Source organism: Malaya genurostris, chromosome 1 (assembly GCF_030247185.1).
Source record: "Malaya genurostris strain Urasoe2022 chromosome 1, Malgen_1.1, whole genome shotgun sequence".
NCBI lineage: Eukaryota > Metazoa > Arthropoda > Insecta > Diptera > Culicidae > Malaya > Malaya genurostris.
Window position 1 is genome coordinate 13,933,181 of NC_080570.1, and position 576,716 is coordinate 14,509,896.

Consider the following 576,716-nt stretch of genomic DNA (forward strand, 5'->3'; position numbering starts at 1 on the left):
AAATTTGTTTATTTGTTCTATAGAGTTTCGAAAGAACTTTTTCCGAAATCATTCACACTTATTCTGAACTGCATCGTATTGATTTTTCGATCGAATCTTGACTCTAGGTTATTAAAAATACAAATGAACGACGACTTGGATGAAAAATTTCACACTTCTTAAATTTCTTTCGTATGGATGGAAAGACCGACTCGAATCACAACTGATTTTAAAATACGTCGATAGCATCGTCGCATGCACTTTTCTCCTAACCGTTGTAACTGTTGATTGTTCAAAAGTTATGTCAGAAAAAAAGTTGTGGGGAATCAATTAAAACACTCTAATAAAATATACACTAAAAGAAGCTGACATTTTCAAGAATAGGAAAATTAACCAAAAAATTTGTCTAAAATAAACGATTTACGGGGGACGGATAGTAGCGTGAATTGGTAAGTCGATTCCTTCCATTTTGGGTCAGAAAATTGTTCCGTTCTAAAGAGATGAAAACCGGGCCTACGTTCAAAAGTCGGTTTTCACAGTGATTACATAGCTAGTCCATATGACAAAGGCAAGACGATTTCAAGACTCTAAAAAAACGTAGTTTCACGTTAAAAGCATTTTTACACGTCGATCCAAAAGTGCTCTGTCTGATAAGGAAAGCAATATTACTTTTCCCAAATTTCGGTTTTGTTCGTCAAGGCATTCTCTCCCTGATAGACCAATACAATTGTTTAATTTGCCTATCAACATTTCTACCCCACTTTTGTGTCACGATATCTCGTTAGCCTTAGAAAATGCTGCAGTCTCAGTGATAAACTTATTATTCGATGCAAAGCTCTTTTCAGCAAGCTTTTTTTTTAATTTGACGATAGAAATTAGTCGCTGGGGGCTACATCTGGCGAATAGGGTGGATGCAAATGACAATTTTTTTTAATTATAAAATATAGGTAACGATATGTTGAAAACGTGGCTCCCAATTTGTAAACATATTCATGCTCAAGTGCTCATGAAAAATAGGATATTTTTACGATGTCGATTTTCCATAACGATAGAATTAACATTCGGATTCGGATTCCGGAAGAACGAACTCATTTGGACGACCAAAGCGTAGTTTCGTATCGGTGTTTGCCCGACCACGTGCAAAATTGAGCGAAAGAGTCAAAAAGCAATTATGAAACTATTTCTTCACTGGCATAAAGACTGTCCCAGAAAGTATGGACGCAACCAAAAACCGCTGCCATTCCGCAATGGTTCAGAATCCGTCAGTTTTTATGGCTCCGTCTTGTTGTTTACACTCTTCTCTAACCACTTGTGCAGTTGTTTATTCGTTTTCATTAGTTTGTTTCGAAATGCGTGGACTTTCAGCAGAACAACGTCGAAAAATTGTATGCAGATGGTGCACAAAACGCGGACTGTCGCTGAGAAAGATAGCAAAAATGGAAGGAGTAAGTGAAAAATCTGTGCGAAATGCAATCAGGAAGTTCGGTGAGAATAACACCTTTGAGGATAAACCGAAAACAGGTCGAAAAAAGGTCCTGCTAACCCTCAGTTGGATAAACGTATACTGAAGGCGTTCGAGCAAAAGAAGGAGGTTTCAGTTCGGGATGTGGCCAAAAAATTGGGCACTTCGAAGTCAAATGTTCTTCGCGCTAAAGAACGTTTGAATCTTCGAACCTATAAGAAGCAGAAACAACCAAAACGTAGTCCGAAACAAGAAGCATCGATCAGGCCGAGGGTTCGAAAGCTACGATTCTTGCTGGAAATTTGAACTGCATAATCATGGACGACGAAACCTACGTGGAACTCGATTACAAATCCTTGCCGGGACCACAATATTATACGGTGCGAGAAGGGCAAGTGTTAAACCAGTCCGAGACATCGATTGAAGTCGAAAAATTTGGTAAGAAAGCTATGGTCTGGCAAGCAACTTGTACCTGCGGTCAGATTTCGAAACCCTTCATCACCACTGCATCAATGAACAGCGAAATATATATCAAGGAATGTTTACAAAAACGACTTCTACCCATGATTCGAAGCCACAAGGATCCTATTGTCTTCTGGCCAGATCTTGCTTCTTGCCACTACTCGAAATCAACGGTAGAATGGTATACTACCAAAAATGTCACTTTCGTCCCAAAAGACATGAATTCACCAAATTGCCCATAACTTCGAAAAATTGAGGAATTTTGGGCATTATCGAAGGCACATCTTGGGAAACATGTCTCGGCAGCTGGAACCATTCAACAGTTCGGAAAAGATTGGAAAAAAGTGTCAAAATTTGTCGCCAAGAAGTCTGTACGGAATTTAATGAGGAACGTTCGCAAGAAGGTGCGCCAGCTAGTCTACAATGGCTAAGTAGCAAATGTTGAGAGTAATATTCTGTTGTTGTAGTCTAATATTATCAGTATATTGAATAAAATTTGAATATCTAACACTTGTGAATTATTTACAGCGAAATCAAAGTGCGTCCATACTTTCTGAGACAGTCTTTAGTTTTTTTTTTTAATAAAAACAGATTTTTTTCTCAGTTATTTGTAATTGTCTGACAGCACAGGTAACACCCGGATGAACCGAATGTCAAGCAATTTCGACAGATGACATCTGAAGATTGTCTCTATTGAACGCTAGAGGGATTCCAATTAGTAACGCCATCTGTCTGTCAGACCGGAGACTTTTTGATCAACGTGTTAAAGTTTCGTTTTCGACAATGACTGGACACAACATCGTTTTCTTTTCAATGTCACTACGAATCTGTTTGCTTAATTAAGTTTTGTTATATTTAGGGATTCTGTTTTTAGGAAGAATTCATTTGAAGAATTTGTCGCGGCAGATTACCGTTCACTGGACATTTAGTGCGGATGCAATTGGAAATAATTGCCAAGGTTCGTAGCTCACTTACTGGATGTGGATGCAATCATAGAAAATACCGCGCGTTCGGCAGGAGTAGCAGAGAAAGTAATTACATCTTTCAAGTGAACTGGTGAGTGATAAAAACTTATGATGGACTCCCGACAGCAACGAGCCAACCAAGAGTGGGATAAAATGCTATGAAAAATAGGTTAAGAAACGCAGAATGACTTGACTTGACTTTACTCAGCCCCGTTCGGCCATAACATCTTTTGAAACAAACATTACACCTCCCACCAGTAAATCGCTTCCAAAGCCACCTTCCATTCATTACAGCATTTAATTTTCCTTACGCTTTATAGTTTTTCTTTCTGGTGGCTGGGTGGTTGAAAGGATAACCACATCCGCCGCCCCAGAAACAACCAACTTTGGTAGTTATCGTCTTTATAGGTCGTGCCTGTCCACTTACCCCTCTCTCATCCGACTGCCTGTCCCCTCTTTCCGTCCACAGAAACGGACGGGGATCATCTACGTAGGATTGAAAACGAAGAAAAAAGACCGACCGACCGACAGACAGACACAAACCGACCGACTAAAAATCATCCGCCCTCCCCGAAAAGGTAACAGTCATCGACAGCCCTTGGCCACGTTCACAACCGGTTTTCGACAGGTGAGTGGGGAAAGTAAAAAAAAAACGGAACACACACTCACTCACGAAGAAAACAAAACCGCCTGACGGTTTTATGGGAAAACTTTTTTACACGGTGCAAATTCCGAACGGGTGACGGGTGGTGTGAAAGAATTTTCCGGAAGGAGATTTTCTTACCATAATTAAAACTTCCCGTACCCGTTTTCGGTGGTCTCGGAGTCCTCGGTGCGTAATTGGTGCGATTGGTCCCGTGAGTGTACTTCGCGACGAGTGTCGGAGTTGCCACTTTCAAGTTTGTGTCGGATGCCGAAAGTAGCCTGCCTGCTTAGTTGTGATGAAGGAGGCATTAAGCTGAGTTTTGTTTTGTGCTTCGCCAAAGCACGGGCTGCTGTGGTTTTTGTGAAAATAAATAAACAACGACAAACCTCAACTATTTGGTTGTGCGCGCTTGTCTTAAACGATAGACTTTCGGTGTTCGGTTGTGCGATTTTCGCAACAAGGACTGTCTTTCGTTTGGCCGTAAATTCAATCTAGCTTTTGTTTCATTTTCAGATCATTGCGGTTTTCGGTTTCGGAAGATAGACGACGTCGGCGGCAAGAATTGAGCGCATAAAACACACCAAACATTCAGCACTAATTAGTCCCAACGGAGAAGCCCAAAGCAGGAAGCCAGGAGAGCCGGAGCTTATGCTCGACTAAAGTACGTGATTGTGGTAACGGTTTTTGTGTAGGACCTTCGGCTGCCCTTGGCTGTCCCGCTCTAGAACCGTTCAAAACCGGTGCAGACTCGGTCCATAGTTCGCAAAACAGCTGTAGCTGAATGCCAAAAATCTACGACAAGTGAATTAAAACAGCTTCCCCTTTTCGGTCTGTAATTTAACACGATTTTCCTGTACCGATAGTTCTCGCACCTCCTCGGTCCAACGAGAACGAGTGCATCCAGTGCAACTCGACACGTTCCGGGGGGCCCGAAGCGGGTACGTGTTGCAACACCAACACCTTCTCCGTCCCGTCCCAATGCCCCATAGGTGGTAGGTGCCAAACAGCGTGACACCTCGGTATTTGAAGTAGATACTCCGGAACAATTGAGCAGACTAAGCCCACCGAACCACCGAACTGACCGACGAGCAGCAGCAGTCAGACTCAGCCGGGTTCGAAAATTGTAATTCCGGAAATGATCCTAGCCGGTGATTTAGTATTCCGACTGCATTCCGTGGTTCTGTTTCAATGCTTCTGCACGGCCATGGTCGCAGTCGCAGTTTTGGCAGCGGCGAAAACTTCATCATCAACAACAACAACAACAGTCGATTCCGTTGCCGTTGGTGGCAGTGGAATTATCGCCGGTTCCGGATCCCTCAACGGGAACTGCAGTGATAACATCATTCCGATGGTATCCGCCGGTGGTTCGCGAACCCGGGCCATCTACGATGACAAACTCCGTCCGGTTGCGATGCAAAAGTATCACCGTCTTTCGGGAGGTAAGCTTGATCGGTTTTTTTTGTTAATGTGCTGTCAAATTGCGCGAGTGCATTCGGATGTCGGTGGGGGACTAATGTGATGAAACAATTTGACAGTTTCGAAAAGTGCGGAAATCGGGTTTTGGTTTTCCTTCCGCGATGTTGTGCGGTGCGGCGGTTCAACATAATCTGGTCAAATTCAGGATGAAACGATTGCAGAATGGACATTTTGTAGCGATTTCTGAATTAAATTTCCGAGGTTTGGAAGAGGTAGAGAACATCGGTTGCCACTGAGCAATTCCAGGAATGAGTAGACGAAAAAGTGACAAAATCAGAATCGATCTTCTCCGATTTGGATAAAACTTTGCACATGGTTTACGTATGGCAAACCATAAGTTTGGAATCGATTGAGAGGCCAATCCGACTCACGACTGATTTTTAAAAAGAACGTATAAATTGCCCTTTTCAAATCGTTGGAACTCGGAAACCGTTAATTGTACAAAAATGGCGTTCAGAAAGAAGTTGTAGGAAATCGATTGGGCATTCTAAAAAAAATACACTGAGAAAAATTTTTGATTTTTTTTCTCAATAATTACAAAATAATCAGAAAAAGTTAAATAAAAAAGCATGGTTTCAATTTTTTTTTTGATAATTTTTATTTTGAAGTGGTTATTAAATTAGAATCCTGGCCTAGGTATAGAATAGAGTTGCAGAAACTTGCTCCAGAAATCAGTTTAAAAAATCAGATCCCGTCCAGAATGCTAAGTTTCAGAATTCAGTTCCCGATCCAGAATTTAGGGTTAGAATCCAACTCCTAAAATCACCTTCAGAATCCAGCTACAGAATTAAGAATCTATAGATATAGAAACGTAAGTTTACACGATTTTTTCTAAGTGTATAAACCTAAATTCAGTTTCAGAATCTAGTGCCAAAATCTTGTTCTCAAATTAGTTTTCAGAACGCTGTTTTGAAGCCCAGAAAAAAAGCCAGAATATTCAGGTCCAGAATCCAGTTCCCGAATCCTTAGTTCAAGTTTGAAGTTCCCAGAGTCCGGGTCCAGAAGGTCGCTCTAAAATTTGGATCCAGTTTTAAATTCCGAAAAACGTTTCCAAAATGTTGGCTCAGAATCCAGCTTCAGAACTCGGTACTGGAATCCTGGTCCAGAATTCAAGTTTAAAATGTAGTTTCCAAAATCAGCTTCAGAATCTAGGTGCGGAATTCAGTAGCAGAATCCTGGTCCAAAAGTCAGTCCTAATATTTAGTTCCAAAATATAGCACCAGAATTCTTCAATTCGATTCCAAAATTCAACCTAAAGTTATGTTTTAGATCGCGACTGAAATTGTTCGTAAGTGATTTTCACACAAAAAAAATCATCGATCAGCAAACTCGCTGAAGAAAAGTTCACCACTGATTTTTTTTTTGCAAACGCGATTCTCACTGAAACTGATTTCACATGGCAAAAAATCAGTTGTTTATTTCTAAAATCGTGATTTCTAGTTTCGAAATCCTGTTCTGGAAACTTATTTCCAGTATTCAATTCTAGAATTCTGGTTAAGTATTTGATTCCAGAAATCAGTTCTAGAATCCAGACTCGAAATTCAAGTTTAAAACTCACCTTCAGAATAAAGGAACAGAATTGACCTGCAGTTTCTGTTCCGAAATTCGATTCCAGAACTCAGTGCCAGAGCCCAGAATAAAGAATTCCGTTCTTAAATTCAAGTTTGTAATCCAGTTCCTAAAATCAGTTCACGAAACGAGTCAATTCTAGAATCTACAAATCAATTCTAGAATCAAGACCCAAGTTTAGATTTTTTTTCAGAATCTAGAAACAGATTCGAGTTGCCTAATTCAGTCGAAGAATCCTGGTCCACAGAACTCAGCTGTAGAACTCAGGTCCGAAATACTGAACCTTAGTTCTGTCCGTAAATTCGATTCCAGAATTCAGTGCAGAACAGTGGTGTCACGTACAACGAAATTGCAAAACGGGTGAAAGTGCACCACACCAGTGTCAAAAATATTATCGAGAAGTTCGGTAAGACCCTTTGCATGAAGGATTTGCCCCGATCCGGTAGAAAAACGGGTCCCAGCCAGCCCGGTCGGGACTTGAAAGTGGTTGAGTACATCAGGAAAAACCCATCGGCGTCGACGCGGGATTTGGCCAAGCAGTTCAATACGAGCATCGGGATGATTCAACGGATCAAAGTTCGGAACTCCCTGAAAACGTACAAGAAACAGAAGGTGCCGAAAAAGTCCTTGGTACAGCAAGTTCAGGCCAAAACAAGAGCGCGAAAACTGTATAACCGGATTCTACAGAATAAAGACGGATGCATCCTGATCGACGACGAAACCTACGCCAAGGAAGACTCTCGAGCGCTGCCCGGACCACAATATTATACAAAATCGGTGTACCAGGACCTGGACGACGCTGACACCACGGTGGCGATGGCAGAAGGTGTGGGTCTGGCAAGCAATTTGTACCTGTGGTTTGCGGTCGTCGATTTTCTTCACGAAGGGCACAATTAACGCCAAGGTGTATGAGGAAGAATGTTTGAAGAAGAGAATGCTGCCACTGTACAGAAAGCATAAGGCTCCTCCACTCTTCTGGCCGGATTTGGCTTCAGCCCACTACGCCAACTGCGTTCTACAGTGGCTGTCAAAAAATAATGTACAATTCGTGGAAAAGGACATCAACCCACCGAACTGCCCGGATCTTCGGCCAATTAAAAGGTATTGGGCAATTGTCAAGCGGCACTTTCGGAAGGTAGGTACAGTGTCCCAAAACATGCAGGAGTTCAAAAAAAAAACTGGACAGCTGCCACCAGGAAAGTCACAAAAGTAACTGTGCAGAATTCAATGAAGAATGTCAAGTCCAAAGTGCGAGCGTTTCACAGACACTAGAATTTTCTTCAATATAATCAGTGAAATTCACAAAAATGTAATTTTTCTACAATACATCGAAAACTGATGTCAAAATATGTTTTTTTTCGCTTTTTTATTCAATAATCAATAATGCTAACTACTTTTCGAAACACTCCTTATTTTGAAAATTTTTTTCTGTAATCTTGGTCCTGAGTTTGATTTTCGATTTCAGTTCTAGAATCCAGGTTCAAAATTCAACCTCACGGATTCAAAAATCTTCTATTCGAGAATCATATCAGATATGTTCAATGAGCGAACTTTTTTCTTAAATATCATCGAGAAGAAAGTTCGCTAGTGAGTTTTTCACAACTGATTTTCTGCCATGTCGGATCAGTTTCAGTGAGAGTAGCGTTTACAAAAAAAATCAGTAGTGAACTTTTCTTCAGTGAGTTTTCTGAACGATTTTGTGTGAAAATCACTTGCGAAAACGATTTTTCGTAATTTTGATTACTTCCCAACACTGGTTTGAAAAAATCAATTCTGGAATCCAGTTCCAGAGTCCAGCTCTCCAGAACACGGTGCTAGTATTCACGTTTGAAATTCAGTTCTATAATTCCGCTCTGGAATTCTGGGTCAGAATTCAGTTGCAAAAACTGTTTCCAGAAGTCAAATGCATTATTGACTTTAAAATTGAATTTTGCAATATTCCAAAATTGGCCGGCCACACCAATCAAACAAATTTTGTTTGGTACCGTAAAATCCTACCCGCAACCACGGAAGAGACAGAAGAAACAACCAAATAACTTAATTCCTAACAAAACAGTTCGAATTAAGCTTCACCACAAAACCACTGCGCTTCGATCTGCAGCCTCCGACCGAGAAGCGGTGACGGTCGATTGATGACGGACGACCGACCGGTCCTGCGGTCACTGAGAAGCCCTGTCCGGTGCAGACAATTTCGCCGACGGCAGTAGGATGAATGACGGTCAGTTTAATTTATTGTAAGCCCCAACCGGATGGACAACAAACAACAAACCCTTGTTGGTTAACTTCCGGTGGATTCACATACGTGTTCCGTCTCGCACCGGGGTTGTATGCACCGACCGACCGACCGACCGGGACTGGATCAGGGCTAATCCCGGATTGACTAGTTTGAAATCGGTTTGCTGTTGGTGTTCCTGCGGCCGCGCTACCCCCGGCGAAGGAAGTTTTAATACAGGAAATTAGTATGTTTTGGGAAGGATTTCCTGGGCCAGTGGGAATTTCCAATTACATACCGAGCGCACATTTTGACGTGATGGATTGAGGGGTTCGGCTTCCTTCCCGTTTGCTCATTGATTGTAGCACATTACTTTTTTTTGTTGGTCTCACAAATTCACTGACGTCTAGGCTTCGACAGGGATTTAATTTCCGCCTGCACGGGGGGGGATCACGGATTGATTGATGTGAATGGTCAATTCCGGCTGCACGATCGATGCAATCATTTCGACCTCGACCCTCGGAGGCGTTCGTCTTCTTTCTCCGGGCATAACTGGCTTGACATAATTCACTTTTGTCTTGTCCATTTCATTTGAGTTTTTTCTTCTGTTTTTCGACTCGCTCTCTCTCTCTCTCTCCGACTGTCGAAAGAGAGAGAAGCTCCCGTGATCCAATCACTGTCCGGACACCGTAGTCGACTACGATGCGGAACAACCGGTCAGTGATTGAACGACTGACGGACAGCATTTTGTGACCAGCAGATTTTTTTTACTGCCTTTGATATTGTCCTTTTTTTCTTCCGATTTTCTTTTGTTTTTTTTTTGTTCCTCAGAACTCGGACAGAGCTGCTCGAACACGGAGGATTGTCGCCCGGATGCATACGAGTGTGGTGACATAAAGCAGATTTGCGAATGTGCCCCAGGATACCGACCGGATGATGGCGGACGAAGCTGCGTCGGAGGTGAGTGTGCGAAAAGGAGGCATGTTCAAAAACTGGTGAACGAGCGAATCCAAGAAATCCAAACCCGGTTGCTTAGTTAATAATTTATGACGAATCCTGATACCTTGTTATGCAATGTCAAACTCAATGAGGAAAGAAAGCTCGATACACACAGTGCACACGTCGTTCGATTATGTCATTCTGCCCGATTTCGATTCGATGGAGTAGAATCCTTCTATTTTTTTTTTCTTTGCTATCCTGCTGAAATGCCACTAAATGATTACGACACTGTGTCTCTCTCTCTCTCGCTCTCTCCACACGCATGAACACGTGCAATAAATTGTGTATTCCGTTGGAAATTTAATATTCATCTGACGTCGTCATACCGTTTCCAGTACATTAGTTTATCACTTTTGTTGTGCAGCATTTATTGTCAAATGTTCTTCGAGTGTGTCCTCTATTCTCGTCTTGATGTTCGACACTATCGACAAATAGGGATGGCCAAAAAAAGCGAACACTCCCCAAATTAGTAATTTGTTACATTGCTAGTAATTAATTTTTTCTTGCCTTTCGTTCTATTGAAATTATGTGCCTTCCCAAATAAAGCAGCTTTTTGGTCATTTTTGATTTTTGGTTGCATTTTCGAATCGTTTTTTTTTTTTGCATCGTACTATCAAACACTTTTTTTCTAGCAGTTGATGTGAGCATTTTTTTCGGAATGGTTTTTCAATCAGTTAACTTCGAGCAGATTTCTCGTGTAGTTTTTCTAGTCCTTTTTCGAGCAGCAGCAATTTTGGAACGTTTTTTATTTTTCTAGAAGATTTTTTCGAGCAGTTTTCTCCATCAGTTTATTCTGAAGTTTTTTTTATTCAATCAGTACTTTCCGGAGAGGGGTTTTCAACCAGTTAATTTCGAGTGATTTATTAAGACAATGTTTCTCTTTTTTCGAACCGTTTTTCAGCATTTTTTTCTAGCCGATTTTTATCGAGCAGTTTTTCCAGCACCGCTTTTTGGTCATATTTCATTTTTGGTTCCAGTTTTGAACCGGATCTCTGCATCGCACTAACAAGCACCATTTTTTTTCTTTATTTTTTTTTTAATAACTATTTATTGGAATATGAGTTAAAATTAATTTATTAAGATTTAAATTGGGTGTTCAGCCACAAGTGGTGACTTTTCAGCCCTATTATATATATATGATTTGGTTATTATAATGAGGACATTATTTGCTTCCGCAATTCTGAGATTTTTGTGTAGGGAAAATTCTAAACCAACTTGTATTGTATAATGGGGAAAAAGAAACTTATATACTAACTTACTAACTAATACAAAGAGCGAATCGATTCAATTGAAGATTGCATCGATTTTTGTCGGAATTTGCTTATAATATTATGTGACATTACATCTAATGGTTCTATATTTGTGAGTCTGTGTAACTCATTTGTACTAAACCAGGGAGGACGCTTCAAAATCATTTTCAGAATTTTATTCTGAATCCTTTGAAGCGTTTTCTTCCTGGTGGAACAACAACTTGACCAAATTGGTACTGCATAAAGAATGGCTGGTCTGAAAATTTGTTTATAAATTAACAATTTGTTTTTTAGACCGAGCTTAGAATTTCTGTTTATAAGAGGATATAAACATTTAATATATTTATTACACTTTGCCTGGATTCCTTCAATGTGATCCTTGAAAGTGAGTTTTTCTATCAAGCACCTTTTTCTTAACAATTCATAAGAAATCTCACCTTTTCCCGAGCAGGGCTTTAGCAGGATTTTCCCATAAGTTTATTTCTAACGATTTTTTCCAGTCAATTTCTGGTTCGATCAATCAATTTTTACTTTTGAACAGTTTTCCTCGTTGAGTTCAGCTCTTTTCTTTGAATCAGTTTTTTTATGAGCAGATTTTTGAATCAGTTATTTTTGAGAAGTTTTTTCTGAAATTTTTCCTATCAGTAAACTGCGAGTGATTTTTCGAGCAGTTTTTCAGCATTTCCGTTCTAGCAGATTTATTTCAAGCAGTTTTTTCGCGTAGTTTTTCCAGTTCTGTTTTTGAGCATGAAGCGATACATTAACAAATATTTTTGTTTTTCGAGCAGCTTTTTAGTAGTGTTATGAGCAAACTTAGTTTCAAGCAGTTTTTTCAATCAGCTTCGTTATTTTCGAGAAGTTTTTCTACTGCAGTTTTTCGTTTTTTGTTTCGAACAACTTATTTAAAACATTTCTGTTTTTCGAGCAGCTGTTTAGCAGTTTTTTGAGCTGATTTTTTCAAGCAGTTTTTCTGACAGTTTTCTTCTAAGCAGTTTTTTTTCAATCAGTAGTTTTCGGAGCAGTTTTGTCCATCTGTTCAAGCGATTTAGTTTCGTGATAGTTTATTTAAATCAAGTATTTTTCAAGCAGATTTTTTTCAGTTTTTTTATTTCAATTTGTATTGAGTTTTTATTTTCATTAAGTTGTTTTCGAGAAAAATTCTCAATAAGTTAATTTTAAGCGGTTTCTTTCGAGAATTTTTTTCTCAATCAGTTATTTTGTCGAGCAGCTCTTTAGATATATTTTTTCTAGCAGATTTTTCCAGTCCTATTTCAAGCAGCTTGTTAGAACTGTTTTTTTTTTTGTATTTATATACCCGCTACTCAAAGGTTTGTTACAATTTTTCCGAATAGTTTTTTGTCGAGCAGTTTCAAGAGTTATTTTTGGAGCAGTTTATTTTTGAGTAGTTTTTCTAATCAGTTTTATTTTGTTCGGTTTCTAAGTGTGAATTATTGAAGCTGGGAATTTGTTTTTTCGAGCAGAATTTTTGAGGAAATTTTCCAATTTTTTCTTTTGTGAAGTTTTCCAAATTGGAAATATTGAAGCAAGACAAAAAATTTTACAGCAGATTTTTTTTGGAACAGTTTCATCGTGTATTTTTTTTTTCAGCAATATTTTCACGAATTCTTTCTGGGCATTTTTTCAAGTAGCCCATTTTTTGATCAGTTTTTCCGGATAGTTTATTCAGTTTTATAATCAGTTTTAAAATGTCTAAATTGGAAATTGTAAAGTTTTTTTTTTAATTTTTCGAGTAGTTTTCCAGCAGTATTCTTAAGTGTTTTTTCGAGCAGTTTGTTTCGAGCGTTGCAACTGAAATTGCTTAAAACAAACTTTTAACATTGTGGAGGGTTCAGTTTTTCCGGAGCTGTGTTCGCATGAGATTTTTTGGAATGTGTTTTTCATTCAGTTTTATAAACTGGAAATATTGAAATTTAACATTCCGTTAAGAGTTAAGTTTTGAGTTTAGAGCTTCTCCAGCCAACCGATCTTCAACTTTAGATTGGATGTCGGCTGTTTAAAAACCAAATAAAAACATTGGAACCATTGATTAATTGTTGAGGGTTGCGTCCAAAACCAGAAATGCAACATGATCACCTCTACGGCAGCGAGCGAGCCCACATTCGACGGATGACGGCATTCAATTTTCCTGTTCCCGATGAAAGGTGCGGACTCGTTGTGCTTTTACTTTGTAACGAACGTATTTAAATAGTATTATTTGTTTGTACGCTCCCAGAATAATAGAGGAAGTTGCTACCTGTCATGACTATTTTATTTCTCCGATGAATCGATTCGATTACCATTCAGCAGCGTTTGGTTGGGTGTTCGGTTTTGTTCCGATGACAAGAGGATTCCCTGTCATAGTCGGTGATTTCTTCGCCGGGACCACGCTTCTTCCGCTGCGTGTTTTCATTGCATAATATTACGATAGCTCTCGTAAAACGTCGATTGTCGCCAATGGAGTGCAGTTTTTTTTCTTCTTCTGTCAAACAATTTCCACCGAGTTGCCAAGCGCACATGCAACTTTTCACAGCTTTCCTGACACAACTGCGAGAACGCAGCGTACTGAAGTTCAAACGATCCAAGCATGCGAGGAGTTTTATCTATTCGCATTACTTTCCACGTGGAAAAAAAATCATAAACTGTTTACTCTTGGCAGCCCTTTCGGGTGGAAAAATGAAACCGTTATTTGTGCAAGTAGCGAGTGAAACATCCTATAGTTGAGAAGAGGACAGGAGAAAAAAAACACAATGAGGCAACTTCATAAAAGTTTTATTTTTGCTGTAAAGCGTAAGCTTCTTTTACTTTCTCAGACGCCAACGTAAAACTGTTCCGGAAAATTTTTCTATTGTCAATGACACCCTCTCGAAGTAATGCACTGATGCAGTTATTTAGGAATCTTAAAACTTCAGACTGTCAACTCGGGCTTTCAGCGATGATGGTAAACTATTTTTCCCCCCACGATGGAAGTTGATGGCATTCGGATATGCAAATAGCAGAAGACTTTTTTTCACTAAACCCAACTTAATCTTTTTTTTTAATTCTGTTTTCTTTTCATCTGGTGTCCACACACACACACACACTGACGGAAAAAAAGCCATCGGAAAACGCTGTCAGTACGACGCCCACTGCATCACCAACGCTTACTGCAAAGGACAAATGATCTGTACGTGCAAGCGCGAATACGAGTATCTCTCCGAGGATAAGTGGTCATGTCAAGGTAATTTGTCAAACTCCGAAAGAGAGAGTAGTTTCCTTCCCCCCTTCCCGTCCACCAAACAAATGCAGACGATCGCACCGGGAACCGGGATGGAAATTGTGAAATTTGCGGGAAGGTTTCCTGCACAAGGGAATCCACACTGGCGTAATCCTGATCTCGAAATCAGTTCGTTTGTATTCCTGAAATTGGATTCTTTATCTGTGAGCTGGATGAAGAGAAAAATTTTCCGGAAGAAAAAAACTGCACACACATTTTCCTGTCAGTTAAAATGATCTGTAAAAGAAATGGGTAACGTAAATGCATCACGCTTGAAAGTGGGATTTTGATTGGTACCCAGAAGAAGTTCGTACGTAATCTCTCTACGAGAAAGCAGTGTAATCGAACGAACATGAAATGGATATGAGAATTCTTGATTCGGTTCTTGATAGCAATGAGTGAAGAACCTTACGCCGTTCATGTACCACCAGACGATATAGGGTTCGCAGTGACTGCTTTGAGACAAGCAGCGTATGTTGCATCAAATTGGGAAGATTAGTCATTTTTAATGTTTGAAATCATCTTACAATTATCGTTCTTGAATCTCGAAAGCAATGTAGAACAATTTACAAACAGAACAACTACAAAACGCAAAGAATGCGACAACTTCGAAAAGTAGTAAACCCAAATTACAGCAAAGTGATTCTTGAGAGCTTTTTTATCTGGAATGAGCATCCCATTCAAAAACTGCTTCGATAAAATTATTACCAACTATTTGCAGATAATGTTTTGCACAGCCTCCTCCGATACTTTCTTTGCTACTTGAAGCACACGCTTACTTTTGACTAGCCACAGTTATTAAACTTTTTACTCAAAATTGGGAGGAACCCAACTGGCAGTGGTCGGGTTCGGGTGTCGATTTTTTCCTTTTTTCAACGGGTACGGATAGGTTCGAAATTATTCACGTCTTTTCTGTGAGAGGCCGGGACTTTTCCTTCGGAAGACATTAAAGATCTGATACACAATTGTATTTTACTCTTAAACTATAGCCTGATACGACTAACTCTCGAACATTTTTGAATTTCTGTCTCTCTTCACTCCGGAAAAGATTGTTTCAAACTCAAAATGGCACATGTCACGATTAGGAAAATTTGACCTTGATATAGTTTACAATTCTGTACATTTTTGGACTCACTGTTTAGTCACAAATAAGCGTGTACACTATTCGCTGACAACTGTCTCGCGTCTTCTGGAGATTTCGCATCACGATTAACTAATATTTGTTTATTAGGTGGAAGTAAGGTGTTTTAGGAAGGGCTCATGATCTCCTTCTGGGAGTTGTTCGTAGCGTGCCACATCATTTTTTCCCTAATGGCAACACGCCAAATCCGACCAAAACAAAACGAAACAAATGTGTCCCGGCTACAACATAAATGTCGCTCTTCAAGCAACTGGCTCAGATGGCCTGACGGACGAGATCCTGCTATTCTGATTGTCTCCGGTCAAGATTCCTGGTCCAAACACAGAGTTCAGGTTTAAAAAACCATTCTTTCAGGTCCAGAAACCAGGTCAATTATCCAGATCCAGATCCACAATTCAGAATATAGATCTAGAATCTAGGTTCAGAATGTAGTTCCAGTTCCACAACTCCGCTCAAAGTATAATGTTTAGATCCAGGTATAGAATTCAGGTTCAGAGCTTCGGTTCAGAACTCAAGTTCAGAATCGAAGTCTTGTTCCAGAATTCTGCTCTATAAATCAGATCCAGAATTCAAGTATATAGTCCAGGTTCAGGTCCAAAATTAATGTGCAGAATCCCAATCCATTATCCAGATCTTAAATCCGGGCCTAGAATTCTGACCAGAATCCAAGTCCAGAATTTCGGCATTCAAATCCGGAATCCAAGCCTAGAAAACAGGCTCAGAATCCCAAGTCAAGAATATTGGGCCAGTGATCAGGACTAAGATTCTGGTACATAAATTAGATTCAGATCATCCAGTATTTAAATCTAGAATCGAGGTAATGTTCCAGAGTTTTTTTGGTTACCCTCAAAATTCAGGTCCAGAAGCTAAATCTTGGAAACGTGCGATTTCTTGGGTGGATTACTTCCATAATTCAGGTCCAGAATCCAGATTTTAAAACCAAAACTAAAATCCAAATCCAGAATCCAAGTCTAGAATCTAAGTCTAGAATTCTATTCCAGAATCCAGGTTCTGAATCCGAGTTTAGAAAATTTAGGTTTTTTTGTTTGTCTCTAGAATTCCGATCCAGAAATCAGGAAATTAAGTCTAGACCCAGAATTTAGGTGTAGAATCCAGGTGCAGAAATCGGAGCCAGGTTTCTAGTCCAAAATTGATATGTAGAATCCCGGCACAGAATCAGAATCTCGTGGTCTAGAATTCAGGCCCAGAATCCAAATCCCGAATCTTGGGCCAGTATTCAGCTATAGAATCGTTGTACAGAAAACAGGTCCAGAATCCCATGTGAGGAGCTCTAGCCCCTAATCCATGTCCAGAATATTGGATCAGCAATCAGATCCATAATTCTGGTATATAAATCAGATTCAGATCCAGTATTTAAGTATTGAATCCAGGTGAAGGCTCTGAATTTTTTTTGGTTACTCCCGAAATTCAGGTCCAGAAGCTAAATCTAGAAAACAGGTTCATAATTCAGGTTCAGAACCTCGGGTCAAAATCCAAAACTAGAATTCAGGTCAAAAATCCAAATCCAGAATCCAAGTCTAGAATCCAGGTCCAGTTTAAGACCTTTTTGTTTGTTTACAGAATTCAGGTCCAGAAACCAGGAAATAAGGTCTAGGCGACGACACGACCTGCCACTCGCTTTTAAAACTGTATCGTAAATCGAGTTACCCCTCAGTAACTGGTAATGTCAAAATGGAATCGCTTGAAAAAATGTTGGAACTGGCAACACAAGTTGGTAAATTATTGATTTTGAAAAACAGTTACCAGTAGCCTTGGTAACGACAAAAGAAATGTAAACAAAAACAAGAGATTCTCACTTAAAACGAAACCACTGAGTGTAGTTGGCCCGCTGGCAGGTATTAAATTTATTCTTTCAGAGATCTGCCATAGCTGCATAATCTGCCATAGCGATTGTGTCGTATGCCGCTTTGAAGTCAATGGCGCGTTGTATTCTCGACACTTTTGGAGTACTTGTCTCATAACGAATATGTAATTCGTAGTGGCGTACCGTACCGGCAACGGAAAGTATTCACTACTAAAAATTTGATTTTGGTTGTTTAAGGCAATAAAAAACTTCTCGTGTTCTTCTTCTTATATTTATTTAACTAAGCAAAAAAACTAAAACTAGTCCACCAAGCCGATTGAATGTAGATTTTTTGATAACTCGCTCCAGGCGACTTGTAACTTCACTAGTAATAGTGAATCAATCATAATTTCTTGGTGTGAGGGCAGTTTTGAACGCCGTTAATAAGGTGTCGACTTGTACTATAAGGAATTGTATAAATGTTTCCCCAGCTTCATACGATGCCAACTCTTCCTCAGCGAGGTTGTGATTGTGATTGACAAATTGGTCAACCCACGGATGCAAACGAGGTTTTAAAAAATTTTACACGTGCCTGTTCAACGTCACTAGTTTGTAATCGCCCTTGCTGGATTGAACTTTGAAGTGCCGACTGGGCTAGATCTATGTAACCGGTATGGTAACCAGATTTCAGAGGTGATTTCAAAGCATTTATGAAGTCTAGTTCCAAACAACTAGCAGGGTTATTAACAACAGCACACACTCCGTCAAGCGATTGCGTTCCACGTTCCACGTCGAATGCACTTCCGAATAATGAAAAATACATCATCCAACATGCTGGAGCATTGCTGCCCGTTTCAATGCTGTACAAAATTATCGCTTTCAGGACGCTTTCTTCCATGAAATAACTCTCTAAAAGTAAATATGTCCCAAGAATATCCTGCATTTGCGTACTCAATCGGGACTTTTCAATCAACTCATTTAAAATTTTTAGCTTCGCTTCCTAAGTATTTGGTTCCAGAGAACTTTTTTCGAGATCGAACTAAAAACACAAAGCGATTAGAAATTCATTTATACGAATTAGAATATCATTTACACTCACCAAGCATCGGCGTTTGACAAACTTTATATACAATTCAGCCCTCGAATGAATTATTGTTATTTTTTGCAGTTTTTTGTAAGATTTTTAATAACCATGAAATGTGGAATTATTCCACAACTGTTTCAAACTGTTTGTTTATTTATTCTGGTGCTCCTTGGTAACTAGTTCATAGCAACTTAAACAGTGTTGCTCGAATAGTTAGTTTTTGTCATTTTCAAGGGGTCGCTATATTTACGGTAACTGGTGGTAAATCGCTCACGAACACTTTTTATTCCGATTTTTCTTCGGAGTGTCTGGTCGTGTCGTCGGTCTAGGCATAGAATTCAGGCAAATAATCCAGATGCAGAAATCAGATCCAGGTCCCAAAGTCCAGTTCAAAATTGATGTGTAGAATCCCGGTCCGGTATCCAGATCTTGACTCATGGTCTAGAATTCTGACCCAGAATCTTGGACCTTTATTTAACTCTAGAATCGTTGTACAGAAATCCGGTTCAGGTTCAAAATACGAGTTCATAATCCAGGTCCAGAGTCCCGGTTTAGAATTCCTGTGCAGAATCCCGGTACAGAATCCACTTCTATAATCCAGATCAAGAATCCAGGTCTTGTAATTAGGTTCAGAATCCAGTTTCAAATCTTTTTTTGCTTGTCTACAGAATTCAGGGCCAGAAACCAGAAAATTATGTCTAGGCATAGAGCTCAGACATAGAATCCAGGTGCAGCAATCTGATCCAGATCCCAAACTTTGGTTCAAAATTCATGTGTAGAATCCCGGTGCAGAAACAAGATCTTGGCTCGTGGTTCAGAATTTTGGCCCAGAATCAAAATCCCGAATTTTGGGACAGTATTCAGCTCTAGAATCGTTGAACAGAAATCCGGTTCAGGTTCAAAATGCGGTTTCATAACTCAGGTCCAGAATCCCGGCTCAAAATCCAAAACTAGAATCCAGGCCAAGAATCCAAATCCAGAATCCAAGTCTAGAATCCTATTCCAGAATCCAGGTTCTGAATCCGAGCCCAGAATCCAGGTCGTGTTTCAGATTTATTTTTTTGTCCACAAAATTCAGGTCCAAAATCCGGGAAATTATGTCTCGGCCTAGAGTTCAGGCATAGAATCCAGGTGCAGAAATCAGATCCAGGTCCCAAATTGATGTGTAGAATCCCGCTACAGAATCTAGATCTTGGCTCGTGGTCCACAATTTTGGCCGAGAATCTAATTGGGCCAATAAATACGGGTTCATAACTCAGAATTCCGATACAGAATCCAGATCCAGGATCCAGGTCTAGAAACTATGTTCAGAATCCAATTCCAGAATCCAAGTGCAGTACTCAGAATCCAGAATCCAAAATCAGAATTTTGCTCCAGATCTGAAATGCAGGTCTAGAAATGAGGTCCAGATCCTGAATTCATGTCTATAATTCCGCCTACGTAACCACATCTAGAATCCAAGTCTAGGTTCAGTTTTCAGGTCCAGAATACTGGTCTTGAAATTAGGTCCAGATCTCAGGTCCAGGCCCAGTTCAGAATCTATGTCCAAAATACTAGAATCTACCCAGGTAAACAGTAAGCACTAAAAATGGCAGTAAAATAGCCTTTTATGAGCACCAAAAAGTCTAAATATAAATAAGCCATAAATAAGCATTATCTATGAAGAGACTTATATTTTGCCAATGTCGGCCCTAGTTCAGTCTCCAGAGCGATTGAAATGCCAATCAACGATTATTTGCTATCATAATGCGGCATTAGTATATGCTTATTGCTTACCTGAGTATGTCCAAAAATCCACGAATTGTAGATTTCTAGGATTCTGGCTCTTGGGTCGCCATTTCCCAGCCCATTTGTACTTCCGCTGCACGCGCATCTTCTTCGATTGCACACATCCAACGAGTGCGAAGTCTGCCCCGTAGTCGATGACATCTTCCAGGTTCTCTACGGAGCATCACGTAGGCCATTCTCTCTTCTAGCATTTTTGCTACATGTCCAGCACTGTAGTCGGCCGTCTTTTATAAGTCTTTACAGATGCTAAATATAGGTCTAAAATCTAGGTCCGATGGTTCAGAATCACGGTCCAGATATTACATTCCTTTTGCGGAATTTTACCATTCTGTGTCAGCTTCGCAGTCGACCGTTAGGGTACAGACCGTCATTGCATACCTTGTGGTGCAATACTACTGACATTAAGAATCATTCTCATTCGGAGTTGGAATCTTGGACAACTGGCTTGCAAGGCCAGCGCCCTACGCATTGAACCGCAATCGAACGAAATCGGTACTGTTTCTCAACCAGGCACGCTTTACTGGAACTCACGCTTCAGAAAGTTGGTGCAACATCCATTTTTTGCATAAATATCTGTTTATTAATCTTATTTTTGTGTATTACATCAACATTTTACAGTACAAGTGTTTTGACCCTTTGGCCTTTCATCTTTGTTGTTCATACGATTCGTTATTAATAATAGGTGTTTTAGTTACTCTTGTTTTACATACTAATGTTGAATCATAATATTTATTTTAATTATTGATAAAATATCTACTTACTTATAACTATCCCTAACCTAATACGTACAAATTTTGAATTATTTATATTTCAGAGATTGAGCACCTCTCTTCAAATTTCGTGCAGTATTGCTCGAATTTTTGTTCTAGTATATCCAGGGAGGCCATCTCATGTACTTCACTAGTCCTTGTCCAAGGGGGTAGATTTAGAATCATCTTTAAGATCTTACTTTGAATGCGCTGAAGCCTAAGTTTGTGTGTTCGTGCCCAGCCCCGCTAAACAGGGACTGCGTATTCAATTGCGGGGTAGATGATTTGTTTATAGACAGCCATCTGATTCTTCAGGCACAGTTTAGATGTTCTACAAATCAGCGGATACAGAGACCTGATGAGTATGCTGCATTTTTGAACGATTGGTGCAACATCCAAGAGCATCGCGATTTTAATGCACATGAATTTTTACTCGAACATCCGCACAAGATCAGACAAGATTCGCAATCGTTTTCAGTTTCCTGGTTTTATATTCAATATCCTAGATTTGCAATTTGATTCATTGCTCCAACAATGCCAAATGTAGTCCTCGCTGTGAACCCCAGCTTCCAAACCAGCAAATTTCCGTCGGGGTGATCCGTCCGTCAGACCTCACACCCGCGTTAGTCGTTAGTTCGCAACACAGTTTCCCGAAATTACAAACTGACTCAATCCGTCCGGGTTTTCGTATCCTAAGTAGCGTTCCCATTTTTCGTGCACGAGCAGAGCAGCACTAATTTATCCTTTTTGTTGATTACAGCGTCAGCAGCAGAATCGTTACTGCGAATCCGCCGGTCAGCATCGCCGCCGCCGCCGCCGCCGCCATCGTCGTTGTTGTCGTCTTCATCCGTGCCACCGTCGCCATCGTACCATTCAATGTCCGGAAAATCGACTCCGACGAGTTGGTGGCTGCCATCGTTGTCCCAGTCCTGGACCCTGTTGGCAGCGCTGCTGGGCTCGGGAGGCGGAGCAATCATTATTCCACTTGTTCTCGTTAGCAGCTGGCAGTTGAAGATAAATTTATTTACAGTTTGATTGGATTAAAAATAAGCAACGGCAGTCAGAAGTAGGACCAGCACCAGCAGCACTCACTGCCAGTAGGAATTGGTGCCCGAATCCCTTCCGGAAATGTTCCGTTTCGTAGTTTCCTTCCCCTTTTTCTCGTAGCTACTCCGTTTCGGTTGGCTACCGTCATTTAAGGGCGCTGAAAAAAGAACTCTTCTTTGTACTGCCACGCTGATGTCGGTCCTGCTGCTGCTGCTGGTGATGCTGCAGCAATCATACATTACGAATCGACGAAAGCCGTTTTTCCTGCTCGAAGATGCCGAAAATGTCGGATCCCGTTTGGCACTGGTGGATTACGAAGTAGTGACAAATTAGCTGATTAATAAAAACTCACACATAAATCCCAAGCGGATCGCGAATTATGAGAACCCTTTATCACAAATCCCGTCTGCTGCTCGCGAAACCATTTTCCAATCGGGGAAATTTCCCACCGTGCAATCTCCGAATGCAACGCAAGCTGATGCAGGGAGGAAGGAAACAATGTCCGGGCCTGGTCTGGCAGAGAAAAATTTAACAAACAGCGAGGATCGTGCGGATGAGGCAACGACGCGGCCCATTGCAGCAGACTTTCGCCAGCCAGGAGTTCTGCCTGCATCCCGGGCATCAGCTGCCGAAGGAAAATCGAAATAAGATTAGTTTGCACGTTCCGTCAGACGATCTTTCTTCAGATTGGAAGTTGCTTGGTATGTTTTTTTTTCACTTCGTTTTTCTCTACCCCGGAGAAACGGAGGGGGGGGGGGGAGAAACAGGGACAAAATCAAACAGAAATCATTTCCTTCCCGGTTTTACCACGTTTGCTACACAGCAGCCACCACCACCACGGCTAGGAGGGAGGCTTTCTCTGCGGCATAAATTTTATTCCCCTTCGAGCCGCCACCCACCTGAAACTGCGAAACTATTTGCTCAATAAAATCAATGTTGAATTTACGTGTTTCTTGAGAAATTCATTAGGTGCAAAAAAAACAGCCGTTTGTTACAAATCGATCATCGGCGCACACCGACAACTGCAAACTGCAATGGGGAAAGTGGTAACTAAAATAAATAAATCCTGGGTGTCGTTTCGAGAATAATGTGGAACTATGCGGGTACTACTGCAGTGTTGCCAATAATTTGGTGATTTTTCAAATATGGGCAAATCGTTCAAAGAAGGGTTTTTTTCTCTTTCTTGCTTTGTATTCCATTGATTGCTTTCGGTTTTCAGTAGGGAAATTTGAAGTGAAAAGGAATTTCTACAAAAATTTTTAAATGGAGAATTGTACGTCCCTATGAATGTTCTATCTTAATTTGAACATTGTATTTTTTTATTTAATCGGTCTTATTCCATACATAACCCCGTATATGTTGCTCTCGTGTGTTCCGATTTATAATTGTTCCGTTACAATTAAGCAAGTGACGCATTAAAAGTATGCAAAATTTACACAATTGATCAACTAGCAAGTTCGATTAACCCTCAGGGTACGGACTATAAAAAAGTTACGTTCAGTACGGACAGGGTTAGCCTAACCCGACGACTTTGATTGGGTGTATATCGAGCTGTACTTTGACAATTTGAATAATTTTTTTTTATTTTATGTGAAATTGTCTCAAAAATATAATAGAGTTGTCAGATTAATCATTTAACTGATTGAAAAAAAATTATAATGAAAAATGTGAACGGGTCTTGAATTTTTTTTGTAAAAAACGTTTTTTTTTTTAAAATGCTGTAACTTTTTGAAAAAAAAAAATATTAACATTGTATAACTCGCATTTGAAAGGTAAAAAGTAGTTCTTACAAATGTCCATAACGGTTTTTTGATTTATTCCAAAAACTTTTTTTTTTGAAAAATGAAAATACGCGTTTTTTCGAGTTAGCGAAAAAACGTTGTTTCGTTGATTTATGATGATAAAGGTTAAAATTAATTACTTTGAGCGTAAAAAAATTGTTTCTCAGATATTGTTGAGTAGTATCATATAAATAAATACCAAACATAATTGTTAAAGGCGAATATTTATTATTAAAAAGTTACACAAGTCATGTTACATAATATTGCCGCACTCGCTGTCCTCCTCGTTTTCCTTGTACAACTCTTCCAAAGCAGCAACGCTTCGAGTGATTCGACGCGTTGCCATGTTTTTAATGCGTGTTCTTTAACAAAAAATTACAAGAAACAAAATTTAATGAGTTATAATTCACTACGAGCAGCAAAGATTTCGATATAAGACGTACGTTCAAGTGATTGAGATCTACTACAATACTTCGCTTACACCATGTACAACGCGTTATTTTGAGGTTAGAATCTACAAAATTAAGTAAAGAGTACGTATTCTTACTTACCTTTTTATTCCTCAGCGGCAAACGGACAAAAATTAAAACTTAATTTTTTTGAAAATTTAGGATTTTGTAACGTTTGATACGGACTGGGTGTACCACACCCGAGCACAATGTTTATATGTGTCTAGCTCGGACACAAAGCGGAGACTGACTCTGCCGCTTGGGCCTCTAATAGTGTGTACCTATAAGTTTTTTCCCCCCTGGTCCGGACCCCCCTCGCCGACTTCTCTTCGTATGGCGCTTCTTTCAAATTTCGCTCGGGTTATGGTAACCCAGTCCGTACCCTGAGGGTTAACGATATTCGAATGTGTGGAAAAAGCATGTCAGTTTTATTCGTACTCACGTCGTCCAGTTATGACTCTGACATTACCTTCAACCGATGCAAAAGCGAAGCTGTTGGAAGCACGCGAATCTATAAATAGAAGCGAAATTATAGCTAACGTTTCAGTCCTACGCGTAGCATGCTACAGGGTCCAGCACTCGAAGTGTAACCAATTAAAAAGGCCATAAATTCAGTTTGGGAAATTACTTTTACTTAATTCAAAGTACAAAATGTGTAAAAATAATACAAAATTCAGAATCAATTCACTTTTGCTCGATATGACCACCTTTTGCCTTGACTTGATGACTTGAGAGAGCGAAGGAGTTGCTTCGTTTGGCCGAATGTGACTTGCAGGTATTTTGGCCCACTCGCGGACAATAACTTTTTTGAGCGCCTCGAGACTGGTGTATCTTTTAGTTCGGACTTTGCTCTCCAAAATGGCCCAAAGAGAATAATCCATTGGATTCGCATCTGGTGAATTCGAGAGCCATTGTGTGGACGTGATGAAGTTCGGAACGTTGTTTTTCAGCCATTCTTGGTTCACTCGAGCTTTGTGAGACGGTGCCGAGTCCTGCTGAAACGTCCATGGTCTGCCACCGAAATGTTTGTCTACCCACGGCTTCAAAGCAACCTCCAGAATACTTTCCCGATAATATGTCGCATTTACCTTGATGCCAGGCTTGATGAAAACGATTGGAGAGCGCCCATCTGCGGTTATAGCGGCCCAAACCATTATCTGTTGCGGGTGCTGCCTCCTGGTGGCCAATCGGTGACTCAAATTCTCGTATGAACGGTCGGTCAAGTAAACCCTATCGTTTTGAGAGTTTAAGAATTGCTCAATTGGAAAAATTTTCTCGTCAGAAAATACAATGTTCGGAAATTGACCGCTTTCGGCCAAACGAAGCAACTCCTTCGCTCTCTCAAGTCATCAAGTCAAGGCAAAAGGTGGTCATATCGAGCAAATGTGAATTGATTCTGAATTTTGTATTATTTTTACTCATTTTGTACTTTGAATTAAGTAAAAGTAATTTTCCAAACTGAATTTATGGCCTTTTTAATTGGTTACACTTCGAGTGCCGGACCCTGTAGAGGTAGGTTGTTGCTAGGCAGCAAGACAAAAAGTGCCATAAAACGATTTGAAGCTCTAATTGGTATGCTCTGATCTTGTGTCATGCAAGCTCGGATGCAATTCCATGTTATGTCGTTTCGCCTGAGAAATTGACGACTATAGTTTTGAGTGCTTAAGATTATTTTTAATTTATATAAGATGAACTCGATTGATAATGAGAAATAGTTCATCGCTTCAACCGAAATCGCAGAATGGTAGAGAACCTTAACGCTATAAAAATAACTGCTTGCATACAAAGCTTGAACACAATCTTGCTGAAGAGAAGCTCAAATATCAACATCGTATCGCAAGTATGTACAAAGATATAATTGTATACATTTGGGATATTGCTGTAATTTCGTGGGCTATAAAACATACAATGTTCGGTGTTGGTTCCTAATCAAGATCAATCTAAGCAGGCTCTCGTGCAATTGCGGATTCAAAAGTGTGACGATTGATTGAACTGTTTAATTGTAGATCATTAGAAATTTTGGTTGTCCTGACCCCATCGTTTTTGTCATTATCAAAAATAGCCCTGCTCGAAAGCATGGTGACAACTCGATTGTGATTTTCCGACACAGGAAAAAATCTTGCGAAAAAATTTTAATTTCAGACGTTTAGTAAAATGATTTCTTTTTATCCTGCCAGTCTAAGAAGGTACTCCAATAAAAAGTTCATTCAGAAGTTCTTCTCACGTTCGCTGTATTGCAATTAGTATACCACTTGATATCATTTTATTTTCCGTGCAAAATAAACCCAACTAACTTTCCATCCGCCAAACTTTGAAATAAGCCGAAAATAACTGCTCGACTGTCAAATTTTAACTAAAAGTTAAAATAACTCGCGATATGGTCCACGGCTTCAGTCATCTGTAGAAGGATTTATATAATCTAACTACCAGTAGATTCGAAATTTTTCAACTTGAACGAATATTGCAACAACATTGAAGTGTTTCAATAGTACACTATTGAAAAATCTGTCTAATTTGACTCATGTCAGCCCCTACTATCCACTTTTTCCCGTCATTTTCTGAGCAACGCTTGTCGAAGTGAGACATACGGGAGAGCAACATCGGAGACGTCACGCTTTTGGAAAGAAGCGAGTGCCGAACAGCAGAATTATACCGAAGGCACATAGCAAAATCACACCAAAAGTCTGCCAGTGGAAGTGGTCAATCGTCATGGGAACGCTGCTCGGATAAGTTGTCCGGAATTTGAGTCGGAATTCATTGTGAGTTCCAAATGCATCTACTGATTCCGCTCGGAATGGATTGTTTCATGTGCTTTGGAAGCCAATTTTAAATCAAAATAAATTTCTAGTCAAGTTTTGGGCGAGTTAGCCGAGTCTAAATGCAGATCCTGTTGGTCGTGACAGTTCAAGGCACTTTCAGTCCCACAGATAAACATTAAGAGTTAATTGAATTTTCTCCATTTCCTACCAAAAGCATCAGATTCATAAAAAACGGAAGTTACGAGGGGTAACGCTCTAACGCAATGTGAAAATGAATACTTTGCAAATCTTTTGTACCATTGATCAACGAATCAATTTTTTCTTCATTGGAAGATTACAATCGATTGTGAACGCTATACCTACGTCAACCATATCAGCATCTTCATCCACGGACAACAGATCAGTTTGTCAGCTCGGCACCCTCCAACACGAACGCCTTCATAAATAACTACAAACATTACTTCGAAATATTCAATTGTGTGTCAGAATGTTTGATGGAATTTATTCGTATTTTAGAGCTGACCACAAAGTACTTTTTTGGTGTAAAATAATCAGTCAAATTGATTCGAGAAATTTAGAAGGAACGCGCAAAACGCTATCATTTTCATTTTACCTCAAGTTCCCTTTTTATATTCGTATTCAAGCTTAACTATATAACATAAAACCGAAGTACTTGCAGAAGAGTGTATAGGGTGCATCTGATGTAAAAAAAAGTCTAACAGGCCGATTGCATGTACATAGAAAGAAACTATGAATTTTACAGGTGACTTAATTCTACAAACGATACAATTCATAACTACTTAGCTTGTTCAATTACGCAAAATTTCATTCGCACAGAATTTTGCAGACTTCGAGAGTAATTTGCACTCGGGTACCAAGTGCCGTTGTTTGGATTTACACTAGATAGATGTGTGCTTCTGTGGCTCAGTCGGTTATCTGGCGTGCTTTGTGATCTAATGTTTCTCGGTTCAAGTCGCGCTGTTTCTATCGATTTTATTTATGTGTTTTATTCCATTCGATTCAAGCCATGTCAAATCTCACAATTTCACATGTTCTTGAATATAAATTTACGTGAAATATGACGCTCTATTTATGTACATCTTACAAGTTGTAAAATCCCAAGAATTGTTTGAATTGTGTAGTTTTAATGACAGAAGCCAACTCGTTGTACCGTTTTATCCTATTTATTTTCTAGTTATAATATTCAGTTGAAATATGATCTACAATTCAAAAGCAGATCCAATACGATCTATCAATATTGGTGAATATTACGAACAAATCATTTGTGATTCAATTAAATACACAATGGGAATGACAGTACTAGCCTGTTTAACCCGTTTTACCCCAGTTTATATCAAAAGTCGTATTTGTGGTTAAACATTCTTTCGCGTATCGAAAACAGGCTGATTGCGGTTGATGAAAATTGATCGATAATACAAAGAAAGACCTAAAAATAAGATAACAAATAGATTCGATGGTCGCAAGAATCATGTTGTGCCGTTTTACCCCAATTTATCCTGAGTCTTAAGATTTCACTCCACATTCGGAAAAGAGGGTAATGTACGATTCAGACGATCCGGCTTCTTCCGTCACCGTCACCGGAACGTCAGCCTCCGTTAAAATTAGTCAAATGAGTTTTCCCTTTGCGCATTCACACGATCCAGCAGAGATCCAAAACGTCAACGTCTGTCAACGGCAAGCTCCGTCAACGGCAAACTCCGTCAACATTTCTCCGAAAGAATATTTGACGGACTGTGATTATCGCACACATGCACGATTCATATGATTACGGTATTGAGGTGACGTTTGTTATGTATTCGGTGTCAAGATCCCACTCTTAAACGATATATAGGGGAGGGTGGGGTTAGTCGAACCACGAGGATACATGAACCATTGGATATTTCTTCATTGACTATAAACTTTTCTACGATCATAAGGTGTACTGGTAACCCGATCGGTAACCTAACCTCACACATATTTGTGCACGCGTCTGACGTTACTGTTATTAATTATAAAAGTTATTCTCTGCATGAAACTGCACGAATCGCGACCTCGCGTTATTTTGGAAAATGCTTATTGTGATCCACCTGTGGTACATAACTGCATAACATTAATTGTTATCGTGAGTACATAACAATTCATTCATTTTCACAAAAAAGTTTGAAAAGATAAAAAATTTCTTGCCGTCTTGAAAACACTTCCAATCTGTTAATGATTTGTGGGAATACATGAACCACTTTTTGTGGGGTTACATGAACCACTTTCGTCAATGCTGCTGGAGGTTTTCTACCACCTGCGATGGTATTTCCACGGGTCAACTTCATGTTGTAAAACAATATGCCGAATACGCTCGGCTTTGCAAATAAAACAGCATGCATGAATGCAGAATTGTTTTTAGAAGTGTTGAAGCATTTCATTAAATTTTCGAACGCGTCGAAAATAAATATGAAATTATTAAATTCCTATAACCACGAAGGCCACCTGTACATTGGGTTTTTTTTGGATTTAGCAAAGAAAAAAAAGCATTACTATTTTAACTTTACCACCACACACTTCTCATAAGATGCAGCCATTAGGCAGAACTTGCTACAGTTCATTTAAAACAGCTTACGACCATTCTCTGGATGCAGATCTTTGCAGCAACCGTTGACAATTTACGAGGTTGCAGAATGCGTGAATGTTGCACATGACACTGCAATTACTCCAACGAATATAAAATCTGGAATTCACAAGACAGGAATTTTTACTTTTCATCCACAAACATTTTCTGTGTCAGACTTTCTAGGAAGTAAATTTACCAACAGAAGCTTGAGCACCGAAAACAATAGAATGCTAATAAAAGCGTGAATTTCTACAAGGACAATTACCAGAAAACATACGAGGGTTCCCAAAGGCTAGACCACGAAAGTGCAAAACTTGAGGAAAAAGTATTATCGCTACTGTTTCGCAAACATATGTAGACAAAGTTCTTTCATACGTTATACTAAATAAATCTGATATTTATTTTTTATTTTTTTAAAAATGAGACAAAAAAATGTTAAAAAATATAATAATTTTTTTTTCATATAGTTCTATATATTTTTATTCTTTCCTTGAAGGTGGTTCAATTATCCCCATGGGGTGGTTCAAGTATCCCCATGCATGGGGATACTTGAACCATCTGACATAAGATTGTAAAAAGCTGCTATTTATGTCAAAAAGCGAATTTACATTTATTGATTACATTGAATATCGAAACGCAAGGTTTGTTTTGATTAATCGTAGGTGAAACATATTTTAACCCCAATTAGTTTAAAAGATATATCAATTAACAAAAAAAGTGGTTCAAGTAGCCCCACTCTCCCCTACCACATATAAGTAATTAAACTTATCAGTAGATTTGCAAAGTATGTTACGTTGTTGAGTGGAACTGATTGTTTTGTTTTTTCCTCTTTCTAGTTAATTTTGAAAGTTATTTATTCGATTAAAAGGTAGGAAAACAACAGATCGATTGGCTTCAAAAGCTCCCAGATTTTGTATTAGTGGAATAAAATTGTGCGAAACTAAGTTCTTCAATTTCTGCGTGTAAGAAAATGACATGACGGACATGGATAGGAAACTGGATCGTGTGAATCAGATTGACGGTGACGGACGTTGACGTTCCGGTGACGGTGACGGAAGAAGCCGGACCGTCTGAATCGTACTTAACACAAACAAATATTTAGGTAAAGCGGGATGAACGGGCTAGTACTGTCATTCTCATTATGTGTATTTGGATCATTGAAGTTTTCCACGTAATATGAATCAATATTGATAGGTCATAATGAATCTGCTTCGAGATTGTAAATCTGAATTTAACATAAAATTATATTTGAGCAAAAATTGTGGTAAAACATAGAACTGCCTTGTTTAACCAGAATTGGTCCAAACACCAATCAGTAGAACTTTTTGTTCTGTAAATTCATAGAAGAAGATGATTTAGGGCTACAAATAAAGCTTATTTGCGATCATTTTTATTAAAACCAATCCATTTATCGAACTTATGAACATGGCAAGAGTAACTTCCGATTAGTCGAAATAATGTCAGTAAAGTCAGAAAAGAAGAGCAATTGAAGCAAAACGGTCATGTTAGTGAATTTTGCGGATCTTCTAACCGACGACACGACCAGGCACTTCGAAGAAAAATCGCAATAAAAAGTGTTCATGCGCGATCACTATCAGTTACCGAAGTATTGAAAGACCCCTAGGTAATAATGAAAATATATTTTACAAGCATCACTGCTGTGGTTGCTACGAAATAGTCACCATGCACAGCATAATAAACAAACAGGTAATACTTTAAAAGATGTATTATAAGTAAAACAGTTTATTTCAAGTTAGGCTAATTATATTGATTGCAGGAATAAACCAGTTTTCATGGCGCTAACAATATGGCGATGTAATGGTGATCTAGCAAAATGGAACATATCCGTATATATATATATATATATATATATATATATATATATATATATATATATATATATATATATATATATATATATATATATATATATATATATATATATATATATATATATATATATATATATATATATATATATATATATATTACCACTGAATTTTTCGTTTGCTATCTACGTATCTATCAAAAATATTTGAATGACAACAGGAATGATAATGTCGTTTCGGGATTTTGGTTTTTTCCTTAACGTGCAGAACCGCGATTTTGCATTTCATTCTAATAATCAAAATACCCTGTCAAGTCGTTCCCACTGATTGTCTCGTCTTCCACTGGCGTTTAAAAAGAGTTTCAGGCCCTAATAACCGTTCTCACTTCCACTTTCACTTAACACTTATATCACTTCACTTGATTTTCCCTGTTACTGAACTGTTACGCACACTGAAGTAGTCACTGTAGTGAAAAAAATCATTTTTCCAAAAAAATTATGTGATGTTCGTAATAACCACAAGCTCATAAAAGTAATTACTTTTTCTTCTGAAGCGACTTTCGTGATAAATACCTACATTCACTTCACTTGATTTTCACCGTGAAGTGATACCTATAATAAGGGTTTTCACCGTGTAGTGATACTGGTAATAAGGGCCTCATTATATGAATTCGATATAAGGGAAGAATTAAAAAGGGACACTCCGTTCCCGCATTTTAGCGTAGGCCACTCGACCTACGGTTGAGTAGTTACGTACATATATCATTAAATGCAATTCATATCAACGAAGCGCAGATCACAGTTGATTGAAATTATAATCGCAGCATATTTCACCGGTAACTAAACATTTATTTTGTGTAGGACTTTTATATAATTGAAATATTGGTGAAAAAGTCATATAAAATTTGTGAATGCTGATTAGTACATTTGAAAGTATATAAATAATTGCAATCACGATCGAAATGATTCTAACAAGTAGCAACATCATCAAAATTGCAGCATAACACCAACATTCGCGGTCATACTGTTCATCTGAGTACTACAATGCAATTGGTTGAAGATCATTCTGGTCTCACGGTGAGATTTTCTTCACCCTCTGAGCATCACGCCGTAGATAAACGCAAAAGGGTTAGTTTCGGGTCTTTATGCACTTTGAAAAGAGGCTACAAGAATACGTATTAATAGTGAACAGAATATATAAATAAATACAAAATTAGCAAGCCATAAAAACTCTCAATTCCGATTTAGATCCGCAGTCGACGATGAGAACTTCTGAGATGCTCTAGATTGGGCATATGCAATAATGAAACCGAGAACGATTACCTTGAAAAGATAAACAATGGTAACTAGGGTTACTGTAACTGTTATTTTGAAAACAACAATTTCTCTGACCGCGTTCCCAATTTTAAACATTTTTCATTAGATATCATTTTGACATTACCAGTTACTGAGGGATAGCTCGATTTGCGATACAGTTTTAAAAGCGAGTGGCAGGTCGTGTCGTCGTTCTAACTATTACCAATCGATTCTACAGTAATTTTTGCATTAGAAATACTAACGCTGAAAGTATTTGGTTAGGTTTCTATGAAATTATTGAGTAAAGTCGCGTTTTTGTTCGTTTTTTCCCTCACTGTGCAATGGCTAATTCCTTAATACATCTACTACCACTGCTGCTAGTGGTTGTAATATGATTTGACTTTCTTTTATTATGCTATAACGGTTGATCTGAGTTGATTCACGATAGTTACTCAGCTCAGGAGTGAAAAGCCATGTTCCAAAATTCACTGTAAAGACACAAAAAAGTCTAACTTTTTCACTTGAAGACATGGGTTTTTGGCTGCCTACGAAAATGTTTTAACTAAACTTAAATCCAATAACTTTGCCAAAGACATACACTCTATCTCATTAATTTGAATTTAACGTGTAATGTGGTCTTATTGTTAAATTATACAACAGATATTATAACACAATTATCCTAAAATCTGATCAATGTTGAAATTCATTCCAACATTATTGCTATTCATTCTTATGATTTTCGAAACTCATTTTGTCTGAGTGTAAGTTCTGCACACGAAATGTACCCTTCTGGCACTTTGCATCTCTGAACTCTCGGTTGATTTTTCAAAAGGCCGTAAGAGCAAGTGACAGTTTCTCTTTGTTTGTGTCTATTAATTGCCAAGCGGTTGACGCGTTTTCCACTCAACTCTGTATAAAATGATACCTGAAACCCCTTAACTTTCAAACAGAATTCTAAAATACAAGAAATCCTTTATAATCACGTCACAATAATCGAAAGAGAAAGTAAACAAAGAGAAGTCAGAGAGTCACTTTGAAAAATCAACCGAAAACTGAGATCCATTTCCGGTGAAAGATAATGGTTTGACAATTGAAAAAAAACGTTGGCGCACAAATGAACTTCCTTCAGTTGCAGAAGGTGAACTTATCACGGGAACTAATTGACGTCAAATGGCATCATTTTCTTTTCACTGGAAACACGTGTCCCATGCGGTCAAAACCCGTTGGTCGACCATAGAAAAAGTGTTGACGGCGACGCAGTAAACAAAAACTCACGTGGCGCCCGATGCCAAACGCAACGAATCACAGAAGGCTTTGTTGGGTGAAGTCGCGTCGCGTCGTTGGCCGTTGCTATAGAATTACGTTTCCAAGGAATGCGGTTGCTATTGGAGTTAGTTGACTGTTTTTGTTATTTTCTGTTCGTGATTTGGTGTGATCGCTCCGTAAAACGTGTTTGTATTATAGCAGGTGAAATCAGTGAAAGGACAAAAAACAAATCCCAACTAACGGGCAGTACGAGCTTTCCGGCATGGACTATCGGTTCCGCTGGGTCCGGGACCATCTGTGCCGGTGTCTCGGCGTGGATGAACCGCGCTACATCGAATCGGTGCTGAACGAGTTCTACGACGAGCTGATGGCATTCTTCGACGATGAAACTTCCGATCGCCGGGAGGACCACAAGCGCATTTTCTTTGCCTATCGGACGTTCTACGACAAGCTGGTGGAGGAGGAGGTGGTGGCCTTGGAACCAGGTAGGAATCCGGTTTGGGTTGATAGTTTGATCTGAATGTTTGAAATTCGTCTCTTTTCATTTCCGGTCTACGATTTATCAGTGACTCCAGCGTTTTTCTCGGAACCGGAGCAAGTGCAGAAGGAGAAGAAAGGAAAGAAAACTAAAAGTATGTACCTTTCACTATTCACATGCTTGTTTTTATATGAGTTTTCATACAATAATAGAGAAATCAAAACAGAGGTTGGGAAAGAGATTTGTGATTGAAATAGATTTCAGGATTTGAAAAAATAGATTCTGAAAACTACGAGTTCCAGTATGTCGGTACGATTCACTTCCTTCGCATGTCTAAAATTTATTCAGAATTCTCAATTCATGCCACTTGAACATTAAAGTTTCTGACTTCCATTCTTCCATGCCTTTGAAAATTATAAGTTTTAATTAATTGGAATCTAATAATTTTAGAATAACGGTGCTTTGTAAATTTGCAATTATGGGATTAAAAATTATTGAATTTTAGAACTTTGTTACTTTAGAACTTAACAAAACACTCAGTATTTCCTTATTTTGAACTTTTGAAGATTTGTTAGTTTAAAACATTCAGAACGTTGTATCATCACTTTGTAGCTACGAAATATTAGAGCTTAAGATGGTTGGAATTTATATTTTTCGGATCATTAAAACTTCGGAAATCCGAAGCGTTGGATCATTGAAAAAACAGAACAAAAGGAATTTCAACACTTGATCTTTGTAAGTTCGAAAATTTATAATTTAGTTACTTTGTAATCGTGGAAACTTGAAGTTCTGGAATATTGAAACTTAGTGAGTTTGAAAATCTTCCAGGCCTGGAAGCTATGATATTTTGGTGCGTTGGAGTTTAGAGAGGCTAGAATATTGATAATTTTAATGTATAAAATGGTACTTACGAATTTAAGGATTGAAACTGAACTCTCAAAAGTTTGAAACTTTCGAACGCTTGAACGCCTTGAAAGTTGGAAACGATCTATCTATGTAACTATCTTAATTTCTTATTTTATAACATTCTAGCTCTCTAATTTTCTTATTTTTTAATTTCCTACCTTTCTAACTGTTAAATCTTTTTAACTTTCTATCTTTCTATCTTTCTGTATTTCTGTCTTTCTATCTTTCTATCTTTCTACCTTTCTATCTTTCTATCTTTCTATCTTTCTATCTCTCTATCTTTCTATCTTTCTATCTTTCTATTTTTCTATCTTTCTATCTTTCTATCTTTCTATCTTTCTATCTTTCTATCTTTCTATCTTTCTATCTTTCTATCTTTCTATCTTTCTATCTTTCTATCTTTCTATCTTTCTATCTTTCTATCTTTCTATCTTTCTATCTTTCTATCTTTCTATCCTTCTATCTTTCTATCTTTCTATCTTTCTATCTTTCTATCTTTCTATCTTTCTATTTTTTTTTCTATCTTTCTATCTTTCTATCTTTCTATCTTTCTATCTTCCTATCTTTCTATCTTTCTATCTTTCTATCTTTCTATCTTTCTATCTTTCTATCTTTCTATCTTTCTATCCTTCTATCTTTCTATCTTTCTATCTTTCTATCTTTCTATCTTTCTATCTTTCTATCTTTCTATCTTTCTTTCTATCTTTCTATCTTTCTATCTTTCTATCTTTCTATCTTTCTATCTTTCTATCTTTCTATCTTTCTATCTTTCTATCTTTCTATCTTTCTATCTTTCTATCTTTCTATCTTTCTATCTTTCTATCTTTCTATCTTTCTTTCTATCTTTCTTTCTATCTTTCTATCTTTCTATCTTTCTATCTTTCTATCTTTCTATCTTTCTATCTTTCTATCTTTCTATCTTTCTATCTTTCTATCTTTCTATCTTTCTATCTTTCTATCTTTCTATCTTTCTATCTTTCTATCTTTCTATCTTTCTATCTTTCTTTCTATCTTTCTATCTTTCTATCTTTCTATCTTTCTATCTTTCTATCTTTCTATCTTTCTATCTTTCTATCTTTCTATCTTTCTATCTTTCTATCTTTCTATCTTTCTATCTTTCTATCTTTCTATCTTTCTATCTTTCTATCTTTCTATCTTTCTATCTTTCTATCTTTCTATCTTTCTATCTTTCTATCTTTCTTTCTATCTTTCTATCTTTCTATCTTTCTATCTTTCTATCTTTCTATCTTTCTATCTTTCTATCTTTCTATCTTTCTATCTTTCTATCTTTCTATCTTTCTATCTTTCTATCTTTCTATCTTTCTATCTTTCTATCTTTCTATCTTTCTATCTTTCTATCTTTCTATCTTTCTATCTTTCTATCTTTCTATCTTTCTATCTTTCTATCTTTCTATCTTTCTATCTTTCTATCTTTCTATCTTTCTATCTTTCTATCTTTCTATCTTTCTATCTTTCTATCTTTCTATCTTTCTATCTTTCTATCTTTCTATCTTTCTATCTTTCTATCTTTCTATCTTTCTATCTTTCTATCTTTCTATCTTTCTATCTTTCTATCTTTCTATCTTTCTATCTTTCTATCTTTCTATCTTTCTATCTTTCTATCTTTCTATCTTTCTATCTTTCTATCTTTCTATCTTTCTATCTTTCTATCTTTCTATCTTTCTATCTTTCTATCTTTCTATCTTTCTATCTTTCTATCTTTCTATCTTTCTATCTTTCTATCTTTCTATCTTTCTATCTTTCTATCTTTCTATCTTTCTATCTTTCTATCTTTCTATCTTTCTATCTTTCTATCTTTCTATCTTTCTATCTTTCTATCTTTCTATCTTTCTATCTTTCTATCTTTCTATCTTTCTATCTTTCTATCTTTCTATCTTTCTATCTTTCTATCTTTCTATCTTTCTATCTTTCTATCTTTCTATCTTTCTATCTTTCTATCTTTCTATCTTTCTATCTTTCTATCTTTCTATCTTTCTATCTTTCTATCTTTCTATCTTTCTATCTTTCTATCTTTCTATCTTTCTATCTTTCTATCTAATTTTCTTACTTTTTTACTTTCTTCTAATTTTCTAACATTCTACTTTTCCACCTTTCTAACTTTCTAATTTTCAAACTTTCTAACGTACTAAGTTTCTAACTTTCTAATTTGTGACTGACTTTCAAGCTAACTTTGTAACTTTTTAACTTTGTAATTTTTAAAATTTTTAGCCTAGCTTTCTGGTTTTCTAACTTTTTAACATTCTAACTTCTTAATTTTCTGACCTTTTGACTTTCTAGCTGATTTTTTTAACTTTCAAGCTTCCTAACTTGTTAACTTTCTTACTTTTTAACTTTCTAACTTCCGTTATTTTCTATTTTTCTAATGTTCAAACTTTCTTACTAAGTTTTTAGTTTTCTAACTTTCTGATTTGTGACTTCAATTTTAAAGTTAACTTTACATCTTTTAAATCTTCTAGCTTTCCAACTTTCTAACATTCTAACTTTCCACCTTTCTAACCTTCTTTTTTTTAGCTTTCTAACTTCAAAACTCTCTAGATCTGTGATTTTTAAACTTTCAAGCTTTCGAACTTTTCAATTTTCTAACTTTCTAATTTTTTTACTTTCGCACTTTGCGACTTTTCAACTTTCAAGCTTTCCAACGCTCTTACTTTTCAACTTTTCAACCTTATAACTCTGCTACTCTCTAAATTTTTGATTTCTGACTCCGTGATATTTTAACTTTCAAGTTTTCTAACTTATCAACTCTCCAATTTTCTAACTTTCTCATTGAGACTTTTAACTTTCAAGCTTTCCAACTTTCTTATCTTTTAAATGTTTTATCTTTTAACTTTCTAACCTGTCTTAAATTATAGCTTTCTAACTTTTCAATTTTTCAACTTTTCAAATGTAACTTTTTAACTTTCTTATATGAAAATTGTTAATTTTTAAAATTTTCAACTATCATACTTTTAAACTTTCATGCTTTCTAACTTTCTAATTTCTTGACTTCCTAACTTTCATTTTAACTTTCTTACTTTATTATTTACCAATTCTCTAATTTCGTACTTTATTCTCCAACTTTCTAATTTTGTCTTTCTTACTTTTTTTATTTTCCGAGTTTCTATTTTTCTAGTCCTATAATTAAGTAGTATTCTAACTTTAGGCATTTAAGAAATGTAGACATTTGGGACTTAAGGGTTCAAGGATTTTGGGACTCTAGCATTTTAGGACTTCAGAATTTTAGGATTTTAGGAACTTAAGTGTTCTAAGATTTTAGCATTTTAGGAGTTTTAAAATTTTGATGTTTTGGAATATTATAATTTTGAAATCTTGGAATTTTGGAATTTTGGAATTTGGTATTCGCGACTAAATCTGGTATTTTGAGGTATTGCGATTTCAAGAATTTAGGATTTTAGGATTCTAAGATTCAAGGATTTTAGGATCTTAGGATCTTAGGATTTAAGAAATTGAGGAATTTAGAAAGTAAGGAATTTCGCTAATGTCTCCTGACGAAACCGATTATAAAAATCACCGAAGCACTGACCTTTTCCTAGTTTGCGGATTAACACGAAAACCAAACCGATGAAGAGCGCTTCTCGAATCTTGAAGCTCGAATTATCGAACGTGTGAATTAACCTCAACTTTTCCCCATTTTTTGTGTCCGCACTAAAGTGTCAAGACCCTGCCCTCCCCAACCGTACGGGTAACATGATGTCACACCTTTCCCCCTCTTCCATGTTTCTAATCTTTTCTGCAGTGATATGTCCTAGCAGAAAGTATTTTATTTTAGTGGTTACAGCTCACCGAAAATAATAATAGAATTAAAAAAAAACCACGTGGAACCACATCTGCAAGAATGTGCTCGCTGCACATTCTGCCACTGAGTACCGTTTGCCGGATGCAGCAGGAAACGGATCCACTGGATGCCGCTGGAGATATCCTTGAGGCAACACGTTCTGGTAAGTTAATTTGATTTATTTACAGCTTTTTTCTGCCCCGGGTCGCTATCACTCCGGTCTGGCCCAACCCGGCGTTTCCTCTAGTGTCTGCTAAATCCTAACCGGGACTGGAACTGGAGCTTGATGTGACAGTACCATGACGTGAGTATGTGAGTGTGTTTGTGTGTGCCTGGACGAGTGCACACGGTGCGCGAAAGTAGTGCACGAAACGCACGAGGAAGTGAGTACACTTTTTTTTGTTGTCATATTTCAAAGGTTCTCTCGTTACCGCCATCATCAGCAGCAACAGCAGCAGCGTCATCAGCGTCATTCCTTTGTCGAGAGAACCCGGGCATGGGTTCAGCATGCAATAACCGAAAATCGGGATCAGGTTGTTGAAGATGTCGGTTGGGTTGAGGGGGGAAGGATGGGGTAAAGCAGAAAGCAGTGTGTGAATGAGCTATAATACTACAAGAAAACCAGAAATGCGACACTGAAAACAATGACGTACCAGTGGTTTTTGGGAATTCTTTCCGTGTTTTGCTGCACTTCACCGTGTGAGTGACTATGTGTGTGTTTGTGTGAGAGAGTGGGATATACGAAAATGGCTTTTCTGTTCAAGTGGTTTGAAATTTGAAATTTAAATTTTTGCACAAATTGCCGCAGAACCATGATGATGAAGTTCCGTTCTTCTGTTGTTTGAGCTCTCGAGAAAGGAATGAGCAGCAGAATGTTAGCTTGCTAGTTGAGTGAATATACTGTTTAACAGGGATCTCTTTTGTAATTTGGTTTGTTAGGTCTTGCCGAGGACACTGATGATGCGGGTGAGTTTTTGAGTTTTCGGTGCACCGTCCCGGAACCGTCTATCTTTGCACGATTGATTCCCTTTAGGTTGTGGATTTTCACAATTTCGGAATTTTTTATCTACTGCTAATACTAATACTGAGTTTGTATTTATGTTCACAGGAAAGAAGAAATTGAAACCGAAGAAGATTAAGAAAACAGGTTAGTTGGACGTTATTACAATTCGGATGCAATTTTCAAAAGGTCGTATCAGTATTGGAGAGCAAGAGTTTCGTTTCTCTTCTGTTTTTTATCGGATTTCCGTCTTTCGATCAGCACTGAAAATGAAAATACCATAATCTTTCCGTAACAATGAAAAGAGAGAGTTCTCACTTTGCTGATACGGTCGTTAAAAAAACAATTGAAGGTAAACATTGCGAAATTTTGTCTTGCCATGTGACACTAGTCTGGTTCCGCAGGGGGTTCAACGATGAAGTAGGCCAAATCACATATTCAGCGTTTGACCCGGATATACAATCAGAATTACGAATTTCAACTTATTAATGCTTACAATGTCATTTTAATTCTGACATTGAAAAAGCTTGCCTGTAGTCGACGGAATGTTTATTTCGGCAGAACTTCAGGGGTAAACAGTAAAATTGAAAGCAAGGGTTTTGCCTATTTTTGCTTACTAAAATGCTTAACCGAAAGCTATTGTATGTCGAATTTCGCGTCAACTCGAATAGATTTTAGTAGCACCCTCGCGGATTCTAGTGAAACTTTCTTGACATTTAGACTTTGCTAGAAAAAAAAAACGCTTTTCCAAATTTAATGTAGACTGTCTCTTGCAAAGGGCCAAACATTTTTAGCCTCAAAATCGTTGTTAAAATAAATGATATTTTTCTGATTGCATACAAAATCGTCATGTTCATGAAAAACATTACCAAATATCAGTTTGTTTATTTCGGACTTCATTCCTTTCAAATTTAATGTTGACCGCAAAGCAGGTTTCAATTTTCAATTTTCTTCTTTTTATATTCATTTCTGATTTGTATATTCTTTCCCCAGCTATTTCCTGTAAGGAGTTTCTTTACTCGCTAATAAATCTCTTCTTCTTCTTTTCTGGTTGGCGTCACCTCACTTGAGATGACGCCGAATTGATAGCACAGCAACTAAGGCTATATTGTCAATTAATTTCCGTTTATAGTCCAATGGACTTTCTTTTCACTGGACTACAAGCGAACATCTCGCTGTGTGGCTGCGTCGAATCGCCAAAGTACGGCTGAAAATCCTTGCTTTCTTGTGAAATACTCGAGATTTCTCCGGACTAACAGGATGCAACGTGCTCACCCATTGAGAGTTTCACCGGAAGTCGCAAATAAATCTCGTCCAGTCAGTTCAAAATGTAAATACAAAAAAGAGCATTGGCTCGTTTATTAGAATTTCTCGGTTGATTTTTCATTAGGGCGTATAAGCAAGTGACAGTTTCTCTTTGTTTACTTTCTCTTCTATTAATTACCAAGCGGTTTCCACGTTTTTCACTCAACTCTTTGCATTAAATGATACCCGAAACTTTAGACTTTCTAACAGAGTAGTAAAATCAAAGCAAATCTTTTTCATCACATCACAAATATCGAAAGAGAGAGTGATTAAAGAGAAACTGTCACTTGCTTATACACCCCCTTAATTCGAGATCCAATAATTTCGAAAAAGAGCTGATTCTTCACTTTGCTTTAGAAACCTTATAAAGAATGATCCACTTGGCAGGAATCTGTTCTTATAGTGTTTTTCAGTAGGCTTTCGTGAAGTTTACAATTTTAATGCAATATTTATGATGTAACACTGAAGACAGCTACAAGTATTTAAGTAGTAGTATAAAAAAGAATGTAAGTTTGTATGTTCTTAACGCCATAACTCCGTAACTACTGAACGGATTGCTATTAAAACATCATTTAGGGGTTAGCCAAATTTTGTGCTAGGGCACATAACCGATATTATTAGTTTTACGTTTCGTCTTTGACTCATCAGTGCAGAGCAGTTCAAATTGAACTGCTTAGTGCTAAACTCGGCAGTTCAATTTGAACCGCTAGGCAGACGTAAAGTTTCTGCTACTTACAGAACACTTTTTGTTTTGCAACGGAGTGCAATGTCTTTTCTGACGTGCCGAACGAAAACGTGTTTTCGACTATTTCTGGCCAATGCAGGTTAGGTCATTTAGTCGAAAAACAAAAAGTGCTCTGTAAGTAGCAGAAACTTTACGTCTGCTTAGCGGTTCAAATTGAACTGTCGAGTTTAGCACTAAGCAGTTCAATTTGAACTGCTCTGCACTGATGAGTCAAAGACGAAACGTAAAACTAATATTAAAACATGGCACATATACTTCTTGCTCTTCAGAGATGGTCATACGGGTATTTTTTATGGGGGTGGGAACGTATCAAGTGTTTTAATAGGAGGGATCATGGAAAAATTAATCTAATTTTAAGAGAATCGATACTTTTTGAAAACCGTAGATACTTTTTGTACAACTTAGATATGATTATAAGTGTTGGATGGATGTAGTAAGTGCCTCTAAAAAGACGGTGTAATGTTTAAAACGGGATAGCTCCAAAAATACTGAACGAATTTCCACCAAACTTGGCACAAGTTGTTCTTGGTTCTGGAACGGGTGAGTCGATACTTTTTGAAGACCATAAATACTTTTAGAAAAACTGAAATATGGTCTAAAGGGTATTTGTGGATATAACGAGTGCTTCTAAAAAAGGAAGTTAAATGTGAAGTTGATGGATTTTTTCTCCAAAATACGATATTCTTGAAAAATACGTGTTTATTGAAAAATTTATCTTATTTGTCGTCGAACAAGGGGAAATATTTAGACTAGAAGGAAGAAGTTTTGAAAATCAATTTTCGTCCCATTGTTTTGTAAAACAAGAGAGAGGCAAGAATTTCAAAGTCGTGCTAGATAGTATTGCTATAGTTGATTCGAATGCAACAGAATTTTTTTTAATATCAGGTGTACAACTTTGCTTCCGCCGTTTTTTTCCAAAACTAAAAGCTTTATTGCGAGAAAGTGCTTACAGATGTATTATTCAAAGTATTGTCCGTCGCTAGCGACAACTTTCTCCCATCTTTTCGGCAATTTTCGGGTCCATGCTCGGAAAAAGGAGCCCTCTTTTGACGCTATCCATGAAGCAATCCATTGTTCCAACTCTTCGAAGGATTGAAAATGTTGATCTGCCAGGCCGTGTGACATCGACATCTGGGGAATACGGCGGGTGGGGCGAGACTTCCCATTTCAGCGTTTCCAGGTACTTTTTGACCACTTTTGCGACGTGAGGCCGAGCGTTGTCGTGTTGGAGGATGACTTTACCATGTCGCTCTTGATATTGTGGCCGCTTTTCTTTTAGCGCGCGACTAAGGCGCATCAGTTGCGTTCGGTAGCGATCTCCTGTGATGGTTTCACCCGGTTTTAAGAGCTCGTAGTAAATCACACCGAGCTGATCCCACCAAAATACAAATCAACACCTTAGCGCCGTGAATATACGGTTTTGCCTTCGACGAAGTAGCATGCCCGAGCTTACCCCATGATTTTCTGCGTTTAGGATTATCGTATCATACCCACTTTTCATCACCGGTTACGATTCGATGTAAAAACCCCTTACGATTTTGTCTTTGAAGCAGTTGCTCACATACAAATAGACGGCGCTCGATGTCCCTCGGTTTCAACTCGTACGGCACCCAGTTTCCTTCTTTCTGAATCATGTCCAGAGCCTTGAGACGTTTTGAAATGGCATGCTGACTCACTCCCAACGATTCGGAAAGCTCTTCTTGGGTTTGGCACGAATCTTCATCAAGCAATGCTTCTAGTTGTTCATCTATGAAGGTTTTTTTCTCTTCCACCACTATGTTTGTCTTCGACACCGAAATCACCATTTTTAAAACGTTGAAACCACTCCCGACACGTTATTTTACTCAGAGCAGCATCACCGTAAGTTTCTGAAAGCATTCGATGCGCTTCAGTTGCATTTTTTTTCAATTTTTTACAGAAAAGTAAAACTTCCCGCAAATGGCGAGAATTGGGCACATAAACAGACATTTTCGAGCGTGAATAATATGAAAACAAGAACAACTGTCACTGAAACGGCGATGACAATTCGTTAGGCACTGTACACACTCACTTTAAAGGCATTATCATCTATGTATTTTGACCAGCCTCAGCCGGTACAGCCACCTATCGGACAACGACGGAAGCAAAGTTGTGCACCTGATAAATTCAAAAAATCTGGTTATGTTCCGCCGGGGAATTCAAAGAACTAAGGGAATATTAATCTTGATCTGCCTTTGAACGCGAGTGTATGTAAGTTTCATAATATAACTACGAATCGCCACCAAGTTTGGCACATGTTCCAAAGGTGGAAATCGATACTTTTTGAAGAGCACAGACACTTTCTACACTATTCAGAGAGTGCACTGAAAAAAAGGAAGTTCAATACGAAAATTTATTCGACGAGAAACGATGCTTCTTCACAAATACAGATAATACTTTTAAATCAAAGAAGATTATAAGGTTATTTTAAGGGAGAGGGAGTGTAGCAAGTGCCCCAAACATGGGAAGTGTAAGGTAAAATTGATCGACTTTTACGGAAAACATAACAACAACAACAAAAAACTGACCCGATATGACAAGAATACCGTGAAAATAGTGATTATTGTGAGATCTGAGCCACTGGCCGTAAGCAATCTGGACATGTACGGAGTATTGTTCAAACGGGTTGCAGTCTAAATTGTGCTTCATTACAATCTGGGTATTTCACTGGGCAGGACAATTTCGAGAACATTTTTGCAGCCTTACCCTCCCGAAACATTTCTGAGAAACGCAGCGTAATTCAGTTAGTTAATATTAAAAATGTTACTTTGATAACAGAGAAAAATAAACATTGCTAGAGATCTAAAATATATAGTTTTATTTACTAAAGATCTAAAATATACATTTTTATTTACTCAAATCGCTGCGTAGAAATATTTCCAAGCAGTAGGTTTAATGAAACCAAAAATCTGTTCCTAATCGGTTGAGCTGTAGACGTTGTACGGTTTTATTGTTCCGAATTTTTTAATTTGCTCCCATATATGGAAAACAAAGGCGTCCAGAAATAAATGCTTCATTGAACTTGCCATATTTTGTTTTGCGTGTGAATAGTTAAATCAACACGGATGAAGTTTGAACTTCCAAGGTTCACAAAAGCAACAACAACGGTTCATGTTAGCAATGTATGCCCTATATTTACGTATAGAGCGGAAATAAGGCTATCGAATAGAACCAACATTTCCAGCGGAATTTCTCTGGAAAATGGCAACAGTGGCCCAGTCCAATAACAAAGGAAGGAAGCAAAAAAAAACCATCAACTTATTAATGAACAAAATGTAATCACATCAAACAAGTACCGACACACACACACACAGAACACGGAGCAGTACTCCGACCGACCAGCAATTAGCACCCTTCTCTTAGTTCGCGGTGCACTTGCCCTGACCCTGATGACGGGTTTCGAGTGGCTTCGGTCTCGATGTTCCCTCGATCCTTCTTCCTCGGGGCCCGCGCTCTGCAATTGTTGAAATGACCTCGTGCGGACCAGCGGAAGGAACAGTTGTTGCATACCCTTGGCGCAGGCATTATTTCCATTGTTTTGCTTCAATTTCCTTTCATTTTGCCACCACCGACGGTGCGGCCCCAAACTGACGGTGCGCAATATTGCTTTCTGTTTTCATCCCCCTTTCTCTCTAATTAGATGCTGACCAGGACCGTGGCCCGGAAACGGCACTGGGAGCGGGGTTTTCCGGCGATAATGAGCTTGTTGAAGTAACTGTAAGTAGCAGTCTTTCGAAAGCAGAGGTTGCGTTCGCGGAAATTCGCGTTCGGGTAGAAAAAAAAACAACCCCACTTCTTCGAAGCACCCGGAAAAGCCAGATGTTTAAAATGTACCATTTTGCTATTTTGGCTTATTCGAGTTTAACTGCTTTTATGTGTTGTATGTAATTTGCTGTTTTTTTTTTCGTTTTTTCTTTTGCTCTGCTCACCTTTAAAAAAAACAGAAAATCGTTTCGACATCGGTTAAAACACCAATCGTGCACGTCTGTTTCGGTTTCATACCGGAGGATAAGATTGACCCAACCATTCGCTACGTTTACATGATTAGACGGTACAGTGCACCTGTTGGTAAGTGGAAATTGAGGAAAATTAAACATCGATTTGCGTTATTTTCGAATTTTCCCATTGTTTTACAGCCACTTTCTACACGTTCGAAGATTGCTGTGCCGAGGTACCGAAATACGTTCTGATGGGCTGTATGAAGGGATCGTTGATGAACAGCGCCAAGGATATGCTGGAACGACTGTTCAAACCCGCCGTGGAGTACCAGTTCCGGGAGCCGAATGTCGAGCGGCCAAAACCGGAAAAGGTAGAAACTGAAATAGATCCGAATCGTACCACCAGTCGGGCCAGCATCGCCTTGATTGATTACTCGAAACCGTCGGACTTTCGTATGAAAGCGATCCAAGCACAACGGACAGCTGGACACCGGATCACGGCAGACGATTCCAAAGTCGAACTGAGCAGTGGTCAGTCGTTGAGTGAAACTCCCAGCAGTGAGTCCAACTTAACGCAGACCAAGGTCTCGGAAGCCACGGTTGAAAGTGAGCCTCCGATTAAGGAAACTCCTTCGGAGAAGTGGACAAATCTTCTGCAGGCGGCGGACACCAAAATCAAAGCGGACCAGGAGAACCAGCGAAATACTGCCGTCAAGCACGGTCCGATGAAGGAAAATCTCAATCAAAATCTGGATCGATTCATCGAAGTGCTCGATTGGACGATCGGTCACGTTCGGTACGACTTCGGGATGCCAACGCAGTACAATGCACCGGGCCAGGAGAATATTACGATCGATGAGGACAAGTTCAAGGTAAAAATCGATATCAACAAAACGGCGGTCGAGGATTTGACTGGCCTCCAGCAGGAAGAAATTGTCGAAGGTTGGTCGATCTACATCCGCAAGGTCCTCCGCGAATCGATGGAACGGGTTGGTAGATAATGTGGCTACGGAATGAGGATTTTATTAATTTTATTGCTCTTTGGATAGGAACCGGAAGAGAATACCCCGATGGCGGAATACAATTTATGGCTGGCACGAGAACTGGAGTACAACTCTATCGTGGAGCAGTTGAAGTCGCCATTTGTCATACAGGTTTTTGGTAAGTAATTCTTGATCAAACTTCTCGATCGCGTTTTTTTTTCTTCTTTGATTTAGCTAGCAGTTTTAATTCGAACGACTTCCGGCTCAGGAGATACAGGGTGATTAGTGTAAAAATGTACGATTTCTCAAAAATGATTGCACAGATTTGAAATTTCAAATCAAATAAAATGATTAATAATCCTTTAGGTGAATTTAACTGATTTGGGTTACACCGATTTCCGAGTTCTGATTTCGAAAATATCGAAAATAGTTTTCTCAAAAAAGGCCATACAAATTTTATCCGACTCCGACTTCCGATTCTGCGATTACAGGATGAATAGAATATGACGATTGTAAGATATCTTCATAATTGGGTTCAAAACTGTTTCAATGAATTCATCTTATCAAATCATGACAATATGAACCGTTTTAGGTTCTACTAGTTCCTGAATACTGGTTCTGGAAGTACCGTAAAAAATGTCCAAAAACTGTACGACATGAGACTTTAATCATGAAACATTGAATCGATTGTCACACGTTTACAATCGAAGGAATAATTTTACGGTATCATACAATTTTACTTTTCGATCCAACTTGCAGTTCCGAAATTGCAAACTGCAATTTAAAACGACGGTCATAAAAATAATTTCATGAAACCTACAAACACGGAAGAATCTTCATGGAAAACCACTTGCGGATTGATAAAAAAGACATGACATGAAAGTCATTGAAATAAAAAAATGAACACTGATTGCGACCACCGCGCGACTTGAACCGAGAATCGTTGGATCACAAAATACGTCTGTTAATCGACTGAGCCACAGAAGCACACAACTGCTTGGTTGGTAAAAGGTGCATATGAATGCATACAGTCGCACCTGCTATCGGAATGCAACACACCTAGGAAAAATCGTCTAAATTAACGTCTTCTGAGACCGACATATATGATCGTCAATAATGACTCATTTTTACACAATTTAGCTGAAGCTTACATCGATATAGACGCAAAATTTTGTTTTATTGTTAAAAGATGTAATATTGTGTTATCACCAAAGAAATTACTGCATGCTTGAATTTACGTCAAGCGAAAATTCAATTTTTTTCTGATGGCGTTCTTCATTGAAAAACACTGGTGGCGTGGATTGCTCTGGTTTTGCACTTTCGAGCAGGAATCCATCATTTTGACGGTGGTTCATTGCCATTTCTGCTCGAATGTGCCAAACCAGAGCAATTCACGCCACCAGTGTTTTTCAATGAAGAACGCCATCAGAAAAAAAAATTGAATTTTCGCTTGACGTAAATTCAAGCATGCAGTAATTTCTTTGGTGATAACACAATATTACATCTATTAACAATAAAACTAAATTTTGCGTCTATATCGATGTAAGCTTCAGCTAAATTAACTGTAAAGTTAATGATATGGTTTATCTTTACATGCTTTGAATGCTCCATAAAGATGTAAATTTTTTTAAATGTGTAGATACCGGAAAACGATGTCTGAAATCCGGGATTGCGACTTCCGGTTTATTTAAATTCTTGGAAGCCATCACAATACGGAGATATTGGGAACGAGTTGGATGAGTAGATGTAGGAAAATTATGTTTGAAGTCGTTCCGACATCCAAAATGGCGGCTGGCGGTTGAATTGCTATTCCTCAAAAACCGAAATCGGTTGGTTTAGTTGCCTACTGATAATGACTATCAATTTGTGTAGTTTTGAGACCAGTTTAGAAATTGTTTACGTGTTTTGTTTCGCCGGTTTAAGTGACGGTGTACAATATGTAACACACTTTACCCTATAACTCCGGAACCGGAAATCGGATCCGAATGGAATTCAGGAATTCCGTATGGGACCGTGAGACCTTTCATTTGTTTGTCAAAATCGATTCAGACATCTCCGAGAAAACCTAGTGAGATTATTTGACACACACACACTCACACACACACACACACACACACACACAGACTCTATCTGAGTTCGATGAACTGAGTCGAATGGTATATAACACTTGGCACAATTTTCACTAGTCGGTTTTTCAAGTGATTGCATAACCTTTCTATCTGAAAAAGGCAAAAAGTTTCAAATTATCGAAATATTTTAAGCTAGACCAAGGGTTGAGGGCGAATTTTCAAAGCTCGTTATATTTTTCAAATTTGAAACATTAAACAGTGCCTTGAATAAAGCGAAATTCTAGATATAAGGAACTGGAGCAGATGGCTATTTCATCTTGGAATTCAAAAGCACCTCAAATATCGTTTTTCGACATCTACTCATGAAATCCGTTCCGAAAATACCTATATTGTAAGGGTTTTGAAGGAATATTAATAAACCAGAAGTCGTCATCTTGGATTGCCAAAATACTTCAAACACCGTTTTCCTGAATCTATTTTTTAAACTCGTTCCTAAAATATCCATATTGTAGTAATTTCCATGGAATATATCGTTATCATTGTATGCGAAAACCTATTTCGTAGCGATTTATTAATTTTAGTTGGTTTGACGTAAACGGCCAGGATGTAGACCATGTTCGATGTACGTTCTACCATGTCTGACTGCGTTTTAGAGTATCTATAACAAGGTTCAGAGTGGCGAAATGGTAGCGCGTATGCACGGAATGCATAAGAACGCGGATTCACATTGCCGTTTCAACCTTCCAAGCGAACGGACGTGATTTGGATTTACTGCGAAAGCATTGAAAACCAGTTGTGTGTGTGTGATAAAGTGGTCGGACGATATTGTGTGATAGACAATAGTGCTTTTTCCTCGGAGAGGTTTTTTTTTCGCATTATATAATAGAACAGTGCCTTATTGCGAGCGGTCGATCGAAACGGTACCGTTAGCCGATTATTGTTTCGCCGATCAAGGCCAAGTGTGAGGATTATAAACAAGCGGCCATTGTGTGAGGATTATAAATAAGTGTGCCTTTTCCTCTCGGAGGTTTTTTGCACACCATCAAAGCGGCGATACGCCGATCGACGAAGTCCAGCTTGGTGTCCCCCGTTGGATCTTAGTTAAGTACCTTTACGTCGTTTATTTTTATTTCTTTATTTGACCATTATATTTCCCCCCGAATCATTTGTTTTTGCGCGGAAGTAGTTCCGCTATGCCTATTTTAAATCCTGCCCCCCCCCCCCCCGCTCCCGATGTTCAAATGGAGACCTCCCTTGTCAGTAAAAAGTCCCGCATAAAGAGCTATCCTGATGGGCTCGCACTACCGGCCGGGCCTTACGCGGTCTATTTCCGGACCAAATCAAAGGAAAAAAAACTGAATATTTTAAAAATATCGCGGGACCTGAATTCGCGATATAATACCATAAAAAGTATAGATAGAATACGGCCAGACAAGCTCAGGGTCCTGTTTACCAGCTCAAAACAGGCTAATGAGCTTGTTCAAAAGGATCCTTTTACGCTGGAGTACCGCGTCTACGTGCCAGCTCGTGAAGTCGAAATCGACGGTGTGGTCACCGATTCGAGTTTGACTTGCGAGGATATTCTTAAGTACGGGGCGGGTTGTTTTAAAGACCCCTCACTTAAGAATGTCAAGATACTGGATTGCAAGCGATTGCATTCAGTATCGATCGCCGGGGATGGAACAAAGTCCTATCCCCAATCAGACTCTTATCGTGTGACCTTCGCCGGTTCTGCTTTGCCCAACTACATCCTCTTGGACCGGGTTCGTTTGCCTGTTCGCCTATTCGTACCCCGAGTAATGAACTGTACTAATTGCAAACAACTGGGGCATACAGCTACCCATTGCAGCAATAAGCCACGTTGTGCTAACTGTGGGGAAGCTCATGCGGACGGCTCTTGCGGTAAGGATGCTGAAAAGTGTCTCTACTGTAAGGAGGGTCCGCATGACCTCTCTGACTGTCCCGCTTACAAACTGCGAGGAGATCGGATGAAGCGTTCCCTGAAGGAACACTCCAAGCGTTCCTTTGCCGAGATGGTTAAGAGTGCCACCCCTCCTAAACAGACAACGAATCCATATGCCTGCTTGTCAACTGACGAGAGCGATTCTGACGACCCTTTGGAAGGTCCATCTTCAGCGGTCCCTCATAGCTGTAGGAAAAGAATGAATAAATATTCTCATAAGCTACCTAGTAAGGGTTCGAAGGTGTCTTCCGAAGGGCTTCGAAAAGTTACAGCTAACGGGAATCGGGAAAAATCACCGAAGCAAAAAGCTCCTGGTCTCGGAAAACTCAATTCCGAGATGGAATTCCCACCGCTTCCAGGGACTAAAAAATCCCCAAGCGTCCCTGAAAATCCACCAGAAAACCAACAAGGTGCTGGACTTATAAAGTTCTCTGATGTTGTGGACTGGATTTTTACAACTTTCAATATTTCAGACCCTCTTAGAAGCATTTTAATTGCTTTCATGCCAACAGTAAAAACATATTTGAAGCAATTGACTGCAAATTGGCCCCTTCTTTCAGCGATTGTATCTTTCGATGGCTAAATCATCCACCGAGGTCACGGATCTAATCACTGTTTTACAGTGGAATTGCAGAAGTATTATCCCAAAAATAGATTCATTTAAATTTCTAGTAAACAATCTGAAATGTGACGCATTTGCATTGTGCGAAACTTGGCTAACTTCTGAAATACCCTTAAACTTTCACGATTTTAACATTATTCGTCTGGATCGAGATAATCCCTATGGAGGAGTACTTTTGGGGATCAAAAAGTGCTATTCTTTCTATCGCATTAACCTCCCCTCGATACCAGGTATTGAAGTTGTCGCATGTCATGTTACAATCAAAGGTAAGGACCTTTGCATTGCTTCCATCTACATTCCCCCAAGAGCCTCGGTTGGGCATCGGTGGCTCAGTGATATCGTAGAGCTCCTTCCTGCACCGACGTTGGTTTTAGGAGACTTTAACTCACACGGTACGGGATGGGGCTGTCTTCACGATGATAACAGATCAACTATGATCCATGATATCTGCGACAACTTCAATATGACAATCTTGAATACGGGAGAAATGACACGGATTCCTGCACCACCAGCAAGACCAAGTGCGCTGGATTTGTCCCTTTGCTCGACATCGCTACGGTTGGATTGCACGTGGGAGGTAATTCCTGATCCCCACGGTAGCGATCATCTACCGATCGTAATATCAAAACCGATCGTAATATCGGCTCAAAACCATCGAAGACAATCAATGTTTCGTATGACCTCACACGAAATATTGATTGGAATAGCTATGCGACCTCGATATCTGAGAAACTTGAAAGAACTCAACAACTTCCTCCGGAGGAAGAGTACACGTTTTTGGCTGGCTTGATTCTCGACACCGCGACTCAAGCTCAGACGAAACGTGTACCCGGCGCGAAAACTAACATCCGTCCTCCCAACCCGTGGTGGGACAAAGAGTGCACAAATTTAAACGCGGAGAGAGCCTCCGCGTACAAAATATTCAGAAAAAATGGAACACCTGATAATTACCGGAATTACGCGGCGTTAGACATTAAAATTAAAAACTTGATTAGAGCTAAGAAACGCGGTTACTGGCGTCGGTTTATAGACGGCTTAACGAAAGAAACATCTATGAATACTCTTTGGAACACAGCCCGACGAATGCGCAATCATAACACCACGAATGAAAGCGAGGAATAATCCAACCGCTGGATATTCGATTTCGCTAAAAAAGTATGCCCAGACTCTGTTCCGGAACAGAAGATCACCCGCGCCGCGACACCAAATACAAACGAAACACCGTTTTCGATGGTAGAGCTCTCACTTGCACTCTTGTCATGTAACAATAAAGCCCCGGGATTAGACAGAATAAAATCCAACTTGTTGAAAAATCTGCCAGACCCCGCCAAAAGGCGCATGTTGAGTTTATTCAATAAGTTCCTTGAGGACAACATTGTTCCACATGACTGGAGACAAGTGAAAGTGATCGCCATTCAAAAACCAGGAAAATCAGCCTCCGATCACAATTCGTATCGGCCGATTGCTATGCTTTCCTGTATCCGGAAATTGTTCGAAAAAATGAATCTCTTCCGTCTAGACAATTGGGTCGAAACTAATGGCTTACTTTCAGATACACAATTTGGTTTCCGCAGGGGTAAAGGAACGAACGATTGTCTTGCGTTGCTCTCAACAGAAATTCAAATGGCATTCGCTCGTAAAGAACAAATGGCGTCAGTTTTCCTAGACATTAAGGGGGCTTTTGACTCAGTTTCTATAAATATCCTATCTGAGAAGCTGCATCAGCATGGTCTTTCGCCAGTTTTGAACAACTTTTTACATAATCTATTGTCTGAGAAACACATGTATTTCGCGCATGGTGATTTGTCGACAATACGATTCAGTTACATGGGTCTTCCTCAGGGCTCATGCTTAAGCCCCCTTCTATACAATTTTTACGTAAACGACATCGATAAATGTATCAACACATCTTGCACGCTAAGACAACTTGCCAACGACAGCGTTGTGTCTATTATAGGACCCAAAGCTGGCGATCTGCAAGGGCCGTTACAAGATACTCTTGTCAACTTATCCACATGGGCTCTTCAAATGGGTATCGAATTCTCTACGGAGAAAACTGAGCTGGTTGTATTTTCGAGAAAGCGAGAACCAGCACAATTACAGCTTCAACTAGGGGGTGAAACCATAGCTCAGGTCTTCACATTTAAATATCTCGGGGTCTGGTTCGACTCCAAAGGCACCTGGGGATGTCACATTAGGTATCTGAAAAGAAAATGCCAACAAAGAATCAACTTTCTTCGTACAATAACCGGGTCGTGGTGGGGTGCCCATCCAGGAGACCTGATCAGGCTGTACCAAACAACGATATTGTCCGTGATGGAATACGGATGCTTTTGCTTCCGATCCGCGGCGAACACTCATTTCATCATGCTGGAAAGAATTCAGTATCGTTGTTTGCGTATTGCCTTGGGTTGCATGCAATCGACTCATACGATGAGCCTCGAAGTGCTGGCGGGTGTTCTCCCATTGAAAAACCGGTTCTGGGATCTCTCATATCGTTTGCTCATTCGATGCGACATTTTGAATCCTCTGGTGATTGAAAATTTCGAAAGGTTAGTTGAGCTTAATTCTCAAACCCGTTTTATGTCCTTGTATTTTGATTACATGGCTCAGAATATTAATCCTTCTTTGTTTGTTTCCAACCGTGCTCATTTCTTGGATACTTCTGATTCTACTGTGTTTTTCGACACATCCATGAGAGAAGAAATTCGTGGAATTCCGGCTCACGTGCGCCCTCAAGTGGCCCCAAATATTTTTTATAATAAATTTAGAACAGTCAACTGCGGAAAGGTGTTTTACACTGACGGATCAAACATCAACGAGTCCACAGGCTTCGGCATCTTCAATCAAAACATCACCGCTTCTTACAAACTCAGTGATCCGGCTTCAGTTTACGTCGCAGAATTAGCTGCCATTCAGTACACCCTCGAGATCATTGAAACCTTGCCCAAAGACCATTACTTCATTGTCACGGACAGTCTAAGCTCAATAGAAGCTCTCCGGGCAATGAAGCCAGGAAAGTATCCCCCATATTTCCTGGGGAAAATACGGGAACATTTGAGTACTTTATCTGAACGGTCTTATTTAATATCGTTAGTCTGGGTCCCTTCGCATTGTTCCATTCCGGGCAATGAAAAGGCAGACTCATTGGCTAAAGTGGGCGCATTAGAAGGTGATATTTATGAAAGACCAATCTGCTTCAATGAATTTTTCAGTATCTCTCGTCAGAAAACTCTCGAAAGTTGGCAAACTTCATGGACGAATGACGAACTGGGACGATGGCTACACTCCATTATCCCTAAGGTATCGACGAAACCTTGGTTCAAGGGGATGAACGTGAGTCGTGATTTCATTCGCGTTATGTCACGACTCATGTCAAATCACTATACATTCAACGCACATCTCCGGCGTATCGGGATCGTGGAGAGCGGGCTCTGCACCTGTGGCGACGGTTATCAGCACATCGAGCATGTCGTGTGGTCGTGCGTAGAGTATCGCGACGCCAGATCGGAGCTATTGGAATCCCTCAGGGCCCGAGGTAGACCGACTGAGGTTCCGGTTCGGGATGTGTTGGCGAGTCGGGATAGTTCATATATGCTTCTCATATACCAGTTTCTCAAACACATTAATATACAAGTGTAATCTGTTACATCTGGCTTAGAAAGTTCCTCCTATTTATCGACGTTGTTTCAACTGTGGCTAAGAATTATTTCTCAACTGCAGGTTCGACACTAATTTCCGCCGATTATCCCGATTCCTCATCTGTCCACCATCTTCATCGGAACTAACAAGATCTTTTTGCTGTCACTAACCTTCGCTTCCCCCCTCCCCGTCTCTTCACCATCTCGATGTCAACTAATTAGATCTCTGTCGTTTTAGTCATTTCATTCCCATATCCCCTTTGTACTCCGTTTTCCGCAATATTTACTTCGCTATATTTTTTTTTCATTTTCTTCTGTAACAACACCATCATCGCCCACGGAAACTTATCAACAGCATGCGGGCCACCCGCCGGGTATTCGTAACCTGGGGGTGTTTCCCGCGGACCCACACGGACCGAAGAATGCGGCCAACATGAATATTCACCAACGCCATATGGAAGACTCTCATGAAATATTCAATTCACCGGCCGATCACCACATGAAGGCTGGATCTGCCAAAGTCAACCACTGCGACCCAAATATGACATTACTTAATGATACAACCCTAGTTTTAAGTTAGTCGTAAATTTTAAATTAGTAAAAGCCCTAGTAAAAGCGTACCTTTTTCCAATAAATCATTTTTTTCTGTTAGTTTTTCATTCATTTGGCTTATCCAATATATGTTTCCACTTAGTCATTGCAAAACCATTTCGTAGGTTCGTAAAAAAATGTTTACGTTATTTGAGATTTGGTTCGTTAAAAGAATTCCGTAAAAAAGTTAACGTAAAAAAAGTTTTCGTAGACGGAGCTTTGAGTATATTATGTATGTATTTTGTACTACACAATGCTCCCACTTGTGCCCGGGTAACTTATTCGATAGATCATTTCCACGGCAAGGAGAAAGTGGTGGGTTCAAGTCCTGCTTCTGCAAATTTTTTTTTTTTCGCTAAATGCATCGCAGTTTTATTCATTTGTATATCTTCTCTCTCGGTCTGGTTATCGTTGGTAGTGACGAACAGTTTCTCAAGTTACATTGACCTAAAATTGACTTATCAGATTAATAGTTTTGATCTATTGTCTAAAATTAATTGTAGTTTTGCGTAGACACAGTTTAATGTGTATTGTTTACACTCACTGAATTGATTTCATGAGGTGCGCTAAAGTTTTCAAAATACCGACAAATGAACAGGACACGAATTTCACGAAAACTGGTATCATTGAAAAACGGGTTGAAGAACGTGTGACTTTTGATCGGAGCCGAAAATCCGTTTAAGGTTCAGAGGTCCCCAAACCGTGACAAGAATGAGAATACGGTTGCAAAAAGCCACTGGTTGCCGGAAGTTGTATGACCAGAAGTTTACGAAACCACACTGCTGCGTAACGGATGAGGAGACATATACGAAGACAGATTTCTACCAGATTCCAGGAAACCTGATCCCGGACACAGAAAATGAGTTCACCAAGAGGGTCTTAATTTAACAAGCGATTTGTACATCTTTCGTTATCGCAAGCACCATAAATGGGCAGGTGTATTTGGAAGAGTATCTCCAAAAGTGGCATCTCTCGCTCTCTCCTGAAGGTTCACGATGGTCTAACGATTTTCTGGTCGTCTTTGGCATCATGCCACTACACGAAGAAGGGGTGCTAGAGTAATGATGTCGATTTCGTGTCGAATGATCTGAACCTCCAAAACACTGGAACTGCGCACAACAGGCAAAAAGTGTATCATTGTGAAGGAGCACCTTCTGAAAGAAAAAGAATAACTTAACTAGTGATGTATGAGAAAAAATGATAAAAGCATAACTTAATATATAAAGAACTGTCGATTCTAAGGTGTACGGAACCTTGGGTTCGAGTGTTCTGATATACAGGCCAAAATAATCAAGTGAATTATGCCAAAACTAACTTTATTTATTTATTTTTACTTTCCGGATATTTGGTGATAACCGGATAAAAACTCAAATTTTTTACAGCGTTGAAAAATGTTACATGCACTACTATTTAGCGTACATCTTAATAACACCGTTGTTTTAGACTATCAACTCTAATCTTATAAATTTACCATGTAAAAGGTGCATTCCTTATTAGCCCTCCAGTACAGAGCTAATTTTAATGTATTAATAAATTTTTCATCATGCATTTTTCGCAAACTGTTCAACCAATAGTTCTTTTTTATCTGATCACACACACATACACATCCTCATCTTTCACAAACTCGCGATGGAACAGAGTACCTCTTACAAGCATTAAAATTAATCCTTCGATTAGATTCAATTCCGTCATACATAATTTCACTGTCTTAACCTCAAACTGCATTCCTAAAAACGATTTTCAAAGGAACTTATGAAACATTCCTGCTTGGTGAGTTGTCAAATAGCGGTGCTCTGTGAATAGTGGTGAGCTGCAGCAGTGGAACGCCTAATCCAAAATTACTACAAATTGTCTGTGTGAATCGCGAGAAACTTTCCCCTTTGTCTCCTCCTTCTACGTTACCCTCTGAGCCGAACGCATTCCAATCAACCTTTCACTTACCCCACATATTATCATCCTATTTTCACTTGCAGATGCCCTCAAGGACAACGAGTGTGCTGTGCTGCAATCTTGGCCGGCACTATTGAAAGACCTGAAGGAAGCCCTGTCCCTAGCTCGGAACAACGTGGAACATTTGGCAATGCTGCAGAAGTACCTTCTGGTAGGTTGTAGCCGATCATCATCGTAAATTCGTAGATTCTTGCGATTCCGGTGATTTGAGGGGAAACGGAAAGGCAAACGATGCTCTATCGGAACCGAGGAGAGTAGCAAAATGACACTGATTGCCTGTGCAGAATTCAATGGAACCGGCTTCAATCTAACTTTGAAAGTTTTCTCCTGGTCGTTTGATTTGGACTATCGTCAGCAATAGTTTCAATTGAAGTGGGTTCAAGGATGTGAATTGTGAACGAATAGTGTTTGTGGAATTTAGATCCAGATTCCGTTTCGGATAGTGTCATGACGATAGAATTAGGAATTAGGTTATATTTTAAATTTCAAAATGCGGAAACTCATTGAATTCGGTTCATGTTTTAAATTGGATAACGCTACTTCTGTTATCAACCCGCCACATAAATTAGTCAGCATTAGGAGCAATCAATGCAGCAGTTATCGTTCATCGTCGAAGTCGGATATTCCGGCAAAAACTTTCCACCTTTTCGCCTCCAGTTAATTCCAGCTTCCTGACATCCCTGGACTGGATTCATTGTATCGAAACCAACCTCCGGATAATACGATGAACTTTAAAGTTCTAATTAAATCTCCTATAAATTAACATTTCATGTCCGTAACTTTTGCCTGAAACCTGAAACGTTCATTAGTCGTTCATGCTCGACTCGGCCCACTTTCACTGTGCCTCCCCCCTCCACCCCGGAGCTGTGTTAGGAAAATGTTCGAAAATTACTTTTTATATATCATTATCGTCGCCATCAACATCAGCACCATCGACTAACCGACATCGCTAACATCGCCCTTCTTTTCCCTTTGAAACTCCTCCTTCGACAGAAAATCAAAACCGAGGAAGACTTCAACTTCATCCTGTCCATTATACCGAACGTTACGATCATACTGCGGCACATTTGGACCACGTCGGACTACTACAGCCAGGACCAGAACATGCTGATCCTGCTCGGCCAGATATCCTACGTGTTTGCGGAGAAAGTTAAAATACTAATTAATGTTGATACCATTTTCAAGTAAGTCACACTTAATTTGGCCCCAGTCGCCGTCGCCCGGTTTCGGTTTCGGAACTCGGCAGCTGCTCCTGCTATGGGCGACATATTTGTATGTGTTAGTCTGTGTGTGTGTGTGTGTGTGTATCTGCTCTAATGCGATGGGTTACTAGCTTCGGTCAGTCACTGTTGGAATAGATTGTCCACCATCGGACGGTTGCTGCACTCCAATCGTTGCACTGCAGATAGATAATGAGCACTCCGAAGTTTCTCTTGTTTGCGTTGATATTGTACTTTCCAAATATTTACTATTCAAAATGGATGCTCAGCCCGTGTCTGCCAACGACCGGTAACGACATTCCAGTAGACAAGCTAAATTTATCGTAGAATATGTGGAATTTTCCGGTGATTGCTGCCGTTTATTGGATGGACCGTTGCGGTACATTGCACTTAAGGTTCCTCGGAGTTTTTGAGACTGTGGCCCCGGGTGAATTGTAAATCATGGCTTGCTCTGAAGGTATATGACAAGTTTTCGAATGTGTATGTATTGGTTTAGTTGGAATTTCCAATGAACTGAATAGCATGATATTTTTTTAGGAACACAGCAAATTTTGAAAATTCGACTATTCTTTGAAGTTAATGAACTATGAAAATAAGATTTTTTTAAAGTTCAATTTAACTGCTTGAAAGTGTTTCCTTTCATTATTTCCGCGTCACTACATCGTTATATCGAAAAAGGCAGACCCAACGCAAACAAACAGTATTTATGACTGATTTTTTTCACTGTGCCAATTTAATTAGAAAATAATGTTTATTTTAAAAATGTTGTTTTTGATACCGCAAGTTTACCGGATTGTGTTAGATGCACTTGACTGTTTGCTTAGTTTTACGTTTCGTCCTCGACCCATCAGTGCATTGGCAGTTAATGGTGAGCTTCTAACGCTGTTTGATGGTTCAAAATAAACCGATCATATTTAATTTAAGATTATTTTTAAGCATGGAAAGCAAATAAACCATGTTGTTTTTCTTATTAAATCAATCTAACTATTTTTTTCTTCTTTTGCTTACATATTGCATTCCTACACCTCACCCCCGTGAAGACACTCGGCCAGCACCGTATTTCGCTGTGCCACCAACTGTGCGGAAATGCTGCGGGCGTGGAAAAAATCCTACATGGACACCCGGGCCCTGATCGAACAGTCCGGTATCGGATCGCGCTGGGAGTTCGATCGGAACGTTCTGTTCCGGGATGTGGATCACATGACTCGGCTCAGTCAGGACACGGCCAACATCGCGAAGGTAAGTCGAAATGCCGGCGTAACCGTGCTTAATTCACTCGTCGGGGAAATAACTTTTCGATTTTTCTTTTCGTCCCCAGGTTTTCATCGAGTTCGAGAACATGTTCGACCACCATCTGAAGATGGCGATCAGCGATCCGGAGGAGGTGGATAATATTCTGACAAAGGTAAGGTATTTTATCATTTTTATTATCGGATTCGAAAGGGAAAATAAAGGTTGATTGGAAATTCCACCGCCGGCTTCGGCGTTTGATGTGTCTTCAAATATCCATCGGTGGTTTATTTTCGGTAAAATAGACTTAAGTGACTGTCATTCCATGGATCCAGAGTTGACAGGCAGTCGTCGGATATGGCGGGCAACAGAAAATAACTTTGGCTCCAGAAGACTGCTGACTGTTCTGTGGAATGTTTCCGATAGCGAAATTAACATATCATTTCGATTCCGTTCCAAACAGAAAAAAAAACTTGCCGGTACGGAATTTGACTGTCGAAAATCGGTTTGAAAATTATGCCGGAATGTTTGAATGATTGTTTATTCGACAGGCACCTTTTGTTCCTCGAGTTTTTTCTTTTTGTGTCGAAGAACTCTCTCTTTAATGAGCGGTTCGATTAAAATGATCGATTGATGGAATTTTGTTTTTTTGTTTGACTTTTTTTTCATTTCGATCGATTTCCAATCATTTCGCCTTAACGATTCGATTATTACCTCCAAAACGATTCAATTTTCCCGGCCCCCAAAACAGGGAAAATATTTGTGCCTGGTTGCTGGTGAGGGTACCTCCTCATCGACGGACAGACCCAAATTCCTAATGCATAATCAATCAGCATTGATAAATGTTTCATTTCTCGGTTTCGTTTTTTCTTTCTCTCTCTCTCCCTCTTTTGGCTCCATCCAATTCGAAACGTTGGCCAGGTTTATCGCCTCATCAATCACATCATTTCGGTGGACTACGACATGTTCGCACCGAGTAACCTGGCCAATTGGGAAGCCACCCTGGAGTACTTCTACAAGGGCGTCGAACAGGTGGAACACGAAGCCCGGCTCGCGTTGGACCACTGCATCGGAGCACTCAGGTAAGGACCGACCCTCCCCGGCCCCTACCCCGCGTGATGATCTTACGTGATGTGACACAATCAGCTTACCGAATGAGAGCATAAATCAAACCCCCCCCCCCCCTACGTTTTCAATAGTGTGATATATTGAGGAACTGTTTTCACGCTTGCCTTGCTATGTTTTTTATTTTCATTTTCTATTTTCTATTTTTTTTTCTTCTTTCTTGCAACAGGTCGGCCGACTTAGGTCTTCAGTTGATCAAGAATCTGCACCGGATGGAAACGCGGCAAACTTTGGCAAACCATTTGTCATCCAAGTACGAAAATATTATGAAACAATTCCTGGCGGAAGTGGGAATGGTCGAGCACGAGTTTCTGGTACGTAAATTCAACCTCCACTCCGTGACGCTGACGTGGGACAGGTTGCGCAGTCGGCGAACGGTGATCAAATTTATCGTTATCCCTGATGTTGAACGCGTGTTCTCAGGAGATACAGTTGTTTTCTTGGTGTTGTTGTATTTTTTCGTTTTCTTCTGTGGACCCCGAATGAAGTAGGGTGAGGTTTGATTCGATACAGTGGGACGTGGTCGGATTTGTGTGGAAAAATCTTTCATTCAGAATTCAGGAAAGATTGAATGCACCGAGCTCCAGTTTCTATGTCATTTTGCTAATATTTGTTAACTAGAATTCGTTAGTAGAAGTTACCTCTTGAATAGATGTCTATATTTGCATCTCCAGGGTAGCTTAAAGGCAGAACAGTTCCACGGGCAGAAGAAAGTTTACGGGTTCCTAGCTCTGGTATCTTCACTGATTGAGCCCATCACAGCTAACCTCAGAATTTATTCCACGATTCGTTCCGAATCCAACCACTGTGCGATGGATTATTTTTTTGGTTTATGCAGTCCAATTTCGGGGTCGGTAGTCATTTTTGTGGTATGCTTCTTCAGGTGGAACACATATATTCAAGTACTTTTGACTGGATAGCTTCCTGTTTTGTCAAAATTGTTACAAAAGCTATGCTTTTCAGAAGATGCGTCGGTTGGTCGGTTGTAGTGCGTGCCAACTGAAATAGAATGATTTAAATTTTGTTATACATAATACTGACTGAATTCGGTAAACTTTTCACAACTATACCATAAGTCAGAGGATTAAAACGTAGCTAGTTTTGTGGATGGAAAGTAATGCCATCTTCACCCAATTTCATCTCTAATGAAAGTATCGAGTCTGTTGTTTTGCATTCCAAGATAACTAAAACGCCGTTTCGTTTCGTCGGAAAGTCGTTTCGTCAACTGCCATTCCACTGAAAAGGTCATTTCGCCGAAAAGGCCATTCCGGTAAATAGTACAATTGTTCTAAAATAATATCGATATTGATTTCTAAAGAAGGAAAACGAAAGATCGTAGATCCAAAGATCCACATATTGTTTTTTTTTAGAAAGAACTCTAAATGAGAAAACGAATCCAAATTTAGAGTAAACCGGACAAACGAGGTAGCTTCAGGTTTGTCTGCAAGAGACCGCTTCTTCCAGCACTTAGCACAGTACAGACTTAGTACGACTCCAGAGTGGTTAAATTCTCACCTCTGTGGCATTCTGCTCCAAAACAACAGTCCACACGAAATCACCAATCTGATTGACCTTCAGATACTGATACGCAAAAAAAACGTTCCATTTTCACGGTCGACTAAACGATAATTTCGAGCTTGTATTTTTGAAAATAATGCGGTTTTTCTCGACGAAATTAGAAATTTACAATTCTAATATATTACGAGCTTTACGAATGTTCCGATTAACTATTTTGAATTTCCAGGAAAAAATCTACAAGGGACTGTCCTATAGGACTGTTCGAAATGTTGACGTAGGACTACAAAGGCAGCAGCCTTTTATGTTCTATTCAAACTCATTTATATCTAGACGAATCATTTTTTTTTGTGTTCTATACTGAAGTGCGAGGTCAAAATACGAAAAATAAAACCATACAAACTGTGTTTCGGTTTTTAGCATCAACAGCTCAATCGGCTTTTTTTTTTTATTACATTACACCTACTGCTTGGGAATATTTATTGTGTTGTGGAGGCACTTTGCATACATGCAAACACGCACATTGAAGAATTACTATGAAAACTGTGAACTTATGTATACGAAACTGTCGTCTCTGTTTGGGGAAACAATGAAAATTTAACATTGTTCGTTATTAATTAAAATTTCGATCTTATATACAATATAGAATTTTTTCTAGCAAAGCAAAGTCTTGGCATTACATTCCAGAATCATTGCATGGATAGTACTATGGATCCTACTGACGCTAAGAATCCTTCCAGGTCGGGGCTCGAACATACGAATTTTATCTACTCGAGTCGATTTGTGGAAATATTTCCAAGCAGTAGGTGCAATGATCTCGAAAAACTCGGTTGAGTTGCAAAGGCTGGAAACCTAACCACGGTTTGTACGGTTTTATTTTTCGTATTTTAAACTCGCACACGGACGTAGTCCTACGTTGAAAAAGATCTACGAATTTCGAATTCAATTCCAATGTTTAGAAAGAAAATAGAGGGTTTGAAACATAATATTTTCATAAAACTTCTGATTTTATTATCCTTTTTAAAACAAGCATTAGATATATTGTTCCTCTGTTAACCCGGATAGCTTATAAACCAGCAATTGTTTCGATCCATGGATTGACTTTGACCGGACGTATCATTTTTTACTTGAAAATTCTTAACGGATTATTGAAACATAAGGGAGAGTGTTCGGTTACCGGTACCCTTTTCTTTTTAGTTCAAAACTTCTAACTTAGTGCACATTATGCGGACATTTCAACATCAATGGGAAGCTGAAGTCCCTGGCTAACAACTGATTAAGAAACTAAGTTGATTCATTTGATTAAAAAAAAATTGTTATAAATTTAGTTAGGCGATAAATTTTGGCCATTTTAAAAAAGGTGTTACTGGTTACCGGCATCCCAAGAAATTTCGCTAAAAATGGAAAAATATAAGTATAGACTGCAGCTATTCAAAGAAAAAACAGAATTTATTCTTTTTGGAAGCGTTTTTGAACAAAAGTCTTCATTGTCTGATTGTGACTTCGCCTTGGCTCTCTTGGTCGAATATTTGGATGGTGACGCCTTTGGTATTAATTTGGCCGGTCTTCAACGTTTTTTCTTAGCTGGAGCATCTGCTGTATGAGCAGCTAGATGTTTGTCTTGACAGCAGCCTGCATATTACTGACAATTTTTCACGATTTGTCGAAAAAAATGGGGTGGCGGTAACCGAACATTTTGGGGTAACCGAAATTGGTAGACATTTTAAAAATTACAAAAAAAAATCTTTGGTAGCATCCGGTATTAAATCACGAAATAGATCTATTTCACCTCATAAATATTCAATCCACTCACCTTTTCGATTGATGCTCTTCAATTCATGATACTCTAAAAAAAGTCAGAAAAAAACTTTTGTGTTGATATTCACGTAATTAAAAGTTATTTTGAACGCAGGAAGCAGTAAGTACAAGTGACTGTTTGCTTCGCAATTCGGTACAAAAAGAACGTGCTGCTATTACACACACACATGACATTTGTCGAATTGACGCTATCTGCTTTCTGTCAAAGGTTACGGTGTGGTGCCGGCAACCGAACACCTTCCCCTACCTAAATATTCATATTTGTATTTCTATTCTACTTCTTATCACTTATTCAAACTAGATTTACTTTAAATTTCCCGGATCATCTCGGATTCATCACAGTTTTGAACGCTAGCTTAGCTTACCACGTACACCAAAATCTGGAACTTTTTAAACCAACGTTCACGCTTAGTGAAAATAGATTGTAAGATCTACACGAGCAATCAGCAACTTATGAATAAAATATACCAATACTGTTCATAGTGCCCTCGCCTGCTTGTCTATTTTGATCTGATCCAGAAACGTTCACAGTCATCTAAAAACGTCAGTGAATCGCGCGTGAAATACTTTGATATTCTCATAGATCTTACGGTCTGAACTGCGGGTAGTTTTTGGATGGCGTAGTTCATTCACAATAGGCCTATGAATTGCATGTTGTATCACGACTATGGGCCGAGGACAAAAAGTTAATTAACGCAGTTCCTTGTACTGGCAGATATTAAAGCCTGATCTGCAGGTAGTTTTCAGATATCCCATAGTATCTACAATAAACCTCTTCATTGTAAGTGGAATCACGAGTATAGACCGTTATTGCCGTTGTACTGGTTGATCTTAAGGCCTGAACTCCAGGTGGTTTTTGGATGACTTAGCATGTTCACAATTAGTAAATGATTTGCATTTGCATTTGCATGATAGTTCACTTGGTTACACTGGTAGATCTTAAGGCCTATACTCCAAGTGATTTTTGGATGAACAAACACCATCTCATAACTCATCACCATGATGCAATTGATTGAATGTGGCACCACGAGTATGGACCACAAACAAGAAACTCACTAATGTCATCGATTTAGTTGGTAGACCTCAAGGCCCATATTCCAAGGAGGTTTTGGATGAATAAGAACTTCCACAGACATTGCCACAGTATGACAATTTGCTGAATATAGTACTATGGAAACATGCCGCACTCAAAAGTTATGCAAAAGTCACCAGTCATGCGTTCATATACAGATTTGTTTTTTTTTCCAGAGAATTATTGAATGCCCCCGATCTTAATTAGATTGTAGAAACTAAACAATTCCGTAATGCACATTTCATCAAATTCAGTTCACTGAAGCATGTTAGATTGTTTTGTAGACGTATGAATAAAAGTTTCCTTCATCATGTAAAAACTTTTTTATATAGAAACTCTTGTTATTTAAAAAAAACGCGTAAAAAAGTCGCGTAAAATGATGCTTTAGTGTAACAGCATTACTTGTTACAGCAGAGCATGTGTTAATTTTTTATGTTGTTCGAAATCAAATTTATCAATGAAATAAGTAGAACATTTTTCTGAGCTACTTAATGAATAAAGACGGTCCCAGAAAGTATGGACGCATGTGGCCTTCGTTAATGCCCAAAATTCTTCAATTGGTCGAAGTTGTGGGCAATTTCGGAACGAAAGTGACATTTTTGGTAGTATACAATTTCGTTGATTTCGAGTAGTGGCAAGAAGCAAGATCTGGCCAGAAGACAACAGGATCCTTGTGGCTTCGAATCATAAGTAGAAGTCATTTTTGTAAACATTCCTTGATGTATATTTCGCTGTTCATTGAAGCAGTGGTGATGAAGGGTTTCGAAATCTTACCGCAGTTACAAATTACTTGCCAGACCATAGCTTTCTTACCAAATTTTTCGACTTCCATTGATGTCTCGGACTGGTTTAACACTTGCCCTTCTCGCACCGTATAATATTGTGGTCCCGGCAAGGATTTGTAATCAAGTTTCACGTAGGTTTCGTCGTCCATGATTATGCAGTTCAAATTTCCAGCAAGAATCGTATTGTACAGCTTTCGAACCCTCGGCCTGCGGCCTACTACGTTTTGATTGTTTCTGCTTCTTATAGGTTCGAAGATTCAAACGTTCTTTAGCACGAAGAACATTTGACTTCGAAGTGTCCACTTTTTTGGCCACATCCCGAACTGAAACCTCCTTCTTTTGCTTTAGCAGGACCTTTTTTTCGACAGGTTTTCGGTTTATCCTCAAAGGTTATCCTCACCGAACTTCCTGATTGCATTTCGCACGGTTTTTTCACTTACTCCTTCCATTTTTGCTATCTTTCTCAGTGACAGTCCGCGTTCTTTGCACCATTTGTACGCCATTTTTCGATGTTGTTCTGCTGAAAGTCCACGCATTTCGAAACAAACTAATGAAAACGAATAAACAACTGCACAAGTGGTTAGAGAAGAGTGTACACAACAGGACGCAGCCATAAAAATTGACAGATTCTGAACCATTGCGCAATGGCAGCGGTTTTTGGTTGCGTACATACTTTCTGGGAGAGTCTTTATGTAAAATTCAATTACAAAATCAAACTAAATTCAAAATCGATTCATAAATATTTGGTAATTATCAAATCAAAACGATTTTTTTTTGTCCGAATCGTTTCCTAGTTTGTTTTTTAGAATTAGTAAAATTTTGATACCCTACAAAAAAATCCCAGAATTGCGGAAGCAAATAATGTCCTCATGGTAATAACCAAATCATATATATATAATAGGGCTGAAAAGTCACCACTTGTGGCTGAACACCCAATTTAAATCTTAATAATTTAATATTCACTTATATTCCAATAAATAGTTATTTAAATAAAAAAAAAAGGAAAATTTTATCGTAACCACCTGATTGCGTTGAGAAGCGATACAAAGCAAAACTTCCGCAATTATATCAATTACAATTATTGACGGCAAGAGCACAATCCGCAATTCCGGTAAATCCTCTTTACGAAATGACACTGCTAAAATATCCGGGAAAATCTTCTTCTTCTTCTTTTTGCCCCTCCCGGCCAAAACCGTGTGCGGTGCAACTGCTTTTGCAGCTTTGCTTCGAGCAGAGTCTCACCGAATGGCGGTAACTTTTTCCGGGTGCAGTATTTTGTATTATTAATTTTTCCGGATCCGTCCAAACTTTCATTTCCACTTCCGTAATCTGCTTACCTGCATTTTAAAGTCTGGCCTTAGTTCGTTTCCTGTTTAATTTTATTTTACTCATTTTTTTTTATTTGTTGTTGGTACTCTTTTTGTCGCTGTTTGACTACAAAACAGAAAAACAAGTCCAGCCCGCCGCTGCAACGGAACCAGCCCGGCTACGTGGGGGCGGTGTTTTGGGAGCGCTCGCTGCTTTCCTTTATCCGGCAGTCCATGACGGCTTTTCGAGAGGTTTGAGTTGACAATTTATTAGCAAACATTCCAGTGACTGAGTTGTTTCTCTGGTTATAATCATCCATCCACACAGTTTGAAAGTTCGCCCATCACCGGTGGGACAGTTGCTGGGACGGATGCTGGGGATGCCGGTGGCGGTGGTGGAGGTGACGGGATGGCTATCGTTCGTGTTGACACTGCAAAACGGCCCGGTGCCGGTGGGGATGGACCGGAAGGGGACAGCCTGCTGAAACGGTCAGCCTTCAGTCAGTACATCGCGCTGGTAAAGAACATCAGGGACTACGAGAAGGAAAACTTTCAGCAATTTACGGCTTACGGAACGCGAATCGTAAATACCGTCCTGAAACGCAACATTCTCAAGTTGGAGTTTTGCGAGCCGATCTACGGTAAGTTTACCAACCCTCCCCTCGGTGGGGCAGGAGTTTTGTTGTTCGGATGTAATTTTCACTCTTGCATAATTACTCCGAACTTTGAATGGAGTGCTATCTCATGTTCTGGGATTTTTTTTTTGTGTCCTTAGAACTCGAACAACTGAAGCGAACCGCTCGCGCAAAGCGAGAAACCCGGGAACAAGCGGCCCGGAAACCGTCGGCTTTGATGGCTATCTCGGAGAAGGGAAAATATTCGAACATCGCAACCGCCGTCCGGTGGATCGTCAATCGACCGGAATCGCAAAACCCGGAACTGACCCTGGCCCAGATGTTGGTGCGAGCATCGCGGAACACACCGTCACCGGGAACGGTGTCTGGTTCCGACACCGTCGGAACGGCGCAAACATCGGCCCGGGAATTCAAGATTAAACAAGCTCAACGTAAGTTGGATGAAGTTACAGAGCTCGTTATTTTTGAAACCTCTGAGCTGTTGGTGGTGCGGCCATTACCGTATCACTGACAACCCTTTGAACTATTAATGTTTGTTTGTTCGTATTTCATCCTTATTTCCTAACCAAACACACACAGTCATGGTGGCAGCAGTTACTCAGAAGAAGCTTCCAACCTGGCGAGAAGTGATCGGAGATTCGGTGCTAATCGAATACAAGCTGCAGTTTGCCGTGAATTTCTCCTACGGTAAGCTCCTGTTCGGAAAACCTACATTGGTAAAAGAGTGGGTTAAACAAAGCAGCAAACGATAATCAGAATCTCGGTTCGGTTCGGTTTCAAATGTTGACCAACTTCTTGCTGAATCCGAGTTCCAATGTGCGGCACACGAAGGTTGATTGAGCGGACCGCCGGACCGCCATGACGGTGCTGAAGACAAAAAAAAAATCGTGGGTAACAGCAGAAATCGACATCCTATTTGAAAAACACTGACTTGGCAACTTTCGCCCCCCTTTGGTTGTTCTTTGCAGTCTGCCAGGACCCAACCTCAACGACGACGACGACGGAGCCAACTGGAGCGCACATCCTTCGTTCGTTCGTTCATCCTTCAAGAGACTGATTATCATTTCCAATAACCCACTCGAAATGTGTTTTTTTTCCTCTTTCTCTAGCTCTTTGTTCTTACTCTCTTCTATTTCATGATGTTCTTTCCGACCAACGAAACCAGACATATTCGATGCCATCAGCGAAGGTCAGCAGTTCGAGTACATGGGATTCACTCTCAGTCCTGCCATTAGGACTGCCATTATGAGAAAGGTAAGCAATCCATTTTCGACAGCGTTTTGCACCTGCCGGTCGGTGGTAAATCCTGTCTGTCTGTCTGTCTGTCCTAGAAGTTTGATATCTCCGAACTATTTTGCGGTTTAAACTGGTTACACAAGAGGACCAGGAGCACCAGACGAGGTTTGAACGAAACCATTTTCGACAGAAATGCGCCTCATTTGCACTGAAACATTACTGAGCTAGTAGGATTAAATTATGTTTTCCGAAGGTTCTGTGTTCTGTCTCGTGATGGCATTCGAGTGCTTTCTCTGTTCGAGTGACTCGAGAGATAAAAGCACCGTCGGTTCGCGATTGCAGGAGCTTCAGTTTTTTTTTACAGTATGGAAATTAGATTGGATGCCGGGGACGGTTCCAGCAGAGAAGGGTTCCCTCGTGTGCAGCCAGAATTATAAAACATCTGAAACGCGATAACATAATGTAGCCAATATTAATATCGATAACTGGCGTTCCCTTTGTCCCGGTAGCTTTTGCTGATTCATAATTTTATGAGCTGCTATGGCGAAGAATGTAGATTTCCAGGCCCATTTCGCTATACAGAGACTGAGGGTTCTTGCCGAGAATAAGTACTTTGGAAGAAATGTGCTTGGTTTAGCCACTCAAAAGTTCTAACCTTGTTCGACAGTACTCAGATAACCCATAAGTACGGAGTAATGCCGCATTGATACTAGATGCAATCGTCATAATTTTGAACGATAATAACCCAGTCACTTGTTGATGGATTGATATAATTTAACAACCAATCGATTCGGGAACATTTAACTTAAACATGTATGGCATCGTCGTATCAGTATTTCAATAGCATACGTTTGAAAAATTGGTTTGAATCGACCTATGTTTTCACGTGCCAATCACAACATGCCGTCGTGATGTCATCCGTTCGATTTCGTTCGCACGTCCGACGGTTTCGATCGTTGCTTTACACTTCTAATTTCATTCAGTAGCAAATCTGCTTCGATCGTTATAAGGAGGCTTCGCGTCGAAAATAGCGCATCGTTCTAGGCAGTATAAACTTTCACACAAAATTGGATCTATAAATATATGCCATTTTACAATTTGAACTTTATTCGGCAGCCAGCCGCCAACGAAGCAAGTAGCTTGAAGGGTTGAGTGGAGGACGAGACTGAAAGATACATTTATTCGCTCAGCTGGATACTCGCTGTTGTGGAAAAAATAATGCTTCCATTGCAAAACTTGTAAACTTAGTTTGAAAATACTTCCTAGCGTATTTTCTCTGCGGATTTTCTCCGAACCGAAGAACTATTCGCGTGTGGTGCGAACGATTGTTCAACATCAACTGACTATTAAATTTTGAGTCGAATTATTCATTCTGTATCTAAATACGGCCACGTCATTTTCTGTCATTGCAGTTGGATTTGTGTATAATATTTGTCATATTCACTCAAACGAGAATAGCACATTAAATGATTTTCTAATCGACTTGAGTGGAAACACTGAAACATATCTTGCTAAAACATTCTAATTTTAAACTTTTAGTAAAAATTGCTTCTGTGTAATTTCTTTTTATACTTTCACTCAAAGAAAATACCCCAATAAAAAGTTTAAATATTTTTTAAATGAAGTAAGTTTATCTCGAAGTTATTCTTACTTTCGCTGAATTCCAATTATTACACTACTTGCTATTACTTCATATTCAGAGCAAAATAGACCCATTTAACTTTCCATCCGTCAAACTTCGAGATGGGCCGCAGTTTTAGATAAATTTACCACTCGATAAAAAATAACTGCCCGACTGTCAAATTTTAACTAAAAGTTCAAATAATTCGCAGGATGGTCCATACTCTTAGAATGTAGGAAGAAAATAAATTACAATCGTAAAAATGCTAGTAAAAAGTTTTCTAAATTGGTCTCGAAAGTATTCCCGGTTTTCGAATAACGACGGCAGATAATAGTCATACACTCAAAAAAAAATCACACTTATTTTTACACTTTGTCCGGTATTCCTAATCTTAGGTTCAAATGAATGATCTTATGCTCCTACCGAAAATTAAGCATATTTTTCGGATCATGTTAGTTAGTTGATGGCCATACGAACTAACTTCGATTGCCCTAAAAACTTCAAATATCTTCAGACAGGGTTGCAAAAGTCTGTATATCCGAAAAAAAGTTAGCAAGTATGTCTTTATTTCTCTATAAAGATTGATACACTAAACTGACTTGGCGAACAAGAAAAAAAAGGTCGCGGCAATTTCAAAAGTCTGTAAATTTTGACGAAAGTCTGCGAAAAGCTAGATTTTAAAAAGTCTGCACAATAAAAAATGTCTGCAGCACTTTATACGAAATCTGTAGATTTACAGACAAATCTGCAGATCTGGCATCTCTGCTAGCAGGCCAATTCGGCCAATTGATTTTTCGTACCTAATTTAAAGCGCTTGTATCTCGGTGATTTGTTTAACTTGATTCAAAAACATTACTTCAATACCCAAGTAGCAATTAGAACTTGTCAAAATTGACATGTTTCACAATTGCTACAGTACGGTTATTTTTGTTGGATATGTTACACAAGTGATTGATTGAAGTGTTTTTGTTACAAATGTGAAAATCATTCACATTACTGCTTGTGAAACCAACTCAAAAACCTGAAAGGATTATGTTTCAGATCGGTTTTGTTAACTGACTGTACAATATGTTCATTTAAACAGTTTCATTCCCAGTTTTCTCTCAACAAACATTACTGCTGTGAAACATGTCAAACAAGAAACTTGTTGCACATCATACAAGCAAAGTGCGCTTTTCCAATCACACAATCCTTGCGGGAAGAGTTAAGAGATCCAATACAAGAACAACGTTTGCTACTTGGGTATCGTATGCTTGAAAATGGATCGGTTTGTCGTTTCCTTACTGGAGTCGACATTTATGTTACAAGAGAAACGGTGGCTTGCAAATGGATTCAGTTCAAAGTGTAGATATTTTTTTCTTATTAAACGTGGTTTAACACAATGAACAATCTTTCAGCATAAGCCCTTAGCAAGTATTATTGAACTATACAATAATCATGAAACCTAATGAAATGTCATATGAAATACAATATTGGCATTAAAAATGGTAGTCATCTGGTCCGTGTCCAATGCGGCGCTGCCAAATATGCATTCGTTTGTGTAGGTGCTGGAGTTGAACGAAGCGTCGCACAAACAATAACAAGCAAAAGCGACACATAGAAACCAGGAATATTTTCAGCGATTGAGCGCAGTGGGCTTACCACTAGTTAGTTGGCTTATTAAACAGACTCTGTTGATTTGTAAAGGTTTTTTGAATGTTGCACACTTTGAATATCTCTTTATTCAATCTTTATTGTTATTAATTACTATTGCAACTATGAGTATTTATAATTCAGTAATATGGTAACAATGTATATGCCTGATTTTAGCAGCAAGCATAGATTCTTCTTCTACCAGTCACGTACCCAGAGGGACCATGGCCTCTCCCGAAATCAAAAATAGAAACAAGAACAAAATTTTGATGCGAAGCGAAAAGTGTCAAAACTAAATAGAATTTATCTTAAAACCAGGGCAAAATAAACGACAAAAATAATAAAATTGTATTGGATGACCGGAAAGAGCTTGCCATAGTTGGGCAAGATTCTACAGAAGAGAAATATATGCTATCGCTGGATTCCGCACATATTTATTTTTAACTAAAAATACGAACGCAAGCGCACTTCGAGTACATGTTTGGCTGGTTCCATTATTAAACGCCAGAGAACAAAATGATTACCCCACAATGAACTGAAGTCGTACTTCGAAGCGGTACGAGTGCCTGAAATGGGAAAGGCTCAATGGGTCGGAAAGATCATGATGGCGGTTTTCGGGGATTGTCATAGTATATTTTTGGAGTGTACCTCAATAGAAGTATTAGCGTGCATTAAAAAATCGATTAAAGACCGAAATCGCTATGAAAGGGACTTACATGAATCCCGTGAGCATCGTTACCATGGTTAAAATCTTTGGCTTACTCGAACTGTTATCTGTTCCCAAACCTAAAGTCATCCCTGAGAAATCGATGTGAGTTTCATTTTGAAATTTTTAACCGCTACTTTCGGAACCTGAAACGGAAACAAGTATAGCCAAAATAAGTTTGTATGACCTACAAATTTAGAAAATGTTTTCGGTTCTCCACGAATATTTCGACCCACTTCTCGAAATCTATCACATCATCACAAGTCTTGTGGATTGGTTAGCCCTAGAAATGAACGTTTAGAAGGTCTTAGACATGTGCGTTAAGTTAAACGTTAAGAAATGTAATACAATAACCTCCTCTGGGTCGCAGTCACAAATTTGATTTAAATACTAAATGATGACTTTCGTTGTCGTTGAATGACGTTTAGCGTCATTAATTATTTACTTAGTTAATACTTAGTTGGAATAAATTTAAATTAAGTGTTTTTGGTTTTTCGAAAACCGGTTTAGTTTTTGAATAATTGATCAAAAAACACGACGCACGCATTCCACTACATTTCACCTTGAAGTGTAGACTCAGAATTACTTTCACTTTCAGCTATTATGGTACTCTTAGCAATTTATCTCTCTAACTATTTGCAGAGAATAATAAGTAATACTATCATATTTTAATCTGCAATGAAGAAACTATCGAAAAATGCAGGAATAATTCGTAATACTTGGAAGAGAAAGTAAACAGCGAGAAACTGTCATTTGCACTCAGAATATAATCGAATGTTCATCGAGAAATAATACGTAATCATCAGAGCAACGCAATCATTCCAGCGCCGCTTCAATACCACTCTTTCGTAGAACGATTTATGTTTTGCCTCGAAATAGGCCTCAGTTTCAGCGATAACTTGATTCGTACGAAATTTCTCGGCGGCGAGCATTTTTTTCAGGTCTGCGAACAGTCAGTAGTTGCTGGGAGCCAAATCTGGCGAATATAATGGATGTGGGAGCAACGGTGCATTGCCTTAATGTAGCAACTTTTTATTCTTTGCCATATGCGGTCGTTTCTTTGTAATTGCAACATTCAAACGCTCCAATAACGCTATATAATATTTACTGTTAAGGTCTGAGGACAGAGGGTCGCGTGTTGAGTTTTAAATCGACCACGTGGCTCGCTCAATTCCCTTTGCGCATCGTATTTCTCTTGTACTCTCTCGTATATGAGCAAACTGTACCGAGTTGCCAGCATACATTTTATTATTTTAATGAGAAGTTTTATCGCATTAATCTATCGTATGGGTTGGACATTACATGATTCCAATGAACAATGAAAACATATTCAACTTTCACAAATATTGAATGTGTTTGGCAGCCTTGTCGAGCCAATTCTATTTCTCTCTCCTTTTTCAGAATGCTATCAGAAAACCAAAGTAAAAAAAAATGGCGAATGCATTGAAACTGACTTTGTTTCACAGAAAAATACAAGACTTTATTTTTATCGCGATAACATATATGTTTTTTTTATACTACTCGCATCTAAACTAAATTATCTAGACTTTGTCACTGTAGATTTATGATACAAGCCTTCAAAGTCGAGATATTCGATGAACAAGTAGAGGTATGTATTTCCGAGCGTTTCAATTTTCAGCAGTTCTTCAGTCAGAAAAAAATACAACACGACCGCAAAACTCAATGAATCATTCGGAAAATTTCACAGAATATTCTCAACTCAATTTCGAAGACATTGTCAGGCGGGTTTTTCTATATTCTGCACCATTTACAAGAAAATTTTATTTGAAACAGGAAAAGAGCAAAAAACCTACCACTTTACGGTACTGTCCCAGCATACCGAGGCCATAACCTTTCCAGTCGATTGTTGTGCTTTCGGGTGCTTTGGACAAGGTTCACCAGTTGCTCTCCACTCAGATGACGATCGTTTTGATTCCGGAGTGAAGTGATGAGTCCATGTTTCATCCATTGTCACATATCGACGCAAAAATTCCGGTTTGTTGCATTTACACATGGCCAAATACTGCTGTTGCATTTTTAATGTTTAATTGACACATTTTAAAACGAAAAATTGATACTATCTACTGTCCTTTTTTGATACATTTCATGGCTGCTCGAATTTCCAGGTGACCACAGGTTTAGCATTACACTAGCCCCCATTTTATATTGGGTAGGCTTTCTGTATGCTTTAAATAAGAAACATAACATTCATGTTTTGGGTATTAGACGCGTCTTACAAGACGTAAGTTTCATATTGAAAAAGCGGCATCTCTCCCATAGTTTTTGAGCAGCGGCTCTACCGATTTATAGGTATAGCCGTCATTTAGTTCCAAATGACGATTTTTTTTTTGTTTCGATTATAGAGGTTTTAACCTTAAGGTCATTCGCCTCTTCGGGCCAGAAAAATTTTCTGACCCTATGTGCGGGGATGGGAATTGAACCCAAGTAGGCTGCGTGAACGGGCATCGACTTACCCATCACACTATACCCGTCCCTAAATGACTGGATGGATGGAAAAATACTTGTGATTGAAAAAATATCTTCGTCATCGTTCTATCTGTCACGAGAATAAGTTATTCCATTATTTTGAGGTGGATTTCGAATGAAATACCATTTTTTACGTGAAGCGAAATAAATACTTCGATCACTGCAACGGAACTAACAATATACTATCGATAATAAAAGTTTACAGATTAAATATATTTCGCTTCTTTTACTTACCCTTTTGGTGTCGCCCTGCGAGGTATATTCACACCGACGCTCACAACTGTAGAGCACTTCTATAATTACTATAACTTGAAAATGCGGCGACTCTTCCAGAACGGCTTTAGAATCCTAGGTAGTATTTCACAATTATTTGCCTATTTTTCAAATTTAAATTTGTTGATAAGAGAGTTTCAAAATTGCATTTTTAATATCATTATGATCGGTCGTATCTTGTACAAAATTCAGCTAAATTTTTTTTTAGCGATCTGACCAGTTCAGTAATTGATTGAACTTATTCGGAACTGCAACTGATTACTGATGACTAATCCATCAGTTATCGAATTATACGGTAATTGATTGAAGCTAAATCCAGAGTAATAATCGATTGAATCGATCAAAGGAGAACTAATCGAGCTTTTCCTTTCGTGTCTATGAGTTCCTCTCTCACACCCGGTTTCTTTTCATGACGTCACTAATACTACTAATACCAATTGGCCATTGGTTCCATACGGCGTCCAAACTAGCAGCTAGCAAAGCATAAACCGACCTCTTGGGAAGTGATCTGTCGTTTTTATTACTCCTTCGACGGACGTCTGTTTCATCCTGTGTGACAGCAGTTTAGTTGGTGAATGTCGTCTTACTCCAACCCAATGACAGTTTGTTATCTAGCCAGTGGCAGGTTGAAACCGACCACGACGGATACTGCTGACAATTAGGTTCTTTCGTTCACCGGTCGGAGTAAAAATATTACCAGGAATGCCAAGAACAGAAGAAGGGAGAGCAACAAAAAAAAAAAAAGAAAAACTGTCGAGTCAGCTTGTGCTTGTTCTCCCTGTCAACTAACACGGACAAATATTGGAAAATGTATGCTAATTTATGGTATCCTTTCGAAGTGTGTCAGCATGCAAATCAATTTAAATTTCTGGTCTCGTAGAAACCACAATTTCAAAGGATTCATGCTAGTCTTGGTTGATAAAATTTTCGTTCCATTGCTGTGTTCCAGTGAAATCGCTCACGACGTATAAAATTCAATGAAAACAAGTCCTTTCTAGTCCTTCACTTCGTTCCACATAAAAGCAATTTCGTTAAAACCCCAGTCCCTGCCATCTATAGTATAGAATTACTGTCGAGGTTAATTGAAAGACTCAATCGTGACTGTTTGTAAAAGAAAATAGAAAACACCGAACCTTCTCCGAATCAACAAAACGACGAACCCTTTGATCGGAAGCCCTCAGCATCCCCCGCAACCAATTCAATCCAATCCACCGAAGGAAAACCACCAAACAATATCCACTTTTCGTTCCGATATAACTAGCAGCGACATCATATATCATCCTTTTTCTTCCGCTCTGTCTACTTCCAGAAGCAACTATTTACGGATGTGGAGCACGTTACCAAAATGGTGAACGATTACAACGATATGGTCCTCCGGCTGGCAACCCCAGAGGTGAGTAGTTCCGAAGTAGTTGGCCGGCATGGCCAAGAATTTAATTAAACTGTTCGTTTTTCTAACATTTGCACATGCTGTTTGCTTTCCTTGCGAGTGAGCGAGTCCTTCGGAGATATTCGCCAACCGGTCCCGACAGTCCCGGAAAAGTGTGCTGGCCACTGCTAGTCAAACACCGATTTCTTTTTTACACTCCTTCGCAGACACACACACTCTCACTCACTCGCATACGCCACAGCTGCCGAGCAGATAGAACCAGAAAAAAAATCCGAGCCCTCCAACAGTTTTCCTCACGTTAGATTTGTCAGTTATGTAGTTTCCTTTGATATTTATTCGCACGCAAACACGCCACGGCACATTGTAGAACCGGAATCCATTGTGATGACGCAGCATGAATATTCGCCTAATTCCGTGTGGGATGCGATCAAGGTGGTCGGATTATTTTTTCAGCTTTCCCTTTGAGGTTAGATTTGAACAAAGACTCGTTAATTCTGTTGAGATCGGTGCTGGATAATTCAAGTGTCGATTGCCTTTCAAGAGTTGAGGAAAACATTCAAATTTACGAGTTTTTAGTTCTAAAACCGACTGTTTAGTTTTAACATCAGGCCAATAATTTTCAGAGTAACGCAGACATTCGGTTTTTCAAATTATTTGTCTTTCGAGTTAGGAAAACTTCTGTTTGGAAAACGAATGTGAAAGAATATGAAGATTACAGGTGACGCAAATTCACATACGACACAATTTATAAAAAACGTAAACTGTTTTATGACTGAATTTTATGATAATGACTTAAATCTATGTCAAACAAATGCCAGAAAAAATACTCAAAGTGACACTTATACAATCAATTTACTAAATGATGAAAACGTAATCAAAATGACTCAAAAGACAAAAATTGTTTGAAATATTAAAAATTTGCAACATTTGCAAAATTTACAGAATTACAAACTTTTTTTTTTAAATTTTACAAATTTTTAAAATTTTTTTTTACAGAAATGATGAAATTGAGACAAAAATGAGTTAATAATGAGATAAAAATGACAAAGTCAAGAATGAGACAAACAGACAAAAAATAATCAAAAAATGAGACGAAAAAAGGAGACAAAATATGAGACAAAGATGGGACAAACATGAGACAAAACTGTAACAAAAATGAAACGAAAGTGCGACAAAAATAGGACGAAATTATGAAAAAAATTTGACAAAAATATAACAAAAATATGACAAAAATATGACAAAAATATGGCAAAAATATAACAAAAATATGGTTAAAAATTTACAAAAATATGACAAAAATATGACTAGAATATGACTAAAATATGACTAAAATATGACTAAAATTTGACTAAAATATGACTAAAATATGGCTAAAAAATGACTAAAATATTACAAAAAAATACTAAAACATGACAAAAATATAACAAAAATATGACAAAAATATGACCAAAATATGACTAAAGTATGACAAAAATATAACAAAAATTTAGACTAAAATATAACTAAAACATGACTAAAAGATTACTAAAATATGACTAAAGTATGACTAAAATATGACTAAAATATCATTAAAATATGACTAAAATATGACTAAAATATGACTAAAATATGACTAAAATATGACTAAAATATGACTAAAATATGACTAAAATATGACAAAAATATGACAAAAATATGACAAAAATATGACAAAAATATGTCTAAAATATGACAAAGATTTGACTAAAATATGACTAAAATATGACAAAAATATGACTAAAACATGACTAAAATATGACTAAAATATGACTAAAACATGACTAAAATATGACTAAAATATGACTAAAATATGACTAAAATATGACTAAAATATGACTAAAATATGACTAAAATATGACTAAAATATGACTAAAATATGACTAAAATATGACTAAAATAGGACTAAAATATGAATAAAATAGGACTAAAATATGAATAAAATATGACTAAAACATGACTTAAACATGACTAAAATATGACTAAAATATGACTAAAATATGACTAAAATATGACTAAAATATGACTAAAATATGACTAAAATATGACTAAAATATGACTAAAATATGACTAAAATATGACTAAAATATGACTAAAATATGACTAAAATATGACTAAAATATGACTAAAATATGACTAAAATATGACTAAAATATGACAAAAATATGACTAAAATATGACAAAAATATGACTAAAATATGACTAAAATATGACTAAACTATGACTAAAATATGACTAAACTATGACTAAAATATGACAAAAATATGACTAAAATATGACTAAAATATGACTAAAATATGACTAAAATATGACTAAAATATGACTAAAATATGACTAAAATATGACTAAAATATGACTAAAATATGACTAAAATATGACTAAAATATGACTAAAATATGACTAAAATATGACTAAAATATGACTAAAATATGACTAAAATGTGACTAAAATGTCACTAAAATATGACTAAAATATGACTAAAATATGACTAGAATATGACTAAAATATGACTAAAATATGACTAAAATGTGACTAAAATGTCACTAAAATATGACTAAAATATGACTAAAATATGACTAGAATATGACTAAAATATGGGTGAAATATGACTAAAATATGACTAAAATATAACTAAAATATGACTAAAATATGTCAAAAATTTGACAAATATATGACAAATACACTGAAGTCTTTTTTTATGCGAATTTACGTACCGCATAAAAAAAAACCGCATAAAAAAAACCGCATAACTCTGAAAATTCGCATAAAAAAACCGCATAACTCTGAAAATTCGCATAAAAAAAACCGCATAACTCTGAAACTTCGCATAAAAAAAGACCGCAGAAGGGCAAACCGCATAACTCTGAAAATTCGCATAAAAAAATCCGCATAACTCTGAAACTTCGCATAAAAAAAACCGCATAACTCTGAAAATTCGCATAAAAAAGTCGCGTAAAAAACCGCATAAAAAAAGGCCGCATAAAAAAAGACCTCAGTGTATATGAAAAAAATATGACAAAAATATGATAAAAATATGATAAAAATATGATAAAAATATGATAAAAATATGATAAAAATATGATAAAAATATGATAAAAATATGATAAAAATATGATAAAAATATGATAAAAATATGATAAAAATATTATAAAAATATGATAAAAATATGATAAAAATATGATAAAAATATGATAAAAATATGATAAAAATATGATAAAAATTTGATAAAAATATGATAAAACTTGATAAAAATATGATAAAAATACGATAAAAATATGATAAAAATATGATAAAAATATGATAAAAATATGATAAAAATATGATAACAATATGATAAAAATTTGATAAAAATATGATAAAAATATGATAAAAATATGATAAAAATATGACAAAAATATGAAAAAAAATATGAAAAAAATCTGAAAAAAATATGACAAAAATATGACCAAAATATGACCAAATTTGACCAAAATATGACCAAAATATGTCAAAAATATGATAAAAATATTATAAAAATATGACAAAAATATGATAAAAATATGACAAAAATATGATAAAAATATGATAAAAATATGATAAAAATATGATAAAAATATGATAAAAATATGATAAAAATATGATAAAAATATGATAAAAATATGATAAAAATATGATAAAAATATGATAAAAATATGATAAAAATATGATAAAAATATGATGAAAATATGATAAAAATATGATAAAAATATGATAAAAATATGATAAAAATATGATAAAAATATGATAAAAATTTGATAAAAATATGATAAAAATATGATAAAAATATGATAAAAATATGACAAAAATATGAAAAAAATATGAAAAAAATTTGAAAAAAATATGACAAAAATATGACCAAAATTTGACCAAAATATGTCAAAAATATGACAAAATTGTGACAAAAATATTACAAAAATATGACCAAAATAATGAATATGTAAAACTATCAAAATGACAAAAATTTCAAAAATAGCGATAGACATGAATAACTCAAAAGAACTATAGAAAATGACAAAAAACGACAGAAAATGACAAAAATGTGAAATGTCGAATGTGACAAAAAATGTTAAAAATTACAAAAAACTTCGGATAGTAATAGAAAATGACAAAAAACATATATGACAGAAAATGACAAACTACAACTTGAACAAAAAGGAACGAAAATACTACAAAATATTACAAAAGTAGTTTAAGATTACTCTATTACCAAACTGAAAAAAATGACAAAAATGAATTTACATTAAAAATGTGACAAAAATATTCAAGTTGACAGAAAATAATGTAAAAATAGAACAAAAAATGACACAAAAAAAAGCATAGAGGGGATTCAAATGACAGCTAAGGTCCAGATATGATAAAATAATAACTAATAAATAACTGTACAAAAATAACATAAAAATGACTCAAAATTGATTTAAGTTGTTAAAAATTCACAAAAATGACTCAGAAGTCACTCAGAAATCATAAAAAATCTTTTTAAAAATCAAAAATTTCTTTAGATTGCCATAACAGGATCGAACCTAACACTGTAAGTACCAAATTATAAAAATGACAAAGGCAGGATCAAAATTGCAAAAGATGTAAAAACACACAAAAATGACTTAAAAATAAAACAAAAATAAAAAAATGACAATAAATTGACACAAATAGCAAAAAAATAAAACAATTAACAGATGACACAAGAATGTTAAAATGAAAATTACACAAAAATTTCCAAAATTACCTGGAAGACAAAAAATAGAATGCACTTTATGGCAAAACAGTCATGGTAGATGAGAAAAGACTAAAGAAACGGAAGAGAGAAAAATGACTGAATAGTTCAAATATGTATACGAAAATAAACTACTAGTATTATTCATTTAACAGATAAAAGTTATAAAAAATATAAAATTTTGTCAGAATGCAATGCTACAATTGGTAATCTGGAAAATTTATAATGTATATTTACGTTTGCATGTTTCTCAGAATTCTGTTATCACCAGAACCTAGTTGAACATTGTTCCAAATGCGTAAATTACATTCAATTATGCTTCAAAAGGTTTGCGATAATTTAAAAAAAACAGGTTAAGCAAGCAATTTGTCTCTGCAGCATGAGTTAGCGCTTATTCATTACGTCAGAATTTGGAAATTGCTTCAAAACGAAAAGTTCACTATTGTTAGTGACTCAAGTGATATGACAGACATAACATTGGTTGTTTTTCACCAGTGAAAAACCTGCAAGCCGAAATTCATAATCAATATAATATTCCACAATTAAATTCCATCGCCGGCGGGACAAACTCACTCGCGCACACACACACATCCACTCGTACTTTGCCACAGTCTATTTTCCAGCAGTGACGCTTTTCACATTAATTTATCTCGAGAGGTAGATTTCCATAATGAACCCGCCTGCAGAATTTTCTCTTTTCCATAAATAATTAACCCCACACTAAAAAGACGCAAGCTGTGACCGGACTAACAGACTCGTGGTGCTGAAAAGATTCGTCTTCAAACTCATTTACTGGTTTTATGTTTAGTAATGAGTTCGAGTTCTGCTGTCAGAAGCGTAAGAATAGTCCGAATTTGGGGCAGAGATTCATTTCGAACGGGTTTCTTGTTTGGTTTTTTTTTCTTTCTCCTCGCAGTATTTCGCTTCGATAATGCAAATGTAACGGATTTCCATTCACTTAGTAGAATCAATTTTCCTGCGGCATTCGTTGCAGCCAACTTATCCGTCAGCCGTCGGCGCAAGTGTAATCGATCCCGGGTTGGCCGCCCCAAACGGTTGCAGGTCGTACCCATCGCAGGATAATTCAACCCACAGTCAGTCAGCCGCTGGTATTAATTTATCTTCGCAATCATAAATATTCATAGAAAATGATAAGTAACGAAGCAAATGATGACTGTCGTCGAGGTCCTTCTTACTGGAACTGGATAGAAGAAGAAGAAAAAAAAAAGAGTGTGCGACAATGGAGTCATCGTTCTGGCCTGTGTCTCGTGAAAATAAAAAAAAATCCTCCGGACCGAGATTATCATATTCCTTCGTATCCCGGTATCTTCGGTTGACGGCTTCAACCCGTGGGGAGGAGGATGGGACAAAGGGTGAGTTGAGCGGATCACACAACGAATCCGGAGCTCCTCATGCCATTGTGGTGGATCAGATTGAAAATGATACTGTGATTTGTGATGAACACGGCTAGGGTGGTGGTTTCCATTTCGTTTCGTAATGACTGGTGGACGGCATCGGAATTGCAGATACAGAAACCACCCTAAAACCTATCGACCCCAGGACTGCATCTTAAGTAGCACTAGAAAATGCCTGGCCTATTTCGTTTTCTAATTCATTGAAATGGAAATTTCTTCATTTCTTGGTTTCGAATGTAATTTAGTGATGATTGGTGATTTCCCACGACTGTTTCCGGTTGTGATCGGTTGAAGCCTTTGTAAAACCACATGCGTAAATTGCTTGCCAAATCGTGCATTTTTTCCCACCGGTAGTATATTTCGAAAGCTCCTAAATTGTAACTCTTCACTTTTTCTCATGTTTGATCATTTTTGCATTAGAATCCATCGCTTACAAAAATTTTGAAATCATAACAGAAAAATCCATCAGCATACCTGCATAATCGCATAATCTTGTCCCTATCGTTAGATCCACCGCGCCGCTAACCATATCTTTTTTCTCGTTCCGGTAAATCCCACCATCGGTTTGGCAGATCCATTTCCTGCGCGGCCACTTGTACGAAGTCGAAACAATCATTCAAGCCGGATTAGGCAGATTCACCTGGCAGTCGTTCAACATCCAGGCGTACTGCGAACGATGCCAACAGGTAAGTGTGCTGCATCTCTCTCTCTCTTTTTTACGGGGCCGTTTCACGTAATCCTGCGGGGACAATGTAGAACCATAAACGAAAAATGGACTATGAATTATGTTTCGGTTTAGGTTTTTTTGAGTGTGTGTGTTTTTTTTTTGTGTTTGGAAGGTTAATAAATTGTAGAGATTATGGCAAGCACTATGGAACGTTGCACGTTGTGAATTGTTTATGAATGGTACAGTACAAAACATGGACATGACTTATTATGAAGAAGAAAAAATATCACACTCAGTCTAGTCGAAGGTAGAACGAGAACGGAAGAGGTAAGAGAGTTCTGGAGTTCCCAAACAAGTCAAAATTCTTACTTCTTGCCTGGCAAAAGAAAACAGACACCGAAAATAGTTTAAGATTTGGGAGCAAGCTATTTGGACCACAAATTCGATAGAGCATACACTGGGGTCTTTTTTACACGGTTTTTTTTCATGTGGATTCTTTTTACACGGTTTTTTTCGCGGATTTACGGAGTTATGCAGTTTTTTTAAGCGGATTACCCAAGTTACGCTGTTTTCTTGTTTTGTCTAATAAATGTATGAAACTTCGAGATCTGATGTTATCCAGAATTTTTTGTTTTAGTCTACTCTTTGATACTTACAAAATTTTTGATTCAAAATAAATAAAATTTTCAAATTACACCTGATCTCGACGTTTCATGCATTTCTAAGACATTCGGAATAAACAAATTTTTCGATTTGAAAGTCTTCAAATTCCAAAAGTCGATTTTCGTAAAAAAAATGTTCTTCATGTAACGCCAATTCAAAGTGATTTCGGTCTTCAATCGATGATTTGAGGTAGTCCTCCAAAATTTACATGCCGATCTCTAAGAAACTGCATCGTGATCTTTCCGTCCCATTGAGACACCCTTCGAGGCACTCGTGCTGTCTATTGTCGGGTAATCATTCTGTTCTCTGGCGTATAATAATGTATTCAGCCAAACACGTACTCGAAATGCGCTTGCGTTCGTTTTTCTAGTCCTAAATAAGTATGAGCAGGATCCAGCCGCAGAATATCTTTCTCATCCGCAGAATCTTGCTTAACTAAGGCATGCTCACGAACTTTCTCTTTCCGGTCGTGCAGTACAATTTTATGTACACTGAAGTTTTTTTTTACGACTTTGCGAGTTTACGTACCGCATAAAAAAAACCGCAAAACTCTGAAAATTCGCATAGAAAAACCGCATAACTCTGAAGCTTCGCATGAAAAAAGTCGCATAAAAAAACGCATAAAAAAGACCGCACAAAAAAAGACCTTAGCACTGAAGTCTTTTTTTATGCGAATTTACGTACCGCATGAAAAAAACCGCATCGCTCCGAAAATTCGCATAACTCTTAAAATTTGCATTAAAAAAAAACCGCATAATTCTGAAACTTCGCATAAAAAAGTCGCTTTAAAACCGCATAAAAAAGACCTTAGTGTATTATTATTATTGTCATTTGTTTTACGCCGGTTTTATTCTCCATCCTATGCGGTTTTGACTGTGTTCAGCTTTGTAGGACCTACCACTGCGGGCTTTATCGGCAGTGGAGTTTTGATCATCACGCTACTCTCAAAACCTCTATCACACGGTGTAGTCTACAGGATTAAAAGCTTCATAATATTTCTCAAACTGATTTCGGGGGAGATCAGGTAACGCTTCGTTACACCAAAAACTTATACAAAGTAACACATGTCTTCGAAACGAAACAAACTCACAAATAGTAATGCTTCGTAACGCATGTAACTTAGAAAACGCTTGTAGCTTACAAACGAGTAACGCATGTAACGCTTCATAACGTCTATAAGGCACAAAAAAGTAACGCATGTAAAGCTTCGTAACGTCTTAACTTATAAAAAGCAGCACATGTAACGCTTGTAACTTACAAACGAGTAACGCTTCGTAACACCTATAACTTACAGAAAAAGTAACACATGTAATGCTTTGTAAGGCCTATAACTTACATAAAAGTAACGCTTCGTAACGCCTATAACTTATTATAAAGTAACGCATGTAACGCTTCGTAACATCTATAACTTACTAAGAAGTAACACTTTTAACACTTCGTAACACCTATAATTTACTAAACAGTAACGCATGCAACGCTTTCTGACCCCTGTTTTACTAAAAAGTAACACATGTAACGCTTCGTAACGCCTATAACTTACAAAAAAGTAACACATGTAACGCTTCGTAACGCCTATAACTTACAAAAAAGTAACACATGTAACGTTTCGTAGCGCCTATTACTTACAAAAAAATAACACATGTAATGCTTCGTAACACGCATAACTTGCAAAAAGGTGTACAACTTTGCTTCCGCCGTTTTTTTTCCAAGATTAAAAGCTTTATTGCGAAAAAGTGCTCTCAGATGTATTATTCAAAGTGTTGTCCGTAGCTAGCGACAACTTTCTCCCATCTTTCCGACAATTTTCGAACCCCGGCTCGAAAAAAGGAGTCCTCTTTAGACGCTATCCATGAAGCAATCCAACTCTTCGAAGAATTGAAAATGTTGATCTGCCAGGCCGTTTGCCATCGAACGGAATAGGTGGAAGTCAGTAGGGGCGACATCTGGGGAATACGGCGGGTGGGGCAAGACTTCCCATTTCAGCGTTTCCAGGTACTTTTTGACCACTTTTGCGACGTGAGGCCGCGCATTGTCGTGTTGGAGGATGATTTTGTCATGTCGCTCTTGATATTGTGGCCGCTTTTCTTTTAGCTCGCGACTAAGGCGCATCAGTTGCGTTCGGTAGCGATCTTCTGTGATGGTTTCACCCGGTTTTAAGAGCTCGCAGTAAAGCACACCGAGCTGATCCCACCAAATACAAATCATAACCTTGGCGCCGTGAATATTCGGTTTTGCCTTCGACGAAGTAGCATGCCCGGGCTTTCCCCATGAATTACTGCGTTTAGGATTATCGTATCGAACCCAATTTTTATCACCGGTTACGATTCGATGTAAAAACTCCTTACGATTTTGTCTTTGAAGCAGTTTCTCACATACAAATAGACGGCGCTCGATGTCCCTCGGTTTCAACTCGTACGGCACCCAATTTCCTTCTTTCTGAATCATGCCCAGGGCCTAGAGACGTTCTGAAATGGCTTTCTAACTCACCTCCAACGATTCGGAAAGCTCTTCTTGGGTTTGGAACGAATCTTCATCAAGCAATGCTTCTAGTTGTTCATCTTTGAAGGTTTTTTTCTCTTCCACCACTATGTTTGTCTTCGACATCGAAAACCCCCTTTTTTAAAACGTAGAAACCACTCACGACACGTTCTTTTATTCAGAGCAGCATCACCATAAGTTTCTGAGAGCATTCGATGCGCTTCAGCTACATTTTTTTCTAATTGTAACAGAAAAGTAAAACTTTCCGCAAATGTCGAGAATTGGGCACATAAACAGACATTTTCGAGCGTGAATAATACGAAAACAAGAACAACTGTCACTGAAACGGCGATGATAATTCGTTAGGCACTGTACACACTCACTTTAAAGGCATTATCATCTATGTATTTTGACCAGCCTCAGCCGGTACAGCCACCTATCGGAAAACGGCGGAAGCAAAGTTGTACATCTGATACTAGAAAGTAACGCATGTAACGCTTCGTAACGCCTATAACTTACAGAAAAAGTAACGCATGTAACGCTCCGTAACGCCTATAACTTATTAAAAAGTAACGCATGTAACGCTTCGTAACGCCTGTAACTTACAGAAAAAGTAATGCTTTCAACACTTCGTAACATCTATAACCTCCTTAATAATAACGCATCGTAACTCGTTTCCCGCCAGAGTCTAACCCTTATATCGGTTTTTAACCTTCATAATTTCCACAAAATTACTCATATGATTTGTAACCCTCAATTTAAGAAAATTATCGTATGCAACGCTTTCTATCTTTTTTAACTTAACGTAGCGCTTCCCATCTCATGATAATTTCGAGTTAAACGCTTCGTCAAATAAAACATTTTTCCATATTGGGGACGGGTAAAGCGTGGTGGGTAAGTCGATACAACTTTCATGCAACCCACCTGGGTTCGATTCCCAACACCGCACATACACGGGTAAAAATCCTTTGATTAGGAAATTATGAATATCATGAAAGTGTCTTCTCATGAGATCATACCTATTATTAATGATATTTTGAGCAAAATGATTTGAATCATGAAAATTTTTACGATATTTGCTTCTAAAATCATCAGCAATAGGCATGTTCTCATGAGAAGTAATATTTCATGATTTTCATAATTTCTTAATCATGGACCGGCAATGGATTTATATCCGTGTAGGGCCAGAAAGTTTCTTTAGCCCGAAGAGGCGAATAACCTTAAGGTTGCCCCTCGGGCCTTCCCTCTGGGTACGTGACTGCCAACAAGAAATACTCGAAATCAACTGGAGGAAGCCCTTTTTTAGTAAATCACGGGAAAAATATTTGTAGAGCCAGTCCAAAGCAACGAAAGCTTTAATTTTTAATCTTATATATTTTTTTTCCTTTTCTAATGATGTGAATATTAACTAAGTAACACTTTCTTTCTTTCACCGCCGAAAACACAACAACCCTCAACCGAAAAGTTTATGAAAAGTTTATCCTCGCTGGTATCCCAAATTGGCCACATCAGCAGTGACATCAAATCACGCATCGACCGGCTGGAATCGTTTGCGATGTTCGAGTTTGACGTGGTTCCGGGTAAGGCAAGAGACAAACGTTCGGCTGGAACGGAAATCGTATTGAAAACATCCAGCCGTGGGTCCAAGGAACATCATCATCACCACCACCATCCCCATCATCATCATCATCATCATCGTCATCAGCATCAGCATCATTCGCACACGCGTGAGCAGAGCCCCGCGGACGACGATGGCGGCGATGAGCCGGAGGATGACAACGGCGGACGGACCACCGCCGGTGGCAAGCCGAGAAAACCGAAACGGGTCTCGATCTGGGAGATGCCCCGGGACGACGGGGTGAAACCTTGCCGGGACTACTTCCAGGCCCTGGAAATGGAGCGGAACGCGAAAACCGGCCGGCTGGTGAAACTTTACGACTCGATCGGACCGATACTGATTAAATTGGAAAGTTTGGTTCTCAGCACGTACACCGGCGAGTGCCGGGAAATGCAGTACTATTACACCTACTGGGAGAAGCAGATATTTACTTGTTTCACCAGGTAGGTTCACCATTGTTACCGGTTCCGAGTTTTTTTCGGTCTGTTGATTGTGGAACAGCTGCAGCGGAAAGTAAATGGTTCTCCCTCTCTATCTATCGTTCGGGTTGCAGGTTTACAACGAAAAACTTGGAGAAATTTGCACAGGACCTACAACGGGACCGACCTCTCTTCGAGATAGATGCCACGCTTGTGGTGCCGGAAATTTTGATGAAACCGACGGCTGCCGAAGTTTACGACATAGCCATCAACTCCGTGACGGACTTTCTGCAGAGGTAACTAACTCAACACAAATTGCTGGATCCTGGAGAACTCATTGAAACCAACTGTTTTCCACCGTTTCCCAGACTGAAAAGCTTCCGCCGCTGGATGGCCGAAACTTGCCTGCCCGTGCCCAGCAACGAAAAGTACACTTTCACCTTTTTCGAAGACATTGTTCAGGTAAATTCCGAGAAGAACTCATTGCTCCCGGGTGTTGGGATACTGGTTTGTGTGCTAAACTTTCCACCGGTCAAAGGATGAAACGAAAAAAAAGAGAGAGTTCAACAAGACCAAGATGCATCATTCCTTTGGATTTGGAGGGGAGGGGGGCATCTTGAAAGTTTTCAGCCATCAGTCATCTTTGCACCATCACAACTCAGCTATGCTCAGCTTCAGGTCAAGCGCTGGTTCGCTAGATGTCCATACACTGTGCAACGTGCAACGATTAACTTATAACTGAATAGATGCAACCCGCAGAACACACTGCAGTTCTGTAGAATTTATTGATATTTTATTTGACTTTGATAAATTTGTTTACCCGTCTCCGTCTCTTCGCCACATTACAGATTCCGAAAGTTTGCGAACTTGTTATGAACTTGCAACAAACTATCCAGAATTTAGTGGCCGATGTTCTGGCGTATTTAAAATGGTAATATTTCATTTTTCCCTGGTTTTCCTGCTGGCCATGTTCACTCCTGTTAGCCGTCCTTGTAAAACACGTCCCGTCATTTCCTGGGCAAGTTTTTTCTTTCTTTCTCTCGTTCGTTCTTTCATTCCTAGCACGAAGTTTGCAGTTGCAGTTTGCCGGAAATATGACGATGCTTTACGATTTATGGCAGCAATCAGGAGTGGAATCGCCTAGGGAATATCCAAATCCGGTTTGAATCAGGTCGTCTCAAATCACTTTGTGCTCCTCTCTCTCTTCTCCATTCCACAGCTGGCAGAAGTACAAGAACCTCTGGATGTACGAGAAGATGAGCGTTTGCGAGAAGTTCCTGTCGCAGAACCTGCCGCTGGTCCGGCTGGACGAGAAGTTCATCTTCTACACCCAGATCGTGAATGACCTGGAGCGGCACCGGCCCTACCACGACCTCAAATCGATACGGATTAATTTGCAACCGTTAATTAAGAGCATTATCGATCACGCCGTCGAGTGGCGAAACACCCTGGGAAATATTCTTGCCAACCGGACCCGCCGGCAGATGGTCGAACTGAATGACCACATGCAGGTGAGTTTTTTTTTTCTTATTTTTTTTTTTGATTTGGCACCGTCTCACACATGCATCTTGGGGATGGGCGGAAAATCCTGATGATGCATGAAATTCCCAGTGCTAGTTTCTCGGTGCATTTCACTCGCTCGTCGAAAGCTTCATTTATGGCCACAAGCTCTTTCGAATTAAGACGATTTGGGAGTACTGCTTGGAAGGGGGGCAAAACCACCGACCGACCGACCGACCGATGTGTACAGACTAGTTGCTTACCCAAGTGCCTCAGGTGTGCGCTCGTTAGTGGAAGGAGTTGATTCGATAGTCGCTCTTCGGATTTGGCTGACGACAAAACGCACGGTCGAACGAGGGGAACGGGGCCCGGGAAGAAGATTCCGTTCGATTCCATAGGTGGGTACACGTGCACAAAATCTTCAACGATTTACACCCAGAACTGAATGTTCTCTCGGCTAGGAAGCAAATCAACTGTCAATAAGCTACTAAAAAAATGGTCTCCTTCGTAACCAACTTATCAAGTTCAAGTTGGTGAAAGTTATCAAATTCACAGCTGGCAGCTGAGATCCTGGGTGTACAAAACCTCAAGTAAATTCAAATTTCATCTCAACTCACTGCTTACTCCCATTCTCTGCCAAGTTCATCAAAATTAATTCCGACCGAGTCGGCATGCACCATGCAGACTCCAGCCGAACTACATCCGACGGCATCCGGACGATGGATGCATCGATGATTGTCTGATGTTTTACCTTCCTCAACCCTTAAATCGAATCCAATCGTTTCCCGGCAACTGCTTCAAAATTGCGTTAGTTAAGATTACGAATGTTATCCGCACCGGCATTCCACCGGAATGCAGGATGGATCGGCTACAACACGTACTCGCATCCGAATCGGAATCGGCAGGTTCCAAGACTTTGGGTTGTATCGTAAATTAGGACTTATCGAATCGAACCCATTTGGGATTGCGATTATCAATCAAGGTATGGAAAAATGGTCCGGAAGCATTCCCAGCTAGCAATAATTCCAGGTAATCTGTGGGAAAGATTTTCCGAAAATGTTTTTTACAGTAACTTCAATTCCATTTCGTTTCGTTCGGATTGGAAACCACTGCCCTACGTCCTATGTCATTCAAGTTAAGCTAATTCGAACAGAAAAACCTACTATATTTGACTCTCCAGCCGTTATATGTTTTCAACTGAATGTTGATTTGTTTTGAGAAACCTACATTATACTTAATTTCTAAGGGGAAAAAAGCCCACTTTTTCACCCCCAAATTTAGGCAAAGTGCATATACTCATTTTCAAATTTGTTTTACGTTTCGTCTTTGACTCATCAGTGCGTCCAACATAAACTGCTACGTACTGATGAGTCAAAGACAAAACGTAAAACAAATTTAACATTTTACATACTTGATTATGTCAATGGACTGAGCAATATAGCTACGGTTGTTCGGTGGAATTACGCATTATTTTGCATGAGTGGTCGTTTTTGATTCGTTACTTGGTTAGTACGGGGCACTGTTTTCTAGGCCACCCAGGATTTCGTTTCGGGAGGGGTTCAAAGATATAATGCTACTGAAGATTGCTTGTGTACCTAATTCTCGGTGTGCCTTTTAACTGACACTTTAATCTTTTCCACTGAAACTGTTATTGTATTACATTTCTTCACGTTTACTGTCTAGTTATTTCTGTAACACATGTCTGAGGGATTCTATGATTATATATCTGTTTTTGATTTCGTGAGGGGCCATGGTCCCTTGGGCCCCCCCTCTGGGTACGTGACTGCTGTTTTCTAATACGCTTTAGAAGAGTGATAAGTTTTAAATTGTTAGTAAAGAGTGTACCGTTTAAAATCTGCACACACAAAAATCATTCTCCAAAATAGTTTTGCATTCGATTATCACAAATTTTTCAGGGAGTAAAAAACCATAGAAAATAGTTTTGGCATTTCTCTTTAATTTTGTTTTTTTTTTCTTTTTACTCGAATGTACCTTGACCTCCACCCCAGTCATAAGGTTCTGCACGAGCTCAGAATCGTTAGTTTTTTGCATATTAACCCATGCTCTCTTCATTTTTTCTACACTCAGGCTTCAATAATTTTTATTGTTGGACCAATATCGTTTGGGAGGGTTCAGGAATCTTCCGGCACTAAATCGATATCATTCGTCTAGTATCACTATAACACGTTCTTCGCGTAGTGTCATGATGCAAAATCTGACCAGAACATCATCGAACCATCGCACAGTAAACCGAAACTGAAAAACCTATTTTAATCCACCTAGTGATGTAATGATGCCTTTCTCATATTGCTTATATTTTCAAAAATATCACTAGAAGATACTGTTAAGAATTTTTTTTTCGAGCTTGAATTGTGAACAGTTGTGTGAAGTGAATAAGAATATTTCTTCATCATCGCATCATCGCACTGAATGACGGTTTGAAATTTTAAACACACACGGGTAAAAATCTATTGCCATGATTAAAAATCTATTACCATGATTAAAAATCATGAAATCATGAATCATGCTATCCTGAATAATAAGTCATGATTTCATGAGTAAAATTATTGATATCATGAACAATAACACATCTTTCATGAATATTTTCATGATATCAATCATTTTGTTAATGAAATTTCATGAGAAGGCATGGTTCTTGATTTCATGATTAAAAAATCATGGTAAAAGCAAAGCCTTGGTATTCCAGGTCGGGGCTCGAACATACGACTACTGGTTTGTTAGATCAGTGCCCTATGCATTGAACCGCCAACTCGCGAATAAAAAATTATTACCGGTACCATGATTTTTTCGAAAAAATCATGGTACCGGTAATAAATTTTAATCCGTGCACTTCACCCAATAGTTCCAGAACCGGAAATTCAGCATCAACCTATGAGACCCCTATCGATGACGATCGATCAAATTATCTCTGAGAAAATTGAGTGAGTTTCGTTTTTGAGTTTTTGACCACTATTTCCGGTTCTTCCGGAATCGGAAAATGGGAACCGGTATAGCCGTCATGGGTTCGTTTAGTAAGTAGCCTACAATTTCAGTCAGTTTTGAGTCAAATCTAGAATAATGTTATTCTTTTTCACTTTTTTGCATCGTCACTCTAAATCACGGTGTGCAATTTTAACCATGCTTAACCCTATAATTCCGGAACAAGAAGGCTCTGGATGAAATGCTACTTCTATACGAAAAGTAGTTATCATTTTCAAATTTAGCCATTTCGTTTAGCATTAATTTCTTATCATTTTTATATACAGATATTCAATACAGAATTTTCATCACGCGATACAGATTTACCGATTATTCTCCTGAAAAAGATAGATTTAAATAATGCAACGTTGTTTACTTCGTTCGAAAGGCGGTGGTGTTTTCTTCTTCCGTGCCAGCATGCAGCGATTTTGAATCATCATTTTGAATGACGGTTTGAAAGCTTTGACACTCATCGTCTTGTAATTGCGGAACCGGAAATCGGATCTGGATGAAATTGCACCGTATCTTTAAAGACAATGAGAGCTTTAATTTGAATCATGAATTGTGAAAATCGGTTTAGCCGTTGCTGAGAAATCGAAGTGAGTTCCGTTTTTTGAGCTTTTCTTCACTATTATCGATGCTCTCGGAAGCGGAAGCCGGGGACTAGTAGTCCCAAAGTAGGTTTATATATCCACTAACCAACAAGATCTGCTCACTAGAAGAATTTATCAGTAAGTTTTATAAAAATTTGCATCAACTGGAAGTCGAATCTGGATCAACTTTTCGGGACTTTTTTAAAGACCTTTTATTTGCATCTTAGATCTTTTGTTTGAATCTAAGTGTGTGAAAATCGGTTAACCCATCTTTGAGAGAAGTGAGTGGCAATGTTTTCCATTTTTCTTGGTGCTCTCACTCTACACCCAAACCTCCATTTACGTAACTTATTTATGTATATATGTATTAATATACGTACGCATGTGTGCAAATATTTGTATTTCTAAATATATATAAATATTTGTGAAGTAATAGCGATCATTTATAGGTATAAATATATACACAAATACGCAAACCAGTGAGTGTGTAAGCATACATACATACATATATAAGGTTCGTAAATGGAGGTTTGGGTGTATAATGCCGGAAACGGAAGTCAGATCGGGATAAAATTCAATAGCAATTCTATGAGACCATAATATCTTTCATTTGAATGGGACTTTGTGAAAATTGAGTGATATTATTTGTCACATACACAGACATTTCGTGATCTCAACGAACGGAATCGAATGGTATATGACATTCGGTCCTCGGTTCAAAAGTCGATTTTCACAGTGATATGTATAGCCTTTCTATATGAGAAACGCAAAAAGGCGATCAAAAGTCTGTGCTGACTTTCACTGATTTTTAAGAGCTTAGGTGTCTTCTAACAAGTTTCACTAGATTATACAACGATTCTTTTGAAATAATCACGTTATTTTTTGTTTAGCTGATACCAATTTCGAGTAAAAATATTTCATTTCTTTACTAAATGATTTTTTTTTTTCTTTAGATACGCATATTTTGAGTAACATATTTTTGCTGAACATATTTATGTGAAAAATGTATTTTTTAGATATACTCGCTTTACTTGAAACACAATTTTTCTGATCACCTTTGACAGATAACTTATGCAGAGTGTTTGATACTATTGAAATAAGTAACTTTTCTGAATACAACGCGTCGATATGACATCATTATCAGAACATAAAAAAAAATTATGCAAAAAATAAGCGTTTTTCCAATCGTTGTTTTTTTCTCAACATTATTAACGCATTCTAAGCACTATATTATTCAGCGGGGAATGGAATCAGGTCCCCTTTGTTACCTCTGGGAACCGCAAACAGCGTGGACAACATTGTTCAAAGTCTGCACACCTAGTAGTTTGAGTGCATGTTAAATGTAGCTCTCTCTTAGATTGCGTGGTAGTATGCTTGGTACCATCTCTTATACCGTTTTCCTTTTTGGAACCTAGACGCGGGCTACTCTGACTCCGAGTAAAACGAACACATGGTACGCGCCCTAAACAACAACTCATGAAAAAAAGAAAAAAATAACAAACTCGGCTGGATGCGTGGTACGACCCGAGAAAAATTTCAGAGCGAAACTTCGCTATTGGAGTCCGATCTAGAGCGACCTCAGGTTGCTAAAACAAACATATCAAACGTTGTTTGGGCGACTCTGGGTCAGCTTTCGGGCTGCTCTGATCAATAAACGAAAACGGTATTAGTTGCAAAAAATACAAAAAATACATCGACAAAGATAGAAACGATCAGAGCAGAATAGAAAAGTTAGTGTTAGTGAACCAATATTTTCGATATCTTTTCTAGAAAATTCATGTAATAATCGCATGTACCTCTTCTGACATAAATTACTATACAGGAAAATAGGGCCAAGACTGAAGTGAAAATTCTCCAATGTTTAATTAACGAAGACATTGAAAACACAGAAACAGTTGGTAGGATGACAAAATATCGACACGATTCAGACGCACGACTCAATGATTGCCTGTTTACGGAGTGAAGAACATTTCCTGCTCAAGTGACAAATTCTCTGGCGAACTTGCAATAGAAGATAGATAGTATCTGTCGTTGCAAATTGTAAAGGAATCCGTCGCTGGAGGGTTTCATACTACTTTGTTACTAGTGTTCATTTGGGCCTAATAGCCAAGTTCGTCCGGTATGGAAAGTGTCGATCCTTGTAACCCTCACTCTCGACCAGAGTATCCCATAAAGAGAAAAAAGTAAGCAAGCGTTGAATTCTCATAGAAAAATTTCAGAATTTTGCCGTTTAAATTATATGAAGGAATAGATATTTGCTTGTCGAAGTAAGTTCAATGTTTGTATCATACATCATACATGTTGGCTATAAATGCATTAATGTCGTTTTCGCTTGATGCCAAATCTAACCCAGTTCCCACCCTAACTGCTGTCAAACCGATTGTTTGAAGCTAGTCAGTTACGAACCTGGTTTTTATATCAGTTTCGTGAAAAGTGTTTGTACCCTGGGTCAGTTTCAGTTTTCTCTAGCGAAAACGATATAAGTTTGGGATTCTGTTTTTAGATCAGCACGACGAAATCGTATTAATAAAAATTGGGTACAAGTAAACATCAATAACAGAGATGCTAGGTCTGCAGATTCGTATACAAATCTTGACATTTCTTGTTGCGGACTTTTGAAAATCGAATTTTTCGTAGACTTTCGTAAAAATTCACAGACTTTTGAAGTGACATGACATTTTTTCGAAGATATTCAAAATGTTTTCTTGGCATCTCAAGAATCAAATTAGGTATAAACTAATATTTTTGTGGTAGCTGAACTTTTTAGGAATCTGGTATGAATGGTTAAAGTTTTTGGTATTCAGTTTTGGTATTCTAGCTCTTAATTCAACCTGACCAATACCAAATAAAACTATTCTGATATTCTGGAAAGAATGACATAATATTTTATTCTTTAGAAATTTTTTTCTGATCGGGAAGCGAAACCTAGCGTCTTATAGACTCGGGATAGGTCATCAATAAAGAGTGAAATTTTTCAAGTGCAAAGTCAAGTTGCTATTGTCAAATACTTCCTCTTATACACGCAATCACTCTTCGTCTTTGACTCATCCGTGCAAAGCAGTTCAAAATAAACTTCTATTACCACTTAGCTGTTCAATGTGAACAAAGTTTGTTTGGTTCGTTCACGTTTCGTCCTGCACTCATTAGTGCATAGCAGATCGAATTTAAATATTGCAATCAAGAAACGATAAGCTGTTCAGCATTGCCTTCTTTCGACTTAGTTGTTTGAGTTTGTTAACGATTTGATTGTTTTGGAAATTATCGTGGTAAACATTTACGCTACCATTACCAATTTAAATTTCTGGACATTCAATCTGAATGCCTCCTACTCCATTGGCTATGTTAATCTTTTGACAGCTTCCGCATGGTCCCCCATCTCCCATTTCCGTGATACGTTGATTAAAATCTTCAGCGAATAAATTCACATTGCATAACATCCGCCGACTTGGATGGAGCGCTCGGTTCGTGCTTGTCTTAAATATTCAAAAGCCGTCCTGGTGCCCCCCTCGGGAATGTCACCGGTCGTTTAAAGATTATAGTTTAGCCGCTCAGCAGGTGTACGGTACGTTGTTCTGCCGCGTTGTTCTCGTCGGTCGGACGCCGGGATACAGCTCTTAGAGCACATGGCATCGGATTTGACCGAACGGGAGCAGAGGATATTTGGAAGACGAAAAAGAAATTGCAACGCAACCGAATAAACATCACCTTGTCAAGGACCAACAACGTAACTTTCTACGTACAAAGGGCCCCTCCGACCAAAAATTATGATCACAAAGAGGCTTTTTATCAGCCTCCACAATTTGGTTGGGTTGGCTTTTCTTCTCGAGCGAAAGTCTCAAGTAGAAGGACGCACAAGTGATTATTTATACATGACATGGCTTATGTTTTACCATTTTTACTTCTACATTAAGGCTGAGGGGTTGATGCAGACGGGGGGAAAGGGGGGGGGTGCGAGCGAAGACAGGACCAGGAGTTAGGATCCGTTCTCAGGCTGCTACGGGATTTGTTTATGAAGCTTTTTAGATCACTCATGTTATGTTTGAGGATAATTTTTATAACAACGATTGCTAATTTCAAACCAGCAGCACAGAGCACAGACATTGTCGTAGATGTAAATTGGGCTTTCATGTGGTTTGGTTTTTCCCAGGACTGGGACGGGATGGGGTGGAACCGTTGCCTTCTGAATAAGTTAAAATTGTACGCTAAATGGTAATTTTACTTACCGCTCTAATTGCAGAACCTCCGGGTGGAACTGGATCGGAACGTCAAGGAGCTGTCACATTTCAAGAGCGTCATGCAGACCATTAATACCATCCAGACAACCACGCTGACGGTGGAGCTGAGGATCCACGAGATGCAGGAAACGTACAACATTTTGCAGGATCACCGCATCAAGGTAGGTAGAATGTCAGAAATGTTTCTGTGATGTGGTGTTTCCTTTGCTTGAATTTGAAGCACAACGAATCATTTTGCAGGATCTAATATTTTATTTAAAAGCATTTGGTGATGTTAATTAACAAACATTGGGGTTAATATTCTGGATAAATAATCCTAATTCTTTCGAAAATGTTGACAGTAAATTTACCAATGATTCATATTTAAATTTAATTGTGTCAACCATTCACCAATCCCAAACCTAAACTAACTGACTAACGCTAAGGAGCGAACTTTTCCCCGCTATCCTTTCATCCCCGAAACCCCCGACTCGCCAGCAACAACTGTCACCGTTTTCTTCCTTCTATACGGAACTCATTATTTCCATTACGCCGGTTTACGACTATCCGCTAAATTCCGAACGGAACAGCAACAGCCACGCCATCGTCTTTAACCTGCGGAAGATGAGACATCGATTCCGGCACGAAAAACAGCAAACTTTCACCATGATCATCACTGTCATCATCGTCATCATCACCATCATCTTGCTCTAAGTCATCGTCATCATCGGTTGAAGTTGATGAAAACTTTATCGGAATCATTTACATATTGATGAACGCGAGACACGCTTCGCTTCCTGGCAAGGCCCTGCCGCCAGATGATTGAAGTGGAACCATCCTTCGCAACCGAGAACCGGGGGGACGCTTCCTGATTAAACTCCCACACGGCGCACGGAGTTAGATCCCGAACCATTACGGGGTGCTTTTCAAAATAAAACCGAAACAAAATCAGCAACATTGAGTATTTCATAACCAGGCCTCCTCCGCCGTCCCTTCCTCGGTTTTCCAATGTTTCGGATGTAACGAACGAAACTCGCGCTCGCAATTCTACATAAAATTGAAAATTACCGATGCTGATTATGGGGTAATTTTCCACAAGGGTTCGACTATCATAGCTTTGATTGAAAACGATGGGGGGAAATCGAATCGGGTTCTATTGTGCGGGGTTAGCCGTCGGGGCGGGGAAGAGGCACTCGAGGAGTGCCATCAAAACGAAGTGGTGCTTCCTCAAGAAATCGGATCCCAATTCCAAGGATCTTCTGTCGGACTTAAATTATACGGTTGCGAATGTTTTTTGCTTGACTTTAGTTCAGACGCACATCTTGCATCTCGCAAGATTTTGTTATTGTTTTTGTTTGTTTGCTAATGACTTTCATTTTAAATTGTAATGGGTCAAGTTTAAATGAAAAAAAAAACAAAAATGTTGCACAATTCCATGTTCTGTGCTTCATTAAAAAAGAAGTTGGCATCACTGGGAGTACAATGCAGTGCCTAAGTGTTGCTCTCAAAAAAAGTCTAATTCCAATGTGTATCAAACAACTTATAGTGAAATGAACAGTCATTTTGAGTAATAGTGCAGCTGTGACAAGTGTGTGTTGATTAGTGAAAATTGTTATTTTTGCTGATTCGCGAAACTAAAAAATTTTCCACGGAAACTGTGAATTTACCATCCAAAATTAACTATGTTAACCGATCAAAACGTCATCTGCATGTCATTATCCGTGTTATCAGATTTAAGTTATCAGGTTTTTATGAAAGGTGTGAAAAGCTGAAAATCAAAAATTGGTATGCAGCAAACCAATTGGCTCATTGTCGCAAAGCTGATTTACCGGTAGCGATACCTGCTAATGAAAAATGGAACAAAGATAAGGAGGATTCTTTCGGAAATTTTCATATCGGCAGTAGTGATTTGCAAAATTTTTATCGTTTATTCAATAGTACAAATAGATATCAGCAATAAAAGTACACTCGGAGTAGAAGAAAATCGATTTCAAAGTGATTACTACTACTTTTTTTAGTGTAGACTACAATTGAACATGGAAAATCTTCAGAAATGTGTGAAATTGGGTAAGGTTAGGTTTTTTCGGATCAACATTTTTTTAAACAGAATCCAGTGTAATGTTAATTTCTCGAGTACTAGAATGTATAGCGATCGAATACTATTTGTTTTGGATACTTTATTTGTTATTCCCAGGCATTTGAAAAATGTTATCAAACCAAGTTTAGTGCTCTATTCTGAATAAACGGTAGATTTCGCACAATGAACTAAAATCAACATTACCACCACAGAGTAAAAACTTTTTCTTCAACTTCTACTATGATTTTTCAAATGAATTTGCCCGATTTGACAGCTCTTCCTGAAAGTATCATCTCTAAAAAAGCAGCGCCTCTACATTTCAGTTTTGCGACAATATACCAATCCGCGAGTGTTTATTTTTTTTTTGTTTTCATTAGTGATGTGTTATCTTGCGTTGTTTACAGCAATGCGAATAGAACAAGCAGGATACTGGTGAGATCGTTCCTTAGAGTTATTTCACATTTATCTTATTTACAATGTTTTATATTTCTCCTTACTAAAATCGATTATTCGGGGAATGTTTTATCAATGGATCTATTTTTTCTTCGGGTTAAACGCATAAGTTTAAGACGCACGCGTGAAATTTATAACCGTGCAGATATTTTATTGCGATCTTGCTTAACTAGGACGAATCCATTCGGTATTTTATTATTTTTATTAGGGTGTAGATATCGGAATTATTTCGTATCGCGTAAGCAGAGCTGCAAATTGTCAGTCATGTCAAATGACCTTGACAGACTGACTAAAATCATCGTCTACTGTAATCGGTACGGTCAAAGTGACTGTCAAATGAGATACTCGATTGCTCTTTGCAAAAAGTCATCGGACTTCGGAGTTTATTGGTGTAAATGAATTTAATTCAATGTTTATGCTGCTTGATTAATATTTAGTCACATCGTAATCAAGCAGTGACAGGAGAAACGAAAATAATCGCATCGGCAATCAATGAGCGTCCTGGTGAGTATAACATCAAGAGAATTTAAGTTATGACAGATCGACTCTCAGACACTCAATATATGATGATTGGTAGAGCCTGGTTGGCAGCAATCTAGTGACATAAACTTTCCAATCTTCGTCGTGCAAAGTTGCTCGTTGATAGTGACATTTAGCAGCTCTCCGCGTAAGGCGTCGTTGTTCGACTGATAATGATCAAGTGATATCTTGCTAGTATCACTGCTAACTATTGAAAAAAAAAACAGAACACAATGAATTAAATGTATGAATATTGATAGAGATATCAAACTTCCCGACAGTCAGCTGTCCGGAGTTTTACGAGTTTCGGAAGAAATTGTGTATTTGAGTAGGAAGCACATGTTATTACAAAACACGATAAAATTGCCACGTATTCTCGGTAGCCAGCTACCCAGAACAATAAACACATGATAATATTATTCGAAAATTTACTAACTTGCAATCCTTCCTTCCCAAGTCAAACATTCGATTCGACATTCAAACTGAAAACTGAAATTAAATATTTCAACTTTTTTTTTTGTGTTCTTAGGCTTTTCCTGTCAATTTTTGGAATAGCTTAGTTCTTAGTTCTTTGTTTTTAGTTCTTAGTTCTTAGTTCTTAGTTCTTAGTTCTTAGTTCTTAGTTCTTAGTTCTTAGTTCTTAGTTCTTAGTTCTTAGTTCTTAGTTCTTAGTTCTTAGTTCTTAGTTCTTAGTTCTTAATTCTTAGTTCTTAGTTCTTAGTTCTTAGTTCTTAGTTCTTAGTTCTTAGTTCTTAGTTCTTAGTTCTTAGTTCTTAGTTCTTAGTTCTTAGTTCTTAGTTCTTAGTTCTTAGTTCTTAGTTCTTAGTTCTTAGTTCTTAGTTCTTAGTTCTTAGTTCTTAGTTCTTAGTTCTTAGTTCTTAGTTCTTAGTTCTTAGTTCTTAGTTCTTAGTTCTTAGTTCTTAGTTCTTAGTTCTTAGTTCTTAGTTCTTAGTTCTTAGTTCTTAGTTCTTAGTTCTTAGTTCTTAGTTCTTAGTTCTTAGTTCTTAGTTCTTAGTTCTTAGTTCTTAGTTCTTAGTTCTTAGTTCTTAGTTCTTAGTTCTTAGTTCTTAGTTCTTAGTTCTTAGTTCTTAGTTCTTAGTTTTTAGTTCTTAGTTCTTAGTTCTTAGTTCTTAGTTCTTAGTTCTTAGTTCTTAGTTCTTAGTTCTTAGTTCTTAGTTCTTAGTTCTTAGTTCTTAGTTCTTAGTTCTTAGTTCTTAGTTCTTAGTTCTTAGTTCTTAGTTCTTAGTTCTTAGTTCTTAGTTCTTAGTTCTTAGTTCTTAGTTCTTAGTTCTTAGTTCTTAGTTCTTAGTTCTTAGTTCTTAGTTCTTAGTTCTTAGTTCTTAGTTCTTAGTTCTTAGTTCTTAGTTCTTAGTTCTTAGTTCTTAGTTCTTAGTTCTTAGTTCTTAGTTCTTAGTTCTTAGTTCTTAGTTCTTAGTTCTTAGTTCTTAGTTCTTAGTTCTTAGTTCTTAGTTCTTAGTTCTTAGTTCTTAGTTCTTAGTTCTTAGTTCTTAGTTCTTAGTTCTTAGTTCTTAGTTCTTAGTTCTTAGTTCTTAGTTCTTAGTTCTTAGTTCTTAGTTCTTAGTTCTTAGTTCTTAGTTCTTAGTTCTTAGTTCTTAGTTCTTAGTTCTTAGTTCTTAGTTCTTAGTTCTTAGTTCTTAGTTCTTAGTTCTTAGTTCTTAGTTCTTAGTTCTTAGTTCTTAGTTCTTAGTTCTTAGTTCTTAGTTCTTAGTTCTTAGTTCTTAGTTCTTAGTTCTTAGTTCTTAGTTCTTAGTTCTTAGTTCTTAGTTCTTAGTTCTTAGTTCTTAGTTCTTAGTTCTTAGTTCTTAGTTCTTAGTTCTTAGTTCTTAGTTCTTAGTTCTTAGTTCTTAGTTCTTAGTTCTTAGTTCTTAGTTCTTAGTTCTTAGTTCTTAGTTCTTAGTTCTTGATTCTTAGTTCTTAGAACTTAGTTTTTAGTTCTTAGTTCTTAGTTCTTAGTTCTTAATTCTTTTTCCCTTTCTTAGTTCATAGTTTTAAAGCTTCATGAATTTGATAAATTCCCAAACATGTTTCAATATGTTAAGACGTACAAAGACATTAAATATGAACCCTATTTGAAAATAATAATTTAGAAAGCGTAGAAAATTAGGTTTCCATTTCAACGCAGAATGGAAATGGTATTGAATAACAATTGAATTTCGCTTTAATCAACACTGATTAATGCTAATCTAATCGTTAATTCCCGTCGGAGTAAGTTTCCAAACATCACGGAAAACGGTAATTAATTCCACCTTGCAGCAGTTTGCAAGGCTCAATTAGCGAATGAAATTAGCTTTCAATCACTTCCATCATCATCAGGAAATCGTGCTTTGAGCACTTCGTCGTCAGGAATCCTGTATGACTGAGGTCGTGTCAGTGCACAGTTTCATCAACGCTTATTTCCTTTTGCACTTTTTACTCCCCCCTTCCTCCATCCCAAATGGTCGACAATGATTTTCGACACTCGAAAATTGCGCATACAAAAAAATCATACGCCATCCTTTTTCCCGATTCTGGCAACGCTCAATTTCCGCTGGCAGCTCACATCAGTATTCCTGTGCAAAGTTATATTTGTGTACGTGTGTGTGTGTGGGTGCTTACTCCCCTTTTGATCCCACACCCGTCTCACTTGGAAACTTTGAAGAACTCTTCGTTGTAGCAACTTTTTTCCCTTTCTTTCCACTCCGGACCCCGAAAACCACCACTAGAAGGAAGGACTACGAGACGGGAGTGCTCCACCAAATTGAATCGAACCAAACCAAACCGAAAATCGAAAAGTGTTTGAAGATGATCCATTTCCTTCGAATTTGTGGTAAATTGTGTGCCTTGATTCGGGTCACCCCGCCGAGACTGCCTGCCTTGTCTGTGTCTGTCTGTTTGTCGGAGAAGGAATGTTGTGACTCTATTACACAATACACAATGAAAGTATAAGCTTATGGTGGCGTTCCTTCGTTTCGGTATTTTTGAATCATTCTTAAATCAGTGATCGAAAAAGATACGGTAAATGGAGGAGCTTGAGAAAGCATGGCCCGACGTTTCGACGTTTCGATGACTGACCGATCTTTTTCAGGAGAGATTATGTTAAATAAAAAGTTGAAGTACACTCAAACATCAATTTCCAAACTAAAGAGGAGAGAGGCCATCGTAAAAAATTGTTTTCATATCGTTATTTAGACTCAGCTTCAATTTGTCAAAAAATTACATCATTTGTGATTTAGTTCATATAATAAGTTGACGTTATTTAGAATTGGTTTCGTTATCTGCGTTACCGCGAAAAAATTTGTGGAATTTTTCCTTCTGTTTCGAAAGACTGCGCAGTCGATTCATAGAGTCATTCGTCAAGCTCAAATTTTAATGGCTAACACTTCCGGTTTCAGAGTATGATGGTATAAATGACGTAATCGACAAACCGCAATTTTCTTCATCATCTCAATTTTCGTGAAGTATTTTTGCTAATGCTAACGCTTCTGGAAATTACCGGTTACCATACAAATGATGTATGCGTTTTGTAAATTGTGAATCAAATCAATCTGGAAATTATTGGATGTACCTAAAATTGTTTTAAAAATTAGTTTAAGACGAATTTTGCGTCAAATCGTATTCGGAGTTAGCAACACCGTGTTAAGGCGATGTAAACTCTCTCACAAAAATCCACTTTGTGGACTTTGGTGTTCCATAATTGATTTTGGCCTATAGTCGAAAAATGACAAAGCCTACGAAAATATGTTGTACTACACGGTTAAAATAAAGTACCCATTTGAGTGGATTATTCGACACATTTCCGACAAAACGGGGAAAACGCATTTAATGGTTAAATAACCTTTTTTCAAAAAATGGCCTATGAGAATATGTGTCAAAAAATGGGTGGTTCACACTGGAAGCTCAATTCACACTCAAAGTCAGGGTTTGTTTTCAATTCCATTCGATTTTAGTATAAATAACATAAGAAATCGAACTACGTCCATACGGAAAAGCATCTATAGAAATCCGTGAGAGATATTCCAAGATTCAAAAAGTACTTGGAATATTGTCCTTAGAGACTACAATGTGCCACAGCAAGAACTACAACGGCTATTATCTAATTTTTGTTTGCTGTTTATATCTTTAGAGTTCCACTTTCCTTGTCTATTTATAGCTGTTTCAGGTATGTTCTCAGTCATCCAAGAGCTTCAGTGAAAACAGGTCATAAGTCACTCTCAGCTTCGCTTGCAAACTATGAGAACGAAATCCATGTCCAGTCAATGACATAAGCGGGGCAGTAGTTTCAAAATTGTGTTTTTTCTTTCATTTGCTCTTTCAGTCATTTGCAGTTTTCCGTGAAAACCCCATAGTATTCAGTGTCGATATTCAACCGAAGCTGTGTGAATCGAAAATGACAGAAAAAGGTTTCACAATAACTTTTACCTGTAGGTGCTTGAATTTGTAGTATTTTTGGTTTCCAAAGAGGTTCTGGGATGTAATTACTTCGATTTGTCATATTTTAGTCACTATCGATGAGAGAATGAGAATTGAAATTCTGCTGATGCTACCTGAAGACGTTAGTTTGGTTTCGTCTTGTCATAGAGGAAAGAGTGACGTTGGCAATTATTCTCTTTCATTTTTTCGATGAGAAACGAAAATGCTTCGTCTCTCTTCGTTTGTTCTGGTGTCGGTCATTTACGAATGAGACAGTAAAAGATCAAGACGGTCACCTCCAATTTATCAATATTCGTTGAAAACCCATGAGTATTTTCGGAACGGATTTTTTAACGAACATTAGATTCTAACAAAGAAAACAATTTTTAAGATCATTTCAAAATTTTTTATTTAGATTACCACATTTGTCATTGATATTCTAAAAAATTTTCAGCTTGTTACCGGCACATTGGTAAAAGTTACGCTGTATTGAGTACATCTGCGATTGTGCGTGTCCTCGATTTTGTACAATTTTCGAGATGGAGTTGAATTTGCAACAACGAGTTTTCATTGTATTTAACGTTAAAAACGGTTTCAATGGTGCAACGACATTACAAATGTTAGAAGAGTGTTTTGGCAACGATACTAAGAAGCAAACAGTCGTTTATCAGTGGCACGAACTTTTCGGAAGTGGTCGTAAGTCTATGAATGATGATGAGAGAAGCGGTAGGCCATCGACATCGAAAATCGACGAAAACATCAACAAAATCAAAACAATGGACGACCGTAGACCGCAAGTTGACTAATAAAGAGATGGCAGAGGAGTTGGACATTGCTTTTGGGTCCGTTCAAGACATTTTGGTTTTGGGCCTCAGACGTGTCGCTGCAAAGCTGGTGCCGAAAGACCTGAATTGCATGCAAGAAAAGGATCGCGTGGACATCGCAATAGCCATAATTTTCAAGGTCTAATCTGACCCAATATTCATCAAACGGATTATTACTGGGACCGAGACGTGGATTTACGAGTATGATATGCAATCCAGACATCAAGCTAGTGAATGGCATACACCGAATGAGCCGCGACCGAAAAAACACGTCGTTTTTAGACGAAAAAGAAAGCGAAGCTCACAGTTTTCATTGATCATAAGGGTGTTGTGTATTATGAATTCCTTCCACACGGACAGACCGTCAACAAGGAGTATTATTTGGGCGTTATGAGACGTTTGCGTGAAGAAATTCGCCGAAAAAGACCAGCTTTGTGGGGAAAATCACTCGTGGATCTTGCACCACGATAACGCACTGTCACACAATGCCATCATTATCCGTGAATATTTGGCTAAAAACGAAACGAATTCAGCAACCACCGAATTCACCTGATTTGGCTCCCTGTGACTTTTTCCTATTCGGTCGAATTCAAGAAACTCAAGGCTCCGTGGAACGCGTTTCAGCACCCGAGATAAGATTATGGAAAAATATAAAAAAATGTTTCGAGGATAGGATCCAGTCGATGGGGAGTACTTTGAAGGGTACAATATCGATTTTGATGAATAATCTTTTAATTTTCTGAATAAATTCTGGAAACTGCTTGATCGAAATAGCGTTTAAAAATCCTAGATTTGCAGTGAATATTTTTCATTAAAATGGATGTATGAAGCAATTTAAATATGGCATTTTTAACGTCATCGTAATCGGCCTTGTCCCTTACACAACCCCTTCTTGTGTTTACCGTCTTCTACCGGTAGAATTCTGCAAATAAAGCACTGAAAGTTTGCAAAATTCACGCAATCAATCAACTTGTACGCTTGTGTTGGTGATTATCGAAAATTTGACAGAAGCTGCTATATTGCTATCTATATTGTATACAACATTTTCAATCCGGTAGAAGATGCTACAAGAACTCGAGTCTCTCAATGCATGAACCGCGAGAGAATTTTTCTACATTTCTTCGCTCCACTTCATACTCTGAATATTTCACGGCCCTTAAAAAATTTACAATCTGATAATGATCGTTGCTGTGTGGAATTTCCCAAGAGAAAATCGCAAGTTGACAATTATCACAGAAAATCGAATCGATGATTCAACTTGATGATTCTCTTACTAGGTTGCAATATTTCAATACCCTTGTGTGGAGCATTCACAGACATTTTCATAGACACAACTTATACAAAGGTTATATGCACATAGTTAGAATAAGCGGCAATAGTAAAATGATTCTATCGCAATTATCAACTGCCTGTATAGAATCGAATCGCGAAACGAGAATAAGCGACCGTTTGTTGCTTCAGAGATGATCCCCACAGCAGCGTGCTACCCTTTGATTCTCAGAAATGTCATCGAAAGAAATTCGCTCTCGCACTGGTGTCGATTCTATGTTAAATGAGCCATGCCAGGTGTTTGTTGTTGCGATGATATCCATCTCTCTTTGATGGCACTGATTCAATCGTGTGAAGAGTTGCTGGTGATCGTTCTTTGATACGATAAAAGCCATTCTTGCTTGTACGTACGCACATCGATATTCGAAAGTGTGGAAAAAGCATTGGTTGTGTCTCTGACATTACTCACCCACGTGTTTATTACATATTGTACCTCGGATCTGGATAAAATTTCTTAATAGGCTTTGGGACTATTGAGCCATTTTTTTGAATCTAGATATATCGAAATTGTTTCAGCCATCTCTGAGAAAATCGAGTGCACATTTGCGTAACACAGTTCGACAAAATCTTATGATTTTATGAATTCTACGAAATTTAAATTTGACTGAAAAATAATTATAGCGGCTGCGGCGGTTTGAACCGAGATTCGCGTTGAATCACAAAGTATGCCCGTTAACCGATTGAGCCACAGAAGCCGCTTGGTTTGTAAATGGTGCATAAAAAAAAATCAAACAGTCGCACTTGCTAGCCGAATTTGAAAATTACATTTGGAACAAGTAATATTCATTCTAATCCAACATTAAGTCATTTTCTGTCATTTAACAAATTATGTCTTCATCAATTGTATCGTATGGGGGATTGTTAGATTTATAATTTTCTGTGCACATTTGCTGATCTTGACGAACTGATTCGGTATTTCACACTAATTGCATTGAAAATCTGTTTTCACATAACCGAGAAAACAATAAATGAAGGGTTGGGCGCGCTGAATAGTGCAATCAGTTTGATGAGAAGTTCAACAATTTGGTATGTCATACTAATTCTCAAATGGATAAGAGAGTCGCACCCTGACAAAGTGTATTCACAGTGACCGAAACGAACGACGTCGAAAAAAAATATTTAACTTCAACTAATAAACTCCGCTGAGATGAAAACTGCAGTCCGAAAATTTCAACGTGACCAACGTCAGAAAAAAAAAACAGAAAACAAAGTTCTAACCTTTTTTTCTCTGATCTTCTTCTCTCTCCTTTGCGCTTTCCACACACAGCTCCCCTTCGGTGACATGCTGATGGCATACCAGCTGGAGAAACGTTGGCGAAAATTATTCAATTCAGCGTTATACCGAGCAAATATGCTGCAATCAACGAAGACAAAGTTTGCCGAGATGACACAGAATGAGATCAGTATATTCTGCTTTGAAGTGAGTATTTTGAGCGTATAGTTTGAGCACATATTCGCGTCACTCCGCACCTGCTTCCTTGCCTGGTCCGTGGGGTGGCGTACGGTGGGGGGGACATTTGGTTTGTCGGAGTGTCTAGTAGCTCTTGGAGCCCGAGTTGAAGAACTGCTCGGAATCAAAGCATTCGGAAAGTAGTTTCCCTAGCAACCGGTCAGTGGGGCGCTTTTGAGCAGCTAATGTGGCGGCCGCTTTGATCCTTCGCCGTGTTTGAAATGCTAAGCGGTGTGTACTCAATATTTGCGCGAATTTTGTCTGTTTTCCAGCTGAACCAATTTGTCCAACGGTACAAAACCGAAGGTCCCGGAACAGTTGGACTGGATCTGGATCGAGGTGCCTTGCTGATGGATCAGTACGCGAAGGAGTTTGAAGCCATGGACAAACAACGTGTCGAACTCGGTAAGTGAATGGGGGACGGAAATTTTCCATCAAGATGTGAAAATGAAGAAAAAAAACCGCTTGAATCGAACGCTTATCTAAACAGAAGCCGTAAAAAGTTCTGCTTTTAACAATTCCGAAACAATTAGCTTTTTTTTCGCTCCGGGTGGGTGTCTCGTTCCTTCTTGCTTGCCGCCTTGGTTAAAAGCGCACCAACAAGAGCTGCACTAAATGCATCAATTTTCCTCGTTTAATTTTTTATTTCGTTCATCGTTCATTCTTTTTCCTTTTTCTTCCCTTTCTCGCCCACACAGAGAACGCGGAAAAACTGTTCGACATCCCATTAACGGATTACAATGAGTTTTTGCACTGCAAACACGAGTACGAAGAAATGCAAGTGGTGAGTTTATGTTCCAGCTGAAAACTTCTCTAGTATTCTTCTGCCGGTTTTTTTTTCTTCTTTTGTGTGTGGGGAGCTTGCAGAGGATCCCATCGGTAAGCTGCTTGCAAACTCTCGGCTCGGCACAGGAATATTTGATGGCAAAAAGTGCCGAGATTTTGCCGTTTTCCTTACTGGCTTAGCTTAGTCGCTCTGAGGATGGCAAACAAATTAGACACACAAACAAGTCGGTTGTCGAAAAATTTGCTTCTAATTTCCATTGTTCTATTGGTTTTTAAACTACCAGAGAACGGAGTGTCCTGTTTTTTTTATCAATGTTCATTAAATTTTGGGTAATCATTTGTCAACCGTTTTTATATTAAGCTAAACTATTGGCACAATGACGCTAAAATGAAATGTAGAGGCGCTGCATGTTCAGAAATGATACACTGGAAATCATTTTTACCTATTTTTTGAGGAGAAATCATTCATTGTCGAGCTCTTATTTAAGCGACCCAAAGTTAGGTCGTTATCTACTCAAACTTTGACTTGATCGGACGCAAATGGGTAGCGTGCTTTGTTATGGAATAACACTTTGACTAAATTTACATCTACCTCAATTTTGAGGTCATCACTCATTACTTAAAATTGGGGAGATGCATTTTAGCTGATTTTGGGTAGGTTTTGACCCAAATTTAGGTAGCGGCTGGTAAGAGTGTACTTTCAACAAGAGCTGTCAAATCGGTAGGAAAATCACTTTTTTAACGATTTCTTATAAAAAACGGGCAAATTCATTTGAAAAATCTTTACTTTACTTTTACTTTTTACTCTAAAGGTGGTAATATTGATCTTAATTTATTGTGCGAAAACTAATGTTTATTTGGAATGGACCCGCGAATTATACTTGGTTCAAAACCATTTTTCAATTGCCGGAAATAACAAATAAATTATCCAAAATAAATGGTACTCGATCACTAAACATACTAGTACTCGAGAATTTTAATTTCACACATTTTGAAGATTCTACATGTTTAATCATAGTTTACACTAAAACAAGTTCTAGTAATCACTTTGTAATCGATTTTCTTCTACTTCGAGTATACTTTTATTACCGATATGTATTTGTACTATTGAATAAACTACCGATATGAATATTTTCGGAAGAACTCTTCTTTTCTTGGTTCCATTTTTCATTGGCAGGTGTCGCTACCGGTGATTCAGTTTCGCGGCAGTGTGCCAATTGAGAGTACAAATTCATTCGGTCCGCTATTTTTGGGGGTCGAAAATGCTTTTGTTTCAAAATAAAAAGAATTTAATGATTAACTAAAGGGTCGTCCATTGCTACTTTTTCCCACCTACATTACATTTTTTTAGTGACTAATACTATTGGCCAATCTACGCGTGAGTGTAGTTGTGTGGTTAACACTAGTGTGAGTGTGTCCAGGATGCCCAGTGAATTTTTTCAAGCCGCATCGTTCCAATCATTAAAGTAATATACGAAGCGGAATATCATACAGTGCCTAGATAACACCTGAGATTAGCATAAAACTGTTTTCAAATCTCTAACACTCAATGGGGCTGAGTTCAACTTGGTTAGAAGTTCAAAACTTATGAAATTCTAAGCGCATTCTCCTCAGTGCAAGCTTTTTATCACTGTGTAAAACTGTACATAATGCGAATGTGTGTGGAACAGAGACATCAAATTGCTCAATATTCAATGTTCACACTATTAGTTAAAACGAGTTTTTACTCTGATTTCATGTTTTAAGCGATATAAAACGTTTAACTTGTGCGTTACTTCATATTCAGACGCGTCACATCAAAACATGTTTTCCTTAAATAATATGATATAATTGTCAGTAAAGCACAACCACAAACGAATTTCCAGACATGACAGTCACGATCTTTTTTTGGCGCACATCTACGGTCCTCCGTGAAACTGGCACCAATGTTGATAAATTGGTTGCACTGCTGAGTTCCCATCATACGTTCATAATGCAAATGTCAAACCGTGAGAACCCTTTCGATTCGGTAGCTCATTTGTACATACTGAGATTTCATGGCACACTTTGGTTGAAATGATAACAATGCAATTAATCTCGCGCTCCACCAAGCGGTGAGTGCGGTCATTTCAGAAGGTACCGGGAACGAACCATATTTTTCAAAAATATTTGTAAGCACATACATGTCTTTATTATTTATCTTTGGCACAACCCTGCTAGCATTTTCCGTCACTTTTTGACTATGTCAATTGACAAGCTGTTCAACAGCACTTTTCCATCAAAGTAGCCATGTAATCATAATAAAACAAAACTGGAAACTGCTACAACCATTTTTGTTTTTGTTTTTTTGGTTTTTCAAGATGTCTTTTTTGGTCATTTGCTGCTCAAAAATATTTATTTCTCTCAAATGGAAACGTTTTGAAGCAATAAACCATCGAAACGTGGGCAATAAGCGTGAAACGTTAACATCATCCATAGCTAGAAAAAGTACCTGGCTTATTTTTGATTATAAGCATTTTGGCAGTTTGTTTCTAAACAAACTCAATAACAAATAATATGACATGCGTATTACTATCGTTAAAACATGTTATTTTCTGTAAATCTAGCGTGGAGTGAATGTTGCACCTAAAATGCTCATGTGAAAGCGGTACCCAAATCGTGGTGGCACCTCGTGTCGATCGTGGTGACATCTGCACGTGTTCGCCGCGCTGATTGAGCAAATTTTACACACAGTTCATATGTGAGCCTGTATATCTGTTATCTGTGGAGTAGGGCAAAGAGGCTGCTATAATAATCCTAGTTTTAATTCAAATCATGAATTAAAACTAAACGCTTTTTCTACGTCTATCTTTTCGCGAGAAATGGCGATGTGGGTTCGGTGCAAAATCCATACATGACACACTGTTTGATATCTCGGCAAAAGTTTTTGCCGATTACGGTATATTTGTTATTTATTGACAAATTCAACTTTCGGCAGAAGATGCGTGTTACCGAGATATCAGAAGAATATTTCAACGAATCTCGGTATAAAGCAATTGAATTACTGAACAATCGATGAAAGTTCGAGTTGTAGATCGGCATGCCCCTTCTGTGAGTTTCTCATTTATTTGTCTTCTGCAGTATATGTTTCCACTCAGTCTTTGCAAAACTGAACTTAGTTATGGCGACTTTACGTCAAACCAACTAAAAATCAATAAATCGGTAAAGAATTCTTGTTCAGAACAGAATTTGCTTACTCATGCAAACCAATGCGCATCTCTCACGCATCGTTGATTTTCCTGTAATTAGATGCCGAGTCAGTTACTCATATACTACCAGGGGTCCCCAAACTATTTTGGGTCGTGGACCCCTTTACTAAAATTAACTTAGTCCTCAGACCCCCATCAACAAATTTATTTGAAAATTCAATTTCTTGCTTTTTAATATTGATGTAAAATACTTACCAATTTCTGCGGATGGTCAAATAAACATAACTTTTTTTGTGTAAAGATTTCAAATCACAACTTATATCAAACAATAGGAGATCGATTTCTAGACCTCGTCGACCCCCATAGTCAGTTTTCATTTACGTCGATTCCCTCAAAAAGGATATTGACTCCAAGGGGTCTATATCGACCACTTTGGGAACCCCTGCTCTAAACAATGTGTGAATAATAGGTATTAATTCACAATTATTTTGTGATTTCTATACGCGGGAAAGTTAAAAAGCAACTATTTTCTAATGCAGATTTTTTCTCAAAATAAAATTTTTGCCGGGTGAGAGATGCATCCGAAGGGGCAGTCCTATGCTCTGTTTGATTAGTGGATCAACTTTAAAATTTAAATTGAATTTGATAATTTTCGAACGTTTTCAGTAAGCGCAGAGGGGCTCAATATGGAAGAATGTAACATGATATAGGATATTATGGACATTTCGTTGATCACAATTTTTCATATTCAGCTACCCTACGTTAACTAGGAATGTCCAAAATTATCCAATTCAATCAGCTATTGATTCAATTATCAACATAGCAGCGATTCGATAGCAGTCAAAAAAAGACGGGTGGGTAATGTGAGAGCCATAACTGGATGACATGAATACGAGTAAAACTGACGTGATTTTTCCACACAATTGATATTGAGAATTTTGCAAACTTTTGATACTTCACTTGCATAATTCTAGCAGTACAATAAGGCAGAATACACGATAGCGAAAAACTACAAGACCGATTACGATGACATCAAAAACGCAATGTTTAAAATCATCCATAAACTCATTTATATGAGAAATATCCACAACAACTCGCATTTGGCCATCTAGGATTTCGAAGTTAGGAATTGTTTTTTCAAAAACTTACTGGTCAAATTCGTCTTGAAACTACAAATTATACAGCGATTTGAAAGAATATCCCAAAATTGAAAGCCGCCATCTTGGATTTAAAGAATTCTAAAACTATTAATTATTGATATCCGTTTGCCAAACAAAATAGTGAAATAGAGGTTTTAACACATAACTAAAACGAAATGACACATCGATTATTATATATCGTTTATTTAGACCCGGCTTTAACTTAATTATGGTCGTTTGCCGGGTGCAATCAAACAAATCAATAAAATATTTCACCACAGTTCTCCTTAACCACGAACCTAATCTATTATCTAAATACTCTTTTCTTGGGGACCTGCGAATACCGGTTGAAACTAAATTGTACTAAGTGGTACGTATTAGTCCAAGCCTTTGGTTTATTCGAAACAACTTCTATCTTTTTTTCATGAGAGAAAATTGAATTTCAATATTCTGTTCTATTATAAAATTATGCTAGGTGAAGTATTGTTATAATGCCAATGATTTTGGTCTGTAACAAAGAATGAGCAACTTTGCTAGAGGTGAGAAAATCGATTATAAGAACATTTTTGTTACAAATTGAATGACTAAATTGACCGTCGTTGGTGCTTGTTTTATTAGCATAGAAAACGTGTCGTAAGTCTTCTGTGCTCAGTCACTGGATATATTCCGTATTTCGATGTGTTGTTTTTGCACAATACACTTTGCGCGATGATTCATTTAATTCATGCGGTTGAAAAATTTTTTTTCTTCATTTTGTCACTAAATTTTACCATAATGCTCGTTCATACCAATCAATTCCCGATTGTATGAAGGAAAAATTATGTTGCTGCTTTTTTTCAGTCACTGATTTTTCTTAGGAATCTCTTGAACTAACTTTTCCACTTCTGATAATGAAATGAACTTTTTCTGATCATGTTTTTTCCAATACAAATGATGAGTTGGGGGTTTGTTTGTAGGCGACATTAATTTGAAACTGAAGATGTTATTGATTGATTTCATAGTAAGGGAAATTGACAGCCGAAGAGCATTTAGATTACATATTAAGAGCTGAAAGAATTTTCTGTGCTTATAAAAGGCTTGTTATCTGGGAAGTCTTCAAGTGCAGTCATTCTTGACGATTGTTGAAAGTTGTGAATTCATCGATAATGTAAAAGTTTGCCATTGAACAAATTATGAAAAATTGAGTTTGGTCTGTGAAAGTTTGGGATCTCATAGAATGTGGAGTAGATTTCGTAGACCGTAATCAACTTTCCACAGTTAAAAATATACCAACAAAATACTGTTTAAATGCTTCACATCATAAACACTTACTACAGGCAATTTATCGACTCTTACTCCATCCAATATAGAACATTTAATGTGTATTTTTATAATCATTTCATTTAATTTTCCTTATCTACCTCCCCCTTCACCCCTTCCGGATGAATGGCTAGGTGTACAAGCTATACCTCCAGCAGAAGATCGCCCGCGAGAAGTGGTCCAAAACGCTGTGGGCAAATCTGAACCCGCAGGCCTTACTGGACGGAATCGATGGATTTATGAAAGATTTCCGCAAGCTGCCACGTTCGGTAAGTTATCACTTCAAATAGATTTTCCTTCCCCGTTGCTCACACGTTGCTCCGTTGGGTTTCGTTTGTGAATCCGCCGCAGGTTCGGCAGACTCCGGTCGGTCAGGCACTGGACACCAAGATGAAACAGTTCAAATCGTCGGTTCCGCTGATGCTGAGCCTGAAGGATGAAGCCCTGCGGGAACGCCACTGGCAGCTGCTAATGGACAAAACCGGGCAGCACTTCGATATGGCGCCCGATCGGTTCACGCTGGAAAATATGTTCGCCATGGAACTGCACAAATACCAGGTACCGTGTTTTGCAAAGGGGGTTTGCTTTATTTTCATCCGCCAGGGGAAAGTGATTAATACGGGCGATGGTAGTAAATATAGGGCTCCGACTGTAGCTTCCTTCACCCCCAACCCAACCCCGAAGCTACCGAGCGAACAGTGGCGTCACTTAGTCAGCCGCAAGGAAAATGTCGTTATCGTGTTCGTAAATTTTTATGGACAGCATAATTTCTGGACTTATTCCAAGAAAATCTATTAAATGTGTTCCGGATTTTAATGCGAGTTTGCCACCGCGCGCTGGACGTTGACAAAATTTGCCGTTTGCTGGTTAGGGCGTCTTTAGTTCCGTTCAGCTCAAACTCAACATCCCAACTCTTCGCACAACCCTTGCTCATTTCACATAAATCCCTCATTTTCGCCAGCGGCGTCGATTTCACAAAACGATCCTCAGCCGACAATTCGCCATTGCACCACTCGCGCTTTGAATTTCGGTTTAACGTTTAATAACAACTTTAGCGCCAAAGCAAAAATCAAGAGAAAAAAACGACTCCCGATGATTTATGCCGTTTTCATGTTCGGCTTCATTTTTATTATAACTTGTCTTGGCGCACTGAAATGTACTCTTCTCTGTTTACCATCCCCCCTCGCTGCAGGATATCGCCGAAGAAATCATAAATAATGCCATTAAGGAACTGTCGATCGAACGAGGCGTCCAGGAGGTAGCGGAGATCTGGCGGCAAACGACATTCATCATAGTGCCGTACGCGAGCCGGGCTGAAACGGAAACCGATGATAGGTAAGAAGCTGGGCTAGGATGGGCTGGGATGCGGGGTGCGGTTTATTAGTGATAACCGAGAAAACGAATTAAAACTGAACGATTTGGGCCTGGGGAGGTGGCTGTCATTGGAGTGTTTGATTGCTGGACAGACAGTAGAATATTGACTGCGGAAGATAGGCTCAATTATCAATTGTTCCGAATGATTCAAAACAAGATCTCAAATTGTTTTGATTTGAATGCAAGTGGATTGTGATTTTTTTATTCCATTAAAGTAATCATTAGAGCCTAGTGGATTACAAACGTAGAGTATCTATGCTTTAATAATTTTTAGACATAAGAAAAATTGTGACGCTTTAAAACTTCAACTTTAATTTTTTTCAGAAGTTTTCTGTTACCGCAACGTTTTCCACGAAACTTAACCTTTTCTATGAAATTCGGTCAAACTAAAACGGAAAATGTTCACGGTAACCGTTTATATGTTTATATAGACGAAACTTCAATTCGTTAGTACCCGGCAGTTCAACTTGAATTGCTTTTGTAACTGAGCAGTTCATCTTGAATTACTAAGCAGACGAAGAAATAAACTCGCTGTAAGTGCCGCTATGCTGCCTTGTAAAACACTTTTTGCTACTACACCGAAGTGTAATGTCTAAACTGACCTCAGAATCAAATAAGTTTTTATATTATCTCTAAAACACTTTTATTTTATACATTTCACTTAATTTTGTTTGGCAAAAATTGCACCTGCTCGTCAGATTAATTCCAAAAACATCTCAAACACTTACTTTGCTAGGTTTTCAAAAACGAGCATTCGCCGTCTCCGAGAAAATTGAGCCGATATAAAAAAGTGTGGTTAGTCACTATTCTATCTCCGGAAAATGCAAGCAGGGGCTGCCGTTTGACTTTCGACCATGACCAATGAACTAACAGTAACTTGTCTCTGTCGGAGAAAATTTAGCGGGGACAAAATGGCGGTGCGTTTTTGTGTCCCTCTGCGGTAGCGCTGCCAACTATACCGATTTATCAGTATTTTTACCGATTTTTGGACTCAATACAGGAATACAGATATGCTCTCTTAAAATACCGATAATGGAATTTTCATACAGATAAATACCGATTTTTAGTTTTTGTGTTTGCTCGCAAAATCAGTATCCCATCCCGTCGTGCTGATTCGAATGGTACCTGACGCTATGGGTCTTCGAAGTTCCGTTCGAAATTAGATTTACTAGCAATTCTATAGAGAAAGGCCGCTCGCTTGCCTAGTTTATATCTTAAGGCTTTTTCCATAAATACGTTCACTTTTTTAAGGCAATTTACAAAAGTTTTTCTTCGCCGTAGCATCACTTTTACATAGAATTCTTATCCTAATATAGTTCTAATATAGTCACAACGGTCATAAGGCTGTTTTTTAACCCAAAAATACTTGTTTGGTAGAAGAGCGAATAATTTCAATGAACCGGAATTCCTTTTGTTCTATATGACTAGAACAGCTTATTTCGACGCTTACTCTGTATACTCATATTGCAGGGTTTTTGTAAATTTTCAATTATATTTATTTTGTAAGATTATTGGAAAATTTTAATTTCATCAAATTACCAGAACCAGTACTTTTCGATGCTTCTTTGTGGTAAGTTTTTGTATTTTCATGAAATGCACTCGTGGCATCACTTTGATAAGCAAAGATTCATCACAGTCCAAACATTGATTGTAGACCTTGTCAGGTTTACGACAAGTTTTATACTTTCACTTTGTTTTCAAATTGCACTTCTACATTAGTAAAATTTAAAGTTTTCGCTTGAAAAAACTGAAACTGAGCCAGGGTAGTTTCATCAAACAAACATTTTTCAAAAAACTATGTTGGATTCGTACTTAGCAACGGGGGTGTGAGCAAACCTGACATTAGAATCAGGTTAGAAACTGACTCGAATTTCAGTTCAATATCATTGAAACTAGGCTCGAAACTGGTGCGACCGAGTGGGAAGGGCGAAGGGGAGGAATCATTCCTGAGACTTTCCAGGGGACCCAGAAATTCGAAAATTCTAAATTATTTTTTCATTCTTCATAACAAAAAATATCAAAAATCGAAACGAACCCGGCTTGCGAATTATTTTGTTAAAATAATGTGTTTAAAAATCTCTTCAGTCGATGATATTCCCATGCTCACAACGTTTAGGGGCCCGTAATATTGCAGTCCCCCCCGGATCCGAATTTTCTCTCAGCGACCCTACATAGAAATATTTATTTTAAAAAGTTAAAAAGTTAGTTTAAATTACTTTAATGAACCGGAAGTCGCCATCTTGGGTATTCATTAAAAAAAACAAGGCAAACCAGAACGCTAATTCGTCAATAGTTACCGCATTTCCTGAATTACACAAGTTTTTGATCGCTATTTTATTGTATAGGAAGTTGCCATCCTGGACTTTTTTTTTGTTTCGATTATAGAGGTTTTAACCTTAAGGTCATTCGCCTCTTCGGACCAGAAAAATTTTCTGACCCTATGTGCAGGCTTGGGAATCGAACCCAGGTGGTCGGACTTTTTGAATCGCTGCAAACATCAATTCTCGACATCTGATTTTTTAAATCCACTCCAAAAATTCTTACTGTTCAAGGTTTTCGAAAATGATCGATAAGCCGAAAGTGACCCTGTTGTATTTTTTCGGATTTAACGACGCTTACTCGTCATTTTCAACGCTTAATCGTCAAACTTATAGTGTATTGTTTTGGTAACATTCCAAAACTGTAGTGTCTTGAAACACACCGGAATTAAACATGCAAATGACTTAACCCCAATCTTGTTCTAGAATTGACCTTCCAGCGTCAGTTCGACATGCAGATGGCGCTGTGGTTCAAACGATGATGTTTTCGAATGGAGCTGTCATAATACATAGGAATGATTATTCTCCAGTGAATTTTTTTTATTTGTATTTGAAATTCGAATAATGAAAGAACATTCGGTTGTGATTGGGAGAAAACATTGATTTATATTAATTAGAATTTCAACCAATTCTTATATTATTCCGCTTGAGAATAAATCTAAGTTTTCTTACTTTCGGATTGATGAATGTTGACTTTACTTGTTGGCACTGCTCAAAAGTAATTTACATAACCTGACTTAGCATCAATATCTAAATATATTTTTTGTATCAAAGAAATTAAAGGTTTACTTTTTATGCAAAAGTTTAACGAATGCATATGTTTTACTAATTCCGTTGGTTTGTTTAAGGGAATATTACCAAGTTAGTAACTATTTCCGCACTTAATACTCAATTCCTATGTTGCTCTATGTGATAATTTGCAAACATCATCATTTTCTTGGTCCATAAAGCCAATACTGACTTTTTCAAATTTTTGAACAATTTTAATAAACCAGAAGAAGCCATCTTGGAATTTTCATAGACAACAACAACAACAACAATAGCTTTCGATAAATTTCGGTAATTTTTTGGGAAAAAACGCTCATAAGCAGGAATCGAAATTGCGTATACACGAATTGCAAAATAACACAGGTTCGAGTCCTGTCTCTAAGTGTATCTTTTTCCAAAAAATCATCTTTTCTGCAAGTTTATCATTCATATGGCTTCTTCAATATATGTTTCCACTCAGTCATAGAAAATTCAACAAGAAAAAACAATGCATGAGAGAGAAAACAAAAAGCAGTCGCCTGTCTTTGACTGAATATACTGCTACTTGATCATAGAACTATCGAGTATCCCATTTGACAGTCACTTTCACAGTACAGATTGCAGTTGATGATGATTTTAGTCAGTCTGTCACAGTTATTCGACGTGACGGACAAATAATGTTGGACCATTACACGTATGTTCTGTCACAAAAAACCTTTCAGAAAAAATATTCAGGAGGTTTTCTGGCTACAGAGTACCCGAATTGTGTAAATGTGCTCATATTTTCTTTTTCTTCAAGTTTCGTCTTAAGCGCTTCTATGCATGTGAAGTTTAAATTGTACTTCAATTATCCCCTAGTAGTTCAACTTAAAATGGTAAGCATATGCATAGTTTATACTACATTTGTAACAAGGGACTTAACAGTATTTTGTTTTTAATTTTGACAAACCGGAAGCTGCCATCTTAGACTAGTATTTTTAACGTTTACTTCGTATTCGTCAATTCCGTCCCTGAAATTAACATCTAAATTGTGAGCAGAGTTACCAGAGCAGAGCAGAGTAAACCCGGAACAAGGGGCATGCAACGTCCCTAATTTTTTCTAATGATAGCTGTCATCTGTTGGTTAACAAGTTTTCAGAATTACCCACGGCATCAATCAAGTCAATGATATTTTCGCCCTGTAAACTCGCAGTAATCGGTAAAAAGACAAGCAGTAACTATAAGCCAACGGTACTACCAGCATCTCGAAATCTAAACATAAAATACCCTTTGATTCGAGTATTCAAAATTTGGAATTGTTGAATATCAACTATAAATTCCGACCACCGAATAGAGTCCAATTATCATTTCGATTAGGTCCGATTTGTGTTGTATGCTTTCAAGTGTTCATCCAATAATCCGAATATTCGAATTCGAAATTAAAACCCCAATTCACACCACAGTTCCGAACCTAGAAGCATTTGTTTTAAACGCCAACTACTCCAATTGTGCGCTTGTTGTTCTAGCACAAATAACAGAAACCATTCAAATGAAGTTTTCACAAATTGGTCATCTGTTGTTTCATTAAACGAAAAAAAAGGAAAACAAACTTTTCCCATCCCACCAGCAGCTTGCTCCCAGTGGTGAGCGAGTAATTAATAATCGAGTGCAAAATAAATAAAATTGAAAATGATGATTAAAAAAAATGATCACAAAAAAGCATTAATTTATCGCATTGGAAACAACGGCCAATGGATGCAACAACAAAAAACAAAAAAATAAGTTTCCACTCTCCGTAGTACAGTGCCAATGCAGTGCGATGATAATTGAGCTGATCACAGAGCAATAGACTGCGTCGATTGGTCTTTTATTAAGGGACATTTTTCAAAATTTTATACGTTTCGATTACCCTCAGCAAGCTTCCTTAGGTACTCAAACTTTAACTGTTGTTATCGATTTTCACGATTTTCATCGAATCATCTGTTTGCCTGTGTGACCGATAATCCTCAATACGAACTGCTGATTGGATGTAGTCCGATTAATATTACGTGTAGTATTGAGTTGATAGTTGACAAAAAAAGTCCTTCTCCCAGGGCTCAGCGACGAAAGAGTAGTTAGATTTACCGTGGCGACAAATTTTGTATCGAACTTCAATTACGTAGGGTTTTAGTCGTCTGCCAAATGAATTGCAGTGCTGCCAGGATGATAAATTTGGTGGATAGAAACATTACTCTTCTGTCGTAATCAGAATTAATTTAGCTAACCAAACAACCCCGCCTTCTATGCATTTATTTTTATTATCACTCGTTCTATTTGTCCTACTTTCAGGTTCGTCCTTGGCGGCGTGGACGAGATAATGCAAACGCTGGAGGAAAACTCGATGAATCTCCAATCGATGGCGGCATCACAGTAATTACAATTGATTGCACTTTTCCATGGTTCCCATGGCCGGAGAAGGGCAGAGAGCAGCATGCAGACAAATGAACGGCTGCTGCCGTGCGATGGAAGCGTCCAATATTGAAAGTTTCAATTTGCGTAACCATAAAATATTCACCGGACGTAGACGCCGGACTACTGGAATCATTTGTCCACTGTCTGCCCTGCCCAGGGACCAGGCCAAAACCGGATGCTGACGTTCGGCTGGCATGGACTATTTTTGCTTCTCATGAACGGAATCCTGTTCATATATTTTTTTTCGTTCTGTTTTTTTTTCTCGACAAGCACATAATTGATTTCGGAAAGGGTCCTAACAAACCGACCAAACGGGATAACAAGCAATTCGTCACCACACTCGCGGGCTTCATCCGGCCATTGGCCTGGTTTCCCCCCTCCCTTCCGAGTTCGATTCATATCTCTATATCTTGTTGTACCTGTTTTTATCTTTTGAATTACCGCCCCTCCATCAACCCACAGATTTATTGGCCCATTTCTGCCAACGGTGCAGCGGTGGGAGAAGGACTTGACGTTGATCTCCGAAATCATCGATGAGTGGCTGAGCGTCCAGCGGAAGTGGCTCTACCTGGAGGGAATATTTATAGGCGGCGATATAAGTGCTCAATTACCGGAGGAGGCGGAAAAATTTAACAAGATCGATCAGGAGTTTCAAGAGGTAAATAAGAACGGGTGCTTTTTTGTTTGGGGTGGTGGGGATCAACAACACCGGGGTCATTTTGGCAAATATGCCGTTCGACGAGGAGGGTGCGTCTTCCTCTTCACGTTCGAGAGCTTGAATCAAGTGTGGCGCTTGTTGTCTTTATTCTTGCTTTTGTTATTATTACCAAACTCAGTGATGAGTAAATATTTTCTCGCCATCCCCCGCCATCGGTTTCCAGATTATGGCTAGCAGTGCCGCAAATCCGCTTGTGGTGGATGTTTGCTTAGTGCCCCGGCGGCTCGATGATTTCCTGCGACTGGGACAGGAGCTGGACGGGTGTCAAAAGTCATTGAACGATTATCTGGAGCACAAGAGGATGCTGTTCCCGCGGTGAGTACCGGTTAATAGGATTTTGGTTTGGTTCGGTGATTGTTTGGATGTTGTGTGCATTATCAGAGCAACCGTGTGCTGAAAATGGGAAAGCTTGAATCCTGTAGTAGAAGTTTTGCTAACCTTTTCAGATAATCGGGATCAGTTCGGAAATATTAGTTGTTTTTGTTAAAAACCCAACGCAAAGACTGACTGGAAACGGTTGATCAGTCCGGAAAGAAAAACGTTCAGCCAATTGAACTACTTTAGATGTGTCGATATACAACTTTAAAAAGACCTTTTTTCTTGTTGGTGAAAGTATGTATAAAATTTTTGGTTTCTTGAGTTGCATATTTTAGGCACTCTTTGTGACCAGATTTGACAGCTTTGCCCGGGTTGGCGGTTCAATGCATACGGCGCTGGTCTTACAATCCAGTTGTCATATGTTCGAGCCCCGACCTGGAAGGATTCATAGTGTGTCAGTAAGATCGCGGCGTAGTAGGGGAAAGTATTATAAAGCGCCCCTGTTGACCAAAACGCCCCCCTTCCTTTTTCAAGTTTTCAAAACTTTTCTAAACAAAAGTTTCATCACTAACACTATCTTTACGTAAGATCTTTCTGCTATGCAAGTTTGGCAGTTGTTGTTTGCTGGAAAATATGAAAAAACTGAAAATATCATTTAGGGGTTTGGTACCTCATGTGTACCGTTTTTTGCTAAAGTGGACATGACTAGTTTTTATTTTTTTTTTTTCGTTTCGCATTCAGCTCATTAGGTAGTTTTTCGATGTAAAGTTTTGCTTCGACTAAACAAGCACTTTAACCGTATAAAGCGTCTAATGGTCGGTTGCTACTTAGTAATTAACTTTTAGCAGTGCTAATGTCTCTATTTACAGTATACAAATCTAGAGGAACAATTTCATTTCTTTGATATACGAATTTTATACGAGTTAAATATTGTTTTAAAGATTTATAACGGTTTTTAAAACAAAATGTAGCATTGGGAGGATAAAAAATGTTGGTTTCCTGTTGTAATCAGTTGATTATGCAATTGATTTCTGATGCAAAGAATATCTTCTTTATCTGCTTTTCTTCTATATCGACATTTCAAGGGGCATATTGCATCATTGTTGTGAGGCATTCCACTGATTTTTTGCGGTACATATTATACGGTTGCTGGGGCATTATGCCTACGGCAAGCGAAAAAACTGAGAATGTGGTCGTTTTGGAAAATGTGTTTGTATCCATCAATTCTCATCACTTCTACTGGAATCATTGAAAATTATGTTTCTCAGGCGTATTGCAAAGAAATACCTACATTCTGGATGAAAATATATCAGTACATTTAGAAAAATCTCAATGTTTTCTTAAGCGCGGCATATTATAACACTTTCCCCTAATGCCAAGACATAGCTTTTTGACAGCTTTCTATCATATCAAAAAACAAATGCAGATGATTTTTTGAATTCGTATTTTTGCAGGGAAACGAATGACCGCAAAACTACCTTCTTTGTCCACTGGAAACATTGATCTCAAACTCCAAAATGGGACACATTCACTTGTCTCAGATATGATTGAACCGATTGTCATATAATTAAACTCAAACAATAAGGAGTGTATCGAAAATATTCTATCCACAAATTTTTCTTTCAGATTATGATAAAAAACGATATTTTAATTAAACTAAAAATTGATACTTTATTGTACGAGATTAATCTTGAGCATAATGAAAACCGGATGAAATTTAAATTATTCCTTCATGAATTTTCGAACTTTCGATCGAACACTCTTGTTCCAGACAAGTGTTGCATCGCATTTTTTGGACGCTTGAGCCCTCATTTTTTGGACTCCTGCATGTTCCCAGCTGCCTTACCAGTCTTCTTGAAGACCCTCTTCACCATTGCCCAGTAGCGTTCCATTGATATTTTTCTCAACGAAATTGATATACTTTTCCGCAAGCCAATTGAGAGTGGTTTTGGCATAGTGAGCCGACGCTAAATCCACCCAAAACAATGGAGGTGTACTATGCTACTTATATAAAGGCAGCAATCTCTTCTGGAGACACTCAGATCGATAGATTTCTGCCTTTATAGTTCCGGTAATGTAAAAAATGCTTGACTTCAAACCACAGGAACATATTGCTTGCCATACCAGTACCTTTCGATCGAATTTCTCCACTTGAATCGACCTGTCCGCATCGCTCACATCCTCCCCAACGACGACAGTAAAGTATTGTGGACCTGGAAGGGTTTCTGAGTCCTCTTTTACATAAGTCTCATCGTCCAGCAAAACGCATGCATCCGGACACTGCAAAAGACGCGAATACAATTTCCAGGCCCTTGTAGCTGCTCGCTTCTTCTGTTCTACACTTTGTTTCGAGATTTTCTGCTTCTTGTAGGTCTTCAGGTGATTTCGCCTCTTGATACGCTGGATCATTCCGACACTCATTCCTGCTTTTTTGGCCAAATCACGTATTGACATTAATTTGTTTTTCATGATCAGAGAAACCACTTTCTGGTCCAGTTTCGGGTTGAATGAACCGGGTTTTCTGTCTCTTCCTGGCAACTCAGCCAAAGAATAGTGTTCCCCAAAATTATTAATGATGGTTTTAACACTGGCATGATGAATTCCAAACCGCTTCGCCAATGTTCGCATAATAATACCCTTCTCACTTAGCCATGTTTCCAGAACCTTAATTTTCACTTCCTTTTCAATACGCTACATTTTGAAAACGCGCAGAATTTCAACCGCACAAACAAGCAAACAAACGAAAGCTGACAGCCAATCGCACAGCATGCTGTGATGTGAGCATAAAAAACCATCACAAATACATGCGTACAACACAAATGTATGTGGATAGCTTATTTTCGATACTTTCCTTAGGTTTTCTAGTCCCGTAGGTTCTTTCCAGATCAGAAATAAAAGGTGGTTTGAAATACGGTTTCAAGTTTACAGAACAATGATGTAAAAAACTTTTTTTAATCCACCTAGTGGTGTAATGATGCCTGTCACATATGAATTATTTTCGCCTATATATTAAAGCAAAAAAAACTCATAAAAATGCTACAATTTAAAAAGGGTAGAAAAGAGTTTCGAGGATTGGGATCAGGTTCATTTCGCCGAAAGGGTCATTTCGCCGAATGACATTTCGCCGAATGACATTTCACCGAATGACATTCCGTCGAATGGGCCACTTCGCCGAATGTCATTTCGCCGAAAACCACTTCGCCGAAGAGGTCATTTCTCCGATTCCTGCAATTGTCCTAATATTATAATTGGAATTGATTTGAAATAAACATAAATGAATGATAATACGTTAACGCCCGTTTTGTTGACCTACAATTATACTTCTTGAATAAAGATTGATTCTTGTACTCTGGAATAAGGATTGATTCATGAACCTCAGGACGGAGTTCTTTAGGAAACTTGTTGACTATTAGTCACTAAGCATCAAAGCAATTGCATAGGTGTATCTTCCAAGCAAATGTATGTGGTATTTCCCGTTTACTAAGTGAAAAAATATCTAATGCGGCTTCGTCACATCGATCTGATTCGTGTGCTGTCCGACCTCGCTCCCGCTCGTTCGGACCTAACTAAAGCAAAGAAATCTAACTTTGAGTAGAATGGGCAAACGAGGCGGTTGCAGGTTTGTATGCAAGAGGCCGCCGCTTCCGACGGCTTTCGGCGAAATGACCTATTTGGTGAAACGACATTCGGCGAAACGACTTTCGGCGAAATGACCCGCTCCTCATTTTCGCCTATATATTACAGCAAAAACTCATAAAAATACGACAATTTAATGAAGGGTAGAAAAGAGTTTCGAAGATTTCTGTTGCATAATACTACTACATTAATATACTACATTTCAACTTAAGTTAGTAAAAATCTGTTCAATCATATGTAAGTAAATGAAGTGAGCTACATTTTATCACATTTTATGACTTTTGTCGGTACTTCTGGAACCGATAACTAGATATCGGCATAGTGACAATCGGTTCTTTCAACCATAAACTAATATGACCTACAAAATTTCTTACGATTCTCTATGACTATGGTCTGCGAAGTAGAAAAATTTCATAGCCAACTTAAAGAATTGGTAACTTATGAAAAAATATGTTCTTGAAACTGACATTTTTACACTGAGCACCCTATCTTCAAAACCAGGGGTTGGATCCGAATGAAAATTGGGATATTCTTATGGCATCTTGAGCCTTTTTAAGTTGAATCTATGACGTTGAAAATAGATTCAGCCACTTGCGAGAAAAGTGAGTAGCATTATTTTCACATTTTTGGTGAACCACGCATCACCATGTAATTGCGGAACAGGAAGTCAGATCCAAACAAAATTCAAGAACTTTTTGTATGGCACCGAAAGACCGTTAATTTGAATCTGAGTTTGTGAAAATCGGTTCATTCACAGTGATTGCATAACTTTTCTATATAAGAAAGGCAAAAACGTTTAATTTCTTCTGAACTTGATTTAAAACTGTTTCAAACTGAAACTGGTTATACTAGTCAGGTTTTGTAAAGGCGAACCATTACCAGGGCTTGCGAACTGAAGCAACGAACATTAACCAAACGAGTCTCACCCTCTCTGTTATTAACACACATTCGTATGTCGTGGAAAATTCACAGCGCAACCCTAGCTAGGAAAGCTGCTACGTTCGTTCATTAGTTCATGAACATGTGCGCCAACTGATAACTATGCTTCATGAGGTTAACTTTTAGTTCCAATGAATATCAGTTTAAAGAACATTGCTTCTAGTGTTTTTAGATTATATACACAGTGCAAACTTACAAAAAACATTGATTGCTTGAAAATGCTTCAAGCATTTTTGAAGAATTTCAATGTGTTGTTTGATTCGTATAGTTAAAAATTAGGTTGAAATAGTTATTTTGAGTGATATTGCAGTGCTACTTATTGAACAATATTGATCCGCGAAACTAAAGATGCTCAAGCGGCGGAAACTGAGAATTTACCGTCCGAAAACTCAACGATGTTAACCTGTTAACCGATCGAAGCTTTGTCGGTGTTGTCGGATTTCTATGGAATATGTGAAAGTCGATCATGTCATTCAGACTGAAGGTCTAGGGTTGGTCTGCAGCGGACCCATTTGCGAGTGTTTTTATTTTATTCTTTCAGTGGTCTTGTTTCATCTCGCGTTGCTGACAGCAGAGTGAGAAGGAGAACAGGGATACTGGTGAGATCGTTCCTTGGAGATATTTTATATTTTTCTTACTTATATTTCTCATGAGATTTGTTAGTAGGTAGGGAAAGAATTCCGGATATGTTTTGGTAAACAATATGAAATCAGGTTTTGTTGAAATCATATTGTTTACCAAAACATATCCGGATCTCTTTCCCTTCCTACTAACAAATCTCCTATCCCGTGATGCTCGTGGAGATACTGTGGTTGGTACCCGCGGTCTCTAGAAACAACGAGTATCGGACTAACATTCCTTCCTTTCCCTCAGTAGCACAGCCTTCGGTCGTAGCCAGCGTCGTTATTGATCATTTAATAAAAAGTTATGTGTGAGTGGGTATGTACAGTGAAAATGATTTGCTTCTCCAAAGCTTCATTTTCTTTGTTCATTGTACACTTCCACTTAAAGTATTTTTGAAGTGGAATTGGAATGCAAACATTATGTCCAAAATTGATTTCTGTATATCTACACTGAAAAAAAAACACCGTAAGCATTACCTGTATGACCTTGCTTCGCGTATTGTAGCACGCCGTGAAGCAAGGGAACAGCTGGTCATTCAGTAATGTCAAACAAAGTTTTTTTATTGCTTCGTTCGTTTGAGGATTCCCAACACAAGGCCTGATGTTGACACAGATGGCATCCCACAGTGACAATGGATCAGAAAAACTCTCTGACACTATGTGCGGAGTTGGGAATCGAACCCAGGTGGGTTGTGTGAAAGACATCGACGCTATACCCGGCCCCACACACTGAATTGTAATTGCTCCATGAGCAGTATATATTAGATTCTAAGTTCAAATGACAGATTTTCCTTGTTAACTTTCTCTTTGGATTGTAACGGTACTCGTAGCAATTCTTCTATCTAACTATTTTGCAGGGAATAATAACTAAAACTATCACTTTTTAATCTTTACTGAAGAAATTATCGGAAAGTACAGGAATATTGATTAATTACCACTTTTAATCTCCCATCTTCGAAAGTATTTATGAAAAACGGTTGTAGTTTGTCTCGTCTCCAACAGAAGACCATCGAAATACATTCGTAGTGGAAGGCCTTTTAACAATTAATACAGTTTGATTTCAATGATTGTACAAAAATCCTTCACTTCTTAGTTGAACTTCAAAAGCAGATTCACTCTTGGAAAGAAATAATTATACTCTTAAAGTTCAGAGAAGATTATCTCCTAATTAACGTCACTGTTTATCTGATGCTAAAAGGCACATGATGATCGAAAAGAAAGGTTGGAAAATTGCAAGAAAAACGTCGGTGATTGGATTCCGCCTTCCCATCTCAGCACTTCAGCAGCACCGAACTGTCCCCCCTCCATTGTAAATATCGATAGGGAAAAATCCTACCTCGCGGAGTGCTTGTTCATGTGTTCGAGACAAACCTATTAATTACCGTTAACTCATTTAGGTTCTACTTCATCTCGACGGAGGAGCTGCTATCCATCCTCGGCAGCAGTGAGCACACGTGCGTCCAGGAGCACATCATCAAGGTAAGCGCCCCGAAATTCAATCAACTTGACGAACAAATACAAAGTTACTAAAGTTCGAAACGTCGGTAGGAGGCGGCAAAGTAAGCCGAAGCTTTCATGCCATCCATGGGATAATCCGCTTTTTCGGCTGAAAAGCAATTAATATTCCGACGCGGGCCTAGCTAGCTGGTGGCACAGCCTGATAGGCCATCAGCCGAACTTTGGGTCTCTAATGAAATTTACACACATTAAAAGGGTCGCGTTTCGCGTTCCCACCCACTGTCATCGGAAAATTCGGTGGATTGCGTACGCCTTCGTTCCCTGCTCCTTCTGTAGGGTTTTTATCGATTCTCGAGATATTGGCTTTTCTCCCCCCTTAGTCCATTCATTGCCGTATTTCCTTTACAGATGTTCGATAACATAAAATCTTTACGATTCGCTAAAGATCATTCCGACAGGACGATTGTCACCGCCATGATATCCGCCGAAGGGGAAGTTATGGATTTTCAGAAGCCTGGTAAGTGTATTTGCCCTTTTGAGACAACGGACTGGACGGCGTGACATCGAAGTGTGACCGGCGAGGGGAAAAAGAAAGTTCCATTACATTTTATGGGGTCACGTTTCGGCGACGGCGGCCGTCAGTTCAAAATTGAGTGCTAACTTTACGTTTCAATTGTCCCGATAACGAGCCATTTGAAAGTCGGTAGACCAACCTGCCACTTTTTTTTCTTTACGCGTGAAACATTTAACACGTGACACCTTTTCTGCCTCTAGTTCTCGTGCAAAACCGTGTCGAGAGCTGGATGACGGATGTTTTAGCCGAAATGCGATCGACGAATCGATTCATCTCGAAGAAAGCCATCTACGACTACGGAAAGGAACGGGAACGGCCCAGGTTGGTTCTGTTTAGGGGTTTAATATTTAATTTAAAATTGATCTTATTCCTGCTCCACAGACCTGACTGGATCATGCTGTATCAGGGAATGGTTTGCCTGGCTGCCAACCAGGTCTGGTGGACGGCCGAAGTGGAGGAGGTGTTCGCCAAGGTGAAGAAAGGCAACAAACGAGCGATGAAGGAATTCCTGGAGGTTCAAAATCGACAGCTAGATGATCTGGTTGTGAAAGGTTTGTTCTGGTGGTTTTGATGGAACTGCAAGCTAAAAATGATTTTCTTTAAATCAAATCTCAGTCAGAGCCGATTTATCACCGAATGATAGACTAAAGTTCAAAACAATTGCTACCATCGATGTCCATGCTCGGGATATCATCGAGGGATTTGTTCGCGATAGTATTTTGGATGCCCAGGAGTTCGGCTGGGAAAGCCAATTGAGGTACGTTTGGTTTTTGACACTGCACTATAAACGGCCTCAGTTACATTTTAACATGCTATCAAAAAAGACACTACCTCTAAAGCCACAAAACATGGTTCAACAAAACGGCATCAACAAGTATCAGATTATGACAAGGACAAAAACCGGAATCCTCAGACATTGGAAGCACTCAATAGCCGACAATTAAATCCGATAAACGTTGCCTTCTTAAACAGACAAGAACTGGATCGTAGAATCATGCAAAGTCCTCGTCTGAGCCTTTCATCACCAATTCTAGCAATTACCAAAGCCCCCATTCTCTTCGTTCGGTCCGACGAAGAATTCCAGAATAATTGATTCCCGGTGCGAAACGAACCACTTCTCAACAACCTACCTTGATAAGCTCAATACAGACCTAGGCACTCCACCTAGGATGGATGAACCAAGCAGAGAACTGCAGACAAAAAAATTCAAAACCAACAACACACATCCACAGTCTCGAGTCCGACAACGGCAATCCGGTAGTTAAAATTGCCTCTTGCTACTCCAGATGCTGGATTCGTTTCATTATTCAACAGTTTTCATTAGTTTCCATCACACAACACAACAGTTCCGGAACCTCCATTCCGTTTCCGTCTTTTTTTTTGCTGCTGCTGTTGTTGTTGCGCTTACGTAGAACAACGTAGGTAACAACGAAAAACTTTCCCAACAACCGACAATATTGCCATCATCATCCTTCCTACCTACGGTGGCAGTAGATTCTCGAGAGACGTTCTCGACTGACTTTCAATTGGGCCAGTAGTAGTAGCAGTAGTAGGACAATGGAACCAACGGTAACGTCAAACCGGTAACCAGAGGTGGAAGCATTATACAGAGATTCAATTTGCAAAATCAAAATCAGTTCCCTAAATAAAATGACCGAATGTGATGCTACACATACACACACATTCCGACCATCCCATCCTTCATCACACTTTCGTCGTCATTCTCGGAGGAGTGCTAAAACCAGGATGTAGGATTGTGTTGTAATATTTTAGAGTAGCACTTTCCACTGGCATTAAAAAAAACTCGGGTCTGCCAGCACTGTGGGTCTGGCTACTCGGAGTTTCGGGGTAATTAAAAGTAATAGCAAACCGTTGGACACAAAAAAACATTTCGGCACTTGAAGCTTCAAGAGTTTGACGTTGCGCCTGAATTTATGGAACAATCGCATGGTTTTCATTTTTGTTTTCTTCACTACTCGAACACTGATGCAGGTTATAAGTAGTAATCGAAATACGTACTTGTATACATTTTTTTGTGGCTATACGGATACAAATCCATTGCCTGTAGTATGATTAGGAAATTGTGAAAATCATGAGACATGTTTTCTCTAGAAATCATGTCATTTACTGATGATTTCATGAGCAAAATGATTCATATCATGATCATGTTTTTAATGCGAACTCTCCAAGTTATGCAGCCTTTTTTATGTGAATTTTCAAAGTTATGCTGTTTTCTTGTTTCGTCTTAGAAATGCACGAAACATCGATATCTATTGTTACCTCAAAAAAGCTCTTTGGTCCTTTCGCCAAAAAAAAAACTTTTTTTAGGGGGAAATTTCTGATCTCGAAGTTCAAGCATTTCTAGAACATTTGACATCAAAAACAAATTTCGATTTCGGAAATCTCAAAAGTCCCAACGTCAATATTGAAAAACAAAGGTTTTTTTTTCGATGGAAATACCAGATCTCGATGTTTCATGAATTTTCAAAACATCTGACAACAAACAATTTTTTTTTCTATAGTTTTGCAACTTTTTCGAAGTTATGCGATTTTTTATACTTCATGTATTCTCCGCATGAAACAAACTTGAGTGTATTAAACACGCAAATTAAAACAAAGAAATAGTCCAAAGTAATTCCTGGAAAAAGGTAGGAATTCATCAGATTTTACATACAGGCTTTAGTACAGAAAAAGATTTGTTTTGCATGCATGGAAAAATGAATTCAACTCAAGACTGATGATTAAAATGATCGAAAGTACTTTTGCGTGCACTATCTTCGAATAGTTGTAACTCAAAACCCGTTAATAGTGTAATTAGGAAGGGAGCATGGGGGTTGTTGGTGTCCTAAAAATACTGTTAAAATATTGAAACGCTGTTTTTTAAAAAAAATAAAAATTCATTTCAAAAGCATGTCTAAATATTTTGAGAACAGCTACGACTCAGAGAAGGCTCACTATGGACAAATTTACTACTCTTAATCTATAACATCACATTCTGGTGTTCGATTGGCTGTTTTCCATCAACAACTCGAACTTTAGCATATGCTGGTAAATTGATTTAGCTATAACTTTTACGTTTTCTAAAGGCACCATTCGAATAAATGTCATATCAACTATTTTTTCAAAGAAGGGCAAATAGTACAAAAGTAAACAAATCGAATTTCTCTCTCTTACGAATAAATGCTTAAAAACTCTAAAATTTTGCTTAAAAATTCGGATTATGCTAAAATCTTAATTTAACCAGTGTTGGTGATTGCCGAAAAATTGACAGAAGCTTATATTGCTATCTATATTGTATACAACATTTTCAATCCGGTAGAATATGCTACAAGAACTCGAGTCTCTCAATGCATGAACCGCGAGAGAATTTTTCTACATTTCTTCGCTCCACTTCATACTCTGAGTATTTCACGGCCCTTAAAAAATTTACAATCTGATAATGATCGTTTCACAAGGTTGCCAACATTGTCTGAATTGTGTTACTTGTTAGCTTGTTTATTTGGGTTTTGATTGTAACTAGACAATTGAGGTTTCTATGCCCGGTGAAAAAAACCGATGACACCAGTGAAAAATTGGTGGCCAATATATTTCGGAATGAAAACAAATCAATAAACAAGAGCGTGATATCAGCCGAGTATCACGGGAATGACCACATTGATTGTAAACAATTCTAATGGAGACACACAACGACAACGTCGACCAATGACTTCACTTGTCTCCACAGAAAATAATCGAGTTGCGTCAAATCACACCAACGCGGAGACCAATTCAACGGTTCATTTCTCGGAATAATGTTGTCGTTGAAATATCCTTTCAATAAGTCGATTGTTTCGTCTGTAGTATGACAAGTGGCACCACCCTGTTGAAAGCACATTTCGTTCACATCTATATATTGAAGATTTGGCAACCAAAATTTATTGATCATTCTGTTCTGTACCGATCTCTATTCACGGTAGCGTGTCGTCCTTTCTCATTTTCAAAGAAATTAGAACCGATGATTCCACCAGCTCAAAGACCGCACCAAACAGTACATTTATTGGGATGCATTGGTAATTCTTGAACAGCGTGTGGTGATTTTGCTTGTTAACGTATTCATTCAACTAAAAATGCTCCTCATCACTGAAGAAAATTTTGCGCTATAACAGTTCTAATTGAACTCTGATTTTGAAGATAAATTTCCACGGTTTGGAGGCGTTGTTCTGGAGTTAACATATTCATGATCATTTGCCAAACAATACTGAGTAGAGACATCACTTTACACTGTCAAAACAACTTTCACAAAATACAGTAATCCCTATTGAAAAAGCACCAGCTATTTGGTTGAAAAAAATATTAAATTAATCTTGACGTCGACCACGGTTGATTATTCGTCTGAATTTAATATTTAATACTGACATTTCCTGACAAGAAAACAGAACTATGTCATTTGCATTTGTGAATAAAACTGTTAGTGTATCTAGTAGTTCATCTTTCACCACTAAACGAAAAGCTAACCACTATTCAAAATGCATTGCTCATCTCAAATGATTGTTCCTCATAAATTGACCTAAACATTCAACCCGACAAACCCACCGTGCTGGCCCTTGGCAAAGCCGATCGGAAGAGATTAAATCATGAACCTGTAGTTTGATTCCATTTGCAATTGGGTCTTGTGTCTTATTTCATTTTTTTCCAATCGATGGAAACTGGTTGCTGGATGGGGCTGGGCGGAGGGAATCCGGGAAACAAGTGAATCATCAAATAACAGATGAGGTCCAGATGAGGAATGACCAACTCGGGCAGTTACTGTCGTACGTAGGTACGTACATATGGTACGTGTAGAACAGACAGAATGACACTGGCAAGTCGTAGTTTTTTTTTTGTTTTTTTGCTCCTGTTCCGGATAGGTGTTGAAAATCGACTACCGACCTCGGCATTCGGAGCCAGTTTCGAATTTCAAATGACTCTTCTGGAATCAATTGTAACTTATTTGAATTACAGATTCTACTGGCTCCGGGATATGGACAACCTGTTCGTGGTCCAGTGCACAGGTAAGTCACTTGGGGGCGTCGTTATAATTGTTGAAATCAAATGCCGGCCCAAGCCCAAGCCGTATCTGCTCGGATTTTGAGCATGTCCATTTGAAATCTGCACTAATAACATTCTCTTTTCGCCCTTCCTCCGATTGACGCTGCCGCCGGTTGGAATCTGGAATCCTTCGTCGGTGTTGAACACATCGTCCTGGACGGTTCAATGGATCTAAATGGAACTGATCCTCATATCGGGATTTGTGTGCGCTCAAACCACGGCCGGTCGGTCGGGGTCGGAATCAACTTTGGCAATAGGAAAATTCGATTATGGCTACGAGTACATGGGACTGAATGGACGTCTTGTAATTACGCCACTAACGGATCGGATCTATTTAACAATCACGCAAGCATTGACGATGAAACTGGGCGCTGCACCAGCCGGTAAGTAAACCGACCGACCGACCTGGCAATGCAACGGGTTTGTGTAGCGATGGTTTGGTGGTAATCGTATCAACGGTAGTCAGTTGTTTGCCGGTACTTAACTGGTACAGTAGGATAATTTTTGACCTTCCGAAGGGAGATATGTGATGATACCGCCCGAACCACGGGAATACAAACATGTCAGCTGTTGCCCGGCAGTTTTGCTGTACACAACGGGGCAAAATGGAGATAAATATCGATAAAATTCGGATTTTTTAGAATTAACATCATTCAATTAATTATCAAACAGGGCCCAATTCGGAACCAACTTTCTCTGAAAGAAATTGGGCGCTGGATTTCGTGAACCACCGCCATCGCTACCAGAAAACCCTCCCAAACATTTTTGCCAACACCGTATTGGTTGGATTGAACCGGACCGTTATTGACAATATTTACTTGTTTATTTCCGTGATTTTCCGGCGAACGAAATCGAATCCGACCACCGACAGGACCCGCCGGCACCGGTAAAACCGAAACCACCAAGGATTTGGCAAAAGCGATGGCCCTGCTGTGCGTCGTGACCAACTGCGGCGAAGGCATGGATTTTCGAGCCGTCGGAACGGTGTTGTCAGGTATGTAGGCCTTCGGTTTTCTCGTACACAGGGTTTTACAGCGAAACAAAAAACATCGAACTTGTTTATGTTTTTCGGGATTTCGGTACATTCGCTAACATCGTAATCCTACTGTCAGCAATTGTTCCGGTGTTTACTTTCCATCCGTTTTCAATAGGCTCCGGGAACTCCGTCGTCGGGTTTTCTCACGCCTTCTCACTTACTCTGAAATAATACCTGGTGGCAGGAAAGTCACTTAGCTTTTGAGATTTTCCGGAAGCTGTATTCGATACAATTCCATGGAAACGGTTTGAGGAATTCGCAAATATTAGAATAAAGTCGCTATACTACCTTGTTTTGAGACTCGTTGCACTTATTATTATGGTGTTTCCAGAATAAATAGTTACTTCAAACATTTCTCAACGCAAACAACAACTACCATTGTATCGGTTGTTATGTAGGATTTCATTTCAGCATGTTGTTATTTAGGATTTGTGAGCATTCCGATGTAACAAATTGCTCGCGGAGAGAATTGGCATCACGTTGTAGAGATGGGCAAAACAGTTCATTTCAAAGAACCGTTTAGAACTTGATAGTTCTACCGGAAGTACTATTTCTTCGGAACCGTTCATTCATTCTTGAGAAATTTTGAATGTTTCTCCAAAAACCGTACGAAAACAAATAATTATATTTCGTTGGTGAAAAACTCTTTAATGAAAATGCAGTAACTTTTTTGCATGTATTTGAACTAGTAATCGTTCCCATTTTATTTTTATACAGCTTACTAGTTGATACACCCGGCGTTGCTCGGAAATGTTTTGTGAAGACAAGGCCGAAAAAAATTCTAGAAATTGTACTCCGCATTGAAACTCTGATTGCAATGAAACGCGACTTAGACAACAACCCGAATGAACCAAGCTCCGTTCATGTTCAGATTGCGAATGATCAGTGTCCCATCTCAGATCTCACAATAATCATGGTATTTTAATGGTATTCTCGACAAACTGAGTCAGGTTTAACGAAAAGGCTGTTTAACATCATAACTACATTCGTACTATAGAATGACTTTTTTATATCATTTATTTTACCCCGGCTTTGACCATTTTGGTCGTTCACCGAGAAGGAAGACCTATAGAATAACGATTCAGTTAATACAAATGATGTTGTAATCTTATTTCCATCACCTTGAGTTTTCTCAATTTATATAAAAAATGCACATGGATTGTATGATTTCGTCAATTCAGATTGTGAACCTCACTTAAGAAGTGTATCGAATAGTAGTTAGCAACATTGATTATTGAATAAAAAAGCGAAAAAAACATATTTTGACATGAGTTTTCGATATATTGTTGAAAAATTACAGTTTTATGCATTTCACTGATTAAATTGAAGAAAATCCTAGTTTCTGTGAAACGCTCGCACTTTGGACTTGACATTCTTCATTAAATTCTGCACAGTTACTTTTGTGACTTTCCTGGTGGCAGCTGTCCAGTTTTTTTTAACTCCTGCATGTTTTGGGACGGAAGGTACTTCCTTCCGAAAGTGCCGCTTGACAGTTGTCCAATACCTTTCAATTGGCCGAAGATCCGGGCAGTTCGGTGGGTTGATGTCCTTTTCCACGAATTGTACATTATTTTTTGACTACCACTGTAGAACGGAGTTGGCGTAGTGGGCTGAAGCCAAATCCGGCCAGAAGAGAGGAGGAATCTTATGCTTTCTGTACAGTGGCAGCATTCTCTTCTTCAAACATTCTTCCTCGTACACCTTGGCGTTAATTGTGCCCTTCGTGAAAAAAATCGACGACCGCAAACCACAGGTACAAATTGCTTGCCAGACCAACACCTTCTGCCCAAACTTTTCCATCGCCACCGTGGTGCCAGCGTCGTCCAGGTCCTGGTACACCGATTTCGTATAATGTTGCGGTCCGGGCAGCGCTCGAGAGTCTTCCTTGGCGTAGGTTTCGTCGTCGATCAGGATGCATCCGTCTTTAATCTGTAGAATCCGTTCATACAGTTTTCGCGCTCTCTTTTTAGCCTGAACTTGCTGCACCAGAGACTTTTTCGGCACCTTCTGTTTCTTGTACGTTTTTAGGGAGTTCCAAACTTTGATCCGTTGAATCATCCCGATGCTGGTGTTGAACTGCTTGGCCAAATTCCGCGTCGACACCGATGGGTTTTTCCTGATGTACTCAACCACTTTTAAGTCCCGGTCCTCCGGATCGGGTCAAATCCTTCATAAAAAGGGTCTTACCGAACTTCTCGATAATATTTTTGACACTGGTGTGGTGCACTTTCACCCGTTTTGCAATTTCGTTGTACGTGACACCACTTTCTGAGCACCAAGTGTGCAGAATTTTCTTTCGTGTTTCCGGATCAATTCGACTCATCATTGAAACGATAAACCGTACCGAAACCAATCGATTGCGCAGCTGTTATTGACGTGTAAACAAACATATCACCGCAAACACGCTGCCAAAAACTAAGTCATTTCAGAGTAATAACTGTTTGAATGTTGCTAACTACTTATCGATACACTCCTTAGTTGCTAGAAATATGCTGTACTCGTAAAGAAGGACCAATTTTTCGTTAAACCCGATCAATTTTTCCTTACACTTTCCCACTTGCACTTGCTACACCCCCTCATCCTCGAAATAACCTTTCAATCTATTTCGATTTAACTTCCTTTTTGTCAGTGAACTTACTACAGATCTCCTCCATGATTACCCTGAGTAGTGTAGAAAGTATCTGTGCTTTTCAAAAAATATCACTCCCAATTTTCAAAACCACACGTTTTATAGAAATTTGTGCAGTAGTTCTGGAGCTATGCCGTTACAAAAATTACACTCCCTTTTTTAGAGATACTTACTACACCCTTCCCCCCACCGAATATCCTTAAAATCATATTTAAGTTATGCAAAAAGTATTTATGGTCTTCAAAAAGTACCGATTCTCGTCAAATTAGATAATATTTTTAATGACCCCCTTTGTTGAGGACACTTGCTACGCTCCCTTCCCCCATAAAAATATTTTCATAACCATATCTAAAGAGTAGGAAGTACATGTGTCAAGTTTGATAGCAATCCGTTTAGTAGTTTCGGAGATATGCCATTTCAAACATTACACCCCCTTCTTAAAGACACTTGCTACATCCAACCCTCATATAATCATATCTAAGGTATGCGAAATGTTTCTAAGGTCTTCCAAAAATATCGATTTTCGTCAAGTTGCGTGAATTTTTTCATGACCCCTCCTTGTTAATGACACTTGCTACGCTCCCTCTCCAATAAAAATACGCTTATGACCATCTCTGAAGAGCTAGAAATACATGTGCCAAGTTCGATAGCAATTTATTCAGTACTTATGCATGGTATGCAAAATGTTTCTATGGTCTTCAAAACATCGATTCTCGTCAAATTATATGATTTTTTTCATAACCAACCGCCCCCCCCCCCTTTTTTATGACACTTGCTACGCTTCCTCCCCTATAAAAATACTCCAAGAAGTATCTGTGCCAAGTTTGATAGCAATCCGTTCAGTAATTCCGGAGTTATACCATTACAAACATTACACCCCCCCCCCCCCTTTTTAAAGGCACTTGCCACATCCATCCCCCATATAATCATATATAATATATGCAAAATGTTTCTATGGTCTTCAAAACGTATCGTATCTTGTCAAGTTATATGAATTTGTCCTTAACCATCCCCCCCCCCCTCCTTGTTTATGACAATTGCTACGCTCCCTCCCCTATAGAAATGTGACCATGTTTAACTAGGACGTATGTTGATATAGTTTAGACTGTGAGGAGGATCCATTTGGTGTTTCATTATTGTGGTTAGAAGGTAGATATCGACACAACTCCCTATTGCGTTAGGCGTTGTTATTCGGCGTATTACGGCTGTCTGTTAAAAAAAAACAAAGGCAAATGAATAAATACATGAATTGGTGTTTTGCGAGTTTCGAAAGGTAGTCGTTTCATATATCGTAACTTAGTAGGATGCATATATTAATACAAAACACGATAAAATTTCAACGTATTCTCGGTAGCCGGCTACCCAGAGCAATAAAAACATGATAATATATTTCGAAAATTTATTAATAAACAACCCTTGTTGTATGTAGAAATGCAGAGAATTCCCCGGTTTCTAGTAGCAACATGCATTGAACTAAGAATCCTTGCTTCCCAAGCAGAATTGTTTTCGGACGTGGCCGGCGTCATCTGCGTGCGACGATTAATGCAGTTAACACAATTCGAAACTACGTGCTGTTCCCAATGCTGATCAATAACGAATCAGTGCTCAATTGGTTCTGATCAATGACAGATTAGCAAAACACGCGCGATCTCTACTGCCCATACTCGCATATCAATCCCATATCGATTTTCGCTAATATTGAGTTAGCTTGAGGAATGAAATCTATCCTCAATATACTCTCAGAAATTGCTATAAAAGTTGAGGGTTTGTTCAGTAAAATGTGAAAAAATATCAACTCTTGTCTGTCCATATGCAAAGTACCCGCATATCAGTCCCATTCGGTGCAAATTTCAATAATTTCGTTTGTTGTAATATTGGAATAGCAAAGGTGTATTACCGATATTTCAAGTAATAAATCCATGATTTAGCATTAGCGAGCACAATAAATCAAAAAATTCGACATGCCGATTTTCCATATGGGACTGATATGCAAATATGGGAAGTCTAATGCTAACGCAAATCCGTTGTTACAAATTGCTTGCCAAAGCATCGCATTTTTTACTTTTTGGTATGTCAAAACTGACTCATCGCCATCGTCAACACTATGATCAGCACGGATTAGTCTCCCGCAAGAGTATTAATATCACAGGTCTACGTAGTTTTCACCATCCATAAACTAAACCCGACACGAATTTTCCAAAGAAGTTCAACGCGTCGGTTTTTCGGATTATTGTGCATTTCAGTTTTTGTTTTATTTCATTCGAGGAAGTGAATTTTCAACAATTCCGTTTCTCGTAAGCATTAAACCCCTTTTTAAGTACAAGCAGTTAACAAAAGAAAATGATATAAGTCGTTTATCCAAAATATATTACTTCAAAAGCTAGTGTTACATAAGATTTTAATGGTTTTGATTATTAAAGTATGGCTCATCGTTGACGGAAGAGAGCGAACGATTTTTTTCGGAGCCTGACGAAATAAGTTAAATTTTTTTTATTATTTTTTTTTTTCTATTATTTATGAAAAACTTCACGCATGTTATGAGAATCGAAGGTCGAAATCACAGTGAAACGTTCTCACATGAAGCGAAAAAAATGTACACACAAATACGCCGGTACATCATGATTGAACTCAACGGTTTAGGGCTCCAATTGTTTTCTAATCCATCTTATTCGCCCGATTTGGCACCGCCGGACTATTATTTTGCCCAAACCTCAAAAGATGACTCATCAATAAAAAAAATCAACTCGCCCGAAGAGATAATCGTCGCCGCGGGGGAGTGTTTTTTCCATCAATATGTTCATTTCTTAAGGCAATTTACATAAGTTTTCCTTCGCCCTAGCATCTCTTTTACATAGAATTCTTATTCTGATATATAGTATAAATATAGTCACAACGATTTGAGTTTAATAAAACGTATTCCTCTTATTTTTCAAATGTTACATTATTTGAACCAAACGTTTAACTGCTATAAATTATAAAATAAGCTGAAATTTTTATACATTTTGTTGTTGATTTCATAACCTATTTTGAGTTTGTTTTTATCAGCACATCATTTTTATTAAAATTTTGCTATTGGATGAACTAATGTAGGAGTCAGAACTAAGACTCAAAAGGGTCAATTATTAAATTGAAACTTCAATTGTCTTTATGAAATGATAAAGAAGTTTCATGTGAGAAAGGTCACGACAAGCAAGAATGTCGCGAACTGAGACATTGGATAGTCTACCTTGGGTACGACAAAAAATTATTAGTTGAGATCTGACATCACGATACTCCACGCATGTCCAAACGACATGATCAATAACCTTCGCCACAAGTACAATGGTTAGTCTCGGAAAGTCCAATTCGAAGGAGATGTGCATCTAACGTGTAGTGATTGGACATGAGTCTGGACATCACACGAATGACATCCAGTTCCCTGAACCATGCCTTAGTCGATATTTTAGGAATAATTGAGTGCATCTTCCGACCCAGATCATCTTTATCCCAAGAAGCTTGCCAGCTGGCAAGTGTTCTTTGGCGAAACGCGCTATAGAATTCGTTGAAAGCAATCGGACTCTCATAAATTTCACTCTCAATAGCACCACGTTTGGCTAACCTATCGGCTCTTTCATTGCCTGGAATGGAGCAATGAGCCGGGAATGGGGGAGTGTTTTTCAGACCTTTTGTAATATTACCTCAGACGAGGTGAAATAGAGTTTAAAATAAATTAAAAATAAATTAGAAGCATTTTTTCCATTCCTAAATATGGTCAGTTTTTGTTGCAACTGGTTAGAAATAAATTGTCGCAACAAAACGTATTGCTTGAGTTTCGAATTCGAAGTCTGATGTTTCTAATAATAATCTTAAATATTTTCAGTTATATTTTAATGATTTCCTGGTAGGAGAATATTTTTGGAGAGATTTGTGTCCATAAGTTATATCAATAATATCTTATAAAAGTGCATATTGTACTAAATTCAATCATTTTTCAGTGTTTTCGATTACGTTAAAAATATTATCTTTACATATCGAAAAAAATTTTCTTGCGGGGCTGAATCTGTCATAAAAAGTGGAACTAAACCAAATACATTATTCTAGAGTTAAAGTTCTTAACGAACTTTTGAAACAAACCTAAATATTGAGATTTATCCATTGTCATTTATTAAAGCTAGATTCATCATAAATCTATTCAAAACGTTCATTGTATGTAGCGGAACAAGCCAATAGCCAATCAATAAAGACTCAAAAGTCAATTTCCGCAACAATTATTTGGTGCAGCAGATCGTCAAGCTTCTAGTTTCTTTATAGTTCAGTTTAGCTCCGCGGTTTATGATTTTGCTTTTGAATTTTGGGTTGGTCACTTCATCGCGACTTAGTACGAAAATTAATGTCGCATTTTTCCAATTCACAAATTGGGAATTGTAGCTGAAAGTTGGAAACTATAAAACCGTATAGATAATTTGGGTAAGTTGTAATGAATGTTTAGTCCCGGTCTACGCAAATTTTCAACCCCGAATCCGACTCGTACCGGTTTAAAAATAAAAACATTTATTTTCAGTCGGGTATCTGCTTTAAATACCCATTTTCCGATCTTCTTTATCCAGTACTTCTGAGACACAGCTTAACAACAACAAAACAATTTCATCAACGAAACTATCATTTACATTAAATCTATCACAAAATGCACCTGTTCCAGTTAACAACGAACCTAATGCCTGGAAAAATAACGGCAATAAGACAGAAAAATCCCGCAAGATTCCGCCATTAACAGCGAAGTCGAACCAATGGACGAAGTCATGCATAGTGAACCATTGCCCCCAACTATTTCTCTGAATAACAATGAGGGCACCTTCCTCCAAGGAAAGGAATCGAAACGTAATCCAGCAACAAAAGTTAAGGCCATCGTTCAAGTACCATGCGCGCGGGTGATTATAGAAAATTTTCGATGGAAATTTTGGAAAATTTGACAAAACCAAAAACATACAGACCTTTGAAATACTTTTATCTATCTACAGGGTGAAAATGTCTTATCAAAAATAGCTCAGAAAAATGAGTGTTTTTGTGATCTTTCACAATTATCTGGACAAATAATGCGATGACATATTTTTTTTTTCAAATAAACCTTATGATGGATACACAGATTACATTCGGACACATTTTTGGAAAACTTTTTCACGCATTTCATAAAATTTTCTCTGTACTCAAATTGCACTCTACTCTGAAAAGTCCTCTCAGTCTCAGCATGCTTTAAGTTGGTTCGCGAAACTTTTTTGATGTAGGAATAAAAAAGTGGATGGGAAATGTCAGGCACTTTTTTCAATGAAAATAATTATCAGGGTAAGGTAGAAGAACAAGACACGTTCAAAACTAGCTTATTACAATTAACACTTTCAATCGTATTTTTGTCAGTCTGGTTACTCGTTCGCCGTTTCAATCAGTTTTCAATGGCAGCGGTATATTTCAAATATTTCTCAGGTCTTTCCGATTTTCCTAACAATTTTTACTAATTCTTCAAATCCTTTCGATGTCTGCTTAAGTTTATTTCAATTTTCTAAAATTAGGATATTTAGTGAACAAATTTATTCTTCCATTTCTCAGAAAATTCGTTGTTTTTTGCCTTGATTTAATTGAACACTGATTTGAAAATAAATTTTACGATTTGGAAGCGTTGTTCGGGAGTTAACCTATTCATGACGATTTGCCAAACAATACTGAGTAGAGACATCACTTTACACTGTCAAAACAACTTTCACAAAATACAGTAATCCCTATTGAAAAAACTAACCTCCTAAAAAAACAATTATTATATGATAGATATGAGAAAGGCATCTTACACATACACCACTAGGTGGATTAGTCCCCGGTGAATGACCGATAGGTTAAAACCGAGCTCAAATAAACAACTAACTTACTAACTAGGTGGTTTAGAACAGGTTTTTCATGACACATTATATTGCACTGTGACATTCTGGCATCGTTGGTTGTTTGTTCGATGAAACATTCCATGCAAGATCCTATTGTTTTGCATTGCGTTGAGAAAAAAAACAACCCACATTATCGAAATGACGGAATGAGCAATGAATTCTTACTCGACTGCATGATTTTTTAGTGCTCGATCGGTTCAGTGCTAGAATTTTCGCCTGAGTTGGCTGCTCGATCAACCTGATTGACAGTGACATTATAAATGTCATTAAATATTCGCTCATTTTATGAATGTGTTAGTGTGAAATTTAAGCGACTTAGGCCATTTCACTACACTCCAGCTAGAGGAATGGATGATGCTGACTAAGGTAGGCCGTTTTGTTAATTTCCAGCGAATTTCAATAGTTTATGTTAGGATTCTAAGAAGAAATGGTTATTTACTAGTTCTGTATATCCGAAAAACATGAAGATTTAAATTTGTATATTGAGTTATATAATGTTTTCGTTTAAAAATAAACTGAAAATCAGCACGAAAACGTGCAACATCAGGAAAGAAGAAGAAGAAGACGAATTGACAATTCAGTCCGCATCTTCTCTCTCAATTCCGAATGATTTCCGAATCAACCGGTTGTAGGCGAACCGGTTCATTCGGAATCGCTTGTTGCACTGGAGTTGGAATTGATTCGGAATCCATTATGATTTCCACATGAAATTCCGAATGAAAATTTCTCGCTGATTCGGAATTGATTCGGAATCCATTCGGATCTGATAATGTGGGAAACTGTTTTATATAGCACAGAGTTTACAGTAAGTTAAGAACCTAACCTAACGGACACAACAACCACATCCAAACAAAAGTGCGAAGCAAACCGGGATTAATCGTACGTTTAAATTCCATATATTTCACGCCGGATTTCGATAGAATTTATATTTGATTAAATCAATACAATAGAGAACACTGCGGCGTCCATCCGAGGCCGACCTTTCGGCACTGGCCGTTTCCAGTGCAGCAGCCAAACGGCGGCGGGGCCATGGCTTTCGGGAGAATAATGGAATCGGTCTGCCACTGGTTCCGACTAACTGCATCCCAGTAGAATTGATGTGATTCGGGGGCTCTTCTGTAGGCCAGAAATTGAAATTGTGTCCGGACAGAGACCGCGCCACAGCAAGCAGCCCAACTTAATTTGTACAAACAATGAATATCTCTCCGGCAAATGGTAAATGTTGATCATAAGTATCGACATGGCTTTCGATCTGCTGCTACTGCTGCTGCTGCAGAATGTTCCGACACCGGGATGGAACGGTACTAAGTTGACCATCACCAGTAGACGTCACCGTCGTTGTCATCGTCGTCGTGGCCGGATCGGGTGAGCCCGGGGGACAAGAGAGGTAGGACATAAATTGAATTACCATTACAAAGCGCTTTATTGGCAGAGCAATTTGTATTTCATGAAACGAACAAATCCGATTAACGTTTGAGGTTTTACGGACAAGCAAGGTTCTGCTGGTTACTGGCTACTGTGTTCGAAGGACCTGGAAATTGATGATTTTGATGAACATGTTTGTCGTTCGTACTTCAAATTTAGCAATCCCTAGCGTCAGAATTGCGAGTCTCTGCTCGGAAGCGAACTGATGCAGATTTGTCGACCAAGTCGGAGTGACTGTCAAAAGGAAAACATTGAATCATTTCCTTTCCACGTTTCTCAATCATAACCGGTATTTTCTGATTCAACAACCCGGACGTCAGGATTCAGACAGAAAAGCTTCTACAATGTGTTTACACATGACCAAATAAGTAAGAGTTTTTTTTCGTTTTTCGTTGTCTCCAACTTTCCAGGACTGTCTCAGTGTGGCGCCTGGGGCTGCTTCGACGAGTTTAATCGGATTGACATTTCGGTGCTGAGTGTAATATCGACCCAGTTACAAACGATCCGCACGGCACTGGTTGCCAATCAGAAAACTTTTATGGTAAAGTTTTGTTGGACGAATTTACGCAGGGAAAATAAAATTAATTCTGATTCATTGATTCACAGTTCGAAGGCTACGAAATCAACCTGGACCCGAAGGTGGGAATATTCATTACAATGAACCCCGGGTATGCCGGTCGCACTGAGTTGCCCGAATCGGTGAAAGCTCTCTTCCGACCGGTCACCTGCATAATGCCTGACTTGGAACTGATCTGTTTGATTTCACTGTTCTCCGATGGGTTCATGCGGGCCAAAACACTGGCCAAAAAGATGACAGTGCTGTACAAACTCGCCCGGGAGCAGCTGTCCAAGCAGTATCACTACGACTGGGGCCTTCGGTCGTTGAATGCGGTCCTTCGGATGGCCGGAGTTAACAAGCGCAAATCCCCGGACATCTCGGAAACTGCAACTCTGATGCGAACACTCTTCGATATGAACTTTCCCAAGTTTGTATTCGATGACGTGCCACTGTTCATGGGACTGATGAAGGTACGTATGTATTTCTGACTAAACTTCCCTACCGGTCGGTAAAGTTGTTTATTTTCCGTTTACTTTCACAGGATCTATTTCCGGGAGTTGATTATCCTCGGGTCGGGTACCCCGAGTTCACCGAAGAGGTGAGAAACGTTCTCGAAACGGATGGCTATATTATTCTACAGAATCAGGTAAGTCAGCCGACCCTCGTCACAAATAAAATTAGCATCCCATTTTGATTGCCACGGAGAACCAAAAAAAATCGAAATCCAACACACCTGACTTCCTTCGGACGCGGATTCACATTCATTCATTCGTCCGTTCACTCGTTCGCAGGTGGACAAAGTTATACAATTATACGAAACAATGATGACACGTCACTCAACCATGATTGTCGGCCCAACAAGTGGTGGCAAAACGGTTGTAATAAATACGCTGATAAAGGCGCAAACCAATATGGGCCTGCCGACCAAGTGCACCGTGCTGAACCCGAAGGTACGTAACTACACAATTAAGGGAAAAAGCCAGGACGAGTTCAGGATGGGTGCAGGATGCAATCAAGCGTCGATACTCCCCATCTGTGTGAACGTGTGCATGCATGTGTATGTGTGCGTGTCTGTTGGTTATATCAGTGAACCTCTGTTCGGGTTCTGGCGAAAGGAAGGGTGGCAATTTGGTGCAAAATGTCAATATTCAGACTTGACGCTTCGCGCCGTTTGCATGATGCAAAATTTATGAGTTGCATCTGCTTGCATCCTATTCATAGCGAGTGGGGGGTTCGTGGTACGATTGGAAGGAATGAGCTGACGAAGGGGAAAGGGCGATGACGGCAATGGGAACAACAGACAGCTCGGTACTATAATCGTCATCAGCAACAACTGGTGCGCGCTGATGGCAATCTCTCATCGAATCGAACCGAAACGTCACCCGTCCGTCCGTCCGACCGTACGTGCGTCGTTCTCGGCTGGAAATCTTTGTTCGGCTCAGACAAATTTGTCAGCGCTGTCCCGGTTGGATCCTGCTGCTGCCTGCCGGCTTGCTGTTGTTGTTTTTGTCGTTGGTGTAGCTTCTGCATTACCATTATTTGTCGTGCTGTGCGCGTCGTACTCTCCCGGAACACGTACGAGTTGCATCGTTTGGTGTTACCGTTTCTGGTCCCAGCAATACGGGCGGCCGTGATGGCAGATTCAAAATACCTCAAGAATTTTAAAATTTACAGATTAGTCGATTTTGTGTACCACAGAGACTATGATATGCATTTGAAAACAGAAAATTGAGACGTGATTTCAAGTTTAATGAAGTCATTCTTTTGACGCTTAGTTTAATACTATTATACAGGACATTATTTCCCGGAAAATAGAGCATAAGTTCAGGCATTTCATTGTCACCAACCCTGTTCATAAACAAGCTTGAAATAATTAGGTTTTGCACGAACATGCCACTAAGGTTTTTCACCGTCACTGCTAACCTCAATAAAATGAACACATTTTGACAGTTCAGCAGTACTGTTTGTAAACATAGATTTTTTTGTTTGTCTGTTGGCAAATTAGATGAGACTATTTACAGTCCATATCGCCTAAATAGAGTTTTAAAACAATTGTTCACGATTGGATACGGTTTGTTATTGAGATTTATTAAATGAAAGTCACTAGTTGCAAAATGTAAAGATGATTGTTTGAGATGTGTTCTTCGATTTTTGTTTAAGCTTGTTTGTAAACAGTACCGCTAAACTGTCAAGGATGAATTCTTGTTCATTTGTGACGTCACGATAGTATATCTAATTCAAATTACAATAAACACATAAACAAACCACTGATATCTAGTCATTCAGGGGTTTGGTACCTCATGTGTACCGTTTTGTGCTAAAGTGCACATGACTAAATTTGATTTTTACGTTTCGCATTTCTGCTCATCAGTGCGTCAGCAGTTTATGTTGAACTGCTAACGCCACCTAACGGTTCAACATAAATCGCTGAGCAGACGTAAAGTATTTGCTATTTACAAATCACTTGAATTGCACTGAAGTGCCATGTCTATCCTGACGTGCCGAAAGAGCGAAACAAATTGACGGCATACTGGCCGCCAACAGATTGTAGTATCTGTCAAAAATTGTGATATCTGTCAAAATTTATTTATTAGGTTCATTTTTGTGAGGTTATGTCATGTTCGTGCAACTCCTAATAGTCTTCGGTTTGCTGGTATTCACCTTAGTCTTCAAATATCCCCACTGAAAAAAAAGGTGGGTGGGTAATATCACAGACATAACTGGAGGCCGTGAATACGAATAAAACTGACATGCTTCTTCACACTTCCGAATACGAATGCTAATTCTACGTAGAATGTGTGAAACTTACAACTTTTATTGCTTCGCTTCCAGAATTGTAACGGTGCATCTATAATATAGAATGACTTATTGACGACAAACATACTCTATCGTCAGGCCCGTACCCATGATTTCGATTCGGGCAGTCATCGGAATGGAACTCGCACCGATTTCTCAGATATTGCTTGGCCTGTTTTTCGAACTTATATATTCAAATGAAAGATGTTATTATCCCGTATGATATAGAGAATCAACTTTTAGGTCCAAAGTACAGGGTGATCGTATCGATGCAATAAAAACAAAAACTCTTCTCCACTCCAACCTATTTCAATTTCAAAATCTTGTTAGTTGTTTTTTATACTAACTTGGCTTTACCGGTTTTCGGTTTTCAGTTCTGAAAGTAGTGGTCAAAACATTCATTTCTGTCATGCAATTTCTGTCACACATGTCTAAGACCTTCTAAATGAACATTTATAGAGCACAACAGTCCACAAGACTTGTGATGATAGATTTTGAGAGGTGGTCCGAGATAGCTCCTTTACTCTGATTAGTGGAGAACGCGAAACATCCTCTAAATTTGTAGGTTATATTAGTTGATGACTATACAAACATCAATGCACGCTAATACTTGCATTTCTTAATGATTTGTTTTACTCTTGTTGAGACGTAGAGCCGTCATGAACTAGTTTTAAATTTGATCCGTATCTAACGGGGAAACCATTGGAAATAAGACATGCGAATGTATCTATGACTCGAACTCGTAGCTCCTAAGCGAGGAAATGATTTTGCCAAATAAACTACCCTGCATATGAAAACACATAAAAAGACAGCCTAATTCAATTACATTTCTGTTTTGCAGTGGTCCTGCAAAAGAGTTCTATGACAATCCCAGAAAACCGACATAATGATCTTTCCGACCCATTGAGCCTCCTTTGAGGCACTCGTGCCGCTCGGAAGAACTCGTGACTAACTTCAGTCCATTGCCGTGTGATATGATAATGGATCCAACCAAACATGTATTCGAAGTGCGCTTGCGTTCGTAATTTTTGTCCTAAATAAGTACAATGTGCGGGATCCAGCGTCAGGAGATCTTTCTTATCTGTAGAATCTTGTTCAATTATGGCATACTAGCGCACCTTCTCTTTCCGGTCATCCGGTACAGTTTTATGAATTTTTATTGTCAATTATTTGACCCCGTTATCGATCTCCATTCTATGTAGTTGTGACACTGTCAGTGGCAGTCTCGGCCATCACGAATCTCTTCAAACCACCAAACTTTTTACTATTACTGTTTCTGATTTCGGGAGGGGCCAGGGTCCCCTCTGCGTACGTCTACCATACAAGAAAATAATATGAAACAAATAGTTATTTTTTGTAGCTTTAGATGGTAAAGATAAACGTCGCATAATTCTTTGGGAATTTTTGAATGGTTCTAAAAAGAACCGATTTGAGGAAGTTATCGAATGTTTAAAATTGTTAAGTCCTTTTCGTCATCATTTGATTTAATTTTCGAATTCTGGAACTATATTCAATAACTAAATTCGAAATCTGTGACAGGTTCGGAATTCAGTTGCAAAATTCAGGTTCGGAATCCAGCTCAAGAAATCAGGTCATATATTTTTTCATAGAGTTATAGAACTAACAGTTTGGCTGAAAAGTTCGTATCGTTTAATAGAATCACACATTTTTTTGCCAAAATTCGTTTTTATTATTCAACATAATTGCCATCAGAGGCGATACAGCGATTATAGCGATCTTCCAACTTTTCGATACCATTTTTGTAGTACGATTTGTCCTTTGCCTCAAAATAGGCCTCAGTTTCAGCGATTACCTCTTCATTGCTTCTAAATTTTTTACCAGCGAGCGTTCTCTTGAGGTCTGAGAACAGGAAAAAGTCACTGGGGGCCAAATCTGGAGAATACGGTGGATGAGGGAGCAATTCAAAGCCCAATTCGTTCAATTTCAGCATGGTTTCTCGTTGTTGTTTTTGATCGATTGTGAGCTCACGCGGCACCCATTTTGCACAAAGCTTTCTCATATCCAAATATTCGTGAATAATATGTCCAACACATTCCTTTAATATCTTTAGGGTGTCAGCTATCTCGATCAACTTCACTTTATGGTCATTGAAAATCATTTTGTGGATTTTTTTCACGTTTTCATCGGTAACAGCCTCTTTTGGACGTCCACTGCGTTCATCGTCTTCGGTGCTCATATGACCAGTACGAAATTTTGCAAACCACTTACGAATTGTTGCTTCGCCCGGTGCAGAGTCTGGATAACACTTATCAAGCCATTTTTTGGTATCGGCGGCACTTTTTTCATCAAAAAGTAGTGTTTCATCAACACACGAAATCAAATCTAACTCCATAATCAATGTTCCGAATTTAGTTCTAGCATGCAGGTTCTGAATTCTGAAAATGAATTCTGAAACTGAATTCAAGAATAAATTTTTGATGAAGAATTCAATTTCGATTAAGGTTCAAATTCTAACATGTTGTCCAAGAAAACTCATATTCAGAATCTAGTTCGAAAATTCATATCCTGAATTTTGTTCATGAATTCTGAAGTGGAAATCCTAAATTAGAATTCTGGAGTCGAATCCCAAACATAAATTAAGGGCCAAGTAAGGGATAATTTAAATCAAAACCACTTTTTTCGCGATTTTTTACGGAAAAACTGTTTAAGAAAATTTATTCCAACTTTTTGTACATTATAAAGCTTCATTTAAAGAATATTTAGTTAAATTCCCGTATTTTGAAAAATAAGGCGGTAACAGAACATTCTCTAAAAACTCATTTAAGAATCACGTTGCGCGGTGAACACGATAACTCGCAACTTTGGGCAAAAAACGCGATCTTACGCTAAATTTTCCGCTAATTTTGAGGTGAAAAATTACCATAATAGAAAAAGGGAAAAAATTCAAAAACATAGGGAGAAGGCATTTTATACCAAGAAAGTATGTTCCAAGTTTAAAAAGAATCGGTTCAGTAGATTTTGCAGGATCGTGCTCACGGACTTCGAAAAATTGGTTTTCCGGAAAACGCATTTGAATTTCTTTTTCCTAAAAAATGAGCAAAAAAATATGTTTGGTATTAGTTTTGTTCCGATTGATTTGAAATTTTGAGCCCCCTTTTTTGTTTTTTGCTCGTCCAAGTCATCTTTCCGGAGATCGAGTTCAGCTTTTTTTTATTGCTCACTAAACCATTGATGGGGGCGGCAAATCTTTTTTTTTTTGCCCCAGGCGCCAAATTTCCAGTTAATCTGGAACTAAATTTTGGAAATAAGAAAGTGTGAAGTTGAATTCAAAACTTGAAATTAAGGTCTGAGGACATTTCACATATCGAAAAACCCAATTTTCTCGAAATTTAATTGAGAATATTTTGCGAAATTTTCAAAATGATTCATTGAGTTTACCGCTTGTGTTGTATTTTTTTCCGACTGAAGAACTGCTGAAAATTGGAACGCTCGGAATTGCATACCTCTACTCGTTCATCGAATATCTTGGCTTTGAAGACTTGTATCAGAAATCTACCGTGATAAAGTCTAGATAATTTAGTTTAGATGCGATTAGTGCATAAAACATATATAAACATAAAGTTTCAATGCATCCGCCATTTTATTCGCTATAGTTTTCTGGTGGTGTCCGGGAAAAGAAGAGGAGAGGAGAGAAATCAAATCCACTCAACAAGGTTCCTAAACACACAGACGCAAAGGGAATTTAGGGAGTCAGGGAGGAAAATTCAAAATCTATACGCGACCCACTGTCCTCAGAACTTGAGTTCAGAATTAAGGTTCTTTAATCAGTTTTATGATTAAGTTCTAGAATTGAATCCAAAATGCATTTCCCTGCTGCTGCTGATTGAAGGCGACTGCCTACCCCGATGTCCGATACGATCCGAATGAACGTACGACCTGAGCGTTTGAGGCATTATAACACACGGAAGGTTACTGATGTTGGTGAAAGAACCTCGCCACAACGTCCATTTCCGGCTAACGCACTAGAAGAAATGAACGATTTTCGATCAAAGTTTCCCATTTATACTCGTTCACTAGAACATCGGGATCGATACGTGATTGACTACCTCTAAAACCGTCGGCTCGAGTACGAGAAAGACAAGCAAGCGTAATGAGTTTTCTTCATTGTTTCCAAAAGATTGTAAAAAATTAGTTTTTGATTTAATCACCAATTCTTGATCATATTTTTAATGGCAGTTTAGTACCACTTGAGATATTTACGATTAAGTTCTGCCCATTCTTGAACAGGGCGAATTTTGTAGAGGCGACCCATTGTAAAGTAAGAAATATTCACGTCAAAAATTCCAGTGGAAGACGCCGAATGTCCCTCATATTTTTTACGATAAATACAATAATATTTTTCACAGTTGAACGATTGCTTTCAATGTACATCGCTACAATTTCAACCCGCTTTTTGCGTAAATTGATTCATGACTAAAATGGCAAAACCTGACGATTTCATAGTCTGACTGATTTGTCAAAATCGGATGAAGTAAATGGAGTTAATCAACAATTTAAAAAAGTCCTGTATAGATGGCGCACCCTGTATTTTCCTCGTCTCTCTGAGATTCACATCATACGTTGGTGACTGGATAATCAAATATTTATACTTTCAGTATTGTTTCCCTTTAACCCTTCAATTGCGGCCACCGAGAACAAAGTATGTGAAATGCTTCATAAAGACTGTACTCGATGAAAATGCAACACTTTTTATTGTGTATAATTTTTATTCCAAGGGTAAAAATTGATTATATTTTTGGTAAAGGTCAAGCCCAATAAGAGTTATTCAAGAGTTAAAGAAAATTGTTTTGAACAATTCCCGAGCGCTCGACAAACACAAATTTCGTTTGTTACACATCGTACATCAGTTCGTAATGGAGATAGGGTCATCAAACTGATTCTATCCATACCGATTTATCAGCTGTTTTAACGTAACACAACCGCATTGGTTTCCATGGTAGATATTTCTCAACTGAGCACTCGTTGGTCGCAAAATGTCGGTGAAAATAGGTGACACTATTTCTTCGTTTACCGTTGCTTCTGGTGTGCCACAAGGTAGTCTTCATTGGACCTCTTCTGTTCCTGCTTTACATGAACGACGAGCGTGAACCTTTCGTACGCAGACGGCTTTAAACTGTTTTTTTTTTTTTCAAATTGATAACCAAAGTTATACTAAATTGTCATTTGCAACTTCTCTTATAGTCATTCGAAAATAATGTTTGATGTTTGAGCTGAAAGTATAAAAATTATAAGGAAGATAATCCACCAAGTCTGGCATCCCGGATTCGCGAAATCGGTTCCCGTGTGTGTTATCTTCGATCGCTCCCACGGTCACCGTCGTCGTCGTCGTCATCGTCAGCGTAGATGAAATTGAACGAGTTCCTGTTTTTCAACGCCAAACCACGTGATACAATTCCCAAACAATTGTGTTTATAGGTAGTTTATGAATACACTCGGAACCAGCAGCAGCCATGACTAGCTGCAACTGCATCGTTAGGTGTTATAAACAAAATCCGAATAAAAACCGTTTTGAATAAATTGTGACTTCCTGGTCTAGGACTAGGACCCAGGTATGTTGGAAACGATAGCAGCCTCATGTTCTCGTGTCCTCGTTATGCGGGGTGATGCGCATACAATTGGTCCTGATCGGATGTTTCGACCGAAAATTGCTTTCCGCTTAGAACGATTCATCAGATTTGCAATCGGCCTGTGCCAGTTTCGAAGTGTGCCCGTGTTGATGGCTCCGAGGACAGGGTTTCCAAACCAATTGTCATATGTATGAAACCCGGACGAAAAAGTGCAAGTATCAATAGGAGCAAATGAATTGTCGAATCGATGTGAAAGGTCATTAGGCTGGTCCATGTTTAGATTGAAATCTGGAATCTAACTTTCTTAGTTGAATTCAAAAATTATTGCACTTAACGCAAAGTTGTGGAAAGTTTTATTTTAAGCAACTTTGCTGAAGATGCCGCTATCCTAGCTCTTCATTTGATCGAGTTTTTTTCTAACTGTTTTTGCAAGCAGTTTTACAAAAAAATCGTCTACCGATGAGTTTTTTTTTCCATAAATACGTTTATTTCTTAAGGCAGTTTACATAAGTTTTTCTTCGCCGTAGCATCACTTTTACATAATATTCTTATCCTAATTTAATTCTAACATAGTCACAACGTTTTGAATTTATTAAAACATATTCTCTTATAGCTTAAATATCATCTTAGGTAACTCGTCATTAATTATGAAATCTACTCGGAAATATTATTTGAACCAAACGATTAACTTCTATAAATTATAAAATAAGCTGTTATTTTCAGACATTTTGTTGATAATTTCATAAACTGTTTCGAGTTTGTTTGTATCATTACATAATTTTTATTCTAATTTAGCTATTGGTTGAACTCATGGACGCAGCTGGGATCAGAACTAAGTCTTAAAAGGGGCCTTTATTAAATTGAAACTCCAATTTTCTTTATGAAATGATAAATAAGTTTCATGTATGAAAGGTCACGACAAGCAAGAATGTCTCGAACTGGGATATTGGATAGTCTACCTTGGGTACGCAAAGAATTTATTAGTTGAGATCTGACATCACGATACTCCACGCATGTCCAAACGACATGATCAATATCCCGATAACCTTCTCCGCAAGCACAATGATTAGTCTCGGAGAGCCCAATTCGAAGGAGATGTGCATCTAACGTGTAGTGATTGGACATGAGTCTGGACATCACACGAATGAAATCCCTACTCACATCCAGTCCCCCGAACCATGCCTTTGTCGATATTTTCGGAATAATTGAGTGCATCCACCGACCCAGATCATCTCTATCCCAAGATGCTTGCCAGCTGGCAAGTGTTCTTTGGCGAGACGAGCTATAGAATTCGTTGAAAGCAATTGGTCTCTCATAAATTTCACCCTCAATAGCACCACGTTTGGCTAAAATATCGGCTCTTTCATTGCCAGGAATGGAGCAATGAGCCGGGACCCAGACTATAGTGATTAGATAATTATTGTTCAATATGTCGTTCAGGCACTGTTTTATTTTGCCCAGGAAAAACGGTTCAGTCTTGCCAGTCATGTTTGAGCGAATGGCTTCAATTGCACTCAGACTATCTGTGAAGAGGAAATAATGGTTTGGAGATAATGTGACGATTACACTCAAACTATAATGAACTGCTGCTAGCTCTGCTATATAAACAGATTCAGGTTCTTGTAGCCTAAATGAGGCCGAAACATTATTGTTGAACATACCAAACCCTGTCGCTTCTTCAATTCGCGATCCGTCCGTATAAAACATTTTCTCAGAGTCAATATGCCTGAACTTACTTGAAAATATTTTTGGGATTTCCGTCGAGCGTAGATGATCCGGGATTCCACGCACTTCACGCTGCATGGATGTATCAAAAAATAAAGTTGAGTCAGGGACACTTAGGATGCTGACACGGATAGGAATATATCTTGAAGGGTTGATTTCCTGTGACATATGGTTAAAATATACTGTCATAAATTTTGTTTGAGATCGAAGCTCGACTAGTCGTTCGAAATTATTAATTACCATGGGATTCAGCACCTCACATCTTATTAGCAGGCGTGATGAAAGCTCCCAAAATCGATCTTTTAATGGAAGAACTCCCGCCAGAACTTCAAGACTCATTGTATGTGTCGAATGCATGCAGCCTAAGGCAATTCGCAAACAACGGTACTGAATTCGCTCAAGTTTGATAATATGAGAGTTTGCAGCGGAACGAAAACAAACGCATCCATATTCCATCACTGAAAGTATCGTTGTTTGATACAATTTTATTAGATCTTGCGGATGAGAACCCCACCAAGATCCTGTTATTGTTCGAAGAAAATTTACTCTTTGTTGGCATTTCGTTATCAGATACCTAATGTGTCCTCCCCACGTGCATTTGGAATCGAACCACACCCCGAGGTATTTAAAAGTTAAAACCTGTTGGATCATTCTTCCCATCATATGGAGCTGAAGCTGCGCGGGATCATGCTTTCTTGAAAAGACGACTAACTCTGTTTTCTCCGCAGAGAATTCGATACCAAGATGAACAGCCCAAACGGACAAGTTATCTAAGGTATCTTGCAATGGTTTATGCAGATCAATAGCTTTGGGCCCAGTAACTGAAACCACGCCATCATCTGCCAATTGTCTTAGTGTACATGGGGTTACTAGACAGCTGTCAATGTCATTCACGTAAAAATTATAGAGGAGCGGACTGAGGCATGAGCCTTGCAGGAGACCCATGTAGCTAATTCTGAATGTTGCCAAATCGCCATGTGAAAAATACATGCACTTCTCTGACAAAAGGTTGTGCAAATAATTATTTATAACCGCTGGAAGTCCATGTTGGTGGAGCTTGTCTGAAAGAACATCAATGGAAACTGAATCAAATGCTCCTTTAATGTCTAAAAATACAGATGCCATTTGTTGCTTTTGAGCGAAGGCAATTTGGATGTCAGACGAAAGTAATGCAAGGCAATCATTCGTCCCTTTATTTCTACGGAAGCCAAACTGAGTATCTGACAACAAACCGTTCGTCTCGACCCAAGTGTCGAGACGTCGTAGAATAATTTTTTCGAACAATTTTCTGATGCAGGACAACATCGCAATGGGTCTATATGAGTTGTGATTGGAAGCTGGTTTCCCCGGCTTTTGAATGGCGATAACTTTCACTTGTCTCCAGTCAGGTGGAACAATATTTTGCTCAAGAAACTTGTTGAACAATTCCAACAAACGTCTTTTTGCGAGGTCGGGCAGATTCTTCACCAAGTTGAATTTAATTCTGTCCAACCCAGGGGCGTTATTGTTACAAGACAAGAGTGCTATAGAAAATTCCATCATTGAAAATGGGTTATTAATAAAACCATTATTTGGAGGAGATTCCCGTATAATGCTTTGCGTAGGAACAGAATCTGGGCAAACTTTCCTAGCAAAGTCAAATATCCATCGGTTCGAGTATTCATCACTCTCATTGCCCACGTTACGATTCCTCATTCGTCTGGCCGTATTCCAAAGAGTGCTCATTGAGGTTTCTCTTGACAAACCTTCGACAAAATGTCTCCAATAGCTACATTTTTTGGCTCGAAGTATGCTCTTGTACTTGGTTTCTAAAACCATAAGTTTTTCAAAATTCCTCCTCCCCGTTTTAGAAACGTCTTGCAAGCATTTTGTTTTGCGAGTTTAGCCTCTGAGCACTCATTGTCCCACCAGGGGTTGGGAGGCCTTCTGTTAGTCGTTGGCCCAGGAAAGCGTTTAGTTTGGGATTGTTCTGCGGCCTCCAGAATCGAACAAACGAGGAAGTCATATTCTTCAAGTGGAGGGAGCTCTTCCATTGAATTCAAAATACTAGAGATTCTACTTTGGTATTTAATCCAGTCGATATTTTTTGTCAAATCATATGGAATACTAGCTGAATTAGCAATACATTTGTTACAGCTAATTGAGATGATGATTGGTAAATGATCGCTACCGTGTAAATCAGGCAATATTTTCCAGGTGCAATCTAGGTCTACCGATGAGTTGTCAAGCTAATTATTGCGCACAATTTTGCACTACTAATTTTTTTCATATAGGCTACCATTAGAAAGTTATGATTGTCTTTTTTCATTGAAAACTAGCCAACCTTCTACTATTAGCAGATGACGGATCGGATAAAAGGGATCTTCTACGGTTTATGAAGTTTATGAGTTTGAAAGGAAATCTGAGCGGGTGTTATTTTTTTTAACTCATTTAAATTAGTGTTTAAATTGCCTTACAAAAAATTGAAAATGTCGAAAACGCTTAAACGCCAAAACGTAGCAACACATTGTCTACAGTAAAATGTTGGTTTTAAAGCCCTACAAGTGTTTCGAAAACAAATAAAAAAACTACAGCAGAAAATAGATTTTTCGCTTTACAATATGAATCATTTTATTACCAAAAAGACTGATTCAATTAAATTTGAATATAATATTAAATGTGATATAATATTATATTAGGAATATAAGATACAGTGTAATACCATTGTTTCGAGCTCGTATGCCATGGCATTGTTTTTTCCATAAATACGTTTATTTCTTAAAACAATTTACATAAATTTTCATAAACTTTTACAATGGCATTGTACTCAGCAGAAATTTTTGTTAGCTTGACAACCATTCAAATAATCGTTTCTACCTATACTTATATTCGCATGCTTAGTGAAGCCCCAGAAGAAAAGTATCCGGAACTCCAATGAGAAATTCAACCCGGTTGTGAAAATTGAAAATGTTTTTAGGGGTTTTCTGTTATCTTCAGATTCGATTTTGACTTTGTCAAACAATAGTATGAAGCCGATGTCGTCATTGACTCATGGGGAGGCATGCGATAGGAACTTGTGAACATTTAATTGACTCACAACTTTAGAAAACAAAGTCAGTAGCGAAATCATTTGTCGGCCAAATTGTCGATGGTTTTTTTAAAATTCCTCATGAAGAAAAGCACTTTAATATTGCCGTAAGGGACACTCCTCAATTCAAATTGTACTGCAATAAGCATTGACTGCAAATCACGTCCTGCTAGTCAACGCGGCCCGTATGTGTTTAGCGCCCGAAGTAAATCATTACTCGACAGCTGAACTGTTTTGTTGATCATACTTAAAATTCAATATTCGTTATTACGAATTGCCACCCCCGCTTGCCAACCTTACGTTCAGGTAATTGGCTCACGTTCGGCATTCGATATCGGTGAGTAAGCCGTTCGAATGTTCCACTGCCCAAGCAAGGCACAGGTCAAGCGAGGTGAATGAGGTATGACGCACTTGGACTAAAAATGATTTTTTTTATTTTTTGGCGAACCGTGAGAACTGTTTTAAATTGAACGGTGGAAAATTGTGCTTTGAGAAACCAATTTTTTAGCATAACGAAAAATTACCATCACTTCATTTTATTAGCAAATTTAAAAACAGAAAAGATATATTTGAACGAAAAATTGTTCTAAAACGATATTCGAATCAGAAGGCTTAAGTATTTCGTTGATACGCGATTTAATTTCGCTACTCTGGACAATGATGTTTTCGGTTCGAGCAAACGAACAGTGAAGAGATTTTGAACATTGCACCTCTCTAAAGTTCTTAGTCATTCTCATTAAGAATCCTGAGCAGCGGGAAGCTTTATCTAGACCTATATGTTACTTGGATGAATGGTAAGATCTTTAACACTAGTCGATTTCCCTATCCAGGATCTATCCAGAAAGTATTCGATTGAGAATAGCACTTCTTGAGTTGCGGATTATGTAGTAGATCTTAACAGCATAAGCAAACGATAAGAGTGGACCTTTCAGAGCAAAATTGACATCATAGAACAGTAACAATACTAACGGTCCGAGATGGCTTCCATGTGGAATTCCGGAAAAATTTGATGGTCAATTTCAATTTTGAAGTGACGATTCCTGCGGTATGACAAAAAATGTACTAACCGAATCTATGCTTGTCTTATTTATCGGACCGTGATGTCGTGATTGAATAAATCGAAAGCGGAAGAAATATCGGTGTGAATTACATCCGACTGTAAACCGTTAGATACTGCATTGATCACAAAAGACAAAAACGACAGCATATTTGTGCAGGTATCGAGTATAGCTATACGAGTTTAGTTCCACGTGGCATTTCTCAGATCCATTTAATTGTAGGCCAATGAGCGAGCATTTTATCTTACGCTTCTCACGTGCTTTCTGTGCTGATTCCTATTCTTTCTGTTCTTGATTCTAAACTTTTTGTCTTTGCTTCTACATTTTTTTTAACTATTCTTGTATTCGTGCACTTGTTCCTGCTCTTTCTGTGTTTGTTTCTGTTTCTTTACTTCCTGTACTTTCAGCACTTATTATTGTATTTTCTGCTCTTGTTCCTGTATTTTCTATAATTGTTCATGTATCTTTTATGCATATTCCTGTGATTTTTATGAGGTTGTTCCTGTATTTTATGTATCTTCTGCACCTGTTCCAATACTTTCTGTACCTGTTTCAGTACTCTCTGAATATGTTCCTGTTCATACTGCCGTTTCTATGTCTGTTCTTTCAGTACTTGTTCCTATACTCTCTGCATTTGTTTCAGTATTTTTTGCTCTTGTTCATAAACCTTTTGTTCCTGTTCCTGTAATCTCTGTATCTGGCCCTGTATCTTCTATACTTGTGCCTGCACTTTTGTGCAGTAGTTCCGGTACTTTCTGGATTTGATCTTGCACTGAACTGGATGGAGTACAATAACAGGTACAGGTACTTTCTGTACTTGTTCATCTATTATCTCTTCTTGCTCGTGTACTTTCTGTCAGCATTTGTTCCTGTGCTCTCTGTCAAAGCTACCAAATGGAAATCTGTGTTTCAATATAAACAACGTTTTCACCATTTGTGACGCATAAAGTACGTAAAAATCCGTGAAAATCTTGGAGAAACATCTAAAAAATCTGTCAGTTTTCAGAAATAATCATGCAAATCTTAAAAATCTTTGATTTTTTTCTTACATGTGAAAAAATCTGTGGTTTGTACACAATCTGTAGTCTGTGTAGCAAAATGTATAGAAAAATCGCGTAGAATACGTACCGCGTAGAAAAGATCGCGTAACTTCGAAAATCCGCGTAGAAAGCCGAGTAAAAAAACCTTTATTAATTCACTTAGTGGTGTAATGATACCTTTTTCATATTACTTATATTTTGAAAAAAACAAAAGTTTAATTACTTATATTTTGAAAAAAACAAAGTTTTTTTTTCAAATTTGAATAAAATCAAAAACTACAAACAAACAAACAAACTACAAACAGTTATGTCAAGTTAATATAGATTTAAATGTGACAACCCTGCACGCTATACAAAATTGAACAAAGCACGCTGTGTGCTAGGCGGGTACGTTTTTTTTCTTTTTCCGTACCAGCACGTAGCGTTTTTGCATCATTTTGTATGACAGTTTGAAAGTTGTGATACTCATTACCCTATAATTTCAGAACCGGAAGTCGGATCTGGATAAAATTGCACAGTATCTTTTAAGACAATGAAAGCTTCAATTTGAATTATAATTTGTGAAAATCGATTTAACCGTTGCTGAGAAATCGAAGTGGGTTCTGGTTTTGGACCTTTTTGTTCATTATTCCCGGTGCATCCGGAAGCGGAAACCGGGCACTAATAGTCCCACAGTAGATTTATACATCCACAAACTAACAAGATCTGCCAACTAGATGAATTTACCAGTAAGTTTTATGAAAATGTGCACCTCGTTTCGCCATTGCTTGTGAAAAAATACTCATGTCGGTTTCTTACTAATCTCACTGTAATTTCGGAAGTCGGATTTGGATCAACTTTTCGAAGACTTTTTGAAAAATTTCAAGACCTTTCATTTGCATTTTAGTTTGTAAAAATAGGTTGAGAGATTTCCAAGAAAATTGAATGCCCATTTTCTCATAGATTTGCATACATTGCCTTGTAATTCCGGAACCGGAAGTCGGAAAAAATAAAATTCAATAGCGATCTATGGGATCATAAGACCTTTCATTTGAATCTGAGTTTGTGATAATCGGTTCAGCCATCTCTGAGAAAATCGAGTGACATTATCTGTCACATACACACATACACATGCAGACATTTGCTCAGTTCGTCGAGCTGAGTCGAATGGTATATGACATTCGGCCCTCAGGGCCTCGATTCAAAAGTCGGTTTTCACAGTGATTGGTATAGCCTTTCTATATGAGAAAGGCAAAAACGCATGGAAAAAACGCGTAAAAAGACCTCAGTTTACTTATATCTTTTTATTTAACCCAAGGTAGTTTTTACAGGAATATCTGTGAATATGGCAACCCTGCTCTATACTTATCCTGTCATAAAATAAGTACAGGTGACGAAAGCGAGACAGAAAAGCACTAAAAGCCAGCCTTTCTAACAAATTCACCTTCGCACAAACGACACCGAAAAAAACACATTTGAGAAATTTGTAACACATTTTGTAAATCGGGTCACGCACTTGCACTTTTACCAATATTTTTCATATATTATAGATTATCATTAGGGCCAAATTGTGTCTGTTGATTAATTGTCAATAGATGAATCTTCAAACTGTCGTTTGTGCTTGAGAAACACAAACAATCGTACACAGCTTTCTTTTTTGCTGCTGATCAGCGGTATTTTTTCATAAATCATTTTGTTTAAGACTTCTTTGTTTGTCTCTTACAATTCAATGCAAAATTTCAACATGCATGTATAAGTCATAAAAAAGTAAAAAATTGTTTTATTGAAACAAAATTTGATTACCTCTATTGTTACTATCGTCGTTTTGTTTTTGCAAATCGCGAGCGTGGATGCCGATTTTACCCCAACCAGCTCTTCTATTCCAATTTGCTCCGCATTTTGAAAAAGGGTGGGAAAATCGGACCACACACCGTCGTCCTCTCTTCGTCAAACTTTGGTCATATCGGTTCGAGTTGAAATGAAATTCGGCATATGGGATAAAATTTTGGGTTTTTTTTCCTTTTCCTATTCCGAAGTGGAGCGAAGGTGCTTCTAAATTCCACTTTTCAGATTGGCGGACGCTTGCTGGCTGGCGCTTATTGATACAAGTCTAGTTTTTTTTCCTTTTCCCCCACCCAATCCAAACCCATCTGATCATGATTGTATCTATTGACAGGCTTGCTCCGTGGTGGAACTGTACGGTTATCTGGATCCGAGCACCCGCGATTGGATTGATGGCCTCTTCTCCAACATATTCCGCGAGATGAATAGACCGACGGAGCGAGATGTGAGTATCATCGGAATGCCATTAGATGGGCTATCCTTTTGTTGGTGTTGTTGTTGTTGTTTGTAGGTTTGATTCCCGAATATCCGATTCCATTGAAGCAACTGCTGGTGAAAGGATTTCATTACTTCTTTCATTTGCATGATTAATTAGGCTCACTGCCCATTTCACTTTGGATCAAACTTTACTTTGAGTTGGGTCGTGAAAAAAGGGTTACTGAATTCATTCCCGTTTTTTTTTATTTTTCAGGAACGTCGTTACGTGTGTTTCGATGGCGACGTAGACGCCCTGTGGATCGAGAACATGAACTCCGTCATGGACGACAACAAATTGCTGACCCTCGCCAACGGTGAACGCATTCGGCTCAACAGTTACTGTGCGCTGTTGTTCGAGGTGGGAGATCTTGCGTACGCTTCGCCAGCTACCGTTTCTCGTGCCGGAATGGTCTACCTAGATCCGAAGAATCTCGGCTATCAGTGCTATTGGGACCGTTGGCTTCGTGGTCGCTACGAACAGGAGAAGGAGATTCTTGGCAAATCATTCGACCGGATTGTAACTTTAGCGATCGATTACATTCTGGAAGGTGTCGATGGCAACAACCAGGAAGATCCGCTGAAGTTGGTGATCCCGCAGACGAACTTGAATATGGTAACTCAGCTGTGTTACTTCTACGAATCGATGTTTCCGAAAACGTCTGCGGCCTGCCCGTACGAAGAAGATGTGGTCGAATGTGGTTTCATACAGTGTTTGTTTGCTTCGCTTGGAGCTGCCCTGCTGGAGGAATCTCGACCGAAGTTCGATGATTTCATCAAGAGAAACCTGGAAATGATCAACTACGAAGATAGCGAAAGCTCGCCGGCTAAGGTTGGTCAGCTACCGTCCCTAAAACCAACTCTGTACGATTACTTTTTCGATTTGGAGAAAAAAGTTTGGGTCGCTTGGGAATGGATCGTCCCGAAGTACGTTCACGATCGTGAAATGGCGTTCAGTGAAATCCTAGTTCCGACCATTGAAACACTTCAAACGGAGTGGATTTTGAAATCGATGAACGATGTAAGTTAACGACGGAGTCTTGCGCTTCTCGATCTTAGTTCATATATCCGTTGATTCGCAGATTCGCCATCCCATTCTGCTGGTCGGTGACACTGGCACTTCAAAAACAGCCGTAATTTCGGACTTCCTACGTCATCTGAATCGGGAAACATTTGTAGGTTTTCAACTAACCTTCGGACTACCTAAAATCTCACCATTTTTTTTTTTGACAGATAATCCTAAACATAAACTTTTCCTCCCGAACATCCTCGCTGGATGTACAGAAAACAATCGAAGCAGCTGTCGACAAACGAACTAAGGATATCTTTGGACCTCCGGTCGGCAAAAAACTGGTGGCATTCATCGATGACATGAACATGCCCCAGGTGGATAGCTACGGGACTCAGCAACCGATCGCACTGCTCAAGTTGCTGTTCGAGCGCGAAGGAATGTACGACCGTAGCAAGGATTTGAACTGGAAGAAGTTCAAGGACATGTGTAAGTTTGGATTCTTCGTATCCATTCAGTTAACTTCGAGGGTCATAACCTCAATTCTTCCAGCATTCATCGCCGCCATGGGCCGTGCCGGTGGAGGCCGCAATGACGTTGATCCTCGCTTCATTTCAATGTTTTCCGTGTGCAACATTGTGTTCCCCAGTGATATCACTCTGTTGCACATCTACAGCTCGATTCTGCGTGGACATCTGGAACTATTCTCCGAAGAACTGCAATCGATTGCCGACATCGTGGTTCAGATGACGTTGAATTTATTCAAAGTGCTAGTGGTTAAGTTGCCTCCAACACCGTCCAAGTTTCACTACATTTTCAATCTGAAAGATCTTTCGCGGATCTACGGCGGTATGCTGCAAATCGATCCCGATTATTTCCAACAAACACGACAGCTGATCCGGGTGTGGCGTAACGAGTTCACCCGTGTAATTTGCGACCGGTTAATCAGCACCCAGGACCAGCAACTGATGGCGGATCAGATTGCGGAAGAAGTTAACGAAAAGTTTCCACCCCAGAAACCGGTTGGTCGGAAAACAATCATGATCGAACGGGTAGAGGATGTGCGGTCCGGTGATTCGAAGGTGTCGATTCCGGAGTCGATTTCCACGGCAGATTTTATACTGCGCGATCCTCTTCTCTACGGTGACTATCGAAATGCCGTGAATCTTGCGGAAACCAGATACTACGAGGATTTACTGGACTACGAAGCTATCTTCTTCCTGTTTCAAGAAATCCTTTTGGAGTACAACGAACAGAAATCCAAGATGAATCTGGTGCTGTTCGAGGATTGCTTAGAACATCTGACTCGGGTTCATCGAGCTTTACGAATGGATCGGTAAGAGCGTTGACGTGATGGCCTTTAAACATATTCACAATTTGACTTCGATCATCCACAGAGGTCACGTGATGTTGGTTGGTGTCGGTGGATCCGGAAAACAGTGTATTGCCAAGTTGGCATCATTCACGGCAGGTATGAAACTCGGTGACCGCTCATCAGCTGACTTCGTCTCGTGAAAAACAAAACTTTATTTTGTAGAATGTGAAGTATTCGAGATTGTCCTCAGCCGAGGCTACAACGAATTATCCTTCCGAGAAGATCTCAAACAACTGTTCGTCAATGTGGGAGTGAAAAACCAGAAAACCTGTTTCATCTTCAGAGCAGCTCAGGTATTGTGTGTGTGTGTGGTTTCGCAACAAGTCTATTTTTCTTCAGTTATTTATTGCCGCTACCCCACATTGGAAGCAGGCAATTTAACACAGAAAAAAAAACAAACCAAAAACCAAGATGCTTCCAAAATCTACTGTTTCCCGCGTTAATCACGATTGTCTTTATTTGTTTTTTTTTGCTCGAATTTTGCGGCCGCGAAAATTTGCACTTCGCCGAAATAGATTGCGGAAGAAGGATTTTTGGAGTTCATAAATAATATTTTAACCACTGGAACGGTGCCAGCACTGTTCACCGACGAGGAGAAGGATACGATAATTGGCCAGTGCCGGAGTGCCGCCCAGGGACAAGGCTTCGCCATTACCAAGTGAGTTCTCCCGATCGTTGTGTTTGGTTGTTTGTGTGTGAAGAATTACGGCTTTTTCCTTGGCAGTATATTGCTTTGGTGGTTGTCCTCCAAAAGAAACTCTTTGTCGTTTCTTTGGTTGAGCGTTTTAATAGAAGGCCTTCGGTAGGTAAAAATCCAAACGATTCTTCGTTTAAAATCTATTGGTTTAAGTTGAAATGCAAAAAAAAATCACGTTTTCTCTTAATTTTTTTTTAACCCTCAACGTAGGATGTTTGGTTCCCAGAACCCTACAAGTTCGATTGTCTAAAAATTGTACTCAAAGTTTGTGTCCGCAAAGCGAAACAAAAAAATATATCAAAAGGCCATTTAAATTGACTAGATGTAACAGAAAGAATGTTGATTTATTTTCGTTTTCAATACTGTCATAATTTCCAGTACTTTCCACTTTCTCCCTCCCTTCTGCCCTAAACAGAGACGGCGTCTGGTCGTACTTCTTGGCTCGAGCGGTGAAAAATTTGCACGTCATTCTGTGCATGTCGCCGGACGGTGATGCCCTCCGGAATCGATGTCGCAATTTCCCGGGCCTGGTCGGCAGTACCACCATCGATTGGGTGTTTCCCTGGCCGGAGCAAGCCCTGTATGCGGTGGCCAAAGTGTTCCTGGCGGATCATGTGAAGGTACGTAGTACCGTACGACGCTTGGTTTGCCATATTTTTCCCCCATTTTTATGTTGGTACTTTTGATGTCATTTCATTCGAGCAGATTCCGGAAATCCACCGGGAGCCCGTTATCGCGCACATCGTCCACGTCCATCAATCACTCAAGCACTACATTCAGCAGTTTTTGGTCAGGTTGCGTCGGAAAAATTTCGTCACACCGAAGCACTATCTGGATTACATTAACACGTATCTGAAACTGATAGGTTGGTATTTTTTTTATGTTGCGGAACTGGGTGTCGTTTTATATTTGAGAATATATTGATAGTATCATTTTTGGGATTGGGAACATGAGGCTGAAACAAAACACCGTTGACATATAGCGTCAAGATCTTTATTGAGAACTGTTACGGCTTTTGTGTCGACTACACAATCGAATTAGACGGCAATCCATGGACAGATAGATTTCTCTGACCGACAAAAGACGTAGATTTATACTGGGCTTTTGGAAAAATACAAAAGTACTAGTTGAATTACTGTTACTAATCGTTACTAGATATCCATGGAAATCAATTTGATGGTTCAAGTGAAGCTACATTGGGTCTGAACTGAGTCTTGGATTTTTTTTTCAGAACAAACAGAACAAAGTGTCGAATAACGTGAATCACTCAGATTTTTAATGTGGAACACATTTTTGTTTTCTATATAGGGGTGCAAATTAGAAATTCAAGAAAAATACACGTAGAAATGTGATCAGGTTTTAAACACTTACAGCTCAGTCTATTTTGTATCAATTATTAATATTATTGCATCATTTGATAGGGAATATTTTTAAGATTCGATTTCAATATATGAAGCCACGTATTTTCAATTATATATGATTGAAATTTTGATTTGTAGCGAGCAGTGTCCTATTTTGTCTGCTAAAATCTCCGGCATACCGGATTTCTCTGCCATAGACGACGGTTTTGAAGGAGTAAGTGATATATCAAAGGGAAAGCATCACTCTGATTGGTCAATCGATGCAAAAGCGAAGCTGTTGAAAGCACGCGAATCTATAAATATAAGCAAAATTATAGCTAACGTTTCAGTCCTACGCGTAGCATGCTAGAGGTAGGTTGTTGCTAGATAGCCAGACGAAAAGTGCCATAAAATGATTTGAAGCTTTAATTGGTATGCTCTGATCTTGAGTCATGCAAGATCGGATGAAATTCCATGCTATGTCGTTTCGCCTGAGAAATTGACAACTACCCCAGGATAAATTTATAGTGCGTAAGATTAATTTCCTATTGTTATAAGATGAACTCGATTGATAATGAGAAAAAGTTTATCGCTTCAACCGAAATCGCAGAATGGTAGTAATGGTAGAGAAACGCTACAGAAATAACTGCTTGCATACAAAACTTGAACACAAGCTTGGCGAAGAGAAGCTTAAATATCGATATCCGTTTCGCAAGCGTGTACAAACATATAATTGCATACATTTGGGCTATTGATGTAATTTCGTCGGCTAAAAACAAATACAAATAACGACAAATAGAGTCTATATTTTGAATTCGCGTGTTCGGTTTTGGTTCCTAATAAAGATCAATTTAAGCAGACTCTCGTGCATTTGCGAATTCAAAAGTATGACGATTGATTGAACTATTTGATTGTAGATCATTAGAAATTTTGGTTGCCTTGTTCCACATCAATGGCTCGAACAACCACACGGGGCTGATCCTTGTAGTTTTTTTTTTAAATTACTTGGCTTGAAATTTAACGAAATAAATAACAAAACCATAGCGACTGCAACTGAAATCGAGAATTACATTTTGCACATTGGCAGATAAATGGTGCATATAAATTCATACAGTCGCACTTTCTAATCCAATGAAAATTACAGTTGAAGCTTGTAAAATTCATTCAAATCCGACGTAAAGTCAACACGAATGGAATTTTCCAAAATAGTTAGGTTTTTTAAATTAGCATCGAATTACGTCCCAAATAAGACGCATTTTTTTGTACGCTTCAATCATGTTAGGAGTTGTTAGAGTTCCTAAAATTAAAATTTTCTATAAACAAACCATTTGACAGTTACACAAAATCACAGTCAGCGAACCAATTTTACCATCAATTTAAAAACACTTTAAACGTCCAACATTTCCGTTGGTCGGGTTTGGATTCCATCTACGGGAAACTTCATAATTATGCTACAAACGCCCTCGGATCCGTGACCCCGAGAACGGAATCCATTGAAAGTGATATGTCATTATTTCACGTCCCAATTTTCCGGCTGATTTTCCCTGCAAGCCGTTCGGTTCGGTTCTGGCTTTCAATGAGATATGTGTGAGTGTGTGTGTGTGTGTGGGCACGTTATACCTTTCTTCATACCAACCGTGACGATGTTTCCACGGCCCGAAAATGATACTACGATAAATATCTGAACGCCCAGTTCCCCAACCAACCCGAACCTCCGAGAAACGACGGGGAGGGGGGGAGCGAAAAATACACGCCGAATTCGAATACCGCTCTGTGGTACATCTTTCATTTCCAATTTGTCACGCTTCACCAGAGGAGAAAGATAATTTCATCATGCAACAGTGCTCCCGATTATCGGACGGAATCGAGAAAATTAATGAAGCCTCACTTCAGATTGATCAGCTGAGCATCATCGTGGAGGAACAGCGGAAGAACGTCGTCGAGGCGGCCCAGCGATGCGAGCAAATGCTGGTCGGAATCGAAACGTGTAGGTTGACCGCAAGGCGAACCGAACGACATGACCCACACACGCGACCGGGACCGGCCGGTACGGAAAATGAGCGCGCAGATGTGTCTCCGGTCCGGTCGGATGCGGGGTCATGCCGTTCGGTCGTTTCCTTCATTTCATTTAGTTTTGCTTTCCCTTTCAGTCGCAGTTTCATTCCTGCGAGCACTGCGAGCTCGATTTTATGAACTTCGATATAAATTGATTGCGTTCTTTTTTTTTTGTTTTCTCAGCCACCGAGAAGGCCAATTCGAAAAAGGCTGAAGCTTCGGAGAAATCCGTTGAGGTGGAACATCAGAAAAAAATTATCACCGTCGAGAAGGCGGAAGCTGAGGAGGCACTGGCCGCTGCCCTTCCGGCTCTGGAGATCGCCCGGTTGGCACTGTCCGATCTGGACAAATCGGACATTACGGAAATTCGTAGCTTTGCTACCCCACCGGAGGCCGTACAGGTCGTGTGCGAGTGCGTAGCCATCATCAAAGGCTTCAAGGAGATCTCCTGGAAGACCGCCAAAGGAATGATGTCCGAGGCAGCTTTCCTCCGTAGTCTTCAGGAGTTGGATTGTGATCAGATCACCCAGAAGCAGGTGGCAAACGTGCGAGCTCACATGAAGGTAGGTGGTCACTTGCAGAATTAGCATCGGCTGAGCAACTAACCAACCGATCTACCCCAAACGCAATTCAGAAATCACAAAAATTGGATGACATGAAAAGCATCTCCAAGGCTGGATATGGTTTACTGAAGTTCGTGCGAGCAGTTCTTGGCTACTGCGATGTTTATCGGGAAGTCAAACCGAAAAAAGAACGTGTGGCATTCCTGGAAGCCGAACTGGATGGCCAGATCAAACTGCTGAATAAGCTAACCCGAGAAATCAACAAACTTGAATTCGAACTCAACGAGCTGAACAACCAGTACGCAACGGCCATCAAAGAGAAGCAGATGCTTCAGGAAATGATGGAACAAGCGGAACGCCGGTTAATCGCAGCCGATAAGCTCATCTCCGGATTGAGCTCCGAACGGGATCGGTGGAGGATCGATCTGAAAAATCTTCAGGATGAAAAGACCAAAGTGGTAGGAACGTGTCTTCTGTCGGCTTCCTTCCTGGCCTACACCGGACCATTTTCATGGGAATTCCGCAATGCAATCGTGTTCGAGGATTGGCTCGTGGACGTTGAAGAACGCGAGATTCCGTATGTGAAACCGTTCCGCATCTATACCAGCTTGAGCAGTGATCTGGAAATGGCGACTTGGGCTTCGGAGGGACTTCCACCTGATGAACTGTCAGTACAGAACGGTATTCTGACTACGAGAGCTTCCCGGTTTCCGCTGTGCATCGATCCACAGCAGCAAGCTTTGATGTGGATTAAGAAACGCGAGACTCCGAACAATCTGAAGATTTTGAACTTCAACGACAAAGACTTCCTGCGGCATTTGGAGATGGCTATCAAATACGGAACGCCAGTTCTGTTTCAGGATGTAGACGACTACATAGATCCGGTGATCGATAATATTCTGGAGAAGAACATCAAAAGTCAGGGCGGTCGCCAGTTTGTGATGCTTGGGGACAAGGAGGTGGACGTGGATTCCAACTTCCGAATGTATCTCACCACCAAGCTATCGAATCCCAACTTTGATCCAGCCGTTTACGCAAAAGCGCTGATTATCAACTACATGGTGACGATGAGTGGACTGGAAGATCAACTGCTTAGTGTGGTAGTTCGTGCCGAACGTCCCGATCTAGAGGAACGTCGCGAAAGTCTGATCGCTGAGACAAGTGCCAACAAAATTCTGCTGAAGAACCTGGAAGACTCGTTGCTCCGAGAACTTGCCACTTCCACCGGGAACATGTTGGACAACGTTGAACTGGTCAACACGTTAGAAAATACAAAGGAAAAAGCCGCCGAAGTATCCCAGAAAATCAAACTCGCCGAAGAAACTTCACTGGATATCGAACTGCTGCGGAACGGTTACCGGTTGGCTGCTCAAAGAGGAGCGATTCTCTACTTCGTTCTGTCGGAGATGTCCGTCGTAAACCCAATGTATCAGTACTCGCTGAACTCCTACCTGGAAGTATTCTCGTACTCCCTGCGAAAAGCCGTCCCGGACAATATTCTTGCCCGACGTTTGGAAAACATCATTCACACGTTAACCCGGAATGTGTACGAGTACGGTTGCATCGGATTCTTCGAACGGCACAAGTTGCTATTCTCCTTCCAGATGACCGTAAAGCTGGAGCAAAGCAAGGGACATCTCGGTCAAACGGAGGTGGATTTCTTCATCAAAGGAAACATCGCACTGGAAAAATCCGAACGAACTTGTCCGGCCCGCTGGATCAGCGAGAAGGGCTGGCAGGATGTCCTGCTGCTAGCCGAACTATTTCCGGACAAGTTTGGCGAGCTGCCGGGACACGTCGAGCGGAACGTTGCCGAGTGGACCAGTGTAAGTGGATTAACTTAAATAGGGCTATTGTATCAATAGTCATCTCATTGGTAGAGTCGTAATAATATTTGACCGATTACTCGATTTTCAATTAATTCAATTTTAAATTTCTGTTTTATCTTAAAAGTATTGTTGATTTTATTGAGCTTACAAAATTTGTCGAATTAACCGATTTTAAAAATTTGCAGAGACTATTTAAACATTTAAAGTTTGTTTAAATTTGCAAAATTTAAAAAAAATTGCGGAAACTGTGAAATATTCAAAGTTTTGCAGAACTTGCTAAAGAATTACTCGTTCATACAACGTTTACCAACTTCCGAACTTCCGGAGAAATCACAGTGTTTTCGGTCGTAAAAACAATCACTAATCTTACAAAACTTTTCAAATTTATGCAATTAACAGAATTACTGGTGTATTTTATGAATTCCACGGAATTTAATAAAATATATTAATTTATTTCAATAATTTAAAGGGACCTACTAAATTTACTCAACAGAATGTTTACTGTTTACTAAAATCATAAAACTTACTGAATTGACAAGTTCACTTAATTAATCTAGTTTACGAAACTCTCATTATTTTAATAATTTATCGAATTTACAAAATACAGAAAATATATTTAAACTAAGAGTTAGTAAATAACAAACAGTATGCTGAACTTACCGGAGTTGCAGAGTTACGAAATTGATGAACTTTCCGAATTTACAGAAAAAAGTATAATTTATAAGATCTACAATCAGTTGATTTCAGTTGATTTACTGAATTTTTTGAAAGCTTACACATTTTAATTTATTTTCCGAATTACGGAATTTATCAAATCCATAAAATAATTATTATTTCCAGAAATTAGGAAATTCGCTAAATTTTTAGGTTTCGAAGAATTTACTGAAATTACATTTTTTTTTTAATTTGAAGCAGTTATAGAATTTATACTTTTCAAATTACCGAACTAAACAAACTGACAGAACTAATCGATTTTCCCAATTTCCATAATTTGCTTGACTTAAAAATTTAACGAATTTATTAAATTTACTGGACACACAGAAAAATCTAAATTCTACAGAATTTTACACATTTGTCGAATTTACAGAACTTTATCATATCACATAATCTAAAGAGTTTCCGAATTAAACGCATTACTGAGTCTATAAAAATTACAGAATTTGGCGAAAATTTGAAATTCTTTCAATATTTATTAACAAGTTTTACAAGAATTTACTAAATTTGCTGATTTTACGGAATTTCAGAAATTATTGTTTAAATTTCCTAAATCTACAGATGTTGTATGTAGCATTTGCTGAATTATCAAAATTTACTAAATTTATCAAATTTACGGAATTTCAAATTTACTAAATTTATCAAATTTACGGAATTTCAAATTCACTAAATTTATCTAATTTACGGAATTTCAATTTTAATAAATTTATCAAATTTACGGAATTTCAAATTTACTAAATTTATCAAATTTACGGAATTTCAAATTTACTAAATTTATCAAATTTACGGAATTTCAAAATTTTTCAAGGTTTTATAAAATTGCCTGAATTTACAAAATTATGGCAAATCGTTGAATTTCCTGCATTCTCAGATTTTAGGTTCGAATTAAATTACGGAGGTTTCAGGTTTAGCAAATTATTTTGTATTACAAAAAAATAATAGAAATCATCGAGCTTACGAAATTCGCCAAATTAACCAATTCTTCGCAGAATTTGCAAAATATTAAAACTACGGAAAATCATAATGTTTACCGATATTTTTAATTTACCAAATTTATGTACTTTGCCAAACTCACAGGCTTCAAAGAACTAATCGCACTTTCAAAATTTCCTGATTTTGACAAATTTTTTGTTTACGGAATTGACGGAATCAACTGATTGTAATAATTTATCCAAATTTTCAGAATTGAAATAATTTGCCTACTTCATATATTGCTTTAAATTAGGAATTTCACCGAACTCACAGAATTTTATAGAACTTTCAGATTAAAAAAAAATCACAATTCGCCAAGTATTTGAAAAAATCGAATTTTTAATTTGTTGAAATGAACTGAATTTATGAAATTTAGAGAATTTATCAATTTTACGGATATTACGGAATTTCACTGAACAGATTATTAAAAAAAAAGCCGAATCAAAGAATTCAAAGATTATAAAATTCGCGATGTTTTCCATTATTAGAAATTAACTGAATTTACCAAAAAATAACTAAATACCTGGCCGAATTTCCAGCATATAATAAAGAATTTACCAATTTTTGTTTTATTAACAAGTAATGAACAATTTTCTAAGATTTCGTTTAAATTAAATCATTTAAAGAAGTTGCCGAGTTTACGAAATTGTTTTTTTATACCGTTTTTGTATACCCGGTTTTAACTTAGTTGCGGTCGTTCACGAAATTTTCGGATGTTCAGGATTTTCCAAGCTTACAAGATTCCAAGGCTTCTCACAATAAATCGGATTTGCGTAGCTTTTACAGGTTTCTCGATCGAACAAAATTCCAGAATGTACACATTTTCCGAATGAATTATTACAGTATAAACTAAACTTACGAAATTAATCGAATTTACAAAATTTGCTGAAGCTGCAAAATTTTCAGCTCCACAATTTCTAAAATACACAACAAAAAAATAACTCTAACCAAACGACTAAAAAAATTCAAGCGAATATAACAATAATTTGCAAAAATTACGGTTTTCACGGATTTTTATTTCTTTCCAAATTACACCACTTTTGTGAGCTCACGAAGTTAATCAGAAATGCAGAATTTATCAAATGCATAAAATTTTCTAAATTTACAAAATTGAAATAGTTCACCGAAAATTAACAGAAATTTTTATAATTTCTTGATTGATTGATTTAAAACTTCTTAATTTTTGAATAAAAATTAACAAATTTTACAAAATTTGAAGAACTTTAAGAGTTTACAGGTAGGTGATACTGAATAAACCGAATTTGAAATTTTTTATCGAATTTGTTAACATTATTACTACCATGTCTTTCTGTTTTTACTCCGGCTTTAACTTTTCTGATCCTTAACCGGGGTGAGATAAATCATAAAATTTTATTAGAAAATTGCTTGCCGAACAATAACTTTTTTTTAATCATATTCTTCCGTTTGAGTAATTTTCGCGTTCTGTCTGCCGGATGTACCGTACAAATTAACTGAAAGTTAATTGCAAAGCTACAGCTTTCGATCACCATCGAAACTAGATAAAATCGAACAGTTAACGAGTCCGCTTTCTTTTTGCTTACAGTGGTACGACGTGGATGAACCGGAAGGAATCGACTACCCGGGCAACTTTGGCGAAAACATGACTGTTTATGATGTGAGCTAGGGCATGTCTTTGGTAAAAAGTACCATTCAACGATTACCATCCGATTATCCTACTTCCAGCACCTGATGTTGATGCGTTGCTTCCGAGTGGATCGCGTTTACCGACTGCTGAACAATTACGTCTCAACGATCATGGGCGAAGAGTTCATCACACCTCCGATGCTCAGTTTCGACTCAATCTTCGAACAATCGTCGGCGGTTACCCCGGTCGTGTTTATCCTGAGTCCGGGATCCGATCCGACAAACGATCTGATGAAGCTGGCCGAACGATGTGGCTTCGGTGGCAGTAAATTTCGGCATATCTCACTCGGACAGGGACAGGAACAGAAAGCTCTGGCCTTATTGAGTGCCGCACTCGAACAGGGCCTCTGGTTGATGCTCCAGAACGGGCACCTCCTGCTGAGTTTCATCAAAACGCTGGAAAAGCTTCTCGACTCCGTAGAGAAACCCCACCCGGACTTTCGCCTGTGGATAACGACCGAGGCCACGGGTTCCTTCCCGATTGGCATACTGCAAAAGTCGTTGAAAGTTGTTACCGAACCACCGAACGGTCTGAAGATGAATCTCCGGGCGACATTCTTCAAACTTCGCCAGCAAACGCTTGACGCTTGTGCCCACCAGGCGTTCAAGCCATTAGCATACGTTTTGGCGTTCTTCCATGCTGTACTGCAGGTAAGAACGGTCCGGCAGCGGAGAATCGGTGTTTTTCTCTTGCACTTTCGTTGATTCACGTCGGGCATGTATAAAATATTACGGTCTCGAACCGGAATCGACGTCATCATCATCATCATCATCATCATCATTAGAAGTGCCATCGTTCCTGTTGTGGCAAATCCAGATGTAAATTTATCTTCTCATCTTTCCGGTCGGATTTGCAGAATCGTACACCTTACCGGCAGGGGGGGGAAGGTTCCTTCAAGTCGGTCTAGAAAGCCGCTCATGAATAATAACGATAATGATTTTTCAAACCAAATCAGGCTGGCGTACGCGTCTGACACTTCTGTGCGGCTGTGAAAGGTTGGAAAAAACAAATATCAGACGGGAGGAGTTTTCCACTTCCACCGTCGGTCGGTCGGTCGGTCGGTCGACTCGGTAGAGTATGAGAAGTTGCATGCTTCAGAAGCATTCCATCAAAGCAGGAATAAAGAAGTGATTCGCTTTCACTCTAACCCCGCACCCAAGCAAAAAAGTTATCTGCAACCGAGATACATGATAATTTTTAAACGGTTTCAGATTTCCCTGCGACTTACTGAAGAACAGTTCCGACAACCGGAGTCGGTTCGACTGACTGACTGACTGACTGACGGATGACGACCCAACGGAACTTGCGTTGCCTGTTAAGTTCTTCCGGGCTTGTTTGTTGTTTTTTCAACCATCTTATCTCGTTATCTTCGCTCTCGTTCTCTCTATCTCTCTTTTTCTTACCCCCACTTCGTCGCAGGAACGAAGAAAGTACGGCAAACTGGGCTGGAACATCAGTTACGATTTTAATGAGTCCGACTTCAGTGTCTGCCTGCAGATTATGGATACGTACCTAACGAAGGCGCTCAGCATCAACGAGACCCGTCTGCCGTGGAATAGTCTGAAGTATCTGATTGGTGAGGTGAGTGGTTTTTATTTTTTGTTTTCATTTCTTACTTGCTTTTATCTGTCTGTCAAATTTGACGCTTTGGTCTGGTTCAACGGCGGTGGCAGTGGATTTGCATATTTACACAATCAGTTGTTTGTTTCATCCAAATTTGTCGGAGATTCGGGACACCGCGAATCCTTTTGCTACCTACCATCTCGAGTTGTTTGCCTACTGATCGGTGGATTAATTGGGAAAAAAACGAACACTCATCATCATTCGGAGGCAGAATGCAGGGTAGAAAACGTTAAAAATTTCTTTGCTATCAGTACAGTACTTGTTTTGCATCTGCATAATGAACTTTATTTATTGTACTTCCAAAAAAACATTGATTTTTGCTACACAAAGCTGAGTTTATTTCTCTACAAATCAATCCAATTATCAATTTTCGTTCAACATACTCTCAAGGATGGCTTTTATCGTATCAAGGAATGCTCACTAGCAACTCTACACACGATTCAATCAGTGCCATCGACGAGAGACGGATATCATCAAAGCAACAAAAATCCGGCATGGTTCATTTAACATAGAATAGACACCAGAGAGTGCGGGAGCGAATTTCTCTCGATGACCTGTCTGAGAATCAAAGGTTAGGACGCTGCTGTGGCGATTCTCTCTGAAGCAACAAACGGTCGCTTATTGTCGTTTCATATGTCTAAATGAACCGGCAGAGTGGGAAAAAGCCTATATGAGTTGAACAAATTTCATGCCATTCTCAGACAGGCGCAAAAACAACTATTTTTTAAACAACAAACACAAAACAAAATGTAATTACAATACGTCTTAAGTCTCATCAAACTCAAAAATTGTTTCAACAGAAGTAAAAGCTCGTGTGCACGCAGTTATAGGTTTGTTACTTCCAAATATAGTCCTGTGAAATCCGTTTTGAAGTAGAGTCGTATATCTCAATGATCTGCTTGGTACTCGAAAGCTATTTTTGCTGCGCAATTCTGGAGATTCAATCTCCCCATTTCATAATTTCGCAATAGTCAATGTTTGTTGAATTTTTCTTCGGTGTATCGATTCTCAATAATTGGCATCTGTCCGGATATGGCGGCAAGTTTACAGGATCTCTCCACGGCAAATGTCGTAATGCCATGCAGACAATAATTCAACGTGGTCCGCAATAAAAATCGCATAAATGTTGAAAACCGTCAAATCAACCGTGGATGATATGCTCAAACGAATTGAGTCGGAAACATTTATCTAAAACATGTATTGCAACGTCGTTTAAATATTTTAATAGTACACCTTTGTTTTCAACTTCTCTGCTGGCAGTTGGGTAGATTTATGTTTTCATCGATGAAATTTACTTTAATATCGCGGTACAACTGGATGACTTCCCAGCTGTAGTGGCAACTGGCCAAATCTAGCCAAAACTTCACGGAACCTTTATGGGCTACAATGAAAGGTAGTATGCGGTTTTTGAGGCATTATTCCTTGTACGGCTTCGAGTCCATCGTCTAATTCGTCACGAACACTTTGGTCTGTGCTCCGCAGCTGCATATCCCTTGCCAAATCATCAGATTTTCTTTGACAAACGGGTCCATAAAAACAAACTTAAACTTCGTAGTAACATCTCCTAGTGTCGTCGTCATGTAGAATTATTGGATTTGAGACCCAGCCCCGTATAGTAAGAAATTTTTAATGCTAAAAAGATTTGATATCCGTTTCCTTTGTTGCAGGTTATGTACGGTGGCCGAGTAATAGACGACTTCGATCGACGGGTCGTGAAAACCTACATGGACGAGTACATGGGTGATTTCCTGTTCGATATCTTCCAGCCATTCCACTTCTACCAGGACGACTCGGTGGACTATAGAATCTTCGAAGCCGAAACTCGGGACGAGTTCATAGGTAGGCCTCGCCGTCCCAAACATGGGGATTGAGTACTTGAAAAATAATTAAAATCTGATCGCAAATTAATTGACAGCCTCAATCGAAACGCTACCACTGACCAACACACCGGAAGTGTTTGGATTACACTCCAACGCCGAGATTGGCTACTACACGATTGCGGTTCGTGAAATGTGGACTTATTTGATCGACCTGCAACCACAAACCAGTAAGTATTAGCTCATGCACTCGATGGGGCCCCACATTAACGGCTTGTTTACCAAATGCTGCGTACAATAATAGACCATTGTGCTAAATGGCTTTACGATAAACAACAGATAAACAGACGGACAACGGTGCGGTGGTGCATTCCCCCTCTCCCTTTTTCTCTCTCTCTTCATTCCGATCACTCACTGCACGTTCACTGCACCGTCATTCCAATGAAGCAGCATCACGTTCAATTATTCTAGAGATAATTAATTTTATTATAACAATTTCACAACAGCTTCGTATCAGTCGAGCAATAATAATTACGAAACTATTTGAACTAAAACTGCACACTTCCTCCCACAACATCCTAGCCAGCAAAACAGTGTAATCTAGCACAAACCTAACTTTCACGGCAAATGTACATATCGCAACTCACCGGGTAAAGTTTCTCCCACCCGCAAAAACCCTTCCACATTGACCGACCACCAGCTGCAATCCGGCACCCGGTTGGTGATTCCAATCAGAACACCCAGTCCAACAGCATTCCCAAGTAGTCAGTAGTACGTACGTTCGGTGCATCCAGACGGGAGAATCGAATTGTACCGACGGGCGTACACACGTGCAACACACACTCCGATCCATATATATATATGTGTCAACTCCGCTCCCGACCCGACGCCGGTGCGCAGTAATTGAAGTTGCTATTATCGTTTGAATTATGCTATTTGCATAAAGCACGTTCGGAACTTTGAAAGCGATACGGAGAATGGAAAAAGAGAGAAAAAAAACCAGCACACGGTTCCTTCAGCTGGACATTCCTCATACCGATGTTTCCGATGTGTATAAATACGATTTTCAATTTTATATTTTTCGTTGTTGTTGCTATTTTCTGCTTTTATGCTTTCCGCCGGATTTGGTTTCTTATTGGTACGGAATTGAATGTAAAATGTACGACGCTTCACACAGGTCCTGCCGGGATGCGAAACGGCGGTGGCAAAGTTGATTACGGTACGTATCTGGTTAGTGGTTACAATGTAAGTAAAGAATAGTTTGATTGCGCACTAAACTGCTTGCTCGGTTTGCTTGGCGATTGACGAGTGCACGTTTGAAGTAGTGATTTCTGTAGAACTAATTTTATGGCTCCAACAACGTTGGATGGTTGGATGGATTTTCGTTTTCTGTTCTATTTCAATTCGATAGGAACAATCATCTCACAAAGTAGCAAGCGTCTCCATTAGGCACGGGTACACGATGGAGACGCCTGAGGAAGGAAATATCCAACCAAACACTTACTGGTCCTCAATCATATTAGTGAAAAACGAAATATTATCGAAGCAATCTTGGATTAAATTGTTTGACAACTGCAACTGAACGACAACTGCGTTATGGCATTTCCGCTTGAAGCTAATGTTGTTTACGAGAATTTCCGAAGCAGTTTTTTGCGCGGATTTCTAAATTTCCGAAGCAGTTTACGCGAATTTCCGAAGTAACACACACGGATTTTCGAATTCCCAAAGCAGTTTTTTTCACGCGGATTTTCGAATTTCCGAAGCAGTTTTTGTCACGCGGATTTCCGAATTTTCGAAGCAGTTTTTTACGCGGATTTCCGAAGTAACACGTTTCTTTTCGCAGATTTCCGAATTTTCGAATTTTCGAAGCAGTTTTTTACACGGATTTTCGAATTCCCAAAGCAGTTTTTATCACGCGGATTTCCGAATTTCCGAAACAGTTTTTTACGCGGATTTTCGAATTTTCGAAGCAGTTTTTTTTACGCGGATTTCCGAATTTTCGAAGCAGTTTTTTACGCGTTTTTCGAATTTCCGAAACAGTTTTTTACGCGGATTTTCGAATTTCCGGAGCAGTTTTTGTCAAGCGGATTTTCGAATTTTCGAAGCAGTTTTTTTCACGTGGATTTCCGAATTTCCGAAGCAGTTTTTTTCACGTGGATTTCCGAAGCAGTTTGTTACGCGGATTTTCGAATTTCCGAAGCAATTTTTTTCACGCGGATTTTCAAATTTTCAAAGCAGTTTTTGTCACGCGGATTTCCGAAACAGTTTTTACGTGGATTTTCGAATTTTCGAAGCAGTTTATTTCACGCGAATTTCCGAAGCAGTTTTCTACGAGGATTTTCGAATTTCCGAAGCAGTTTTTTTCGCGCGGATTTCCAAATTTCCTAAGCAGTTTTTTCCGATTTCCGAATTTTCGAAGCAGTTTTTTACGCGGATTTTCGAATTTCCTAAGCAGTTTTTTTCACGCGGATTTTCGAATTTCCTAAGCAGTTTTTTTCACGCGGATTTCCGAATTTCCGAAACAGTTTTTTACGCGGATTTTCGAATTTCCGAAGGAATTTTTAGTCACGCGGATTGCCGAATTTTCGAAGCAGTTTTTCACGCGGATTTCCGAATTTCCGAAGAAGTTTTTTTTACCCGGATTTCCAAATTTCCGAAGCAGTTTTTTTCGATTTCCGAATTTTCGAAGCAGTTTTTTACGCGTATTTTCGAATTTCCGAAGCAGTTTTTTCACGTAGATTTCCGAATTTTTGAAGCAGTTTCTACGCGTATTTCCGAATTTTCGAAGCAGTTTTTTACGCGTGTTTTCGAATTTCCGAAGAAGTTTTTTTGACGCGGATTTTCGAAGTAGTTTTTTACGCGGATTTCCGAATTTTTGAAGCAGTTTTTTACGCGTATTTTCAAATTTCCGAAGCAGTTTTTTCACGTGGATTTCTGAATTTCCGCAGCACCTTTTTTCACGCGGATTTTCGAAGCAGTTTTTTACGCGGATTTTCGAATTTACGGAGCAGTTTTTTACGCGTATTTTCGAATTTCCGAAGCAGTTTTTTACACGCGGTTCTCCGAATTTTCGAAGCAGTTTTTTCACATCCCTTCTCATTGCTTAGATGATCTACGTTCGGGCCTGGCTGGCGCCGGTACTGATCAATGAATTCTGGGATTACCAGAAGATGTACATTGAAGGATGATTTACCAGTCCCAGGTCGAATCATCTAGGAACTCCCTGTACAATTTCAGCTAATCCCGATCAGTAACGGAGTAGCAACCAGGGGCTCAAGCTCCTTTGGTTGGTTGGATGGTTAAGTCCGAAATAAGTACTATAAAATTTTGGTTATGACTAATAATTTTGTAAAAACTCCAAAGTAATGTATGTTTTAAATAGCATTTAAATATTAAAACAAAACTCACAATGTGATATGTAACAATGTGTTACATATTGTACACCGTCACTTAAACTGGCGGAACAAAAACCGTAGAAAATGTTATAAACTGGACTCTAAACCGTTATTTCCAATCTTAGGGTCAATTGAAAGGTCTTATGGTCCTACCAAAAAATACTGCATATTTTCGTATGCGACAAACATTTAAATCGCAATTTAGAGTGCGTACTAGTAGAGTTTGTATGTCATGTTAGTTGGTGGCCGTACAAACCGACTTTGATTATACCGGTTCTCGGGTTCCGGTGCCGGAAGTGCATATAATAGTGAATCCACTTCGTTTTTTTAAGGATGACCAACGCAATCAAAGCACTGTTTTATTCTGTATGTTATACTAGTTAATGCACAAACAATCTCTTGGTTTCTTTCAAAAATCGGAGAAATTTTTTTTGAATAGAATATCACAATATTATACATGAGAAAGGCATCATTACACCACTGATTAAAAGGAATTATTTTATCAAAAAAAAAAACATTGCCTCTTTCGGTAGTGACTGCAACTGGTGTGTTCGATTTAATGCAGCAATCCAATAGTGCCATTTTTTTTATTTAATAATATTTTTAATAAGGCACACTACCTTAGCTCTAAGATGCCGAGGGCATTTTTATTTTATTTATTATGGATCGAGTGGTACCAGGATAAAACAAATCAAACTGTAGTGGGTGAGAAAAGTTGTACATAGATGCAAACTTTCCTGCCATGAATTAGCTGAATGCTCTGTTGCAATACACTGGTTGTTTTAAGAAGTATAGTTCCGGGCAAGAATGTCGTTGTTTTCTTGTTTTTATATTTTTCTTTTCCACTTTAATGACATGTGATTCTACAAAGATTAGGCAAAGATTATAAGGGCATGTTCAGGAGTGTTCCAATTCTAGGTGCATACTTTATATCAGTTTTAAAATTCGAATATGGTGATTATAACAAGAAAAACTGGCAGCTTCAGCAGCGTTCTACTCGTGTTTCCAAAATACAAAAACATAGAACGGCAGCGTATACCAGTTTTAAATTTGAGAGTAGAATGGTTGGAATGAATAAAACTACAACGGCTTGCTAGAAATACGTTTGTTTCAGTTCCAGTTCTATTATAGACCTCCCATATAAAACTTCCTGCTGTTGAATTTGTTCTAATCTGCTTATTGGGAAATTTATGTGAACAAAACGAAAAATTAAAAAAAAACATTTTTGGTTTCTTCCACATGTCAAGGCTGAATAGAAAAATGGACTAGGCTGAATTGATCGACTGACGGATCAAAATATAGCGATCTGTTTGAATGGAACCCAGGGTTATTATAATGTATATTTGCTTGTACTTCTGAAATTCATCAAGTCCTTCAGAAATTTTGTTTGTGTTCCAAGAATAGTGATGACTTCCGGATCATCTTCAGTACTAATCTTATTTTTTCAAATCACAATTTGTGCCAAAAGTTCTTAACTCGTGTAGAGATGAATCCCCAGTTTTCATTATAATTGATAAGCTTATTGCCGTAAAAAAAACCTTTACCCTGATAGACACTCAAATTTAGCTCGATAAGCTGTTATTTGAAATAAGTGTACTAATTTTCTAATCCTGCCCCCTTCCTTCCATCCGCCAGCAACCGAAACCGGTGGCATCAGTCGGGACGAACTCATCGACAGGGTGGCGGTCGACATCCTGAAAAAGCTCCCGAAGCAGTTCGAGATCTGGCGCGTGAAGAAACAGTACCAGATCAACATTACACCGGTGTGCGTGGTGTTGCTGCAGGAACTGGAACGCTTCAACCGGCTGCTGAACCGAATGGAACGGACGCTGCAGCAGCTCCGCAAGGCACTGGCCGGCGAAATCGGCATGGACGCCGTACTGGACGGAATCGCGCAGTCATTGTTTAACGGGCAGCTACCGGACGACTGGCGGAATCTAGCGCCGGCCACCTGTAAACCGCTGGGCGATTGGATCGAACACCTGCAGGTACGCACCGTCATCAGTCCAGGACAGCATAATCTCGCTCTGTTAACAGGTGCTCTCGGCGAGCCCTAATGTGTGCCCTCTGGTGCTGATTAATTGCCCGGTTCGAACGACTCCGTAGGCAAATTCTAGAACGGCTGGTGAAGTGCGAAGCCACGTGAGAAGTTAGTTAGAATTGCAAAACACCCGCCACCAGTAGTAGTAGTAGTAGTAGGATGGATTGAATAATTGTTTAGATACAATGTACTTGGCATAAGTAACTTAATTGGAAGATAATTCCGTTTGTTTGCTTTTTGTATCAGGATAGAACTTTGTTGCAAGACACTCTGGCATCCGATACCAACCAACCCCCTGTGGTTGAATCGAAAACTACTCCGGTGGCCAGTACAGTGCAGACTTTGCTAATAATCCTGTCGAGGACTATTGATCGATTAACTGTTAAAGAGCTGGAAAAATTTAATGTCTTTTTAGTTACCTGAATTGCAGGTCCGCGAACGACGAATCTCTTGCTTTCAAAACATGAACTACTATTTAAACCTGCTTTTTTTTGTTGTTTCCTTTTTTCTCTCCCTTCATGTCCTCAAAACGGCCTGAATACTGACTTCGTTTCGTACATGGATGGGTTTTGGTTTATGGAATACCACAAACTCGGACACCACGGAATGATGCTGTTTCCCCCAACAACGACGACGATGTCGACGACGACGACGACGACGTCGATGACGCCGGTGAAACCGAGCAGAGGAGGAACCAACAGTATAAATATTGGTCAGTGTCTGGCGAGCCACTGGTGATGTGGTTGTCGGGACTCCACATACCGGAAAGTTATTTAACCGCATTAGTTCAGGTAAATTAAACAAACAGCATATAATTTATCTACAGCGAAGAACACTCCTCGAGTGTTACGATGGGTCTTTGTAGAAAGGTGACCCCACATCACCTGTTGGTGTAATTGTTTGGGATTCGGTGGTTGCCAGCCCACCATCGCCGTTTGAACGTTTCCCGGGTGGATCGAAAACACTACAACTGGCAGCCGGACAAACCATTCGCTAGCGACATCGACCCTGACGACACTGGCGGGCGCCCATTTCACGTGTATGAGTGTGTGTGTGTATGTGTATTTACCGTTTTGTTTGTGCTCTTTATCAGTACATGTGTGCCCTCCGCTTTGCGACCGTAGGCAAATTTACCTTTTTCCCTGAACGAACGATGCGACGATGATGCGATGACCGAACTCGCTAGGCTAGGCTAGGCTCGCTCAACCGCCCACCAACAACAACGGGCCCAGAAGGATTCATGGGAGTGAACCCTTCGTGGCGGATAATTGTTTACACAGTGTCCAATTTGTTTGCGATAGGGATATCGACGCGAGGGAAAAACGGAAACAGCCACACGTGTGTTTGTGCCTGTGTGTCTGGCTGAGTATGTTTGTCATGATGAGATGGTACACAGGAACTGAAATCAAATTGCCATTTTCACTGTATCCTGCGGCTGGTGCAAGTCCATGCCGAGAGAGATTGAGAAAAACCGATCCTCAGCTACCTTTATCCTACTAAGCTGTTGTTTTTGTCTCGATTAATTGAAGCAATTGTCCATCGTTATTCGTCACTTGTATTTGGAAATCGAATTGGCAAATATAGTGTCGTTTGCCGGTGTCGGATTTGTGGTTTCAAACATCAAAGCTACTTTCGAGATTGCGTCTGGATTTTTTGTTTGTTTGTTATATATATATATATTGTCTACCTTGATATTGGATCTATGACGGCTAACGCTAGAAAACGGGAAATGACAAATCACATGTGGGACCTCTCCTCACAACGAATCTAATTAAAACACCCACCCCTTTGGTATCTGTCGGTAGGTCGCCTGCCGCAAAAACAACTGGCCCCTGGATCGATCAACTTTATTCACGGCGGTGACTGAATTTCTGAAGGAAGATGAAATCGAAGAACGACCGGAGGCGGTAAGTCAATTCAAATTCAAATTCCTTTAGAATATGTTTGCTTGGTTGCTTCTCTCCGATTCTGTTGAGTGTTCGAAAGCGTATCTTCAAATGCGCCGGTACAGGTTTGGTCCCCTTACGAGAATCTTGGGCTTCTGCTATCAATTTCATTCGTTTGTAAAGTCTCACAAAGCAGACGGCTTGAAATTGCTCTCTGCGAAAATGTCAAGTTTCGCCTCGGAATGAAGCTCTGAGTCTTAGTTGTTTTAGTACAGTACTAATTCAGTATACAATATATTTATTTGGAGCCGTGAACCTTAACTACTTCACCGTTTTTTTTTACTGACAGGTAGTAACTGTTTATGTACTTCCTATGACAATTTGTTTGCCATATGTAGGTAGCAACTGGAAGAACCAGGAATATTTGTTGCCTTGGTTATGATTAAATTAAGATTTGTAGACAGTCCGTTATTATCGAAAAATGCATGGTCTGCTACCTCTGATCCGAAATGGTATTTTCAAATCCTTTGGAGGCTTCCGTTATTTCTGCGATGTGCTCTTTGAATCGAATTTACAATGTCCTCTTCGTTTGTCCAATGTAATGAGAACACGAGATTTCATATATGTATTTGTAGATTCTAATACAGTTTGTAATTGTTAGTTCTTACTACTCAAAGCCAAATCCAAACCAAACATTGGCCCTTACTCTGCTAGTCTAGTGAGGTGAGATAAGTCGAGTCATCCGATTCTGACAGTCGAGTGAAGTTAAAAAAAGTCACCAGGATGAACATCGATGAACTCTCACCGTATTAGGTTTTGCACGATGACGACACAAATGAACTGCCGATGAATCAAGTTCATTTTTGACAGTTGGCGTGTACTTGTTTTGTTTTGCGACTGCAAGTTAAAAATTGAAAAAATGACGAAAAAGTGCCTGTTAAAAACGTATTCCACAGTGAAAATAACTAAAAAGATTGCCCTGTATGTGTTTCCAGCATCAAGGAGCGATATACGTATGAATCTGTTGAGTGTGAGGCGACTTGCAATTTTGACATTCGAACGATGAACTTTTAAACTGTAAACAAGTACACGTCGACTGTCAAAAAAGTTCATTCTGTTAATTTTTATTGAGGTTATGTCATGTTCGTGCAAAACCTAATTCTTGCAGTCGAATCTAGGTGACAAGAGTCACTACGCAGTGAGTTTCAAAGTCGGTACCGATAAAGCAGGGGTAGGGTCTAAACGATGAAAAAAATCATCATTTTTGTGAATTTTTTCCAGAATTATCGTTCAACAAAATAAATTCAAATGTTTTGCATGATCAAAAGCATCATTCGAACAACATTTTGTAATTTTTTAGTGGAAAAATATTGAGAAATAAATCGGTGAAGAGGCATTTTCGAGAACGCTTCTTAAAAATCATGATTTGCGGTGTCCACTGTATCTCAGAGCAGACTAATCAGAAATGAACAAACGATCGCAGCATAGTTAGAGTAGAAGTTTTTCTAGACCACAACGTTTCTGTTTGATTTTTTTTTAATTTTTGGTGGTTGTTCAAAGTGAAAACTACGATTTTTCACGAAAAATTCCGCCAGTAACAAACAACGAAAAGGAAAACGTTGGGGTCTGGTTTTTTATATGTAGAATGTAATGAATAGAATATTAAAATTTTGGAACTGCAAGACGAATTGAAGATAGAAATTGTATGAAACCTTAAAACTATTCCTTTCAATCTAAACATGTGACAATCGATTAAGCATTTCATGATTATTTATGGTACTTCCAGATACGGTATTCAGAGACCAGCATAATCCAAAATATCGTATGTCCATGAATTAGTATGACGAATAAATTGAAATAGTTTTGAGCTCAACTTTGAAAATGTTTTGGTGTCGTATTCCCCCCTCGGCCAGAGTAGCCCATAAAGGGGAAAAAAAACTTTGAAGATGTTTTGGTGTCGTCAACTTCTATGACGATTTGAATTTTAAAAACTCATAACCCAGTAATTTCAAAATTAGAAGTCGGAATCGAATAAAATTTACCGATTTTGTAGTAATATTCGAAGTCGAAACAAAAAATATTTTATTTTTTTCATAACATTATGAAAAAACTTGGCAACCTTGCCATGCGAAATGAGATAAAAACAAAGCGCAATCAAGTGATTGAAATTCAAATTTACATCTCATAAATCTTTCTTTCCACAAATTTTTCTTTCAAATTATGATGAAAAACAATATTTTATTCAAACTAAAAATTGATCCTTCATTGTACGAGGTTAAACTTGAGAATAATGTTGTATGTTCCCAGCTGCCTTACCAGTCTTCTTGAAGACCCTCTTCACGATTGCCCAGTAACGTTCGATGGGTCGAAGCTGAGGGCAATTTGGTGGATTGATTTTTCTCAACGAAATTTATACCCTTTTCCACAAGCCAATTGAAAGTCGTTTTGGCATAGTGAGCCGACGCTAAATTCGGCCAAAATAGTGGAGGTGTACTATGCTTCTTATATAAAGGCAGCAATATCCTCTGGAGTGTCTCAGATCGATAGATTTCTGCATTCATATTTCCGGTAGTGTAAAAAATGGTAGACTTCAAACCACAAGAACATATTGCTTGCCATATCCTCCCCAACGACGACAGTAAAGTATTGTGGACCTGGTAGTATTTTTGAGTCCTCCTCTACATAAGTCTCATCGTCCATCAAAACGCATTCATCCAAACACTGCAAAAGACGCGAAAACAATTTTCGGGCCCTCGTTGCTGCTCGCTTTTTCTGTTCTACACTTTGTTACGAGATTTTCTGCTTCTTGTAGGTATTCAGGTGATTTCGCCTCTTGATACGGTGGATCAATCCAACACTCGTTCCTGCTTTTTTGGCTAAATCACATATTGACATTGATTTGTTCTTCACGATTAAAGATACCACTTTCTGGTCCAGTTTTGGGTTGGAAGAAACAGGTTTTCTACCTCTTCCTGGTAGTTCATCCAAAGAATAGTGTTCCCCAAACTCATGAATGATGGTTTTTTTAACACTGCTATGATGATTTCCTAACCGCTTCGACAATTTTCGCATAGTAATACCCTTCTCACTTTCTTTTCAATACGTTCACTTTTCACTTTCTTTTCAATACGCGAAATTTTAAAAACGCAAAATTTCAACCGTTCAAACAAGTAAACAAACGAAAGCTGACAGCCAAACGCACAGCATGCTGTGATCTGAGCATAAAAAACCATCACAAATACTTGCGTACAACAAAAATGTATGTGGATAGCTTATTTTCGACACACTCCTTATGTTCGAAGATTTTTATTGCTTTGGGCGTTATTTTAGAAGTTTTCAATTGTTGATTAAACAAGTGAAAAGTGAGCATTACTAATTAAGAAGTCATCCAACATTGAATCATGGTGTAATCATATGACATAGTGATCATGTTTTAAGACGAATTAGTAAATATTTAGAAACATGGCGAACTGTAAAACTTGGGACGAAAATGTTTTCTAAATTGGAAAATAAACTTAATTTTTAATGGAAAAAAAGAATAACTGATTGAAAACCATTTTTTAAATGCAAAAGTGTGACAAAACCTCAATAAACCTATTTAAAAACATTTCACAGTTTGGTTCAGGTACGTTAAAAGATTTGATTCATGTTCAAAGTGATGAGATGGAATAAGAAGCTCAGATGGAATAGGGAGCGCTTTACCCTGTTACCGAAATTATCTGCAAAAAGTTTACTGTCTGTTCGGCATAACCTTTAGTGAATATTCGGAAAAAGCAACGACGTGAAATTTATAAAATACTGTGCCAATTGAAGGTGAAGAATTCCTTTTTGCCTTTCTCTACAGAAAGGTATTAGAATTGCTGGAAAACCGACTTTCGAACGGAGCCTCGGAGACCCATAGTGTTATATACCATTCGACTCAGTTCGACGAGATCGGAAAATGTCTGTGTGTGTGTGTATGTGTGTGTGTATGTGTGTGTGTATGTGTGTGTGTGTGTATGTGTGTGCACTTTTCGAAGATATTTGAACGCGCTCAATTTTCTCAGAGATGGCTGAACCGATTTTAACAAACTTGGGCTCGTTTAAAAGCTACTGTCGGGCCATTGATCAAGTTCGAAGATCAAATGGCTGTGACTTTTGGTTCCGGAGATATGATTGTATAAGTGACGTAACCGACAAAACACGTTGATTTTTACCGCTCTTATATATATAAGGGTGCCAAAATTTTGGGATCACCTCTTTTTTCGTTAAGTTCTAGTGCTCAAATGTTTAAGCACCTCGAAAAAAGCCTTCATGCAAAATTTGACCTAAATCGGACATGCTTAAGGGGTGCTGCCCGGTGGTAAAGGTTTGACAATTTTCGATCTTGAAAAATCACCATAGGGGGGAGTACATGAAATTTCCAAAATCGAACATTTTTTTTGATGCCAAAACTCTTAAAACTGCATGAAACATCGAAATTTAGTGTCATCTAAAAAAAAAATTTTTTTTGAAAAAATCAACTTTCTGGGACTTAGAAAAATTTTCATATTTTTTCTCCCCCCTATGGTGATTTTTCAAGATATATGAAAATTTCACTAAGTGGACTACGAAGGCTTTTTGCCTTTCTCTATAGAAAGGTATTAGAATTGCTAGAAAAACCGACTTTCGAACGGTATTAGAATTGCTGGAAAAACCGACTTTTTTGATGCCAAAACTCTTAAAACTGCATAAAACATCGAAATTTAGTGTCATCTCAAAAAAAAATTTTTTTGAAAAAATCAACTTTCTGGGATTTATAAAAATTTTCATATTTTTTCTAAGTCCCAAAAAGGCGATTTTTTCCAAAAAATTTTTTTTCGAGATGACACTAAATCTCGACGTTTCATGCAATTCTAAGCCTTTTGGCATCAAAAATTTTTTTTCGATTTCGAAAATTTCATGTACTCCCCCCTATGGTGATTTTTCAAGATATATGAAAACATCAGTAAGTGGACTAAGAAGGCTTTTTTTAGATTAGCATCACTGTTCTCATACAAATAGGCAACGCAAATGTCAAGCACTAGTTTGGAAAAATGATGCTGACTGTGTGACATAAACACTGAAGCATGCTTATGTGAACTACTCGAATCAATCTGAATCAATTGGTGTCTAAATTTATTTTATAACATATGAAACATATTTTCATGAGACTGTTATGAAAGAAGAGAAAGGCATTATCACACCACTAGGTGGATTAAGAAGGGTTTTTTTTAGATTGCAATCATTCAATTGGTGATCAAGATTTCATTTTTTTTCGTATAAACATACAAAAAATATACATTACATTACTCATGAGGACGTACAATTGTAAAATATACAATTCGGACTATTGTCATAACCTATAATGATTTCTCGACAGAGAAAGCAGGATCTGGAAGGAAGCTTTCTATATATAATCAACAATAATCTGTAGCTATTATATTTACTGAATACATAGTAGATTCTTACGTCTTTCTTTTGGAACAATTCCATTTTTTCTAATGACCTCCGGTAATTTTCTACGAAATATTTCTTCAGAAAATAACTGGCGTAGTGGCAAGCGAAAATGTAAAACTTAAATGACAGTTGTCTAGCCGAATTTCGGCAAAAGCTAGCACATGTTTCGAAGTTTTGGCAAACGCATTTACTGATTTCGGGATAATTGTTGTTAATCATCGATGAGTTCAAATCTCGGCAAGAAGGTGCACTTTGCCGACAAATCAGTCAATCTACTAAACGAATCTCGGAAAACATTATATCGATTACTGAGCAATCAGCAAAATTGTGTGTTGCCGATTTGTCTCGGTATTTTCCTTCACCGAGCTCGGTAAATGGGTTTAAGTTTGTAGCAACCTAGTTCAGCAATCTATGATACAATTTTCAGTAGTATGAGATGATTACAAAAAAAACTCAAAATACTTCACACCAAACAGTGACTTTTCATTGGTGCATTGGTAGCTCTTGCAATGCTTCTGACTGTTCTTGTCTCCAGATGCGGCAATTTTGCTTTTTGACCAAAAATGAGTTTCGTCGCTGAACACAATTTTTCGATCAAAAAGTGAATCTTCCTCCAACTTTGCCAGCGCCGATTCATAATTAATTTATAGACCAAACTGAACAAGTTTAACAATGACACAAGACACGATTCACGCATATTGTGTCAAAAACAGTGTTGCCAAAAAGATATAAGCAAAAAAAATCACCCTATGTAATTTGATCCGAAAAAATACAAACAAAATCAAGCTACAGAAGAATAGGTCAGTTTTAATTCTGCTAATCAATCTAACAATCATTTGGCGAAAACATTGAAAAAGTTACTCATTGTAAGCAGTTTTAAATTAGCACCTTTCGCAACTAATGTACTTCAACACTACGCCAGCAAATACAATCCAAGTACAAAATCCGGGAGAGCAACCTCGCAACGAACGTCGAATGATACCATTTTTTTTCTTATATCCTCTCGAGGGGTTGAGAACTCTTTATTACTGTTACCGGTCTGGCACCACACCACACCCCACTCAGCGAATGGTTAGGTTACACCTGAAGAAATAAATACGTAATTCATTGAATCCCGTCGCTCCGAGGAGTCGGTTGCTAGTCCGGATATGGAAGGATGTACACAGCCGGGGTATCCATGCTCTTAGTTCAATATCAGCTATCAGCGCGTATCGTCGTAGCTGTAGATGGATATTTACTTCTTGGCCCTTCAGGTGAAAGGCAGAACTGGGAAAGGTGTACTCAATGAGTCTTCATTATCCGCTTGTCCCGAGGGCCAGGAGAGGCAACGTTGCGTTTCGGACGGAACAGGCATTATTTCCTCCATCAGATATCGACTGGTCGTCGTTTGATGCGAGTTCGATAGAAACTTTACCCATTTCAGCCCAGGCAGGAGAGAGAGAGAGAGGGGGGGGGGGGGAGGGGGGAAGCACCCAATCTTGTACCGGAGCGAGAAAGTGAAGAAAAGCTTAAGTTTTCCGAGTGAGTGCTTAGCAAACATCGAAGTGAGCACCACGGCAAAAGGCGACAAAAGTTCCATTTCGAATGCATATGGGAACGACAAATTTCCTTTCTTTTCCCTTCACCTTCAAATTCTCATATCCACGCACACACACACACACGTACACACACAAACAATTTGTCTTATGTTTGTCTTGTCTTCTTCCATCATGAACTCTCTGTGTATAACTGCGGCCTGGGGGCACGGCATGACATGGCATGGCACGATGATCCGGAAACGCTGATAAATGCAGGGATGCTACGTGACTGGGTTGTACCTGGAAGGCGCCCGCTGGGATCCGGCCAATCGTTGTCTGGCACGTTCGACTCCGAAGGTACTGGTGGAACCGTTGCCGGTGCTATCCGTGGTCCCAATCGAAGCGCACCGGCTCAAGCTCCAAGTAAGTTACCACACTCTCTATTTGTTGTAGTTTTACAGGTTGTGCGCCATTGTGCGCCGGAGAGAAGTCTTCCTCCACGGAGTGTACGTGTTGCCAGCGTCCATTCCGATTATTTGATTACGATCTGTGTTCCTGTGTTTGTGTATTTGTTTGCCTCGTACCTTCCGGCTGCTGCCCGGACATGGAGACGACCATTCACGTTTCGCATTGGCCTCACGCGTTGTTTCCGTTGATAAACAGCTCGTTTCGTTCTACTTGAACTGCTAATTTTATTTTGTGTTTTTCCTTCCCAGTAACTGAGGGGCAGTCTATTGCCAGACAAATGACAAATGTTTCCCGCTTCTTGCGTTAGATTAGAAGGGGAATTCTTGAAAAATAACCTTCAACGCATCACACAGTACCGATGTTCTATTAGATTACTACGTCAATATTTATTAGATCAATTTGCATATGGAACCATTCTAACCACTGTTTTTTTTTTTTTTACTCTTCTACTTTCGCAAATGAAGAACACATTCCGGACACCGGTCTACACGACGTCCCAGCGGCGCAACGCAATGGGAATTGGCCTCGTATTCGAAGCGGATCTGTTCACCGAGGAGCACTCCAGCCACTGGGTCTTGCAAGGCGTCTGCCTGGTTATGAACACGGACTAATTGACCCGTTTGTTTACTTTACGATGTTATTTAGAATAATTCTGTGCCGGTTGTTAATTTGAATTAAACTTTTTTGACGTCAATACGTCTTACTTTACTATGGAATGCCTTTTGGAAATTCACCCAATGAAAGAGTGGGTAGAACTTAATCGTGACTATCTCGAGTTGTACTAAAAGTAACAACATAATTATTTCCCCATGCCATCAGAAATATGATCAGCAATTTATGATTAAATTTTCAACAGTGTGGGATAACAATAAATATCTTAAAAGCTAAGTTTTCACAAAGTTTAAGTTCATCGGACATCGATCATTTCTTCTTGTGTGCTAGACGGAACTGGACGTCGTGTTGAGGACCTTCCACCAACAGCATCAAAAAGAGACCTGCGTGGTATAAAATTTGAATTTGAAACTTTGAACCTAGGGTGGAATCATGTAAGGTGATTATCACCAAGTTCTGTCACCACTGCTGAAAGGCTAACATCACTACCAAACGTTGGCATTACGTAAGGTGATAGTCACCACGATTTAATCACCTTCATGTCAAAATGGAGGTGATAGCAATTTAGTGGCCCTTATTACCGTTCTCACTTCCACTTTCACATTCACTTCACTTACATGTCACATCACTTGATTTTCCCTATTACCAGTATCACGCATAGTGAAGTGATCAGTGTAGTGGAAAAAACAAATTTTTTCGACAAAATGTTGGTGGCGTGATGTTCATAATGACATCAAGTTCATCCAAGTAATTACTTTTGTCTCTGAAGCGGCTTCCGTAATAAGGACCAAAATTCACTTCAATGGATTTTCACCGTGAAGTGATACCAATAATAAGGGTCACAATCACTTCACTTGGTTTCCACCGTGTAGTGATACCGGTAATAAGTGGCTTTATAAATTATTGTCCGTTAGGTGAATTTTAAGCCACTGATATAAACATAACCTACCAATATTGGTCGGAGAGGATAATTTTTTTATAAAATTCGTACTGTAAATTTGTCAAAATTAAATATCAAAATGAAAAGTAACTTAGTTTATATAGTTTAAAGAATTCATCGAATGAACGGTAGTATTTATCAATTAAATCAATTCATTTATGTTGTAATTATTAGCTACTAATCATAGTGGATATTCGTAGTACCGGTGGGTAAAATTTCCAAAATGGAACTAGCATTTGAAAGCTCTGTGAAATGTCATAATCGTAAAGTGAATGAAAACTATACAAGAAATTATTTAACGGATCTTTCTCATTCGAGAGGAATGCCATCGCTTGTGAAACATCAAGAAGATCTAACAATTCGTGTCATTTCAAAGCTAGCAAATTTATCCCAAAGAACTGACTGTGACATTTATTTCCATTGAAAAATAAAAATCGGCACTAAATTAAACCAACAAGTGAATAATTTTATTTGTTTGTGCGCAGTTTGCCATACTCGCGAGGTAATTTTTTTCAACGTTACTTTTCGATCCATACAAATCATCATTGATAAACATGACTCGAATTAATGAAAAGGATTGAAAACTATAGGAATAAAAATTTAGATTTTAAAATATTATATGGGTATACGTCACTTTCATATGTTACTCCTGAAAAATTGACGTTTCTTGACAGGTGATAAATTGGCTCAATCACCGGTGATGGTGATTCCAAACATTCTGGTAATCACCTCTTTATCACCAGGGGTGGATGATTCCACCCCTGGATTATTTAATTTTTCACGAGTACCAACCTTCACAAGACACCTGTCAAAATTTCATGATATTCTGATGTTTAGTCCACGAGTACCAGTGATTTGCGAGACCGTAGTATTGCTATTCTCAAAACAATGGATTCGAGACAGTTTCATGTATTTATTTATGATTGAGATTTGTCAAAGAAAACACACTGCAATCTCAGCAATGGTTTGTGAGATGCTACGGGGTACTTTGCTGCATCAAAAACAATGTGGTATGCAGAGGTTAAACGTGCTCGTACTTGACACTGCCGATGCTGAACGCTCCGACCGGCCAAATAAGGTAATTACACCGGAAACTGCGAAAATAGTCCCTCAACCCGTAAACTCAAATTTCGTGAGATAACAGTGTGAGATGGCTCACGGTGGACCAAAAACGACAACTGCTGCCACCATATTCACCGGATATGGCCCCTAACGACTACTATCTATTTGCTGACCTCAGAAAAAAACCCCAAAGAAAGAGATTCTACTCCAACGAGGAAATTATCGCTGACACAAATACACTCATTTCGTCCGTTCTATAAACAGGGAGTGAAACGCTAAAAAAGCGCTAAACTGCGCGTATTGCTCTTAAAGAACACGAAAGAATGTAAGGACTCAATATGCATCACAAGAAAATAATTGGTAAAATTCACCCATTCAACCGATCACCTCGAAACTTTCAAAGAATCAAGTCAAAGATTCAGTTCGCTTTCACATCTCATCCAAGTCAGTCGATAAAACAAAACCGCTTACGTTCGAGACGGAAGAAACCAAGTACAGTATTGTGTAGTGAACAATAGAACGACCTCGAAGTGAGTGAACCAAACTAACAAAAGCTACCGCCGACACGAAAGAATACAATTGTTGTTGACTGTGCAAAATTCGACCTTCGATACGAGAACTTGAAGGTTTGCTTAAGGAGCAAATGCAGCTTGACATTAAACGTGTGCATTTACTTCAATAATGCATTTACTTTACAATAAGACCAATAATGTTGTTTATATCCAGTTTTATAAAGAGTTGGATGCAATTCAATTCGCAAAAGACAAGCACTATATGGAGCACGAGAACATGAAGTACAACATTCCAGTATATATGGAAAATAGTACTATAGAAGTGCGTGTGCCTTCTTCCCTCAAGCGTCATCGATCCTTATATTCGCAAAAATATGTCCCAATACAGAGATATTCTCTCTATCGAAAAAGAAAAGTGGAAGAACTTTTTCCCCCGTATTCTAAATGGTGTACGTTTGTTACGCATGCGCTTGAAGAGGCCTATACCTTCTTATGTGATTTTCGGTCAAGATACAAGAATTCCGTGCAAATCACTTGTTACCTATGACAATCAGATGGTCACATGTCAATATTGCCAAAAAGTTGTTCACTACGGTAAGCCATGTGATAAACTGGACAAGGAGACAACTGCACCAAAGGACAACGGTGCTTCCTTCACACCAACCCCAAGCAACCCCAGTACACCTGTGACAGCCACCAACAACAATGAAGCCACCAACCCTTCAACGAAACTATCCAACGTAACCCCTATAGAACAAAGTACACCAGCTGCAGTTAAAACCAACCAGCAACTGCAAACAATGTACAACAAGGCGCATCTACAGCAACTAGCAACGAAAAGAAGACGGAAATCGATAATAATACCATCGATGCGGCAATGGATGACGAGACGAACCACGAACAAACTGCCCCTCAATCCTCGCAGGAGGGAAATGGAAGCTCCTCTCTCCCTAGAAAAAGAGTAACAACGAGATCCAACTCAAAAAAAAATTATTTAAAAAATCGGCGCAATCGGCCACGTAAAGCTTGTTCGCAAATAGGCCTGAATAAAAAAAATATCTTTTAAATAAAGTCAAAGATTGGAATGCTTCCGGAGTGACTGCTTTATGATGACTCAGTACTTTTCAAATGACCGTCGTTCCGGTGCGTTCGAGCGATTGAAGACCTTCGGTACGAAGTTGACCTCATTAATCTTGTACCACTGCTAAACATCCGTCGAGTAATGGTACGAAGCTAAATCCGATCAGAAAAGTGTACTGCCATTGTGTGACAGTGAAATGATGAGCAGTGGAAAAGCTGTCGGATGTCTGTCATCACGTACGTCTCGTCATCCATAATCAGACAATGCGGTTTTGTCAACGGTAAGTGTGTAGAGCTTCCATGCACATGATTTTACCATCGTATTCTGCCGTTCATTACCTTTTGTACGAGGTAAGCCTTTGCATTTTTTCGTGTTTTGTACAAAAGGTTTATTCAGTTGCTGTTCTTTCGCCACGTCTCTTACAGAACTGTTTGGATCCCTCTCGAAAGCTGGAACTACCTGCTTGTGAACCTTTTCCACTATACGGAGATCAATTTTGACGACTTTTTTCCTTCTGGTCAACAGTTAAATGTTTGTTTTACCGAGAGAGATCCGGATTTTCTAGGTACGTGAGCAAAATTTTTTTTTTAGCCGCTGCTGTTTTTCTAAGTCTATCTTCGTAACTTCTGTTACTTACATTGCACATGGTTGAAACAACCCAACATTTTAATTTAAAAACAAGGATACAGCTATTTGAAAGCAATGCAATTTGATTCCGCGCACCCTTCCCTGAAATCTAACCTATAGTTTGTGCAACATATCTCACGAAACTCCAAACAATTAAACAATTAACAATTAACGGCTAACAATCTAAAAGATCGTGCTCTGACTGATTTGAGAATATGTTGATTAAGAAATTCAAATGTAAGATTTCTTGATATCTTAACACTAACTGAACAGTTGGAGAAAGCGAAGCAACACGAGGTTGACCAGTTGAGAGTCTGCGCACAAATCCGCCCTCCATTCAGGTCCGAATCATCTGTTCCGCAGCATGGTAGCATGGAAAATCGATATCTCGCACAGAAGCTCCTGACATAACGTTGTAAACACAGGGAAATCGGTCGCCCAGCGTAACATATTGTAGTGGAATTTGTGCCATTTCGATTTTTTGTTTTTGATCCGGAACCAACCATGCTGATGGTGGATAGTGGAAACGAAAGTGCCGCCGAACGGCTGGAGTCACTGTTTATGGATAACTTGAAAAGTGATGAGGTAATTGACAGATTGCTATCGCACGGAGAAAATGTCACAATGGTTCCAAATTTCAGCACCACAATCTGCCGGACTCCGATGCCGAGAGTGAAATCTACTCCAAAATGAACGAATTTGACGTAGTCTTTGCCGATCCGAAGCAAACGAATCCGTCGAGTGGGGAAGCCGTCATCAGCAGCCGGAGGGTTCTGACCAGTGACAATAGCACGGAATCGTACACATCTTCGGTGGCAACCAGCAGTGTGTCAACGCAGGATGACGATCCCCGAGCTAGCCAAAAGGTGACCCAGATAAATACGTGCAAAATTCTGCAACGAAAACTGGAACTGAAAGTGGAACGGGCAAAGCGCAACTACAGACAGATGTACGAGGAACAGGTGGGTTCATTCATTGGCTAGTATAATTTATTTGTGCTGACATAAATTCCACCTGTCCACCCCGAAAAAAAAACAGGAATGCAATCCGGAACAGACACCGAAATCATCCTCCATGATACCGATATCTCGCCTGGCGATTCCCGGGGGAGGTTGCATCCAAGATGGCCAACAACCGCCGCTGGTGGACGTCAACAGCGACGAGGACGAACTGGAAGCGGTAACATTTTTTCCACGACCCGATCGAAATGGGTTAGCGAACCGAAGACACAACACACGGCAGGAACTTTCGGATACTTTTAGCATACAGGAGATGACGATTGAATCGGATCAGGAAGATGAGTTACGAGATTACGAGCAGTGCCGGAAGTTATCGAACAGTAAGGGATACAAGAAAATTTTGAACCGCGGAATTAGCGGAGAAGCAGACGACTATCTGGATAATGATGCGGAGGAGGACGAGGAGGATGATGATTCACAGAATTTAGAACTGTTGCCACCGCAGGCCGGCTACGGAGTGAAAGAATGGGTAGAACGTGTGTTTTGTTGTTCTCGAAAGAATGATTTGTTTTCCTGAAATTACGAGTACCGGCTAGTCGCGGAATCCAGCGACAACGGCTGAGAAGGGCAGTGGGTGGGTGGGTGTGTAATCGAACAATGAAATATACAGATTGTTTTTTTTTTTGGTTTTTGCTGGCGATCATCCGACACTGTTGTTTTTACTATTCACTGAAATCGATCCGAATATTTGAACGGTTCTGATGCGTGTTGGGTCTACTGTCACTGCGACTAACTTCATAAACCCATTCCTTCATAGTTTGATCCCAATCGAAGCGGTGCGTTTCTGAGAATTTTGAGCGATTGCCGGTTTGGAGCACGGCTAGTCGTTTCCGGATGAAATTTGGTAGTATTATACAGGGTTGTTGGACCTTTCATTTGAACTCAAGTTTGTGAAAGTTTGATGAGCGGTCTCCGAGAAAATCGAGTGCACTTTTTCTTTGCAAAACGAAGGTAAAAATCATCAGTTCAGTGCAAATCGAGAATAGTTTGATTAGGTATTTTGCTATTTTCGTAATGCGAAATTCGCACCAAACAAGCGCAAATAAAGCAAGCATTTGGCTGTTTCGCTCTCGAGAAAAATGTTTCGAACAGTGTTTAATATCGTAAAGAATTCCACAATCTGGCTCTTCTGAAAGCCGGAAGCTCAAATAATGAGATGTATGAAATGAAATATTGAAATATAAGAGCGATTGTACGACTTGTGACTTGTGTTACGATTCTAGGTCAAGGCTCAAACTTACAAATGACTTGGAATGGCACCCTAGTTTCTGGAATACAAACGTAATCATTCGTAACCAAATAGTCATTTCCAAGACTCCAAAGCCACTAACGGTCCTTTGCAGAACCCTAAAAGTAACGTTACTTAAGCTGCCGTTCTAATTTCTAGAATACAAACGCAATTTTTCGGAACCGAATGGTCCTTTTCAGGACTAAGGAGTGTATCGAAAATAAGCTACCTACAAATTTTTCTTTCAAATTGTGATAAAAAACGATATTTTATTCAAGCTAAAAATTGATCCTTCATTGTACGAGGTTAAACTTGAGAATAATGAAAACCGGATGGAATTTAAGTTATTCCTTCACGAATTTTCGAACTTTTGATCGAACGCTCTTCATCAAGTTCCGGACAAATGTTGATTCGCATTCGATGGGTCGAAGCTGAGGGCTTTTGGTGGTTCAGTATTTTTCTCAACGAAATTTATACCCTTTTCCGCATGCCAATTGAGAGTGGTTTTGGCATAGTGAGCCGACGCTAAATCCGGCCAAAACAGAGGAGGTGTACTATGCTTCTTATATAAAGGCAGCAATCTCTTCTGGAGACACTCCGATCGATAGATTTCTGCATTTCTAGTTCCGGTAGTGTAAAAAATGGTTGATTTCAAACCACAGGAGCATATTGCTTGCCATACCAGTACCTTTCGACCGAATTTCTCCACGTGAATCGACCTGTCCGCATCGCTCACATCCTCCCCATCGACGACAGTAAAGTATTGTGGACCTGTAAGGGTTTTTGAGTCCTCCTTTACATAAGTCTCATCGCCCACTAAAACGCATGCATCCGGACACGGCAAAAGACGCGAATACAATTTCCCGGTCCTTGTTGCTGCTCGCTTCTTCTGTTCTACACTTTGTTTCGACATTTTCTGCTTCTTGTAGGTCTTCAGGAGATTTCGCCTCTTGATACGCTGGATCATTCCAACACTCGTTCCTGCTTTTTTGGCCAAATCACGAATTGACCGTGAAGAACCGGGTTTTCTGCCTCTTCCTGGTAGCTCGTCGAAACAATAGTGTACCCCAAATTTACTAATGATGGTTTTAACACTGGCATTATGAATTCCAAATCGCTTCGCCAATTTTCGCATAGTAATACCCTTCCCACTTATCCATGTGTCCAGAACTTTAATTTTCACTTCCTTTTCAAAACGCGACATTTTTAAAACGCAGAATTTCAACCGCACAAACAAGTAAACAAACGAAAGCTGACAGCCAAACGCACAGCATGCTGTGATCTGAGCATAAAAAATCATCACAAATACATGCGTACAACAGAAATGTACGTGGGTAGCTTATTTACGATACACTCCTGAGAAATTCTTAAACGGTCAAACGATTTCAAATCAGTTAGTCACCCTCATTCTTGTTTACGTCCGTATCGGCAGTACGACGAACGGGTACTTTCGAACGAATACAAATATTCAAATATCAGTAAACTTCTGCTAAACCTTGATGAAATCAGTCCAATTCTTGTGATTAACCATATGCGAAACGCTAGAATGTATGGCAGTTTAACTTCAAACGATACGTGTATTCGAACATCATTCGTACGAACGGAAAATCCCATTCTCGGTTACGGACGAATAGACGAAATGACGTGGTTTCGATTCGTCAGTTTTTTGTTACGAATCAATCGTTCGAAAACATTGAAAAAAGTTTAAGTGATTTCCAACAAATTTATTTTCGAATCTAAAGGTGATTTGTAATCAAATCATAAATTTGTGTTTTGCAGAAAACATTTAGAAAGCATAGCAGTATAGTAAAATGCTGTTTTTTTTTTTCTGGCGAGCCTTCGAATATATGTGCGGTTCCAAGTTGCACAGAAGTCGCGTACGTACACGTTCGAGTGAAAACAAGAATGGCTTGTTCGCATTCGTTCGAAAGCATGTGTTCGTCGTATGGTCGATACGGACGTAAGCAAGCATAATGATACAAAGTCAGTGAAAAAAAACAAGTCAAATAACAAATGATAGCAAAGATTTTTAATTACAACTCAAATCTGTACCAGAACTTATAGTTTAAAGTTGGATGAGCGTTGTCTTTATGCATGTGCGATGTTTAAAATAGTGATTGATTCGAACGTAAACGGGAATACGAATTTGATATACTTTCGACCGTATCGCATACGGCCGTAAACAAGAATGAGGGTGAATATCTATACACATCTCGAATGCAGTCCCACGTCAATCTCGCGGCTATGTCTCTGACATTAACATACCTGAAAAGTTCCCAATTCGCAATATTCTTGCTTATCGTGACCTCCCATATATGGCACGTTATTATATAGATATAGAAATTAAAATCAACTTAAAAATTACACCAAATTGAGAAAGAAACGCCCGGACACGGTGTGTGATATTTCCGAACAGAAACATCCGCCGTTTCGGTTGTAATATCATCTATTCTTATTAGTTTGTTGTTGCTGGTTGTTTTTGTTGTTATTGTTAAACTAATGAACAGTGTGTTGGCTTCGGTTACGACTACTCCTGCTAGACAAGCTAAACTAGTGAAAAATATGCTTCTTTTTTTTCTACTGTTTTTCCTTTTCTTTTCCATGGCTACTTTTGAATATGTACATTTCTAAGTTGTAGTTGGAAGATCCGCCGGTTGAGCGGTTGGCTCAACAGCTAGCAAGCTAGCTAGCCTGTTGTTGTGTGTGTGTGTGTGTTGTAACAAATTACTGACAGGTAAGAGTATTTTAAATTGATTCTCGAAACTAAACGAACACCACCCGCCGCGTTTCCAACGGGGTTTCGGTTCGTTCCATCCTAGAGGTAAAACTGCCCTTCTGCCGAGTATTGAAAGCACGAAAGCATTCTTCTATCGGAAGCAACATTTGTTTTTCCATTTTTTTCATTTTTTGTTAGACTGTACAGGCACTCTTTTCGGGAAGTTGTTTTCTCAGAATGTCGTAAATTTTCCGGAGTTAACATTAACATCGGTTACCAGTAACTAATTTTTCAGGTGTGTGCACGGGGGAGCAGCGCATGCGGCGGTGAGTTGGCGAGTTGGGAATTTACAGCGCGCACCCGCCGCTATGAACACATACACATAGATAAACACAGCAGCAAACGGAAGCAGCAGCTGTAGAGGATTGCAGCAGTGCAGCACATATATATAAATTTTTTTTTTGCTTCTACTTTCGACAATTCCGGAATCACACACTCATCGGCTCCCGCCCACCTACCAAAGTACCAAAGTACAGGTGCCGATTGGATGCAATTCATTTAACGTTCAGTAGCTTTTGTTAAGAGATTTTAATTACACTTAAATGCATTTACTGGAAAGTTTTTTTTTTTGTTCACATCTTTTGTGGCCGTTGCCGCTACTGCTGGAAACAGAGGGCTGTGGAAAAACTGCCAAAAACTTGTTACTGCCTAATGCATTTTGGTTTTAGTGCTTCCATCCGCTTGATGATTGGCTTTACTACATTCTAAAAATATCGAAACCCGTGACCCATCCTTCCTAAAACCGGATTGGTCACTATTTGGAAAATTGACTAATTGTAATTAACTTTGGAAAAATTGCTCGGATCTAAATGCCTTTATCTTTTTCATTCGTTAGCGCGGCTGTTAATGTAAATCGTAGAACTTAAAAGTAGGGATGATCATCAAATAAAAACTAAAACCGTTCACGCATGCACTCCAATCAATCAATCAATCAATCAATCGTTCGTCACCCTGATCATCATCATCATCATCCATCAATCGTTTCGTTTCGTCGCGGTCGTCGTCATTGTCCTCCTCCTCCTCCTCCTCAGTGACGCAACTGACCGGCCAGGGTACATGACTTACAGCAGAACCGGGCGTAGTATTTGTGGTTGCAGAATCGGGCCTGCACGATCAGGGCACACTTGGCCAGGAACGGATTGTCCGTACAGTTCGGCGGGATGTAGACACCTGTGTGCAAGAGAATTCATTGCCGTTAATTGTTTCTGTCATTTTACATAGATTTTACATAGTCTTTGCACATGTCTTCAGTATGACAAAACATATATATTTTTCACCGATGGGAAACCGATCACCTTTTCCATGCCGCTCTAGGTAAAAAACTGTTAATTGTACAAAAATGGTTTCATAGAAGAAATTGTAGGAAATATACACCGAAATAAAAAGTCTAATGGTTTTTCAAAACATGAATCAACTGAAAAAATCAAATTTAAAAAAAAAAACAAACTAACCTAGTGACGTTGATGCAAATTCCGCTAAAGAAGTTTTTTTTTTGACAACTATTTTCGGTATTGGAATAACTGAGCAAATTTGTGTGGCCATCGGCTAACAAGATCATTATTGGATCAAGTAATTTGCAACGCATTCTAAATTGAGGCTTAAAATGTTGAACACTCTTCTCACCTTAAAACAGGAACCGGAAGTCGGATCTGTCTAAAGATTCCAAGTAGCGACCCTAAACCATAAGACTTTCCTTCAAATCGATTTGACTAAACCGGAGAAATTGAAGTGAGTATCGGTTTTATTAGACTGTTTGACTACTGTGTTCGGTAGTTGCAAAACCCGGAAATCGGAGACCGGAGTAGCATAGAACCGATTCATTTTGGTCACCAACTAACTAGTTTTATATGAGAAAGATTATTAGCAGTTTCACACCCCTATTCTGTATTTCGATCGAATCGATTTTTTGTCGAACGAATGTAAAAATTTGCATTCTGTAATTCGTTCGAGTGATGCTTTTGTATGGAAAACTCGAACTCGACGGAGCTACAGAATGCAAACTTTCGTATTCGATCGAAGCAATCCGATTTGAACGAAGTACAGAATCGGGATGTCTGCATCATTTTTTTTTTTTTGGGTGTCTAATAAAATTTGACAGTAGACTTTTGAAACCTTCGTTTGAATTTAAATTTTAAGAAAATTAGTCCCGCGGCTTCGGAGAACGAGAAATTCGTCTGCACTTTTGTCTCGAATACGACTTACTTTAGTATGGGGCGCCTTTTCAAACATTATTTCTTCACAAAAATGGGTAGAACTTAATCGTCAAAATCTCTTGTTGTACTTAACCCAACAGCCTGATTTTTACTCCATACGATCGCAAATGTGATCAGCAATTTATGTTAAAATTTTCAGTAAAATTAGATGAACACAAATAACTCTAAATTGTAGTTTTTTAAAATATTTGGTATCAAACGAGTATTAAAGAGAAAAACTCATAACGCTTGTTTTTCTTTCTCGTGCTCGAACGACGGTAGGTAAAAAACACGTTTAAGCATCAGTAAATTAATTATTTTAGATTTTTTTTGATTTTTTTTATATTGAAATTATTGTACTATTGGTACCCTACGTAGTTCTGCAAGCGAACCATTTTGTACTCTCTTTTGCCCTGTCTTATTATTTTAATGTTTAAATCAGTGTGTCGTGAATTCGTCGTACACCGTTTTCAGTTAAGAAAGGGAATCTGGCATAATTCAAACAATGAGAACGATTTTAGATATTGTGTAGTGTGAAGAGTGTTGGTTTCATTCGTATACACGTTATCCAGTTACGTTTCTGACATTACCTATCCACCTATCTTTTAAATTTAATTTACACATTTGACCGGGGTTTTCCGGAAACGAAAATCGAATCCAGACAAAATTCAATGGCAGATCATGGAACTGTAAGAACTTTCAACAAACTAGATATTATTGAACTTGGACCATTGTGGAACAAATTCAACCAGAAGAGATCCTTTCTGCATGTATTTTAAGCGTTTTTTGTGCTTTTCGTGAAGAAAATATTCGACCTTAAGCCACAGATACAAATTGCTTGCCGTAACCGGAACCATCGTAATCTAAGACTTCAAGCTCATTTTTGTGCAACAGCACAATCAATAAAACAAATAAAATTTTACCAGGGAATGGAGTACATACCAAAAGAACGCACTGAAATTGATTTCAAATGTCATCATGTTAGACGAGGCACATTTCACGTTAAGTTGTCGGTGCGACAGAAAACTCTTAATTAATTGAGGAATAGCCTGTATACGGCCAAAGAGTTACAGTTTGTGCGGATATGGTTATTGGTTCCATTTTTTTTTGCAAGACGAGCCATGTTAAAAGATTTGGTGATGCCCATTGTTCGTGTAAATCGTTAGAATGGCTATTGGTTTCAACAGGACGGTGCAACATGCCATACAGCACGACTAAAAATCGATTTTTTATGACCATCGTTCCACGGACGAGTCATAACGAAAAACGGTGATTATAACTGATATCACCCGATTTGACACCACCAGACTTGTTTTTGTGTGGCTATTAAAAATCCTGATGAACCAAGAACAATAGCTTAATCCACCTAGCAGTGAGATGATACCTTTTTTTTATTAACCAGCATGTATTTTTCGCGTGAATATTCTTCGTTGTGTTTAGTTTTCATGAAATTATTCTAATGACCGTCGTTTTAACTGAATTGTGATTAAAATTTTGGAACTGCATGACGAATCGAAAAGAGAAATTGTTTGAAACCTTACAATTATTTCTTTCAATCCGATGTAGAAGTAAGTTCCTCTTAAAAGTTCTTATCATTATTTATGGTACCTTTAGAAACGGTATTTAGAGACCAACTTAACCAAAAATAATTCGTATGTCCATGAATTAGTATGACGAATAAATTGAAAAATTTTTAAGACCAACTTTGCAGATTTTTTGGTATCGTCATCTTCTATGACGGTTTGATTTTTAAAAACTCATCACCCTGTAATTTCCTAAATTGGAAATCGGAACGAATAAAATTCACCAATTTCGCATGGGACCAAAAGTTTATTTTAATTTGAATTTCTGTTTATCAATTATGTATTATTGTTTTTGTATTTCCCGATACTTTTGGAAACGGAAATCGGTGTAGCCGAAGTCAGTTAAATTCGCCTAATGGAATGTTAGATGTCATTAGATTAGAAATTTTTGGGTACCTTTCGGGATCGAAAACCGAATACCGGTAAAACTGAAATAAGTTTATTTGGTCATCGACTCTAAAAAACCTGTAAAACCTTATATGGGATCATAAGACTGTTCAAATGAGTCTAAGTTTGTAGAAATCAGTTTTTTCTAAAGTTTGAACAAATTCTATACCTATTTTTTATATTTATAAAAAAAAAGATCAAAATAGCTGCATCATATCTTCTTAAACCAAATTAAATTACCTTATGATAAAAAAAGAATTTTATTAAAAAACGCAAAATTCAATTTTTAATAAATTTCTCTATTATCGCCTTCAAAGTACTCTCCTCCTGCGGCAATACATGCATGCCAACACTTGATCCAATTTCCCATACAAGTTTTATAGGCCGCCGAAGGTATGGCCTTTAGTTCACGCAGCGAATTCTCTTTTATGGTCTCTATGGTCTCAAAACGCGTTCCCCGCAATGGCATATCTGGAGAGTACGGTGCTTGGTTGATGATATTGGTAGAGTTTTTGGCCAAAAACTGCGACACAACCAACGCTGTGTGAGCCGGCGCATTATCGTGAAATTCAGCTTTTATGGCACCAGCCGAGAAGCGACGCGTTTCAAACCCAAAACATCAGTTCAAATGTGTTCGGCTGATCCATAAGAGATGCCCAACAACACAGCAATGTCTCTAATCGGTAGAGAACGATTTTGGAACACGATTTGCTTCGCCGATTCAATGTTTTCTCTAGTAACAGATGTTGTTGGGCGGCCAGGGATCTCATCATGATCCAAGCTTGTACGACCACCTTTGAAGCGTTTATACCACTCGTATGCCTGTGTTTTTCCTAGACACGATTCACCAAAGGCCTTTTCTAACATTTTCAACGTTTCGGAACACTTAAATCCATTTGCAACACAAAATTTGATGCACGCACGTTGTTCTAAATTTTCATGCATTATAAAAATCGCCACACGAAAATTTTTCAACTTCTTTGTATAGACGCCAAACAAAAAAAACGATATGCGTCAAAATTTGACAGAATGTGTATAAAAGTGTTGCCAACGTTGAGAGAATAAAAGTTTACCGATTGGACAAGCGCGGGAATTTTAAAATGAAAATTCCGGTTCTTTTTTTATCATAAGGTATAATCGAAATGAAAATGAATAATGTTTTTTTTTCATATATTATGCTCAGAAACAAATGCTTCCACAAATGTATAAAAGTGTTGCCAACGTTGAAAGAATAAAAGTTTACCGATTGGACAAGCGCGGGAATTTTAAAATGAAAATTCCGGTTCTTTTTTTATCATAAGGTATAATCGAAATGAAAATGAATAATGTTTTTTTTTTCATATATTATGCTCAGAAACAAATGCTTCCACTTAGTGTGTAGTAAGCTTGTTAAAGGCTTCAGTCACAACTTTCAAGGCCCATACACAATTAAATTATTATACAGTGCATATGACAACTATAGTATAGAAACCTTTTTTTATCACTCACTAGAAACACATTGAATTGACCCAGAAAAATTTCGAGAAGGAAACTGGAAGACAATTCACCTTCCATCAAACGAAGCACGCTACACGGTTTCTAAGTGAAGAAAACCGATTTATGCGATTTTTTAGGGCTTTTCAATCTTAAAAAAATATCTCAAAAGATTTGCACAATACAAAGCAACAAAGCAAGTCGCTGTGAAGAAGTATTTTCGCATAGGACGCGTTCTAGAAATCATGATGATCCGCCATTTTGTTGCTGTAGAAGCCATTTTGGAGAGGCTAAAGTAATGACAAACGAAAAGAAAACCGTTGGGGTTTGGTTTTTTCCATATGTTTTATACTATGTTCACAACTGCAGAAAATAACATGTTTTAACGATAGTAATATAAAGTTAAAACCGCACTGTTCACACTAAGATTATGTTATACGCATGACATATTACTTGATATTGAGTTTGTTTATAAACAAACTGCAAAAATGCCTACGTCGCAGGTAGGAAAGAAAAATAAGAAATAAGCCAGGTACTTCCCCTAGCTATGAAGGATATTATCGTTTCACGCTTATTGCCAACGTTTCGAATATTTTTGAGCAGCAAATGATCAAAGAAGTCATCTTTTAATTCAAAAACAAAAGTGGTTGTACCAGTCTGCGTTGCCAGGTCGTTTTAACAAAATCTGTATTCGACGCAAAAATCTATCTGAACCATATCGGTATCAGAGTCTCTTCTACATAAGTAGTAGAAAATGTCACCAAGAGATGAGTAAATCAAAAAGGTCCCACGACAATCTATTCTCATGTCAATTCAAGCTAAAAACCAAAATCAGTACTTATCTGCATGATTCGTGAGTTATCGGTATTTCGGGAGTACATATCTATATTGCGGTATAGACGGCAAAAATCTGTATAAATACCGAGAAACCGATACACCTGGCAACGTTGGTACCCGTTTCCAGATCTGTTTTTATTATGATTACATGGCTACTTTGATGGAAAACTGCTGTTGTTGAACAGCTTGTCAATTGACATAGTCGTAAAGTGACGGAAAATGCTAGCAGGGTTGTGCTTTACTGACAATTATATCATGTTATTTCGGGAAAACATGTTTTAAAGTGACGTTTCTGAATATGAAATAACGCAAAAGTAAAACATGTTTTAACTCATAGTGTGAACATAGTATTAGGCTATATTACATATGGAACATCCTTCGGGAAAATCTAGAAAACTGTGTTCTATGGAATTGGGAATTTTCCACTCAATGCTTGCTAGATCTTCGATGATTGTTTGGTGGTGTAACGAGTTGTGCAATACTTGCCCGCCATTTTATTAAAATATGAATACTAGATTAATCATAAAATCGTTTGGAACCAAACGAGCTGCTTTGTGTTTAAATTTTACTGAGCCTACTTGATTCACGTGTTTCTTTGTTTCGAACCACATGTTTAATGACGTATGGGCGCCTAAAGAACACCATACAGGTTTCCATCATTCGAGCAAGCATCACCGATCCAAGAACCATTAGATTAATCCAAACACAATTGAGATACAAAAACCACATACAATCGATAAATTAACTAAATTTGAAGTGAAATGCGAATATAATTTGGTTGGGTAACCCTTCATCTTAACTCCAGTAACTATCTCATTATCGACAGATCCAGGGTTGTTACCAAAAAATTTCAAAATCAAAACGCGCGAAGTTGAAAATCCCCCTCGGCCAGAGTAGCCCATAAAGGGAAAAAAACGCGCGAAGTTGAAAACTGAAACGCACGATTTTCAAGCGAAGCTTTTAAAATTCACTTAAATATAATTTAAAAATCTGCATAAGTTTGTCATATAAAAACATTAAATAAGTCCGCATATAACACGTCACTTCGAGAAACCTCATGAAAATGATTTCATTTTTCTAGACCATCTTTTTCGATGTCCTCAGGTAATTAATACTCTCTGATGTACGGAAAATGTTACAGTAAAAATAAAAATGCTTACAGTTGTGATTTTGAAAGAAGTTAAACAGATTTCAGCGAAGACATTTTTTTTTGCTTCAACATCTTTCTGCTCGGCAAGCATTTTCTTCTTGGTAAGAAGGGAATTAGTTTCAGTCAAACTTGTTCTGCAGCAGGCATAAAACCTCCTCATTTCTGCATCAATAGATTACAATCATCCAAATTATACACTTCCTTAAATCTAATGCTTCTATAGTAACTAAATCTAATGAGACAGTAACATAAGAAACGATTTCTTGATAACATTACGTGCTAAATGAAAGTCGAAATAATGGAAACATTTTTTAAATATGCTGCACATGCTAGCAATGAGCTCGTTATATCCATAACTAGTTCTAACATAGGGAAACCGAAGAAAAAAATAGATTCTAAGATTACGACATCGAATTTCAAATTGTAACAGCTGCAATTGCTCGGAGCAAACGATCTGCGACTGAAACTAACCACTAAACTAGCCTTAGAAACATAGCGACAGACAAATAATAAATCGAGACCAATCAGTTTGCAGCGGTCATGACGACTCGGTAAGTTTAAAGGGTGTTTCCATGGAAGACGTCGGAGAGCTAATCGAACAAATTTGCGTTGGATTTCGTTTCGGTAATAAGGTGACCAGATAACAGCATCATATTCGAGAGCGTAAATACAGAGCTTACAAGCGATGTACATCAGAGCATGTTTAGTAACGCGGAAAATGAGTCCTAATAGCTCAGAGGCTCAGGACATAGTAAGCTCTATGTGTTCTTTAAAATTTAACTTGGATTCCTGAAGAACGCCCAAGTCCCTAACAGACGATGCACGTTCGAGAACAGTTTGTGGAATATTATAGGTGAACTTGAATACAGACATTTTGCTACTAAAAGAGATGACGGAGCATTTAGTGGCATTTAAAACCATTTCGAAATATGAAATATGGAATTCATCGGCAAACGATAGTTTCATATACTTGATCGAAAAATTTAGATCATTGAGATACAATAAAATTATGAACCGTCCAAGGTGACTTCCTTGAAGAACTCCTGAGGTAATAGCAAATGGTAAGGTTGTACAGGCTCCTATTTTCACTATCAGTTCTTTACCAGTTCGATATGATCGAAGCCAATTCAAAAATGATCCCGGTAATCCCAGTGATGATTGATTTTGTCGATCGCAACAGTAAAATCGGTGTATATAAAATGGAAGTGATCGGTCGTACATGTAAAGAACGTATGATGAAGAAAGTCTAGGTTAGTGAATTTGGGGAAGTTGAAGGCTTTGGCATGGATCCATGCTGAGTCTTAGATATGTGGTCAGTGCAACTATGTGTTATAAAATCCAGAACTATAATTTCAAACAGCTTCGATACAGCGCACAAAGCAGCAATTCCACGGTAGTTACTGTACCTTTGTTCACATAGGATTTCTTCCATATTTCATGAAAATGTCTTTGAGTGCGAAAATCTTCTTTCGAATTCCGCATTGGAATGGGAAAACGCAATCACATATATCGAAAAGTTTTGGTAATTCCTGGTAACAGCTCTGAAGAAATTTTCATGTAAAAATACAGTCGCCTTCACGTAAAATCAGTCTTGAGTCAAATTAATCTCTCGATCCGTGCAAAACAATGGTTAATGGTTTGTCATACAGAAGACGTGAGCAAAGTTTGATCCAAATGTTAATTTCCTGGAGCTGCTCAGAAAGGAGAAACTGGTCCACCGACTTACCATCCACCCGAATCATCGTTTCCTCGAAGGCCTCCGAATGTTCGTTCCGTGCGAGACACTTGTAAGCGCCGGCATCGGTCGGCAGAGCCCCGAAAACGTGCAGCGTGTTGTCGTCCTCGATCAGCACTCGATTCGATGGTTCCATAATCCGACCGTCCTTGTACCAGTTGACCGTCGGTCGCGGATAACCTTCGGTGATGCAGCGGATGGTGATGTTGCTGTTCGGAGCAAACTGTTCCCCGTACGGTAGTTCCTGGTGGGCCGTAACCGGTACTGAAGTGCAAGAAATAGAAGATTCGATCAGATTCGAAATCATCTGCCGGGTTAATTTGGTTAGTGACAGCCAGCATCCGAATGAAGCGCGGCACAAAAGTAAAAAAGCAGTGACCCTAACCTAATCGGGGACTTACCTGGTTCTGGAATGTGTTCCGGCGTTGGGGGAGGGGTATAGTAAACGGGTGGAGTAGGGCGGGGATGGTGGGGAAGCACAGGGCGATAGGTCGGAACCGGGGCAGGACGAGAATGAACGATGAACCGGAGGTACTTTTCATCCACCGGATCGCTGATGTGGACGGGACCGTAAGCCTTCAGTGTGACCGTCTTAGAAATACCCTTCCCAGCACCGGAATAAGCCTGACAGACGTACGAACCCAGATCCGACAGTCGCACGCGGGTAAACTGTAGCGAATAGTCGCGGTTGATCAGTTTGATCGGCATCATGAACGTTTCTCTCCACCAGGTTACGATCGGTTTCGGGAAACCGCCGGCCGGACAGCGAATCGACGCCGGTTGGTTCAATTCCACCACCTGGGTATCGTTCATGGGTCCCACAATGTAGGCATCCCGCGGAACAGGATCTGTTTTTTTGTTTGTTTTTATTAAGCACAGCAGCGTGCAGGCAGCGTTTTCAAGCATCAAATCAAAACAGTTAACAGCACCGTGCACCGCAAACCAAGCACAACACCAAGAATTGTGCGTTTTTTTTTTGTTAATAGATTGTGTATGAAAACGGAAAGATATTGGTTAGAGTTAAAAACAACGTTAAAACAGATTTAAAAAAAAAACGAAAAAAACCAATCACCTCGGAATCGACGGATTAGAGGAGGAGACTTACCGTTCACTTGCAGTTTGACTTCACGAAGCGCCGGTTCACCGATTCCATTGTCGGCTATGCAAACGTACGTTCCACTGTCTGTGCGATGCAGTTGAACGATCTGCAGATCTCCGTTCGATGTCAGCACGAACCGTCCTTGGTTGGTGTTCAACTGCAAGCCAAAACAAAATCAGTAACCGAATTCCAATTCCAATGTCAAACCATTAAAACTTACAATCACTTCACCCTTCTTCCACCGAATCGAAGGAGGCGGGAATCCGGTGGCGAAGCACCTGAGCGTCGCAACGCCTCCCTCCTCCGATTTAATGTCCAACTCTTCTTCCGGAACGGACTGCAAAACTGGCGGAGCAGGTTGTCCGGTTTCATAGGGAGGTCGCTGATCGACGGGTGGAGCCGCCGGTGGAACACAAACCGTAGCACATCCCGCCTGGCAGCACTTGTTATCATTTCGGCAATCCGCGTCCGTTCGACAGGCATCCTGACAAACGGTAGCATTGACTAACCGCGGACATTCACCGTCTTTCGTCGTTGGGCGACAGATCGCAACAAACACCGTTCCGTCTTTGTAGTCACTCTGCAGATCGACCGCACATTCCGTTCCCTGTGGACAGCGTTCGTTCTGGCACGGATCTTCGCACGAGCATCGTTCGCAGTCGTTGTGTGGATCGTAGGATCGTGCCACTCCGTACGGACAGTGCAACTGGAGGCACTCTTGGTTGTAGCTATCGCAAGGATCCACTTCGTTGTCCCCTACAAAAAGTGGTGTGTCAATTCAATGCGTAAAAATTTCAAGATGAAACGTGGTTAGTTTCTCGAAAAAGATATTAGTAGCGTGACCCCTCCCGATTCGGATTGATTTCTTCAAGCCAACAGAAAGATAGTAAGAGACAGATAAATGGCAGACACCGTTTCGTTTAACCGTTGCTTATCTAGTGGATGACTTCGACTGAGCGACCGATGGTTGATCCCGGTGAGATTTGTTCATAGGAAAGACATGACGAAGACAACAACCGGTGACGAAGGAATGGAATGAAATGCTTTTCCGTGTGTGTGTGTGTGGACTTACACTCCACCAGATCATCGCAGTAGTCGCGACACTGGCCGTACGACAAAAAGTTGTTGCGGTTGCCAGCGCAACCGCTGTAAATAAACGCAAAACAAGTCTCCCGTTCGAGATCGTAGTACCACCGCTTTCGGTAGTGGGCTTCCTGAGGAGCGATGCACAGGCCAATCTTGGGTGGTAGAGAGCACACATCTAAGGCCAACAAATGTGTATATCAATGTATGTGTGCGGTACGTGTGTTCGGATATTCTGCACTGATCAACACGACAGTTGACAGCAGGAAATTCAACCTTACCTCGCTTATCGATGCAGGTCACTTCGCATTCCTCGCTCGTAGCGAACCGATTTCCGTTGCCCTCGCATCCGCTGTAGTTGAACGGTTGACAGCTCTTCGTTAGCGAATCGTAGAAGAACTTGGGTTCCGATTGATCGCACGGTCCAGCGTCCTTCGCCTCCGAACATACATCTGCGGAAGAGAATCAAACGAAGCGCTAAATTAATCGGGTTGTCTTTCTCATAAATTCTAGGTTTACAATTTTTAGGTTTAATAACGGACGATTTTGTTATATAATCAAGACACTTTAACTCTTGTCAGACATGTAAAAATGTATGATTACGAATGAGATGAGACATCTGGTACTATGAGCGCACTAACACAAATTTCTGTATGGGTTAACTTCATTCCAAAACATGGAAAGAGAAATAAATCATGAAAATTTGAAATGAAAAACAAATTTTAGGGACCATGAGAACGAAAGGCCAACGGGGAGCGTGACATAATTGTACTTTTGGGATTTTGAAATATTTGAAAAACAAAAGAACGGAATAATGGAACTTGAACCATGGAACTGGGGGAAACAGAGGATTTCGGACCTTGTATCGGAAACTTTAAAAAGTTTCTAATCACTTCGGCGAACATCAAAAGGCTTCTAAAGATTTTAGATTTTAGAGTAAACTGTTGTTTTAAGAGAATTGCCCTTATTCTGAATAACGTCGTATCGTTTTTTCGCTCGTATTTCATTTGTATTCTCCATAACGCTAGCAAAATCAAAGGTAGCTATAATTCGATCGAACCACATTCGATCGAAAAACCAATACGACGTTATGCAGAATAAGGGCGAATATCCTGGACACGAACAAACCAATTTTCAATTCTGCACAATTTATTTTGTACTTAAATCAGGAAATTTTGCTCTGTCTGTCAGAGAGGGTTACGAACAATCAAGGAAGAAACACGACTCGGAACAATCGGCGAAGACCTTTGCGACGAACAAAGAACTACGATTGGAAGCTTGACACATGGAACTGCAAATCGCTTGGCTTTCCAGGATACGACCGAATGCTGCATGCATGAGCTTTGTTGGACGGGACAGAAGGTGTGGAAAAGTGAGCATCGAGCTGCGGCACAACCATCGTTCTAGAAACAGGATGTGCATATTGTTGATCAAGGTCCGCTTCTTCAATTACAGCATCATCAACGTGCACTGCTCACATGAAACGAGACCCGATGAAGTGAAGGAAGCATTCTACGCGCAGCTGGAGCGAACCTACGACAGCTGAAGAATGCAGCAAGGGCGAGGAAGCTGCATCATCGCACGAGAGCGAACGAGAAACGATACAGACAGGCGCGGAACAGACAGAACTCGGTTTCCCGGAGAAAAAAGCACCACCAGAAAAATCGTGATCGCGAAGTGATGGAACAGCTGTACTGCGTAAATGATACCCATAAGTTCTATGAGAATGTGAATGTTTTTTATTTCTCGTTTGGTATTGCAGTCCCCTCAGGCCCGAATTTTCTCTCGGCGTCCCTGATTGTATGTTTCGCTCGGGCTACGCCGTCCGAAGGACTACCTGTATTCGGTTGTTGCTTTCCGAGTGCTCAAAGTTTTCAGTGAAAGAGTCGCTCAGTGCATGTGTGATTTTCGTAGGAAATCTATCGAGGAGGAAAACCTTCGAAGACCGCAAAACAATCCGACATTTGTAGAAAAAGTTATCAAAGGAAAACCGACACAAAGTCCGAACAATAGCTCACTCCTTAATACATCTACACTCCAAAAAATTTTGAATTTTACAGGTGACTTAATCCATCATACGATGTAATTCATAAAGACCTAATTTGTCAAATGACGGAAAATTTTATTTCTAATGACTTAATGTTAGATGAGCTTGAATTTTACTGGTTTCGACTGTAACTTGCGTTCTGCTAGCAGGTGCGACTGTATGAATTTAAATGCACCTTTTCCCAGCCCAGCAGATGCATGCTTCTGTGGTTCAGTCGATTAACAGACGTATTTGCGATCCAATGATTCTCGGTTCAAGTCGCGGCGGTGGTTGCTATCAGTATTCTTTTTTTTTTATTTCAATAAATTTCATGTCATGGAGTTTTAGACACAATATCAAATGTTCTTCCACGTAAATTTGCGTGAGCTGCGACGCTCCATTTATGTGCATCTAATAAGATGAAAAATCACAGGATTTTTTAATGTGGAACACATTTTTGTTTTCTATATATGGGTGCAAACTAGAAACTCAAGAAAAATACACGTAGAAATGTGGTCAGGTTTTGAACAATTCCAGCTCAGTCAATTTTGTATCAATTATTAATATTATGTCCCCATTCGATTGGAAATATTTCTACGTATTGATTTGAATGTACATAGCCATGTATTTTTAATTGTATATCATTGAAGTGTTGATGAAAAGCTAGCAGTGTCCTATTTTGTCTGCAAAATATCTCCGGCATACCGGATTTCCCTGCCATAGTCGACGGTTTTGAAGGAGTAAGCGATATATCAAAGGGAAAGCATCGCTCTGATTGGTCAATCGAATCAAAAGCGAAGCTGTTGGAAGCACGCGAATCTGTAAATAGAAGCAAAATTATAGTCAACGTTTCAGTTCTAAGCGTAGTATGCCAGAGGTAGGTTGTTGCTAGACAGCAAGACAAAAAGTGCCATAAAACGATTTGAAGCTTTAACTGGTACCCAGTAAATCCGAACATCGGACGCATCGTGCAAGATAGCTTTTGATTGCGTTTCGAGCTTACATAGTGTATCGGTAGAACAAAAGAGTGAAGATATACCAAAGCAGAGAGCGGATGTCTGATACTCAGGGGATGGGATATGTCAGGGTTGGATTTCCAACCCCGAACATAGGGCCAGAGTCTTTCTGGCTCTAAGAGGCGAATGACCTTAAGGTTAATGCCTCTATGATCGAAGCAAAAGAATGTTTAACACTCTTCCACACCCTATCGGGGAGACGTCGGCTCGAAAATGCCTTGTTTGATATTCCTTCGCTCTGTTTCGCTAGCGATACATAATGTAAACATAAAGCTTTTTTAGGTCGACGCGGTTGATGCAAATGGTGCAGAATTGTCCGATGACAGGCCGATTGAAGCGGTACGATTGGCCCCATATCGTGCTCAATCGGTCCGATAATCGGGCCGATGATCGGACTTATACGGGTCGACAAATTTCACTGGGTATGCTCTGATCTTGTGTCATGCAAGCTCGGATGAAATCCCATGTTATGTCGTTTCGCCTGAGAAAATAACAACTACCCCAGGGTAAATTTTGAGAGCATAAGATTATTTTCTAATTTATATAAGATGAACTCGATCGATGATGAGATAAAGTTTATCGCTTCAACCAAAATCGCAGGAGGATAGTAACCCTCTCAGCAGGCCGTTCAATTTTGTTGGTTTTTGAGCGCTTGTTGAACGATATATTGCACGAAATATTCGTACAATTTGCTGGAACGGTTTGTTGTTGTTTTTTCTCTTGCAAAATAGTGTGAAAATTAGGTGTTACCTTTACATAGAAAGAAAATTTGTTGTTATTCTACGTGAAGTAGAAGTATTGTGCAGGTATGTATTGTTAGTTTAAACAAATAAGTGGAAAAAACTTCAGAAATTCTGCAGTAAAACTAGTCCAACGGGGCTCCAACTCCTCATGTTAAAAATGGCTCAACAATGGACCTCTGTCTGCCGGGTTTGTTGAACGAAAAAAATGGCATTCGGTTCAACGGTCTGTTTCAAAATCGGCAAACGAAGGTCCCGTGTTGGCCTCCCGTTGAACGATTGATTGGACTTTCATTGGACCAATGATCCAACGTATTGGACCAATGAAGGACCACCGTTGAACGTTTTTTTCTAAGTGGGAATGGTAGAGAAACGCTATAAAAATAATTGCTTGCGTACAAAACTTGAACACAAGCTTGGCGAAGAGAAGTTTAAATATCTATATCCGTATCGCAAGCATGTACACACATATAATTGCATACATTCGGGCTATTGATGTAATTTCGTCGGCTACAAAACAAATATAAATCACGACTATTAGGTTGTTCGCAACGCTGAAACATGTCAATCACGACGCTGAGATTTAGTTCTATTTTTCGAGTACAAATTTAAAACTGATTTAAAACTGCTCGACGAAATTGTTTTAAATAATGAATATTTGAAACACGAATAGAACACTTTTAATTTTTTTTGCGTGTGCGTCTGTTACGAAATCTGAGAGACGAGATGTCAAAGCGTCGAATGACATTTCAGAAATTATCAATATAAGCGTTAAATGTTTTGCACTGAATAATACAGTTTCATTTAGAAGCACTCCAGCTCACTATGATCTGTAAAAATATTCGTATCGTTTTCGAAATCATTAATTTAGTTTGTTTGTTTCTGATTTGAAACAGTGAAGTGAATAGACACAACACCAATACATTTTCAGCAATATATAGAACAGATTTTAAATCTTTCCGTTGAGATCGTCAAGCTCGAGTTTTATTTTTGTCAGTTTTAAATTATACAACACTATGTCATTTTAGAACAGATATCCATCACAGCGTTGCGAATAGCCTAGGAGTCTATATTCTGGGTTCGCGTGTTCGGTGTAGGTTCCTAATAAAGACTCTCGTGCATTTGCGGACTCAGAAGTGTGACGATTAATTGAAAATATCGATCATTAGAAATTTTGGTTGCCTTGTTCCACATCAATGGCTCGAACAACCTCAGGGGCTGATCCTTGTAGTTTTTAAGTGTATAGCATCACTGCTGCTAGTGGTGGTAATATTATTTTGCTTTCTTTTATTATGCTATAAAGGTTGATTTGAGTTGTTTGATGTCTTCACAAAAGTTTCTCAGTCTATTGTGAAAATTATTTTTAAATAACAAGCCATGTTCCAAAACTCACTGTAAAGACACAAAAAAGTCTAACTTTTTAATTAGAAGAAATAGGTGTTTGGAGTCTTCTACAATATTGTAGCAAAACTCAAATCCAATAACTTCGGCGATTATACAAACTATCTATCTCTTGTAGTTTAGAAGAAACAGACGATACTATTTTATGCAAACCAAAACATAATTTACCTAAATATTTGTGTCTTTACAGCAATGTTTGGAGCATGGTTTGTCACTGTAAAAAAACACTTCATTCTAACCTGAGTAACTATCGTCAAGACATCAAACAACTCAGACCAACCGTTATAGCATAATAAAAGAAAGCTAAATCATATTACCATCATTACGAGCAGTGGTGCCAGATATATTGAAGAATGAGCCATCGTTCGGACCTTGTTTCGTTTTTCCTTTAATAACTTTTTCTACAAATGTCGGATTGTTTTGGAGTCTTCGAAGGTTTTCTTCCTTGTTAAATTTCCTACAAAAATGACATACGCATTGATTTTTAGAGCTCATAGGTAGATCGGTAGCAAAGACATCATATTAACAAGATATCCAGCTCTCACATTTCCCGAACAAATCATTGGCAACATCCTTTTTTTGCGTGCATGGTGCCCTCAGGCGAGTCCGCATCGAATCTCGTACATAGAAGTAGGGGAGAGAAATGTCAAATTCGTGCACGCCAAAACAGCAGCACTGCGCACTCATACAATTGACATGATATGTTGAATGTGATGCCGTGCGATGGCGTTGCTGAGCTGAAGATTAAGATTGCTTCAAGCTGACAGGGTCTGTCTGTAGGTGTTTTATTGTAAAAAGTGAATTTCTCCATACTAAATACAAAGTTTAAACCTCGGGCACGAAAATATAGTTTCTCCGATCCAGCTAACATTTTGCATGGTGCTTACGGGACCCAAAAGGAACACGAAAAGTTTAGTGAAGCTGAAATCAATATTTTGTCCCACCCTAATGTTCAATCAAAAGACCTAGTTCTTTCGTTCGTTCTTTGTATGTTTCTGCAAAGACTACACAAGAGCTTAGATTTAGCGAACAAAAAAAAACCAAAGGTAGCGACAATTTCAAAAGTCTGTAAATTTTGACTAAAGTCTGCGAAAAACTTGATTTTCAAAAGTCTGCATAGCAAAAAATGTCTGCAGCACTATGTCCGAAATCTGGCATCATTGGTCAAAATACATGATACATATTGTCTTTTTGGTCAAACATTAGCACCGGATAAAAACATTCAAAACAGAAATTATATTAAAAAATTGTGGTTTACGGTGGGAATAAATAGCGAGGAATCGCAGATTTCAGCCCAACTCCGTTTGCTACTCAGCTGCTGTCGAATTTTAATATATCAGCCCTAATTGGAACCAACCTTCTCGGTCAGAGGAAAGATAAACTAGCTCTCCGGTCAAATTTCTTTAGTCCGGCAGGTTCAGAGTTCCATCGAGGAGTTCTTGTAATATCTGTCACAACACTGCCTATGCAGTGTATGATGTTAAACTAACGCGAAATGCAATGAGGCAATTGTTTTTTTGAACCCCAGTCGATATCTGGGAAGTCACTTACCAACACCGCGATATTCGCCGCACTGCCGTTCACACTGTTCTTGCGAACTGAATCGGTTTCCGTTGCCGCCCTCACCGCTGTAGTAGTTCTGTTCGCAGGATGCCCGTTCCTTGTTGTAGATGTAGACAATGGTCGGTTCGTTTCCAGTTCCGTAATCGTACGGTTCGTCACAAACGCTAGGAGCTGCTGCAGCCGGTGGTGGCGGTGGTGCCTGTCGGCACTGTTGTTCGCACTCCCGTTCGGTGTAGAAATTGTTTGCATTACCTTCACATCCACTGAACGTAAACGCGTGACACCGTTGGGTGCGTTGATCGTAATGCCAACGTGTTTCGTTCTCCGAGCAACGCCCATAGGCCGGCAGTAGCTGGCAAGCATTCTCAGCCCGTCCGCAAGCTTTGTCACACTCGTTAAAGCTAGCAAAGTTATTCTCGTTACCACCACAACCGGTATAAGTAAAATCAACGCAAGTTCCAGTAGCTCGATTGTAGAAGTACCGTGCTTCCCACTCGGTACAATCACGGTCTCCCGAATCCATATCCAAGAAGCAGTACCGCGTATCGAACCGCTCCGACGGTCGTTGATGATCCGGAACTGCTGGTTCCACTGGTGCTGCGACCTCCGGCTGTTTAACCCCTCCGTCAACACACCGGCTTTGGCAGGCCTGTTCATCGACGAAGTTATTTCCGTTACCACCGCAACCGCCATAGTAGAACTGTCGGCAACGGGATTCCTTCGTGTCGAAGTACCAGTGGGCCGTGTAGTTCTGACACTCGCCAATCTCCGCCGGCAGGAAGCAGGTGTCTTTCTCTGCAAAAAGTGAACATTCGCCGGATTAGTTCGTGGTTGATAACAGCAGTTTATGTTAGAAAACAGAAACACCAAAACCGAATTAGCGAAAAATTTTGCAAACCTTCACCCAGCTGGAATGTTTTGTCGATGTCCTGAAGATGATCTTTGTCTTGTTTTTGCCACATATTCGATTTGCCAATTTTGGAAGTAATTTGGAAAACACACATTCCATTCCAAGCTGGCCGACAACAGGCACAGAAACTAGGACTACTTACCGACCTTCGGTGGACATCGTTCTTCACACTGATCCAGTGAGTCATGCTGGTTTTCATTGCCACCGCACCCGGTGTAGTAGAAAGGCATGCATTTATTACTGTCACGGTTAAAGTGCCACCGGGCCAGCTTACCATCACATCTGCCAGCGTCCATTGGCAATGTGCAGCTCGCTGGGGTGCGTTCAGATATTGGTTAGAGAGAGAGCGAGAGTTGCGGAAAAAGATTGTGCACACGTGCGAGGAAAGATAGTGTGTATTAAACGCTAAATACCGTTTAACCCTTTAATACCAACCAATAACATAGCAAACAAAAAAACATAGAACCCCAAAAGTACTTACGTTTGTGAACACCCGGTTGTTTGCAGTGATAATTACAAGAACTTTCCGAGGCGTAATTGTTTTTGTTGCCTTTGCATCCACCGAACTGGAAGCGTTCACACGAATCCCGTTCTTTGTCGTAGTGCCAACGTTCGAACGTTCCGTTACAGGGTCCATTTTCAACCGGTTGATCACAGGGTGCTGCAATAAAAAAAATCATGCAGAAATATCACAATTTTCCTGACACTCCCGGCTCTGTACTTACGAAGCGAATCATCCACAACACAGGAGGCCTTGCATTCGTCGATCGTTTCGAAGCGGTTGGCATTGCCAAGGCAACCGCCGTACGTAAACTGCGAACACTGATTCCGATCCGTATCGTAGTACCACATCGGATAGTACCCGGTGCATGGTCCGGTAATTTTCGGTAGCTGACAAACGTCCTTCCCGGCCGGCGCTTCGCACACATCCTTACACTCCTCGGCCGAGTCGAAGCGGTTCTTGTTTCCACCACATCCGCCGTACCAGAACCGTCCGCAACCTCCGTATTCCACGTCGAAGAAGTACTTAACGGTGTAATTGTGACAGGTACCCATATCTTTCTTGAGAACGCAAGCCTTCTGCGGTGATTCCGGCACGATTTCACATCCCTCGAATTTCGTTCCCTGTGCTTCATCCACTCCGTTCGGGCAGCAGCCGTACTTGCTGGTGGCACACGTACAACCCTCAAAGTTCGGTCCCTGGGCCGGTGTTTGACCATCCGAGCAACATTTGAACTCACTGTACGAACAATGGCAGCCATGGTTGTGTGGACCCTTCGATGGGGTAATTCCATCCGGACAACAACCGAACTGGAACGCATGACACGGACAACCTTCGAAATTCGGTCCTTCCGCATCGGTTTCCTTATCCGGACAGCAACCATGCTCGGCATACTGACATCCACAGCCCTTGTTGTCATGACCCCGAGCCGAAGTCGTGTTATCCGGGCAACATCCGTACGGTGAATACTCACAACCACATCCTTCCTGGTTGGGTCCTCGCGCTGGACTGATGTTATCCGGACAACATCCATACGGTGTCTCAAGGCAGCAACCTTCCCGGTTCGGTCCATGCGCTGGAGTTTTTCCATCCGAACAGCATCCGAATAGTTCCTTGGCACAATCCGCACAACCTTCCCCATTGGGACCGGTAGCAGCCGTAACATTATCACCACAACATCCATGGCTAGATCCGGCACAACCTTCAACCTTGGAAGGTTCCTTTTCTTCCGTAACCGCTTCAACCTCCTGATCCTCTCCGGGTTCTTCCACTCCCGGACATCCCTTAAAGTTAGCCCCCTTAGCCTCACTGGTACCATCCGCGCAACAACCAAACTTGCTGATAACACAACCTGCAACCGTGGTCGTTTCCACCGGACAACCCTCGAAGTCATTACCCTCCGAAGGAGTGACCTTATCGGGACAACATCCGAACAACGATTCCGCACAGTCGGACTTGGGGCAACCCTTGTTTCGGGGTCCTTTCGCCGGTGAAACTCCATCCGGACAACATCCGTGTTTGGTTTCTTTGCATGTTTCCGGCACCGGACAACCTTCGTCGAACGGTCCGGCCGCCTTGGTTTTGCCATCCAAACAACAACCGAACTCCGACTTGGCACACTGAGGTGTCTTTGGCCGTGGTTTGCACTTGCGTGGTTTCTGTTCCTTCGAAATAACCGATGTAAGAGTGTACGGAGTACTACTTTCCTCGTCATCATCACCTCCTTCGCGCAACCAAATATCGAAAGTGCTGGATTCCACATCCAACGACGAGCCGGTTGATGAATCCGTGACTTCCGTAGCGCTCTCGGTGGACGATCCATCAGAAGCGGCGTCACTGACGGAAGACACCGTTGAGACTGATTCGGTGCTGGCTGTCTCCTGCGTTGAAACCGTTTCTTCACTAACCGTTGAATCCGTTGGTCCGGTTGATTCGGTCGCATCGGAAGCCACCGACGATGACGGTTCGGTACTACTGTCGGCTGAGCTGCTATCGGTAGATACGGACGAATCTGTGGTTGATTCTTCGGAGATTGTTGAGCTCTCGCTAGAATCGACCGTACTGATCGAATCGCTTGAAGCGTCAGTGGTGGATTCAAGAATTTCACTCTCCGTTGAAATCGCTGTAGTAGAATCCGTAGAGGACTCGGTGGTAGATGATTCTGAAGACGACGACGACGACTCTTCCGAGGTTTCCATCGTCGAAGATGATTCGGTGGTTGAACTCGAATCCGTGGTTTCCGTTGATTGAGAAGGTGAACTTTCGGATGTAGTAGCATCAGAAGTGGACGGGGACGCATCGGACGTAGTCGAATCTGCCGAACTGCTGGCATCCGTTGAAGCTTCCGACGAGACTTCCGACTCGGACGCAGATGACAAATCAACACTCGAGGCTTCCGTGATTGCTGAAGACTCCGATGATGCTTCCGTCTCTTTGAGAGACGACAGAGATTCCAGAGTTGGTGCCACCGAAGATGATAATATATCGGAGGAAACCGAAGAATCGCTTGTTTGTGTGAACACTTCAACATCATCGCCGGAACCTTCTTCTTCGGTTGCCATGGATGCCAGTTCACCGCCTCGTACGTCAATGTCGAATCCAGATCCCTCCAACGTTGATACATCAGTGGACGTGTCTACGTCCGTTGCTCCGGTTTCGAATCCAGTCGCATCACTTAACATCATTTCGTCAGTTTCCAACGAAGATTCGGTCGTTCCTTGAGATGATTCTAAATCAACTCCTTCGGCCAAGGTGCTATCATCTGTTACCATCAGGATTCCGTCCGGTAGCTCGGTTACGGCTTCCTCGTCCTCTTCATCGCACCACTCTTCCTCATCGTAGTCATCTTCCTGTAGTGGTTTACTTGTCGCATCCACCGGGATAATTTCATCATCCGTACAGTCGTGGCTATTGCAAGACTCCGTACTTAACTCGATGGTATCCACCTTGCAGTTCGTCTCCGCCACTACGGTTCCATTAGCAATGCAAAGTACTTTCCGTGACTTAAATCCTCCTCCGCAATCCTTCGAACAACCTGTCCACGGTCCAGTGAACCACTGCCCGGGGCATTCGTCAGGTCCATCGCATTCCCGCTCGGATTTAGGCCTGAGCGCCGCATCGCACTTGTAGTCATCATCCGCTCGTTTCAACGACTGCCCATCGAAGACACCACAAACGACGGTTCTCGTCTGGACGCCCTTCCCGCAAATTGCCGAACACTTGCTCCACTGCGACGAGAACCACTGGTACTCGCACGGTACGGCCTTGCATTCTCGTTTTAGCTCCGGTAGCTCATGGTTCGCACAGAACTTGTCATCGTAAACGACTCCGGCTTTGGAAGCACAGTGCACGGTACGGGTTTCCACGGTTGTTCCACATTCGTCGCACTGTCGAAGGTCACAACAGAATTGTTTGTCAACACAGTGTTGCCGGTTCAATCCACCTATTTGTACTTACCCCGCTCCAGGAAGAAGTGATGTAGTCTACACCTTCGCACGGCTGCAACATACACGACTGTTGCGTTTCCGGTTTTTCATTGGGACACTCTCCATCATCCAGAACGGTAATGCGTCCATTTTCCTTCCGGAAACAGGTAACCTTTCGAGTTTGTTCGCCATCACCGCACAGTTTGTTGCACTGGAATAGAGAATTGCGGTGAAAAATTGCGGTGTACTCGCCCTAGAGCCTAGATGAATTCTTACCGGAGACCACTTTCCGATGTACCACTCGGGACAAATTGTACCCCGGTTACATTCCTGCTCGGTTGCCGGTTTATTACCGACCTGCTCCAAACAGACTGCATCTTCCACGGTTTCCGGAACACTGAAATCAGTCGTGTAATCAGTTAGGATGACGACCCAAAAAAAGGGCGACTTACCCTTCGGCAGAAACCCGTTCACAGTGGACATCCCGTGTCTGTTTGCCTTCGCTGCCACACGGCATAGAACAATTACCCCAGGCAGCCTCGACCCACCGCGGTGGACAGGCTTCCTTACCGCATCGCTGAGAATCCGTAGGTTTAGAGCCGGCATCACACAAACCCTCTTCCACCTGTTTCAACGTGGTCCGACTGTTACAAGTGACATTTCTGTGCTGGACACCGCCACCACAAACGGCACTACAATTGTCGAAGGGGCTGTAGGTCCACGAGTAGCTATCCGGTTCATCAACCGGTGCAGACTTTGACGCCACACTGTATTCGTAACTGACGCCAACGTTTCGGTCTTGCGAAAGGAGCACCAGATAGACGGATTCGCTCGTTGGACCTAGACAAGTTAGCTTGTCTGGAGCGGCGAATCCTTGCGGTCTTCGTTCGTAGTGCCAATCGCTACCGGCAAAATGAAGCGCCCGTGGGAAATCGATCCGATAGTTTCCGTTCAGATGGTAGAATCCGGTTAAATTTCTAATCGCCAGATAGTTATTCGACGGACCTCGCTCACTGATGACGATGTTGGTCGCTCCGCTCGGGATCAACAGCAGGTCATTGTAGCCAACCTGAAGATTGTTGGCGTCCAACAATCCGGTGACGGTCTTACAACCACTTCCATCGCCCTGACACGTTCGACACTTGTCCTCCTTGGCATTCGATCCCAACATCATGTCGCACCCGACGGCCTGACACGTCCCATCGACACAGAGATCGAACGATTCGTCGTTACAGCGAGTTCCGTCGGTAACCTTCGCCTTGTGCCGATAGTAGAACCGTTCACCGATGGGCATACAATTTAGCTCGCACGGATTCGGGGCCTTCGTGTACGGTACCCACTGATACCGGTGTCCCTCGAATGGCACATCGTTGTACTCGGAGCACTGCTGCTTGCGGAAGTCCAGTTCCCCTGCCGGGCAGTCCTGCAGTTTTCGAAAATGAAATCATTAGTCATTTTTTACGACGGAACAATAATGACAGGGAAGACACAATGGCGCCCAGTCGAAGCAGCAGCAACGAAGTCAATCCCGGAAACTGTTTTCATTTCCCCCTGGATCCCGGTTGCATGCAAGTGGCAACAAAACAGAACCATTGATGCAGTGGGCAATACACAACCCGTCAGCAGTATTGGCCAGGAAACGCTAGGTGCCGTTAATGGGATCATTTTTTTTTTGTCCTTTTTTCGTGATTGTGCTGATGTTCGCAGAAAAAACCTCGTGTATGGCAACTACCGTCTCCCAAGCAACCAACGACTGGCACTGGTCGAACCGAACCGAATCGAATCAAAGGTGGCTGCGCCACAATAGAACTGTCAGAACAAGCTCAATATTTTGTTTACCGTACAGTTTTCGAGCGGAACTCAGAAGCTGTTATTCGACTTCCAAAGGACCTCCATTGCAGTGCACCTTTGTTGTGTCGTAAGTGTGCGGGGTGGACAAAAAAAAATCAGAAACTGTCGCCCGTTGTTCTATGACTACTTTCAATATACTTTCCAGTGCATCACAGAGGGGATTCCGGAAAGAGAAGATGTCACAAACCAGCACCACACCAACGAACGAAGGAAGTTTGGACACTGAAGAATGAATCGAAAACCATTGAATATATGTCTTTGACATAATGAAATTTATCGACACAATTATTGCCTCCCCGCCCTCCCACTTCGTGTATGGGCAGAATAAAAATCGCGGACGTAGTCAAGAAAGGGAACCAATACAGTACCGGTAACCGGGGGTACGGCGATTATTTGTTTCCACCGGAAACAGACGATGCGGTCGTCCTTTTATAAAACGGTAGATATTTTCGTCGAACTGTGTGTGTGTGTATGCGAAACTGTATCTATTCTTCTGCTCTGTCTTCGATTTGCTAGTTTTACCTGGCTGTCCTTGTGCCGGGTGAGAGATGTGTTCATCTGTTTTCTCTGTGTAAAGTAATTTATGGCCATTATGTTGTTAGTGTTGGAAATAAATCGAGTCCCGGCACTTTATTGACTGATATTGTTTATCAGTAGGTAAAATGAATATACCAATCATTGAGTTTTATAAAGACTGTACTCGAAATAAATGCATGGTGAATGTGTGCATGGGTTAATTAAGGATTGTGGGTTAAACTAGTTCAGAGTGTAATGGTTACATGTGCACAATTTTGTCACAAATTATCAAGATTTCTTCCCAGTGCTTGGTCGACAATTCGATCGCGTTCTGTGTGGAAAATCGTTTACGGCAAGGGATTCAATCTTGTAGGGTCGAAATCATGTCATTTTCGATAGATTTACACCATCATTAGGCTAGGTTTATTTATAATAAGTTTTTTTTTTGAGAGTCGAATACAGTCGAGGCTTGACTTGCTGCCTCAATTATTGTGCTATCGCTGTTAAAATTTAGAACAGATGTTTATTAAAAAACATAGAAAGAACTTGTTTTAATCCACCTAGTGGTATAATGGTGCCTTTCTATTGGTTTCATATTGGACATTTTAAATAACTGTTTTCGGAACCGGAATCGAGAGACTGTGTCGAGGTTGCAGTAAGTTTTTAGGGTCATTAAATGGCCAGGCCATGTTTTGAAAATATCGTATTTTTGTGTCGTCAACTAGATGAAGGTTAGACCTTTCTTGATCGTTCAATAATCTGTTTTTACTTCAGCACCGTATTCATCAAAAATATCACACATCGGTAAAAAAAAAATTCGTGCCTGTGTCATAATTCTGGTTTTCTTCAAAACGGATGAAAACTCGGACTCATGTGTGCTCGCTGTGCCTGGATGGACTCGCTTGTACTTTCAAAAGTTTCGAGCTTCGTGGTGTTGGCTTTCGACTTCTTTATCGCATGTACGAAATCGAACACCACGCACAGAAGCGTGTGCTTCGTTCGTAGAGGAGGTGTTGTGTTTTCTTCCTCCGTACCGCCCCATAATGAGAAAGTCAAAAATGAAAAATAGTTCGCCATTTCGAGATGCTTCCCTGTTTTTGAATACACTAAATATGTATTATAAATCAACCTTGTCTAATGACTGTGGCACAAATTTCCAATTAACTAGAGCAACGTGCCACTTGAGCCAAGTAGTTCTGATTCCTGGTGGGTAAATTTTAAGACAATTTTGATTGACTTTCGTGTAAAATTTTGAGGAAAGCTTAAGTGAGTTTTTAGTAAACTTTGTTGTAAATTTTGAAAAATTTTTAAAACCAAAAATATACAGACCTTTGAAAAGCTTTTATCTATCTGCAGGGTAAAATTCGAAGGATTTTACGAATCTTATTAAAAATAGCACTGAAAAATGAAAAATTTTTAAAAACCAAAAACATACAGACCTTTGAAAAGCTTTTATCTATCTGCAGGGTAAAATTCGAAGGATTTTCCGAATCTTATTAAAAATAGCACTGAAAAATGAGTGTTTTTTCGATTTTGCACAATTATCTGGAAAAATAATGCAATGATATAATTTTTTTTCTAATAAACCTTATGATGGCTACAAAGATTAGATTCGGACACATTTTTGGAGAACCTTTTCACGTTTTTCATAGAAAAGCAGCGAATTTCAAAAATTTCAACGTAATCGGTTATATGAAATTTGTTGATTTTCCATGAAAAGCGTGAAAAGGCTTTCCAAAAATGTGTCCGAATGTGATCATTGTAGCCAGCATAAGGTTTATTTGAAAAAAAAAAATCATACCAACGAATTATTTTTTCAAATAATAGTGAAAGACCACAAGAAAAAATCATTTTTGCAGAGCTATTTTTGATAAGATTCGGAAAATCCTCCGAATTTTTCAGCCATTTTTACCCTGCAGTTTTGTAACGATTCCGTGGAAAATTTTACCAAAACAAGTGATATGTAAATTTTGAATAAATTCTGTGTGAATTCCGGGTCAGTTTTGTGTGAATGTTGCGTGAATTTTAAATGAATTCAGGGTAAATATTGTTGTTCAAATGTTTTTAATAAGTTTTCTGATTTGAATTTTGTAAAAACTGTCTTGAAATTTTGGGTAAATTTTTTATAGAATTCGGCAAATTCTGCATAAATTATGTGATCAAGTTTTGTAAAAAAATACAAATGTTGAGTTAAGTTTTGTAAAAAACAGTACGTAATTTGAGTAAGTTCTGAAAAAAAATTGTGTAAATTTCGAGCAAGTTTTGGATGAATTTCATATAAAACTGAGTAGATTTTTGGTATATTCTATGTAAACTCTACGTTATTTGCAAATATTTTATGAGTTTTGAGAAAATTTTGTTTGAGTTTGGTGTCAATTTTGGGAAAAATTCAAGTTAATTTTTGGTGAGTTCTGTGGGTAAAATTTTCTATAAATGATGGATTGAATTTTGTGAAGCACCTGCTGCTCTCCCTCGGGTGGTTCCATGAAGGTGACATTTTTTTTTTAGGATTTGGCAACGTGCCATTACGCGAAGCCGGTGATGGAGTGTGATACGAAGCCAACGATATTGTTTTGTTCCGAACGAGACAAATCCGAAAAACTCGCCACAGCATTACCAAATAGAAGAAGAAAAAAGAGCAGACCTTCAAAAACGACAAGGGTTTAATGAAAGAGTCAATGAAAATGTGTAAAAGAGATGGCCCTTGACGGGACTCTCCGAGCAAAAAAAAGTCATTTAGTTAGATTTTAATTCGATAATAAGACAACAAATCTGTCAGAGTGTGAATTTTAAGCTGTTCCAATTATTCAATCGTTTGACTTTGGTTCATAAGAGCGTAGTGGAAAGGAAACCAAGAGCAGGATGTTAAAAATACGGAAGAATAAAAGGTCGGCCTTTTCGCAAAGATGTAACTCAAAGAAAAAGCAGAATTACTTGCTAATTAGGCTCACTTACAATTTTCTGATTTGGCAAGCAATTTGTAGCTGTGAATAAAGCGTTAAATTTTCGGTCCAAATGCGTCTATGAGCTCGAAACTCTACTTGGACCAGCGTGGTTATATCCGTATGTGTTTCAAGATTTAAGAAGATTCAAGAAGATTCAAGAAGATTAGAGAAGACTCAAGAAGATTCAAGAGGATTCAAGCAGATTCAAAAAGATTCAAGAAGATTCAAGAAAACTCACAAAGATTCAAAAAGATTCAAGAAGTTTCAAGAAGATTCAAGAAAATTCGAGAAGATCGAAGCAGATTCAAAAAGATTCAAGAAATGTGACGAAAATTGAAGAAAATTCAAGAAGGTTCAAGAAATATCAAGAAGATTCAAGAAGATTCAAAAAGATTCAAGAAGATTCAAGAAGATTCAAGAAGATTCAAAAAGATTCAAGAAGATTCAAGAAGATTCAAGAAGATTCAAAAAGATTCAAAAAGATTCAAAAAGATTCAAAAAAAATTCAAAAAGATTCAAGAAGATTCAAGAAGATTCAAGAAGATTCAAGAAGATTCAGAAAGATTCAAAAAGATTCAAGAATATTCAAGAAGATTCAAGAAGATTCAAGAAGCTTCAAGAAGATTCAAGAAGATTCAAAAACCGATCATCGAAAGTTTTTGCGCTCAACGTTCGCCGACAGAAATAATTCGATTCTTCGAATAGCCAAGTTCAACTATATACGATATTGTGTCAAAATACAAGGCTTCTGCAGAGTCGAGGGTAGATTTCTCGAACTCCCTTTCGTCAATTTCCAATTTCCGACTATCCAGGACTATGCTTGTAATTTATGATTGGTGATTCTATACTAAGGATGAAGAAATTTTGTATTTATTTATGGTCATATTCTATTATAGTTGTTCATGAAGTCTCGTTATTATTACCGATCTTATGTGTGTCAAGTTGGTGACTACTATTCGATTTCCAGTTTCAAAGGAATGGTATAGTCGATGAGATGAACCTCAGCGACACCAATGGAAGAGAATAATGAGTCTTTGTTTCAATTATAGAGGTTTCAACCTTAAGGTCATTCGCCTCTTCGGACCAGAAAAGCTTTCTGATCCTATGTGCGGGGTTGGGAATCGAACCCAGGTGGAAGAATAATGAGTCGTCGTCCTTCCGTAAAGCAGGTAAAGTATCAACATTTCCTCGTTTCCTTATCTTTCAAAATCAGTTTTATGTGGAAGAGTACCAATTTCCAACACTAATTCCTAAGTAACTCTTATTTATCAATCAGCTGAAAGCAAACGCAACGCTATCATTTCCTCGTCTTTTCCTGTACCGTTGCTGCTTGGATCCTATCCAAATAATCAGAGGAATGTGCCTCTTGAACTAATTCGTTCTAAACGGGTCGATTCGACTGACCTGTGGCATTACGTATCGCCTTCGACCACGTGATTGAGATCCTAACAATGTGGAACTAGATTTCGGCTGGCGCGGTTCGAATTGACAAATAAAAGTAAGCAAATTCATATACATTGTAATCATGAACATAATTAAACTGTTAATTATTGTTTGGATATTTTCGATTACATTTATTCGGTTCAGGTACTGAAAAGAAGAAAATAATATGACCACATTTCTGAAATTAAAATTTAAACCAATAAAGAAGCCGATCTGTTTTCACTCTATTTGAAATAGTAAATAATAGATAGAAATAGATATTTTTTTTTATTCAATAATATAGTATAATTTTTAGGCACACTGCTTAAGCTCTAAGATGCCAAGGGTATTTTTAATCTTAATTAACCACTAACTTAAACTAGAATAATATCATTAGGTAATGGCGTATCGGGGTCGAGGTTTCTTGAAAATCCAGCTTTCAAAATTTGATGATGTTTGGACACACAAAAATATTAGTTGGAAGATACGACATGTGTAAGTTGATAAAAATGATCAATTCTGACCTTAGTTTATCAAATCATCTCAAAACCAACTTTATAATAACAATTTTCCAGATGAATTCCAATTGAATTAAGTCTAAATTAAATTTTCAGTTGTTATCAAGCCAAACATTATATGTAACTGAAATGAAACAAAATTGTTAAATCAATTAACATTTTTAATATTTTTAACTTTCCGCATTAGCAAATCTTTTTTAATATCTCCCATTTTCTATCGCCTTCTAATTTCGATTTACTTTTGTTATATCAAATAAATACCATGCAGCTTTCAATTAATTTTTTTTTAATCTGACTCGTACATAATATGTAAAACGCACAAAATATATCATGATATATAAAATATCGCATTAGAATAAAGATTATCAATACTAATCTATGATGCTATCGATAACTACTTTGAAATAAAAATTAACGCACTCGAAAATTCAAAGTCGATGGCAATAAAGCTTTCGACCATTTCTCATCGAGTTCAGTCGTTTATGAGTTCGATTGTTGTGATTTCATAATGCCAAAAATTCTCGGTCATCTAATACTTCTTCGAATGAAGAGCTCTATGATCGAGTTCGAATCGGGAACCACAATACGAAACATGATCCGTGCGATACAATTTTAGTCGAATCGAGATACATAATGCCACCCAGGTTTTGGTATTGATTTACTGAACAGCTCTCCTAAATAATAGGGTTTCTTCTATAAACCTCAACAATATTAAGGTCCAATATAAGTCGCATCTATTCTTCATTTATCACAGCCAACTAAGTTTCATTTAGTGTGTACAGCATTCATGCTATAAAACAATACGAGCATCACGTAGTCTACGTTTAGGCGATTGTTTATTGGAACTAGTTTTGCTTGAAATCAACTCAAAAAAATGTATGATTCAAATAAAATTCTAGTTTTTTTTTCAATATTTCAATCGAATGAGTTCATTTTCCTCCACGGGCTGCCACTTCAGTAAGAGTCAGCTGAGCTCGTTCGCCACGTGCTGCGTGCCACCTGACGGGGGCAGGAATCGATTCGCCAAGGTAAAACCGGCTCTTGCTGTGCTTCGGTTTGGTTCGGTTCACGCGTCGATTGCAATTCCCCTCATCCTACCCCGGACAGTCGACCGACCGACCGACCGGCACAGGATATTTAACACATACCCGGCGCGACTGCGAACATAATTGCTTTCAATTCCCGAAAAGCACCGCAGCACCCCGGTACGGGATTGTGTGTGATTAGCGAGAACGATAAACATTAATTCCGGCGAATGTGCGAAAGTGCTAAAACTGCTCTCTCTCTCCCTCGTATAAACATCATCATCATCATTTGTTTCTATTCCCGCACTCCGTCAACGGATCTAAGCCGGATAACCTAAACAAACCGATCAGGCCGGCCGGCCAGCCGCCCGTGCGTGTATGTATGTTTATGACCTCAGTTTGCTCATTTTGCTGCTGCTGCTGCTGCGGCTGCGATTGAGTTTAATTCCCCGGTGCGTATCGCGAAATTGTAAATAAATATCAATCCGAGGCCCCGACGAAATACGGCCGTGACCATCTTCTTCAAACCTACCTGAATATTGCAAGAGAAATACTTTCGATTTCCTCCTCGGCACAGTGTCTGACCATCTGGACTGTGTTTGTGTGTTCGTGTGTGTAGGTGGAACCCGGCACCGGAAAACGATCCAATTTGAAGGAGATGAACAAAGAAATTAGAAACTATTTAGTATAAACTTCCAGCCAAAGTAGTTTGTAGATCGTGTTGTGTTACCTCAGATTGAGACACTCGCGCTCCTGGAAGGCCACACCGCCGCCGCACGTTCGCGAACACTCGGACGGGGATCCCCACGGTCCCCACTGGTCATCGGGCGAATCGTCACCGCCCGGAACTATGTAACTCTCTGGTAGATATAGATTACTGCCATACTGTCGTTTGTGTCGGCTGCCAAACTGAAGAAAGTTAATTAATAAACGGCGAATTACCAAGGGGTTATAGGCGTACGGAATGTCATTATTGTATCAAGGAAACAAACCAATTAGTTAGGATAAGGTAAAACAGATGAAGTACAAAGCATCTGGAATGCGCATTCCTTGCTTGTTTACCAAATTCGCTAGGATTTACAGTTGTTTGTAAATTGCCAAAAACTTTCTAATGGAGATTTTAATTGGTTTGTTCCACATTCGGTGTGTGGAAAGGCCGTATCTGTGTTCAACTTACCCGCCTTGAATAGGATAAACTAATTTGGTACGCTACTATAAATACTATAATTTGTAAATATCTGAAAAGAAACGGAAAAGAAAAAAATCTGTTAGGTAGTGATTTTGGCAATTTGCTTTAATGCTTTTAATTTATTCACCCTCCGCCCCACGATGAAAAACACGTGTAAAATTTCCATAAACTTTGCCGTTAACTTCTACTGTTTGGTAGCCAACTTACGTCAATCGAAGTAGGCTGACCAAATGGCCAATATTTTCCCGTCAAATTGTGACTTTCTTTTGGTATGAAGCAGTCAATAAACTACCCGTCAAAATTCACAGAGAAGCAGAGTTCGAAAATGAAATTATTTCTGCCCGCGAAAAGCATCACTGCATTGGAATTGAGCATAAATAACTTTCACTTTCGAACAAGAGTTTGACAGGAGGCTTTTCGAACGCTATGAAAAATAACATGGACATGATTGGCAATAAAATCGGCGGGAACCATAATTTGGTTTGATCGAATCTTCGAATAATTAACGACTAATTCGTTCACACTGAATTCGATTTTTCGGCCGAAAACCAGTTTTTTGGCTTTCGATTTTGCATAAGAATTAGGATCGACGTCTCCCCCTTTGAAAGCGAGATTTGATTCGAAAATGACAGCATAAAAATCACTGTTTCATGATTGATTGAAAATACGATCGATTTTAGAATTTTATTATCAGTTCAAATTAACATTCGTCGGGTAGGTCAAACCAATTAGAGTTCGAGAGTCAGTTTCATTGTTTTATTTATTTTATCAGGAAACATATCGCAGAAGCAGAATTGAATCTCGTTTCTCGACCATGTAGAACCTTCGTTTTTCTATCATCAAATTCATTTTACTCTTACATTCAAATAATACATTTTCGACTGTTTTGTAATATAACATGACACTAACTAATGTTTCAGTAATTTTCAGCGTGTAAACATTATTGGAAGTGTGCCTGATTCTAGTGAACAATTTAACGCTATGATTTTCGAAATGTTCCGTACTGTCCCCACCAGTGGGCGCTACTTCATCTTCAGACTTCTCACGGTTGGGTAGCACTGAGTCATATGAAAGCGTATCCGGACAAAAATGTCGTATCTTCACACGAACGTTATCGGTTCAACCGAACTCCAGGTCGAATCGGTATGGCTGCAATCGATGCGTTTGAGCCGTGCATTACGAGAAGAACGGCCGGAATAACACATGGGCTGAAAAGTCCCGGGCCTAACAAAGAGAACACGGTTTTTTTTCGTTCAAAATTAACTTTATTCATCAACGTAATCTCCATCGAGAGCAACGCAATCACTCTAACATTTCAATACCACTTTTGTAGAACGATTTATCTTTTTTCCTCAAAATAGGTCTCAGTTTCAGCGATAACCTCTGCATTCGTGGCAAAAGTTCCGGCGAGCGCTTTTTTTTCAGGTCTGCAAACAGCCAATAGTCGCTGAGAGCCAAATCTGGCGAATACGGTGGATGTGAGAGCAATTCGAAGTTCAATTTATGTAGTTTTGCCATTGTTTTGATTGACTTTCGACAACGCACCATTGTCTTGATGAAACAAAATTTTTTCTTTATCATATGCGGTCGTTTCTTTGCAGTTTCATACGCTCCAATAACGCTATATAATATTCACTGTTAAGGGTATTTTCACGCACATCCCAAAATACCGCAACCGATTGTTGTGCTTTTGGGCGCGTTGGACGACGTTCCACACAGATGACGATCGTTTTGATTCCGGAGTGAAGTGATGAATCCATGTTTCATCCATTGTCATATATCGACGCCGAAATTCCGATTTGTCACGTCTAAACATGGCCAAACAAAGCTTTCAACACTTTGAACAGAGCTTTCTCACAGTCAAATGCAATATAAAGCCAACACGTTCTTGATTTAATGTTTTCTGGTGTTACCGCCTGATTTGGACGTTCGCTGCGTTCTGCATCATCGGTAATCACGTTTGAAGCGAGCAAACCAACGTTTTATTGTTGTTTCTGATGGACCGGTGTCTCCATAACACTTTTCAAGCCATTGCTGTGCTTGAACGGTATTTTTTCCCATCCAGAAGCAGTGTAAAATTAAAACACGAAATTGTTCTTGAACCATTGTTCGGAAAATAACAAAAAGTAGCGTCACTCTTAGTACAATTACTCACAAACTAATGAGTAGAATATAATAAAATGTTAAAAGCTGTCTTTTAAAGGGGAGTATTCACTGAAAAAAACGGTGTCTGCAATAAAACTAGCGCCATCTATGTGTTAGGTCCGGGACTTTTTGGCCTATGTGTTACCAAACGAAGACATGATAAAGTTATTCTCCTGCATGATAACTCTCGACCTCATGTCGCAAAAGTCGTGAAAAAATAGTTGGAATCGCTTAAAAAAAAAAGATAAAGATAAAGGGGTTGCTTTCAATAACAGGATTTTTGACATATTTGTCATATTTTTGTTCGATTTTTGAACAATGTTTTTTGTGCATTTTGTGTCATTTCTGTGTAATTTTGGTGTCGTTTTAGTCATATTTATGGTATTTCGATGATATTTTATTTACACTTTCATGTCATTTGAGTGTCTTTTCGGATCATTTTGAAAAATAACATTGTCATGTTATATTAGGATATCTTTTCTTTGCATCTTTTTTGTCATTTATGTTATTTTAGTCATTCTTGTGTATTGTTCTACCATCTGTTCACTGCATTTTAGTTTCGTTTTTCTGTAATTTTTGTTTACTTACTGTAATCTTTTACCATTTATCACACATTCTTTTTAGTTTTGTTCTTTCTCTTGCGTAAATTTTGTCATCTTCACTTCTTCTTTCTGCCATTCTTTTTTTTGTTAGCTTCTTTTTCTAAGAATTTTTTTTATATCTTGTTTTTGTATTGGTGTATTCTTGTTGTCTTATTGTCATTTTTCTGTTTTCTTTCGTGTCAAATTGACAACATTATTGTTTCTTCTGTTCTTCAATTTTTGCTACTGTTTTCTGTCATTTTTGTATCGTTTTTATGTTAACTCTGTGTCAGATTTTGTCATTCATGCAAATTTTCTAGTGTTTAAAGTGTATTTTAACTTGTTTATTTTTTTTATAATTTGTATCATTCTCGTGCCATTGTTTTTTGTTTTTGTTTCTTGTTGATGAACTTTTCGGTTACTTTTTCTGTCATTATTATTATTATTTTCTTGTTATTTTTGTTTGTTTTTGATATCATTTTCCTATCACACACACACACACACTATTCGATCATTTTTATGTTTTATTCTTAAATTGCTGTTTCTTGTTTCCATCAGTTTTGTATTGTACTATGTCAATTTGGTGTAATGTTAGTAACGTTCATTGTCATCTTTGTGGCATTTTGTATAAACTGTTATGACATTTGACTTTCATTTTAGCAACATTCTCGTGCCTTATGTTTTACGTTTGATGTCATTTATGTTTTTTATGTCATTCGTTTTTTCGTAATTTTTGTTTTTTTTTTTATCATTCTTGTTTATTTATTTGTTTTTTTTTTTGTTTCTTTTTGATGAACTTTTCGGTTACTTTTTCTGTCATTATTATTATTCTTTTCTTGTTATTTCTGTTTATTTTTGATATCATTTTTCTGTCACACACACACACTATTCGATCATTTTTATGCTTTATTCTTAAATTGTTGTTTCTGGTTTCCATCAGTTTTGTATTTTACTATGACAATTTGGTGTAATGTTTGTGGTGTTTATTTTCATCTTTGTAGCATTTTATATACACTTTTATGACATTTGACTTTTATTTTAGCAACATTCTCGTGCCTTACGTTTTACGTTTGATGTCATTTATGTTTTTTATGTCATTCGTTTTTTCGTAATTTTTGTTTTTTTTTATCATTCTTGTTTATTTATTTTATCATTGTTGTTTCCTTTTTTTGTGCTTATGATCAATTTTGATTTTGTGTTGGTGTATTTTTTGCGTTATTTTTGTTAATTTGTGCGACATTTGCGTGGTATATTTTAATGGCATTGCAGATATGATTTATGACATTTGAGGGTTATTTTAGTAACATTTTCGTGCAATTTCGAAGTCATTTATGTTAATTTGCGTTAATTTTTTATGTCATTGACTTTTTCTGACGTTTTTCGTATTTTTGGTTTTTTTTTTGTCATTCTTGTTTACTCTTGTCATATCTCTGTCTTTTTTAGCATTCATAATTCTTTTTTTTTTGTTCTTTTAAAATTTTTGTGCTGGTATTTTTTTTGTGATATTTCTGTCATACTTGTTACATTTTCGTATTTTGATTTCCATTTTTATTACCTTGTTATGTGTTTTTGAATCAATTTTTCTGTTGTTTTAGGGCCAAATTTAAATCATATTGTTTTCTTTATTCTGCCTATTTGTAAAACTTTCTCTGTTCTGTTTTACTTTTTTTTTGTCATTTTATGTCAATTTTGTGTAATCTTATGCCATTTTCTTGTCACGTTCCAGTGTTCTAGCGCTTAAAATTAATTTTTTCTTGTTTGTTATTTTACAAATGTTATAATTCTCGTGTAATTTTCTTTCTATTTCTTGTTGGTGCACTTTTTGAGAACTTTTCGTGTTAATTTCTGAAGTCTTTGTGAAAGAGTTTTCCATTTTCATCCAGTGAGGTTTGAAAGAAATTGGCTCTGAAACGCAAAGTTTCGTTCATTGTTTTCCAGACGAGAAGAGATTTTTTTAAGAAAGCTTCGCACATAAAAACTCTCCGACTCTCCATTTATTTTACTGAAAGTTTTAATCCCGTTGTTGTCAACCAAAAATTAGTCCTGGTCGGATCTCAAGCATACGATAATTGACTTGTAAGACCGTCACTTTACGCATTGAACCTTCAGTACAATGTTTCGCAATTATCTGATTTTGGTATTCTGTCGTTCATTTAATTCATCATAAACAATCGACAAAAGAGCTGATTTAGATAAAAGAACAAAAAAAAACATTGATTGGTTAAACCACGGAATTATCCCGCATTGATCTAAACGGAAATTTTGCAACAAAATTCGATTGACCGTTTTGCCTCTGGCACTAACTAGTCAAACAGGCCTTTGTTACTAATCGCCCAAACAATAGTTCTGACATAGTTGCTGAAACTGGCCACAATCGCCAAATACAATTAGTTTGGTTTTGAATTGACTGCTGATTTGATACCCTCAGCAAATATCCATCCAGCATGGGTCTGATGCCTGATGCGTTGACCGACCGTGCAAATAAATATCTCGAATCTCGACAATGATATCGATGATCATCGCCTGAACCGACCAGAAGTTGGGGAGGGGGTCGGGGTTGGTAAGGGTTATAAATTTATTAATTAAACAAGCTTGTTTGACCGGCTAATAGGAGGAGGACTCCACCTCCTCGATGATGCCCACGGATCATGGATTTGGGAAAACATCATTTAATGGTTCATTTGCGCTGTATTCATCAGCCCAGTTCCTCCCCTTCTCCAGTGCCATTGCTTTTCGCACATTTTGTTACCGGCGTCGTGTTTAGCCATTGTCAATATTGTGTTTCCTACTACAACAATCAATCGCCTACGATTCGATGATCCGTGTCCGTGGGGTGTTCATTGAAATCCAATTCAACCGTCACCAACTGCTTCACGTTTTTTGCATAGCGATTAGAGTTGAGAGAACTCGACGCGATTCGAAGTTTTGATTCTCTGGGCAGCCGATTGCCGAAAACTGTCAGTATTTATTTTTGAATTTTTGAACTTACAACCACCGCCCAGTGTGTGTCACGGAAGTTAATTTAAAATTAATTTCTGTCCAAAAATAAATTAAAAAATTTTCCACCCTGACAGTTCCGGTCACCGATGGAATTACGACCCAGGTCGACCATAATTCATCACAACCGGACGGGCACGGCAGGTTTCGTTTTCCAATTAGTTAAATGAACAAATTAAGGTACAATTTTCGAGCACATTGGTTTTAATCCGAGCTTGGGCTGTTAATGCATTAATGCAATAATCAGCACGCAGGACCGCCATGCAATATGTCGTAACAGGGATGCAGGATAAAACGCAACAACAACAAAAAAAACCGAAAGATCCCTTCCATAATCGCGTTCTATCAGTTGTTCGGTTCGATCAGCGAAATAAAATCCATTTACACAACCAATTTGCGGGCGAGTAGAAACCGTAGTAGGCCGAGCTGATTATTTACTTCAGCAGCAGTACATTAATCGGTCAGTTGACAGATTTTTTTTTCGCCCATTTCACACGAATCCTACGCGGGTTGTTACGCTTCGAATTTGCATTAAGTATGTCCCCAACCGAGTGCTTAAAGGGGGGACGGGTGACGTAGGGAATGACCGAATTAATGTGACCGGTGTTACTCCGAACGCAGCGGATATGTTTTTTTTTGTGATGGTGGTGGTGTGGGTCTCGGTTCCGCGGAACATGTGAAATTTATGCGTTTTCGGTGTTGATAGCGAGCTTTGCTGATTTGACATGTGATTCAGTTCTCTCTGTCTCTATCTCTAACTGAAAAAATCGTATTTTTTCTAACAACAAAATTGCCGAAACAACCAATGAATTAGATGTTGTTTAGTGCTTATTTCGCTAAAAGTATTTCTTATCATCGGAGAATCTTTATTGTTTATTGTGGAAAAGGGAAAAGCCCACTGGAACTAGTTTAGTAAAAAACATTCTCTCCAACAGGCATAAAACCTCCTCTTTTGTTTCATCAACAGATTACAGTGATCCAAATAACATTAAACTAAAACTTAGAAATTATCCAATGATAAGAGAAAACTAATGCTGAATAAACTATTAGAGTTTATTTGTTTATTTGGAGCAGGGAAAAGCCCGGTGGAGTTAGTTTCTCCAACAGGCATAAAACCTCCTCATCTTTTGCATCAACATATTACAATCATTCAAATGATACATTTATCTTAAACATAGTATTTCTAAACTCACTAAAACTAAAACTAATTAGATAGCTACCCAAGGAACAATTTCATTATAACGTTTCGTGATAGATTAAAGTCGATTGAATTGGAACAGTGGTTGAATATTCGGTACATGCTGGCAAAAGTTTTGTTATACCCATAATTAGTTCTAGCATAGGGGATTCTCAGAAAAGAATAGTTCCTAAGATTACGACGATGGATATCAATTTGTAGAAACTGTAAGAGCTCGGAGCAGTCTATTCTTGTTTGGAGGAGATCTCCCACAAAAGCAGCCTTGCTGACATCGCGACGGACAGATAGCAAATCGAGATCAATCAGTTTGCATCTGGCATGGTAACTTGGAAGATTACTAGAACCTATCGAGACAGCTTTTTTTCGAACATTACGGAAATGATGAAGGTCAAATACTTTGGAGCAATCAATAAGTAGGTTCGTAAGAAACGTGGATGGAAACGGAGAGTGTGGTGATGAATATCTAAGTGTAATAATTGAAGAAAATCTGAACAGTCTTTACGAGCTATTACAAGCTCAGTAACAAAAACTACCTTACAAACGTCACGTCAAGTAGAGAGCAATTCTAGATCAATCAGCTTGCAGCGATCTTCGTAGCTCGGAAGGTTTAATGGGTCTCCACACGGAAGATGACGAAGTGAAAAACGTACGAATTTAAATTACAGAGTGATAAGAATAGAAAATTTCAATTCGTAAAATAAAATTGACTCCAAATGCCTTAGAATTGTCAGAAATGTCGATACATAGTGTCATCTCGATTTTTTTATGTTTGAAAAAACTCGACTCTGGGATTTGAAAAAAAAAGAGATTTGCAAAATTGAAATAATTTTATTGTTGTCGAATGTCTTAGAATTGCATGAGACCGTCTCGAAATAATACAAGACCCGAACATTTCTAGCAATTCTAAAACATTTGGTATAAAACAATTTCTATTTCAGAAATCTCCTAGTCGAATTTTTCCAAAAAAAAGTTCGAGTTTACACTATATTTCGACGTTTCAGAAAATTTTAAGGGATTTGACATTAATTTTTTTTTCGATTTTGGAAATCTAAACTTTTTTTCTAAGTCTCAGAAAATCGATTGAAAAAAACCTGTTTTAATCCACATAGTGGTGCAATGATGCCTTTCTCATACCTATAAGCATGTGAAAATCGATTCTTCATAGTGTATCGAAAAGTAGTTAGCAACATTGATTATTGAAAAAAAAAGCAAAAAAAAACATATTTTGACATCAGCTTTCGATATATTGTAGAAAAATTACATTTTCATGCATTTCACTGATTATATTGAAGAAAATCCTAGTTTCTGTGAAACGCTCGCACTTTGGACTTGACATTCTTCATTAAATTCTGCACAGTAACTTTTGTGACTTTCCTGGTGGCAGCTGTCCAGTTTTTTTTTAACTCCTGCATGTTTTGGGACACTGCACTTTCCTTTCAATTGGCCGAAGATCCGGGCAGTTCGGTGGGTTGATGTCCTTTTCCACGAATTGTACATTATTTTTTGACAGCCACTGTAGAACGCAGTTGGCGTAGTGGGCTGAAGCCAAATCCGGCCAGAAGAGTGGAGGAGCCTTATGCTTTCTGTACAGTGGCAGCATTCTCTTCTTCAAACATTCTTCCTCATACACCTTGGCGTTAATTGTGCCCTTCGTGAAGAAAATCGACGACCGCAAACCACAGGTACAAATTGCTTGCCAGACCAACAGCTTCTGCCCAAACTTTTCCATCGCCACCGTGGTGTCAGCGTCGTCCAGGTCCTGGTACACCGATTTCGTATAATATTGCGGTCCGGGCAGCGCTCGAGAGTCTTCCTTGGCGTAGGTTTCGTCGTCGATCAGGATGCATCCGTCTCTATTCTGTAGTATCCGGTTATACAGTTTTCGCGCTCTTGTTTTGGCTTGAACTTGCTGTACCAGGGACTTTTTCGGTACCTTGTGTTTCTTGTACGAAACTACTGAACGGATTGCCAACAAACTTAGCATAGGTACTTCTTGCACTTCTGAGAAGGACATAAGGGTATTTTAATTGGAGAGGGAGCGTAGGAATTGTCTTTAGCATGGGGGGGTCATGAAAAAACTCATAGAATTTGACGAGAATCGATACTTTTTTTAAGACCATAGAGACATTTTGCATACCTTCGATTTGACTATATGGACACATTCACAGTAAGTGCCCTTAAATAGGGGGGGGGGGGTCTGGTTAATATTTGTAACCGCATAACTCTGAAACTACTGAACGGATTGCTATCAAACTTGCCACGGAATTATGGGGTAAAATGTGCAAAAATTGTGAAAATAAGTGCACTAACTTTTCTCAGAGATGGCTGAACCGATTTTCACAAACTTAGGTTCAAATGAAAGGTCTTGTGGTCCCATACAAAATTCCTGAGTATTATTTGGATCCGACTTCCGGTTCGGGAGTTATGGGGAGCTATTATTGCTGTTGATGTATTGCTATAAGGATATTTAAGGATGGGGGAGGGGGTCGTAGCACTAGCCATGCAATGATTCTGTACGCTATCGACACCTTCCTGCGAAGTCTGTTGAAAGGCCAAATTTCACCAAAGGAATGTAATGCCAGGACTTTGCTCAAGAAGGCCTTTTCCTGCTTCGATAAATGAATAAATTTCGTTGTAAATTGTTTTAATTCTTCCAGTTTTTCAAATATTTGAATAAGAGCCTCCTAAAAGGAATCGTACATTCCACTAGGGGCTCTTGCTTTGTAACAATAGTTTATTACCTTCTCCGCTTGTAAAAACCGATAATTGTATTACCCGCCGCTTGTTAACATCGCGTTGTAGTCTTCAGTTTTGTTGTAAAGTTGTCAGTTTTTTATCCAAGCTGAGGTTTGTATGTGTCTGTTACCAGGGGGCTCCAAACGTGACCTCTTTGGTTCGGGGGAGTGTGGAGGATCATAAAAAAAAAATGTATGTGTGTGTGTTGTCAACAAAGAGTACGAGATCTCAGAGATGACTGAACCGACTTTTTTCGGTCCAACCATCTCCGAAAAACCTTATCAAAGATTACTGTTTTGCAAATAGCATTAACTGTACGACTACCTGGCGATTGTAAATAAATTCAGAAGATCACCTAAATTTTCGCCGCAAAGCGTAGCCATGCCGCATCTAAAATAAAACAAAATTTTCGAGAACATTCATCGACACCTCCGAAGGGCCAGAAAAAGTTTCGTGAAGAACAATTAGCATTCCAGCACACTTTGATTTACACTCACTTTTAAGAATACTGCCTCCGCCGCCGTCCTCCCGAACAGAACTTGAATACTTGAGTACAAAATATATTCTCAGTAGGCGAGCAAAGTCCCATACCTGTTCAATGGAGGAGGAGGAGGAGGGAAAGGTGAGTTTGATGCGGTTCATTTGGCCATACATACGTTGTTTGGCGTTAGCTCGACCTAGCAGAGCTCTCTATCTCTCTTCCAGAACCCCACTATAGCACACAACCCTCCCCCACCCGACACGTTTTTCAAGTAAAGGTAGATCGCCGTCCAGAGACTAGAGTTTTTCAATTATGTCAAGTGCTTTTATTTACGCTACTTTGCCCTAAATAAATTGCTTTCGGTTTTCAGAGTTTTCGGAGAGGTGATCCCACGTTTCAACATCCGGCAGGCAGTCCCGGTGTGAAAACAGGGATCTATTGTTCTTCTTCTTCCCATTCCCATGGCATGCTTTGGTTAGTTTGTTTGTGGACCTGTTTTTGGTACAACACAGGCAACAAACACCCGCACTCATTTAACTTAGTCAACTGTTGGTTGGTTGGTTCGCCTCCAGCCTCCTCCTCCTTCAATGTTCTTTCGAGGGTTTGGGTAACATGTGAAGAGGAAAACACATTTTTAAGAGCTTGGAAAAATGAAATGCAAATAAAATTACTGTCCTGCCCGGAATGGTAGTAACAGCTTTCGTTTGTGGTGCCCCCAGTTTTGTGCTGTCCCACAGCCACATTCGTACGATACAGTCGGGATAACGAGGGGGGACATGATTTGCGAGGATACACAAGTAACTCATGAATGACACTTTGCTGGTTATCGGTGAATTTTGGTTGTTGTTTATAACTTTATGGTACTCGAAAGAAATGTAGTAGCTGTTTTGAATAATTTGCCTTAATTGAAAATTTTTATTGTACACGAAGCCACAAAAGTACTGAGTTGTTAAGATTAATTAAAGAAAACCTCAACCTGGATTGAATGGATATAAAGACTGTATCCGAAGAAGAAAATGCAACAGACAAAACTGATTACCGAACATTCACTTTTGAACAGTGCCGCAAAATTTTCATTTTATTATTGTCTTAGAAATGCATGAAACGTCAAAATCGGGTGTTATCACCAAATCTTGACGTTTGAAAAATTTTCGATTTAGAAAAAAATTAAATTGTACCAGATCTCGACATTTCATGCATTTTTAAGACATTTAGCATACAAAATCGATTTCGAAAATCTCAAAACTTGTCCAAGTCCCAGAGTTTACGTTAGAAATTTTTACGTAAAAAATGTTTACGTCTAAATTTCAGACGTTACTTTTTACCTATTTTTATATATATAAAAAATAGGTATAGAATTCGCTCAAACTTTCGAAAAGGAGGGCCGAATGACATATACCAATCGATTCAGCTCGACGAACTGAGCAAATGTCTGTGTGTGTGTGTGTGTGTGTGTGTGTGTGTGTGTATGTGTGTGTGTCCGTATGTGTGTTGTCAACTAAGAGGTCGAGATCTCAGAGATGGCTGGACCGATTTTCATCAAACTAGTCGCAAATGAAAGGTCTCCCCGTCACCCAAAACGCTATTGAATGGTTTTGAGATCGGATGTTTACTTTTTGAGTTATACAAAGCTTTATGTCAAAATTTTCAGTTTTTTGACAGTATCTGTCACAATTGACCTTGAAAACAGAATATGTTTTCAGACTTAGATTCCGCACGGTAATACCTATCCAACAAGCCATAGATTGTTAAAATCCGTCCATTTTTAACGGAGATATCGAAATTTTTCTGTAAGCGACTTTTCCCCCTATTCCAGCAGTAGGAGTTTTGAGCGCTGTATGACAAAGAAATGCTTGGGAGCAACGGAAAACACGATTTTTTATACTGTTACATACAATTGTTTCTAAGAACCAAAAGGATTGTGTACAGCATTCTTTTTCATGACATTTAGCCTCGGACCGATTTTGGCACGGCTCGTTTTTGGCAACATAATCGTTCGAATATGACATATATAAACCAGATGATGGCAGAATTTTTTTTAATTATTTTGTTTTAAACTACTTACAGCAATAAATGCTGGAACAACATAACATCCATATACCATTCGAATCAGTTCGTCGAGATCAGCAAAGGCGTGTGTGACAAATAACAAAGTCAGATCCAACTTCCGGTTTCGGGGATTGTATAAAAATGTCTATTCCACATAATTTAATCAGGTTTATCGGGTTAGCAGATTTGGATAGTCGATAAAAAAATTAACTTTTTTCAGTTTTAGTGGTATTCAGTTGTCGATCAGAAGGCACCTAAAAATTTAATTCGTGCTATGATATCTCAAAGATGTCTTAACTGATTTTCAAATGTTTTGAAACAAATGTAAAGTGTACAGCTACTCAGGTGAATTTATCTGACTTCGGCCATACCGCTTTTAGAATTCCGGTTCCAGTATAAAATCGTTTCTCAAAGCTCAATCGTTTTCTCAAAAAAAGCCTAATCAAATTTCAGAAACAAAAATTTTAATTAAAACAAACTTATATACAAAAATTAATTATTTTATCCAATTATGACTTCCGGTTCTCGAATTACATGATGATGAATTTTTAAAATTCAAACCGATATAGAAGATGACAATCCCGAAAAGCTTCAAAGTTGAACTCAAAACTGTTGTAATTTATTCGTCATATGGCCATACGAATCGGTTTGGGTTATGCTGGTTCCTGAATACCGGCTCTGGAAGTACCTTAAATTACCGTAAACTCTAGAGTGGAACTTACATATCATGGCATGTTTAATCGATTATCACACTTCTAGATTTAAATTCGATCCGATTTGCAGTTTCGACATTACAGAGTAATGAGTGATTAAAATCTCAAATTGTCGCTTAAAACGAGGGTCATTAAAATAATGTCATGAAAACTTAAACACCGAAGAATATTCATGCAAAAAACACATGCGGATTGATAAAAATAGGTATCATCTCACTGCTAGGTGGATTAAACACGTTTTTTACGTAAAAATTTATGTCAGAACATTTTTGCGTCAATATATATTAAGTCTAATTCTGATAAGGAGAGTAGCGCAGCCGCATGGTGTATTGCCAAAAATTTTTTACGTAAATTTGTTCACGTCAGTAAAATAAAAACTACATCAGAAAGTTGACGTTTGCAATTTTTATATCAGAAATTTTCACGACACACATTGTTACGTCAGCAATTTAACATTGAAATTTCTCTACGTCTGCAATTTTACGTCGTAAATACTTACGTCAGAATTTTACATTTTTTTATATTTTTTTTCTGGGATTACATCATATCTGGACGTTTCATGCATAAACAAAAATTCTTTAGTTTTGCGGTTTTTTCTATGCGGACTTCTGAAGTTACGCGATCTGAAAGTCCCAAAGTCGATTTATGTTAATTTTTTTTTTACATTGCACCAGATCTCGCCGTTTCATGCATTTCTAAGACATTCGGCATCAAAAATTTTTTTTTAGATTTCAGATATCTCAAAATTTGTTCAAGTTCCAGAGTTTACGTTAGAAATTTTCCGGTAAAAGTTGTTTACGTCTAAGTTTCAGACATGAACATTGTTTGCGTAACAAATTATGTCAGCAGTTTTACGTAAAAAATAGTCGTATCATTGAATTGCCAAAAAAAATTATACGTAAATTCAGCAATTTTACATCGTAGAAACTATGTTACAAGGCTTACGTGTGGAATTTTTATGTCAGAAAGCTTCACATCAGACATTGTTACGTCAGGAATTTAACATTGAAAACTTTCTACGTCAGCAATTTTACGTCGTGAATAATTACGTCAAAAGTTTTACGTTGTTTTTTCTATACTTTTTGCTAATATTACACCATATTTGGACGTTTCATGCATTTCTAAGACATTTGGCATAAAACAAATTTCTTCTTTTTGGCGTTTTTTACGCGGATTTCTAAACTTAAAAAGATATCTGTACTTCATACTCAACACATGCACATACGCTCATTGACGCGCTGAATGGACAGAACTAAGTTCTTCATCCGTTGCACATTCCGTCAATTGAAACTCAGTTAAACTGTCGTCAGTTTTTACCCTGAACTAACCAACAGCTCTTTCTTTCAATTGACTGCGAGAGCGCCTATCAAATGAATTTTGTTTGAATTACGTGTAAGTTTTGGGAAAAATTCAACTGACTTCTTGGTGAGTTCGGTTTCGTCTAAACTATGTTGAAATTTTGTAAATTTAGGGCAGAAACTGGTATAAATGTTGCAATCAATTTAGTAAAACAATACAAATGTTGAGTTAAGTTTTTTAAAAATCACTAAGTAATTGTAGTAAATTTTGATTTCAAATTTGTGTAAATTTCGAGCAAATTTTGAGTGAATTTCTAATAACATTTGAAAAAGTTTTTGGAAAATTCTTTGTAAATTCTTGGTAAATTGTGTGCAAATATTAGGTAAATTTTAGAAAAAAATTTTGTTTGACTGTCGTGTAAATTTTTGGTACTCTTTGTATTGTCTAAATTCTGTGAAAACTTTGTAAATTTTTGGGTAAATTTCATCATTTGTAAATTTAGAATAAATTCTGTGTGAATTTTGAGTAAATTCAGTGTACATTCAGTTCAAATGTTGCGTGTACATTCAGTTCAGAAAATTTCGAGCAAATTTTGGGAAAATTCTTTATAGAATTTCAGTAATTTCGTTGGTAAATTGTATGTAAACTCTGCGTAAATTATGTGCAAATATTCTGTGGAGTTTGAGCAAATTTAATGGAAAAGGAATAAAGAAAAATTCAAGTCATTTTTTGGTGAGTTCGGTTTCGTCTAAATTATGTTGAAATTTTTGTAAATTTAAGGAAAAAAATCGTATAAATGTTGCAATAAATTTTGTAAAATAATACAAATGTCGGGTTAAGTTTTGTAAAAATTAGTAAGTAATTTAGTAAATTTTGTTTCCAAACTTGTGTAAATTTCGAGCAAATTTTGGGTGAATTTTTTATAAAATTCGAGAAAATTTTTGGTAAATTCTTTGTAAATTCTGGGTTAATTGTGCTCGAGTATAAGGCAAATTTTAAGAAAATTTTATTTAACTGTCGTATAAATTTTGGGGAAAACTAATGTGAATGTTTGGTAAACTTTGTTTTGTTTAAATTCTATGAAAATTTTGCGCAAATTTTTTTAAATTTTTGGGTAAATTTCGTTCGGTTAAGATTTGTAACGATTCCGTGGAAAATTATTTTTCTTAGTGTAATTTTTATATAAATTCTGTGTGAATTTTGGGTCAATTTTGTGTGCGGGTTGCGTGAATTTTAAGTAAATCCAGGGTAAATTTAGTTCAAATGTTTCGTAATTTTTATTAGGTTCTGATTTAAATTAGTAAGTAGTTTTAGAATATTTTGATTTAAAATTTGTGCAAATTTCGGGTAAATTTCTTATGGAATTTGAGTATTTTTTTGGTAAATTCTATGTAAGCTCTGCGTACATTATGTGCAAATAGTCTGTGAATTTTAGGCAAATTTCGAGAATATAGGAAAAAAATTCAAGATAATTTTTGATGAGTTCTGTTTCTTCTAAATTATGTTGGAATTTCTGTAAATTCAAAAAAAAAATCGTATAAATATTGCATTAAACCGTGTAAAATAATACAAATTTGAATTTCAAATTTGTGTGACTTTTGAGCAAATTCTGGGTGAATTTCTTATAAAATTTGAGAAAGGTTTTGGTAAATTTCGGGGTAAATTCTATGTAAATTTTGCGTAAGGTATGTGCAAAGATTGTGTGAATTTTGAGAAAATTTTGTTTGAATTTGTTTGAATAAAATGGTCCTTTCCAGGGCCTCCAAAGCCACTAACGGTCATTATCAGAACCCCAAAAGTAATGTGAAGAACTTATTTAGAGAACTGTCTAAAATTCCTAGAGAACTAATGTAGTTTTCCGAAACTGAACGGTCCTTTCCAGGACTACAAAATCTGAAACGGTCAAACGATATCAAATCAGTTAACATCTATACACATCTCGAATGCAGTCCTACGTCAATCCCGCGGCTATATCTCTGACATTACCTACTACAAGTTTTTCAGTGTAGGACTCGATAAGGATGATATGGAATTTATGATGCTAAACTGCTAATGCACTGATCAGTCGAAGACGAAACGTAAAAAAAGTGCAACAATCATGTGCCTAATGTCGTTTTCGTTTTTAAATTGCACTACACTGGTGTAGCGAAAGCTGCACTGAAACCGTTCGTTTTTACCAATTGCACTACGCCAGTGCTACACTTTTTCTGCACCGATACCACTGGTGTAGCACTCATCAAAAGTTTGGTGTAGCTCTGTGCAATGGAATCATGTATTGTAGTCAATGGTTACTGTTTATGTTTTCGTCATTTTTGTTCGTTTATTCATGCCTCAGTGTAGCACTGCACCGGTGTAGTGCAATTTAAAAACGAAAACGCCATAAGAAACCGATTCCACGCGAGGTTCCGAACGCCCCAAAACGACTAAAAATCTCAGAATCTTCAGTTCTGGAACTTCAGCGATATATGGAAAATTCAGTGAGATGTAATACACAAACCATTTTGATATTGATCAGAAAATTCTCTCCTAACAGCAATTAAATCTCCGTTTCTTCAAAAGCATTGCAACAATCTGGCAGATGATTTGCAGCCGATAACCGATAATTTGTTTGCACAGACCACATCGACAGCGGGAAAGGTCAAAAATGCAATCGCAGTAGGCCGACGGAAAACATTTAACCGTTGCAGAAAAAATGATGAGTGAAAAAGGTTAATAACAAGGTGGGTACGCGCTGGGTATGATTCATGGTTTCGACACAACAGGAAACAATCGATCGTTCTGGTTTATGCTTGAAAGAGTTGTATTGTGCTTCGCACGATCCACCTAGCAGAAAGATTTCATTGGCGATTAATTCAGTCCAATTTTTGTTTAAACATTTTCCACGTCATGCCTCCGATCAAGCTTCGAGTCCAAGTCTGCAATCGTGCAATGTGTGACCCAATTTCGTCGGGGTTGTAATTCGGAAATTTCACCATATTGGACGCGTGTCAAAATTGAATCGGTGCGGCAGCAGCCCGGTTCAGACTCATAAAAATATGAAACGAGTCAATTATGGTTGTACGTCCCAGGTCCCAGGTTTTCAGCATACTTCTTTCTCTTACCCTTTTCTCATTTTCCCACAGAACCACCACACTGCTGTTGCTGGCTGGTGCTACACCCAAAACAAAATAAAAAAGTCCGTATCGGTTGCGATTCATTGAGCAGAAAATGGCACACCCGTCCCGACCCGAGCACAGACAGAACAGATTGGCTGTGAAGAGATTTGCGAAATCCCAACCCCCGACAGATAAGAAGGAACAACGATTGCGCTGTAATATAATAATTGAAAATTTACCTTTGACCTCGGACTGGAAATAAAATAGTTCATTGTTTTATCTTTTTTATAGAGTTAGGAATAAAAGGTACAGAACTCTTATAAATTATTTATTATTATTGCGTTGGGAGTGTTGTGAAAATTTAAGCAAATTTTGTGTAAATTCTGAATAAATTCTACTGAAGTCTTTTTTTACGTGGTTTTCTTACACAAATTTTCAGTTATTCGGTTTTCATGAAACATCGTGATCTGGTACTATCCCGAAATTTTTTTTAAGTCAACTCTATGACACGTGGAAAATTTCCGATTAAAAAACAAAATATTTTTTTGAGTGTACAGCAGATCACGTCGTTTCATGCATTTCCAAGACATTTGGCATCAAACAAATTTCTTTTGTTTTATGGGTTTCCGAAGTTGAGCGGTTGCAAAATTCACTTTTTCACAAAAAAAAACAGCCGGGTGGTTAGTGTTAGAGACATAACTGGAGGACGTGACTACGAATAAAACTGGCGTGCTTTTTTCACACCGACGAATATTTAATGTGAAAAATCAAGGGAATTTGCATTATTCCTCGAGAATTTCTCAAACTTCGCATTATTTTCCCAGATATCTGAAGAAAATAAAAAAAATGCTCCGATTTAAAAGAAGATGCTGGATGATTCGGCGCTCTCCTGGAGTCATTCATAACAGTAATTAAAAGAGTTATTTATATTTTTTGTCTGCTGTAAAATTCAATACTTCAGAAATCATTCTTCAGAGTTCATCTATACGCCACCAATCAATCGTTTGTTGAAAGTCTGTCTCTATGGTTTAGAGTTTCAAGCTGTTATTGTTATGTAAATATACAAGTCTCAGTACACTTGAATACAAATCTACCGATTTGATGTCAGGAAGAAGTGACATCACTCGTGAAAACATAGGTCGATTCAAACCGATGTACTAATGATGTACACTGAGGCTTTTTTACACGGTTTTTTATGTGGTATTTTTTTTCGTTGATTGTCAAAGTTAAACGATTCTTCTTACGCGGATTGCTGAAGTGGTTTTTTATGCGAATTTTCAAAATTTGCGGTTCCTTGTTTTGTCTTAGAAATGCATGAGACGTCGAGATCTGGTGTTATTCGGATTTTTTTAAAGTCAGCTTTCTGACAAAAAGTTTTTTTTTTTAAGAAATTTTTTTAATATTACACGTTTTATGTATTTCTAACACATTTGGCATAAAAAAAACCCCTTCAATTTTTTTTTCTACGTAGTCTCAAATTTTCAAATGTCGTTTTTCCAAAAAAATGTAGATTCCACCTTATCTCAACGTTTTATGCATTTGGCATGAAAAAATGTTCAATTTCGGAAATCTAAAAAACTTTTACAGTTGATTTAAAAAAAATATTTTTTTTAGAATACAACAGATCTGGACGTTTCATGTATTCTTTATTTTTTTTGATCTCTAAAGTTTCGCGGTTTTTACGTGGATTTCCGAAATTGCGCCGTTTTTTACGTGGATTTCCGAAGTTACGCGATTTTTTTATTACGTGGATTTCCGAAGTTACGTCGTTTTTTATGTGGATTTTCGAAGTTACGCCGTTTTTTTACGTGGATTTCCGAAGTTACGCCGTTTTTGATTACGTGGATTTCCGAAGTTACGCCGTTTTTTACGTGGATTTTCGAAGTTACGCCGTTTTTTTTACGTGGACTTCCGAAGTTACGCCGTTTTTACGTGGATTTATGAAGTTATGCGTTTTTTTTAATACGTGGATTTCCGAAGTTACGCCGTTTTTTTACATGGATTTCCGAAGTTACGCCGTTTTTTACGTGGATTTCCGAAGTTACGCCGTTTTTTACGTGGATTTCCGAAGTTACGCCGTTTTTTACGTGGATTTCCGAAGTTACGCGGTATTTTTTACGTGGATTTCCGAAGTTACGCCTTTTTTTACGTGGATTTCCGAAGTAACGCCGTTTTTACGTGGATTTCCGAAGTTACGCGGTTTTTTATTACAAGGATTTCCGAAATTACGCCGTTTTATTACTTGGATTTCCGAAGTTACGCGGTTTTTTCAACGTGAATTTCCAAAGTTATGCCGTTTTTTTGCGTGAATTTGCGAAGTTACGAATTTTTTTTCGTGGATTTCCGAAGTTACGCCGTTTTTTCTAAGTGGATTTCCGAAGTTACGCGGTTTTTTTACGTGAATTTCTGAAGTTACGCTGTTTTTTATTACGAGGATTTCCGAAATTACACCGTTTCATTACTTGGATTTCCGAAGTTACGCCGTTTTTTTTACGTGGATTTCCGTCTTATTGCGTGGATTTCCGAAGTTAGGAGGTTTTTTTTTCGTGGATTTCCGAAGTTACGCGGTTTTTTACGTGAATTTCCGAAGTTACGCGGTTTTATTTTCGCGGATTTCCGAAGTTACGCCGTTTTTTACGTGGATTTCCGAAGCTACGCGGTTTTTATTGCGTTTTTAAAAACGCATATTTTATAACCATACATGTGTCGGTTTTGCACGGCACACTTTGTGCGATAATTCGTTCAATTCATGCGGCTAGAAGTTTGTGCACCTTATTTTGGTACTGAATTTCACCCTAATGCTCGCTCATACCAAACATTTAAGAAAACCTGTAATAAATTACTGAACAATTTTCGGATGCTATGAAGAAAAAATTATGTTGATTAAGTTTTGCCCATTCTTATACAGAGTGAATTTTGAAAAAGGCATCCATATAGTAGTAAAGTAAGACGTAGTCACACCAGAATCACTGTTCAAATGACATGGGAAGGCCTTTTTTGACCGCTAGAGAGATTAAAACGAGTTTTTTTTTGTTATGTGTGAAACTGATACTAAAGTGAACTGATTTGTGATTCAAAATGACCAATACCTTCGAACGGAAAACTAAAAAAGCTCTCTTACCTCATATTGCTGCTAGATAGGTGCTATCGCCTAACGCAAGGCATCCATAAAACAAAGTCTGCGCCCCTGTCGGCCTGCTGCTGCTGCGATTCCCGCTTGATCGCGTCCACGCGGAAGAGTAGACAGTAGAGAGGGCTGCTACTCGATCGTGTGCAGCATTATTATCTGAAGAAAAAAACAAAAACAGAGAAAATCCGTTAATCAAAAGAGGGGGTTTTGCTGTCGATGCATCCGCGAACGGGGATCAATCGAGAATTAAATTTGCATCAATTAATTACTAAATAAACATTGAATGAGCAGTAGCAGCAGTAAATCATCCGTCGAGATTTGCGCACAAAACTGCCATTTTCCGTGATCCGTCAGCGGATCGGAGTTGCTACGGACAAAACTTCGGTAGATGGCTTTCGAGGTCTCTCCGCGTGCCGTAAGCGGAATTATGGCAGGCGCGTGTTTATTGATTGATAGGAAATTCACAGTTGGAATGTTCAAGATCATCATCGATCCTCATCCTCATCCTCATCGTCGTCGTCGTCATTTCATCAGGCTAGTGGTGACTGTTTATTATTTATGACATTACACAATCCAATCCGCAATCCGCTCCACGGTATTCTGGGTCAGTGAACATCAAACGGATCGGATGCTGGAGCTGCGAAGTTCTCGTGCAGTTCAGCAATCAAATAAAATACAGCGACGCTTTTATCAACGGATGGTTGGTTTTTGATGTTCGAGCGATGATGTTAGATGACAAGTAGAAAACCAAGAAAAATATTGAGCCCGAATTCAATAATTTCGATTTTACCCATACATGATGGATCATTTGGATTGGTGAAATATTTACACTAAGGGAACCGGGCAGGTGGGAACCGTTCATCTCATTAGACTTGAAAGAAACCCGACCCGAAACACCTAGGCAAACACTTTGATTACGGCTTCCGCTTACGGCTGGGAAGGGAAACTGAAGGAGGTGCCACGAATGGGACACGACCGCTGAGCTGATAAATATTTAGATGTGATCCAATTAGGCTCACGCGCGTAACCTCAGCCGATTGACGAGCGCGGTGGGTGTTGTGTTGGATGGTTTCAAATTGGCGGAGTTGATTAATCGGAGGAATTCAGTTTGCCGTTTTTTTTTCTTGGTGACACTCTACCCGAGCGAGCAAATTTGACATGCAAGGTCGGGCACGAGTTTTTTTTTGGCTGTCGTACCGCAAAAAGGTGAGCCAAATCCCCCAAAAAGAAGCAGCAACAGCAGGACTAATGCCGTACGACGTCGTGCCAGTTGATATATGAGTCTTGTTTTGCGATTGATGGAATTGATTTTGACAACAAGTTTTTGTCTGATTCTTTGGCCTTTACTGGGATTTTGCAATTAGATATTTAGTAAAAGGTGGGAACCGGTTTAAAAATAGCAAGCAGCATGGTACATTTGTACTTTCCATTCTAATCCGGAACTAGACCGTCGTTTTGCGAAAATTCAGTGTTGCAATCATAACAAAAGCCAGTGTTAGAGTCAGAACCAGAATCAAAGCCAAAAGATAGTCCAGCATCCGAATTAGAGGAATAGCCAAGAGTCAGAACCAGAGTTCTAACCGAGAGCTAGAGAGCCAGGGCTAAGCCACGTTTCAGAGTTATAGTCAGAGTCAGTGTTGTAAAACTTTATTCACACTGACACTGACGAGCACTCTACTGCAGTAAACTTCACATTCTAACACAGAACCTTCGCTGTCGCACCGAATGAGCATCATCCCGTCCTTCATGAGATAGAGCGGCCTTCAAGTGAGGTTCATGTAAATATTCGAATTGGTTCAAGATAACGTATGAAAGGTAAACCAGTCATGATAACTAAAATATCAATTACAAAATAAACATGAATTAATTGTACCCTCTTTCAGTTTTAATTTTTAATATTTCGAAACACATCTCAATACATTTCAAACAGTCGAAACTATCGATTTTAACTTGCTGGTAATAATTGAAAACTCAAACGAGAACCACCACCCTCCAATTATCATTATGGTCGGAGAGAGTTTTGTGTTATCGAGTTGATGTTTATGCCTATTCATTCGCACTTGCTCACTACCCACAGTGAAGACAAGGTGAACTACTTGGCACTTGAAACTGAGCAAGCAAAACTTCAAGTGACTAGGTACTAGGTTATTCAATTGACAATGAATTCTGGGAGCTTCGGCAACAAAAATAACATGAATGAGAAGGGATATGCTGACAATCAACGGTCATACATTTCATTTCCATAACAGAATATTCGATTGAAATTAACTTTTACCGCACTGGTCATAGCTACTGACAAAACCAGAGTTAAAGTCGGTGTCTGAACCAGAGATAGAAGGAAAGGCAAAGCGACAGCAGTCAAAACCGGAATTAGAGTCAGAATCAGAGCCAAAGCCAGAACAATAATTGAAAAAGTAAAACTTGAAAATTGACAGCTGGTAACTGAGAATTGAAATTTGAGTACACTGTGGTCTCTTTTTACGCCGGGGGAACGTACCGCGTTAAAAAACCGCGTATCTTCAGAAATTCGCGTGAAAAAAAACACAGCACTTCAGATTTTTTTTAAGCCAAATATCTTAGAAAATAAAAAAATAATTATATAATAAAATATAAATAAATAAATAAATAAATAAATAAATAAATAAATAAATAAATAAATAAATAAATAAATAAATAAATAAATAAATAAATAAATAAATAAATAAATAAATAAATAAATAAATAAATAAATAAATAAATAAATAAATAAATAAATAAATAAATAAATAAATAAATAAATAAATAAATAAATAAATAAATAAATAAATAAATAAATAAATAAATAAATAAATAAGTAAATGAATAAACAAATAAATAAATAAATAAATAAATCATTACATAATTACATAAATAACTAAATAAATAAATAAATAAAACATTGAAATCTGGTGCAATTTCGAAAAATAAATTCGATTTAGGGACTTAAAAAAATTGAGATTTTAGAAATTGACAGAAAAATCATAAATGAAAACTTAAAACCAAAAACTGAAAACTGAAAACTGAAAACTGAAAACTGAAAACTGAAAACTGAAAACTGAAAACTGAAAACTGAAAACTGAAAACTGAAAACCGAAAACTGAAAACTGAAAACTGAAAACTGAAAACTGAAAACTGAAAACTGAAAACTGAAAACTGAAAACTGAAAACTGAAAACTGAAAACTGAAAACTGAAAACTGAAAACTGAAAACTGAAAACTGAAAACTGAAAACTGAAAACTGAAAACTGAAAACTGAAAACTGAAAACTGAAAACTGAAAACTGAAAACTGAAAACTGAAAACTGAAAACTGAAAACTGAAAACTGAAAACTGAAAACTGAAAACTGAAAACTGAAAACTGAAAACTGAAAACTGAAAACTGAAAACTGAAAACTGAAAACTGAAAACTGAAAACTGAAAACTGAAAACTGAAAACTGAAAACTGAAAACTGAAAACTGAAAACTGAAAACTGAAAACTGAAAACTGAAAACTGAAAACTGAAAACTGAAAACTGAAAACTGAAAACTGAAAACTGAAAACTGAAAACTGAAAACTGAAAACTGAAAACTGAAAACTGAAAACTGAAAACTGAAAACTGAAAACTGAAAACTGAAAACTGAAAACTGAAAACTGAAAACTGAAAACTGAAAACTGAAAACTGAAAACTGAAAACTGAAAACTGAAAACTGAAAACTGAAAACTGAAAACTGATAACTGATAACTGATAACTGATAACTGATAACTGATAACTGATAACTGATAACTGATAACTGATAACTGATAACTGATAACTGATAACTGAAAACTAAAAAATGATAACAGAAACGTGATCATGAAAAGATATAACTGAAAACTGAGCATTGAAAACTGAAAAGTAGAAAAATAGAATCTGAAAACAAAAAAAAGCTTATAACAGAAAAACTGAAAAATTTAATACCTTAAAAACCAAAATACAGAAAATCAGAAATGCAGAAGAACTGAAAAGCTCCAAATTAAGAATAAAGCATGAAACGTGAAAATGAAAACAGGAAAGTGTAAATTAAAAAGTGAAAAGCGAGAGTAAAAGGTTAAACGGGAATAATAAAGTAGAAAATTAAACGTGGAAAAGTAAAAAATGAGATGTACAAAACTTGAGACTTGAGAAGTGAAACGTAAAAAGTGAGAAAGGGAAGCACTGTATAAATGCGGTGAAGCCACCGCCGATAAGAATGCTACAACCGCAATCTGAAGAGGGTCCACAAATATAAATGAGAAGTGAAAAAAATTAGAACGCATAAACTAAATGTTAAACAAATAGTAAATACTGGAAACTATGAACAAAAAAAAAAGGAAAATGAAGAAATGCACCCATGCGATAAAGATTCAATCGATAAGAAAGTTATATTTTCGACTTGAAAATGGGAACAAGTAAAAATGAGAAGTTATAAAAGAAAACAAAATTAAAAGCGGTTACGTGTCCAAAACACAAACTTTGACTAACCCCTGAATGACATTTTCTGTTGTTTATTACTGAAATTGCTCGTCAAAGAAATGATCAAAGAAACCAATCAGTTTTATTCGTATTCACGTCAATCCGGTTAGGTTTCTGATATTACCCACTCGCCTTTTTTTACAATCAGGCCTAAAATATAGAAAAGAAAGAAAACGACAGGAATCAAATCTCAAAAAGAAAGTTTTATTGGAAACGGTTTAAACAAAGCTTTTTTTTAGTGAATTTATAACTTCATTTTTCATTCTACATATTGAGCCGGGGGGCTGACAAAAGTGTGTTTGATCCAAGACGACAGTAGCTTGCAAATGATTTTCCACCAGTGTTTTACGCAAAACCTCAACGGTTTAAGTTTTAAACGGTTACAACATTGAAAATTCGATTTTCGTTTCGTTTCGGCTCACGGCTCCAGCAGGTATCCGGAAAGTTTTTACTACTAAGCTTATATCTTCCTCAAATAAACAGAGTCCTTTCCGAAATCGAACTCAGTCCCGACAGTTCGGACGACGCAAGTGGTGGGGAATGGAATGGAATGGGTAATCGATGCAAAACGACAAAAACACCATCAGGAAGGGGGTTGCTCATCTCACCTGAGGGTGCCAAACTCCGTCTTCCTGTTCCCTCTCTCTCTCTGTGTCTCCGTGTCCCAAGATACATTTAAAACACATTAGGGAAATTGATAAACAAAATAATATTTTCACGAGATGGCAGATTATCTAGTTTACATTTTTCACTTAAGCTCCCGGCTCGGATGCTGCCAAGGCTGCCGGGGTACGAAACAAACGACACCCGTCCGGACTGATGCGGCACTCGAGGACGACGACGACGACGACGACGCAGGCAATGCAGTTAAGAGAAAAAAACGGAGAAGAAGAAAACCAAGGGGGATGCTAAAGTTGCTAAATCGTCAAGCATACAAGCATCGGCAAAGGATTAGTAGCTTAGCATGATGGGCGGAGGACCCGCGCGGAGCGGGGTAACAGCGATTCTGATTGAATTCTATATCCATTCCGAAGGATTTGGCTGCCGTTCAAGGAGTCTGTCATCCGGAATAAATTAAGGGGCACAAGACCACAACGGCGGAATGTTTCGTCGCCCGGCACGGCACTATCGAAGATTGGATGCAACGACTTTTTTTTGCCTTGGACTGTGCGAGGATTTCCAGTAGTTGGAACAACCGATTTTCCCAATTTATCCGAATACATTGATGCGGTGGTTTCTGTAGAAAGGGAACAAAAAACAACAAAACATGTTGACGCAATTCAACAACTTAATGAAACTGGACTTACACTGGAAAGAACATTTTGTCATCACGATCACGGGTGATTTACTACACAGTGACAGATGTTTGTTCGTTTGTTTGTTTGTACGCAATCCCTTTTGAGTGGGTCGTTGCCATAGAAACCAGCACCAGCACACTGAGGTAAAAAATAATATTTCAGCAGTTCGTTTTCACACGACGTCAATCAGCCAGTCACTAAGCCATCGGCTATAAATCATCAGCTAATTGGTCATGTTTGCTTTCGGACATCGTCCTCCGTGTAACGAAAAAAAAAAACATCGGTTTCGCTGACGGAAACGCAGGTTAGGTCACACATCAAAGGCAAAAAGGGACCGCACCCCGACCGTAAAAAGACCTTCTGCGGACCGATCCATTGGAAGCGCGTTGGGGAAGTCAAGTGAAAATGATGCACTTGAAATTTAATTACTGTTAACGCCTGAATGACGACGACGACGACAGCGACGACAGAACCGAGTGGATTGATGATGGATCGATGACAGTAAATGATTATCGTCCGAGGCGGGTTGTCCGATGCTGATGGTCTGCCTTGTCCCGATGGATGGGTGATGCGAGACATAATGCACCGAACCCCACAACACGCATAGTGCGAAGACGACGACGATGGAGGAAAATCGGCGTCTTGCCTTGAAATTGTAGAATGTTTCGAAAACAGTGCTCTATTTCAGGAGTGCCTTCATATATTCCGTCCGCAGTAGATTCCGCAGCTGGATCGCGGGTTTTGTTTCATTTCGAGCTGCCTGCGTCGAAAATACCGGGAAGCGCACGCATGTTTAGTCTCTCTGTCTCTCTCTCGTATTGCAGATGTACCGTAATTCATCCAAGAATGCGGGACCGGCTTTGCGGTGATCAGTCAGAAGGGTCGAGACTATTTATGGAAACGATTCCCCACCCAACGGACGGATGTTCGATGAAGAAGATTTCGGAAGCATTGATTGACTATAAATTAATGAAAAGCCAGTAGGGGATTCGAAATTTACTTGAGAGTGTTTTCCAAACCATTTCTGTTAAATTTCCTATTAGGTTTAAGATTTATCGAGACACAATAATTCAAGTAATAAACACTTCATTTGGGAAACCCGTTTAAATATGTTTGAATGCAAAAACCGGATAAAAACATTAAGAGCAAAACCCGGAAAAACATCTTTTCTAAAAGAGCCGGACAAAAAAAACTAACAATGCAAAAACAGGACAAAAACTGAACCTGTTTTTTCCAAAACAAACCGGTTTTTGAATTCAAAGCTGTTCTGTCCGGTTCTTGTAAAATTGTCCGGTTCTTTATTCTGGCGTTGCAAAATTCGTGCCCGGATTATTGCTCTCAAAGCTTTTATCCGGTTTTACCTATTTTTATATATATAAAAAATAGGTATAGAATTCGCTCAAACTTTCGAAAATTTTTCCGAGGCCCGGAGGGCCGAATGACATATACCAATCGATTCAGCTCGACGAACTGAGCAAATGTCTGTGTGTGTGTGTGTATGTGTGTGTGTGTCCGTATGTGTGTTGTCAACTAAGAGGTCGAGATCTCAGAAATGGCTGGACCGATTTTCATCAAACTAGTCGCAAATGAAAGGTCTCCCCGTCACCCAAAACGCTATTGAATGGTTTTGAGAACGGATGTTTACTTTTTGAGTTATACAAAGTTTTATGTCAAAATTTCCAGTTTTTTGACAGTATCTGTCACAATTGACCTTGAAAACAGAATATGTTTTCAGACTTAGATTCCGCACGGTAATACCTATCCAACAAGCCATAGATTGTTAAAATCCGTCCATTTTTAACGGAGATATCGAAATTTTTCTGTAAGCGACTTTTCCCCCTATTCCAGCAGTAGGAGTTTTGAGCGCTGTATGACAAAGAAATGCTTGGGAGCAACGGAAAACACGATTTTTTATACTGTTACATACAATTGTTTCTAAGAACCAAAAGGATTGTGTACAGCATTCTTTTTCATGACATTTAGCCTCGGACCGATTTTGGCACGGCTCGTTTTTGGCAACATAATCGTTCGAATATGACATATATAAACCAGATGATGGCAGAATTTTTTTTAATTATTTTGTTTTAAACTACTTACAGCAATAAATGCTGGAACAACATAACATCCATATACCATTCGAATCAGTTCGTCGAGATCAGCAAATGCGTGTGTGACAAATAACTTCAATTAATTTTCTCGGAAAATTTCTTATCTACAAATTCAGATTCATACGAAAAGTCGTATGCTCCCAAACAAAGTTCCTGCATTATGTTTGGTTCCGACCTCTGGTTCCGGAACTACAGGATGATATGTGAAACGAAATCAAAATTGTGTAACTCATTTTTCTTGAAGATGGCTGAACCGATCTAAGATGCAAATGAAATCTAAGAATCATCTAAGATTCAAATGAAAAGTTTCAAAGTTCTATAAAACATCTTGCTTTTCAGTCAGATCCAACTTCCGGTTTCGGGTATGGTATAAACATGTCTATTCCACATAATTTAATCAGGTTTATCGGGTTAGCAGATTTGGATAGTCGATAAAAAAATTAACTTTTTTCAGTTTTAGTGGTATTCAGTTGTCGATCAGAAGGCACCCAAAAATTTAATTCGTGCTATGATCTCTCAAAGATGTCTTAACTGATTTTCAAATGTTTTGAAACAAATGTAAAGTGTACAGCTACTCAGGTGAATTTATCTGACTTCGGCCATACCGCTTTTAGAATTCCGGTTCCAGTATAAAATCGTTTCTCAAAGCTCAATCGTTTTCTCAAAAAAAGCCTAATCAAATTTCAGAAACAAAAATTTTAATTAAAACAAACTTATATACAAAAATTAATTATTTTATCCAATTATGACTTCCGGTTCTCGAATTACATGATGATGAATTTTTAAAATTCAAACCGATATAGAAGATGACAATCCCGAAAAGCTTCAAAGTTGAACTCAAAACTGTTGTAATTTATTCGTCATATGGCCATACGAATCGGTTTGGGTTATGCTGGTTCCTGAATACCGGCTCTGGAAGTACCTTAAATTACCGTAAACTCTAGAGTGGAACTTACATATCATGGCATGTTTAATCGATTATCACACTTCTAGATTCAAATTCGATCCGATTTGCAGTTTCGACATTACAGAGTAATGAGTGATTAAAATCTCAAATTGTCGCTTAAAACGAGGGTCATTAAAATAATGTCATGAAAACTTAAACACCGAAGAATATTCATGCAAAAAACACATGCGGATTGATAAAAATAGGTATCATCTCACTGCTAGGTGGATTAAACACGTTTTTGCGTATAAAAATACTTAAACAGGGTTTTCCAAATTCTTTTACCCTTATCCGATTCTTACCTTCAGCCGTACATAGAACGCTTATACTTTTTAAGTATAAATAGCCAATCTTTTTAGAAACAGTAGAGTTTTATAACGTTGCTATATTCCACTTGACTATTGAAAACCAAATAGATATTTTAGTCGTACGGAATTCTACAATTATCGTACACAAGATAAAACTCAGATCGATATTCATAACTTATTTTCATGATTAAAGACTTACCGAATGACAACTTTTAGTGGGACTCGATGATGCCCAAAACTAGACGAACAAATGAATAAACGGGAAGAAAAATTCAGATATTTAGGAGAAAATGTTTCAGATAGAAAACAAAAGAACAAAAAAGCAGAACACCAGAGCAAAAGGCCAGAACAGAAAAAAACAAAAAAAGAACAACAGAAAAACGGAAAAGAAGAAGAACGGAATGACAGAAAAACAGAGAAACAGAAGAATAGAATAACATAAAATACCAGTCCAGAAAAAAAAGAACAAAGCAACAGAACAAAAGAATAGAAGAATTAAAAAAAACAGGCTATTTATACTTAACGAAAAAAAAGAAACACAAAAGAACGGAAGAATATAACAACAGAAGAGCATAAGAACAGAAATAACAGAAAGAAAAGAAATAACGAATAAAACCGAATTAACAAAAATAACAGAAATAACATTTGCGTACTGCCTCGGTTCAAAAGTCGGTTTTCACAGTGATTGCATAACCTTTCTATATGAGAAAGGCAAAAACAGGAAAACAAAGGGAACAGAAAGAACAGCAAGAAGTAGAAGAATAAAAAGAACAGAAAGAACAGAAAACCAGAAAAATAGAAATAACAAAACTAACAGAAATATCAATAACAGATATCATAAAAATAACAGAAACAACAGGAGAATAAAAGAACAGAAAAACAGAAGAATAGAATAACAGAGATAACTACACGAATAGAAGGAACAGAAAGAACAGAAACAGCAGAAGAACAGAAATAACAGAAAAAGTATAAACAAAAGAAATAACAGAAATAGCATAAATAACAAATACAAAAAATAACATAAATAGCATAAGAAATGGAAACAGCTGGAAGAAATAAATGAACAGGAAAAACCAAAATCTGAGAGAACAGAAAGATCGAAATAAACCGAAAGAGCAAAAGAAATAGAACGATTAGAAACAACATTAAAACAGGAGGAAAAATAACGGAAAAATAGAAAAAAAAATAAACAGAAGAACCGGAAAACGGAAAAATTGAAGAACAGAATAACGGAATAATAAAAGAACAGAAGAACAAAAGAACAGAAGAGCAGAAAAACAAAAGAACATAAAAACTGAAATCAGAAAGAGCTGCAATAAATAGAAAGAACAGAAATAACAGAAAATACAGGAATAACAGAAAATACAGGAATTACAGAAAAAAACAACATAAATAACAGGAACAAAAGAAATAAGAAGTATAACCGAAATAACAAAAATAACATAAATTACAGAAATAATCAAAATAACAGAAATAACAGGAGTAACCAATAACAAAAATAAGCGAAATAACCGAAATAAAAAAACAAGAGAAATAACAAATAACAGAAATAATATAAATAAGAGTATTCACAGAAATAACGAAAATAACAAACATAACAGAAATATCAGAAATAACAGAGGTCGGAAAGAAAAATAAATTACAAATGCAAAAAATAACAGAGAAAACAGAAAAAATAGAAAGAACTGGAAGAATTGAACGAACAGGAAAACCGAAATTACCAAAAACAGAGAGATGAAAATAAACCACTTGAACAGAACGAACAGAAAATACAGAGAGAACAAAGATCAAACAGAAAGAATAGCAAGAAATGAACGAACAGAAAGATCAGAGAACAGAACAAACTGAGAGAACAGAGAGAACTGAAAGAACAGGAAGAACAGAATGAACAGAAAGAACAAAAATAACAGAAATATAAAAAATAACAGAAAGAACAGAAAGTATTGAATGAACAGGAAACCCCGAAAGAACAAAAAACAGAAAGAACAGAAAAATTAAAATAAGCAGAAAGTACAGAAGCAGCAGAACGAACAAAAATAACAGAACGAACAGAAGAAACAGAGAGAACAGCGAGAACAGAGAGAACAGAAAGAACAGAAAAAAACAGAAAAACAAAAAGAACAGGAAAAACAGATAACAGAAATAATAGAAAGAACAGAAAGAAAAAAGAACAGAAAATCTGAAACACTAAAACGCAAAAGATCAGAATGAAAAAAGATTAGAACAACAGAAAACAGAGAGAACCGAATAATAGAAAATCGGAAGAACAGATGTACCCGTTTTTGCCTTTCTCTATAGAAAGGTATTAGAATTGCTGGAAAACCCGACTTTCGAACGGAGCCTCGGAGACCCATAGTGTTATATACCATTCGACTCAGTTCGACGAGATCGGAAAATGTCTGTTTGTGTGCACTTTTCGAAGATATTTTTACCGCTCAATTTTCTCAGAGATGGCTGAACCGATTTTAACAAACTTAGGCTCGCTACTGTCGGGCCATTGATCAAGTTCGAAGATCAAATGGCTGTGACTTTTGGTTCCGGAGATATGATGGTATAAGAGACGTAACCGACAAAACGCGTTGATTTTTTACCGCGCGAGATTCTCGGAGATGGCTGAACCAATTTTAACAAACTTAGGTTCGTTTGAAAGCCACTATCGGACCATTGATCAAGTTCGAAGACCAAATGGCTGTGACTTTTGGTTCCGGAGATATGATTGTATAAGTGACGTAACCGACAAAAAGCGTTGTATTTGAACGCGCTCAATTTTCTCAGAGATGGCTGAACCGATTTTAACAAACTTGGGCTCGTTTGAAAGCTACTGTTGGGCCATTGATCAAGTTCGAAGATCAAATGGTTGTGACTTTTGGTTCCAGATATATGATGGTATAAGTGACGTAACCGACAAAACCCGTTGTTTTTTACCGCTCTAATGTATATAAGGGTGCCAATCTTTTGGGATCACCTCTAATTTCGTAAAGCGCTATTGTTCAAAAGTTTAAGCTCCTCGAAAAACGTCCTCTTGCAAAATTTGAGCTAAATTTGACATGGGTAAGGGGTGCTGGCCAGCGGTTAAAGTTTGAGAATTTTCGATCTTTAAAAAGCACCATTATGGGAGAGTACATCATGAAATTTCCGAACTCGAAATTTTTTTTTGATGCCAAAAATCTTAAAATTGCATAAAACGTCGAGATTTAGTGTTAACACAAAATTTGATATTCAACACCCCCCTGAAAATTACACTAAGTGGACTAAGAAGGGTTTTTTTTAGATCAGCATCTCTGTTCTCATACAAATATGCAACACAAATGTCAAGCACTAGGTTGGAAAAGTGATGCCGACTGTGTGACATAAACACTGAAGCATCCAAGTATCCAAAATTATTTAATAAAAGTATGAAACATATTTTCATGAGACTGTTATGAAAGAAGAGAAAAGCATTATCACACCACTAGGTGGATTAAGACGGGTTTTTTTACTTTTATCTGGGTTAGAGATTGAAGTTGAACTAATGAAACAGAAAGTAATGAAAGTCCAACATTTTACTTTTCGTCAATCGTTAGCAAGGACTGAAATTGTTTTTCGCAAAAGTATACCCGGCTTTAACCTTTTCGGTCGTTCACCCAAAATTGTATTTCTAGGGGAGACCGGGGCTAAGTCGGACACTTTTAGGAAAGTGAAAAAAAAAACAATTCATGTATACATTCGTGTGTAGGTTCAACTTTCTGCTTGGGGACGGGTATAGCGTGATGGGATAGTCGATGCCTTTAACGCAGCCCGCCTGGGTTCGATTCCCAACCCCGCACATAGGGTCAGAAAGTTTTTCTGGTCCGAAGAGGCGAATGACCTAAGATGTTAAAGTCTCTATAATCGAAACAAAAAAAAAAAAAAACTTTCTGCTACAATTCCCAATTTCTGAGATTTTGTACCTAGTCACCATGAAGGGACTAATCCAAAATCTAATATTTAGGTACCACGGGGCTAAACTGGACTGTAAAACTTCGCACAAAAACGCGAAAACTTGTGCACAAAGTCAATCCTTGGATTGAACTAGGATGGCAAATCGAGTAAGGAAACAGATTTAGTTTCCATGGAATTTTCGACAAACCGATGTAACGCCTGCTGTGATGTTCTTTTTTTTCTAACGAACAAAATCGAATTGTCACTTTTGGTGCAGTCCATACAGACTCTCTCGGAAGAAAGTTTTGTTTACAGTTTTCACCTACACGATTCCGATCGGTAATGAAAAGGTAAAAGTCCACCTGACGGCCGTCATCTTGACATCCATGGTCCATCGCTGTAGCTGAAGTCATTTCCATCGGTTGGCCAATATAATAATCACCTCTAGTGCGCCCGGTGAGAAATTTTCAATTTGCATAAGGCACCTTTCGCCAGCCGGGATTCGAGCGTAAATGATCATCACTACAAACACCGTGCGACGACGATGACGACGACGACAATCACGGCGGATCTTTGATAATTATTATTCATAACACTGACAGCTGCGAACAGGGCCCTCAACAAACGACGACACATAACATAACTTACGCGATACAATCATCTTCGGAGGTTGTTGTGGGAGGGATGGGGGGCGGCGGTGAAGACAAACTCGGGTAAATGCTCGAGGATTGACATGTGGGACTAATTTCCTTCATGATTATCCTATCTACACCATTGCAGTCGCGTCATCATCATCATCATCATCAGCATCGCCATCGTCACGGTCTTCGTCTTCGCGTGGCAGTAACAAATCTGCATCTGAGTAGCAACATATTTGAACATATCACCGAATCGTCGAGTGTCTCTACTCCAAGTCGAGCATGTGGGAATGGTTGTTTGTTTGTTGGGTCCTCTGTCCCAGTCGATACGGTTATGATTTAAAATGATCAGGTGTGTAGCTGCAACCTGTCGAGATTTGCTCGAGTCCAAGTAGGCACTGCTCAGTCGCGCAGTAACCGTGTGCTGTCAATTCTAAAATAGAACATAAATGTTACTCGAAGATGATTTGTGATTGGCAATAGCGAAAGGTGAAACGGTTTCTTCCACTCCAGAAATAGAAGATAGTTTCAACCCCGTGTGTGTCCGACGGTTTACCTTCCTGGCGGGGCCGCCGGTGAGCAACTTTTCCTACCTCGTGTGTGTGTATTGACGTTATAATTTAGTCTGTGCAATGTTTGTCTTTCTCGAACCACCGCACGAGTGCTGAACTGAAGACGATACCGGCTCTGTGTTTGTTTGCTTAGAAGCTGGAAAATGCACCGCGAATCTCTGCCAACCGTGACAGATGGTTGGCAAACCTTCCGCGAACAAACACACACACACAGATGTTGGAAGAACGCACACAGGATTTGAGTGATCGAAACAACAATCTCACGGCGGAGGCTTTCGGATAAAGGGGCGGGGGGAGGCGGCGATGCTTATTATAGCGCGTCTCGGAAGTTATGCTTCGGATGCCGGGTGCTTTGCTTATATTTAATCCTTCATCAAACATAGATAAATTTAACAAGCTTGCAAACGTTGAGATACGGAAAGTGGGCATATTAGGCTTACCGAAGGGGGCACAACACTTGAGAACTCTCTCACGCGTTCGTTTACGCTGTTGGTGGTGCTTCTAGTGGTGGTGGTGGAAGTGTGTACAGCAGTGGAAATCACGGCATCAGTCACGTCTTGGTGGTTCAGGTGGCAATTGTGGACACCTGCTTATTTCGGATGACAGTGGATGACTGGGTAGGCTCGGAAATTGAACTCGAGAATGTTCGAACCATGAATTAAATGGTATGATTCCGGACCGTCAGACATTCAATGAATGGGACAGCAATAAATCAAGTTTGAAAAATGTACACAAGGAGGCACTCTAGAACATCTGTTATTTACTCTATTGCTGGTAGGTTATTATATGAACATTAATGAAAATGTGCCAATTTTCTTTCATCTTTCCAACTAATGCAGAACAACCCCGCACAATTGCGTAAGAAATCGGTAAAAGCAAATGCTAGTCGGAATGGGGAGTATGGCGGGTGGGGCCAAATTTTCCTACTGATTTCGAAGTGGTATCTCTAATCATGAAGAACAAACCAATGTCAATACGTAATTTGACCAAAAAAAGCAGGAACGAGTGTCAGAATGATCCAGCGCATAAAGAGGCGAAATCACCTGAAGACCTACAAAAAGGAGAAAATCTCGAAACAAAGTGTAGAACAGAAGAAGCGAGCAGCAACAAGAGCCCGGAAATTGTATTCGCGTCTTTTGCAGTGTCCGGATGCATGCGTTTTGATGGACGATGGGACTTATGTAAAGGAGAACTGAAAAACCCTTCTAGGTCCATAATACTTTACTGTCGTCGTTGGGGAGGATGTGATCGATGCGGACAGGTCGATTCAATTGGAGAAATTCGGTCGAATGCTACTGGTATGGCAAGCAATATGTTCCTGTGGTTTGAAGTCAACCATTTTTTTACACTACCGGAACTATAAATGCAGAAATCTATCGATCTGAGTGTCTCCAGAAGAGATTGCTGCCTTTATATGAGAAGCATAGTACACCTCCACTGTTTTGGCTGGATTTAGCGTCGGCACACTATACCTAAACCACTCCCAATTGGCTTGCGGAAAAGGGTACAAATTTCATTGAGAAAAATATCAATCCACCAAATTGCCCTCAGCTTCGACCCATCGAACGTTACTTGGCAATCGTGAAGAGGGTCTTCAAGAAGACTGGTAAGGCCGCTGGGAACATACAGGAGCTCAATAAAATTTGGGCTCAAGCGTCCAAAACATGTGATACACTTGTCCGGCACTTGATGAAGAGAGTTCGATCAAAAGTTCGAAAATTTGTGAAGGAATAACTTAAATTTCATCCTGTTTTCATTATACTCTAGTTTAACCTCATACAATAAAGGTTCAATTTTTAGTTTGAATTGGGTTTTTTATCATACTTTGAAAGAAAAATTTGTGGATAGCTTATGTTCGATACACTCCTTACTCCATTGTCTGAAAGTTGTTTTGACAGTATAAAGTGACGTCTCTACTCAGTATTGTTTGGCAAATCATCATGAATAGGTTAACTCCAGACCAATGCTTCAAAAGCGTGGAAATTTATTTGTAAAATCAGTGTTCAATTGAAACTGTTTATAGCGCAAAATTTCGAAAAAAAAAACTATTTCGATGCCTCAAACTACAAAATTATAACTATAATACCACTAGGGTGAGCAGTTTTCGGACCGAACTTATTTTCGTACGTTACATGCGTTCTACGAGAATTCAGATCTATTCAGCCAAGCATGAAGTATGATGGAATAGGTTTGATTCTGCGAACACGCACCATTCCTACGCTATTACGGGTTAACAAAAAATCTTCTACACGTCTATTTGAAATCTTCGAATTTCCGGTAATTCTACACCCAAACCTCAATTTACGTATCTTATATATATATGTATGTATGTATGCTTGCACACTCTCCCATCTGCATATATGTGTATATATTTATACATATAAATGGTCGCTTTCACTTCACCAATATTTATATGTATAAAGAAATACAAATATTTGCACACATGCGTACGTATATTAATAAAATACGTAAATGGAGGTTTGGATATATTGCACTGAATTTTATGTAACTTTTTTAATAATGTTGCCATTCTGTAATATCAAGTTGTTAGCTAGTTCATGAAGTTCGGGCTGGGTACGGATAAAGATTTGAAATTTTCGTGAACGGATTGGATTCGGCTCGTGTTCAATTTTTGATCGGGTTCGGTTTCAAAAATTTCATATAAAAATTACCCGAAAAAAATCGCAGTTTCGGGTCGGGTTCGGGTTCAAGAATTCTCCCGCAAATATGCCCCGAAATCTAAAAAAAAATCGAGTTCTGGTACAGATTTTTGTTTTAAATCGGAAACGGATTGGATTGGGTTCGGGTTTCATTTTTGATCGGCTTTAGGACAGATTTGGGTTCAAAAATATAAATCACGTCGGATTCGAATTTTCAACCGGAAAAATGCTTGCTATCCGAGATTGCTATGACATTTTAGGATTTAATTATGCCACAGATTTTAGCTCTGAGTAAACCGTTTTGTGCAAAATTTCTATCGCGTTCCATCTTCGACTCATTCGTGTCTAGTAGTTTAAATTGAACTTCTAGTGCCACTTAGCAGTTTAGATTGAATGCATAATTCGAAGACGAAATAGACGAATTTCCCGTCAAATCGTATTCTCTGTTGGCAGCACTCTCTCAGATTCGAATAAAACTTCATGCCCAAAGACTTGGTCACAAAAAGCCACATACTTTATTTTTACAAAATTGATCGAGACTGTCTTTTGAAACGGGTCAAATCCAATTTCTTCAAATATTTATTATTGAAAAATCAGATATCGACCTCAGCCTTTCAAACTCAAATATTATTAACCAATTCTAAAATCAGAACCACTTTGTACAGCAATGGCTAGACCTATTTTCGCAAAATTTCATCTCGATACAACTTTCGGTTCCAAAATGACAGAGTTGAAAATGTCGAACATCTGAAACCTTCATAATAATATATGCGCTTGTACGGAACAAGAAAACACAACACCGCCTCTACAAACGAAACACGCAGCAAGCGGAAAAGAACTGCAGAAAATGACACCGGCTGATGCGCAGCAGGTTTTTCGGATGCGTCCCAATAGATTTAAGTTTATTTAAAAAGACATGCTTTGTGATGTAACACATGGGCTGAGAAGTCCCAGGTCTAACACATAGATGGCGCTAGTTTTATTGGAGTCACCTATTTTTCAGTTAATACTAACCTTCAATAGGCAGCTGTTAAAACTTCGAGATATTCTTTTCATTAGTTTGCGAGTTATTGTGCTAAGAGTGACGCTACTTTTGTTATTTTCAGAACAATGGACCAAAAACAATTTCGTGTTTTCATTTTACACTGCTTCTTGATGGAAACAAAATACCGTTCAAGCTAAGCATTGGCTTCAAAAAATTGCATGAGCATTTAACTATGAGAAAGTTCTGTTCAAAGTGAGTGCCGCGTTTGTTTACTGTATACCGAATACGAGAACATGTTGATGATTCTGAGCAGTGTTTGGCTATGTTTAAACGTAACAAATCGGAATATTTGCGTCGATATGTGACAATGGATGAAACATGGATTCATCACGGATTCAGAACAATCGCCATTTGAGTGGACAGCAACTGGTGAACCTCATCCAAAGCGCTCGAAAGCACAACAATCAGCTGGAAAGGTTATTTTGGGATATTGAAGGTTGAAATTGCAAAGAAACGTCCGCATATGGCAAAGAAAACAAAAAAAAATTTCATCTAGACAACGCACCGTGTCACAAGTCAATCAAAACGATGGCAAAACTACATGAATTGAACTTTAAATTGCTTCCACATTCATCGTATTCGCCCGATTTGGCTCCCAGCGACTATTGGCTGTTAGCAGACCTGGAAAAAAAATGCTCGCCAGTAAGAAGTTTCGCACAAATGAAGAGTTTATCGCTGAAACTAAGGCCTATTTCGAGTCAAAAGATAAATCGTTCTACAAAAGTGGTATTGAAATGTTAGAGCGGCGCTGTAATGATTGCGTTACTCTTGATGAAGATTATGAAGATAATTTTGAACCAAAAAATCGTGTTCTCTTTGAACTTTTGAATTTCCTATACAAAAATGACACGAGCGCAGGATTTCACTCGTGTAATTCGTTTAATGGCAACAGCACAAGAGATGTAAATCAACCAGCTTGAATTTAAACCAATCCATTGTCTCTTTAATCAATATTCAGAAAGGAATATTTTTGCCTTTTACATATAAAAAAAAGTTATGCAATCATTTGAAGAAACGATTAGTAGAAACTCTGGCATCCTATACCATTCGAAACAGCTAGAAAAAACTTCGGTTCAAAATACCAGTTAAAAAGATAAAATTCCAGATTCGATTGCCGAACATTGCCGCTTCGACCCTAGCGCTCCACACCATGCCGTTCCTCACCACTCGTTGGCCGGGCAAACAAATTATTCATTAAGTTTTATTATTTGTTTTCCTTCATCAATTATACACACTTCGCTGAAAGCAAACACATATCCGAGGAACGCCTCATCCGAGTTTCATTGAGGAGAAAATTTATGCGAACCGAGATTTTGTCAGATTCTTACGTACGTACGTACGTCTCCATGTCACACCCGGCGAAAATTCAATCCTCGTGTCGTTTTTTTTCTGGACTGGAGTTTCAACGAGTTCGAACTTTGATTGGCGGCCATTAGTCAATCACTCGAAATGTCGAATTAATGCTAACTGGTTCCTGATCACTGCCACCAACTGATTGCCCGAACTCGTTTTGTCGAACAAAATTGTGTTCGGTTCCAAAAAAACCACGGGCTTCGGTTCAGTTGAGGTAGGTCCTTCCGTTTCCTTTCACTTTCGTATTTCGATGATGGTGATCGGTGGCCCGGGGCGCGGTGGCACGAATTCCTACACCAAAGCGTAATGAAGCAGACAGGTTTTCTTCGTTCTTTTGATAGGAACATTAAAATTCAACCGACTGAACTTGAGACAGTCAGTTAACCAGGTTTTGACCGCATAGCAACAGAAAATGACTCCATACTGGATCGAGACTCTGATCTGAGAATCGTCAAGCATTTTCGGGATCTGATCCCGAGCTTGGGCTGGAGTACTCTTACACGCCATTTGGAGTCTTAATACTTGATATAAATTGGATCAGGCGACTTTGTCCGGGCACAGTCCGTCATTGCCGCTAGTACTATCATTACCCAACCGGCTCCGTTGGCCACCAAAACCATTCTCAGCCAGCCTGTTTTGTATCATTAATTGTTTAACGGCTCTAACTTTTGCTAGTTCATCATCTGTTAAGACTGATTCGTAATTTATTAAAAAACATAAAAAAATTTAATTGAATAAGTTTCGTTCTGAAATTCAAAACGCATTAGAATTATCAAATGATTTAGTAGATTGGCTAAGTCACTTTCGGCTTGATTATTTTTTTCTGCCACTGTGGCATAAAACTATTTGATTTTCGTACGTTACTCATGTTCCATGAGCGAAGGGTACAGTAAATTTTTTCTAATATATGAGATACATATCAAAAAAAAAAACTACTATTCGATGAAAACCTTGAGTTTGTATCATTCGCTTCAATTCGACTTCAAGCGTTCAACAGAATTCTAATTACCGGAATTTATCCTGAATATCTCAAAGTTACCAGAATAGTCCCCATATTTAGGGTACGAATCCTTCCGATCTCTATAACTATCTTTATCTCAACCCTACGTATCAGTCTAGAGCAAAGTTTAAGGAATACTTCTTATGGTCAGGCTAACTCAATAGAACTGCGTCGACTGGATGCTATCGTCTTCTGCGTTGGTATTAGAATGTGAGGGTGCAAATTGGTTAGCATAGCTCATTTGAAACGCGAGAATTATTAAAAATCCTTCAAATAGGAACCTTAATTTGAATCTAAGTTTGTGAAAATCGGTCACGCTCTATCTGGGGAAAGTGAGTAAGTAACCAGCTTAGGTGTTGGTTTTCGTTTCCGTTATAGCGTGTACGAAATTGAACAATTGAATTGTGCAATGTTTGTAATGGCGAGTTGTTTTTTCTTCTTCCGTGTCAGCTCGTACCGGTGCGTACTGATTTTGTATCGTCATTTTATATGGCGGTTTGAAAGCTTTGAAACTCATCGCCCTGTAAATGCGGAACTGGAAGTCAGATCCGGATGAAATTTCACAGTAATCTTTGAGACAATATGAGCTTTAATTTAAATCCAGATGTGTGAAAATCGGTTCTAGCACCGCCGAGAAATCGAAGTCAGTTCTACTTTTGGAGTTTTTCTTCACTACCTTCGGTGCTCCCGGAACAGGAAATGGGAAGGCTATTAGTGCCGAATCAAGTTTATATGCCCACAAATTAATTGGATCTCAGTTTGTGAAAATCGGTCAAGCCATTTTCGAGAAAATTGAGTGCATATTTCGTTCTTAATTTTCACATATTACCCTATATCTCCGAAACCGGAAGTCGGATCCAAATGAAATTCAATAGCAGACTATGGAACTATAAGACCTTTTATGTGAATATAAATTTGTGAAATTCGGTTCAACCAACCATCCCTGAATAAAAGTGAGTGCATTCGTTTGCCATATTTTTGGTGCATATCATCCTGTATCTCCGGAACCTGGAAGTCGGGTCAGGATGAAAATCAGTAGCAGACTATGGGGTCATAAGACCTTCTCTGGCTTTCTCATATAGAAAGGTTATGCAATCAATGTGAAAACCGACTTTTGAACTGAGAACCGAGTGTCATATACCATTCGACTCAGTTCGTCGAGTACGTCGAGTGTCTGTATGTGTGTAAGTGTGTGTTTGTATGTATGTATGTAACAGTTTTTTGCACTCACTTTCCTCAGGGATGGCTGAACCGATTTTCATGAACTTAGATTTAAATGAAAGGTCTTGTAACCCCACACAAAGTTCTTGAATTTTTTTCGAATCCGACTTCCGGTTCCGGAATTGCAGGGTGATATGCACAAAAACAATGAAAATAAGTGCACTTACTTTTCTCAGAGACGGCTGAGCCGAATCGTACAAACTCAGATTCCAATGAAAGGTACAATTGTCCTATACAAAGTTCTTGAGTTTCATTTTGATCCGAATTCTGGTTCCGGAGCTAATGTGTGATTAGTGAAAAAAAATCTTGTTTCAAATTACTTTCTCGCTTTTCTCAGAGATGGCGTGATCGATTTCAACAAACTTAGATTCAAATGAGAGGTCTCATAGTCTTATACAAAATTTCCGAATTTTATCCGGATCCGACTTCCGGTTCCGGAATTATAGGGTGAAGTGTAGGTAGCCTTCTCACGATTTTCTCATGATAGTGGTTTTTTTTATTTCCTTCCAATGTGTTTTTTTCTCGTTAGATACTGATCAAATTTAAAACTAGCTCAAAACGGCTCTACGTCGTAACAAGACTAAAACAAATCATTGAGTAAGAAAATCGATTCTAAGCAGATTGTGTAAGGCAAGCCTTCTGATACCTTGAACCAAAACATTTTTCTACAGAAATTAGACCAATACGGAATTAGAGGAGTTACCAATAACATAAAAAACATGACTTGTGAATAATGAGAATACAAAAATCCCAAGACGTCAAATCGACCAGAATGTTTCACAAGGCAGCAATGTCGACCCATTGTTATTCTTAGTATGTATCAATGATGTTGATAACCTATCAGATCCTAGATTGCTCGTTTATTAATTTCTTGGTTATTGCACAGGTTCATGGGCCTAGTTCTAAACTAGAAAGAATCCACCTACAGCTGAATCTCTGCCTAAAGACTATTTACAATAGAGTGCCAATATTGTGAAGTCGTCTCTAATTTCGTAAAGCGCTAGTTTTCACCAGCTTAAGCACCTCAAAAAAAGTCTCTATGCACAATTTCATATCGCTTCATAACACATGGATCAATAAGTTCCGAGACTAACAATGGAAACAACATTTTTTTGCAATTTTCTTTTTTATTCATCAACATAATCACCTTTTAGGGTGATACAATGGTTCCAAGGTTTTTCCAATTTTTCAATACCATGTTTATAAAAAAAATTATCTTTCGCTTCAAAATAAGCTTCAGTTTCAGCGATGACGTCCTCATTTGAGCCAAATCTTTTTCCCTGGAGCATTTTTTAAGATCAGCAAAGAGCCAGTAGTCACTGGGGGCCAAATCTGGTGAGTACGGGGGGTGGGGAAGCAGATCACAGCCCAATTCGTTCAATTTCGCCATTGTTCCATCGAAAGCAATCGCGGCACCCACTTGGAAAAAACCTTTTTCATGCTCAATTTTTCATGAAGGATAGTAAATACACTTCCATATGATATCTGTGTCATCTCAGCAATCTCACGGAGCTTCACTTTACGATCTTTCATTATAATTTTTGTCACTTCACTCACATTTTCCGGTGTAACGGCTTCCACAGGTCTACCCGAGCGTTCCGCGTCATTTGTGTCGGTACGACCACGTTTAAACTCGGCGAACCACCGACAAATCGTTGCTTTTGGTGGACAAGAGTCCGGATAACACTTTTCAATCCATTGTTTCGCTTGCACGGTGTTTTTATACATTAAAAAACAATGTTTTATCAAAACACGAAACTCGATTTTTTCCATTTTTTAAACAAACTACAAAAGGACTTTACTCCAGCCTCGATAACTCAGCTGTTTCTGGTCGGATCGACCCGTTTCAAGCAAAGGTTAGTACTCTAGAAAGACGTGGTTATTGGTTTACTATGAGTGCCATCTCTGCCTTAGCCTCGGGACTTATTGATCCATGTGTTAGCTAAATCATTTTTTTCCATCTTCAAAAACCATCAAAGGGGGGAGCGGAAGGAAAAGACTCTGGGACTTGAAAAAATTTGAGATTTCTGAAATAGAATTTTATTTTTGATGTCAAATGTCTTACAATAGCATAAAACATCAAGATATAATGTCATCTCGAAAAAAAATTGGCTTGAAAATAATTACCGGGTCTTGAAAAAAATTCGAGAGGGACTTCAATTTCGGAAATCCCAAAAGTCTCTGTCAAAATTTTTTCAAGTCCCATAGTTGATATTTTTCAAACATTTCTATTTTCGAGATGACACTAGATCTCGACGTTTCAGACGATTCTAAGACGATTTTTCTATTTCAGAAATCTCGATATTTTTTCAGTTCAATTTTAACACCCAACGTTTCGGCGCCATTAGTTTGTGTCTTCTTCAGGGGAGTTGTAGTCAACTGTAGTGATTATTATAACATGTTTGGTAATGTCTAACATTGAAATACAGTTCCCCTGAATAAGACGCATACTGATAGCGGCGAAACATCGGGCGTCAAAACTATAATATTCGTTTCCGTCTATTATTGATTGAAAAGCCGTTAAATAATTAAATATTTAGTAAATAAGTCAGTCAGTACACAGAGCTCATTGGAATTTGATCGAAATTCGTATAAAATAGCATAATCCATCGATATATTATACTCTTCCCGACGAACTCAAACAAATCCCCAATCCGACTGTTATCAAAATGAGAATAATTCACTAGTTAAAAGCAGAGATAGCTAACTGTATTCTGTAATTCCATAACCGTGTTTTGTTTCGTTTCATTTTTTTTTTAAATATACTTTATATTTAGTAGGAACGTATTAACATTTAACCTATTTTCTCATAATTATCATTATTTCAATTCTCAGTTTTATGAATTTTAATACTTTTTATTGATTTATTATTTATTTATTTATTTATTTATTTGGGAGCAGGGAAAAGCCCGATGGAGATGAAATTTAGCAATCTCTCTCTCCAGCAGGCATAAAACCTCCTCATCAGTATTAACAGATTACAATGATCCAACAGATACATTTGGACTTAACACTAACAATTAGAACTAACAATAAAAACTAACAATTAAAACTAACAATGAAAACTTAATCTATAATCCTATAACTAGTTGATGACACCAAGCATTGGATGGCAGTAATAGTGCTCTTTTTTAAAAGGTGAGAGAGAAGAAAAAAGTGGGTAGGCGAATGGAGTACCAGGGTTGGTGGAGGAGGTGGTAAAGAAGCGTGGACTAACGACGATGTTAGAATCGGCATGTAGATCTAATTAGTGACTAAAAGGTGGTGGAAGGAAAATAAAACGACGATGTTAGAATCGGCATGTAGATCTAATTAGTGATCGAAGAAAGCATGGTGATAGACAAAGAAAAAGAGAAAGGGACGACCGGGTTAATTTCTGCGAGCAAATCTAGTTAGTGTCCAATGAAGATGGTGGAGAGACGAAGTGGGGGTTGAACGAAAAAACAATATTGTCGGTTACAAAACAAATACTGACCGTAAGGCTAATCTGACAAGTGATTACGAAACAATCGTTTGTTTGTTTGTTTGGAGCCGGGAAAAGTAACATGAAAACTCTAACTGTGCCTGTCTCTGAGATCGTAAATAGAATTAAAGCTAACTAGAGAGAGTATTCCGGAAACGTTTTTTTGCAGTAGTACGCGACAAGTGGAAATCGAAAACATCTGAACAGCGATTGAAAAGGCGACACATGCTGAGGAAAGGTTCGTTATATGCATAATTTGTTCTAGCACGAGGTAACCTCAGAAATGGCTGGTATCGAAGACTGCGTTGATGGATGTTGAAATTCAATTTTTGTAACAGATCTGGACAATCAATTCGTGATAATATTAAATCAGAAACAAAAACTGCTTTCGAGACATCACGGCGAACGGATAGCAGGTCAAGATCAATTAGCTTACAACGGTCCTGGTAGCTGGGAAGGTTATGAGGGTCGTTCCAAGGAAGACGACGAAGTGCAAAGCGAACGAAGTTGCGTTGGATAGATTCAATACATTTCAATTGCATTATTTAGTTTTTTAATTGCTTCGTCAATGTTCCAATAATCATTATTAAATAAGTCGTCCCATTTCAGTTTGATTTTTTGGCATTGCTGTTGGCGTAATTCTCTATATGAGATCTCAGTTTGTCGCCTTTTCAAAATTTATCCTCTGAGAGAGTGGAAAGTTTTTGATCGTGAATATCTCTTGTTGTATGTAACGTATCAATATAATTTTTGCTAATTGCCATCGGAAATATGATCATCAATTTATGACAACGTTTTCAGTAGTATGACATAATCACAAATAATAAAAAATGAAAGTTCTCTAAAATGTTTGATATAAACAAGTATCAAAGAAGAAAACTCATAGCGCAGTTGACTGAGCGGGACGTAAATCAAGTACATCATTTCGGTTGGTTCAGATCCAGAGCTCAGTTCCAGTATCAAGAATATAGTTCAGTATTGAATCAATTGCGTCATCCTGCTGCTGGTCGTTTGGAGTGAAGCAGAATACAACGAAAAGGTGGACAACGATGGGGAACATTATGCAAAATCAGTCCTTCTAATGGCTTCAACTGTTATCTATAGAGATTGCTATCGTTGCCTTTCGAAGATGAAAACCATCAGTTTAGTGCAAATCTAGAATAATTTGAATAGCTTTGTGCACTTTTGGCAGTGAGAAATTTGCACCAAATGAGTGCGAATAAAGCCAACATTTGACTGCTTCGCGTTCGAGAAAAATGTTCCGAACAGTGTTTAGTATCGTAGAGAACTCCGCAATTTGGCCTTCTGAATGCCAGAAACTAATCCCGTACAGCATTTTTGATAGTTTCGTTCAACGAAACATGAAAATCCGAAATGAATTTGATTATGTTTATGTTTCGTTTAAACTACCCCGGCTTTAACTTCTTTGGTCGTTCATCGGGGAATTATTATACTAGTTTTAATCAAGTGTTAGAATAGTTCGAGATTTTTTTTCTATCGCGTGTTTGAACAATTATTCAAAAACTGGATTAAATTTTAAAAAACACAAAATACTTAAGTTTTCACAATTAAATTTATCACAAATAAGAATTTTTATAATTTTGACGTTTCACTTTGCCGAGCCGTAATTGGTTCTTGAAATGTATAATTGGTTACTTTTCCGCTTCACGAGGATGATTTTAGTACTGAAAAATAAACAAAGAATCTGAAAAGACAAATAAAAATTATAACAATTTAGCCGAAATAACCGGAACTTGAAAAAAAGTTTATGGTGAATTTCATAAACTTTTCACGATTTTCTGTATTGCTTGCGCGCTGCTGTTTCGAACGATGGTGGTGTTGTGAGAAATGCACAGTGGGTTCGGTAGCTTTTTAGTGTGAGCAAAAATTACATATAAAAAATGACACGAATTTACGCATTGAGTAATATAATAAATATTACTTCAGATTGTAGCAAAACTAAAAATTTAACAGGCTACTAAATGAAATGAATATAAACCAAAAAAGAATATTACCAGAAAACCATAGCAGGGTGCATAAGTTTCCTATAATTTCATAGGAAATATTTTTTCCTATGATCTTCAGAAATAAAAAAAGTTGTTGTGCTTATTATATCGTAATTTGATTTATTGCTTTAATTATCAAAATAGTCAAATGAACAGTTATTTATGGTATTCTACGAAACGATTTCGTTGCACATAACACATTTATCAGGTGATCTATTTTCTATACGTCGTTTTGCACTAACTTTTTTAGTGCAATAAAGATTGACAGTTATTTTCTTTTTATTCATTCAGAAACACATTTGTCGCCTTGGGAATAAGTTTTTTAACGTTCAGTGAATGAAATCATCGATTTAATAATAATTGAAGAATCGACAACGATTTTAATAGAAGGGAAAAATATTTCCCTTGAGCGTTAAGGGGATAATTTACAACATACGAATTAAAAACATACACAAATGTATACGTTTATGGAAAATGTATTAATTTGGTAAATTTCCGATGTCCAGTGAATTTCATAACAATTTCCTAATTGGTAATGAAATTCGACCGCGCTCTCTCATGCGATGAATTACTATTTGGTACTGGCAAAGATACCGCAAATACTTGAATATTTGTCAATTATAAATACTCATGGTTCATAGTTCTAGTGTAACAGTAATCAATAACTATAAATATTGAATTAGGTTATAATCAGTCTCTATTTTACAAGCCAAAAAAAAGTACGATAAGTCCACTGCGCTCAATCACTGAAAATAATCCTAGTTTCTATGTGTCGCTTTTATCTGTTATGCTTTGTGCGACAATTCGTTCAACTCAAGTGATTAAAATTTTGCGCTCATTTTTTGGGACTACATTTCTGTATGAACATTTTCATTTCGACCTAAGTAACAATGAGAGATTCTCATTATTTACTTTCTCATTCGATGATTTCTTCAGTGCAATCGAAAGAGAAAGTAGACGAAGAGAATCAGGTACTTAGATCAAAATGCACGTTTTATACAGATGTTCGGGATATTTCAAATGGCGGATTCGAGTCAGGTTGGAGTTAGGAAGCATAGGAACCTTCCCCTCATTTTTTATTCATCTATTGAAAATAGTTTTGATGACAGAACTCGAAAAATTCTAATTTGAAAACGAATTTCAATTATCCTGTCAGTTATTTTACAACTGAACAAATTCTAAATCTGCTTGTTTTATAACAAAAAAAATCACCATTAAAAATTCCAATGTTTTAAATGTGAATGAACAAAATAAATTAAATTTTGAGTTTTACAGTTTCAAACATGACAGATTTAATTGCTATTTTCTTGGTCAATATTTCATCGCCTGAAGCAATCACGCATAAGAAATATGAGAATCAGGCGAAGTTCACCCTTGATTTTTACGCACGTCGTAATTTTTTTTTCTTCACGCGCAACGCTCTTACCAATCAAACAACAAATTTATAACTTACAAAACGATAATGTAATTGCACATTTGGAAACCACCTACCAACCAACCAATCAGCCAACCACCAACAGATCAACCGATTCAAAAACGACATACAGACAGCTAATTCGCGAACGCAAAGCGAAATAAATCCAATGGAAACAAGGCAATCCATTCGTAAACCGGTACCGGGGCAAATATCAACAAAGCAAGCCACGACACCTTCCCGGCGAACGACACCTCCGAGACGAACGAACGAACGAACGGCCTACTAGATTTGTGATGTGTCAAACATCTCACGCTCGCGGGTCTCTTTTTTGGGTGGTGTGACGTGTCTCGCGGCGGTTAAATCACGAGGAAGCAGCGGCGGCGGCGGCGGCGAAATGATGAACGATGATGAACCAAAACAAAACTCGAAAACAAATCAACTACAGCCGAAAATAGGAATGAAAAAGGAACAACAGAAAGAAAAAAAACCGATGAATGAAATTGGCAATCGAAGTATCATCTTCGGAAACGGGCAATCATAATCGCTCTCATGGCGGTAATAATGCAGTCGGTCGGTCGGTCGATGAATAAATCATCGCTTTTTTCTCTTTCTCTTATTTACTACAAATATGCATTTCCAGTGTGTCTGTGAAAATTTTCGATTGAAACTCTGAAAACCTGAGGTTTTTTTTTTTGGTTAGGTTATCTCGGTCTGGAAGGGGATAAGTATATCACAAATTTACGGATGCAACAAAAAAAAAGTTTGCTCCGTTAACTATTGACTATTGGTCAAAGTCTAAACAAACGTGACAAAATCAGTGAAAGTGGAAATGCTTCAAAGTCCAATCGAGCACCGAGATTTCTCAACAATCAGGTCTGATTGGGTTGTGCGGGTCGGCGGGGGTTGAAATCCGAATCTTCTTCACACAGGGAAACACTTCAATTAAAAATGGAGTTATCGTTATGTGTTTTTTTTTACTCTGAAATTCAACTCGAACAGTTGGGCGTTTCATTCATTCATTCGCTCATGTGGAGAATCCAGATAAAGCACCACCAATTATTAATACAAGTCTCAATTACTTCGATACGGTTTGAAGGTTTCAGTAATCAATATTTTAAATATTCTCGCTATTCTCCATTTGGGGATTCAGTTGAACGAATGAAATTCGATCCGAGAAGTTTTATGTTTCATTTAGTGTTAAATTATGATTGTTATTAGTTTGTTAGTATAGAATACTCGCCCTTATTCTGAATAACGTCGTATCGTTTTTTCCCTCGTATTTCATTTGTATTCTCCATAACGCTAGCAAAATCAAAGGTAGCTATGATTCGATCGAACCACATTCGATCGAAAAATCAATACGTCGTTATTCAGAATGAGGGCGACTACTTGAACACCCGATATAATTAATTCGATTGAATCTTGCGATATTTCACAACTTATAACTTGCGCATGCATCACCATTCACGAAAATTACATGCAGCGACATTCAATGGAATAATAACCAAACAAAACAAAAATCGGTGGCGATCGCGACTTGAACCGATGTCATCTTTGGATCACAAAATAGGTCCGTTTAACGATTGAGCCACGGAAGCACATATCTGCATAGCAACAAAAAAAAATGCACTGAAAAGTTAAATCCGCATCAGAATTAATTCATTATAACGCAGGTCGTCAAATGACTAAGAATCCGGTTCCAGAACTCAATCCCAAAATTCAGCCCTAAAATAAATTCTTGAGTTTAGTTTTGGATTTATTATTAAGATTCAGTAACTCAGTTATAACAGTTCGGCTGAAAAGTTCGTATCGTTTAATAGAAACACACATTTTTTTGCCAAAATTCGTTTTTATTATTCAACATAATTGCCATCAGAGGCGATACAGCGATTATAGCGATCTTCCAACTTTTCGATACCATTTTTGTAGTACGATATGTCCTTTGCCTCAAAATAGGCCTCAGTTTCAGCGATTACCTCTTCATTGCTTCTAAATTTTTTACCAGCGAGCATTCTCTTGAGGTCTGAGAACAGGAAAAAGTCACTGGGGCCAAATCTGGAGAATACGGTGGATGCGGGAGCAATTCGAAGCCCAATTCGTTCAATTTCAGCATGGTTTTCATCGACTTGTGACACGGTGCATTGTCTTGATGAAACAAAACTTTGAAGAAGACTTCAAATGAGGCCGTTTTTTGGAATTTCGTCCTTCAAACGCTCTAATAACGCTATATAATAGTCACTGTTGATGGTTTTTCCCTTTTCAAGGTAGTCGATGAAAATTATACCATGCGAATCCCAAAATACAGACGCCATAACCTCACCGGCTGATTGTTGAGTCTTTCCACGCTTTGGGTTCGGTTCATCGCGTGCAGTCCAGTCAGCTGACTGTCGATTGGACTCCGGAATGAAGTGATGGATCCATGTTTCGTCCATTGTTATATATCGACGAAAAAAATCGGTTTTATTTCGATGTAACAGCTCCAAACACTGCTCAGAATCATCAATTCGTTGTTGTTTTTGATCGATTGTGAGCTCACGCGGCACCCATTTTGCACAAAGCTTTCTCATATCCAAATATTCGTGAATAATATGTCCAACACGTTCCTTTGATATCTTTAGGGTGTCAACTATCTCGATCATCTTCACTTTACGGTCATTGAAAACCATTTTGTGGATTTTTTTCACGTTTTCGTCGGTAACAGCCTCTTTTGGACGTCCACTGCGTTCATCGTCTTCGGTGCTCATATGACCAGTACGAAATTTTGCAAACCACTTACGAATTGTTGCTTCGCCCGGTGCAGAGTCTGGATAACACTCATCAAGCCATTTTTTGGTATCGGCGGCACTTTTTTTCATCAAAAAGTAGTGTTTCATCAACACACGAAATTTCTTTTTTTCCATTTTTTTTCACAATAACAAAAGTAGCTTCACTCAAAATGCAATATCTCACAAACTAATAATCAGACAGCTGTCAAATTTATACACGTATCTTTTGAAGGTTGGTGTTAACTGAAAATGGTATGGATTTAATTCTAGTGGCGCCCTCTCATAGAAACGATACGAACTTTTCAGCCGATCTGTTAGAAATGGATTGCTGGACCTAGATTCTGGATTTACATTCTAGATCTTATTCCCAAATCTTGTTCTCGTAAATCATTTTGCAGAATCCAGATCATAAATCCAGAGCTGAATTCAAGAACTGAATTCTGGAACTGAATTTGCGGCCTGGATTCTAAACCTGAATTCGGAAGTTGGCACAAAATGCTAGAGCTGGATTCTGCTCTTGAGTTGTGCACCAGGATTCTTCAGCTGAATTTACTTACAGATTTATGTACCAGGTCCAAAATTCCGTTCCGGAATCCAGTTCCACAATGAAGTTCCAAATCCCAAATTCCGAATTTAGGTTTAGAATCCAGGTCCAGAGCTCGGTTACAGAATTTAATTTCAGAATTCGATTCCAAAATTCGGACCCAGAATTCAGTTTTGGATTTATGGTCTGGATTCTGTAAACTGATTTTTAGGAATAAATTACTGGACCTGGACTCTAGACCTGAATTATGATACTGGATTTTAAAGATGAGCTTAGGAGCTGCATTTGAATTCTTGAACTGGATTCTAGTACTAAATTCCCTTTAGGAATGCTAGAATTCAGTATCGGAATCCAAGTCCCTAATGTCGGTTTAAAACTCAGTCTCGAAAATGAGTTCCACAGTCCAGGTTCACAATTCAGTTGCAGAATTCAGGTTCAGAATTCGGTTCCAGAACTCAACAGCAGAATTTGATTCCAAATTTTAGCTCTGGAATTTGTTCTTGAGCTAAATTTAGGAATCATTATTTTGATTCATTTACTGGACCTGGACTCTGGAGCTAGACTCTAAAACTGAGTTTAGGAATTGCATTATGCACTTGAACTCTGAACCTGACCTTCTGGTACGGAATTCATTTTCAGATTTCAGTTTCAGAACCCAGCTGTAGAATCCATAATTTACGTTTAGAATCCAGTTTCAAAATAGAATTCTAGAGTTCAATTGCAAAGTCCAGGTCCAGAATTCTACTCTAGAATTTAATTCCAAAACTCCCCAGGTAACCAGTAAGCACTTATAATGGCATTAAAATAGCCTTTTATGAGCACCAAAAATGCGTATATCTGCTCTATATCTGCATTCTGAAAGCTCATATGTTGTAAATCAATCAGCTTTCAGAATGCAAACCAGCCATAAATAAGCATTATATATGAATAGCCAAAGTCGGCCTTGAAATGCCAATTGGCGATTATTTGCTGTCATAATGCAGCATTAATGAGTGCTTATTGATTATAGGGGCCAGCTCTAGAATTAGTTCTTAAATTCAATTTTGGGTTCATGATCTAAATTAAGTAACTGAAATTTAGAAATAAATCACTGCACTTAATCCTGGAATTTGGCACCTCATTCTAGTGCTGCAATCCGACAGTGAATTGTAGAATTGCATTCTGCACTTGAATTCTGAACCTGCATTCTGAAACTGAATTCACTTTTAGATATCAATTGCAGAATTCTGTGACAGAATTTAGGTCCAGAGCTAGGTTTCCGAACTCAGTTTCAGAATTCAACTCAACAATTCAGCACCAGAATCCATGTTTTGAATTCTTGATTCTTGGCGCTCACTAAACTTTCGATGAAGAGACCCCCAAGTGGCAGATCCTTCGAAGTAGGTACACGGGCAATGTCAACAGAAGAGCAAAGTTGTCACAAAAAAGTATACTGCGTGATCGTATTTTGGGTGAGATCCAGTCGCTTCGGGTAAAAAAAAACACGAACGCGAGCGCACTTCGGAAGCGTATTTGACCATATTGATGCTGAGACGGGTGAACTTTTGACGTCGACTGATAACTGTTGATTAAACCTCTCAGATTATGTTATACTGAAACTTTCTGGACAAGTAAACTTTAACACACATAAATTGCAAACTTTGTTTTTCCGAAATTGATCTAGATTGCCTTTCAAAAAGTCGTGAAAGAATATAAGGAAACTTTCAAATGGAACAATTTTGCCGCACCCGCCAATATTCTCCAGACATTGCTCCTTCTGATTACTGGTTTTACCGACGATTTACGTCTTTCACAGAAATCGAGAATTGGCATCAAACTTGGATCACCTCAAAAGACGAGATAGTTTTTTTTTTCGGGACGAAATTTACTTGAAATTAACTTCTTTAGATACTAATGAAAGGGTCTCGTGTTCACATAGTCTACTGTTGAACTTTATCCGGATCTGACTCTCGGTGCCAGAGTTACGAGGAGATATATGCAAAAACGTACACTCAATTTTCTCAGAGACGGCTTGATCCAATTTCACAATCTTAGATTCAAATGTACGGGCTTTTGTTTTTATAGCTTGCAATTGAAAGTTGGTTTTATATTTTCAAAAATTGCAAATCGGGCCTCCGTTCTCGGAATTAAAGGGTGACGAGTGACAATAAAGTTCCAAGCGAATTTGGCTAACTTTCTATTCATTGCCAATGAAGACAGATTGGAAAATGGTTCACACAAGATAAAAAAAAACTCACAGTTTGTTGAAAAACACGAAGCAGTGAAACTGTTTTGCCGTTTGAAATCTAAACTTAAACGGCCGATTATTTCGTAAGGAAGCTTATGATCTGGCAAAGTATTTGCAACTGCGGACAAAAAAAAACCTTGGATTTCTAGACAAACAAAACTGTATATGTATTGTTGTATAAGCAGCAAGCACACACAATAGACCTGTAATATGTTGGCCTGATTTAGCAAGCTGTCACTACAACGAAGCAGTACTACGATGATATATCAAGATAACGGAGTGATTTTTTTCGTAAAGGACTTCAACTCAGTTGGGTCCAATTGAGAAATATTGGGCAATTGTCAAACAGAAGTTGAACAAGAGTGAAACGGTGACTCGGAATGCGAAAGAGATGATGAAACAAAATGGCCGCTCAGATAGTTTTTTTTTCTCTGAAAATCGACTTTAAATTTACAAAACCAATTTTGTTTTCAGAGCATTTTTTCATCGAGAATTGCACTAATTTTATAAAAATCACTAATTATTTTGGAAGAATTCACAGAAAGAATAGATGAAACTTACACGACATGTAAACCAATAGTACTATTAAACAGATGTCAGTTGAAACGAAAATCTGATTTAAAACCATGATTGATGTAAAATTACAAATTCATTTACATTTTCATTGAACAAGACTGTATATTTACAAATCGCTTAGTTTTGTAATGTAACTTTCTATTAAATTACCTGCTCCAAATATGTGCATGAAAATAAATGTAAATTCACAAAATATTTTTATCTGTGTTTGTCATTTTTAGACTATAGATTTAAAAAAAAACGAAAAAAAAGTCACCTATCTTCAAAACACAGTCTAGAATAATTTTAAAAGAACACAGTATGCAAAGCGAATTTTAGTAACAAACTACACGTCCACAAAGTGCCATTGAAATTTGAAAGAGTGGTGCCAAATCTCCATACGGTTCAACGCAAAATCGGTTGGTCACGACGCCTTTATTAGTTTTACTTTAGTGCTGTTCAAAACATTTAAAAGAGCAACTAATTATCGTCACTCGTTTCTTGTACGCAACGTGTTTTGAAAAATTTATGAAATAGTTGAAAATGTGTAGGGACAAGTGGAACGTGCCTGGTTGGGAAACAGAACCGGTTTCGTTTGACATGCTGTCAAACATCCGGTATAAACGAATGTTCAGGGGTATTTCTCAGAGTAAAGTTTTGGAAGAATTCGAAAGTGCAAGGATTTTTCATGTGGAACACATCTTTATTTTCTATATAGGGGTGCAAATAAGAAACTCAAGGAAAAATACACGTAGAAATGTGGTCAGGTTTTGAACACTTACATCTCAGTCCATTTTGTATCAATTATTAATATTATTTCATCATTTGATTGGAAATATTTGTAAGTTTCGATTTGAATGTATCAAGCCACGTATTTTCAATTATAAATGATTGAAATTTTGATTAATAGCTAGCAGTGTCTTATTTGGTCTGCAAAAAATCTCCGGCATACCGGATTTCCCTGCCATAGACGACGGTTTTGAAGGAGTGAACGATATATCGAAGGGAAAGCATCGCTCTGATTGGTCAATCGATGCAAAACCGAAGCTGTTGGAAGTACGCGAAACTATAAATAGAAGCGAAATTATAGCTAACGTTTCAGTCCTACGCGTAGCATGCTAGAGGTTGGTTGTTGCTAGACAGCAAGACAAAAAGTGCCATAAAACGATTTGAAGCTTTAATTGGTATGCCATATAATTCCATTGTTATGTCGTTTCGCTTGAGAAATTGACAACTACCCTAGGGTAAATATTGAATACTTAAGATTAATTTCTAATTTATATAAGATGAACTCGATTGATAATGCGAAAAAGTTTATCGCTTCAACCGAAATCGCAGAATGGTAGAGAAACTTAACGCTATAAAAATAACTGCTTGCATACAAAACTTGAACACAAGCTTGGTGAAGAGAAGCCTGAATATCGAAATCGCAAGTATGTACAAAGATATAATTGCATACATTTGGGATATTGGTGTAATTTTGTCGGCTATGAAACAAATACAAATCAAGACAAACGATGTTCGGTGTTGGTTTCTAATCAAGATCAATCTAAGCAGACTCTCATGCAATTGCGGATTCAAAAGTGTGACGATTAATTGAACTGTTTGATTGTAGATCATTAGAAATTTTGGTTGCCTTGTTCCACATCAATGGCTCGAACAACCTCGAATGGCTATGGAACTGATCCTTGTAGTTTTTTCATACGAGTTCTATACAGTTGACAGAAAAGATGGTTGGTCCTGATAACAGGGATTGAGCCCTTCACATCCTTCGTGGGATCGTAGCACCCGCCATGGAATGGTTCTGTGCGCTGTGAATCGACTGCGAAATCTGTCGGAACAGAAGGTCGAAATCCACAGAAGGAATGTAATACCAAAGTTTTGGGGCTTAAAGCTTCATGTCCAAATGCTCTTCCGTATTCGAGGTAATTGCATTACATTCAACGATGCTTATTCTCGAAGAACTTGAACGATTCGTTTCATTAGTATACACGTTATCCTGTTATTTCGTCGACATTACCCACCTGCTTTTTTTTCCTAATCTGTTTCTCGTTGTAAAAACATCGAATTCAATAAAAAATTGTTTGTCAAAACAAAGAAAATATATTTTTAGCACTCAAACAAGACTCGAAAATGTAAATCTCAACGGTCAACGGCTTCGGTACGTTACGTCGTTACCGAAAAATCCGCAAAAACTTCCAACTCTCCTCCTCAACTCTTCCGTGCGTTCAGTGGTAAGCATAGGAACCGACTAGCGGCTGGGCAGCGTACGGAGCCACGACCGGTTGGGCCACGACCGGAGCCGAATAGGCTGCGACGACGGCTGGTTGCGGGGCCACGGCAACTCCGATCGGTTCCCGACGGACGGCAGCATTGAATCCGTTCACTGGATCGGCAGCATAATCAACGGTACGCTTGAAACCATCGGGATCAACGACGGAGTACGATCCTTGCACGACATCACCGCTACGGGATTCCTGTTGGGACTTCTGATCACCGGTTAATCCGTCCGAAACTCCATACGAGAAGGCATACTGTGGATTGGCGTCGTATTCAACGGTTCTCACGACTGGGGCTGCGGCGTACGCCAGCGGAGCAGGAGCGGCGATGTAAGCAGCGTTGGTAGCAGCCACCAAGGCGCAGAGGATCACAAACTGCTTCCGGAAAAGGGGATTCGATTATTACCTCAGACAACAGAAACCAATTCAATCACTCACCTTGAATGCCATAGCTGTTGAGTGTATGGAGAAGTTACTATAACTGTGCTTCTAACGACCTTCCAACAGCCAATTTATAGTGCCTTCGTCGGCATGGCAATCAAAATTTGCGGAATCCATCAGGTTTGCCAAAATCAGGTTCCTCAAAACGAACTCAGAATCCTGTTCAGCGACGATCTAAGCAAACGACCAATCCGAAGTGTCAGTAGTAGGCTGCGTGTTTTGTCTATTCCGAAAACATCCCCTCGGTAACAAAATTGAAACAAACAAAAACCAATGCGCTGCAATTCAACAGACAATGACATTTGCTGGTGTGGCGACCATCGGAAAAAAAGGATCACGCTGTGCGGAGACGTTCAAAACTTGTCCGGTTTCAGGAACTATGTACATCAAGCGCCAGCCACGACCGGCTGGGCACCGCGGCGTGGAATGCGAAGTCGTCGTCAATTTGCAATTTTTTTTGTTGTTGTTTTCATCGTTTTACCGTGAACCACTGACAGCCAGTACGCCATGTTTGTAACACACCTCAACTTATGCGAAACCCGGCCTTTCAAATCCAAATTGATATAATTTTACCCGACGGGGCGCGACGGATCGATCGATTTTTTAGATTCCGAATCCGAATATGAAGCCTCACAAAACGAGAACGAAAAACAGGTTCGTAGAAAGAGAACAAAAAAACACATTCAAACTTGCCAGAAGCCGGAAATGCGTTGTCATCGACGGTTGTAATTGTCAGGGGCGAATTCTGAATGCGTTGGAGACCTTGTCGGTCGGCTGTTGACTCGCAAATATCGATCTATTTTCGTACCGCCCTGTGTAGGTTTTTTTTCTTTCTTTGTTGTTCTGCCTTTTGCTGTGATCAATCACAGTAGGCTTACGGTGTAGGTAGGTTACGCGGGAACGGTGCAAAAAGTGTCAAATTTTGCCAGGTCAACCAGTTATCATTGCATTTTGGGTAAAAGCGAAAGTGTCCCCTGCTGCCTCCCTAAAAGCAAAAGTGTGGGTTCTGCCTTGAAATGGTTTTGCGGTGGTGGAGGAGACTAGAGACAGCAACTTATCGGACGCGAAGATCGTGATTGCAGGATTAAGATTTAACCTTATAGAGGTTTACCAAATTCGATACTGCAAATCCTTACCTCAAGGAAATACCCACAAAAACTGGGAAGGTTTTTTTATGGTACTGTACATGAATGGCCTTGAATCACTTTTTTCTATGAATTTAATTCACGCATGACGGAGATGAGTTGAGCGCTGAAAACATTGCAGTATCTTTTCAGAATTTGTTATCGCGGAAAAATAATTCAGAGTATTCGCAGTAGCCCTAGATGTATGAGAGTAGAACTAAACTTTCACTAGTCAATGGGGAAACAAACTAATTTTTCTTTAAATTCGAGTTTCCCAAAACATTGATCCTTTTCATTCCAGCTGCTTAGTTCTGGTTGAACTGAAAGTTAAATTAATTTAACAGATGTGTCAAACGACAAATTGGGTAATAATCTGTTGAATTTGGGTAAAAAAATTTCACATTGTACTTCCTACCTTTGAATATTTCTTCATTGTGATCGCATTAGCAGTTCAATTTGAATTGCTGAACACCGATGAGTCGAAGAAAAAAACGAAACGAAACAAATTTAATAATGTTGCAAATTGTTGGGTAATAAACACTAATTGTAGTGGTAATGGATTAGAGTGTAACCGACTGAGACAGCGCGAGGTCGATGGAATGAAAATTTTCACAGTGTATAACATGGCAACTGGTTTCGCAAACCATTTATCAAAGTGAACAAATTCGTGGTTGATAGGGGGGTAATTTTTTATTTTTGCTGGTATCTTTTTGGCAACACTGCCTATAATTTAACACTGTCTATAATTTAATTATGAATGGGCGCTGGCAAAGTTGGATCAAGATCCACTTTTTTATCGAAAAATTGCGTTCAGCAACGAAGCTCATTTCTAGTTGAATGGTTTATGTCAACAAGCAAAATTTTCCGCATCTGAAGTGAAAACCTGCCAGAAGCATTGCAAGAGCTACCAATGCATCCCAAAAAAAGTCACTGTTTGGTGTGGATTATGGACCGGTGGCATCATCGGGCCTCACTTCTTCAAAGGCGACGATGGGCGCAAACGTTACTGTGAATGACGAGCGCTACTGTGTGATGATTTGCGTTTGTTTTTACCCGAAATGGAAGATATGTGGTTTCAACAAGACGGTGCCACATCCCACACGGCACGCGAAACAGTGACCAAATTGAGAGCCGGTTTCGGTGGACAGTTTATCTCACGTTTTGGGCCTTTAGACTATTTCTTGTGGGACCAATGTAAGGTTCATGTCTACTAGGATAAACCGGCAACGATTGACGCCCTGGAAGCCAATATTGAAGTATTTGTTTTTGTGAAATACCGGCCGATATATTGAAAAGAGCGTGTCAAAATTGGATCTTGCGCATGGATCATCTAAAGCGGAGCTGCGCCCAACATTGGCATGAAATCGTCTTCAAACATTAAATTATATTATTAATTTGCTCAAATCATAAGTGTTTTTATCAAATTAAATACTATACCTCTTAATAAATCACCCTTTATAAGGTCTGAAAAGTTGTTCAAAGCCTGTAAAAACTGACAAAAATAGAAACGAAAAAATTACCACAGACACAATAACTGTTCCTATCCGGGGAAGTCCGTTCTCTCATTTAAACTAATCTTCAAGTGAAACTCCACGCAGGAAACAGAAGATTTTACTTTTCCAGATAGCAAAACATGTTTCCAATTTTCTTTGCGTATGGAAAAAACACCCTGCCACTGAGTGTCGCTCAAGCTGTCGTCGGACCAAAACCACGAACGCGAGCGCACTCCGGAACCGGGTTTGGTCATACTGGAGCGAAATCAGGTGGACTTTTCAGCTTTATTTTACAAATATAAAATTTATACTTATAAATACGAAAAAAGGTATAAAATCCGCTCAAACTGTGGAAAACTTTTCCGAGGCCAGGAACTTAGCAAATGTCTGTGTGTGCAAAAATAAGAAGCATGTTTCTCCGAAATGGCTGAACCGATTTTGAACAAATTAGTTACAAATGGAAGCAGTCGCGTAAAGGTAAGATAACTAGGCGCTCAAAACTTCATATCTCATGAACATTTAGGGGTTTTTTGGTTTGTACGTAAAGTACATATTTAGTTTAGATTTCTTTGCGTTTCGCTCATCAGTGCTTAAAGCAGTTCAAATTGAACCGCCATCTCCGCCTAACAGTTCAATTTGATCCGCTAAGCAGACGCAAAGTCCACACTATTTATGAGATTCCTATCTCATGCCATCCCCTTATGCCAATGATGACATTTGGTCAATAGAACGGCGTCAACTGGGTACTGTCGGCTTCTGCGTTAGTAGCAGAATGAGAGGATGCGAATTGGTTTCTATGCAATAATTCATTGGAACCGTGAAAATTATTGAAAATTCTTCAAATAGGTCAAGTATTGCGCCTTGACATCCTATTGCTGAAGGGTATTTAGGCCCTTAATTTTACTTTAAACTTGTTTTCATAAAAACCGTCTGAAGTATTCGCTGCAATTTACAAGTTAGCATTTTACATAGCATCCTTATCAAAATTTAACACATGATGACGTAAGAATAACTTTTTGTCTACACATGATGATTCTATTCTTATTATAAATCTTTTATGCAGGAGTGTATAAAAAATATTCAGAAGTATGAAATATCCTACTATGTTCCAAGAGTGTAATTGGTTGGTTCAGAAGACAAAAGGTTTGGGAGGTTTCGATACGGCAATAAATGAAACATTGAATGCAAACTCGAGTATTGGTAACTGAAGAACATATACGAAAAATTAGACAGTCTTTCTGAAATGTTTGAATCAATTCGACGCAAACATTTCGACGGGGCTGGTCGATGGAACGATGGCTTTCGAAATTGATATTTTTACTCTAATCACCCTGAATAAAAATCTGAAAATTCTTGGTATTTGAAAACCTCTTAATTGAAGCTAAGACAGTGAAAATCGGTTAAGTCATCTTCGAAAAAAGTTACTAACATTATTTTCACTTGTATGGGTGTATATCACCCTGTAATTTCGGAACTGGAAGTCGGATCTTTGTATGGGACCAAGGCCGACGGCGGGTCGACGGCCAACTTAGCTGGCACCTTGGCTTCGGTTATGTGGATGTGCCACATAAATAATTTTTTGGAGACAAAACAAAAAATAATAATGTGATCTATTCTTAAACGACTTTCGACGAAGCAACTTTCGGTGAAATGACCTTCATTCGAAACATCTTTCAGCGAAATGACATTCGGTGAAACGATTCTGCGAAATGACCTTTGATGGCATTCGGTGAAACGACTTTCGGCGAAACGCTTTTCGGCGAAACGACTTTTGGCGAAATGACATTCGGCGAAACGACTTTCGGCGAAATGGCATTCGGCGAAACGACTTTCGGCGAAATGGCATTCGGCGAAATGACTTTCGGCGAAATGGCATTCGACTTTCGGCAAAATGACCTTCATTCGAAACGACTTTCGGTGAAATGGCATTCGGCGAAACGACTCTGCGAAATGATTTTTGATGGCATTCGGTGAAACGACTTTCGGCTAAACGCTTTTCGGCCAAACGACTATCGGTGAAATGGCTCGCCCCCATGCGCAACGATTAGTGGCAGAATTTTTTTTCATTTGCAGAGAATCATGATGAATGTGAAGATGCTGCAGATTTCTTCACGAAGAGAAAATATTCTTTAAAAAAATTGTTTGTTAAATGAAGAGATAATTTAGTAAAATAAAGCAACCAGAGTTCCACAACTCCTGCGACTGTCGCTTTTTTACGACATGAAATCGGGATCCCAGAGGATCTATTGCTGGTTAAATTGTTTTCCTTGCCGTCGAATTCCACACGGCATCTAGGCTGGTTCTGTCCGGAGAAAGATAATAGGTTCTATCAATCTCTTGGTGGACCCCTGCCTCCTTAAATATTGTTGAATCATTCTGTGATTAAATATATTTTTGCACTTTGATCTGCGCTTTTGCCCGACATTCATGTTTACCTTCTTTGAATCCTAACAAAAGAAGAAGAAGCAGTTTGTGATGTTTATTAACTGCTCATTGGGCAAGCGATCTGTAAATGTGGCAAATGTTAAAAAACCGCGAGTCCGAACGCCTCCAGAACCATTTTTGTTTCCGCTCACGAGAGACACACGTTGATCGAATGCTTGTTTGATTGTAGTTGGAATCCTGTCAAATAACTGTGTTTTTAATCATTCAGACAGTCTTTTCGTCATACTAGAGAAAAGAAACAGCGCTTTTCGGAAATGACGCTTATTGGGCTCCAAAACATTTGCCCTTCTCCGAGAGAATACGCGACACCGAAAGAAATTCTCAAATGTAATGATGCGTTGTTGACAGATTTTAACTTCTCAATCTACCACATAAAAAATTGATATTCAAGCCCCCAATTTGGTGCCACCTTTTGAAAAATGATGGGCTTCATCTTCTACTATTTCTAGACCAATATCCGAAGATGTTATGACCCTGAATACGACGGAACTTTGTAGCTTGAGAATATATGCAAATACTCAACGAAATCCCGAGCCAAGCACATTTTTAGTTAAGAACAATTCCAGAAATTAACCGATGTTTCATCGAATCGTTGGAATTCGGATATTATTATTTGAATAAAAAGAGCGTCCAAGAATTAAAATTAACAGGAAAACGATCCAAGACTAAAAGGAAAATTTGACCTTTCAAAAATTCGAAAATTTACCCTATCCCAGAAAAAAACTTTCGATGCGTCAAAATCACTTATCGTGATTTTTTTCCAAGAAAAAAGTCGTTCGATTTTAATGTAAACTTATCAACTGTTTCCGCTGAACCTTCGTACGTGAACCCCTCCGGATGATATTTGCGATAAAAATTAGAATTTTCGAAACCATTGAATGGCCCTGAATCCTGGCTAACTTGAACTGATTTGCTCTAAATCTGTCAAAATATCGCAATACGAGAATTTTGACGATTGCGTCCAGGAACAAGTGCCAGTGCAAGAAATACCATAGCGGCCATTCCATGCGCAGCAATGAAAATTGCACCCGAACAAATAAACATTGCATCAGATCGATCGCCGGGCCGGGCAGAACGATTCTGCAAAAGGTCGCCCGTTGGCATCTGATAGTTCGAAATAGTTTCAAGTTCACCAGCCACCAGACCAGGGCTTGCTTGCCGCTTTCATCGTGCACGCGTACACCAACACTAACACCAGCACAGTTCGCGATCAAGTTCGCGATCGGGCGCTTGAACTATTTTAGCACAGAAAACAGATAAACCTTTTGCTTCTGCTGCTCGGCTTTTAGTGCCACGAGACGACGGTGGCCGTTTCTTTTTGCGGTGATCGAAATTGGATTACCGCCGAGCGGCAAATCACTATAAAACGGCTGGGACAGTTTTGTTCCAGCACAGTTCGATCAGTTTCATTGCTTAGTGAACAGCAACTACCTCCCTTCTTCAGTTGTAACCATGGCATTCAAGGTTTGTTTGCGAGGATTGGATCCAGGAAGTGTCGTCTAATGATGAATTTTTTTTGGTTTCATTTGTTCCTTAGTTTGTGACCTTCCTCGCCCTGGTGGCCGTTGCCCGTGCCGGAGTCATCGCCGGTCCAGCGCTGTCCTACGCTGCCGCTCCAGCTTTGCAATATGCCGCTGCTCCCGCTCTGTCCTATGCTGCTCCTGCTCCATTGGCCTACGCAGCTCCAGTCGCCAAGACCCTGGTTGCCGCTCCTCTGACCAAGACCATCGTTGCCGATGAGTACGACGCGAACCCACAGTACTCGTACTCGTACGGAATCTCCGATGCCCTGACCGGTGACCAGAAGAGCCAACAGGAATCCCGCAGCGGAGATGTCGTCCACGGATCGTACTCCGTTGTCGATCCGGACGGTTTCAAGCGCACGGTTGACTACGTTGCTGACCCACATAACGGATTCAATGCCGCCGTCCGTCGTGAACCCCTCGGCGTGAAGACCGTTGCTGCTGCCCCGGTTCTGACCGCCAAGACTGTCATTGCTCAGCCAGCCCTGGCCACCTATGCTGCCCCGTTGGCCACCAAGACCTACGTGGCCCAGCCGGCCGCCTACGCCGCCTACTCCGCTCCATTGGCCACCAAGACCATCCTGTCGCAGCCGGCCTACGCTTCCTATGCTGCACCCGCTCTGTACCACCACTAAGCGAAATGATAACTGTTATCGGCTGAATGTTGACTGTGTTCCTGTATTTATAAGACGAGAAGTGAGATTTGAATAGATGAGAGGTCATCCAAAAAAAACATGGTTTTAATTATTCAATTTATTTGAAATGCAATATCACAAGCTGATGGGCTTTGCTTTCCTTCAGGAAAATTTAGCATGACATTAGAATTTTGCTTCAAAGTGAAATAACCTCAAAGTAAGGAGAAAAGTAGGCTGGGCAAAAAATATCACCACGTGTTTCAGGTTGCCACCTCATTTTCAATGCTCAGAAAACTGTGGAAAAGTAGGCTGTGGAAAGCAGAATTCTTTTGCACTCGTCATTCAAAATTATGCAATAGAAGACCAAAAACATTTTCAAATGAACTCTAAAAAATCCTTGCTTATATTTGATTGCAAGTAACTGATACATAGATGGCGTTCCCAACAAAATTTCCGTATAAATTTTTATGAGCACCCACCTTCAAAAGATAATGACATTTCAAAATTCCATGACATTCTGATGTTTGATCCACGAGTTACAGCGATTCAAGTGGCGCAAGGCTTGATGTTCTCAAAACAATTGGGAAATAATGTGTTGATTTATCATTACTTTTCGACGAAAGTTTGAAAGTGAAAAGTACTACTGGGACTCTGCTTCATCAAAAAACACAATCATTGTCGGAAGTATTCCAAGTTTAAACGTGCTCGTGCTGACACTAAACATGTTGATCGCCGGTCAAACGAGGAAATTACACCAAGAACCAAATTCACCAAATCGTTTTTGAGACCCGTAAATCGAAATTGCACTAAATAGTCGACATCTTGAAGTCTTCATACGGCAGTTTGTACATCATTTCGCATGAAAATTTGTCTATGAGTAAGTTGTTGTAAAAGTAAGTGCCGCATTTGCTCATGGTGAACCGAAAACGGTTCTTGGCGCTATTTAGAGCTGTCTTGCAGAAATAAACTGGATTATTTTGCGTCAATATGTGACAATGGAAAAAAGCTGGATCCATCACTATACTCCGGAGTCAAAGCTAGTAGTCAGCCAAGTGAACTGCAGATCGTCCAAAGCGGCCAGAAACGCAAATGTGAGCCGACAAAGATTTGCCCTCAGTATTTTGGGATGCTCATGGAATTTCGCTCATCAACTACCTTTAAAAAAAGTAAGACTATCAAATAGCGAGCATTACATGGTCAATTGATGTGTTTGCAGAACGCAATCGGTGAGAAACGACTCCGAATGAAAAAGAAAAAAAGTTGTTTGTTACCATGGATTAAATTGAATTGGACTACCGCATCTACCATGCTCACCGAGTGTGATCCCTAGCGACTACTACCTATTTACTGGATTCAAGGAGAGTGATTCCACTCCGACCAGAAAGACATCGCTGAAACGAACGCTTATATCGAGACCAAAGATAAATCAATCTACTAGAAAGGTCTTGAAATGTTAAAGAAGCGCTGGACTGATTGTGGGCCTCTTAAAGGAGATTAAGCCCAAAAATGAATTTTTCCTAATTAGTAAGGGTGTAAGTAAGGATGTAGTCGAAAACCACTGCCATTTCGCAATTATAGAGGGTCTGTCAACTGCTTATGATGTTCTGTTGTTTACATCGTTCTCTCACCACTTGTGTAACCGTTTATTCGTTTCCATTAGTTTGTTTCATAATGAGTTTTAGCTTCAGAGAACGTCTTAATATTGTACCCAAATGGTGCACACAACCCGGACTGTCAATGAGAAAATTAACAAAAATGGAAAGAGTTAGTGAGAAAACCGTGTTTAGCGCGATTAGATTGAAGATAACACCTTTGAGGATAAACCGAAAACGGGTCGAAAAAATAGTTCGGCTAACCTGGGTTTGAATGACAGTATAGTGAGATCAATCGAGTGGAGATATTTAATTAACGTCGTTTCCTTGTTTCATTTTTGTACAAATTGTTATTTGTCTACCTCATTTTCAATTTATTTGATTTGTAATTTAATTTTGTAGCATATGGTAAGCTAGTTAATTATGAATCCCTGAAAAGAAAATCTTTTCCAGTGAGATTCCGCTTTATTTTAGTAATGAATAATTACACATCTGTAGGGATATAATCCTCTCAGCATTTTATTTTATTTTAAACTTTCTCTGAGTAGTATTTCGCCAGATTTTTTATTTTTAGCCAAGATTAGTTGCGTCCACTACCAAGGAGCATCGAAATGAAACTCCTTCGCGTGGTAGATAATTAAACACAAAGAGTATTCAATGCGGGATGGAGTCGAAATAATTGGTACTTCAAAGTCGAATGTTGTTCATACTCGTATTACGCTTGAATCTTCGAATCTAAAAAAACCGAAGCATTAATACACAGTTAGAAATAAGCATCGACCAGGTTCAGAGTTCTAAAGAAATACGATTCGATGCTTGCGAGAGATTCGATCTGCATAATAACGGACGATTCAACCTACTTGAAATTCGATTACAAATCCTTACCGAAGTCTCAATAGGAAGTTTTGAACCAGTCCGAGATATCGATTCAAGTCGAAATAGTTAGTAAAAAAAATTATGACCAGGAAAGCTGTTCGTAGCTGCGGTCAGATTTTGCCATCTTTCCTCACAACTGTTTCGATCTTTCCTCACAACTGCTTCAGTATCAAGAAGGAAGGTCAAGGAATTTCTACAAAACCGATTTCTACCCACGATTCGAACCCAGAAGAATCTTCCTATTCTCTGACTAGATCTTGCGTTTTACCATTACGTGAAATAAATGTTAGAATGGTGTACCACAAAAAATGTTACTTTCGTTTCAAAATACATAAACCCACAAGACATTGCCCGCAAATTCAACCAATTGACAAATTTTGGGCGTTGCTGAAAGAACGTCTTAGAAAACATGTCTCGACAGTCGGAACTATTCGATAGTTTGAAAAGGATTGGGGTCAAAACCGTTTCACCAGGAAATCTGTTCTGAGCCGAAGAGAAGAACGTTTTCAAGAAAAAGTGCCAACTAGCATACAATCGCTAGATAACAAGTACTGGTTGTGCTAGTATAATTTTAGTAATGTATCTAAGAAGAAAGGAATATTCAACAGCTTGGTATTATTTTCACCAAAAACTAGGTGCATCCATACTTTCTGAGACGATATTTGGAATGCGTTATTTTTTCAAGCATTCTTCCTTGTAGATCTTTGATCTGCAAAAATTCATCCTGTACGGAGATTGTTTTTTTTTTGTCTGCAGTAGCAAATCGCCTGCCAAGTCAGAAATTTTCTAACGAACTCACTAGCAAAAACGAATTTATATATAAGATGAATAAACAAATTTTATTTTTAGGACTCTAATTGCAATGACCTTGAAGAACCTTTTCAACTAACCGGTCTTTTTACTCTTGATAAGAATTTTGATCGGTGATACTATTTCACAGCGGCTTCTTAAATCAATCAATCAATGGGTGATTTTTGGATGCCTTTTCATCTATTCAAATTCTACTTCTTGTTCTTATGAATAAATTGTCATTTCCAATATTTAACAGATAACAGATGTCAAATCGTTTAATAAGAAGCATAGGCTGGTTGAGACAGGATAGTTTTAGTAGTCAGCGGAGAGGAAAGGAGGGAACTGGTGGAATAACTGGTCAGAGCGGGTTGCGAGATAATACTCTTGGTGGCCAACGGAGCGGAGTAGGAAGCGATGGCAGGCTGAGACAAAATGGTCCGGGAGGCCAGTGGAGAGACGTAGCTGGTCAGAGCAGGTTGCGCAAGGATGCTTTTGGTGGCCAACGGGGAAGAGTAGGCGGCAATGGCTTGCGGTTGCGACAGAATGGTCCTGGTGGCCAGAGCTGGTTGAGCGATTAGAGTCTTGGCGGCCAGAACCGGACCAGCGGCAACGGCTTTCACGGCAAGTGGCTCACGTCGGACGGCGGCATTGAATCCGTTTTGCGAGTCTGCAACGTAGTCAACGGTGCGTCTGAAACCGTCGGGATCAACCAGGGAGTAGGATCCTTGGACGAGATCTCCGTTGCGGGATTCCTGTTGGCTCTTCTGGTCACCGGTCAGGGCATCAGAGACTCCGTACGAGAAGGAGTACTGCGGATTCGAATCGATGGCGACGATGGTCTTGGTCAGAGGAGCGGCCACCAGGGTCTTGGCAATTGGAGCCGAGTAAGCCAATGAAGCAGGAGCAGCATACGAAAGAGCTGGACCGGAAATAACTCCGGCACGGGCAATTGCTACCAGAGCGAGGAATGTCACAAACTGTGAAATAATAAAATATGATTAGAAATGGAAAACACCAAACATGTTCGAATTACCAACCTTAAATGCCATGATTTCAAAGAGCTAAAAGTTTCTTTACTGTTCACTTTGCAAGGGAACTGATCAAACTGTGCTGGGATGGAATCGTTCCCAGCATTTTATACTAAATTAGTTGCTAGTTATCCAAACTCGAACGTTACTAGAAGAACTGCGATGGCCTTGATTTACTAGTTACTTGGCCAACAAAACCATTTCGAGAATATTAATTTCAAGTTTGAGGAATCTGGAACAGTCCAACTATGATAAAACTTATGAACCCTTTCCCAAACCACCGAACATACAAAAATAAAAACACGATCCTTGTCCTAATGCATGATGCAACCGAGAACTAGGCTGTGCCAACTAACCAAGTCTCCGTAAGTTGGTTGAGGTCAGTTCTGCCACTTTCCATTTCGACTGAACAAGTAAACATCTGGAGCAGTTTCATTACTTGAGTTAAAATTGCATCAGACAATTTTCTGTCGTGTGAAACTGCAAAGTAGATCATGCTTCATTTCTATGCTGTAGATATCGACCAATTCAGAAAAACAAATTTTTATCTCAACTTCGGTCTACTCTAAAAGTTTGCAAATTTCTAATTCCGCTCAACAACAAACCGATTATGTTATTCGTGAAAATATTACATCATGCTTTCGAAACGAAAAAGTTCTGCAAAAATGGGCTCTCTCTCCTTTTGGGACGGAGCAGAGGAGGACCGCGGGTGTCACTTCAAGTTCATCGGCCAAGTTTACTTTCGTTGCATTCACGTGCCGATCGTGTGATGAAAAACCAGCCCGGCGGGTGGCGATTCGGTCAGTGGTCCTGTAAGTAAAGAACGCAAATCGAAACCGGCCGGCAACGCCACTTGGACTGTGATCGATTTTGGATCACAGCCCGATCGCGGGCTTCGTCGGAATTACTATAAAAATGACGGAGTTGATTTTTGCACAGCACAGTTCAGTCGATTTCATTGTTCCGTCAACAGGTTTTCAGTTTGAAAATGGCATTCAAGGTATCTTCGGGATTCGAGATTCTCAGGATTCAGGATTTTAAAAAAATGATTACATTTCTTCCTATTTGCAGTTTGTAACCTTCCTCGCCCTGTTGGCAGTTGCCCGTGCCGGAGTCATCTCTGGACCAGCGTTGTCGTACGCCGCCAGTCCCGCCCTATCGTACTCGTCACCAATTGCCAGAACCGTCGTTTCAGCTCCCATCGCCAAGACCTTGATTGCCGCTCCTCTGGCCAAGACCATCGCCGCCGATGAGTACGACCCGAACCCACAGTACTCCTTCTCATACGGAATCTCCGATGGTTTGACCGGTGATCAGAAGAGCCAACAGGAATCCCGCAACGGAGATATCGTACAAGGATCGTACTCCCTGGTTGATCCCGATGGTCTCCAGCGGACCGTCGATTACACCTCGGATCCACAAAACGGATTCAACGCCGTTGTTCGTCGTGAACCCATTGGAGTAAAGGCTGCTCCGGTTCTGGCCGCTAAGAGCCTAATCGCCCAGCCAGCTTTGACCACTAAAACTCTGATTGCTCAGCCTGCTTTGAGGACCTATTCGGCTCCACTGGCAACGAAGAGCCTACTCTCTCAGCCTACTCTGAGCTACGCTGCACCACTGGCCTCCAGGAGCCTTTTGACCCAGCCAGCTCTCGCTTCGTATGCTGCTCCTGCTTTGTATTGAAAAAAAAAAAACCCGACTGACCCCGTTATCGAATGTTTGTTAACTTAGTTTTGTGAAATAAAAATTTTGAATAGATGAAAAGTCATCCTAAAAACAGTAGGTTTTTTTATTATTGTCTCCTTTTTGGAAATGTCTGGACTTGTACTCAAAGTCGGTTCAACTTGAAATCGGAATTGGACTTGGACTTGAAGTCGCTACAGGACTTCGACTTGGGGTTGGACATGAACTTAGTCTTGAAATTCGACATAGAATCGCAAACGGACTTGGACTATCTATAAATCGAGTGAAATATATACAAAATGGTTTATAAAACTTTAAAAATGGTTTCTAAAATTTATAAAATGAGTTATAAAACTTATAAAACGGCTAAAAAAAATATTAAAATGAGTAATAAAATAAGTAAAAAATATTATAAAAAGAGTTATTAAATTGAAAGAACGGATTTCGCAAATTATAAAATGAGATATAAAATTCATGAAATGGGATTTAAAATTTATTAAATTGGTTGTAAAATATTGAAAATGGGTTGAAAAATTAAAAAATTTAGATAAAAAATTTAAAGAATGAGTTATAAAATTTATGTTTTATAAAAACATAAGATAAGAAAAATAAAACAATGGGAGTGGAAATTTAGAAAATGAGTTAAAAAATTCATAAAATGGGTTGTAAAATTTGTAAAACCAAGTTGAACATTTTTTAACATTGAATAGAAAAATTGTAAAATGAGTTTTAAAACTTATAAAATGTGTTGAATAATTTATAAAGTTTTAAAAATTGAGAAAAATTAGATAATGATATTTAAAATCTATAAAACAGAAAAAATATCTATAAAATGGATCAAAAAATGTATAAAAAGGAGGAGAAAAATAATAAAATTATTAAATGAATAAAAATTTATATAACGAGTTATAAAATTTAAAACATGTGAAATTGTCGAATGGGATATATAATTTTAAAAACAAATTATAGAATTTGAAAATGTGTAAACAAATTTAAAAAATGTTGGACTTAGAAATGTCGTACAATGGGATATAGAATTTATAAAATTGGATATAAAATTTTTAGAATAATAAAATTATAAAATGGATTATACCATTGTTAAGGTTAAAAATAAACTTAGAAAAATAGTTATTACTTGGAACAAAATTTATAAAGTGATTCATAAAATTTAAAAAACGTGAAAGAAATACAATAAAATGTTTATTAGTTAAAAAAGTAAAGCAAATGAGTTATGAAATTTTGGGGAATACAATTCACGAAATGGTATATAGAGTTTATAAAATAGATTATACAACTAAAAACTGAGTAAAATATTTGGATTAAATGGGTCATAAAATTTATAAAATGGGTTGTAAAATTATTGAAATGGGATATGAAATTTATAAAACGGGTTAAAAAGCATACAAAATTAGTTATAAAATAAGTGAATAATATTATGAAATCGGTCATAAAATTTAAAAAATGAATTTTCAAATTTTTAAAACGGGATATAAAATCATTAAAATATGTTATAAAATTTATTGAATAACGTTTTTGAAATTTATGAAATGAGTAAAAAAGTAGAAAATAAAATACTACAAAATGAGTTAAAAAATTTAAAAAAAAATTGGTCGTGGATATTTTAAAATGAGATATAAAATTCATAAAAATGAATATAAAATTTATAAGATAGGTCATAAAATTAAAGATTAGGTTAAAAAATTAAGAAAATTAGCTAGAAAATTTCTTAAAGGGGGTTACAAAATCCATAAAATTGGTCATAAAATTTATAAAATAAATTGTAATTTTTTGAAATGGAATATAAAATTTATGAAATGGTTTTTAAAATTTATAAAATAGGTTGAAAAACTACAACATGGGTTATAAAATGAGTAAAAAATATAAAATTGGTTAAAAACGTGAATTAAAGAATGAGTAGAAAATATTATAAAATAGACTATAAAATTTATAGAATGAGTCGTAAAATTTTTAAAACGGGATATAAAATTCATAAAATGGGTTATAAATTCATTTATGAAATGACTTTTAAAATTTATAAATTGGTGATAAAATTTAAAAATAGATCAAATATTTAGAAAATGAGACCGAAAATTATAAAAAGGGTTATAAAATCTATAAAGTGGGTTATAAAATTTATAAAATGAGTTGTGAAATTTATAAACTAAGATATTAAATTCATAAAATTCGATATAAAACTTATAAGATAGGTTATAAAACTAAAAAATGGATCAAAAATTCAGAAAATGTACTAGAAAATTCATAAAAAGTATTACAAAATTCATAATTTATAAAATGGGGTGTCAAACAAAAAAATGGGTTGAAAAATAAAATAAAATTTAAAACCCTTTTTTTTAATTTTCTAACTCATTTTCTTACTCATTTTCCAAATTTTAAACCTATTTATTCAACTTTTTGACACATTTTTAAAATTATAACAGCTATTTCATACATTTCAAGAAATTTTATATCCCGTTTTGAAAATTTTACAATCCATTTTTTAAATTTTATAATCCATTTTATAAATAATTATTTAATTCGTTTTATAAATTATAAACCCCTTTTTATAAATTTCATATACCACTTCAGAACATTTATAAATTTTTTGACCCTTTTTATGAATTTTCTAACTCATTTTCTCAATGTTTTACCCATTTTTTAATCCCATAACCTATCTTATAAATATTACATTCAATTTTATGAATTTTATATTCCATTTTAAAAATTTTACAACTTCTTTTATAATTTTTTTAACCCATTTCAAGGATATTATAGTTCTTTTTATAAATTTTCTAACTCATTTTTTAAATTTCTTATCTATTTCTTATTTTTATAACTCATTTAATGAATTTTGAAACCCCTTTTAAGAATTTTCTTACTTTATTCACTTATTTTTTGATATTATAATCTAGCTTATTATTTTTATAACCCACTTTAAAAATTTCACATTGAAATTTTTTAATTTTATAAACCATTTTTTAAATTTTCTAACTCATTGTAATCATTTTACTCATCTTATATCCCATTTTATTATTTTTCTTATCCGTTTTATGAATATTATGAGCCATTTTCTTATTTTTCCATTTCTTAGACTTTATAAGTCATTTTCTAAATTTTTTAACCAATTTTCGAAAATTTTAATACCTAGTGTTTAATTTTATTACACATTTTATAAATTTTTTAACACATTGTATACATTTTCTATTCAATTTTAAAAATTTTTCAACTCATCTTCAGAAATTTTTAAATTTTACATTCCATTTTATGAATGTTCATTATTTTATGAATTTTATATTTTATACCGCTAGGTATACGTAATGTGCTATGCACTGCTGAATCAAAGACGAAACGTAAAATCATGATCATTTTATAATATGTTTTACTTATTTTATAACCCATTTTATTATTTTTCTTCCACATCCTGTAGCGACTTCAAGTCCAAGTCCAATTCCGATTTCAAGTTGAACCGACTTTGAGTACAAGTCCAGACATTTCCAAAAAGGAGACAATAATAAAAAAACCTACTGTTTTTAGGATGACTTTTCATCTATTCAAAATTTTTATTTCACAAAACTAAGTTAACAAACATTCGATAACGGGGTCAGTCGGGTTTTTTTTTTCAATACAAAGCAGGAGCAGCATACGAAGCGAGAGCTGGCTGGGTCAAAAGGCTCCTGGAGGCCAGTGGTGCAGCGTAGCTCAGAGTAGGCTGAGAGATAAGGGTCTTCGTTGCCAGTGGAGCCGAATAGGTCCTCAAAGCAGGCTGAGCAATCAGAGTTTTAGTGGTCAAAGCTGGCTGGACGATTAGGCTCTTAGCGGCCAGAACCGGAGCAGCCTTTACTCCAATGGGTTCACGACGAACAACGGCGTTGAATCCGTTTTGTGGATCCGAGGTGTAATCGACGGTCCGCTGGAGACCATCGGGATCAACCAGGGAGTACGATCCTTGTACGATATCTCCGTTGCGGGATTCCTGTTGGCTCTTCTGATCACCGGTCAAACCATCGGAGATTCCGTATGAGAAGGAGTACTGTGGGTTCGGGTCGTACTCATCGGCGGCGATGGTCTTGGCCAGAGGAGCGGCAATCAAGGTCTTGGCGATGGGAGCTGAAACGACGGTTCTGGCAATTGGTGACGAGTACGATAGGGCGGGACTGGCGGCGTACGACAACGCTGGTCCAGAGATGACTCCGGCACGGGCAACTGCCAACAGGGCGAGGAAGGTTACAAACTGCAAATAGGAAGAAATGTAATCATTTTTTTATAATCCTGAATCCTGAATATCTCGAATCCCGAAGATACCTTGAATGCCATTTTCAAACTGAAAACCTGTTGACGGAACAATGAAATCGACTGAACTGTGCTGTGCAAAAATCAACTCCGTCATTTTTATAGTAATTCCGACGAAGCCCGCGATCGGGCTGTGATCCAAAATCGATCACAGTCCAAGTGGCGTTGCCGGCCGGTTTCGATTTGCGTTCTTTACTTACAGGACCACTGACCGAATCGCCACCCGCCGGGCTGGTTTTTCATCACACGATCGGCACGTGAATGCAACGAAAGTAAACTTGGCCGATGAACTTGAAGTGACACCCGCGGTCCTCCTCTGCTCCGTCCCAAAAGGAGAGAGAGCCCATTTTTGCAGAACTTTTTCGTTTCGAAAGCATGATGTAATATTTTCACGAATAACATAATCGGTTTGTTGTTGAGCGGAATTAGAAATTTGCAAACTTTTAGAGTAGACCGAAGTTGAGATAAAAATTGGTTTTTCTGAATTGGTCGATATCTACAGCATAGAAATGAAGCATGATCTACTTTGCAGTTCCATACGACAGAAAATTGTCTGATGCAATTTTAACTCAAGTAACGAAACTGCTCCAGATGTTTACTTGTTCAGTCGAAATGGAAAGTGGCAGAACTGACCTCAACCAACTTACGGAGACTTGGTTAGTTGGCACAGCACAGTTCTCGGTTGCATCATGCATTAGGACAAGGATCGTGTTTTTATTTTTGTATGTTCGGTGGTTTTGTTAAGGGTTCATAAGTTTTATCATAGTTGGACTGTTCCAGATTCCTTAAACTTGAAATTAATATTCTTGAAATGGTTTTGTTGGCCAAGTAACTAGTAAATCAAGGCCATCGCAGTTCTTCTAGAAACGTTCGAGTTTGGATAACTAGCAACTAATTTAGTATAAAATGCTGGGAACGATTCCATCTCAGCACAGTTTGATCAGTTTCCTTGCAAAGTGAACAGTAAAGACACTCTTAGCTCTTAGAAATCATGGCATTTAAAGTTGGTAATCCGGACTTGTTTGGTGTTTTCCATTTCTAATTATATTTTATTATTTCACAGTTTGTGACATTCCTCGCTCTGGTAGCAGTTGCCCATGCCGGCGTTATTTCCGGTCCAGCTTATTCGTATGCTGCTCCTGCTTCATTGGCTTACTCGGCTCCAATTGCCAAGACCCTGGTGGCCGCTCCTTTGACCAAGACCATCGTCGCCATCGATTCGAATCCGCAGTACTCCTTCTCGTACGGAGTCTCTGATGCCCTGACCGGTGACCAGAAGAGCCAACAGGAATCCCGCAACGGAGATCTCGTCCAAGGATCCTACTCCCTGGTTGATCCCGACGGTTTCAGACGCACCGTTGACTACGTTGCGGACTCGCAAAACGGATTCAATGCCGCCGTCCGACGTGAGCCACTTGCTGTGAAAGCCGTTGCCGCTGGTCCGGTTTTGGCCGCCAAGACCCTAGTCGCTCAACCAGCTCTGGCCACCAGGACCATTCTGTCGCAACCGCAAGCCATTGCCGCCTACTCTTCCCCGTTGGCCACCAAAAGCATCCTTGCGCAACCTGCTCTGACCAGCTACGTCTCTCCACTGGCCTCCCGGACCATTTTGTCTCAGCCTGCCATCGCTTCCTACTCCGCTCCGTTGGCCACCAAGAGTATTATCTCGCAACCCGCTCTGACCAGTTATTCCACCAGTTCCCTCCTTTCCTCTCCGCTGACTACTAAAACTATCCTGTCTCAACCAGCCTATGCTTCTTATTAAACGATTTGACATCTGTTATCTGTTAAATATTGGAAATGACAATTTATTTATAAGAACAAGAAGTAGAATTTGAATAGATGAAAAGTCATCCAAAAATCACCCATTGATTGATTGATTTAAGAAGCCGTGAAATAGTATCACCGATCAAAATTCTTATCAAGAGTAAAAAGACCGGTTAGTTGAAAAGGTTCTTCAAGGTCATTGAAATTAGAGTCGTAAAAACAAAATTTGTTTACTCTTCTTAAATAAAAACTCGTTTTTGCTAGTGAGTTCGTTAGAAAATTTCTGACTTGGCAGGCGATTTGCTACTGCAGACAAAAAAAAACAATCTCCGTACAGGATAAATTTTTGCAGATCAAAGATCTACAAGGAAGAATGCTTGAAAAAATAACGCATTCCAAATATCGTCTCAGAAAGTATGGATGCACCTAGTTTTTGGTGAAAATAATACCAAGCTGTTGAATATTCCTTTCTTCTTAGATACATTACTAAAATTATACTAGCACAACCAGTACTTGTTATCTAGCGATTGTATGCTAGTTGGCACTTTTTCTTGAAAACGTTTTTCTCTTCGGCTCAGAACAGATTTCCTGGTGAAACGGTTTTGACCCCAATCCTTTTCAAACTATCGAATAGTTCCGACTGTCGAGACATGTTTTCTAAGACGTTCTTTCAGCAACGCCCAAAATTTGTCAATTGGTTGAATTTGCGGGCAATGTCTTGTGGGTTTATGTATTTTGAAACGAAAGTAACATTTTTTGTGGTACACCATTCTAACATTTATTTCACGTAATGGTAAAACGCAAGATCTAGTCAGAGAATAGGAAGATTCTTCTGGGTTCGAATCGTGGGTAGAAATCGGTTTTGTAGAAATTCCTTGACCTTCCTTCTTGATACTGAAGCAGTTGTGAGGAAAGATCGAAACAGTTGTGAGGAAAGATGGCAAAATCTGACCGCAGCTACAAACAGCTTTCCTGATCATAATTTTTTTTACTAACTATTTCGACTTGAATCGATATCTCGGACTGGTTCAAAACTTCCTATTGTGACTTCGGTAAGGATTTGTAATCGAATTTCAAGTAGGTTGAATCGTCCGTTATTATGCAGATCGAATCTCTCGCAAGCATCGAATCGTATTTCTTTAGAACTCTGAACCTGGTGGATGCTTATTTCTAACTGTGTATTAATGCTTCGGTTTTTTTTTAGATTCGAAGATTCAAGCGTAATACGAGTATGAACAACATTCGACTTTGAAGTACCAATTATTTCGACTCCATCCCGCATTGAATACTCTTTGTGTTTAATTATCTACCACGCGAAGGAGTTTCATTTCGATGCTCCTTGGTAGTGGACGCAACTAATCTTGGCTAAAAATAAAAAATCTGGCGAAATACTACTCAGAGAAAGTTTAAAATAAAATTAAATGCTGAGAGGATTATATCCCTACAGATGTGTAATTATTCATTACTAAAATAAAGCGGAATCTCACTGGAAAAGATTTTCTTTTCAGGGATTCATAATTAACTAGCTTACCATATGCTACAAAATTAAATTACAAATAAATTGAAATGAGGTAGACAAATAACAATTTGTACAAAAATGAAACAAGGAAACGACGTTAATTAAATATCTCCACTCGATTGATCTCACTATACTGTCATTCAAACCCGGGTTAGCCGAACTATTTTTTCGACCCGTTTTCGGTTTATCCTCAAAGGTGTTATCTTCAATCTAATCGCGCTAAACACGGTTTTCTCACTAACTCTTTCCATTTTTGTTAATTTTCTCATTGACAGTCCGGGTTGTGTGCACCATTTGGGTACAATATTAAGACGTTCTCTGAAGCTAAAACTCATTATGAAACAAACTAATGGAAACGAATAAACGGTTACACAAGTGGTGAGAGAACGATGTAAACAACAGAACATCATAAGCAGTTGACAGACCCTCTATAATTGCGAAATGGCAGTGGTTTTCGACTACATCCTTACGTACACCCTTACTAATTAGGAAAAATTCATTTTTGGGCAAAACTCAACTTAATCTCCTTTAAGAGGCCCACAATCAGTCCAGCGCTTCTTTAACATTTCAAGACCTTTCTTGTAGATTGATTTATCTTTGGTCTCGATATAAGCGTTCGTTTCAGCGATGACTTTCTGGTCGGAGTGGAATCACTCTCCTTGAATCCAGTAAATAGGTAGTAGTCGCTAGGGATCACACTCGGTGAGCATGGTGGATGCGGTAGTCCAATTCAGTTTAATCCATGGTAACAAACAACTTTTTTTCTTTTTCATTCGGAGTCGTTTCTCACCGATTGCTTTCTGCAAACACATCAATTGACCATGTAATGCTCGCTATTTGATAGTCTTACTTTTTTAAAGGTAGTTGATGAGTGAAATTCCATGAGCATCCCAAAATACTGAGGGCAAATCTTTGTCGGCTCACATTTGCGTTTCTGGCCGCCTTGGACGATCTGCAGTTCACTTGGCTGACTACTAGCTTTGACTCCGGAGTATAGTGATGGATCCAGCTTTTTTCCATTGTCACATATTGACGCAAAATAATCCAGTTTATTTCTGCAAGACAGCTCTAAATAGCGCCAAGAACCGTTTTCGGTTCACCATGAGCAAATGCGGCACTTACTTTTACAACAACTTACTCATAGACAAGTTTTCATGCGAAATGATGTACAAACTGCCGTATGAAGACTTCAAGATGTCGACTATTTAGTGCAATTTCGATTTACGGGTCTCAAAAACGATTTGGTGAATTTGGTTCTTGGTGTAATTTCCTCGTTTGACCGGCGATCAACATGTTTAGTGTCAGTACGAGCACGTTTAAACTTGGAATACTTCCGACAATGATTGTGTTTTTTTATGGAGCAGAGTCCTAGTACTACTTTTCACTTTTTAACTTTCGTCGAAAGGTAATGATAACTCAACACATTATTTCCCAATTGTTTTGAGAACATCAAGCCTTGCGCCACTTGAATCACTGTAACTCGTGGACCAAACATCAGAAAGTCATGGAATTTTGAAAAGTCATTATCATGATAAATTATACAGAAATTTTGTTGGGGACGCCATCTATGCATCAGTCCTTGTGAGTTACTTGTATTTAGAATTTAGCAGAAACCGAACCTCAATTCAGATACTTCCGATATTAATATTTAACAATCAAATATAAGCAAAGATTTTTTAGACTTCATTTGAAAAGGATTTTGGTCTTCTATTCGACAAGACTAATTCAATTTTGGTCGAATTAAAACATAACTTTGAATGACGAGTTCAAAAGAACGCTGCTTTCCACAGCCTACTTTTCATTACACAGTTTTCTGAGCGTTGAGAATGAAGTGACAACCTAAAACATGTGATGATATTTGGCACAGCCTACTTCTCCCTGGATTCAGAGGCCACTGCTTTATGATATGAATATACCATTGTCATTTGTTTCTGATTGCCAGCCAAACTCGGACAGCTCGATGTCACACGAGGCCAGCCTCCGCACAACCTGTAATTGACAGTGACCCTCAACCATTTCGCGCTCCTTGGAACGGGGCGTGCGCTCGCACGCGCTTTGGATTACAACAGATCAATCATCGAAAATCTCTTCGCTTGCAGCAGGTGTAACACCTGCACCATCGGATCCCGCAAACAAGTTCAGTTCCCTTAAAAGAGCCCTCCGAGAAGGGCATCGGCCGTCAAACAATGCCGTTCTTTCCAAGCAATCAAACCCCAACTCGGTCCGAGACCCTAAATGAACAACGTCAGAGGTCGAATGTGCGTGCTGTTTTTTGTTTGATGTCATAAATAGATCCGACCTCCTCTCCTCTTCTCTCCTTCCGTCAGTCTGTTTCATATCAAACTTCCTCGGCTGGCAACACGCAGTTGGAGGCTTGTTTTCGGTGGCTGAGTTATTATTTTTTTAATTCAGATTCGGATTGAACCCTATCAGGGCAAAACGGGCTGGAAATTTTGTACGGTGAGCTCCGGCGTTTTTAGAAAAAGAACCAGCCAATCAACTATTACTCCTTTGCCCGGCCGCCGCCGCAGAACTTTGACTCGTTGTCTTTTGCTCTTTGAGTCACGTGTAATTCAAGAGCACCCTGCACCCTGCCGAAACCGGAAAAAAAACTTTGTGCGACGACCGCGTCTTTCTGTCGAAAATTTTGAATGAGCTAATCAAGCAGCGCTATAAATTGACCGAATCGCTTCGATTAAAGCACAGTTTGATCGATTGTTTAGTTCTGTGAACAACCCACTTCCAGCGGACAACAAAAATGGCATTCAAGGTGCGTCGGATGTCGGATTTGGCATTTGGATCTGTCGGAAAAGTGTAGTGATTTTGGAAGTTATATTTTTTTTGTGTTTTGCAGTTTTTGACCTTCCTCGCCCTGGTGGCCGTTGCCCGTGCCGGAGTTATCTCAGCTCCACTGTCGTACGCAGCAGCTCCAGCTCAGCTGGCTTACGCGGCACCAGCCCAAGTCGCATACGCTGCTCCGGCTCATGTGGCCTATGCTCACGCTCCAGCTCCGATTTCCTACGCCGCTCCGATTGCCAAGACCATCGTTGCTGCCCCGATCGCGAAAACCATCGTCGCTGCCCCGATCGCCAAAACGATCGTTGCTGCCCCGGCCGAAGAGTACGACCCGAACCCCCAGTACTCGTACTCGTACGGAATCTCCGACGCCCTGACCGGTGACCAGAAGAGCCAACAGGAATCCCGCAACGGTGACATCGTCCAGGGATCGTACTCCGTCGTCGATCCGGACGGTTTCAAGCGCACCGTTGACTACACCTCGGATCCACACAACGGATTCAATGCCGTCGTCAGCCGGGAACCGATTGCCGCCGTCAAGACCATCGCGGCCGCTCCGGTTGCCAAGATTGCCATCGCTCAGCCAGCTGTCTATGCAGCTCCGGCCGTAGCCAAGACCATCCAAGTTCAGCAGCCCGTTGTCTACTCGGCACCGGCCATCGCCCAGCCTGCTCCGATTTCCTATGCCTATCACCATTAGGCACAGGACACTAGTCAACCGTACCTGAGAAGTGGCTTTCCACGAACCTCCACCACCGTAAAACAATGAATTGACATTAAAAAAATTATCCAATAGAAGAGAACGTTTAACACCAAAACAAGGCTATTAAAAAAAAGTACCTTTTTCCGAAATAATATTCCTTCCCGTGAATCGCTGTCATCAAAGTAGGCTTGTCGGCATTAGAGTGACATTCGGGTTTTCATTAAACCCGAATGGATCAAGTTAAAAACGTTACTTTTCGTCTTCAATTCATCTGTGCGTTATTACCTCAACATTACATGCCTAGTGTGTACTATTTGTTCGATTTGAACTGCTATACCCTGATTAATCGAAGACGAAACGTAAAAAACAAAGATGGAAACTTTTGCTCTACTCTACTTTTGCACGCGAAAAAAGAACATTTTCACCTCTGAGGGTTTTTAAGGTTACCTGTGAATGAGAAGAAAGAAAAAAGTATTATTATTTATGCGTTTTAGAACAAACAATTTTATTCAAAGTTTTAAACAAATCACAAATTCTCAACCTGCCTTGGATTCACAATTTTGCACATAGAGCCCGAAAAATTTTATGACTCGACAGTTTCCCGAACCAACTCAAAATTAAATCCTCTATCGGAAGACTAAATTTCCCTTGGAAAAAGTCATCAAAAACGGCCGAAACGTCGGGCAATTTCATAAACAAATCGTTTGCCTATTTCCATTTGACTGAGAAAGCCGCACTTCTTTCCGATAAAACTCCAAATCAGTCAATATATACAAACTTGAGTTAAATCCTCTGTTGAAAAAAAGGAGTCGAATTTGGTTTTTTAACACCCATTTTCTTGCTAGGACTTGTGTGTAGCGTATGAGAGCGGGTCATATCGCCGAAAGCCATTTCGCCGAAAGTCGTTTCGCCGAATGCCATTTCACCGAAAGTCGTTTCACCGAAAGTATACCGAAAGTCGTTTCGCCGAAAGTCCAAACCTGTAACCGCCTCGTTTGCCCGGTCTACTTAAAGCTAGGTTTCTATGCTTTAGTTACGTCCGAACGAGCGGTAGCGAGGTCGGACAGCACATGAATCAAAACGATGTGGCGTAGCCGCATTAGATATTTTTTCATTTTCACTTAATAAACGGAAAATATCACCTACATTTGCCTGGTAGATACACCTACGCAATTGCTTTTATGCTTAGTAGCTAAAGTTGACAAGTTTTCTTGGGAACTACTTTCTGAGGTTCATGAATCAATCTTTATTCAAGAGTACAACAATCAATCATTATTCAAGAACTACAATGGTAGGTCAACAAAACGGACGTTACCGCTATCATTTGTCGTTTGTCCTCAATGTAAATCAATTCTAATTGCGATTTCAAGACGATTTCAGGTTTCGGCGAAATGACCCTTTCGGCGAAATGGCATTCGGCAAAGTGACCCGTTCGGCGAAACGGCATTCGGCGAAATTACCCTTTCGGCGAAATGGCGTTCGACGAAACGGCTTTCGGCGAAACGGCTTTCGGTGAAACGGCTTTCGGTGAAATAACCCTGATCCGTAGCGTATTTGTTCGATAATTTATTTTTCCAGAAAAAATTTAATTTTTCGTCGTTCAATCTAAACGTAGACCATTTAATATTCGACGTTGCGACCCTTTTAAAGGTTTGCTGTTTAAATATCGAAAGAAACCTGTGATTTTCCATTGAATCAGATGTGCGAAAACGCATCCATCATGGATAACGGGAACGGTTATAGCGTGATGGATTTGTCGATGCCTTTGTATCACAAAGAACGGAAAATCATCACAGAATAAACACAAGTCACTCAGTAAGTTTGAAAACAATTTGAATCAGGAAAATAATTACACTTTTTAAAATATTCCGAAACCGGTTCCCAGATGGAATCAGTCATCGATGTTTGGAATATCAACAAAATAATGTTTTTTCCCTGAAAAAGACCTACACTGAAAGGCGAAACGTCGGATAGTAAACAACATGCGTTTTTTTTTCTTCTATTAACTGAGAACACTCAATTTTGTTTCCACCTTCACTGCTTGAAGCTTTTCAATGTTTTTTTAGAGTTTCTCAATAAATAATTATTCTAGTTCTTTGTACAAGATTTGACGTATTTTTATTATCTTTCTAATTTAAAAATTTGTGGTATTTATTGAAATGAAAATCTAAAAAAAATCTTGAATGTTTTTAAGTTCTGTCATTTTGAGAACTTGATTTTAGATATTTCTGAAGTCATCGTTATTCCTATTACTATTCCTATTACTATTGCTATTATTATTACTATTACTATTACTATTACTATTACTATTACTATTACTATTACTATTACTATTACTATTACTATTACTATTACTATTACTATTACTATTACTATTACTATTACTATAACTATTACTATTACTATTACTATTACTATTACTATTACTATTACTATTACTATTACTATTACTATTACTATTACTATTACTATTACTATTACTATTACTATTACTATTACTATTACTATTACTATTACTATTACTATTACTATTACTATTACTATTACTATTACTATTACTATTACTATTACTATTACTATTACTATTACTATTACTATTACTATTACTATTACTATTACTATTACTATTACTATTATTATCACTATTACTATTACTATTACTATTACTATTACTATTACTATTACTATTACTATTATTATCACTATTACTATTACTATTACTATTACTATTACTATTACTATTACTATTACTATTACTATTACTATTACTATTACTATTACTATTACTATTACTATTACTATTACTATTACTATTACTATTACTATTACTATTACTATTACTATTACTATTACTATTACTATTACTATTACTATTACTATTACTATTACTATTACTATTACTATTACTATTACTATTACTATTACTATTACTATTACTATTACTATTACTATTACTATTACTATTACTATTACTATTACTATTACTATTACTATTACTATTACTATTACTATTACTATTATTATCACTATTACTATTACTATTACTATTACTATTACTATTACTATTACTATTACTATTATTATCACTATTACTATTACTATTACTATTACTATTACTATTACTATTACTATTACTATTACTATTACTATTACTATTACTATTACTATTACTATTACTATTACTATTACTATTACTATTACTATTACTATTACTATTACTATTACTATTACTATTACTATAACTATTACTATTACTATTACTATTACTATTACTATTACTATTACTATTACTATTACTATTACTATTACTATTACTATTACTATTACTATTACTATTACTATTACTATTACTATTACTATTACTATTACTATTACTATTACTATTACTATTACTATTACTATTACTATTACTATTACTATTACTATTACTATTACTATTACTATTACTATTACTATTACTATTACTATTACTATTACTATTACTATTACTATTACTATTACTATTACTATTACTATTAGTATTACTATTACTATTACTATTACTATTACTATTACTATTACTATTACTATCACTATTACTATTACTATTACTATTACTATTACTATTACTATTACTATTACTATTACTATTACTATTACTATTACTATTACTATTAATATTACTTTTTTATTTTGGATTGAATATGTTACTCTCAAGTTTCCATTTTTGTTTTTTTTAATTTTCATAGTTATGCGGTTTTTTTGTTTTATATTAGAAATGCACGAAACGTCGAGATCTGGTGTCAAAAAATAAAAAGAATTATGTCAACTGTTCCGAATGTTTTCCCGAGATAACACCAGAACATTTGACATAAAAAAACGTCCCAAAGTCGATATTTCTAAAATAAAAATAAATTCGATGTAATACCAGATCTTGATGTTCCATGAATTTTCAAAACATCTGGAAAAAAAATTTCTTCAGTTTTCCGGTTTTTCTCCTCCGAAAGACAATAAACAAATTTCGTCTCAACTCAAACGAATGTTGACGGGTAAATTTTAGCTATTTTAGCTGCTTAAAAAACCTTTCTATCGAGTCCTGCACTGAAAAAAATAGACTTTATAAATTTAAAATCGATTTACAAATTTTTGATTTCGATAAAATTTCGCCCCAATACAGGTGATTATAGTCGCCACCATTTTGCCCCAAGACAGGTGATTATGGGCAGTTTTGAGGGAAAAAAAGTTCTACTATTTCGATAATCATTTCCTGATCAAACTTAATTTTTTATTGAGTGTCTTTTTATCAAAAACTAAACAAAACTGAAAGTGTTTACCATCCAAGATTCCAATGAAACTCAATTTGTGAGAAAATAACACCGAATGCCCTATTGCCAGTTGTTCGATATTAGCAAAAAGTATCAGTGCAGAATAGGAAAAAGTTTTTATTAGAAAAATTAGAATTTTTCCATAAAAACCTTTCCTCTTGCTACATATGAAAGATTGACAGGAAACGAAAATATCTATGTTGTGATAGAGTTTAGTTCGAAAAACAGAATGACTTTCGTAATATGACTTCGAATTTTTTAGATCAATTTTTTCAGTGTAGGGTTTAATAAATAGTTTTTTTTTTAGTTTTCGCAAAAGTCGTGAAAAAATATTTGGAAACGCTCAAGTGGGACTTTTTGTCGAATCCACCGTATTCTCTCGACCTTGCTCTTTCTGATTACTGGTTGTTCCGACAAATGCAGCACGATTTGACAGGTCATCGGTTCACTTCTTTCGCAGAAATCTACGTTGGGACAAAATTTCGTTCGAAAAAAGAATGGTCGTTTTTCGTAATTTAACTTCAAATTTTTAAGATAAATTTTATTAGTGTAGAGTTCGATCAGCAGTGTTTTTGGTATTTTTGACAAAATTAGACTAAATTAGCGATCATCACTAGCAAACCTAATTTTTATAGTATTAATCACTTTTCGACAATATTTTTTGCAAAAAAATGATGCCCTTTTAAGAAGAGAGTCAAGATCAATTTTTGCAAAACAGAGTGAACAAAGTATCGGAAAAGTTTCATTCAAATTTGAAAGAGAACGTTGTCAACTGCAAGTACGATTTCGTCAATAGAATTGCTGGAGAGACCGACTTTCGAACGAAGCCTCGTAGACTCATAGTTTAATATACCATTCGAGTCAGTTCGACGAGATCAAGTTCGAAGATCAAATGGCAGTGACTTCTGGTTCCGGAGATATGAAGGCATAACCGACAAAACGCGTTGTTTTTTATCGCTCAATTCTGTCAGAGATGACTCAATCAATTGTAACAAGCTTGAGCTCGTTTGAAAGCTACTATTGGGCCATTGATCAAGATCGAAGATCAAATGGCTGTCACTTTAAGAACCGGAGATATAATGGTATAAGTGACATAAGCGTCAAAACGCGTTGGCTTTTTACACTTCATTTTTCTCATAGATGACAGAACCGATTTTAACAAGCCTAGGCTTGTTTCAAAGCTTCCATTTGAATTGTGGATGAAGTTCCAAAAACCAAGGGGTTGTCACTTCTAATTCTAAAGATATAATAACATAAGTGACGTAACCGACTAACCGCATATTGTTCATCGGATAGATTTTCTCGCAAATGACTCAACGAATTTCGATAAACTTATTTGAAAGCCAACAATGTCAATCAAATTTGGAACGGTAATGGCGAATATTTCTGGTTCGAGAGATGTAATGATATATAACACATGGGCTGAAAAGTCTCGGGCCTAACACATAGATGGCGCTAGTTTTATTACAGTCGCCTTTTTCCAGTTAAAACTAACCTTTAAAAGACAGCTGTTAAAATTTCATGACATTCTAATAATTAGTTTGTGAGTTATTGTGCTAGGAGTAACGCTACTTTTGTTACTTTCAGAACAATGGATCAAAAACAATTTCATGTTTTAAAACTCCTAATACCAAGCCTCAAAAAAAGTTGGAACGGTAACTTTGAGCTGTCATAGCTCAGCTGTTTTTCAACAAATCTCAATAAATTTTACACCCTCGAATTTTGTACAGTTCGCAGATTATTTTAAGTATGTCATTATTGACAATCGGTTAGGAAAAATCAATTAAAATGTGATTTTTCCCGTTCTAAGTTTTTTTTTCACGCACAAAATATGCCCTATCTGCATTTATGCGGCACCAGCATTGTGAATAGAATTTTGAGAACTTCAACTTTCTCGCGTCATAACTTTGTTGTTAGTCAACCGATCTTCGAAATTTGTTCACCATTAGAATGGTACTAAATTGGAATGGTACTATTTCTGAAACATAAAATGCACTAAAACATACGTAAAAAGCACTAAAACGTACGTCTACCTAAAGTTATAGAGAAAACTGTAAACAGAAGACCACAAAAAAGATGGGATTTTTTACAATGGTCGTAAATATCTCTGAATTCAAAGCGATGACCTATATGTTTTTATACATTATTCGATTGCTAGTCAACCCAGCTACAATTTATGCTAAGCTGACGTTTTTGCACCATCAAAAACAACCTGAAAATATACAGTGTAAATGTAAATATTGACAAATATTACAAAAATAATTTTTTTAACATATAAATCAAAAATGAAAGCGATGACTTTCACATTTTTTGCTCTAAATTGTTAGAATCATTATCATAAAGATTGTTTTGATGAATAAAATTATATATTCTCTCAAAACAACTAAAAAATTGGTAGAAATACATTCAATTTCTATCAGCGGAACTATATTGCCTAAAAATTTCAAGCCAGAACTAATTGAGAAGAGAATTGATTAATATAATTTATAATTTTTTATATTTTGAAATCAATTTATTTACGATTTACTCAAAAATGGAGGCTTAGATTTTTGTGCTGTACTAAAGAATGAACACATAGATCCAAATAATTTGTATGTACATATAAAACAAACTCAATTGATATCTACTACAATTTTGAATTTGCCCAACATTTCCGTAGAATCTAAAAAAAAAGGTGCAGGATCGGAAATTTTAAAATTTCTGTTATGCCTTCAACGTTTCAGTACACACTCTAACCTCAATTTACGCGCAAAGTCGTGGGTGCGTAAATTAAATTTCGCGTAAATTGAGATTTTATTGTATCAAAATATGTTTTCATACTTCTATCGTTTGCAATCAATAGAAACTAGAATTCTAAGAGACTCATAATTTGAATTTCACCAATAGATTTTTAGTTTTTAGATAAAACGGAAATTCTTAATTTTTGCGATGGCTTTGTACAATAAGAAAGTAGAATTTGAACTCGTGGTGTAATGATGCCTTTCTATTCATCAACTAGTATAACCTACAGAGTAAAGCAGTTCTCAGATCAATAAGACCATTTCTGAGAAAACGAAGTGAGTTCCACTATTGCAGGTACTTTCGAAACAGGAGTCCGGGAACCGGTACAATCGAAGTCGGTTCGAGAAAAGTCTGACTGGGATCTATTTCCGAGTCTATAGTCACGATATCCGGTCGTTAATCGAAAACCGGGAATCAGAAAAGCCGACATCAATTTGTTTGGCCGTCTACTGACAATGACTATCGATTGGACAAGTTTTGAGGTAAGTTTGGAAATTAGTTAACGTGTTTTACTTAGCGCTTTTAGTAACGGTATAAATATTCTAATAATTTTCACCCTGTAATTCCGCAACCGGTTGTCCGGAATTGTTGTCGGCTGAAATTCAGGAATTCAATATGGGACCACGAGACTTTTCATTTGAACTTATATTCGTTTGTGAAAATTTGTCAATCCATAGCTGAGGAAAGTGAGTGAGATCCATTTTGGAATAAATGAACACATTTTCCGGTGCTTTCGGAATCGGAAACCTGGAATCAGCATAGCCAGAACCGATTTATTTTATTTGTCCACTGATAATTACTACCGATTGGAATAGTCACGCGGTTAGTCTAGAATTTAATTTATGTTTTTTTGTTTCGCCACTTCAAGTGACTGTATTAATTTTCAACAGACTTCACCCTATAATTCCGGAACCGGAAGTCGCATTCTGATGGAACGTTGGAGTTTTATATAGGACTATGAGACCTTTCATTTGAACCGAATTTTGGTTAAATCTTCCACGCCATCTCTGAGCAAAGTGATGAAATAATTTGAAATTGTAATATTTATACTAATCACCTTGTAATTCTGTAACCGGAAGTTGAATCGAAATGAAATTCAGGAACTTTGTATGAGACATTTATACCTTTCATTTGAATCTAAGTTTGTCAGAATCTCTGAGAAAAATTACTGCACTTATTTTCATTTTTTTTTGCACATATCATCCTGTAATTCCGGAACTGGAAATCGGATTCGAATAAAATTCAGGAACTTTATACGGGGTTACAAGACCTTAGACTTGAATCTAAGTTTTTGAAAATCGGTTCAGCCATCTCTGAGAAAAGTGAGTACAAAAAAAATGTTACATACATACATACATACACACACATACACACATACAGACATTTTGCGTACTCGAGGAACTGAGTCGAATGGAATATGACACTTGGCCCTCCGGGTCTCGGTTCAAAAGTTGGTTTTCACAGTGATTACATAAGCTTTCCATATGAGAAAGGCAAAAAGTTTTGAAAATTTCTGTATTTATGCCGTTTGTTTTTAGATTCTCCTTAAGAACATTGAGTTTAATTTGTTATAAATAATCGTGAGTATTAATAACAATAATTAAGTGTATAAAAAGTGTATGTCACCGCTTGATTTTTTAGCATTTTGTAAAAAAAAACTAAAATTTGAAATTTTTTAGTGTTCGTCATTTATTTTTAGATGTTTTGAATATAAAAAACTGCCAGTTTAGCCCTATTTGTAACTGGTTTTATTAGCAATCCAATGATGTATAAAAACATATAGATCATCGCTTTGAATTCAGAGATATTTACGACATTGTAAAAAATCCCATTTTTTTGTGGTCTTCTGTTTACAGTTTTCTCTATAACTTTAGGTAGACAACTCTATTTTACGTATGTTTTAGTGCATTTTATGTTTCAGAAATAGTACCATTCCAATTTAGTACCATTCTAATGGTGAACAAATTTCGAAGATCGGTTGACTAACAACAAAGTTATGACGCGAGAAAGTTGAAGCTCTCAATATTCAGTCGCGACGTTGATGCCAAAGGAAACAAAATTAGATAGCAGATAGGGCATTTTTTGTGCCTGAAAAAAACCTGGAACGAGAAAAATCACATTTTCATTGATTTTTCCTAACCGATTCTCAATAATGATATACTTGAATTAATCAACGAACTGTACAAAATTCGAGGGTGTAAAATTTATTGAGATCCGTTGAAAAACAGCTGAGCTATGACAGCTCAAAGTTACCGTTCCAACTTTGTTCCGGGTTTGGTATTTGGAGTGTTAAGGCGGATTTACTGGGGTTTGTGATTTTTATTTGTACAACTAAAGTCCATGGTCTAGTCATCGGGAAGACATACGGTAGGAACTTATGTCCTCATGTTATGGTATTTAATTCTTACTTTAAGTTGTCTTCTCAATTTTAATTTATGATAAATTGTTAACTACTCATGAAATGTTTAGAGTTATGAGTTTTTCTCAAAAAAAAAAAATCCTACTTATCGTAATTTAGTCAATCTGAGAAGCAGTCTTGCTCTCTGCATGTGCTTGTAGGAGGGAGCTTAGTTTGTGACCCGACTCGTTTCAGCACTACCACGACCACGACGAACCCACGAGAAACCATTTCAATAGTTGTAAACACTATTCATAACAATTCAGCAATTTTCTGAAACGTAAACCATCGAATCGAACAATGCGACAATGGCGGAAGGTCGTTCACTTTTCTGCCGGCTCATGCAGTTTGGAACCGCTTTTTTTTTTGGGTTGTCATTCCTATTTTTGTTCCCTTCCTCACATCCCCTTTCCACTGCCGGTTTTGGTGTGTCCTGCTGGCCTACCGCCGACCGATTGCCATCAGTGAGCTTTGACTTGACATCATCAGAGACTGCGGCGCCTCCCACCCCCCCCACCCCCCCCCCGCCGATCAGCAACAGTCTCTTCACCTCTAGTTGTTTTAAAATGGGTAGAGTGAAAACCACCTTTTTGTCGTATATGGCCCAGTTAAGACCGACGGGGTTGTATCAGGTTGACCTTTACTACGGTGTGTGTACGGTTTTATCTCTTTTGTTTTATGCCAACCAACCAACCAACTAACCGGAGGCGATCCGTCGAATCCAGTTCCAGTGCGAGCGGTAGTTCTTCAGTTCTTCGAAGTTCCGCACGGATATTGGCAGGCAGTGTCAAAACCTGAATCGGAAACGATACGACTGCTGCTACCCTGGCGACCACTGAACTTTCATGGCTCACTTGGATCTGAGTGCTCTTGAGGGCTTTATCCTCCCGTATCGGCATATGAATGTGAGTGTCATGAAAACTTGCTTCGCTACTCCGAAATGTCATAAAAACGCGTAGTTTCTTCAGTTCTGAGGAAACTTTATCACCGAGATAAAAAGGGCAAACTTCCAGAGCCGAAGTCGATTATAATAACGACGCGAATGGGCAAATGTCAGACGAGTCAGCAAAATTCTTCGGTATCTTTCGAACAGCACCAAAAGAACTGAAGAATCAACGAATCTCATCTCGTAACCATCAACCGGAATTGGAGTGTTTGTAAATTAAGACACTATTGCGGGCGGCGGCGGCGGCGGCGGCGGCGGCGGTCGTTTCTTAATCGTTAGGGGGTCGTTAGGGTCACATTCCCGCGTGCACGTGTGTGGCTTCAGTTCCGATCCGGCAGCCAGCATAGCGGTGTTGGGTGATGATAAGTAACGTGATCTTGTTGCGTTGTTTGTTCGCGCCCTCGCTCTCTCCTCCGACTGTCCGGCGATCAATTAAAGGGCGGATTATATGTGAGGCACGCGTCTGGCACCGCGAATGCTCAATGCAGATCAATTCCGATTCAGAAAAACAGAAAAACGAAACGGCTTTCAGCTGCCAGCAGGGGAAATTTGATACCAAAATAAATTGTTATTTATGGCAACCGCTTGGTTCCGCTTTGTTTCTTTTTTTTCGAATGATTTTCTGTTATTTTAGTTAGAGTTCCAATTTCGTTTCAGCACTAAATGACCCGACCGATTAGTGTTAAATTCAATCTACTGATTGATGTTCATTCCTGGCTGACAAACCGGAGCTTACAAAAAAACAATAATAATAAAACTCGATCGGTAGTAATTTTAATGTCAAGGCCATTACTCACTTGGCAAAGAAGGCTCTGAGTTTTACTCTCTCAGACACACGCACAACCAATCTTGTGTCAGGTGGGCTTTGAGACGCACGCATCCAAACCCAAACCCGTTCCCGCGTAAGTAAAGCACGCATCGTCGTCTGTGGTCCCAAATGTGAAGGTCAGGGCCGTCAGGGCGGGGCATTTTGCTTTTTTTTTTGAAGATCCGACGGACGAAAGGGTAAACTACTGTTACGGTTCAACAGTTGACCGACTTTTGTGACCCACACGGGTGCTCTGCTGATGCAATCGGCGTACAGTACAGGTACAGTAACTCGACTCGCGGTAACGAGCAGTGGCCGAAGTGGAGCAGGTTTTTTTCTAGGCGCTTACTTGCGCTTACAGATATCTCTCTCTCTTGGCTAAATGTCGCTACTGTTGCTTAAACTGGCCGTTATGGGATGATTTATCTAGTTGTCACGGTTGTCGGCCGTAGTCCTGAGTTTGATGATTTTTTCGAATCAAAAAAGTAAGGTCTGGGCACAACTTTGCATTCTGGAACTTGACTTTCTGTAGGGATCTCAATACGGGCCCTCTTCTTTTAGTTAGCAAACAAAAAGACTTCACTCTATCTTGGATGATTGAACGAGCAAAAAAAGGTCCCAAAATGTTTTCCGGTCCCCTAAAAAAGTCCGGGCCCGGAGGGATTCCTCCCTTCCCCCATTGTTGTTCAGTATTAAAGATTTTTAGTTTTTTAGTTTTATAGTTTTCAGTTTTCTAAGCACTTTATTTTTTTAGTTTCTAAACTTTTTTATTCTTCAGTTATTCAGTTTTATAGTTTCCTAATTGTTAAGTTTTATAGTTTTTAAATTGATTTTCAGTTCATATATTTTCTTATCCTTTTAGTTTTCAGATTTTTTTAGTTTTTTCATTTTTCAGATTTTTAGTTTTCTGGGTTTTTAGTTTTCTAGTGTTTTAAGATTATTTTGTTTGTTAATTTTATTTAGTTTTTTTTAGTAATTTGAAGGGGAAAAAAGCTTGCTTTTACACCCAAATTTATGCTAGGTGCACATAACCATTTTAACTTAAGTTTACGTTTCGTCTTCGACTTATCAGTGCGTCAGCAGATTTTGCGTCAGCAGTATTTTAGTTTTTTGGGTTTTCAGTGTTTTAATTATTCAATTTTTCATTGATTTAGTTTTCTAGTTCTATAGCTTTTTTAGTTCTTTAACCTTTGGTATTTTAGATTTTTAGCTTTTTTAGTATGTTTATTTTCTATTTTTTTCAGTGTTCTAGAGTATTGGTTTCTTAGCTTTTTAAATTTTCAGTTTCAAAGATTTTTAGTTTATTAGTTTTTTTAGATTTTTAGTTGCATAGTTTTTAATTTTCTAAGTACTTTATTTTTTTGGTTTTCAACTTTTTTTTTATTCTTCAGTTATTCAGTTTTATAGTTTATTAATTGTTGAGTTTGATAGTTTTTAAAATAATTTTCAGTTTGTATATATTCTATGTTTTTTAGTTTTCAGATTTTTATTTTTTAGTTTTTTTAATGTTCAGATTTTTAGTTTTCTGGATTTTTAGTTTTCTAGTGTTTTAAGATTGTTTTGTTTGTTAATTTTATTTAGTTTGTTGGTTTTTTGGGTTTTCAGTGTTTTGATTATTCAATTTTTTATTGATTTAGTTTTCTAGTTCTAAAGATTTTTTAGTTTTTTAATTTTTGGTATTTTAGATTTTTAGTTTTTTTAGTATATTTATTTTCTACTTTTTTTTAGTATTTCAAAGTATTGGTTTCTAAGCTTTATAATTTTCCAGTCTTTCAGTAATTTAAATTTCTAAATTCTCAGTTTTCTAGTTTTTCTAATTTTTTTAAATTTATTCTATTAGTTTTACAATTTTTTAAGGTTGTTTTTCTTGTTTTTTTTTGGTTTTCTAGTTCTTTAGTATTTAGTTTTCTGTTTTAATTTTTTAGTATTTAGTTTTCTAATTTATTAGTTTTGATTTTTTATTTTTTTTATTTTCTGGTGTTTCAAGTCTATTTGTTTGATTTTTAAAATGTTCTTTTTTCAGCAATTTAATTTTTCAGTTTTCTTGTTTAAATTTTTTTTTAGTTCATTGGTTTTTTAGATTCTCAACTTTTTTTCAACTACGCTTTTTTTCAGTTTTCTTTTTTTTTATTCAATATTATAATATAATTTTTAGACACACTGCTTAAGCTCTAAGATGCCAAGGGTATTTACTACTCCTAATTACGACTAACTTAAAACTAGAACAGTATCATTATGTAATGTAGTATCGGGGTAGCGGATTCTCGAGTATTCAGCTTTCAGCAGGCGACTATCCATGTTGGCCGCATCCTTCGGCCCGTGTGGGTCCGCGAGAAACGAAGGCCCGGCGGGTGGCCCGCATGCTGGTTTTCGACTGGAGCGGTCTTCCGTGGACGATGATGGTGATGTTGCGGAAGAGAATGAAAAAAAAAGTAAATATTGTGGAAACGGGGTAAAAAGGGGATGTGGGAACAAAATGTCTGAAAACAACAGAGATCTAATTAGTTGCCATCGAGATGGTGACGAGACAGGGAAGGGGGAATTTTCAGTTTTCTTGTTTTTAATTTTTTTTTAGTTCATTGGTTTTTTAGATTCTCAATTTTTTAGGGTTTTGAAGTTTTTAAGTATTTTATTATTTTATTTTTCAAATTTTAGCTTTTAAATTCTCTAGTTAATTGTTTCTATTTTTGTTTATTTTTTCAGTTCATCAATATTCTAATTTTTTGGTTTCCTCGTTTTTTACTATTTCTGTTTTTAAGTTTTTAGTATTAAATTGTTTCAGCTTTTTAGTTTTTTATTTATCAGATTTTTTGTTATTTTTCAGATTTTTAATCTTCTTGTTTTTTAGATCTTTAGTGTTTAATGTTTTACTTTTATAATTTTGAAAGGTTTTTAGTTTTAAGCTCAGTTTTCTTAAGTTTTTCGTCCCAGGTTGGCGGTTCAATGCATAGGGCACTGCGCCTATGTTCGAGCCCTGACCTGGAAGGACTCGTAGTGTCAGTAGGATCGTAGTACTAGCCATGCAATGATTCTGTACGCTAAGAATCGGATGCGAAGTCTGTTGAAACAGAAGGTCAAATTCCTCTACAGGAATGTAATACCAAGGCTTTGCTTTGCTTTTCTTAAGTTTTTGAGTTTCTTCGTGTTTTTTCAGTTTTCATGTTTTTAAGCTTTTTAGGTGTTTAGTTTTTTAGATATACAGTTTTTTAATTTTTCAACATAGTTAAGTTTTATAGGTTTTGATTTTTATTTTCGTTTTTTGTTTCTTACTCTTTTTTGGTTTTTCAGTGTTTTCTTCTTGTTAGTTTTTAAGTTCTTTGGTTTTTAAGTTTTTTAGTTCTCTAGTTTTTTAGTTTTTCAAGATTTAATTTTTTAGTTTCTAAGTTTTTTAATTTTTTTCATTCTAGCTATCTATTTTCTTAAGTTTTGTTTTTTTTTTATGTTTTAGTTTGCAGTTTTCTAGCTCTTCAGTTTTCTGTTATTAAACTTTTCAGTTTTTTTAGTTTTCTAATAATTTACTATTCTCTATGTTTAGTTTTTTAGATTCTTAGTTTCATAGTTTTTAGTTATTCAGTTTTTTATCTGTTTTGATAATTTTTTTTAGTTTTTTTAGTTCTTTTGTTTCAGTTTTCTAGTTTTAGTAAAAACTCTAAAACTAGAAAACTTGAACAAAAGAACTAAAAAAACTAAAAAAAAATGATCAAAACCTTTCACTTTTTAGTTTTCTAATTTTTTTGTAGTTTATTTTTTGGTTTATTTATTTTTTATAGTATTTAAATTTACCAGATATTATTTCTTTTAGATTTTTTGGGTATTAGGTTTTTAAGTTTTTTTTTATTTTTCAGATTTTTAATGTTTAAATTTCTTAGTTTCTAGCCTTCAGCTTTTTAAGCTTTTTAGTTTCTAAGTTTCTTGGTTTTTAGTTTGTTAGATTTTTCTTTTTTTTCTTTCAATTTTTTAGTTTTCTAGTTTCTGAGTTCTTTTTTTTGCAGTAAGTTTTCTTTAAATATTAAAAATTAAATTGAAAATTTTATTCAATGAAAAGTATTTTATTTTATTTTTTATTTTTAATTTAATAGTTTATTAGTTTTTTAGATTCTTAGTTTCATAGTTTGGTAGTTATTTAGTTTTCAAGTTTTTTAGTTTTTTAGTTCTTTTGTATTGGAGTTTTCTAGTGCTTTGGTGCTTTTAAGTGTCATATTTTTAGTTTTTTAGTATTTAGGTTTTTGGTTTATTTAGTTTTTTACAGTATTTAAATTTTGTAGATTTTTTAGTTATTATGTTTTCAGGAATTTTTATTTGTTTATCAGATTTTCAGTTTTCAATATCTTAGTTTTCTAGTTTTTAGGTTTATTGTTAATTTTTTTTTTGTATTCTTGGTTTTAGGATTTTTGTTTTTTTTTCATTTTTTATTTTTTAGCTTTTAATTTTTTTGTTGTCTAGATTTCCGTTTTTTTTAATTTTTTAGTATTTATTTAATTTTTGTTCACTTTTTGAGCCTTTCACTTTTCTAGTTTTTTATTTCTTAGATTTTTAAGTTTATTGATTTAGTCTTGTTTTTTTTTTTTTTATTTTATTTTTTTTAAATTTTTTGTTGTCTAGTTTTTTAGTATAATTTTCTAGTCTAGATTTTTAGTATAATTTTTTAGTTTTCTAGTTTAAATTTTTGTATTTTAAGTTTTTTTTGTTTGCTAGTTCGTTTTGGCTTTTTAATTCTTTAGTTTCTTTAGTTTGAGTTTGTTTAATTTATTAGATTCTTCAGTTTATTGTTTTATCGTTTTTTTAGTATTTCATTCTTGTAGTCTCCATAGATCTTTAGTTTCTAAGTTTTACAATTTTCTAACTTTTTAGTTTCTTTGTTTTCTAGTTTTTTAGGTCTTTAATTTTTCAGTCTTTTAGTTTTGTTTTATGTTTTCAGTTTGCAGTTTTTAAATTTAGTTTTTAGTATTTAGTTTTTAGTATTTAGTTTTTAGTATTTAGAATTTAGGTTCACATTTTTAATTTTTTTATATTTAGTTTAGACCAAAGTTAATAGAGTTCAAATCAAATCAAACGTGTATATTTCGATACCACTGGATTCCAAGTCAAGAGAAGATTTTTACTATGATGCAACAAATAACAGATACCTAATTATAACTATTAATACAGTACACAGCATAAAATATTAAACGAATCAGAAACCAGCCTCGACTGCTCCTGAAAATCCTATCAAGCAACGACGACGACGGTAGCCGCCCCATGAACCCTGAACCTTCGTCATCGTTCTAGCATTCGTTGGTGAAGTAGTAGTCGCCATTTCTGTACACTCCTTTGCATCTGAGAGCTTCCGCACCGCAGATCAAAAGGGGGGAGGAAACCAAGCGCAGAGACAAAAGACAAACCAAAGAAGAAGAAGAAAAAATAGCACAGCAAATCACGCAAAAATAAAATGATCGTTCACCTTTTACTACGCCTAGTACTCATAGGGTGATTCACGTTCGAATGAAGTGCGGCAACTTTCGGAGCAACCCACGGTGATCCTGAGTTAGCCTACCGAAAAAATGCACCGATCTGTCTTCCGTCAGCCACTCAAAAGGCGGTCCGCTCTCTGCACGTGCGTGTGCTGCGCGGACCTTTCAGGCGTTGTGACCTTGCCGGCTTAAGAAGAGTTGCTTGCCGCCGTGTAGCAATTTTTTGGCCCGACCGCTGAAGGGGACTCAGACTCTTGTGACTTGACCTGACGAGAGAGAGCGCTTGTGAAGGTGGTCCCCAGGTCGTTCACGGAGTTGCGGGATGTGTCGGGTGCGGAAGGACCGCGATCAAGCAACCAACCAACCACTATAAATGGGCCGCGGTGGGTTGATTACGGCACAGTTCCATCGATTGGTTAGTGCTGTGAACAACAATTCCTCCCTAGAATCAACAACAAAAATCATGGCTTTCAAGGTGAGATGTGCCCCCGCCGCAAGTGGCCACCGGTTCATTCGTGTGTGTGTGTGTTTGCAATCGGTTAAGTGATGGAATCAGGACGGTGATGCTGATGCAATGTGATTTGCTTTTTGTTGCAGTTCCTGACCTTCTGCGCCTTGGTAGCCGTTGCCCGCGCTGGAGTTATCTCGGCTCCACTGTCCTACGCTGCCCCAGCCCAGGTTGCTTATGCTGCCCCCGCTCACGTAGCGTATGCTGCCCCGGTAGCCAAGACACTGCTTGCCGCTCCAGTTGCCAAAACCATCGTCGCTGCCCCGGCCGAAGAGTACGACCCGAACCCTCAGTACTCGTTCTCGTACGGAATTTCCGACTCACTGACCGGGGACCAAAAGAGCCAGCAGGAATCCCGCAACGGCGATGTCGTCCAGGGTTCGTACTCCGTCGTTGATCCCGATGGTACCAAACGCACCGTCGACTATACCGCCGATCCACACAACGGATTCAACGCCGTCGTGCACCGTGAACCGTTGGCCGTGAAGACCATCGCGACTGCTCCGGTTGCCAAGGTTGTCGCTGCTGCCCCCGTCGCCTATGCCGCTCCGGTGGCCAAAACCATCAGCTATGCCGCACCGGTTGCCAAACTGGCCGCCCATGCTCCCGTAGCTTATGCCGCCGCTCCAGCCTACGCTTACCACTGAAAACCGCACCGCCTAGCAACCAATCAACAAGACTGTCACAGCAGTATGGACGCAGCACGCAACGCAACAACTACAACCCATACCTGAGAATCGTATCGTTTTCTTTTTTTTTGTTTACTTTTAATGCCTGCTTTTTAACCAAGGCGAGTTCAGCCCCGTTCTCGCCGAACTGTAAAAATACTTGAATGCTGAAATTATTTATTACACTTTTTTTCTGTTTGTTTATTTAAAATACAACAATGTATTGTCAATGAAGCTACTTGGATGGATTTTTATTTTGCTCGTTACTCCTCGTTTCGCAGGGCCACTTGGCGATGTGAAGTGTGCTCTTGCGGCATTTTTACCATAAGCCTGCTGGGATGACTTTTGAAGGTGCGAATCAGAATCAGAAGGCCGATAGTTTTGACAGTTTTGAGTCGACCGAATTTTTTTTTTGGACTCATTGAAAATGGTTTTATGTTTGCATCTTGAAGAACGAATCGGATGTCGGGTCGAATATTTTATTCCTAAATCAGCAATATCTGTATCCACCAGCATATGCCGAAAATAGTTTTTTTGAAAGTGTTCTGCAAGTAGCGGAAACTTTGTGACTGCTCAGGGGTTTATGTAGAACGGCTAAGTGGCATAACAGTCCAACTTAAACTGTTTTGCTCTGACGAATCGAAAATTAAACAAACAGTAAAACAATATACATATTGCTTGGCTTCGACCAGTTTTGTAGATTCTCAATTAACAGTAGATTCAAACTTTGTAAAATTAATACTGTTGCTTTCTATCCTTTACTCGCTGCTCTTCGATCCATCCTTTTTACTGAATATTTTTTTCAATTTGTTTTACTCTAGTGAGCGTGACATTTTATTCATGATTATCGTCTTTCTCTTCTCTTCTATTCATTATTTATATTTTACTCGCTCTCATTTACTCTCTATTCTGCATCTTTTATTCTTTATTCATAACTATTCTCTATTCATAAAACTACTTTTTTATTCCTTTATTCGCTTTTCATTTTTTTATTTTGTTCTATTAATATTTTACTCTTTTCTTACGGTTCCTTATCCTATTTCCATGTTTTTTGTTCTTTTTTCTTGATTGTTAACTCATTATTCTTCACACTTTATTTTTCAATCAATGCTTTTATTGTTTCTTCACCTCTTTCATTATTTACTAACAGTTCGGCTGAAAAGTTCGTATCGTTTAATAGAAACAAACATTTTTTTGCCAAAATTCGTTTTTATTATTCAACATAATTGCCATCAGAGGCGATACAGCGATTATAGCGATCTTCCAACTTTTCGATACCATTTTTGTAGTACGATTTGTCCTTTGCCTCAAAATAGGCCTCAGTTTCAGCGATTACCTCTTCATTGCTTCTAAATTTTTTACCAGCGAGCATTCTCTTGAGGTCTGAGAACAGGAAAAAGTCACTGGGGGCCAAATCTGGAGAATACGGTGGATGAGGGAACAATTCGAAGCCCAATTCGTTCAATTTCAGCATGTTTTACATCGACTTGTGACACGGTGCATTGTCTTGATGAAACAAAACTTTTTTCTTCTTCAAATGAGGCCGTTTTTTTTAAATTTCGTCCTTCAAACGCTCTAATAACGCTATATAATAGTCACTGTTGATGGTTTTTCCCTTTTCAAGGTAGTCGATGAAAATTATACCATGCGAAACCCAAAATACAGACGCCATAACCTTACCGGCCGATTGTTGAGTCTTTACACGCTTTGGGTTCGGTTCATCGCGTGCAGTCCACTCAGCTGACTGTCGATTGGACTCCGGAGTGAAGTAATGGAGCCATGTTTCGTCCATTGTTATATATCGACGAAAAAAATCGGTTTTATTTCGATGTAACAGCTCCAAACACTGCTCAGAATCATCAATTCGTTGTTGTTTTTGATCGATTGTGAGCTCACGCGGCACCCATTTTGCACAAAGCTTTCTCATATCCAAATATTCGTGAATAATATGTCCAACACGTTCCTTTGATATCTTTAGGGTGTCAGCTATCTCGATCAACTTCACTTTACGGTCATTGAAAATCATTTTGTGGATTTTCTCACGTTTTCATCGGTAACAGCCTCTTTTGGACGTCCACTGCGTTCATCGTCTTCGGTGCTCATATGACCAGTACGAAATTTTGCAAACCACTAACGAATTGTTGTATCGCCCGGTGCAGAGTCTGGATAACACTCATCAAGCCATTTTTTGGTATCGGCGGCACTTTTTTTCATCAAAAAGTAGTGTTTCATCAACACACGAAATTCCTTTTTTTCTATTTTTTCACGATAACAAAAGTAGCTTCACTCAAAATGCAATATCTCACAAACTAATAATCAGACAGCTGTCAAATTTATACACGTATCTTTTGAAGGTTGGTACGAACTGAAAATGGTATGGATTTATTTCTAGTGGCGCCCGTGTAGTGCACTTACATAGATATGCATAAGTTTTGAATGTTCATCGAAATGGACAAGTCGTAACAGAGTCGACTTGTCCATTTCGATGAACATTTAAATCTATTTTACGCGAAGGATACGCACCAAATAAAAAAACGATAGCATGAAAAATCGCGTTTCTTTTTTTAAATTCGCATAAGAAAAGCCACAAAACTGAGAGACAACTTCGTCTTGAAAAATTATGAGTTTAAAAATTCATCTAGAAAAATGCTTTGCCTTTCTCTATAGAAAGGTTTTAGAATTGCTGGAAAACCGACTTTCGAACGGAATTTTTACCACTCAATTTTCTTAAAGATTACTCAAAAGATATCAACATGGCTCATTTGAAACCTACTATTGGGGACGGGTACAGCGTGATGGATAAGTCCATACCTTTCACGCATCCCACCTGGGTTCGATTCCCAACCCCGCACATAGGATCAGAAAGTTTTTCTGATCCGAAGAGGCGAATGACCTTAAGGTTAAAACCTCTATAATCGAACAAAAAAAACCTACTATTGAGCTATTGATCAAGTTCAAAGAACAAATTGCTGTGACTTTTGGTTCCGGAGATATGATGGTATAATGACGTAACCGACAAAACGCGTTATTTTTTACCACCTTATTTTCTCAGAGATGACTGAGCTGATTGCAATAAACTTAGGTTCGTTTGAAAGCTACTATTGAATTGTGGATCGAGTTTGAAGCTAAAATGGCTATCACGTCTGGTTCGGGAGATATAATGGTATTAGTGACGTAAGCGACCGTTGTTTTTTACCCCTCAATTTTATTTACATAATGACCTCGTAACGTAACATAAAGAACTCATTTTGAAAACTGATTTAGACTGCTGCCCTACTTCCTATACAAACGCAATCTCACGAAACCGAATGGTCCTTTTAAGGACTTTAAAATCATAAACGGTCCTTTTCAGAGCCCTAAAAATGACAAAGAACTAATTCAGAAAGTTCAAAATATCAGCAGTAGGATCTCGATGGCCACATTTTAGTAGAACAAACACTACCACTAGACTGTAATGCTTAGATAAATCTAAACGAAGAGATAGTTTACGGTGAAAGGATCTAGCACGAAATTTCCAATAATATTATAAAGTGTTTATTGCTCTAGGTAGCTGGCTGCCGAGAACAGTATTAAAATTTTAATTTCTTTTGTTTGAAATAAAATAAGAGTTGATATAAGCAATTTAGAGCGGAAACGAAATAATAATGTAAGCAATTATATGAAATTGGTAAGCAAATCCATTAGTAATCAAATAATTAATTATTAAAATTTCTACGGAAGGGTGACTGTCCTCTTGAAGTGGTAGATCATGTTGCTCTCAGCCTACGGCCATTTCATCGTGAATGCATTAGAAGCCGCAAACAAACTAATTTGATGAAGATCCGTGTTGTACTGCTTTTCTTTACCCTATTCTGCTAAACGGCTTTCGGCAAAATGGCTGAAACTAAACTTTGACTTCAATGATTTCACAGCATCAACGCAATGGCTTCGATACTCTAATCAGAACTTTTTTTGTGTGTGGTACAGTTCTGTTAACTGAGTGTATCGTCGCATCGCTTCCATGCACATGCTGTCCGACCTCGCTGCTGCTCGTTCGTTTGACCTAACTAACCCAAGGAAACCTAGCATTGAGTAGACCGAACAAACGATGCAACTATATGTTCGAATGGAAGAGGCCGCAGCTTTCGGTAGTGAATCGGAGCTTAATAGTCTCGATTTTCAATGCAATAACCCGGTCGTATCCGGTGAAATGACTACCGGACACCTCATGTAAAACTGCAGAATTTTTTTATATCGTTTTCATTATCATAAATTATAAAAGAAAAAATATGATATTTTGAAAGTGTTAGGTCGTACGGGCTCCCTGGAGTAATGAATTGTTTCCATTGATTTTATAGACAAAAAACTTTAAACGCGTTTTTCTCGAAAGCAGATTTTGAAAGTCCGTGTCCATCGTCATTCATAAACTACTGCACCAAATTTTTTTTCAAATTTTACACACACTTTCTATATTTAAAAAACCAGACCCCAACGTTTTCCTTTTCGTTGTTTGTTACTTTGGGGAGATTTTACAGCTACAAAATGGCGGATTTTTTGTGAAAAATAGTAGTTTTCACTTTGAACAACCACCAAAAATTAAAAATTAAAAAAAAAATAAAAATAATCGAACAGAAACGTTGTAGTGTAGAAAATCCGATCCCCCCCCCCCTTTAATCTAAACCCTATACATTTACTCTTCAATCGTCAATCTTAAATCTTCACTTTTAGCTCTCAAATATTCACTCTTTATTTTTCAATCTTCGCGCTATTGGTATTGGTTCTGCACTCTTTCTCTGTGACTCTTCAATTCTAGCGCTTTTTCTTTTTTTCACATATTCTGCCAACTTCACTCTTTACTTTATACTTTTCATGTTTTACTCTTTTTTTATTCAACAATACATTTGTTGATGATAACATAATATTACTTAATAATTATTCATTCTTCACTCTTTACTCCTCATTTTACTCTGTATTATTCATTTTTTCATTCTGCACTGTTCGTTCTGTATTCTCTACTCGTCGTCCTTTGCATCATTCTCCGTTTTTCATTTTTCACTCTTCATTTTTCTACTCATTCTTTATCCTCAACTCTTCATTCTTTACTTTTTACTACGTTTCATTTTTCATTCTTTATTCTTTATTCATTATTCTTCATCTTTCACTTTTTATTTTCCTAATAACTAATAACTATTCATTCTATACTCTTTTCTACTCATTATTTACTATTAGTTCTTTGTAAAACTTAAGTTAAGGAAGAAAAGTAAAAAGTTGTTATTCTTAGTCTTCATTGTTAATTGCAAATGAAAGGTCTTGAGATTTTTCAAAAAGTCCTCGAAAAGTTTATCCAGATCCGACTTCCGTTTCCAGTGTTAAGGAGTGTATCGAAAAGTAGTTAGCAACATTGATTATTGAATAAAAAAGCGAAAAAAAAACATATTTTGACATCAGTTTTCGATGTATTGTAGAAAAATTACATTTTTATGCATTTCACTGATTATATTGAAGAAAATCCTAGTTTCTGTGAAACGCTCGCACTTTGGACTTGACATTCTTCATTAAATTCTGCACATTTACTTTTGTGACGCTGCTGGTGACAGCTGTCTAGTTTTTTTGAACTCCTGCATGTTTTGGGACACTGTACCTTCCTTCCGAAAGTGCCTCTTGACAATTGCCCAATACCTTTCAATTGGCCGAAAATCCGGGCAGTTCGGTGGGTTGATGTCCTTTTCCACGAATTGTACATTATTTTTTGACAACCACTGTAGAACGGAGTTGGCGTAGTGAGCTGAAGCCAAATCCGACCAGAAGAGAGGAGGAGCCATATGCTTTCTGTACAGTGGCAGCATTCTCTTCTTCAAACATTCTTCCTCGTACACCTTGGCGTTAATTGTGCCCTTCGTGAAGAAAATCGGCGACCGCAAACCACAGGTACAATTTGCTTGCCAGACCAACACATTCTGCCCAAACTTTTCCATCGCCACCATGGTGTCAGCGTAGTCCAGGTCCTGGTACACCGATTTCGTATAATATTGCGGTCCGGGCAGCGCTCGAGAGTCTTCCTTGGCGTAGGTTTCGTCGTCGATCAGGATGCATCCGTCGTTATTCTGAAGAATAAATTTCGGGACCTTCTGTTTCTTGTACGTTTTCAGGGAGTTCCGAACTTTGATCCGTTGAATCATCCCGATGCTGGTGTTGAACTGCTTGGCCAAATCCCGCGTCGACGTCGATGGGTTTTTCCTGATGTACTCAACCACTTTTAAGTTTTCCTACCGGATCGGGGCAAATCCCTCATGGAAAGGGTCTTACAGAACTTCTCGATAATATTTTTGACACTGGTGTGGTGCACTTTCACCCGTTTTGCAATTTCGTTGTTTGTGACACCACTTTCTGAGCACCAAGTGTGCAGAATTTTCTTTCGTGTTTCCGGATCAATTCGACTCATCATTGAAACGATAAAAAACCAAAACCAATCGATTGCGCAGCTGTTATTGACATGTAAACAAACATGTCACCACAAAACACGCTGCAAAAAATTAAGCCATTTCAGAGTAATAACTGTTTGAATGTTGCTATCTACTTATCGATACACTCCTTACAGTGAGATAAGTAAAAATTTTCAATTTCAAGAGGATTTTTTCACAAGCGATGGCGAAACCAGGTGCAAATTTTTATAAAACTTACTGGTAAATTCATCTAGATAGCAAACCTTGTTAGTTGGTGGATATATAAATCTACTTTGGGACTACTAGTGCCCGGTTTCCGCTTCCGAACGCACCGGTAATAGTGAAGAAAAGCTCCAAACACGGAACTCACTTCGACTTCTCAGCAACGGTTAAACCGATTTTCACAAATCATGATTCAAAATAAAGCTCTCAGTGTCTTAAGAGACACTGTGCAATTTCATCCAGGCTCCGAAATTATAGGGCAATAAGTATCAAAAGTTTCAAATCGTTATACAAAATGACGATGCAAAACCGGTACGCATGGGTACGTGCTGGTATGGAAGAAGAGAACACAACCGCCTAGCACACAGCGTGCTTTGTTCAATTTTGTATAGCGTGCAGAGTTGCCACATTTAAATCTTTCTTAACTTGGCATAACTGTTTACAAATTGAAAACGTGATGGTAGTTTGTACCGAAGAAAGTTTTTGATTTTATTCAAGTTTCAAAAAAAGAAACTTGACGGAATTTTCTAGTGATGTTTTTGAGAATATAAGTAATATGAGAAAGGCATTATTACACTACTAGGTGGATTAAGAAAGGATTTTCAATTTATTCATTTTAGTCACAAAACCACAGTTTTCGGAATAACGAAATTGACGAATAATCGTGGAAAGTTGGAGTTGCAACAAACAAATCTCCATAACGATCCATCCGAAGTTCCAACGCCGAACGCGGGAACAAAGGCAAATGCATTCGGTAGCTGATGGTTAAAAAAACGATAAAATCCGTTTTCCGTTCATATAAGAAATGGAAAAAATAAACAGAAAAGTACAATACGTCGATGTGATTTATAAACATGAAAGATGATACCACCAGGACAAAAACCGGATCTCCTGCGGGGGGGATGATTTGGTTTCCGGGACAATCGAAAGACTCGAAAGAGGGGAACCGAATTTGATTGATGCTGGTTTTTTGACAATCAATAAAATGTGTTTTTTTATGTAGCTAATTTCAAGATATCGTGGCGGCACCGCTCGGGGCGCGAAGCGTCGAAATTTCTAGCACGGGTTGCTTTGATGGATTTCCATTGGCAATAGCTTTTGTTGCCGAATAAAGTGTTGTCGGTTTTGTACGCTTCCGGCAGGAAGGATTTACAGTTTCAGGAAGATTGGTAGTTTTTTGAAGAAAAAAAAAAGTATCTAATCTTTCTCTCCACTCGGATCCACATGCCGTACATGCTGCTCAGCACATTATAATTCTAATTGTCAACAACAACGAAGGAACACGAAGGATCATTACCCCCACTAAATCTTCACCGTCAGAAACGAGAATTCCGGAGAAAAGCTCAGCTCTAATTTGAAACCTGATTGCAAGGAAAATACGCTCCCGATCGCGGAGGTTCTTTGCACTTGATTCGGTTGTTTGGATGACGACTGACTTAGCGATGACTGGCAGCACGGAGACGAACGACGGTGCAACCAGCAGCGATGGTGGTTTTAATTCATCAACCAGTCTGGTCCCGTCCCAAACGGATGTCTTGGATGAGCGGTTCGGGAACCCGCCCGGAACGGTAAAAGTCAGACGGGATGAAGAAAACCGGGTACGAGATGCAGCCATAAGAGGATAATAATAAATAATAAATAATAAGCATTACCCGATGATTACAATGATTGCCGGTGTGAAGTGCAATCTGGCTTCGATGTGGGAGTTCTTCTCTCCACACAACCGACCGCGAACCGACTCTATCCGGTTTTTGTATTCCAAGCACTAGTGTCTAATGTACAACCGGTGACTGACTAACTGGAAAACCGGCGGGGAGGGCGGGGCAAAGGAGCGTTTGTTTAATACCAATTGAACAGCTTTCTGGAAGATGTTGGTTGCATTTAGCGATTTTCCCATCGATTACGGTGATGAGTACGTTCTCGTACGGGATGGCAGGTACTCGTTTGTGAGGCATCCTTAGCGTGATAAATTGAGCGAATTTGCGCTGTTGGTTATTGCGATTTAGCGGATTATCGCTATTGATGGAACTAGCTAAGTTCTAAGGTAACGAACTGAGAGCTGATAGGCTGATTTTCGGCATCAGAAATGCCTTACTCTTCACTATACTGGGTCGGGTGTCAATTAAAAGTTCCAAAAATAGTCGCATAACCCTTTTGCTGTCATAATTTCGAACGCATATAACATCTTCATTTGTTGATTGATTTACATGTTAAAACCACCAATCCATTCGAAAACTCTTGACTTAAATGTGCATTAAAAAAAAGGGCAAATGGTTTTCAAAAGTACACTATTGAAAAGTCAGTTCGGGGAAACCAGAAAACTGCGCGGATATGAAAGGTAAAGGTTGAAATTTTTTCGTCATTCTTTCTGGAGCGGTTCTCACAGACACCGACGGGCAGTCCGGAAACATTTTACGCACTTCAATTTCATGCTGTCTCAATCTTGCGCGGTCCGACAGCAGTAGGACGACAGCACGAGAAATTATACTTCTGGAGTGGTTACTGCAATAGAAAGGCAGTGCGAGAAATTTTAATTCTCAATCATTTCTGCTGGAGCGATTATTGCATCACGAAGGGCAATGCAAAACAACATTGTATGTACTTCAACTTCATTCTTTCTGAAGCTTTTATTACAACAGGACAGGTGCAGGAAAAATTTGGCTCCGAAAAGACGCGCAACGCGAAGTAGAAATCGCTCTGCCAACCAGCAGCGATCTCTTTTTCCGGAGTTCTTCTACGGATGTCGTTTAACGATATGAATGCTATAATTCACAATTATGGCCAAAGGCGAATAACAAATCAAGAAAAACCTAGTGGTGTAATGATGCCTATCTCATATCAATCATACTATCTCATATAATACTGTGGTATTCCTCAAAATAATTTTCTTCGATTCTTGAAAGAATAACCCAAATCAGTTTGTTTGGCCATCTACTGAGAAAAACTATCAAATGGACAAGATTTGAGGTCAATTTAGAATTTTTTTTACGTTTTTTCGCCCTTTCAGTGATGGTATAAAATTCAGGATTGTTACGAAAAATTTCAAAATCAAAACGCGCAAAATCCGTGCGAAGTCGAAAACTAAAACGCGCGATATTCGAGCGAAGCGTTACGCCACTATTTTTATGCAGGTTATACTTTCCGCAGAACTTGAAAATCACTTAAATATAATTTTTAAATCTGCGTAAGTTTGTCATGTGAACACAATAAATAAGTCCGCATACAACACGTCACATCATTCAGTAATAGCCGTTCAACCGAGAAGGTTGTGTATAGAAGCGTACAGTTTAATAACGCTGGTTAGTTTACACGCGTTAAATACGACAACGGTTGAACTACAGGTAGAGACCTGTTGGCAGCAGCCGTTAAAACGTAAAATCGTGCTGCATAAGAGAGCCCTAGTGCTGGGCCAAGCTGGTGAAGGAAACAACAAAGGGCGTTTCCCAAGCTCTTCCCAGGCCACAATATACAGCCACAAGTGCTGAGCAGAAGAGTGCAAAGGCACATTGAAGAAGAAGAGTGCAAAGGCACACAGAAGCAGGAGAGAGCAAAGGCACACCGGTGCGAAGGCACTTCGGTGCAGAAGCATATCGGTGCGGAGCACAAGGAAGAAGGAGACAAGACAACTCGGTCTTTCCACTGCCATACAACACGCAGGTATACACCGGTGACCTGCGCTGGTTGCAGCTGGCGAAGACAAAAGTAAATCGGAAATCGAGTGGTGCTTGATGTCAGGTAGCAGTAGCATCACATCCAACAATCAGCAACCAACAAGAACATCTAGAGCAACGAGGATCTACACGGCAGTGCAACGGAGATAGACAACAATTTCAAGGTAGAAGTTTTTTCTTTTCCTTTTGATTGAGTACTGTGTAGTGTTGGTTTCATTTTTTACTTTAAAGTTTGATTAAAAATTTTAATGTGATGGATGAATCCATGGACGTAAATCCTAGCATGAATCCTATACCCCCACGAACGAAAAAATATCAGGAGAGCTCTTCTGGGCCTTGGATAGTCTTTTTTAGACGTATATCAAAGCCATTAAACATTTACCAAATTTCTAAAGGTTTGACATCACGATACTCTTCAATCAAAGAGATCATAAAAGTAAATAACGATAAAATTCGTGTTGTGGTAAATAATTTGAAACACGCGAATGATATTGTCTCTTCGGAACATTTCATTAAAGAGTATAAAGTTTACATACCCTCCAAAGATGTCGAAATTGACGGTGTTGTTACCGAAGCGAGTCTTTCGGTAGATGATTTACTCAAGCATGGTGTTGGTCGTTTCAAGAACTCTATGCTTGAGGGTGTGAAAATACTGGAGTGCAAACAACTGTACTCAGTAGTTCATGAAGAGGGAAAAAAAGTTTATCGCCCATCAGACTCGTTTCGAGTGACATTTGCCGGATCTGCGTTGCCGTCCCATGTCTATGTCGATAAAATTCGCCTCCCTGTTCGGCTTTTTGTTCCAAATGTAATGAATTGTACGAACTGCAAAAAATTCGGACACACAGCTACTTACTGTAGCAATAAACCAAAATGTATTAAGTGTGAAGGACCTCATAAAGATAATGATTGCAACAAGGAAATTGAAAAATGTATTTATTGTGGGGAAAGTCCTCATGAGGATATTTCAGTATGCACTGCATTTAAAGTGCACAAAGACAAAATTAAGCTTTCTTTAAAAGCACGGTCTAAGCGCACATATGCAGAAATGCTTAAAACGGTCATTGATGTCCCCCCTTTGGAAACCGAAAACGGGTTTTCAAATCTAGAGGAAACAGAGGACTCTGACTCTGACGAAAATAGTGAAGGTAATTCGTTTATCACTACCCAAGGGTCATTTAAGAGAAAGAAGTCTTCTTCCAAATTACCAAAAAAGACACCTAAAGTTTCATCTTCAAAAAAAGATCCCCGTGTTAAACAAAAAAAGTCAAAACCAAAGACTGTGCCTCCTGGTCTGTCAAATTCACAAACCAATCCAGGATCTAGCACAGAAAAAGGTAATAATCCTGTGGGCTCCATTTCACAGCCACCAACAGGATTACTGAAGTTTTCGGAAATTGTTGAATGGATTTTCTCAGCATTCAATATATCTGAACCCTTAAAGACCCTCATAATGGCATTCCTTCCAATAGCTAGAAATTTTTTGAAGCAGTTATCAGCTCAATGGCCAATTGTCTCAGGTTTTGTATCTTTTGATGGATAATTTATCACCCGCCGCAAATGATACAATCACTGTCCTGCAGTGGAATTGTCGAAGCATCATGCCAAAACTTGATTCATTTAAAATTTTATTGCATAGTCAAAAATGTGATGTATTTGCTTTATGCGAAACATGGCTTACTTCAAACATAGCTTTAAATTTCAATGATTTTAACATTATACGTCTCGATAGAGACTCTCCGTATGGTGGAGTGCTTTTGGGAATTAAGAAATGCTGTTCCTTTTATAGATTAAACATCCCTTCAACTTCTAGTATAGAAGTTGTTGCTTGCCAAATAAACATTAAAGGCAAAGATATTTGCATAGCTTCGGTTTATATTCCTCCAAAAGCACAAGTTGGACAGCGACAGCTTAATGAAATGGTTGAAGCCCTTCCTGCTCCACGATTGATTCTGGGGGATTTAAATTCGCACGGAATGATGTGGGGTTCAGTTTACAATGATAGCAGATCATCTTTAATACAAAACATTTGTGACAATTTTAGCATGACGGTATTAAATATGGGTAGCATGACACGGATCCCAAGACCTCCTGCACGCCCAAGTGCATTAGATCTATCTCTTTGCTCAACATCAATTCGACTAGATTGCACCTGGAAAATATTGCCTGATTTACACGGTAGCGATCATTTACCAATCATCATCTCAATTAGCTGTAACAAATGTATTGCTAATTCAGCTAGTATTCCATATGATTTGACAAAAAATATCGACTGGATTAAATACCAAAGTAGAATCTCTAGTATTTTGAATTCAATGGAAGAGCTCCCTCCACTTGAAGAATATGACTTCCTCGTTTGTTCGATTCTGGAGGCCGCAGAACAATCCCAAACTAAACGCTTTCCTGGGCCAACGACTAACAGAAGGCCTCCCAACCACTGGTGGGACAAAGAGTGCTCAGAGGCTAAACTCGCAAAACAAAATGCTTGCAAGACGTTTCTAAAACGGGGAGGAGGAACTCCTCAGAATTTTGAAAAACTTATGGTTTTAGAAACCAAGTACAAGAGCATACTTCGAGCCAAAAAATGTAGCTATTGAAGACATTTTGTCGAAGGTTTGTCAAGAGAAACCTCAATGAGCACTCTTTGGAATACGGCCAGACGAATGAGGAATCGTAACGTGGGCAATGAGAGTGATGAATACTCGAACCGATGGATAGTTGACTTTGCTAGGAAAGTTTGCCCAGATTCTGTTCCTACGCAGAGCATTATACGGGAATCTCCTCCAAATAATGGTTTTATTAATAACCCATTTTCAATGATGGAATTTTCTATAGCACTCTTGTCTTGTAACAATAACGCCCCTGGGTTGGACAGAATTAAATTCAACTTGGTGAAGAATCTGCCCGACCTCGCAAAAAGACGTTTGTTGGAATTGTTCAACAAGTTTCTTGAGCAAAATATTGTTCCACCTGACTGGAGACAAGTGAAAGTTATCGCCATTCAAAAGCCGGGGAAACCAGCTTCCAATCACAACTCATATAGACCCATTGCGATGTTGTCCTGCATCAGAAAATTGTTCGAAAAAATTATTCTACGACGTCTCGACACTTGGGTCGAGACGAACGGTTTGTTGTCAGATACTCAGTTTGGCTTCCGTAGAAATAAAGGGACGAATGATTGCCTTGCATTACTTTCGTCTGACATCCAAATTGCCTTCGCTCAAAAGCAACAAATGGCATCTGTATTTTTAGACATTAAAGGAGCATTTGATTCAGTTTCCATTGATGTTCTTTCAGACAAGCTCCACCAACATGGACTTCCAGCGGTTATAAATAATTATTTGCACAACCTTTTGTCAGAGAAGTGCATGTATTTTTCACATGGCGATTTGGCAACATTCAGAATTAGCTACATGGGTCTCCCGCAAGGCTCATGCCTCAGTCCGCTCCTCTATAATTTTTACGTGAATGACATTGACAGCTGTCTAGTAACCCCATGTACACTAAGACAATTGGCAGATGATGGCGTGGTTTCAGTTACTGGGCCCAAAGCTATTGATCTGCATAAACCATTGCAAGATACCTTAGATAACTTGTCCGTTTGGGCTGTTCATCTTGGTATCGAATTCTCTGCGGAGAAAACAGAGTTAGTCGTCTTTTCAAGAAAGCATGATCCCGCGCAGCTTCAGCTCCATATGATGGGAAGAATGATCCAACAGGTTTTAACTTTTAAATACCTCGGGGTGTGGTTCGATTCCAAATGCACGTGGGGAGGACACATTAGGTATCTGATAACGAAATGCCAACAAAGAGTAAATTTTCTTCGAACAATAACAGGATCTTGGTGGGGTTCTCATCCGCAAGATCTAATAAAATTGTATCAAACAACGATACTTTCAGTGATGGAATATGGATGCGTTTGTTTTCGTTCCGCTGCAAACTCTCATATTATCAAACTTGAGCGAATTCAGTACCGTTGTTTGCGAATTGCCTTAGGCTGCATGCATTCGACACATACAATGAGTCTTGAAGTTCTGGCGGGAGTTCTTCCATTAAAAGATCGATTTTGGGAGCTTTCATCACGCCTGCTAATAAGATGTGAGGTGCTGAATCCCATGGTAATTAATAATTTCGAACGACTAGTCGAGCTTCGATCTCAAACAAAATTTATGACAGTATATTTTAACCATATGTCACAGGAAATCAACCCTTCAAGATATATTCCTATCCGTGTCAGCATCCTAAGTGCCCCTGACTCAACTTTATTTTTCGATACATCCATGCAGCGTGAAGTGCGTGGAATCCCGGATCATCTACGCTCGACGGAAATCCCAAAAATATTTTCAAGTAAGTTCAGGCATATTGACTCTGAGAAAATGTTTTATACGGACGGATCGCGAATTGAAGAAGCGACAGGGTTTGGTATGTTCAACAATAATGTTTCGGCCTCATTTAGGCTTCAAGAACCTGCATCTGTTTATATAGCAGAGCTAGCAGCAGTTCATTATAGTTTGAGTGTAATCGTCACATTATCTCCAAACCATTATTTCCTCTTCACAGATAGTCTGAGTGCAATTGAAGCCATTCGCTCAAACGCTGCTGGCAAAAATGAACCGTTTTTCCTGGGCAAAATAAAACAGTGCCTGAACGACATATTGAACAATAATTATCTAATCACTATAGTCTGGGTCCCGGCTCATTGCTCCATTCCTGGCAATGAAAGAGCCGATATTTTAGCCAAACGTGGTGCTATTGAGGGTGAAATTTATGAGCGACCGATTGCTTTCAACGAATTCTATAGCTCGTCTCGCCAAAGAACACTTGCCAGCTGGCAAGCATCTTGGGATAGAGATGATCTGGGTCGGTGGATGCACTCAATTATTCCGAAAATATCGACAAAGGCATGGTTCGGGGGACTGGATGTGAGTAGGGATTTCATTCGTGTGATGTCCAGACTCATGTCCAATCACTACACGTTAGATGCACATCTCCTTCGAATTGGGCTCTCCGAGACTAATCATTGTGCTTGCGGAGAAGGTTATCGGGATATTGATCATGTCGTTTGGACATGCGTGGAGTATCGTGATGTCAGATCTCAACTAATAAATTCTTTGCGTACCCAAGGTAGACTATCCAATATCCCAGTTCGAGACATTCTTGCTTGTCGTGACCTTTCATACATGAAACTTATTTATCATTTCATAAAGAAAATTGGAGTTTCAATTTAATAAAGGCCCCTTTTAAGACTTAGTTCTGATCCCAGCTGCGTCCATGAGTTCAACCAATAGCTAAATTAGAATAAAAATTATGTAATGATACAAACAAACTCGAAACAGTTTATGAAATTATCAACAAAATGTCTGAAAATAACAGCTTATTTTATAATTTATATAAGTTAATCGTTTGGTTCAAATAATATTTCCGAGTAGATTTCATAATTAATGACGAGTTACCTAAGATGATATTTAAGCTATAAGAGAATATGTTTTAATAAATTCAAAACGTTGTGACTATGTTAGAATTAAATTAGGATAAGAATATTATGTAAAAGTGATGCTACGGCAAAGAAAAACTTATGTAAACTGCCTTAAGAAATAAACGTATTTATGGAAAAAAAAAACAACACGTCACTTTGAAAACCCCTCTCTGATGTACGGAAAAATAAAAATGCTTACAATTGTGATTTTGAAAGAAGTTAAACAGATTTCAGCGAAGAAATTTTTTTGATTCAACATCTTCTTGCTCGGCAAGCATTTCCCTTTTTGGTAAGAAGAATTTTAAGGCAAACCAGGATGAGTATGATCTGATTTACTCTTTTTAATTTCAGTTTCAATTATGATAGCGCCTTCTCTTGTTATCAGATTTTACTCAGAATGTCTTTCTTTTCTGCCAAACTTCTTCTCCAGCAGTCATAAAACCACCTCATATTTGGAATCGATATATTAAAATCATCGAAATGATACATTTCCTTTAATCTATTGCTTCTATAGTAACTAAATCTAATGAGACAGTAACATAAGAAATGATTTCTTGATAACATTACGTAATAAATGAATGTCGAAAGAATTGAGACATTTGTTAAATATGCGGCGTCGAATGTCAAATTGTAACAATTGCAATTGCTCGGAGCAATCGATCCGCGCCTGAAGTAGCTCAGTCACAAGACTAGCCTTACAAATATCGCGACTGACAAATAATAAATCGAGGCCAATCAGTTTGCAGCGGTCATGGTAAGTCGGTAAGTTTGAAGAATATCTCCATAGAAGACCTTGGAGAGCTAATCGGATAAATTGTCGTTGAATCGTTTCAATGCGTTGGATATTCAAGAGATGAGCGAACTACAGCGAAATACCGAGCTTACATGCAATGTACATCAGAAATTTTTTTAGTAACACGAAAAACAAATCCTAATAGCTTGGAGGCTTTGGGGATAGTAAGCTCTATGTGCTCTTTAAAATTAAACTTGGAATCCAGAAAAACACCAAGGTCCTTAACAGACGATGCGCGTTCAAGAACAGTTGGTGGAATATAATAGTCGAACTTGAATACAAACTTTTTGATACCAAAAGAGATAGCGGAGCATTTAAAGGCATTTACAACCATTTTTAAATATAAAATATGAAAGTCATCGGCGAACAATAGTTTCATACATTTGATCGAGAAATTTAGATCGTTGAGATACAATACAATTATAAACGGTCCAAGGTCACTTCCTTGAGGAACTCCAGAGGTAACAGCAAATAGGGTTATACAGCAGCTCCACTTTTAGGTATACGCCCGGGGGCAAGATTTATTTGCATGCCCCTTACTAACTTAATGGTCTTTTTTTGCTCGGCGGGCCCCATCAAGGGACCCTAAGACCGTGGGCACGAAAGAACATATGATGAAGGAAGTGTAGGTTACTAAACTGAAGTTGAAGGCTTTGGCATGGAGCTACGCTGAGTCTCAGATATGTACTCAGAGAAACTGAGAGTGTTATAAAATTATAAAATCTAGAACTATAATTACAAACAGCTTCGATACAGTACACAAAGCATCAATTCCAAGGTAGTTGGATACTATACCCTTGTTTACATAGGATTTCTTCCATATTTCAGGAAAAATTCCAGAGCGTAAAGAACAATTGAAAATGTTGGATAGAGAACCCAACAAACAATTAGAACAATTTTTTATCACCACGGATGGAATCGCAGAACTTCTTCGTTTCTTTTCTTGTCCAACTTCGCTTCGTAAGCCAGTCGTGCAAATTTTGCTTTGAGAATGTGATTTTTATCATACACACAATTTGTGACCATTTTATTGAAGAATAGCATTCCATTTATTACGTTCTTTGATTTATTGAATGTGTTTTCACTGAGACGATATCTTCCATCAGACATCAATACCTTTGAGTGCGAAAATCTTCTCTTGATTTCCGCATTAGAATGGGGAAACGCAATCACATATCTTAAAAAGTTTTTGTAATTCTTGGTAACAGCTCTGTTGAAATAGCAATTTGTACCACTTGAGATCGAAGAGCACAACATCGAAATTTCATACACTGAAGAAAACATTTGCTAAAACCGCCATCTAGTAAATTTTGGTTTTATCAAGGTTTTATCATTCACTGAAACGTTCGCCCATCTTTAATTTTTTAGGGTCTCAAAAAAATCACAAACTTCAAGAATTTGCAAAGAACTTTTTTTTCGAACATATAATCCACAAATGTGGAATGATGTTTTTGGAAATTCGCGCGAAATCCGCGCCATAGCATCAAAACCTTAGCAGAAACCACGCTAAATCCGCGAAAATCGCGAAATCCGCGAAAATCGCGAAATCCGCGAAAACCGCTAAATCCGCGCGCCCGTAACAACCCTGAAAATTTTAACACACTTTACCCTATATTTTCGGATCCGGAAGTCGGATCCGGATGAAATTTATGAATTCCGTATGGGACCACAGAAATTTTTCATTTGAACCAAAGTTTGCTAAAGTCGGTCGCGTCATCTATGCGAAAAATTAGAACACATATTTTTATTTTGTTTGCACATTTTAACCCATAACTCCGGAACCGGAAGTCAAATCCAAATGCAATTCAGGAATTTAGTATGGGACGTAAAGAGCTTTCATTTGAATCTAAGTTTGTCAAAATCGGTTCAGCCTTTTCTGAAAAAATTTAGTGCACTTATTTTTACAAATTTTGCACATTTTGCCCCATAGTTCCGGAACCGGAAGTCGGATCCAAATAATATTTCGGAAATTTTTATGGGACAACAAAACTTTTCATTTGAATCTAAACTTGTGGAAATCGGCTCAGCCATCTCCGAGAAAAGTTAGTGCAAAAAAACGTAACACACACACATACACATACATTTTGCGTACTCGACGAACTGAGTCGAATGGTATATGACACTCGGTCCTTCGGGCCTCGGTTCAAAAGTCGGTTTTCACAGTGATTGCATAACCTTTCTATATGAGAAACGCAAACAAAAGTGATTCGATGTTCTTACAATTGATTCATTCGGTTTCATAAAATCGAATTTTATCGAAGCAAGCGTTGTCACTAATACATTCAACACTTCGTCTTCCTATGGGTGCCATGTCAGTTCGAGTTAATCAAGAAGCACAGAAGACTTTCAATAACGAATAATTTCTCATAATATAAGATGGAGAGAAGGCTATTTCTCCCCACTGGAAGCAGGTGCTTCTATCTTTAACTGTTGGAAGATGCATTGTTTTGCATTTTATTTTATTTTGCTCAGCATATCTAGGTTCCTTTCTTTTCACGAGCACTAATTATTGATGGTTGCATGCTAAGTAAAACATTGTTGATAAATTGATATTTTTCTACACTTATAGGGTTTATTTCTTAGAATTGTGAGCAAAATCTGTATTCGGAATTATTCATCTCGTTAGCCTCGCCTTATTGGATGTGATTGTGTTATGACGCGAATATTTAAAATCGGCCTAACTCCGGTATTTTTTTCAAATCGCAACAAATTGTGCAGTTCGCCCCCTCACGGCAGGCATATATTTACAGTATCTGGCGATTCTTCGTAGCGGAGGAAAATGCCATTAAAATCGTTACATGTCATAGTTATTTATTAGAATCGTCGTTAGAAAAAAAAAGTTTGAAAAATATCGACTCCGGAACTTAAAAAAAATGTTTTTAATGCAAAATGTCTAAGAATTGCAGAAAATGTGTAAATCAGGTATTATCTCAAAAAAATTTCATGCCACTCTAAGACAGTCGGCACCAAAAAAAAAATTCGGTTTCCGGAGATTTCAAAATCAAAGTCCTAGAGTCGATATTTTTCAATTTTTTTTTAGATACCACCAAATCTCATTTAAAGTTTTGCTTACTAAGTTTCAAGTGCCGGGTAGTCTACCTGTTTCATTGTCTTCGCTGTTGGTAGTGAGCAAGTTCGAATGAATAGGCATTGAATGCTGCCCGTTCGGTACGACAGCGAAGCTTGTGTGTAAGGAATGTCAAGTTTGCGGCAGTAGAGTGATCGTCGATGTGTACCACAGGCGGTTTCCATCGAATCGAATGAAATTTTACTGCACTGGACTGTTCTAAAAATTTAAAAGTGAGAAAGTTGCCAATTGGTTGAGCGAACTTTCGCATCACTTCAGCGCCGTTCTTTCCGTTTTCGTTACTAGTAAATACCATTTTACCCATAGAATGAACTGTGAATGTTTTGTTGCACCACGTACATTTCGCTGATTTGGTATCTTTTGACTCCGCTGCACACCAAGAAAATGATCAACATAAAAGTGTATGTTGAAACCAGAGATTCCAAGTCTACAGATTTGTCTGAAAATCTGCAGATTTCTTAGAAGGGGTGCAGACATTTTTTGTTGTTGTAGACTTTCATCCAAACTCGCAGACTTTCGTCCAAATTTACAGACTTTTGAAATGATCACATCGTTTTTTTTTGTTTGCTCGTCAAGACAGCATCGTGTTTCATACTTTATGGAGAAATGCAAGCCCGTGGACATTTTTTTCGTATTTAAAGACTTTTGCAAGCCTGTCTGAAGAATCGAATCTGTACGTGCAGAATCAAGTTTTCACTGCGAGCGCCTTTCTCACATTTGATAACCCCCTTCCAATGATAGAATTTTCTATAGCGCTCTTGTCTTGTAACAATAATGCTCCTGGATTGGACAGAATTTAAAAAATCAACTAGGTGAAGAATCTGCCTGACCTCGTAAAAAAGACGCTTGTTGGAATTGTTCAACAAGTTTCTTGAGCAAAATATTGTTCCACCCGACTGGAGGCAAGTGAAAGTTATCGCCATTCAAAAGCCCGGAGAAACCAGCTTCCAATCACAACTCGTATAGACCCATTGCAACGTTGTATTTTTCGACGTCGCGATACTTGGGTCGAGGCGAACGGTTTGTTGTCAGATATTCAGTTTGGTTTCAATGAAAAAAAGACGGATGATTGCCTTTTTTTGCTTTCGTCTGACATCCAAATTGCCTTCGCTCAAAAACAACAGATGGCAACTGTATTTTTAGACATAAAAGAAGCATTTGATTCATTTTCCAATGATGTTCTTTCAGACAAGCTCCACCAACATGAACTTCCAGCGGTTTTAAATAATTATTTGCACAAACTTTTGTCAGAGAAGTGCATGTATTTTTCGAATGGGGATTTGGAAACATTCAGAACTACCTACATGGGTCTTCTGCAAGGCTCATGTCTCAGTCCGCTCCTCTATAATTTTTACGTGAACGACTTTGACAGCTGTCTAGTAACCCTATACATACCAAGACAATTGGCAGATGATGGTGTGGTTTCAGTTACTGGACCCAAAGCTGTTGATCTGCAAAAGCCATTGCAAGTTACCTTAGATAACTTGTCCTTTTGGACGTCCATCCATCTGGGTATCGAATTCTATGCGGAGAACACAGAACTGGACGTCTCTTCAACTCCATATGAGAAAAATGTTTTTTTTTTATGCCAAATGTCGGAGATCCAAAAAATTTTTTTTCTTCAGTTTGGAGGTTTTTTTACGCGGATTTCCGAAGTTACGCGGATTTTTCCACGCGGATTTCCGAAGTTGCGCGATTTTCTTGTTAACGCGTTTTTTTTACGCGGTACATAACCCCTGCTTAAAAAGAAACCTCAGTGTAAGCTCTTTCAATACTTTTACTGCTATAACTCCTGACATTTCCCCAGGAAAACAAGCTCCTTTTTTAATCGGAGAACAGTAAATAATCGCTTGGGGCTGTTTCTGGAGAATATGGTAAAATTTGAATACCATCCAGAGCACCTTCAGAAGGATTCGTCTGCGAGAAAGATTTCACGCAAGTCTAGGCTCGTTTGGAAGCGACTATTGAATTGCTGGATTGTAGGTTCGAAGATCAAATGACTGTCACTTTTGTTTCTGGAAATATAATGATATAAGTGGCGTAAACGACAATATGCATTATGTTACTTTCCGCTCAATTTTCTCCGCTCTCAGATTACTGAATCGATTCCAACAAGCTCAGGTTCATTTGAATGCTACTATTGTACCGTTGGTTAAGATCGAATAATAGTTTATTATGTAAAAATATAAACGTTTTAGTTTGCGATAGTATTTTTATATCCTAATATGCACAATGCTTTAAATCAGCCCACAGCCGTTCTGCCAAACAACTCGGAAACTTTTTCAATATTAAGTTCCATCCAAGTAGTTGCCAAAACCATTAATCTTGAACTCGCAGTCCAAAGCAAATGAAGCCAATCTAAACTGAACCGAACACAAAAAAAAATCTAATTAAGCAAGCATTTGCTCGCTACCTGCTGTACGCGTCAAAGTCACGGTCACCAAGCGCACCACTAGGCGGCGGCTGGCTGACACTTCGAGAGGGCCTACTTCTGCCGTCCAACAGCGCGCACGCAAATATTGCTTTCGGCTAGCCCCCATTTCGTCATGGTTGCCGATTTCGCAAACTGGCTGACTGGCCGGCCCTGGTCAATGATCTTTGCTTCCTGCCAGCAGCCGCCATCCATCAGACTAGGCTCAGGTCAACAAAATTGACTAGCATGCGGAAGAAACCACCACCACCACCACCATCGAAGTGTCCTTCGATGGTCTAAAGGTGATTAGTTTAGATTTGACTGAGTTTGCAAGTTTGGTAGGCCATGAATCGATTGACCCTCCGACGGTGATTGGTTTTTCAGTCTCCAGAAGAGAAAAAAACACAGCAAGCGTTGCACTCCAATATCGTCAACAACTGTAGTGAGAAAATCTGTCAAACTAACGAATGGCCGAATCCGCCAGCCGCGAAGTTAAAGATAACAATTTAGACACTCCATCAAAATCCGGCGTATGTCGGCCAGCAGACTCCAAACCAGGTTCCAAAGTACCCCGCCCAACCAGGACTCATCTGCTGGAGAGCGAAAAAAAACACGATGCAGATGATAAACAGTCGAGTTAGCACTTGAAGAGCTACAGAAGAAGTATCTTTCCGAACAACCTGGACGTCCAGGTCACCACAGGAACGGTGTCCGAAGGAAGAAAAAAAAAATTGAAACGAAATGAAACACGACGTAATCAGCCAAAACATTTTTATTGCACTTCATGTTTGTAGTTTTTAATTTGTTGTTCGCGGCCGTCATCATATCTGTGTCTGTCCTGCGTCGAGCTGTAAACTTCGAGTCACGGATTTTTCTTCTGCATTTTACTCTCCGACTGATTGACATCAAGTTTTGTTTTTAATTCCAGTGATTTGTGATTTCGTTTAGGATGCCAAAGGGCCAAATTTCGTGAAAAAATCGCGAACAATAAAATAACGATTTTAACCATCCGCCGTCTAATTGACTTCTATCAAACTCAATTTAACTGGTTTCAGGTGGCCAAGTTCCGTCGGTCTGGGTCCGACCATCCACGGGACCACTCTCCAAAGAGTATCCTTCGTCGGCTCCAAATTAGATCAGGAATTTCATTAACAATAACAATAAATACAACGTCGAAAGCCTCCCGCCGATTGTCTGCATCGGGAAGGATGCAACTTTGGCCTTGCCAGGACAACTGGCACTCTCGCACCAGGACTTCCTGGGCCTGGTCACAATGGCCAGCAGCAACAAACACGAACAACTAAACTCGAATAACTTAATTCAATATCTTTTCCGCTCTGTTTTGAAGATGCTGCTCCCATCTGAGTGCCCAGAGTGTATGTGAGGACCAACGTTGACAAACAAGTGTAGTGTGACTACACCGGAAAACGGTAAGCTAAACAACAATGGTTTCAAAGAAACAGTTTCTCGGTGGGATGGCGAACCAATAAAGCAACAATAAATGGTTCTGCCTTGGCTTTTCCGGGTTCCACGAAGAAAGAGACTGCATTCAAAACGTTTGCCTTCGATGGACGGAATAAGGGCGAGAGATCACAGAACAGGAAAGACAGCTGAGAATCTAAAACAAATTAATATTAATTCGGTCCGTTTTATTGTTGAGGTCAAAAATACATTTATTTCAAAATAAAAGGAATTCCAAAATTAATCAAATTATCGTCCATCGCTAGTTATTACTTTTTCCAACCTCTCAAGCAATACTTGAATTCCACCTCGAAAAAATGTTCAAGTTTGAAGCCAATTTTCGATTTCTACCCCAAATCGTGCTGCATCCGTCGGAGCAACCAGTAATCAGAAGGAGCAATGTCCGAGGAACACGGTGGGTGCGGCAAAATGTCCCACTTGAGCGATTCCAAATATTTTTTCACCACTTGCGACATGAGGCCGAGCGTTGTCATGCAGGAGAATAACTTCACCATGTATTTGTTTATATTCCGGATTTTAATCATACAGAAACTGCTTGTCGAGTCACATCCAATGATCCTCTTGCGTTCAACTCGGAACTTCATCGAGTAATGTCTTCAACTGTTTGTCTTCGTTTGTTATTGTTGGGTTATCCAGAGCGAGGCCTGTCATCAACGCTGAAATCTGCATTCTTGAAAAGTCAAAACCATTCCCCATATGATTCATCAGTTGGAGCATTATCATCAAGAACATCCACAAGCATTTGATGCACTTTTCTTCCAATTAAATCAGAAAACTAAAAAACTAGCGTCTGCTTAGCGGTTTAAGTTGAACTGCTAAGCACGAGATGGCAGTTCAATTTGAACTGCTTTAAGCACTGACGAGCCGAAGGCGAAACGCGAAGAAATAGAAACAAAATATGTGCTTTTTGCACAAACCAACAAAACCCCTAAATGTTCTAAAACTTTCCGCAAGTGCTGCTTGGTTAACACAAAATTTCTCATAACTAACACAAAGAAAAACTTGATTTAAAAAAACCATACGAAGCATTATGAACTGAATATCAATGACAGATGTCTAACCTCTTGAAGCCTACCGACATCACCTGTTACTGCTCAACAGTATTCATAACAGCCAGAGCCATCTTTTGAAAACGAACCGTACTAATTTGTAATCCCAATAGAAGACGCTTGGCACAGTTCGTCTTCAGCGCAGCAAATTAGTCGTTTCGTAGCGGTCCGACAGATCAATTCGACCCAAGACTGTCTTTCCAGATGGGATGGATTTTAAAAATTATAAGACGAGCTTATAAAAACACAAAATGGGGTATAAAATGAGTAAAAAATATTCTAAAATGGGTTAAAAATTTTTAGAAACTGAGTTTGTAAAAGTTTTAAAATGAGATAAAAAATCATAAAATTGGATACAAAATTTATAACATAAATTACAAAATTAAAAAATAAGGAAAAAATTTAGAAAATGAGTTGGAAGATTCATAAAAGAATATATAAGATCCATAAATTTGGTCATACAATTTTTTAAAAAAGGTTTGAAAATTTTCGAAAGGTAATATGAAATTCACAAAATGGGTTTGAAATGTATAAAACAGATTAAAAGTAAATACAAAACGAGTTATAAAATGGATTGAAAAAATTAAAAAATTGGTTGAACACTTTTTAAATTGGAAATAAAATTAATTACATGGGTTATAAAATGAGTAAAAATATTATAAAATGGAATGTAAATTTAGCACCTATAACCTTAAAAAAGTAACGCATGTAACGCTTTGTAACGCCTATGATTCACAAAAAAGTAACGCATTGAATGCTTCGTAACACTGGGTTGTGAAATTTTTGAAACGGGATATAAAATTCATAAAATGGGTTATAAAATTTATGAAATGGCTTTTAAGACTTATGAAACTGGTTATAATTTGAGAATATAAATTTCGTAAAATTCGATACAACATTTTTAGGATAATTTATAAAATTAAAAAACGGGTGAACAAATTTAGAAAGTGTGTTACAAAATTCAATTAATTTGAAGGAATTTTTGATATAGGAATTGAAATTTAAAAAATGGGGCTTTGAAAGTTATAAAACAGGTTAAAAACATACAAAATGAGTTTTATAATCCGTAGAAAAATATTATAAAATAAGTTTAAAAATTTGAAAAGTGAGTTGTAAAAATTTTTAAATAAGATGTGAAATACATAAAATTGGATACAAAATTTATAAGATAGGTTATAAAAAATAAAAAATGGTTAAAACAATTTAGAAATGAGTTAGAAAGTTCGTAAAAGACGATATAAAATTGGTCATACAATATTTAAAAATAGGTTGTAGAATTTTCGAAATGAAATATGAAATTTACAAAATCGGTTTGAAACGTGTAAAACGGCTCAAAAATAAATAAAAAATGAGATAAAAAATTTGTAAAAAAATATAAAAACTGTGTTGAACAATCTTTAAATTGGGAATAAAATTATTAACATGGGTTATAAAATGAGCAAAAATAATTTAAAATGGAATGTAAAATTTAACACCTACTACTTACAAAAAAGTAACTCTTGTAACGCTTTGTAACGTCTATAACTCACAAAAAAAGTAACGCACGTAACGCTTCGTAACGCTGGGTTGTAACATTTTTGAAAAAGGATATAAAATTCATAAAATTGGATACATTTTAAAGATAGGTTAATGCATTAAAAAACGGGTGAAAGTTTAGAAAATGGTAGAAAATTTATATAAATTAAAAAGGGTAATAAAATTTATGAAATTAGCTGTATAAAATTTGAAATGGGATATGGTAATTAAAAAGTGAGTTTTTAAATTTATAAAACGGGGTAAAAAATATACAAAATGGGTTATAAAATGCGTAAAAAATACTATAAAATGGATAAAAATATCAAACAAAAATGGGGTTGTAAAAATTTTATATTGGGAATAGAATTAAAGTGAAATGTCAATCAATAATTTAAAAAATTTGCGGATGTACTTTTGGATGTACTTTTTTCAAATATTTGAAACTCAATTCCCGTCAATTGCACAAAAATGGTGTCCGCAGAAATGGTTGTTGGCAGTAAGTTGGACGCATTTAAAAATATTATACAATGGAAAAAAAGAGAGTCAAATATTTTTTTAAAAAGAGAATATTCGAATGAAAAATCTAAAAAATTGTATCTTTCATATGAATGCATGAAAAAAGTCATATAACTTGACAAGGATCGATACGTTTTCAAGACCATAGAAACATTTTACATACCTTAGATATGAGTAAATGGGGCGTGGATGTAGCAAATGCCTTTACAAAGGGGATGTAATGTTTGTAACGACATAACTCCGAAACTACTGAACGGATTGCCCCCAAATTTGGCACATGTACTTCTTGTTCTTCAGAGATGTTCATAAGCGTATTTTCACAGGAAAGGTAACGTAGACAGTGTCATTAACATGAGGGAGTTATGAAAAACTTCACATAACTTGACAAGAGTCGATACGTTTTGAAGACCATGGAAACATTACGCATACGTTAGATATGACTATATGGGAAGGTTGGATGTAGCAAATGCCTTTAAAAAGGGAGTGTAATGTTTATAATGGCATAACTCCGAAACTACCAAACGGATTGCCACCAAACTTGGCACAGATAAAGGGAACGTAGCAAGTGTCCTTAACAGTAGGGTCATGATAAAATTTATTTAATTACTTTTTGTCAAAACTCAAATATGGTCATGAGGAGCGACCATCACTCCGAAACAACTGAATAGATTACCAGATAATTTCGCACAAATAATTCTTGTTGCTCATAGATTGCAATAAGGGTATCTTATGGGAGAAGGAAAAGGAAAAAACAGTTTCGGAAAATCGATTATTACGTTTCCTTGTAGTTTAACATTCCAAAAATATTGTGTCGAAATTATAAATCAATCGGAACCAAACTGTTAAAATACCAAAAATATTTTTTTGCACACTTTTTGAGAAAAAAAATTTTTAACCGATTTTCCGGAAACCAATTTTTTGAAGTCGTGAACACGATCCTGCAAAATCTACTGAACCGATTGTTTTCAAACTTGGAACATTTTTTTTTTTTTGTACAAAATGGCTCCCCTCTACGTATTAAAAATTTTTCCACTTTCATATTATGGTAGTTCTCAAAATTAGCGGAAAATTTAACGTAAGATCGCGTGTTTTGCTTAAATAAATTAAAGAACATTTCTCAAAAGAGGTTTTGGGGAACGCTCTGTAATCGCCTTATTTTTCAATATAATTTACGGAAATTTAACTAAATATTCTTTAAATGTAAAAAAGTTTGAATATAATATAATACTACATAGAATGAAAAGTTCCGGGCCTCTCACAGAAAAGCCGGGAATATTTTTGAACCGTGTATATGTATGTTGAGAACAAGCCTCTAGATGGACCAATAACAAATTTCATGAGAATTTATCCACTAGTGTTTGAATACCGGCTGATCGCGTCAAACGAGTTCTAGCTTTCATCAAGCTATGGAAAAAGACGAGTTGCAGCATTCAGCATAAAAGCAACGTTGAAATTGAATGATTTGCGGTGGTGGATTGGTCCACCATCCCTTTGTATTCTCCAGACCTGGCCCCCAGCGACTGTTATTAATTTCCATTCCTGAAAAGGTTTCTCCAGAGAAAGAAATTTTTGCCGAATGCTGAGGGGTCATTGAAGTAACGGAAGCCTATTTCAAAGGCTTTGGCAAATTTTTTTTTTCAAACGGCATCAAAATGTCGGACGACCGATGGGTCAAGTTTATAACTCTAGATGGAGAATTATAATGAAGAATTAAAAAGTTGTCACGTTGAAGAATCGACTTTTTCCTTGTTAGGACCGGGACTTCTCATTCCATACTGGAAGTCAAATTGTTTGTGTGGATCGGCATAGTTTCATAACAACTCAGTAAATTATCATCAAATCAGAGGGTGTTATAAGAATATTTTTAAAATTTTCTTGGTGAGCTAAGACATTCACTACGGAGATGAACAAAAGGGTGAGGTTTGTAGCGAGTGCCTCTACAAAGGGGTGGTTATTGTAAAGCGTTTATTATTTATCGACAAACGAAGGGGGCCGGAGGATATAGACTAAGAGAAGAGGGTCTTAAAAATCAATTTTAATATTCCATTTTTTTGGGGGTTGGGCAAGAATTTCAAGGTCATGCTGATAGTATTGCTATTAATCAAGTGAATGGAACGTAAAATTTTAAATTGGAATTGTTTATAGAAGAGACACGGTTCTACTTCATCTAAATTTAACATCAGCTGCATTTTATAGCGAACCAAACGAAATGATATCCCCCTATAATATAGTCTACCTTTAGGCGGCAACGTCGTCTTAACCTCATCCGAATGAAGGTTTGGGGTTTGGTCGGCCACATTCATTCATCATTGCTCAAACAGACGCGGTTTTCCGATCTCAACAATAATTTTCACACCCCCGGTCGGCATCAACCTAATCCTAGCAAGCGTTGCGAGAGAGAGAAATGCACGAGCCTTCCGAACTTCCGAAGCAGTCTCGCAACAATCACAGCCTGCTTTGGAAATCGGAAAACCGCAATCTGTTTGGCACTGGTGGGTGGTGGGGCTGACGACGTTCGCCGGCATCAGCCATCAGCTTCTTCAATCATCGAAAGTCCCATAATTTATTCATATCGTGTATCAAATGTCATAAATTTTGCTTCTCTTTGATTTCCACCAGACCGCCCGCCCGCTCCCGACTATCCACAGGAGTGCCCTTGAAGAACACATCGATTGCCAAAGGGATTGTGTGTGTATGTGTGTGTGTGTGGGCCGAGACGTTGACGAGTTTTCAGCATTTGCGGTGACAGAAGGTAAATCGTAAAATTTATATATCTTCATATTTGATCGACATTTGCCGTGGCGTTTCGTCAGAACCCGATACAAATCACGATTTGCGATTTGCAGTTGAAAGAGGCTTTCCCTCGGCTTTCTTAGAGGAGGAAGGGGGGAGTAGTATCGAAAGCCATTCGAGGCTTTCCCGGAAACGTTAAGAATTGAATTTCCGACCCTCTCTCTCTCTCCCCGCTTCCGGTGGGGTTTCCGGCCTGGAATAACAAAAAATCTGCTGCAGGATGTTGGTTTGATGTCGATGCAAGAAAGTGTTACCAATGATTCCTCTTGATGGGAACCGTTCCACCGTGCAACCAGCAGGTACAGCAACAACAGCAACGAGATCTTACGGAGTAAAGTAAACAGTTCCGCAGGCTCGGCGGTTGCAAACGCTGGCTGGATGGATGGATTCATGCATGATGGCGCTCGTTGTGTTGTGAAATGCTCAAGGCAAGCCGTCACAAACAGTGATTGTAGCTCTGGCAAATTGAAACGTTTGCGAATCTCCTCTTCGAACCGGATTGCGTGAAATGGAACTTTGTGGTTCATCTCAAGGAGAAGGGGGATTTGAGGGCGAACAAACGTCTTAGGGCATGGAATATATTTATGTGCGTGTGTGTGTGAGTGCGCGCGGGCGAGTGGCAAAACCATTATTCGTGGGGCATGAAAGCCATCTTAGTCAAAGTGCCAAAAGTGGTGCGGATTCTATGATGGGAAAATATATATACACACATTTTCCGTTTTGCCGGGTGGCCGGAGGAAAATTGAAAATTTCTGCTTCTGCTGAGCATTAAACGTAACAACACTGAAAGGAGCGTCGTGATGGATTGCGGGAGAATTGCTGCCAATGTCAGCTAATCTATGGAGAATTTTCTGATAACACAGGCGAACACACTTCCCTTGTACTTACACTCATACAATTTTTGAGCTCATTGTAGGTTAGGTTAGGTTAGAAAGTCAAATCAAAGGAAGCGTTGGAATATATATCCGGCAAAAAACAAATGGTCTGCTGAGATCAGAGATAATTTTCAGTTGAAAAACTTCTTAGCAGAACTAATCTAGACGTCCAATCGCGAATTATCATCTCCGTTATTTTATTATTCACTCTTTTTTCAATCTGCCTTTCGTTTAATATTTCAAAAATTCAAACACAATTTCAAAACAATGCTTACAAAATTAGAAAGACATAATTTCAGGTTCAGAATTTTGTTTCAACATTCAATTTCAGAATTTGATTCCAGATTACCGGTTCAGAAATTAAAACTATAACTCCGGAATTGAACCTTAATTTTGGAATTGGTTCCTAACTAGATTTTAAAACAGAATTTGATCCTTGATTTATGTTCGAAATTTTAAACCTAAATTCCGATTTAGGATTTAAACTTCAGAATTCTGAAACAAAATTCAGGATATGAATTTTAGATCTGGAATCTGGAACCAAAAGTCCAATCTGAACATTAAACCCGAATTTTGAACTTTCCTTCTGAACCAGAATTTAGTTCCTGAATCCAGCTCCCGAATTTGATTCCTGATTTCAGTATCAGAATTCATAACCTGCATGCTGCAACTGAATTCGGTAGTTGGATTTAAGAACTAAATCCAGTTCCTCTATTCCGGTTCTAAAAATGAATTCAGTCTCATTGTTCTAGAAATAAATTCGTGAACTGAACTCTTGAACCTAAATTCCGAACAAGAGCTTAGGAACTGAGTTCTGAACCAGTTCCATATTTCGAATTTTGTTCTTGAATTTAGTTTCAGCTCCTGAATCTTGTACCAGAATTTTAGTTCTGATGTAGACAAATAAATGATGGCAAAAAGTACTCAACAGTTGTGAACATGACATGAATTCATCCAGTTATGTCTCTGCCATTACCCAACCGTATATTTATTAAGATAATTCCTAACATGAATTTGGGCTCAATTTATATTAAAATTCCTTTAGATTGCTTCGGGTAGTTAACAGAAGTTTGCTTCATCGCTTTCGTCACATATTCGGTAACATTCCTTAAACCTTAATGTAAGGAGAAAAAATGCGTTTGAGCTTGATCATTGGTTGAATCTAATAAAATTGTGCTATTTGTCGGTTGCGTCATTTATACGATTAAATCTACAGAACAGGAAGAGTTAGTCATATGATTATCGAAATTATTCAATAATCTACTAGTATCTGTCAAATGAACCAAAGCTTGTTTAAATCTGTTCAGCTATTTCCAAGAAAATTGAGCGGAAAGGAAAAAATGCATTTAGTTGGTTACGTCACTTATACCAATATCTCCGTAACCAGAAGTGACAGCTACTTGATCTTCGAACTTGGTTCTCAACCCAACAGTAGCTTTCAAAACAGTCTACGTTTGTTGAAATTGGCCTCAACCATCTCCGAGAAAATTGTGCTGAAAGACTTTTTTAAAAAAGGTTCACACACATACTTACCCACACTGACATTTTCCGATCTCGTCGAGCTGAGTTTTATGTAGAATGGTATTTATTTACAAACCTTTACTTTAGGTTCCTCTGAGCAATTTTCTGTTGTTGATTCTGAAGATATCTGATTTTGTTTTCCGCAAGAAATTCTTTTGATCATTTTTAATCATCAAGCAAAGGACTGTATTACAAAAAAGTCCCTATGCAAAATTTAAGCTAAATCGGTTATGGGTAAGGGGTAAAGCCCGGCGCACAGTGGTCCGAAATTGATAAAAAACGGCAAGTATGGCATTTGATTTTCAAAACAATAAACAAAATATTTGAGAAAACTGATGAAATTTCTATGAAAATGGATAGAACAATCAATATACCTTAATGTTTGAAGATGACTTCATGCAAATGTGTGCCGTGGTTCCACTTTAGATGGCCCATGCGCAAGATCCAAATTTGGCACACTCTCTTCAACATATCGGCCGGCATATCTCATAAATAATTGCTTCAATATTGGCTCCCAGTGCGTCCCCACAAATAATAATCCCAAGGCGTTAAATCACACTATCTAAGTGGCCATTAACGGGCCCAAAACGTGGGATAAACTGTTCACCGAAGGCGGCTTTCAATTTGGTCATTGTTTCGCGTGCCGTGTGGGATGTGGTACCGTTTTGTTAAAACCACATGTCAAGCAGGTCCAATTCTTCCATTTTCTTCTACACGGTAGCGATCGACATTCACAGTAACGTTCCGCTTATGATCGCCTTTGAAGAAGTACGGCCCGATGATGCCACCGGTCCATAATCCACACCAAACAGTGACACTTTTGTGATGTATTGGTAGCTGCGGTAATTTTGCTCGCTGACGTATCCATTCAACCAGAAATGAGCTTCGTTGCTGAACAAAATTTTTTGATAAAAAAAATTTATAACCGAGCATAAATAAGTGGAGAACCTGATCAAGGAACTCTGGGGTTACCAGAAGATGTACATTGGGGTGCCAATGTTTTGGAATCATCTCTTATTTCGCTAAGGGGTAGTGCTCAAAAGTTGAGGCATCTCAAGAAAAAATTCTCATGCAAAATTTGAACTAAAACGGATATGGGTAAGGGGTTCCGCAAAGTCGAAAAATTTTAGATCTAGAAAAATATATAGAAACTATTTTTTTATGCCAAAAGTCTCAGAATTGCATAAAACGTTATGATTTAGTGTCATCTCTAGAATATTCGAAAAGCCTTACAATTGTCTCAAACGTCGAGATCTATTTTTATTTAATTTTTTTTTTAAATCGTTCAGGAGAAAAATTTTAAGAATCCGAAATCGAAAAATTTTCCTGAGGCCAAATGTCTTAGAATTGCATGAAACGTCGAGATTTAGTGTCATCTCGATTTTTTTTTTTAAATTCGACTCTGGGACTTGTAAAAATTTTTAGATTGTTTTGTTGATACCAAATGTCTTAGAATTACATCAAAAGTCAAGATTTTGTGTTAAGTCGAAAAAATTTTTTTTTGAATATCCTCGAATCTGGGACACGGAAAAATTTTGAGATCTTTGAAACCGAAATTTTTTTATTCTAAATGTCTTAGAATTGCATGAAACGTGGAGATCTCGAAAAGATTTCATGCAATTCTAAGACATTTGGTATCAGAACTTTTTTTTTCGATCTCGGAAATATCACAATTTTCCTCCCGTTTGATTTTTTTCAAAATAAAAAATTTCGAGAAGACACTAGAACTCGACATTTCAGACAATTATAAGATATTCGGCATCAATTTTTTTGTTCGATTTTGGAAATCTCAAACCCTAACCTCCAAAAAAATCTATGTTATCAAAAAATTTTTTAGAGATGATATTAGGTCTTGACGTTTCATGCAATTCTAAGAATTTGGCATCAAAAAAAAAAATTCAACTTCGTAAATTTCATGTACCAAAAAGGAACCTTTTTAAATTTATCAACGATCTTATCAAAATAATCAGCGTTTTTTTTTGTGCAGCAGAAAGTTTTCTGGCTCGAAGAAACGAAAAGCCTTTAATGTTAAAACCTCTATAATCGAATATGCTTTTTTCATCAAGATAACGCGTCGTGTCACCAGTCGCTCGCTACTATAGCAAAATGGCATGAATTGCTGCCGCACCCACCATACCCACCGGATATGGCCCTCAAAGACTACTATCTGTTTGTAAGAATGGTATTGAAAAGAGACTGTCTAGATAAATAAAGTTAAATTTTGCAAAAATAAATGTGCCCTTCTAAGAAGTCCCGAGACTCATTGATTCACGAGTTACCTTTAAAAGTCTTCTCCACTTGATTCAAAACTGTTTCAATTTCATGGTGTTGTTGTTAGTTGATTTTTATACAAACTTGCCTTTACCGGTTTTCAGTTTGTAAATCGTAATTCGCTCGCGATTGAGAATAATGCCCAGTTTTTTTTTTTTTTTTTTTTTTGAGACAAACAAAACTTTTCCAACTGGAAGTGTTATTATTGAGTATTCGAATAAAACTGATGACTGTGCCCGAGATCAGGTTATTGTATTACCAGTGGCGTCTAGTGACGACATTTACGGGTTGTGCACTGCTTATGTGGTATGAATTTAGTTATAACAGTCCGTTGTAAATGACAAATAACGATTGAGAAATGAATATTCATTTGTTTGTGCATTTCAATACAATGAAATATTGATATACTTCTGGATGGGATTTTTTTATTAAATTCATGCTGTATCAACGACACAATAGAAGCATTTGGTGCTCTGCACATCGAGCAAATCCGTCAATAGCTTCATCAATAAAACCGTTTTGACGTTGCAATTGAGACAGCAATTTGTTTTCAACTGCCATAAGCATAAGCCACTGAAGCCCCTCCTGAAGGTATGCATACAAGTTCTCACAGTGCTAAAATAACAGAGAGAACAACAAATCTTAGAGCTGAGCTGAGTAATTCGTTATTTTCTTGAATCTGTGCAGCAACTCATGTGCATGGGACAAAATCGCTCATAATTTTATATTCGGTGCCATCCGATCTGCTTTCATCGAATAAATTGAGAATCTAAAAAACAATTTCACTGAATTTGACCGGTTGTGCAGTGCACGAGATGCACATAAGGATGAGACGCCACTGTGTATTGCATTTTTTAACGTTTACTGTCATGCCATTTCCGCTACACAGACTTGTGATGATGCGATAGATTTTGAGACGTGGTCCGAGATAGCTACCTTACTCCGATTCGTGGAGAATGAAAATCATCTTCTAAAATTGTAGGCTATACAAACTACCTTTGGCTATACTGGTTTCGGTTTCCAGTTCCGGAAGTACTGGTCTAAAATTTCAATACGAAACTCACATAGATTTCTTAGAGACGGTCTGAAATTTAAGGAAACAGGAAAATAATTTGAGGGAGCCAAATCAGGTGAACAAGGTGGATGGGTAAGTATGGATATGCTCATATGCTTCAGATAAAGCCTCCATCAATGTACGCTAGTACTTGCATTTCTGTGTTTAAGTAGTTCTCCAAATGCATACCATGACAATCTCACACTCGAAAGAACTCGTTCTGACTTCAGTTCATTATTGGGTAATCATTCTGTTCTCTGACGTATAATAATGAATTCATTTAGGGGTTAGCCAAATTTTGTGCTAGGGCACATAACCATTTTTATTATTTTTACGTTTCGTCTTTGACTCATCAGTGCAGAGCAGTTCAAATTGAACTGCTTAGTGCTAAACTCGGCAGTTCAACTTGAGCCGCCAAGCAGACGTAAAGTTTCTGCTACTTACAGAACACTTTTTGTTTAGCACTAAGCAGTTCAATTTGAACTGCTCTGCACTGATGAGTCAAAGACGAAACGTAAAAATAATATAATGAATTCAGTCAAACATAGGTTCGAAGTGCGCTTGGGTTCGTTTTTTTAGTCATCAATAAGTATGTGCGGGATCCAGTGGGAAAGATACTGACCATATTAAAGAAAATATGGTCAAAGAACAATGAAAAAAAACAAAGAAAATTTCGAAATAGTACGATGGTAAAATAGAAAAATTTGAAATTAAAAAAAATAACAGCAAAATAGTTGAATAGATAAATTGAGAAATATAGTAGTTCGAAAATAGAATAATAGAAAAATAGGAAAGCAGGGAAATAAAAAATTAAAAAAAAATTAAAGATGGAAAAACAAATAGGGCAAATAGGAAAATAGGAAAATGGTTTTAACAAAATGCGATAGAAAATCTAAATAAAATAGAGAAATAGAACATTGGTAAAATGAAAAAATCGAAAATACTGTAAAAAAGTTGAATGGACATATTTAAAAATTGAACAGTTCAAAACTAGAAGAATAGATAAGTATGAAAAAGATAAATTAAAAAAATTAGCATTCGAACTTTAGATAGAAAATTGATAAATAGGAAAATAATTCATTAAAAATTGGAACGAAAACAGAAAAATAGGATGCGAGCTATATTGAAGGAAAAAACAAATAGAACTACAGTAAAATAGATAAATTGAAAATAAAAAATAGAACTAGACAAACAGAAAAAATAGTTAGAAGAATAGAAAAAGAGAAAAAGTGCCATAGAAAGTCTGAAAAAATAGCGAAATAGACGAATAGAATCAAGAAAATAGAGTATATATGGAAAATAGTTCAATAGAAAAAAGGAAAAAAAACTGAAAGCAAATAGAATAACTGAAAGAAATAAAAATAGAAAAATGGTAAAACAGCTAAATGGAAGAAAATAATTTGAGGGACGAGCATAGCGTGATAATTTAGCCTCTCCTGCAGCCCACCTGGGTTCGATTCCCAACCCTCCGCACATAGGGTCGGAAAGTTTTTCTGGACCGAAGAGGCGAGTGACCTCAAGGTTCAAATCTCTATAATCGAACCAAAAAAGTAAGTAATGACTACCGGTTTCATGACAGCTATAATCAATTCCTTTTTTGATTAGTAATATCATAGTTTTAGGTCATTTTTAAAAAGCTTCAAGAAATAACAACTTAGCAAGATTTAGGCCTTTTCGTTTGTTTTTTTTATTTGTATTGCGACTCACCAAAAACAAAATAACTAGAGTGAGAATTAAACCTCACGTACTGATCAAAATTCAACCGGAATTTTTTTTTTTAAGATTTTAGTACTTTAGCTTTGGAAATAGGAAAAAGTCACAGAGGGCCAAATCTGGCGAATACGGTGGTTCAGCGATTAGTTTCGTTTCGTGTTTGGCCAAAAATTCAGTCACAATCATGCAAAAAATGCTCTTTCGGTTCGAGCTAGGCATCGACGCGTATCATACCCAAAACATAAATTAAAATTTGCTGATCCATAAGAGATGCCAAGATCCTCTGCTATCTAACGCTAACAGGAAGATTTTCAAGCACAGTTTTCTTCACTGTTTGCTGATGTTATCGTCGTTAACAGATATCTTTCTCATCTGCAAAATCTCACCCAACAATGACATGCTCGCGCCCTTTCTCTTCCCGGTCATCCAGTTAAAATTGTATGTATTTTTATTATTGTCGGTTATTTTGTCCCAGTATTAATTTCCGGTAGAGGGTAGTGGATTTTCGACCATCACGAAACTCTTAAAACTTTAAAAAAAACTATTTCAAGGTGTAACTTAAATACAGTTCCATAATATTTATCGAACTTGTTTTTGTTCTGGTTTCTGATTTCGGGAGAGACCAGGACCCCTCTGGTTCCTTCTCTGGAAAAAAACGGTATAGCTTTTTCTCAGTAAAAAACAGTACAGCTTTCAAAAATCCAAACAGGCATACTAGCTCGGATTAATATATGATTAGTTCTGAAACTTTTTTTTTTTCGACAGTAATATTTTACAGGTTTTCATCGCCATTCCAAATCTCAATCAAACTGTCAAGCAGTCACTTCTGTTGACGGCAAATTACCAGCTTTTTGATGAAGTGCTCCACTGCTTTTTACGGCTTCCATCACGATAAACCGATCGATCGTCATGATCGATCCCTGGACATCCATTCCGACGGTTTCCCGTGGCCGTGGCGTCGCCGTTTCTACACACATTAAACATCACTGCAATAAATCCCGGAATTTGTTTGTACAAAACACATCACACAGACTCGGTGATAAAACATGAGCGAGGTAGACAGAGACAGAGGGAGAGAGAGAGGGAGACGATCATGTCTGGTTAATGGGCACATTGGCTTCCCGGTTGCAGTTCGCAGTGTGTGTTCTTCTCTCTCTTTTTCGATGCGTCCCACCGAGCCGGCAGAATTCCTAACGTCGTCGTCGTTTGACGGAACGAGAAGGGCTTTTGTTGGATCGGTTCTCTTAAAAAGGCTGGAAAGATGTCGGTTCCCGTTGGAATGAGGTACAATAAACAGAACCAGCTGATCGTAAAATCGGAATTATTGACAGGAAAACACGGGGACCCCAGGGCCATATCTTGTCCGATGCAGTTTCTCCGTTTGAGTGATTTAAAAATTTGCGACTTTCTTGCGACTTCAGGCCCTTTTGGGCGCAACTTCTTTGCGTCTCACCATTTAAGATTTTACGAAGATAGCAGGAGGACGTGGTCTATTCATTCCATCATCGCAATTGCTTGAAGAAACTTACACATTTTTTTGCCCTCTTGCACTCTTCAGAGATGATGTGCTAACGATCACGGCAAAGGTTTATTTTATTTTTCCGCCGAAAAAACCATGACCAACATCTAATCACCGAGTGGTGTACGTTTGCTCAATCTTTCCGAATGTTGAGCAACCTACCAACCAACCAAAAAAAAACATCGCAAGCAAACAGCAAGTGCCCAAAAACTCAGGCCGGACAAAAAAAGGGTTTTTATTTACCCTACTTGGGGAACGAACGACGAAAGATTTGTGCGGCCCCCAAGTGGCACCCACCTCTTAGCGCAGTTCGTCTTCCATTGTTTAAGCACAAACATGCCGCGTCGTGATCCGTGTGACAACTTGCTGCCGCAAACCGCGGACGCCGAATTCTTGCATATTTGCGCTCCTTGCGACGATCGACGATGTTAGCATAACAAGGCAAACAGTGTAAAAATCGTGTGGCTGATTGATTTTCCGCCTTTGACGTATGTTTTTTTTCTTCTTTTGTTCCCTGCTGCACTCCCCGACCACCACCGACACAGAGCCAACTGCGATGCTGGTTTCTTCGGGTGGTGCATCCGAACGCGGTTTGCGCGCCTACCGAACCTGTGCGTGTGTGTGTGAGTCGGTGTGTGTTTGGTTATTTGTTTGTTGACACACGATGACAGCTCGCACGGTTTTTATTTTTCTTTCGTATGTTTTATGTACTCGAGTGGCGATTTTGTACTTCATATTCAACAATAGCACTGCTCTGCGTAATCAATAAGCTATGAGGAAATAATTAGCGCCTGTTTAAGAAATCCCAGCAATCATAACAAATCTTTCAGCCAATTCAATCATGTGGCAAACAGGGAGAGCTTCCCGCGTTCGCTATGACGGACTTCTGTGCGGTTTGTGGATTTTGCGCTCCGCAGCAGACTGCTTGGTGCATGTTTTTTTTTCGTTGTTGTTTTGTTTCCAGAATCAACAATGAAGAGTAATGTGATCCGAGAAGGCTCTGAGCTTCCGTGGAAGACCGTTGATGACCGTTTAAATTGAATTTGAGTAATACTATTGTGCGGTTGTTTTATAAGAATTTCAATTTCAGGAATCAGGAATCAGAACTAATTGGCTCAAGTGGCACGTTCCCCTAGTTATTTGGATATTTGTGCCTTGTCGTAGCTTCTCTTCAATAAATACAATAATAATACCTTTTTAAGGTCAATACAGAAAGGATTCGTTCACTCCAGAAGGAACGATGAACCCTTCTGACTATAGCTCCTTAACACATTACACAGTGGGAAAAAAACGATCAAAAACGCGACTTTGCTCAATAATTTTATAAAAACATGAGCAAACATTTTCAAAATTAGAATTTCTCATGTAAATTTTTCTGTAGAATCGATTTATGATAGTTAAAAGATCCACAAAACTCACTATCATGCCCGTTTTGCTCCAATTCCTCTTTTATCTGACTTTACTTTGAAAACTAACTGTGAAACTCAGGAAAAAAAATCAATTCCATCAATCGGAAGGTATTCCTGAAATGCTCATAAGTTAGATAAATGGACTGTTTTTAATAAGATTGACCGCAAACAACTGTATTCTGTTTTACCCCCAGTCATCTTCTTCCGTGAATTTACAGAAAACAAGTTCTACTGATCGGTGTTTTTGGACCAATTTCGGTTAAACAAGACAGTTCTATGTTTCGCATATAACCTCAAATAATAATTTACAGATAGTGTTCATGATCGCATGCTTCGTGCTACATCGTTTTACCCCAATTTTCCGACAAATATAATTTTATGTTGAATTCAGATTTACAATCTCGAAGCAGATCCAATATGACCTACAAATATTGGTTCATATCACGTACAAAACATCTGTAATCCAATCAAACACAATGGGAATGACAGTACTAGCCTGTTTAACCCGTTTTACCCCATTTTATTTCATAACAGATCGGCTGAAAAGTTCGTATCGTTTCTATGAGAGGGCGCCACTAGAATTAAATCCATACCATTTTCAGTTAGTACCAACCTTCAAAAGACACGTGTATAAATTTGACAGCTGTCTGATTATTAGTTTGTGAGATATTGCATTTTGAGTGAAGCTACTTTTGTTGTTGTGAAAAAAATGGAAAAAAAGGAATTTCGTGTGTTGATGAAACACTACTTTTTGATGAAAAAAAGTGCCGCCGATACCAAAAAATGGCTTGATGAGTGTTATCCAGACTCTGCACCGGGCGAAGCAACAATTCGTAAGTGGTTTGCAAAATTTCGTACTGGTCATATGAGCACCGAAGACGATGAACGCAGTGGACGTCCAAAAGAGGCTGTTACCGATGAAAACGTGAAAAAAATCCACAAAATGATTTTCAATGACCGTAAAGTGAAGTTGATCGAGATAGCTGACACCCTAAAGATATCAAAGGAACGTGTTGGACATATTATTCACGAATATTTGGATATGAGAAAGCTTTGTGCAAAATGAGTGCCGCGTGAGCTCACAATCGATCAAAAACAACAACGAATTGATGATTCTGAGCAGTGTTTGGAGCTGTTATATCGAAATAAAACCGATTTTTTTCGTCGATATATAACAATGGACGAAACATGGCTCCATCACTTCACTCCGGAGTCCAATAGACAGTCAGCTGAGTGGACTGCACGCGATGAACCGAACCCAAAGCGTGGAAAGACTCAACAATCGGCCGGTAAGGTTGTGGCGTCTGTATTTTGAGATTCGCATGGTATAATTTTCATCGACTACCTTGAAAAGGGAAAAACCATCAACAGTGACTACTATATAGCGTTATTAGAGCGTATGAAGGACGAAATTTCAAAAAAACGGCCCCATTTGAAGAAGAAAAAAGTATTTTTTCATCAAGACAATGCACCGTGTCACAAGTCGATGTAAACCATGCTGAAATTGAACGAATTGGGCTTCGAATTGCTCCCTCATTCACCGTATTCTCCAGATTTAGCCCCCAGTGACTTTTTCCTGTTCTCAGACCTCAAGAGAATGCTCGCTGGTAAAAAATTTAGAAGCAATGAAGAGGCAATCGCTGAAACTGAGGCCTATTTTGAGGCAAAAGACAAATCGTACTACAAAAATGGTATCGAAAAGTTGGAAGATCGCTATAATCGCTGTATCGCCTCTGATGGCAATTATGTTGAATAATAAAAACGAATTTTGGCAAAAAAGTGTGTGTTTCTATTAAACGATACGAACTTTTCAGCCGAACTGTTAAGTCGTATTACTGGTTAAACTTTCTTTCGCATACCGAAAGCAGGCTGATTTCGGTTGATGAAAATCAATTGATATTACGAAGAAAGACCTGAAAATTGGATTACAAATGAATTCAATGTGGAGCAAAATCTTAAGACTCAGTTAAAGGATAAATTGAGGTAAAACGGTATAACAATTCATTTGTAATCCCATTTTCAGGTCTTTCTTCGTAATATCAATCGATTTTCATCGACCGCAATCAGCCTGCTTTCGGTATGCGAGAGAAAGTTTAACCAGAAATACGACATTTGATTTAAATTAGGGGTAAAACGGGTTAAACAGGCTAGTACTGTCATTCCCATTGTGTTTAATTTGATCACAGATGTATTGCACGTATTATGAACCAATATTGATAGATCGCATTGGATCTGCTTTTGGATTGTAGATCATATTTCAACTGAATATTATAACAAGAATGGGGTAAAATAATTATATTATAATTATAAGGGGGTAAAACGGTGCAACGAGTTTTCTGCTGTCAATAGAACTATATGCAATCGATTTGTTAGACTTTTTTTCATCGGAAACACTCTATTCGCTCTTCTGCAAGTTTTTCGGTTTTATGTTATATAGTTAAGCTTGAATGCAATGCAATATAAAAAGGGAACTTGGGGTAAAATGAACGTGATAGCGTTTCGTGCGGTCCTTCTAAATACATGGAATCGATTTTACTGACCATTTTACACCAAAAATGTGCTTTGTGGTCAGCTGTATCATGCCTCCAAAAAAATCGTCGCGTTTTTGGTTCATTTTTCCCCACTGTGCATTGGGTGAGAAACGGTAGAATATCATTTAATTTTAGCTCCGCATACACTGATTCAACCATATATGGAGAACCAAAAACCCGAATAAGTAGTTGCGTCAATGCGGGGCAGTTACATATCAGATGATATGAAGTTCCGTAATCGCATTCACACAAATCACACGAATAATACTCAGCACGCTGAACAGTACCTATGTGATAATTGAGTTTGTTGCAATGTCCAGTCAGAGTTCTGACCAGAATACTTGCAAATGATGCTTGGAAAAATGCAGTAAACACTTTGACATTCTCAGATTCAGATCTGGTAAAAGAGCCTCCGGAATCTCCAAACCAAAATTTGTGAACTGTTTTCACAGAAGTCGTTTCACGAATGATCAGCGATTTCAATTCGGTTGGTTTGTAATGTTAAGTCAGAAATTTGATAGATCAGTGGCGTCTCGTGACAAAATTGACTAGTTGTGCACTGCTTATATGGTATGATAGCAGATGTAACAGTTCCTGTAAGTGAAAACTAAAAATTGAGGAATGGAGATTAGCTTGTGTTTTCCAAAACAATGAGATAACGATATACTTTCGGATGGGATTTTTTAATAAACAAACAAATCTCAGAGCTGAGTAGTAGCTTATGTGCATGGAAAAGACACTAACACAGCGACAACAGGTACTTGAAATTTTATGTCTGATGTATATGAGATGCGTGTAAAAACACGCAATTTCGGTGCGATCCAACCTGCGTTCATTGAATAAAGAAAGCTTCCAAAAAAATTATTGAATTTGGATGGGGTTGGGGACGCAGTTCATTCCTTCAATTCGACCGGTTGTGCAGTGCACGAGGTGCACACAAGGACGAGACGCCACTGTGATAGATGAAAATTTTTTCAATTAATGGAAAACAGAGTAACTGACAAACAGAAGGACAGATGAACAGAAAAGCAGATAAGATGAAGAACATAGAAACAGAAAAGAAAAACAAAAACACAGAAGCATAGACAAATAGAAGAACAGAAGAAAAGAAATGCAGATTAACAAAAAAACGAATGAACAAAGTTTCAAATACATATGAAAAAATTGCGAAATATTTTAAACTGCAGAACAAGAAAACAGAAGGATTAAAGAACAAAAGAAAAGGAAAAAAAACGGACGACAAAGACACAGAAAAAAAACATCAGAACTGAATAACAGAGAAACCGAATTAAAAAAAAATAGCAAAATAACAGTACAAAGGAAGGAACATCTGAACGGAAGTGAAGAAAAATAAAAGAACAAAAGAACAAAAACAGAAGCACAAATGAACAGACGAATAGAAAAATAAACAAAAAATGAACAGAAGATCAAAAAAAAAAAAGTTTCAAAAATATACGAAAATTTCGAAAGATATTAAACAGAAGAACATTTCCCTGAAAGATTGAAAAAAAAAACAGAAGAACAGAATGATTGAATAACAGAAAAACAAACGAAAAGAAGACCAGAAAACCGGACTGTGAATGAATAACAAAGAAGCAGAATGCTAAAAGAAGAGAAAACAAGAATCATAAAAGAACAGAAGAATAAAAACACAAACGAACAACAGAACTGTAGAACACAAGAACAAAAGGACAAATTAGGAATAAAATATCATGTTCTTTTTAATTCATCTAAACAAAAAAATAAAAGAACAGAAGGACTGAAGAACAAGAAAACAGAAGGTTTGTAGAACAAAAGAAAAGATCAGAAAACCAGACGGCGAATGAATAACAAAGAAACAGAGTGATTAAAGAAGAGAAGAAAAAAACAATAAATGCACAAAAGAACAGAAAAACATATAGGGAGAAAAATTGAAGAATAGAAAATCCAACAGAACTGAAGAATAAAACAGTAAATGAATGATTTATTAATTTTAGTTGTTTGACGTAAACCCACCATAACTAAGCTCAGTTTTTGCAATGACTGAGCGGAAACATATATTGGAGAAGCCAAATGAATGAAAAACAGACAGAAAAGATGATTTTTTTGGAAAAAGATACGCTCAGAGACAGGACTCGAACCTGCGTTCTTATGCATTCCGTGCATACGCGCTACCATTTCGCCACTCTGAATCTTGTTTTAGTCACTCTAAAACTCTTAGTAAATGAATATTATGTAATATTTAATACATCTGAACTGGAAAGCAGAAGAACAGATGGATTAAAAAACAAAAGAAAAGAAGATCGGAATATCAGACGGCGAATGAATAACAGCGAAACAGATTGATATAAGAACAAACAAAAAAGAAAAATGGAAGCACAGAAACATAAACGAACACAATAGCAGAAGAACTGAAGTACAAAAACGCTGAATAACAAAACTGTGATAAAATTTCGTGTAATATTTTATTCATTCAAACAGAAGAACAGGAAACAGAAGAATAACAGAATAGAATAACAGAAGCAAAGAACGCCGAAGGCAAAACATAAAAACTGATGAGCCGAAGTCAAAACGTAAAAAGTGAAAATTAATATTATTTTTACGTTTCGTCTTTGACTCATCAGTGCAGAGCAGGTCAAATTGAACTGCTTAGTGCTAAACTCGGCAGTTCAATTTGAACCGCCAAGCAGACGTAAATTTTCTGCTACTTACAGAACACTTTTGGTTTTGCAACGGAGTGCAATGTCTTTTTTGACGTGCCGAACGAAAACGTGTTTTCGACTATTTCTGGCCGATGCAGGTTTGGTCATTTAGGGGTTAGCCAAATTTTGTGCTAGGGCATATAACCGTTTTTTATTATTTTTATGTTTCGTCTTTGACTTATCACTGCAGAGCAGTTTTAAAACATTTCACAAAAAAAATAGAGTAACAAAACTCAAATTGCGATTATGTTTTAAATTGTGGGAAATAAAATTGAAAACTTTTTAAATTCTAAGTAAAACCAAAATTTATTTTATCAAAAATCATTCATTTCAAAATTCATTATAATATCTACAATAAATGTGTGATATGAAAAGAATAATTCTGTCCAACCCAGGAGCGTTATTGTTACAAGACATGAGTGCTATGGAAAATTCCATCATCGGAAAGGGGCTATCAATCGAACCATTATTGCGTAGGAACAGAATTTGGGCAAACTTTCCTCGCAAAATCAAATATCCATCGGTTCGAGTATTCCTCACTCTCATTTCCTACGTTACGATTCCTCATTCGCCTGGCCGTATTCCAAAGAGTGCTCATTGAGGTTTCTCTTGACAAACATTCGACAAAATGTCTCCAGGAGCTACATTTCTTGACCCAAAGTATGCTCTTGTACTTGGTTTCAAAAGTCAAGAATTTTTCAAAATTGTGAGAATTTCCTTCTCCTCGGTTTAAAAACGTCTTAACTAGCATTTTTTTTTCGCGTGTTTAGCATCTGAGTAATTTTTATTTTTGAAAAATGTGGACTTTGGGACTTGAAAATTTTATGAGATTTCCGAAATAGAAAATAGGTGTTTTTGCTGACGACGGCACCGCAGAACCGCTGCAGTTCCGCATCCCGTTGAACGTTTCGCCATTGTTGACAGATAATTTAGACAACCGTGCAGAAAATAATTATGTTTGTGTTTAAAAACTAGCCGCAGCAAAAAACAATACTCGCCTACTGTTTGAAAGCTAGATTCGGAGAAAAACCAAACGTCAAAGTCTTACCGAATGAGGAATCTGCAGCAGTCCAATACTAATGAATTCTCCCCTCCGTCAAACGTTTTGCACTAGTGGACTTCATTAAAATTTTAACAAATAGAGAAAATAAATGAATAATTTCATTGGAAAACAAAAACCCGTTCTGCATTTCGATGAAAAACGAAAACATTTATGCATTTTCCGGTTTACCATTCCTAGTTCGGCTCTTATCTGGAGAACTGACTTGGGGGGTCAGTCAATTATATCAGAACGAGTCGAAATGAAAAAAAAACACATCCAAAAGTTGAAAACTATTCCCATATTTTATCATATTTAATACTGCTCACTGGGGAAGTAACCTACTTGTCGAACAAGCCAAAAATTGTGAAGTTGATGGCGGTGGTGGCGGTGGCGGTGGTTGGCTGAGGAGAACAAAGCCCAACCAGAACGATTTGAACCCGGCAGCAGATGGCGGTGATGCGACAAAACCGGAATTATCGTAACGCCACCGATCATAGGTGCTACTAAACACACACACGCACACACACTCACACATACAATCGGCGATAGAAGCAACAGGAAACGGGCATCCGGAGGAGTTAGTTCGAGATAAATTATAATCGAACATTAATTTTATAAGGTGTTTGGGTGAATTGAACACGTTATTTTGTGGCCATGCTCTGGAGATAGGAAGCAACAGGTAGAACGCGGAGAACAAGGGGGAGTGGGATCCCGGGGCCGTGAGAAAAAGAGACATGCTTATCATGCCAGTTAGTGCGACACGACGACGACTGCTCATTTATCTCGAGTAAGGATTAAACGGGGAAATTGATAACGATATTCGAAGTGCTGATTCAGGACCGGTTTTCGGATAGTTGATTGATTTTTCTTTTCATTCGTGCAACGATCATTAATCATTTGGAAAAAAAGGTTTCAACATCGATTCGGAACGGAGCTGGTAGAAACTGTAAATTTTTATTAGGAAAGATTAACCGATATTGCAATTTTTAATGATTTTAGTAGATTAAGAATAAAAAGTTACCGGAAAAAAAGGAACAACAAAATTAGTGAAGAAAAAAATGATAATCAATAGCCGAATACAGAAATAAATGATATATGAAGACAAATAATCGGAACAGAAGAATGAAACCATTTAAAACAAAGACGATCATAACAGAATAACTGAGGTACAAAAAAGAAATGAGAAAAATGGAATACAAAAATTGTAAATTTGGAAGACCAAATAATAGAACAACATAAGCATGTATGAACAATGAAACGAAAAAAAAACAAACAAAACAACAAACCAGTAAAAAATGAATGAAATAGAATGATGAAAAAATAAAAACGAGCAATCCGAAGGAAAAACAAATTATTGAATGAAATCGAAAAAAAATGATCTGTAACAAAACATACAAGAAACTCAACCAAAAACAGCACATAAACACATAGAAATAGAAAGGAAAATAATGACAAAACAGAATTTCAATATAAACAAAAAGATTAGGACAAATTTTAAGAAATCATATTATTAAAGAATGAAACCAAAATATACAATAGAACACAACATTACTTGAAAGTTTACAATATAAAAAACTTTATTGTCAATTGGGCTGTGAAAATGCAATTTAATGCAAGAGCGCAGAAAAACGATAAACAATGAAAGACGAAAAGAACGAAAAGGAAAATATGCGAAAAACAAATGTTTGCACCAAGAAATGCAAAAGAAAGTAAAACAATCAGAAAAAAAGAAGAACAAAGGATAATGAAAAAAAATAGAAATAAGATGTGGATCTAACGCTCATTTTGGATTTGCCCACAAAAACCATCAAGACGATGGTCTTTTTCATTCTACATTTCAAGGAGATCGTTGGAAGTCAGCTTATTACAAAAAAGTTAAATTCAAATGTTAAAAAAATTGTGTAAAATATTGCGGCGAAAAAAAAAATTATGATGTGTAGAAAAGTAAACACCAGATTATATATAGTTTTCCAACAAAAGACGAGCAAAAACACTGAGGGAGGAAAAAAAACGGCAGAACCGAAGGTAGGAAAACATTGATAACAGTACAAAAGAAAAAACTTAGTGAAAGAAAGACGATCGTAACAGATGAGCTAAGGAACGAAATGATAAGAAAAATTGAGCATAAAAATATTAAACATGAAAGCCGCAAAAACAGAGCAACATAAGAATGGAATTCCTATAAAATAAAAAAAACAGGAAAAAATGCAATGAAAACAAACAGAAGGCTGCGAAAACCGTTGAACGAAAAATTACTACAGAGGAAATAAATCAAATAGATGTAACGATATCAGAATAATTGAAAAAAAAATTGAAGTGGAGAAGACAAGTCTCCGACGAGAATGATAAAAACCAGAGAAACAGAATATCGAAATTGGCGAAAGAAAGACGATTAACACAAATGAACTGAGGAAAACAATAGTTGCAGAGTAGAACAAGTTGAATATTTGATAGACAAAATAACAGAACATCATAATCACAACGAAACCAAAGAAAAAAAAACAGAAAATAAATTAAACGAAGGATGCGAAAACATTTTAACGGTAGATTACAAATATGTTAAAAAAATCAAAAAATCTTTCAAATGTCACGAATACAATAAAAAAAATTAAGAATAAAAAACATTAGAACGTAGACTACAACGATAAAAACAGAGAAATCGGAAGGAACATAAAGAACATAGGAATAGAAAGTAGACGAACACATTCATGACAAATCAAAAGCAGTATATTGAGAATCAAGGATCTCAACAAAGTAAAGAAACACAATTAACAATGAAAACAAAAGCAACAAAATTACTGACAACAAATACATGTATTGACGAAATAATGAACAAAATAAATTTAAACGATTGAAGAACAGTAGGAAATATTACGACAAATCATTCAATAAAATACAATGAAATTACGTGCAACAGAACATGCAAGAGACAAATATATAACAGAAGATTACATGTATGTTTAGTATAAAAAAAATCATAATCGTCAAACTGAACTGTAAAAAATAATGCAAAAGCACAGCAAAAACCAACAAAATATAGAATATATGAACAGTACAAGTAAACAAAGAAAAACAGATAAATAGAAACAAGAAAAACAGATAAATAGAAACAAGAAAAACTTGGTACATATGAGTAGAAGTAGAAAAAATATGCAAATAAACAATAGCTGAGGAATAAGCAGAGACTCAGAAATTACCGAATCACGAAATGATAAAACCAAGAACTACCAGAAGAGCAGATTCAATGAGAGTATTTACGATCAGAATACGAAATGTAAGGAGTAAGTAGGGAATTAATAAATTTAAAAAATAAGAACAATAATAAATTTATAAAGTAAGAACAGCATGAAAAGAAACTCCAAAATAATAAAAAATATGTAAAGAAACCGCGTTGGCATAACAAAATGTTAAACAAAATACAACGTCTTTAATTGAGGAACGATTTACAATCTGAAAGAAATGAGAAACAAACAGAAAACAATAATAAAGAATATATAAAAAGTACAAATAAACAAGAAACAGATGAATAGAGACAAGAAAAAGATGGAACATGTGAGTAAAAGTAGCAAGAAATACAAAAATATGTGAAGAACACGTGTTTTTCACAAAATGTAAAATATAAAAGAAAATAAAAGATCTTGAATTTTGAAACGATTTCTAATCTGAATGAAATGAGAAACAAACAGGAAACAATAACATAAGGGAATAAATGGACTCTTTCCTATCTTACACTTCAAGGAGACCAAATGCAAACATATAAATATTATTTAAATGTTAAATAAAAGTTGTGGGAAATGCTTAAACGAAAGATAAAACAGAAATGAAAAAGTAATAAAACCGAAGGCAGAAAAACATTGATATCAGGACAGAAGAACAAAACTAGACAAAAAAAGACGATCATAACATAAGAGATAAGAAACAAAATCATAGAAAAATGGAGCACAAAATTGAAAATTTGAAAGACATAAAACAGATCTACATAAAAATGGAAAATAATACAAAAAACAAACGAAGCAACAAACCAGAAAAAAATAAAACGAACACGAATAGAAGAATGTAACGAAATAAAAAAACAGAGAACGATTGAAACGAAGATTAGAATAATAAAAAAAAACAGAGAAACGGAAGAACAAACATGATAAAAGAAAGACAGTACAAGCAGAAGTGTTGTAAGAAAAATGGTAGTAAAGTTGAACACATAAGTTGACAATTTTCAACACAAAATAACAGAATATCATAGTAATGAATAATAATAATAGTGGGAAAGCATAATAAAACTAACAGAAGAATGCGAAAACAGTTCAAATAAATTTCACGGTGTCAAAAGATCAAAATAGTGAAATTAGAGAGAACAAAAAAAAAACAGTAAAACAATGAGAAAAGTTAAATCTGAAGAATATTAGAAGACAAAAACAGAATATCAAAATCCAGCAACTAAACAAAATAAAGAAACAAAATTAACAAGAAAAATTAAAGCCAACACTACTTTATCAAAAGAACAGAACAGTATGGGAAAAGAAAACAGTACAAAAAATTAAAAGACTAAACTAGGATACACGAAAAGAATTAAAAAATCACCCACAACCGAATGCAAACGGAAAACTGATCAACAGAGAGTAGTGTAAAAAAAATCAAACCGGAAGCTTAGATTCCGATCATCAGTAAAAGTAAGATAGAACGCAAACCAGGAACAGAAACAACAGAAAAAAGAATAATGTAAGCATAGAAGGCAAGAAGAAGAAAAAAAGCAGAACACCAACTGATCTGAAGTCAATAAAACTAGGAAAACAGTGTAACGCCAAACAAAGAAAATAATAATCCGGCAAATAGGAGATCTGATTAGTAGAAAATTCGGGAGACAAAAGCTTTAAACTTAGGAAGCAAGAAAATATTTAAAAAATCAGAGAAATGTAGCCAGAAATGACCAACGCAAAAATGATAATACAATGAACAAACAAAATAACTAGTGCTCAAAAAATAATAAAACGAAACCAAAAAGAACCAAAACACGCACAACGATTGATAATCGAAAATACCGGAGTAGTCAAATACAACTATTCGCGATATTTCTGGAAAAGTAAAAACAAATTCTAATAGGAGCTACAAATTCAATCCATTTTGAGCAAAATTTCGACGATTTTTGTGGTACTTCGAGTTGTCAATCCTTCGAAAATCGGCATAGAGAAAAATCTGGTATAATCACAAATTTTTCTTGAATAAAACGATTTTGGGAATCCGAGAGAAAAACGCAAAACTGAGGAATTCTTTTTTATTTGAAAAGCATGAAACGTCGAGATCTGGTCTAATCTAAAAAAAATAATGAAAAAAGTTGACTTTGGGACTTCGAAAAATTTTTAGATTTCCGAAATCAATTTTTGCTTTATTTTTGAAGCCAAATGTACCATCAGCAAACTTGAAATGCATTCAAATGAGTGTCTAAAAAAAAATAGGGTAAAATAAAAAAATGAGGTAAAATTTAAAAAATCAACATTTGGCAAGGAATTAGTAGTTGTTGCGAGCACGCATGTGATTTTTTTATTTCGATTAAAAAAGTTTTTAACCTTAAGGTCATTCGCCTCTTCGGGCCAGAAAAACTTTCTGGCCCTATGTGCGGGGTTGGGAATCGAACCCAGGTGGGCTGCACGCATGTGATCTTAATCACTAAATGGTTGACTAGTTCTCATTTTTTCGGTGTACGTGTACGTATTTCAAACTTTTCGTTGAAATTTAAATAGTGCAATAAAAATAGAAACTTCGATTATTGAAATATCCAACATGAAATTATCATCGATTAACAGGATACCATTGAATTTCATCCGGATCCGACTTATGGCTACGGAATTACTGAGTGATGAGAGTTTGTACACTGAGATATTTTTTCATGCGGGGGTTTCACGCGGCTTTTTTTACGCGGACTTCCGAAGTTACGCGGTTTTTTTTACACGAATTTTCAAAATCATCCGGTTTTCTTGTTTTGTCTTAGAAATGCATGAGACACCGAGATCTGAAGTAATATCAAAAATTATTTTAGGAAAAAAAATCGAAAACTCTAAGTGTCAGCGAGCTGAGTTAAACAGAATTCGTGTAAAAAAAACAGCGTAATTTCGGAAATTCGCGTAAAAAAACGCGTCAAAAAAAATCAATAAATCTGTAGCCGTAAGTCGGATCCGGATGGAATTTGACGGTGTCCTGTGAAGGTGATTTTATTTTGGATATTTCGATAATCGAAGCTTCTGTTATTATTACACTATTTTAATTTCAATAAAAAGTTTGAAATTAGCGTACACAGAAAAAAAATGAGAACTAGAAAAAAAGTTTAATTTTCAAACCCTATTCGGAGTTTGCTACAGCTACTGATTGCTTGCCAAATCTTGTTTTTTTTTGAAAACCATATTTTGAAAGCAATTAGACACTCATTTTGATGCATTTCAAGTTAGCTGATGTTGTTTGCAACAAATTACAATCCACCGGTCCTAACGCGCTCTCAGGACGAACGCGGGGTTTTGCCGAGTTCATAATTGAAAATGTCATGGTATTTCACTTTTTCCCCATTCGTTTCCAGGCAAACTGCAATTAACTACCGTGACAGCTCATAAAGGAACAAAAGCGTCTCCTTCACCACCGCTGCCACCACCACCACATCAAAACTTCCTGACTGACTTCGCATGCCAGGGCATTTGAAAACTTTCACCATTCTGAGATTGCAGCGGCTCCGTGTTCTTAGTTCTTCAACCTTGTGGCAGCAGCAGCAGTAGCAGCAATGGCACTTAGTACCGTCATCATTCTACTAGCTGACTGCTGGCTCGAGACTGTCTGTTGTTGTTTCTGTTGTTGTTATTGTTGTTGTTGGCTGAGGAAAGGGCAATCCTTTCCGTCAGTTGAACCATGCGAGACAGAGACCGAGAGAGAGAACAATGTGATGAGTCGAGTTTCGTTTGAAAACAGCTGAAAGGTGCTGTGCGAAGTGGGGAGGCTTTCCCCCACCCACATACCCCCCCTTTAGAATAGTTCGACAGAAGCAAGAGCACACACTTCACGGTTCACTGAGTGGTTGGTGCGCACACACTGCCGGCCGGAGAGACCCAGGACGAACCTCTTGACTCGAGATGCGATATTGCTACTGCTAATGTGCTTTCGCTAGTTGTTAGCTGAACAATGCATAAAAACGATCGTTGCACCGCGAAACATCTTGAAGCGAGTTTAAATAGCGATGCGATGGTTTGAGGTTTCTGCTGCTGCTAACCATCGGAATCCATCTCGGTGCTAAAAAAAAACAACAAAATTCAAACTGCAAGAACAAAGGACACGCTTTTCGAATGCTGCTGTTGCCCTGCTGTTGCCATGCAATCTTCAATTCCTGGAGTCTGGATGCTGGAGAGCATGGAGAGCTCCGAAACAAAAAAAAACACTGAAAAACATTCTTTTGAGGTTGTTTTCCGCGAAATTACTTTCCCCGGTTGCTGCTGCTCCGTATCGAGTCGCGGGTACCTCGTGGCCAAGGAACAATTGTTCTACTCTCGAATGTTGCACGATCATCATCATCATCATTTTCATAATCTCTTTAATGTTGCCACAGTTGTTGTAAAAGGCAACAAATGTAAGTTCCTCCCCCTCATTTCCCTTTCCCAACCGACGATGGTTCTTCACTCAAATGGGGTTTGCATTTTTGCTGGTAACTTTTTGCAACTCATCACAACCAGACATCGGATAGTCCACCGGACCACCACCGGACGGCCAGGGGTCATTGAAACGGTATGAACTTTTTCTGCGCCATTACAACACATCGTTGATAATATTGTTGATTGTTTGTAGGTAGGTAAAATCACACTCCCGTGGGTGGTCCTCCCAAAGCATTCGTTCGTAATCAACTGAAACCGATCGGGATGAGTGGTCATTCCCAAAAAAAACACCGGCTTTCCTGTCGCAGAATAGGATGCTGTTCCGTTCCATCGCTAATGAGTTTCATTAGTGTGAATTTATTCGGGAATAGTGAAGCGTTTAATTTTACTACGTTCTTCCGGAGTTCTCCGTTCTCTGGTCTTCCCTCGACATTCTCTTATTGCATTTGGTTGACGTTGACGTGTTGTTCTGTTCTGTCTGCCTTCCTCCTTTTAGCGTAACCATTGTTTACGAGGAATTCGGAGTGACGTCAAAAAAGTGAATGACATCTTGACCGCTTAACCGATTTCTATTTCTGCTCTCAATTGAACTTTTAAAAAAATATATGCTGAAAAAAAAATTTCCATGTCTTTTCGATGGTAACACGTGGGCTGAAAAGTCTCGGGCCTAATAAAGAGAACACCATTTTTTCTGGTTCTAAATTAACTTTATTCATCGACGTTATCTCCATCAAGAGCAACGCAATCATTCCAGTGCCGTTCTAATATTTCAATACCACTTTTGTAGAACGATTTAACTTTTGCCTCAAACAAGGCCTCAGTATCAGCGATAACCACTTCGTTCGTGCGAAATTTCTTACCGTCGAGCATATTTTTCAGGTCTGCGAACAGCCAGTAGTCGCTGGGAGCCAAATCTGGTGAATACGGTGGATGTGGGAGCAATTCGAAGTTCAACTCATGTAGTTTGGCCATTGTTTTGATTGACTTGTGATACGGTGCGTTGTCTTATAATATAATATTTGCTGTTAATGGTATTTTCCTTCTCAAGATAGCCAATAAATATTACACCACGCACATCCCAAAATACCGAAGCCAAAACCCTTCCAGCCGATTATTGTGCTTTCGGGTGCTTTGGACGAGGTTCACCAGCTGCTGTCCACTCAGATGACGATCGGTTTGATTCCGGAGTGAAGTGATGAATCCATGTTTCATCCATTGTCAGCTATCGACGCAAAAATATACGGGTTGATACGTTTAAACATGGCCAAACACTGCTCAGAATCATCAACACGTTCTCGTTTTTGATTAACAGTGAGCAAACGCGGCACCCACTTTGAACAGAGCTTTCTTATAGTCAAATGCACATGCAATATGGATGGAGTCTCCATAACACATTTCAAGTGTGAAATTAAAACACGAAATTGGTTTTGCTCTGAAAATAACAAATGTATCGTCACTCTTACCACAATAACTCACAAACTAATAAATAGAATGTTAAAAAATTTCAACAGCTGTCTTTTAAAGGGTACTTCAACTGAAAAAAAACGCGACTGCGATAAAAAATGCGCCATCCATGCATTCGTTCGCGACTAGCATTTTGTTTGTCGTGAATACGACTTACTTTACTATGTTCGTTAACAACGTTAGTATTAAATCTCATGACGCTTGTTTGTCTTTCTCATGCTGGGACAACAATTTTGATGCAGAGAGGGACATTGCAATCTCGCGTTACCAACTAGGTAGGTATAAAATGTAAACGTTGACACGTTTTATTCATTCCAACCTGCGCAATTGACTGTTAATATCAGTACACACCATTTTTGATTACACCGGATCTCTTCTTTCATGCATTTCTAAGACATTTGGCTTCAAAAAAATTGATCTCTCAAAGGTTGATAGTTTCAAAAAAAAATTTCTAATACACCAGATCTGGAAATTTAATATAATGTTAATGTCTGATGCCAAATAATCAACAAAAAATGTCTTTAGTTTTGCGGTTTTTTTACCCAAATTTCCGAATTTACACGGATTTTTTCCCGCGATTTGTTTTACGCGGTGCGTATCACTAGCGTAAAAAAAGACCTCAGAGTACTTTAATTATTAAAGAACTTTTTGATACTTTCATCCACTAAAATTATTGTCATTCGTGTACTTTTACAGGCGAACAATTTTTTCTCTCTTTTGCCCTGTCTTATTAATTTATGCGTTAAAATAAGTGTTTCGTGAATTCGTCGTACTTTAGTATAGGTTACAATTCTGGAAGTAAACAAATTAAACGATTTATTAATTTATGAATTAACTATTTAAGATATTCAGAAGTATGAGTTTTATTCATATTCACGTCATCCAGTTATGTCTCTGACGTTACCCACCCACTGTTTTTTTTATTCTGAAGTGATTGACGAAATTCGCACTAAATCTTACTCGCAACTCTCTTAAATTTAAATTAAACTGTAGACTTTATCACAAAACAGCCATTTAGCTCACACTCACAAATTGCTTGTTTGCTAATGTTACAATAGAATAGAGAAGAAGAAGTACCATCGAACGCACAGCCATTGATATAAAAGAATTAATGATACATTGAAAATCCGGCTACGGAAGCTACAAACCTGCAAAGAGAGAAAGAAAAACAGAAATTAGGTTCATTGAAATTAATTTTCGATACTTCATACTAGAAAGATATTATTATAATAATACTAGGAGGAGGAGTTTGGCGGAACGAATTTATTTTCGTACGTTACCAGCGTTTTATGAAAATTCGAATATGTTATGCCTAACACTTATAAAAAATCATTTATTTTTGCTTTGTAATTCTCTTATATTGAAATACTTCAAGAACATTTTGTCAAATTTTCAAGCCTATCGGTACAAAATCCTCCTAGAATCCATGTCCAAAAGCCAGTTCTATAACTCAGTTCTCAAATCCAGATCCATAATTCGGTTCCAGAATCCAGGTTTAGAACACATTTCTAAGATCCCCGTTCAGAATCCAGGTTTAGAATTCAGTTCCAGAATTAAAGGGACCAGACTCCAAGATAAAAACTCAGTTTCAAATTTCAGGTCCAGAATACATTTCCCGAGTCCAGGTCCAGTACTCAGTTATAGAATCTGAGTTCAAAATTCAGTTCAAGAATTTCATTTCAGAATTCAGATCTAGAATCTGAGTTTAAAATTCAGTTCAAGAATCGTGATCCAGAATGCAGTACTCAGTTGCAGAATTCAGGTTAAAAATTTTGCTCCAGAATCCTGGCCCAGCTTCATGGTTTAGTTCCGAATTTAGCCCCAGGATCCAGCTTCTGAATTAAGTTCCGTAATTCAGGTTCAAAATTTGATTCCAGAATTCAATTTCACAATACAGCTTCAGAACCCCGGTCCAGTTCTCGGTTCCAAAATTCAAGTTCGGAACTCAGTTTCAGAGTTCAGTTCTAGAAACTGGCTTCAGAACTCAGGTCCAAAATTCAGTTGTAAAATTAATTTTATGATGTCATTTCCAGAATCCAGGTTCATAATTCAGTTCCAGAATCCAAATTCAGATTTAAATTCCAGAATTAAAGTTCAGAATACAGTTCCACAATCCAGGTTCAGATTGGAAAGAACCACAGAATCCAGAACAAAAATTCAGTTTCAGATTTCAGATCCAGAATGCTGTTCCAGAATTCAGGTTCTGAATTTAGTTTTATAATCCAGTTCCATAATTAAGCTTCAGAATCTAGTTCCAGAATCCCGGTTCATAATACCAGTTGCATATTTTGCACATTTGCAGCATCCTGGTTCAAAATTGCAGAATTGCTCTGTTCTAGAATTCAGTCCCAGAATCTCGGTTCAGAATACAGTGGAAGAATCAAGGTTATCATTCTCCATGACCACACACCATTTGAACTGTTTCGCTATGTACTATTCGCCGTGTACTTTGTAACTGAAGAGACTATATTCAATACTAATCTGAAAGCATTCTTCTCTGAAATGGCACAAAAACCAAATCAATTGTTGATGGTATTCGCTTGTTTTTTTTTTAAATTTTTTAATTTAATCACACGCAGGCTTAAGAAAAAAAAAGTATTTCAATTTGGAGAAGGTGTCTGAAATTCGATTGAACAGAAGCAATAGTGCGATAGTGCATCCAATTTTCCTCTGACTGCAAACTCGGATTTTTTTATTGTTCTAATTTAAGTTCAGTTTCAAGATTCAGCTCCAGAATCCAGTTTCAAAATACAATTTCAGAACACGGCTCCATAGTTTAGAATTAGAATTCAGCTCCATTATTCAGTTTCGAAATCCCGTTCCACAATTTAGTTTCAGAATCCAGATCTAAAACTCAAGTTGAGAATTCAAGCTCAGAATCCAGTTTCAGAATTCAAATCTAGAATTCAGTTCCAGAATCTGAATTCTAAAAAAAAGATCTCGACTTGGATTGTGGAGCTTAATTCTTGAATTGAATTTTTGACCAAAATTTTGGGCCTAAATTCTGAAACTGAATCCTGCTGCAACTGAATTGTGGAAGAGAGTTCTGGAACAGAATTTCGGTTTTCGGACTGAATTCTGGAACTGAATTTGGGACCAGAATTATGAATCTGGAACATGAATTTGAAACACTCAAATAGGTTTAAGCTGTTTTTGTCCAAGATTTTCAAATTTTTTCTATAATTGCAGTTTGTTGTTTCTTTTGGAAGGGTTCTCTCTCTTTATGAGAGTGGATTCGGTACAACATGGACTCCATTCGCTTCATACCATTCCACTAACATCTTTGACGTAGTGACAGGATGCCAAATCAGGCCAGAATAGGAGGGAGCGCCTTGGCTGCGTGTGAATGGTAATATTCGTTATTTTAGGCATTTTTTACGATATATTTCCGGTAGTTATAAAGCTCTGGCTTGCTCGACCGCAGCTGCATATTGCCTGTAAAACCAAATATTTTTTGGAACAGTAGCCCTTTTTCTTCGTTCCTGATATGCTCCTCTAGACCGGGAAGCTGCCTAAAGTCTGTGCTGGAAGACATCCATCATCATACTGTTTATCATTACGGTTCGGTACAGTTTTCCTTTTGAAGGACTTCACACCTTGCCGGTGCTTGGAAGTATTCGTAAAAGTAGGAGACATTTCTATTTTTCTAGCCACAGGACGTACCGAAAGATCTGCTCTCTACTGCAATATTCCTTTCACCTTTGCGTCCTTCTGGTCGACTTTGAGACTTTGAGATTTCGAAATCGAAATTTTTGTTTATACCAAATATTTTTTTGAAAAAAAATAGAAAATTTTCCAAGTGTTACAGAGTGAGCTTAAAATAAAATCTCGGGATAACACGTCGAGATTTGACGTTTCATGCGTTTCTAAGACAAAATAAATATCGCATTGAAAGATATAATATTTAAATGAACAAATAAACAAATAAACAAATAGAACAAATGAAACAAATGAAGCAAATGAAGCAAATGAAACAAATGAAACAAATGAAACAAATGAAACAAATGAAGCAAATGAAGCAAATGAAGCAAATGAAACAAATGAAACAAATTAAACTTTCAATAAAACAAATGAATCAAATGAAGCAAATGAAACAAATGAAACAAATGAAACAAATGGAACAAATGAAACAAATGAAACAAATGAAACAAATGAAACAAATGAGACAAATAGAACAAATGAAACAAATGAAACAAATGAAATAAATGAAACAAATAAATTTCTAGATTTTGCGAGAATCAAAATTCGAAAAACGTCCCGTTGATGTGAATCAAAATATCTAATCTTACTCAACGGTGTGCCGTCATGAAAGTCGAAATTCTTCAACCTCAATCACCCCCCGCTCTAAAATTATGTTGCACCGAGTGACACACTGACGACGAAACTTTTGCCGCTTCTTTGCGGTTTTTTTTGGTTTGGTTTGTGATCCGTTTCACTTTTCAAAAGAAAACTTTACAATACAAAAAAGAAAAAAAAATAAGCTCAAATCTAAAATCACCCCGCAGACGGTCAGACACATATCCCACATCCAGGAAGAAGACTACGAACCGATAGAGAGCCGGTGGCGATCGTCAGTCAGTCTCTCTTCGGTTCCGTGAGAATCCAGCCGCTTTAAACGGCTCATATATGGTTATAAATGGAGTTATTCATGTTTCAATTCACAAACATTTTCTCTTTTTTTTTCGCAACACATTCTCCTTTCTCCATGCACCCCTCACGTGGACGACGGTGCCGCTCGACTACTCTGCTTCGAGGTAGTTGAGGTTGCGGAACTTCTGGAAACCTGTAAACGAGCTGCTATTAACCAGATCGGTAAACAGAAGAATACCCTGGGCGTCTATTCCACAAGCCGCCCAAGCCTAACCCGACCCATGGAGAGGCAGCCATTTGTAACGAGAAGTTGAGAAATTTTCCCTCATTAATGTTTCACTCGGCATCTGATTTGTTTCAATTAACACCTGTCGATTGCCGAGTAACGCGTGAACAATTTTCCTGTTCGGAGAGAAGATGCATATTCTAGTTTCACAAAGCAATTGACCATGCGGTTGAATGTTAAATGTTTGTTTATATTGTTCATCCAATCCATTCGAAGAACTCGGACTGATTGACTGACTAGCCTCACTGGATTTCGTCGAAAGGCGACCAGCAAAAGCAAGTCAAAGAAAACCGAAAAATTCGCATTGCCATCAAAAGCCAATTTTTCCCAAAATGGCAAATAAATATTAGTTCGACGCGCGGATTTGACGCTAATGCAGCACTCCGGTAGACGACCTCGGCGGTCCGTGACCACACAACAGCGCAGTCACTGAGGATAGCTTTCGAGATTAAAGCTAACAGACAAATAGGATCATCTTCGACGATTCAATCAACCGATGAAAAAAAAAAACCGGCAAAAAGTGTACGGGACTCCGTTCGGCTTCGGCTTCGGTGGAAGTTCAAGTTCACGTGGTTTGTGATTCGATTGCATAATTTTAGGTAAACAACAAAATGCGCGGGGCGAAGCTTCCGAGCAGGCGTATTTGCCCGAGTGATGGTTAAATTGACAGATCTGCAAAAAAAATCGAACCGTCAGACAAAGTTTGAAATTTGAATAAATTAATTATCTGATACCAGTTCCATTCCCTGCAAAGTTTTCACTTGACGGATTGCATCTCTACTGTGCGGAATCGTGCCAAATCGAAGCAATCCATGACCAAACTATTTTTCGATGAAATTTGACGTATGAAAAATAGGATTGCCACCTGTACGGGCCTCAAGACAACGGATAACTAAAAGACCTGCTAAGTGGCACATCAGTTCAACGTAAACTGTTGGGCACTGTAGAGTCAAAGACGAACCGTAGAAGAAAACTGAATTAAAGGAGTTTTGCACACACCGCACCAAAATTTGTACTCGGCAAAACACAAACACGGAAACCGAAGTTTCTTGAAACATTCACCAAAATAAGTACCAAAAATTCGTTAAAATTTATTCATCAAACATTGTAAGCCTATTTGCAGAAAGTTACACCTCGCAATTAAACAGTGGTATTTTGAACATGTGTGATAAGAATTGTCTTGGAAGACTTCGTTAGTTGTTGGATGATAGAAATTATTTTCCTGTACAAATTGCTTGCCAAATATTAAAAAAAAAACCTGTTTTAATCCACCTAATGGAGTAATGATGCCTTTCATTCATACTATCATACATAATACTGTGATGGTTTTCAAAATACCGTCTAGGAGTAGTTTTTGTTTCGTCCCTTTGAGTGACGGTATAAAACTTTTAACAGTCTTTATTCTATAATTTTTTTATTTTTTTATTTCGTAGACTACATATAAATTGTTTACAATGTTCACTTCCATACTACGCATTATTTCTACGACAAAGCTGAGATTTTATTTGATTTTTTGACATAGTAAGATGGTCAAGATGTTCGCAGTACTGATTATAATTGACTGGACTGTATTTTGCACAATTTGTTCCAGTATTTGTATTTCTAAAAATAATTTCCTGGAACGTGTAGTTGACGGCTAGGTATATACAAATTCAATTGCGATAATAATGCGTTGAGAAATGATGTCGCTGATAAAATAAAGCATTGCAAAGTCGCGGCGTTCTTTAGGTGTTTGCATATTGATGAGCATGCAGCGTGCTTCATATGATGGTAGAGGAAATGCTGTCCAGTTTAATTTGCGAAGTGCATATAAAATAAATTGTTCTTTTTGTATCGATTCAATGCGTTCTTCATGATTCCATACTAGGCTGCAATATTCTTAAATGGGTCTGACATGTGTACTAAAGACTGTCCCAGAAAGTATGGACGCAACCAAAAACCGCCGCCATTTCGCAATGGTTCAGAATCTGTCAATTTTTATGACTGCGTCCTGTTGTTTACACTCTTCTCTAACCACTTGTGCAGTTGTTTATTCGTTTTCATTCGAAAGTTGTGTACAAATGGTGCACAGAACGCGAACTGTCACTAAGAAAGATATCAAAAATGGAAGGAGTAAGTGAAAAGTCGTGCGAAATGCAATTAGGAAGTTCGGTGAGGATAACACCTCTAAGGGTAAACCGAAAACGGGTCGAAAAAAAGGTCCTGCTAACCCATATTTGGAGGAGGGTGGTGTGGAACGGGGGGGGAGGGGGGGGGGGTTGCTTTACTAACTTTATATAAGCTTAGCGAAGTATTCCACAAAATAAAAGAGAATTGAGGAACAAATTCAAAAATAACGTAACTTATTTAGAATTTTTGTGCAGTAATGTGACTTGTAATGAAAACTATGATTAATAACTATTTTTAAATTATAAAATTACTGAAATATAATGACTCAATGCGATTTGAGTGCGCGCAAAATATGTATTGATGATGAATCCATTTCCATCGCTACGAGAAGAAGATTTAGGCCAGGATGCAACATGCAAAATGGTAATCCAAGCAAATGCCAATTCATCAAGATTTATAATAGGTAATGTCGTATTTTAAATCAAACCATCAGATCACACTAAATTTATGAGCGACCGATTGCTTTCAACGAATTCTATAGCTCGTCTCGCCAAAGAACACTTGCCAGCTGGCAAGCTTCTTGGGACAGTGATGATCTGGGTCGGTGGATGCACTCAATTATTCCGAAAATATCGACAAAGACATGGTTCAGGGGACTGGATGTGAGTAGGGATTTCATTCGTATGATGTCCAGACTCATGTCCAATCACTACACGTTAGATGCACATCTCCTTCGAATTGGGCTCTCCGAGACTAATCATTGTGCTTGCGGAGAAGGTTATCGGGATATTGATCATGTCGTTTGGACATGCGTGGAGTATCGTGATGTCAGATCTCAACTAATAAATTCTTTGCGTACCCAAGGTAAACTATCCAATATCCCAGTTCGAGACATTCTTGCTTGTCGTGACCTTTCATACATGAAACTTATTTATCATTTCATAAAGAAAATTGGAGTTTCAATTTAATAAAGGCCCCTTTTAAGACTTAGTTCTGATCCCAGCTGCGTCCATGAGTTCAACCAATAGCTAAATTAGAATAAAAATTATGTAATGATACAAACAAACTCGAAACAGTTTATGAAATTATCAACAAAATGTCTGAAAATAACAGCTTATTTTATAATTTATAGAAGTTAATCGTTTGGTTCAAATAATATTTCCGAGTAGATTTCATAATTAATGACGAGTTACCTAAGATGATATTTAAGCTATAAGAGAATATGTTTTAATAAATTCAAAAGGTTGTGACTATGTTAGAATTAAATTAGGATAAGAATATTATGTAAAAGTGATGCTACGGCGAAGAAAAACCTATGTAAACTGCCTTAAGAAATAAACGTATTTATGAAAAAAAAAAAATTAGATCACACTAGCGGAAGAGCTTGAGGAACAGTATCAATTGGATTCATTAAATCTCGCCCTCGTTTTATTTTAGCCTTCGAACAAAACAATCAATAGAAAGTAATTACAGGTTTCATTATGTCAAATGTCTTTGTTAGGCGAACGATAGACGAGAAAATGCATAGATGACTGTAGCGAGTGTGGCTTGTAAATGCATTCGATATTTTTTACTCTCAAAAGTCAATTTCACACATTCATCGAGCTCTGCAAGTCTGTTAAGAGAAAGTTAGATCTAACAGTGGAAAAAAGGAGTCTTTTTATTTTTAAATTAAAAAAATGTAAATTGCTTTTGAAGACACCGTTTGTACGTCAAAAAGAGAAAAATTCTTTCTCTAATACAGATTGCTTCATTTTTGATGCTTTTTTCGTAGACTTCTTGTTCACATGCATATTGTTATTCCGTCTAGCTTTTTCCCTGCACAAGCACTGTGCATCCGTCATGATTTTATGTCATGCCAACATTGTGTGTTCTGTCTAAATAATGTATAAAAACACGTATCTTTTTTTTTGCTATTCCTCTTTTCGCAAATAAATGGAAATACTCGGTCAAAGTTTGAATCGGCTTCCATTCCAATAGGAAATCAGATTTTACATTTCGAGAGCCATTAAGTCTTAACTGATAAGCAGATTGCTCACCGTCTGAAATCGAAAGATCAAATCACTGTGCCAAAACAATGCGCATCTCTCACGCATCGTTTGCGTTTTCGCTAATTAGATTCATAGTTAGTTACCGTCCAAATGCAGGATCTTTTTTCTCCAGAAAAAAATGCTATCGGATGCATCCCTACAAATGTTCAAACCCAACGCGTGACTTCTAAAAACACACAAGGCCTACTGGATGTGGTTAAACTCGTCGTGGTACGAAACCCTACAACCCTGCAGTAGACCTACTTTGTATTAATGAACTTGAAATTTTTATTTTGAAACGTCAGACCAAGGCAGTAACGAAAGCTCGCAGGAAAAAAATCCCAAAAACCCATTAATTCAAGAAAACACTAATTCATGCTGCCAATTTGACATTTCCTACTCATCAACTGCTGTCTCGGAGCGTTCATTGTTCTCTACTGGGTTTGGTAGGGGAAACTATTCCGCCCGGCTAGATTCCACTGATTCCAAACTGCATGAGATCATTGCTTTGCCATACAACCAGACCAGAACCTCGTGTTTTTCGTTCCTCGCATTCCGATCCAAATTAGTTTCCATAAGCATAGCACATAATTCTCGATATAAACACTTTCCCGCCGACTGGTGTTGGGAGTAGAAGGAAAACGAGGCACGAGGAACATCATAGAAGGGAATAACGCAGTGCAAATTTCACATTTCGATCCATTATTTCGGTGCGGACTGTCATTCAGAGAGGGGATAAATGGCGAATTCCTGGTTTTTTCTCTGTTGGTAACTAACATCTTACTTTCGTAGTTGGGTGCTTAGTTTCTAAATTCAATCTGTTCAGATGAGAAATGACATCATTCTTGCTTTATGCTCTCGGAAATGGCTTCACCAATTTCAGATAAATGTTTAAGTTTAGCGAGATGAGTTTCAATAACGCAATTTGTCGGATGGTTATAAAAATCAATGTTTTTTCACATTCCGTTCAGAATTCTTTATGAAATTACTGGAACGAATGGTAAATTATAAATAGATTGTACCAAAATCTCACAATATATCATGTTTCAACAAAGCGATTTTTGGGAAAATACTCAACAAATTAAGATCAACATATTGTAGGGGAGACTGGGGTTAGTCCGGACACGGACAGCTTAGATATCTTATAAACCAACAATTATTTCGATCCATGGATTGACTTTGTAAACACGCCTCCACGTGACAGACCGACATCAGTTTAGTTTGGCGTCGATTGTGTTGTTGAGAACGAGACCGGTCCAATAACAAATTTCATGACAATCTATCCACTAGTGTTTGAATGTTTTCATCAAGCTATGGAAAAAGACGAGTTTCGTGTCCTTATAAAACAGCAGCAGTGAAATTGAACGATTTGCAGTGCGTACAGTACAGTCCACCATCCCCCGTATTTTCCAGATCTGGCCCCCAGCGACTATTATTTATTTCCAAACATTAAAAGATTTCTCCAGGGAAAGACATTTTCGTCGAATGCTGAGGTCATTGCAGAAACGATAGCATATTTTGAAGGCCTTGACAAATCTTTTATTTCAAATGGTTAGATCTAGATGGAGATTATACTGAAGAAAAAAAAAATTTTCATGCAAAATAATCGACTTTTTCTTTGTTAGGCTTTGGAGGACTTCTCATTTCATGTAGTGGACCTGGATTCCGGATCGCAATTTTAGATCTGAACTTTGAACCAGAGTTTTGGAACCAACTTCTGAACCGTAATTCAATTTCTAAATTCAGATTCAAAATTCAGGGTCAGAATTCAGAACCAGCAGGCTGGAATTGAGTTCCAAACTTGGGTTTTGGAGCTAGATTTCGAAACTGAATTCGACTCTTTAATTCAGATACCTGGATTCTGCAAATAAGTTCAGTCCTAGAATTCTAGAATCAAATTCATGAACTGAATTCTTGATTTGGATTCCAAAGCTGAATTTGGCAACCGAATTCGAAACCGATCCCAAGTTCCGAATTTAGTTCATCAAGTTCCAGTTTCTGAATGTGTATGAATGAAAATGCATCGTTAGAATTCTGTAAGCAAAGCTATAAAAGTAGTAAAATGCACATAATCAATCAACTAAAACGATCGGTTACTGATACTCAGAAATGTGAAAAAAGCATGTCAATTTTATTCATATTCACATTCAGCAGTTATGTCTCTAACATTACCCACCCGCTTTTTTTCAATTTTCTGATTTTTGGGTTTTGTCTGATTTCTGGGCATTGTAACGACGGTCTGGTTAGTGCTTTTAAAAGTGTATCTCGTGCTGAATCCCATGATTATTGAGTGTTTTCGATTACGTGGAAAGTGAAATTATGATTGCGTCTAGAAAACAAATTGTCTGTGCGGGACTAAACCGGACAAAACAGCGGGGCTTAATCGAACACATAATTTCTGACTTGAAATTCTTAACGAATTCTTCAAACATACCTAAATATTGATATCAATATTGCTATATTACTTCTTATCGTTTATTTAAACTAGATTTACCAATAAATTCATTTTATGTAGCGACTCTAAAGACTCGGTTTAGTCTCACGCAAGGTTGGAACAATTCGAACACGGTCTCGTTGCTTTTTCGTTCATTAGGTTATCTTAACATTTGGCGTCCTAATGTATTCGTTCGTTCATGTTGTGAAATTTTATAGTCCGGTTTAGCCCTGCGGTTAATGATATATTAGATTCGCATATTTTTCCAAATCAAAAAATGAAAATATTTGCTGAAGGTTGAAACTACACAACTGTAGACCAAAATTGATTAAAAACCTAGGTGTAATGGATGTTCTATTTCAATTTCCAAAATGTGTTCGGCTTAGCCCCGGTCTCCCCTATGGTAAAGAATGATTTTTGTTGCTGGTATCTCTTTGGTAACACTTAGATAGATAGAAAAGTTTAAAACTAAACCTCCCGTCGCCACCTTTAAAACTTTTGGGCATTACCGCTTATCGAAATTGGAGGTGATCCCAAAATATTGGCACCCTTATATATACGAGAGTAGTAAAAAACCACATGTTTTGTCGGTTACGTTACTTATACCCGTATATCTCCGGAGCCAGAAATGACAGCCACCTGATCTTGATCAATCAACCCAAAAGAAGCTTTTAAATGTGCTTAAGTTTATGGAAATCGGTTCCGAGAGAATTGAGTGGTAAAAGAATATCTTTGAAAGGGGCACACACAGACATTTCCCGATCTCGTCGATCTGAGTCGAATGGTATTCAACACTATGGGCCTCCGGATTCTCTAGCAATTCTATTACCTTTCTATAGAGAAAGGCAAAACGGTGGAAACGTCGGCAAAATTTAAACTCGAACGTTTAGAGTGTTATTGAAATTGCCCGACGTTTCGGTCGTTTTAGGTAGCCTTTTTGAAGCGAGACTCAGACTAGTCGCTTTATTTTTCTTTAGTCGATCGCCATAAGCGAAACTTCGTGCGAAATGGCGAAATGGCTAAGAACGAGTAAAATTATCGTAAGCATCAGCTTTGATATTTTAATGTCGAAGTAGATAGAAACATCGAATTTATCGACTGAGTAAAAATTGATGTTTAGATGATTCACCTCTTTTGCAGTTAATTTCTGGAATAGCTCAGTCGGTGATAAACCTATTTCAAGTATGGTGAATTTTAGAAATTTGTTCAGGTTTTTTAATTTCTGCCAATCCATATTTAGGAACAAATTTCCCTAGAAAACGACTACCACGAACGACCGAAACGTGGACAATTTTCTGACACAAATCGATTATCTAGTTTTTTTTTAATCCGACGTTTCGACCGTTTTAAGTAGTCTTTTTGAAGAGAAGTTTAGTCTAGTAGCTTTATTTTTTTTCTCGATCACCAAATGCGAAATGCGTACAAAATTATCGAACGACTCTGCGTTGACATTTCAAAGTCGTAGTCGATAAAAACAATTCCATTGAGCAAAGATTCATGTTTAGATGATTCATCTTTTTTGCTGCTAAATTCTGGCTCAGTTGGTGACAAACCAATTTCAAATATGATGAAGTTCTGCAGTTTTTGTAATTTTTTTTAATTCTTATTTAGGACCACGTTTCCCTCGAAAAAGACTACCAAAACCGACCCAAACGACGACCATTTTTAGACACAAATCGATCGTTTAGTTTTTTTATCCGACGATTTAGTTTTTTTTTTATCCGATGTTTTATCGATTGTCTGTTTTTAAGATTGCCCTACGTTTCGATAATTTTATGTAGTCTTCTTGAAGAGAAGTTCAGTCTAGTTGCCTTTTTTTCTCGAATACCGAAAGCGAAACTTCGTGCGAAACTGCGAAATGATTGACGACAAAATATCGAACTACTCTGCGTTGACATTTGACAAGTAGCAGTTTTTGATAAAAACAAAATGAATTCCATTGAACAAAGATTTCTGACCTATTTCAAATATGATTAATTTTAGCAAGTTCTTCAGTTTTTCCAAATTTTTAAAATCCATATTTAGGACCAAACTTCGTTCGAAAAAGACTACCAAACACGATCGAAACGGCGACACAAATCTATTGTCTAGTTTTTTTAAACCGACGTTTCGACCGTTTTAGGTAGTCTTTTTGAAGGGTAATTAGTGGCTTTATTTTTCTTTTCGCGATCACCAAATGCGAAACTTAGTGCGAAATTGCGAAATGGTTGAAGACGTACAAAATTATCTAACGACTCTGCGTTGACATTTCAAAGTCGCAGTGGATAAAAACGAAATGAATTCCGTTGATAGAAGATTAATGTTTCGATGATTCACCCTTTCTGGTGCTAATTTCTGCCATAGCTCAGTTGGTGATGAACCTATTTCAAATATGATGAATTTTGGTAAGTGTTTCTGTTATTGTAATTTTTGAAAATCCTTATTTAGGACCAAATTTCCCTATAAAAGGACTACCAAAAACGACCGAAACGGTAACAATTTTTAGACACAAATCGATTGTCTAATTTTATTTTAATCCGACGTTTTGACCGTTTTAAGTAGCCTTTTTTATCGATCGTCCCTCGAAAAAGACTACCAAAAACGACCGAAAAGTCGAGAAAAAGTTTTCTGGTACAAATCGATTGTCTAATTTTTTGATTGCACAACGTTTCGGTCATTTTCTGTAGTCTTCTTGAAGAGAAGTTCAGTCTAGCCGCTTTGTTTTTTTCTCTCGATCACCAAATTTTTCGAAATTGCGAAATGATTATAGACGTACAAAATTGATATTTAGATTATTCACTGCTAATTTCTAACATACCTCAATAGGTGACCTATTTCAAATATGATGAATTTTAGCAAGATTTTAGGTTTCTTCGCGTTTCGCCTTCGGCTCATCAGTGCTTAAAGCAGTTCAAATTGAACCGCCATCTCCGCCTAACAGTTCAATTTGAACCGCTAAGCAGACGCAAAGTCCACACTTTTTATGTGACCCTTTAAGGAAATGACACTAGGTGCGAGAGTGTCGTCACTCGTTTTCGTCCGAGACGTCAGATAGGATATGGCACCTAGTGTCATATTCTTTAAGGGTCACATAAGTAGCGTGGACTTTGCGTCTGCTTAGCGGTTCAAAATGAACTGTTAGGCGGAGATGGCGGTTCAATTTGAACTGCTTTAATCACTGATGAGCCGAAGGCGAAACGCGAAGAAATCGAAACTAAATATGTACTTTACGTACAAACCAAAAACCCCTAAATGTTCAAGATTTTAGGACCAAATTTTCGAAAGTCTTTCAGGAAAGGACTATAAAAAAACGGCCGAAACGTGAACCATTTTTTGTCTATTTTTTTTTAATCCGACTTTTCGATCGTTTTAATTAGTCTTTTTGAAGGGGTTGGATTACCCTACGTTTCGGTGGTTTTCTGTAGTCTTTTTGAAGAGAAGTTCAGTCTAGTCGCTTCATTTTTTCTTCTCGATCGTTAAATGCAGAGTCGTAGTTGATGAGAACGAAATAAGTTCCAAAGGTTGATATTTAAATGATTCACCTTTTCTGTTGATAATTTTAGCAAGTTCACTAGTTTTTGTAATTATTGAAAATCTGTATTAAGGACCGAATTTGCCTCCAAAAAGAGTACCAAAAAAGACCGAACCGCCGATCATTTCATGACACAAATTGATTGTCTAGTTTTTTTTTTAACCCGACGTTTCGACCATTTTAGGTAGTCATTTTGAAGGGATGTTTGATTTTAAATTAGTAACAAAAGAAAGAAACGAAGATAATTTAGAGAAGATTCGGGGTATTGTTGAAACTACAGAGGCTGATAAATTGAGATTCTTAGAGTAAAAATGAGTTCCATATGAGAGATCAAATCTCGAAAATTATTTTTAATGAGCCCTGTTGAAAATCCGACAAAAATAACTGTTGTCCAAGAATTACTTCTGCTGAGAAACCTGTTTATGAAACATAAACCTTTTATAGCCCGATCAGTCGATTTTAACTTTGCTGAGAAAACGGCGCCACTCGTCAGCAAGCAACTGAAAAAGCAATAAAAGTTCGTAACCGTTTTCCCACCAACAATCGAAGTGTGAAGTAACTGTTTAAACATTTAATGGCCACTTTCAATCCAAGAACTAAGAACAAGACCTGGAAGTGGTCTAATCTAAAAACTCACGCATTGCTAAACCACTCCTTATTCAACACTTATCATCAAGTGTGCCTTGACTTAGGAAGTTTGTTCTGTCAAAACAAAAAAGCAAGAAGTGTTACCTACCTTAATTTTATGCTGAAATCCATCCACCGATCGATTGCAAAACCGTGTTAAAAAACTGTTCAAATATCCGTTTGCTGCAGGTCGTCTTCCGGTTATCGTCGTCGGAACGCACTGTCTTCCTTCACTTTGCACTGCTCACGAGATGAAAGCCCGGAACTGAACGATCGTAAAATTACCAGTTCGGCTTTGGTCAATTGGAACTCGTCAACACGCACTCGCACTTGCCAATGGCAGTAGTTTGAATTTTTTTTCAATCTTTTCGGTAACTGATTTTCTAACACATCGAAACTACGGATCTTCGTGCGATCTGCTTCCCAAAAAGCATCACAAAGTGTTATCCTGCTTCACTGACTGCTAAAACAAGGTGATCAAAATCAACGATCACAATTTCAATGAAATCTTTGAAGGCACTGCGCGGTTTTTTTTCGTGTTTTCCTACTTCAAAAAACACTTTCCCTTTCAGCGTACAAAAAAAAATCTCACACGATCAGTGATCCTTGCTGGAAATCCGTAATCCTTAATGGCACTTACTCAACTCTGGGTCAACTTTACTCGAGGGGCACTTTTTGTTTGATTTTTTTCCACAAAAAAAATTCTATCCAAAATTTCACCAATCCAAGATCACTACTCTGAGTTCCGTACCGGGTGTTCCGGGTGGTTTCGGGGATTTCGTTTTTTATTTTCGTTCCTCTTCCGGGGGGTTTGGGTTGCTATCCTTTCGGCAGACAGCAAGCGACTGACTGACCATTAACTAAATGGTCCAACTAAATAATGAATGTGTATATTATGTTATTAATACATATCGGCGGCGGCGGCGGCGGTCGGGGCGAAATGGTAGAAAGAAAAAAAAATCTCACAACACACCAAAGCCAGCCAGGCCCGGAGATGAGCGCTATGCGGCGGCTGCGATGATGACGACGACGACGACGACGACGCTGATGATGAGGAGGTCTCTGTATGCACAAGAGAAGAACATCGGCACACGCGGTTAGCCGGCAAACTCCAGGCCAGGCCGTCAGTCGAAGCAAGTTGTGTGTTGTGGAGGCCTCTTCTATTGCCGCCGCCGCCGCCGCCGTCTTCCTGCATTTCACACACTATCACAGCCCGGCTTGCTTTTCCCTGTGCCCAGCAGGGCCCAGCCAACTGAGATTTTTGTATAGTTTTTGACCAAATCAAATGACGACCGGAATGAGAGAGAGAAAGAGAGGGAGAGAGCGAACCCAGTCCTCAGAATGCACGCACGCAAAACCAGATGCGACGCGCGTAGTGACATGCATGTGGTGGCGGCGACGGTGGCGAAAGAGAGATTCACCAGGCGAAAAAAAAAATCCGAAGGCGCAGCCAACTTTGTTGGGCCACTGAAAACCGATGGAAAGAAGGAAAATCGAAGAAATCTGTCGAAAAATGTTATCTACAGTAGAAGGCAGAAGCAGTAGCACCCATGCGAACAGGGATTAACGCTGACGTTGGGACGTTCTGGAAAGGATTATGCATGAGTCAGCCTGTTCTTCGGTCCGATAACAACGGCGAGAGGCGCTTATCGGGCTGCCAAGTTTGACATGAATGTAGGTTTGTTCGTTCGATTATGGATCAAGACGAGAATGTGCAATAATAATGATAATAGCAATAAGCTAAAGCTTTGATTACAAGTAACTGTTTAGTGCTTTCTTTACGTTTGCCTTCAAATCATCAGTGCCTGGCATATCGAATACAAATGATAATGCAACTGAGCAGTGACCGATTCGATTCATATTTTTCAAACGAAAGTATGCATTTTCGAAAGCAGTTTATTCAAATATGCAATTCTTTAAAAACAAAAAAAAAACGAAACAGCTCGCATCATCAGTTTGCCATTTTAAATCTGGCCTTACTTTTGAGAAGGGAATAAATTCCTTGGAAATTTTCAATAATATATATCCCAGAAACGGTGGTTTCGATCGATTTGGTATCAATGCAAATAACTTATCAAAATATTTAGTACTGTTGAATTTTGTTGTTGTTTAGTTTTTATTTTAAAAATAACACTTAAGAATCAAATACCTAAAAAAACGACACTATTAAGTAATTTTACGAGGATGATGAAACCAGCCGACCAAAGCCTGGCCAACATGCTTGTCTAACAATTAGGAAGGACGGAAACGCCAAGCTGTTCGAAAAAGACTACATTGACAACTACATTGCGCGAAGCCTACAACTGATTTAAAAAATTGAACACTGAAATACAAATTGGATTTTAATCCTTCACTCAACTCCGACTTAAAACCTGCATACTTTTAACAGGCTCAGGGACTCGCAACGTGTCACGAAAATGAGAATCTCATAATTTCACAACTGAAAGATACAGTATAAAAACGTCTATAAAACAGAAGGAAGAGATACAGAACGGTGGCAAATAGCAAAATTTTGATAAACATCTTCTTCATTCATTATTTTTACGTTTCGTCTTTGACTCATCAGTGCAGAGCAGTTCAAATTGAACTGCTTAGTGCTAAACTCGGCAGTTCAATTTGAACCGATTAGCAGACGTAAAGTTTCTGCTACTTACAGAACACTTTTTGTTTTGCAACGAAGTGCAATGTCTTTTCTGACGTGCCGAACGAAATTTGGCTAACCCCTAAATGACCATACCTGCATCGGCCAAAAATAGTCGAAAACACGTTTTCGTTCGGCACGTCAGAAAAGACATTGCACTTCGTTGCAAAACAAAAAGTGTTCTGTAAGTAGCAGAAACTTTACGTCTGCTTAGCGGTTCCAATTGAACTGCCGAGTTTAGCACTAAGCAGTTCAATTTGAACTGCTCTGCACTGATGAGTCAAAGACGAAACGTAAAAATAATGAAAACGGTTATGTGCCCTAGCACAAAATTTGGCTAACCCCTAAATGATCTTCTTCATTGGAAATTTAGCGTTCTTTAATAAAATTTGGTTGAAAACTAAAAAAAATAAACAATTTTCATTATTTTGAAAATATGTAACTTTTTTAAATATTATTTCTCCAACTTCAGCTACAGTGAATAAAAAAATTAAAAAAAAACATTTTTCGAGATATTTGAATTTCAAGTGTTATTTTTAAAATAACAGTACAAAATTTTTCAACAGCCCTAAACATTTTTATATAGTCTTCATAATTACTTAAAACATTGCACAAGATACCAAATCGATCGGACCAACCGTTTCTGAGAAATATATTTTGAGCAATTTTCCAGAAATTTTTCTCACTCTCTTCTCAAGAGCAAGGTAAGAGTAATAATGGCAAGTAAAAATGAAAATTATCTCTTTTGATCATAAAGAATGTATATGCAAAGTTTGAGCCAAATCAAAATATAGAAGATAAAATTGACCTTCGATTTTGTATGGAATTGCTCTATAGAAAATTGAATGATAATATAAACTTTAGCGTCTTCTATTTTTTTGCAGTATTTTTTTTTTTGAGCGAAATACAGTTAAAACAATTTTTTAGAGTCCATTTATGGCAATCCGCATACAAGAGCGATTGCGTCATCCAGCTGCTGGTCGTTTGCATTGGAACAACGATGAGAAACATTCTGCAAAATCAGCCCTTCTAAGGGCTCTAAATGTTATTTATGACCAAAGAGCTACACTAAGGTCTCTTTTTACGCGCGGGATACGTACCGCGTAAAAAAACCGCGCAAAAAAACCGCGTGCCTTCGGAAATCCGCGTAGCCTCGGAAATCCGCGTAAAAAAACCTTAAAAATAAAGAAAATTTTTTTTTTCGTTGCCGAATATCTTAGAAAAGTATGAAACGTCCAGATCTGGTGTAATCTCGAAAAACTTTTTTCGTGAAAATCGTCTTTGGGACATAGAAAAATTTTGAGACATCCAAAATCAAAAATTTTTTTTGATGCCGAATGTCTCGGAAATTCATGAAACATCGAGATCTGGTGTGATCTGTACATATTTTTTGTGTCAAAAAGGTAACTTCAAAAAGATTCGGGATAACACCAGATCTCGAAGTTTCATGCATCTAAGACAAAACAAGAAAACCGCGTAACTTGGGAAATTTGCGCAAAAAAAACCGCGTAACCTTGGAAATCCGCATAAAAAAAAACGCGTAACTTCGGAAATCCACGTAAAAAGAAACCACATAAAAACCGCGTAAAAAGAGACTCCAGTGTATTAGAATTACTTATCTGTTGAAGTATGCAAAGCGAAAGTGAAAATAATCAGCTTAGTGAAGGTTTACATTCTGATAGATTTAAATTCAATAGAAAATTGTTGCATTCGTTTTTCATCACTGAAAGAATCTAGTCGATTATGAACGCTATACTCACGCCAACCATATCAGTATCGCATCCACGGACAACAGGTCAGTGTGGAAATAGACGACGAAAATCATCCATCGGAATTCGAATTCAACCTGTCACTCTCCAACACGAACGCCTTCATGAAATGTTATTTCCAGAACCACCATTAGTTTATTATAAAGAACTATACAAATTATTTAAAAATATTTAACTGTGCCAAAATGTTACTTTAGTGTAGGTGCATCGTTTCGAGTTCTAGTAGTGAAGAAGGGGATAGCTTTCACAATTCACACAATCGATCATACAACTGATATTCGGAAATGTGAAAGAAACGTACCACTTTCATTCGTATTCACGTCATCCAGTTATGTCTTTGTCATTACCCACTCGCTTATTTTTCTCCTGTTTCATTAAGAAAAGCTATGCAATTACTATGGAAACAGATCAGTCCGTCACGAAATACCTGAGTAATAAAAATATGCACGCGAATTTCTCTGAGATGACTGAACCGGAAAAATACGTACTTAGCTTTAAAAAAAATAGACCCTATAGTCCCATAGTCTGCAATTGAATTTCTATATGGATCTGATTTACTGTTCCAGAGTAACGTGTTGTACAGAAATATAAAAAAAAAGTCAATTCAATTTCCTCCGAATCTGCAGAACCGATTACCACGATTCTCACTCACTCTGTAATTCCGGAGCCGGAAGTCAGATTCGGACGAAATTCGCGTAATTTTTCGATTTTGAGTTATCATTTTTTGGACGACCTAAAATTCTAGGATTATTCAAGATTATTCAAGAACGGAAAATTTCGCTTGGCTTATTTTTGTTATGTTATGTTGAACAGTCTAAATTTACAGAAAAAAAACGCGCGAAAACCGTTAAAAACTTATACAATTAGCGTTTCCAAACACAAACAAGTTGGAGTAGGTAATGTCTGAGACATAGCCGCGAGATTGACACGATGTGTATAGGTTTTAACTGATTTGATACTGTTTAAGATTTTGTAGCCCTGAAAAGCACCATTCGGTTCCGGATTGCGGTTGTATTCAATTCCTAGAATTGGAGCGACAGTTTACAACAGTTTTATAGACAAGTTCTTTACGTCACTTTTGGGGTCCAGAAAAGGACCTTTAGTGGCTTTAGTGAAAAAAACTATTCAAATGCTGAAAAAGAATTCATTTCCGGCTTTCAGAAGGGCCAAATTGTGGAATTCTCTACGATATAAAACACGATTTGGAACATTTTTCTCGAACGCGATGCAGCCGAATGCTAGCTTTATTTGCACTCGTTTGGTGCGAATTTCGCACCACGAAAATAGCACAAAGTTGATCAAATTTGCACTAAACTGATGAGTTTTACCTACGATTTGCAAAAATAAAACAATCTTAACAGTTATTTTGGTAACATTTAGAGCCATTAGAACGGTTGATTCTTTAAAATGTTTCCAATCGTTGTTCACTTTTCGTTTTCTTTGGTTTCGATTCAAACTACCAGCAGCTACTGGATGACGCAATCGTTCGACTGATCAAATACTAAACCAATTTTGGTAAAGAGATTTCTTTTTACGTGATTTCCTTTGTAGCTTTTTCACAAAAGGGCGGTCCTAACGGCCACAAAAATTTTAACATACAGAATTCTTATGTCGATTATTTCGCTTCGGATTTGCATATTCCATCGAAAGAAACTATCAAAATGTTTTACGGAATTTTTTTCTGATATTCAGGAGGCCCAAATTGTGGAATTCTCTACGATATTAAACACTGTTCGGAACATTTTTCTCGAACGCGAAACAGCCAAATGCTAGCTTTATTTGCGCTCGTTTGGTGCGAATTTCTTGCAACAGGATTTTTTAATTGATTCGGTTGTTTTTTATGTTTCGTGTTTGGTCCTATTTTTTCACTATTTAAACAATGTTTACGTCTTAAACGTGATATTAACAAACAAAAAACTTACACCTTCTTCCATTTGTCTCGTGAAGGAATTAGAGAAAATACTCAAACAGGGAAAAAGTTATTAAGAAATGAAATCTGGAGTAGTTTCGTTACATTTTCGTGTCGTGAAATATTAAAAATGCACCCAGGTGAGCATAGTAAAAAAAACACATAGTCCTACGTCAAAACCAACATTTTTGTATCGAAAATTAAAAGAACATATCCGCAGATAAAAAATCGGTTAATTCGTTAAAAACTTATGATATTTGTTCAAATGAGCATTATGCAAGACTAAAAATTATAATGAACGAAAAACTTCACTTCGCGTTTTTTTCGAGATTTTGAGTAGAAAGGCCTAAATTAAAAAAAACGTTTTTTAATTCACCTAGTGGTGTAATGATGCCTTTCTCATATTACTTATGTTCTGGCCAGATTTTTTTTTCAAACTTGAATAAAATCAAAAACTTTCTTTGGTAAAAACTACCATCACCTTTTCGATTTGTAAACAGCTATGTCAATTTAATATAGATTTAGATGTAGCAACCCTGCACGCTATACAAGATTGAACAAAGCACACTGTGTGCTAGACGGGTGCGTTTTCTTCTTCTTCCGTACCAGCACGTACCGATTTTGCATCATTTTGTAAGTTTGAAAGTTTTCATACTTATTATTATTATTATCGGATCTGGATGAAATTGCATAGTTTTTTCTTAAGACACTGAGTGCTTTATTTTGAATCATGATTTGTGAAAATCGGTTTAACCGTTGCTGAGAAATCGAAGTGATTTCTAGATTTCCTAGAAACTATTTACATTTCTAGACAACATATTCAAAAATGAAAAAAAAATCGGTTCAGTGTATAAATGAAATAGATTACGAAACATTTACAAAAGCTGTTTATTTTGTCGTGAATACGACTTACTTTACTATGGGGTGCCTTTTCAAAATTAGCCATATGGAAGAATGGGCAGAACTTAATCGTGAATATCTCGACTTGTATTAATGGTAGCAACATAATTCTTTCACCATTTCATCAAAAATATGATCAGGAATTTAGGATAATATTTTGAACAGTGCGAGATAACCACAAACAACTTAAAAATTAAGTTTTCTCAAAACTTGAAAATAATGCGGAAAACTCTTTACTTTCGCTTGGATTTTTCGCGCAAGGACGACGATTTTGAGGTAGTCAAGCACATATCTTCTACTGAATGCGTATAAAAGGGAAACCGTGGTCGAAAATCGATCATTTCTTTTCGTGCGTTCGGTGGAAGCAGACGTCGTGGGAGTTGAACCATCAACCAGCAGCGACGGAGAGTGCACCTTTTGCGTGGTTAAAACCTCAAACGCTCAGGTCGCAACTCTCATTCGCTTGCTGGCCATCAAGGCGAGAAGACTGCCATCGCGAGAGTTAAACCATCAACCAGCAGCGACGGAGAGTGCACCTTTTGCGTGGTTAAAACCTCAAACGCTCAGGTAGCAACTCTCATTTGCTTTTCGGTAGTCGTAACGAGAAGTTCAAATTTCAGATATTAGTTCCGCAATATAGGTTTAGTATTCAGAGCCTGCGTGCTGAAACTGTATTCCGGAACTAATTTCAGTTTCGAAATTGCAGTTCTAGAATTCAAACTGGATTCTGAGTCTGTTATTGGATCTAAATTTAGTTCTTGAACTCAGGGTCCAGTTCTTTATTCCAGACTTCTTCTATTCGGTTCTTTTTAGAACCGTAATAATACTCGTAAAGAATTATGCGGAAATTTACTTTACTGTACTCTATACAACTCATTCTGGTAGTCATGGCGGTCTTCAAGTTTCAGAGCTTAGTTCCGGAATATGGGTTTAGAATTCAGAGTCTGCGTGCTGAACTAACTCAACTCGTCACTCTTCATCACGAACGCTTTCATAAAAAGTTCTTTTCAGAGCCACCATTTTTTATTGTAATGAACTATACTGCTTATTTCATAATATTTAATTGCGTTTCAGAATGTTTAATTTAACTAATATGTAATTTAGTCTAGGCGCATCGTTTAAATTTGCACAATTCAAACAATCGATCAACTACCAATTCGAATTCGGAAGCATAAATAAAGCGTGTCATATTCGTATTCACGACATCCAGTTATGTCTTTGACATTACACACCCGTACTTTTTTTAAAAAAAATTTGATTAGTTTAGTTTAAAAAACTCAAAGTCGAAATGAGAATATACTATTTTTAAGTGAAAATTTCAACAAAACCAAGTAAACGATCTGAAAACTCGATTACCGTAGAGCACAAAACACGTGTCCCCACACCGTCACAAGTCCCTGTACGGATTCATTCGCCATCGCCATATGCTCGCAACAACGCAGAACGTCATCAAACGAAAACTAATAATGCTTCGGTTGATCGGTTTCTATGCGCGCTTACTTAGCTTGGTCGATTTTCTTTCCTCAAACAAATTTTCTCGCCCTCCGCAGCTCCGGCTACGAAAAGTCCGCTGCCGCGCCAGGAATGCAAACGTGCGCTCGCTCATGCTCGCAAACACACACACGTGCACTGAAAAACGACGCTGTAAGCGCAGCTTTACAACGAGCGACTATCAGTCTCTCCCGCACTGATCGGTTTTTCGAATGAGTTCGATCTTAGACTCAACCCAGGAGACCTCCGCATGGCATTCCAAAAAAAAAACGGAGAACCAGCTATCAGTGAACCTTTCGCTCGGTGAGAGCGCATCGGGAATCTCCCGGTGTTCGGTCGTTTGCGGCTGTAGTTGGTTCGGGTGGCCGAAGAGCGGTCGCGTTAGATCGGCAGACCTGTGGCCAATCGGCAATCATCGGCGAGACGCGCACATGCCTTACCTTTACTTCTCAGAAGCGGCTTTCTCATTCGATTCGACGATTCGCATGTCGTCGACGGGTGTTCAGCGATGCTACAAGTGTCCAAGAATTTGCATCTCCCCGCACATGATGCTCGAGACGCGCCTCGACGGAAGAATGCTAATTACGGATGCCTGCCGCCGACTACTGTCACAAACCGTCGAAACATCGGTTTTCGGTTGTTTTCAAGTGTTTGGACCCGGGAGCGACAGATTTTCAAGGTTTTCCTTTTTTTTGCCTTTCTCAAGTACCAACTTCTCACTTGCTGTTCGGAGTGGTTCCACAATCATCTGCTGTTGAGGGTCGGCAAATTCCCAGAACATTACTTTGAAATTGACTTTTACTGCCGGCAGTCTCTTAAAATTCTCTACTCCAAATAAACTAAAAACCGAACGCGGTTTCCAGTGGTTCAATATTTCAAGCCTGCAGCAACCTCTTCCACTCCGGGGTCCGCCGCCGCCACCGCCATCGCCTGGAACAGCCAAGACGTGATTTAATGTAAACTGTAGTTTTCGTTTTCATTATGTACTACAAACAAGCACATATCGATAAAAATAATACTCTGCTGTTCGATTCTCAGGCGGCAGCACAAAACCCACCAACAACGCAAACGCGGTCGGAGTTGGTCCAGAAAAAAAACAACATCTGTACGACCAACGAAGGGCCAATACAAGAACATCCAGCGTGAAAGTAAAAGCGCGGCTAGAAGGGTTCCAGCTAGGGTTGAGCTAGCCAGCTCAGCTCCCGAGGACGGTAGGAAAAAAAAAAACTTCGCGTCACTACTCCTTTCACACCTCTCAAGTGCCCGGGCCAGGCGGAAATCTATGCTACCGAGTGCTAAAAACTGCTCCCCGTAGAGTGTTTTTCCTGACCATCGATCGAAATGGGAACAAATCGCATTTGGAGTGGTCGCGGGAAATGGCCAATCTATGCGGGGAGCCCGGACGAAATCCCACGGCGGCCCCACGGTTTTAGTGTTCTACTTTTTCCCGCAAACCACAGAAGCAGATTTTCGAAATCGAATTTACAGAATCGTTGGCCTATTAGTATGTGACCTGGATCAACGAAAAACGAATGGTGCGCCCTCCAGTGGGACGTGCGATTGAAATGGTAGATTTGGAAAATAAAAATTGATTTAGCAAGCGATCTGCAATGGCAATCTGAAATCAGTTTTTATGACGCTTAAGCAACTGAAACAGGCAACTGGAAGAAATTAAACAATTTAATTCTTTTAAATTCAAAAAAAAACAAAAACCTCTTGTAAACGGTATATTGTCGTGAATACGACTTACTTTACTATGGGGCGCCCAGAATTCAATTCAAGAGCTTCAAGTTTCCGAATTCAAGATCTGACTTTTTTCCATCTCCAGGAGTTTCGATCTAAAATTTTACCATAATTCTGGAACTGAAACCGAATTTCAGAACTTGATTCTAAGCCGGGATTTTGGAACCGAACGCTGGGTCTGAGATCAGGATATTGATTCGAGACCAGAACGCTAGTTTTGAAACTAAATTCTGGAAATAAAATAGAAGCTCAGACCAGAAATTCCTGTCCGGAGTTCAGATGTAGAATACAGTTTTAAAATTCTGAACCAGAAATTCTTCAACTCCAAAATCCGAAATCCAGCAGCATAATTCAGATCCAAAATTAATTTTTATTTCATTAATTCAGTTCTAAACGGCATTCCAGAGTTCTAGACCAGAATACAAGAATTTGGTTTCAAAGTTTAGTTCTACCATTCTCTACAGTGGGACTGAATCTGGGAACTAAATTCGGAAGATTTTTGAACAAAACTCCAGATCTTTTGAGCTGAGTTCTGGATCCGAATTCAAAAACGGAATTCTGTAACTGAAATTCAGCTGCGGATTAAAATCCAGGGCTCACGTGCTTGGATTCAGGTTGAGAGAATTCAGAGCCGTACAAGAATCCTAGTCTCGAATTCAGTTCCACAACACAGGCTCAGTGATCAGTTTAACAGGTCTGAATTTAACAATTCAGAATTCAGTTACCGAGTTCAGGTTCAGAATTTAATTCCAGTTCCAGAACTCAGAATCTTTAACGTCAAATCCATTTTATTCGTATTCACGTCATCCAGTTATGTCTCTGACATTACCCACCCGCCTTTTTCGTTTCGATATTCTAAGCGTAGCTTTATAAAAGACTATGGGTTGTGCAATCGACAATACTTTATGTAGTTATTATTCGTTAATAGAGACTGCTACAGGGAAAACTGTATGTGAAAATGTCGTGTTGTCCCTGAGATATGGTTGCTCAAAGTGGAACATGACATCAAACAGAGGTAAACGATGTGCATTGTAGACTCTCAGAAGTTGATTCTGGAATAAACAATATTGTATGATTTTTGTTTGTTTTCGAGTTCTCTATGGAACGCCGTTTTTTAAATTTAATTTTAAAAAAGCTACAACAAAATTTAAAAAAAATCTTTTTGGTCGTGAATACGACTTACTTTACTATGAGGCACCTTTTCAAAATTTACCCTGTACAAGAATAAGTAGAAGTTAATCGCAAATATCTCTTGTTGTATTTTACGCAATTTTTTCTCTATACCATCAGCAATATGGTCAGCAAGTTTTGATAAAAATTTCAGTAGTATGCGATAACCACAAGTAACTCAAAATTGAAGTTTTCTAAAATGTTTGGTATGAACAAGCATTAAGGTGAAATTCAGTGCCAAAATAGGGAGCGCAAAGTTCCAACCGCCTAAATTGAACGAACCATCGCACAAAGTGTATCGCGCAAAACCGACACATAGAAATACGGAATATTTTCAACGGATGAGTGCTGTGGGCTTACGACAAGTTTTGTTCGCTAGTAAAACAGACACTAACTGTGTATGCTTATAAACCATGAGTTTTTTTTTTTTTTGACTAATATGAGTAAGACGCTTTTGTGCATGTTGTTTAGGGCGTTCATTTGAGTCATTTTGATTTCTCGCCTATTGCGTAATTGTTCAAAACCTTTGGCATGATAACAATACTTCACTTAACTGATATTCAAACAAGATCCTTTTCATATGAAATTACAACTGGTTTGTAAAATATTTACCAAAACTATCTAGTTAGTGAACTGCATATTAAATCAATGTATAAGTGTAACGTATAACCGAAACCCAGATGGCTTGGCGGCACAAAGTCGGGAGCCTCTCGCATACAAATTTGTTTGCCCGGTCTACTAAAAGCTAGGTTAGTTTGCTTTAGTTAAGTCCGAACGAGCGGCAGCGAGGTCGGACAGCACCCGAGCACAAGCGAAGTGACGAAGCCGCATTAGACATGTTCCATTTACACTCAGTTAACGGAAAATATTGCTGCTCAGTAGACAATATTAACCATGAGAGAAGTTTTCCTGGATTAAACTCGGGAAAGAATTATTCGATTATTTTAATTTATTTAAAATATTTCAGAAAAACTGTAGTTAAAAAAACGGCCTTAACAAGTATCATCTATCATTTGTTTTTATGTTAAATATATTCCAATTACGATATTAAGAGAATTGAACGTTTCGGCGAAATGACCCTTTCGACAAAATGGCGAAAAGGCCCTTTTAGCGAAATGTCAATCGACGAAATGGCTTTTTAGGTGAAATGGCTTTCGGCGAAACGGCTTTCGGTGAAATGACCCTGAAGCAATGAACAACTCGGCAGATTAACATAAAACTTACATTGTAGCGGTTTCAATGAAAGAATAATAAAACCCATATTTTTTTTTAGTCCAGACTTGATACGAAGGAACAAAAACCTCCTTTTGCAGGAGAAGCTACCCTGAACAAACTAGAACAGGTCATAAAATTCACAGTTTTTGAATCGCATGCAAAACTACATCCGTCCATTTTGAAAATCAGTCTTGAGTCGAATTTGTCTATTCATTCGGAAAAAATTAATGATTTGAACAGAGTTTCATCCAAACCGGAGTATGTGAAGAAGACTGATAAATTGTTATTTTCGTATGTGATCGACGGTTTGAATGGGAATATGTTTCACTACCGAAACCCATGTAAGAAGAAATCGACCACTTCATACGCATCAGTATTACAGGAAAACCATTCCGTACGCCAGGGAAAAAGTTCTTCAACACTTTCCTCACAATGCAAGGAAACACACCGAACTGGTCCAGATATTTTCGAACAAGGCAATCGTTATATTTGTAACACCAATAATAAAAAGTCCTGCTGCAGCGACCAATTACTGGACAGGAACGTGATCAGTGAATTAATTGCCCCCAATTTTTGCTAGCTAGTAAAACAAACGATACTAAAAGTAAGTAGGAGTAGCGAATTATATTTTATCCGCATATATTTCTATCGACTGTATATCGTTAGTGCCGTTGAAGTAGTCGAAATATCTACTTCGCATCGCGTAAAAGATGTCTACAAATCGGTAGAGACGCCACACAAAAACTTTGGGAGGAATCCGCCTTTTCAATATGAAACGCGTGGCATAAAACGCTTCTAAATTTCAAAAATTTAATCGAAGAATGTTTTGTTTCCTAATTACAGCGGGCTCGCCCGATTTAAAATCTAATTATGGGTATAACGAGCCTTTTGCTAGCTGTTCCAGTGCATTCGACTTTCATTTACCTCGAAATTTGTCACAAAATTGTTCCACTGGTTACTATCTAATTAGTTTCAGTTACCTTAGAAATATCAGATTTAATTAAAATGTTGATGCAAAAGATGAGGAGGTTTTATGCCTGTTGGAGAGCAAGTTTGACAGTAACTATCTCCACCGAGCTTTTGCTTGTTCCAAAATAAAAATAAAAATTGGCTGCTTCTTTCATAGAATTGCGCAGTACTGTGGCCTGTTGATGCTTGTACATGATCAGCGATTTGTATAGGAACGTTCACTACCAAAAAAAAAACAAAGATCCGCTTGTTTTGCACCGCTCCCAACCTTCCTTGAGTTTTCTTTGCCTTCGACAATTCAAAAGCAGTTCCAGAAAACAAAAATAATCTTCTATAACGGCTGAATATTAAAAGAAAACAAAAAAATATGCTGTAATACTCGTGACCTGACGTTGTCCTGATGCAACACGACACCCCTCTTCTATTAGGCAATTCTAGACGATTCGGAAAAATCACTAGCTTTAAAAGGTTAAGTTACTTTTGAAATTGTTTCTTTTTCCACTGATCAAACCGGAACCGAAAGTGGAATTCGAATAAAATTCGAGATTTTGAAATTCATTTGATTTTATGAAAAATTGAATTTGTGAATCGAAAATCAGAACCGACAGATAATCCATTAGCGTTCTATGGGACCATAGAAATTTAAACTGTGAAAAAAGAAGTGCATTTTTTTGTCTCGAACATTAGAGATGATTGGGTTTCGGGTATTTGTACTCGAAACCCGACTCGAATCCGAACCCGACGAGGACGGGTACGGGTCGGATTTGGGCTCAGTAATTTGGTCGGGCTACGCGAATTTGAACCCGAATATCCGATTTTTTCTGATTCGGCTTGGGTAAAGATATTAATTTTTCATCAGGTACAACTCGGCTTGGGTAAAGATATTAATTTTTTATCAGGTACAACTCGGGCTCGAATATGGAAGAAAAATTATTGTGGGGTTCGAATTGAAGAATTTGCATACCCGACCATCTCTAACGTACATACATGCACACCAACACACTAATACAAACACAAACTTGACGAACTGATTCGAACAGTGTATGACACTTGACCCTCCAGGCCTCCAGGCAAAAAATTATCAAATCAAATTAGCTTGGAAAAATGCTTTTTTCCGATCAGAATATTACAGCACAAGTTAACTCAAACGACAACGTGTTCTGAGCACGCATACCATTTAAAATACTCGACTATATACGATGCTGAGGTCAGATTTGATGTATTGAAATTCGTGTAGCCATATCTCTGAACTTTTCGAACAAAAAAAGATATTTTATTCAGGCCTATTTGCGTACAAGCTTTACGTGGCCGATTTAGCTGAGTTTTTAGATAAAAATTTTTTTGTATTGGATCTCGTTGTCACCCTTTTTCTAGGGGGAGAGGTGTTTCCATTTCCCTCCTGCGAGGATTGAGGGGCACTTTGTTCGTGACTCGTCTCGTCATCCATTGCCGCATCGGTGCTATTGTTGTCGATTTCCGTCTTCTTTTCGTTGCTAGTTGCTGTAGATGCACCTTGTTGTACATTGGTTGCAATTGCTGGTTGGTTGGAGGGTAAGTTGTTAACTGCAGCTGGTGTACTTTGTTCCCTGTTGTTGGTGACTGTCACAGGTGTACTGGGTTTGCTTGGGTTTGGTGTGAAGGAAGCACCGTTGTCCTTTGGTGTAGTTGTGTCCTTGTCCAGTTTATCACATGACTTACCGTAGTGAACAGCTTTTTGACAATATTGACATGTGGCCATCGGATTGTAATAGGCAACAAGTGATTTTCACGGTATTCTTGTATCCTGACCGAATGTCACATAAGAAGGTATAGGCCTCCTCAAGCGCATGCGTAACAAACGTACGCCATTTAGAATACCGGGGAAAAATTCTTCCACTTTTCTTTTTCGATAGAGAGAATCTCTCCGTATTGGGACATAGTTGCGCGAATATAAGGATCGGGGACGCTTGAGGATAGATCATGCACTCGCACTTCTATAGCATCTTCCATATATACTGGAATGTCGTACTTGATATTTTCATGCTCCACATAGTGCACATTATTATTGTCTTTAGCGAATTGAATTGCATCCACTCACTCACTGGTTCACTCGTTTCGAGGTCGTTCTATTGTTAACTACACAATACTGTACTGGATTCCTTCTGTCCCGAACGTAAGCGGTTTTGGTTTATCGACTGACTTGGTTGAGATGTACGAGCGAACTGAACAACTCTCGTTGTCGGATGTAGAGTTTTTCGATCGTTTCTGACAGTGTACGTGTACCAAACGTATCAAAATCCATTACCGGTACCATGATTAAAAACCATGAGGCATGTCTTCTGATGCAGAGATGCCAAATCTGACAAATCTGCAGATTTCTTATATAGTACTGCAGCCATTGGTTGTTGCAGACTTTTTAAAATCGAGTTTTTCGCAGACTTTCGTCAAAATTCACAGGCTTTTGGAATTGCGGCGACGTTTTTTTTTTGCTCACCCAGTCAGTTTTTTGTATCATACTTTATAGAAAAATTGAAGCCTGCAGACATTTTTTAGGATTTACAGACTTTTGCAACCCTGTCTGAAGATATTTTAAATTTTCAACTGGCATCTCTGTTCTCATAAGCAAAATGATTGATATCGTGAACTTTTTTCATGGAAGATGAGTTGTAAATGATATCAATCATTTTGCTCATGAAATCATGAATAATAAGGCATGATTGACATGTTTCACGATTCACGATCTTAATCCGTGTAGATAAATTGCTGATTTTCATATGTGACCAGCGATTTGCATGGCAATTCAGTGTAGCTCCCCAAGCAAGATTTAGAAGTGTTTTCTGCCGCTCCCCGTTTTTGAAAATTTTTTATTGAAGTGATAAAGAATTTTATTTTGGAGAATTTTACTATAATCTGAGAATGTGAGTATAAAACAATTGTACAAAAAACTGCATAACTTTCAAAAATTGACAAAAAAGCATTTCAAGAAGAACGTGTTAGTTCAAAACTTACTGCAACCCTATCAAGTCAATTAGAATGACGGCTAGCTAGAAACCACCTAACGACGAGTTGTCTTTTTCAAGCACCTCCAATTAAAACCAATATGCGGTTGGTTGGGAATTCATAACGATTTTCGACTGACCACCGCACCAAATGGTATCGGATTATGGTCATTTGCTACCTACATGAGAATATGAGTGCGCTTAAGTCCGTTTTTATGCGGAATAATCGCACAAAAACCATAACCATTAGATGTCCTAAAATAAAATAAACCTCAATATCTCGCGTTAAATAGAAATTTTTTTCTCTTTTTAAATATCAGCTTTGGGATTTCAAAATTGAAATTGTTTTTGATGCCAAATGTTTTAGAAATGCATGAAAGGTCGAGATCTGTTACATTTCGAAAAAACATCGAATTCAGGACCTAGAAAAGCTTTGAGGTTTCGGAAATAGAATTTTTTTAAACGTCAAATGAAACGTCAAGATCAGGTGTTAACTCTAGGAAAAATTCCAGAGATATTAAAAATGTGTTTTGTTTTAGCACTAGTTCGCATCGTTTCGTGCATTTCTAAGACTATTCAGCAAAATCACAAAACTTGAAAAATCCGTTAAAAAAATAACATGAAAATCCTCATAAAAAGACACTTGAGTGTTACCACTAGGTGGGTTAAAATCAGGTTAGCTCATCTCAAATTTATTTGATTGATTCCGTCAATAACATTAGTCTTTGTTTCTGTCGACTTGACAGTCACCGGTTTATGACTGTACCGAAGGAGACACGAAAGCAAACTGATGGAGGATTATGTTAAATATTTCATGAAGAAATTATGTGTTTACCTAGCTCCAATAAGTCTTATTTCAAACATTCTGATACGAAAAACTGAATCATTATAATGGGCTCCTGCTTTTATGAGTTACTCTGGTCGAAGGTAGCAGTTTCCACACATTCCATACCAGATGAGATAGGCTATGTCACCCAAATGAACACCACTAATGGTGATGGAAAGCGAAGCCATCATCGGAATGATATAGAATTTAATTTTAATGATGTTTGATGAATGAGTGGAGCGTTAGTATGGAACTGACAGAATGTCTGACAAAGTATCAAGTATTTTACAACGCCATCTAAGATATAACAACATTTATCATGCATACCAAATACCAGGTGTTCGGTTTTTGAATGATGTGGTCTACATGATTAGCGATTCTACAAAGACGCTCATTTATCCTCTTTATTAAATGATATCTGCGTCTGTGTTAGAGAAAAATTACATTTCATTAGAAATCAATTTAAGGGTTTCTATTTCAAAGATATGGACCAGTTCAATGCGTTAGTTCGAGACTTACCCTAACGGTATCAAGTTAGTTCGAATTGCTGGCATAAGACGGATAGCTTGAAACCACCTAACGACGAATTGTCCATTTAAAGTGCCTCCAATCAATGGTTTAATCACGATTTTCGTCTGAACACCAATTAAATACTACAAAAAATCACCAACAATAAATCTCACTATGGTTTGATTTCGAGGAAATTATTCTATGAACATATTTTATCACATTTCAGTATCTTGAATCGCGCAACACTTAAATTCCAAAAATCTAACTGCGTGTTTTTCCCGCGAGTATAAACATTTCCTTTTGCGCTGACATCAATCGAGAGAATTCAAGGCCTACTGCCATATGCCAAAACGGCATCACATCAATCGCGACGCAGTGTCGGGATGCCATAAAATAAAAGAAAAGAAAAATCCCAGTAGCGGGAAGCACATTTTGATGCACTTCTGATACACATTAGCAAATCAAATCTCTGGTCCCAAAGGCAGATCCGGCCACGGCGGCCCTACCATGCGCATATATGTGGTAATAATAGTTTATTTTCACAACATTGTAGCTTCTAGTTTTATCGCACTTCAATTGCACCATTTCCACTCCACTGCTCGGCTCACACAACAGCCAGTCCCGGAGAGGCAGCTTCCGACCATCGACGGAACGCCGAACAGGCCAACAGTAGGAAAATTACGATCCGGGGATTCGTTCTACAATCGGACTATATTTGATTAATATACTGATGGATGCACACACGCACAGACGTCCGGGAACCGAGAGCATGTAAAGTTTCCATACTCTACTGCTGCTACTCCTGCGTGTCGGTTGGTGTCGAATGTTTAGATAAAAATTTAAAACCTCACGCGCTATGCTGCAATGAACGGTTGCATCGCACTGCAGCAGACCGGTAGAACTTGAAAAATGAGAACTGGATCAAACACGTGGAAAGAATTAATTTTCCGCCACTTTTTACACACTAACCGAATGATGTTGGTTCTTCAAAATTTTCGGAGGTTTTTGCTTGTACTTGCGCATAAAAACGGCGGATTCAAATGTCATCCGAATGAAGTCATCACAGTTGGCTGTTTTCTTTCGTAGAGTTTCCTCCCTTCGTTCCACCGTTTCGTTATCCGTTCTACCAGAGATGTTTGATCTAGTTAGCTGCGACCTTTTCGTTCGCATGAGGTATTGGGGCATGAGAGGCGACAACATGCCGAGGCTCTGTGTGCACTTTCACGAAGTGCGAAATGTCACTGGAAGGCACTGGCTGACACAAATCCGACGCTAGTCATAACCAAAGCATGTTCGGTGTTCGACCCGATTCTGGAGCCAACAGCCATAGTGATAGTCCGAGGATGGAAATTAACGGTTTTAGTTTCAGTGTATGTCTGTGTGAGTGTGCGCGATGTTTGACCAATATAATCTTTATTGTTTCACGGGGAAAACGGTAATCAACGGTTCCTGCTGTTGTTTACCGACGGGATTGATTGATTGGTTGATGATGCTGTGACGAAGTCAATGATGTCATCCTGGCCAAACGGAACTGCAATGGTGTTTATTCCAATTGCGGATTAAATTAGATTGACAGAGATGTGATATCGAGGTTTTACTGCACGAATCCGAAGGCAAAGATAATCTTGTTTCAAGCTAGATTTCATTAATTACATTGCCAGTGTTTTGATCTTGATGAAGCTAGAAATTCTTCTAAATGTGGTCTGAAAAATTGAGTCCTAATCCTTCCTGGGTCACATCCTAAATCGCAAATCGAATCTTGCAAAGTAACAACAAAATAAAAAAAAATCTGATCCTTCAACTCGTTCGGGCATTTTCAAACGGAACTCATAGTTTTAATCGCTGAATATACGAAAATAACAGAGAATTCACAATCTTAAGTCGTACTAGTATAAGAGAAAAACACCTGGTTCAAAAAGTTTCAAAGTCTAGAAACTTAAAGGAAATATACATAAATCATAATGGAAGATGAAACGCACAGCAAATAACTATGAACTGGCAGTGTGACAGAAAATAGTAGAAAACTTGTTCAATCAACCACGTAACGCTTCGTACCACTTATAATTCACAAAATACGTGATATATATAATGCTTCGTAAAAACTAAAATTTGTCAAAAATTAACGAAACGTTTTTAGGGGGGCGGAAAACCAATCCTTTGGATCTTTTTTTTATCGTCCAAATCATCTTTCCTGAGATGGAGTTGAGCTTTTTTTGCTTACACCATCTTTTTTTTCCCCGTGTACACAAAAACAACGCTTCGTAATTCCTATAACTTACTAAAAAGTAACACATGTAACACTTCGTAAAGTTTATAATTTCCTAAAAAGTAACACATGTAACACTTCATAACGCCTTTCACTTATCAAAAAGTAACGCTTGTAGCTAACAAAAAAGTAACACTTCGTATCGCCTATAATTTACTAAAAAACGCATGTAACGCCTCGTAACGCTTGTAACTAACTAAAAAACAACGCATGTAACGTTTCATAACGCCTCTCATTTATTAAAAAGTAACGCATGTAACACTTGTAACTCGCAAAAAATGTAATGCTTCGTAACGCCTGTAACTTAATAAAAAGTAGCGCATGTAACGCTTGGTAACGTCTATAATTTACTAAAAAGTAACACATGTAACGCTTCATAACGCCTTTCACTTATCAAAAAGTAACGCATGTAACGCTTGTAGCTAACAAAAAAGTAACACTTCGTAACGCCTATAATTTACTAAAAAACGCATGCAACGCCTCGTAACGCTTGTAACTAACCAAAAAACAACGCATGTAACGTTTCATAACGCCTCTCATTTATTAAAAAGTAACGCATGTAACACTTGTAACTTGCAAAAAATGTAATGCTTCGTAACGCCTGTAACTTAATAAAAAGTAGCGCATGTAACGCTTGGTAACGTCTATAATTTACTAAAAAGTAACACATGTAACGCTTCATAACGCCTCTCACTTATCAAAAAGTAACGCATGTAACGCTTGTAACTAACAAAAATATAACACTTCGTAACGCCTATAAGTTATTAAAAATTAACGCATGTAACGCCTCGTAACGCTTGTAACTAACAACAAAGCAACGCATGTAATTAAAAAGTAACGCATGTAACACTTGTAACTAGCAAAAAAGTAACGCTTCGTAACGCCTAAAACTTACTAAAAAGTAACGCATGTAACGCTTCGTAACGCCTGTAGCTTAATAAGAAGTAGCGCATGTAACGCTTCGTAACGCTTATAATTAACTAAAAAGTAACGCATTTTACGCTTTGTAACACCAATAACTCATTTAAAAGTAACGTATGTAACGCTTCGCAACTAAAAAACAAAATAGTAACGCATGTAACGCTTCGTAACGTCTATAACTTACAAAAAAAGTAACGTATGTAACGCTTCGTAATGCCTGTAACTTAATAAAAAGTAGCGCATGTAACGCTTGGTAACGTCTATAATGTACTAAAAAGTAACACATGTAACGCTTCATAACGCTTCTCACTTATCAAAAAGTAACGCATGTAACGCTTGTAACTAACATAAAAGTAACACTTCGTAACGCCTATAACTTACTGAAAAGTAACGCATGTAACGCCTCGTAACGCTTGTAACTAGCAAAAAAGTAACGCTTCGTAACGCTTATAACTAACTAAAAAGTAACGCATGTTACGCTTTGTTACACCAATAACTCATTTAAAAGTAACGTATGTAACGCTTCGCAACTCTTGTAACTATCAAAAAAGTAACGCTTCGTAACGCCTAAAAAACAAAATAGTAACGCATGTGACGCTTCGTAACGACTATAACTTCCAAAAAAAGTAACGCATGTAACGTTTCGTAACGTCTCTTACTAAAAAGTAACGCCTGTAACGCTTCGTAACGCCTATAACATACGACAAAGTAACGCTTCGTAACGGCTACGACTTTTCAAAAAGCAACGCATGTAACGTTTCATAACGCCTTTCACTTATTAAAAAGTAATGCATGTAACGCTTGTAACTAGCAAAAAAGTAACACTTCGTAACGCCTATAACTTAATAAAAAGTAGCGAATGTAACGCTTCGTACCGTCTATAACTTACAAAAAAGTAACACATGTAACACTTCGTACCGTCTATAACCAACAAAAAAATAACGCATGTAACCTTTCGTAACGCTTATAACTTACTAGAATGTAACAATTCGTACCGCCTATAACTTACAAAAAAAGTAACGCATGTAACACTTCTTAACGTCTATAATTTACAAAAATGTAATGCACATAACGCCAATAACTTACAAAAAAGTAACGCATGTAACGCTTCGTAATACATATAACTTACTAAAAAATAACGCATGTAACGTCTATAACTTACTAAAAACTAACGCTTATAATTTCCTAAAAAATAACGCATGTAACGCTTCGTGACGCCTATAACTTACCAAGAAGTAACGCACCACTTATAAAAAAGTAACGCTTGTAACTAACTACAAATTACTAAAAAGTAACGCATGTAACGCTTCGTAACGCTTATAACTTAGGAAAAAGTAATGTATGTAACGCTTCGTAACGCCCATAACTTACTAAAATGTAACGCTTCGTGACGCCTATAACTTACTAAATAGTATCGTCTGTAACACTTCCTAGTATGTCACGTGAATAACTGTACTGCATTATATAAAAACATATTTTCTTTTAATGCAAAACCTTTCTAGAGAGCCCAATTGATTTTATACACTGTGATAAAATTTGACACGTTAACATATAAACTATGACTATATGAGAAACTCATTAAAATCGTATGAATTCCATTTAGAATATAAAATACCAGCTGCAAACTGCATCTGACAGAATCGACCATTACCTAATGATACTATCCTAGTTTTTAAGTTAGTCGTTAATTAAAATTAGAAAATGCCCTTGGCCTCTTAGAGCTTCAGCAGTGTACTTTAAAAAAATTGTTTTAATGAAAAAAGGTGTAAAAACTATGAATTTCGAATGGAATTCATGATACATACTTAACTCAGATCTGAGAATAAATCTCACGTCTTACATTCTCTCTGTCACGTTTTTCTCTGTGAGAACTTGTATGGAACCGTATAGCAGAGATACCAGCGGATTATACTGCTTATGGCCGTTGAAAACAAATTGCTGTCTCAGTTCCAACGTCGAAGCGGTTTTATTGATTGATTGTATCGATGGTACGAGATGGTGTTTTAAAAAACTCTCATCCAAAAGTGTATCGTTATTTCAGAGTATTGAAAAACACCAGCGAATTTTGCGACTGGAAAAATTACTTGCTGTCAGATCCAGAATATATGGTGAATGTCACTCAAACTCCCCAGCTAAACATTCGAAGTTTCTGATGAGCCACTACTACACCGATAAAAATATTTTGTGAATTTATATCTATTTTCATGCACATATTTGATTTTTATTTCGGTTCCTCCAAATGTACAATACACTGAGGTCTTTTTTTATGCGGCCTTTTTTTATGCGGTTTTTTTTACGCGACTTTTTTTATGCGAATTTTCAGAGTTATGCGGTTTTTTCTATGCGAAGTTTCAGAGTTATGCGGTTTTTTTTTATGCGAATTTTCAGAGTTATGCGGTTTGCCCTTCTGCGGTCTTTTTTTATGCGAAGTTTCAGAGTTATGCGGTTTTTTTTATGCGAATTTTCAGAGTTATGCGGTTTTTTTTTATGCGAATTTTCAGAGTTATGCGGTTTTTTTTTATGCGGTTTTTTTTTATGCGGTACGTAAATTCGCATAAAAAAAGACTTCAGTGTATTCCTCCAGTAGAATATTTCTGAAAATTCTGAAATTTTTCGTTTCCGCATAATGTGGCCTAGTTTCTCATTGATTCCTGTTGAGAAATGGGTCGATCGAACGTTTGGTCAAGGCTTCGCATAATTCAATTCTATCGATTTTTAAGTTGGATCGTCAAGAATTTTTTTTTAAATTTGATCCGAACGAAGAATTTTAAGTTGGAAATTTTCTTCCAAAACGCTCCAAATTCATTCCGATAAATTCCACTTCCACCGCATGGTTGAACTCCAACTGCAGCACAGTGGCTGCTGAGTCACAAATACAATCTCAAAGCGGAACTGGCCGAACTGATAAGAAGCAAAGAAAAAAACGCTAGCCGAAACCCGCCATCCTCTAGCGAGAAACAATAACTTGAAGAAATGAGTTCAACGCGATAAAAAAAAAAGCAGGAACGCTAGCACCGAACTCGCCGCCTACTACGACGAATGGTGAAATCAAGTTGGGTACATAATCTGAAGGAGGTTGTGTCGTGTCACACACACACACACACACACACATTCACTCGCACAGACCAACCGCCTAAGCCTACTTCGCCGCTAACGTGTGTGGCTATTTCTAAGTCCGTCGCTAAGCACCCACGCAAACCACGGGGCCGGACGCGGACATGTTTCGCATTTCCCGGAGTTTAGGAGATGCGTGCGTGTGTCCTGCACCGTCTCACCCCGCCTCGTCCCATAACAAGCGTTCTCGCAAAAAATGTGTCAAGTGAAACCGGTTGCGTTGATAAGGAATCTCACCGCCGAGCAGCCACATTTGCTTATGTAATGTGTGTGGAAATCGGATGCGCCCCGGAATCAAACATTCAACATTCGACCGGAATCGTGATGGTTGCTTGTTTTTGCTGGGCTCCAACCAGGCAGGGAGAGTAGACCCTTCGGCTGCTGCTGCTACTAATGCGAATCACTCGTCTCGAATCGGCAGATGAATTCTTCTGCGTTTGCGGGTGCGATGCATATTAGAATCATATTTCCAGTCATGTTTTTCTTTCTACCCCCGGCAGCAGCACCAGCGTCCTCCGGTTCGGTTACTGAGAAATTTTCCGTATTTTGTTTTTACAGTCACCTTCCGTCGCCAGTTTTCCGCCTGCTTCGATGGAAGTGGCGTTGTGACCAGTCGAGCTGGATCAGGCGAAGTTCACTTGGAACTGTCCCCGGCCGTCTTATGTTTTGATTCCGCTGCATTGACTTCGACGAATTGTCTCTCAACCGTGGTATTGGCTTTGGCAGGGACGTTCACGGTTTCCATGAAAAAAAAACTACTTCCATAGTAATCAAATGTGATCCGGGGAACTTCTAGTTTCCGTCATCTCATAAGTCAAATGGAACTAAAATTGTAGAAATGATTAATAGTATCAAACCAAATAAAATGCCAAACTACTCTACCGCAATTTTAAGTTCCTCCTTCACCGGACAGCGTGTCGTCTTCGGTCCTCCATGGGCCTGTCTTTGTTTAGCAAAAGAAAACAGTTTTAAAAAAAACAATAACAAGCAAATGAATATTTTATCTGTTGATGGAAGACCGAAAAAAAACTGTGATAGAAGCAAACGACGGGCATGGGAAAAAAAAGTGACACACATGTGCGACTTACTGCCAGTCTTGCCAAAGGACCAAATCTGGTCTGGGTCGGGTTTGAAGCATACAGCAACATAAGTGACATAAGTGCAAGCAAGCATCAGGAGAGCTCCGCACAGCTCACAGCCGCCGCCCCGGTCGGGACATTAATTCTGCTTTATTCAATTTGAGGAATGAATATGCAAAGCGCTTCTAAGTGAAAACCTTCCCGAAAGGATTATTACGGGTGGGGTGTCAGTTTGGAACAATCGACTGATCCGATTGTAGCACGTTGAACCTTTTTTTTAGTAGGCGAAGTAGGCGGCGAGAAGAGCACATGCAAAACGTCATAACTACTGCTGGAACTGACCGGGGTAAAAATTTAATTTCTGCTGCGCAGGATAATTAGGGAACGACTTGAAACATGATATTTTGTTGCTTTTGAAGATGCATCCATCCTCGAGACGTATGTATTTCGGTGTAGTTCTGCTTCTTCTTTTTTTTCTTTTCTTCGCTTCTACCCACGACCCACGCAGCATCAACGGAAATCGTCGAGTCTTCTTTCCTTCGGAAAGCGAGAAAAAATGCCAAAATTCCTAATCGGCATTTGGCCGAAATGCGTGTCTCTCGACCGGAACAGACCCGACAAATTATCTAAACATGCTGTTTTCGAGTAGAAGTAGAAATTGGTGCTGGGCAAGCCGCGTAGTAGCAGGCTGCGATTTATTTTTAGGTCAAACTGCACGCTCTGCGTAATCAGACAGCACAGGAAGTGGGCACTGCTGGGCTGATAAACGAAGAGTAGAAAAACTGGAAGAAAAAAAAACCCTATAAGGAGCCATTCTCTTGCTGCGAGAATGGCAATGCTGACCATGCTGATCGGGTTGGTGAGCGAGTGTTCTGACAGTTATGAACTGCCAACAGACCTCGAAAATTTTGTTGATTTTTAGGAAAAAATCATAAAAAGAATTGGATTATTCGATCGTTCAAAATCGAGAATAATCGAATCACTTAGTTAATCATTCATAATTACTCGATTAATCAAATGTATTATCACTCAATCCTCTCGTTAAACAATTTCATCGATTTGGCAAGCGTGTAGTTTGGATTTTCACGGTACCCGAGCAAAATTTGGGCGCGTGGCACATCTTACGTCGATACCATCTACAACTCCAGAATTTCACCCGCATTTGACCTTCGGTTCCGGAAGCACAGGGTGGAAAGTGTTAAAAATATGTTTACCGTCACTCGAAGCGACGAAACAAAAAAAAACGTAAAAAAAATCTTAATCATAATAACCATAATCCTTGGTTTCCGATTTCGGAAAAATGGAGCAAAACTTTAACATAAAATCTTTCCGGTTTTTCGGAGACGATTGAACTAATTTTCATAAACTTTGAATAAAACTACAAGGATCAGCCCCTGGGGTTGCTCGAGTCATTGATGTGGAACAAGGCAACCAAAATTTCTAATGATCGATATTTTCAATTAATCGTCACACTTTTGAAACCGCAAATGCAAATGCATTTATTAGGAACCAACACCGAACCCAGAATATAGACTCTAAGATATCTGTTCTAAAATGACATACTGTTGTATAATTTAAAACTGTCAAAAATAAAGCTCGAGCTTGACGATCTTAACGGAAACATTTAAAATCTGTTCTATATATTTCTGTAAAAGTATTGGTGTTGTGTCTATTCACTTCACTGTTTCAATTCAGAAACAAACAAACTAAATTAATGATTTCGAAAACGATATGAGTATTTTTTCAGATCATAGTGAGCTGGAGTGCTTCTAAATGAAACTGTATTATTCAGTGCAAAACATTTAAACGCTTATATTGATAATTTTTGAAATGTCATTCGACGCTTTGACATCTCGTCTCTCAGATTTCGTAACAGACGCTCACGCTAAAAATTAAAACAGTGTTCTATTCGTGTTTCAAATATTCCTTAATTTAAAACAATTTCGTCGAGCAGTTTTAAATCTGTTTTAAATTTGTACTCGAAAAATAGAACTAAATCTCAGCGTCGTGATTGACATGTTTCAGTTGTAGACTAAAGTAGATCAGTCCATATGAAGTAAAACAGCGTTGCGAACAACCTAATAGTCGTGATTTGTATTTGTTTTGTAGCCAAAGAAATTACAACAATAGCCCAAATGTATGCAATTATATGTTATTACATGTTATGTTATTTAAGCTTCTCTTCGCCAAGCTTGTGTTCAAGTTTTGTACGCAAGCAGTTATTTTTATAGCGTTTCTCTACCATTACTATCCTTCTGCGATTTTGGTTGAAGCGTTAAACTTTACCTCATCATCAATCGAGTTCATCTTATATAAATTAGAAATTAATCTTATGCACTCAAAATTTACTCTGGGGTAGTTGTCAATTGCTCAGGCTAAACGACATAACATGGAATTTCATCCGATCTTGCATGACACAAGATCAGAGCATACCAGTTAAAGCTTCAAATCGTTTTATGGCACTTTTTGTTTTGCTGTCTAGCAACAACCTACCTCTAGCATACTACGCGTAGGACTGAAACGTTAGCTATAATTTTGCTTCTATTTATAGATTCGCGTGCTTCCAACAGCTTCGCTTTTGATTCGATTGACCAATCAGAGCGATGCTTTCCCTTTGATATATCGCTTACTCCTTCAAAACCGTCGACTATGGCAGGGAAATCCGGTATGCCGGCGATTTTTTGCACACAAAATAGGACACTGCTAGCTATTAATCAACATTTCAATGATATACAATTAAAAATACATGGAAACTGTACAAAAACTATTCCAATTTCTAGGTCTAATCAAATGGGCTTATCTTGACCGGTTCTTGGATTCCTGCTTTGTGGGTACCGGAAGTTTACTTCTCAGTGATTTCGACTTCTCAAAGCTGACTCTTGATAAACTTAGATTAAATTAAAGGTCTAATAGACTAATAAAATACTGTCAGATTCTAACCGGGTTCGACTTCCGACTCCGGTATTGTTGGGCAATGAATATTTAAATATTTCAAGGCTGCATTTGAATTGATGGAACAATATGTAGACGTAGAAAAAAAAGAATTGTTCAAATGCACAGGTCCTGACAATTGATGTCCAAAGAAATGGTTATAGCCAATTTCCGGGACATTCTAAAATGGTATTTACGCCAATTAAATATATTAACGATTATGGGCAAGGTATCCGAAAAAAAAACATTGATTAGCATCGAAGGGATTCGGTCCTTTTTTGGACCATACAATCGATCCTGATGAACTTCTTGTAATTCAATGGTGATGATGCTTTTCTCATATTACTGTGGGATGCTTTCAAACACTTTTGACTTTTGAATAAAAGCAAGCATGTTGATCAAACATCAAGTCAAATTCAGAAAAATTTTGCATTTTATTGCATCCTCTTTCTAAATGGTAACACGAAAATGAAGTTTAATTCCGCAACCGGATGTCGTATTTAAATAAAATTTTATGGCGTTCTATGATCATGATCATAAGATTTTTTGCTTAAACTTAAGATTGTGGAAATCGATTTGGCGGTTTCTGAGAAAATCGAGAGAAAAATGTTGTTCTTCCCGTAAAGATAGTCTCTGGAGGGCCAAGTGTCATATACCATTTCGAATCAGTTCATCTTTTTCCCCATGGAAATTTTTGAGTTTCATTAGAATCTGACTTTCGGTTCCGGAGTTACAGGGTGGTGAGTGCAAAAAAAAAATGCAAATCTTTTGAATATATAGCTTCTGTAGAAAGATAAAGTGTAAAGATAATCTAATTTCTTTTAAAAAAAAAGCAAATAAATTCATTTAGTTCTCAGGACTAGTGAATTGACAAAATTTTGGTTCAAAACTATTTCGATTTCTAGGCTATGCTAGTTTGCGACTGAACAAAATCTTGTGTTTCTATTCAATAAGCAGTTTATTCAATGTAGTAATATGAGAAAGACATCATCACAGCACCTAGTGGATTAAAACACGTCATATTTTTGCGCATTATACTCCGTAACTCCGGAACGGGAAGTTCGATCCGGATAAAATGGGTTATGGAAAAACGAGTCTCAAAACCGATACTCGTTGTTTCCAGTGATCACGGGCACCATTCGATACGGCTGTCAGGAAATATGTCACATCATTCTTTTGTATTTTTTTTCCTTTTATTACACTCGGGTCTCTTTTATTACTCTGGGGATTTTTCATCCGGTTTCTTTTTACGCGGATTTCCGAAGTTACGCGGTACGTATCCCCCGCGTAAAAAGAGTGTATTCATAATATATCGTTTGATTGAACTATAACAGAACAAAAAATTAACGTTTAGCGCGATGACAAACTATTTTGATACCGGCTTTCAAACCAATATTTTCAAATAAGTTTATCAGGGCAGCCGCCTACCAAAAAAAGTCATTGATTACTGTTTTGTAATAGTGTGACACTTAACCTAGCAAAGATCTACTATCGGTTATCAGGAGTGACCAGGAGAATCTTTTATTTGTTCAAAATACCGCAAACGCATTGAAACTTATTCATCTACATTATAAGCATTGTAATTTCTATGACTTTTCACGACAGATGAAGCAGGAAAATAGATAAGAAAGAATTCTCTCGGAAAGTTCAGAATAAATAGTACCACGTCTTTCTTTACTTTATTTGGGTGCATTTTCAAAATTTCATAAATTCATTAATGAGTATTAATAATAATTATTTCCTTCACTAAACGAATGGAAAAGGGTGTAGATTTGTTGTCAATATTACGTTTATTTCGTGTACGTTGTTCCGAACGAGTGCAAATAAAACCAACCTTCATTCGAGAAAAGAAGCTCTGGACTGAAAACATTTATTTATCATGTTTTGTAGTTTCAAGCAGCAATATTTGCTAAATAAAAATTTTCTTTTGACACTATTTCAATAATAAAGTTCGTTGCACGAAACCCAAATTTAGTTATTTTTACATTTTTTTTTTTCAGCGTGTATTTCCAGTGGTTGAGTTCAGTGGGCTTACGACATGTTTAGTTCGCTGATAAAACAGACCCTAACATTTGATGGTTATAAACCATGAGTATATTTAATTGACTAGTATGAGTGAGACATATTTGTGCATATTGCTTAAGATGGTCAATTTAGTCATTCAATTTATATTCAAAATGCTCTTACACACTTATTAATTAATTTAATATGGTAATATTTACCGGAATTTCACCACGTGAACGTTCGGTAATTGACGGTTCCTTTTCGACGTGAATACATCCTACTTTACTATGGGGCGCCTTTTTCTAAATTCGTTCTGTACAAGCATGGGCAGAACTTAATCTCGTGAATATCATCTCTTGTTGTATTTACCGCGGCAACATAATTTTTTCTCCTTACCATCGGAAATATGTTCAACATTTTATGATGAAATTTCCAGTAACAGTTCGGCTGAAAAGTTCGTATCGTTTAATAGAAACACACATTTTTTTTGCCAAAATTCGTTTTTATTATTCAACATAATTGCCATCAGAGGCGATACAGCGATTATAGCGATCTTCCAACTTTTCGATACCATTTTTGTAGTACGATTTGTCCTTTGCCTCAAAATAGGCCTCAGTTTCAGCGATTACCTCTTCATTGCTTCTAAATTTTTTACCAGCGAGCATTCTCTTGAGGTCTGAGAACAGGAAAAAGTCACTGGGGGCCAAAACTGGAGAATACGGTGGATGAGGGAGCAATTCGAAGCCCAAATTCATTCAATTTCAGCATGGTTTTTCGTTGTTGTTTTTGATCGATTGTGAGCTCACGCGGCACCCATTTTGCACAAAGCTTTCTCATATCCAAATATTCGTGAATAATATGTCCAACACGTTCCTTTGATATCTTTAGGGTGTCAGCTATCTCGATCAACTTCACTTTACGGTCATTGAAAATCATTTTGTGGATTTTTTTCACGTTTTCATCGGTAACAGCCTCTTTTGGACGTCCACTGCGTTCATCGTCTTCGGTGCTCATATGACCAGTACGAAATTTTGCAAATCACTTACGAATTGTTGCTTCGCCCGGTGCAGAGTCTGGATAACACTCATCAAGCCATTTTTTGGTATCGGCGGCACTTTTTTTCATCAAAAAGTAGTGTTTTATCAACACACGAAATTCCTTTTTTTTCCATTTTTTTCACAATAACAAAAGTAGCTTCACTCAAAATGCAATATCTCACAAACTAATAATCAGACAGCTGTCAAATTTATACACGTGTCTTTTGAAGGTTGGTACTAACTGAAAATGGTATGGATTTAATTCTAGTGGCGCCCTCTCATAGAAACGATACGAACTTTTCAGCCGATCTGTTATAGACTAGTAAAGTTCGTCATAAAAAAGCCTACTTTGTTTTTTTTCTCCAAAATTGATCCAGACGGTGGCCAAAGGGTGAAAAGAGCCAAACATTTTTTATAATTTCTTTTTTTTCAACAGCTCTGGTCGAAAAATAACAAATCCTACAATCCTCCCTTGATCAGTCAAAATGAAAAAAAAACTGAAAAAAATCCAAAAACGCTACACGGCGAAAATCGATTTTCAAAATTTACAGAATAAATCAAACTTTTGGATTTTGGAGCAATTTGGCCCAAGAGAGGTAATTTTGCAATCCTTCAATCGTACGTATATTGCAAGGAAGAAAGTAGAAAACTCCTCACAAGCTGAGTTCCATAGAATTCTGGCATGATTGTGACATTCAGTTTAGATTAGTTTTCGATTACACTTTTTGCAGGATTTGTCGTTTTGTATAGTCGAAAAACGACAAATCCTACAAAAAAAAATTCAAATAAAAATGGTAAAAAATTTCACATCGAGTCCTACTCTGAAAACCCTTCTTAATCCACCTAGTGGTGTGATAATGCCTTTCTCTTCTTTCATAACAGTCTCATGAAAATATGTTTCATACTTTTATTAAATAATTTTGGATACTAATTTTGACAACAATTGATTCAGATTGATTCGAGTAGTTCACAAAAGCATGCTTCAGTGTTTATGTCACAGAGTCAGCATCATTTTTCCAAACTAGTGCTTGACATTTGCGTTGCCTACTTGTAATCAGTGATGCTAATCTAAAAAAAGCCTTCTTAGTACACTTAGTGGAATTTTCATATATCCTGAAAAATCACCATAGGGGGGAGTACATGAAATTTTCGAAATCGAAAAAAAATTTTTGATGCCAAAAGGCTTAGAATTGCATGAAACGTCGAGATTTAGTGTCATCTCGAAAAAAAATTTTTTTGAAAAAGTAGACTTTTTGGGACTTAGAAAAAATATGAAAATTTTTTTAAGTTCCAGAAAGTTGATTTTAAAAAAAAAAATTTTTTTTGAGATATCACTAAATTTCGATGTTTCATGCAGTTTTAAGAGTTTCGGCATCAAAAAAAATTTTCGATTTTGGAAATTTCATGTACTCCCCCCTATGGTGCTTTTCCAAGATTGAAAATTGTCAAACCTTTACCACCGGGCAGCACCCCTTACGCATGTCCGATTTTGCTCAAATTTAGCATGAAGGCTTTTTTCGAGGTGCTTAAACTTTTAAGCACAAGAGCTTAACAAAAATAGAGGTGATCCCAAAATTTTGGCACCGGTAAAAATCAATGTGTTTTGTCGATTACGTCACATATACCATCATATCTCCGGAACCAAAAGTCACAGCCATTTGATCTTGGAACCTGATCAATAGCCCGATAGTAGCTTTCAAACGAGCCCAAGTTTGTTAAAATCGGTTCAGCCATCTCTGAGAAAATTAGGCGCGTTCAAATACAACGCTTTTTGTCGGTTACGTCACACAGACATTTTTCGATCTCGTCGAACTGAGTCGAATGGTATATAACACTATGGGTCTCCGAGGCTCCGTTCTAAGGTCGGTTTTTCCAGCAATTCTAATACCTTTCTATCGAGAAAGGCAAAAAGGCGGTTGGGTAATGTCAGAGACATAACTGGATGACGGGAATACGACAAAATGGATGGTTTGAAGAATCTGAATTCTGGAACCGAATTTTGGAGCCGAGTGCTAGAACTGAGTTCTGGAACTGGTTTTTGGACATGAATTCGAGAGCTGAGTTCTGAGCATAAATTTTGGAACTGAATATCTGAATTTCGGATCTGGATTCTTAAACTCAATTTTGATTCTAGAACTAAATTCTGAACCAAACCTCGGGAAGTGAATTCTGAAAATGTTTTAGTTACAGAATTCCGGTCCATGATGCAGTTTTCTGATTCGGATCCAGAATTCTACTCAAAAATTTCATTCTAGAATTCAAATCCGGAATTTAGTTCAAAAATCTTCAAAACTTAGTTCCACTTAGTCATATTGAAAAATTACCTGCCGGTTATTAGGGTAACCGGTTCAGGTATCCAAAATTGGGTAACCACGGTCTTCTTGTTTTCCTCTGGTATAAATTAGATTACTTACACTCAACTATAAAAGATTCGCCAGCAACATCGTGATACGATTTAGAAGAAATACCATCAGCGGCTTTACTCGTCTCAACATCCTCTCAACATAGTGATCTAGCATATGATTTGAGGAATCAAAATGTTGAGATGTTCAATGAAGGTATTTCTGGAATTAATGCATCGTCATATAGCAGTTAGACAGCTCAGGTTTGACAACTATCGTCAAGAAAAGTATTCCAAAATCGTTAAACCAGTGAAAAATACTTTATTAACCATATCGATCACACGCGAAAAGTTTCATGAAAATTTGCCATTTTTGGACGATTTGGAGTAGAATTGCTCTGTTTCGAATTTACAAATAAATAAATAATATATTTCTATACATAGCATTTATGTGAAAGTCAGTGTCCACAGTGATTCCATATCTTTCCTATATGATAAACGGCAGAAACACGAAAAGTGGGAAAAGGACGAGTTAGTCCGTGAATAGCTTAAGGCTTGCATTTTTTCATTTATGTAATTTTTCATTTCTAGTCATCCTAAAACTAATTACAGTTACTTAAATAGGCTGCATGAAGAAACTACGAACTTTTGAGTTTACTCCGGCCATCAAGGTCAGTGCAGACTTCTCTGCAACCGATTTAGCTGCTGATTTCGAAGATTTTCGGAATGTTTCTATAGTTGTAGCTTGTTGTTTTGTGTTGAGAGCTCTCTCTCTCTCTCTCTCTCTTCACGACAGCCCAATACCACTTTATAGATCACAACTCTAGGAAGTTAGGTGGATTCGTTTAGTTCGGTACAACATGGACTTCGCTTCTTATCATTCCAAAACATTATTGGCGTAGTGACAAGATGCAAAATCCTACCAGAATAGCGAGGGAGCGTCATGGCTGCGTAGGAATAGTAACAATCGCTTCTTTTGGGAATTCTTCATGGTATATTTCCTTGTTCGCCGTTCCGGTAGTGATGAAGCTTTGGCTTGCTCGACCGCAGCTGCATATTGTCTGCCAAACCAAATATTTTTAGCTTTAGAAGGCTTAAAACGCTCCTCTACGCCGTTCCGTTGCATGACAGTCCAAAAAGACATTCCGAGAAGCTGCTCAAAGTCTTCCAGCACATAAGTTGCATCGTCCATTATGACTACAAAACTAACTTATGATTGAAAATACAAGTATGATTTCCAACGGCTAAGATTTTTTGAGAAGTGGATAGTATTAGAATTCTCATTCAATTCGTTTACTCCAAAACGATAACAATGAATTTAGAGAAAAAAGTTAAATACTCTCTTCCAAAAATTTTACTCTAACGTTAAGTCTGATTTGATCACATGACAAACGAATGGATTTTGATTTTATTTGCACTGTTCCTCTCATTTCGTATTCGTTCTCCGTTCACCTTTTTCACAGGAAAAAAAATCGTAATCACTCATAAATCCCATCAACTTTTGTCCACTGTCAAATCAGTGACACTTTGCAATGTAATCGAAACGACTACATTGAAACTGAAAAGTCAAATCCTGTTAAAAAATATTTCTACGAATTTTTCGCTACAGTTAAGGTTTTTTTTTCCCGGTCATACAATGTCACAAGAAGCATTCTCCATTCATGACCGCACATATTTCGGTTTCGCTTTTACAGAAGAGATGGGCCAAGACAGAGAAGAATAAAAAAAAACCCTTATAATGATAGCACATTTTCATACAATGCCCTCACGCCGCAGCACCGAAATCTTCTTCGCTCTCGCTCGAGGCAACGAACCGAGTGAGCACTGGCTGACTGACTGACTTTGACTGGGAAGCACTGTTGCATCCTTTTTTTCAGGTTGTTGCGTTTAGGTTAAAAGGGGCTCCCTTTTAGCGTTTCAGACCAGAACAACCACCGGAATCACAAATTGCATCACATGACGACGACGAGAGCGATTTAAAATTTCTTATTTTACCCGTCCGCTGCCTCCCGCGAGAATGCCGTCAGGCATTTCTGCAAACAAATTTGCAGTCAAACCGAACCGAGCGAAGCTCGGAGAACAACAGAAAAGAACAGAACAGAACGAAACTGCAACCCGATCAATCATCAAACCGAGTGGAGAGATGCAGCAGCATCACATGCAGGAAGGACTCGAACAATCGAAAGTGTTGAGCCAGTCAGTAGTGTTTGGTCCCACAGTTCGTCCCAGGTTTATTTTGGCTATCGTCCCGAACGGAGTCATTGATTCACGGGCGCAAAACCAAAAACGCCCGGATCGTTAACACAATCAAATCGGCCAGCCCCGACTAGCCGTCGATGGAAAATTTGAATTATTGGGCACAAACCGCCGTCTATGAACGGCGGAAAATCCACTCATTCGCACCGAACAAACGTAGCCAAACGATAACACGCGGAAGAAGGTCCGGCCAATTCGAAGCGACCGTCTAGATTAGTTTTATTTGTCAGCACGTAAATTATGTATATCGGCTTGAGAAGGGATTGCAACAGCAACAGCAACAAATCCACCAGCGGCAAGTTCTATGCCTCTTTCATCCAGGTTGGCTCTGGTTGCGCTCCTTTGAATGGGAAGGATATGTGTTGTCATCAAAATTTCGCTCTATCGACTGTCCGATCAGCAGGCGTTGCTTGGTCAGTTGTAGAATTCTTGTGAAAATCGATGCTAAGTAACAATTCCAATACTAGATGATTGCTTAAATAAACATTTTCAAACGAATACATTCACGAACGTTGTGATATTTTAAATCTCCGATATTTTTTCGTACAAAACTAAAAGTCGACTGAGGAGCGACTTACTGATAGTGCCATATAAAATACACGCGATACGCCTACAGTTATACTTCACACGAGCTACAAGCGAGCTGCATATTCAGAGGCGATTACTTGATATCTTTTAAAATTCAAGAACTTTTATAGCTGTTTGCAATTTTGACAGAACAGCGAGATGGTCTGGTTTCGGGTACTTGTAGTCAAAACCTGACCCGAACCCGACGGGTATTGATTGGGTTATGCTTAAGCCCTGTCCGCATTAGGCCGATCCGACCGATCCGAGCTCTCCGGCGTTTATTTTTTCTCTGCTTCGGCTATGGCTGAGCTGCACATGCAGCTTTGTCCATGGGCATGTGCAGCTCAGCCATAGCCGAAGCAGAGAAGAAGTAAACGCCGGAGAGCTCAGATCGGTCGGATCGGCCTAATGCGGATAGCCGTTTATTGTATTGCAGCTCCACTAGCCTATGTGTTGAATTGTTCGCTATCTTCTGGCGAATTCCCATTTGGAAAAAGTCAATATTATATCCTGTGCACAAGAAAAGAGACAAGCATATCAACTTCGAACTATCGTGGTATTGCGTCATTGAGTGCAGCTTCCAAGTTGTTTGTATTAATCATTTGTTCCTAGGCGCTCAACGAATACAAATTTAGTACGTTATAAGGAGTGTATCGAAAATAAGCTATCCACAAATTTTTCTTTCAAATCATGATAAAAAACGATATTTTATTCAAACTAAAAACTGATTCCTCATTGTACGAGGTTAAACTTGAGCATAATGAAAACAGAATGAAATTTAAGTTATTCCTTCACGAATTTTCGAACTTTTGATCGAACGCTCTTCATCAAGTTCCGGACAAGTGTTGCATCGCATTTTTTGGACGTTTGAGCCCAAATTTTTTTGAACTCCTGCATGTTCCCAGCTGCCTTACCAGTCTTCTTGAAAACCCTCTTCACGATTGCCCAGTAACGTTCGATGGGTCGAAGCTGAGGGCAATTTGGTGGATTGATATTTTTCTCAACGAAATTTATATCCTTTTCCGCAAGCCAATTGAGAGTGGTTTTGGCATAGTGAGCCGACACTAAATCCGGCCAAAACAGTGGAGGTGTACTATGCTTCTTATATGAAGGCAGCAATCTCTTCTGGAGACACTCAGATCGATAGATTTCTGCATTTATAGTTCCGCTAGTGTAAAAAATGGTTGACTTCAAACCATAGGAACATATTGCTTGCCATACCGGTACCTTTCGACCAAATTTCTCCAATTGAATCGACCTGTTCGCATCGCTCACATCCTTCCCAACGACGACAGTAAAGTATTGTGGACCTAGAAGGGTTTTTCAGTCCTCTTTTACATAAGTCTCATCGTCCATAAAAACGCATGCATCCGGACACTGTAAAAGACGCGAATACAATTTCCGGGCCCTTGTTGTTGCTCGTTTCTTCTGTTCTACACTTTGTTTCGAGATTTTCTGCTTCTTGTAAGTCTTCTGGTGATTTCGCCTCTTGATGCGCTGGATCATTCCTACCCTCGTTCCTGCTTTTTTGGCCAAATCACGTATTGACATCGATTTGTTCTTCATGTCTAGAGATACCACTTTCTGGTCCAATTTCGGGTTGAAAGAACCGGGTTTTCTGCCTCTTCCTGGTAGCTCATCCAAAAAATAGTGCTCGCCAAACTTAATGATGATGATTTTAACACTGGCATGATAAATTCCAAACCGCTTCGCCAATTTTCGCATAGTAATACCCTTCTGACTTAGCCATGTGTCCAGAACCTTAATTTTCACTTCCTTTTCAATACGCGACATGTTGAAAACGCAGAGTTTCAACCGCACAAACAAGTAAACAAGCGAAAGCTGACAGCCAAACGCACAGCATACTGTGATCTGAGTATAAAAAAACCATCACTAATACATGCGTACAACACAAATGTATGTGGATTGCTCATTTTCGATACACTATACGATACGCTCAGATCCAGATTTTTCTTCAAAAAAAGATCGATTGCGTCATCCTGCAGTTGATCGTTTGCATTGGAACAAAATACAACGAAAAGTGGAAAACGATGGGGAACATTTTACAAAATCAGCCATTCTAATGGCTCTAAATGTTATCTGAAGAACTATTAAGAATACTTTTTTGCAAAGCGGAGATATCAGCATCAAACGAGCGCAAATCATGCTAGCATTTGACTGCTTCGCGTTTGCGAAAAATGTTCGAAAACTGTTTAATATCGTAAAGAATTCCACAATTTGGTTTTTTTCTGAAAGCCAGAAATGAATTCCGTACAGCATTTTGATAGTTTCTTTCACTCAAAAATTGAAATTATATTTATGTAATGATTTCTTCTAGGTCAGGGCTCGAACTTACAAGTGACTTACAAATCCGTAACTAAATAGTCAGTTCATAGACTCCAACAAAGCCACTAACGGTTTTTTTTTTCAGAACACTAAAAGTAAAGTAAGGATCCTATTTGGAAAACTGTCTTAAACTGCCGCTCCAATTCCTAGAACACAAACGTAATCTTCCAAAACCGAATGGTCCTTTTCATGACTGCAAAATCTTAAACGGTCAAACGGTATCAAATCAGTTAATATTTATACACATCTCGAATACAGTTTTACATCAATTTCGCGGTTATGTCTCTGGCATTACCTACAACAAGTTTTTTCACTCCCGGACGACGCTGCTTCCTGAATTCTTCAACTGAATTTTGGTCCACCTGAACTCTGATTTTAAATTAAGGTTTGGAATTTAGTTTCAGAGTACGGACTCTGAAACTGAATTCTAGTTCTATATTCTGGAACTAGAATTTTGCAACTGGTTTAAGATTTTGGAACTGAATTTGTTTGTTGTATTATTTAACACTTATTTTATCAGTATTATTTCCATCAAGCAGCTTACTCGTCGTCAAGATGACACCGGTGCAACACCATCCCGTTCATCCACATACAAGCAAAACGGACGGGGAGATTCCTTGAGGACAACGCCAACCGAAACAGCAAGTCAGTCCGTCGTCGTGTGCAGAGCAGCTCCGTTTTCTAGGTTAGGTCAACTACACGAACACTAAGACGACAGCTTTAGTCATTTGAAAGTAATTAGTTTGGTTGATGGTTCAAACACAAACTTACGTATTGCTCGGAGAGAGAGAGAGACATGGAGAAATGATATGATTTTCTAACAAGCTCCAATTAAAGTATTAATTAAACAACTTATTGAAATCGTATGCCCTAAATAGTTGCGTTGCTGAATTTAACTCCTGAGGAACACATTTTCGGACGGAATCAAAGCTTTCAATGGGACCAGTTTGCAGTCCTAACGTACTATTCGTTGTCTTCGTTTTACACTGCGAAGGAAAGTTCCGGTATTATTTTCCGTTGTGGGATTTAACATTCTATTTCAATGGCCTTCGAAGACTACCATTCTATTGATAGCAGAGATCCATTCTGGAAAAATTAAACGAAAGAACGTGGAAAAAAGTAACAGTTGAAGTAGCCTGACAAAATGTCATCTGAGTACACGCTTAGAAAAAGTTACTCGAAAGCAAGATCCTACTCATATTTAGACAAAGTGGAACAACCCAAAAATAGAGTAACTCCTTATTGACATAAATTTTACCCCCTGAAGTTAGAAAACCATTCGAACTAACGATCATTCCAGGTCCGAAAATGAGTAATATAGTACTCTGCCTGTGAGTAATTATTTTCTAGCGTGTAGAATGAAATTGAAGCCAGATGATGTACTCTCTGGTGATGAATGATGGACGAATTTCTTGCCAACTCGAACAAATGTTGTATGGCAGTACCTTCTCGGATTCCAATGAAACCAAGTTTAAAACTGAACTTTTATTCGATATACTGATAATATTAGACTACAACAACAGAATATTATTCTCAACATTTGCTACTTAGCCATTGTAAACTAGCTGGCGCACCTTCTTGCGAACGTTCCTCATTAAATTCCGTACAGGCTTCTTGGCGACAAGTTTTGAAACTTGTTTCCAATCTTTTTCGAACTGTTGAATGGTTTCGGCTGCCGAGACATGTTTCCTAAGATGTGCTTTCGTTAATGCCCAAAATTCCTCAATTGGTCGAAGTTGTGGGAAATTTGATGGATTCATGTCTTTTGGGACGAAAGTAACATTTTTTGTAGTATACCGTTCTACCGTTGATTTCGAATAGTGGCAAGAAGCAAGATCTGGCCAGAAGACAACAGGATCCTTGTGGCTTCGAATCATCCGTTTATCCAACTGAGGTTTAGCAGGACTTTTTTTTCGACCCGTCTTCGGTTTATCCTCACCGAACTTCAACTGTTTCAATCCAGCTAACGGTCTTTCACATATTACTCATTTTTTATTAATATCAGAGGATTCTTCTAAGAAAAATTTAATTTGGAACTTGAATAAAATGGGCGGTTCCAGTGGCCACACATATAAAATTTTGATGTTGATTATTTCATTCCGGACCCGACCTTTTTTAAATGCAAACATTACTCAATCGAACACGGTGTGCAGTAGACGGGAAATAGCATCTACACACCGTACACGAACACGGGTTGCCGGATAAACTGACGCGATTGGACAAAGCAGGTGATGGACTATGTTACATAGAGCTTTTCATTTTCTTCGCGTTTCGCCTTCGTCTCACCCGGTGCTTGTGAAACGTGAAGAAAATGAAGTGAAAAAATATCGTTAAGAAACAAAATCAGCCCACTCAGACAAAATTATGCGCATCTCTCACGCATCGATCACCTTGTTAGTTCTCTTTTTTGCCTGGTATATGCAATCACTTGAAAAATCGACTAGTAAAAACTGGCCCCGGAGGACCAAGTGCCTTATGTCAATCGACTCAGTTCGCCGAACTGAACAATGTCTGCGTGAGTGTGTGTGTGTTAAACAATCTCACTAGGTTTTCTTGGAGATGGTAGAACCGATTTTGACCAACGTGGTCCCAAACGGAATTCCTGAATTTCATCTGGATCCGACTTCTGGTTCCGAAATTATAGGGTAAAGCGTGTTAAAAATGTTATTGCGTCACTAGAAGCGGCAAAGCAGCCAAACAAATCGATTTCGGCTATTCTGGTTTCCAGTTTCCAAATCAGGAAGCACCGTAAATGCTGGTCATTCACGTCAAAATGAATTTCACTCACTTTTCTCAAAGATGGCAGAACCGATATTCCCAATTTTACATTCAAATGAAAGGTTTTACCAAAAATTACTGCATATTTTTCGGTTCCAAATGAAACCAAGTTCCAAACTTTTAACCGAATTTACCAGTTAGTTGTGACTTCGAAGCACATTTTATTTCTATTACTGTTGTAATAATTTTCGAATGTGTAGAACCAAGCAGTGTGATATTCTCAAGCCGACTAACCGATTAAATTCGATTCAGTAGCACCAATCATTCCTAACGCGACCGTCGTACCGTTCGGATGCTAATTCGTGGTAGAGCAAGTGTGTATATAGCCGTGCTAATCCGCTTCAAGGTCAATCAATGATTAATCTTTTGTTACTGTGAGCAGTGTACCAGACAAACACGAAACAATAGAAACAATACCGTTAGGCGATCTCAAGTGCTAGTGCAAGTCTGTAGACTTTAAATAGTGATCGAACGTTTGGAGTGGTGCCGTGACCCGGTGCTGTGTGCTTTTTTCCTCCTAGAGGTTTTTTTTGCACACGGGCACAGTTACAATTCAATCAACGCGTGGCCCCAGCGGCCGAGCTTTGCTACGGAGCACACCGATTAACCAAGGCCAGGCATTGGTGGCTATTGTTTAAGATAAGTAATATTCTCTTTTCCTATTTTATCTGTCGTTTAAATTACCTGATAGTACCCCAGATCTCTTACCCGCACGGATACAATTCCGTGTCATGATAAACATTGAGAAACATAATCCTGATCCACCAGATAATGAAATGGATACAACTGCTAATAGCAACAAATCCCGCGTTAAAAATTATCCCGACGGACTTGCACTCCCGGCCGGACCGTATACGGTTTATTTCCGGCCCAAATTAAATGGAAAAAAATTGAACACTCTTCAATTATCGAGAGAACTGACAAAGCGATACTCTACCGTTAAGAGTATCGACAAGGTGCGCCCAGACAAGCTTAGGGTCTCGTTAACCAGTGCAAAACAGGCTAACGAGATCGTTCAATGCGAGCTCTTTACGCGGGAATATCGTGTGTACATCCCCGCTCGTGAAGTCGAGATTGACGGCGTGGTCACCGATGCCAGTTTGACATGCGAAGACGTTCTTAAGTACGGGATGGGTTGCTTTAAAAACCCCTTACTTAAGACCGTAAAGATACTGGATTGCAAGCGATTGCATTCAGTGTCGATCGCGGGGGATGGTACCAAATCATATCCCCAATCAGACTCGTATCGGGTGACCTTCGCTGGCTCGGCTTTACCTAACTACGTCCTCCTGGACCGAGTGCGCCTCCCTGTTCGTCTTTTTGTTCCGCGTTTAATGAACTGCACCAACTGCAAGCAACTGGGACACACAACATCCCATTGCTGCAATAAGCTCCGTTGTGCTAACTGTGGGGGGTCTCATGCGGATGGCTTTTGCGGTAAACGCACTGAAAAGTGTCTTTACTGTAAGGAGGGTCCGCATGACCTAATGGCATGTCCTGCGTACAAAATGCGCAAGGATAACATGAAGCGTTCCCTGAAGGAACACTCCAAGCGTTCCTTTGCTGACATGCTCAAGAGTGCCACACCCCCTAAACAATCAACGAACATCTATACCTGCTTGTCAACTGACGAGAGCGAGTTTGACGACTCATTGGAAGGTACATCTTCGGCGGTCCCTCATAGCTTTAGAAAAAGAGTAAACAAATCCTCTCATAAGCTCCCAAGTAAGGGTTCGAAGATGCCTTCCGATGGGCCTCCAACATTTATATTTAGGAGTAGTGGAGAAAAAGCTCCGAAGCAAAAAGTTCCTGGTTTCGGAAAACTCAATTCTGAGAAGGAATTCCCACCACTTCCCGGGACACCAAAATCCCCAAGTGCCCCTGAAAACCCAACAGAGAATCAGCTGGGTGCTGGGCTCATAAAATTCTCTGATGTTGTGGACTGGATTTTTACCACCTTCAATATCTCTGATCCCCTTAAAAGCCTGTTTATGGCTTTGATACCTACAGTTAAAACATTTTTGAAGCAGTTGACTGCAAAATGGCCCCTTCTTTCAGCGATCGTATCCTTCGATGGCTAATTCATCCACCGAGGTCACGGATTCAATCACTGTTTTACAGTGGAATTGTAGAAGTATTATCCCAAAAATAGATTCTCTCAAAATTCTAGTGAATAATATGAAATGTGACGCATTTGCATTGTGCGAAACTTGGCTAACTTCTGATGTATCCCTGAACTTCCACGATTTTAACATTATTCGCCTGGATCGAGATGATCCCTACGGAGGAGTACTTTTGGGGATTAAAAAGTGCTATTCCTTTTATCGAATTAACCTCCCCTCGATACCAGGTATTGAAGTTGTCGCATGTCATGTCACAATGAAAGGCAAGGACCTTTGCATTGCTTCCATCTACAATCCACCAAGAACCACGGTTGGGTACCGCTGGCTGAGCGATGTCATGCAGCTCCTCCCCGCGCCGACGTTAGTTTTAGGAGACTTTAACTCTCACGGTACGGGATGGGGTTGTCTTCATGATGACAACAGATCAACTGCGATCTATGATCTTTGCGATAACTTCAATATGACTATCTTGAATACCGGAGAAATGACACGGATTCCTGCACCACCAGCAAGACCAAGCGCGCTGGATTTATCCTTATGCTCGACCTCGCTACGGTTGGATTGCACGTGGAAGGTGATCCCCGATCCCCACGGTAGCGATCATCTACCTATCGTAGTTTCAATCGCTTGCGGATCAAGACCATCGGAGACAATCAATGTTTCGTATGACCTCACACGAAATATTGATTGGAAATACTACGCAAATTCGATGTCGGAAAAATTAGTAACAGCACAAGAACTTCCTCCGGAGGAAGAGTACACGTTTATGGCTGGCTTGATTCTCGATACTGCGATTCAAGCTCAGACGAAACATGTACCTGGCGCGGAAACTAACATCCATCCTCCTAACCCGTGGTGGGACAAAGAGTGCTCATCACTTAACGCGGAAAGATCTTCAGCGTTCAAAAAGTTCAGAAAAAATGGAACACCTGATAATTATCGGAATTACGTGGCGTTAGACAAGCAAATAAAGAACCTAGTTAAAGCAAAGAAACTTGGTTATTGGCGACGGTTTGTTGACGGATTATCAAAAGAAACATCGATGAGCACTCTTTGGAACACAGCTCGACGAATGCGAAACCAAAACACCACGAACGAAAGCGACGAATATTCCAACCGTTGGATATTCGATTTCGCTAAAAAAGTATGCCCAGACTCTGCTCCGGAACAGAAGATCTCCCGCCCCGCGACATCAAATACAAACGAAACACCGTTTTCGATGGTAGAGTTCTCACTTGCACTCTTGTCATGTAACAATAGAGCCCCGGGGTTAGACAGAATTAAATTCAACTTGTTGAAAAATCTTCCTGACTCTGCCAAAAGGCGCTTGCTGAATTTATTCAACAAGTTCCTCGAGGGTAATATTGTCCCACACGATTGGAGACAAGTGCGAGTGATTGCCATTCAAAAACCAGGAAAACCAGCCTCCGATCACAATTCGTATCGGCCGATTGCTATGCTTTCCTGCATCCGGAAATTGTTTGAAAAAATGATTCTCTTTCGTCTAGACAATTGGGTCGAAACTAACGGCTTGCTTTCAGATACACAATTTGGTTTCCGCAGGGGCAAAGGAACGAGCGATTGTCTTGCGTTGCTATCAACAGAAATTCAAATGGCATTTGCTCGTAAAGAACAAATGGCGTCAGTTTTCCTAGACATCAAGGGGGCTTTTGACTCAGTTTCCATAAACATCCTATCTGAGAAGTTGCATCAGCATGGTCTTTCACCAATTTTGAATAACTTTTTGTATAATCTATTGTCCGAGAAACACATGTATTTCGAGCATGGTGATTTGTCGGCAATACGATTCAGTTACATGGGTCTTCCTCAGGGCTCATGCTTAAGTCCCCTTTTATACAATTTTTATGTAAACAATATCGATGAATGTATCAACACATCTTGCACGCTAAGACAACTTGCCGACGACAGCGTTGTGTCCATTATAGGATCCAAATCTGCCGATCTCCAAGGACCATTACAAGATACCCTCGACAACTTGTCGACATGGGCTCTTCAAATGGGTATCGAGTTCTCTACGGAGAAAACTGAGCTGGTTGTATTTTCGAGGAAGCGAGAACCAGCACAATTACAGCTTCAACTAAGGGGTGAAACCATAGCTCAGGTCTTCACATTCAAATATCTCGGGGTCTGGTTCGATTCCAAAGGCACCTGGGGATGTCATATTAGGTATCTGAAACAAAAATGCCAGCAGAGAATCAACTTTCTTCGTACAATAACCGGATCGTGGTGGGGTGCCCATCCAGGAGACCTGATCAGATTATACCAAACAACGATATTGTCCGTGATGGAATACGGATGCTTTTGCTTCCGATCCGCGGCGAACACTCATTTCATCAAGCTGGAAAGAATCCAGTATCGTTGCTTGCGTATTTCCTTAGGTTGCATGCAGTCAACTCATACGATGAGTCTCGAAGTGTTGGCGGGCGTCTTTCCGTTAAAAAATCGATTTTGGGATCTCTCATATCGATTTCTAATCCGATGCGATATTTTGAATCCGATGGTGATTGAAAACTTCGAAAGGCTTATCGAGCTTAATTCTCAGACCCGTTTTATGTCCTTGTATTTTGATTACATGGCTCAGAATATTAACCCTTCTTCGTTTGTTCCCAACCGTGCTCATTTCTTGGATACTTCTGATTCTACTGTGTTTTTCGACACATCCATGAAAGAAGAGATTCGTGGAATTTCGGATCACGTACGCCCTCAAGTGGTCCCTAATATTTTTTATAATAAATTTAGAACAGTCAACTGTGAAAAGATGTTTTACACTGACGGATCAAACATCAACGAGTCCACAGGCTTCGGCATCTTCAATCAGAACATCACCGCTTCGTACAAACTCAGTGATCCGGCTTCAGTTTACGTCGCAGAACTAGCTGCTATTCAGTACTCCCTTGAGATCATTGAAACCTTGCAAAAAAGACCATTACTTCATTGTCACGAACAGTCTAAGTTCAATAGAAGCTCTCCGGGCAATGCAGCCAGGAAAGTATCCCCCATATTTCCTGGGGAAAATACGGGAACACTTGGGAACTTTATCTGAACGGTCTTATTTAATATCGTTAGTCTGGGTCCCTTCGCATTGTTCCATTCCGGGCAATGAAAAAGCAGACTCATTGGCTAAAGTGGGCGCATTGGAAGGTGATATTTATGAAAGACCAATCTGCTTCAATGAATTTTTCAGTATCTCTCGTCAGAAAACTCTCGAAAGTTGGCAAACTTCATGGAGCAATGGCGAACTGGGACGATGGCTACACTCCATTATCCCTAGGGTATCGACGAAACCTTGGTTCAGGGGGATGAACGTGAGTCGCGATTTCATTCGTGTTATGTCGCGGCTCATGTCAAATCACTACACCTTCAACGCACATCTCCGGCGTATTGGGCTCGCGGAGACCGGTCTCTGCACCTGTGGCGACGGTTATCAGGACATCGAGCATGTCGTGTGGTCGTGCGTAGAGTATCGTGACGTCAGGTCGCAGCTACTGGAATCCCTTAGGGCCCGAGGTAGACCGCCTGAGGTTCCGGTTCGGGATGTGTTGGCGAGTCGGGATAGTTTATATATGCTTCTCATATACCAGTATCTTAAACACATTAATATACAAGTGTAATCCGTAGTATCCTCTCTCTTGTCGAGGCTAAGAATAATCTTCACCTATAGGTTCGAGACTAACATTCGCCCGATTCTCCCAATCCCTAGTCTGTCCACCATCTCTGTCGAAAATAACAAGATCTTTTTGCTGTCACTAATTTTTTCGTTCCCTTTTCCTCCGTTTCTCCACCATCTCGATGTCAACTAATTAGATCTTTGTCGTATTCAGTCATTCGTTCCCATACTCCCTTTTTCCACTCCGTTTTCCACAAAATTACTTCTCCATGTTTCTTTCAATCTCTTAGGTAACATCACCATCATCGTCCACGGAAAACTGCTCCAATCGATGACCAACATGCGGACCACCCGCCGGGTATCCGTGGCCTGGGGGTGTTTCTCGCGGACCCACGTAGAATCGTCATCTGGAAGACACTCGTATTATATTCAATCCATCGACCATTGCTGATCGCCAACTGCAACTGCAACTGAATCTGCCAGAATCGACCATTGCGACCGGAATACGTCACTACCGTAATGATAATACCCTAGTTTTAAGTTAGTCGTTAATCAAGATTAGAAAATACCCTAGGCATCTTAGAGCTTTAGCAGTGTGCCTTTAAATATATTATTATTGAATAAAAAAAAAGTAGCACCAATGTGTAATCTGTAATTCTCTAACTAACTAACAACACGTCTAGAAACCCGGATCCCAATCCGTCTGGTTTGGTTCCTGGTTGATTTTATAGCACACCAGCGTATCGCCCGCTTTCAGCTCGAGTTGTTGATCGTTCAATCGCAGCCCACACTCGACATCCCGCTTGACGGTTTCGACTTCGTTTTTTAGGTGTCTCATCGAGTCCAGCACCAGATCGCTGACCAGCACGTCTCCATTTCGGACCAGTTTGTATTTGGCGGCTTTTTTCAGCATTCCCTTGACGCACCGACAGCCCAGTACGGTTAGCTTCTTTCGGCCTTCGTTGATTTCGAACAGCTGTAGAACATTTGCTTCGCCTATCATTTCTTCAACATCGACCAGCGGCAACTTGGAGTTGATTTCCTTCTTCAGGTCGTCCACCAATCGGTAGATTATGTTGACCGGTCGAATGATAACATCTTTCGGAGGTTTATCCGGAGAATTAACCGAAAAAGCATAGATAATGGCATTGAAAAGTTTGGCCATCTCCAAATCACCCTGAGTAACATCTCCGACGGCATAATGAATCACATCCAGCCGGCACTGATCGTTTCCATCGTACGTTTCCAGCACATCGAGAATCGCTTCCACCGAGCCGTGCACATCCCCTTTAATGATCACATTGACCCGTGGCGTTGGATCTTCCGGAGCTGATTCCTTTGGACGAGGGCCACGATTCCGTCGTCGGAAGTAACCAGATGCTCGTTGTTGCTCCCGTTGGGCTTTGTATTTTTCCTCATGCTCCTGTTGCTTCAACGTGATGGCATCCTTATCGCTCTCGGCTTTCTCCACCATTGCCTGAGCTTCCCGCCATCGCATAACCGAGTGAGCCACCTTTTCCGATTCTACCTCCAAAATCGTGTCCCCCGCGGAAGGAAGCTCTCGCCAGCCCAAGATTTCCACCGGCATGCCGGGAGTTACTTGCATTATTGGCTGTCCGGCGTGATCGAACAGACCGCGCACTTTGGCCCAAGCTTGACCACTAACCAGAACACTACCCTTGCGAAGCGTCCCGCGGGTCACAATCGCAGTCGATAGTTTGCCCCGGTGACTGTCGAGTTTCGATTCGACAACGACACCCTCCATCGGACCGACGTATTCCCCCTTCAGACTCATCATCGTTGCCTGGGTACTGACGGCTTCGGTCAACTCGTCCAGGTGAGTGCCATGCAGTGCTGATACACCTAAAAAGAAAAAAAAACGATTCATTTCCAATCCGCATTTCGAAACTCATCTCCCTCCAACTCACCCACAGCGATCGTATCTCCACCGAAACCTTCCAAAGCCACACCGTGCTGTGACAGTTCCCGTTTCACCCGATCCGCATTGGAACCGGGTTTATCGACCTTGTTGATGGCCACTATAATCGGAACTGCGGCTTCCTTAGCCAGATTCAGTACCTCTTTGGTTTGTTCCATGACACCATCGTCTGCGGCGACCACAAGCACAATGATGTCGGTCAAATTGGCACCTCGGGCTCGCATCGCACTGAACGCCGCATGACCTGGGGTATCGAGAAACGTTACCTTCTCCCCACTGTCCAGTTCCACCGTGAACGCTCCAATGTGCTGAGTAATGCCACCGGCTTCACTGGCCGCCACCGACGCACCACGCAACGAATCCAGCAGCGTCGTTTTACCATGATCAACATGACCCATCACCGTAACGACCGGGGGTCTCGAGCGAAGGTTTTCCGCTGCCGGTGGAGGCCTCGGAACCACATCCCGATCTTTCGTTTCAACTTCCTTCTCATCACTCGGAGCAGCTACGATCCGCGTTCTCATGCCGCACTTTTTGACAATCTCCTTAATGATCCTGGGATCCGCTATTTGTGCCGTCGCATCGATACTACCGACGTCCTTAACGTACAGCATTGCCTCCTGGATGTGCTCCAGTTCTAACCGGCAAGTTTTAGCCAGATCCGCCACAGTCATGTTCCGCCAAATGTCAACCACCGTCCCCGCATCGTTGCTGCTGTTCGTCGTACTGCGATGCTTTTTCGCAGGAAATTCTATCACCTGTGGAGCTTTCCTTTCTTCGGCCGTCTTCCTACGCTTATATACGAGGGCACTAGTTTGAAAGTCACGCAAGCTGGAGGACTTGCGCCACAATCCGGCAGACTGATGGCGGACGGTTTCATTGGTTAACCTATAAAAAAAATTATCTTGCTTGTTTACTAAAAAAAAACAAAACCCTGAAACGTGTTCCTACCTGTTTAAGGCCAACCTAAACGCAAACATTTGCACTGATTTGATATTTTTAGGAAAATACTGTTGAAAACCTTCATTCACTGGAATTATAAAATTCTTCTTCTTCTTCTTCCTTTCTGGTTGGCGTCAACTCATTTGAGATGACGCCGAATTGATGGCACAGCAACTAATGGCGTTTTCGTTTTTAATTTGCACTACACCGGTGCAGTGCTACACTGAGGCATGAATAAACGAACAAAAATGACGAAAACATAAACAGTAACCATTGACTACAATAAACGATTCCATTGCGCAGGGCTACACCAAACTTTTGATGAGTGCTACACCAGTGGTATCGGTGCAGAAAAAGTGTAGCACTGGTGTAGTGCAATTGGTAAAAACGAACGGTTTCAGTGCAGCTTTCGCTACACCAGTGTAGTGCAATTTAAAAACGAAAACGACATAAGGCTATATTGCCAGTTAATTTTCGTTTATAGTCCAGTGGACTTTCTTTTCACTTGACTACAAGCGAAAATCTCGCTGTGTGGCTGCGTCGAATCGTCAAAGTACGGCTGAAAATCCTTTCTTTCTTGCGAAATACTCGAATTTTCCCCGGACTAACACGATGCAACGTGCTCACCCGTTGAGAGTTTCACCGGAAGTCAAAAAAATTCAAAACAAGGAATCGTACAAGCAAATTGGTGTTATGTGATTTTGTTTTGGTTTCTGAACCGTTTTGACGTTTCTTCCGGCCGGTGTTTGTTCTAGATCAGTGATGCCAGATCGAGCTTTGCATAAAGCGAAATAACGGTACTAATATTATAGCAAAAATTAAATACATCTTTCTGCGTGGTGAGCTAAACCTATTTTACGAAAATAGGAAAATCTGTATATTTCTTATATTCTGCCTGACAAAAAATATATATGTAAAACTAGTTAACTTGAAACAAAGAGTGCTGTTTAATAAGCATTATACAATTTGTAAAAATGGCTACTCTGTTTAAAAATAATGTCGACTGAAGTAGGTGGGAACAGAGCAATGCAGAGCTGCCATTTACACAGACTGAACTACGTTATAGACTCACTTTCAACTTTTGAAGCTGAATTTAGCCCGCATAGCATTTTGGCTACCTGGGCAGCCATGGCCACCAGAAGGCTACCAAAATTGATTCAGTTACGGTTGTCAAATCCAATTTGACAAAACAAAGTCGCCTGTATCCAAGTTAGCCGAGCGTTTTCATCTTCTCACCTTCGCTGAAAATGTCAAAGATTTCAATGTGGAAAAATCCTGGTGGATACGGTTGTATCGTTTGAGTTGTATTCCTGGCAGCGGTGAGGCAGCCGGTCACCAGAATGTCTGCCAGCCATATTTTTCCAGCTGGCAGTGTTTAGTCAGCCATGCGTATGCGGGAGGCAAAGGAAACTTTCAAGATTTTAGGGTGGCAAATAAATTACCGATTTCAATTTCCCGGTTTGCGAGATAAAAATTCCCGTATTTTTGGAAAAGGCTCCAATCGTTTCTATTTAGTTTTTTTTCATATTCCTCTAATTCAAGCTTTCAACAAATATTCCATGTCCAAAAAAAGAATTTTAAAATAGGTCCGCTAATTGAGGATTTAAGTACTTTTATTACTAGTACATATAAGAAAAGCATAAAGCCTTTTTATAGTCATCCAGGGGCTTTGGTTACACGTAACAGATTTCTTCCGAGCGCACATGACGACTTCCACAGATGAATTGTCATATTCTGATTGTGATGGAATCCATAAAACCAATTATTCACAATGTCCTATCAGACAAAACATTTTAAACTCTCTTGTAATTTTATTTAGCAAAATCGTTCGGCTGAAACGACTTGTTTTTCTAAAACACCAATTTTTTTTCTAATGCATCTACAAGCCAATAAACAATAGATACTCTTGTGGCGTGTGTGGACAACACTATGATTTTTTTAAGAGCTCGCTCAAAAGTAACTTTTCGAGTCATTTATAGTTCTGGTTTTACTTCTTGTTGGAAAGACAAAACACGAAAATATTCTAAATCGAGAAGTTTATTTGAGGTCAAACAGTTTATTTGCGTCTTTCAAGCGACGACTTTCCACAGGGGAAATTACGACAAAAACTAAGTTTTGGCGATAAAGATGTGCATGGTTGTGTTTATTACATTAGTAAGTATTTTGTTCTATGATTGTTAGAAAAACTTCCAAGTCCTCTCACCCAGTAATAACTAAATTTGAATTCTGGTTCTAAACACTGGATTAGAATATTGAACTATCGAACAAGGTTTCTGTATCAGAATACTGAATCTGAACCTGGATTCTTGAAAGAGATTCTTTATCCGAATATGGATGCTGATCTTGAAGCAGATTTAGAACTTATATTCGGAACATAGAACTTGATTCTAGACCTTAACCTAGATTCTGAACCTGGATTCTGCGCCAGAATACTGTTTTCTGAACTTCTGACAGAGTTACCGAAACAAAACTTTGAACCTATTTTGCACTTGAACTGTGAGCCTGAACTGGACTCTGGACCTGAGTTCTCTAGGATTCCTCGATTCTAAACTTGAACCTAAATTATTAACAGAGATTCTACACCAGGATTCGAAATCAGGACCCTGGATTTGGATATCCGACAAGGTTGCTGGATTTGAATACTGAATCTGGACATGGTTTTTGAACCAGAAATCTGACAGAGATTCTGAACCTGTGGCAGAAATTTACACTTGGATACTGAACATGGATTTGGATTCTAGCCCTGAACTCGATTTCTTGGTTTGAACTCTCGGTGAAGGTTTCGGGTCTAAATCTGGAGCTGGATTCAGGATCCCAAACAAGATTTTTACTCAAAAAAAAATTGACAGAGATACTGGGAATGCACTAGAATCATGAACCTGGAACTTGATCCTGATTTTGGATTCTGAACCTGAAGCTCGATTCAGAAACATAACTCTGGACTTGGATTCTGGGTCAAAATTTTGAAGTATGATTAAGAACCTAGTTTCTGGACCTGCATTCTGATTCTGTATTATGAAACTGATACAGAATTCTTTATTTGGATTCTGAATCTGGACCTGGATTCTGTACATGGATTCTAAGCCAAGACCTGAATTCCAGACCAAGATTCCGTTCTATAATTGGAATTCAGAACCAGGACCTGTATTGAGTAACTAGACCTAATCTCTGAACATGAATTCGTGATCTGAGTGCAGAATCTGAATTCTGAACCTAAAATCGCGACTTCGATTCTGGACCGGAATTCTTAATCTGGATCTGAATTCTGAAATTGGATTGGATTTCTGAATTCTGAAATTCTGGACTAAAATTATAGACAGAAAATTTTTACCTGAACCTGAATTCTGCATCTGGATTCTGGCATTTAATTTTCAACCTGGACTTGGACTTCTGGGCCAGAGCTCTGACCCCGGATCAGACAGCTTTGAATCAGAAACCTGCTCCTGAACCCTTCACCTGAGTTCTGGACCTAGTTTCAGAGCATGGACTTGGCTTCTTGAGCGAAAGTCGGGATCCAAATTTTAGGCCTGCATTTTGGATCTGGGTTAAAGACCTAAACTCCCGAGAGGAATACATAGATTTTAGTGTGTTTTGGACATAAGTTCTTATCCCAGGCCTAGATTTTTTTAATATCGAAGCCCACTATTTGCGAATCATTGCCCACCTGTTAACACTGTTGAGTTTATTATCCACTGAAAATGAGCTAATGTAGCTGTAGGGACCAGTTTGGGAATCACTGATCTACATCAATATCAACGTTCTTGAGATCTACTATGGATTAGTTGAGGATCTTTAAAAAAGAATTAATTAAAATCCATGCTCAAAATCTTTCTAAGATTCTATAATGGTCCTCAGAAACCAGTTTCAGCTCTCAAAGAAGAAATACTTCCTGCAAACGATCAAAGTCGACAACTTTTCCAATTTTGTAAATCCTATCGATATCGCACAAAAATAAGGGCAACCATTAGCGAGCTTAAAAACATGAAGGCTCCTAAAATTTGTTAATAATTTTATTTAAATTTTTTCCGATGTTACCTTGAGACTTTGCCATCAATTATGCAAGTGAGTTGAATACTAATTCTAAAACCAACAAAATAATCACTTTAATAATTCTGATTAATGACCGAAATTATCAGCATAAACTTTACTGTTAGCTCGGCAAAAATTCTCTAGGATGCAAAACGCAAAAGCAGTTCTCTTCGCTGTTATTGAGCGGAAATTAAAAAGAAAAATCTCAGTTTATTAGGTACAATTTTCAAAATAAACTGATTTGTTGAGCAGAAAACTGCTTTCGCAAAAGAACTAAAAGTGACTGAATTCTATATGTAATAGTTTTAAATAATAGAGTAGAAATTGCATATACGATTACTACTTTAAATACACGCAAGAGTCACTGTACTCACTACTGAAAATTTTGTTATCAACGAAACGCAATTGATTGCTTTGGTACGGTTTTCTCATACAAAACATCCTGTTTTAATCCACCTAGTGGTGTAATGATGCCTTTCTCATATCAATCATACTATCATAAATAATACTGTGATATTCTTCAAAAATATTTTCTTCGATTCTTAAAAGAATAACCGAAATCGGTTTGTTTGTTATGAATTGAAGAAGATTGGGAAAATTAGAGACATAGCTGGGAGATGCGAATAGGAATAAAACTGACATGCCTATTTCACACTTCCTAATATTGAAAATCGTTCGTATTAGTAGATTAGGTGAATTTGGCAACTTTTACTGCTTCGTTTCCAGAACTGTAACGGTACATCTATACTAAAGGATTGACGACAAACATATTCTATCATACAAACAACGTTAGAACAAAAAAAAGTGAGTTTTTAAGAAGTCACCCTACTTTTACTCGGGAAAATTGATGTAACTTGATCAAATGAAAAGCTAGAGAGGTGCTTTTTCAGCAAAGTATCTCAAAATAAATTTTCGTGCAACTTCATTGTACAACGAAATCATTTTTGAGTTCAATTAAGATTGTTAGATTTCAGATTTCAATCTAAATAAAGACCACCCTAGTAAGTTTTTTCATCAAAATGAGCGCCATTTGATTACAAACAACTTTTGTAGAGACTACAAAAAAAACTAATATTTGATAGTGAAAATATTTTTGTCACGTTAATTTCCCGTTTCGGGACACTTTGCATTGATGATAAATCGAGGATCTCTAATAGATTGTACTAACGAAAATTTGTGAAATCTGCATAAATCTACATTTGATTTCTGAAATTTGTATTTGTTACAAAATCTGCAAGCACATAGAAAAATTTGCATATTACGGGAAAAAATGTTAAGATGGCATCTCTGCTCTTGAAGCGAAAGCTTGAGGTAACCATTTCAGCCTGTGCGGTCAGGAATATTACCTAGCTAGAATTACTGTACAAAATAGTTCCATCGTGCGGACTAGCAAAGAAACTACCGAGACCGCACCTAGCGGGAAAACGAAGAAGCTCAAATTTCCAGTAGCGAAGACAAAACTTGATTTGTCCAACGGGGCTAGTGTCCACCCGAAGATGTCACTACAGTGTAATTTTGTTGGATCGACGAGTTTACTACTAATTGTTACCCATTGTGACACCTGAAGATGGTAAATTTCGAAATTTATTCTCAAGAGGACTATTAAGCTAAGGACTAAACCAACTGTTTTGTTTACATAACCTCTATCTACCAAAAGAGAAAATTTTCCGTTTCAGTAGAAAATGCTAAAGCATATATAGCCGCATTAAATCCTCTGTTATCTCCGGGGTGCGGAAAAGTTCAAAAGATAGGTTCGAGAGACTTCGAAAGCCCCGATAAAAAAAACACACATACACACAGAACCAACTGTCTCACATCGAGTTGTCTCACTTCCTCTCGGCCTATTGCAGTTTTTTTTTTAATTTCTACCCGGCATACTGCGATTGGCGTTGATGATGACAATGGCGATGGGACGATGATAATGCATTGCGGTGTGCATTCAGCAATCCCCCCCCCCGCCGTCGTCGTCGTCGTCCGACGCAATGTTGAATTTCATTTTTTTTCTTCGCTTCTTCACTCGTTGTTTGCTTAGTAATATTTTTTCAAAATCAATATACAAACACAGAGCCCTGAAGATGTGTATATGCATTTATGGTGATTATGAAATATTTGCGAAATGCATTTTGCACAAATGTTGACACACTTTCGCCTCTTCGCCACGGTCGTCGTTTGTCGGCAGACAGAGGCCAGTTTGAAAGTACCGACGAATGACGGGACTTGACTGTACAATCGTCGGCCTAAAACTGAGAATACAGGCAAATACGACAATGTATGCAGATAGGAGTGACGGTGAGTCTTTCGCGAAATAACTGCATCTTTATCAATCGATCAATTGAACGTTGAATTTTGGCTTCGGTATGACCCAATATATTTCGATCAGACAGAGTTCAGGACAGTTTGGTAAAATTAGCCACATAACACTCCCGCAGTAACGAAATTGATTCACTTTGTTTGTCACATGTGCATATAGCTTGCCAAATCAAGTATTTCGAAGCGAATTTCGACAGCTTCGTTTGGTTTTGAAGAACACATCTAACTTGTCCTCAGCGGTAAAATATTTCTGTCTCGGTAACTGGCACCAGTCTGCATTGACGTTTCGGCATGGATATTTCTTTTAGCGGAAAGTGTGTAGAAATTCCGTGCACGCGTTTTGAGAACACCCTGTTGAAGTTCGTCCCAGTTTGGGAAGCCCGGAGAGTCGAGTGAATAATTTTGCCACATACAGAAACCGGCAGATGTTTACAAATCTCGACGATCTGAAGCGAAAGCCATCCATAACCTAGGTCACAGTTCAAAACTCAATTGCATAGCCATGCAATAAGAAAGACAAAAATCAAATTAAGTTTCTATTTCATAAGGCAATTCATATAGAATGAGGAAAAACCTTTCTTTCTAGGGAACGTGATTTGCAGGAGTTTGCCCAACCTTCTGTTAGGTTAGTGTTTGGAGCGTTCATGTCCTTGGGTGCCGACTGGATTTTGCCAGATATGAACATTTGTATTGCTTGGGGAAAGACAACCGAGTTTTCCCAGGCAATTTAACTCATCAATTTCCTAAATGATGGTCCCGGGTGCGACGTAAATATTTCTCTTTAAACCACAGCTGCAAATGGTCTGCCAAACGAGATATTTCTTTATAAACTTCGACGGCTCAATACATTAGAAAACCTCGGCTATTTGTCCTCTTCCAACTTTCATGGAAAATTCCTCTTGGGGAAGTCTGACTTGACGACCTCCGGTTTTTTCGAACTCCATTAATTAATTTCTCTTAACTAGCTGCGGACAAACGTGTTCCGAACACTTCCATTTCGTTGTTGACGTTAACGTCCGGCGTGTGAGTAGCTCGAAATTTTATGAAGCGCGAACATTATTTGAATCCTATGGCTTCGATACTATATTTACGACTAAGAAGGGGAGCGGGTCATATCACCGAAAGCCATTTCGCCGAAAGTCGTTTCGCCGAATAGGTCATTTCGCCGAAAGGGGATATATCTCCTGCATGTTATGTCTCCTGTATAACTGATGTGGCGCAGCGTCGGAAGCGGCGGCCTCTTGGATACAAACCTGTAACCGCCTCGTTTGCCCGGTCTACTCAAAGCTAGGTTTCTTTGCTTTAGTTAGGTCTTTGCGAACGAGCGGTAGCGAGGTCGGACAACACATGAACCAAAACGATGTGGCGTAGCCGTATCAAATATTTTTTCATTTTCATTTAATAAACGGAAAATACCACCTACAATTGCCTGGTTGAACACCTATGCAATTGCTTTGATGCTTAGTAGCTAATAGTAAACAAGTTTTCTTGGGAACTACTTTCTGAGGTTCATGAATCAATATTTATTCAAGAGTACAACAATCAATCCTTATTCAATAAGTATAATGGTAGGTCAACAAAACGGGCGTTAACGCTATCATCATTCGTTTGTCTTTAATTTAAATCAATACTAATTACGATTTCAAGACGATTTCAGGATTCGGTGAAATGACCTATTTGGCGAAATGGCTTTCAGCGAAATGGCATTCGGCGAAGTGACCCATTCGGCGAAATAATCCTTTCGGCGAAATGGCTTTCGGCGAAACGGCTTTCGGCGAAACGGCTTTCGACGAAATGGCTTTCGGCGAAATGACCCTGATCCCTAAGAAGAACATGTTGAAATCAAACACTTATTTCAAGCGTTTTTTTTCTATTTCTGTAGAAAAACTGTTTCAGAAGTGGTTGGAACAATTCATCACTCAAATTTTCGGAAACGGAAGTCGGATCCGAATAAAATTCAACAATAATCTCTATATGATCGTACAACCTTTTATTTAGTCTAAAGTACGGTTTAGTTATCTTTGGCCTAATAAGACCTTGAAATCAGAGCAGGTGTAGGTCTGATTTCGGAGATTTCTCACTCGTTTTTGCGTCATTACTTCTTGAACCGATTTTCACAAACTTTCATAGTCTAAGCAAAAAATATGTTTCTAAGAGAATATCGGTAGAGTATTTATACAAGTATAGGCTAGAGTGAAAGGTCTTACAATCTCGTCGATCGCTATTGAACATAGGGCTTGTTCGCGACAGAATTTGGACAGATTAAAATTGGAATGAAACAACTCCAACTCCGGGCAGTTGAGTGAAATCACCTCTTTCGGTACAACATGGATTCCATTCGCTTTATACCATTCCAAACCATTTCTGGCGTAGTGACAAGATGCCAAAGCAGCCCAGAATAGCGAGGGAGCGTTATGGCTGCGTAGGAATGGTAACAATCGTTTCTTTAGTCATTCTTCATGGTTTATTTTCTCGTTTACAGTTTCGATAGTGATGACACAGTTGCATATTGCCTGCCAAATCAAATATTCTTTGGGAAATCTGGCCTCCTTTTTCGTATTCCTGTATGCCGTACCGTTACCTGGAAGTCGTATTATTTATTAAGGAAGTCATTTCAACGATTAAATAGAACCAAAAATTCAACATTTGAACAGAAAATAATAATATTTTTTTGTGATTTTTCGAATTCTGACCCTATGTTTTGTTCATTCTAGCCTGCGCAGTTGACTGAGCAGGAAATAAAGCAGGAAGTGCATCATTGCGGTCATTTCAGATCCAAAGCTCAGTTCTAGTTCCAGTATCAAAAATTCAGTTCAGTATTGAATCAATTTGCTTCAAACAAGAGCAATTGCAGGCTGATAAGTATAAAACTTTCATTTTCAGGAGCATGACATGACACGGAAAAATGAAGCCAAATACATTCAAATAGCCATAGAACTGTTCAATTAGACAGGTATGGTAGCATTATATCCAGATCCGGCTTCCGGTTCCGGATATACGGGGTAGTGTGTAGGGAATTGCAACCTATCATATTGAACGAGAATGCAAAAAACGTAAAAATTCATCTAAAATTATAGGTTATGCTAGTTGCTGTCCAAATGAACCGATTTCAGCTATACCGATTCCCAGTGTCCCGTTCCGAAAGTGCCGGAAATAGAGATCAAAAACTCTGAAACTGAACTCTCTTCGTTTCCTCGGTGACATCTGAGTCTATTTTCCCAAATTTAGACTCAAATAAACGGAATTGGAACAGAACTCTGTAACAGAATTTTGGAACTGGTTTCTGAACCAGAACTTGAATTTTGGATTCGGATCCTAAAACTGAATTCCGAAACCTGATTTTGGAAATGAAATCTGATTCAGAAACTGAATTCTGGAATTGGATTCTGGACCTGAACTCTCTGCACCGGGATTCTACAGTTGAACTCATACCCTGGAATTGGATTCTGCATCAGGATTCCGGACCTGGATTCTGAAACGGAATTCTGCATCTGGATTCTAAAACCGAATTCGAGAGCTGGTAAGGTAGCTGGATTCTGCAACAGTATTCTGTGAATATCGGACCAGGATTTTCGAACTGACTTCGGGAATTGGAGTTAAATTCTACAAATGAATTCTGGAACTAAGTTTAGAGTCTGGGTTCTAAAACTGAATTCGGGAACGGCATTCTGAAAAGAAATTTTGAATCTGGATTCAGAAACTAAATTCTGCAACAGAATTCTTCGACTTGAATCTGAGACTGGAATCAAAGTTCCGTTTCGAGTTGAATTCGCGAACTGATGCGGTAGTTGGATTCTGCAACAGAATTCTGGATCTAGATTCTCAAACTGAATTCGGGAGTTGGAGCTAAATTCTACAAAAGATTTCTTAGACCTAATTCTGCTACAGAGTTAAGGATCTGGGCTCTAAAATTGTATTCAGGAATTGGAACTGAATTCTGCAATAGAATTATGGACCTGGATTCTGTAATTTAATTCTGGCATTGAGTTCAGGATCTGGATTCTAAAAGTGAATTCGGGAGCTGGATTCTGCAGCCGAATTCAGAACCCTAATTCTGGAAATGAATTCCGGACCTGGATTTTGGGCCTGAATTCTGTATCTGGATTCTACATTTGAAATCATGACCTGGAACTGGATTCTACATCAGGATTTAAAGCCTGAATTCTGAAACGGAATTTTGGATCTGGATTCTAAAACTGAACACGAGATCTGATGCGGGAGCTGGATTCTAAACAGAATTCTGTACAAGGATTTAAAAATGTATTTCGGGAACTGGATTCTGCAGTCGAATTCCGATACTTAATTCTGGAAATAAATTCCGGACCTAGAAGTTATGGATCTGGATTCTAGAACTGAATTCGGAAGCAGATGAGGGAGCTGGATTTTGCAACAGAATTATGAACCTAGATTCTGAAATTTATTTCTGGAACTTAATTCCGGACTAGAATTCTAAATTCTGCAACAAAATTTTGAAACCTAATTCTGAAACTGAGTTCAGGACCTGGATTCTGGACCGGAAATTGAATCCGGGAACTGAATTCTAAAACTGAATTCGGGAACTGGATTCTGCAGACGAATTCCGAAAACTGAATTATACAATTGAATTCACGTCCTGGAACTGGTTTCTGTATCAGAATTCGGAGCCTGCTTTCTGAAACGGAAATCTGGATTGTAAAACTGAATTCGAAAACTGAACCGGGAGCTGGATTCTGCAGTCGAATTCCGATACCTAATTCTGGAAATAAATAATGAAGATATGGATCTGGATTCTAGAGCTGAATTCGGAAGCTGATGAGGGAGCTGGATTCTGTAACAGAATTATGAACCTGGATTCTGAAATTTAATTCTGAAACTGAATTCCGGACCTGGATTCTGGACCAGAATTTTAAATTCTGTAACAAAATTTTGAAACTTAATTCTGGAACTGAGTTCAGGACCTGTATTCTGGACCGGAAATTGAATCCGGGAACTGGATCCTGCAGACGAATTCCGAAAACTGAATTATACAATTGAATTCAGGTCCTGGAACTGGATTCTATACAGAATTCTGAGCCTGGATTCTAAACGGAATTATAAATCTTTATTCTAAAACAGAATTCGTAAACTGAACCGGGAGCTGGATTCTGCAATAGGATATTGGACCTGGATTCTCGAACTGAGTTCGGGAATTGGAGCTGAATTTTGCAACATAATGCAAAAAATGGGCTTGGATTCTGAAATTTAATTTTGACTTATTCTGAAACTGAGTTCAGGACCTGGATTCTACACCAGAAATGGAGTTCAGGACCTGGAATTCTACATCAGAATTCAGGGCCTGGATTCTTCAACGGAACTCTGGATCTGGATTCTGCAACAGAATGCTTCAACTTTATTCTGGAACTGGAATCCAAGTTCTGGATCTGGATTCTAAAACTGAACGCGATTCTATAACTAATGCGGGAGCTGGATTCTGCAACAGAATCTTGGAATCTGAAACTGAATTCGGAAATTGGAGCTAGATTGTACAAAAGAATTTTTAGACCTAATTCAGCAACTGAGTTCAGGATCTGGGCTCTAAAACTGAATTCGGCAATTGGAACTAAATTCTGCAAAAGAATTATGGACCTGGATTCTGAAATGTAATTCTGCAACTGAGTTCCGGACCTGGATTCTGGACCAGAAATTGACTACAGGATCTGGAATCTAAACCTAACTCTGGAAATGAATTCCGAACCTAGATTCTGGTACCAGAAACTGAAATCTACAGTTGAATTCAGAATCTGGAACTGGATTCTGCATCAGAATTCTGGGCCTGGATTCTGAAACGGAATTCGGAAATAAAAACTGAATTCTACTGCAGATTTCTTGACCTGGATTCTGCAACAAAATTCTTCAACTTCATTCTGGAACTGAATCAAAGTTCGGAATCAGAACTCTAAAACTGAATTCCAGAGCTGATGCGATAGCTGGATTCTGCAACAGAATTCTGGATGTGGATTCTCAAACGGAGTTCGGGAATTGGATCTAAATTCTACAAAAGAATTCTGAACTTAACTTAATTCAGCAACTGGGGCTGGATTTTGAGAACAACTGAACGCAATTCTAAAACTTATGCGGGAGCTGGATTCTGCAACAGAATTTTGGACCTGGAATCTCAAACTGAATTCGGGAATTGGATTCTGCAGCCGAATTTCGAAACCTAATACTGGAAATGAATTCCGGACCTAGATTCTGGTCCAGAAACTGAATTCTACATCAGAATTCTGGGTCTGGGTTCTAAAACTGAATTCGGGAATTTAAACTGAATTCTACTACAGAACTCTTGATCTGGATTCTACAACAAAATTCTTAAACGTAACTCTGGATCTGGAATCAAAGTTCTGGACCTGGGCTCTAAATTCTGAATTCGGGAATTGAATTCTGAATTCTGCAACAGAATTATGGACCAGGATTCTGAAATTTAATTCTGGAACTATTGCATGTCCGGTCGGTAGCATCTCGATCGCCATCGGAAGACCCCTTGTTCGGGACCCAAACCCTGTTAACGCGGAAAAATAACCCCTGTATCAAGTTTCGTTTGTTTTTAAATTTCTACTCGATTTCTCGAATTACTTTACTTTCCTACTTACCTTGTCATGTCCTGGATGTCGGCGGTGGCGGCGGCTGTTGCAGCTCGTTTCGGTTTCGGCACCACACGGAAAGGAACCACTCATCGTCGCAGCAGCAGCCTATCTCGTCGAAAAAAGCTCTCGGCTTACCCAGAACCTTTTGTCGTGTATGGTTTTTTTTTGGTATCTTCATTTTTCGTGCAGTCGGTCCGGTCCTAAATGGGGACCACCCACAAACCGGGGTGTCAATATTTGCTCAGACCAAATTGAATTACTGCGTGATTATGACAAAAGATCCATTTCTTAAGGGGTGCTGCACACCTCTTCAGCGGGTTCCTTCGGTCCTGGTTCTCTTTTTTTTTTGTTTTGATCTGACTTTCGGTTCGTGTCCTCCGTGGCCTGGGTCATCCCGAGCAAGCTGCTAATGGATTTTGCTGCCGAGGCGAGCGGCGCTTGCTTCTTTCATCTCGTGCTCTTCTGGACCAAACCTCTTCAATGCAGACATCAAAATTTCCAGGGAGAGGGCAAAAATCCTTCGAAGAATAAAAGTTCACTTCTAGACCACGTTTTATTATTTCGTTTCTTTTTATTTTTTGTTTCCAACCCTCTCCGGTTGCGGCCAATTGTTTAAAGCGGACCGCCGCCGACGAGTTACCTGTCCTGGTGCCGAGGCCGGCGATGGCGAAAAAGAGGCAGAAAAATAACAAACCCAAAGGTAAACGGGCATCTCTTTATTGATTTTCCCAACTTATTCAAAAATAAATATTTGTCACCGCAAAAGAGGAAAAAATATATAAATTTCGTGATAATACTGCTGTCATGCTTTGCAGCAGCAGCAGCAGCAGCAGGTCTCGATGCGATGCGATGACGCGAGACGCAACTGCTGCTTCTTCTGCCGCCTGCTTCTCTACTCGACTGACTGGATGATGGCGACGATGGCGGCCGTGACTACAAAGTAGGCGATGATCGTTTTGCCGTTCGCAACAGTAGGAGGCGGCCCTGTGGCGATGAAAAAGTGGTCCAGACGGACGCAGAGGGGGTAAATTGAGCACTGCCGCGGCGTACACACATTTTTCAGTTAGGGAGGCATTTGCCGACCACCACGCAATGTCAACATCAACCAACAACAACGGAAAAAAAATTCGGTAAACACTTTATTATAATAATGGAACAATGAGCTTCTTCGGTTTTAGGAGATTCATTCCCGACCCTTTTTCAACTGCATTTTAAACCTGCAGTCTAGGAATATTGCACAAACCGTTTCAATTATAGTGAATTTGAATGCAGTTGAAGTAATAATGGAAAAGTACCCATTTCATCATTCATTCATCATTCGCAGTCTCCAACATCCAACGTCGTCGCTGACGCCGTCGCCGCCGCAACCGTCGTCGTCGTCGTCATCACCGTGTCGCGCCGCGCCGCGCCGCGTCAGTTCAGCTCAGCTTCAGACACAAGCAAAAGCAAGCCAGGCAGAAATAAAAACGGCCATGTTTGTTTGTTTAGCTCCGCCTTATTCTTTCGCTGTTCGCATCATCATCATCATCATCTTTTTCTTCTTCCTCCCCGGAGTGTGGCCCCGATGAAAGGCAGAGCGCATTTTTGTTGCTGTCTCCTCTGCCTGCCTCTCAGCCAGCCACAGTTTGTGTATGTCATGGATGAAGATTTCTTCTTGGATTATTGTTATTATCATTGCCATCATCGTCGTCGTCGTCGTCATCATAATCATCCTTACATGCAGTAACATTCAATTTCGGTGGGATACAACAACAGCAAAAAATAATGTTTCCGCATTCAACGCATTCAGCTGCAAAATGTGCATCCAAGTAGACCGTGTTGCGGCGGTGAGTAAGGAAAATGTGCGGCGACAAACTTTGACAGAAATAAAACCCTCTGGGTGAACTCATCTGACAGCTGCATGTGTGTTTGTCGGTTTATTTGATTCTAAAACCAGTCGCGAAAAGAAAAATACATTTTTACTGAAACGATTTTCCTAAATATCCTTCATCTATTGCAGTGATGGATGTACGCCTAGGGCGGCAAATTTTTCAAGAGAATCTAATTTTCAAATATTTAACGGCATATTCTGTCGTGTTCTAGTTCTAGATGCATAATTTATGTCAGTTACAAAATTTAAATCTGAATATTATAACAAGAAAAACTGGTAGCTCCAGGAGTGGTTTACTCGTGTTTCAAATATACAACAACAACAAAAAAAAATAGAACGGCATCGTAGACAAGTTTTAAAATTTGACAGAAGAACTGGTCGAATAAATAAAACTAGAACGGCTTGCTGGGGATACGTTTGTTCCAGTTTCTGCTTCTTCCATATAGAACTTCTAGCTGCTGAATTTGCTCTTACAATTCGTTAGTCCCACGACAAAAGGGGCCTAACTGCGAAAGAGAGCCTCTCTTTGTTTACTTTCTCTTTTGATTATTACGGAGCCATTACTGCAATTTCTCGAAAGTTTCCTGAATGAATCGAAAACTTGTGATATTTCCTTGAAGGTTTAGCGAAGAGTAAGCCGTCAAATGTAAAATCAATCCGGTAAATCGTGAAATACAAAGTAAACAAAGAAAAACTGTCATTTGCAGTTAGGCCCTTTCTGTCGTGGGACTACCGAACTCGTTTTAAGGATTGGCTCTGATTTTCATATAAATTAATAAATAATTTTCTAAGAAAAACAATATAATTTATTTTTTAATTGTATTTTTTTTATTTGAAGTGCAATATTGATATGTTCATTGTTAAATAATGTTTTAAAAAAGAACTAATTGAATTGTTAAAGAATTGAAGGCAATTTCGCCGAAAGGGCCATTTCGCCGAAAAGGGTGATTTTCGAATACAGGGGGTGTAGATGTAGGGTCTAAATGATGAAAAACAAAATCATTTTTGCGAATTATTTTCACAACTATCGTTCAACAGAATAAACACAAACGTTTTGCATAATACAAAGCATCATTCGAACAACAATTCACCTTTTTTTCGTGGAAAATTATAGCGAAATAAGCCGGTGAAGAAGTATTTTTGAGGACGCTTCTTAAAAATCATGGTTTGCGGTGTCCACTATATCTCAGCGCAGACTAATCAGAAGTGAACAAATCAAAGCAGCATAGTTAGAGTAAAAGTTTTTCTAGACCACAACGTTCCTGTTTGAATTTTTTCTAATTTTTAAATTTTTGGTGGTTGTTCAAAGTGAAAAAAACCGCCATTTCATGAAAAAACGGCCATCATGTAACTGTTAAACCTCCCCAAAATAACGAACAACGAACAGGAAAACGTTGGGGTCTGGTTTTTTATATGTAGAAAGTGTGTGCAAAATTTGAAAAAAAAATTGACGCAGTAGTTTATGAATGACGATGGACACGGACTTTTAAAACCTGCTTTCGAGAAAAACGCGTTTAAAGTTTTTTCTCTACAAAATCAATGGAAATAATCAATTACTCCAGGAAGCCCGTCGGGTCTAATATTTTCAAAAAATCATATTTTTTCCGTTATATCAGATGTACAACTTTGCTTCCGCCGTTTTATTTTTCCAAAAGTTAAAGCTTTATTGCGAAAAAGTGCTCACAGATGTATTATTCAAAGTATTGTCCATCGCTAGCGACAACTTTCTTCCATCTTTCCGGCAATTTTCGGATCACGGCTCGAAAAAAGGAGTCCTCTTTAGACGCTATCCATGAAGCAATCCATTTTTCCAACTCTTCGAAGGATTGAAAATGTTGATCTGCCAGGCCGTGTGCCATCGAACGGAATAAGTGGAAGTCAGAAGGGGTGACATCTGGGGAATACGGCGGGTGGGGCAAGACTTCCCATTTCAGCGTTTCAAGGTACATTTTGACCACTTTTGCGATGTGAGGCCGAGCATTGTCGTATTGGAGGATGACTTTGTCATACCGCTCTGATATTGTGGCCGCTTTTCTTTTAGCGCATTTGTTGAGCACTGTACACACTCACTTTAAAGGCATTATCATTTATGTATTTTGACCAGCCTCAGCCGGTACAGCCACCTATCGGAAAACGGCGGAAGTAAAGTTGTGCACCTGAGAATTTATTATTTCGAACCTTTCAAGAATGTTTTGTCAAGTTTTGAATTCAATCGAAGTAGAAATCTTGGGCCTGTGCGCCAAGCTCTTGCTTCTTCGTAGAATGAGATAGCCATGGATAAAGGTCCATAACATCCAGAGTTTCGTTCCAATAGGCTTGAAAATTTTACAGAAAATTCTTGAAATGTTTTACTAAAAGAAAATAATAAATGATTTTTCAAAAGTGTTGGACCCTACCCGCCCCTAACCTTTCAGTCGTTGGGAACGATTCACCAAACTGATTATTTTCACTTTCGATTTTCAACAGTAGAGTAATTCTTATAGTTCTTTTGTAAACATTTATAGCTCTTAGAATAGCTGATTTGTAAAATTTTCTCCGTCGTGAATGTGCAAAATGTCGATTTGCTAATAGCAAAGGAGGCACACCTCGTAGTATAAAAACATTGTCGATGCTCTGAAAAAGACCGTTAGAATTCGATGGATGAATTCAGTCCTATATTATAAGCAATTTTTATTTCATATTTGGATTTATATTCGTCCAATTGTATATTTATGTCTATTTAACCTAAATTAATCCATTCTGCATTTAGCCGTAAATCGCTCTAATGATGACATGTTCATAAGCTAAACATACGCCATATTGTTTTTTGTTCTGATATTGTATTTACATGGGAAGTTCTAGTCATTTCACTGAATGGGTCATTTTGTTGAAAGGGACAATCAATCTTAAAAAAAGATTCAAGAAAAAAAATCATGCTGGAAACTCGAGAAAATGAATTTATCCGTTATTTACTCATATTTAAAATTATTTCAAAAGGCGATTGTGGATCAACTAAAGAGGTGTAAACATTATCATAATCCCATTTGTCTTTATTTTGAATCAATTCCAATAACGAAATTAAGGCAATTGAAGAATTCGACGAATTGACCTTTTCGACGAAATGACATTCGGTTAAATTACCCTTTCGGTGAAATGGCTTTCGGCGGAATGTCCTTGACCCCCAATCAATGAGTTATGAAATCTCAGTAGGATGTTGCAATTTATGACTGTTTGATCCGCATAAAGAGAAAATTGCAATAAATTGGACGAATTTATTTCAAAGCCATTTGAAAGTGTTTATACTTAACGAATGCAGTATAAAATAACTGAGAATCATCCAGAACTGGAAACAGAGATCAAGAAATGAGAAATTTTGAATATTAAAAACACAGCAACAACAATAATCAAATATGAGAAATGAAATACATGAGCAAATAGTAAAAAAAAAGTTAAATTGAAAACTCAAAACCATATAATTGACTTTCGGTTTAGAAATACGACACGAAAAATAACAAAATAAGGTCTTTCAATATTACTTTAAATTGACGTGAAGTAATAAGAAATATGACATAAATATTTACAAGCTTAGTATTAGAAAAGAGAAACTAGTGCAATGCAAAATGTAAAAACAGATAAGGAATTTTCACAACAGAAAATAACGAAAAGAAGGACGAAAATGGAATCAAATGACAAAGTAATGAATTTAAAAAAATATGATTGTAAAAGAATCACAAGGTAAAAATAACAGAAAACAAACAAAAATCACGATATGAAAACGATATTATAATGAGAAAACGAAAAAAGGAGCGACTGTAAACTATACAGAAGTGAAATTGAAATGGCAACAATAAAAAATATGACCCAATTAATCGATTTTTTAGAACTAAAAATAATGATAAACATCATATAAAAAAACAACAGGTAAACGAACTAAAAAGCATAGTATTAAGAGGTAACCAGTTTGTGCAAAGAGCACTTGACTTGTTCCATATTTTTCTACGTTTCGTCTTCGACTCATCAGTACATTAGCAGTCTATGCTGCACTGCTAATGCCACCTCGCGGATCAACATAATCTGCTAAGAAGACGTAAAGTTAACAATTTGACAACGATAAATAATAAAAACTCAACGAAAATAAATCAGAATTCAGAGAAAAAAAAACTCCAAAATATAAAGATATTCATTGAATAAAACAGTCAAAGAACGAAATAATGAAAATAAAAGCAAAATGATATTTTGGAGTTTCATGATTTTAGAAAAACTACCTTTTTAATTAGATTTCGAGGCCATTCGAGAGCAGACAATTCAGCATAAAACTTCACAACCATTCAAAGCCAAACCATTCTTCTAAGTTCTTCTGAGAAGCATTAGACCCATTCAAACAAAACGTCACAATTTTCCTTCCCTTCACATTTCAACGGGGTAAGGCCGTTTCGCTGGAAATACCCAAACCATCGTCACATCCCTGCTCCGGTGGCCACCCTGTCGATTCTGTTTATCGCTTGACTTCACCTCGTTCGTTACGTTCCGAGGAATTCTTTTGTTTGAACTAATTTTAATGGCAGTCCGGCGATGATGGCTGTTTACTTTTCACACATCGCATGCAAGTGGGTAATGAAATTTCACGTTTTCAGCCGCTTTCGGTCGAACGACGGTCCACGGCCCGGATCTGTCCGGGAACCGAACGAACGAACGAATAAACGACCAAACCATCCGGTCGTAAAATCGAACTCCTATTAATCGTCACTCGCGACGACGACGAGATGTGAGAAATATGGCAATTGTTCCATCGTCACACTTTTTCATCAAACCTTCGGATTACCGTCGTCGTCGTTTAATTCCTAGACCTAGTTTCACGATGTGCATTTGGTGCCGATTAGTATCAACTTAATGAACCCAATAAAAGGCTGCATATTATCCCTCCACGTCAACCCAAAAACAGATTATGACTATTTAGCAGTTCATTGATTGAGCATAATTTCCTTGGCCTTTGTTCGCACCCCCGTTCGCCACGGTCGCCGGAAAAATCTAGATCAGTTACGGTGAAATACCTTTTTCACCGGCTCGGTTCTCCCTTTTGCGACGCAAAACCCGCACCTAAACCTGCAAAAATATCCCTAATGTTCCGCTGCACATTGTGCCAGGGATAAATCGGTGTCAGCCGACACCCACAACCCTCCTGTCGAGGCGGCAGGCGGAATAAAATCACCCCTCCGCAATTAACACGATCCGATAAAAATGGTATGCGAACATATGATATAAATAAACTACCCACCGTGGATAACAGAAAACACAATAACAACAGCAATAATAATAACAACAACAACAATAACAAGCACAACAATCATCCGTCGACGATCTTTTCTCGGTCCCATTTGGTGGACCAGGCACGCGGTGGTTTCAACCAACTGTCGGTATTATCGTTCGGCTCATTCGGATGAGTGCCTAAATCGTTCTGCTTCTGCATTGAAAAGCTGACAGGATTTACAGTGCGTGCCAGAAGTGTACGGACACCAGGCATGGTTGCCATTTCAGAGCGCAGTGATGAGGGCCGTCTGTTTCAACGGTCTTAGCCGACGGCTCTTTGTGCACTAGAATGTGAAATGTAAGACGCTCAACACTTAAAAATCCAAATCATGTGTAGTAAAATATAGGAAATTTGAAATAATAAATAAGGAATGATAAATTTAAGAGCAAATTATAACAAATGCAATGTTAAAAGTAAAAAAAATATATGAAAGGTGAAGAACAAGAAGTCCAAATAACAATAAACAGTAGAAAAATAAATGAAAAATCAAAAATACTTTTCATAAATTATAAAAAAATAAAGAAGAACAATGAAAAGTAAATATCAGAAAGAAAAAAGTGAAAATCAGAAGGAAATTTGTTGAAAATGAAAAGTAAACAACACGAATGAACGTATGAGTAAAAACATTTCCGTAGAACGCAAAAAAAAACAAAATGAAATAAAGGAAAAAGTAGAATGTACAAATAAACAAAGTGAACAGTAAAAATACAAAATGAAAAGAGAAAAATGAAAAGCAAAGAGAAAAAAGTACAGTAGTAACATGTGAGAAGCTCTAAGTAAGAAATGAAAAATAAAAGGTAAAAAGTATAAGGCAAAAAGAAAAAGCGAAATGTGAACAGCACGAAATCGAATGAAAAAGTATAAAATAAAAATTATTAAGCAAATTGAAAATAAAACTAGAAGTGAAAGGTACCCTGAAACATAATAGGTGCTAGATGAAAAGTAAACAGTAAACGGCAAAACGTAAAACATAAAAAGTAGCGAGGGAAGAGTGAATTGTGAAAAATATAAAACATGAAAACAAAAAAAAAAGTGGAAAGTAAAACGTAGAAATAAAAATTAGTGTCGAGTAAAAATATTAAACCAAATAAGTTAAAAAATAAAAATATAAGTGGAAAGTGAAAAGAAAATGCAAAAAGTAAACAGTAGAAAGAAAAATTAAATAATAGAAAGAAAAGAATACAAATTAAAATCTTATATGTTTAAAGATAATGGTAAAAATTAAAAATGATCAGTAAAAAGTAAAAACTGGAAAGTAAAAAGAAAATATAAGCACCAATTTATATGTAAGAAGTAGAGAATGAAAAGTTAAAATTAAGCAGTAAAATGTGAACAGTTGAAGTAAGAAGTAAAAAAGAGTCGTAAGATATAAAACAGAAAACAAAAGAAAAAACTAAAAGGAAAAAAGTTAAAACGATTGGGAAAAAACTAAATGGAAACAAGTGAGGATGGGTATGTCGATGCCTTTCACGCAGCCCGCCCGGAGTTCGATTCTCAACCCCGCACATAGGGAACACAGAAAAGGCGAATGATCGTTAGCTCCAAGCGTCTATAATCGAAACAAAAACAAGTTAAATGATAAAAGCAATTACGAAATGGTTTTGTTGAAAAGTAACAAGCAAAAAGTAGAGTGAAAAATAAAAGTAAAAATAAAAAGTAGTCAAAAAATTAAGTAAAAAATAAAACGTCGAAAAAAAAGTAAAACTAAAAAGTGAAGAATGATAAAAATTAAAAGAAAAGGGAAAAAAGAGATGAAAAAAGCAAAAAGTAAACAGTAAAAAGAAAAATTTAACAGTGAAAAGTAGAAAGAAGAGTGTAAAAATTAAAGTAAGTAAGTAAGAGTAATAGTAAAATTGAAAACTCATATGCTAAAATATAAAAGTAAAATGAGAAGAGAAAGATAAAAAGCAAAAAGTGACCAATAATTAGTAAAAAGTAAGACCAATAATTAGTAAAAAGTAATAAATAGTAGAAAGAAAAAAACATGAATTAAAGCGTAGTAAGTAGAAAGTGAAAAGTAAAACTCAAGAAGCAAATATTTTTAAGTAAGAAGTAAAAAGAAAAAAGTTGCAAGTAGAAAGTAAAAAGCAAAAAGTAAAAGGAAAAATGTTAATAGATAAAAGCCATAACTAAAAATTTTTATGGAAAAGTAAAATTATAAAATGTAGAACAAAAATAGTGAAAAGCAACAATTGAAAACAAACAGTGAAAAGTAACAAGCAGCAAGTAAAGAGTAAAAAGTTAAAGGAGAAGATAAAAATTAAAGTCAACACTAACAAAATAAATAGTAAACAGTCAAAACGAAAAAAGCAAATAGTACAAAGTACCACGTATTAAGCAAAAAGTGAAAAGTCAAAACGAAAAAGTCAAATTTAAGCAAAGCATGACATTCTTTTTGTGGAATTCGACCTTTCTGTTTCAACAGACTTCGCAGCCGATTAACAGCGTTCTAGTGATCCTAGAAAGTTAAAAGTAAAACAATTGAATAGTAAAAAATGATCCAAGAAAATTAACTTGTACATAACAAAAAGTAAAGTTTAGATAGTAAAAATTAGAGTAGATACTGAAAAATAAGAAGGAAAAATTAAGAAAGTAAGAAGCAAAAAATAAAAATTCACAAGTAAAAAGTAAGAAATTTACGTTTTACAAAAAGTAAATAGTGAAAAGCAAGAGCAAAAAGTAAAAAGTGAATAGTAAAAAATACAGTGAAAATTCAAATATAAAAAGTGAACAGTAACAGGTAAATAATATAAAAACATGAAAAGTATGAAGTGAAAAGTGAAGAGTAGAAAGTAGAATTGTAAGTATGATTGAAAAGTATAGAGAAAGAAGTGAAAATTCTAAAACAAAGGAAAATATGAAGTAAAGCGTAAAATATAAAAAGTTGAGACAAATGCAGTGAATAAAAAGTACGAAGAAAAATTAAAAAATGATGCGTAAAAAGTAAAGCGCAAAGTAAAAGGGTAAGGAGTTCAAAGTAAAAAAAGCAAACGATAAAAATATAAAAGTAAACAGTAAGAACTAAGATTTGCAAAGAAAAATGTTCACTATAAAAAGTAATAAATACAAAGTAAAACATAGAAAGTAAAAAGTAAAGAGTAAAAACAGAAAAGCAAAAAAAAAAAGGTAGAAAAAAAAACGTTTAAAGTATGAAGTAAATAGTGTAGAGTAAAAAGTTAAAAGTAAAACATAAACATAACAAGTAAAATTGGAAGAGTTCAGAGCAAGAAGTAAAAATTGTAAAATAACAAGGAAAATGTGGAAAAGGAAGAATAAATTGTAAAAAGTTTAAAGGTAAATGCAGTAAGTGAGAATTAAACAGTAAAAGAAGTGAAGAGTAAAAAATGAAAAAAAAAGAGTGAAATGAAACAGGTAAAATTAAAACTAAAACGTTAAATGAAAGAAGTGAAAACTATAAAGTACAAAGAAGAAAGTAAAAGGTAAACCGTAAAAAGTGAATAAAAAAAAGTAAAATGTAAGACATGAAAAATAATAAGTAAAAAGTAAAAAATAACAAGTAACACATAGAAAGTAAAACGCAAAAGGTAACAAGTAAAAAATTAAAAATAACTGAAAAGTAAAAAGGTAAGAGTAACAGGTAAAAATGAAAGAAAAATGAAATTTATGAAATAAAAAAATGCAAAAAATAAACGAGAACAGTAAAATTGAAAAAGTATATAGAAAGAAGGAAAAATTGTAAAATAAAAAGGAAAATGTGACAAGTTAAGAGTAAAGGGTAAAATCTTGAAAGATAAATGCAGTAAGTGAAAAGTAAGAAGGAAAATGAAAAAGTAAAGATTTTTACTCTACGCAAAACGGAAAAAATAGAGTAAAAAATTAAAATCAGAAAAGTACCAAGAAAAAAGTAAATAATAAAAAAGTAAATTGTGAAGAATAGTTATAAGTAAAAAGTAGAGTTAAAATAAGAAACAACAAGTAATAAATAAAATGTAATATGTATTACGTGGAAAGTTAAACCTTAAAAATCAAAACTAAAACGGAGAAAGGAAAATGCAAGATGTGAAAAGTTAGTAAAAAGTAAAGAACAAAAAGAAAAAAAAAACAGTGAATAGTAAAAAGTAAGAGTAGAAAAAAACAGTAAAACAGTGAAAAGTAAAATGTAAAAAGTGAACAGTAACAGGTAACAAAAAAGATAAACGTGAGAAGTATGAAGTAAAAAGTAGAAAGTAAAAATAAAAATGTAGAGAGTAAAAATTAAACGTACAACGCAAAATAGAAAAAGTAGAGAGAAAGAAGTAAAATTTGTAAATTAAAAGGAAAAATAGTCCAAAGTTAAAAGATAAATGCAATAAGAGAAACGTTAAAATGAAAATGGTGAAAAGTAAAAAAAGTAAAATGCAAATTGGTAAATAGTGGTAAATTAGAAGTTAAAAGTAGAAAAGTTAAAGGTTAACAGCAAAACGTAAAATAATAAAAAGTGCAGTAATTACAGCAAACAGTAAAGAGTAAATAGTAATTAATAAGAATTGAGAGATAAGATTCAGGAGCTTGAAAATTCAGGAACTCAAAAACTCAACTAAAAGTAGTTACTACAATTCAATTCTAAATTTGGGAAAGTAATAATGGTTCAGTTCGAATTCATTAACCCCAGTATTTCGAATCCTTTCATGAAATAACACGTCCCAACACTTCTGTCGCTGCCTGTAACGATCAAAGATCGTACGGAGCCCCCGCCTGCTTTGATTTAATATATTAATTATTTGCAATAAACGGTTTGCGTTCAACTTTCCATTCTTCCCGGACACTTCCTCACCGACCCTCCCTTCCAGTGCCGCTTTCTAAGTTCGATTCCGTAAGCCGCTGCCTGCCTGCCTGCACAAGAACAAATGAGGGTGATATTAATTTGATTTTATTATATTGCATTTAGTTCCCGACTAGGTGCGAGTGTGTGTGTGTGTGCCCGTGCGTGCGTGCGTATTCTGACGAAGGGTGTGGTGCGCGGGTGGCAGTTCGAATCCCATCGTCCTGACGAAACATCGCAGTAGGCTCCGAATATTGGTAGTGCAGAGGCAGGCAGCGCCCGAACACGATGATTGATCTCAGTAGGCTTTGTGTTTGCCTTTGTTCGCGGAGTTTCATTCCCGACGGAGTGCCGACGAACAACAGGACGAAAGTCTGGGCGAGTGCTTTTTCCCCCTTTGCTCTATCTTTAATTGAATGGGGGTGTGTTTGCTTACCGTTATTATGTTTCACTTTTGGTTGGGTCCGACGCTTGTGTTTGTGTGTGTGTACGTACGCGCGAATATTCATACGTCAAGATACGACCGGATAGGAGATTCTCCCTTCTTCCCCCTTTTTTTTTCTTCTTTTCTACGGGCTAGATTGATCTGAATTATCACGGTCGGTTGAGATGATAGGGGACCGACGTTGGATTGTGTTTTGCGGGGTGCTGGAATAGTGCGACAGCCGTATCGGATAAACAAGTTTTAAATTAGCAGTATGAAGCCAGGCAGCAAATGGGAACACATTGTTGTGGATTTCATGGCTAATCGTGTGATGATAACTAATATCTTAATTCAATCTTGAGTGTTTGAGAGCGAAGGGTCACCGGATAGTTTCGGTTGTAGAACGAACTGGATTTCACATCTGTTTTTGGTAATTGTTGAACATCGCATAGAAGAACAATTAAGGAAAAAGTTCAATAAAAAATAAAAACCAAGAAAACAATTGACTTCACCCTACCAAGCGGATGATCCCGGCGTCTAACTTCAATTGGCATCATATATCATGCTTCGATTATAGCGAACAAAGGACAAAAAACCACTCTCATAGCGAAAAAAAAACCCGAGTACAAAAATCATCGTGTCAAGTGGCTTTCGTGATCGAGACTTCCGACAGCGGAAAGCCCTTGTGGAAATCGCCGCGAACCTTCGGAAAGCCACCTCCACAATCGCAACCACATCAGCAGCGCAGTAATTCCTAGACCATATGGTGACTTTTGAAAGCTGTCAGTTTCGGCGAGAAAATATGTCGATTTTATGCGTCCAAGGCCTGCTGAATTCTCTTGTTGTTGTGGGGCATGGACACCGGTGCGTGGAATTATAAATTATGACTGCCGACGATGCTTCGCGGTTGGCAATGTTGCCAGCCAAAACTTGTTCCATTCCTAAAACAAGACTCCAGTTTACGACTGCATAACAAACGGGCTTTTGACGACGTTCGGTAACAGGATCGGGAGGAAAACTGGAGTGGTTACTTGTGACTGCCTGGTGTTAGGCACATCGTCTATGCGCTATCGTTAAAATTGACTGCATAAATGACTTATGTGACGGTCGGTTAACTCACAAAGGAAGGGCGGCAAAATATGTTGAAAAAATGAAAAAAAAGTGCACCTAACTTTTTTCAGAGATTATTGAAATGAATTCCATAAACATAGATTCAAATGAAAAGTTTTGTAGACTCATCACCTGCTATTGAAATTTATGCGGATTTGACTTCTGGTTCCGGAGTAATAGGGTAAAATGTGACGAAAAAATTGAAATAAGAGCACTCGATTTTTTCATAGACCGCTCAACAGATTTCAAACAACGTAGCTATAAACGGACGTTAGTTTCGTATAGTCCCATAACCAACTTCAGAATTCTGTTCAGATCCAATTTCCGGTTCCGAAGTAATGGTTTGAAATGTACACCGATATTTTTGAAATGTTGCACACGAATTTCTCGTTCTCAAAAAACATGTTTCATAAAATAAATTCAAATTAATGGTCTCTAAGCCTATCATCATGAAACTGCATCCAGATCCGATTTCCGATTCCGGAGTAACGGGGTCAAATGTACCATGAAATTTAAAAACCTCTTTTAATCCACCTAGTGGTGTAATGATGCCTTTCTCATATCAATCATACTAATATATATAATACTGTGGTATTCTTCAAAATAATTTTCTTTGATTCTAGAAAGAATAACCGAAATCCGTTTTTTGGCCGTCTTCTGATAAAAACTATCAATTGGACAAGATTTGAGGTCGATTTAAATTTTTTTTTATGTTTTTTCGCTCTTTTCAATGATGGTATAAAATTTTTAACACACTTTACCCTATATTTCCGGATCCGGATGAAATTTAGGAATTCCGTATGGGATCACAGGACCTTTAATTTGAACCTAAGTTTGTGAAAATCGGTCGCGCCATCTATGAGAAAAGTTAGAACACATATTTTCATTTTTTTTGCACATTTTGCCCCATAATTCCGGATTCGGAAGTCGGATCCAAATAATATTCAGGAATTTGGTATGGGACCACGAGACCTTTCATTTGAATCTAAGTTTGTGAAAATCGGTTCAGCCATCTCCGAGAAAAGTTAGTGCAAAAAAACGGGTCATCCACACACACACACACACACACACACACACACACACACACACACACACACACACACACACACACACACACACACACACACACACACACACACACAGGACAGACAGGACAGACAGGACAGACAGGACGGCAGACAGGACGGCAGACAGGACAGACAGGACAGACAGGACAGACAGGACAGACAGGACAGACAGGACAGACAGGACAGACAGGACAGACAGGACAGACAGGACAGACAGGACAGACAGGACAGACAGGACAGACAGGACAGACAGGACAGACAGGACAGACAGGACAGACAGGACAGACAGGACAGACAGGACAGACAGGACAGACAGGACAGACAGGACAGACAGGACAGACAGGACAGACAGGACAGACAGGACAGACAGGACAGACAGGACAGACAGGACAGACAGGACAGACAGGACAGACAGGACAGACAGGACAGACAGGACAGACAGGACAGACAGGACAGACAGGACAGACAGGACAGACAGGACAGACAGGACAGACAGGACAGACAGGACAGACAGGACAGACAGGACAGACAGGACAGACAGGACAGACAGGACAGACAGGACAGACAGGACAGACAGGACAGACAGGACAGACAGGACAGACAGGACAGACAGGACAGACAGGACAGACAGGACAGACAGGACAGACAGGACAGACAGGACAGACAGGACAGACAGGACAGACAGGACAGACAGGACAGACAGGACAGACAGGACAGACAGGACAGACAGGACAGACAGGACAGACAGGACAGACAGGACAGACAGGACAGACAGGACAGACAGGACAGACAGGACAGACAGGACAGACAGGACAGACAGGACAGACAGGACAGATAGGGCAGACAGGACAGACAGGACAGACAGGACAGACAGGACAGACAGGGCAGACAGGACAGACAGGACAGACAGGACAGACAGGACAGACAGGGCAGACAGGACAGACAGGACAGACAGGACAGACAGGACAGACAGGGCAGACAGGACAGACAGGACAGACAGGACAGACAGGACAGACAGGACAGACAGGACAGACAGGACGGCAGACAGGACAGACAGGACAGACAGGACAGACAGGACAGACAGGACGGCAGACAGGACAGACAGGACAGACAGGACAGACAGGACAGACAGGACGGCAGACAGGACAGACAGGACAGACAGGACAGACAGGACGGCAGACAGGACAGACAGGACAGACAGGACAGACAGGACAGACAGGACAGGCAGGACAGACAGGACAGGCAGGACAGGCAGGACAGACAGGACAGACAGGACAGGCAGGACAGGCAGGACAGGCAGGACAGACAGGACAGACAGGACAGACAGGACAGACAGACAGACAGACAGAGAGAGAGAGAGAGAGACATTTTCCGATCTCGTCGAACTGAGTTGAATGGTATATGGTACTCGGCCCTCGGTCGGTTTTCACAGTGATTGCATAACCTTTCTGTATGAGAAAGGTAAAACACTTCTTAATCCACCTAGTGCTTTTCTCTTTCTTTGAAACAGTCTCATGAAGTTTTTTTTCTCTTTTTTGATAAACAATTTCTGACACTAATTTGGGCTCATTTTTGACACATATTTATTTAGATTGATTCGAGTAGTTCACAAAAGCATGCTTCAGTTTTAATGTCACATACTCGACATTATTTCTCAAACCATGCACTTGATATTTGCGTTGCCTATTTGTATGAGAAGTGTGATGCTAATCTAAAAATTGCTTTTTAGTCCACTTAGTGAAATTTTCATAGATCTTGAAAAATCACCATAGGAGGGGGGGATGGTACATGAAATTTTCGAAATCGAAAAAAAATGTTGATGCCAAAAGTCTTAGAATTGCATGAAACGTTGAATTTTTGAAACTTTTTTTTTTGAAATATCGACTTTCTGGGACTTCCCAGACTTTCCCAGAATAATCCAAGAAAGCCGATATTTAAAACCAAATTTTTCTCGAGATAACACTAAATTTCCACGTTTCATGCAATTTTAAGACTTTTGGCATAAAAAAATGGTGATTTTTAAGTCGAAAATTTTCAAACCTTAACCGCCGGCAGCACCCTTTACACATATCCGATATAGCTCAGATTTTGCATGGGGACTTTTTTTGAGGTGCTTAAACTTTTGAGCACTAGCGCTTTACGAAATTAGAAGTGATCCCAAAATATTGGCACCCTTATATATAAGAGCGATAAAAAGCAACGTTTTTTGTCGGTTACGTCACTTATATTATCATATCTCCGGAACCCGAAGTCGCAGTCATTTGATCTTCGAACTTGATCAATGGCCTAACAATAGCTTTCAAACGAGCTTAAGCTTGTTAAAATCGGTTCTGCCGTCTCCGAGAAACTTGCGCGGTAAAAAAACAACCCGTTTTATCGGTTGCGTCACTTATATCTTCATATCTCCAGAACCAAAAGTCACAGTCATTTGATATTCGAACTTGATCAATGGCCCGACAGTAGCTTTTAAACGAGCCTAAGTTTGTTAAAATCGGTTCAGCCATCTCTGAGAAAATTGAGCGGTAAAAATATCTTTGAAAAGTGCACATTCACAGACATTTTCCAATCTCGTCGACCTGAGTCGAATGATATATAATACTATGGGTCTACGAGGCTCCGTTCGAAAGTCGGTTGTTCCAGCAATTCTAATACCTTTCTATAGAGAAAGGTAATAAAAGCACACGAATGCATTTTCGAATTGTAGTAATTTTGTGATCGATTTAGAAATATTGTACTTTTTTTTTGTTTCGCCCTTTTAAGTGATCGTGTACAATTATTAAACACACTTTACCCTATAATTCCGGAACCGAAAGTCGGATCCGGATGAAATTCATTTGTGAAAATCGTTCAAACCCGTTGCTGAGAAAAGTGAGTGAGATCCATTTGGGAAAATATGATTACTACTTTCGCTGCCTCCGACATCGGAAACCGGGAACCACATTAACCGAAATCGGTTTGTTTGGCCGTCTACTAGAGATGGTCGAGTAAGCAATTTCTTGTACCCGAACCCGACCTGTACCCGAATATAAATTTTCTTCGAAACCCGAACCCGATCCATACCCGTTAAAAAATAAAAATCTTTACTCGTACCCGAACTCGAAAGTCGGGTTCAAATACCCGACATCCGATCAAGTTTTTGTACCCGAACCCGACCCGTACCCGCCTAAAATGAAAAAGTACCCGACCAGAACCCGACAAACAATTTTTTTGGTATCCGAACCCGATCCGTACCCGTCGGATTCGGGATCGGGTTGTGTTTCGGATAAAAATACAGGTAGAATGTTGATGTTGTTTCCTGCACACTACTCCTGAGCCACTTTACCATCAAGGCACGATGCCAAATCAGACCTATTTTTGAATGAATGGTTGTAGCTTTTTTAAGCAGACACTCGTTGGATGTTAACTTGTTGGTTAACCATAGAGGTACAATGAAGATATTGCTCTTTAAATAAACATGAACTTAATGGAGCACTGCTTGCCGATGATATTGCAAAAAGGTTAATAGTTTGTTGCTAATATTTTACGGTATTTAGAGGGTTTGGCTAAAAGCCGTTTTGTGCTTGGGGCACATAACCGATTTCACTATTCTTTACCTTTCGTCTTCGAGTCGTCAGTGCAGAGCAGTTCAAATTGAACTGCTTAGTGCAAAAACGTAGACAGTTCAATTTGAACCGCTAAGCAGACGTAAAGTTGACGCTTTTTTGCGAAACACTCTGTTCTGACGGTCCGAAGGAAACGAATAGGCGACTGAACTGGCCATCCACAGACGAGTCGAAGACGAAACGTAAAGAACAGTGAAATCGGTTATGTTGCTCAAAGCACAACACGGCTTTTAGTCCAACCCCTATATAATCAAAATCTGTGTTTGGCCAGTTCAGTCGCCTATTCGTTTCTTTCGGGACGTTAGAAAAAAAGTGTTTCGCATATAGCGTTAATTTTACGTCTGCTTAGAAGTTCTAATTGAACTGTCTACGTTTTTGCACTAAGCAAAATTTGAACTGCTCTGCACTGAAGAGTCGAAAACGAAACGTGAAGAATAGTAATTACGGTAGTTTTGAATTTACTGCTCAACTTTTTTAAATTTTTTCAAGTACTAAGTTTTAGGTGCTAATAAGTTACTTATTAGTGCTAATAAGTTGCTGGTTGCTCATGAAAACCGGGTGGATATGACTATATTTATTTTCTTGTTATGTTTCCTCTTCGACTCATCAGTGCATTAGCAGTTCATGTTAAACTACTGATACCACTTCGTAGTTCAACATAAATCGATAGGCAGACGTAAAATTAATACTATTTACAAAACGTTGTTGTTTCCACCGAAGTGAAACATCTTTACGGACGTGCACCGAACAAAACGAAGCGACGACGTTCATCGGATAGTGGTCGTTGGCTGTACATTGGGGTGTCAACTTAGATGAAATCTATGGAAGTTTTCTTCAAATACCTCTTTTATTGTACGATACGGACGACCATTTTGTTTCTCCATCTCTTCATCACTACTGTTTTCCGAGTCACCGTTCCACTCTTCTTCAAGTTCTGTTTGACTCAGTTCTCAATTGGACGAAATTGAGGGCAGTTCGGTAAATTGATGAGCTTTTCCCGTTGTCTCGATACCACTGAAGCTCCGTTGCAGTGACGACAGCTTGCCAAATCAAACCAAAACGTTGTAGGTCCATTTTGAGCTTTGATATACGAAAAGATAGACTGCATCAGGCACTCCTGCTTGTACATTTGAGAATTAATCCATAGTATTGTTTTTTCACGCAAACCACGGTTTTTCATTCACAGCCGCAAATACCTTGCCAGTTCTGAAGCTTTTTTTGCGTTTTATTATCGAAAAATAATTTGAATTTGCTAAGTACATAATCTTGACCAATGTCTTTATAAGGGTTTTTCCAGAAAGCTGCGCATCTTCTCGCACGTTTCGTCATCCATTAAAATGCATCCTTCGTATTTCGTAGGAACTTCATTGTACAACTTCCGGGCACGTCTTTTTGCCAATAGACTATATAAAAGGTGTTTTTTGCTGATATCTTTTTGGCAAAACTCTTTTTGATAGATCACACGTGAATCGTGCCTTGTGTTGGTTCAGATTGGTCTATAATTTAATGATTAATCGTCGTTTGGCAAAGTTGGAGGAAGATCCACTTTTTTATCGGAAAATTGTTCTCAGCGAGAAAGTTCACTTCTGGTTGAATTGATACGAAAAAAAAGCAAAATGGCTGCATCTGGAGTGAAAACCAGCCAGAAGCATTGCAAGAGCTACCAATGCATCCCAAAAAAGTCACTGTTTGGTGTGGATTATGGGCCGGTGGTTTCAACAAGACGGTGCCACATCCTACACGGCACGCGAATCAATGAACAAATTGAGAGCCGCCTTCGGTGAACAGTTTAGCAGTTTGCGATTTTACGCCTTTGGACTATTTCTTGTGGGGCCATGTTATGGCTTGTGTCTACAAGGATAAATCAGTAACGATTGACGCACTGGAAGTCAATATAGGATCATTTATTCCTGAAGTACATTAAATTATATTGATCGTTCTATCGATTCCAAAAAAGAAAAAAACAAATCACCCCTTATTTCAGTGTTCTGGACCGAGTATAGCGAAACTTTTCCCACGAACGAATCCTTCTGACGGTACTTTGGCTGGCATTGACTTTCTTGGTGATATCAAAATCCGATAGACTAATTTTAGACTTGCAGGTTCCATCAGGTCTAACTTCTTTGAAACAAAATAATTCCGGAGCATTTTGAGCTTGAAAAAGGAAACATTTTAAAACAAACTGCTGTCAAAATATTCCATATCTCACAAATAGGAGCGCTAAAGTATAAAAAACTTTCTTCAATCCACCTAATGGTGTAATGATGCCTTTCTCTTATTACTTATATTTTCAAAAACATCACTAAAAGATTCAGCCAAGATTTTTTTTTCAAACTTGAATGAAATTAAAAACTTTCTCCGGGTATTATAAACTACCATAACCTTTTCAATTTAAAAACAGTTATGTCAAATTAATATAGATTCAAATGTGGCAACCCTGCACGCTAAACAAAATTGAACAAAGCACGCTGTGTGCTAGGCTGTGGAGTTTTCTTCTTCCGTACCAGCACGTGCCGGTTTTAGTACCATTTTGTATGACAGTTTGGAAGTTTTGACATTCGGAACCGGAAGTCGGATCTGGATGAAATTGCACAGTATCTTTTAAGACACTGAGAGCTTCAATTTGAATCATGAGTTTTGAAAATCGGTTTAACCGTTGCTGAGAAATCTAAGTGAGTTCCGTTTTCGGAGATTTTCTTCACTATTACCGGTGCTTTCGGAAGCGGAAACCGAGGATTTGTAGTCCCAAAGAAGATTTATATATCGACTAAATAATTAAAAAATGAAAACTTTTCACTTATCGCTCTTTAATACTGGAACCGAAAGTCGGATCTGGATCAACTTTTCGGGGACTTTTTAAAGAATTTGAAGACCTTTTATTTGCATCTTAGTTTGTGAAAATCTGTTAAGAAATTTCCGAGAAAATTCAATGCGCTTTTTTTTATAGATTTGCAGATATTACCTTGTAATTCCAGAACCGGAAGTCAGACAAAGATAAAATTTAATACCATGCTATGGAACCATAGGACCTTTCGTTTGAATCTAAGTTTATGAAAGTCGGTTCAACCATCTCTGAGAAAAATTGGGTGATTGCATAGCCGTTCTATATGAGAAAGACAAAAAAAAACGGGTGATCAGATATTAAATGTCTCAAGCTATATTCTAAGTAGCATAAAGTGTTGTTATAAGCAGTGTTGAGATAGTCATGATCAGAAAAAGTTCATGTCATTCAGCACTGGTGAAAAAGCCAGTTCATGGAATTTTCTAAAAAAAACTCATAGACTTCCGAGTTTCGCATTCTTGAAACAAGCATCCATAAAACTCTGTACCTCAAAGTTCACAAGTGATTTTTTGTTTCAGCGAAAACTGGATGACGTATTTTTCCCCCACAGAAATATCGTTAGAAAGATAATCGAAAGGGAGAGGAGTCTCCGATGATGTTTCGATGCTGAATTTCAACTACGCTTCAGTTCGACACCGAAGTGATTCGTGCAAGATTTTATTATTATATTTTAATCAATAAAAAAATCTCCACTGAATAATTTTTGCAACAGAAAAATAATGACTGCGATGTTCTCGATGGACGTAGGAAGGTTAATATTAAAAACAATATTTTTTTCCCACATTCCAAGTAGTGAAGGCTGTTTCAATTCCAGCTGGTTGATTACATTGCTCTCTTTAGATTAAAACCAATTAACATGAATTTGATTTATAGAAGTAACAGGAGCGCAGCATTTTGTATGTCTCGAAAGCACAGCTATAAATAACCGAATAAATTTCGAATACATCACCACTTTTGATCCACTTATTAACAGAGCATCAAATTGCTAGAATCAAAATTTGACTGAAGATTTTTTGTCTGAGAATCACTTCTTAAAAATTTCAGTCAGTTCGATTTTCGAAATTTTAATTTTTTCGCAAAACTGGTCAACAATTTTCGTACATCCACTTTTTCACACAGCACGCTAGACTGCAGTAAACCACATGGTTCAATGGAATTTTACAGTGATTCAAATAACCAGATTCGAAACTGGTTCGATCAGGTTTTGGTGAGAGAAAAAAAACAGAAACACAAAATCTTCCACGGCGGCGTTTGTGCCAATTGTGCTCTGAAGGCCGCACAACAACCAGGGAGGCGGCGGCGGCACAGAAATCGAACATAAAAACTGGGGAGAAAAGCTCGAACGGACGGACGGACGATCGCGGAACTCGTGTACACACGCAATCCGTTCCAGATATAGTGCGCGACTAGCGTTGGATTGTATGGAAGGGAAAAATTTGAACAGGTGCTCTAGTTTATAAACAGTCAATTGAGTAAATATTTGAGTTTTAGCATTTCGAACAACAAAAAAAATCCCTTGTTTTTCCACACGATTTCGTCCGGTCGTTTGGAGGTCCGTTTCGAATGCCGTCGTTCGTTTGTACGTTGCGTTTGGGTGTTTGTGCTTGTGTCGTCGTCAATAGGCGCAGCAGCAGATCTTTATCGATTGCTCTAAATATTTTGAATGCACCTGATCTGGTCGACAAAAAAAAAACAAAAAAGGATCCACCAACCCGACATCATGCTATGCGACAGTGCAATTGTGCCACTGCCACTTGTGTTTTGCGGCCAACGCGACAGCCAAACCAGCCCACAGGCGGAAAAGCCCCGGTTTGAGCCGGAGGACATACCAGAAGATGAGAGGATGAGGAGGAGAAGGAGGCGGAGGCACTAAAGAAGGATTACTGTCATTATTATTTTATTGCCCCTGCAGCAACGCTGCCACGGAACATCCTTTATCTCCGTTTATGTCGAGCCACACAAATCCTTCTGTTCAGCCGTGTTGCGCTCCGATCGGTGGAAAGTCCTGCGGCGCTATCATTCTCACCATCCTCGGTTCGGGTCCATCTGGTTCAAAAGCGAAGAGCGAGGAAGCCTTGGGGTGGAGAGAAGTACAAATGAGAACAAATCGTTTGGCCAGAAGGATCCCGGGATGCCGTCTGACGGTTGGTTTTTCCCTTCGACAGGCTAGGATAATCAACTAGGGATCTAGTCACCCTGGCATTTCGACGGTTGCGATCGCATATGCCGCACTGCAGCAATCAACCAAAGCAAGCAGTAGTAGTAGGCCAGGACGTCGTCACGTCATCAAGTTTTGACGGGACGGGCCAACATCTCAGCGAAAATCCACTGTTCAGTGGCAAGTGTTTTGATGTGACGGGGGAGGACGAACGAACGAGAGAGAAAGAGAGGGTGGATTAATTTAAATTGAATACAATGAGTGGGTAATTGTTGCTGCTGTTAGACTGATGTTTGTTTACGTTGTTTTGTACCGTTTTATCCGGCAAGACGAGGGACGAAACTGCGCCTGCTACGAACGAATATCCTTACGACAGAAGAACCGGGTTGTGTTCCGCGAAGGATTTGTCGTGATTATTTCGAGACAGACTGCTACTTGCTGCGGAGATTGGACATATGTACGCGGTTCGGTGAAAAGCCGAAGCGAAAGAAGGAACCGACGAGGGTTGATTTGTTTTCATATGTTTCAATTGTAGAACTGGTGGTGGTGGGTGAGAGGATTGCTTCCCCTGCCTGACCCGCCAGATGCGGTCTGGACGGACGACAATTTGACAATTCAATTGCGTGTGCCTCGAGCGAGGTGATGACAGATATAGGTAGGTGCGATTGCGAGATACGCGGAACGGTGGTGGCCGGTTTGGCGTGATTTATAATCCGATCAGGAGTCGCTGCCCGGAAGAATGCCGTTCAATAAATCTCCAATAACTGTCACATTCAACGCTAATGAGACCGAATTGTAGCAATGACGCAATATGGCACGATATAAATGCTACGAGAGTTTGCAGAGGGAGTTGTGTGGAATGAATTTTAAAACGAGTAATCGGTACGCTTTTCATCGTCATAGCGTTCGTTTCTTCAAATTTTAAGACCTGAAACTCTAGCAAAGCAATGCGTATTTGATCCGCATAATTACTGACTCTAAAAGAGCCTAATTTTGAGCGAAAATTACTCGTTTTTGACATATCAAAGCATGATTGTCATACCGTTTTTCATATTGCAAAATTTACTACTCTCTAGCAAAGTAATGCGTATTTGCTCTGCATAATTACTGACTCTAAAAGAGCATGATTTTGAACGAAAATTAACCTTTTTTTGGCAAATAAAAGCATGATCGTCAAACCGTTTTTCATATTGGAAAGTTTACTACTCTCTAGCAAAGTAATGCGTATTTGATCCGCATAATTACTGACTCTAAAAGAGCATGATTTTGAACGAAAATTACCCTTTTTTGACATATCAAAGCATGATTGTCATACCGGTTTTCATATTGGAAAATTTACTACTCCAGCAAAGTAATGCGTATTTGATCCGCATAATTACTGACTTTAAAAGAGCATGATTTTGAACGAAAATTATCCATTTTTGACATATCAAAGCATGATTGTCATACTGGTTTTCATATTGGAAAATTTACTACTCCAGCAAAGTAATGCGTATTTGATCCGCATAATTACTGACTTTAAAAGAGCATGATTTTGAACGAAAATTATCCATTTTTGACATATCAAAGCATGATTGTCATACTGGTTTTCATATTGGAAAATTTACTACTCCAGCAAAGTAATGCGTATTTGATCCGCATAATTACTGACTCTAAAAGAGCATAATTTTGATCGAAAATTAACCTTTTTTGACATATCAAAGCATGATTGTCATACCGGTTTTCATATTGGAAAATTTACTACTCCAGCAAAGCAATGCGTGTTCGATCCGCATAATTACTGACTCTAAAAGAGCCTAATTTTGATCGAAAATTAACCTTTTTTGACATATCAAAGCATGATTGTCATACCGGTTTTCATATTGGAAAATTTACTACTCCAGCAAAGTAATGCGTATTTGATCCGCATAATTACTGACTTGAAAAGAGCATGATTTTGAACGAAAATTATCCATTTTTGACATATCAAAGCATGATTGTCATACTGGTTTTCATATTGGAAAATTTACTACTCCAGCAAAGTAATGCGTATTTGATCCGCATAATTACTGACTTTAAAAGAGCATGATTTTGAACGAAAATTATCCATTTTTGACATATCAAAGCATGATTGTCATACTGGTTTTCATATTGGAAAATTTACTACTCCAGCAAAGTAATGCGTATTTGATCCGCATAATTACAGACTCTAAAAGAGCATAATTTTGATCGAAAATTAACCTTTTTTGACATATCAAAGCATGATTGTCATACCGGTTTTCATATTGGAAAATTTACTACTCCAGCAAAGCAATGCGTATTTGATCCGCATAATTACTGACTCTAAAAGAGCATAATTTTGATCGAAAATTAACCTTTTTTGACATATCAAAGCATGATTGTCATACCGTTTTTCATACTGGAAAATTTACTACTCCAGCAAAGCAATGCGTATTTCATCCGCATAATTACTGACTCTAAAATAGCATGATTTTGAACGAAAATAACCTATTTTTGACATATCAAAGCATACCGTTCTTTCATATTGCAAAATTTACTACTCTCTAGCACAGTACGGCGTATTTGCTCTGCATAATTACTGACTTCAAAAACAGCATAATTCTGAACAAAAGTCGACAGGTTTTTTTTACCACAAAATTGCAACCAACAATTTTGAGTCTATTACTATTGTATGCAACTTTCATATTCATGAACATGAACTTAGCGAGCCACCTCTCGCCGGTTATAACTCAAACGGGTGAATAATATGTCGCTAATTAGTTACGGTAGTTTTGAATTTGTTGTGTAATTTCTTTTTTAATTTTTTCCAGTACGTATCTAAGTTAATATGAAGATAACGAGGCACCTCTCCTAAATAAGCATGAAAACAAATCGAAAACCAGTGGATAATTTGTTGCTTAGTAGTTGCTAATTAGTTACGGTAGTTTTGGATTTGCTGTTCAATTTTTTTTCAATTTTTAATTAATGAAGTACTCAAAAAAGTAGAAAATAAATTGAGCAACAAATTCAAAATTACCGTGACTAATTAGCAACTAATAGGCAACAAATTATTCACCTATTTGTGTTATCATCGGCGCGAGGTGCCTCGATAAGTTCATGTTCATTTAATATCCATCCTAGCTGTTAAACTTTTCCCCTTGAATCACTCGTGCTAATAAAACAAACTATGGATTTAACGAACCATGTTCTAGTATGTGTCAATTATTCAACGTCCGTTCAAATGCATTCGATTGTCGATTGTCTCGCAGCACTGTAAAACACTTATTTATAAGTTTTTTTATTAGCCAGCTTTCATTGTGAATTTTGTGTTTGGAAATTGTAGATATTTAGAGTAGACATTATGATAGATTAGTTTACAAGTATTGTGTAAAATATATCATTTGGGGTCGTCAAAAATGAGATAACTAAGTGCTCGCAAGTTCCTATCTCATGTCTCCCGGTGTGTCTATGATAACATTTGGTCAACGCAACGGCGTCGACTGGGTGCTATCGCCTTCTGCGTTAGTAGCAGAATGAGAGGGTGCGAATTGGTTTGTATGTAATAAACCATTTGAAATGCGAAAATTATTTAAAATCCATCAAATAGGTCAAGTATTTCGCCTTGACGTCCTATTACTGAAGTGTATTAATGTGACTTTAAATTACCAACTTGTTTTCATGAAAACCGTTAGCAGCACTCCTAGGAATTCAAAAATTAGCATTTTGCATATCTTCAAATTTGACGCATAAAGCAAAATACGCCTTAAAAGTAAGAATCGGATCGAAAGTATTTCTGTAATGTTTGAATCCATTTGATGCACACATTTCATTTAGGCGGAGCTGGTCGAAGGAACGGTGACCTCGGAACACGATTTGCTCTGTATACGAAATCGGTCATCGGTCATTCGATTGAGTCAACATCTCCCTGAGTCTTGAATGATTATGACCAGAGATGCCAGATATTTTCATAGAGAATCTGTATTGCTTTGTATAAAAAATCTGTATTCACAATTATTTAAATTCTTGCAACTAAATGACGCTAAAAGATGTTGTTTCAATAGATTGTGGTTGTAGAATGGTAGATTCAATCAGTCATTGTCGCGCTCACAATATTCAATATACAACGACTAAATTTCATAGCTTTTTTTATCAGAAACAATTGAATTGTCGATTTTAATTTTTTCAAAATGAGTTTTTTTCAGTGTAGCATTCGATAAGGATTTTTTTTCAGTATTTTTATTGAAAATTTTTACTGATTTTGTGCAACATCACTAATATAACCATTTTTTGGAGGACAAAAAAAAAAGGTCAGAAATGTATTGGGCCTTTTCAAAAGACAGTCTGGATCAGTTTTGTAGAAAAAAAACCAAGTAAGCAAAGCTTTTTGGGACAAAAAATCGAGTTGGCGCGAAATTTGTCATATTTACAGAAAAAAAAATCATAACACAATTACTTGTTTCAGTGTCGGGAGAGGGTAAACCTTTAACCCCCCCCCCCTTGTTATACGCGCCTGCTACCGGCCCACCAGTGTGAAGTGAAAGAAATTAAGTGAAGTGGACGTATCTCAATAGGCTTTCACACGATGACACCGGATGACCGGTAAATCATGTTCATTTTTGACGTTTCATAAATAAAATGGAATATTGTAGAATAGAACAAAATAATATAGACTGAACATATGAGCAAACCACTGATAGCTGCCAAACGATGTTCATTCAGTTTTCGTCGTAGGAATACTGTGGAATGAGATGGAATATTGTGCAATATGAAATTTCCGAACTCGAATTTCGAATTGAACTCGAATTGCATGAAACGTCGAGATTTAGTGAGTTTTTTTAATCGACTTTCTGGAATAAAAATTTTTAGATTTCCAAAATCGAAAGAAAAGTTCTGTGCCTTGTCTGAAACGTCAAGATTTAGTATCATCTCGAAATATTTTTTTTTTTAATTCGACTCTGGGAAAATTTTTTGAGATTTCCGAAATTGTGTTTTTTTTTCATCAAGCCAAATGTATTTGAATTACATGTTTCATGTAATTCTAAGACTTTTACCATGGAAATTACTACAATATGGGTATTTTTGATGAGGATCTAAAGAGTAGATTCCGGAAAATGATGTTTGTGGTATTTTGGAAATTCAAAATGGTGACTTCCAGTTTACTGATATTCTTTGAAAACCATTGCAAAATGGGTATTTTCGGACGGATTTGTTGATTAGTATCGGAAAACGATGTTTGCGGTGGTTCTGAATTTCAAGATAGCGACTTCCGGTTTATCGATATTCAAATTTTTTTCACAATTTGGGTATTTTCGGAACGGATTTGTTGAGTAGTATCGAAAAACGATGTTTGAAGTGGTTCAGAATTCCAAGATGGCGACTTCCGGCTCATTGATATTCGCTAAAATCTTTTACAATTTGGGTATTTTCGAAACGGATTTGATGAGTAGTATCGAAAAACTATGTTTGTAGTGGTTCAGAATTCCAAGATGGCGACTTCCGGTATTGATATTCTTTGAAAACCCTTGCAATATGGGTATTTTCGGAACGGATTTTAAGAGTAGTATCGAAAAACGGTGTTTGAAGTGGTTCAGAACTTCCGGTTTATTGATATTCGTAAAAATCTTTTACAATTTGGGTATTTTCGGAACGGTTTTGATGAGTAGTATCGAAAAACGATGTTTGCGGTGGTTCTGAATTTCAAGATGGCGACTTCCGGTTTATTGATATTCGTAAAAATCTTTTACAATTTGGGTATTTTCGGAACGGATTTGATAAGTAGTATCGAAAAACGATGTTTGCGGTGGTTTTGAATTTCAAGATGGCGACTTCCGGTATTGATATTCTTTGAAAACCCTTGTAATATGGGTATTTTCGGAACGGATTTGATGAGTAGTATCGAAAAACGATGTTTGAAGTGGTTCAGTATTCCAAGATGGTGACTTCCGGTATTGATATTCTTTGAAACACCTTGCAATATGGGTATTTTCGGAACGGATTTGTTGAGTAGTATCGGAAAACGATGTTTGCGGTGCTTCTGAATTCCAAGATGGCGACTTCCGGTTTATTTATATTCATTAATATCTTTTACAATTTGGGTATTTTCGGAACGGATTTGATAAGTAAATGTAGGAAAACGACGTTTGAGCATAGCCATCTGTTCCAGTACTTTATTTCCAGAATTTCGCTTCATTTCGGGAACTGTTTCAAATTTGAAAAATATGACGAGTTTTAACAATTTGCTCTCACCCTTTGTCTAGCCCGTGGTAATTTGAAACTGATTTGATTGGTATTTTAGTATTTTTTTTACCAAATCCGGCTATAATTTAGATCTAGCGCAGCTATTGTACTACTGTATGAAAATTGTAAGCGCCTACTCGTGGAAACCGTTTCGAAAATATGCATATTGTGAAGGTATTCGAGCAATTCAAGTAATATCGACACAAATTGTAAGGGTTTTCCATGAATAGCAATTAATCGGAAGCCGCCATTTTGGATTTCGGAACGACCTCAAACATCGTTTTTCCACATATACTCATCAAACCCGTTCCGAAAATATTCCCAACGGTGATGATGACCAGCGTCTCCAAATTGTCTATGGGACACATCGACTCTGATATCACCCGACAAAATCTGCTGGTGGCGCTATCTGTTGTCCAGCACTGAAAACATATTTTCAGTTAATAATTATTTTGAGTTTGTTCTTACGCTCTTGGAATTAGGAAGTATTGCTATTCAAGTAATCAAGAAGCGCCCCATTTTTTCCCTACGGCTTATCACAAATATCAAACCAGCCTGAAGCTCATTTTAAATAGTTTATTTGCCTCAAGCAAATTCAAGGAACGGCACTAATCACACCAACTGCTTTTCTCAACTCCAAATTTCACTGTTCAAACTGTTGAATATCAGCAAATAACTCGTCTAAACAAATTGTAAAAATATCTCTACCTTCTCCAGAACGATCGCAAAAAAAAATAGGAAAGGCAAGAACTCGAATCTGGAAACCAAAACACTGTCATCAAGGACATACTCGATGAGACGACGACGACGACGATGATGACGACGATGGTTTGGTCACAAACAGATTGAGATTCACCATCGGCACCACCACTCTGGGACTCTTTTCCTTCCTTCACCCCAAACACACCCCACCACAATGCACAATTTCCAAACAAACTTTTCAGCTCCCCCCTCTTGTCCTGTCCCCCGCACTTGCTCCCTCCAATCCACCAATTGCAATAGGAAAATAGCAATGGACGGTCTATGACACTCCCGGTCGGTGTGTATGCCCCCCTTCTTCCCTCCCCCCCACCGTCCTTGTTCGGTGAGTGAGTGAATGAGAGTGAGTGGCTGAGTGTGAGTCAATGTGGAATGTTTGCAGGGAAAATATTTGCCACAAAATGGTATGTCTATATGATGACGGTAAATAATTTGCCTTCGGAAGAAGACGACGGAGTCCTGTTTCGGGGAAATCCTGTGCGGGGTGAGGAGGACGACTCATATCGGCGTTCAACTAACCTACCAACCAACCAACCAACCATCCGACCGATTGTGACGTTTGTTGGAAGTCTGTTTTTTCATTGGTTCTCAAGCAAATTCAAGTCTTAAACGAAAAAAAGGCAGTAGGCTGCGATTTTTTTCTTCTATTAAAAATAGTTTCCCTTCGCCCTTCTGCCGAATGATCGATTCCATAAATCCATTTGTCAACTTCTAGAAACCAGGCCGGAACGACGTTGCATGTTGTTGTTGCATTGTTTACCCGAATCGGTAAATTATTTACGACTAACAATTATGATTCCACATCCGCCGGGATAAATCGGGAAAAAAATTGCACACTCATCCCTCTCCGAGTTGAAAGCTGTAAGCTGATTCCGGTGAAAAATTGCACATACACACACTCACATATATATACAAATACTGTGTATGGCCTGTCGCATTAATTTGTTGTGTTCGGCACCGTTGGGCACTTTTTATATTGATATTGTCAAAGCAAAAACAGTATTCATGGGTCCAAACAATTCTCCCATCAGCAGCCTCCTCTTTCCGGTCCACCGTGAAATGAATTTTTAATGTCGATAAATGTTGGAAGTGGATTTTTTTTTCTTTCTATCAGCATCCAATAAAAATTGTTTGAGTGTGCTTGTAGGTGTGTGTGCGTGTATGCTTTGTATTAGCACATGTTTGCCAAAGGCAACAAATATGGCTGACCGTTGTTTGGCTGAAATGTGAAACGACGACGACGGACGGCGGCCTACTTTGATTGTTTTTGTCCCTTGACTGTTTTTAGTGGCAGTAGCAACAACAACAACAACACCAACAAAACACAAAACACAAAACAATTGACCTGGGAAAACATTGGCCGACGCCCCACCCCCGTTTCGGTGCTTTTATTTGAAAAAGTTTTCTTTTTTTTTTGTTCATCCCGCAATCACGGGCTATTAATTTGTTTCAAACGATTATGATTCGAAACGAAAGCGCTGCCATCAATATTTGCATAAATCAATCAATTAATGAGCGGTTCATTGAATTGTTGATTTACAGTGAAATTTCAATTTTTTCCTGTGTTTTTGTTGTTGTTGTTGTGCTTCAACTTCTGTATGTGCCATTAATGCATTTTTGCTACATTTTAATTAGTTTCATTTCGACGGGTATAAAAAATTCATACCGTTTTATTGTTTCATTGACTTCAACCGGGCGCGCGTTTTGTGTATTTAAGTATAATGCACACGCCAACATTGTTATTAAACCAGTTTTGTCAAGCATTTATTTATCAAATATTAACCCGCCGGTATTGGATTTTTCACTATCAGCGGCGCCCGCTGAAAGTCTGATTGGTGATTTTCGGATATATTTGGCAAAGCAAGGTCGTATCGGTGTTTTTTTAATTTAGAACACAACTTGATTTCAAGATGGTTTTCAAAAGTACTTTTAACGGCTACAATTCTGTTATTTCGTACACCAACACCTAAAAATTTTATCGATTGCATGAACCGATTCATCACAATCAGAGCACACTCAATAGAAACGTATGGGATAGGGAGAGTGGAAATGCGAATTTTTCAACCATTCTCTCAAGAACATGATTGTTGCCATGCTACGGAGACCAACTAGTATTCACACGGCTTCTATGGCGACCAACAAATTGCCGTGCTCAGGGCAGTACTTCTTAGAGATGGTCAAGATTTTTGCGGGTAAAGATTTTTATTACTTTTATCGGCTACGACAAAAAAAGGTGCATCTAGGTTTCGGGTCGAGTAAAAGTTTTTTACATTTCTCATATAGAAAGGCTATGCAATCACTGTGAAAACCGACTTTTTAACCGAGGCCCGGAGGGCCGAATGTCATATATCAGGTGTACAACTTTGCTTCCGCGTTTTCCGATAGATGGCTGTACCGGCTGAGGCTGGTTAAAATACATAGATGATAATGCCTTTAAAGTGAGTGTGTACAGTGCCTAACGAATTGTCATTGCCGTTTCAATGACAGTTGCTCTTTTTTCGTATTATTCACGCTCGAAAATGTCTGTTTATGTGCCCAATTCTCGCCATTTGCGGGAAGTTTTACTTTTCTGTTACAATTCGAAAAGAAAATGCAGCTGAAGCGCATCGAATGCTCTCAGAAACATACGGTGATGCTGCTCTGAGTAAATGAACGTGTCGGGAGTGGTTTCAACGTTTTAAAAATGGTGATTTCGATGTCGAAGACAAACATGGTGGTGGAAGAGAAAAAAACCTTCAAAGATGAACAACTAGAAGCATTACTTGATGAAGATTCGTGCCAAACCCCTAGAAGAGCTTGCCGAATCGTTGGGAGTAAATCAGCAAGCCATTTTAAAACGTCTCAAGGCCCTGGGCATGATTCAGAAAGAAGGAAACAGGGTGCCGTACGAGTTGAAACCGAGGGACATCGAGCGTCGTCTATTTGTATGTGAGCAACTGCTTCCAAGACAAAATCGTAAGGGGTTTTTACATCGAATCGTAAGCGGTGATGAAAATTAGGTTCGATACGATAATCCTAAACGCAGAAAACTATAGGGAAAGCCCAGACATGCTACTTTGTCGAAGGCAAAACCGAATATTCACGGCGCCAAGGTTATGATTTGGGTTTGTTGGGATCAGCTCGGTGTGGTTTACTACGAGCTCTTAAAACCGGATGAAACCATCACAGGAGATCGCTACCGAACGTGACTGATGCGCCTTAGTCGCGCGCTAAAAGAAAAGCGGCCACAATATCAAGAGCGACATGACAAAGTCATCCTCCAACACGCCAATGCTCGGCCTCACGTCGCAAAAGTGGTCAAAAAGTACCTGGAAACGCTGAAATGGGAAGTCTTGCCCCACCCGCCGTATTCCCCAGATGTAGCCCCTTCTGACTTCCACCTATTCCGTTCGATGGCACACGGCCTGACAGATCAACATTTTCAATCCTTCGAAGAGTTGGAAAAATGGATAGCGTCAAAAAAGGACTCCTTTTTTCGAGCCGGGATCCGAAAATTGCCGGAAAGATGGGAGAAAGTTGTCGCTAGCGATGGACAATACTTTGAATAATACATCTGTAAGCAGTTTTCCGCAATAAAGCTTTTAATTTTGGAAAAAACGGCGGAAGCAAAGTTGTACACCTGATACCATTCGATTAAGCTCGACGAACACAGAGTAAATCTCTCTCTCTCTCTCTCTCTCTCTCTCTCTCTCTCTCTCTCTCTGTGTGTGTGTGTGTGTGTGTGTTGGTGTGTGTGTGTGTGTGTGTGTTTGTGTGTTACAATAATATGCACTCACTTTTCTCGGAGATGGCTGAACCGATTTTCACAAACTAAGATTCAAATGAAAGGTCTTCCCGATTCGACTTCCGGTTCCAGAGATATGCACCAAAAAAATGGAAAAAAATATGCACTCACTTTTTCCAGAGATGGCTGAACCAATTTTCACAAACTAAAATGCAAATAAAAGGTCTTATGGTCCCATAGCCTGTTATTAAACTTCATTTGGATCTGACTGCCGGTTCCGGAGTTACAGCGTAATATGTGAAAATTAGAGAAAAAGTGTGCATTCAATTTTCTCTGAAACAGTTCAACCGATTTTCACAAACTAAGATTCAAACAAAAGCTCTTATAATTTCCTAAAAATGTCTAGAACATTTTATCCGAATCCGACTTCCGGTTCCGGAACTAAAGTGTGATAAGTGGAAAATTACCAATTTCATTAGTATTTTTTCACAAACGATGGTCAAAAACAGGTACAAATCCCACAAAACTTTCTCATAAATTCTTCTAGTTGGCAGAGCTTGTTAGTTTGTGGTCATAAAAGAATAACTCGGCACTACTGGTGCCCCCTTTTCCTGTTCCGGAAGCACCAAAAGTGGTGCAGAAAAACTTAAAAAAATAGAGCTTACTTCGATTTCTCTGCGATGCTTGAACCGATTTTCACATATCTTGATTTGAATTAAAGCTCATATTATCTTTAAGGAGCAAGACTCTTTGCAAGCGTATGAGTAATGCCAACAATGTGTGCGTAAAAACAAATTCCGGTGCTTCTTTTCCTGATTTTGCTCAATAAATTTTCCATATGGTTGAAAAATAAACCAATCGGTTCATATTGCTTAAAATTGCAATTGAAGAAAAGCGAAAATCGTAGTCTAAAACTCTTCCGTTTTCCTTAAAACTGCTCGAGAAAAATTATTTCAGTTTCAGCTTACTTCCACTGACACATTTTGTTAGCAACAAACACATTCCTATATGGATTTACTCTTGCAGAAATTATTGCGATATAAAGATTTACGTACCTTCTATTAGTAATCCGGCAAAAAAGGAACCTTGAATTTAACACGCGAAAGGCAATGGATATGGAATGTTATCGTAAAAGTATTTATTATTCCGGCAAACTGCATTTGTAACAGAAAATATTTAGTTTTGTTTATTTTGTGTAGCGCCATCTAATACAAATGCATTGAAGCAATGTTGCCAACTTTTTTATTAGGGAATTAAAATCTACATTCATAAAATAGAAGCCATTTTCCATCAAACGCTGGTGAAAAATTGATCAAAACTGGTATTTCAGGCTTAACATTCATTTGAGAATGAATTATTGTGAAAAAAGATTGTTTGAATCTCAACCGTGCAATCCACTTTGATAAACTCGGTGCACTGCATATATGAATACACAGATCTATGGCATACGTACCAAATAAAATGTACATAATACACAAATTACCAGCACAAGTTAACTTGGTTTACTCTTGATCCTTAAAGCTACCGTGAAATTTCATCCGGATCCGACTTCCGGTTCCACAGTTACAGGGCGATGAGTGTCAAAGTGTTCAAATCGCCATATAGAATGACAATATGTACAACACCGAAAGAAGAAGAAAACACTAAACAAATGATGCGTGCTTTGTTCTACTCGCGTACACGCTATGAAGAAATCGAAACGGTTACGGATGTCTGCTACTGGTTTGTGATATTGGTAAAAGACGGTGCGGTTGATAAATATTATAGCTATTTTATGATTAGTACGGACGAAAGAATAAACGAATGTCAATGAATTCAAATTTATTTGAAAAATTTAAAAATTTCCTCATCCGGTAGTGCAATAATACCGTGCCGATGGTGTAATGATGTCAATAATAATAATAAAAGTAATAATCCTACTACATGTTTTACGCTGCTGATTCATGTTGTTTAGCTTGACTTACATATGCAGACGTAACAGAAACGCAGGTTCGTTTCGTAGGTTAGATTTCGTTTAATTGATTTGAACGAAATAGAGCATGAGACAGTAAGACTAGGTTTAACTAGGTTCAAAACTGTTTCAATTTATAGGTCATATTTGTTGCTGGCAAACAAACCAACGTCGGCTATTCCGGTCATCTAAATCCGGTTTTCGGAAGAATTGGAAATGGTGATTAAAAACTGCAAAAAGGATCTCACTCACTTTCCTTCAAGCTGTTCAAATGGATTGTCACAAACTTATAGGTTCAAAGGATAAGTCTTACAGTTTCATACGGTATTCCTAAATTTGTTGTGGATACTATTTCCGGTTCCAGAACTACAGGGTAAACAGGATTTGTAGAGTTTGTTAGATTAAGTCCAAACCAACACTCCTATTTCTATTCAATGAACAGTTGTTTTTGTGAATTCCACAGTAATATTTTTGATGTTATGAGTAATATGAGAAAGGCATCATTACACCACTATGTGGATTAAAACAGGTTTTTTTTTATTTTCGATTCGGTTACGGGTCGGGTTTGGCTACGAAAAAAACGCTTGTCCGACCATGTTTAGTACTTTTCAGTGCTTATCAAACAAACGCTTTCTGATCCTTATTGTGGTTCAAGAATGCCTTTCTCTTGACATTTAAATAGTTTTATGAAAACATTTGAAAGACTCTATTCTCGGCCATTTAAAGATTAATATTGTATTCTTTGTCCATCGGTCCATTGATGTTTGCTTACTAATTCCAATACATTCACTAAATCGCTTCACTGGTTGAACAAAGCAATCGGCAAGAGAAGCACGTCTCGATAAGAAAAGCTTTCGCATTCGGAAAACTCTCCAAAACTCTCCCAATTATTTATAATATGCGTGTCTGAAATTATCGCTTGTTGAATGTTATTTTTTGTTGTTGTTCCGCGCCTGTAAACACAGTAGGCTGTTCACCGCCACCCACGTGTTCAAAAGTGACAGAGGATCCTCGCCTAGTGTTGTAAAGTGAGGTTAGGTTGTGTATTTGACCAAAAATAATAATGTTGAGTATTTGGGACAATATTGATTCAATTCGGCTTGGGGATTTGTAAATTAATTAGGTGTAATCCGCGCGTATCGCAATCACCGAACAAACACCGTTTCGGCCGTTTTCGGACAAAATTTAGCGTGTGTAATAAATTAAATATCTTCAAAAATGGCCGGCTATTTGCTGACTTTCGAAAATGGTATTTATTTGCCCACGATAAACTTGATCCAATGGATAAATAATTCTATGAAATTTCCAATTACTATTGTCTGTGATAAATCGTTTAGGCAATATTAGCGATAAACGCGTGCACCGTTTATTATGGCATGCACATTTAATGACAGTTCCGCGATAGCACCTGCCCTGACCACTAGCCAGCTCGACTAGCTGTTTGAGCAGTAAAAACAAAACTAGCTGCAGTTCAGGAATATGCGGTACGAAGGGGGGCGGGGTTCATTCTACAGTTCTTCCGACAAGCGTTACAATTTTTCTCCCCGTCGGAGTCCAAACTCCTTGAGTTTGTGTGTGCGATGAAAATATTTGATGCTCGTTCGAGTTCCTTCTGTCTATACACAGTCAGTCAAGTCCGTCCGTCAGTCAGTCTCTCCCCGTCTGTCTGTCTGTCAGTTGGTTGGTTGGTTGCTCGGCAGTGGCACTGAGGATCCATTCCAGGAGAGTCGATAAATATATTTGTGTTTGGTAAACTGCTTTTGATTTTTTTTTGTTCCTGACTATTCGCCCTCTACACAATATTTTCCGCAACTAGGACGGCCAGGCAGCCACGCGAACCGTACTCCTCCTCCTCCTTCTCCGGCACTTGAGTCCGTATCAAGTTGGAAGTTGATAATCAACATGTAATTGATTGGTGAATATTTACCTGCGACTGACGGCGGAAGTAATCGGTTCACGATAAACGCGCGCTGTGACAATCGCAGTAGGCTGACAACAAGTAAAAATTAATTGGTTTCCTAGATTTTAAATATTATTCAAACCATTTTTCGTAAAACTGCAATGATTTGACTTGTGCCATCTTATTCATGCATTCACGAACCGGAGGCGAAACGTCGAGAAGTGGTGTTAGCTGAAAAAATTCTTTTGTCCAAGAAAATCAACTAAAAATTGGTTAGGCGATTTGTGTATTTCTAAGACCAGACAAGGCGCACATATTTGAAAAAAAAAATGCTCAAAAACCGCATAACATCGAACATTCGGCATATAAAAATCGCATTAAAACTTCGCATAACTTTAAGAATTCGTGAAAAAAAACACATAACAGTCGAGTAAAAAAATCGCGACTTGACTCATTCATTTTACTTGTCTTTCATTTCATTGTATTGTATAATAAAATTCATGCATCCGGCAATGGTTAAAACAGAGATGAAATGAATTTATAAACGAAACAATATTATATTTCATGTTTATTCTTTTTCTATTTTATTCCTTTATTATTGTGCACTATTTTGTTCTATTTCATTTCATTTCAATTTGTTTTGTTTCGATTATAAAAGTTTCAATCTTAACGCCATTCGCCTTTTCGGGCCAGAGAAAAAACTTTCTGACCCTAAGTGCGAAGGGTTGGGAATCGAACCCAGGTGGTCTGCGTGAAAAGGGCATCGACTTACCCAACACGCTACACCCCCTACGTCCCCTCTTGTTTTCATTTCATTGCATTTCTGTGTGTTTGGTTTGTGATTTATTTTATTGTGATTAATTTTGTTTCAATTCATTTGATTTTACATGACACTATTTTATCCTACTTACATTTCATGTTGATATGTTTTATTGAAATTTATATTTTATTTTAGTTCATATTATTTTATATTATTATATTCAATTTAATTTTATTATTTTCCATTTTGTTTGTAGCAAGTTGCAAACTATTGAAATTTCAATATTTTTAATTTTTTTTTCGCGGGTATACATTGCATTTCAATGCAAATAAACGCGCAACCTCGGAAATCCGCGTAGCTTCTCAAATCGGCATAAAAAAACCGCGTAACTTCGTAAATCGGCGTAAAAAATCGCGTAGCTTTGAAAATCCACGTAGAATAATCGTAACTTCTTAAATCGGCAAAAAAAAACCGCGTAACTTCGGAAATCCACGTAAAAAAACTGCACAAATTTAGAAATCCACGTAAAAAAACTGCGTAACTTCGGAAATCCATGTAAAAAACCACGCAAATTCAAAAATCCGCACAAATTCAGAAATCCGCGTGAAAGACCACGTAACTTCGGATATCCGCGTAAAAAATCGCGTGGTTTTGAAAATCCACATAAAAAACCGCGTAACTTCTCAAATCGGCATAAAAAACCGCGTAACTTCAGAAATCCGCGTAAAAAACCACGCAAATTCAGAAATCCACGTAAAAAAACGCTTAACTCCGAGAATCCTCGTAAAAACACTGCAACTTCACAAATCCACGTAAAACAACCGCGTAACTTCGGAAATCCGCGTAAAAAATCGCGTAACTTCGGAAATTCGCGGGAAAAAACTGCGCAAATTCAGAAATCCACGTAGAAAAACTCGTATGTTCGAAAATCCACGTAGAAAACCGCATAATTTGGGAAATCCGCATAAAAAACACGTAACATCGGAAATCCACGTTAAGAAAAATCGCGTAACTTCGAAAATCCGCGTAAAAATGTATTATGCGAAAAAAAACTGTGTAACTTCGGAAATCCACGTGAAAACCGCGTAACTTCGGAAATCCGCGGAAAAAACCGAATATTTTCGGAAATCCATGTAAAAAAATCCGCCTATCTTTGAAAATCCACGTAAAAAAACGCGTAACTTCGAAAATATGCGGAAAAATGTACTATGCGAAAAAAAAACTGCGTAACTTCGGAAATCCGCGTAAAAAACACGTAGCTTTGGGAATCCTCGTAAAAAACGCGTAACTTCGAAAATTCGCGAAAAAAAGTCGCTTAAATAAAATGTGTTAAAAAACATCGCGCAACTTCGGAAATCCGCGGAAAAAACCGAGTATTTTCGAATATCCATGTAAAAAAATCCGCGTAAGTTCGAAAAACCAAAAAAACGAGTAACTTCGGAAATACGCGTAAAACAATCGCATAACTTCTGGAATCCTCGCGTAAATTCGGAAATCCACGTAAAAAAAACCCGAGTAGCTTCGGAAATCGTCGTAAAAAATTCACGCAACTTCAGAAATCCGCGTAAAAAAGCCACGTTAAAAAACTGTTTTATGCGTAAAAAATCGCTTAACTTCGGGAATCCTCGTGAAAAAACCACGTAGCTTCAAAAATCTACGTAAACAAATCGCGTAATTTCGGGAATCCTCGTAAAAACCGTGTAACTTCGGAAATCCGCATAAAAAAACCGCGCAACTTCGGAAATCGACGTAAAAACAGCGTAACTTCAGAAATCCACGTAAAAGACATGATGAGGTGTCATTAGCCGGTCAACATAATCTGCCAATGCACCGGTGAGCTGAATGCAAAACGTAAAAAATGACGGGTGGGTAATGTCAGAGACATAACCGGATCACGTGAATACGAAAAAAATGAATTTTGGATCTGGATTTCTGGAACCAAATTTTGACACCGACTGTTGGAACTGAATTCTGAAGCTGAACTGTAGAACTGAATTCTGGATTGTTGAACTGATTACTTGTGGAACTAAATTCGAGACCAGGATTCTGGCTCGGCACTGAACTCTGAACCTGAATCTTAGCAATGTACTCTGGATATAGATTCTACAGCCGGATGTAAGCTAGAGAATTCCTGTTCAGGATTCAGTTTTCAAATTCGGATCCAGGATTCAGCTCCGAAATGAAAAAAAAAACTGGTCTTAGATTATTAATCTAAAACTCAAAACTGAGCTCTGGAACTGGATTCTAAACCTGGATTCCGGTCTGAACTGTCAACGAGAGTGAATGAAACATCAATGATAATATTTCCGATAATGTGGGGAAAAAATTATGTTGATAGTTTAGATACAACAAGAGATATTCGCCATCAAAAATAATATTTCAGAGGGTAAATTTTGAAAACGCACCCCTTAGTAAGGTAGGTAGTATTCACGACAAAAAAAAATGAATTTACAACAAACCGGTTCACCTGAGAGTACCAAACCGCCTGAATGACTATTGAAATTTATCATGCACGTAATCTACTAGGTGTTTTGACTTTATCGTAGAGAAAAGATATGCCACTACTGAACAAACCGTTATTTGAGCCAAGACCTTGTGTATGTTGGTGTGCGTGCGTGTATATACAGAAAAAACAAGCACATGCTTTTCTCGGAGATGGTTGGACCGATTTCAACAAAATTTGATTCATATGAACGGGCTTATTCTCCCATAGAACACAATTGAATTTTATCCGGATTCGATTTCGGGTTCCGGAGTTACGGCGTGATATGGATGAAAATTAATCGTGCAATATGCATTCATTTTTTTAGATATGGCTGACAGACGTAAAATTATTGCCATAGGCTAAAATAAATAATGGAATCGAGCAAATGGAATTATGTTCTGAATGGATAGAATAGAAAAGAAAGCAAAACAATAGTGATAAACATGAAGAATAAACTGCTAAATGTGTGATTGGAAAGCGACTTTCATGGCATTTCAGGAGTGATTGGAATTTATCATGCAACCGAAATACTAGGTGTTTTTTGCTAATTTTAAAAAGGCCATATTTTACCACCTCTGAATTTATTTACGATACAGTTCGATTATTATGGCTTAGTTGAGAATCTGTAGGAAGTCGTCGAATATGACGCAAACCAAATTAACTCGTTTTTAAATCTTATAAGATCGAATGCTGTTTTTTTAGGTTTATTGCATTCACTTCAAATTCAAAATGAAAATTGAAATGGAACCGATTTCACAATCGCGTAGTCAAACGAAGCCACCGTTTCAAAACCAACGTCATGCTCTACGAAACCTGCTCATTTTCATACTCATCCAAAGAAAAGTATCGCAACAGATGTGATGTGTGGACCAGGATCCAGATAAAACAGCGCGCACGACATAGAAATAGAGCAATATAATAATAAACATCGCCACCAGGCATCTATCTTCGTGGGCAAACAACGGGTTCTGCCAGCAAGTAGAGTCAGTGCACCTATTTTGAACTGGAATAGAACTTTTTAGTGTTTTTCCCGAATCCCAGGTTACAAACTTTTCGGATGTTTCAAAGGTTGACTCGAGACTAAGACCATCTACCTTCTACCTCGAACAAGGAGGAGTGGAAGAGAGATAGAGAGCGAGACGGAGATAACAACGCAACAACCGGGTTGGATATTTTCATCAACCAACGACGAAGTTGCAGGAATAGCAGCAGCAGCGGCACCCAGCACAGGACACATGCCAAAACGAGAGGGTTCAGTGATCACAGTAATAAAAGTTCGGAGCAAATAGCCAACGGGGTTCGGATATTTGGAACACAAAGATCCTGTCGGAACGAGTCTACCCCGTCCAAGCCGGCGGCAGTAAATCTGTTCTAATCTAATGAAACATTTGCTTGCTTGTTGGCACCGGAAAGGTCATCAAAATTAGCGTTTCAATCTGAAACAGTTGAAGAAGATTTAGAGGTGAATATTTTTTTGTCATTCCGTTCTGGAATCGATGCTATACTTAATTATTGCACTGGACCAAGGAAGCTACTATCATGATTAACCCACAAACTTGCGGAAAAGTGCGCCACCAAGCGATGTAAACAGAGCACTTCAACAACAAAAAAAAAAAGAATGAACGAGTGGCTGCCAGCTGTGTGAGGAACGTATTTACATTGACCCTGACCACACAACAAGTTACAATTCGCACGCTTACTCGGCATCAATATTAACGTTTGTCAAATAGACACAAATGGAGTGGATAACAGCATTATTCTTCTGATGGTAGAGTCATTTGGTCTTCTTCGGTACGCCTCGCCAGGTGAGCTGGGGGTTCAATAGAAAGCAATTGGGTTTCAATTATTTTTTCATTCATGGAAGTGCTCTGCCATTGAGCTACCCGGGAATGTGGGAAAGCATTGATTTTTAGAGTGTCAACCGAGAATCAATTGTTATCAAAATGTGTCCACACGGTACAACCCAATGGTTCTAGACATGATGAGTGATATCAAAAGTCACCTTGCATCATCGTGAATTTGGACATTTTAATTTAGATGAAATTTCTGAAATCGATTTAATATTTTTTTTCTCTTTTTTGATGCCAAATGTTTTAGAACTACATGAATGAAAAGTCGAGATCTAGTGTCATCTCAAAACTCGAAAACAAATGTTTGTCCCAAATATCTTAGAATTGTCTGAAACGTGGAGATCTGGTTTGATCTCGATTTTTTTTTAAATTGACTCTGGGACTGAGAAAAATTTATTCCAGTTCTAGTCGTTTTTTCAACAGAGAGTCGATTATATTTAAAAAAAAATCAAGATGACACTAGATAGAAAAACTGGACGCGATAAAAATTCTGTCAAGTTTTTTCAGTGGAAATTTTCAACGATAGAAAATCCTACAACCGTGTCTTTGTTCGGATACCGACACAGCATCGATTAGAACGTGTTACAGCAGCAGAAAACCCGTGCCGTGACGTCTGACGTTAATTTCGCGCGGATTGTATAAGTGTTGTGACTTGTGCTTTTTCCTCGCGAAGGTTTTTCACACTGTCACACAGCCGATGGCCGGTGCAACAGATAAACAGTTGAGATTGTGCTTTTTCCTCAAGGAGGTTTTTGGCACATATTAAAGAGGCAATCGATCAAGACCAGGTCTTGGCGGCCATTCCTTATTGCCAGACAAGCTAAGTATTGTTTCCTTTTTCTCCTCTGATACCATTGCTTATCGTTGCATTCCACCTCATATAATTACATAACCTGCGCGGAGATAACTCCGTGCTTTAATAAGCATCGTTATAATGAATCCCCCTAATCCTGATAATGTAATGGATACAGATCCAAAACCACCTCTTGATAACAACAAGAAGATCTCAAGGGTAAAGAAGTATCCCGATGATCCTTTGCTTTCGACCGGTTCCTATGTGGTCTATTTCCGGACCAAGAACAACAACAAATTTAACCTTATAAAAATATCTCACGAATTGACTTCACGATACTCTACTATTACACGTATTGATAAAGTACGCCCAGGGAAGCTTAGGGTCTTGTTAACCAGCTCAAAGCAGGCTAACGAGATCGTTCAAAGTGATCTTTTTGCGCGGGAGTATTGTGTCTACGTGCCAGCACGCGAAGTGGAGATTGACGGCGTGGTCACAGATGCGAGTCTGACATGTGAAGATATTCTTGAGCACGGGGTTGGCGAATTCAAAGACCCCCTACTCAAGAAGGTAAAAATACTGGATTGTAAACGTTTACATTCAGTGTTTGTCGCTGGGGACGGAACAAAATCTTATCCCCAATCAGACTCTTATCGAGTGACCTTCTCCGGTTCGGCTTTACCCAATTTCGTTCTCTTGGACCGGGTACGTCTGCCTGTTCGTCTGTTTGTACCGCGGGTCATGAACTGTACCAATTGTAAACAATTGGGACATACAGCCTCTCGTTGTGGCAATAAACCTCGTTGTGCTAACTGTGGAGAGGCACATGCGAATGGCTCTTGCGGAAAGAACATTGAAAAATGTTTTTACTGTAAAGAGGACCCGCATGACCTCTCGATATGCCCCGCGTACAAATTGCAAGGGGATAAATTGAAACAATCTCTCCAAGCACGCTCCAAGCGTTCTTTCGCCGAGATGCTCAAGAATGCTAAGCCACCTAAACTAACAGAAAACATCTACACTTGCCTGTCAACTGACGAGTATGAATCTGACGATCCCCTCGAAGGTCCATCTTCGGCTGTCCCTCAGAGCTTTAGAAAGAGGAGAAATATTTCCTCTCACAAGCTCCCTAGTAAGGGTACGAAGATATCTTCTGAGGGCCCTCCAAAAGTAACATCAATGGGAAGTGCTGGTAAAATGAAAAAACCAAAGCAAACAGCTCCTGATCTGGATAAACTTAGATCTAAAAAGGAATTTCCAGCACTTCCTGGGACATTAAAACCCCCAAACGTCCCCAAATACCAACCAGAGAATCTACCAAATGCTGGTTTTATAAAATTCTCTGATATTGTGGACTGGATTTGCAAAACATTCAATTTTTCCGACGCCTTGAAAAATCTTTTGATGACTTTTATACCAACAGTTAAAACATTTTTAAAGCAGTTGACTGCAAAATGGCCCCTCCTCTCAGCGATTGTATCCTTCGATAGCTAATTTACAGAACGAGGTCATGGATTTGATCACTGTTCTACAGTGGAATTGCAGAAGTATCATTCCCAAAATAGATTCTTTCAAAATTCTAATAAACAATTTGAAATGTGACGCATTTGCTTTGTGCGAAACATGGTTAACTTCTGAAATACCCCTCAACTTCCACGATTTTAACATTATCCGCTGGAATCGAGAAACCCCTTACGGAGGGGTACTTTTAGGGATCAAAAAGTGCTATTCCTTCTATCAAATAAACCTCCCCTCGATACCAGGTATTGAAGTTGTCGCATGTCAAGTCACAATGAAAGGCAAGGACCTTTGCATTGCTTCCGTCTACATTACTCCAAGGGCCTCGATTGGGCACCGACGGCTTTGCGATCTAATGGCACTCCTTCCAGCACCAACGTTGGTTTTAGGAGACTTCAACTCGCATGGTACGGGATGGGGCTGTCTTCATGATGATAACAGATCAACTATAATCTACGACCTATGCGATAACTTCAATATGGCAATTTTAAATACGGGAGAAATGACACGGGTTCCGGCACCACCAGCGAGACCAAGTGCATTGGATCTTTCTATTTGTTCGACATCGTTACGATTGGATTGCACGTGGAAGGTAATCCCTGATCCTCACGGTAGCGATCATTTGCCGATCGTAATTTCAATCAGCAGCAGTTCGAGACCATTGGAGACAGTCAATGTTTCGTATGACCTCACACGAAATATTGATTGGAAAAGTTACGCAAACTCGATATCTGAGAAACTAGAAACAACGCGAGAGCTTCCTCTGGAGGAAGAGTATACATTTCTGGCTGGCTTGATTCTCGATACTGCGATTCAAGCTCAGACGAAGCGAGTACCCGGCGTGAAAAATACCATCCGTCCTCCCAATCCGTGGTGGGACAAAGAGTGCTCAGAACTAAAAGCTGAAAAAACTTCAGCCTTCATAATATTTCGAAAAAATGGAACACCAGATAACTATCGAAAATACGCGTCATTAGACTTTAAAATGAAAAGCCTTATTAAAGCTAAGAAACACGGTTATTGGCGTCGATTTGTAAATGATTTATCGAGAGAAACATCAATGACTACTCTTTGGAATACGGCCCGACGAATGCGTAACCAAAACAACACAAACGAAAGCGAGGAATATTCTAACCGCTGGATATTCGATTTTGCTAAAAAGGTATGTCCCGACTCTGTTCCGGAACAGAAGATCACCCACGTCGCGTCATCAAACAGGAACAAAACACCGTTTTTGATGGTGGAGTTTTCACTTGCACTCTTGTCATGTAACAATAAAGCCCCAGGGTTAGACAGAATCAAATTCAACTTGTTAAAAAATCTGCCTGACACTGCCAAAAAGCGCTTGTTGAAATTATTCAATAAGCTTCTTGAGGATAATATTGTCCCACATGACTGGAGACAAGTGAGAGTTATCGCCATTCAAAAACCAGGGAAACCAGCCTCCGATCATAATTCGTATCGGCCGATTGCTATGCTTTCCTGTATCCGAAAATTGTTCGAAAAAATGATTCTGTTTCGTCTAGACAATTGGGTCGAGACTAATGGTTTACTTTCAGATACACAATTTGGTTTCCGCAAAGGTAAAGGGACGAACGATTGTCTTTCGTTGCTCTCAACCGAAATTCAAATGGCATTTGCTCGTAAAGAACAAATGGCGTCAGTTTTTCTAGACATCAAGGGGGCTTTTGACTCAGTTTCCATAAACATCCTATCTGAGAAGTTGCATCAGCATGGTCTTTCACCAATTTTGAATAACTTTTTGTATAATCTATTGTCTGAGAAACACATGTATTTCACGCATGGTGATTTGTCGACAATACGATTCAGTTACATGGGTCTTCCTCAGGGCTCATGCTTAAGCCCCCTTTTATACAACTTTTACGTAAACAACATTGATGAATGTATCAACACATCTTGCACGCTAAGACAACTTGCCGACGACAGCGTTGTGTCCATTATAGGACCCAAAGCTGCCGATCTCCAAGGACCATTACAAGATACCCTCGACAACTTGTCGACATGGGCTCTTCAAATGGGTATCGAGTTCTCTACGGAGAAAACTGAGCTGGTCGTATTTTCAAGGAAGCGAGAACCAGCACAATTACAGCTTCAACTAGGGGGTGAAACCATAGCTCAGGTCTTCACATTTAAATATCTCGGGGTCTGGTTCGACTCCAAAGGCACCTGGGGATGTCACATTAGGTATCTGAAACAAAAATGCCAGCAGAGAATCAATTTTCTTCGTACAATAACCGGAACTTGGTGGGGTGCCCACCCAGGAGACCTGATCAGACTGTACCAAACAACGATATTGTCCGTAATGGAATATGGATGCTTCTGCTTTCGATCCGCCGCGAACACCCATTTCATTAAACTGGAAAGAATTCAGTATCGTTGTTTGCGTATTGCCCTAGGTTGCATGCAATCGACTCATACGATGAGTCTCGAAGTGCTCGCGGGCATCTTACCGTTGAAAAACCGATTCTGGGAACTCTCATATCGTTTGCTAATCCGATGCGAAATCTTGAATCCGATGGTGATTGAAAACTTCGAAAGGCTTGTCGAGCTCAATTCTCAAACCCGTTTTATGTCCTTGTATTTTGATTACATGGCCCAGGATTTTAACCCTTCTTCGTTTATTCCCAACCGTGCTCATTTCCTGGATACTTCTGATTCTACTGTGTTTTTCGACACATCCATGAGAAAAGAGATTCGTGGAATTCCGGATCATGTACGCCCTCAAATGGCCCCTAATATTTTTTATAATAAATTCAGAGCAGTCAACTGTGAAAAGATGTTTTACACTGACGGTTCAAACATCAACAGTTCCACAGGCTTTGGTATCTTCAATCAAAACATCACCGCTTCGTACAAACTCAATGATCCGGCTTCAGTCTACGTCGCAGAATTAGCTGCTATTCAGTACACCCTCGAGATCATTGAAACGTTGCCCAAAGACCATTACTTCATTGTCACGGACAGTCTAAGTTCAATAGAAGCTCTCCGGGCAATGCAGCCAGGAAAGTATCCCCCATATTTCCTGGGGAAAATACGGGAACACTTGAGAGCTTTATCTGAACGGTCTTATTTAATATCGTTAGTCTGGGTCCCTTCACATTGTTCCATTCCAGGCAATGAAAAGGCAGACTCATTGGCTAAGATGGGCGCATTAGAAGGTGATATTTATGAAAGACCAATCTGCTTCAATGAATTTTTCAGTATCTCTCGTCAGAAAACTCTCGAAAGTTGGCAAACTTCATGGAGCAATGGCGAACTGGGACGATGGCTACATTCCATTATCCCTAGGGTATCGACGAAACCTTGGTTCAAGGGGATGAACGTGAGTCGCGATTTCATTCGTGTGATGTCTCGGCTAATGTCAAACCACTACACGTTCAACGCACATCTCCGGCGTATTGGGCTCACGGAGAACGGTCTCTGCACCTGTGGCGAGGATTATCAGGACATCGAGCATGTCGTGTGGTCGTGCGTAGAGTATCGTGAAGCCAGGTCTGAGCTTAAGAAATCCCTTAGGGCCCGAGGTAGACCACCTGAGGTTCCGATCCGAGATGTATTGGCGAGTCGGGATAGTCTTTATATGCTCCTCATTTATAAGTACCTTAAACACATTAACGTACAAGTGTAATCTGTTATATTACTCATTAATTTGTTCCTTTTCCTTGACGCTACTTCAACTGAGGCTAAGAATAAATTTCACCTACAGGTTCGTTACTAACATCCGCCCGGTTTTCCCCATCCCCCGACTGTCCACCATCTTCATCGAAACTAACAAGATCTTTCTGCTGTCACTAATTTTTTGCTTCCCCTTCCCATGTCTCTTCACCATCTCGATGTCAACTAATTAGAACTCTGTCGTTCTTAGTCTTTTCGTTTCCATACCCCCTTTTTTCACTCCGTTTTCCACAACATTTACTTCTCTGTGTTTTTTTGTATTCTCCTCGGCAACACCACCATCATCACCAACGAAGAGCCGCTCCATTCGATGACCAACATGCGGGCCACCCGCCGGGCCTTCGTAGCCTGGGGGTGTTTCCCGCGGACCCACAGAAGGATGCGGCAACTTTTGAAGCGTTTCCACGTCATATTTCAACACCACCGCCACGAAGAACCACTACCATCGATGAGGGCAACCCGCCGGATCGAAGACTCAAGAGTGTTTCCTGAGGACCCACATAGACAAGCCCTTGGCATCGTAAACCTTAATGGATTATGCCTTAATAAATATAACTTTAAAAAAAAAAAAAGATGACACTAGATCTCGATGATTCTTGCAATGCTAAGACATTTGGTATCAAAAATATTTTTTTCGATTTGGGAAATTGAGACTTTTTTGGGTGCTTAGTCTTTTGAGCATTACCGCTGCACGAAATTAAAGATGAATGTTATTGAAAATAATAATTCAAACACTTTCTCACAGCAGACAATATCTTTATTCAGTCAGTTCAAGCTGGAATGGTTTCTATTAGTATACGGTTATGATGAAGTATGATAGCAACTTACAATTTAGTGTTCTTCCAAATTTCAAATCAATGTCGGAAATTTTAATTCATGGAACGTTTGAAGCGAATAATAATAACTGCTATTAGTTTAATTCGTGGTCTTTGCACCTATTCAGAATAGTTTGTTGTTCAAAATTCAACGCATTAAATTCAATTCCAAATAACTTACACGCATAGATGCAGCGATAGTATCGCTTAGAAACTGCAACAGTATAGCGTTGAAACAACAAATTGTACTTCTTAAAACTACTAATTGTAGAAGGAATTCCAGTAATATGAGAAAAAAACTATTAATATAGCATCACCTTTCTGGCTTGAATAACTGCTTCTTCCTCAGGTGGTGTTACTGGTTCTTTTTATTATCATCCGCCATTCTCCCTAGCTGACAGCGGCTAGCGTCGTCGCCTATACGATCAATCGTAAAGGGCCAATGCGCTGGCGGTTCATCCGTGCTAACAATGACCCCTAAAGATTGGCACCTTACTGTGTATATCTAAAACCATTAAATTTCTAAACCCTCTAAAGATGCGCTTCTATTTTCAGAATGGTATTGAGTCTCGACTTTGTTATCCGATGGGATCGGTACGCTAAATTCACGTGAAATGCTTGGTGCATGCAGAGCACTGGAAACGTTTGTTTTACCTCAGAGACAACAGTAAGAGTTTCCAGTGTAAAGCGATTTATAGGTAATATTATTTGATGTTTGCTATTGCAAACGTCATTCAAACAAGAAAAAATATGTAAAAGAAGCATTTACATCATTTGATTTGCTTGTGCGTTTCGCCTTAGACTAAGTAAATACATTAGCAGTTCATATTAAACTTCTAACAGCTCCAGATAACCAGATAACCAGTTATTTATCCTCTCAAATTATCCCAACTAAGGATCAGGGCCATTTCGCCGAAAGCCGTTTCACCGAAGGCCATTTCACCGAAAGGGTCATTTCGCCGAAACAGTAATTCCGTTGAATCCATTAATTGTCTTAATATCGTAATTGGAATGGATTCAAAATAAAGACAAATGAAGGATGATAATGTGTACGCCCCCTTAAGTTGATCTTTAATCGTATTTCTGAAATATCTCATATTTCAAAAAAAACGGATAAATTCATTCTCCCGAGTTTAATCCAACGTGACTACTCTCTTGAATACTTTTTGCCTTTTTCATATAGAAAGGCTATACAATCACTGTGAGAACCGACTTTTTAACCGAGTCATATATGCACTCACTTTTTTCAGTGATGGCTTAACCGATTTCCGCAAACTAAGATTCAAATGAAAGGTCTCATGGTCCCATAGCCTGCTATTGAATTTCATTTGGATCCCACTTACGGTTCCGGAGTTACATGTTACATGTGAAAATTACAGAAAAAGTGTGCACTCAATTTTCTTTGAAACGGCTCAACCGATTTTCACAAACTAAGATTTAAATGAAAGGTCGTATAGTTTTCTAAAAATTGCTAGAACATTTTATCCGGATCCGACTTCCAGTTCCGGAACTAAAGCGTGATACGTGTAAAATTTTCAATTTCATGAGGATTTTTTCGCGAACAATGGTCAAAAACAGGTAAAATTCCCATAAAACTGTCTGATAAATTCTTCTAGTATGCAAAGATTGTTATTTTGTGGGCACAAAAGCTTAATTCAGCCCTACTGGTCCCCCCTTTTCCTGTTCCGTAAGCACCGAAAGTGGTAAAGAAAAACTCAAAAAATAGAACTCACTTCGATTTCTCAGCGATGCTTGAACCGATTTTCACAGTTAGTGCTCACATTGTCTTTAAAGCTACTGTGAAATTTCATCCGGATCCGACTTCCGGTTCCGCAGTTACAGGGCGGGCGATGAGAGTCGAAGCTTTCAAACTGGCCTATAGAATGACAATACAATACCGTGTAATGTGGAAGAAGAGAACACAAAACTAACGATGCGTGCTTTTTTCTATTTCGTACACGCTATAAAGAAAACGAAACGGTTACGGATGTCTGCTACTAGTGTGTGATATTGGTAAAAGACGGTGCTGCGGTTGATAAAAATTATATCTATTTTATGATCAGTACGACCAGAAGAATAAACGAATGTCAATGAATTCAAATTTATTTGAAAAAATATGAAATTTTCACATCCGGTAGTGCAACAATACCGTGCCGATGGTGTAATGATGTCAATAATAATAATAAAAGTAATAATCCTACTACCTGTTTTATGCTGCTGATTCATGTTGTTTAGCTTGACTTACATATGCAGAAGAAACAGAAACGCAAGTTCGTTTCGTTTGTTAAATTTCGTTTAATTTGTTTAATCAAAATAGAGCATGAGATAGTAAGTATAGGTTTTGAATTTGAAGGTCATATTGTTGCTGGCAAACGAATCAACTTCGGCTATTCCGGTCATCTGAATCCGGTTTCGCAAGAATTAGAAATGGTGATTAAAAACTGCAAAAAGGATCTCACTCACTTTCCTTCAAGATGGCCGAATCGATTTTCCCAAACTTATAGGTTCAAAGGAAAAGGCTTACTCTTGAGAACACGGCATCGTCGTTAATTTGCAATGCAAGAATTCATTTCCTTTGCCAAATCCCAAGCCTCTGGCCCTGGTTCTGACCCTGGCCCGGTTTACTTCGAGGATGTTCTTGAAGTTGAGATGAATGTTAGTTACTTCGCTTCCTGCATCACGCCGCGAGGCAGACACTGAGGAGACAGAAATTTCAATCTCGCTTACCTCGCTCTTACACGATTGGTTCAATTTGTTTTTTTTTTTCTCAATTCCGGGCAAAACGGAGAACGGAAGTGCAAGATTATCCCTTTCCACCTTGTTTCATCTTTGTTCTTCCGTATGATCGGTTGGAATTGGATGGAAAGTGGCGAACAATGATCATTCTGAAGTGCGTGTGTTTATTTTCGTTTTCTTCTGCCAAAAAAAGGAAAAAATACATGAAAGTCAAACTCACCGTGTTCCTTCGGAGTTGCCTGACTGTTCGATGGGGATTAGACTTTCTGCTAATTACATTTAATCCTGTTAGCATAGGTAAAGTTTTGCACACTCTCGTAGGCTAGGCTTTTTTGTTTTGTTCTTCCGACTAGCTTGCGGCTAGCAAAATGCTTCTCTCGATTGCTAAACCGAACGGAACTTACCTGATCCTGTACGTTTGTTTTTTGTTCTCCTTTTCCTTCTCTCACCCAACCGATCGATTCCGAGTGCCCCGGTTTGCGCTTTGTTTGCTTTTTGGTTGGAACCAAAGTTTTATTGGATGAAATTTCCGTAAATCGGAAAAAGCACATGCTCATTTATTATTCCCCGGTATTCATTTGCTTAGCCGTGTGTCAACACACCTCGTAACGGGAATATTGGATTGGAACAACAGGCGTTTCAGCTGCGATTGGCCGCCGCCGTCGCCACCCGACCGGGAAGATAGCGAAATAGCGATATTTTTCGATTAATTGGTACATGTTCAAATAAATATAAATCTAGTTTTTGATTAGATTGATCGGATTAAATTAGTTCCTGGTCTTCGCTTTGGGGTTGGGGCCGAAGGAGTAGCGAGACAAGTGTGGGGTCGTTGAATGGCAGCACGGTTTGGTCATTTAGGAAATGAATTATGGCTGGAAAACAAACGGGCTCCCGATCCCCGTTGGACATTAATTTGATTCTGGAATTGTTTGACAGGAATGCCGCCATGGATTACAAATGTGAATGTTGATCGAATATCTAATTTGTAGGAGTATAAAAAAAACCGGGACTGCGACCATCATTGAAAGCGTATAAGAATTCAGGTTCGGATCATATCCGAAAGAATTATTCTCAAAAAAAGCAACTGCGTATTTTCATTCCACAAGGTTTTTAATTTCTCCAAGACACTCAACGAAGACTGTCTCAAACTGAAGCTAAATTCCAGAAGAAAAATCTACATCGGCATACCTAAGAGAAAAAAATTTGGACTTGGATTTGAATGTGAAAAATTTCATCATAAGGTGAAACATTTAGGAGCTCACAAGTTCCTATCTCATGCCTTCCCGTGGGGTCTATGGTTGAAAGAATGTTGAATCGATTGGGTGATATCGCCTTTTACCATTTCGCAACTGCCGCCAGGAAAAAAAACAACGAAAACACTTAGCCTCCGCCATTCTTTTCGACCCAGTCGTCGTTATGCACTTCATGTATCGAACGAAAATCCGTCGTGTTAGGTCAAAAAAAAAAATCGGGTAAAATTAAATATTCGGGCTAAATTTCCTTAAACTTTAGAGCATCCACAATTCGAGATAGAAATCTTTCTGGCTTTAAGTTTCCAAAAAAATTACATTATTTACAAATAATAATAATAATTATTTGAAAGTTATCACTGTAACGTGGCTTTAAATAGGTTTTTTAAGTTATAGTTATTACGAGGCGTTACATGCGTTACTTTTTTTTTTGTAAATTATAAGTGTTACGAGGCTTAACATTTTTGTAATTCTAGGTATTACGAAGCGTTACTTTTTATTACAAATTACAGGTGTTACGAGGCGTTACATGCGTTACCTTTTTGTAATTCTAAGTGTTACGAAGCGTTGCATGCGTTATTTTTTTTGTAGGTTATAGGTTTTACGAAGTCTTAGATGTGTTACTTTTTTTGTAAGCTACAGATGTTACTTTTTATTACAAATTACGAGGTGTTACATGCGTAGCTTTTTTGTAATTCTAAGTGTTACGAAGCGTTACGTGCGTTAATGTTTGTAAGTTGGTGGTGTTACTAAGCGTTACATGCGTTACTTTTTTGTAAGTTATAGGTTTTACGAAGCCTTACATGTGTTACTTTTTTGTAAGCTACAGGTGTTATGAAGCGTTAGATGCGTTATTTTTTTGTAAGTAATCGCTGTTACAAAGCGTTACTTTTTTGCAATTGTAGACGTTACGAAGCGTTGCTTTCTTGTAAGTTATCGCTGTTACGTGGCGTTAAATATGTTTTTTTAAAGTTATAGTTATTACGAGGCGTTACATGCGTTACTTTTTTCTAAGTTAAAGGTGTTACGAGACGCTACATGTGTTACCTTTTTGTAATTCTAAGTGTTACGAAGCGTTACATGCGTTAATTTTTGTAAGTTGTTGGTTACATGTGTTACTTTTTGTGTAAGTTACAGGTATTACGACGAAGCGCTGGATGCGTTATATTTTTGTAAGTTATCGCTGTTACAAAGTGTTACTTTTTTGTAATTCTAAACGTTACGAAGCGTTGATTTTTTGCAAGTTATCGCTGTTATGGGGCTTTAAATGCGTGCCTCTTTTTGTAAATTTTAGATTATTCGAGGCGTTACATGCGTTATTTTTTGTAAGACATTGGTGTTACGAGGCGTTACATGCGTTCCTTTTTTAAATTTAAAGGTGTTACACGCGATACTTTTTATTATTCTAGACGTTAAGAAGCGTGACTATGTAAGTTATTGCTGTTATGAGGCATTACATGCGTTAATTTTTAGAGAGTTATCAGTTTTACAAAGTGTTACATGCGCAACTTTTTTGTAATTCGTCGCGTTATTATTTTGTAAGTTATCGCTGTTTCGAGACATTACTCCTTTGTAACTCTAGACGTTACGAAGCGTTGATTTTTTGTAATTTATCTCCGTTACGATGCTTTATGTGCGTTAATCTTTTTGTAAGTTCTAGATTATTCGATGCGTTACTTTTTTGTAAGACATTGGTGTTACGAGACGTCGTATGCATTACTTTTTTTACGTATAAGTGCTTTAACGATTGGTTTTGAATTGTATTGTAATGAACGGCTTTTCTCGGTCTAAAAAGTGAGGCAGACGATTTGGTTTTAAATTTGCCCCACGTTTCGGCCGTTTTTGATGGTCTTTTTCAAGGGAAAACTACAGAAGTGAAGTTTATTTAAGATTTGGTTCTTAGAGAAGACATACATTTTAGAGAAGACATCTTTTTACAATATAATATGCATTCTGGGAACTCTTAGTCTTGTCGTCTCTGTCGATCTCGTTTATTGCAAACGGTAAAAAGTTTGTTGTAGTCTGTTTTTTCAAAAACCAAAAATCGTCTGCCTCACTTTTCAGACTGAGAAAAGCCGTTCATTACTTTTTTTAGTTATTAATGTTAACAAGTTTGTTACATGCGTTACTTTTTTGAAATACCAGGCGTTACGAAATCTTATTTTTTGTAAGTTATCGCTGTTATGAGGCGTTACTTTTTAGTAATTCTAGGCGTTACGAAACAATACTTTTTTTGTGAATTATCGCTTTTACGAGACGTTACATGCGTTCCTCTTTTGGTAAGCTACAGTTGTTACGGGACATTACATGCCTTAGGTTTTTAAGACATTAGTATAACGAAGTGTTACATGCGTTACTTTCTTTGTAACTCGAGATGTTACGAAACGTTACATGCGTTACTTATTTGTAAGTTATTGCTCCTACGAGGAATCACATGCGTTACTTTTTAGTAAGTCACAGGTGTTACTAAGCGTAACATGCGTTCCTCTTTTTGTAAGTTTTAAGTGTTACATGCGTTACTTTTTTATAAATTATCTACCTGCATGACCTTCCTGGAGTTCAGTGAATTATTTTTTATGTCAGCGTTCGAGTCATGGCGCGTTCCCCAGAATGGACATTTTAGATTTGAAAAAAGTCACAGGGGGTCAAATCTGGCGAATACGGTGGCTGAGCGATGATTTTCGCGTTTCGTGTTTGGCCAAAAATTCAGTCACGATCATGCAAAAATGCAGTTCTTTCGTCACGAGCTTGACATCGACGCATTGCATATCCAAAATATTAACCAAAATGTGCTGAGATCCATAAAAGATGCCCGAGATTCTCTGTTATCTTTCTAATGCTAACACGACGAAGTTCCATTTGAAACATAAAATTTGAAGCAAGCTCGTTGTTAAATTCTTTTTCCATAGTAATTGACTTATCCCGCTCAAACTGTCAGGACAGGAACGACGAAGAAGGAAAAAAATTACCGATTGGGTTTACGCGCGCGGTCCGGGTAAATTTTTATAAGAAGGTAGGTGTTATGAGGCGTTACACGCGATATTTTTGTGTAAGTTATACGTTTTACAAGGCGTTACATGCGTATTTTTTTGTAATTCGAGGCACTACTTTTATAAAAGTTATGGGTGTTACATGCGTTTTTTTTGTAATTCGAGGCGTTACGAAGCTTTGGTTTTTTGTAAGTTTTTTTGTAAGCTGTTACGAGACGTTCCTCTTTGTGTAAACTATAGTTGTTACGGAGTTTTTTAGGACATTGGTGTAAAGAAGCGTTACATGCGTTACTTTTTTGTAATTTGAGGTGTTACGGTTACTTTTTTATAAGTTCTAGATGTTACGAGGCGTTACATGCGTTCGCTTTTTCTACCTCTAGGCGTTACTTTATTTGTAATTTATCACTGTTATGAGGTGTTTCTTTTTTATGCATTATGGATGTTACAAGGTGCTACATGCGTTACTTTTTTTTGTAAGTTATAGGTGTTACGGGCTTTACATGCGATTTTGTAAATTCTAGACTTTGTTGGACGTTACATGTGTTACTTTTTTGTTATTCTAGACGTTACGAAGAGGTAAATGCGTTAGCTTTATTAATTTGTTAGTGTTAGGAGGCGCCACATGTTACTTTTTTGTATTTCTAGGCGTTACGAAGCGCTATTTTTTGTGAGTTATCGTTGTTATGAGGCGATACATTTTTGTAACTCTAGGTGTTACGAAGCGTAACATGCATTCGTTTTTTTCTAATTCTATCGTTATATACTTTTTTGTAAGTATATGTTATGAGACGTTACTTTTTTATAAATTACAGTTGTTACAAGGTGTTACATACGTTACTTTTTTGTAAGTTATAGGCTCCGTTACATGCGTTAGTTTTTCGTAAGATATTGGTGTTGCGAGGCGTTATATGCGTTACTTTTTTGTAAGGTGTTGGTGTTACAAGGCGTTCTATGTGTTGCTTTTTTGTAAATGTGGATTTTACGAGGCGTTTTATACGTTACTTTTTTGTAAGTCACAGGTGTTGCCAAGCGTTACAGCCCCTTGCCATATTATTGGATACATGCTGAAAAATTTATATTTTTCAGAAATATTTATGGCTTAAAATCTCGGTGCACCATGCAACTATTTACAACGTTTATCAACATTTTTAAAAATCATAAAAGTCGTCGTTTTTGACTGGCCGAGAGATTCTTCAGACAATATGCCTCGTCGTATAGCAACCGTGTTGACTGCTAAATGAGGCCATAAAAAATTGTGAATTAACAGCTCCTGGCCATATTATTAGACCTATGTTGAAAAATTTATTTTTGGTCAGTTTTAACACATCAGGTTCTTTGTCAGACAGTGACAATCAAATTATGAACAAAAATTACAATTGCAGTGTTTCCTGATAAAAAAAATGCCCGGTTTGTTACTCGATACTCAAATAGACTGCAGTCTGAAGAGTCAAAAGAAACAGGGCCGTTTCATGCCCCTTTACCAGTTTGGGCCGTTGCATGGCTCTGTTGATTACCGGAAAAAATGACTATGACTAAAAACTTACATCACATTGTCGTGTGTGATATTTGAGACTTGTGTATTATTTTTTCAAAGAATCAATCACAATTTTGTTTGCTCCGAATTCATTTGCACTATTTGCTGTATATTTGGGTTTTCATGGAACCGTTAAGTACCTATCGACCGTAATATTCGGCAGCCCTGGCTTGGAATTCCGATTTTACACCCAGTCTCGAATGATCGGAAATAGCAATATGTGATGGCACAGAAGCAGCATCACGCAGAACACTCCAACTGATTCGGTGAGTGTGCGGCATATTCATTTTGGTTTCGGTTCTACTAGCATGGTAAATATACTAGAAATTTCCGCTCCCTCACTGGAAACCTTCGGACTGATTTTCAGGTCAAACAAACGGTCTCGAATGGTATCCAACTACGATCAATTGACTGAGATGGGGAGCGGGGATGATGGACGGGGGTTTAGTCTAACTAAAACTATACTCACACATACGTAAGTATGTACGTACGCAAGCACGCACACGTACACTCGTGGATGTTGGCTTCGGGCAAATATTACCCAATATATTTCCCACACATCTGATTTCTAATCTAATGTGGGTGGGTTTTTATTCGATTTGTTCTGCACAACGCATTCCAATCGGTGACCCATCGAAGGCACACGAGCAGCAGCCTGAATTTGGAGTTGGAAATGGTGTAGAGATGAGAGAGCGAGAGAGAGAGAAACAAAACTCCAACCGGTCGGCCATCAGTCATATTATATTAATTTAATTAAATGACCAACAAACGGCCAATTCCGTAACATCAGATTTCTCCTGGTCAATATTTGAGTTCGATGTTATGAATCCGATGCAGAACCACTCGACTATGTGTGTGCAATTCATAGCCATGTGCAACCGGCTACGAATGGGCCCACGATGGGATTATCAGCGGATGACCGCTCTTGGAATGCGAATAGACTAATTTGATTAAAAGCTAATCATGATTAACTACAGCCTCCAGAGGGAATCGAGCCGGTAAACGAATTCCGATGACTACCAGAGAAATCCATTAATGGCATCGAATTTCGCATCGAGAGAACGGAAGAAAAGACGAACCGAAAAAAAAACAACTTAAGCCGGGATATGCCAACCCGGAATTCCCTCTAAAATAAAATGTCTGTCCACAAATATTTGCCGGGAACAAATGAAATAAAATATTGAAATTTAATACATGCGAGATATTTCTCGAGCTCGGGCCCGCCTCCTCGATCGGTTGGTCTTATATTTCTTCGGCGGGGCTCATCATCATCGTCATCGTTTTGGGTTTTTTTTTTATTATCTTGCTTCCTGGCGAATCGTTTTTTTTTCACGATGGCGACGGTTTTTGTATGATGGCCGCGCGCACTCACTTAATAGCCAAACTCAGTGGGGGGAGACAATGCTAAAGCTAAAAACAAAAAAAAAAATCGTTGAGCTGATGGAACGATGAGCACCGGGCTCTTCATTCGGTTCGGTTGGATTCGACGGATCATAATGGCGTTTCATCTCAACTTGAATGAAATGCGGGCTATCGAATTCGATGTGAATCGAGATGACGGGAGGTGTTAACGATGTGGGATTTTTTTGTTTTTACTAGAAATTATTTTGTTAGTAGTTTTTAAGAGACATTGAATCATCTCAGCTTGTCAAACTATGTAAAGTACTAGACTGAAAATGTTGTTTTTAAACTGCAATTACAAATGTTTTGTTAGATCTTAATTTTTTTTTCTTGAGCATTTACATTTAACAATTCAAGTGATTCAAGAAATGCTCCAAAACACCTCTAATGCATTCTAGGCAGAACCCTAAAAAATTTATTTAGTTTATGATTGAACATGATCATTTGTTCAGCCAAATTACTGACTATGGTCAATAGTGTTATAAGTTACAAGTTTAGTTCAATGGTACTAAACATTACAAAGCTTCGATTTCCTAATTACTTTCAAGTATGGAAAAAAGCATAAAACATAAAATTAAGACGGGAAGCCAAAACCGAAAAATCTTTATTGTGAAGAGGGGTTGAAATAGAATTATGGTAGTAGATGAAAAATTAGCAACAATACATAATATACAGGAATGAATCAGTAAAACAAGCAATCGCAGCATGGTATATAATAGACACCCGTAATAAATAAAATAGAAGACTAGAACAGAAACAGGCCTAAATGAAATAAAACAGATTAAATAAAAATAAATAAGACGGAATAGTAAAACATAAAGTTATAAAGCAAAATACATATTGACTGACGAACATGAACTTCGCGAGGCACCTTTCGCCGATGATAACGCAAATAGGTGAATAATTTGTTACTAATTAGTTGCTAATTAGTTACGGCAATTTTGAAATTGTTGCTCGATTTTTGGTTACTTTTTCAGTACTTCGCTAAGTTCATATGATGTTAACGAAGCACCCCTCGCAAATAAGCTTGCAAACAAATCGAAAGATGCTAACTAGTTACAGTAATTTTGAATTTGTTTTAGTGCTTCACTAAGTTCATATAAAGTTAAATAGAGCTTGGAAACAAATCGAAACCGAATCGAATAGTTGTTGCAAATTAGTTTCTACTTAGTTAAAATAATTTGTATGTTACACAGGGGTCTCTTTTTACGCGGTTTCTGTTTACGCGGATTTCCAAAGTTACACGTTTTTTTCGGCATAAAAAAATTTCGATTTTGGAAGTCTCAAAATTTTTGTCCCAAAGTCGATTTTCACAAAAAAATCTTTTTTGAGATTACACCAGATCTATACGTTTCATGCATTTCTAAGATATTTAGCATCAAAAATTCTTTTTCATTACTTTGAAGTTTTTTTTCACGCGAATTTATTACGTTACGCGTTTTATTTTGCGCGGTACGTATCCTCCGCTTAAAAAGAGACCTCAGTGTATTATTATTATTTTTTAATTTTTTTTAGTACTTCGCTGAGTTCACATGAAGTTAATAAAGCACCTCTCCAAACCAGTGATTAATTTGTTTTTTATGAGTTGTTGATTAGTTACGGTAATTTTGAATTTGTTGCCCCATTTTTTTGAGTACTTCACAAAGTTCGTATGAAGTCAACTCTTTCCAAATAAGCTTGAAAACAAATCGAAACCCAGTGGGTAGTTGGTCACTAATAAGTTGCTAATTAGCTGCAGTAATTTTGAGTTTGTTGCTCTTTTTTTTAGTACTTCGCTAAGGTTTAGGAAGCACCCTTACTAAAGGGTGATTTTTTAAGAGCTTGAGAACTTTTTTAAACAATAAAACGCATAAAATTTGCAAAATCTCATCGGTTCTTTATTTTAAACGTTAGATTGGTACATGACATTTACTTTTTGAAGATAATTTCATTTAAATGTTGACCGCGGCTGCGTCTTAGGTGGTCCATTCGGAAAATCCGCTTTTTTATCGACAAATTTTGTTCAGCGATGAGGCTCATTTCTGGTTGAATGGCTACGTAAATAAGCAAAATTGCCGCATTTGGAGTGAAGGGCAACCAGAAGCCGTTCAAGAACTGCCCATGCATCCCGAAAAATGCACTGTTTGGTGTGGTTTGTACGCTGGTGGAATCATTGGACCGTATTTTTTCAAAGATGCTGTTGGACGCAACGTTACAGTGAATGGCGATCGCTATCGTTCGATGCTAACAAACTTTTTGTTGCCAAAAATGGAAGAACTGAACTTGGTTGACATGTGGTTTCAACAAGATGGCGCTACATGCCACACAGCTCGCGATTCTATGGCCATTTTGAGGGAAAACTTCGGAGAACAATTCATCTCAAGAAATGGACCGGTAAGTTGGCCACCAAGATCATGCGATTTGACGCCTTTAGACTATTTTTTGTGGGGCTACGTCAAGTCTAAAGTCTACAGAAATAAGCCAGTAACTATTCCAGCTTTGGAAGACAACATTTCCGAAGAAATTCGGGCTATTCCGGCCGAAATGCTCGAAAAAGTTGCCCAAAATTGGACTTTCCGAATGGACCACCTAAGACGCAGCCGCGGTCAACATTTAAATGAAATTATCTTCAAAAAGTAAATGTCATGTACCAATCTAACGTTTAAAATAAAGAACCGATGAGATTTTGCAAATTTTATGCGTTTTATTGTTTAAAAAAGTTCTCAAGCTCTTAAAAAATCACCCTTTATATAAGCTTGAAAACAAATCGAAACCCATTGGACAGTTTGTTGCTAATAAGTTGCTAAATAGTTACGGCAATTTTGAATTTGTTGCACAGTTTTCATATAAAGTTAACGGTGCACCCCTTCCAAATAAGCTTGAAAATAAATCAAACCCAGTGAATAATTTGTTACTAGTAAGTTGCCAATTAGTTACGGTAATTTTTAATTTGTTGCTCGTTTTTTTTAGTACTTCGCTAATTTTATATTACATAAACGAAGCACCTCTCTCAAATAAGCATGAAAACAAATCTAAACCCAGTGCAGAATAGGTCACTAATTAGTTGCTAATAAGTTATAGTATTTTTGAATGTGTTGCTCAATTTTTTGAGTATTTCGCAAAATTCATAGTTAACGAAGCACCTATCCCGAATAAGCTTGAAAACAAATCGAAACCCAGTGGATAGTTGGTCACTGATTAGTTGCTAATTAGTTACAGTAATTTTGAATTTGTTGTTTTTTTCAGTACTTCGCTAAGTTCATATGAAGTTAACGAAACACCACTCCTGAATAAGCTTCACCACAAATCGAAACCCAGTGGATAGTTTGTTGCTAATTAGTTGCTAATTAGTTACAGAAAGTTTAAATGTATTACTAAATTTCTTTTTCTTTTTTTTTTTTGAGTACTTCACTAAGATCGAATAAAATTAACGAAGCACCCCTCCCAAATAAGCTTGAAAACAAATCTATACCCAGTGGATAATTGGTCGCTAATAAGTTGCTAATTAATTACAGTCATTATGAATTTGTTGCCCAATTTTTTCAGTACTCCACTAAATTCATATGAAGTTAAATAAATCTTGGAAACGAATCGAAAGTTGCTATTTAGTTAAAGTATTTTTGACGTTGTTATTCATTTTTTTTTAAATTTTTAGTACTTCGCTGAGTTCATATGAAGTTAATAAAGCACCTCTCAAAAAAAAGGGTTCGAAAAAAAAAAATAAAACACGGTGAATAGTTTGTTGTTTATAAGTTATTAATTAGTTACGGTATGTTTCGAATTTGTTGCTCGATTTTTCAAATTTTGTTCATTGTAACTAATTAGCAACAAACTATCCTCTGGGTTTCATTATCTTTATATAAACTTAGCGAAGTACTTAAAAACTAATTAGCTAACTAGTTACCAACTTATCAGCAACAAACTATCCATTGGGTTTTGATTTGTTGTTTCAAACGTATTTGGTTGTGGTGCTTCATTAACTTCATAAGAACTTAGCGAAGCACTAAGAAAATTAAAAACAAATTAGCAACAAATTCAAAATTAACGAAACTAATTAACAACTAATTAGCAACAAACTATCCACTGGGTATCGATTTTGTTTTCACACTTATTTGGTAGGGATGCTTCATTAGTTTAATAGAAACTTAGCCAAGTACTCAAAAAAAATTAAAAGAAACGAGTCACAATTACAAAGTTACCGTAGCTAACTAGCAACTTGTTAGCAACAAATTATCCACCTATTTGCGTTACCATCGGCGAAAGGTGCCTCGCTAACAATCGTAAAAAAGAAACAAACAATTAGGAATCAATAACAGAAAATCAAGAATCAGTAAATCATTTAAAGCACAGGAAATTACTGCTTCCATTTTATAACAGTTCTAGAATTTGAAGAGAGAATGGAATCCACAACAGAAACATCAGAAGTAGAAATACGATAGTCCATGAAAAATGAATTGTATTGAATTCGAAATATTGGATTAAAATCGAAAATCACAACACGGAAAATGAAACATGAAGAATAGTTGTTTATTGTGATTTTTTTATTTCAAACTTTTTTGTTTGGAACGGGCGTTGAAGAAAAAACGACCATAATGAGAGCAAAATTTTTCATCACGACAACGCTTGGCCACATGTTGCGGCCTCGGTAAAAAAACTCAAATGATTCTGCGTAATCCGACTTACTGTTCAGATTTGGAACCATCCAATTTTGTTTTAATCGGCGCAGTTGGTTTGTATCGGAATACTTCAATAGAGAAAATCAAAAGACCCAATATTGTTTCATTCACGAGTTCAAAACTTGCCTAAAACGTTGTTGTCTCTACCGGACAGAACAGAAACAAATTTAATGCAAATATTTTTCACAATAAAATGTACATTTGAGAAAAATTCTGGAAGGCATCAAAATAATAGAATTGAAACCAAAATAATAAATCAAATTTGATTTCAAAACAAAACATGATAATAGTGGAAGAGAAATTAAAAATCACAACACGGAAAGTGAACCGAATTATTTATTTTAAACTATTTGAAACGGGCGTTGAAGAAAAAACGACCATAATGTTAGCCCAAGGACCAGTCTACAATTTTTCATCACGACAACGCTTGGCCACACGTTGCGGCCGCGAACAGAAACTGATTGTAAAATTATTCTGCCTAACCCGACTTACAGTTTAGATTTAGAGCCATCCAACTACAACTTGGTTGTAATCGACGCAGAAGGCTTGTATCGGGATACTTCAAATCGAGAAAATCAAGAACTGATTTTTTTACATGTGTGGGTTTAAAAAAATCCAATATTGTTTCATTAACGTGTTCAAAACTTGTCTAGAAAGTTGTAAATTCTACTGGGCAATACAAAAATAAATAAAATGCAAATATTTTTCACAATAAAATCAAACATTTGAGAAAAGTTTTGGAAGGCACCAAAATAATAGAATTTCGAATATAGTGGGATTTAATTAAAATGACTGAAAATTAGAAACGAAAAGTTCTGTTCGAATATCAATGTTGAAAACTCGACAAAAATAAATTCTTGAACGAAAAATTCTAAATTTTTATCGAAAAATTGTAAATTCTGAACGAAAAATTCTAAATTCTAAATATGTAAATGTTTTGTTCTTAATACTTTATTGATACCTTACTGCTTTACTATTGTACAAGTTTACTGTTTTACTGCTCTACTACTTCATTATTTCAATACTTTACTAATTTCCTATCATCTCAAAACTTTACTAGTTTGATCATCTACTATTTATTTGTTTTAGTTATAGTTTTTGTAATTAACTATTTTACGTATTATTTTGCTACTTTATCATTTCACTACCTTACTGTCACAAACTCGTATTTTCAGACACGTTTTTAATAAAAATGAAAATTTTAACAATAATATTAATAATAAAAGTAATAATAATAATAATAATAGTAATAATAATAATAATAATAATAATAATAATAATAATAATAATAATAATAATAATAACAATAATATCTTACTACTTTCCCATTCTAATACTTAACTAGTTTGCTCGTTTACTATTTTTTGTTTTAGAGCTAAAATTATAGTATTTTACTATTTTACGTATTATTTTGCTACCTAACCATTTTACTACCTTACTGTTACAAATTCGTGAATTAAAAACTCGTTTTTAATAATAAAAATAAAACAATAATAATAATAAAAATAATAATAATAATAATAATACTAATAAATAATAATAATAATTATCACAAGTAAAACAAAAATCTAGGAAGGCGGTGAAGTAGTAAAGTATTATAGTTAAAGAACAGTGAGACAGTCAAACAGAAATATATTAAATTAGCAAAGCAGTTAAGCAGTGAAGTAGCAGAGCAGTGGAGTAGGCAAACAGTGAAATAATAAAGTAATAATAATGGTGAAACAGTATTATTGCAAAGTAGTTAAGTATTAATATAGTAAATAATAAACATAATAAAACAATAAAGTAATAAGATGGTAAAGTCGATTAACAGTACGAAAACTAGTAAAGAAGATAATAGTAGTAGATGGTAATAATAGGAGAGTAGTAAAATAGTAAAATAGTGAAATATTAAATCAGTAAAGTAGAGTAAGTAATGAGTAATGAGGTGTTTAAGCAGTAATGTAGTAGTGAAGCTATATAGATTAAAGTATGAAAATCAAAACATGAACCTTACAATTTAAAGACACAGCCGGTTCGCCCGGGAAACTAGCCGCAGCCACGTGGTCATAAAAAGGATATCTTCTATCGGAATTATGCAACAAATTTTTTTTGTAGGTTGAATTACACTTGATTAAACACTGAAAAATGAATTTCGATAGCTTTCATTATATTTCTGGAAAAAGGTTCCTTTTATATGTGCATGGTGGCCTTACCCCTTAATCCCACTATATTCAAAATTTTATTATTTCCGTTTAGAAACAGGCTGCCTTTTCTTTGCCTCAAATATACGGATTAATTGTGAAAAAATATTTACTTTATATCAATTCCAGTATTGCACAGTAGATTCTAGAACTTTTTGGATAAATTTCAAGAAAATGTTGGGTTTTTCAAACCCAAGCATGTATAAAATCAGTTCTTGATTCTCTTGATTGAAGCATTTCGATAGAAGCGTTCTGTTTCGAATGAAATCAGGTAGTAATAGTAGAAGGGCTTCGAATCTGAACCATAAGATGGGTGAAACAGAATTATTTCACATACAGGTTTTGACCGAGGCCGACCGTTGTCGTGATGGAAAACAAAATGGGGACTCGTCCTAGGTTTTACCATTTCCGGCCATTCCTCTTCAAGTACTCCTATTTCAACAGTTTCAGGTCACACATCTGCAAATTCCTTGCCAGATCAAAAGTTTCTGAGCGAATTAAGTGATAAAATTAATACAACATCATGTACGTTAGAACCTAGTCATTTAAAAATCGATGAACTGCTAGAGAATAAATAAAGTACTTGGATTGCAAGCCGACTAGACGAAGTTTATAACGAACAATGTTGAAAATTAAGTGAATATTTTTACGTTTATTTTTAAAATTCAAACATCAAAGCGGTAGTGTTTATGTTTCATTTATCGTCTTTTTCTCTCTTACTAACCGACCCTCAACTTCCTTTAGCGAAAACCCTACTCCACGAAACTGGATTAGTGACTCGCGATAATCCTGTTTGCGCCTTAAATTTCGTCGGCTTTTCAGTACAACAATCGGAACCATTTATGCGCGAGTGTCGTCTCGTCTCTGTTTCGGGTTCATTCGTTCGTTTGTTTGAGTAAGATAAGGTAAGTTGGGTTCAGCATTTGAATTCGGGATTGTGGATTGTGAGTGCAATTCGTTATTTCTTAAGGCGACTGTTGGATCTAAGGATGATGACAAGCAAAATAGATATCAAAGCTGACCAGGGAACCTTCAGAATTTGGCTCGGAAATGAACAACCGAGTTATCTGTCAATCTATGAGTCGGTTAATAAACATACCGTGTTATATTTTATAGTAGAATATTTGAGTATTTACTTCCACACGTTTCGGAACAGGTTAATCCGCATTGTTTACCGCCGCCTCCGGCACTCCGGACACTATTTACACTGGTACTCTCTGCTCTCGAAGCAAAGCACGATCATCCGGTCCGAGAGTGCAATCCCTTGTTATCATTTTTTGCCCGCTCACCTACCTCAAAACCGTCGGAGCCTTTGGTCCTTTCGGTGGTCGCCATATTTCCAACACAAGAGGAATGCAGCTGCGCTATTTTGTGTATCGCCGAATAGAGATAAACAGCAAACGGCGAGCGACCGGAACCGCGGTGACAACTTCGCCGACGGTTTTTCATGGCGCCGTGTGTGTCTCTGTAAATAGTGCCAAATAAAATAATTAATTAGATATAAAAGCACAAAACCAGCGGCAGGCTGGTACAGAAATGCACAGGAATATACACACAGAGGACGCACAAGCGAACAAACATCGTGGCATCGAGAATAGCATAGTGGGACACGACAGATACTAAGATAAACATTTGAGACCGAAAACCCGGTCGCATACGGGATGATGATTCTCCACCGGATGGAAAGGTACCCCCATCTGCCACACGATGGATCCGCGTTTGTGTTTGTACTTGTAAAACGCGTTCTAGTTTACCGTGGTCTCGCGGAAGAGGGGGGGTGTACAACTCCTCGGAGCATGAAAACCACCCATTGGTTGATTCGAAGGACGCAATTCTAGCGTAAACAGAATAATTTGTTTATTAATTAAAATCGTACCGGCGGCAAGTTGCGAACGAACTCGCACTGGGACGAGCCCGTGGATACTGAAGTGGTCTCCAGTTTCGTTGGATTGAAACTTTGAACCAAAGGTAACTCTTTCAATTATGGCCGTCAGAAAAAAAAGAACAAATTTTCTCAAAACTTCTTTCAACCAAGCGCAGAAAGCTAATTGCAAACGATTTAGCAGCTCATGTCCAAGATTTTCGAAATTTTTCTATAGTTGTAACTTGTTGTTTATATTCAGAGAGGTTAGGTTAGGTGTCTCTTTCGGTACAACATGAATTCCACTCGCTTTGTAATATTCCAAAACATTTTTGGCGTAGTGATAAGATGCCAAATCAGGCCAGAATAGCGACGGAGCGTCATGGCTGCGTAGGAACGATAACATTCACTTCAGTATGCATTCTTCATGGTATATTTCCAATTTTACCATTCCGGTAATGATAAAGCTTTGGTTTGTTCGACCACAGCTACATATTGCCTGCCGAACTAACAATTTTTTTTGAACAAATTTGCCTGTTTTTCTTCGTCCTGAAATGCTCCTCTACGCCGGTCCGTTGCATTCTTCTGCTCTTAATGTTTGCTCTTAATGATTTTACACAATGAAAAGACATGCGTTGATCGGTTTGCTAAATATGTCAAGCGTTGATGAAGATATAGATATGAATATTTGGGGGTGTTCAGATTTTGTCACGAACAAGCCTTATCGGAAACCGAAGTCGCATCCGGATAAATGATTTGAAAACAAAAAGTATACAACGACGGGCAACATCATACAAAATCAGGCTCTAAATGTTATCTAAAAAATTATTAAGATTACTTTTGTTGCAAATCGAAGGTAAAACTCATCAGCTTTGGGTTATTTTTGCAGTGCAAAATTCGCACCAAGCAAGTGCAAATAAAGCTAGCATTTGGCTGCCTCGCATTCGAGAAAAATGTTCTAAAAATGTTTAATATCGTAGACAATTCCACAATTTAGTCAGGTTAAAAAGTTTAACCCTTTTCAAAAGGCAGTCTAGATGAATTTTGGAAAAAAACAAAGTATGCAACAGCTTTTTGTAACAAAGTCTACATGTCCGAAAAATTTCATTCAAATCTAAGAGTAAGAATACTGCAAATACAATTTGGTGCGAAAATCGTCTTCGTTAAAATTGGTTAAGCCATACCTAAGAAAAGCTTGGAGTAGGTAATGTCAGAGACATAGCCGTGAGATTGACGTAGGACTGCATTCGAGATTTGTATAGATAATAACTGATATGATACCGTTTCACCGTTTAAGATTTTGTAGTCCAGAAAACAATCATTCGGTTTTGGAAGAATGCTTTTGTATTCTAGGAATCGAAGCGGCAGTTTAAGAGAGTTTTCTGAATAGGTTTTTTACGTTACTTTACGGGGTCCCGAAAAGGACCGTTAGCGGCTTTGGAGTCTTGGAAATTACTATTTGGTTACGGATGAATACGTTCGTATTCCATGTAGTAGACCGCCGGTCAAAGTCACTCGTAAGTTTGAGTCGTACAATCGCTCATATATTTGAATATTTGAATATTTCATATTTGAGTGGAAGAAACTATCAAAATGCTGTACGGGACTAATTTTCGACTTACAGAAGGGCCAAAGTTACGACTTTCAGAAGGGCCAAAGTTCTTTACGATATTAAACACTTTTTGAACATTTTTCTCGAACGCGAGGCAGTCAAATACTGGCTTTATTTGAGCTCGTTTGGTGCGAATTTCGCAAATTATTTTAGATTTGCACTAAACTGATGAGTTTTGCAACAAAAGTATCTTGATAGTTCTTTAGATAACATTAAGAGCCATAAGAGCGGTTGATTTTGTATAATGTTCCCAAACGTTTTCCACTTTTTGTTGTATTAATCTCCAATGCAAACGACCAGCAGCTGGATGACGCAATCGCTCTTGTTTGAAGCGAAACTCAGACTGCGAACGTCCAACAGCAGATATGCTCACAGAAGAATTAGTTGTTGTTTTTCTGCGTTTAAGCTTAAGGAACGGAGCCTCATGTTCGCCATTGACTGAAGCACCAGTTGAATAATGCCGGCAATAGTTTCACTGTCTTGACGTAGATGGCGGTATGTGCACTCGACGTGTCTTCGTTCATCAGAGATGCCAGATTCGCAGTTTTGCCTGTAAATTTGCAGATTTCGTATATAGTACTGCCGACATTTTTTGTTGTGCGGACTTTTTGAAAATCGAGTTTTTCGCAGATTTTCGTCAAAATTAACAGACTTTCGAACCGCGACCTTTTGTTTTGCTCGCCAAGTCAGTTTTGCGTATCATACTTTATAGAGAAATTGCTGCCAGCAAGACATACTTGCTAAGTGCAGATTTTTTTTTCGGGTTTATCGACTTTTGCAACCATGTCTGAAGATATTTGAAATTTTTACCTGGAATCTCTGCCAACATTGTTTTCATAATAAACGTGGTATTAGCAACAATCTTACATCTTTTTCCATTTGTTTAGTGAAAGAATTCGAGAAAATACTCAATCAGGGAAACAGTGATTAAGAAATCAAATCTGGAGTAATTTCGTTACACTTCCGTGTTGTGAAATTTTTAAAATGCACCCAAGTGAGCATAGTAAAGAGAGACGTAGTCCTACGTCAAAAAGCTAAGCCGGATCCGAAAAAAATCCAGGATATTTTCATGTGATCATTTGAATTTGAGTTCGGAAAATTTCGCGCCATCTTGAACAAATAATGCCAGCACCTTCTTAGAGCTGAATGAACCTTTCAGGACATGTACACTTTATCGCAAAAAGCCACTTTACATAATTTGTTTTTTTTTTTTCTAAAATTGATCTGGACTATCTTCTGGAAAGAACAAAACTTTCTTAACCTTTTTTTTAAATAGTTAAGTGGAAAAACGACAAATCCTACAAACAAATTTTGTACTAATGATTTTACCAAAATTAGTCAAACATTCGAGTAAAAATACAGTAGAAATACAAAAAAATATCATTGTTAGTTTTCAAATAAGTTTATCGAAATTTGTTGAGTCATCTGCGAGGTTAATTCAGCCGATGAACGATGTGTGGTTATTCGTTTACGTCACTTATACTATTATATGCTCGGAACCAGAAGTGACAGTCACTTGATTTTCGAGTTTTGTCCATAATTAAATAGTAGCTTTCAAATGACCCTAGACTTGTCAATATCGGCTAAGTCAATTCCGAGAAATTGAGGGCTGAAAAAAAGCCCGTCTTTTGTGGCTTACATCACTTGTACCAATGTATCTCCGGGACCGAAAGCGCCAACCATTTGATCTTCGAACTCGATCCACAATTCAATAGTAGCTTCCAAACGAACCTAAGTTATATGAAATCGCCTCAGCTATCTCTGAGAAAATTGAGCGGTAAAAAAACAACGCGTTTTGTCGGTTACGTCACTTATACCATCCTATCTCCGGAACCAGAAGTCACATCCACCTGACCAGAGCTTAGCTTCCAAACAAGCCTAAGTTTGTTAAAAACGGTTGAAACAACTTTGAGAAAATTGAGCGGTGAAAATATCTTCGAAAAGTGCCCGCAAATTCGACTACTAGAAGCGTTAGTATTTGGATTGGTTGAAACGCTGAGATTTTCAGAAATGATTGAACTGCTGAGATTCTGTGACCTCATTTTTACTTTTATTTTTGGCTTCAAATATCGAAGTGGTAGCGCTAACTTTCATTTTTCATCTTTCTCGCTTTCTCTCTCTGTATTACAAATTAGTTCTCAAATTCCTGGATTGGATAAGTGACTCATGTCAATTCTGTTCGCGCCGTCGGCTTTTCAGTACAACAATCGGAACAATATAAATAAATAAATAAATAGATTCATACAAGCGTAGTCTCGTCACTGTTTCTGTTCGTTTTACTAGTTGAATAGAATTCCGAAACCCGTTCGAAGAAAACATGTCGTCACGCAATCAACCAGATATAAAACGCACATCAGCCCGGTTATTTTCCTTGCGATCAGAGGCTCTGGACCAAGCTGTACTGTTCTCGGAGTGCAAATGATCGACAAAACATGGAGACGGTGAAGGAAGAAGCGTCGTTTGCCAAACAAAAGGAAACCATCTAGAATCTCTGATATTTTTGCAGTACGTTAACGATGTCAACTCTTCTCGAGAGTGATTAGGCGATTAGGGACGGCGACCCGAACCCGAGATTAATTTTTCTTCCTAACCCAAACCCGACCCGTACCCGAGCCCGAAAAAACGGAATCCGACCAACTATTTGAACGCGAACTCGATCAAAATCTCAAAAACCTTTCTTAATCCACCTAGTGGTGTGATAATGCCTTTCTCTTCTTTCATAACAGTCTCATGAAAATATGTTTCATACTTTTATTAAATAAATTTGGATACTAATTTTGACACCAATTGATTCAGATTGATTCGAGTAGTTCACAAAAGTATGCTTCAGTGTTTATGTCACACAGTTAGCATCATTTTTCCAAACTAGTGCTTGACATTTGCGTTGCCTATTTGTATGAGAACAGTGATGCTAATCTAAAAAAAAAGCCTTCTTAGTCCACTCAGTGGAATTTTCATATATCTTGAAAAATCACTATAGGGAGGAGTACATGAAATTTTCGAAATCGAAAAAAAAATTTGATGCCAAAAGGCTTAGAATTGCATGAAACGTCGAGATTTAGTGTCATCTCGAAAAAAAAATTTTTTGAAAATGTCGACTTTTTGGGACTTAGAATAAATATGAAAATTTTTCTAAGTCCCAGAAAGTTGATTTTTTCAAAAAAATTTTCAATTTTTTTTTAGATGACACTAAATTTCGATGTTTCATGCAGTTTTAAGAGTTTCGGCATCAAAAAAAATTTTCGATTTTGGAAATTTCATGTGGTGCTTTTTCAAGATCGAAAATATCAAACCTTTACCACCGGGCAGCACCCCTTAAACATGTCCGATTTAGGTCAAATTTTGCATGAAGGCTTTTTTCGAGGTGCTTAAACTTTTGAGTACTAGAGCTTAACGAAAATAGAGGTGATCCCAAAATTTTGGCACCCTTATATATATAAAAGCGATAAAAATCAACGCTTTTTGTCGGTTACGTCACTTATACAATCATATCTCCGGAACCAAAAGTCACAGCCATTTGATCTTCGAACTTGACCAATGGTCCGACAGTAGCTTTCAAACGAGCCCAAGTTTGTCAAAATCGGTTCAGCCATCTCTGATAAAATTGAGCGCGTTCAAGTATCTTCGAAAAGTGCACACACACATACGCACACACACACATACACACACACACACAGAACTTTTCCGATCTCGTCGAACTGAGTCGAATGGTATATAACACTATGGGTCTCCGAGGCTCCGTTCGAAAGTCGGTTTTTCCAGCAATTCTAATACCTTTCTATAGAGAAAGGCAAAAAATGTTCGTACCCGACCCGAGCCCGAGATTAATTTATCTTCCTAAGCCCGAACCCGATCCGTACCGGAGTAAAAAATAATAAAAATCTATAGGAAAAAAAACGGAACCCAACCAAATATTTCGACGTCAATATTTCAAAAGGGCATAAAAACAATTGACAGATTCTCTTTGTTTACTTTCTCTTTTGACAATATCTGCATTACTATACAAATGTTCATTACATTTTTGGTACTGTTAGAAACATGGGAATATTGTCTTCCATTCTATACGAATATTTTGTAAGTACACGTGAAAATCAAGGAGATATTAACAAAAGAGAAAGTAAACAAAGAGAAACTCTCATTGGTTTATGTGACCTTATGAAACGTTGACATCGAATTTAACCCGAACCCGACTCGTACCCGATTAAAAATTTGAAATAAAATACCCGTACCCAACTCGAGCCCGAGATTATTTTTTCTTCCTAACCCGAACCCGATGAAAAAATAAAAACTCGAAAAAATCTATACGAAAAAAACGAAACCCGACCCGTGTCCGATCAAAAATAAAAAAAAATTACCCTTCCTAACCCGAACCTGACCCGAACTCGACCCGTACCCGATAAAAAAAATCTATACCCGTACCCGAACTCGTAAAAAGACCCGAAACCCAAAAAAACGGAAGCCTACGGAAATTTTGGGTTAAAATATTTAACCCAAATTTGACCAGCATCCGACAAAAAATTAAAAAAATTATTCATACCCGATCTGAATAAAATTTTTTTTCCTAACCCGAACACGACCAACACCCGATAAAAAAAAATTCTCTACCCGTACCCGTTGAAAATTAAAAAAATTGGCACCCGTACCCGACCTGAACTTGACGAATATAGTTTTTTTCTGCACCAGAATCCGACCAATACCCGTCGAGTTCGGGTTCGGGTCGGATTTCGGGAACAAATACCCAAAACCCACTCATCTCTATAGGAGATGTTACAAATTACTGAAAAATATCTGAGATTATTTGTTCAGGACCATGAAAATACATACGGTTGTTAAGAATGAGAAAATTTGTTTAACATTTTAAAAAAACTCACCGATCTGGCAAGGAATCTATACCCACGAACAAAAAATCGTAGTTTTTTTTTTATACAAACGAGACCATATGGATATGGACGAGACCAGAGTTTCTGCTAACCGTTGGATCACAGATACTTTTTTTTATGAACTTTTGTCAGATCAATAAAACATGTACGAATCACTACTGAGGGGAACGAAGATCAGCAATGTTCTATTTGATGGTGAAAATTGTAGGTAATATAAACCAAATTGATTCTTATTCCGAGCGAGTTTGAAAGATTTCGGTTGGTTGATGGGCACTCTGATGGCTAAAGCATGGCTGTAATAGTACACATCAGTCGGACAGAGCTGGAAAAAGCATTTTCGAAAGTGTTCGAAACAAAACAAAAAACAAAAATCGTCCCAGTTTCGCGCAGCACGTGTTCCTACAGAACCTCATTCTGTCCGGCTCAAGAAATGCACAATCTCTTCGGCCGAAACGACCCACTACATATCAATTTGTTCGTGCACGTGCCCCGATTTTCTGCGATACTGAATAATGGATAAGCCGCGCAATAAATGGAACAATAACAATCCGTCAAAACAATTCCATAGTTGACACGTTTTTTTCTTCGCCTCTTTTTGTCTCGTTGCCAACAGTCAGCTTCGGGTGCGTTCGGCCCGTCACCGAAAACCGCACAACCGTCCGTCAGCGACAATCAATTCTGGTGAAGTAAAAAAAAGTGCAATGCAAGTCCTAATCCGTCTAATCGTTATTTGAATACACAAGGAACCCCTCGCCTCGTGAATGCATTCTGTCGGAGAAACCGACAACCCCTCGGAAAAACGGTGCTAAACATCCCAGAGTCCAGATGCGACAAAATTTAGCCCGGTGAAAAGGGTCACACGAACTTCGTCTAGTAGTAGCGAAAAGTAGCAGCAGCAGCAGCAGTCCGCGGTAATTCTGATAAGCGCCAGAATTACACTTAATCTGCGATTATTTTTCGCTGACACTTTTCCGCTGCGTATCGCGCCAACAACCAAGCTTCTAGGGCAAAAATCACCGGGGTCTGAGTTTTCCCCGGAGGTTTGCTCTCGATCGGAACCATCGGCCGACGAGCGCGCTATTTTGTGCCGCGATATTTATATGTGTGTTTGTGTAATGAAACGAAAAGCCAAATTGTCCAAACAATTGTTTTAAACTGTTTGGCAGGGTGAAATATTTATTGCCATAAATATTAATATTAGTACAAGTAATTATTTATGTATGTTCGTCCGTAGATTACACGCCAAACAACCACTCTGTATGCGGATGGTAAACGCAAAAACCCGGGCGGGCGAAAAATGGACTTGCCTACACATTCGGGCCACCGCCGCCGCCGCCCCGGTTGCCGTCGTTGATCGGGTTGGGAACTGGTTTCGACTGGTAAACAATTAAATAATTTGCACCCCGCGTCTATCGCGCGGAATGGAAGCTGGAAATCAGAGGAGGTGCAATTATCGGTGGAAGGTACTTTTTTTTTCACACAATTGCAGATGAATACCTCTTGAAACGCACGCAAATTTTATCCTTTTTACAAGCGAAGGGCTAAAGAACGGACGACGAAGAAAAATATTTAAAGATGGAATAAAAGAAGCTAGACTAGGAATAGAATTGTCTCTGAGTTTTCCTCATTGCTCGAGGGTTGCTCAATTGACAGAGCAGTTCCACGAATTGTACACAGCTCAATGTAGTGAGCGCTAATGAGTATCAATTTTTGCCTTTCTCTATTGAAAGGTAAAATAATTGCTGGAAAATCCGACTTTCGAAGGAGCCTCGAATACCCGTAGAGTTATATACCATTCGACTCAACTCGACGAAATCGGAAAATGTGCGTGTGTTTTTGTTCTATACACCAAATTTTCTCGAAGATGACTGAACAAACTTAGGCTCGTTTGAATGCTACTATTGAGCCATTATTCAAGTTCGAAGATCAAATGACAGTGAGTTCTGGTTCCAGAAATGTAATGATATAGTAAGCGACGTAACCGACAAAAACGCGTTAGTTTTATCGTTTTTTACCGCTCAATTTTCTCAGAGATGTTTAAAAAGATTTGACAAAAAAACTTAGGCTCGTTTGAAAGCTACTATTTAGCCATTGATCGAATTCGAAGATCAAACTTACGGTTCCCATGAAATAATGGCATAAGTGACGTAAACGTCATTAACATTCAATTTCCTTGTAAATGGATTAACCGATAATAAATTTTTAGGCTCATATGGCTGACATTTCATATTCCGAAGATATAATCGCACAAGTATCCTAATTGAGTAAATTTTTTTCTATCCGTATAGTTGTTCCAGATAGTGACCTATGCTCACGTTCAAATGTATTATTGTTGATACACTTGGTCTGAGAAATGTTGCCGAATATGTGACATAAACGCTGAAGCATGCTTTTGTGAATTACCCGAATCAATCTGTATAAATTGGTGTCAAAAATGTGCCCCATTTAGTGTCAGAAATTGTTGAAATTAAAAGGCAGAAAATATTTTAATGATACTGTGTCGATGAATATTGTTGTGTTGAGAATATACAGGTTCAGAAGTTAGATTTAGAATCAAGGTTCAAAATTCAGGTACAGAATCTACGAACAGGTACATAATTCAGATTATGAATTCACACCAAAGACGCGAACTCTGATTCTGAACTCAAGATTAGAATTAAGGTTCAGAATCCAGATTCAAGATTCAGATTCAGAAATAAGATCCAGAATCAAAATCCAGGTTCAGAGTTTAAGTGTAGAATCTAGGTTCAGTACAAGAATTTAAATTCAGAAACCAGACCCAGTAACCATATACCATAAGTGGTGCAAGACCCAAGCTCTGTTCCAGGATCCCGGCTAAAAATCCAGGTTCAAACATCAAGTCCAGAATCCCGGATTCAGGTTCAGGATTAGAATCCAGGTTCAGAATTTAGGTTTAGAATCAAGGTTCAGAATGCAAAATTCACGACCAAGTACATTCATAATTGTGAATCCATACCCAAGGCCAAAACTCAGATTCTGAACTCAGGTTTAGAATTAAGGTTCAGAACTCAGATCCAGGGTCAAAATCCAGGTTTAAAGCTCAAGTGTAGAATCTGGGTTCATAGTTCAAGTGTAGAATCTAGGTTCAGAATGCATGTTTAGCACGAGAATTTAGGCCCAGATTCCGGGTCAAGAATTTATATTCAGAAACCAGACCCAGTTCTCATATCTAGATATTCCTGGTCCGTCCAGAGCCCAAGCTCTGGTCCAGGATCCCGGTCAAAAATTTAGGTACAGAATACAGATCCAAAAATCAGGTCTAGAGTTCCATATACCATATTAACGGACTAGATTCGAACCGCAATTTACCATACGATGGTTACAGAATCTGAAACTTGGATCAGTAAGTCATGGTTCAACTACTACATGGATAAGAAAGTCCCGGACCGCTCACAGAAAAGACGTGAACAGTTTCGAACCGTGTATATTTTTGTTGAGAACAAGCCTCTAGATGGCCTAATACCAAATTTGATGACAATCTATCCACTAGTGTTTGAACAACAGCTGATCGTGTCCGACGGGTTCTTGTTTTCATGAAAGTAAACAAAGAGAGTTTCGCATTGTTACAATCGTCGTTTTGAATATTTTATACAGAAATGATCTAGTGTTCATTATCCCGAAAAAAATCTTTTTTTTAATCGACTCTCTGGACATTTAAACAAAATTACTTTATATATTTTAACTTGAGAAATTTCTAAGACAACCAAGACGTTTGAACTAAGAAGGCTTTAGACTTGGCCTTCTCGAAGGATCTGAGACCTGCTCAGACGTTATAAATCTTATTTCTCTCAGGGCGATGTTTTTTTTGGGTTGGTCATACGAACACCAAACAAATCATTAGATTATCGTCGGTGTTGAACAGTCGTTCGCACCGCACGCGTATAGCTCTTGGCTCCTGGAATTTTTTTCTGGCTACCTAGAGTTTCATTGATTCAAGGCTTCAGTCTTTTTCAAGGCTACCTGAATCACTAACTAAGTGACTAAGTGATACAAAGAGTGATATTAGAGTGACTAAGTGATACAAAGAGTGATATTAGAGTAACTAAGAAATTAATCAGCCTTTTTTAAGGCTAGCTAGGAGTCTAATCGAAGACTAATTTAGCCTAGTTAATTTAATTTAAAATTTCATTAATTTCAAAAATGCCTGCGTCCAACCGGAAAGGCAACAAGCCTAAGGCTAAAAATAATTCAATACGGAATAAATCACAATCCGTTATTCAACATTTTTCTAATAACATTCACGATCTTATAGAATCTGAATGTAAAAATAAAAGACAACGGACGGATTTCCCTTCCGCTGATCCTATGCCGTCTAACAATATTTACGAGATTCTTCCTGAATCCGATTGTAGCGACATAGAAGAAAATTCTTCAAAAATTCCCAAAATGGACGCTTGTCGTTCTGGGAAGAAACATCAATCTATGCCACCAGTGACGGTGATGATTTCCGACTTCAAAGCATTCCGTACTGAGCTTTCTACTTTTCTCCCGGAAGTAAAAGTCTCATTTCAAATCGGACGAAGAGGAGAATGTCGAGTCTTGGTGGATGGATTGGAAGATTACGAACGTCTTATTCGATATTTGTCCGAAAAACTTCATAAATTTTATTCATATGATATAAAATCAGACAGACCCTTCAAGGCTGTCTTGAAAGGATTATCAAATGATCAAAGTATTGATGAAATTAAAAATGAACTAAAAGAATTGCTTGGTTTTGCCCCTTCCCAAGTAATACTTATGAAAAAAAGAGCGAATGGTACTTCTAAACCACGCTCTGGAATTTCCCATGAACTTTACCTAATACACTTCAATCGAAGTGATGTAAACAATTTGAAAACTTTAGAAAAAGTACGTTTCATTTCCCACATTAAAATTCATTGGGAACATTATAAACGGCATAATCGTATTGCAAACTTAACGCAATGTCGTCGTTGCCAAGGCTTCGGTCATGGAACCAAAAATTGTCATATGGATATACGGTGTTTGAATTGTGGTAAATCGCATTCGAAAGACGATTGTCCAATGAATGAAACCACTGATAAATTTTCATGTTCAAATTGCAATGGAAATCATAAATCCAATTATTTGAAATGTCCTGTCAGAGAAAAAATTTTAAACGCTCGTTCGCTTAGACAACAAGTCAAATCAACGACCTTAAATTTACAGAATATACCTGAAAATTCTTCTAAGGCACCTGCCAATTCGTCTTCTAACGAAAACAATTTATTGACAGGTAGATCGACCTCGTCATCATCTTCTTCTAATGTCAGTTATGCTGGTATATTAGGTAGAAATCTATCACCTATTTCTTCTAATGTAAATAATCAAAACACAGGACCGCCTTGCAGTTCTTCTTCTAACGAAAACAATTTATTAATAGGTAGACCGGCCAAATCATCTTCTTCTAATGGCAGTCTACCTACAAATATTCCTTCAATGCCATTCGCTTCTTTAAATGAAGTCGATTTAGGCGATATAACTGAAAATAAAATGATCTACCTACAAGATCAACTTTTTCAAATGATCATCCAAATGAATTCGACTTCATCACTTTTTGAAGCATTTCAAATCGGATGGAAATTTGCAAATAATATTATAATGAATTTAAAATTTAACAGTGATGTTAAATAATTATTTGAATATTTTAAATTGGAATGCTCGATCTTTGAAATCGAGTGAAGATGAATTTTATAATTTTCTCAAAGTTCACAAAATTCATATTGCCATTGTGACAGAAACTTTTCTTAAACCAAATGTAAAATTGAAAAGTAATCCACATTATGTGGTTCATCGATTTGACAGGTTTACTGGAATTGGTGGTGGAGTTGCCATTTTTGTCCAACGGCAAATTAAACATCGAATTTTACCTTCTTTCAATACTAAAGTTATTGAAAGCTTGGGAATCGAAGTTGAAACCATTCATGGAATTTATTTCATCGCTGGAGCATATTTGCCATTCCAATGCACCGGCGAACAATTAAATTTCTTTAAAGGCGATTTGCAAAAACTTACAAGATATCGATCGAAATTTTTCGTAATAGGGGACTTAAATGCTAAGCATGTCCAGTGGAATTGTAGGCAAAATAACAGTAATGGTAAAATACTTCATAATCAACTCTCAGCTGGTTACTTCACAGTTCTTCATCCCAGTAATCCTACTTGTTTCTCTTCCGTGAAAAACCCGTCTACAATTGATCTGGTTCTAACAGATCAAAGTCACATTTGTAGTGAACCGATTACACATGCTGACTTTGACTCAGATCATCTTCCAGTAACATTCAGACTTTCCAACGAAGCTATAATTAATCCAATTAGTTCTGTTTTCAACTATCATAGAGCTAATTGGTTGGATTACAGATCTCACATTGAAAATCATGTGGATCATGAAACTATTTTAGAAAATTCTGCGGACATCGACACAGCAATTGATAATTTGAATCATTATATTATCGAAGCTAGAAATCTTTCAGTTCCCAAAGCTCAAACTAAATTAAATTCTCCTATCATCGATGACAATCTTCAACTGCTCATTCGGTTGAAGAATGTTCGTCGACGACAATATCAACGTTCTCGTGATCCTGCTATGAAAAACATAGTTAAGGATTTACAAAAAGAAATTAAACATAGATTTACTCTTTTGCGAAATGAAAATTTCGCTAAAGAAGTTGAACAAATTAAACCATATTCTAAACCTTTCTGGAAACTTTCTAAGGTTCTTAAGAAACCTCAGAAACCAATTCCTGCTCTCAAGGAAGGACTACTTCTTACAAATGGTGAAAAAGCTCAAAAGCTAGCTCAGCAGTTCGAGAGTGTCCACAATTTTAATTTAAACGTTGTGAGTCCTATTGAAAATGAAGTCTCACTGAAGTATGATCATATTTCAACCCAAGTGTTATCACACGATGACATTTTTGAGACGAATTTTGATGAAATTAAATCAATTATTAGGAAACTCAAAAACATGAAGGCTCCTGGTAATGATGGAATTTTTAATATTCTTATTAAAAATCTTCCCGATGTTGCCTTGAGACTCCTGGTTAAAATTTTCAACAAGTGTTTTTCATTAGCTTACTTCCCAAAAAGATGGAAAAACGCTAAAGTAATTCCTATCCTAAAACCTGATAAAAACCCAGCAGAAACATCAAGTTATCGCCCAATTAGCTTACTTTCTTCTATCAGTAAACTTTTTGAAAAAATTATCTTGTTAAGAATGATGACTTATATAAATGAGAATTCAATTTTTTTACCAGAACAGTTTGGATTTCGTCATGAACATTCAACTACTCATCAACTTGTCAGAGTAACGAACATGATAAAAGCAAATAAATCTTCTGGGTTATCCACTGGAGTTGCTCTTCTAGACATAGAAAAAGCATTCGACAGTGTTTGGCACAAAGGTTTAATAGCAAAAATGTCTGATTTCCAGTTTCCTATTTATTTGATCAAAATGATTCAAAATTATTTAACTGATCGTACTCTTCAGGTTAGCTATCAGAATTGTAAATCTGAAATGCTACCCGTACGAGCCGGTGTTCCGCAGGGTTCGAGTGTAGCTCCAATCTTGTATAATATTTTCACTTCTGATCTACCAAATCTACCCGTTGGTTGTCAGAAATCGCTATTCTGTGACGACACAAGTCTGTTAGCCACAGGTAGAAATCTAAGAGTGATCTGCAGTCGCCTACAAAGAAGTTTAAATATTTTCAGTGATTATCTGTCAAAATGGAAAATTAAACCAAATGCAGCAAAAACGCAATTAATTATCTTTCCTCACAAGCCAAGAGCTTCTTTTCTAAAACCAAACAATAATCACATTCTCAAATTGAATGGCTTGGAATTGACATGGTCTGATCAAGCTAAATACTTAGGTTTAACGTATGACAAAAAACTCACTTTCAAGGATCACATTGAAGGAATCCAGGCAAAGTGTAATAAATATATTAAATGTTTATATCCTCTTATAAACAGAAATTCTAAGCTCTGTCTAAAAAACAAATTGTTAATTTATAAACAAATTTTCAGACCAGCCATGCTTTATGCGGTACCAATTTGGTCAAGCTGTTGTTCCACCAGGAAGAAAACGCTTCAAAGGATTCAGAATAAAATTCTGAAAATGATTCTGAAGCGTCCTCCCTGGTTTAGTACAAATGAGTTACACAGACTCACAAATATAGAACCATTAGATGTAATGTCACATAATATTATAAGCAAATTCCGACAAAAATCGATGCAATCTTCAATTGAATCGATTCGCTCTCTGTATTAGTTAGTAAGTTAGTATATAAGTTCCTTTTCCCCATTACACAATACAAGTAGGTTTAGAATTTTCCCTACACAAAAATCTCAGAATTGCGGAAGCAAATGATGTCTTCATGGTAATAACCAAATCATATATATATATATATATATATAATAGGGCTGAAAAGTCACCACTTGTGGCTGAACACCCAATTTAAATCTTAATAATTTAATTTTAACTCATATTCCAATAAATAGTTATTTAAAAAAAAAAAAAAAAAAAAAAAAAAAAAAAAAAAAAAAAAAAAAAATCATTAGATTATTTAGTAATAAGATATATATGCTATATCAATAAAATTACGTACAGTACTCTGATGAAACAATTTTTTTGCTGACGAATCTTCATATTCGCAATAGCGACAAGGAACACGGACAAATTGGGTTCACCACCATTCAGACGGCTTAGAATAAGCATTAGAAAACGAAACTCATGACGTAATTGAAGTTAGTAAGAGAGGCGTCACGCCCGGGTTGGCGGTTCAATGCATACGGCGCTGGTCTTGCAAGCCAGTTGTCGTTTGTTCGAGCCCCGACCAGGAAGAATTCTTAATGTCAGTAGAATCCACAGTACTAGCCATGCAATGATTATGTACGCTAAGAATCGGCTGCGAAGTCTGTTGAAACAGAAAGGCCAAACTCCACAAAAGGAATGTAATGCCAAGACATTTGCTTAAAAGAGGCGTATCAAATAAAGCAAACTACAAAACAACACCGCTAACCTGTCACGTCATGAGATTAAGCAATGAGAAACGCATATGAATTGGGCTCACCACAACCTATTGAGTCGACGAAATCCAGATTAGACTATTCTTAAAAGCTTTAAAGAATATACAAAAATAAACATTCTTTATGAAAAGTTAAGAATAAATATAAGATAAATATATAGACTTTAGTAAAAACGAGCTCCGATAACTAAAAGTAAGAAAAGAGAATCTTCTGCAGTTGTGGCCTTTTACGACATGGAAAAAGGAACACAGTGGCTATACTTTTTTTATGAGCATGAACTTAGCGAGACACCTCTCGCCGATGATAACGCGAATAGGTGAATAATTTGCTGCTAATTTGTTGCTAATTAGTTACGGTAATTTCAAATCGGTTTCTCAATTAATTAAATTTTTTTTTTTAATATTTTGCTAAGTTCTTATGAAGCTAGCGAAGCCCCTCTCTCAAATATGCTTCAAAACAAATCGAAGTCCAGTGAACGATTTGTTGCTAATTTGTAGCTAATTAGTTACGGTAATTTTGAGTTTGTTGTTCAATTTTTTTGAGTACTTCGCTAACTTCATATGAACTTAGTGAAGTACTCAATAAAATAAATAAAATATAGAGCAACAAATTCGAAATCACCGTAACTAATTAGCAACAAATCATTCACCTATTTGCGTTATCATCGGCAAGAGGTGACTCGCTAAGTTCATGCTCATATTGTTTTGCTGCCAGATTCCACACGGCCTTCTTGGCCGATCCTGTCCGGAAGAGATATAGTAGGTGCTACCAATCTCCTGTTGGACCCCCGCCCTTGGTTATAGAGTAACGGACTAAAATGTGCAGAAATAATGGATAAATGTACGTTTAATTTTCCAGACACCGCTGAACCTACTTTAACTAGCTTAACAGTTCGGCTGAAAAGTTCGTATCGTTTAATAGAAACACACATTTTTTTGCCAAAATTCGTTTTTATTATTCAACATAATTGCCATCAGAGGCGATACAGCGATTATAGCGATCTTCCAACTTTTCGATACCATTTTTGTAGTACGATTTGTCCTTTGCCTCAAAATAGGCCTCAGTTTCAGAGATTACCTCTTCATTGCTTCTAAATTTTTTTACCAGCGAGCATTCTCTTGAGGTCTGAGAACAGGAAAAAGTCACTGGGGGCCAAATCTGGAGAATACGGTGGATGAGGGAGCAATTCGAAGCCCAATTCGTTCAATTTCAGCATGGTTTTCATCGACTTGTGACACGGTGCATTGTCTTGATGAAACAAAACTTTTTTCTTCTTCAAATGAGGCCGTTTTTTTTAAATTTCGTCCTTCAAACGCTCTAATAACGCTATATAATAGTCACTGTTGATGGTTTTTCCCTTTTCAAGGTAGTCGATGAAAATTATACCATGCGAATCCCAAAATACAGACGCCATAACCTTACTGGCCGATTGTTGAGTCTTTCCACGCTTTGGGATCGGTTCATCGCGTGCAGTCCACTCAGCTGACTGTCGATTGGACTCCGGAGTGAAGTGATGGAGCCATGTTTCGTCCATTGTTATATATCGACGAAAAAAATCGGTTTTATTTCGATATAACAGCTCCAAATACTGCTCAGAATAATCAATTCGTTGTTGTTTTTGATCGATTGTGAATAATATGTCCAACATGTTCCTTTGATATCTTTAGTGTGTCAGCTATCTCGATCAACTTCACTTTACGGTCATTGAAAATCATTTTGTGGATTTTTTTCACGTTTTCATCGGTAACAGCCTCTTTTGGACGTCCACTGCGTTCATCGTCTTCGGTGCTCATATGACCAGTACGAAATTTTGCAAACCACTTACGAATTGTTGCTTCGCCCGGTGCAGAGTCTGGGTAACACTCATCAAGCCATTTTTTTGGTATCGGCGGCACTTTTTTTCATCAAAAAGTAGTGTTTCATCAACACACGAAATTCCTTTTTTTCCATTTTTTTCACAATAACAAAAGGAGCTTCACTTAAAATGCAATATCTCACAAACTAATAATCACCACACCTGTCAAATTTATACACGTATCTTTTGAAGGTTGGTACGAACTGAAAATGGTATGGATTGAATTCTAGTGGCGCCCTCTCATAGAAACGATACGAACTTTTCAGCCGATCTGTTAAATGCAAATGAAAGGTTCAAAAGTCCAATTGATGGCTCTTGAATTTTATTCAGATTAGACTTCTGGTTCCAGAGGTACAGGTTGCAATGTGTAATAAAAAAAATTACTGTACTCTCAATTTTCTCATAGATGACGGATCCGATTTCCACAAACCTAGATTCAAATGAAAGGTTTTATGATCTCATTCTATTGAAGTTTATTAGAGTTCGTCTTTCCGTTCCGAAGTAACAGTTTGATGAATGTTACAAAAAACAAATTTCAAGAGTGGGTTTAATAATATATAATCATATTTCGGTTAGTTCCTTTAAAACTGAACATTATTTATTTTCCTAATTGCTGAATTTGTTGGTTGATGAATGAATAAACTCTCAATACAATACAATTCCGGTCTCCCAATTTCGACCTAGGAAGTATTGGAGTTTTGTCCGAATCTGACTTTCGGTTCCAGAATTACTGGGCGATGAATGTTTGGTTAGAAATTTTCGTTATAAATAGTATGCAGTGTTTCACCTTTTTTTATAAATAAAAAAAATAGTTATAGAATTTGCTCAAACTTTAAAAAAAATTTCTGAGGCCCGGAGGGCCGAGTGTCATATACCAATCGATTCAGCTCGACGAACTGAGCAAATATCCGTGTGTGTGTGTATGTGTGTTTTCAACAGAGAGATCGAGATCCCAGAGATGGCGGGACCGATTTTGATCAAACTAGTCGCAAATGAAAGGTCTCCCCGTCACCCAGAACGCTATTGAATGGTTTTGAGATAGGATGTTTACTTTTTGAGTTATACGAAGTTTTATGTCAAAATTTTCAGTTTTTTGACAATATCTATGACAACTGGACTTGAAAACAAATTTGATTCCGCACGGAAATAGCTATCAAACAAGCCATGGATTGTTAAAATCCGTCCATTTTTAACGGAGATATCGATATTTTTGTGTAAGCGAGCCTTATTCCAGTAGTAGGATTTTTACGTGCTTGAAGATAAAGTGAAACACGATTTTCACAACTTTTTTATGCAATTGTTTCTTAGCGCCTAAAAGACTATGCACAGCACCGTTTATCAAGACATTCCGAATTTGGCACGGTTCGTTTTTGGCAACATAAACGTTCGAACATGACATATGTATTTGATGACAGTTTTTTTTTCAAATTCAAAACAAATTCATATTTATATTGATTTATACTGCCTTCAACAATAATTTCTGGAAGAACACAACTTCTTACACCCTTCCACCATTCGAAGAGGTAAGTCGAGATAAGAAAATATGTGTGTAAAAAATAATTTCATTAATTTTTCTCGGAGATGGCTTAACTGATTTCTACAACCTTCGACTCATATAAACAGTCCTATGCTCCCATATAAGGTTTCTGAATATCCATTAGATCTGACTTCTGGTTCCAAAACAACAAGATGATATACGTTATGATAAAAAAAGAACCGGAATTTAAATTTTTAATAAATTTCTTTATTATCGCCTTCAAAGTATTCTCCTCCTGCGGCAATGCATGCATGCCAACGCTTGATCCAATTTTCCATACAAGTTTTATAGGCCGCCGAAGGTATGGCCTTTAGTTCACGCAGCGAATTCTCTTTTATGGTATTTATGGTCTCAAAATGCGTTCCCCGCAATGGCAGTTTGAGTCTGGGGAAGAGGAAAAAGTCACACGGGGCCATATCTGGAGAGTACGGTGCTTGGTTGATGATATTGGTTGAGTTTATGGCCAAAAACTGCAACACAACCAACGCTGTGTGAGCCGGCGCATTATCGTGAAATTCAGCTTTTATGGCACCAGCCGAGAAGCGACGCGTTTCAAACCCAAAACATCAGTTCAAATGTGTTCGGCTGATCCATAAGAGATGCTCAGCAATGTCTCTAATCGGTAGATTTTGCAACACGATATGCTTCGCCGATTCAATGTTTTCTTCCGTAACAGATGTTGTTGGGCGGCCAGGGATCTCATCATGATCCAAGCTTGTACGACCACATTTGAAGCGTTTATACCACTCGTATGCCTGTGTTTTTCCTAGACACGATTCACCAAAGGCATTTTCTAACATTTTCAACGTTTCGGAACACTTAAATCCATTTGCAACACAAAATTTGATGCACGCACGTTGTTCTAAATTTTCATCCATTATAAAAATCGCCACACGAAAATTTTTTAATTTCTTTGTATAGACGCCAAACAAAAACTAATCGTGCGATATGCGTCAAAATTTGACAGAATGTGTATAAAAGTGTTGCCAACGTTGAGAGAATAAGAGTTTACCGATTGGACAAGTGCGGGAATTTTAAAATGGAAATTTTGGTTCTTTTTTGATCATAAGGTATGTAATGAAATTAATATAATGCCACTCATTTTGCTCGAACCTCGAACAATCTTCCATATCTCTATAAAGTATGACACACTAAACTGATTTGGCGAGCAAGAAAAAAAAAGGTCACGACAATTTCAAAAGTCGGGAAAATCTCGATTTTCAAAAATCTGCAAAAGTCTGCACCAATAAAAAAATGTCGAAATCTGAAAATTTACCGACAAATCTGCAGATCTGACTTCTCAGTTCCTGTGGTCCCTTAAAAACTACTTGTTTTTTAATTTTAATCAGATCCAACTTCCGATTCAGGAGATACAGGGTGGTTGGTGTAAAAAATTTACATAAATTTATCGGGTTCACAGATTTTGAGAGTCGACGGCCAAATAAACTTATTTCAGTTTTACTGCGGTATACGGTTTTCAATCGCGGAACGTACCCAAAAAATTGTAAGTGGAACGCACTACGATTTCTCTTGATGGTTACACTGATTTTCGAAAATTTCGAATATAATGATCAATTACGCGAATTTAACTGATTTCGGCTACATAGATTTCCGAAAGTATCGGGAATAGAGATTGTCACACGTTTAGATTTAAGGAAATAACTTTAGGATTTCATACAATTTCTATCTTCGATTCGTCGATTTCTCATGAAAATTATTTCATGAATTATCATAAAAATCCATTGAAATGAGACATGTCTACTTATGAAATCATGCGCTATAATCAGGCGCGTACCCAGAAAAAAATTTCGGGGGGTGTTTCAGAACATGTTGATCAATTTCCATACAAATGGAACTTTTTATATAATTATTTGAAATTTTTTTATTGTGGAGTCGTTTGTTGAAAATTATTCATTTTATTTTTTACTTATTTGAAAAAAAGAGTTTACATATTATCATACTTTTTTGAGTTTCGGAGGGGGTTTGAACCCCTAAAACACCCCCCTGTATACGCGCCTGGCTATAATTCATGATTTCCTGAGCAAAATGAATGATATCGTGAACGATAACTGATTTCCCATTGAAATTTTTATGATATCAATGATATGCAATTTCATGATTTCATGACTTTCAATCATGGATTTTCATTCAGGCAGTTTCATAGAACTTTGCTACCAACTCCGAATACTATTTGGCGCAAAGCTAGTCTTGTGCGAAAAAAAACACTATTTTTGCTTTTCGTCCCCGACTTTTCAGTGCCCAACCGTTCAAATTGGGTAAATATGAGCAACTGATTGAAGGTGAATAACGCTATTAATGTTAAATCTCAAAGAAGAGTTTGTTTAAATAACGAAGCTTTTATTTTTATATAACAAATCACGATGACCTTTTTCCATTGCACCAAGTGACAGAGTGCCAGCGACTGCAACGCCGCATGACACAATTCATCGACGGAACGAAAATTCCCGTCACGTCCACAAGTCACAGAAAACTGGTGATGAGAGCGGACCTCCGTAGCCTCACCCCGCATCACCCGGTGCCTGTGGGGACCACTTGCACCATTCTCCTAAGCAAACGCGGAGGAAAACGTGTTCTGTTTGCCCAGTGAAAAAGCCAAGTGTGAGAATGAGCTGCTCGGTAGCGAGCAAAAATTACGCGGTTGGTTTTATGTATTTCTTGCTTTCCTTGTTCCGCGAATGTCGTAGAAAATGCACAGAATTGCACTCATTCGCCGCCCTCGTTGGTGGCATCGCACCGAAGTTTTGCGCTAGCAGCATGACAAAAGGTAAAAAGTCAACTTTGGTGCTAACGACTGCAGTGACAGTGGCCACTGTCGCATTTCTCCGGCAGGTCCTTATTGTTGTCGTCGGCAGTGCAGTGCAGAAAGTGCCACGGTTACTGCAGTTGACATAGTTTTTCTCCAGATTTTGGCACGCTACGGAGTATGCGGCGGATGATGTTGGAACCGCCCCTCCCCACACCCATGCTGGAAACATGATCTCTCGCATAAAGTTTACCCACGGTACACATCCGCATTTGCTCGGGAATACCTACGCCTGGACGACCCGGACGAATGACGCACACTCAGTGCTTTTTCCTTTGGCAGGGAAGCGACCGAGAAGGACCGAGCCCGCGTGAGAAAGAAAATAGACTACTGCGGATTCCTATTTTCAGCAGAGGAATCACAATCCAACCTACTTGTGTAGGATCGTCGTGTTTTTTTTTTCCTCTCATGTGTGCTTGTGCTTAACGCGTTCAACAGAACGTTCGGTTTCCGTTCCGGTCTGGGAAGTCATTCCGGTGATTATATTACTGACTGCAGGATGCGGCACACACACACCCTCCGGCCGCCGAACGGGTTTGCCTCCAATGTTTCGTTTCAAATCAGCGATCCTCTGCGAATGCAGATGCCATCTCTCCGGGTTGAAAAAAAAAAGATGGCGCCCGGTGGAAGGTGGAAGCGACAAAGGCAAAGGAATCGAGTCATGAGACGAATCCGCGTGAATTGCGCAAATTTTAGCGGGCTTCTGCACGGCACCAGATAAGACTATTCTATTCTCGACTAACGTCGCCTAACGAGATGTCGACGTCGTTGATGAAATATGAACCGGTGTGTGTGTGTGTGTGTGTGTGTGTGTGTGTGTGTAAAGCATTACCTACTGAAGGTAGGCACACACGCAGATGCGATATTTGCTCAGTTACGACAAAGTGTTAGGAAAAAGTCTATGCGGAATGTTTACCGTTGGCACGCGGAATTTTAGATTCGTTTCTTTGTTATCTTTGCTGCGGCAGAAAGTTGCAAGGTGCACCAAATGGGAGCAGTTACTGGCTGGTGCCTTCAGATGTGAGCTCGGGTTTTTTTTTGCTTTTCATGGAAAACGACAGCCAGCCCCCCCGTTTGTTACTTTGCTGCAGCAGTAGGCTGTGCAAGTTTCCATCGCCGTGAAGTGGCGTAGCACGAGTAGTTTAGTAACTTGAACCAACAAAATCAACGCTTACTTTATAACGAAAGGAAAATAGCGTTTAATTGAAACGGTACCAACTCAATGCATGTCCAAGTACAGGGTTGCGCAGGGGAATCTGGCACATTTTGTTCTTCAGTTTTTTTTATTCTATGATATAATATATTTTTAGGCACACTGCTTAAGCTCTAATATACGAAGGGTATTTTCTAATCTTAATTAACGACTAACTTAAAACTAGAATAGTATCATTAGATTATGTCGTCTCGGATTTTCGAAAATTCTACTTTCAGCTGGCGATCGGCATTGGTCGGTGAATTTAATATTGCATGAGTCTTCCAGATGGCGTTGGTAAATATCTATGCTGGCCACATCCTTCGGTCCGTGTGGGTCCGCGGAAAACACCCCCAGACTACGAAGGCCCGGCGGGTGGCCCGCATGCTGGTCATCGGCTGGAGCGGTCTTCCGTGGGCGGTGATGGTGATGTTACGGGAGAGAATGAAAAAAAAAGTAAATATTGTGAAAAGTGAGGTAAAAAGGGGGTATGGAAACAAAATGTCTGAAAACTACAGAGATTTAATTAGTTGCCATCGAGATGGTGAAGAGACGGGGAAAGGGGGAACGAAAAAGTTAGTGACAAAAAAAGATCTTGTTAGTTCCAATGAAGATGGTGGACAGGGATGGGGATCGAGTGTTCTTCAGTTATACTGGAATCAAGCAAGGGAGGGTCAGTTAGTGCTCGCATCTCATTAGACGCAGTCGACAATTGCTTACGGTCGAGACGATAGAAACAAAGACAATACAGTGTAGCGAACAATAGAGTGTACGAAATGGGCAAATACGATTTAACAAAGCCTGAAAGTTGGCCTACAAGGCCAAATTCAATTTGTATTGATTTCAAGCGCTGCAAAGTTAGACCAGCAGCAAACGAAATTTAAATCTTACTTAAAGAACGAATGCATCTAGACGCTAATAATGTAACTGAGATTCAATTCAACAAGGCGTCTAACTGTGTGTACATTATTTTTAAACGTGAAAGCGATGCAATTGTATTCGCTTCGGTTAACAACGAGGTGTGCACAGTATTGATAATGACAATGTTCAATATAAAATCCCTGTGTACATGGTGGACAATGCCATAGAAGTACGCGTGCATGACCTTCCCCCGCAGACCAGCGATGGGTATGTTCGGAAGAGTATGTCGCAGTACGGTGAAGTTCTTTCCATCGAAAGGGAAGTATGGCGGAATTATTTTCCGGGTATCTGGAATGGCGTGCGAGTGGTACGTATGCAACTACGTAAAGCAATTCCATCTTACATCATTTGTGATCAAGTCGGGATACATCCGTGTAAAACGCTGATTACGTATGAAAATCAACTGGTTACATGTCAGTTTTGTGAACAACCTGCACACTACGGCAAACCTTGCACTGAAACTGCAAAAAGGACATCTTCAAACAAAACTAGTGAGCGCAGTACTCCTGTTGTACAACAAGGCGCGTCTACAGCAACTAACAACCAACCCAAGAATGCGAATTACAAGGAAAACGAAGAAAAACCGGAAACCAACAACGATACCACCGATGCGGGAATGGAGGACGAGACGAGCCACGAACAAAGTGCCCCTCAATCATCGCAAGATAAAAATGGAAGCTCCTCTCCCCCTAGAAAAAGGGTGACAACGAGTTCCAACGGTAAAAAAATTATTTTATCTAATAAAAACATGGCTCATTCGGCCACGCAAAGCTTGTACGCAAATTGGCCTGAATAAAAAAATTTTATAAAAAAAGACAAGGGAGGGAGAACATGAACACGGCATCGGACAGGTTTATTTTCGTCTAGTAGTAGAACCTGTTAGTCAATAAACGATAGATACATCCGTCATGTCATCCAATTCTGAAATGCAGCATGTTTACAATTTGATTGCGTTGATGAATGAATAAATCAAATGAGATTTGCAAAAACGCACCAGTTATCGATCCATTTTCTTTTCTTGACAGGGTTTTTAAATGCTAAGCATCTCTCGTAAAGTAACCAGAAAGCACGAGTTTTATTTATTTTCAGTTTTATTTCCAAACAGCCCAACTAATTTATCTTCTATGAGAAATCATTCTACGGTTGATCTGGTTCTAGAAGATCAATGTCACAAAGGCAAGGCACAAATCTCCAAATATCAAGGGGAACGTGCCATTTGAGCCAATTTGTTCTGATTCCTGATTCCTGGCTCAGTTCATCTACCAATAACATTGCAAATAAAGTAATGATTAATTCAATTAGTTCTATATTCTGCCACCTTAGTACTAATCGGCTAGAAAACAGATCCCATACCGAAAGCGAGGTCGGACAGCACACGAATCAAATCGATGTGGCGAAGCCACATACATTTGCTTGGTAGATACACCTATGCAATTGCTTTGATATTTACCTCACCTTACCTAACAGCTATAGGCCAGGGGTGTCCTTTGCTGTATCAAGAATACGTTTCCACATAACTCGGTCAATGGCTGCTCGTCGCCAGCCACTCAAGGCACGGATGCTTCTGAGATCACCCTCCACTTGATCGATCCACATTGCTCTCTGCGTTTCTCTTCTTCTTGTACCAGTCGGATTAGATTCAGGAGCCATTTCCACTGGGCTGTCGTCCGACATCCTTATGACATGCCCAGCCCATCATAGACGTCCCATAGTAGCCCGTCGTAGACGTCCGGTTTCATCTGCACTCCGCCATAGATGGTTCTCAGCACCTTTCTTTCAAAAACACTGAGGGCGCGATGGTCCTCTGCCAACATAGTCCAGGTCTCGTGGCCATAGAGAACAACCAGTCTAATGATGTATTTTGGCAGAGAATCGTGCGTACTTTGGACTCAGAAAAACCCTTCGATCGTCAAAAGTACGCCATCGCACGTCTCTGTATTTCTCTGCTGGTGTCATTGTCGGCGGTCACCAGTGAGCCCAAATACGCAAACTCGTCAACCACCTCGATATCGTCACCGTCTAGCAATATTCGTGGTGGGAGGCGTAGTGGTTCTTCTCTAAAGCCTCTTCCTCTCATGTATTTTGTTTTCGACACATTTATGCCCAGTCCGATACGCCTAGCTTCAGCTATCAGTCCGATGTAGGTTTCCGTCATCTTCTCAAGGTTACGTGTCACAATATCAATATCGTCAGCGAAGCCAAAAAGTTGTACGGACTTTCGAAAGATCATGCCACTCTTCGAATCACACCTTCCAAGGCAGTATTGAACAATATACAAGAGAGTCCATCACCTTGCCGTAGCCCTCTACGAGATTCGAAGGGACTCGAGAGCGTGCCAGATACTCGGACGTATCTCAATTGCTTTGATGCTTAGTGGCTAATAGTCAACAAATTTTATTTGGGAACTCCGTTCTGAGGTTCATGAATCAATATTTATTCAAGAAGTACAATTGTAGGTCAACAAAACGGGGGTTAACGTATTATCATTCATTTGTATTTATTTTAAATCAGTCCCAATTATAATATTAAGACAATTGCAGGAATCGACGAAATGACCCTTTCGGTGAAATGGCTTTCGGTGAAACGGCTTTCGGCGAAGTGGCCCATTCACCGAAATGACCCTTTCGATGAAATGACTTTCGGTGAAATGGCTTTCGGTGAAATGACCTCTGATCCTCGGCTGATATGATATGAATAATGAAAATAATGCCTTTTTGCTATGTTTTGAAAATCTCAATTCAGCACCAATTTGCTCGAAAATGGATTATTCTTATATTTTTATTTTGTTGGTATGTTGTAATTTACCACTGATGAAGTTTACTGCTCGATAAGTAAAGATGGGAGAGTAATAGACAAAAACATGGGTATTTTTTTCACAAAAAATGTGATTTTTTTTTAAATGTTCAACATACATATTTTAGGTTTATCGATTCGATTTTATGAAGCAAAAAATGACCTCATGATAGTGCAAGAACTCATGTTTCGAAAGTTGTACAATAAGAATCTTTGCCCCACCTTCCATATTTACCAGACATTGCTCCATTCGATTGCCATTTGCTTCAATCCATGGCTCATGGTTTGTCAGAGCAGTTTTAAAATGTACGAAACCACCAACAGATTTGAACAAAACACTATTTATTAAATAGCTTATTCATCGAATAGCTCAAATCAATGAAACCTGCTTTCATTGAAAGGAATTTGACTGATAAAAAGTTTAAATAGTTAAAATAATTAAATAAATTTAAAAAAGGTGGGTGGGTAGCGTCAGAGACATAACCGGATGACGTGAATACGAAAAAGATGGATGGTTTCAGTTCGTTGCTCGGGTTGGCGGTACAGTTTTGAATTCAGATTTTACGTTCGTATCTAGAATTCTGCTCTGAAATTCAGTTGTAGAGTCCGGATCCGGAATTTAGTTAAAGATCTTCAGAAACCAGCTCCTGAGCTCAGTTACACTTCTGGAATTGTAGAACTGAATTTTTGAACCAAATTCTAGACCTGCATTCTGAAACTGATTCTAATTCTGGACTCTGGAATGCATTTTAGAATAGAAATCTGGAGATACAAGAGAATTGTGGATCAGAATTACGATCCTGAACTTCCCGAACTTCACGTTCTGAACTCAATTTCAGAATTCTGAAATTCCGAACAGAAAACTTTAAACTAGTTTCATGTCTGAACCTCAATTTGAATTTCAGATTTCAGTTTTAAAATTCCAAGCCCTGGTCAGTAATCAAGCTCCTGATTTCAGATCCTGATTTTGGTCTCAAAACCCGGGCTCTGAATCAAGTTCTTGAAATCAGTTTCGGAATTCTGGAACTCGATTCTGGTGTTTGATTCGGGACGAGGAACTCAACTTTAGATCTGATCTTGAGTTTTGAATCTGAATTTGAGAACTGAATACTATGAACTGAGTTCTGGACCTGGATTCTGCTCTAAACTGATCGAGTCAGCTACGCAAGCTTGAATGAATTAAAAATCAAATTTTCACTCCTTCTTTAATTTCGAGTTACTTGTGGTTATCTCATATAACTAAAAATTCTTTCACAAATTGCTGATCACATCTCCGAAAACGTGGAGAAAATAATGTATTGATACATTAAATATAACCAGAGATATTCACGATCAAAAACTCATTACTCACCCAAAGGATAAATTTTGAAAAGGCGCTCCATAGTAAAGTAAGACGTATTCACATCAAAATAGTACAGTTTTATCATCATACAAAGGTCTAGCTCTAGTTTATGTGATTTTTATTGTCGATTTTGAATACAATTAAAGTTATGAATTACAGATCTGGATCCTGAAACGAAATTCGAATTTGGAATTTAGGGCTTCTGAACCAGAAATTTATTTCTGAATTCAGTCTCATAATTCCGACTTCCCGAATTCAGTTTTTTGATTTGAATTTAAGTTCAGAATTTAATTCTAGAAATTAATACGGAAATTAAACATCGAATAAATTTCACAAATCGGTTCACTTCAGAACCATGTGTGTCATCAATAAGTCAAACTTTAGTATAGTTGCACCTATACAATTCTGGAAGTGAAACAGTTCAAGTTTCAGAATTCACACGATCAGTTAACCAATGCGAACGGCTATCGATATTCGGGAGTCTGAAATAAGCATGTCGGCCTAATTCGTATTCACGTCAGCCAGTTATGGCTGTGACATTACCCACCCGCCTTTTTCATCATGGAGCACTGGAGTTTTTATTTATAACTCGTTTTTGAAGAATCATTTGTGCGTTACAACCATTCATAAGTTTACTTTCACGTAGTACTGCGTGTGAAAATTTTTGTAAAAACAGGTTCTGTGACCAAAATAAGATTTCTCAAAACCACATATTGATGAGCGACGAAGCCCATATCGATCTGGACGGCGCGGTAAACAAGCAAAATTGTCGTTTTTATGCCGAGGAGAATCCGTTACAGGTTGTAGATAAGCCGCTCAAATTAATTTAAAATGTTTTTTCATGTTTGTGTATGTGTTGATTGATGCAACAAAATTCCGGTGCCGGAGTTAAAGGAGAATATGTGAAAATAAGGCAAAAAATGTGTACTAAATTTTATCCGAAACTGCTTAACCGATTAATCGTGTCAAATTTCTAGAACATTTAATCCGCATCCGACGCACGATAAGTGGAAATCTTTTGATTTCATTAGTATGTTTTTAAAAACGATGGTCAAAAATAGGTACAAATCCCATAAAATTGACTGATACACTTTTCTACTGTGCAGAACTTTTTAATTTGTTGGCATATAATATTAATTTGGAACTAGTGGTCTTCCGTCTCCTGTTCCGGAAGCACCGAAAATAGTGAAGCAAAACTCACGATTTCTCAGCAATGCTTGGACCAATTGTCACAAATCTTGGTTTGACATAAAGCTCACACTGACTTCAAAGCTACTGTACAATTTCATCCGAATCCGACTTCCGGTCAAACCTTTCAAACCGTCGTCTAAAATGACGGTACAAAACCGGTACGCTCCGGTACGTGCTGGCACGGAAGAAGAAAACACAACACGCCTTTACGAACGATGCACACAGCGTGCTTTGGTTCAATTTCAAACACGCTATAAAGAAAACGAAAAAACCAACACCGAAGCTTGTGTTTGAAAACACAACCGAGTCCATCAGCACCGTTGACACATGGTCAGGAGTTTTCAATTGCGCGGTGAATTAAACCGAGATTCACGTTGCGGCTACGAATCTCGCATGTGTTTTTGGTTCAGTTTTGACATCTTCGAGAAAAGTCTATTTATCCTATCTTTTGTAAAGACTGTCCCAGAAAGTATGGAGCAACCAAAAACCGCTGACATTTCGCAATGGTTCAGAATCTCTCAATTTTTTTTTGCTGCGTCCTGTTGTTTACACTCTTCACTAGCCACTTGTGCAGTTGTTTATTCGTTTTCATTAGTTTGTTTCGAAATGCGTGACTTTCAGCAGAACAACGTCGAAAAATTGTGAACAAATGGTGCACAGAACGCGGACTGTCACTGAGAAAGATAGCAAAAATGGAAGGAGTAAGTGAAAAAGCCGTGCGAAATGCAATCAGGAAGTTCGGTGAAAATAACACCTTAGAGGATAAACTGAAAACGGGTCGAAAAAAAGGTCCTACTAATCCTCAGTTGGATAAACGTATATTGAAGGCGTTCGAGCAAAAGAAGGAGGTTTTAGTTCGGAATGTGGCCCAAAAAGTGGGTACTTCGAAGTCAAATGTTTTTCGTGCTAAAGAACGTTTGAATCTTCGAACTTATAAGAAGCAGAAACAACCAAAACGTAGTCCGAAACAAAAAGCATCGATCAGGGCGATGGTTCGAAAGCTGTACAATACGATTCTAGCTTGAAATTTGAACTGCATAATCATGGACGACGAAACCTACGTGAAACTCGATTACAAATCCAAGGCAAGTGTTAAACCAGTCCGAGACATCGATTGAAGTCGAAAAATTTGGTAAGAAAGCTATGGTCTGGCAAGCAATTTGTAGCTGCGGTAAGATTTCGAAACCCTTTAACACCACTGCTTCAATGAACAGCGAAATGTACATCAAGGAATGTTTACAAAAACGACTTCTACCCATGATTCGAAGCCACAAGGATCCTGTTGAAGTCTGGCCAGATCTTGCTTCTTGCCACTACTCGAAATCAACTGCCAAAAATGTCACTTTCGTCCCAAAAAGGCATGAATCCACCAAATTGCCCACAACTTCGACCAATTGAGGAATTTTGGGCATTAACGAAGGCACATCTTAGGAAACATGCCTCGGCAGCCGAAACCATTCAACAGTTCGAAGAAGATTGGAAAAAAGTGTCAAAACTTGTCGCCAAGAAGTCTGTACGGAATTTAATGAGAAGCGTTCGCAAGAAGGTGCACCGCTAGTCTACAATAGCTAAGTAGCAAATGTTGAGAATAATATCCTGTTGTTGTAGTCTAACATTATCAGTATATCGAATAAAATCTTAATATCTAACACTTGTGAATTATTTACTGCGAAATCAAAGTGCGTCCATACTTTCTGGGATAGTCTTTATGTTTGTACTTGGGGCACATAACCGTTTTTACTTTTCTTTACGTTTCGTCTTGAACTGTTAAACCGCTAAGCATTTGTACTCAAATGCAACGTCTATGAACATTAACTTAGCGAGGCATTTTTCGCCGATGATAACGCAAATAGGTGAATAGTTTGTTGCTAATTAGTTGCGGTAATTTTGAATTTGTGGCACAATTTTATTTTAAATTTTTGAGTACTTTGCTAAGTTCATGTTAAGTTAACGAAACACCCCTCCCAAATAAGCTTGACAACAAATCGGAACCCGGTGGATAGTTTGTTGCTAATAAGTTGTTAATTGATTACGGTAGTTTTAAATTCGTAGCTCAATTTATTTTTTTTTATTTTGAATACTTCGTTAAGTCCACGTAAAGTTATATGAAAACGAAACCTATTAGATAATTTGTTGCTAATTAGTTAGAAGGGGAGCTTCGTTAGCTTGATATAAACTTATGAATGTATTCGCAAAAATCAAAACTTCCACAACTAATTAATATAAATATATGTAGAATTACCATAACTAATTAGCAACAAATTAACAACAAACTATCCACTGGGTTTCGATTTGTTTTCAAGTTTATTTGGGAGGGGTGCTTCGCAAAATTCATATAAACTTAGCGAAGTACTCAGAACAAATTTGAAAAAATGAGCAATAAATTCAGAATTACTGTAACTAATTAGCAACTTACTAGCAACAAACAATCCGCCGGGTTTCGATTTGTTTTCAAGTTTATTTGGGAGGGGTGCTTCGCAAAATTCATATGAACTTAGCGAAGTACTCGAAACATAAAAAATGAATTGACCATCAAATTCAAAATTACCGTAACTAATTAGCAACTAACTAGCAACAAATTATTCACCTATTTGCGTTAAGATGCTTCGATAAGTTCATGTTCATACCAGGTCCTTGCTAACGTGCCGAACGAAAACTGTCTAAGGCGAAACGTAAAGAAAAGTACTACGAGAAAACTCTATCCAGAAATTCAAAATCTTTTGTATAAAGAGAGGCGAAGGTATTTTGAAGACAAGTATTGTTTTTTTTTAGTTTTTAGATATTTCGGTTAATTTTCTTATTATTAAAAAAGCGTTCAATAACTAGGTCTAGGATAGCATTTTTGTACATTTTTAGTTGCCAAATTACAACGGTTTGAAGGAAGTGTATGCAAAAATAAATCCGTTCTTTTCAAGAATCAGTCTTGAATCGAATTGCTCTCTGCATACGTGCAAAGCAAATGGTTTGTAGTACAGAAAACCTGTACCGAATTTCACCCAATTCTTGAACGAAAAGAACGCAAATTAGCGAAAACACATTTCGGGAGAACTGTTGACATTGTTTAAATGTGAAAACGACATTCAGACCCGGCCCGAAAATCTGTGACTGCAGTAATAAAATTTACCAACCAATCCAAAGGGCCGCCGACCGAACCCAGCCTTTTCTTCCCTTTCAACTAATGAGTGAGCGCGTTCGAGGAGAGTTTGTCAAGCGGAAAAGAGTTTTCCGAGCTTCAAAAAGCTTGCTTCTAATGGAATAACAACAAAAGTCCTACACCGAAAAGTAATTAAAATTCACGCTCCAACAACGGTGGATGGATGCTGTGCACGGTACCGTGTACAATTTTGCATTTTCTAGAACGAAGTCACGAATTCAATTAAAAATTTATTCTGCTCCTGCTTTCTGCTATCCCTTTTTTTCGCCTGTCTCGTTTGGAGTCGTAGAGCTGCATCGTCGCAGCAACGCCTGTCGTCATCATTGGGTTGGTTGACAACGGAAAAAGCTGTTCAGTAGCTAGTAGTCGTCGAAATTCGACGGTGTCGGCTGCTGGGAAAATCCTGCTGCTGGGACTGAAACACTGAAACAACTCTTTCGATTAGAGAGAGCATGGCGAATTTTTCGGGAGTCATTTTCATCACCTTTTTTTTTCTTTTTGTTAATCAGGACACGTTTTAATTAAAATTTTCACCTCCGCACCTCGAGCTTTAGCAGCGATGTTATGCGGGTTTTTCAAAAACAAATTTATTCACAGACTCCCGGACACAGCCAGCTTCTGCTAGCTTTGACCCGCCCCTCTTCGAACCGGATCCGCTTCGATGGGCCGCAGTTTTCAGCAGCTCGCGAATAAATTATTCTTTGATAATGGCGTTGATTGCATCGATGGACCCCAGAGGACAGCGCTAATAGATGGATGCACTTTCGACTGTTCAAGGGTGTGCACATCACAGCCGGAGTAGCTCTTTTGACGGGTTTTCCACTGTTCATTACGATAATGGCGCGACACGTCACCGGTAAAGTAGTAGGATGCAAAGTAGGTACTTATCATTACACCGCGATCCAGCGTCATTGCCGTCGCCGTTGTCGTCTAGTCAGTCAACAGATCAGCCACCATAAACAGGGCCATTTTGCCCGCAACGCGGTAAAAGATCAAAGCGGACGCAGCCTACTACTAGCTGGTTGTTCCTTTGGTTGGCAAGGGGTGGGGGAAGTTAGCCCTTTGACGCCCCGGGTTGAGATTCTCTCTACTTTACTGCTGCGATAGCTTACCATCATCGGATCTCCTCGAACCCGCGGGTGCTTCAGCTTGTATAGACTCCATAATTTTAATAAGTAACGACACTGTCGACTGTGCACTACAACAGCGCGTGTTTGTCATATCAGGTGCATATGCATTCATGACAATCAACGTTCGCAACCCGATCCCGACTTATTTGCATGCACTCTGCGATGCACGTACAGTGTTGTCTCGCAGATAGTGGATGTGTTAATGGCTTTCTACGGTCGGTCGTCGATGGAACGAGGGTAATTTGGGTTTGTGTTTCATCACAAAATGGATTTGACTTCAAGATTGCATTTCATTTGATGCATTCTTGGAATGTGAAATTTGATTGAATTGCTCTAATCCTCAATAAGCTTTACGATTGAAAATTTGCGTCTTTCACTCTTTAAAATTATAGAATGAAGATTATAATATGAGATAAAATGTATTTGAAACATGTTTGGAAGGGCATCTTTTACTCCGGCGGAATACGTGTAAGTGGCTCTGCTTACATGTCCGCCCAACCCTTTTTGTTCGCCTCTCGGTAAAAACTATGGTGAGAAGGTGAATTCATGAACCATATCGGGGCTACTGTAAGTCATTTTTCACCTTATCAACACCGAAGCTGGAAGTCGTATTGGGATGCAGTTTCATAAAAATCTGTTGGGTCATAAGATCATTCATATGAAATAAAATGTGTGAAAATACGCCGAAACATCTACGTACAATGAAAATATCCCTTTCATAGTTTCAATCACTATTTCCCGTACTCCCGGAACCAGAAACCGGGATCCGGTACTGTCGAAATGTGTTTTTTTTTGGCATCAGCAAGTTAGAACATTTTTCCAGTAAATATTAAAGAAACCGCTTCATTTGGCAAGGCGATAAATGAAAAAACAATGTTGAAAAATAAATTTTTACACTTATATTCCTGTAGTTCCAGAACCGAAGGGTTAGATCTAAAGAAAATTCAGAATTTTTATATTCTAAACCAAAAAAAAAATGGGAGCACATATCGGTATTGACGAATTTTGCGCTAACTCCGAACAAATGTTGGCAGCACCCTCTCAGATTTTAATGATACTTGCAGTACATGAAGACTTTGACGCATACTTTGATTTTCGAAAATTGATCTAAACTGTCTTTTGAAAAGGGCCAAACTTTTTTAAATTATTTTTTTTTCAAATGGCTGTAATTTAAAATTGACAAATCCAACAAAAAAGTGTTGCATGAGTGGTTTTTTTTGGTTTTAGTCAAGTTTTCGAACAAAAACATGGAGAAATTCGTATCAACTCCTACACTGAAAAAATATCGGGTTTCAAAATTTAAAATCGATTTGCAGAAATAAATATTTTTGATTTGGACTATATTTTGTTACAAGATAGCTGTGCAATTTTGAAAAAAAAAATTATTTCAAAAAACAACTTTACCTTGTCCGAACTGATTTTTTCTCAGTGTAATTTCATCGCAAACTAAATCAATGAAAGTCACAAAGGGTAAAGAATGAAAAACAGTAATGAGTTAAGAACAAAAAGTAAAGGGTACCGAGCGAGAAATGGACTATAGAGAGAAAAGATAGAAGAGTAAACATTAAAGAAGAGTTAGACGCATAGTTAGAGTATAAAAATTGAAGAGAAATGAGTGATGTATGAAGTGTTGAAATATGAAAAAGAAATTAGTGATGCATGAAGTGTTGAAAGATGAATATTTATTAAAATTTAAATCGTAATGCAAAATAAATATTGGATATTAATTAAGGAGTAATGAGTAAAAAGTAGAGAAAATAAAGGATAACAAAAAGTTAAGAACAGACAGTAAAGAGCAATAAATGAGAAATTAAGGAGTAACTAAGTAACGAATGATGAATAATGAATAGAAATTAGAAATGAAAAAAGAACCGTAATAATGACGAGTCAAGAGTAAAGCATGAGAACTGAGAGTCAAGGTTGGAGAATAAAATCTAAATAACAAAACGAAGACTAAGGAATTAGGAAAAAAGTATGAAGAATAAAAAACGAAATGAAGAGAGCAAAAAGAAGAGACTGAAAAGTAAGAATAAATAATGAAGGGGAAATGATGGAGCATATAGAAAAAAAAAAACAATAACAAAATGAAGAGAAAAGAATAGAGAACAGAGAGTTCAGAGTGAACAAGAGAAATAATTTGTCAAATGAATAAAAATAATTGAAAAAGAATTAATACCAAAATAGGAAGCTTCGGAAGAGACTGAACAGCATATACATATGAAATAAAAATAAAAATTAATGAATGAGGAGTTTAAAGAACAAAAAAGAAAAGTACGAGAGTACAGATTGAATCAGGAATCAGACCAAAACTTGCTCAAGCGACACGGTTATGGTT

General features: G+C 38.1%; 11 protein-coding genes across 17 annotated transcripts; 7 read left to right on the top strand and 4 right to left on the bottom strand.

Moving 5' to 3' along the window:
• The first annotated feature begins 3,325 nt into the window (after window positions 1-3,325).
• On the top strand, window positions 3,326-22,241 carry LOC131432972 (uncharacterized). 2 transcript variants are annotated; one of them, XM_058599659.1, is made up of 6 exons: window positions 3,326-3,496; window positions 4,028-4,315; window positions 4,378-4,953; window positions 9,603-9,731; window positions 14,115-14,237; window positions 21,600-22,241. In XM_058599659.1, exons 3-6 carry the CDS (start codon window positions 4,650-4,652, stop codon window positions 21,872-21,874), a joined length of 831 nt encoding a protein of 276 aa, XP_058455642.1. In that variant the 5' UTR covers window positions 3,326-3,496; window positions 4,028-4,315; window positions 4,378-4,649; the 3' UTR covers window positions 21,875-22,241. The 2 variants fall into 2 exon arrangements, with proteins under 2 accessions (XP_058455642.1, XP_058455631.1); XM_058599648.1 differs by having other exon boundaries at window positions 4,028-4,953.
• Window positions 22,242-34,056: 11,815 nt separating this feature from the next.
• On the top strand, window positions 34,057-197,164 carry LOC131432979 (dynein axonemal heavy chain 10). Of its 2 annotated transcripts, XM_058599673.1 has the most exons (71): window positions 34,057-34,352; window positions 34,434-34,499; window positions 40,156-40,194; window positions 45,756-45,832; window positions 46,060-46,183; window positions 46,252-47,042; window positions 47,103-47,214; window positions 57,896-58,023; window positions 58,866-59,056; window positions 60,133-60,331; window positions 60,411-60,497; window positions 61,244-61,404; window positions 61,617-61,761; window positions 68,083-68,196; window positions 68,273-68,585; window positions 68,720-69,010; window positions 69,159-69,266; window positions 69,745-69,833; window positions 77,844-77,927; window positions 84,656-84,769; window positions 89,357-89,952; window positions 90,063-90,224; window positions 90,297-90,390; window positions 90,777-90,859; window positions 91,148-91,439; window positions 99,238-99,396; window positions 110,094-110,246; window positions 110,549-110,681; window positions 110,975-111,060; window positions 116,802-116,936; window positions 117,019-117,225; window positions 117,860-118,002; window positions 123,414-123,494; window positions 123,999-124,194; window positions 124,418-124,569; window positions 131,168-131,249; window positions 131,637-131,745; window positions 132,003-132,123; window positions 132,184-132,353; window positions 132,418-132,559; window positions 136,783-136,832; window positions 137,127-137,252; window positions 137,741-137,863; window positions 148,276-148,406; window positions 148,472-148,894; window positions 148,966-149,070; window positions 149,216-149,374; window positions 165,854-165,964; window positions 166,211-167,014; window positions 167,076-167,168; window positions 167,227-167,491; window positions 167,555-168,338; window positions 168,400-168,473; window positions 168,540-168,670; window positions 168,893-169,035; window positions 169,490-169,694; window positions 169,780-169,939; window positions 172,228-172,401; window positions 172,653-173,032; window positions 173,104-174,858; window positions 178,112-178,183; window positions 178,252-178,863; window positions 179,633-179,794; window positions 181,504-181,675; window positions 181,752-181,883; window positions 182,831-182,872; window positions 186,684-187,036; window positions 187,776-187,880; window positions 188,895-188,996; window positions 196,226-196,372; window positions 196,882-197,164. In XM_058599673.1, the coding sequence occupies exons 1-71, from the start codon at window positions 34,130-34,132 to the stop codon at window positions 197,026-197,028; spliced, it is 14,994 nt and encodes a 4,997-aa protein (XP_058455656.1). In that variant the 5' UTR covers window positions 34,057-34,129; the 3' UTR covers window positions 197,029-197,164. The 2 variants fall into 2 exon arrangements, with proteins under 2 accessions (XP_058455656.1, XP_058455664.1); XM_058599681.1 differs by lacking the exon at window positions 182,831-182,872.
• A 4,433-nt stretch (window positions 197,165-201,597) lies between these two features.
• LOC131433016 (uncharacterized) lies at window positions 201,598-202,848 on the top strand. The gene is made up of 3 exons (XM_058599737.1): window positions 201,598-201,836; window positions 201,893-202,213; window positions 202,290-202,848. The coding sequence occupies exons 1-3, from the start codon at window positions 201,756-201,758 to the stop codon at window positions 202,785-202,787; spliced, it is 900 nt and encodes a 299-aa protein (XP_058455720.1). The 5' UTR covers window positions 201,598-201,755; the 3' UTR covers window positions 202,788-202,848.
• Window positions 202,849-205,926: 3,078 nt separating this feature from the next.
• LOC131432989 (papilin) lies at window positions 205,927-427,575 on the bottom strand. 5 transcript variants are annotated; one of them, XM_058599701.1, is made up of 19 exons: window positions 427,503-427,575; window positions 321,209-321,230; window positions 259,278-259,442; window positions 238,851-238,911; window positions 238,404-238,582; window positions 238,206-238,266; window positions 229,849-230,819; window positions 229,673-229,793; window positions 229,428-229,607; window positions 226,195-229,357; window positions 225,951-226,130; window positions 225,612-225,782; window positions 224,548-225,354; window positions 218,095-218,265; window positions 216,951-217,486; window positions 216,737-216,887; window positions 216,033-216,479; window positions 215,623-215,895; window positions 205,927-207,444 (listed from the first exon to the last, which is right to left on the bottom strand). In XM_058599701.1, the coding sequence occupies exons 3-19, from the start codon at window positions 259,280-259,282 to the stop codon at window positions 207,302-207,304; spliced, it is 7,620 nt and encodes a 2,539-aa protein (XP_058455684.1). In that variant the 5' UTR covers window positions 259,283-259,442; window positions 321,209-321,230; window positions 427,503-427,575; the 3' UTR covers window positions 205,927-207,301. The 5 variants fall into 5 exon arrangements, with proteins under 5 accessions (XP_058455684.1, XP_058455676.1, XP_058455693.1 ...); XM_058599693.1 differs by lacking the exons at window positions 321,209-321,230; window positions 427,503-427,575 and adding an exon at window positions 409,482-410,402; XM_058599710.1 differs by lacking the exons at window positions 321,209-321,230; window positions 427,503-427,575 and adding an exon at window positions 268,634-268,657.
• LOC131433048 (cuticle protein-like) lies at window positions 295,881-296,921 on the bottom strand. Its single transcript, XM_058599784.1, has 2 exons — window positions 296,518-296,921; window positions 295,881-296,454 (listed from the first exon to the last, which is right to left on the bottom strand). The coding sequence occupies exons 1-2, from the start codon at window positions 296,527-296,529 to the stop codon at window positions 296,029-296,031; spliced, it is 438 nt and encodes a 145-aa protein (XP_058455767.1). The 5' UTR covers window positions 296,530-296,921; the 3' UTR covers window positions 295,881-296,028.
• On the top strand, window positions 302,891-303,850 carry LOC131433031 (cuticle protein-like). Its single transcript, XM_058599761.1, has 2 exons — window positions 302,891-303,046; window positions 303,120-303,850. The coding sequence occupies exons 1-2, from the start codon at window positions 303,035-303,037 to the stop codon at window positions 303,738-303,740; spliced, it is 633 nt and encodes a 210-aa protein (XP_058455744.1). The 5' UTR covers window positions 302,891-303,034; the 3' UTR covers window positions 303,741-303,850.
• LOC131425472 (uncharacterized) lies at window positions 307,067-314,131 on the bottom strand. The gene is made up of 5 exons (XM_058587449.1): window positions 314,011-314,131; window positions 313,335-313,939; window positions 309,108-309,255; window positions 308,038-308,061; window positions 307,067-307,977 (listed from the first exon to the last, which is right to left on the bottom strand). The coding sequence occupies exons 1-5, from the start codon at window positions 314,020-314,022 to the stop codon at window positions 307,276-307,278; spliced, it is 1,491 nt and encodes a 496-aa protein (XP_058443432.1). The 5' UTR covers window positions 314,023-314,131; the 3' UTR covers window positions 307,067-307,275.
• LOC131433040 (cuticle protein-like) lies at window positions 308,908-309,807 on the top strand. Its single transcript, XM_058599772.1, has 2 exons — window positions 308,908-309,028; window positions 309,100-309,807. The coding sequence occupies exons 1-2, from the start codon at window positions 309,017-309,019 to the stop codon at window positions 309,709-309,711; spliced, it is 624 nt and encodes a 207-aa protein (XP_058455755.1). The 5' UTR covers window positions 308,908-309,016; the 3' UTR covers window positions 309,712-309,807.
• LOC131433022 (cuticle protein-like) lies at window positions 314,930-315,859 on the top strand. Its single transcript, XM_058599750.1, has 2 exons — window positions 314,930-315,001; window positions 315,062-315,859. Exons 1-2 carry the CDS (start codon window positions 314,990-314,992, stop codon window positions 315,761-315,763), a joined length of 714 nt encoding a protein of 237 aa, XP_058455733.1. The 5' UTR covers window positions 314,930-314,989; the 3' UTR covers window positions 315,764-315,859.
• On the top strand, window positions 320,028-338,884 carry LOC131433052 (cuticle protein-like). The gene is made up of 3 exons (XM_058599799.1): window positions 320,028-320,054; window positions 320,139-320,684; window positions 338,068-338,884. The coding sequence occupies exons 1-3, from the start codon at window positions 320,043-320,045 to the stop codon at window positions 338,623-338,625; spliced, it is 1,116 nt and encodes a 371-aa protein (XP_058455782.1). The 5' UTR covers window positions 320,028-320,042; the 3' UTR covers window positions 338,626-338,884.
• Window positions 427,576-457,463: 29,888 nt separating the features above from the next.
• LOC131433058 (translation initiation factor IF-2, mitochondrial) lies at window positions 457,464-460,435 on the bottom strand. The gene is made up of 4 exons (XM_058599812.1): window positions 460,215-460,435; window positions 459,775-459,939; window positions 458,813-459,711; window positions 457,464-458,747 (listed from the first exon to the last, which is right to left on the bottom strand). Exons 2-4 carry the CDS (start codon window positions 459,801-459,803, stop codon window positions 457,564-457,566), a joined length of 2,112 nt encoding a protein of 703 aa, XP_058455795.1. The 5' UTR covers window positions 459,804-459,939; window positions 460,215-460,435; the 3' UTR covers window positions 457,464-457,563.
• Between the last annotated feature and the right edge of the window lie 116,281 nt (window positions 460,436-576,716).

What these genes read in the sequence shown, in the direction of transcription:
- LOC131433052 (XM_058599799.1), top strand. An exon ending in CAGCTGTCTATGCAGCTCCG is followed by an intron (nt 320,685 to 338,067) that starts GCCGTAGCCAAG and finishes TTTTTGTTGCAG; the next exon opens with TTCCTGACCTTCTGCGCCTT.
- LOC131432972 (XM_058599648.1), top strand. Translation starts at nt 4,650, where the DNA reads ATGATCCTAGCCGGTGATTTAGTATTCCGACTGCATTCCGTGGTTCTG. An exon ending in CGGACGAAGCTGCGTCGGAG is followed by an intron (nt 9,732 to 14,114) that starts GTGAGTGTGCGA and finishes ACGGAAAAAAAG; the next exon opens with CCATCGGAAAACGCTGTCAG. An exon ending in GGATAAGTGGTCATGTCAAG is followed by an intron (nt 14,238 to 21,599) that starts GTAATTTGTCAA and finishes TGTTGATTACAG; the next exon opens with CGTCAGCAGCAGAATCGTTA.
- LOC131433058 (XM_058599812.1), bottom strand. Translation starts at nt 459,803, where the DNA reads ATGTTTGCGTTTAGGTTGGCCTTAAACAG. An exon ending in TTTAGGTTGGCCTTAAACAG is followed by an intron (nt 459,712 to 459,774) that starts GTAGGAACACGT and finishes TTTTTTTTATAG; the next exon opens with GTTAACCAATGAAACCGTCC. An exon ending in TGGAGATACGATCGCTGTGG is followed by an intron (nt 458,748 to 458,812) that starts GTGAGTTGGAGG and finishes TTTTCTTTTTAG; the next exon opens with GTGTATCAGCACTGCATGGC.
- LOC131432989 (XM_058599701.1), bottom strand. An exon ending in ATTTCTCTTGCAATATTCAG is followed by an intron (nt 230,820 to 238,205) that starts GTAGGTTTGAAG and finishes CGAAAACTGCAG; the next exon opens with GACTGCCCGGCAGGGGAACT. An exon ending in AACGATGATTCGGGTGGATG is followed by an intron (nt 207,445 to 215,622) that starts GTAAGTCGGTGG and finishes TCTTGCACACAG; the next exon opens with GTGTCTACATCCCGCCGAAC.
- LOC131432979 (XM_058599673.1), top strand. Translation starts at nt 34,130, where the DNA reads ATGGACTATCGGTTCCGCTGGGTCCGGGACCATCTGTGCCGGTGTCTC. An exon ending in CAAACAACGTGTCGAACTCG is followed by an intron (nt 110,682 to 110,974) that starts GTAAGTGAATGG and finishes TCGCCCACACAG; the next exon opens with AGAACGCGGAAAAACTGTTC. An exon ending in ATATTATTCTACAGAATCAG is followed by an intron (nt 149,071 to 149,215) that starts GTAAGTCAGCCG and finishes ACTCGTTCGCAG; the next exon opens with GTGGACAAAGTTATACAATT.
- LOC131433016 (XM_058599737.1), top strand. Translation starts at nt 201,756, where the DNA reads ATGCTGATGGTGGATAGTGGAAACGAAAGTGCCGCCGAACGGCTGGAG. An exon ending in ATAACTTGAAAAGTGATGAG is followed by an intron (nt 201,837 to 201,892) that starts GTAATTGACAGA and finishes TCCAAATTTCAG; the next exon opens with CACCACAATCTGCCGGACTC. An exon ending in GACAGATGTACGAGGAACAG is followed by an intron (nt 202,214 to 202,289) that starts GTGGGTTCATTC and finishes AAAAAAAAACAG; the next exon opens with GAATGCAATCCGGAACAGAC.
- LOC131425472 (XM_058587449.1), bottom strand. An exon ending in CTGCCAACAGGGCGAGGAAG is followed by an intron (nt 308,062 to 309,107) that starts GTTACAAACTGC and finishes AGAAACTTTTAG; the next exon opens with CTCTTTGAAATCATGGCATT. An exon ending in TTGAAATCATGGCATTTAAG is followed by an intron (nt 307,978 to 308,037) that starts GTTGGTAATTCG and finishes ATTATTTCACAG; the next exon opens with TTTGTGACATTCCTCGCTCT.